Source organism: Rhineura floridana, chromosome 8, assembly GCF_030035675.1.
Source record: "Rhineura floridana isolate rRhiFlo1 chromosome 8, rRhiFlo1.hap2, whole genome shotgun sequence".
Lineage (NCBI taxonomy): Eukaryota > Metazoa > Chordata > Lepidosauria > Squamata > Rhineuridae > Rhineura > Rhineura floridana.
Genome location: NC_084487.1, coordinates 44,656,493 through 45,233,208, shown reverse-complemented (window position 1 = coordinate 45,233,208; position 576,716 = coordinate 44,656,493). Strand labels below are relative to the sequence as shown.

General features: G+C 43.5%; 9 protein-coding genes and 3 non-coding genes across 37 annotated transcripts; 6 read left to right on the top strand and 6 right to left on the bottom strand.

Annotated features, from left to right (window-relative positions):
• Positions 1-57,209: 57,209 nt before the first annotated feature.
• On the top strand, positions 57,210-57,281 carry TRNAT-UGU (transfer RNA threonine (anticodon UGU)). The gene has a single exon. It is a non-coding gene; the product is annotated as a tRNA-Thr (tRNA).
• Positions 57,282-99,101: 41,820 nt separating this feature from the next.
• On the top strand, positions 99,102-107,309 carry RPS19BP1 (ribosomal protein S19 binding protein 1). The gene is made up of 4 exons (XM_061582811.1): positions 99,102-99,342; positions 99,436-99,573; positions 103,838-103,935; positions 104,982-107,309. The coding sequence occupies exons 1-4, from the start codon at positions 99,291-99,293 to the stop codon at positions 105,120-105,122; spliced, it is 429 nt and encodes a 142-aa protein (XP_061438795.1). The 5' UTR covers positions 99,102-99,290; the 3' UTR covers positions 105,123-107,309.
• Positions 107,310-111,154: 3,845 nt separating this feature from the next.
• On the bottom strand, positions 111,155-113,117 carry ATF4 (activating transcription factor 4). Its single transcript, XM_061639190.1, has one exon. The coding sequence runs from the start codon at positions 111,717-111,719 to the stop codon at positions 111,171-111,173; it is 549 nt and encodes a 182-aa protein (XP_061495174.1). The 5' UTR covers positions 111,720-113,117; the 3' UTR covers positions 111,155-111,170.
• Positions 113,118-124,318: 11,201 nt separating this feature from the next.
• MIEF1 (mitochondrial elongation factor 1) lies at positions 124,319-133,416 on the bottom strand. 3 transcript variants are annotated; one of them, XM_061639185.1, is made up of 6 exons: positions 133,325-133,416; positions 132,432-132,580; positions 132,126-132,306; positions 131,321-131,583; positions 127,578-128,285; positions 124,319-125,572 (listed from the first exon to the last, which is right to left on the bottom strand). In XM_061639185.1, the coding sequence occupies exons 2-6, from the start codon at positions 132,573-132,575 to the stop codon at positions 125,492-125,494; spliced, it is 1,377 nt and encodes a 458-aa protein (XP_061495169.1). In that variant the 5' UTR covers positions 132,576-132,580; positions 133,325-133,416; the 3' UTR covers positions 124,319-125,491. The 3 variants fall into 3 exon arrangements, with proteins under 3 accessions (XP_061495169.1, XP_061495166.1, XP_061495168.1); XM_061639182.1 differs by having other exon boundaries at positions 124,319-128,285; XM_061639184.1 differs by lacking the exon at positions 133,325-133,416 and adding an exon at positions 132,804-132,889 and having other exon boundaries at positions 124,319-128,285.
• SYNGR1 (synaptogyrin 1) lies at positions 128,303-357,891 on the bottom strand. Of its 3 annotated transcripts, none has more exons than XM_061639188.1 (4): positions 357,190-357,890; positions 337,945-338,182; positions 329,480-329,625; positions 128,303-128,884 (listed from the first exon to the last, which is right to left on the bottom strand). In XM_061639188.1, the coding sequence occupies exons 1-4, from the start codon at positions 357,286-357,288 to the stop codon at positions 128,795-128,797; spliced, it is 573 nt and encodes a 190-aa protein (XP_061495172.1). In that variant the 5' UTR covers positions 357,289-357,890; the 3' UTR covers positions 128,303-128,794. The 3 variants fall into 3 exon arrangements, with proteins under 3 accessions (XP_061495172.1, XP_061495170.1, XP_061495171.1); XM_061639186.1 differs by lacking the exon at positions 128,303-128,884 and adding an exon at positions 322,382-324,524 and having other exon boundaries at positions 357,190-357,891; XM_061639187.1 differs by lacking the exon at positions 128,303-128,884 and adding an exon at positions 324,432-326,427 and having other exon boundaries at positions 357,190-357,863.
• Positions 133,510-134,616, bottom strand: LOC133390493 (mitochondrial ribosome and complex I assembly factor AltMIEF1). The gene is made up of 2 exons (XM_061639189.1): positions 134,509-134,616; positions 133,510-133,747 (listed from the first exon to the last, which is right to left on the bottom strand). Exon 2 carries the CDS (start codon positions 133,720-133,722, stop codon positions 133,510-133,512), a length of 213 nt encoding a protein of 70 aa, XP_061495173.1. The 5' UTR covers positions 133,723-133,747; positions 134,509-134,616.
• Positions 163,215-219,570, bottom strand: MGAT3 (beta-1,4-mannosyl-glycoprotein 4-beta-N-acetylglucosaminyltransferase). Of its 10 annotated transcripts, none has more exons than XM_061639169.1 (3): positions 218,427-219,110; positions 173,609-173,698; positions 163,215-166,689 (listed from the first exon to the last, which is right to left on the bottom strand). In XM_061639169.1, exon 3 carries the CDS (start codon positions 166,686-166,688, stop codon positions 165,183-165,185), a length of 1,506 nt encoding a protein of 501 aa, XP_061495153.1. In that variant the 5' UTR covers position 166,689; positions 173,609-173,698; positions 218,427-219,110; the 3' UTR covers positions 163,215-165,182. The 10 variants fall into 10 exon arrangements, 9 of the variants coding, with proteins under 9 accessions (XP_061495153.1, XP_061495151.1, XP_061495150.1 ...); XM_061639167.1 differs by lacking the exons at positions 173,609-173,698; positions 218,427-219,110 and adding exons at positions 167,365-167,440; positions 167,883-168,013; XM_061639166.1 differs by lacking the exons at positions 173,609-173,698; positions 218,427-219,110 and adding exons at positions 167,365-167,440; positions 167,571-167,875.
• TAB1 (TGF-beta activated kinase 1 (MAP3K7) binding protein 1) lies at positions 295,714-314,317 on the bottom strand. Of its 9 annotated transcripts, none has more exons than XM_061639174.1 (13): positions 314,199-314,317; positions 312,327-312,449; positions 307,777-307,913; positions 307,306-307,459; positions 305,669-305,755; positions 304,618-304,756; positions 304,169-304,282; positions 299,726-299,837; positions 299,475-299,619; positions 298,481-298,558; positions 297,763-297,985; positions 297,242-297,398; positions 295,714-296,352 (listed from the first exon to the last, which is right to left on the bottom strand). In XM_061639174.1, exons 1-13 carry the CDS (start codon positions 314,229-314,231, stop codon positions 296,148-296,150), a joined length of 1,707 nt encoding a protein of 568 aa, XP_061495158.1. In that variant the 5' UTR covers positions 314,232-314,317; the 3' UTR covers positions 295,714-296,147. The 9 variants fall into 9 exon arrangements, with proteins under 9 accessions (XP_061495158.1, XP_061495159.1, XP_061495162.1 ...); XM_061639175.1 differs by lacking the exon at positions 314,199-314,317 and adding an exon at positions 314,009-314,037; XM_061639178.1 differs by lacking the exon at positions 312,327-312,449 and having other exon boundaries at positions 314,199-314,315.
• Positions 357,892-374,613: 16,722 nt separating the features above from the next.
• On the top strand, positions 374,614-383,211 carry RPL3 (ribosomal protein L3). Its single transcript, XM_061639161.1, has 10 exons — positions 374,614-374,722; positions 376,310-376,502; positions 376,979-377,147; positions 378,038-378,173; positions 379,104-379,290; positions 379,787-379,947; positions 380,830-380,931; positions 381,296-381,391; positions 382,003-382,122; positions 383,115-383,211. Exons 1-10 carry the CDS (start codon positions 374,720-374,722, stop codon positions 383,157-383,159), a joined length of 1,212 nt encoding a protein of 403 aa, XP_061495145.1. The 5' UTR covers positions 374,614-374,719; the 3' UTR covers positions 383,160-383,211.
• On the top strand, positions 377,985-378,037 carry LOC133363539 (small nucleolar RNA U82P). The gene has a single exon (XR_009757706.1). It is a non-coding gene; the product is annotated as a small nucleolar RNA U82P (small nucleolar RNA).
• Positions 379,421-379,513, top strand: LOC133363537 (small nucleolar RNA U83B). Its single transcript, XR_009757704.1, has one exon. It is a non-coding gene; the product is annotated as a small nucleolar RNA U83B (small nucleolar RNA).
• Positions 383,212-512,849: 129,638 nt separating the features above from the next.
• Positions 512,850-547,714, top strand: PDGFB (platelet derived growth factor subunit B). 5 transcript variants are annotated; one of them, XM_061639157.1, is made up of 7 exons: positions 512,850-513,902; positions 533,806-533,902; positions 540,444-540,533; positions 541,405-541,610; positions 544,933-545,068; positions 545,272-545,403; positions 546,962-547,714. In XM_061639157.1, the coding sequence occupies exons 1-6, from the start codon at positions 513,813-513,815 to the stop codon at positions 545,370-545,372; spliced, it is 720 nt and encodes a 239-aa protein (XP_061495141.1). In that variant the 5' UTR covers positions 512,850-513,812; the 3' UTR covers positions 545,373-545,403; positions 546,962-547,714. The 5 variants fall into 5 exon arrangements, with proteins under 5 accessions (XP_061495141.1, XP_061495140.1, XP_061495142.1 ...); XM_061639156.1 differs by having other exon boundaries at positions 545,233-545,403; XM_061639158.1 differs by lacking the exon at positions 512,850-513,902 and adding an exon at positions 515,952-516,114 and having other exon boundaries at positions 545,233-545,403.
• The last annotated feature ends 29,002 nt before the right edge of the window (positions 547,715-576,716 follow it).

Below are 576,716 nucleotides of genomic sequence, written 5' to 3'. Positions count from 1 at the left end.
TTCTGTTTGATACTCATGTCAACTTTCTCTCTAACTATGGATTCACTACAATCAGTGGTGGCTCCATCTCAGTGAGGCAGTGGAATCCACTCTGGATTTTAGTCTGAACTTTCAAGGAGCTGTCCAAGGTTCTGAAGAACTAGTGAGGAGTATGGCCTAGGGTGAGTCCCAAGAACCAAATAAGAGAGGTCTGGAGTAGATTCCCTACTCCTGCTCCTGAGTCCTGATTTATTAAGTAATGCTCCATCTACACTTGGTGCATGTTCAGTTCACGGTGGAGCCAGAATGACTGTTGGCCCTCCTAGCAGAAGGTCAGTTTTCTGCTACAGGTACTGATCTACAGCCATGGATTACTACTCTCAGTGCTTAAATCAGAGGACATTTTTCCAAAAGTAGCCCCACTTTAGGATTTGACCTGGTTAGTCATTCCACACATTGCTTTTAATGTACAATGTACATCGCAAATTTTACCTCATTAGTCTTCAAAACAATTCTGAGGTATGCTACCATTCTTCTTTTGCAGATAGAGGACTAAGGCTAAGGAAGTGATGTTCCTAAAGTACAGGAAGTATACTAGGAGTAGGCATTTTGTACCAAACACACTGAGATCCAAGTCTTCTACACTATCCATTGGTCTACATTGCTTTTGGTAAACAATGTTTGGCCCCTTTCTTCACCCTCAAGCTTATGTTGACAACTTCCGAATGGATCAGCCACTGCATTTGGAACTGGACTGGTTCACTATCTGGCAGAAGGACAAGAATACCAAGAGACCACACATGGGATTTTAAAGAGCTGGGTTGGTACCCTAGTTCAGCAATGAACTCACTGGCTAGTTTTGAGCAAGTCCCACTCTATCAACCACCACCCTCACAAGATTCAAACCAGGAGCTTTGTGGATCAGGCACTGGTTCCCTACAGCATCAAAGCATTCAGAGAAAAGAATGACAGTTCAATCCAGCTGGGAGTTTGCTACAGCAGTCCATAAATCACAGGACTTTGAAAACCAGGTGATGCTTAGAGAACATAGGAAACTATCTTATACTGCCATGAACCATATTGTCCATCTATCTCTGTACTGACTACTCTGACTGGCAGTGGCTCTTCAGGTGTCAGAGAGGGTCTTCTCACTGCTCTGCCTAGAGATGCCAGGGGTTGAACCAGGGCCCTTCTCTATTCCATGTGAGCTACAGCCCTTCTAATGATATTACAGGATATAAAGACTTGCTGACCTTCCTCACTGTAGGCAACCTGTTCCCGGGGAAGGTCACCAAGTCCTCCCTCTGCACCTCCAGACTTCTTACATCCAACCTTCCTGCTTCCAGACTATATCTCACTGACCTGTCACCTGTAAACTACATTCAGTCCACCTGCCTGCCCTAAAGCAAAGTGCTCAAACACAGTCTCCGTGACTCTGCTCCAAAAATGCGTAATGATTATGGCAGTAACAAAATGATGTGGGGGGGGGAACACAGCTGATAATTGAAAGGCACACTATACGAAACAGCCTCTTCTGATAATGAACAACACTGGACCCTTTCAAGTACAATTGAATACAGTATACCCATTGTGGCTTTCTTTAACTGTACAATACCAAATAACAAACATACACCAAAGTGTAGGATATATTCAGTTTCATTCAGAGACCTCAAAGCACTTTGCCTACAGAAGCCAAGAGCCATTAGATCATTTTATGGAAAAGGGAAGGAGGGGAGTTTACACATGCACATTCATAATTCAACAAGTGCAACATCAAAGGATGGCTTCCATGTGTGAAAGAGCCATTGGATAAACAGTTAAAATATCACAGACCAAGCTTTCAAGTCACCGCAAATGCAATGTTTTTCAACATAGGTGATTCACATTTTCAGCTGTGAGACTTTAAGTGAGAAATCATTGGGTGAATTGAGACAGCAAGAATGCAGGCAATTGTTTATCAGCCTTAAATCAAGGAAACCTTTTGGTCTTGATCCTAAAGCACAACAGAATGACTCGTGCAGAGGCCCATTGACACTTGAACATACTCCACAGGCAGGTTACTCAGAGGCTGCTGGATCAGTCTTTAGAAATATTCAGTTTACAGCAAATCAAAGGCTGGTTATTTTAATGAATTCTGCTGCATTCACACAATTGTAAGTCCAATGGGATAGGCTTTATTTAAAAAAAAAATGTTGTTCCTTATCTGCAACAAGAAATAAACAGGAATAAAACCCACCCGTGTTTCTGCATTTCAAACATAAGTAGGTTCATAAATGACTTCTGTACCTCATTCTGCCCAGTGAGTGGAATTCCAGTCTCTACCCTTCCAATCCACAAGTGATATTTTAATATAATAATAATAATAATAATAATAATAATAATAATAATAATAATAATAATAATAATAATAATTTATATCTGATTCTTTCTCCCAAAGGAAGCCAAGGTGGCAAACATAAAACAAAACCATTTAATAAAAAGAAGAAAAACATATTTAAAACACTTTAAAACATTCCAAAGCACAGTTATAATTACAAACATTCTAAAACACAGTTGAAAATATTCTAAAGCACAGCTAAAAACATTCTTCCATCAGTGATCTTCAGGTTGCCAGAAATGGTCCCCTTCACCCATCAAATGCTGGGTAAACAGGGATATTTTCAAATTCCTCCTGAAAGTTAATAATGATAAGACAGATGCACCTCACTGGGGATAGCATTCCACACATGGGGAGCCACCACTGACAAGGCCCTGTCACAGATCATCAACAATTGGGCAGCACTCGGTGGTGGCACCGCCAATAAATTCATCCTCTCCTATCCTAGCCTTGAGATCTACAATGTTTGGGCATTTAGAAAGGAAAGCTTAAACAAAGCAAGTTGCAAGTTGTTTTATGGAGTTTCCCAAACTAGATTCACCGGAAGATGCTGCAGCAGTCAGGATGGAAACATGCAGGTGGAGGAACTTGGGCTGGAAGTAACAAGGAGACCAGGAATTTCAGAGCACATGGGAATGCTCTGGAGGGTTGGGGAAAACCCCAGAACAGATGTGGGGGGGCACGTGAGGAACTTCCCTGCCCTCCACTTGGTGGCTTGCTCCATGCCATCTCTAGGTGCATGATTTCACACAAAATGGAAGTGTGGGAAGATGTATCAGAGAACAGAATCACAAGACTACATGAGATTTTAATGAACAGCTCTCCACAATTCCTTTAGGTCACCTGTGCCAATTCTGCAAATCTTCTGCCTGAGTCATTTGAACTAAAGATGAGGATATCGGGGGGGGGGCAGCACAGGCTTCTGTGGGGATCAGGTACACCAAACCAGTGTGCCCAACACCTGAAATATCCACCACTTGGAAGTACTCTTAGTGTTTCTTCACAAATGTGCAGCTTTTATGCTATACCAATAATATTTACCTCTCGGTAGTCCAGTGCCTATGTCTACAGAGGCACTTGCTAGACTTGATTATGTCTCCTGGCTTTTGGTGATCATGGTCAAACCAGCAGCAAACTATGCTTTACATATATTTGTGGTTGTCAATCACTGTTACACTCCTGAAGCCAATGAAACAGGATGTGAAAGAACTTTTAAGAAATGAAATACATAGGAGTAAATTCACTAGTGGTGAGTAATCCCCTACTAGGGGATCAAGAAACAAGTCTGAATTGCAGGGATGGGGAACCTGTGACCTTCCGGATGTTGCTAGACTACAACTCCCATTGCCCCTTGCTCATTGGCTACGTTGGCTGAAGCTGACGGGAGCTGGGGCATCCAGCAACATCTGGAGGCTCACAAGGCCCCTGTCCCTGCTGTACGTGACTACATTCTGACAGCAAGCGTGGCATTGTTCACAGAGTGTGAAACTTGGACTAAGGAGACTCGAGTTCAGATTCCCACTGACCTACAAAGCTGCTGTGAAATGCTGGGACCAGACACTCTCCCAAACTAATCAACATAAAACAGGATAACACACACACACACCCCATGCGTTTCACCTCATGTTCTTTGGAGGAACTGTACGGTTGTGAATCTGCAATGAAACCATGGCAGCGAGGTCCTGGATTTCTGTAATATGAACCCTTTCTTTTTACATCTTGACTGGATTGAGTGGAAAACATAAAATGTGTAGGCCCCAGTTTAGGCTTTTGTCTACCAGCTAACTCAACTAACATAATTTGGGGGCAGACAGCAGCTCCCCCAGGATAAATGCCACAAAACCATGAGTTTCTAGTGCTCTTCAACCTTTGCCATAGTGAAGTCTCAACTAAAGGAGCAAAGCTTGAAAAAATTAATACAGAAAAGCCAGAGAGATCACTCCTAAGCACTTTCAATCATATTCACCCTTCTCAAGGCTCCAGTAGGACCCACAGAAACCATTTCATCCTAAATGGATCAGCGTCCCGTTCCACTGTTGCACATGGAAGTTATACTTCTGGATAATATAGAAAGACAGGTGCTGGTTTTCTCCATGTGTTGAGCTTTCAAGTGCTCAGGCGCATACTTTCTAGTGAGATATCTGGGAAACCTGCCTTTCCCATTCTTTCCAGCAATAACAGTACATACACACACACGTGCGCAAATGCTAGCAGAAGCTAGACAACTACTGCCCCCTTTGTAAAGCGGGGTAATGTGACATTTCTTCCAAAGCTAGTCAGGCGCACAAGGATGTGTGTACATGTGTCACCTGCACCCTCCCTGCAACAAGATGATGACCTTCTGGCAGTCTTGTCTAGACTGAAAAAGAAGCTCTCTTTTCCCCCTTCTTCAAGTTCAGTCAATAGAAAATTATATGCCATTAATACCATAAAATTTTGTAGTGGCTCAATCTACTTTAGCTTGTCGGAAAGTGTTCCTTGCCTCACCTAAAGCAGAGAATCCATCAAAGCACAGACCCAAGAAAGATCCCACACACATCTGAAATGACCTATAAGGACAAGGTTTTTTCTTCCACCCTACCCCCTACCCCTACCCGCTACCCCCTACCCCCTACCCCCACCCCTATGGTTTGTAATTCTGGAAAGTTGCTTTGGGGAAATTGGGGCATTGCATCCAAAATGAGAAAACAAAAACCCAACTAAGGAGATTAGAAGGGAGAAAGACAAGAATTGGAGACAGCCAACCCTGCTACAATTGCTAAGCAGAAAATAAACCATTAATACCATTCCAGATTTTGGAGAAATCAGGAAACTACTACCAACTGCCGGTGGTAGAAAAGGGAATCAAGCAGCACCTCTCTCATCAATCTTTTTCTGCCTGGAAGGAAAATCAGTGCAAGCTGGGGGTTCCTTCTTGCTGTTTTTTCCATTTTCTATGCGATGACTCTTGCTGAAATCATCCCCACCACCACCTCCCCAAGCCTCCAGTTACTTCTCATCCCACTGTAGCTAGCTCTCATGAAACAAACTGAACGCACTTGAGTGTTACAAAATGTTACACAGGCAAAGGGGTGGGGGAGAGAGAGAGGTTGAAGAGATTGCTAAACATTTGCCAGTATGCATGATTTCTCTCTCCCCCCCCCATCCCTCTTGGAAACAGCTTTTCCACATGCTCCCAATAATGAGAATAATTAATCATTTGTTACATTATAAAGTGTATTCCAACTGCGGTCCTCTCCGGGCCACTTTGGGCTATTGCACAGACAATTACCAGGAAATCACTACCACCGTAGGATTACTCCAAAAATAAAGAAATAACATTGTTAAGAGAGCCCGGGGCTTTAAGCACGGATTCGAATTAAGGGAAGAGAATAGCTGTAGTAGGGATGGATCTGGAGCCAAACAGCTTTTACAACCAAAAGTTAACGAGGAAGAGGAGAGCCTAGTCCACTGAGGGGATTACTTAACCCTCCTCACTCCTTGCCACCCCCACAGAACAAAAAGGCACCCATGTCAGAAATCATATGTCCTTCATACCTGCCGTACCATATGTAGAGACGTATAAACACACCCAAAGGGAGCATGTCGCGAGTCCAACGCACACGGATCTTTCCCTAGACCCATTTTTGCAGAGATATCACCAGTTACACGCCCTGCACACTCCCCCCATGTATCATTATCACTTGGTGCGTAAACAGAAGCAGCAAAAGCCCCACAGAGACAGAGCAATCACTTTCCCTCGCTCTTTCTTAAAAAAAAAAAAAAGCAATACTGCATATATTTTAAGTTTAATCTTAAAAAAAAAAATTCCCCAGTTGAAGGAGGAAACAGGTGCTGAAGTGAAAAGCTTCGCTGGAGAAAGGATCCCTAAAGTTCCCTCTGTGCGAGTGTGTGTGTGATAATTAAAAAGCAAAGAAAGGCTGCAAAGACCTGGGCGAGCCAGGTGTGCTCAGTTCTCACCTACCTTTGCATGGAAAAGAAATATCCGGGGGGGGGGGGAGTCCAGGTCAGAGAAGTTTGAAAAAGAAGGTAGTTTGAAAAATTCCCAGCCGGGGGGCGGGGAGACGCCCCCACACCCGCACACTTTGTTCCCCCAGAGAAGAGGATGAGGATCAGCTGAGCGCCGGGGCGCGGAGAAGAGGAGGACGCAGGCAAAACGCAGGCAGTTGTGTGAGCTCCATAGCTGGAAGCGGCAGCGGCAGCAACAGCAACGCGGGCTGGGAGGAAGGACCAGGTTCTAAGGGAGAATGCATGTTAAGGAACGCGCCTCTTTCGGGCTGGAGTCAGAAGCTTCGGAGCCTGAGCTAGAACTCTTGGCGCTCGCTCTCCCTCGCTCTCCCTCCGTCCCTCCCTTTCAATGCGCGCGGGGGGAGGGCTCAGGGGGCAGAGGCGAGCGAGCTCCCTTAGAGAAGGGCCAGCCAGGTGAGCGAGGGGAGAGCGGAGGATGGGATGGGAGAAGTTTGGTAGGGAAGCCTGGAGAAGGAGGCGAGGAGACAGGCTTGTTGTGGCTCTCCCTCGCGGCGCCTTAGGGTACGCTCAGGAGCGTGTGGGCGCACCGGGAAAGCCCTAGAAGAGCTCGGAGAGGGAGAAAAAGGCTATTCTTAGAATGGCACCAGGGGTCTTTAGGGGAAACCTACAGTGACTAGAAGGCCATTTGAGGAGATGAAACCTCCTGTCCCCATCCCCTATTCACACGCGGGCACACAGTTCTGTCCCGGCTCCCCACGGTTGGGACACTGGCGCACCTTCCCAAAGGAGTCTTCCTTCCCGGTTTTCCATCTAAGAATGACTTCCCGTGCGATGTTGTCAGCGGGTGGGGAAATGAATCCCTTGTGCAGAGAGGCCGAGGGTCCTCCCAGATGAGGGTTAGATACCGTAAGCGGGTTGAGATGTCGCCAATGGGATGTTGGCAACAGGTTGGTGGTGATCGTTGTTTGAAAAAAAGGTATTGGATTTTTCCCTGGATTTCGTCTGTATTAAGTGGAGGGCGGGATGCAGGTTGGTGTTCCGATGACAACATCCTCGTGTGAATGCTGGGAAGAAGTTGGGTGCTTGAGGAGCGCTGATCCCATGGTAAACAGCCGCCTTGAAGCATTCTGAATAACGCTGCTGCTCGGGTGATGTAATCGAGCCTTTCCCAAACTTTGGGTCCCCAGATATTGCTGGATGACAATTCCCATCCTTGGCCATGCTGGCTGGCACTGATGGGAATTGTAGTCCAACAACATCTGGGGACCCAGAGGTTGGAAAAGGCTGTAGTTATTAATCAGCTTCCACACGCATCTCGAGGCAATGTACAAGATACAATTTGTTGTTATGTGCCTTCAGGTCGATTACAACTTATGGCGACCATATGAATCAGTGACCTCCAGTAGCATCTGTCGTGAACCACTCTGTTCAGATCTTGTAAGTTCAGGTCTGTGGCTTCCTTTATGGAATCAATCCATCTCTTGTTTGGCCTTTCTCTTTTTCTACTCCCTTCTGTTTTCCCCAGCATTATTGTCTTTTTTAGTGAATCATGTCTTCTCATGATGTGTCCAAAGTATGATAACCTCCATTTCATCATTTTAGCTTCTAGTGATAGTTGTGGTTTAATTTGTTCTAACACCCAATTATTTGTCTTTTTTGCAGTCCATGGTATGCGCAAAGCTCTCCTCGAACACCACATTTCAAATGAGTTGATTTTTCTCTTATCTGTTTTTTTCACTGTCCAATTTTCACATCCATACAGTGAGATTGGGGATGATACCATGGTCTGAATGATCCTGACTTTAGTGTTCAGTGATACATCTTTGCATTTGAGGATCTTTTCTAGTTCTCTCATAGCTGCCCAATAGATACCATAAAAGCAGCTAAACACAGGTAACAGCAGATGTGTTTTAACTGGTGTTTAGCTGCTTTTATTGTATCTATTGGGCTTAGGTGACAGAAATGAAGCAGGAGAAAGACTTACTGAATTCTGTGAAGCCAATTATTTGTTTCTTGCCAACACATTTTTGAGCAACCAAAAAGACGACTGTACACATGGACATCACCAGATGGTCAATATAGGAATCAAATTGATTATATAATTGGAAACAGAAGATGAAGTTCCATAATTTCTGCAAAAACAAGACCAGGAGCAGACTGTGGTACAGATCATGAACTGATTGTATCGAAAATCAGAGTAAAGCTAAAGAAGAACAACAAAGCACTCATAATGCCAAAATACAATTTAAATAACATCCCAGAAGAATATAAAAAGCAAATAATGAAAAGATTTGAGGCTTTAAACTTAGTTGACAGAGAACCAGAAGAACTATGGACTGAAGTCAGAGGCATTATCAGGTAAGAATGCAAAAAGACAATACCTCTTGTTAAAAAGAGAGAAAGACCTCAATGGATGACTGAAGAAACTCTTTAAAATGTTAAAGAGAGAAGGAAAGCGAAAGCAAAAGGAGATAGAAACACCATCAGAACCCTAAATGCAACTATACAACAACTAGTACATAGGGACAAAGAAAACTATTACAATAGTTATTGTATAGAAATAGAAAAGGACAACAAATGGGAAGAACAAGAGCCCTATTCCAAAAGATTAGAGAAATGAAATGAAAATTTAAACCACGAGTAGGGATGTTGAATAATCAACAGGAGAACACACTGACTGACCGAGATGAAATAAAAGGAAGATGGAAGCAATACACTGAAGAACTTTATAAAAGAGATGCCAGGATGACAGATTCACTCATGGAGGAACCGTATGATGAAGAACCAGAAATTTTAGAATGTGAGGTGAAAGTTGCTTTTAAAATTCTTGGAAGAAACAAATCACCAGGAATAGATGGCATACCAATAGAGTTGCTACAAGCTACTGAGACTGAATCTGTCCAAATTTTGACAAGAATCTGTCAAGAAATATGGAAAACTAAACAATGGCCCACAGACTGGAAGTGTTCAATATATATCCCAATTCCAAAGAAAGGGGATCCCAGAGAATGCAGTAATTATCAAACTATTGCCTTAATATCCCATGCAAGTAAAGTAATGCTCAAGATTCTACAACAAAGGCTCTTACCATATATGGAGCAAGAAATACCAGATGTCCAAGCTGGATTTAGAAAGGGAAGAGGCACCAGAGATCATATGGCAAACATACGTTGGATAATGGAATGGACCAAGGAATTTCAGAAGAAAATCACCCTGTGCTTTATAGATTACAGCAAAGCCTTTGACTGTGTAGATCATGAAAAACTATGGAATGCTTTAAAAGAAATGGGGGTGCCACAGCATCTGATTCTCCTGATGCGTAACCTGTACTCTGGTCAAGAGGCTACTGTAAGGACAGAATATGGAGAAACCGATTCGTTCCCCATCGGAAAGGGTGTGAGACAGAAGTGTATTTTATCACCCTATTTGTTTAATCTGTACGCAGAACATATCATACGGAAAGCGGGATTGGACCAAGATGAAGGAGGTGTGACAATTGGAGGGAGAAATATCAATAATTTAAGATATGCAGATGATACCATACTCTTAGCAGAAACCAGTAATGATTTGAAACGAATTCTGATGAAAGTTCAAGAGGAAAGTACAAAAGCAGGACTACAGTTGAACGTCAAGAAGACTAAAGTAAAGACAACAGAAGATTTATGTAACTTTACAGTTGACAATGAGGACATTGAACTTGTCAAGGATTATCAATACCTTGGCACAGTCATTAACCAAAATGGAGACAATAGTCAAGAAAGCAGAAAGAGGCTAGGACTGGGTAGGGCAGCTGTGAGAGAACTAGAAAAGGTCCTCAAATGCAAAGATGTATCTCTGAACACCAAAGTCAGGATCATTCAGACCATGGTATTCCCAATCTCCATGTGTGGATGTGAAAGTTGGAAAGTGAAAAAAGCGGATAAGAGAAAAATCAACTCATTTGAAATGTGGTGTTGGAGGAGCGCTTTGCACATACCACGGACTGCAAAAAAGACAAATAATTGGTTGTTAGAACAAATTAAACCAGAACTGTCACTAGAAGCTAAAATGATGAACCTGAGGTTATCATACTTTGGACACATCATGAGAAGACATGATTCACTAAAAAAGACAATAATGCTGGGGAAAACAGCAGGGAGTAGAAAAAGAGGAAGGCCAAACAAGAGATGAGTTGATTCCATAAAGGAAGCCACAGACCTGAACTTACAAGATCTGAACAGGGTAGTTCATGACAGATGCTCTCGGAGGTCGCTGATTCCTAGGGTCGCCATAAGTCGTAATCGACTTTAAGGCACATAACAACAACAGCAGATATATTTAAAAAAACATTCAAAGTAGTCACTCGGGGCAGAGACCCATTCATCCATCTGGGAAAGCCTGTCAGAACAAAAATGTCTTCATTTGTTTCAGGAAAATGAACATAAGAACCCAAGAAGAGCCTGCTGGATCAGGCCAGTGGCCCATCTAGTCCAGCATCCTGTTCTCACAGTGGCCAACCAGGTGCCTGGGGGAAGCCCGCAAGCAGGACCTGAGTGCAAGAACACTCTCCCCTCCTGAGGCTTCCGGCAACTGGTTTTCAGAAACATACTGCCTCTGACTAGGGTGGCAGAGCACAGCCATCATGGCCAGTAGCCATTGATAGCCCTGTCCTCCATGAATTTGTCTAATCTTCTTTTAAAGCCATCCAAGCTGGTGGCCATTACTGTGTCTTGTGAAATGCTGTTCCACAGAACAGAAGTAGCCACACTGAAATCCCTGCTCTGTGTTCTGAGTTGCAGAGCAGGCTTCTGATATCTTTGGAACTTGCAGGAGAAGGTCTCTCTCAGACAGCAGTGACCTACTGGGTATATGAGTAAAGTAGTCTCTCAAGTAACCTGGTCCTGAGCTGTATATGGCCTTATAGGTTGGTACTAACGCCTTGAACCTGGCTTGGTAGTAGATCACCAGCCTGTGTAAAACCCACAACCGAGGTATTTTATACTGGTGGTAGTTTGTCTCCACAAGCAACCTAGCCACAGCGTTATGTACCAGCTGCAGTTTCCAAGCCAATCTCAAGGGTAGTACCACACAGAGTGCATTGCAGTAATCCAGCCTTGAGATTATTAATGTATGGACAACTGTGGTGAAGCTGATTGCCGTGGAATTGCTATCAAACAATGATCAGAATGAAAATGATTCACCACAAATCATTTTAACATTTTAACGTGTTTTGAGGGCAGACAATATCATTGGTTGCAGGGATTTGGGGACCAGATTCCTAAATGAGGATAGTGGCACTTTACAAGTCAACATAAAAAGGTGGGAAAAGGGGGACACACACACTATTTCGTAAGCTGGTGAAAAGCAATGCACTGCCTTATCTGTTTGAAAAGGACCATAAGCTGTATTGATGTGTTCAGAGGGAATGCATGTGGGCTTAAAGTGGAAGGAACATGCATACAACCCCTACCACCAACGTCCCTATGAGCACTTCAGACTGTCCCACATTCAGCATGAAGATCTGAAGAGGGATTCTAAGTGCATTCAGATGAACTGAGTTAGGGTGCTCCCAGATGGGAGTTTATTGTGCATTTGATGTTGTTCATGTACAGATTTTTTTTTTGCAGCATCCACACAATGTGATCAAAAACATTTAATCTGGATTTCTACTTACTACAGAAAATTTGAAAATAACTCTTTATATATCTGTAGTCACTGCTAGCACAGAAGCTTCTTAGCACTTTTGGTTTTTGGAGGTGTCAATTTGCCATGTGTGCGGTGATGCTTTGGTAAGTGGCTTCTGTAATCACATCCCCTACTTCTGTTTGGTTTTCATCAGAGCACAACCTAGTTACATAGGAAGCTGCATATTATTCCCAAGTTAGGCAGCTGTATAGATTTGGAAAAAGGCATTATGGTTTTGGACATCTTTCCTAATAATCCCTAGCATGGAATTTTCCCTTTTCACTGCTATCATACATTAAGGGGCAAACTACACATGACCCAAACATTCAATGCATCTTTGCATTAAACCTGCAGGTTTAAAATGCACAGTGCTTCAGTTGGATGGAGTGATAATTACAAGAGCAGGCATGGAGAAGGAATTTAAACCCTTTTTTCTCCTGCTGAGGTCCTGAGGAAAATCCCTCTTCTGAAACAATAGGGCAGATTCTCATACCTGAACGAACTTTCACAGAAAGAGAATCTGAGGAATCCAGGGAAATAGTGGTGATGTGAGAGAGTTCTAGGCTTTGCAGACAAAATAAAAACTGACAAATTGCTGGGTCTGGGCAGTATCTACCCAAGAGTTCTGAAAGAATTTAAATGTGAGATTGCTGATCTGCTAACAAAAATATGTAGCTTGTTCCTAAGATCAGCCTCTATACCTATACTATGGAAAGTAGCCAATGTAACACCAATTTTAAAAAAAGGTATCCAGGAGGAATCCTGGAAACTATAGGCCAGTTAGCTTAATGCCTGTTCCAGAAATACTGGTGGAATGCAATGTCAAAGATAAAATTTACCAAGCATATAGAAGAACAAGTCTTGCTGAAGTAAAACCAGCATGGCTTCAGCAAGGGTAAGTTCTGTCTCACTAACCTATCTGAGTTCTTTGGGAGTGTCAACAAACATATAGAAGTGATCCAACTGATATTATGTACTTAGACTTTGTCTAACCAAAGACTCCTGAGTAACTTTAAAAGTCATGGGGTAAGAGAAGAGGTCCTCTTGTGAATCAGTAGCTAGTTAAGAAACAGAAAGCAGAGAGAAGGAATACATGGACAGTTATTCCAATGGTGGGATTTAGAAAACGGAGTCCCTCAAGGATCAGTATTGGAAGTAGAACCAGTGCCTTTTAATTTGTTCATAAATGATTTAGAGTTAGGGGTGAGCAGTGCGGTAGGCAAGTTTGCTGATAATACCAAATTGTTCATGGTTCTGAACTGGCGGTGACTGACCAGGAATGAGACCTTAAGGGTCATAGTGGATAACTCAAAGAAGATGTTGACCCAGTGTGTGGCAGCTGTGAAAAAGGCAGATTCCATGCTAGGGATCCTTAGGAAAGGGGTTGAAAATAACACTGCCGCTATCATAATGCCATTGTACAAATCTAGGGTGAGGCTGCATTTGGAATACTGTGTACAGTTCTGATCACCTCATCTCAAAAAAGATATTGTAGAGATGGAAAAGGTTCAGAAAAGGGCAACCAGAATGATCAAGGGATAGAGTCACTACCCTATGAGCAAAGGTTGCAGCATGTGGGCGTTTTAGTTTAGGGAAAAGGTGAGTCAGAGGTGACATGATAGAAATGTATAAAATTATGTATGGCATGGGAAAAGTAGATAGAGAAAAGTTTTTCTCACTCTTTCATAACACTAGAACTCATGGACATTCAGTGAAGCTGAATGCTGGAAGATTCAGGGCAGACAAAAGAAAGTACTTCATGCAGTGCATAAACTATGGAATTTGCTCCCACAAGAGGCAGTAATGACCACCAACTTGGATGGCTTTAAAAGAGAATGAGCAAATTCATGGAGGATAAGGCTATCAATAGCTGCTGGCTATGCTCTGCCACCATAGAGCAATATGCTTTTAAATACCAGTTGCCGGTAGCCTCAGGAGGGGAGAGTGCTCTTGCACTCAGGTGCTGCTTGTGTGCTTTCCATGAGCATCTGGTTGATCACTGTGAGAACAGGATGCTGGACTAGATGGGCCACTGGACTTATCCAGCCGGCTGCAGGGGCATCACTACCGGGGTGTGGAGGGTGCGGACCACACCCGGGTGACACCCTGAGGGGGGTGACACCCAGAGCCACCCCGACCTGCGCTGTTGCCCCGTGCCAACTCCTCCTCAGCGGCGGGCGAGACCAAAAGCAGGCGCCCACTCGCTGGTGGTGAAGCCGGGACACGCCTCCCACCACCAGCCTGGAGTGTGTGGTAAGTGTGTGTGCGCGCGCAAGACCAGCCACCCCCATCCATGCACCTGGGAGGGCGTGCACCAGAGGTGCACACACACACACCCGCACTCCCGCTAGTGACGCTGCTGGCCGGCTGTTATGTTCTTAGGGTAGGTAAAACAAAAAAATTGTGAAGAGCTCCTAAACGATCTCTCCAAACTTAGTGATTGGGCAGGAAAATGCAATTCAATGTAAACAAGTGTAAAGTCGGGGCAAAAATTCTTAATTTCACATATACAGTCATGGGGTCTGAACTGGTGGTGACTGACCAGGAACAAGACATTGGGATTGTTGTTAATAGCTTGGTAAAGATGTCGACCATGTGTGCCATAGCTGTGAAAAAGGAAAAATGCATGCTAGGACTTATTAGGAAAGTAAAGTAAAATAAAACTGCCAATATCACAATGTTTTTATACAAATCTATAGTGCCACCTCACTTGGAATACTGTGTGCAGTTCTGATCACCTCACCTCAAAAAGGATATTGTAGAGATGGAAAATGTTCAGAAAAGGGCAACCAAGATGTCTAAGGGGGTGGAACGACTCCCCAGTGAGGAAAGGTTGCAACATTTGGGGCTTTTTAGTTTAGAGAAAAGGCAAGTAAGAGGAGATTTCTTAGATGTGTATGAAATTATGCATGGTGTGGGGAAAGTAGATACATAAATGTTTTTATCCCTGTCTCAAAATACTAGAACTTGGGGACATCCAGTAAAACTGAATGTTGGAAGATTCAGGACAGACAAAAGACAGTACTTCTTACACAGCACATAGTTAAACTGTGGAATTTGCTCCCACAAGAGAAAATGATGGCCATCAACTTGGATGGCTTTAAAAGAGGATTAGACAAATTCATGGCAGATAAGGCTATCAATGGCTATTAACCATGATGGCAATGGTCTACCTCCACTGTTGGATGCATTATGCCTCTGAATGCCAGTTGCTGGAATCACAACGGGGAGATTGCTGTTGTGCTCAGGTCCTGCTTGTGGGCTTCCCATAGGTATCTGGTTGGCCACTGTGAGAACAGGATGTTGGACTAAATGAGCCATTGGCCTGATCTAGCAGACTCTCTTATGTTCTTAACTAATGGAAGATCCCTCACTTCATCAAATACCAGCTTCAGAAGAGGAGTGTCAGCTTCGGGGATGGGGAAGAAGTAAATGTACTGCCTTCAAATCGATTCCGACTTATGGAAACCCTATGAATAGGGTTTTCATGCTTCAGAAGAGGGGTGGAAAATATTTGGACTCCTGATCCCATCGGCCCCAGCCAGTATGGCCAATGGTCAGGGATGGTGGGAACTGCAGTCCAGCAACATGTGGAGTGCAGTAGGTTTACCTTCCCTGCTTATTTTCCTGGCAAGGCAACTGTATTCTTGTGACACCTCAGGCAATCTGCAATATTTTCCACATTTGAATACAAACCCATGATGCAGCATGAGTTTGATCAATTATGGATGCATAATAATTCAGTGTTTCAGCAGATCTGTACCACAAATTCCATGCTGCTATGAGATTCTGATAGGAAAAACACGCATGTGCAATAATAAATTTATTTATTTATTATTACATTTAAATTTCACCGTTCCTCCAAGGAGCTCAAGGTGGTGTACATGGTTCTTCTGTCTCTCCATTTTATCCGCACAGCAATCCTGTGAGGTAGGTTAGGCTGAGAGATTGTGTCTGGCCCAAGGTCACCCAACAAACTTCATGGCCAAGTGGGTATTTGAACCCTGGTCTCCCAGTTCCCAGTCTGACATTCTGGCCACTACATCACACTGGCTGTCATCCAGCACATTTGAACACAGAGCTGAAATTTTCAGGAGAAATATGTTCCCTGATTCTGAATAGATGGAACTCCTAGCAGATTACAAGTTCACAACAGTAACAGATTTGAATCACGATATTGTTTTTGTCCAAGGTAATTCTGAGTGGCAACTGAAGATTTCCTGCTTCCATATGTAGCAGGTGACATAATTCATTTTCTAGTCTTAGTAGCTTCACCTGCCACAAAATTCACATATTAAGAATGTGGATTGAGTGGTTCCATGCAGAGCGTGGAATATAGCAAAGCTGTTGTGATTCACTGTGCTCTAAGTTTGTAAATAAGGAAGCCCTTCTCAGCATGCCAAATGGGGGGGGGACTTGTGAAGGGGGGCTGGGAACTTGTTCCTTGACCTGAAAGCATCTCTGGCATGCTGTATCTTGCACACTCTGGTTTTCTGTTTCTATCTGAATGAAACAGGAGCAGGCAGCCTTTGACTTCTTTCCAGCTCTGCAGCAATTCTAACAGGAATTCTACTGTACCTCCATCAAAGTCATTGGGCCAATGACTTCCTACTAGGTTCAAGTAATTACCACTCTATTAAAGTAAATTGACCAGAACCACCACTAGCAAAAATCATTTTAGCTCGAATGCAGTCAACATGCCCTTGAGAACAATAGGGCCAACTATCTCTACCAAAAAGCAAGCAGTATTCCCCTTTTTCAAGCCAAAAGATGTTCCGAACATTGGCTGGGGGGAGGGAGAGAGGATCAATAACTTTTATGTTTTCTTTTGCTGTAAAAGATCTTGCTATACAAAGTTATTTTCTTCTTGTAAAGATTTTGTGGAAGCAGGTAGATTAGGCACTGTGTAACACGGAATGGCATTAAGTATTTTCCATTCAAGCACACGCTAAATTGTGTCTGACTTTTGGCTTCTCCGCTGTCAGGCATCTTCTTAGTAACTAAGGATATGAGCATCATTAGTTAGACTGATGCATACAGATTAAGCCTTTTCTGTCCTTTTCTCCCTGTGGTTTTAGAACAACGTGGAGATCCACAAACAGACATCCAGTTGCAAGGTAACAGCCCCCTGGTTTTCCACAACAGTGTGCAGTAACTTAAGGGGGGGTTATAAGTCCATAATATCTTCTCTATGATCCAGTTTGTCCTTGAGATGATTTCTGCTTCCAGCTCAAATCTGGTTCCCAGTGGTGCATCCTGTGATGTTGATCAAGGATGGGTGTAGCAGCCTCTAAAATGTATTTTAAACAATGCTTTAAAATAGCAAAATATGAGATTAGATAGAGGAAGAAAGAGGCAAGAATGGGGAGGCAGTGATCTCAATAAATTGTAGAACTGGGCAGTTCAAGCAAGGAGAAGAGTAAAATATTACACACAGAAGAGAAGGGTCAAATTATTGCATACATCCGAGAGTACTGAGTTAACAAGTTAATAGCATCAATAAAATATTTTGGGGTTGTAATAGGTAATAAGGAAAGCATCTGTCTGTGAGATGGCATGCCACAGATGATGTGGAGCTATGGGTGAGCAGTGAGGTGGTGGCCAAGTGGGCTGGTGACACCTAATTTTTCAGAGTGATTAGAACAAAAGGGAATTGTGAAGCACTCCAAAAGAATCTCTCCAAACTGGGTGAAGGGCATTAAAATGCACAAATGCAATTCAATGGCCTGGTTTACATTTATTGCTAAGCCAAACTATAGCTTAGTGTGAACAAGCAAGCGTGCTTGTGCACAGTGAGAAAATTGTGGCTGCTTCATTCCTGCTGCTGTCGTGCAACTGGGAGCTAAGCCATGGTTTGGCTTAGTATTGTAATATTACTACAACCAGTGAGTACGTATGCGCATATGTTTATGAAATATATGAATTCCAAAATGGGAAACTTATTTTAATCAGCCTTTTTCCCCTTCTTGAAATCAATTGTGTACATCATTTTGATTAAATCATTCTATCCTGTCTTCCATGGTTGATTCCCAATTCAAACATGCTCATCAGAAGTAAATTGTTAATGTGGGGCTGTGTGCAATCAGCCATCTCTCCATGCAAAACATGAGGTGCTACAGTCACCATCTAAGTACCAAACCATCTCAGTACACTTATCTAAAGCCCCATCTGCGCAATACATTTAAAGCAGTATTATACCACTTTAAACAGTAATGGTTTCCCCCAAAGAATCCTGGGAAATGTAGTTTAAATTCATTGAGAGCTCTAAGGAGACCCCTGTTCCCTTCACAGAGCTACAGTTCTCTGACTTCCCAGGAAGAGGGATTGATTGTTATTCCATTTTGACAATCGTAGCTCTGTGAGGGGAATCGGAGTCATAAAAACTCTTAGCACCCTTAACAAATTACAGCTCCCAAGCTTCTTTGGGGGAAGCCATGACTGTTTAAAATGGTATTCTGCTTTGAATGTATAGTGCAGGTGGGGGCTGAACTGGACTTCCATGGTCCTACTTACTGAAGTAGAAGTAAATTGTTGAAATTGAGTGCAATCTTCATTTGGGACTGCTTATAAATAAATGTCTCCCTACTTTAAACTCCCCCCCATTTCAGCAGATTGTTTCTTTATAATAAATTTACAAATGTATTTAATCCGCCCAAAGCAGTGTACAATAATATAAACAATAAATCAGTCTTAAAAACTTGAAAATACTGTATCAAATCCAAAAGCAGATTACTTCCCCACAAGAAATGTGAGATGGAACAGTCCCTACATGAGAAGGACTGCCTTGTCTCATGATGCATATTTGTACTAGCTCTCCTTGTTCCTCATGTCTGAGTTTGTACGCCTCTCACTTTTTCTTCTGTCACCAATTGTTGATCTGGAGCACAAGATTCAGGTTGACAGGCTTGCAACTGGCCATTTCCCTACATGAAACTCATAAAAATATAAGAGGCTGCTGGATCAGGCTAATAGCTCAGCTAATCCAGTATCCTGTTCTCACAGTGGCCAACCAGATGCCCATGGGAAGGCTACAAGCAGGAACTAAGCACAACAGCACTTTCCCCACTTGTGATTCCCAGCAACTGGTATTCAGGAGCATACTGCCTTCAACAGTGGAGGTAGAACATAGTCACCATGACTAGTAGCCACTGATAGCCTTACCCTCCATAAATTTGTCTAAACATCTTTTAAAACCACCCAAATTGATGGCCATCACTGCCTCTTGTGGGGACAAATTCCACAGTTTAACTATGTGCTGTGTGAAGTACTATCTTTTGTCTGTACTGAATCTTCCAACGCTCAGTTTCATTGGATGTCCCTGAGTTCTAGTGTTATGAGAGAGAACCCTTTCCACTTTCTCCACACCATTCACAATTTTATGCACCTCTATTGTGTGTCCTCCCCCTTACATGCCTTCTCCCCAACTCTAAATTCAAGGTGGTACAGTCCCTGCATGAGAACTGTACCACTGCACGAACTGGCCCTCTGTGCTCCTCTTTACCAAGTTACACAGCTGTCATCTTTTCCATTCTTGCTGCCTTTAAAAAAGAAAAACTAAACTAAACTGAAAGAGGACAGGCCAAGAGAGAAGCATTTCAATTCTATTGCACAAATGATACATCAGAGCATTATGATTTCAGATGCCTGCAGTACATCAACAAGCCCCTTCAGAGGGAGGCAAGGAAGGAAAAATGCAATTGAATTTATCCATGCTTGTATGTCAATGAGAGAGGGAGAAAAGATGAGCAGAGAAAGAGGGCAGTGGAAAGACTGAGATGCTGGAGGAGGAGGAGGAAAAGCCAGGAAAAAGAGATGGGGGGACAAAAATGGGGGAGTGGAAGGAAGAAAAGGAAGAATAAATGCTCTAAGAAGAAAGGGGGACAAGGTCCAACTGCATTTTAGGCCCATAGCTGGAAGGATCCAGGGGGTACACCCCAAAAAACATTATTCTGCCCTAAAATGTTTTTACAAAAAATAATTACATTTATTACAGGAAAAATGTCCCCCCCCCCAAAAAAAAATTAAGCCTGGCTATGGGCCTGCTGCATTTTCAAGGCAGCCTATTGATGCAGATTGCCTGGCATTATTTTGAATTTAGGCTCATAAACTCTTCAAACCAATACATGGAGAAATCTATGTGGCCAGCCCAGCAGGGGAAGGAGGGAATGTCTTGATTTATTTTTCATGCAGATGCTAGTGTGTGAAAAGTATTAAAAGAAGCAGAACTATTCTGCTCCCACTCAGATGGAAATTCATTACATAACCCCATGGATTTCAGAGAGAGAAAGAGATTCTGAAATGCTCACTATTTATGTCCCCACAAAGGGCTGACCCAAAACATTTTGCTGCCTCAGGTAAATACAATATGGCATCCACTCATACCCGCAATTCTATGTAGAGAAGTTAACTGGACTGGCAGTTGAATCTTATTTCAACACTGGTGACAGGACAGAGTATTTGCCTCAATACCTGAGGACAGTTGGCTAGCTGAGGGGACATGGGGCCGGCTGCATGGCACACACACAGCTCTATCCTCCAACGCTTTGCCAGTGCTCCACACAGCCCAGCCCAGTGTCTGCTGCCCGAGGCAGCCCACTCACTCTACCTAATGATAAGGCCCAAGCTCTGCTGCAACCACTTGTGGGGGTGAGGAGAATGATTGCAGAAAGCTCCATGTACTGAAATAGTTTGTCTGTAGTGGGAAACGTTTGAAGAGAGCCCTCCACACAGACAGACCCTCTGCTAGAGCTGCGACTTCTTTCGTGAAGTCTGACCTCCAGACGCATCTTGGGACATGGGACCTTTTTTAAATTCCTTTTTGGACCTCAGACCCAGGCTTGATTCAAGATCAGTAGGATGTAAGCTGATTATATAGATGGGTAGGGGACCTTTGGCCCTCCAGATGTTGCTGAACTCCCATCGTGCCTGGCCGTTGACCATGTTTGCTGGCACTAATTGGAATTGTAGTCCAGCAACATCTCAAGGGCCAAAATTCCCCTACTCCTGATAAAGGCACACACACATATACACCCTGCAGCTTCTGTGTTGATTCTTTCCTCCTTCCCTCCTCTCAGGCTGTAGAGGTTGTCCTCCATCTGGTACCAAGTTGGAGTCAAAACATCACAGGGGCACCAAATTGGGGACAGCTGCTCTTTGGCTTTTGAGAGAAAGCATGGAAGTGTCTTCCCTTTCAATACCTGAATCAATGATGTTCAGTGGTAAGAAGAGGAGATTGTATGTTTCGGTTCTAAAGAGCATTGGAGCCCTTCAGGAAAAGGACTTCAGTGACAGCTATTGGTTTTATTTAGAAGGGGCGATTGCTATCCATTGTGACTTGACTGCGAACAGCTTTAGAGAAAGAGAATGCCAGTAGGGGACAAGAAGGGAAAGAAGATTCTCGCAGACAAGAAGCAGCTTTGGGTCAATGATTGTCCCTAGGGCGGGTGGGCAGGCAGGCGGGCAGGCCAACATCCTCTTTTCTTCTCCCATGCCTCCGCCCAGTGTGCCTCACAACATATCTTCCTCTGAGGCCCTTCTCCAGGTCCCCCTCCAAGGGAGGCTCAGAGGGTGTGACAAGGGAGAGGGCCTTTCTAATTGTGGCTCCCCATCTGTGGAGTATACTCCCTAGTGAGGTCCACCTGGCGCCTTCATCGTTGTCTTTTCGGGGCCAGGTATAGACGTATCTTATCTCCTGTGGCTGCATGGAGGTGCTATTGCTATTGTTTTGCTGTTGTTTGTTGTTATGTTTTTATAGTATGTTTTATTTGTTTTTGTTTTAACATTGTGTAAGTCACTTGGGGACCTTCGGGTATCAAGTGACTAATAAGTCTAATAAATAAATAAATAATGCATGAGCAACAACATCCCAAGGAAAAAGCCAGGCTTCCTAGTTTCCAGCTATTCCATCACAGCCAACGTTTGAATTGAAAGGAGCTGTGTTACCAAAACTTGACCGGAAGCTTGTTTCACATCTTGTCTTTGCCTCTACAGCCATACCACAACCAGTGATATGATGATTGCTCCATTTGGTTCTATAGGTATGCTTTTTTGATAAATATCTGCAAGTCTTTTGACATGTTTTCTCCTGTGAAGTTGTGACCAAAGTCAGTAAACTTGTAAAAGCCTCCCAATAGGTGCTTCTGCTCAGCTTTCCTTGAAAACTACCATAGATCCCACAACATTGTACCACTGCTGAATGCTTAACTTGAGTGTGCTTTGTTGTAATTAAAATCCAGACCTTCTTGTCCTAATCTCAAGGACAGGAGTGGTTAACCTGTGGCCCTCCAGATGTCCCTGGACTGCAGTCCCTAGCCATTGGCTGTGCTGCCTGGGGCTAATGGGAATTATCTGGAGGGTCACAAGTTAGCATCCCTGCTAAAGGAGACATGGGAAACAATTGTTCATCCACTTCTTTCTAAAAAACCGTTTACATGTTTGAAAACTGCATACAATGTTGTTTCATTGTTATATGAGATAATATGTGCTGTTATACAGGTAGTGTTTGATATAGGTTTGTATTAGGATTTATTTATTTATTAAATGTATATCCTGCTCTTCCTCACAGAAGGAGCCCAGGCAAACAAAAACACTAAAAGCACTTTAAAACATCTTTAAAAAAAGACTTTAAAACATATTAAAGCAAAACATCTTTAAAAACATATTTTTTAAAAAAAAAAACTTTGAAAACATTTTAAAAAGCAATTCCAGTACAAATGCAGACTTGACTTAAAAGGCTTAGAGGAAGCTCTACACTATGCGCTGAAAAGAAAACAGAGATAATATTTAAACAAAGGGAATTCCAAAGGGTAGGTGCCACAGCACTGAAGATCCAGTTTCTCACCAGTCATAAGGTCAGTTTGTGTAGAAAATACACTTCTGGCCCCTGCACCACCATCTGGAAAAGAGTAGCACCCGAAAATACATAATTTTTCTATTTATTTAAGATATGTATATACTGCTTTTCAGGCAGACCTCACAGAGTGGCTTGCATAGAAAAATTAAAACTATATAAGAAAGTAAGAGAGACAAGCTACAGGGGGGGAAGCTTTTTGAAAACTAGACCTCTTCTCTCCTTGGGGCAAGATGGTGGTGATAGTTAGGAGAGGGAGAGGTCGCCTCAGGTGAAATACTGGGATCTAGATGGCAGGCTGCTTTCCAGTAGGGATGAAAGAATTTGTCAATTTCAGTTCTCTCAGTTTCTCATTTTTCCAGTCTGAAATTCAGTTCTCCACATTTCTGCAAGAATTTGCAATTTTTTTAAAAAAATGTCATAAAATTCATCAGCATCTTAGTGCAATTTTCTCCTAATAAACACATTTTTGTATGCAGTTTTGAGTAACAAACATTTTTGCAAGTTTCCCCTATTTTAATGCATTTAACATCATTCTCATGAATATATTTATTTTTATGAACCGTTTCCCCTAATTGTTGTAAGCATCATTTGATTGAAGAACTGCATCACGAAATTTGGATAAGTGCAGAACCTTTTGCATGCAACGCAGAAGCTCTACCACCAAGCTACAGCCTTTGTTGTATGTATGGACAACATGTAAGCAGTTTTTAAAAATGCTCTACGACTGAGCTATGGCCCTTCCACACTCCAAGATAAAAGACTTCTGTCCCCGAACTTGTCCTCCACAGTAGGAAGTGGCGGGGAGGATGATAAGGATTAAGGGACCAAATGCCCCCCCAAGAAAGCCCTACCATATGTCTAGCACTTCAGTACCACCTTCAGGGTTACAGCTGGCAAATAGTTTGAGCTAAGGGCTGCTGAGTGGGGGGGCAGCTTGCATGTGGCAGATCTTTGTGTTGGATGTGTAATAGCAGGATTGAAGCATGAGCTCTATAATCCTCTGTTAGCTTGCTCTCTAAACAGAGGTAACCAATGGGAGACTGCGTGTGTTTTTCAGCTTCCCATTACAAAGGGTATTAGGAAAGGCAGAGCTGGGGAGAGAGAGAGAGAGAGAGAGAGACTGCTTGAAAGAAACGGAGAGAATTAAGACAGAGAGGAATCCAACGCAGATGGAAGTTACCACACCAGAACAGAATAACTTCTCAATCTGTATATTTAACTCAGTGAGATATATATACATATACAGAAATCTACAGCCAACTCAGCAGCTTCAACCCCCTCCCCAGTGGAGTGAGTCATCAGCTCTGAGATCTAAAGTTAGGCTCATGTCACAGCTTTATATTTTCGTGTTCTCTCTTCTCTCACTCTCTCTTTTATTCTCTTGCTATTTTCAAGTGTGTGTGTGTGGGGGGGAATGCCAAGCCTTAATTTCTGGAAGCAAATAAATAAATAAAGAGTGCACTGCTAGCTGTGGGTGGGTGGTAGTGGCGGCGGCGGTGGCAGCATCCTTTTGCTCACCACCATACAGGTGTCTCTCCTATCAAGCTGGGCTGCACCCTGACCTTCAGCAGCTCCCCATCAGATGTTCATGCCAATCATTGCATGTACAATTGTGGTGACTCATAGGAGCTCATTCTGGTGTGTTTAACTATGGCATTTATCGGAGGCCAGGATGGCTTCATAATTGTGGGGTTTATGAGACAGTCGGAATAAAGTCACCTCCTTGGGTTATATGACAGCTCCTGTGCAAGATGCAAGGCTAAATAGTCCCCCACTTTTGTCCATGGGAGAACCAAAGTAAGTCACGTGTTTAGAGTAGCATAGGGAAACAGTGCCACAGCAAGGAACTGAGGCTCAATGTAAAGCATCCTGTTAAGTACTTTGGAACCATTTGGAACACTATGTTTTGCTCTGGGTGGCATTATGAGACTCTGGGGCACCATTTTGCAGGGAGATGGATGCACATCTATTGCACATTCATGTCCAACCTTTATTCCTGGAGATTGCCTCGACCGAAGCTTTTTGCCTTAGCAGCACCTGGTACTGACTGAATTCTATGCCATCATGCGTGTCCCTGCCACTCTGCACTGCAGGTGCTAACCATTGTGGGACCAGAGCAGCCATCTCTGGGACAGGAGTTGTGGAACAAACTGTCCAAAAATAAGGAACCTGAAACCTCCCCGTCGATGCAGAAACAGCAAAACTACATCACCACCAACAAAGCTACATTTACGTTGTGTTTCCTTCCTGCACTTCAGATGTAGAGCTCATGCCAAACCAAGACATCTGCTGCGGGGATGTTGTTGGACTACAGTTCCCATCATCCCTGACCATTATTCATGATGGCTGGGGCAGATGGGAGTTGGTGTCTAGCAACAGTGGAGGACCACAGGTTCCCCAGCTGTGACTTAGGAGACTGAAGCAGAAGAGCAGCAATTGGCAGGGTCTCAGGCTCTTGGTGGTCCAGTTGGGCACAGGCAGCCATGCAAGCTGAAGCACCAGGAAGGTGAAACTTCTGAAACCATGTGTCCATTACCTGTCTGATGGAAATGCAGGGGGCTTCAAGCTGCACTTTGATAATTAGATGGGAGATAACAGGGGAATAGAATCTGAGAGAGGTGTGAGACTTTGGGGCATGATAGGGAACTTGGGCGCCTCCAGATTTTGCCAGACCACCACTCCCATAATCTCTGTTCATTGGCCATACTGGCTGGGGCTGATGGGAGTTGGAGTCCAAAAACATCTGGAGGGCCACAGGTTCCCCACACTTGCTCTAGGAAGCTTTTCAGAAGCACCTGTGTGTGTGTCTCAGAATCCAAATGATTAAAACCTGAAACCAATTAATCCACTTGGAAAGGAAGGAAGGAAGGAAGGAAGGAAGGAAGGGGGGGCTTGGCAAGAGAAGTCATACAGAAGGCAAGAGGCACAGAGATACACAGCTGTCATGCAAAGAGATAACAACTATCTACAGAAATATAAGCCTTAGAAAACAGAAACAACAAGCAAAGCATGAAGCAGAGAGGGGAAGAGTAATGAGTGTGTGAGTTTTCCAGTGGTAGGAATTGCCCAAGAGTGGAATTCAATTTAGTTCCTCAGCTCACTCTGTGGAGGGAAGGCAGGAGAGATCCTAGATTTCAAAAGTTTACCGAAAAATGGGGGAAAGTGGAAACATGAATACCGTTTACTTCCAAAGTGAGTCAGAGATGCAGTGCTGGTGTGGGGTGTTGATTGTTTCAGACCTGTTGCATCTCCTTCCATATTTCTTGTGTGCCTGTTCCAAGGAAGCAAAACCCCAGCCCTTGAATGTCTTCTTCCTTGGCTACTGGGCCAAGATCCTCGATTGCCACCTTCTTCCTCACCTATATTCTATCATGCTTCATCAGGGCTGTCCTGGGGCAGAGGGAACTAGAGCGACCACTCTGGGTCCAAAGCTTGGGGGGCATGCCTGGTACAGGGAGCCACACCTGCCCTCCCTGCAGCCTGCGTATCCCTCTACCTCCAGCCCACCCAATGAGGCTCTCCACCTCCTCCTTAGGTCCATCACCTGTCTCCTTAAGAATAGCTCTGGCCAGCTCCCCCCCCCCCAAAAGCTAGTATTTCTCACTGACAGACTTGCTAAGTCTCCAGCTACCACAAAATACATAAGTTCTGTCTAGCCAGAAAGAATGAGAAACATCCCTTAGTTTAGGGACGAGAGAGAAATTCAGTTCACATTTAAATGCAAACCTCACTAATTTGCACTTTCTGAAATAATATGCAAACCAAAATGCAGCTCTCCTTCAACATTCGCACTTCCCTGAATTTTGTGATGCAGTTCTCCAATCAAATAATGTGTACCAAGAAAATGTGTATATTAGGCAAACATATTTTTAAATGCATATATGAAAATATTGTACAAGAGTGCATCGTATGAAGGAAAATTGCTTGGAAAAATGTGTATATTAAGCCAAAGGACATACAAATATTTGTATATTAGTTCACACTAAAAAGCTGAGTAATTTTCATGAGGACTTAAAGAAAATCGCAAACTGATGTGGAAATATGGCAAACTCAACTTCAAATTCAAAAAATGAGAAACTGAAATTGACAAATGTGTCTACCCCTACGCTTGCTAACTTTACTTCCACAGTTGAAGTTGTGTTAAGCAAGGATCTCCTGCCTATGTGACTGACCAAAGAAGCCCCCCAGGGTCAGAGCAAATTGGTGTGTTCCCCTTCACCTCTCATTCTTTCCCTCCTGACTGTAGGGAGATAAAATGTGATTGGTTTCTGTTTGAAAATAATTTCTCATTGCACATCTGGAAAGGGAATAAGCAAGTAAGTTGTCAATGTGCTATGATTCTGTCTAGTGCAGGACATAAGAAAATAAGAAGAGCCGTGCTGGGTCAGGCCAATGGCCCATCTAGTCCAGCAACCTGTTCTTAGTCCAGCATCCTGTTTTCACAGTGCCCAACTGGATGTGTATGGGAGGCCTGCAAGCAGGACACGAGTGCAACAGCACTCTCCCCTCCTGCAGTTTCCAGAAACTGGCATTCAAAAGCATATAGCCTCAGACAGTCGAGGCAGAACACAGCCATCGTGTCTAGTAGCCTTTGATAGCCTTATCCTCCATGAATTTATCTAATCCTCTTTTAAAGCCATCCAAGTTGGTGGCCATCATAGCCTCCTGTGGGAGATTATGCACTGCAGGAAGAAGTATTTGTTTTTGTCTGTGCTGAATCTTCCAACATTCAGCTCCATTGCATGTCCCTAGTTCTAGTATTATGAGAGGAGAAAAACTTTTCCCTATCTATTTTTCCCATGCCATGCATTTTAAACATTTGAATCACATCACCTCTTACTCACCTTTTTTCTAAACTAAAAAGCCACAGAGTAAACTTGTGCTCATTTTATGTGCTACTTACTCTCTCCCATTTCCCCTGTCTTTTATCTTAATAAATCCCATTTAACTGGATATTTTTGCTAGTTTCACTCACATGCTATACTGTTCTTCTATATGATTTAGGGAATCATTTCCAGCTAAACAGTTCCATTAGCACAAGGACTTTTAGCTGTACAATGGAACTTCCCCACCCTCTCCTCTCCACATGTGACCCCCCCATGACTTCTACATCTGCTCTGGAGGGTTGGGGGAAACCCCAGAATAGGCGTGGGGGGGCACGAAAGGAGAGGAGAGGATGGGGAAGTTTCATTGTACAGCTAAAAGTCTGTGCTAGCAGAAATGTTTAGCTGGATGCCAATCTATATAAGCTACATTCTGTATTATTTATTTATTTATTAAATAATATGCAAAGGAAAGCAGGGTGAAATTGACACAGTGGTGGCTGTGCAGCCTTTTGCTGGCAGCAAGCCCTCCTTCTGGATTAAATTCGCAGCTTTTGATGAATTTCTTCCTACCTCAGAAGTCAAGAGTAGGCAGGAGGGCAGTGGCAGCTGCTAAGAAAAGGGTGTATGGCAGATGGACTGCCTTGCAGGGCTAGCAGACACACTCCCTTCACAGTAGGACTGCCATGTGATCCCCCTTCCAGGCATTGACCAGACCCAGATCTGCTTAGCTTCAGCACGGTTGTGGCATCCTTTCCCTTCCCAAGCCATACTCTGGGCTATGTCCACACTTACCTGGCCTCATTGCTGTTAACTGACATCTGACAGGTATGCTGTGCTTCCCTGTAACTTTCCTGTGAGTGTTGCTAATATACAGTGTAAAAAAGCAAGCAAGTTATCTGTGTTGAGGATCCTGGAGAGGATTGTGGAAGGCAGGGCAGGCTCTGATCACTGGTCTTGATCACAGTGACATTCTTAGGATTATCCCATTTTATCATCACAATTACCCTATGAGGTTGGTTAGGCGAAGAGATGGCAACCTGCCCAAGGCCACCTAGCAAGCTTCATGGCTGAGTAGGATTTGAACCCTGCATTCCCTGATACAAGTCAAATACAGCACACCACACTAATTCACAATAACTAACAGGGTCTACTTTTGCATAGCTCCCAGTAACAGGATAAGAAAATAAAATGACAAAGTGGTACAAAAGTGTTCTCTTTATTACGCTTATAGCAACATTTCAAAATAAAAAGCAGCTGAAAAGCAAACTACAAAGATGGATAAGAAACAGAATTCATACCCTCACAAAAGGGTCTATTTCAAACTGATATTCACTTCTGAGCAGTTTATGTAAAAGGTTCTCCTGTAGCCACATGGAAAGATTCCTGCTATAGCAGAAAGGATAGGTTAGTATAACAAGATGTAAGAACACACTGAGAGAAGGATGAGCATACGCAGAAGATTCTCCTGTTTCTGCAGCCAGATCAAGGAATTGTATCTAAACACTTCAGCAAAACTAGCCATGCCATGGATTTGATTCATTTTCAGGCTAACCACATCACTGCTGTTAAAAAGGTTATACTTAGAACAATATGATTCCACCCAACTGCAGCTTCTGAGAACAAAGAACCCATTACTCTGCCTACTGCTGACTAAAATGTCCTTCAATGTATTTCGTTTATTCAACTTCTGAAGATCTTTCTATTGCAAGAATTATTCCCTTTATTTTTAATTCATAGGTTAGTTTTTCAAAAGTGCAAACTGCAGTTAGATACCCCACTCTCAGTGAGCAATGTGGCATGTGAGCCTTTCAAAACCCACCAAGTCATGGCCAGATGACAGAAAAAACCCCACCTCATATCCTTGAGCTTCTTAAGTAGGATACTTGGAGGCTCTATTCACCCTTTGAACAGTAACAACTAGGCCTGTGTTTCAGTTTCCTCCTTTGCTAATGATCCACAATGGGCCACTTCAGGGTGGTGTTTTTTTACAGTTGTATTCTGCAACATGTCATTGACACAGTAATAGTGGTGGATTTATACTGGACCATCCACACATCATTCTCTTTTATTAGTTGCTCTGCAATGTTTCCCCAATTATTCACATTTTTGCTATCTGGAGGAGCACTTGTGCTATAGGGCAACAAAAGCAAGACAACAAAAAATTCCCAGAATATTCGTGGTATGAAAAATTACCAGATTTTAGCAGAAAACTACAGGACATGTACCTATTGCAAATGAAGCAGTATATGTCTACCCCAAAACTTTTCCAGACACAAAAAAAATATTGAAAGTGGGATCATGTAGAACTGCCCCAATATCATCACGGGCACAAATAATCATAAATGCACAATCTAAAGGATGTCTGGAATGTTAACAGGTGAGGGTATGTGCTCAGGCTGGGGAAAGGCCCCAGCATCAGCAACTTCTATTGCCTATTCTTCCTTCAATCTAGGGATGGGAAAGAATTTCAATGCAGTTTGCATTTCAGGTCGAATCTATCAAATTCACACTTTCTGAAACAATATGAGAACAGAAAAACAGTCATCCTTTGAAATTTGCATAGATAGAGATAACAGATGTTAAATTAGATATCTATGTGGTTGTTTCACATCAGTGTTAATTGTAGCTTTGATCTTCTTGGCCAGCCCCATTCTTTTCATCCATTTATTGATTCCTCTCTTCTGCACACACCCATCTGCAACTGCGATTTAGGCTATGGGCATACTAGTCTCTTCAAATGCAGCAAGAATGATTTTACTTGCTGCATTTTGAAATGACTCTGCCCTCTGCTGGCCACACTTCCCTTCCTCACTGCAGACTTCAGGCCTTTCAGGACCACCCACAGCAAAGTGTTGGGCCAATTACTATTTTCGCCTGAGACTGCAGCAAAGCATTTCCATTGGTCACACCTGGAAGGCAAACAGGTTGATCTACTAATCAGTGGCAAAATCTGTCTGAAGCGGATTTTTTTGTTAAAAAATGCACCGGAGCTGATCCAATCAGGTTTTAGAGTAAAAAGGGGACAAGGTTGACTAGCGTCGTCTGCCCCCGTTTTCAGAAAAAATAGGAGGGGATGCCCTGGAACTGGCACAACAGTAAGTGCATCTCTACCCTTATTGTCAAAGAGGTAGAGAGGCTGTTGTCTGCATGCCTTATTGCTGACTGAGCTACACAGGTTCAGTACATCATTAAAATTATATTGCATTGGCACACCAACTAGAGGGAGATGCCTGGGTCTGTGATGAAACCTTCAAGCAACTACCTCAACATTTCAACAATTTTAACTCAAATAAACCACACACAAAAAGTTTGGATGAAGCGTGGAGAAGAATCAGCATTCAAATTAGTTTGACTGGAGAGATTCAACAGGCAATGAATTCTGCAGCTACCATTCACTGGATAAGTTGTGACAACGAGGACACTGAAATTGTCAAAGATTATCAATATGTTGGCACAGTCATTAACCAAAATGGAGACAACAGTCAAGAAATCAGAAGAAGGCTAGGACTGGGGAGGGCAGCTGTGAGAGATCTAGAAAAGGTCCTCAGATGCAAAGATGTATCACTGAACACTGAAGTCAGGATCATTCAGACCATGGTATTCCAAATTTCTATGTATGGATGTGAAAGTTGGACACTGAAAAAAGCAGATAAGAGAAAAATCAACTCATTTGAAATGTGGTGTTGGAGGAGAGCTTTGCGCATACCACAGACTGCAAAAAAGACAAATAATTGGTTGTTAGAACAAATTAAACCAGAACTGTCACTAGAAGCTAAAATGATGAACCTGAGGTTATCATACTTTGGACACATCATGAGAAGACATGATTCACTAGAAAAGACAATAATGCTGGAAAAAACAGCAGGGAGTAGAAAAAGAGGAAGGCCAAACAAGAGATGGGTTGATTGCATAAAGGAAGCCACAGACCTGAACTTACAAGATCTGAACAGGGTGGTTCACGACAGATGCTCTTGGAGGTTGCTGATTCATAGGGTCGCCATAAGTTGTAATCGACTTGAAGGCACATAACAACAACAACTTGTACTCCTTAAAGCAAGGATGAAGAATCTGTAGCCCTCCAGATGTGGCTGCACTACAACGCCCAACATCTTTGGCCATTGGTCAGCCTGGCTGAGGTTGATGTGCACTGGAGTCCAACGCATCTGGAGGGTCAAAGGAGCTGGAGTCCCCTAACCTAAACCAACTTTGTTCTGCTTAATTTCTACCATTTGGTCACTGTAAAAGCCATTGGTCATAACTGGGAAAAGCTGGTTATCTGAACATACCCCATGGCAAGCTTTGCCAATCCCATTTCTCCTACAGGGTTCTTTCACTGTGATAATATCCACATAATCCTTTTCATTGGCTGGTAGTAATGAGTCTGGTTATGCGCTGTAAAAACCAATCAAATAGTATTTTTCAGGATGTACCATGGCTACTATGTGAACCACCTCTAGCAGTGCACTATTAGATGGCTGAAATGCATTTGTATTAATATGGTTCCTCTTTTCTGTTAGGGGTGAAGATTCTGGGCTGGCTTGACTGATCCAGTCTGGCAGCCTCTTTGTTTCCAAATCCTCTTGTGTCCCACAGTCCCCTTGGGTGGGCTTTCCACATCAGAAGAGAAAGGAGAAGAGACAGGAAGATATAAATATCTGAGCGAATGCTTGAATTCCAGCAGCCTAAGGGAGAATTTTTAAACCACCATTTATAAAAACACACGGTTAAATAACAGATACTTTTTCTTATTATTAAAGGACATTTTGCATTCTTCACCCCAACCCCCTGGAAAATTATATTACCAGAACTAGAACTCATTCCCCTCACTCCAGCTCTTCAATTTAGCCTCCCCTTCCTTGCATCACTCAGCTATTTCTGCTCAGTCACTCCATGTCAGCCTGTAGATTTGATGCAAAGTGTATCTGCCTCATACCAGTGTTCACTGATACCCCAGACAACAAGTAAACACTGACCATCTCTTCTCAGACAAGAGATCAACCCTCTGTGGATCCTGCACCTACCAGGTCCACAGATATGGAGGACCTCATCTAATTGAGAGAGAAAATGAGAGAATAGAGAAGTGGCAAATGCTCACTAGATCAACAGAAGCAAAAATAAAAAATAAAAACAGAGGAGGAGGAAGAGGAGGGATTCAAAGGAAGACAGCTTCTGATCAGTCAAATCAAGGAATGGAATGAGATGAAAGCATTGCTCTTCAGCTCTTCCTAGTTTGCTCTCTGAAACATTAATGGAGTTGGAGCTGGACAAGCTGCCTGACTAGAAACATTGCAGCATTTTCATTTTGTTTTGTTTTTTTCACGGCTCCTGAATGGCTTGAAATTCACTTTCCAAACCATGTCTCTTGGAAAGGACAACTGAATGCAATTGAATCAACAAAGCCTATCCAAATCACCTCCTCACAGCATCCAGGTTGTTTATTTAACAAAGGCAGTCCAGTTACGGCAAGCCACAGCATCCCTCATCCACAGTGCTGAAAGCTTGAGATACACAGTTGTAGTATGTCAACTAGCAAAGGGACAGTCATCAACAAGATGTCTCTGGCATTAACTTTGGAACTATGGAATAAATAAAAAAGGAAAATCATCTGTCTACAGGAAATTCATGTGGGGCATACACCAAATGAGGCATTTTATACATCTGCTCCAACAGTCCTGTTTCCATATTTGTTTGCTTGCAGTTTTATGGTACAATCCTAAGCATCTGTGCTCAAAAGGAAGTGCCACTGAGTTCAATAAGATTTTGTTATTGTTATTATGTGCCTTCAAGTCGATCACGACTTATGGCGACCCTATGAATCAGCGACCTCCAGTAGCATCTGTCATGAACCACCCTGTTCAGATCTTGTAAGTTCAGGACTGTGGCTTCCTTTATGGAATCAACCCATCTCTTGTTTGGTCTTCTTCTTTTTCTACTCCCTTCTGTTTTTCCCTGCATTATGGTTTTTTCTAGAGAATCAGGTCTTCTCATGATGTGTCCAAAGAAGGATAACCTCAATTTCATCATTTTAGCTTCTAGTGACAGTTCTGGTTTAATTTGTTCTAACACCCAATTATTCATCTTTTTTGCAGTCCGTGGTATGCACAAAGCACTCCTCCAACACCACATTTCGAATGAGCTGATTTTTCCATTATCAATAAGACTTACACCCTAGAAAATGTGCATAGGATTGCAATGTGCCTGAATCTGGAGGATGCTCTTGAGCTCAGGTCCTGCCTGCAGGCCTTCCATAGGCATTTGGTTGGCCACAGTGAAAACAGAGTGCCTTTGGTCTGATCCAGCAGGGGTCTTGGGTTCTTAGCTCCAACCAACATTTCAGTGAGTGCTCAGTCTCTCTCCATAGGTTGAACTTGGCCAGACAGACATGGAAGGCCTTAATCTAGATCAGCATTCCACAAGCTGGGGCCTTCCAGATGTTTTTGGACTACAACTCCCATCAACTCTAGCCAGCATGGCCAATAGTGAGGGATGATGGGACTTAAAGTCCAAACTCGTAGTCTGGGGGCACCAGTTTGGGGAAGGCTGTTGTAGATTGCCAGTTTGCACTGTGAATTGAAAATGAGGCAGGCTAATTCTTCCCTATCCACATTTCATCAAGTGCTTCACCTCTGATATCTTCCCTCTCTTACCTGTTGCAAGTCAAGGCTAGGGGTGGGGAAATCTGTCAATTTCTGTTCTCTCAATTTCTCATTTTTCCAATCTTAAATTCAGTTCTCCACATTTCTGCAGCAATATATGATTTTTTTTAAATCATGAAAATTCTCCAGCTTTTTAGTGTAATAAATACATTTTTGTAGGCAGTTTTGACTAATGTACACATTTTTGCAAGCCATTTCTCATCATATAATGCATTTTTGTGTGTATTTTTAATCAAATTCATTTTTATGCACACTTTCCTCAAACATATGGATTTTTGTAAACATTGTTTGGCTGGCAAACTGCACTGCAAAATTCAAATAAGTGCGAATTTCAAAGGATAGCTGTGTTTTGGTTCTCAATCTGTTTTGGAAAGTGCAAATTTGATTGATTTGGCTTGAAGTGTGAACTGAATCAAATTTCTCACCCATCCCTAATCTAGTCAGCAGATGTACCTTGTCTAATTCTGAACAGTGCTTAATGCACACTGTTGGCAATAATTAAGGGATGTAAATCAAGCTTATATAAACACGTGTGGCCCCACAGTTGTGGTCCTGTGTGCCTGCATTGATACGCCAGGTCCTATCACTGTAGGCTTTTAAATGGGTTCTAATAACTTACTTGTTCACTGGTGCTTTCCCATGATTAAGGATTTTAATTGGATTGATCCATTTTTGGTGCTGTTTAGCTATTTTTGTGGTGTTTAAAGATTTTACTGGGCTGAGTGTTGTTTTATTACCAATTGCAGCTATTTATTAATGAGTGTGCTTGTTCTGGTTTAAAATTTAATATGTTTTATAGATCTCTGCTATAATGTTGGAAGCAGCCTTGGGAGGGCTTACCCTAAAAGGCAGCTTATAAATATCTTTAATAAAGAAACTCCCTTCCACTGAAATCAATGGGGCTTTTCCTAATAGCAAGATACACCAAAAGGTCACCTGAAAATCTGTTCGAAGGTACAAGAAACTGCCAGGGTCAGCCCTACCATTAAGCAGAGCAAGACAATCGTCTCAGGCAGCAGATGCTGGATGGGAGCGGTGGGGGGGGGCAGTGGCAGCTTCCCCAGCAATTTCTCCTGAGCCCCCTTGGCCATTCTCCTCTGTTGCAGATGAAAGCTGTATGTACCTGACCACTTAAGCTAGGTCACATCCACACCATTCATGTAAAGCGCACGGCTTCCCCCAAAGAATCCTGGAAAGTGTAGTTCAAGAGCACTGGGAATTGTAGCTCATTGAGGGGTAGACTACAGTTTCCAGGATTCTTTGGGGGAAGCCATGGGCTTTACATGGATAGTGTGGATGTGACCTAGTTCCCTGTCCTCATGTGCAGTGGTGGTCACTGTCCCATTGCCAGTGTTGAAGTAAGATTCAACTGCCAGGTTGGCTGGCTTCCATATCTTGGGGAGGGGGCATGAACAACATGGGGCCAGGTTACATCTGGGAGGGACATATCTTGTATACTGCTGTCTAGTTGCTTCAATCCACAGGAGAGACACTCTTAGTAGTGCTGTATACTTCTGGGATTCATCTTGTGTCTACTGACACCAGGACCTTTAGTGTGGTGGCATCTGCCCTTTGGAATGCACTTCCAATGAACATCAAGCAGTATTGGCATTTTGAAACCTGCTTCAACCTCACCTGTTCACTCAGGCATTCTCTGGGGGGTGATCCAGCTCTCCTGATGATAAGTTGATCTACTGATGTATGTTTTGTATTTGTCTTATGAATGAGATTTTATTGTTGATTTTATGATGTTCACCATCATCATTATTTTTTCTTAATGTTGGCAGTACAGAACATTTTGCAAATAAAATAAAACTAATGTCCTATTCCTCAGTCCAACCCTAAGAACTACTAACTGTCAAAAGCCTCCTGGAAACTGCAAAGTCAAAAATCCATTTTGACCATTAGCCCTTCCATAATCTAAGAACTGCAACAGCTGAGCAGAATCTGGAATGTACATGTCACTTCAAATGCAAAAGGAAGGATCAAGAAAGCAGTTTTCTCCACTGAGGATCCCCTTTGTCCCTGCACAGCATAGCCAGTTTCTCTGCATGTCTTGCAAAGAGCTGTGTGAACTCAATGCCACTCCACAGATGAAATTAATGGTGTGCACTGCCCTCTGATTAAAACCCTGTGCCCATTAATGAAAAATGATATGCAGATGAAGGGCAGCCCTTAGGCTTGCCACAGGAGCCTGGAGTGCCTCAAAGGTTGCTCTGCACTGGGAGTGTTGCGGTCACAGTGCTTGAGACGCCGGCAAAATGGTTATTTTTGGAGAGGGGAAAGTGGCAGAAAGGGTTTTTTGCACTAATCACTAACGTGCCATTGTAGCCAATGCTATTAATAATAATAAAATTTAGCAGGGGCAGGGGAGGTGAGGAAGAAAGGTAAAGTGCTGGTGCTAGCTGGAATCTGAAATGTATACAGTGATTCATATGATGGAGAAAATTAAAACAAAGAATTGCTGAAGGGCCGGGAGATAATATTCCAAGTCATCAGCTACCATAGAACACCTGGTGCAATGCACCATGCATCTCAAACTGCTTGCTTGAGCCATAGAACTGCTTTAGATTCTTGGAAATGAAGGAGAGAAAGAAGCAGGATAGCCACAGGGAAAACAGCGGAGCTCCCAGAAAGGAGAGGGAGAAGCCGCAATGTCTCAGAGATGGAGGAATACAGAAACATCAAAGACTCAAATGTCAGGGACTCTAGCCTTGATTCAGTCTTGGAAAGCTTGACCATTTTACAAATGTAATGGAAGTGGATGACCGGAGTGAGAGTGAAAAGCCTCACAACAGATGGAAAACAGAAATGGATTCTGTTTTCTCAGCTACTGGTCGAATCTGCTTCCTCTCAGCCCATACCAGTGTAATTTGTTACATGATTTTGATTGCCTGTAGTTTTTGCTTAGTTTGGTAGCAAGTTGCTTTGAATTGTCAAGGAAAAGTGGGGCAAACAAGACAATTAAAATAAATAAAGTCAATTGAGTGATGAAATTGACTAGGCCACATTGAAAGCAACTTTGTTCTAATCAATTGCACTTTTAAGGGAAACTTTTAGAAAGGGGAGGGGGATGTTCTGCATTGTTGACCTGGAGAGGAGCTTTGCACTGTTGTGCTTAAAAAAAATTCTTGTTAAAAGAATCCATTAGAACTTATCCAACAAAACCAAGAAGCACTCAAGCTTCTTAATACAAAAATACCACACACAAAAAATGAGAGCAAATCCAAAAACTATGCGGGGTGGGTATAGTGAGTGTATTACACATAACTGGTGATGTCATGTGCACAGTACCATAGGTGTTCCAAACAATAATGCACACAACCAACAACAGCAGCACTGACAGCACTAGCAGGCTAGAAAATTGGATTTAGCCATCAACCATGATTTGCATCTTGACTGCTAAAAAACAGTATTTCCAGTGACAGAGGTTCAGCTTAAGGGGAAAGCTTCTGTATCTACCCCCCCAAGACTAAAGTGTAAAGGAGGCACATTGATTTAAAAAAACATGGTGTTTTCATAGTTTCTGGCCTGCTGCAACTTTCTGCCACAGACTGGGACTTTCTAATGTATACTTCCAGCAACTTTCAGTCAAGCATACTTGCTTGCTTGCATCCACACACAGAACACTTTAGACCTGTGATACAACTGCCTGCTCACATACAAACACAGACAACTATATGACATGGTGGCCCCAGTGAATTGATCCAGGGTGTTGGGGTCCTCTCCTTCTTCAGGGTTGTCTTGCCTTTCAAAGCAAGCAGGGAGTCCTAGCCAACCTACACAATGATTAATTCCTTCTATCCCATTTGACTCCCAACCCTGTTCAAAAACTCCTTGAAAACTAATCAGGTTTATACTATTGTTTTGGCACACTTCAACTTCAGTGCAGTTTAGTGAGTCACCTTCACACACAGCTCCATCAAAACAGTGCCTGGGGAGACCTGTCACACACACAAAATTGGAGGGTATGATTGCCTGTTGGAAAATAACTAGCTAGTAAAGGGGGGGCATGGTCAAGATGGCGCTGCATGAATGAAAGCATAAATGAGGCATCTCACATTTAGGCTGCATACGCACCATACCTTATTTCCCCCAAAGCATACTGGCAACTGCAGTTTACCATCCTCACAGAGCTACAATTCCCAGCACCCTTAAACTACACTTCCCAGAATTCTTTGGGGGAAATGCTATGCTTTAAATAGATGTGTACCTAGCCTGTCTGCTGGGCCTTGAAAATCGTCCCCAGAATAGAGAGGGCTTGTGGATAAACAGTCCTCCCTTGAAGGACTACGTAGGACTAAATGGCCATATTGGTTGCTTCCACACTAGAGCCCTGCAGTGTTGCTAAGTCACTGCATTTTCACAATCAACTTAGCACTATATCATCCAACAATGCCCTTCCCTATAGCCAAGATCATTTGGTAATGTTTTACTCAGAACTAAGTCCCATTTAACAAAGGTCTGCTGCAACCTACTTTTTCTTTTCCTCACTTACTAAGTAGTACTATTTTGCAAAGGGTGAAAAAAGTAATTAAAGCTCCCATTCCCCACAGGAGAACAGAAACGGACAAATTAAGATGCAATTAATCACTAAACAACATGCCATCCTGTACAGGAAGCAATTGGAGGCAAAAGTTGCAAAGATGAAGCTTCTAATTAAAAGTATAGTAGCCCTGAAAGGCTTTGATAGAGCTTTCCCAGATGTATGGTTGTTGTTCTTTTAATCACTTCCTTGCAGCCTCGCTGTTTGGTTCACTTTGCTTATAGGACATTTGCCTTATGTCATCTGCACCTGAAATGGCCTGTATAAAACACAGCACAATTAATCAGTATGTTCTCCAGCATACAGGAGCAAATCTCACTCATCATTTCAAAGGGACAAAGGAGAATCTCCCAGTGGATCATACTCTGAGTAGTTAGCAAATATTTTTTTTCTTTCTCTCCTTGTCAACAATGCTAAGTTGTGTGGACTATCTTTTGCCTTACACAAGTAAGATCTGAAGCTGTCTTGAGCCTGGAAGTATCACAATCCTTGCCCAGAGGCCTTACATGATGACCAAGAGAGCAATCAGAAAGATATCAAACACTAACAAGTAAAGGGAAGAGATTCCTGTAGGAGACAAACTGTTGGCCGTGGAGCCATGAAGTGGTTCAGGAAAAAGTTTTGTCAGAGAAGCAATTCTTGAGGAATACCTTAAGACTGAGGGAGGCTGTCCCAGACATTGAGATCAGTCCTGCAGAAGCAACTCTGAGGGAGGATTGGAAAAAAGAAACAAAGGCAGTCTTGTCTTGTGTGATACCTCAATAGTGCAATTTTGCAAACTGTGTGGTGTGGAGAACCAGTGTGGTGTAGTGGTGAGAGTGTCAGACTAGGGCCTGGGAGACCAGAGTTCAAATCCCCTCTTAGCCAGAAAGCCCACTGGGTGACCTTGGGCCAGTCACTATCTCTAAACCTAACCTACCTCACATGCTGGTTGTTAGGACAAAATGAGGAGTGGGAGATGTATGTGTGCCATCTTGAGCTCATTGGAGGAAAGCTGGGATACTGTATAAGTGTAACAATGAATTAATGGAAAAGGGGACCAATGTCTACTAGGCAAGGGAGGATGCAAGGACACAATCAGCTCCATCCTCCAGACACAATCACAATGTCCAGTTCTGGGAAAACAGGACCATTCACTCTTCTTCAGAGCACTATAGTTTTAAGCACTGCAATGTCAAGTGATGGAAGGACAGTCTGCTGGTAATCTGTGGCAATTTAATAGTAGTAGTAGTAGTAGTCATTAGTCATTATTATTATTTACTTGCCCTTCACCCTGAGGTCCCAGGGCAGGTTACAACTGTTTAAAATACAGTTATTTATTTATTTAAAATATTTCTATCCCACCCTTCTACCCTATAATAGGGCACTCAGGGCAGCTTACAATAAAATTGAACATGTACATAATACAATTGTACACAATAAAGATCACAAAAACATTAAAATAAATTAAAATACATAAAATGCAATTAAAATACAAAAAATACTACATACACACACACACACACACATACATATATATAGGGAGTGGTACTGAAGGGACTACAGAGGTAAAAATTAACATAGAAGTCATAAAACCAGTGTCAGGCTCTACCCTCAGTACATCATTACAAACCATTTCAAAAACTTAAAATCACAAACATCCCCCAAAATAGGGTCGGTCCTAAAATTATACATCTCAGGTGTCAAAGAACCATTTGCCAGCAAACCAGGAGAAAAGTTTGTGGGAATAGGAAGAGATTGTTAATTTCTTTTTCTCTCGTTCTGGTAGATAAATAGATCTTTCAGGGAGTTGCTGTGCCACAGATTATTAGCATAGGTAAACGAGCTGTTTGTTTGTTTCTTTAGTGGGCTAGCTAGTGTATGGGACTTACTTGCAAGGCACACAGTCTAACAGCATCAACTCCCAAACAGAGCTCAGATGTGCATTTAGAGAAGCCTCAATTCAGCTGCAGCGAGTGTATGGACAAGGCCATGCATTCAGCGCAATGTAACCCGTCTGAGCGACCACCCCTCCTGTTGAGTGAACAGAAGAGACATCTGAAAGCAAACTGCCAATTCACATGAGTCCAGTAATAATCAGGTTGGCAAGGCTTTGTAGAGCAGCAAAATCAGGCGGCAGGAAGACTCAGGCAGGGAGCCAGCAGTAATTACCATGATACTGTAACCAGAATACACACACACACACAGGGCCAAACTATTTACCATACTAATTACTATTTATCCCTGTTTATGGATCTGGACGGTTGTGGGATGGACTGATTGACTGGCTTGAAGAGTAAAAGGAGCTGACTGCGGGAATAAAGGACTGTGCTGTGGCTGCATAACTTGCCTCTTACAGGGGACTGAGTTAATGTACGCAAACAAGGCTGTCAGTCCCTGGGGAAAAATTGAGGAAATTCACAATATAAATCCCAGGAGACTGCTAAAAATGAAACATTACAAGGAGTTCCTTCTGTTTGAGAGACAATTCACTGGCTGTTTTCATAACCATCAGAGCCTTATCTGTATTCAGGGAGTTGGTTCCTAAATCATCATTTTTTCCCCTTTAGGAACAATGGAGCAATTAAAGGTACTTCTTTCTAGACAGGCATTTAATGGTATTTTATAATGGCTACGTTTGGCCTTAGCTGAGCTGGGTTATTTTGTGAATTAAATATTTTAATGCAGTTTAATTAATATATTTAAGGTTATGAATTATTTTACTATTTTTTACTGATTTGATGCATTGATTTTTATGACGGCTAGTTTAGAGCATTAGATATGGTGGGGTAGAAATTTATACTTTTTTTTAAAAAAAGTGTGCTATTATTTTTTCTTCTAAGCAGCATCTATTACAGTTAACTGCCTTTCATTAAACAGCTTACATTTTTCAAAGCCATTTGCAAATATTAATATAGAGTTATCTAGCTCAAGTCTTTAGAAAGGAGGGCTAAGGTTAAGACTATTGCACACATTATATTGTAGTGGGTACAAATAACAGACCTATGACAGGCAGTGGCTTCCTATCATGTTCATCCATATGTATCCACTTACAATATAGATTTAGTGGGTCCACAACAAGGGTCCATGACATGACCTCCCTGCTGAAATATGAGAGTCCCCACTGGCATTCCACCAGCTCCTAAAGACACATTTGTTTAGGCAAGCGTTCCCCTAAACCTCAACTTTGTTTTGTTTTTTTAAAAAACAGTTAACTGTTTTAATTGTCATGCTTTTTAACTGGCTTGTTTATTGTATATTTTAATTAAGAATGCTTGAATGTTCTGATTGAATTGTTATTGTGCATTTTAATTACACATATATTTTATAATTGATTTTAAACTGCTTAGAAGCCAATTTGGCATACAAGTGGCATATTACCTTGGACAGCTCCTTGAAAGTTTGGCCTAAAACCCAGAGCAGATTCCACTGCCCCACTGGCACAGAGCCACCAGCCACAACTACCTAAACTCCATGGGCCATCAGATGACCATAGAACACTACTTCTAGATTTTATTGAGCAGGCAGTGCAGGCAGCATTAGCATTCCCTATTTCCTGTTGCTTCATTAAGACAATATTTTCCTTATACTGATTCCCTCATATAAGCAATGGCTGAAATGAGGGGAAGCCTGCGTAATGTATCCACTGATTGTATAAGAAACTGACATCAGGCAATCCCTGTATTATTGAAGAGCAATCCTTGTAGTAGCAAAAACGAAAAGAAAGAAACTCTGAATTACCTCCCCTCTTAAAGATCTCTCCACAGGAGCCTGTAGGGCTTTATTATTACCTCTCTATGTCTGACCTAGAACTGACTCTCTGTTTCACTTCTCCTTTCATAATATTGTTGATAATTTGGTTTTACCACACTTGTATCTGGCCTTTCCATTTCCATCTGGTCTGGAGGATTTTTTTATTTCCCCACTGCATCACAAGGGTCAATAATTTCATGGCACCTGTCCTTCAAAAATCTTGACTGGTAATTAAGCACCTCAAGGTCTACAGCTATGAGGTACACAAATTAATAGATGGATAGATGAGCCTAATCTGCTCTGGTGAACCTACTCCTTGAGCTAAACCTTCACAGAGGAAGCTGCCTTCAAACTCAGCCAGACTGTTGGTTCATCTAGCTCAGTAATGTCTATGCAGACTGGCATCCAATCTCCAGGGTTTCAGACGGGACATTCCCAGCCCTACCTGTTGGAATCGAACCTGGGGCCTTCTGCATGCAAAACAGATGAGCTATGGCTCTTCCTCAGGAAGAAGTATGTATTTGAACCCTCACCATGGACCAACCAATAGAAAAATGGTACAAGGATATGCAGAAAGTGTTAGCAGAGTGAGCTTGCAGTTTCTGATAGAGGTTTGTGTGTGAATCCTTACTGAAGCAGCACATCTTCTCTGGATTTAGTCACACTAAGACTTTAGGTTTGAAAATAAAGGAAGCTGCTTGTTTAGGAAATACATACTTGAGAGGACAGAGATCTAGTGTTGGCTAACTAACTAAAGCTGGAGAGTGCACAGACCAAATCCAGTCTGTGCCCTCATTCTTGGGAGACAAAGGCAAAAAGATATCTTCTCTTCCCCCAGAGTTCACAGGAAATTGGAAGTGAGAAGGCAGCCCCTAAAACCATCAGATCTCTATCAGCACAGAGATCAAAGGACAGAGACAGCCTAGAAATCTAAGGTTCCCTCTCTGTCTGTTTTAACCTGTGCAGACTCAACCACAATTTGAATTGCATCCCCGACACTTCCAAGATAAAGTACAATTAGACTAGGCATATCAACTCTGCATTTCTAGAAAAGCATGACTAATTAAAGGGAAAGACACACCTCTCATTTGGATGATTAATGTGGGCAAATCATACATAACACTTGATTGATAAGTTGTACACACTTCTGTGCTGTTTAAAACTGAATATTTTACCAAATAAGGCTTTTTTTTAAGAAATGGAAAAGAGACGTGGGATATATGATGCCAGCTATAGAACAGAAATGGATTTGAGGTAATATATCTTCTAAATTTATCTCTGATGATCCCAAGATAGTCCAGAGCTTGGATTTTTTTAAAAAGGAATAAATTATAGTTACTGTAACATGGCCCCAAAAAGGAATAAATTAACAATACAATTGTTCTGAAAGGAATCGATTACTTTACTGTTACTCAAAAGTAATCACTACAGATGGGAGAACTGGAGTGCTTGGTCTTAGAGGAGAGCATTGATATAGTGAGCATAACGGAGACCTGGTGGAATGGAGAAAACCAGTGGGATAGGGTTATCCCTGGATATAAACTATATCGGAAGGACAGGGAAGGACGTATTGGTGGCGGAGTCGCTTTATACGTGAAAGAAGGCATTGAATCCAGCAAGCTCGAAACCCCCAAAGAGGCAGACTCCTCCACAGAATCGTTGTGGGTGGTGATACCATGCCCCAGGAGGGACTTAATACTGGGAACGATCTATCGTCCCCCTGATCAAAATGCTCAGGGAGACCTGGAGATGAGATATGAAATTGAGGAAGCATCCAAACTAGGAAATGTGGTAGTAATTCTATAAATACATTCAAAGCAGGAGACCATCTAGGGAGGCAATTGGACCCTTGGATGATAAGGGAGTCAAAGGTGTACTAAAGAACGATAAAGAGATTGCAGAGAAGCTAAATGAATTCTTTGCATCTGTCTTCACAGTGGAAGATATAGGGCAGATCCCTGAACCTGAACTAACATTTGCAGGAAGGGATTCTGAGGAACTGAGACAAATAGTGGTAATGAGAGAGGAAGTTCTAAGCTTAATAGACAATATAAAAACTGACAAATCACCGGGCCCGGATGGCATCCACCCGAGAGTTCTCAAAGAACTCAAATGTGAAATTGCTGATCTGCTAACTAAAATATGCAACTTGTCCCTTGGGTCCTCCTCTGTGCCTGAGGACTGGAAAGTGGCAAATGTAACGCCAATCTTCAAAAAGGGATCCAGAGGGGATCCCAGAAATTACAGGCCAGTTAGCTTAACTTCTGTCCCTGGAAAACTGGTAGAAAGTATTATTAAAGCTAGATTAACTAAGCACATAGAAGAACAAGCCTTGCTGAAGCAGAGCCAGCATGGCTTCTGCAAGGGAAAGTCCTGTCTCAGTAACCTATTAGAATTCTTTGAGAGTGTCAACAAGCATATAGATAGAGGTGATCCAGTGGACATAGTGTACTTAGACTTTCAAAAAGCGTTTGACAAGGTACCTCACCAAAGGCTTCTGAGGAAGCTTAGCAGTCATGGAATAAGAGGAGAGGTCCTCTTGTGGATAAGAAATTGGTTAAGAAGCAGAAAGCAGAGAGTAGGAATAAACGGACAGTTCTCCCAATGGAGGGCTGTAGAAAGTGGAGTCCCTCAAGGATCGGTATTGGGACCTGTACTTTTCAACTTGTACATTAATGACCTAGAATTAGGAGTGAGCAGTGAAGTGGCCAAGTTTGCTGATGACACTAAATTGTTCAGGGTTGTTAAAACAAAAAGGGATTGCGAAGAGCTCCAAAAAGACATCTCCAAACTGAGTGAATGGGCAGAAAAATGGCAAATGCAATTCAATATAAACAAGTGTAAAATTATGCATATTGGAGCAAAAAATCTTAATTTCACATATACGCTCATGGGGTCTGAACTGGCGGTGACCGACCAGGAGAGAGACCTCGGGGTTGTAGTGGACAGCACGATGAAACTGTCGACCCAGTGTGCGGCAGCTGTGAAAAAGGCAAATTCCATGCTAGCGATAATTAGGAAAGGTATTGAAAATAAAACAGCCGATATCATAATGCCGTTGTATAAATCTATGGTGAGGCCGCATTTGGAATACTGTGTACAGTTCTGGTCACCTCATCTCAAAAAGGATATTCTAGAGTTGGAAAAGGTTCAGAAGAGGGCAACCAGAATGATCAAGGGGATGGAGCGACTCCCTTACGAGGAAAGGTTGCAGCATTTGGGGCTTTTTAGTTTAGAGAAAAGGCGGGTCAGAGGAGACATGATAGAAGTGTATAAAATTATGCATGGCATTGAGAAAGTGGATAGACAAAAGTTCTTCTCCCTCTCTCATAATACTAGAACTCGTGGACATTCAAAGAAGCTGAATGTTGGAAGATTCAGGACAGACAAAAGGAAGTACTTCTTTACTCAGCGCATAGTTAAACTATGGAATTTGCTCCCACAAGATGCAGTAATGGCCACCAGCTTGGACGGCTTTAAAAGAAGATTAGACAAATTCATGGAGGACAGGGCTATCAATGGCTACTAGCCATGATGGCTGTGCTCTGCCACCCTAGTCAGAGGCAGCATGCTTCTGAAAACCAGGTGCCGGAAGCCTCAGGAGGGGAGAGTGTTCTTGCACTCGGGTCCTGCTTGTGGGCTTCCCCCAGGCACCTGGTTGGCCACTGTGAGAACAGGATGCTGGACTAGATGGGCCACTGGCCTGATCCAGCAGGCTCTTCTTATGTTCTTATGTTCTTATGTTCTTATGTTCTTACAGCTCAGTTGCATTAAAAAAAACTAGAGTGTCTACAAGGTGCTGGCCTTGGCTGCTGCACACCTAAGTAGCCTAAAAAACATTAAAAATAAACACACACAGCAGAATAATTCTTTTTATCCATAAGATAGCAGTGGTGGTCTCTCTGCTGGAAAGGGAGGCGGGGAGGGAAGCAGAGGTCACAGCTCAGATTTTTGCACATGAAACCAAGTGCTATCCCCACATACTCAGCCAGCAAGTGTCATCTCTCTCACTCAACCATCTCCTGGACCCTGCCCTGTCACCAACTGAGGCACACCCACCCAAGCAAATATTTTCTCCTGGGGTGCAAACAAGTTACAACACTGCAAATACAGCAAACTAGCCACGGAGGGCAACAGAGGCCACTTTGTGTGCCAAGTGCAAACACAGTATTAACAAACACACACAGTCATCTCCCACCTCCACAGTTCTTTATCTCCATTCTGCTGCTGCTTCCTCCTGCTCCATCCATGTCCTTGCCCTTCAGCTCCTTTCTCCCTCCACTCCATTCTTCTCCACCACCATCCTTCCCCCCTCCATTCTACCCCATCTCGCTTTCCACATCCTCCCTCATCACCTCCTAAACACCCACAGAGCGCGAGGAAAGAGCAAAGCTGTGCAGAAACCCATTTTGAGGCACATGATATTCATCCACGAATCAGAGGAGCAGAAGACTTCTCCTGCTCCCCTCCAGTAATGACCAAAAGTAAGGCTGAAAACATTGCAATTACTCCTCAAAAATAATAAAATTACTCCTCATTATATTACAATCAAAATGTAAAGTATTACCCACTCATTCCTCAAAAAGTAATAAATTAACAAATAATTCATTTTTGTAACTAATTACTTCCAAGCTCTGAGATAGTCTTATTATGTTTTCTTAAATAAATTGTCAACAACACTGTTATAGAGTTAGTAACAGGTCTACTCACAGATGCTAAAATGTGTACAGCAGCTCATGGCGGTGCAGAAAAGCAAGAGATTTCACCTGTATCGAAGTGCTATAAGAACCTAAAAAGAGACCTGTTGGATCAGGCCAATGGCCCATCTAGTCCAGCATCCTGTTCTCACAGTGGCCAACCAGATGCCTATGGGAAGCCTGAAAGCAAGACGTGAGCACAAGAGCACTCTCCCCTCCTGTGGTTACCAGCAACTGGTATTTAGCAGCTTTGCCACAGACTGTGCAGGCAGAGCATAGCCATCATGGCTAGTAGCCACTGATGAATCTGTCAAATCCTCTTTTTTATGCCATCCACATTGGTGCCCATCACTGCCTTTTGTGGGAGTGAATTCCATAGTTTTATTATTATTATTATTATTATTATTATTATAGTTTAACTATGACATGTGCCTCTCATATGACTCTCATATCAAAATTAACTTACTATGATGAACCATAATGAATAGCAATATAACAACTTCATTGAAAAGTGAATATTGTTATATCCTGGGCCAAGAAGTTCCAAGATACAATTCATCATGTTTTACATATTTTGTAAAACCATTTTTTTCTGTGTGAGTATTTCTTCCCCCCTCTTTTTCTTATTTTTTAAATTTATTTTATAAATTTCTATCCTGCCCTTCCAACCAAACTTACCCAGGGCAGCAAATATCAAAATGTTTAAAAAATACAATGTAAAATATAATTTAAAAACATTTAAAAACATCCAGAAACCTTGAAAAGCAATTGTATACCCTCAAAGTTGCTCATTTCAAGGTTGCCATGGCCGGTATTTTTTAGCCATCAAATACCTGGGTAAAGAAGTGTTGCTACTTGCTTTCAACTAATCACCTGTACATATCTGACAGAATCCCTACCCAGCCTCTCATTTCTCTGTTGATTGCTCCAATTACAATGGTGTCAGACTTGTAGCTTGGTACGCCTAATGAATTCCTAGTATACTTTTTCTCCATCAAACGTCAGTACTGGAGTGGTTTCCTGACTTCTAACTACTGAGCTTTGGCCACAGTGCTGAAGCGACCCAAGTACCAAACTGAGGCATGGGCCAGCAGGTTGCTCCTATTACAAGGGTGAAATAGGGTGCATAGAATGCACAGCACCAGATTGCCAGTTGGGATTCTTAACCATGTAAATAGGTAAAGAGAGTAAGAGGAGATTGTTTTGCTGCCTGCTAATGTCACAAAGTACTGAAGCTTGCACACTCAGAAAGAACATAAGAAGAGCTTACTAGATCAGGTCACTGGGCCATCTACTCCAGCATCCTGTTCTTACAACCAGATGCCTCTGGGAAGCCCACAAGCAGGACCAGAGGGCAACAGCTCTATCCCCTCCTGTGGTTTCCAGCAACTGCTATTCAGAAATAAAGTCTTACCGTTTTCTTTCCTGGAGATCATGGAAATCAAGAGATCTTTCTCCCAAAGGAATGGTCACGGGTGCCCAAATTCATTCTATTAATTTCTCCTCTCTTTGATTTGTCCAACAGTTCCCCTCCTATTTGGGGTGGCAAAGCTCTTCAGGAGGAAAAGGTGAGCAAAAACGCAAATGGACAGATTTAAAATGGGGTATTATTGGGAAGGACAGTGGTAGAGAATCTACGTTTGCATTCAGAAGGTCCTAGGTTCAATCCCCTGCATTTCCAGGTAGGGCTGGAAGAGACACCTGTCTCAAATCCTGGAGAGCATAGATTACACTGAGCTAGATGGACCAATGATCTGGCTCAGTATAAGGCAGCTTCCTACGTTTCCTATGTAGAGACTTAGCTGGCTCCAATTTGTACAGACATAATTAAATACCATGTCAGGCAACTGAAAACATATTTGCAAACCATACTTTCACTCCAAGCATATAGCCAGTGCAGGAATTTGTCCAAGCCAGCCATGGGTGTCTATCAAAGACAGAGGCCTTTGGGGCTTGCAAATCCATAGGGGGGTGGGACAGACTCCCCCACTTCCCCCAAACCACCCAACATTAGGACATGCATGGGATTGGTTCTCTCCTAGATATCCTTGACTAAGCAGTAGAGGCAACGAAGGTTACATGAGCGAAGAGGAGGGACAAATACAGACCATCATCCCTTTCTTTCCTCCTCCCCCATATTTTCTCACATGTTCACATTACATTTAACTGTGTCAAAGACTGTACATGATGGGCACTGGCAACAGTAGCACTCTTGGACAGGCATGAGACCCAGAGCAGCAGGTCAGATTACTCCACCTGAAAACTCAATTGAACTGTACAGCCATTTGACAGAATCCTTCCCTGAAACTAAAAGGGCAACCATTGGGACAAGAAAAGTTGTGTCTACAACAGAGGTGGGGAACCAGTGATCCTTTTGATATTTTGTTGGACTCCAACTCCCATCAGCCCCAGCCAGCATGGCCAATGGTCAAGGATGATGGGAGTTTTAATCTGACAACATCTGGACAGCCACAGGTTCTGCTTCCCTGCTCTACAGTCTTCTACTGCCTAATATCTTCCTTCAAGGGACACCCATTCATCACCTTGCCCATTAAAAGTTCTATGTTGTCATTGTTTTAGGGTCAGGTTACCCATTCCCATCATCCATGAAGCTTCAAGGGGAGCTGGAAGCTCTCCATCTTGGAAGTCTGGAAGATGAAATCCAGCTCAGTCACTCCATCACAACTGTCAAAGAAGCATTTCAATTGTCATTTATTGCTTTTATCTTCACAGTGATTAATGAGGAAGATTAGCACCCTCCAACAGACAAAGAACAACTCTGAAAGTCAAATGAGTCACGCCTTTGAGAACTAAACTGTTGAGCAATTCCACCTCTGGGTGGAAATAACCAGCTCCTTCACTTGGCTGACCAGACGGCACAGGTTTCCCCACCCACACATGCCCCCCACATTGCTGATGCCTTGTTGTGCTATTGTAACAGACTAAAAATAACAAACATTAATAGTCAATCTGGGAGAGTGACAGACAAGCAAACTACACCCCCCCTATCAGGATGCATCAAGCGTATGTAACCCAGCTCATATGGACACAGACAAAAGAAAATGTGCATGACATATAGAGGCAAAATGAAGCACAACTGCAATAGATATGTAATGCAAATCAGCACTGCACCAGGTTGATGAAAGGTAAGCAGCTTTGCCATCATATCCTATTAATTTCATTCTACACAGCCAATACTGCTACAACACTTTCATCATCCACATAGAGCAGTCGCTGTGTTAAAGGCCATGTCTTCTTCATAAGGGCCAAGAGATTTCTTTATTTATCTAAAGCGCTTTTTCCCAATCCCACTCTTTAACTGAAAAAAACTCCAGAGCAATTTACAGATCAAAGAAATGGAGAGATCATCCCTGCCCTCAGGCTTACAGTCTAAAAGACATCACGCAAAAGGGGGAAAGGGGGGATGTGGAGGGAGGAGAGAAAAAAAGCAAACTCAAGCACTGGTTGTTAAAGTTACAACACTCTTATAATGACATGGAAACAGTTTAAGAAGCCTGATGGAATAGCTACTGCGAGATGCTAGATGAGAAAGCAAAGCAGCCAAATGCAGCTGGTGTGTCAGAAGGACCAATGGAATAGCCTCGCTCCTTTTAGCTCATGCTGCTACAGCCTGATGGAATGGCCACTGCTTGGTGACAATTGAAGCAGAACCAAAGGCAGCTGATGTCTCATCAGAGCTAATGGAATGGCTCTGCTTCTTTTCTTTCTCTCTGCTGCAACCTGATGGAATGGCCACTGCTAGGGGCCAAATGAGAGTGTCAAAAAAAATTCTGCCCACGGTCAGCTTTGGCAGATGCAGTGTATGCTAATACAATACGAGCGAGATTTGGGGGGAAAGGCTGGACAGTGAACTGAAGCAAACAGATTACAATTCTATACATATCTGTTCAGAAGTAAGCCCATTGAGTTTAGTGGAACTTTTGGGTAAGTGTGTCTAGGACTAAGCCTTTGTTACTCAAGGTGACTCAGACGAAAGGAAGCAATACAGAAGCCTTGCCACCATGACTTGCCACATATCTAGCCGGTCATCTTGCAGTTACTTCCTTTACTTAGAGCTTCGTGATGGGCTGATTTCTGGCTTGTTTATTTAAAATATTTTTATACCACCCTTCATCATATCAGATTTCAGAGCAGTTTGCAGCATAAAACAAATGCAAAAAATAAAAGTGGGTCACAGGTTATATAGGCCTGCTGTAGCCCCTCTCTCTACCAAAACCCAGCTCAGTCCTTGTTATGGATCACTTCACCAGGGCTTGGGCACTTAAGTCCCATAAGTCTTCATCTCCCAGCCTCTGGCCACCAAAACAACTGACTCTCTGTATGCTGCCCTCCTTTCCATCTTCTACCAGTTGGCCTAGAGGAGAGACAGGTTGGCAACCATGCCAGCTCACGTCCACAACAGGTACAGGTAGGAGAAGAAGAAAAAACATATGCCTCTCAAATTTTGAAGGGCATCATCTTGTCCAGTATGAGTATGTTGCACCAAATTCCAGGGCCAACTTCAAATACCATCTGTGGATCTGTCCATGTCTTTGGTGCTGAAATAGAAACAGACTGGAGTCCTTGCCTGCAGCACAATATGCAAAGTGGTTTTTTTCTTTTGTATATAAGGCAATGGCATATGCTTGACATTTCACCAGCGGCTGGCTATCACCCAATGCTGGCCTTAGACATTTTTGCACTCAGAGCAAAATGTAAAATGCTTGCTCCATGCCTGGCCTGGATTGCAGCTCTTTTTTTGTTTCGCTTTTGCTTTTGTGTGTGTGTGATGATACAAAGAGATGCAGACTGGAAGATGAAAATGCCACCTCCTGAAACTGCTCCACGGCAAGGCTGGCTCTCCAGTCACCAAAATCCATAGCCATTTTCAACCTGCAGGATCTCTTAATAATAAAATGTAATAAACTTACCACTCCTCAAACTTTGGTTTGTTTACTTTATTCATATTACAGAACTTTTGGTTTCTGGTGAGCACAAAAGGAGTGGGAAGCTGAGAGGTACAGAAATCAGAAACTGGTTCTCAAAAGTGCCAGCTGAGAGGATTTATCAACACATTTCAGAACATAGATTCCTTCTTTAGGAGCAATCTTAAATGCTCAAATTCTGTAGACCCACTGCTTCAGTTTGTAGGAATACTGTTGCCTATCTGGCAACTAACCCGCTTAGTTGGCACTTTCGAGAACAAGGTTCTCCTTTTTGCATTCTTTCAGGTTTTCAGTGAAACATCCATCCAGGACTGAAGGGCAATCTGTGAAGTCTGAGAAGGACTATATTCCTCTGCCTCTCTTATACATCAGAGTATGAGCAGAATACAACCTCCTTCTTCATTTGTGACCTCAGGAAACATGGGCCACCCTCCCATGCATGAAGGTGAAGCAACCTGCTTTAGGAGGCACCCTCCCAGAGAGGGTAATCTAAAACACAGATTGGGCATCTGTTTAGTACAGCTACATTTTGTAAAATGTTTAGTGGGGGGGGCATTCGGGCTCCTCTCCAAACAGCAAAATATTGTGGGTCAGCACTGTCAGGAAGCGTATGTGCAGCGGGGAATAATCCACATCTACTCAATAACATCAGCTGATAAAAACATAGGAAGATCCTGGTGGATCAGGCCAAAGACCCACCTAATCCAGCACTCTGTTCTCACTGTGGCCAACCAGATGACCATGGGAAGCTGTCACATTCTGGTCTGATGCTTGATCCCAAAGAGACAATGGCTAGGCTGCTACACCACAGCTAGTTCCACCTGAACAACTTGCCCCAACAACAGTCAAGAGTAGACTGAGGCCTTTTAAACCTCTGTGACCAGCCTACCTCCCCCATGCTCCACTTCCTTGTAAGGAACTTCAGAGCCTTAAAGGGCCAGCTCTCTGGCCTAAAGATGGGCACTCCTCCTCCATTTCATACCCTCCCTCCAGGTGCACTCCCTGTGCAGCCAGATTGGTGGTGTGTGGTGGGAGGCATCTGCTTCTTCAGGCTCAGGGGAAGGTGCCTGGAAGGCTCTGCATTCTGGCCCTAGAGGCCTTGGGGGTCCGGGAGGCTCTTCTGGGGATTCCTGTACAACAGCCTCGGGTGCAATGATTTTCCTGTCTTCAGAAGTCAGCTCTGAGCCCTGACCTGGCTCCCCATCTGGTGCCCCTGCAGCCTTTGACTAGATTCAGGGGTCATGACAGAAGCCTGCAAGCAGAACCTGAGCACAGCAGCACTCCACCCACTTGTGATTTCCAGCAACTGGCATTCAAAGGCATACACCCCCAGAGTGCAGGTAGAACACAGCCATTGTAGAAAAGCCCTGCTGGATCTGGCCAAAGGCTCATCCAGTCTAGCATCCTATTCTCACAGTGGCCAACCAGATGCCTGTGGGAAGCCCCAAAGCAGAGACCTGACTGCCACAGAGCTCTCCATTTCCCAGCAACCGGCATTTCAAGGCATACTGCTTCCCAGAGTGGAGATGGAATGTCACTTTATGTACCCTACGGTTGCCAGGTTCTGGGCCTGAGACTGTGTCTTTAGGAGAAGAGAAAGTCAGCCAAGTGCAGGTGTTCTTGCAACACTATAATGGGAAAAACCACAAGGTGGAATTCTCCCTTCCCCCTGCACAACTTTTAAAGATACAGAAGACCTCTTGGTTGCCGGGCCCAGCCTCTAAGAGGTCTTCTGTATCTTTAAAAGTTGTGCAGGGGGAAGGGAGAATTCCACCTTGTGGTTTTTCCCATTACAGTGTTGCAAGAACACCTGCACTTGGCTGACTTTTGCTTCTCCTAAAGATACAGGATCAGTCTCAGGCCAGGAACCTGGCAACCCTAATGTACCCCCGCCCCCGAATGAGGTACTACTGTCCATTTACTTCTCTCAAACTCCAGCTCCAGGGCAGATTGAGAAGAAGCCTTTGCCTAGTGATGGCTCAAAGCAGGAGCAGGCACAGCAAAGGAAAGGAGAGAGAAAGGAAGAGGGGAAACTAAATATACAAGAGTGGAATGAACATAAAATTGCCAGGCAGTGCAGTATCTGAGTTGCCTGCAACAATTTAGAGACAGGCTTATTTTCCCTAGCTTCTTATAGAGACAATGAGTCCTGACGGCCTGTCAGAATGTACGCAAGATATGTCACTGGCAGAGCGCGGGGCCTCAGGTGTTTCAGCCCCACACAGCTGACACAGGTATGATGGCTGAGGTCAGGGGTGGCAATTCCCAGAGACGGGCACCAAGGCACTGCTATAAAAGCCAAGTGACTAAGTTGCCAGGATTGCTATTGTTTAATGGAACACAAAGATCAATTATTTGCCTGGACCGCCCAGGCTTGTTAGTCTGAGGGAAAAGGGAGAGGCAGCTGGCTGGGTCCCTTTATACTTTCCGGCAGGCACACACGTTCTCCATTAAGGACCGTAGGCATCAGCAAAGTAGCTGCAACTCTGTTGCCTGTTTGGATGGTTTCCTCCTAGTGTTTGTTCTCCCATAATGATGTGGACATGAATTGAGAAAACCCAACACTGAGCTGCAGTCCAGGTATGTGGCTTCATACAATTACCCTACAATCTCATTTCCAAATAGATATGCTGGGACTGTGGGTTGAGGGGCATCTATGTAGAGTCTGGCATGTGCTTAAATAGTCCTGTAATGGTTACAGCTCACCATTCAGCCCACACTGGCCATGGCATCTCTTTCCTCATCTGCGCCATGAGGCAGGGAAATGTGGGATGCGCTGCATGCTGGGTGTATATAAAAGCAGCTACAGGACTATTTCAACCTGTGACCAATTCTGCACAGAGCCACTCAATCCACAGACTCAACATCCCAATTTGGTTTTGTAAATTGGCTGGTAGTCTCCTGTCACAAGCTCTACGCTGGGACCAAAGGGTATCTGTGCATGGCATGTTCTTATCAGATCCTCTCCTCCTCTTTGTACACCCTCTGAGGAAGACAGGTGCCAATTATATCATGCCCTTTTTCTCCCAGGCTCAAGGAACTGCCTATGAAGGCATCAGAGCTTTTTAGAATTGGAAGGGATCTTGGAGATCATCTAGTCCAAACTTCTGCTCACTGCAGGATCTGCAGTGCAGGATGCAACTACAGCAGGGTTGGGAAACCTTTGACATCATCCCCGATGTTGCTGAACTACACCTCCCATCAGCTCTAGCAAGCATGGCCAATGGCCAGGGATGATGGGAGATGTAGTTCAGCAACATCTGGAAGGCCAAAGGTTCCCCACACCTGAACTACAACATTCCTCACACCTGAACTACAACATCCCTGACAGATGGCTGATCACCCTGTGCTTAAAGACCTCCAGCAAAGGAGGGCCTGTCACCTCCCTGATTTGAGTATTCTTTGCCTGCATCTAGACAGCAGAGGTCAGCCAGCACTAAACTCACAGAACACTTCCCATGGACTTGAGTGGCTGTAAACATGTGAAATAACTGGTGCCAATTAAGCAACGTCGATTTGAAAAATAATTGAAATTTCATTTAAACTAATTATTGTGTTGCACAGAAGGCTCTGCATGATGACAAGCCAGCATCAATCAAGCGTCAGATCTAAGGGATGCACAGGGGAGAATGTGGCAGCTTACATTCCCTTCCAAAAGAGGAGGCAGGACAATCTTCAAACTGTCCTCAGCACAGAACCCTAAGGAGGGGTAGCCAACGTGGTGTCCTCCAGCTGTTGCCGAACTATAATTCCCATCAGCACCAGCCAAGATGGCTGTTTGCCAAGGATGAAGGGAGCTGTAGTCCAACAACATCAACAGAGTGCCACATTGGCTGTCCCTGCCCTAACCTCATTTTCCCTTGATACCAGGCTGTGCTCCTCCGGGATGCTGCTGCCATTCTCCCCCTCTCCCTCCCTCCTCCCCTGTTGCAAAGTACTCAAGCTCATTCTTGCGCCACCTGCTACCACTTTGGGGAAGAGGACAATAGCTACTCATCTTCTGCTAGTGCACTTCTCCCATTTACCCTGTGCCAAGGACCTGGCCGCCTGTCTGGCATCCAAGAGTAGAGACGTTTTGGAGCAGCCCCATTCACAATAACCCACAAGGATTTGAATGAGATGATTAAGCAAGAGTTGGAGGGGGTCCAACTATTAGGAAAGTGAACCATCCCTTCTCCCTTCCCCTCCATAGCTTGATAGCTCAGTGGAAGAGCACAGGGTCTGCATGCAGAAGGTCCCAGGTTCTTTCTCCAGGGCAAGGAAAGACCCCTTGCCTGGAACCCTGGAGAAGCACTGCCGGTCACGGCAGACAATATTGAGGTGGATGGACCAATGGTCTCATTCATTACGAGGCAGCTTTCTCTGCTCCTCCCCTGTGCAAACGGAATAATCACCTGCCCATGTAGCCTCACGTCCCTCCTGGCTGTCACAGCTCTCCAGTTCAACTTTGGATTTTCTGCCAGGGATATTTCAGAATTACTGCTAGGAAAGTCAAGCCTCCGAACCAGATTCTTGCCAGTAAAACCAGCCTTACAATATTGCTGAAGACGTGTAAGAATTGCCTCAGGAGTGCCAGAGCGTGGGAAGGCAGGCAGCAGGCAATTTATTGATGACACCAAGGAGAAAGTCTTCTCTGCCTATACTGAACAGATTTAACGGGAAGATCATCAGCCTGTCCATGTCCCATTAAAAATAATAAGAGCAGACAGTGTCAACTCTGGCTTCGAGGTAGCGAGAGTAAACTGAATGTCATGCTCATGGTAAAAAGAGCTTAGGAAGCCTAAGCTCTATATTTAGAATAAAATATGCCAGTTAATCAAATCTCCAAAGAAAATACACTTTCAATTTATTTGCTCTCAAGAGCTGGGCTTACAAAGAATTTGGACATTTTTAATAGCTCAGTGGAAGAGCACACTGGAAGGTCTCAGGTTGCACAGGATGACTACATAGAAGTAACTAGGTGGAAGGGCCATAGCTCAGTGGTAGAGCATCTGCCCTGTGTGCAGAAGGTCCCAGGTTCAATCCCTGGTGTCTCTAGGTAGAGCTGAGAGAAACCTGTGCCTAAAATCCTGGAGAGCCACTGCTGGTCAGTGACTCAATATAAGGCAGCCTTTTATGTTCCTAAGCAGAGAGGGCACAGGAGCCACCAGGAATGGACAAGAAGTTGGGCAAGGCACAGACACACCACTTCACGGTGAAGACAAAGAGGCAACACCATAGGAAACCTTGTGCATCTTCGCTATCTGTGAACCTTGCCAAGAATAATGAATCCTTACACTCTCCTCCCTTTCCTCTATGTAGCTTATTGTAGGAATTAAATGCATTTATTTATTCAGGCAATTTATATACCACCCAATCACCATGTCCTCTGGGCAGTTCACCAAATTTTTAATAATGAATAATGTGCAATACACAATCAAAAGGTAAAAACAATCAATATAATAACTATGCCATCATAAAAATCAACATAAAACCATCACAGAACATAAAATCAATATAAAGCAGCACTAGATAAGGGAGAGAAAAAGTAAGTTTTTTTAAAAAAAAGAACCAAAGCTTAATTTTAAAGGCAATGAATATAAAACCTGTATAGACATGCCTTAGAGCAGCAGTGCCCAAACTTAGGCTGTGTGCCCCTTGGTGCTAGAAGTGTTTGCATTTGGAAAAACTGCTGGAACCTGTTCTCACACAGTCCATGGGACACCATTAGATACAAAGCAACTTACTTCAGCCTGGTGAGCTAGACCCTCCCTATCCAGTCCAGGGTGAGCATATGAACATCAGAAGAACCCTGCTGGATCAGGCCAAAGCTCCATCTAGTCCAGCATTCTGTGAGCTTAAGGCTGAGGCTCAATCCAGACAAGACTGAGATGCTGCTAGTGGGTGGTTCTTCTGACCGGATGGTGGATGTCCAACCTGTCCTGGATGGGGTTGCACTCCCCCTGAAGGAGCAGGTTCGTAGCTTGGGGGTTCTCCTAGAACAATCTCTGTCACTTGAGGCTCAAACAACTTCGGTTTGTGGCCCAGCTATGCCCCTATCTGGACAGGAATAACCTGGCTTCAGTTGTCCATGCTCTGGTAACCTCCAAGCTAGATTACTGCAATGCACTCTATGTGGCTCTGTCTTTGAAGACGGTCCGGAAACTGCAGCTTGTGCAAAATGCAGCAGCCAGATTGGTAACAGGGACCAGATGGTTCGAACATATAAAACCGATTCCGGCCCGCCTGCATTGGCTGCCTGTATGTTTCCGAGCTTGATTCAAAGTGCTGGTTTTATCCCATAAAGCTTTACATGGCTTAGGACCACAATACCTGATGGAATGCCTCTCCCGACATGAACCCACCCATACACTACGCTCAGCATCCAAGGCCCTCCTCCAGGTGCCTCCTCTGAGGGAAGCTGGGAGTGTGGCAACAAGGGAGAGGGCCTTCTCAGTGGTGGCCCCCAAATTATGGAATGATCTCCCTGATGAGGTGCACCTAGTGCCAACACTGTTACCTTTTCGACGCCAGGTCAAGACTTTCCTCTTCTCCCAGGCATTTTAGCATGTGCTTTTAAATTGCTTTTTAAAACATGTGTTTTTAAATTTGTATCTTTTTTTAAAATGTTTTTAATTGTTGTAAACTGCCCAGAGAGCTTCGGCTATGAGGTGGTATACAAATGCAATAAATAAAATAATAAATAATAAATAAATAAATTGGGAAGCCAGGTACATATTGCCCTGCCTGTACCATCTCGCCAATCACTGCTGGGCTGTGTCTTCTGACTGGAATGGCCCCAAATAAGATTCTGTTGGTGGCTTTCCCTGCCCTGAGGGAAGCAGCCTGAACCTCATACTCATCAAGAGTCCTCTGATGCACACTCCAAGGTCCCCAGGTCTTGGATCATAAAACACTCCCAACCAGCTCCACCAACACCCTCCAGGAGCAGAAGTCCACCTGGCCATAATGTAGGTGTAGCTTCCATGCAGTTTGCAACATGGCTACATGGAAGGGCACAAGCCAGAAGCAATCAGAAGGGAAGATGCTGCCCACAGACTTCCAGTCAGCCACTGCTGCCTTATCAGACCTGCCTTCCTTACCACACATCCACCTTATCTAAATTTCTGCTTTTGTAAATTGTTGTTGTTGTTTATTTCTACCCCGCCTTTTGGCCAAAAGGCCCTCAAGGGGGCTTACAAAAAATAAACACAGATATAAAAATACATCAATAAAAACAATACAATTTACAAAAAGCAGCTGTTACAACATCCAATAAAATACATTAACAAATCACAAAGCAAATCACTCTGGAAGCCTTTTTCAGCTGCAGAGCAGGGTACAAATGCTTTGATAAATAAATGAATACTCCTATAGTGACCATTTATCTTTTCCCCTACGTTTTTACTTTGCAAAATACTTTGATCCCAGGCCTTCCTGATCCAAGTCAAACCAGCCCCACTAGACCACACAGCTTCTTAGTAAATCAGTGTCATATTCCCCATGCTCCCAGACCAATGATAAAAGACTACTGGAGGCTCCCCTAATGCAGCTCTTGGTTTATTTGACAAAGCTGCTAGGGCAAGGGGACAATTGCAGCACTTTGTTTTAACTACAGGAAATCTGGGGTGGAAAAAAAGAGCAATGATGTACTGGGAAAGGGTTTGCCTTATTGCACACAGAACAAATAGCTGGGGAATGACTATGACATCTCCTTCCAAGTCTCCACAGTATTTTCCTCTGTTCTAGTATATGGTCAAGAGGAACCAAGTCTTAAGGTGCCTCTAAATGGAGGCAAACAATTACAATACAGTTTGCTCCATAGATTGCAAGACCTTATTTGGCTGGCAGGCAGTTAAAATAAAGCTCTCTCCCTGAGAGTTCAAGCCAGCTACAAAATGGAATCCCTGCAACTCCCTGGCGTGATGCAGAGAAAATAATATGTCACAAGCGATATCACTTAAAGAGTGGGATGGAGAGAGGACGCACACTAGGAATCATGAGCAATAATGCTAGGCAGAGGCTCTGTGCTGAAGAAGAAACACCTCACTCATCACTAAGGCAAACGGATGTCATGGGGAAATGCATGAGGAATGAAGAAATCTCCCCTCACTGGTCAGGGTCTCCGGTGGGACTAGAGAAGGTTACATAAATTACTGCTTTCTTTCCCATTTCTCCTTTACATCCTTTCCCTCATTCTCCTTGCTTTCCATTTCGCCTTTGATCTCTAGAGCACTATAAGCCAAAGCCTAAACTCTACTATATAATGAGTCAAGGATGGGGAACCTATATGGCCACCTTGATGTTCTTGGGACTACCACTCCCATCATCCCTAGCTATTGGCCTTACTGGCTGAGGCTGATGGGAGTTGGAGTCCAGTAACATCTGGAGGTTTGCCACTTTTATCCAGGGTGGAGATAAGGGTAAAAGTCAACTCTGAGATGACTAGGAGAAACGGAGAACAACTCTGGTCTCTCCAAAGCTCTGCCCTTGCTCCCACCAAACCAGCGTCCCAAATCTAAAGTTTCCTGATAGAACATCGCATTCTTCAATTCCTCTCAAGCTACTTTATAGCTACTGCATCTCCCTCGTTGCTTTGTGACCCTGATAATCCACCATCCTACTGCTTCGTAGAGGAAGTCTTTTGGACATTTCAAAATGGGCTGTCCCTCCTTACCCCCTTTTCTTTAAGTTAAACATACTAGCCCTAAGAACAAAGGAAGAACCTTGCAAGACCGGAGGCCCCCAAAGAGCCTGCGTGTGGCCAGGTGGATCAGGACTGCTTGGGTGTGTGACAAGGGGGAACCTTCCACAGTATCCCTGTCTCCACAGCCCCAGAGGAGTCAAAGACTGCAAAACAAGGCAAAGACCCTTTAACAGCCAGTCCACTCCTCTGGGGAGGTTGGGTCAACATATATAAGGCTTCAGTTCAATTTAGGTTTTTGCAGTCCAGTCCAGTCATGAGTGAGACAAATTGAGAAGTAATAACTTTATGGCCAGTATGTGGCAGTAATAGGGCCTGGCAATGTGGAGGAGGAGCTTGCAGAGACCACAGCTTGTATAGATTCCTTACCAGGACCCGTGGAGATAGCCAAAGTCCTGCAGGTCCTCTGGGTTCCTTGAATTCCTGCTTTAGGCAATTGCCTCAGATTACCAACAGGACAATGTTATTTATTTATTTGTTTGTTTGTTTGTTTGTTTATTTATTTATTTATCACATGTGTATCCCACCTTTCCTCCAAGGAGCTCAAGGTGACATACAGATATGGTTCTTCACCTCCCAGTTTTATCCTCACAACAATCCTGTGAGGCAGGTTAGGCTGAGAGACAATGACTGGCCCAAGGTCATCTAGTGAGCTTCATGGCCAAGCAGAGATTTGAACCCTGGTCTCCCAGGTCCCCATCCAACACTCTGGCCACTACACCAGATTGGGCTTCCCCTGTGAGCCTCAAGCTCTCACAGAACAGAACAGTGCCTCCCTCCCACCTTGAGAACTCCAGCAACTAACAGAAGCCCCTTGAAAAGCCTGCATGTACTCTGTGACCTTGAACTCCTCATTCTGCCTCCATATGCCTCTCAAATATTAAGGCCCTTGCCTGCTCATCCTCTCCTAATCTCATTCCTGTCCGTTCCCCTTCCCTTTGCTTCCCTTCTCTTTTTCCCTTTGGAACTGTCACTCTCTTGCCCTCCTTAGTCCCTAATCCTTATTGTAACTAAGGCGGCAATCCAATACATGTCTCTACTCAGAAGCAAGTTCCATTGGGTTCAATGGGACTTACTCCTAAGTAAGTGTGCATTGGATTGCAGCCTAAGCCAGGGCATGTGTAACTGAAATGATAACATATTCATCTCTTGCTTACCCATGGCTCCTCCCCCCACACACATATTTTCATCAGTTGTTTCCCTGTGTCTACATTAAACTGTAAGCTCCTTGGGGAAGAGACATGTTCTTCGCAAAGCTGGACAGAAGTTATAGGTGTGTGGGTGCTTGGCACAATGAGGTTCCCTCGAGGCCAAATGAACTGATCTAGAGAAGCCGAGAGAGGCAGAAATGTTTGTAGGCAAGGCCTTCAGGATATGTCAGCAGCATCTCACTGTCAGAGCAACCACTGCTCTGCTGTCCCAGAGAACAAGGGTCTCCTCTGAAATTCAGTGTAAGTGACAAGTGATGCACAGCAAGGCAAACAGTCCTAGCTTAACACAGACACTGATGGGGTCTGAGTTGGCAGCAAATAACCAGGAAAGAGATCTTAGAGTCATGGTGGATAGCTCAATGTAGAAATAAAACAAATAGTAGTAGCAGTAATAATAATATTATAATACTATTCGTGGTATCCATCTAGTGTGTGAGCAGAAATCAGTAACAATTTGAAACGAATGCTGATGAAAGTTAAAGAGGAAAGCACAAAAGCAGGACTACAGCTGAAGACTAAAGTAATGACAACAGAAGATTTATGTAACTTTAAAGTTGACAACGAGGACATTGAACTTGTCAAGGATTATCAATACCTTGGCACAGTCGTTAACCAAAATGAAGACAACAGTCAAGAAATCAAAAGAAGGCTAGGACTGGGGAGGGCAGCTATGAAAGAACTAGAAAAGGTCCTCAAATGCAAAGATGTATCACCGAACACTAAAGTCAGAATCATTCAGACCATGGTATTCCCGATTTCTATGTATGGATGTGAAAGTTGGACAGTGAAAAAAGCGGATAGGAGAAAAATCAACTCATTTGAAATGTGGTGTTGGAGGAAAGCTTTGTGCATACCATGGACTGTGAAAAAGACAAATAATTGGGTGTTAGAACAAATTAAACCAGAACTATCACTAGAAGCTAAAATGATGAGAAGACAGGATTCACTAGAAAAGACAATAATGCTGGGAAAAACAGAAGGGAGTAGAAAAAGAGGAAGGCCAAACAAGAGATGGATTAATTCCATAAAGGAAGCCACAGACCTGAACTTACAAGATCTGAACAGAGTGGTTCACGACAGATGCTGTTAGAGGTCGCTGATTCATAGGGTCATCATAAGTCATAGTCTACTTGAAGACACATAACAACAACAACAGCAAATCTAGTGTGTGACAGCTTTGAAAAAGGCAAACATCCTGGCTAGGGATCCTTAAGAGATAAACTGGAAATAAAACTGCCAATACTGCAATGCCTTTATCCCAGGAGTGGGGAATCTTTTCCAGTCCAAGGGCCACATCCCCTTGCAGGCCACCTTCTAGCAGCTGCATACAAGTAGTGGGTGGGACTCTGGGTGGGACTCTTACATTCCAGCCACACAAAACCCAGAGGTCTTTACACACACACCTCCATCCTGGCAAGCAAGAGGCATTATCACAGTTCATGGACACCTTCCAGCCAGGCAGCAACACTCAAGGGGGGGGTGCAGAGCAGGGATGATGTCTAGTGTGGCCTAGGGGCAGGGTATTTCCTGGAAAAGCCCCAAGGGCCAGCTAAAGAGGCATGGAGGGCTACACTTGGCCCCAGACCTGAAGTTCCCTGCACATGCTTTACATAAACGGGTAGGCCAACTGTACTTGAAACAGTATACAGTTCAGGTTGCTGCATCTGAAAAAGGATATTGTAGAATTGGAAAGGGTGCAGACAATGGCAATCAAAATGATCAGGAGACTCCCCAAGAGAAAAGGTTACAATGTTTTGGGGCTTTGTAGTCTAGAAAAAGGGTGAGTAAGAGAGGTTTCCTCCCTCTCTCATAATGCTAAAGCCAGGGGTCATCCCATGAATCTGAATGGTGGGAAATTCAGCACAGACCAAAGAAAGCACTTCTTCACACAGCATAGTTAAACTTTGGAATGTGCTCCCTCAAGATGTGGTGATGACCATCAACTATGGACAGCTTTAAAAGGGGGATTAGACAAATTCATGGGCAATAGGGCTTCCAATGGCAAGTAGTCATGATGCTTATATGCTACCCCCAGGATGGCTCTGAATTACCAGCTGCTGGGGAACGACAGTGGCAGGGTACTAGATCCTTCATGGCCTGCTTATGCACTATCTGGAGATATCTGGTTGGTGTTAGTGGGAAACAGGATACAGTACTGGAGTAAGGTGGGCCTTTAATCATCCAGCAGGGCTCTCAATGTTATGTTCTTAAAAACATGGTGTTCCAGCAGTATAGTAGATATTCCAATAATGAAAAAAGGCTGCCATATGATCATCATGTCCTGTGGTGCACTGGTGCATGATCTTCATTTCACCTCTATATAAGAATATGGATCCCTCGCTGGATCGTCACCTTGTAGTGGTGAGTGGGCTTGCGTGTTCCAATGAACCCTGTGAGCGACGCCGTCGGGAGTCATGTACTCCCAGCAAGGTCACACGTGGCGGTAAGGTCAAGGGAGAGGAACCAGACAAAGAACGATCCAAGAAAGTCCTCAACGGCAGAACAGGCGGAGGATAACAATGTGTATGTTACAATGGCTGTGAAGGCGGATGAAGGCTGCAGCAGATAAAGGACTTCCAGTCATCATGGTACCCATGCCATTGGATCAAAGCCTTTTTCTGTCAAGACTGTGTGTTGATCGTCGTGCACCTATCTCCCCACATAAAACAAATTTACGCACAGGTGTCTTCCATAACAAAAGTCCCATGGCGATTGGCAAATGGCGACGGGGGGAGGACTGTGAAATCCAGAAGCCCCTAGTCATGGTCTGGTACATCGGCGGTGGATACAGATTCAGACAGATCCATTGTTAAATACTATATTTTGGAAGACAATCTTACTCGGTCACGAGTGATCACCAAGAAGAAGAAGAAGAATATAATTGGGGGGAGGGGGTTCCTTCTACAATCTCCAGGATTTTATATTAGCAAGTCAGCAATGGATTGTGCATCATTTTTTTCCAGTATCTAGTCCATAGCATTTTTGTGCTGAAACAATTTCCCACACTTTCTACCTAAACCCTTTATCATCACTGCTGCACTCCACTGAATTCTCTCCTGTTTCCTGGTGTCACTTTATAATCTGTTGACTGGCCCTAGATATTGTACTGAAGCCTAATCAGAGCAGAACAGAACACTTTTGTTGCCTTGCACATACAATGACTTTCCTGACTTACATGAAGCCTGATTTGCATCTGATGCTGGCTGCAAGCAAAGAACTTACCCACACCTGCATTCCATGTGGCCATGCTCTCATTTAAATGCACTTAATGCATCTGCCAGCCCATGCACATGTAACATTAGCACACTGTGATCTGCATCATGAGAGGATGGATGGTCCACTGATGTACTAACACTACACATGTTTGGGATGTAGCATACAGTAAGCACAACTGAGATGCTGGCCACTGTGAAAACTTATCCAGGATCAGCATCACATCAAAACATGAGAACATCCTAAGAAAGTTTTTGTTTTGGCAAGCCTACCAAGGCATGCAATTTTCACGTGATTTTTAACATGTGATTTTACCATGTATAATTGTTTTAAATTACTGGTTGGTTGGTTTTACTAATTATTTTATTTATATTTTGATTTTAAAAAATTATATCAGTTTGTTTCTAATGTTTACTTTTTATCAGTATTTCTTGAATGAGATTGTTCTTTGTAAACCACTTAGAGGCTTTATGTCAAGTAAGCAATATATACATTTTGTTAAATAAATAAATACAAGTCACAATAGTCACAAATTAAATTCTCCCCTCCATTCACTAACTTCTTCAACTAATCCACTTTCCTCCTCCTATCCATCCAATCCAATCCAAGTGTCATGTCTGAAAAATGTCACCTTCATAAGGAAGTATGTGATCAGTCTAAATGTTTGAAAGGGTCGTGTTCCCTTGAGCCTTAAATCCAGCACTTGATCCCGGTAGCCCTTATGTACTCTGCATACATGTAACTTCTTCCATGCTCACTGAGTCAGTCGCCAAAATCTGGATCATGACTTGAGGGAAGAGTGTAAGAAACCCTCCACATTGTTACATTTTTGGTTTGAGGGTTCAATAAATTTCAACAGAATGAAATTTAACAGGGATAAGTGGAAAGTTCTACACCTAGGAAAAAGAATCCAAATGTACAGTTATAAGATGAGGATACTTGGCTCAGCAATACAACATGCAAGAAGGATCTTGGAATTCTTGTTTATCACAAACTGAATATCAGCCAACAGTGTGATGTGGCTGCAAAAAAGGCAAACGCTATATTAGGCTGCATTAACAGAAGTATAGTTTCCAAATCACGTGAAGTATTAGTTCCCCTCTATTTGGCACTGGTTAGCCCTCATCTTGAGTACTGCACCCAGTTCTGGACACCGCACTTTAAGAAGGATGCAGACAGGTTCAGAGGAGGGCAACAAGGATGATCAGGGGACTGGAAACCAAGCCCTATGAGGAGAGACTGAAAGAATTGGGCATGATTAGCCTGGAGAAGAGAAGACTGAGGGGAGATATGATAGCATCTTTAAGTACTTGAAAGGTCACACAGAGAAGGGCAGGATCTCTTTTCGATTGTCCCAGAGCGCAGGACATGGAATAATGGGCTCAAGTTGCAGGAAGCCAGATTTCAACTGAACATCAGGAAAAACTTCCTAACTGTTGGAGCAGTATGACAGTACAATCAATGACCTAGGGAGGTTGTGGTCTCTGCAACACTGGAGGCATTCAAGAAGAAGTTGGACAGCCACCTGTCAGGTATGCTTTACTTTGGATTCCTGCATTGAGCAGGGGGTTGGACTTGATGGCCTTATAGACCCCTTCCAACTCTATAATTCTATTAAATACATGGGGCAGTATCCAGTGCACTCATTCCCTAGCACAAGAATTTACATGTGCAATAGAACTTTTCCCCCTCCTCCACACCCTGGATCCACTCGGTCAAACCCCCTCGGCAAGCTTTAATAAGCCAAGAAGGACAAGGGTCGAGAGGACATGTTGCTGGCCGCATCATCGCAAGCACCTTGTCCAAGTCATCAGGCTACATCAACTGAAACCCTTCCCAAGAAGTTGTGGCAGACATTGCACTGGACACCTCATTGGGGACTACAGTAGATGTGTATCAAGACTGCTATGGAGGCGAGCAACTTTACCCTCAAAGTGCCTTACAAACAATTCACAGTGGGCCTCTGAAGGGTCTAAAACTCCATTTCTGGAGTTGATGTCAACAGACCCCTGACAATACGGAAAAGCTCCAGTGGACAGCTACTTGAGGATGCGATGAAGGCAGAGAAGTGGGCCTTCTTTGCTGTCCTCACCACCTCACAGTAGGCACGGTTATGATGTTTTACTTGTGCCTGATCAGCCTCACAGCACGTCTTTCGCCACTTGTGCTCTAGCCGTTGTCCAGCCTGTTTCGTTGCCCTTAGTTCACTGGTGTACCAAGCTGCAAACCAGGCTCCACAATGCCAGAGACGGTGCTCAGAGGCAACCGTGTCAAGAGCCCGACAAGCCTCGCTGTTCCACAGCATGACAAGGGCTTCAACAGGGTCACCTGCTCTATCTACTGGGAACTCCCCCAGGGCATTCGGGAATCCAGTGAATTCCATTAGGCTCCGGAGGCAGACCATCTTAATCTGTCCACCACCCCTGCAGGGAAGGATCTGAGCCATAAGTCTAAACTTCACAAGGAAGTGATCTGACCATGGCAATGGGGTGACATCCACTCCCCCTATCTCCAGTCCACCCCTTCCTCCAACTAGAGCAAAAACCAAGTCGAGGGTGTGCCCTGTCCTATGTGTCAGGCCATTGACAACTTGAGATAGTCGCATGGTCGTCATGGAGCCCATGAAGTCCTGAGCCGGAACACTAGAGGCAGCCTCCGCATGGACATTGAAATCACTCAAGACTCCTGGGTTCTTCCAACACGACAGCTGACACGGTCAGAGAAGCTGCCGGGCAGCAGGGTGGATAGTACACCAGCAGCAACCTTAGTTTACTGTCTCCTCGGCCCAACACCAGGTGCAGGCCCTCACAGTCAGCTCCAAGACAGAGTGGTTTCCTGGTGACAGAGATGGAAGTTCTGTAGACCACAGCAACTCCTCCCTCCCCCGGTCCTTGCAGCCTGTGCTGGTGTTGCACCAAGTATCTAGATGGGCAAAGCTGGGTCAGATCAACTCCTCCCAGCTCACCCACCCAGGTCTCGGTAATCCACACCAAATCTGCACCTTCATCCACAATCAAATCATGGATGACAGTGGTCTTATTGTGTACCAAACACTATTGTGTAGTCCAAAACACCTGGAAAGCACCAGTTTGGCAAAGCCTGGCCTGTGATGAGACTGAAGGAGATGCTGAGGTTGTTCGCCTCCAGCCACCCGCACCAGCTATCAGTGGTGGCTGGTGGCTCCATGTCAGTGGAGTAGAGGGATCTGCTTCAGGCTTTAGTCTGAACTTTCAAGGAGCTGTCCAAGGTGCTTTCAGCTGTTTTGAATCAAGCCTAGGTGTACTGAAAGAGGGTGGGGGTGGAAGAACAGAGGCGTGGGTTGTTTCTGCTTTATCAGCCATAGAGGAAAGAGGCGAGTGGAAGTCAGTGTCAACAGAGAGAAGCAGAAAGACATCTCCAAGAAGTTCGTGAGAATGATGAATGCAGTTGTGGGAAGGACAGGTTGACTCAGTTCTACTCTATGATGAGCTGAAGATCTTGGAACCAAGAGGAGGGACCAAGGGTGGCCCTAAGCCCAGTTCTCTGGCATAAGAGGGGGGCTGAGAATGCTCAGGTTGTGGGTTTGGGGAGAATAGCACATAGTCCTTTAAAAATGAACATGGCAAGTACTAGCAAGGATAACCTCTCTATCTGTAGCAGGCATGGGGAACCTGTGGCCCTCCAGATATTGCTGGACTCCAGCTCCTATCAACCTCAGCTGGTGTGGCCTTTGGTCAGGGAGAATGGAAGTTGTGGTCCAGCAACATCTGGAGGGCAACAGGTTCCCCATGCCTGGTCTACCCCCTCTTTCCCCTCCCCCAGCAATGGTATCCCACCCTACCCTGGTCTTGCGTTATTAAAATGAAGACACCATTGGCACTGATTGAAGCTAGTATTATACAGCCACGAGAGTGGCTGGATACTATAGCCAGCATGAATTTTTCACATTCTGCAATGTTAAATTGAAAATACCCCCATGCCATTCTGATGCTTCCCATAAGCTCATTTCAAAACAAAACCTTACAAAACATACAGTCCTGAACTCAGAAACACTTGCTTAACAACCCTCTAAATTTTCATGGCGATACACAAAACAGTCAGAGAGAACAGAGAGTTGAAAGTCTAAAAAGAGAGGGGGGAAACCCAGACCCCTTTTGGACTTTTTTCTGTCAGAGTTCTCATAATATGTTGAAATTCATTAAAAATCAGCCATGTTCACAGAGTACCTGTAATCCTGTTACTGCCCTTGCCCCATACTCTGACCTTCATCCTCTGCATTTTAAAAAGTTAAAAAAATGTCTGGCTGATTTTTAATTCAGAAATTTTGCATTGAACTGAATGATAATGTCAGGCATGCTCAGTAAGAACCAACTGTCAGTATTCTACCACTCACCATATGCTCAGAGGCACGTTACCAAATTCTTCCAAGCTTCATAGGAAGTGGATTGGACTGGGAAAGACCAACCCAAATTATGTTTGCATTTTGACAAATTTGTAGGGCAGTACAATATCTCAGAGAGGAGGTCAGGTCTCCTGCTCCCCTGGTGCATTCACTATAGCTGCCCAATTTCCCTGCTTTTTAAAGTTTGATAGAAATATCTGTGGGCTATAGGTACATTCTTAAACTGCAAAGTTTTTTGCCTATTAGTGAATAGTAATAAGAATCAAACGTTCTCTGCCCCCTGTCAACTGGAAAGGCTCTAAGACCCAAGAACTCATTCGTACTCATTTTGTAACTAAGTTTTAACATACCCTGGGATATCTGGGGAGCATAGCAAGCACATTAAGGCATTTGGCTCCAGCAAAGCCTCACTTTTCTCCTAAATCAAGGATCTCCCCATGTTAAACCACAAAGCTTTTGTGATTTCACCAACAACACCATGACACCATAAATTCTATAGGCAATAAACTCCAACCTCATTACAGCCCATTAAGGTAGAGACTGATTCCTACATTCATTGCATACACACAAGCAAAGTTTCTAGACCACAGGCAGAAATAATGATTTCAGTGGGATATCAGGAGATGTGCAGAAGAGAGACTTCTTCGTTTTTAGAAGGGAGAGAAAGAGAGTTGTCTGGGAGAGGCACAGCATCAGTGGCTGTGGTGGCAGAGATGATGTGCAAATCTTCATGCTTTATTGCCCAGCACAGTTATTAGATTTTCAGTCAACAATCAAACTAGAGACGCACAATTTCTCCCTAAAAGTGAAACAATTCACTCCAATCTCATTTCTCTCCACACGTCTTTCTCTCCGCTGCTCAGTAAGATCCCTCAGCAAACAAAAACAACATTGGGAATGTTCCAAAGCTGACCAAAAAAAGAGAGAGATGAAGGAAGTGCCAAGAGTAGAGTTCCACCATCTGATCCTATTGCGCCCTGCAAGACCTCAGCATCGTGGCTTGTGATAATAGACTGGGACCAATTTCTAAGCCATCAACAGAAATTCTAGACTTCCTTTTTGGTAAAATGTTGCTGAACTGCAGCATTCTCTGCAGCAGGAGGGTTATTGGGTGGAGAATCTAATGGCCAGCACACAGGAGTAATAGGTCATTCAGCAATCACCAGTCATGTTTTCTGCATCCCCATCTGGTAAACATACCTAAAGGTTCAGGGTATAAACCAGGGTGGCTGGCCTGTGGCCTTCTAGAAGTTGTTAAACTACAGCTCCCATCAGCCCCAGCCAGTGTGGACAATGGTCAGGTCAATGATGGGAGTTGTAGTTCCAACAGGTTAGCCTCTCCCCTGTTACAAAGATCTCATGCCAATGCTTAGTTTCATAGAGCAGTTATCAAGAGTGAGAGTGATGGGCTTCCTCTTGAAGTATCCACTACTAGTTCTTGATGTATGTAGGCAACAGAGAAACATCAGTAATGGCCTGCCCTTCAAACAGACCAAGAGTAGCCGTCTTTTTCCTAGCAGGTATTGATTTGAGCTGGGGTTCCTTTGTCTTTATTTTATTTTATTACAGAGGATTGGGGATTCCAATCACCTGGAGTTATTCAGCAAAGATCCTGTGAAAAGATGCACCAGACCCACCTCTTCCAATTCCCCACCCTCAAACTCCTGTTGCCATGGTAACGTTACTGACGATTTCAAGCCATAAACCAAAATTTGCATTTTAATGGGACACAATTAGAATGTTGAGACAAATGCTTCCTCCTCTTTACGAGGTAATAAGCACACATGCATGCCCCATGTCATGTAGCACAAAGATGCCATGCAATATAGCAGCACACACACACAGAAAGAACACAGAAATAATGTGCATTTGGGAAAGTTGTTCTCTGGGAAAGGTTTGAATGACACAGGTAGGTTGACAACAGGACTCACAGCAGAAGGCACAGCCTCAGACAGGCCACTGTCCCAGCTTGATCTCTGTGTACAGTTCCTTCAGTGAATAAAAGAAGGGTCAGCTGTGGCAGGGCAGATGGGACAGCTGACTTGTGAAGACTGGATGCACTCAAGCAATGGATTCCAGACTGTGTTCCAGGGAACCCTGAGGTTTCTTAGAAGGAGTTTATCAGTGCCGCGATGAGTAATAGCAGCCAAGTCCCCCTGAAAGGCAGCTTACACACTGGGGGTGATTCTAGATGACCTGCTTATTGAGCTTTCATCCCGATTCATTTGCAGGGAGATGTGACAATGTTGGCTATTCAATGAACATTCATTTTTATTTGATTGTGAGGAGGATAGATGAAGTTGTGTCAAAGCAACTGTTATCCCTGACTTTACAGTGCATTTTCCCATCACTTTGCTTATCACAGAAAGTCCAGTCTTTGGAGGAAATGAGTTTGTTGCACCAGACCTCCCAGTCAACTACTACTGCGCAACCTGAATTTGCTGGTATGTGATTGAATCACCCCAAAAGAGCAGCAAGCTGGAAGCACCCACGGTTGCCACAGTGTGCGTTGGCTGCCTTTTGAGCTGCTTTCGTAGTTCATGCAGATCAACTGAGAGGCCTTACACATCTGGCCACCATCGATGTGAACAGGGTATGTAATCCTGCCCTGGGAAGTTTGAACTGAAGGGCAGCACACACATTTCCTAAAGAAAGAAATAATCCATTTAGAACATGGCCCATTATCCACTGAAAATTGAGTTCCTCGGCAGGCACATCCATGCAGGGAAGATTCCCTGGAATTAGGCCACTTGAAAACATCTGTGCTAAATAATCAGTGCTTCAGAGCAATTACTACATGTCCTATGGACCTCAGCCAAGTGTACTCTGCAGGAAACATTCACAAAGCAGATCTGTGTTGTCCATCTCTGACAGTGGAACCAGCAGGGCAGGAATTTGAGGCAGATGTCCAGGGCCCCCACTTTGCAGGATGAGTGGGATGGCTCCCAAGGAGAGCAGGCAGGAATAGCTTAGTAGATTTTAATGCACATGATCACCTAAAGAGGGGTCTCCCATAAGACCATTTGAAATAAGGGAAGTAATATAGATTACAATCTAAAAGGGGGAGACCCCCACATAAGACCATGAAGTTGTAAGTCTAAAATCATCTAACTGCACTACTGATCTCTGCTAATCAAGTATAAACATCCATAGAATTCTGCAGTTCCTCCCCCCTCCCCTGCCCTTCCTAGGCATTCCCTAATATCTAATCCACAGAAATAGGGCAATTATTTCCCTTTCAGTTTCTTAGATCAGAGAGAAATGTTGTTAAATAACTGTCACATGCTTTCAGCAGATAAGCTGATATTTAGAAAGGGCAAAAGAGGTGACTTTTTTTTAAAAAAACCAAACCACTTCTAAAACATCTTCATTTGATGCTGCATCTATTCCACCACCAACACCCTTCAAATCTACTCTGTATTAAACAAAAAAAAGGCAGAAAATATGTTTCCTCTGCCCTCAGTACAAACCAAATTCAAAGCAGGCAGCTGGCAAGAGTGAATAGAAAAAGAGAGGGTGTGGAGGGGAGAGAAATATTTTTTTTAAAAAAAAGCTGGAAAAGGGAGAAAGCAAACAAGCAAATCATGAAAGCTGCAAACCACCTGAAAATGTCATTTAGCTTTTCAGTTGGAGACATGATGTCTTAAGTGGGGGGGGGAGAGAAGAAGGGGTGAAATGTCCACACTAAAAGGGAAACAAATGGCCCAAATAATGATTTGGTTGGAGCCCATCCCAGGATTTGAGCAGACTAAAATGCAGCCCGGCAGGAAACCTCCCTGTGATGCCAGTCCAGTTCTGAGAAGCAAAAGAGAGGGATGGATCCAGAGTGCACCTTGCTGGGAAGCTTCTGAAAATCCCACATTAACAGGGAAGTGATAATGAAGTGCTTAGCCACTCCCTTGAGAGTAAGAACCAGTGGCTGGCAGTGCTTGAAAAGAAACATGCAGTGTTTAATGGGCATATGGACAGAGCAGATTAAGAGCCAGGAAAAAAGGGGGAAGGGAGAGACCTTAAAGACAAAAGTACATAAGACTGGGGACCCACAGGCTGGAAAAAAGTACATGATAGACTCCAGACTGCTGCCAGAGAATTTGGTAGCTTCTTACAGATATAATCTTTTACAAGAGTCTGGCAGGTTTTTCATGACCTTGAGAAATATTATTCTTTAAACAATAAGTCAATTCCTACTGTTCTCTCGGAGAAAATCTTGAAAAGACTTGAGTTTCTGAGCAACACTCACAATTAAGGAGTGTCATGTGTGGAACCATTTTACTCAGATGGAATAAACAATAAGACCCACAAACAGTAAGACTCCAACACACATAGAAAAGGACTCGCAATTATACAAAAAGGACAGTAAACAGTAATATTCTGGAAAAACTGGTTATAGAACTATTTTGACCATTACGTTTTTTTCAAACACTAGGGGCTTTGCCCCTGTGTGCTTCACACACCAACCCCTCCGCACACAAGACTTGCAAACACACACACACACACTCCCAAACACAGACACACACACAGACATATACATGGACTCCCAATCCCCCCCATGGACTCCAAAACACACACACAGACTCCCAAACAGGTTGTCCTCCCCCCCAATGGATCCTCCTCTCCTCCCTTTAGACCTTCCCCTGCAATGAGGAGGAAGGCAGCAGGCCGATGTTGTGACCCAGGTTGGGGGGCAAGGCATCAACGAGGGCAACACTGACATCAAGGACTGAGGAGGTGAGCTGGGGGAAGGGACTAGCAGTGAGGAGAGTTCACAGCACACTCAGAGCCCCATCACTGACAGCCTAACTCCCTCTGATCCTGGCCCCCCTGTTGAAGCACAGCCTGAACTGTCAGAGGCTGCCTCATTAGACACTGCTCCATTAGACACACACCCTTCACCCACATCGGAGGTGCCACCTGGTCCATCTGATGTTCCCCAGCCAGGCACCTCACAGCTTCCCACACTCAAGCAGACAGTCAGCCCCCACCATTTAGAAGGAGAAGCAGAGCTCCAACCCCCATTACCCCACGCTCATAGACATCAGAGATTCAACAGAAGGGCTTGAGGAGGAGCCTTCTATTATGCACAAAAACCCATCCTGCTTAAGTGGACTCAGGGGAGGGGATATTTGCGGAGTCAACATCTGAGAGCTGTGAAGACATGCTTAGGCAGTGTTAGTCAGGGCAAAAGTTCCTAGATAGGGTAGATAGATTGATGAGTCGCAAAGCTTTTGATGTATCTATTACTTGAATAAAAAGAGATAAACTCACAGAACCGAGTGAGACCTGGTCCTTCAGCTTCGGGCAGGACAGTGGGGACTGGCTGGGGTAGCATCTCAGGAACCATCCTTCTCTCCCACTGCTTCCCTTCTCCTTGCCTTCCACTGCTGAGGCTGTCGGGGGGGGCAGCAAAAGCAGAGCAGGACGGATGATGAGGAGCTACCCCTGGCTGTCTTGACTAGCTCCAGGCACCTCACTCTCTCACCTTGCTTGATTGCTCATTCCTTGCTTGCCTCACACCATCACCACACTTGCCTCATGCCCGCTGCACCTCCCCCATAAATGCTGCATTCATGCTATTTGATGGCTTATATTTTTATTATATGTATAGATATCCCAATTAGAGCCAGTGTGGTGTAGTGGTTAAGGTGTTGGACTATGACCTGGGAGACCAGGGTTCGAATCCCCACACAGCCATGAAGCTCACTGGGTGACCTTGGGATTAGTATTAAGTCTTTGGGAAAGGATAAGACTTGTCGTGGGAAGAAAGGGTGAATGTACAACTTTGGTTTAAAAATCCAATCTGTGCCTCAGAGAACAGCTTCTCAACAAAAAGAAAACTGCTCAGCCAAAAGACTTCTTATTGGATGCTGAGGCACAAGAGGAATGATTTGGACTCATTCCCTGAAGAAGGTGGTCTGGAATACCTTTCACCACCTCAGCGCACCATTTTCTATGGCTGCATCTGCATTGGATCAAACTGTCAAGCTGACTTGGCATGCACAGCACTGACATTTAACTAAGTCATGCTCATAGCATGCTCAGTCTACATCAGATGCATGCTAACACACAAATGATCAATGGGATCCTTCCAGATTCTACAGCAGCAACACATCTGAGCTAGCAACTACAAGGGGTCAAAGTAGAGTTAACACAGGGACACCCCATGCAGCACCATTCCCACTTCAAGAGTTGCACAGCAACTCATGATCCTTTCTTTGGCTCCCTTTGGTTTGCAGATTTCTTGTAGCTGAGGCCCAGTGGGCAAATTTTGGCCCTGTGAGCCAAAGTATTATACTAGGATGTACTTGTAGATATTGTATGGTTGAATAAAATTGTGATTTCTTTTGTGATCTGGATTTCAGTTCCTATGTACAGTCAATTTAACCCTTAAGCTGATGTATGCCAGCTTACAAAGTTATCAGAATGTACCTTGTGCAGACCATGCAGCTATGAAGTCTAGGCCATCCTCACAGGCCATATATTGCAAGGATCCATGCAGAATGTAGTGCTTGCCTGTGCATTGTGTGTAAAGACATGTTGCACCTTTCTGCAGAATCTGTGCTTATTAATGTCCCAGGAAGAATGGAAGATTTTGCCCTCACTATAGCAGCATCTCCTAAGGCAGTGCTTTACTTTCTCCCTGGAAGCCAATGGCAACCATTTTCTTATATGAGAAAAAGTAAAGTGATGCCATATGGGATATCATTGGAACAGAGGCTACTCCCTGCCCCATGGGGCCCTAGCTTTTGAGAATCAAGCCTACTGCTATTTGCATAGCCCCATCAGGCCTGGCCTGTGCCCCAGGTGAACTGACTGTGTGCCCTAGGATATGCCCAAGAATTCTTGGAAATATGCCAGGTTCTTTGGCAGATGTTCCTTGGAAAATAAGTTCAAAGGGTATCCTCAAGGCAGAAAGTTAAGAAATGATGGATAGAGCCCAGCCCTCTGTGTCCTGACTCCTGTCCAAAACAAGAAATAGGTCCCCTTGCTTACAAGGGATATGTTATTAAAGCAATTAACAGTACAGACTCAGAGGCATGGAAGAGCCAGATCTCATACATAGCAGGAATGAGTCCCGTCTAGGCACAAGGGTCAGAATTCACAAGTCCAAGATCAGTAACAAGAATTCCAAGGCTGCATGGGAGCTGTGAAGTTATTCCAACAAGTTTCCCTAACCTGCCTGCCAAACTTTTCAGTGGAGTCGTGGATGCCCAGCTACTCACAAGAATTCCTGCTCCTGCAGGAGTTCCTAGCCTGAAGGTGGGTGCTACATCCAGAGGGGTGCATCTCCTCTTTTCTCTTGATGTGCCCCCTATCCCTGGGAGACAACACTGGGCCCATCTCTACCTCCAAATCCTCCTGCCCTGTCACATCAGACCATGCCCCGGAGGCCTCCCCATCTGGGATGCAGCCTTTGCAGATTCTGATAGCCCCCTCTCCTTCACGGGTGGAAGAGAGGAAGCCTCTGGGACTCCTCCTTCAACAGTGGAGCCAGGCACACCCAGAGAGAAAGGGACTGCACTGTCCTCTGGGCTCTGCTCCACTGTCTCATCCCCGCTCCTGGCCATTTGTCATTGTCTTCCTCCAGGGCCTGCCACTCCTAGTCTGAATCAGAACACTCAGAGTGAATCATGACACTCTGCCCCAAACATAAAAGTTACCAGCTCACCCTTAAACTTAGACACTCTGGTGAACAGACTTAGTTCAGATTATATGTCAGGCATAGAATGATCCGTTCTATCATCCCACAGCAGCTCTTCCTATTACAAGGCACTGCTGGAAGAAGCTGGGATATACAACAGAGGTGGGGATCCTGTGGCCCTCCAGAGGGTGTTGGAGAACAGCTCCCACTATCCTAGACCAGTGGCAATGTGGTGCAATCCAGCAAGTGCAATGCCCAAAGTACTGAACGAATACCCCAATACTAAAAGAAGTGGGGATTGAGATGTGTCCAGTTATAGGAAAGAAGCTTCCTGGTCTCCACCAACAACATCTGGAGAGCCACAAATTCCTCACCCCTGAAATGTGAGTTTGTTTTGGACCTCTGCCTCAACGTATGGAATTGGAGCTCTCTCTCTCTCTCATGTGGCACTTAAGGGGCCTCAAGGAACTGCTTGTATTTGTATGCTGAACAGACACACCGTCTCAACAGATGGAGATTCATTTCCATCTGGATCTGCACCATCCCCGTCCCCGCCTTCTGCCTATACAAAGCATTCCAAGAAACTTTTCAGCTGTGCTTCTGCCAGTAGCAGCTTGTTGCTGTCAGTGTCTCTGCACCACACTCCAGCTTCTTGCTAAGTAGCAGCGCTGCTCTGGCACTCCTTCCCATGCTAGTGGATTAGTGGAGCTTAAGGCAAAGACTCCACTCCCTCTTCTCACAGTCTGGCTGTGGCAGTGCACTTTTCAAACACTTTAAGTATATTCACACATGCAATCAGCAGCACACATGTCCAATCATAGGAACAACAAAGGGACATAGGAAGCTGCCTCAGACTCAGGTCCATCTTGCTCAGTATTTTCTATACCGCCGGGCAGTGGCTCTCCAGCAGACATTCCAAGTCCTACCTGGAGATGCCAGCGATTGGACCTGCTCTACCAGATGACCTTTCCCCGATCAATCAATTGCACCACACCACAGCAATTCCTCATGTTTTGCTGTTTGCCATATGGTGAAATCGTTGTGTAGGGATTGGAAGCTGCTTCCCTAAAGTTTCCCAGGTGAAGGAGCCCCAAGGGGTCATCTGTTTAAGCAGCTATCATACTGCTTTGCTGGTTGCATGTGTGCATTAAGCCTTAGTGGAGGGGCTGCTTTTTGGTGGCTTGTGATGTTCTGTCTTGGCAAACTGGCACTTTGCATGTGCACTTGTTTACATGGTGGGGAACACCACACAAACCTTGGACTGTGGGCATGTAAGTGCAGATAAAAAGTTGCCCTAAGTCAAGGGGGGAAACTACAGTCTCTCCCCCCCCTTCAGATGTCCTGTTTATTGAGCATTCTTCCCAGTTTGTTTGCACAAAGTTTGGGGGAGGTTAGATGATGCTGGCTGTTTATGGAACATTCATTCTGATTTGCTGATGGGGAGGTTATACAATGTTGCATCAAGCCACGGTTATCCCATACTTTACCATGCATTTCCCCATCTTTTTTTATTGCAAAAGGTCCAATGAGGCAGGGGTAGCAGGCTTGCTGTGCAAGAACGCCAAGTCAATTTTAACTGCGCAACCTGAGTTTGCCAGTTTGTGACTGAATCCCACCCCAAAATAGTAACTGTTTGGAAGCACCCATAGCCAGCTTAGTACATAGTGCTCCAGAACCTAGAATCAGAGAACAGGCAAGGTCACTGCAGGAAGCCAGAGTCCTTCAAGATACAAGATGCATGGGACATTTTACACATGTAACTCTTTTGGACTTTGTCACTTAGTGGCAGGCAAGAAGAGCTATTTGCAGCCAGTGACGTTTGGCTGCACATCCGAAGTTGCATTGTCATGGCAATTGCATTGTCATTGCAGAAAGCTCTGCCCATTCAAGGGAAAGGAGCATTAGGGTGGGAAACCCTGTCTCACAATATACCTTCTTTCTTCAAGGGTTCCTTCGGCTACTTCTGCTTTGGCAAGAAAGCGCCCACCAGCACTGAGCATGAGAAACTTGTGTGCACAAGTCCCTTCTCATTCACTCAATTTGGATCCATCTGCTTAAGGTGCAATTAATCCTGCTTAAGGTGCAATTCAGATAAAATCTGCATATGGGGACCTCTCAGTTGTCCAGTATTGTGGAACATTACTGAAGGAGACCTCTGGAGCTAAGCCAATAGATTTTTTTAGGAAGAAATGTAAATCCTTTTGAATGCATTTACAGGGATTTTTATTAACAAGCTTGTTACAGTATTTAGTGTGATCTCAATATCCCAGTCTTTAGGCTCATTTTATTATGATAATTGATTTTCTGTTGTCTATGTATTTAAATCGGATTTGATAATGTTGGAGTGACTTGAAGTGGAATACTTTGTGAGTGCATGTTTTTTCCTGATAAGAAGGGATATAAGGATAATCAACTAAACTAAATCTTAAACTCCTACAGAAGAGAAAAGCAAAATGTTTGCCACAATCCAGTTGTGAAGCATACATTGTCCAACATAATCCCTCACTGGACTGATTGGGGGGAAGGGTGCAAACTGCCATAGCAACCTCCTAGTGTAATCAAGAAAACACAAAGGAAATTGACTGAGACATGTCTACCCCCTATGTCTACATAAAGGTCCATGCCAGATTTTTTTTAAATACTGCACTAGTGGACAGACTGCATATCTCTGAGTTTTAAGCTCTGCCATCTAGTGTTCAGATTCAAGGGCAGGCAGATAAGCATGGGATAGTCAGGTGGGAATGGGCGACTCTGTCAATTTCACTTTCTCTCAGTTTCTCTTTTAATTCAGTTTACCACATTTCCACAACAGTTTGCGATTTTTTGTAAAACAAAGTCCTCACAAAAAATCAGCATTTTTGTGTGTGTTTCTCCTAATACGCACATTTTTGCATGCTATTTTGCATAATATATAGGGTTATAGGCATCCAGGGTTGCAGCTGGTGGTGGTTGTAGACCCCTTACTTTTTTGGGACCAGGGTCCCAGCCAGGTCCCTATGTAAGAGCCAATCATCATGAAAGGGGAGTGTGTTTGCCCCTGAGAAGAATCCTTGTCCTGTCATGCTGTTTGGAACCAATCAGAGTGAAAGGAAGTGAGTCAACAACTAAGAAGACTCTTCTCAGTAGCTAACACACAGTCTCCCCTTTCATGCTGATTGGCTCCTAGGGATGTCTGTTGTAATGGAGAGTGGACTCAGAGACAACACAGAGAGCAAAGGAGACGGGGGAAAGAGGGAAAGGGGGGTGGCTGTGAGGGGGCATGGTATGACTATCATGAAGGGACCCTGCTCTTCTGAATTTGCCACTGCACTACTGTTAATTTACACATTTTTCAAGGAATTTTGACTAATGTAGTGCATTTTTGTTTGTGCTCTTCCCTAATATATGCCTTTTTATGCTCACATTTCCCTAATACGCACATTGTTGCACAAATATTTTGGCTGGAGAACTGCATTGCAAAATTCAGAGAAGTGCACATTTCGAAGGGTAGCTGAATTTTGATTTGTGCATTGTTTCAGGAAGCACAAATTAGGTAGGTTTCCATTCACAAAAGCAACCTGAACCCAATTTCCCCCCCATCCCTACAATCAGACAGACAGGTTGGCATTCAGTGGCCTCCCGTGTAAGCTCCAGAATTTGGAGGGTGATTGGGTAATGTCCTCAGTGTGAGCCCCATGTCATTGGACCCCATCATCATTGCTGTCAGCTGCTGCTATTGCTCCTTCTCACCATCATAACTTGCTTGGTGGGTGTGAGAATAAGTACTCCACAACACCATCATCAGAACAAAAGAACATCAAAAGCTGTCTTATACCAAGTCAGTTCATTTGTCCATCCAGATCTGTATTGCCTATACAGGGGTGGCTAAGCTTTTTTGAGCCAAGGGCCATACGGACCCATGGTCAACCCCCCAGGGGCCACAAGTTAATGCAGGCATGGCCAAAGTTTAAAAGGGGATGTGGACAAAAATGAACAAATTTGGAAGGACTTGCAGGGCCCCCCAAAAAATTCTGGCATCAGAATATCACTGTGTGGAGTCTATGGGAGCCTAATCCAGCAGTCAAGTTTATTTTTTTTAATAATATTAATAATTAAAATTAAATTAAGAACACAAGAAAAGACTCCTTGATCAGGCCAATAGCCCATCTAGTCCAGCATCCTGTTCTCACAATGGCCAACCAGATGCCTGTGGGAAGCCTGAAATCAGGACCTGAGCACACTCCCCTCCTGTGGTTTCCAGCAACAGATATTTATGGAAGGATACTGCCTCCAGCCATGAAGGCAGAGCACAGTCACCATGGCTAGTAGCCTCTGATAGCCTTATCCTCCATGAATCTGCCTAATCCCCTTTTAAAGCCGTCCAAGTTGGTGGCCAACACTGTCTCTTGTGGGAGCATCATTTAACTATGTGCTGTGTGAAGAAATACTTCCCTTTGTCCTGAATCTTCCTACACTCAGCTTCCTTGGATGTCCCCTAGTATTTCGCGAGGAGAACAACTTTTCCCTATTCACTTTCTCTACCTCATGAATAATTTTATACACTTCTATCATGTCACCTCTTACTCGCCTTTTCTCTTAAAAAACCCCAAATGCTTCCTCCTTTCTTCATAGGGTTGTCACTCCATCGCTTGATCATTCCAGTTGCCCTTTTCTGAACCTTTTCCAAATCTACAATATCCTTTTTGAGGTGAAGCTATCAGAACTGTACCCAGTATTTCAAATGCAGTAGCACCATCAATTTGTATAAAAGCATTATGATATCAGCAGTTTCATTTTCAATTTCTTTCCTAATGATCCCTAGCATGGAATTTGCCTTTTTCAAACTGCCATACACAGGGTCAACATCTTGATTGAGCTATCCACTATGGCCCTGAAGGTCTTGTTCCTGGTCAGTCACCGCCAGTTCAGACCAGTTCTGTTCAAATTGGGGGTTAAACGAAAAAATGTGAAGGGGCCTTTGAAGCCACAACAACAAAAACTCACCAACAGGCTTCATGGCATCACAGCAGGAGACTCATTGGAGCAGTCATGTCAAAAAATGACAAGGTTGGAGGGTCTTGCGGGGGGCACAAAAACCTATCTGTGGACAGATTCAGACCTTGGGCTATGGATTAATCACCCCTGGCCTACACTGACTGCCAGCAGTTCTTTAGGGTTTCTGCCAGAGGTCTTTCCCAACCCTACCTGGAGTTGCTTGGGTTTGAACATGGAATCCTCTGCATGAAGAACATATGCCCTGCCGTGAGCTACAATCCTTCCCCTTCTCTCTTGAGAAAAGAGAAAAGGAAGACAACCCAGAAGATTACAATAGTGATAAATAGGAGGAGCAGCAGGAGCCAGAGAGTTCTTGGCAGTGGACCCCTCACAGAGGTGTAGGTCTCATCACTGCCCAATATGCTGGGCTCTGGTGCCAGTAATGCTCCCTCAGCAATGTGTTGCCCAGACTAAGAGAATACACTAGATTTCAGAGCTTTATAGCAGGCAGTGCCACGGAACTGACTTTCTAGAACTACTTGCCTTGCAGGACTAGGAGGATCTTGGGCTGTGGGGATAGTTTCATGGGTACAGCCTCAATGCGGCAAGAATCAGGTGTTGAATTGGCAGGACTCCTGGGTTCAAGCTCTATGATGGCCCCCAATCTTCACAGCTTGGGCAACCTCACCAGCTAATCACCTAATTACACATTGACACCCTCATCACATGATGAGAGCTTTGACAGCTTTATATCCCCCAGCTGCGAAGTTCAAAAAGGCAATGTCTGCTAAAGACTCCCAATTTAGAACAGTATGTTTCAAAGCCAGAAGTATGATCTCTGCAATGTGTATACTTGCTTTTCCCGCATCCATGGTATTCTTTTCTTATGTTGCTACCATCCTCACATTGCCAATTCATTCTCAATCACTGAAAATATCACAGGACAACACAAGCAAATCACATGAAATTAGCAGTTTGCTCTGATGCCACAATCTGGGTTTTCTGGTTTGAAAGAATTTTGAGTGTAAAAATCTAGAAAGCCCTTTGTGATATTATAGTGACTTATCCCCATAGATGCCCAGTCCCAACTACCGTTCCATCAGGAAAAGAACAGTGCAGACCATTTAGGGCTGTTTCCATAGCAGCACTGATTACTCAGAGGGGGGAAAGGAGGGGAAGAGTTTCAGGCAGCTGGAAGTTCCCCTTTGACGATGTCCTTGTGCTCCAGATTGGGGCTTCTCAGGGAATAACCCCTCCCTCCATTCCATGCAGTTGACCCCATTTAACCCCTCTGCCCTCCTTCATTTGCTGGCATCAAATATTAATTGCATGGCACTGTGATGAAGCGGACATTAATGCACCTTGGCATTTTCTCAAGTGCAGTTGTAGCCATGGCCCCCTGGCCTGGCTATGCAGAAATGATAGCAACAGCCCTGGAATCTGGAGAGAGCAGATGCCTTCCAGGAGACCGTCCTCTTTTGGAATGGGTGGCAGTTGCGGAAGCTTAAGCCCTGCAAAGTCCCATTGTAGAATCCCTAGAGAAGTGTCACTTCTCTTCCCTTCCATATGCCGATTCCACCTTCCCATCTGCCGCCGTTCATACGTTATTTGAGACAGGGTTCTGCCACTGAGTGACATATTTTCAATGGGGTAGTTTGCATTAAAGAAGCACTTGCTAGCATCTCTTCTCCCTAGCCCACCACCACTCCATCTGCCCCTTCCATAATATTGAACAGAATCTCTTTTTTCCTTAGATGTCAGGAAACAGAAAGCACAGGGAAGGTGAGCTGATGATATACAATATAGCAAAAAGTGGTGTTCTAAGGGGTTTTGCAGAATTTTGATGGGAATGTAAAGGAGATGGTAAAGTTGGCATGAATGACAGGCAAGGAGAGGCAATTCTAGACATGAACATTGCACATGTCTACAGGGGAAAGCACAACAGGAAACTGGTAGTTTCCCAGCCCTACAATTATGAGAATCAAAGTTTGGTAAATTTAGGTTTTTTCCCATTCCCCCCCCTTTTTTTTGGCACAAGCCTTTGGAGGCCAAGTGGGAGGGATTCAGTATAATCACATATATCCAAGTGGCCTAGGAGATGTTCAGCAGACCCCTAGCAAAACTAAAATGCAGAGCCCTATGAAAATTGTTGCACTGACTTGGAGCTAAATCAGGAGGCACAAAGTACCAGTTCACAGAGGCTTGCTTCGCCCACAAGAGCCGTACTGGTTTCTGAATTCTGTTGCCTTCCTTTGGGTCTGAGTGCATTTTGTGAACATGCCCATGAGGGAGTCACCAGTGACAGCTGTTGGCTCCATGTCAGTGGGGCAGTGGAATCCACTCCAGGATTTAGCCCAAACTTTCAAGGAGCTTCAGCACCTTGGCAGCTCCCTGAAAGTTTGGGCTAAAACCTGGAGCAGATTCCTTTGACATGGAGCCACCAGCCTCCACTGGGAGTCACGTTATCCTTGAATGAGGCATTTTGCTATAGTTCATATCCTAACAGGTAAAATCAAAGATTCCTTTCCTGCTTCTTAAAGTTCTCAGATTTAAGGTCATATCCCTCAGCAGCTTGCCCACTGTCTCTCTTCTTATAAAACACAGCCACTCTCCTCAGTTTTCCCTTTAGGTCCAGACAGCTTGGGTTGGGTGCTCTGAGACAGACCTTGACTTTCTTCCGCCATCTCCCTTGCATGAACCACAACTGGCCACTTCTCTAAGACATCTGGCAAGAAGGCCCTCTGCTGGCAAGAAAGAAATATGACAGAAAAGACACACTTGTGCCACTCCACTCCACTGCTGTACAGGTGTGTGTGAGAGGGTGTGTGTGTAAAAATACTCCTAGCTAGCTGCACACCTGCTCCCTATAAGTTGCATTCCATCAGTGAGATCCTATTTAGTGGGGAAATTAATATGAAAACAGAAAGCTGGGGAAGAACTCATGGACATCCAAAGAAGCTGAATGCTGGAAAATTTAGGACAGGAAAAAAAGAGTACTTTTTTCACATAGCATATAGTTAAACTATGGAATTCACTTCCACAAGAGGTAGTGATGACCACCAACTTGGATTGCTTCAAAATAGGATTAGACAAATTCATTGGGCGAGGGAGGCCACTAGCCACAATGGCTATGTTCTGCCTCCACTGTTGGAGGCAGTATGCCTCTGAATACCAGTTGCTGGGACAGCACAGGTGGAGAGAGCACTGCTGCATCTCATGTTCTGTTTGGCCACTGTGAAAACAGTACATGGGACTGGATGGGCCTTTGGCCTGATCCAATAGTGCTGTTCTTACATCTATACAGCAAGTGGAAGGGCAATGAAATTTCTCCCACTCCAGCCTTTTCCCAGGAAATGGGAAGGCCAAACCATTGTCCTCCTATGCAGAACTGAGGAGCCTTACCTTCAGGGTTGGCGTGACACATTTTTCTGTCTGAGGCAAAAGACGATCCCTCATATACTGGTAGCTGACTCTTATTTCAACACATGTGACAGGCCAGTGTCCTCTGAGGGTTCAGGGTAGACCACATGGCCCACAGAGCATTGTCCTCCCAACACATTGTAGCCATTCCCTATGCACACACCCTGCCCCCAGCATCGGCTGCCTGAGGAGGCTGCCTCACTGTGCCTCATGGTAGGGCCAGCCGTGCCTATACAGTTTTTACTAATGGGTGAATCTGAAGAATCTCGGCGTGAGGTGGATGGAAAAGGGGATGGAGGCAGAAAAAGAAGACAATGGAATACAAAGGGACTCACATGAGGAGAAGGGGGATGAAAGGAAATTGAAACAGAGGGAATTAAAAGGCATTTTAAAACAAACTGTGAGGCAGGGAGAGATGCTGCTGAACAGCCGGCTGTGTGAGGAAAAAAGCAGTTCTGCAGGAGTGAGACATGTATCATCTGCCCCCACTCAGACAGACCCATAACAGGCATTTTTGTCCATTTAATTGGACAGCTGCCCTTCTGTGCTTGTGTGTGAGATGGAATACAAATGGGTGTTTGGGCCTGTGCGCTTGATCCCTCTAATCGCACACTAGTTGTTTGCTAATAGAGACAGAGAGTGTCACGCTTATTGCTTGACTCTCATTTCAGCAATGCAGCAGGGCAGGACAACCACAGGCAACACACAGCAGGCCGCCAAGCACAAGCACAGCAAACGCTTCTTTTCCCAGTAGACACTTCACTCCTTCTGCCCCCAGCTCCCTAAGTTAGAGAAGAAACCATGGCAGAGAGGAACTGGCACCTTTCCAAATGGTAGGGATTTGAGGCCTAGAGCTCCTCAGGTTCTCTGGATCTGGCTGATACTGTGCATGTACTTTCTTTCCCTGGTGAAGCTCTATTTATTTTTCAGTCTTCTTATCAAGAAAGACATATCTGATTTTCCAGCATTACAAGGTGTGCCACTTGTACACCTGCCAAAGAAAAGCTTTCATAGGGCTCTGAATTGTGGAATGAATTCTGACACAGGGTTAATGGTGCTGTCTATTATTAGTTAGTAGTTATATAGGATCCAAGACCATACCCACTACAATGCCATTGTAAACATCAGAAACATGTTTTTTTTTTAAAGATTTCAGGTGCGAGGAAAGTAGACATTGTGCATAGAGCCAAGCAAACAAAACAGTGCTTGGGACTGTGGAGTGCTATTGTGAGTGCACAGTGGTTTGCGCACATAATGCACAACTGCAGTGACTAAAAAATAAACTAGTGCTGCAAAAAAAGTATTTGGAAATTGGGGGTGGGGGTAAGATGAAATGCCCCCAGAGACTGGATTGCTCTTTGCATGGGCGGGCAACTGTGGAATATTTTCATCTTCCTTTAAATATGAATTGGCAGAGTTGTTTTCTCTTCTTTAAAAAGGGCCTTGCTACCACTTGAAGCTGCTTCAGCCACATTCCTGAAACTGAATACCCCTGGATATGACACTACCTTATGACACAACTTCATTCCCAGAAGCTGTACAATATCTCAGAGAGGAGGTCAGGCCTCCTACTCCCCTGGTGCATTCACTATAGCTGCCCAATTTCCCTGCTTTTTAAAGTTTGATAGAAATATCTGTTGGCTGTAAGTGTGTTCTTAAACCGCAAGGCTTTTTGTCTATTAGTGAATAGTATTTCACTCTGATTGGCTCCAGTCACCAGGTAAGTACAAGGATTCATGTCAGAAGGCTCTTCTCAGTTGCTAACACACTCCCCTTTCATGCTGATTGCCTTACAGGATGCTGGAGACATAGGGACCCTGCTGGGAACATGCGCCCAAAAAAGTCAGGGGTCTAAGACTGCCCGAGACCTCAGACGACTACACCCCTGACACCATCTATTTAAAGCACATGGTGTCCACCAAAGAATCCTAGCTTTTTAAGGGTGGTGGGAATTGTAGCTGTGTGACGGGTAAACTAAAATCCCAGGATTCTTTGGGGGAAGTCATGTGCTTTAAATGGATGAAGTGGATTTGACCGACATGACACAGAAGTAAAAAGTTATTTGGAGAGAGGAGGAAAAAAGAAAACTCAGGTAACATTACTTTGTTACAGACTTCCTGGAATGGCAACCTGGAATGAACAAATTACAAGGAGAAGAGGAGCCAAATGTTGCTGGCCTTTCAGCAGGGTTGATGGAGAGACTGTGCAGTCCCATCTCTCTTCCTCTCCTACAACCTGATGGAATGACTGCTGCTGCAAATAACTGAAGAAGCCTGATAGGGCAGACCTTGTTGTAGTATGGAATGTTCCTGTTCAGTGTTCCAGCCAGCCAGCCTTATTTCCAGATACTCCATTCCATTCCCCCTCTCCCCATTTTCTAGTTCTCACTCTCCTCCCCAGACGGTCAGCATTATGCAGTCACTTAGCATGGTCAATCCCCGTTGGACTGTTTGCAGACAAATCCCCTGTAAGAGCTATTTCCTCTACAGTATTTTCTCATTCTGCAAACCTACCTACCTCTTGTGTGTGGACAGTGCTGTTTTGGTTACATACGGAATGACACTTGGAGAACAAGTTTGCTTTTAGTATACAGGATGAATGAAAGTGGAAGAGAAGAAAAAAGGTGAAGCAAGACATGCCAGTTAAGTCAGCCTTACTGAACGACAGGATTCATTCATAACTGAAATAGCAGGGGAGAGGCAACATGCTAGTAGAGATGCGCTTGGAGCAAGATGAAGAGCATAATTCTTTTCTTTTCTTTTTTAATGACAGTGGTTTGGAAAAGATGTAAGTTAGCATAGCACAGCCTTTGCCAACCTGCTGCCCTCCAGATGTTTTGGACTACAACTTTCAACTGTGCAGACTGGGGCTGATGGAAGCTGTCATCCAAAACATCTGGAGGGTACCAGGTTGGTGATGGCTAGTGTAGCACTACAGAATAAACCTCAGTACTTGCAGACAACAAACCCCAGCACCATTGCCATTGTGGCTTGGTAGGGGAAGCATCACAAGACCTCATTCAACTCACCATGCACAAAGGCCCTTACAAGCAGGTGAAAAGGAAGAAAGCATGTGAGTTTGTCCTGTCAAATTGAGTCCCATGTCAGTAAAGGGAAGGAGTGCTGACTGGAAATATCACTTAATGAGAGTCTGCTAGGACTGACAGAATGGTTGCTACTGAAGGATCATTGCTCTGAAAAAGTCTATGCAAATAAATACCGCTCTGATGGACCTTACAAACTGGGACATAGGTAGATTTGGAGAAACACAGACAACTCTCATTCATTGTTCTGTGGCGCTTACAAAAGTGTCACTGATTCAATAGGATGATAAAAAGGACAAGGGTACTTTACAATGAGCAGGAATTTCAGCAGTGTCATTCTCACCCACGCATGACAAGCTGCACACTTTGAAATCTCCCCTCCTATGCAAGTCTTAACAAATACAAGACCCGTCCTTATTTGTGCTGTTTTATTCGAGTTGTGTTTTTGTCTTGTCCATAAAGTTTTTAAGCGATTTTATTTAATGTTGTTTGCATTATTATAGTTGTTAAATCGCTTAGAGATTTATTATATTAAGCAGTACATTTCTATAAACCAATAAATTTATAGTGGTGGCTCCCCTTCTGTGGAATACACTCCCCAGTGAGGTCCATCTGGCACTTTCATTGACATATTTTCAGCGTCAGGTAAAGACTTACCTTTTTTCCCAGGCACTTGATAGACTGAGATTATGTTGTCTGTTATTAGTAGGCTGCCAAAACTTCCTGTGGTTGCATAGGGGTGTTGCTGTGTTGTTTTTATAGCATGATAAGATTGGTTTTTCTTTTTAACATTGTTGTAAGTTGCTTAGAGACCGTGGGGTAACAAGCTACTAATAAATCATCATCATCATCAGGTTGGCTACCGTGAAAACAGGATGCTGGATAGATGGGTCATTGGCCTGATCCAGCAGGCTCTTCTTATGTTCTTATATTATTTAAATATATAAATTGTTTGTGTCTGGTCACCCTAACAATGTACAGAAAAAGCCAGTACAGATACAGTGCTGAACTTGGATCAATGAGATCGCAGTTCAAACCTCAGCTCAACCATCCGTTTTATTTGGGGGCAAATCATGCTCTCTCAGCCTCAGTGGTCTACTTATAGTATGGGAACTCTAGTGACCAATTTTACAGTGCTGTTGCAGGATGAATAATTACTGCAAAAGCACTTTGCATGTTGTTACAGAAATAGATCATCACCATTACTCTTTATTTCATTTATGAATCACTTCCCATGAGGCTTCCCAAAGTGATTTACAAAATAATATAAGCGTTCATTATCAGTAAGTCAGTGAAACACATAACCCCCAATTCACATGCTGGCTTATGCATGATATGCACACAAGAACCCCACTGTAGGTCAGTGCTGGCCATCCTCCTTCACCAGCCTCCTCCATCATCTTTCAAAAGGCTAAGTGCAAAACATTCAGTCTGGCATGGCATGGCGACATCTTGTGATGAAAGACAGCAATGGCAATATAGACTGGTCCAAGGAACATTTTCCCACCTCCTGATGAGGTGAGGGACCAGGCCTAACTACACGTGACATTAAGTACACTTTTGAGAAAGACACTTTTATTTTTTGAAGAGCCCGTCAATCAGCAGCTGTTGCTGGTGATAAGAAGCAAACAGTCAACAGCAAATTGCAATCTCTCCTCCCTTTTCCTGTGCAGAACATGGAAAAGGGCAGTGGGGGATGGACAAACACTCCCTAGCCAGGAAGCCCCCTAACCTTCCCCCCTTCCTAGGCAACACCTCCTCTGAGCAATGCCATTTCTGGGGAGGAGGGGATTGGAAATAAGTACAAGGAAAAGAAGTCAGCACCTGATCCTAGTTTTTCATCACTGCTTCAAAAATTCCCTTCCGCTCCTCCTGTATCCCATTCTACCAGAGTTTCTCTGGCTGCTGCTATAGTTTTCTAGCTGAGGAACGTTGGTTTCTCTTTCTTTTCTTTTTACTTTTCTTTGATAATTAGAGGTGTCCTGGGAATTAGACAGGCTAATTTTCAGTTGAGGGCCTTACCACCCATCTGAAAAGGTGTACTCAGCCACATCATTTTTACCCTTTGGAGCAATATTTGCTCCAATTTATCAATAACAAAAATATCCATCTATGAGTAATTGAGGACAGAGTGCATGATGTTGCTGTTTGCTCCCTTTAAGGAAAACACACACACACACACAGGCTGCAGGTGTACTCCACCCCAGGAGAGGGGAAGTGCATAACTGCTGAAAAAGCTGACTAACAATTTACAAATATTTCAGAAAATTATTCATAAAACTGTGGAGCTGTAGGTATGGAATGACAGTAGCCTTGTGATGACATAACTGGGGAAAGCATTGCATTTCCCCATGTACCAAACATTTCACTCCGAGTGCCTGGAGAATGTGACATCCCCATAAAAGATGTGTAACCTCAAGGAAAAACATGCGGTCCATGTGCAACAAGTGAATAATAAATATGTATTTACTGTGCAAAGAAGCACATTAGGGCAGAAGAGTTCTAAGCTTTAGCATATTAGAAGCCAAAGTAGGAAAAGATTTGAAATAAATTAAAAGGAGCCAAAGAAATCTGAAAGCTCAAGTGACATGCCTGAACTGGCACAGGCAGCATTAGCTATATATCAGAAGATGGGGTATACTCTACAAGGAAGTTCTCCTAAAAGCAGATGAATCAAGTGGGGTATCCAGAGCACAGGCTTGTCCCAATTTCTTGGATGAGTTTCAGTTGGTACAGCTTGAGGACGTTGACAAGGTGCTTGGACAGGTTCATGCAACCACTTCTGTGCTGGATCCTTGCCCTTCTTGGCTAATAAAAGCTAGCAGGGATGGAACAGCCGGCTGGGCCAGGGAAATGATTAATGCCTCTCTGCGAGAGGGGGTGGTCCCTGGCTACCTGAAAGAGGCGGTAGTGAGACCACTCCTGAAGAGACCCTCCCTGGACCCAGAAAATCTTAATAACTATAGGCCGGTAGCAAATGCTCCATTACTGGGCAAGGTTCTTCAACGAGTGGTGGCAGGCCAGCTCCAGATATTCTTGGATAAGACCGATTATCTGGATCCATTTCAGTCGGGTTTCAGGCCTGGTTTTGGCACGGAAACAGCCTTGGTCGCCCTGCATGATGACCTCTGTCAGGAAAGAGACAGGGGGAGTGTGACTCTGTTGATTCTCCTTGATCTCTCAGCGGCTTTCGACACCGTCGGCCACGGTATCCTTCTGGGAAGACTGGCTGAGTTGGGAGTGGGAGGGACTGCACAGTGGTGGTTTCGCTCCTACTTGGCGGGTCGGCTCCAGAAGGTGGTACTTGGGGAACATTGCTCGGCACCCTGGACTCTCCAGTATGGGGTTCCGCAGGGGTCAGTTCTGTCCCCCATGCTGTTCAACATCTACATGAAACCGTTGGGTGCGGTCATCCGGAGCTTTGGAGTGTGTTGCCATCAGTATGCTGATGACACACAGCTCTATTTCTCCTTTTCATCTTCTTCAGGTGAGGCTGTCAATGTGCTGAACCAGTGCCTGGCTGTGACAATGGATTGGATGAGGGCTAATAAACTGATAAATAATAAATAAACAAATAAGCTCTTACTCATTTGAATGGATCTTGTGGAGGAGAATTTCCCAGTGCCATTGTTCCCTGGGAAGTTAGACCAAAATGAGAACAGGGATGAAGATTAAAGTCAAACAAAGAGACAAAATGCGTTCCTATCACCTCCCAAGGACACAAGACCCAACATATAAAAAACACATCTAAGAAATATATTGGAGGTCAGGTTATTTGCCTGGTTATCCTCATGTCTTGATGGGAGATATATAGATACACACACACCCCTACACGCATGCATGCCTCTAAAGAGGGGGAAAGAAATAACATTTAAAAGGAGACAGGAACCAAATATTGGAAATAAGAGGAGTAAGGAGCGTTTTCTTTTTCACTTGACAGTCAGAAATAACTACGTTAGATACATTCAAGAGCAAAAGCTAAGGAACTGCCTTCCATTTGCTTGCATCCAGTCATCCATAAACTCAAGAGAGGAAAACATCATTTTTCAAAGCGATGTCACCAGTTAAGAGCCCAAAGTGTCTACACCACACGCCTGCAGAACAGGCAAGTGATCCAATTCTCTTTGTAGGTAGAGCGAATGCAGAGCAAATTGCCTGGGGTTGGCAAAAACAGATAAATATGAATAATGACAGAGCTGAATGTTGACACATAATGCAATGCTATTCTAGTGAAAATGTGTAATACTGTAACTAATGGAACTGTACAGATTCAACAGTAAACTGTATTTGGTATTCAGGCTATGGAGTACTGGTATGAGAGGAACTCAGAAACTAATTAGCTCAATTTGTATTTTAAACAGGTGAATGCAAGTTGATTAAGGGCCTTGCTAATGAGGACTTTTTTAATGGATTCAAAAGATTGGGGGGAGGGAATCTTGATTCTGGCCACTTTCATGCAGCAGTTTATTGTGGCCTTGGTGCTTCTTATGCATGCAGGTTTTGTGCAATGACTACCCATTGTCATTCTCATCAAAATGTCATCCCGTATCCCCCTCCCGCCACTTAAGCAAAATTTACCATTTCAGTGGAAAAAAATAATTAAGTAAAACAACCTGCAGAAACAGTAAATCCAGATTAAATGTGCAGAGGAGAGGATATGGGGTGGCATTTTTATCAGAACGGCATTGGGTGGACACTGCAAAAAACTTGCATGCCCTAGCAGCCCAGAGTCCACAATAAACTGCTATGCAGAACCACCTTCTATTTAACAAGTACCATATAATATTTGTTCCGCATTTGCAAGGAATCACTCCTTTAGTGTGGCATGCCTAATCTTTTGCTATATCATTTTCAGTGCCTGCTGAACACATTTTTGTTTAGGCAAGCCTACCCAGACATGTAATTTTAACATGCAATCTTAACATACAATTTCACAATGTGTATCTGTTTTATATCTGCTGATTTAATTTATAGTTTGATAAATTTTATGACTCTCTGATTTTATTGAACATTTTACATGGTTTTATGTAATCTGCTTAGAGGTTTTTGTCAAATAAACAATATATAATGTTGCCAAATAAAAAAAAAATAACTAAATTTGACAAACTGCAAAGAGAAAGAAACAGCTATATTGAAGACTTCACAAATAGCATCCAAAGCCTACAATGTGAAAAAAACACGAAACAGAAATGTCAGCACTTGGTTTGTGCTTACACAGTTCCCACTCATTTCAGTGGGGCTTGTGCAAAAGCATGTCAGAGGGGACTGCAGTTAGATTTGGAGTGTTGTGGAATCCTTTGGAAATCCCAGTAAAGCTCTACAAATGTCTGCAGCTGCTTCCATCCATCCCATCTGCTTTCCAGCTCTACATCAATGACAGAGATTAAGCTCCCTCCCACTCGGAAACCTGTAATCCAGGATCAAACTGTTATTTGTCTCTCATCTTTCAAAACCTCCTCAAAAGTCATTCTTAAAATGTTCCGTATCTGCTACTTTGCCATCTTTATCTTACTCATCCTAAAAAAAACAATACTGTCCGCAGTCTGTCTCATGCATGCTTTACTGTCTCATTTTTAAAAAATAGCCAGCAAGGCAAAGAAGGGTGGGGAAGAGAGGCAAGGTGGATAGAGACCAGGTTTTGATGCAAGGGAGGCTTTCAGCCTTTGCCCCTCCCATAGTCTTGATGCCCCCCATACCTGCCACTGACACCAGTGAGTTTGCCTCCTATTGCAAAGAACAGGTGTGGAGAGTAGGATTCTGATCAGGACTGCAATGGAGAAAAAGGATTAAATTCCCCCAACCCACAGTCCCAGTCTGACCCACCCACTGTGCCAGTTTTTTGTAAAAAAAAAAAATCAAGTACACCAGGGCAGATTATGTGACATATAGTTTTGCCCTTAGACAGGCCATCCAATAAATCAGATCTGCTTCACTATATGCTTAAATCCTTATTTTTCAGGGCAGGAGCTGCCAAGTCACTGTAAAACCTCTAATTGTTGGTTAGTATTGGCACAGTAAGATGTCAGCCTACACCAAAATATAAAGGACATCTGGATCACATAAAACAATCCCATGATGGTCTCACTGTACACCCAACTCCAAACTTATCACACATCTGTTCAACCTGCATCAATTCATCTTTCAGAGTCAAGTGAATCAATCCTCATTGTACACTTCATTTAAGGGTGCTAAAATACTATGGTCTGAATCTGAACGGAGAGATTAAGAAAATAAAGCCTCAATTTTTGCAGAAAGCAAGAGGAAGACTTTTAAGTGAAAAAGTAGAGAAGAGACTTACCAAAACCTTCAAGTATTGAATCTCATTTGAGCAGTAGTGGGGTTTTTTAAATAGCTGATTCAGACAGAATAACATGACTGCTGAAAAGCACCCTGCTCGGTACAAAATACATCCTCACTAGCATTTAAGGGAATAATAAACTATGTAGCAAAATTAATTCAAAACCTTTGGTCAATAAACTCTTTAAAGAACTGGCATAAAACAATGCTGTCTGGCATGGGCAAAGCTGAGATAAATTTGATTTCTTGAGGAACAGAAAATGTAATGAGAAAATCTCTTAACGGTGCCAACATTAGCATTACAAGGACAAGGGCTACCAAAGTCACCAATTTATTGCAAGTGCTACACTGTGCCGCACATGCTAAGCAGGCTGAGATCAGAATAGAAAGAGGAACCGAAGAGAACCTGCAGTGAGGGATTGTTGGCTATCCTTGTCCAAGAAATGCCGCCCAATTGTAATTTAGATGTAATAAATTATCATTGATCTGTCTAAAATTACATTGGAAAATGTCTGCCAGATCCATTCAGCGCCCTGCCTCACAAGTTATTTCTAGCAAAGTTTTAACATGCTTATTCAGGATTCATTTTAAGTCTACAAAAAAATGAAGATCAAGAGCTTGAGGTTGCCTGCATTGATGCAGGAATCTCATTTACAGATTTTCAGAGAATATTTTATGTGGAAATATGCAAGAAAAATAGCATGTTTATGTGTTTGCATATATGGATAATGTAAATCAAAGATACACACACACACACACACAAGAAATAAGGAGGAAAAAAGTAGTGACTGCATCAGGTAAGAGGCTAGTGATGAAGAAACTAGAAAACAGTTCTTAGTCATCTGTTTTCTGAACTACCTCACAGAATTTTACCTTCTCCCAATTCAGAAGCAGTAGTGGCTCATTCCCATTGGAAACAGTGGGGCAGAATGCTGAGAGACTACCAGTAAGTGAAGCCAGAGCCAGTTATAGGCAGAGCCCATCCTCTTCCCTACTGAATTCTACAAAGGCAAAACAGATTGAGGAGGAAGAGGAAGCTGACAGATAAGGCTACCCCTTGGACAGGTTCTAAGTAAAAAAGCAGGCAGGTAGGGGATGACTGAGGACAAACTGAGGTTGGTCAGACATAGCCCCATTCACCCTGATGGAGCAGCCAGGAATACAGTATTCATGTATAGTAAAGAGGAGTCAGACTTGGGAGACAGTTGTAATAGCTATAAGTTTCAGCACGTTCCACATTTCCGTGCTTATCTGTGTGGGTTGCTCTGTCCAGGCATCCCCCACTAATGGAGTGAAGTTTGGTGTTGGGCATTTGTGTCTGGAGTTCCAAGGCCTGTTAGAATTCTACACAAAGTAGTGTTAGCAAAGCCCTGAAGTTCCCCTGTGTTGTGAAGCCAGGCTCTTCTGTGCAAAGGCTCCCTTGTGTAAAACACCCTTCCTCCCTATCTCCCCTTGTTTAGCGCTAAGTGTGCACAACCGGAGGTCACAGAGTTATAACCCTATTCCATGCACCCTGCCATCTGAGTCTCCCAGTGTGGGTGACGCTGTGCTGTGATTGGGTGCTGAGTTACACTGCATCCTATCTTCTGTCATGGCAACATGGGTGGAGCAGTCATTGATGAGAGATGCATTTTTTTATTTACTCCCATTGACAACAAGGAGAGGAAATTATTTCTGCCAGGTTTGAATTGATATAAAGTTGCAGGGTGCGATTAATGCGGACTGAATGAGTATAGGACACAGTGTAAGCGTGTGCTCCCATGTGCTGCCCACACACTGCCTGTGGCTCCAGCCCATTTCAGCCATTCTGCCAGCACATTTTTGCCGGTGGAACAGCTCTGTCAGTGAAGTGTCAGCAGCCTAATTGGCTTTCTGCTGGTGTAGACAGCCTTTTGCCAAATTCTATAGTCCCTCAGACAGCAAATCTTCAGTATAGATTTGGTGCCTAAAACCCATTTGATTAATCACACAAGATCTCTCAATAACCCCTAGGACAAGAGTGGACTGGCATGAGGCTTACAGGACCTACTTTGGAGTTTTTTACCTAAGGTCTACAAACCTGAGGTCTACAAACTGGAGGCAGCTGCAAAATAGTGGCTTGAGTTGGGGTGAGGAGGAACATACTTTTAAAATTAAGGAACAAACAGCCTCTGAGTACATGCTTAAGCTAGGAATTTATTTTCAGTATCAGAAATGAGCTCACAATCCTGTCACACACACACACACACACACACAAAACACTCCTGGTTTTCCCTGAAGCCTTTGTAAAGCCAGCAGCCCAATTTAGAAGGGAAAGAGGCAGCCTTTTCTTGGTGCAATTGTTAAACAACTGGGAGTTGCAAATCCTTGCTGATCAAGTGCAAATCTCCTAGAGATCTACCAGAAGATCCCAATCTACCTTCTGCCCACCCCTCCCCTAGGGCATTGTTTTTGATGGTTTTGAGATGAGATGAACCAGCAGTATGACTGATGCTGCCCTTCCAGAACAGCCCTTTGGCCATATGGAAAACCTAAAACTCCAGCTGGCACTTCTTATTAGGGCTCCTTATGCCACTCAAAATAATTTAATGTGAATAAGCAGATTTGAGATCAGTCATTCAAGCACAATTCTCTTGCCTTAAGGACCATCCATAAAGCATATCAAACTTGTGAAAGTCTTTTTAACCCTGCCCCACCCCGTTATCACACTTTGTCCTGTTTTAACCAATAATCAATCCTTCTTTTATAAGACCTTTGCCATTGCCTCCTTCCTCTCAATACACAACATACTTTATGGACAATTCATTAGCCCAGTGCTTCTCAAACTGTAGGTCCAATGTGTTTCTGGATGGGTCATGGGAGGGGGCTTCCCCCCACTTCACTGAGCCAATAGTTCACCATTTACTGTTGTGCAGTCCCTTTAAGCAACAGACTCGCTCTCTTCTTCCCTCCATGTCATGCCTAAGTTTTAGTCAAATTCATACTGTTTACATATAGCTATTACGTACCCAGTCAATCACTACGCTCTGCAGGTGAGGGCTTCCTGCAGATACCATCTTATCAGGAGGTCTGTTCTGCACACATAAGAAGCAGACCTTCAGTGCAGTGGCACCTTCCTTTTAGAATTTCCTCTCCTTAAATATTAGATAGGTACCATCTCTGTTATCTTTTCAGCGCCTACTGAAGACCTTCCTCTTTCAATCAGCCTTTTAAGTAGAGACCTTATCCCAGTCTGCATCAGTGTTGGAATTACTTTTTAAGATGTTTTGTTTCAACACGTTTTTAAAGATGTTTTGTTTTAATATATGTTAAAGTCTGTTTTTATGATGTTTTATGGTGTTTTTGCTCGCCACCCTGGGCTCCTACTGGGAGGAAAGGCAGGACATAAATTTAATAAATAAATAAATAAAATATTGGCATCAAAAATAAAATATAAATTTGTTCAGTGTTGGTTACAAATATTAAATTTTTGCATTTTCCATTGTGGGGGGAATTGAGCTCAACAGATGCGATTCAGTTCTGAAGTTAAGTAGGTTTACTGGGGCGCACTGTCTTAGACTATCCCTCAAATATCTAAGAAACTAAGCAGAACATTTTGATTTTAGGAGAAGCTAAGCTACTGCTCATATTGATTTTACATACTAATTTTTTACAATAATGTTTAATTGTCGGCTTGAGGGTTTGTAAAATGACTGTTACTGTTACCTTTCTGACCCTATTAAATTAAGTGGGATAAAAAATGCAATATAAATAATAGTAAAAATAAACAGCCCACCTCAGTCTACAAACCGAGGCTTCCAAAATGTTGTTAACCCTAGAAATGGGGAATATTCCAGCCACTCAGGCTACACTCCTATACCCATTTAACTGGCAGTAAGCCCTACTGAACTCAGTGGGACTTACTTTCGAGTAGACACTCATAAGACTGCACTATTTCCGCTGACGACATTTCCTCCTATAAATAATTCCTTCCCCGATCCACTCCTAAGTAGCCGGTTTCACGGACGAAACCGAGCTCTCCCCTCGGCGCAACTTCCAGCAAAACCTAAGCGGGTACGGAATAGAACTACCGGAAGTGTGGTAGAAATCAAGCAAAGCAAAACCGGAAGAGTGGTGACACCAAACACGGAAGTACGACTAACCATAGAAATCACCATAGAGCTGGAACAGGAAGAAGTGTAGTTCACGTGGGAGAAGAGAGGCAAAATGTCAGCTTCCCTGCTAAGGAAGGGTCTAGAGTTGCTGGAGACTACAGGAGGTAGCAGAAGACAGGGGGACCGAGGAGAAAGGGACAAAATTATTGTGTTCTTTACTCTAATTAGTTTCTTCTCTCTTTCTTTCTGCTGGATAGTGTCCACTCCCCGGCACAAGAGAGCAACTACTACCTCCCAACCCAGTAAGCCACCGCCGAAGAGGACGAGGAAGAAGTTTTCGCGGTCCAAAAGAGAAAAGGCTACAGTCAAAGGCAAAGTCACCAAGTCTGCGTTAGGTGAGACTGGAGAACTAAGGGGCGGAGCCCATTTTATCCCTTCAGAGAAAGAAAGAGACAATTTTAAAAGCGTCAAACAAACTTTTAGACAAGTTTACTCTGATCCATGCAGTTAATCATTAAAGCGGTATATTTATTACACTGAATAACCACAGAGATGCTAAAGTCTTAAAGCAAATTGTTTTAGCTTCTGCCTTCTTCAGCTGCTCTGATGTGTATCAAAGGAAACTGTAGCCAAGGTGGCAGTTTTAGAACACTCTGAAATATTCGGAAGTGTGGCATTTACTGTCGATGAGTGATGTCGGATATTGTGCTCCAGGTTGAGGCTTTTTAGTTTAGAGAAAAGGCGAGTAAGAGAAGAGGTATATAAAATTTTGCAAAGTGTGGAGAAAGTGGAGAAAACCTCCCCCCTCCCCAATAACTAGAAATCGGGGCCATCCAATGAAGCTGAATGCTGGAAGATTCAGTGCAGACAAAAAAAAGTACTACTTTTCACATTGCATGGTTAAACTATGAAGTTTGCTCCTACAAGATGTGATGACCACAGCTTTTAAAAGAAGATTAGACAAAGTTATGGATGATAAGGCTATCAACTACTGCTAGCTACAATGACTATGTTATCCCTTCACTGTTGGAGGCAGTATGAATCCAGTTGCTGGGAATAACAGGTAGGGAGAGTGCTGTTGTGCTTATGTCATGCTTGCCCACTTCCCAAGGTCATGTAGTTTGGTCATTGTGAGAACAGGATGCTGGGCTAGCAGAGCTTTTGGCCTGATCCAGCAGGCTCTTGTTATGTTGAGGCCATGTGGTGTTGAAGCACGAAGTCTATTTCCATTTTCAGGTTTTTACAATGTTCTTAAATCAGATGGCATCTCTGTTGCCATTTCTGATAAAGCAGAGAGGCTGTGATTATCTGAATATTTCAGCACCAGCGTTCTGTAATTGCCACTTGGCTGCAGTACCCTCTTTTCATTTCAGAGCAGCTGAGGAATGTGGAAGCTCAAATGTTTTGAGTATCTCTGTTTTGCTAGTCACTATAAAACATAACATTTGGTTCCTAAAGTGCTTAACATACCTAAGCCTAAAAAAATTACCTTTGCTGTACCTACATTTAATGAGTAGAATTCCAGCTTTCTTGCTTTGGTATGAGACAACAACCTTGGTGCACTTGAGGAATCTAAAAAAACAGACTCTCAAGAGATCTCAAACCACATTTGGATAGTAATCCTGTGTATATTTGCCTGTACTAAGATGCTGTGTTGTTCTTTCTAACTCAGGTAGCAGGTCTTAAAATTCTGAGAATTTTAGTACAGTAGGGCCCCACTTTATAGCGCTTCGCTTTACGGCACTTTGCTAATGCAGCGGTCTCAATTAGACGAAATTAGACTAAAGCCCCACTCATACAGCACTTGTTCTGCTTTTATGGCGGTTTTCAGGTGTCGCACGCCGTTCTAGTGAATGAGTTCCGCTTTTCGGTGGGGGTCTGGAACGTAACCCACCGTATGAGTGGGGGCCTACTGTATTGTATAGCTAGATTTCTATGGCAATACAGATCAATGTACTGATTTGCTGTACATGAGTAATAAAAATGTGCTTTCAAAATGGCAGACAAATGTAGCATTTGAAGCTGACACTTATAATTCTTAAATGAGGCATTTCAACAACTAAGGCTGCAATCTTAACCCCACTTACCTGGGTGAAAGCCTCATGGAATTCAATAGGATGTACTGCTAAGTAGACATTATTAGAATTGCACAGATAATCCCCATTAAAAAAGCTCTCCTTAGTATAAACAACCAACTTGGAGTTCTTTCAGTGTGCAGCTTACTTTTTTGTCAGTTGTGGAACAAATCTCATCCACAGTGTGAAACAGTGGTAAATCAGGGGCATGTGCAGGCAGTTTTGCTTTGATGTGGTTTTGCAATCTAGTTTAACAAGGCAAGGAACAAAGTGAGGTGTGGTGCCATTCAGGACCAGAAAACAGTGGCATACACTTTGCTTTCGGCACAACAACAGCCATTGTCATTTGTAGCATGTTATTTATATTTTATACTATCTTTCATAAAATCTCAAAGCAGTATACAGAGCTAATGTTAAAAACACAACAATAAAACTATAAACGGTATACAAAATAGTAAAATATCCATAAACAATAAATACGTATATGACAGTTTGCAGATATGGACATTTCAGAGGAAGCTGAAAAGATAAGGTGACTTTTGTCCCAGCTGGAGCTGGTTGAAAAAACTCTTGTATACTTATATATATATATATATATATATTTAATTGTTTTTTATATTGTTTTGAATTTTAAAATTGTGTTTTAAATTGTTTTTAAAATATGTTTTTAAATTGTATATTTGTTTTAATGTTTTTGATTGCTGTAAACCGCCCAGAGAGCTTCGGCTATGGGGCGGTATACAAGTGCAATAAATAAATAAATAAATAAATATGTACATGGGAAACTATGAGTGAAATGACTGAATATTTTTCAAGGCTGTAATATTGCATTTCTACAACAAAGGCTCTTACCATATATGGAAATCCAGATGTCCAAGATGGATTTAGAAAGGGAAGAGGTTCCAGAGATCATATCGCAAAAATACGTTGGATAATGGAAAGGACCAAGGAATTTCAGAAGAAAATCACCCTATGCTTTATAGATTACAGCTAAGCCTTTGACTGTGTAGATCATGAAAAACTATGGAATGCTTTAAAAGAAATGGGGGTGCCACAGCATCTGATTGTCCTGATGCGCAACCTGTACTCTGGACAAGAGGCTACTGTAAAGACAGAATATAGAGAAGCTGATTGGTTCCCAGTCGGAAAGGGTGTGAGAAAGGGCTGTATTTTATCACCCTATTTGTTTAATCTATATGCAGAACATATCATACGGAAAGCAGGATTGGACCAAGATGAAGGAGGTGTGAAAAGTGGAAGGAGAAATATCAATAATTTAAGATATGCAGACGATACCATACTGTTAGCAGAAACCGGTAATGATTTGAAATGAATGCTGATGGAAGTTAAAGAGGAAAGCACAAAAGCAGGACTACAACTGAACATCAAGAAGACTAAAGTAATGACAGCAGAACATTTATGTGACTTTAAAGTTGACAATGAGAACATTGAACTTGTCAAGGATTATCAATACCTTGGCACAGTCATTAACAAAGACAATAGTCAAGAAATCAGAAGAAGGCTAGGACTGGGGAGGGCAGCTACGAGAGAACTAGAAAAGGTCCTCAAATGCAAAGATGTATCACTGAACACTAAAGTCGGATCATTCGGATCATGGTATTCCTGATCTCTATGTATGGATGTGAAAGTTGGACAGTGAAAAAAGTGGATAAGAGAAAAATCAACTCATTTGAAATGCGTACTGGAGGATTGCTTTGCAGGTACCATGGACCACAAAAAAGACGAATAATTGGGTGTTGGAACAAATTAAACCAGAACTATCACTAGAAGCTAAAATGATGAAACTGAGGTTGTCATACTTTGGACACATCATGAGAAGACATGATTCACTAGAAAAGACCATAATGCTGGGAAAAACAGAAGGGAGTAGAAAAAGAGGAAGGCCAAACAAGAGATGGATTGATTCCATATCGGAAGCCACATACGTGAACTTACAAGATCTGAACAGGGTGGTTTACAACAAATGCTATTGGAGGTCGCTGATTCATAGGGTTGCCTTAAGTCATAATCGAAGGCACATAATAACAGCAAAATATTTCATATTCAGGCATTTCTTCCTGTTTTTGTATTTGTTAGTTGCATTTGTCACTTAATGACTGAAATTGTATATTCATATAGAGTTAAGTCAGTACTGTATTTCTCCACTACCATAGCATCCCAGGCCCTTAGGCTGGTCAGAATATTATATTTAAGATCCTGGTTTTTTTGTGATTGTCACCATTATCTGTCTGAAGTAACTGAAATACTCACATTAGTAAAGCATTTTGCTCTCCTCATAGGGAATTGATAAGCTCTCTGTTCTGTCTCATTAATGGTTCTAGTTGTTCCAACAAAAGACTGCTCTATCTGTAGTTTTAGATGTATAGCCTATGCTATACCATATGATGGGCAAGGATGTTTTTCATCCTGGGCCACAAGCGGCAGCCAAACATAATGCAAACAGAAAAAATCAGCCTTAGCAGCATAATCCTGTATTCCAGGTGGGCAGGCTGTTCCTATTCTCAACTCATTGTCTTATTTTATCTAATAAACATATTTACAATTATTCTCTTATCTGTCCCAGAGGAGTACAAGAAACATCAGGCTGTTGACCACTTTCAGGAGAATATGAAGTACATGTTGAGTAGTCATTTCATGACAAACAGCACCATCACTCAAAAGGTGAGTCTTCTGTTCATTGACTCTCATAGCTTATTTGGGGGGCAGGGGTGAAGAACAGGTCCTCATTTCTAGTGTTGTGTTTCCTGCCTTGTGCTTGACACACTCACCCATCACCACCACCAATCTTTCTGCTTTGGAGATCTTTTTTTTTAATCCTAATTGAGTTGACAGACTCACCTGGAATGGGAGTTTTATATGATGTGTGTAGTGTTAGAAAAACGAACATGGTTCTACACCTGTACTCGCAAGGTATCAGTTGAAAGGAAACCTCAGAAAAAAGGGCTGTAACTCAGTCACAGAGCACCTGCTTTGCATGCAGAAGATCCCAGGTTCAATCTCCGACATCTCCAAATGGGACTGGGAATGTCCCATGCCTGAAATCCTGGAGACCCATTGCCAGTCAGTGTGGACAGTGCTGAACTAGACCCCAATGTTCTGACCCGGTATAAGGCAGCTTCCTAAGGTTAGGGCATGTTGAGAAAGAACTTGTGTTCCCATTTGATAAAAACGGTAAAGCAATAGGAATTGGAAGGTATGTGGAGGAACATAATGTCGCAGTGGGAATGCAAGTTCCTTCTCAACAGGCCCTAACCTAATCTTTTTTTTTTCCATCTGAAATCCTGGAGAACTCCTGCCAGTCAGTGTAGACAATATTGAGCTTGATAGACCAGTGATCTGATTTCATTTAAGGCAGCTTCCTATGTTTCTATGTTGCACCCAGCTGGCTCTCTTAACTTCCACTTCTTCCTCTGTTCAGTTAGTATTGAGTGCAAAACAAGCAGAAGTCTTAGCAAGCACTTTTGAAAATTAGACCGTGGTTGAATTTCTGTACTGGTAGGTATAGTCTTTCTGGACTGAATTTCCTTAACTTATTCTGAAAACATAGTATAGACTTTCTTGGCTCTTTTTGAACACTGTGTCAGCAATCTGTGCTCAGCTGTTTTAGTGGAAGCAAGTTGGATTGAGACTTGGGAGCTATACGTGGTTTTACAGTATTAATAAAGGTTGTATGTAACTTCTCATTTCCCCTTGTTTTGTGTCTGAAGGTTTTGGCCCAAAACAGAGGCAGGAAAGCTAGAGACCGCTGTCAAGAGGAGACAAAGAAGAAGCCTGAAGGCACTGTCTTCACTGAGGAAGACTTTCAGAGATTTGAGAGAGAATATTTTGGGGGAGCTGGAGCAGTCTGACAAAAAAACCTGGTGCGTCACATTATTAGAGGGAACATCAAAGATGAGGATGCTTCCTTTTTATAAATGATTAGGAGCCACACTTTACTATAGGAGGCTGAGGCATTTTTTCATCTAACTCATCTGGGCCTCTCATCAATGATGTCATAGTCTGATCTCAGATCTGGATTCCACGCTCTGTCACCAAGAAAACATGATGCCCAGTAATTGACTACTTTGGGATTTATGTTTCTCTCTCTCAAATACTTTCTCAGTTGTGTGAGATGTTGGCTTGAACCAGATTATTCCCACCCACCTGCAATAGTTAAGAGGCCTCTGGTGACTTAAAGTGCTGTTTCATGTAGAAGAGGGAGAGAAAAATGGAATGTAAATGTTGGGACAAGGGAAAGAACACTCTATAGTGCAAGCACACAGTTAATATGGAGATCTAGGTTTAGCGCATCACAAAATACATCTGCCTCAGTCCTCTTTTAAATGTAACAAACAGCATGACAATAGCTGAAAAAGAGTGGGAATTAAAAGTACTGCCTTTGACAGGAATACCACTACAAATACTCCATAAATATATGTATATTGTTATACTTGTGTCTGCCCACTTACAAAGAAATTACAGCAGTTTACATATAGTTGCCTCCCACATCCCATGCGATCACCCCTGAAAAGCATCTTAAGTTTCTACATTGAGTGTAACGTTCCTTCTGCTAGTAAATGGAAAAAGGTCTCTAGGTGACTATTTCTGAAAATCAGTTGAGGCTTCCAAGCTGACGATTGTTTCTTTTTGTTATACCACTAAATAGTCCAGGAATACCTGATGCTGCACTACTGTTGAAGCTAAATGCAGTCTACTCACAGCACCGTGTAGAAGGAAAAAAAGTTTTAAGGACTGCAGACCTTGTGACCTTGTAAACTAGAAGTGCTCAGTGTACTTGGGCTAAGTCATGCTGGGACTAAATCAGGCGTTGGAGGGTAGTTGATAAATGTGATTTTTTAAATGGTCAGTAATATAACAATACCATTTTTCATAACTGCAAAGTTGCTATGTCAAAGTACTAGCATGTGTGCTTTACTAGTTGCTTTTAAACAAGTTGTGGAACTGTCTAAAATGGAGATGGGGAAGCTGTGCCCCTCCACATGGTGTTGGTCTAAAACTTGCATAATCTCTGAGCACTGGACAGGTTGCCTGGGGCTGATGACACATGAAGGGCCACAGGTTTGCCTCCCCTTCCTCAACAGTGAGCTGATTATTCAGATATGTACATCATCTGTACCTCCATCTGTCAACTTGCTGTTTAGCACCATCAAACAGCAGTAATGTAAACCGTAGTTTGCTTTAATGAGGGATCTGTCTGTCACTCTTGCCTGGCAATACATTGCATACCCAAATCTAGACAATGCCATTTTATGTAAATTCATGGGTATGGTTGGTGTTAATACCCAGCCATATCCTTGGGCAACTGCTGGGGCCCTTGTGCAGCACTGAGCAGCAAAGTCTAACTGCCATATTAATTTCTCACAATGCCACAATGTAACATCATTCAAGGTTACTATTAGGAATTAAAATGGCAGCTAGACTCAGCCACATGGTATGGTTTGTAGGACTCGGCAGAACTCTATGACAGCTACATAAGCCCAGAGGGGTTTTTGCTTAGGGCCTCCTCAAACCTGGAGCTAGCCCTGTTGGTGGGAGGTCCAGCATCCTTGTATTTGAGAATGACCTTGTCAAAGAAGCATTGTTGGCAAAAATAACCTCTCTCCCCAAAAAGGATGTGAATAATAATAAATAAACCATAACATAACATAAACGTTCCTTCAAGTTTTCCACCTATGTGGGCCTTTATTAATTTAATCGATTTGGGCTCAAATTACTTGTAAAATGTGCTTGTGTGCAGTAAATTGTCAGAAGGTGGCAATAGTGAAGTAACAAATGGGGAGAGGCTGTAACTAGACAGGGAAGCCTCTGCCTTCACCAGTTTCCAGGTAGCGCCAGGAGATCATGAAACTGTGGAGAGTCACTGCCAGTTAGTGTTGACAATACTGAGCTTAGAGATGTGAAGGACCTGAAAAAAACTGAAAAAATTCCGGGGGAAAAACATTTTTTTCTGTAGCCTTTTCTTTCTGAAAAATTGAAAAAAATGAAGAAAAAATGGATTATGGAATGTTTTAACATGAATAAAATGTTTAATTGAATCTTGGTCCCACCCTTTTTCTCAGTTCTTTTTATGGGAATGGATGCTTTATGTCTGCTTGACACTGTGGAGAACTATTTCTCAAGTTTGTTCGACACTGGTACATGGCAGATCATCTTGCCCAATTATTGCTCCACTTGCTTCCCAGTTAGCCAACACAATTTTGTCAATGCAAGCACATGCTGGCATATAGCATTAAGCACATGCAATCCACATGCTGTAGTTTGAGGAAAGGCAAGGAGAAGTTATGCCAACCCCGTTCCTATCGCTCTCCCTACCACTATAAAATGTTTCCACTCTAGCCCTTGCTCAGGAACACGAGTTTAGAGCTACAAAAAGGAGCAAAATACAAACAGGATTGTATTACTATAGCACACCCTAATTGGTAACTGCCAGTGACTTGACACCCCACCCACCCCAATCTAGCTTTCTGCCCGGAGTAGCAAGTCGAGACTGTGCTAGGCATGGTAATTTGTTCTTGTCTTCTGTATTTGTTTATATAGAAAGGTGCAGATTTCATTTAACATCCCAAGGGCCACATGGACAAAGAAAGCTGTTTGTTACTGCTTTTCCCCAGCCCAGTAGGTAAAGCGTCAGTCAACAACAGGAATGGAGAGCTTTCAATTCAATTCAGTATTAACCCATTTCCTTTATCACACATGCAAACCCTTTCAAAATTGTAAAATGGTGTTTTGAAACAGAAGTAGGATTCCAAACAAATCAGACTACAATTGCTATTGCTAAATTAAAAATAGGCCTTTCACATGAAACTATGGACTGCTCTGTTCAGCACTTTTGCTAGCTGTATCTGGCCAAATAGCATCCTAGGTACACAGCTACAGTAAAACGGCAATTCAAGTTGCTTATGACAGCAAGGCCCATGCTAAAACCGTAATCTTAGAACTATTTGTTGATTTTACCTATTAGTCTACATATGAACATCCAAACAAGCACAAGTAGTACTTTCTATAACTAGAGTGACATGACAAGACTGCCAGAAGTGGCTTGCTATTTTTTTCCTAACCCTATCCAGTAGAGTTGGCTTTGTTTTTCCCAACACAATCCAGTCTTTATTTTTTTTTAATAATTTTTATTCAAATTTTTCAAAAGACAAACAAAACAAAGTCAAAAAACATAACAATACAACAAAAAAATAAAAATAAAATAGTTGACTTCCGATTTGTCGCAGATCAGCTATAAGTATATAATATACATCAAACCTGTCCCTTAATGTATACATACAGGATCACTTTTCTCCATAGGCTGTCTTAGTTAATCGTCAAATCCCAATATCATCATTTTATTTTGATCTTTCAACAAAAAGTCTAAGAGAGGCTTCCATTCCTTAAGAAATGTATCTGTCGATTTTTCTCTAAGTAGACATGTCAATTTATCCATTTCTACTAAGTCCATTAATTTCAATAGCCATTCTTCCGTTGTTGGTGTTGATTCCATTTTCCACTTTTGTGCATATAATAATCTTGATGCCGTAATCATATATAATATTATTCTTCCATATTTCTTTTCTATTTGTTTATCCATAAAACCCAATAAAAAAAATTCTGGTTTTGACTCAATATTTATCTTTAGAATTTTTTGCATCTTCCTACCTATCTGTGCCCAAAATGATTTTGCCTTTTTACACAGCCACCACATATGATAAAATGATCCTTCTTGTTGTTTACATTTCCAACAAACATTAGAAACATTACTATACATTTTTGACAACTTTTCTGGAGTCATGTACCAACGGTACATCATTTTATAGAAATTTTCTTTAAGATTATAGCATAGTGTAAATCTCAAGCCTTTTTTCCACATATTTTCCCATTGATCCATTTGTATGTTATAACCAAAATTTTTTGCCCACTTTACCATACACTCTTTTACTTGTTCTTCCTCCATATCCATTTTCAGTAAGAGTTTATACATTTTCGCAATTATATTTTCATCATTTGTACACAATCCTATTTCAAAATCAGATTTACTTATTTCAAACCCATACATTTTCTTGTCCATTTTATATCTTTCTAACAATTGTAAATAGGCAAACCATTGAAAACTACATCCTTCCTTTGTCAGTTGTTCTCTCTCTTTCATTATATATTCTCCATGTACATTTTCTAATAGTTCTTGATAAGTTAACCATTTCTCTTTTCCAGCCATTTCTCTTCTGTAAAACGCTTCTTGACTTGAGACACATAATGGTATTTTCGAATAAAACCTTGGTTTATATCTATTCCATATTTTCAACAGAGGACGTCTTATAAAATGATTGTTAAAGTCTACATTTACTTTTACTTTGTCATACCATAGATATCCATGCCATCCCCACTTCAAATTATGGCCCTCCAAATCCAATAGTCTTTTATTCCTCAATAAGATCCATTCCTTTATCCAGACTAGACAGCAGGCAGCAAAATAAAGTCTCAGATTTGGTAATCCCAGTCCTCCTCTTTCTTTGGCATCTTGTAGTAGTTTAAATTTAACTCTTGGTTTTTTTCCTTGCCATACAAATTTAGAGATATCTTTTTGCCATTGTTTAAAAGGTAAATCAGAGGATATTACAGGTATTGTTTGAAACAAAAACATCATTCTCGGTAATACATTCATTTTTATCACAGATATTCTACCCATTAATGACAATTGTAGTTTATCCCATTTTAGCAAATCTTTCTTAATCTCTGTCCATAATTTTTCATAATTATTATGAAACAACTTTGAATTTTTATTTGTCATAATGATACCTAAATATTTCAACTTTTTCTCTATTGTAAAATCTGTCTTGTCCATTAACTCTTTCTGTTCTCTTAAAGTTAAATTTTTCACCAACATCTTTGTTTTTTGATTGTTGATCTTAAATCCTGCTAACGGTCCAAATTCTTTTAATTTGTCCATCAATACATTAATTCCTTCCAAAGGGTTTTCTAGTACAATTATCAAATCATCAGCAAATGCTCTCAATTTATATTCTTCTTTTTTTATCTTTAATCCCGAAATCCTTTTATCTTGCCTTATATCTCTAAGCAGCACTTCTAAGACCAGAATAAATAAAAGGGGAGATAATGGACATCCCTGTCTTGTACCCTTTTGTATTTCACATGAATCCGTTAAATCTCCGTTAACAATTATCTGAGCCTTCTGAGATGTATAAATCGATCTAATCCATTTTATAAAATTGTCTCCAAAATCCATTTGCTCCAAAACCTGAAACATAAATTTCCAATTCAAATTATCAAATGCTTTTTCAGCATCTAAAAAAATCAAAGCTGCTTGTTTATCATTTCGTTGTTCTAAATATTCCAACACATTCAAGACATTCCTGACTTTGTCACGTAATTGTCTTTTAGGTAAAAACCCTGATTGATCTTCCTGGATAAATTGTTGCAATATTATTTTCAATCTTTCTGCCAAGATCGTTGTAAAAATTTTATAGTCATTATTCAATAGAGATATTGGCCGATAATTTTTTGTTCTAGTTAAATCTTGCTCCTCTTTAGGTATTAATGTTATGTTAGCATTTTTCCAACTATCCGGTATCTTTCCCTCTTGCAGAATAAAATTCATTGTAGACTGTAAAGGTAGCAAGAGTTCTTCCTCCAAACATTTATAATACATTGCAGATAACCCATCTGGTCCTGGCGCCTTTCCTAATTTAATTTTGTTTATAGCTTCAATCCAGTCTTTATTTTTATTTGTTCATTTCGAATTTCATTATATTCAAGAGACCAAGCCTGCTTTCAAATGTCCATCCTCAGTACACGAGACAAATGCATACTACAAAATAATTTATTTAAGCATTGATACACAACTGTTTGCACCTAGCTCTTATATACATGCATGTAATATCTACTTGACTACCCTACTCTGGGACTTTAACTTTTTTACCCTTGGCATTCCGGACCTCTTCAATTAGATCTTTCAAATACTGAATTTCTTTGCTTAAGGCATCTGCTTTCTCCCTCAAGGTCTCATTCTCCTGCTCTAGTTCTTTACACTCTCCTGATAAGGCCTCTTGCTCTGCCCTTTTCTTTTGCCAATACCGTGTAGCTGCCGTCTTATTCTGTTCCATCTTCTTCAGTTTCTTGTCTATTCTCTTTTCTCCCTTCATCTTTATTGACACTGACTTCTCTGTAGGGTGATCATAAGGCTTGGGCCGCACAGGTCCATCATGCAGGACTGTAGCTGATTGGCTATCACTGAGGGAACTAACAGAAGTGGTAGGACTCTGCTGAGGGGACCCCAGGTAAGATTCTGGACTCATGCATATTCCACTATCATTATCAGAATGTGCTTCATCCTCTTTCTCACACTTGGGGATGGTAGTATGGGGTGGTAGCATAACATCTGGATGCCGGCCAAGGCTTGCTCTGCCCAGTACCGGAATTGGTATGGGGTGGTAGCATAACATCTGGATGCTGGCCAAGGCTTGCTCTGCCCAGTACTGTGATTGGTATAGGGTGGGAGCTTGACATCTGAGTGCCAGTCGAGGTTAGCTCTGCCCAGTACCGTGATTGGTATGGGGTGGTAGCATACATCTGAATGCCGGCTAAGGCTTGCTCTGCCCAGTACCGCAATTGGTATGGGGTGGGAGCTTGACACCTGAGTGTTTTACTTTAGATTTATTCAGTTTAATTTCCTTTTTTCCCCGTGTTTTATTTTTTTAATTTTTTTTAACCAGGAGGGGGCGCTGGACGGACTGAGCTAGGATGTGGGGAGGGTGGTTGCAGCAGCCCCCGCCGGCCAGCTGTTCGCCAGCTGCGACGCGGTTAGTGCCGAAAGAAAACAGGACGCGCCACGTTGCCCTGGCCAAAGGCAAGCGGCAGCAGCCACGAAAAGCAGCTGAATGGGCTGCGCTGGGCCCGATGGCCAGCTGATCGCCGGGGATCCCTGTTAAAAACAAGCGGCCGCAGCCGCAAGGAAAGTAGCAGCTTGCACCCGGCGGCGCGACGGCGGCGGAGCCGAGAAAGGATTGCCGCGTTGTCCCGGTAGGGCGAGCGGTGGCCCTCGCAACGAGGGCGTCACGCCGCGCCCTGGTGAGGGCGCCGGGTGGGGGGGTGCCAAACAGCCGCTGCTCCGCCCCTGGTTGGAGGAAGTGGGGGTGAGCTGTGGTGCCCCGACTGGCAAAGGCAAGCGACAGTAGCCGCGAAGAGGAAACTGTAGCGGGTGCGCTGCGTTGCTCCGGGTGGCGGAGGCAAGCGGAAGGAGGCGGGGGCCGAACAGCTGGTCGGTCGACAACCAACTAATGCGCGGTTGAGCGAGGGGGGGGAACCGCCGAAGGGCTGAAAGCTCGGGTGCTCCCGTTGCGCTGCCCCTGCCCCGGCAAAAAACCAAGGTGGAACCAGCGGTGGGAGCCGCCAAAGACAATGGGATCCCCCAGCCAGGACACAGGCCGGGAGAGTGGTGGTTGTGCTCTCGATCACGCGGCCCCGGCACCTGTAAGAACGGTTAAACGGCCAAGCAGCAAATGGATAAAAAAGGTGGGGAAGAGAAATCCCGGCTGCCGAGGAACATGGCCCGGAAAATAAGCTGGCTATGTTCCAAAACACTTGGCCTGGCCCCCGTTAAAGGGACAAAATGGCGCTCGTTCGCGCCAAAAATTTAAACAAAGCGAAAAAAGGTGAGGAAAAACTGCTGGGAAGTGGGGAGAGGAGGGGTTCCCAGCCCCCATACCCCGAATCCGGAGAGAGAAAGAAAAAACCGAAACATAATAATGGGAAAAAAGGGTTTAGAAGCACTCACGTAGGGAGTAAAGTCTAAGACATCTGCCTTGGACCAGGACAGGAAATGAACTGGGGCCTGCAAGCCAGCGACGCCCCCTCAAGCGTCAAGCTTCAGAAGATACAGAAGACCTCTTGGTTGCCAGGCCCGGCCTCCAAGAGGTCTTATGTATCTTTAAAAGTTGTACAGGGGGAAGGGAGAATTCCACCTTGTGGTTTTTCTCATTATAGTGTTGCAAGAACACCTGCACTTGGCTGACTTTCTCTTCTCCTAAAAATACAGGATCAGTTTCAGGCCAGGAACCTGGCAACCCTAATACTGATCCATATACTGAGGAGGCTTAATGACCTGCCATGTGAAACAGTGCTCTGAGGGGAGGGGGTGGAAATAGTTGTACAAATGCTTTGACCTCTCTTCCCCTACTGTTCCCTCTCTGTTTTTATCACTAACACTGCATAGATCTTGCTTCAAGGGCCCCATTCTTCCAGTCATAGTGTGCCAGTGTTTTCAACACAACCATCTACTATTCTTCTCTTCATCCAATTTGTAACCTGACCATTTTTTCTTCAAGAGGCTGAGGGCAGCATATATGGAGTTATCTCCCATTTTATCCTCACAACCCTTCAAGGTAGACTAGCTTAAAGGTCATCTAATGAGCATCATAACTGGGCAGGAGATTGAGTCCTATTCCAAGTCCAACATGTCTTGGCCTCAAATATTTAACAAAATTTGTATACTGCTTAACTGTAAATAACACCTCTAAGTGGTCTACAAAGAAAAGAAAATATACATTAAAACTGTTGATACAAATCAACATAAAACAAGTTTATAAAAAAGCGAAATGAATAAAATCAACACAAGTTTAAATTATAATCTAAAATTACAGATTAAAATATATATCAACTTTACATATCTGGATGGATTTGCATAACCAGAAAAGTTTTTAGCAGGCGCTGAAAAGAATACAGTAAAGGCACCTGTCTAATGGCAACACTAAAAGAACAATTCCTTATAAGTGTGGAATGAACACTATGTCTTGTGGCACCCAGTTTCTCAAAGATAAAATGATATTGCAACCACCAAGCCAGCCCTGGCACCATAGCTGGACAGCAAAATCAGATTTAGCTGGCTAAGGAGCAGGTTTGTTAGCTTAGAAAAAGACAGCCACAGAATACCTGCAGCAGTTGCTGGCGTCTACGAAAGATAATTATTTACTATTACTTAGTCTCTCATTGAATATATCTTTGAAGATCTAGGGATGAAAACCTCTTGATTGAACTGGTTCTTGTTATCCTATTGCAATTCCATCGACTATTATTTACAAACACCTGTTGTATTTTTTTTCATGAGATGCAATTCTTTAAAGGTAAAGTCATTTTTGTAATTTTGCCATACTATTAACAACTTGTGGCAAAATCATGTAGCTCCTTAAAGCTTTAGTGTTTCAGAATTAAGATGAAATATAAAGTGTTTACAATTGTGCTCTGGACTTTTTAGCCTTTTAAGCTAAGCATTGGCCTGGAACACAGCCCATGAGTTTTCACTGTTAGGTAGAAATATTAAACGACTTCTGACAGGTATCCCCTATGCTCATCTTCTCTTTCCCCTTTATGAAATAAAAGTCTTCCACAGGATGTAGAAAGAAGAAGTTCATTGCCCAAGACTGAAGAAGGGGGAAATAATCGCTAGGCGGACACATCAGCAGCTGTGGTTTTCACTGACAGAATAGCAATTCTATTTGCTTCAAAGGTCATACAAGATTTTATTGACTGATACAGGTCAAATTGTTACTGTACTTTTTTAAAAAACCTGTCCAATTGCCTCCAATTGTCATTTCTATAAATTTAGTCTGGTTAATTGAAGACAGATTACATCAAGGTTCTCTCACATATGTGCAAACATATATACTGCTAGGCTAAAACATACTCAATTGTGTGTATATATGTGCAAAAATATATATTGTTAGGCTAAAGCATACCTAGGCCCCAACAGTATTGATTTTTATTGTACAAGTATATATGTTTTGCTCCATGGCCTTAACTAGATTTGTGCATATACAACTGATCTGTGAACGGAGTGGCAAATGGGAACGTAGCTGAAGAATCCACTGGTACACAATGGCAATACCTTGCTTATTTACCTGTGCAAGTATTGAAAAGCTCACTGGGTTTTTATTACCATTAAGGTCAACATATGCAGTATTTCAGATGGAAAAATACTTGTACAGAAAGTGTGCCAGCTATTTTAACACTCAGAATGCTAAAAAAACTAAAATTCTATCTTAGTTATATCATTTGCTCTCTGTCAAAGAAGAATCCCTCAAAACACTTCAATAATACAGAGAATTTACTCCAAATGTTTAAAAAACTGAGGGGGCTGTACCTTCAGTTTATAACGGGATGCAGCTATTGCTGCATGTACGATTGGTTAGGCAAGTGGGTGGACATCATCTCAGTATGCTAACTGGCTGGTGTTAAAAAAAATCCCTCTTTTAGTGAATGCCTGTTCTTTTAAGTGAAAATAAAAAGGTCACTCTAATCACAGCTAAATCAATAGAAATTAAATGTAAACCTTAACCCCTATCCCAAAAGATAATAAATCTCTATGAAAGAGCTCATTGTGGAGTTGAACAAGACAAGTAAGTTAACTAGTAAAAACTGACTTGCCCTGTGTTACAAAGAAAACACATTCTTAGCATTTGTGCTGGTGAAAGATTCCAGATAGAAATTCCCTGTCCCTGTGCAAAAATCAATTAATTCAAATATCTTGCCTTGATACCTTAGAATTGCCTTCTGTGTGAACTGTGAGTGGGCATGAAATGTCAATATGTTCAGTATTCCACAGGAAAACCACTAGTACCTAACCTGAGTAACAACATTTCTCCATTCTGACAATAACCTTGTAAAAATCCTAATTTATAGGTGGAAAAATGAGGTTGGACGACAGAGACTTGTGTTCAAATTGCCTGGGACAAGTCTATGTCCAAGATTATCCCTCCCCTTTAACCACTTATTTTCTCTCTGTTGTCAGATACATAAAAAGAGGGCCACATTGATGATCTGACACAATCACTAACTCTGGTTGCTGGAAAATCATGCCCCCCCTCCCCCCAGCATTCAGGAATCCATTGGATCCTGTAAGTCGCCAGGAGCAGATCATCCTAATTGGTCCCCCACGCCTGCATACGGACACTGCTACAGTAAGACTAAACCTTACAGGAAACGATCTAACCATGACAACTCCTCCTATTTTCTGACCATCCCTCCACATCCTGGAGTGGAAGACCAAATTGAGGATATGTCCATCTGCATGTGTTGGGCTGATGATAAACTGAAACAGCCCTATGGTTGCTATAGAAGCCATGAAGTCCCAGGCCAGCCCACTAACATGAGCCCCAAAGAATAATCGTCCTGGAGTTCTCCAAAACCACCCTTGAGACCACCTCTGCCAGTTCAATCAAGCAGCTAGTTGGATGATATAGCAGCAGCATCTCCAGATCTAATTGCCCCAACACCAGATATAGATCCTCAAAGCCTGCTCTAGGGCAAAGAGGTCTCCTAGTGAAGGAGATGGAAGTTGTATGAACCACAGCAGTGCTCCATTTCCCTCCAGCCTAGGTTGATGTTTTATCAAGTACCCATGCAGGCACAGCTGAGTCAAATCCATTCCACCTAAGCCTCAATAATACACACCAGGTCAGTGGGATAAGTGAGATGTTATTATGAACAGATCTGGCACTGAACAGCAGCACCAGCAGCCTGAACAACCGTGTATCTCACATGGATGAAGGGCTAAAAGGGGAGATGGCCTGCACATATCTATATCCAGTGGTAGCTGTTGTCCTTTGGGACTGGTGGGGCGGAAGGCAAGGAGACCAGAAGGTAGAACCATAGCCAATGACAGGCAGAGCCGCCCCCTGACTGGTTGTAAGTAAGACAGCAGGCAGGTAGGAGCCAGTCAAGGGCAGATTGAGCTTGGTGGGGCAGTGCCCCATTTGCCCTAATGGAGCAGCCTCCACTGCCTGTATCCCCATCTTTACCTGCCCTCCCTTATACACTGTATCACCCAATTTCTCAAATACTGTATGTTATATGTGTGTCGGATATAATGGGTTTACTTTATAAGATAACATTTAGAATTTAAGGTAAGGTATAGGGCTTACTCTAAAATTGTGTTCTGAGCAGAAAAAGCAAATTTAATCTGCACTCTGTAGACAATTTCTTATCTCCGCAGAAGGGTCTTCCCTCAATCCCCTTCAAACAGCTTTTCATATTATGCACATAGATATCCATTTTTGTTGTTTGTGAAATTTCCACCCCTTTCCACTTCAGAAACATCTGAGCAGGGCCACCTGAAGTGGCTCCTCTGAGAAAATCATTCACAGCTCTGCAACTTCAGTCTATGCCCTCCGCTTACTTGGATGGGAGGTTTTCCAGCATTCCAACTCATCAAAGAGTTTGTATCTGTGAGTCTGGTGGAGTTGAGGACATTGTACATAATTTACTAAGCTGCCCCCTATATGAGTCCCCAAGGTATAAATTTCCTACATCCTTTGGTCTTTGTCAAATTGACCTTCCCTGGAGCAAATAGGTACATTGCTAGTAGGCAATGATGTATTTATTACTATCCAGGTGGCAAAATTTGCTCTAGGTGCTCAAAAATTAAGAGTTAAAAAAAAAAACCTAGTGGGATGTGCTCCTGCTCTTTTATGCCTGTAGTTCTCATTCATTAATTCATGGGGAGGGTCAATGTATCTTTGTCCTAGAGAGGAATTTTCCTTCTAACTTTGTGGTTGTTCCTTTCTGTATATATGGATGAAATATGCTTAATAAAACACAACTTGTATTTTAATACGTATTTTGTATTTTCTTTTACATGTACTGAATTGTGGTAGCCTATGGCTCTGAGCAATTAAGACTGTGAGCACACTAGTCTCCTACAGCAAAGTGTTTCCATTGGCCACACCTGGAGGGCAACGGGTTGATCTGCCAATCAGTTGTGAAATCTGTTTGAAGCTGAATTTTAAAAAATGCACTCGAGCTGATCCCACAGGTTTTATAGTAAAAAGGGGCAGGGTTTGACTAGTGTGTGCCCCCCTTTTCAGAAAAGAGGTAGAGATGCACTGGAACTGGCAGAAAGTGTGTCTCTCTTTGTAAAGATTCAAACAAACCTAAAGTGTTCATAGCTTGTGCTTGAATAAGACAAACTGGGTTTTAATCTGATGTTATTTTTGCAAGCTGCTTTGGGTCTATCTTTCATGGAGAAAAGAGGGATATAAATTATTAAAATAAATTGGTGGAGAGAGTAGAATCTTAACTTTTTTCATTTTTAAAAGTTAAACGGAAAGGTAGTTTGACCATAGCTCATAACTGGTGTTTTAGAAACGTAGAAAGCTAGAAGTTGAACTGGTATCAGCTGAATTTTACAACTCCAGTGATTTTATGGTTCTCTTATAGGTGGCTACACTCTTTCATTTTCTGCAAATGCTGAAATGTATCCTAACCAAGTAATAACATTTTCAAAATTCCATAAGAATTGCACTGTGTTAGTTCATAGCAAAAATCATGTGGTACCTTTCAAGACAAGTTGGTACACTGCAAGATGAACTTTTGTGCACATGGGCTATATCCAATACTAGTCCTACTCAGAGTAGATGCATTAACATTAATGGGCATGACTAACTTAGGTTCATTAATTTCAGTGGGTCTATGGTGAGTATAACTTAGTTGGATGGAAATGGACAGCCTTCAAGTTGATCCCGACTTACGGTGACCCTATGAAGAGGGTTTTCATGGTAATCAGTATTCAGAGGGGGTTTACCATTGCCTCCCTCTGAGGTTGAGAGGCAGTAACTGGCCCAAGGTCACCCAGTGAGCTTCATGGCTATGTGGGGATTAGAACCCTGGTTTCCCAGGTCGTAGTCCAGCACCTTAACTACTACACCACACTGGCTCTCTTAGTTGGATACAACCCTCTTAAAAAAAAAGGATTTGGTAAATATGTAAATATTTCTACTTTATTATCGGTGACACCATCAAATGTTTTGTTTCCCTGACAGATTTGCAGACAATAATCTCTGTTAAGTAGATACACATTTATTATTCAAAGATGATAAAGATAAATGTAAATGTTTTTTAAAAACAGACATGGGGGAATTAAGATTTAACAGTGTGGTTGATTTTAATAATATAAGATGTAGACTTCGTTGAGATAAAATGACACAGAGTAGCAGGAGAAACAAAGAATTCGTTGCTACCTTCAGGAAGGCAGAGGTTATACAATGATCGCTCTCCTCGGGGGGCTGGACCAGCTTTGGCTCCAACAGTTCCATAGCTGGTTCTGCTCTACCCCTGCAATGCCCTGTTTCAGAGCCATACACTAGCTTCTCAACCTCACATTTGCTAGCAGACACAGCCAGGGCTGCTTCCATGGTGGCAGAGATTCCTCCTGTTCCCTGAAGACACTTCTGCAATAACCTAATCAGCAGCACATATCAGGGGATTAGGATTGCTCTACAAGTTTAGGAAAGAGCCCAAGTTTAAGCAGAAAACCACTCACGTGAACATATTATTTGATTTATATCCTGCCCTTCCTCCCAGCAGGAGTCCAGGACGGCAAATAGCCTGACATGTAGGGACCAGAAGCTTAGAAGTGAGATCCAAACAAGAGAATCATAAAGGTGAACATGATGGGTGTAATTTGCAGGATGAAGTTAATATCCTGCAAATTACACCCATCATGTTCACCTTTATGATTCTCTTGTTTGGATCTCACTTCTAAGCTTCTGGTCCCTACATGTCAGGCTATTTGCCGTCCTGGACTCCTGCTTTTTTTTGTTAGGAACATTGGAAGCTACCTTATACCATATCAGACCATTGGTTCATCTAGCTCAATACTGTCTACACTGAAAGGCTCTCTACGATTTCAAACATGGTTCTCTCCCAGCCCTAACTGGAGATGCCAGGGATTGAACCTGAGACCTGCATGCAAAGCAAAGGTCTGACTACTGAACTACAGCCATTCTGCCATAGAAATAAATGGAATTTGGGCAGGCTTCTTAGAACTTTATTGCCAGTCATTACAGTATTGGTGGTCATAGTTCATACCAATGGCTGAGCTATGACCCCTCCACTTAGGTGCTGGTAATAGGACAGAGTTGCATAGGACTGTGGAGTCGGTACATCAAACCTCTATTTTTCTACTGTCTGACTCTGACTCCGACTCCTTCATAAATGGCAAATGTATATTATTTATTTATTTATTTATTATTTGATTTATATCCCGCCCTTCCTCCCACCAGGAGCCCAGGGTGGCAAACAGAAATGCTAAAAACACTTTAGAACATCATAAAAAGACCTTAAAATACATTAAAACAAAAAATTTAAATTATTTTATTTTGAAGCCAGAGTCGGAACATTTCTACCAACTCCACCCAAAATTGCTTCCGACTCCAACACCACAGCCCTGGTTGCTACAGTCCACTTCCTCCTATCAAAGTGGAAGCTAATTTTGGCTGTTGGGCAGGCAGGAATTATTGCTACATTTGAAGAAACTCAAAACATTCAAAATTGTTTCAATCTACAGAGGGGGAAATCCTATGCAAATTCTGATGATATCTGGTGGTCAGAAACACGTTCCTGTTTTGCATCTCATACTGCAGAAGCTGATGTGCTTCATTTCCTATTTGCTATATAGCATAATTTAACAGTAACATAGCAAAAAGTCCAAACTACTAAAGATTATTTGAGTGTAAGGGATACACAGGGTCACAATTGTTATTTAAATACACAAAGACTGTAAGAAGCCAGGCAAGGATGCTGCTGTTGTCAAGTTATACTAGGCTGTAATAGGATGCTTTAGCTAATTTACTCCTCCCACAGACTCATGGTTGAGAACATTTTAAGACTTTGAAGCAACAGTCTTGTCATGGGGTGCCTAGAATTACACAATACTATTTTTTCTCTTTCATGTTTCATTTTTCTTTGCTGAATCACCATGAAAATATTATAATTACAAGCATAGGCAGTCTTGTGTTGCAGTGAGTTCACTGAATCCAAAGGCACCAACATTTCGCTGTGACTTCATTGCTAGATAGCCAAACCACCTACCTCATAAAAAAAGGGAGGGTAGTTTCCAAACTGATGGCCAGTCTTTCCCTAAATGGGCCAGATAAGGGTCAGCCTCTAAATCAGAAACATCTTTTTCCTGTCAAGAGCTGCATCCCATCCAGGGTATTCTGTCAAGGGCTGCATGCTTCTGGTGGGTGAGGCCAAAGCCAGGGAGGGGATGGACCACCTTTCTCTTTCTTTCTCATCTTTTACCTAACAGGTTGCTGGGGAAGGACAGATGACTCTTTCCAGAAGTTTGCAGTGACTGCAGAGTTTCTCCTTGCACTTCCCACCATTTCATCTGTTTATGCTCTCTCCGTATTTACCCCTCACTTCCCAGTTTCTTCTTTCTGGGCTCCCAACCATATGAGATTAGATTGCAACAAGTTCCACACCCCTGGTTTAGAGTTGGTGTGGGGAACCTTTGGCCCTCCAGATATTGCTGAACTACAATTCCAGCAGCCCCAGCAACCATGGTCAATGACAAGGGATTGTGGGAGTTGTAGTTCAGCAACACCCAGAGGGCCAAAGGTTCCCCACACCTGCTCTAGAGGAACACAGGAAGTTATACCCTATACAGTCAGACCATTGGTCCATTGAACTCAGCATTGTCTACTGTTACTGACAGCAGCTTCCCAGGTTTTCAGACAGGGACACTCCCAACCCTACCTGGAGATGCCAGGAATTGAACCTGGGACGTTCTACAGGCAAAGCAGCTGCTCTGTCACTGAGCTACAGCCATTCTGCCATTGAAATAAATAGAATTAGGCAATCTTAAGAGTTCTGTTGGCAGCCATTACTGCTGGTCATAGTTCACGCCACTGGCAGCAACCTGGGCTTATTTGAAGTCAAGCCTTCCAGATAGGCATTGATTTAGCTTCTTTTGAAAATAGGTTTGGGGATCTACATATATGTCTGCTGTTTGATCCTCTAACATACAGTGCAATACTTTCTGCAAGATCAAGAAGGCAAGAGTCCTATAAAGTTAAAATGACTTAACTGTCATGGTTTCCATTCAAATAACTCTTGGACAGTAGTTCTAGCAGGCTGAACTCCTGTTGCTTTCAAAACCGCTCTGGGGAAGCAAGTCATTATATAGGAATGGGGACTGTCTGGCATGGTTTCAACATTCTTTTCTCTAACAAATGGCTTACAAGCCTTCAGCAGACTGGGTCCCATATTTTCACATTCTCTGCCATCGAGAGAGCTAGAAACTTGCTTAAGGTTGCAATCCTGTGTACACACACCTGGGAGTAAGCCTCACTGAACTAAATGAGGTTTGTTTCCAGATAGGTAAGAGATTTCCAGGGTGTTTAACTCCATGACGTGGTGCAGTAGCAGAGTAACAGAACTTACCTCACAATGTTTATCATGATTCCAAGTCATGTAAAGCAGTGTTGTACAACTCAAGTCACTGAGAGACGTTTTTATATTTTTTTCTCACAACCACAGAAAAAATCCTTCCATGCCAACTGTATTCTCATCTGTTACCCATTTTTTCTGCTCTTATATATCTTCTCTACCACAGCAGCCTCTTTCTGTGGAATCACCCTGTCTATTAATACCTCATCTATTCCACTTATTCCCAGCTGCTCCCTCCACTGTGTTTTCTTTTCTCTTAATATCACACTGAAAGCTACCTTATAGCATGGAATAAAAAAGCTTAGAGGCCAGTATTATGTATACTGACCTGCAATGTGCATCCAGGATTTTAAGCAAAGATCTTTCACATCACCTGGTCTCTTTACCAGGAGATTGACTGTATGGCCTGGCTGGCTGCAATAGATTTGGAAAAACTAGCACAAACTCCAAACACCTCTCAAGCCATGTTGAGAAGAGCAATGTGGGTTACAAGTGACACAGAAATTCTGTTCACACCCCTGATTAAATGGACCACTGCTCAGTATAAGGCAACTGTGTGTGACTCTTGATGGGCATTAGCTATTCCCACAAAGAGTTGAGAAAAGGGATTTAGAGATCTCCCAAGCAACTGCAGTCATGTACTTGACAGGTCAATTATTCTACCCTAGCAACTAGCAGTAACATCTCTGGGATTTGATACTTAGGTAAGCAAGCAGAAAAAGTAGTTAACTGGGAAAGGAATGAAACTAGAGAAAGATATACAGGACGGAAATAGAAAAGCCAGGCAGCCAGTTAATTTGCAGAAGAGAAAGTTCTTAATAATGCATATGAAACAACAGGATGCAGCTGCAGCCACCCACACAGGGGTGCAGGAGCATGCTGGGAGGTAGAGTAAGACAAGGTAACAACATTCTATCAAGGCCCATAATGAACAATCTGCTTGGAGCAGAAGTGTTATCATGCTATGTCCTATTATTCATCAGGCTAATTTGCAGGCGATTATTCTCCAGAAGAAGCAGGAACATTTCACAACAATGCTAAGCTAGAAAAAAAGACAGCAGCCTAAGAATGGATGGACTCTATATCCAAAGAATTCCAAATTAGTTATCAAGGAAACACCAATTCTATATTCAGAATTAATAATGCACATCATTCATATTATATAATCTCTGGTGAGTAGTGGCAGAACAGGAACAGGGCACAGAAGATGGAAAGCAGCAGGTGCCTCCCTTTGGAAGGCAGGGCAGGATAGAAATTTAATAAAATAAAAGGTGAGGATCTAAAGGACAGGAAGACAGGGATACATGCTAGAGTTCCAAAATCTCTGCTCACCTCCCTCTTACACACCCCTTGACTTCTGATCTGTCTAGATACCTTTGAGGTATTGCTCCTTAAGAAAAAAAGAACATTGAGACATGTAAGAAGTCAGCTTCTGCACCAAGGTAAACAGTTGTCCTTCATGGCACTTGTGCCTTCCACAAGGCGTATGGTGAAATGCTGATGTAAAGCTATAGCATGGCCTTCAAATAATTTTTAAGAACCACATGAAGCAGCATGTTTAGCAGAAAAGGCTATCATTTTGCACTCACTGCTTGTCAATTTTTGCTCACAAACTAGCAAGTGCTATTTGAGAGTTGTATGCAATTCTAGATGTCACAGCACGGCTTAAGCATACTTCTCCAGGTACCCTGGGCATTACAAGCTGATAGGGCAAAGTAGTTTCAAGATTTTATCAACTAGCACACAAGGACAGAAAATGAGGGGGAAAGCTACAGCTTATCTTGTAGAGACATTCAAAAACAACCACTCGATTGTGGAAAAGTTGTTTTATTTTGTAATTTTCACACAGTCACAGACCATGCACTAGACCTTGTTCCTTCAACCCCTTATACACCATTACATCTTGAGCAGCTGAAATATCTCATTCCTCCCCCCCCCATATCATCGACACATACACACTGGAAGAAGCCTATAATTTACACAATTAAATTTTCATGTTAAGAATTTTAACTGATTTGGAAGAACAATAGTGGAATTTGACAGCAAAAAAAACCTTCAGTTGAGCAAGATGGTCCCTACCCTGCAGTTTAGGCAAAAGCCGCATTAGTTTGTGTGACCCAAACATCAAGGTAATATGGCAAAGCTTTCCCAAGGATACAACAGTACATTTTGGCTTCTGGGCCTATGACAGTCATTTCATATCAAGGGCTCCCCATTCCGCATATGGGAAAGCAGCCATATATTAATGGTATCTATACTTTGTTCTGACATTTCACATAAGGAGTTTATAAATGCTTAAGACCAAAACTCTCCTAGTTATAGCTACCAATATGCATGCATTTTTTAGTGAATACTGATAGGTGTCAGCAAAAAAATATTCAGAATGAATTATCTAGTCACACACTAGAATTAGTGCAATGTTTTTATAGCTGTCCCATATACCTGGTGCCCAAACACTGAACATGATGCATCACCCTCCACAGAAATAAGAAATAGCCCAGACATGCTTCTCTCACCCATTACAACTTTTGAGCTTTGTGTTGATTATCAGTGGCAAGCTCTCTTATTTCCTACTTGTGGAATTATGGAGAACCCACCTTACTACAAAATAGGCTCAAATCCCTCTTTTTTAGGTGCCTCAAAGAAAGAATTCACTTTGAGAAAGGAACAGCTTAGAGTGGATAAAAGAAGAGCATCTTGCTGGGAACAGAGATGATCTAAGCCTACATTCAATAACACATTCTCCTTCATGGCAACATGTCGTGGTCAAGACTTCCATTAATTATGTTTTTAATAAGTAATGAAGCATCTCTTTTTTAAATGAGCATGAATGATATGTATTTGAGAAATGGAAGAGCTGGATAAAGTAGACCTCTCCTGCTCCCATTTCAGGATCTCCATCCTACCATACTGCATCTTTGAAACAAGCAACAAAATGGTGGGAAAGAAGTAACTGATCAACATGGATGAGGTCATACAACTCTTAAAGAATCTATTCTTGTTCAAATGGTAGTCTCAGTCCACTACAAATCTGCATATATTCACGGCAGGAAGACTCGTACTGGAAGGAGGGCTGAGAAGGGAGAGAGAAGAGTTAAAAACTTGGTGCTTTTCCAGGCTACATATTACCAGACACCCACACACAACCTTTCAAGTCTTTGGCTGGAAGTCTGGTGAGGTTTAAATAACTGCAACACTATTTCATTGCTGTGCAACAAATACCATCTAGCAGACAAACTGATTTTAGAAGACAGACTGTGAAGCAGGGTGGGAGGGTATACCCTGGTTAAGTATAGATTAAAGCCGCCACTCTGGAATTATGACAAAGGTTTATCTTATTAACATAAGCACTGCCTTTAAAAAAAAAAACAGGATAGGACACCTGTTTCTCACACCTGCAAATTATCTCATTATTTATGCTGCCTTTTAACAGCAAGGATGGGTTTTTGAAAACAGGGGAGCCATATCTGCAAAATTACATACATACAATCATAGCAATACTTGTCACGCAGATTAAACACACAGTCTCACCACATGGAGCACACCATCTTAATTTTTGCTTTCTTTCTTTCTGAGTGATGTCAGCAGTAATAGAACCAAATATTCCTGAGAGATAATACATTCACAGTCAATGCCAGTTTCATGCCTGCACAGCAGCAGGCATAGCTAGAATGAGTGGCCACTCCGTAAGAGCTGTGCCATTATCTCAAGGAGCAGGCAGAGATGCAGAGTAGGGTTACATAACTTAAAGCCGAGGGCTCCTTAAAATCTGTAAGGTCAAAATGATTAAGTGTGAAATATGCTACCCTCTTGAAAAATGTATAAAAAGTGGAATTTTACATTCCATTCAAGATTTATTTTTGCTTCCTGCAGAAACTTTATCTCTTGTTCCTGCCTATCACTAGTCATTTTATGGACAGAACCTTCAGTACATGACAGCAACCATCACTTCTAACATACGGAAGATTAAGGTCTGAACCTCAAGTACCCTTCATAAAATTCTTCAGCTCCTGCTTCCATCTAGAGTTTGAGTGTTCACAATGGAAATACTTGAAAAAATTATGCCTTACTTTCAGACTTCCTTGCCCCATGCCACATTAAGGGTTAGTGATATACAGTTTGTATATTCTCAGGCACCTGCCACTTGCAATGGATAAGTGATCTTGATAGCAACAAATGGGAAATTACTCTCCCTACATTCTTCTAGACAGATTGAGGATCTAGCACCAGTTTTTCAAAAATTGGTGCAATATAAAACACATTTGCATGTAGTGAAGGGCACCAAATTGGCAGAGTTTATCCCTAAATAACATACACTAAGTATCCCAAAGATGGTGATACAGTTCAGCTCAGAACTGGTGAGAACCTATGCAAATGTGGAAACTCTATAAACCTCCCCACTTCCCCCAAATATAAATACAATCAATGCACAGAGCTCACACAAATACATGCCCTGCTGTAAATATTTCTATTGAAACATTTCATTCATGAACTTCTGGATGGGTGGGAAATCCAACACACAAGCCAACAATAGGGGATGAGTCCTGGGGGGGGGGAAATCACCTAAAATTGGCAGTAGTTTACTGGCCCAATTCCACACTTTCCTGGGTGGGAGTGAGAGTTTTCAATTCAACAAGGTATAGTATATTTCGGGGGTGGGGAGCAGGAGGTAGGTTGCACAGTGCTGGAGTAGGCAGCTGGGACAACAGCAAGGACTTTCTAACAGACCGAGCAGCAGTTCTACATAACGTCTTCCCTCCATCAGACAACTGCTATGAGGGTAGTGGATCTGGACCAATAGCACCAAGAAATACAAGAGACTTCCCTCCCCCCACCCCAGTATAATAAAATAAGAAAAGAGAAACCGGGATAAGCTTGCCAAAAGAATGGGGAAGGGTATGCATATCTCACTCAGATGTCAGAGAGAACCTGTCATGGGCAGGAAGCTCTTAACACTACTCTCATGCATAAGGCAGCTATTATGTCTGCAGCAAGACCTCTGGTTCCGAAAGGGAACAGTACAGGGTATAGCCCAACTCATCCACTTCTTCAGGAGTAAGCTCTGAAAATAAGTTCACCTTGGGATTCAAAGCACTGGGAAGAACCCCTTTTTCCAAATAGCCAATAAGTCTTTTCAACGCCTGCAGAAAATGGTCAGCAAGCGTGTCTTGTGACCAGTCAGTCTCCTCCTGGGTCAGATGTAGTATGACGTTGGTGAGCTGGCTGGCAGAAAGGTGACCCAATGCCGGGTTGAGCTTGCATATGGCCTTGAGGATCTTGAGGCACAAGGAACGGCAGCCAGAATCAGCCTGGTCTAAAGCCCGCAGGCGAGCGGTCTCTGCTGGCCGAAGGCTGAGGCGCCACAGATTATCATACTGGGCCAGTCGGTGTGGTTTGGCTACCAAGTCCGTGTCACCTAGTGTCACAGATGGTAAGAAGTCTATGAGAAGACGCCGATCTCTTTCATACTGAACCTCCAACGTTAGAGATTCCAAAGGTGCTGCAGGACGGATCACATAGTCTAGGAGAGTCCCAATAGCTGGCCAGTTGATGGAGCCTGTCACTACTTTTTCAAAGGTGTCAGATACAGCCCTGGGTGAGAGGTAGCCCCCCACCACACAGCGGTCCCAGTAACTGCTACCACGAGGGAAGTATTCTGGGTTTTCCCGACGTACCAGGCAGAAGCCAGGGATGTTCATAATGGTGTCTTCACCTGGAATGCATGACCACAGGTTCTGTTCCAGCACCAGAGGAACCATTAGCTGGATATGATCAGCAGTCACAACCTGTCAGTGGGGAGAAAAACAAGAGGCTTTCCAAAGCCCTTAAGAAGTCACACTATGTATTCGGCTAAAGGGAAGGCCAGAATCTAAAGAAACATTTAGCTGGGATCACTATCACGCTCAGTGCCCTGCTAGAACATGCCAATGTATCAGAGACAGAATAAGAAATAGTTCCTCATAAATTAGACATAAAATAGAAGGAAACAAAAGCAGAGTTTATACTTCAGGTAAACAAGAGCCTTATTGACTGTGCTGTCCACATGCCCACCAGAGACAGAGTTGTTTTTTGCCTTTGTTTTAGTGAATGGGAGTAAGCATGCGAGTGAGGTGTACCTGAGATTTTGAATTCTGTGGGGGTTGTGCAATATTTTTTCTTCGGATGTTTTGGTATTTAGTCATATTTAGTTTTAAATGTGTTGCACCCTATCCTAAGCCCTTCAAGCACAGTGTATTTACATCAACTGAAGCCTGAGAAGAATCCTAAGAACCTGACAAACATAGAAGCTACACAATTAAATTGCTTCACTGAAATAAAATGCAACTTTGCATTTATAGCAAATGCAACAAGGAAGCCAAGGGCTTTTAAGAGAAGTCAGGAAGCCATACACCAAGGCAAACCATTAGTCCATCTAACCCAGTATTGTTTATTCACCAACTTGCAACAACTGTCCAGGATTTCTGACAGGTGCGTTTCCCAGCCCTACCTCAAGATGGAAGGGACTGAACCTGGGACCTTGGTCATGCCAAGCATGTACTCTTATTAGTAAGGTATTGCCCTTCCACATTTTAATTGTCTAAAGCCAGAAGACAACTATTTAAAGACAGAGTTTGGCAAACAATAATACAATATTTCTCTAAGAAAAGCACCATCACCTTTAGAAATGCTACTAGTTTTGGGGGACAGATTGAAATTTAAGTTTTATCCAAACCACATATATACAGTGCCTTGCAAATTAATCAGACCCCTTACCAATGCTCTCATATTACTGAATTACAAATGGCACATTCTAATTTTGTTCTGTATGATAATTTATTTTGAAACACTGAAACTCAGCATCAACTGTTGTAAGGTGACTGGTTTTATGTCGGGAATTTTGTAAGAAACATAAAAAATCGAAACACGTTACTTGCATAAGCATTCAACCCCTGTGCTGTGGAAGCTCCCAGTTTACACAGATGAAAGAAATTGACCTATCGAAGACACAATTACCTTACCATTGGCCTCCACCTGTGAACCATTAAAGTTGCTGTCACATTGTCAGGATAAAAACTCCACTGTTGAAGGATCATTGGTCAGGTTGTGGATCTGAAGGAAAATGAAGACCAAAGAGCATTCTACACAAGTGAGAGATAATGTAATACAAATACATAGATTAGGAAAAGGGTACAAAATAATATCCAAGTATTTGGATATCCCAGTGAGCACAGCTGGATCAATAATCAGGAAGTGGAAGCTGCATCACACCACCCAGGCCCAGCCAAGAAAAGGCCGTCCCTCAAAACTCAGTGCTTGAACAAGAAGGAGACTTGTGAGAGAAGCCACAAAGAGGCCAACAATGATTCTGAAGGACCTACAGAGTTCAGTGGCCGCGAGTGGAGTAATGGTGCACCAGTCAACCATATCAAGAGCTCTGCCTAACACTGGCCTGGATGGGAGTGTGGCAAAAAAGAAACTGTTACTCAAAAAGTACCATGTGAAAGCATGTCTGGGGTTTTCCAGAAAGCATGAGAGTGCCCCAGCTGTAATGTGGAAAAAGGCTTTGTGGTCAGATGAGACCAAGATAGAGCTTTTTGGCCAAAACTCAAAGCACTATGTGTGGTGCAAACCTAACACTGCTCATGCCTCAAGACACACCATCCCTACAGCGAAGTATGGTGGTGGCAGCATCATGCAGTGGGGATGCTTTTCATCAGCAGAGACTGGGCATCTTGTTAAAATTGAAGGAAGAATGGATGGAGCAAAATACAGGGAAATACTGCAAGAGAACCTACTTCAGTCCACTAAAAATTGAAGCTTGGGAGGAAATCCACTTTTCAGCAGGACAATGATCCGAAGCACAAGGCCAAAGCAACACTAGAGTGGCTCAAGAACAAAAAGGTGAATGTCCTACAGTGGCCCAGTCAAAGTTCTGATCTCAATCCCACTGAGAATCTGTGGTGCTCTTTGAAAATTGCAGTCCAGAAGTGACGTCCAACCAACCTGAATGACCTGGACCAAATTTGCCAAGAAGAATGAGCCAAAATCCCTCCAACACTGTGTGCAAAGCTGGTACATACCTACTCCAAAAATCTTAAAGCTGTAGTTGCAGTGAAAGGTGGTTCTACCAAATATTAATGTGTGGGGATTGAATACTTATGCAAGCAACATATTTCAGTTTTTTATGTTTCTTACAAACATTTCCCAACATAAAACCAATGTCACCTTACAATAATTGATTTTGAGTTTCAGTATTTCAAAATAAAACATCATACAGAATGAAATTACAATGTACCATTTGTAATTCAGTAATATGAGAGCATTGCTCAGAGGTCTGATTACTTGCACAAGGCACTGTATATACATATATACCATGAATATATATATACACACACACACACACACACAATCTCTCTGTATGGGAGTCTTGACGCAATATTAAATCAAGAGCAATACACCTATTCTGAACCATTCCTAAAAAGGCCTCCATTCATCAAGGTAGCATATAGGAATGGCTCGCATGGCCACCATATATTGAAAAGAGCAGAGATTTCCAAATGTTTAAAGGACCATGGACACCCAGGAACATATATGAGAGAGAAAATATAAAGCTGTAAATATTGATCAATCAGAAAGAATAGACATTAAAACTGCAACAAAGAAGGGGAGATGCTTTTCAGTCCCAGGGACAGCAGATTATTTCCTGTGCAAGAACAAATCACACAAAAATCCAACAAATATAGCCACAGACAACCCTACACAAAAGTACACAGTGCTGAAACAAACAGGTTCTCTGCCTCCTGTTGAAGAATATTTAAACCTTTTCACCCATCCAAATTACCTGCAAATCATCATAGAGGCTACCACTCAGGTACATTTCACGTAGAGGCATGTCTGGCAGCTTGGCATGGAGGAAACCACGCAGTTCTGCACAGATATCTACAGCAGCCTGCTTGGCTCTGGCTTGCTCTTCTGCTGGGATGGCCACCTTCCTCCGGTAATAGGCAGACAGCTTCTCTTGCAAGGACATTCGGAGGCGGGACTTCTTCAGCTCCACCTGGCTTGTTTTAACAGATGATTTATGCTTCATGGATTTAACTGAATCTGCAAGGGTAGGATTAGAGAGAGAACATGCCCTAATATTTTATTGCAAATTTGGGGATGTGGGGTGATAAATATACAACCATCAGATTTGGGGCTACTCTGGGATATTGTTAACTGACCTATTGGTATATTATGCTCACTCACATTTTCTTTTGACAGATTTTAAGCAAGTTGTTAATTGTAAGTGTTATGATGTAGCGATAATTTTATTATGTATTTAGTCTGTTTATTTTCTGTAAATTGCTTTTGAGCACAAATCTTTCTGTGGAAAATGCAGTATATAAATAAACTGACTATTGTTCACTGGAGATTTTCAGGTAATACGCAAGAAACATGCTTCACAGGAATACACTGAGTAGACAGTATTCTTCCTCAGAACAATGTGCTGGACTACTTGATTATTAGACTCTTCTCTAAAACTAAAATCCTTGCATTAGCTACATGTTTTTAGTCACCAACACTTAATGATGACAGGTTTACCTGCTATACAGTCAGCTTTTATAAATACAAAAGTTACGTAAAAGTTACAGGCTGTCCCTCACCCATTTCAAAATCTGAATAATCAGTGGGAAGAGTCTGCAGAGAGCGGCTAAGATTAGTCTTCATATCTTGGTTCAATAACCGTGATGATGATCCAAGCCAGCTTGGTTCCTCCCAGCTTCTCTTTCCTGATTGGCTCAAGCGGGTAGGACTGGCAGGAGCACTGATTGCCCGGTCATACATCTGAAGAATATAACAAGAAACTAAACATGTGATCCATTCAAAAGCCTTCATTTCTACAGCCTCTCATTGCAGCTTTCCACACCCAAACATCTTGGCACCCCTTCATCCATAGCCTTCAGTCTTACCCGCTTGACAGCCAAGGTGGCAATCCCCAGCATGGCAGCACCTCCCACACCCAGGACAAGTCGAGCATTGGACAATACAAAATCAATGGCTGTGCCAATGCCATTGTCATCCTTCTTTCCTTTGCGCTCTCCAGCGCCTGCCATTGCTCCTTTATGGAAAGAGAAAAAGCAACACAACTGTTAACACATTTTGTTATGGCAATTTGTCATTCAGGTCTTCCTGCTGAGAGGTAGAATCTCACTCTGTCTTATAGACTATTACTAAGAAGCTAATAATTATTCTGAACTTTATTGTTTATTCTGCCATCTTCATAATGTCATAACTTATTTCACACAATTCTTATGCCATTTGTTCAAAGAACTTTGACACACCTTAGGCTGAGATTTGTCCAAGTTCATCCAGTGCAGCGGAGTAAGAATTGGAATGAAGCTTCTCAACAGCCAAACCCAAGTCTCTTATCTTTTGCTGCTAAATGCATCTAATTTCCCAAGGCAAATGAGATTATATAGCAAATTGTATGCTCTTTAAAAAAAATGAAAGACAAAAGTATCTGAAGTTAAATGATACAACCTCATCTTCTTAAACTGATTTCCAGGTCCTAAGAGGAATCAACATTACCATATAAGAATAAATCTTTCCACCACTAAGCCACCAAAAACTAGATGAGTTTCCCTAACCTCTGCAGCATGTGAATTTTTTCTTTTCTTACCACCAATGTGTATAGGTCACTCTTTGCAAGGTCATCTGTAGATTTCCTAGAACTATTTTGGCTCCCATAAATCTTAGTCTTGTAACTTTTAGTAATTTAAAGTAGTGTTTGAGAACAGATTTGTAATTATCTATAAAGTTACTTAATAATTAAATGAGCAGTATATGGCTGTAAATAACCTACCTGAGGCTTAAAGCATCTGTGGAGAAGAAAGAGGAATACTCCCAGGGATCTAGGCAAGACACTTTTACAATTTTGTTTTCCAAGTTTGTACCACAAAGCCAGTACTGACCATTTAGCCAGACCAGTGGGGTTGAGGAAAAGGAAAGTGGCCAGAAAGGTGGGAGGGGGGGAAGGCAGAGTAGTCTCTAAATCAACCCCCCAAGTTTGCTTCGCAAGAAAAGCTGGCCCTTTTCCAGCTGTCTCTCCTTATCTTTGAGCTGTTCAAGCTGCTGGTTCTTGCGGAACTCCCGCCGGATTGAGGCGAAGTAGTAATCACGATCAGTATAGCGTAGGTTGCGTCCCTGACGCAGTAGAGCGCGATATAAGTTCAGAACTGCTTCACGGGTCCACGCTGCCATGGAGGATGAGTGAAGGGAGGGCAAACTGAAAGCATAGAGAACAAATACAGAAACAATCCCTTTTTGTTGGTTGTAATATTAGTCTTAGCCAAATTGTGTTTTTTATCCAAGAGGATTCATGTAGTATCAACTAATATGAGAAATAAATATATGTAAAGCTCTAGCCACTACATGCTCTCACAAGATTATCCATTCATTCTTCTCCAAAAGAAGGCCCAAGTAAACTCTGTTTGATATACTGAAGCAGTTCCCAAAACAGAAGTTCCAGAAGGAAATAGATGGGTGAGGGAAAACCTTTCTTCATACATCCTATCCACATATCCCACAAAGCTAAGTATGATGTCTCAAAGGGAGTAAATGTGATAAAGCAGCCTGTGGCAGATTCGTTTCCTTCCACGGACCATAACTTAATGGTGAAGTTGAGGGGATAGTTATGTTGCTACATAATTTTTTTTAAAAAGGCAACAAGCAGCACAAGAACCCTAGGGATGGGGGGGGTGGCGTTAATAGGCATTTGGCAAATCTCCCCCGCCCCCACTGTATCATAAAACGAAAAGGCGTCTGTGCAATGTGAGAAGAGGAGAATGGGAAGCTCTGATAGGAAACGAGTTAAAGGAGTCAAGGAAACGTCTCTTCCTTCACATCTAATCTCCTAAAACCTACGAGGCGGGTGTCAGAGGGATACAGGCCACCCAGGCGGTACAACGGAGACAGGGGCATCCCTAAGATCCCAGGTACTCTCCGGGGATGAACGAGACACAAAGCCGTGGCGGTTATTCTCAGTACCTTCACGGAGAAGATCGTCCCGTTTCAGGGTCTCAGACCCCACCTCTTCCCACTCCCGGCACTGCTCTCGGGGTCATTCAGCAACATGGCTGCTTCTCTTCCGGGGCATGACCTTCATCACTATGGAAACTCACCAAAAAAAATTAAAACAGACCCCACAAAAGATCTCACTTCCTGTTCCATTCATACACGAAACAAGAGGCGGGGACAGGCATCAATGTACATGTTATAAATGAAGCAGGACAGGGCTTAAAAAAATATCTGTCGTCGGTGTGCTTGGAAATAACAACGTTCTCAAGTCCAAAAACATGTTTTGCTCATTGGAGGGTCGATGGCTACTACCGCCCTCATTAGCTGTTACAATAGGGAACCTCTGAGTTGTTTCTTTTTAAAGATTTATTTCTCTTTTTTTCTAGTAAAGGGCTGTAGAGATGTAGCATTCAGCGCATGAGTTTTGTTTGCTGTTTATAAAGTTGTATGTAGTAAGGCTTAGATGCAGACTTAATGCTTAGGGCAGACCTATTGAAATAAATGGGGCTTAAGGTAGTAACTTGAGTCTGATTTTGATGGGTCTACTCTTGCATGACTAAGGCTGCAGTCCTAACCATGTCTACTCAGCAGTAAGTCCCAGAGGACTGAATGGAACATACTCCCAGATAAATAGAAATTTTAGAATGTGAGGTGAAAGCTGCTCTTAAAATACTTGGAAGAAACAAATCACCAGGAACAGATGGCATACCAATAGAGTTGCTACAAGCTACTGAGACTGAATCTGTCCAATTTTTGACAAAAATTTGTCAATTATGGAAAACTAAACAATGGCCCACAGCCTGGAAACGTTCAATATACATCTCAATTCCAAAGAAAGGGGATCCCAGGGAATGCAGTAATTATCAAACTATTGCCTTAATATCCCATTCAAGTAAAGTAATGCTCGAGATTCTACAACAAAGGCTCTTACCATGTATGGAGCAAGAAATACCAGATGTCCAAGATGGATTTAGAAAGGGAAGAGGCACTAGAGATCACATCGCAAACATACGTTGGATAATGGAACGCACCAAGGAATTTCAGAAGAAAATCACCCTGTGCTTTATAGACTACAGCAAAGCCTTTGACTATGTAGATCATGAAAAAATGTGGAATGCTTTAAAAGAAATGGGGGTGCCACAGCATCTGATTGTCCTGATGCACAACCTATACTCTGGACAAGAGGCTACTGTAAGGACAGGATATGAAGAAACCAATTGGTTCCCAATAGGAAAGGGTGTGAGACAGGGGTGTATTTTATCACCCTATTTGTTTAATCTATATGCAGAACATATACGGAAGGCAGGATTGGACCAAGATGAAGGAGGTGTAAAAACTGGAGGGAGAAATATCAATTTAAGATATGCAGGTGATACCATACTACTAGCAGAAACCAGCAATGATTTGAAACGAATTCTGATGAAAGTTAAAGAGGAAAGCACAAAAGCAAGACTACAGCTGAACGTCAAAACAACTAAAGTAATGACAACAGAAGATTTATGTAACTTTAAAGTTGACAATGAGGACATTGAACTTGTCAAGGATTATCAATACCTTGGCACAGTCATTAACCAAAATGGAGACAATAGTCAAGAAATCAGAAGAAGGCTAGGACTGGAGAGGGCAGCTATGAGAGAACTAAAAAACGTCCTCAAATTCAAAGATGTATCACTGAATACTAAAGTCAGGATCATTCAGACCATGGTATTCCCGCTCTCTATGTATGGATATGAAAGTTGGACAGTGAAAAAAAAGGATAGGAGAAAAATCAACTCATTTGAAATGTAGTGTTGGAGGAGAGCTTTGCGGATACCATGGACCGCAAAGAAGACAAATAATTGGGAGTCAGAACAAGCTGTCACTAGAAGCTAAAATGATGAAACTGAGGTTATCCTACTTTGGACACATCATGAGAAGACATGCTTCACTAGAAAAGACAATAACACTAGGAAAAACAGAAGGGAATAGAAAAAGAGGAAGGCCAAACAAGAGATGGATTAATTCCATAAAGGAAGCCACAGACCTGAACTTACAAGATCTGAACAGGGTGGTTCACGACAGATGCTGTTGGAGGTCGCTGATTCATAGGGTCACCATAAGTCATAGTCGACTTGAAGGCCCATAACAACAACAACAACAACAAGTGGAGTTAGGGTTGCAACTTAAGTCTGGATCCAGCCATAAGATATTTGAAAACTCAGTATGCCTACCTGCTGCTCAAATTGTAGGAGCAGATATGCTACCTTTTAAGATGGTATCCTTAGAAGGCTATGGAGGGAGGATGTGTTCTACCACTATTCAAAGCCTCTCCACACTACTTCCTGGATCTCTCCATTAGGTCCATGGCTATGTGCCTGGTTGAGTATGGTGGCATCTGATCTCCTGGTCTTTGTTGCTTTGTTGACTTGGGCTGTGCAGTTAGATCCTCTCAAGTTCAGGACTTTAGTTACAGGAAGCATAGAGGACCTGCCACTTTACATATTCTGACAACCCCCTTACTTACTACTTAAAAAAAACAATTGGGGATGTGTGGTTTGACTAAAATTGTGTGGAATCAGGGTTGGGTCTTATAGAATTTATTAACGCCCCCTATCTCTTCTCCGTCTCCAATAATTCAAGCACTACTACTTCCAGATCCAATGGATGCTATCCTAGCAGAAATAAAAGAAGTGTATCCCTTTCCAATTTAAATTATATGATTTGCCAGTGAGACACAAACTAGAAATTGTAATTGGCCGATTAAAAGGGACAGAAAAACAGATAAGTGCTTACTTGACTGGAAGGATGCAGCTGAACAAATCTGAAACTTGCACCTCGGTTCTAAACTTGCATTCCCAAAATAAGATTACTTTTCACACATTACATTGAAGGCATGATGAAGAGCGTATGGAGGTCACACCCTGGAAAGGTGGGAGTCTTCATTATTCAGAAAGAGAACGACATACACAAAATGATATGCTTGTAGGAAATTCTTACGCAACATTAAACTGAACATGTGGAAATTTGGAACATGGACAGCATGTGCACCCCAATTGCCAAGTGTTCACTGTAAAGTGTGGAAAGTACTTGTATTAAATGGGCATTACTTCTAAATAAGTCCCTGAGAGTAATCCTACTGAACTCAGTGGGACTTACTTCAGGAAAAAACAAGTGGTTGGGGGCCATAAGTTTCCCACTTGTGTTATACGGGCACAGAACTATAACTTAGTTCTCCCTAGGACCCCTCTAGGGTTGGAATGTGTGCGTTTAATACTAGCAACCTATCTGAGCTGAAGTGGAAGGTTTTATATGAAGATGCAAAGACTAATAAGAAATTGATTGGGATTTTTCAGCATTAGAGATACAGAGTTGGAATTCAACTGGGAAAAGCTGTGCCTTTAAAAGGCTGCGTGACAAACAAACAGGTGCAGCTTTTTTCATTGTTGTAGTTCCACTTCTGGCCAGCAAATTTCTGAATGTCACACAGCCCTGAGAAGAGGGTTGAGGAACCTATCCCTGTCTAGATCAGCCTTTCCCAACCAGTGTGCCTCCAGATGCTGTTGGACCACAAGTCCCATCAGCCTCAGCCAGCATTGCCAATGGTCAGGAAAGATGGGAATTGTGGTCCAACAACATCCGGAGGCACATTGGTTGGGAAAGGCTGGTCTAGATGCTGCTGGAATACAACTCCAATCAGCCTCAGCCAACATGGCCAATGGTCAGGGATGATGGGAGTTGTACACCCAACAACATCTGGAGGGCCACAGGTTCCTCATACCTGTTTTAGAGGCACAAGAGTCTGCCCCCATATATTTTAACCATATGTTGCCTGTTCTCTACTTTTTGGGATGACAGTGCTTTCATAGCAGTGCAACATAAAGGATCCTGTAAGAGAGTTTTGTACCTTTAAAACACAGATGGGAAAACTGCAGCCCCTGATACCTCCTGACCTAGCGTCTCAGAATCCCTTCCTTCCTGTTCATTTCCTCATTTTTTGGAGGTTTTTTAAAGTGTTTCTCCCCTCCCCCTGTCTTTCTATATACTTGGCAGAAACAGTATTTTAATTGACAAAAATGAATGGATGTTTTAAAACTTTCAGGTTGTATTGTTAGGGGAAAATAGGGCTGTAGTCCCAACCCCACTTACCTGAGCATAAGCCCCACTGAATTCAGTAGGGAGTTACTTCTGAATAGACGTAGTTAGGATTATGTTGTTAGTTTTTTCCCCAGCTGTCTGTGAACAAATTGGTAGGCTTCTGCTGAGTGTGTGTGCGCATGTGTAGCACACTGAAGTCAGAAAGGAATTACTTCCACTTGCTTTCCAGAACAGATGTAGTGATCTGTTATACTAAAAATATTTATTTATTTATTTAGTATGTTTATATACCACCATTCCTCTAAGGAGCTCAAAGCTGTGTACATGGTTCCCCCTCTCTTCTTCATTGTCACAACAAGCCTGTGAGGTAGGTTAGGTGAGAGACATGACTGGATTATCCTCTGTATATACTAATTTGTAAGTATAAGATCAGCAGGGTTTATTTCTAAGTACAACTGCATTGGATTGGGAATCCTAAACTAAAGTAACCAGGATAAAAACTGCAGCAAGGTGATCTTTATTCCAGATTAGTTAACCCAGAAGACTTATATTTATCATTGTCATTGTTTGTACTGTACTTATAGCCCACCCTTCACCAAATGGTTCCACAGCGGGTTACAAAAATGCCATAATTAAATATAATAAAACCACAAAACAACCAATAACAAAGTAATAAAAGATTAACACAGAAGAGCAGTGCACTGACTCTGCTCATCATTGGCTTTGACTCTACCCACTGCCAGCCACACACACTCACACTCATTCACTCACTTCTCCCAAGGGACTGTGGCTCTCAATAGAAAAAAAGGTTGCCCTCCCCTGCTGTAAAACATAATAAACAGGTAGAAAGTCAATGGGAAAAGCTTTTTTCACAACTGGCTCTTGCTGTTGAATTTTTGCTTGTTATGAGGTCTTTAAATGTGAACGAGTTTTGTCAGGGATGGGGAGAGTAGGAGCCCATCAGGAAAAAAAAATCCCTGTCATCGTCTTATTTTGTGGTTGTGGTTGCTTTTTTGGATGGAGGATACAATTATTTCAAAGCACCAACAAGCCTCTAATTCTGCCTACTTTATTTCAGTTTGTACATGAATACCTAAGTACAGTATTTCCATCACTTTTGACCCATATACACAGGCTTCTGCCAACTACAATCACAGGCTGGACGTTGTGGTAGAGAACCATTGTTCCGTTGCAGAGAATCCTGATCTTCTCCTAGACAGCAACTTTGAGACCACAGAGATAGGAAAGAATAGGACAGAAAGCCTCAGGAAGTATTCTGAAATGCACAGGAGCTGCGATCTCTCCCCCCTCCCCCCCCCCCCGTCCTGTTTGCTCAGCTCAAGCTCAATGGTGCCACCTTCTGGCTGTTCTATCAAAAGCTCACTGCTGATATGCTGTTCATTAGAATGGCTTATTCATTAGAACGGGAAGGTCAGAAGCATAATAAATGCTTCACATAAACTCCTTGCCCTTCTGTGGGAAAAACAAAGCATCTTCGTATTTTCTGGCATTTTCTGGAAGAGGTTGGACTTAGTGGAGCTCTCTTATTCCTTGTGCTTAGAAGGAAGAAGAGATTGATGAGACATTCACATTCAGGGTGATTAAAAAGAACAAAAGATCAGATCCTCCCCCCCTTTTGCAATGGTTGTTTTCCTGTGGAACAGGAATTATAACCTGCATTTGTGACTGCATCGCTTTAGGTTTGGAGGAAGGTGGATAATCCAGAACATAATACAGAAGATTAACTTTTGAATATGTGCTTCAGTTTCTGCTCCTTAATTTTTTTAAAAAGGCTATGCTCATGCAAACAATTCAATATAACAAACCTTGAATGTGCTTTTATTCATATCAGTTCTCACCAGGGTTAAAGTGCAGAGAAAATGGGGATATATGGATTGCCCTCTTTTAGGGAGAATATGCATCTCACCCTGCTCCTGATGTTTTGTTAATGTGAATGAGCAAGGCCCATCCCACCGCTTTCCAGGTGTCTCTGTCTAAACTAGAGAGAAAGCCTATAAAAATCTGGGATAGTGTTACATAATAGTCTATTAAAAGCATATTAACTTTGTAGGGAGAACTGGGGAATGTGCAGTTGTACGCAATGAATGTATGAACACTGCAGAAGGCACCCATCCTACAGAAATACCTAATGCAACATGTTCATGTGAACATACATACCCAGCATCATCATATATTCTTGGAAGAAATTTTCATGTAATTAAACGGAACTTAATTCCAATTAGTGCATATAAGACTGAGGAACCAAGCAATTAGAATCATTTCCCTGTTAGATAGATGATGTCTGTGTTTGGTAGCACGCTAAATTAGTAGACTTCAAATTTCCTAATCCCAGGGAGTCCTTTACATATGGATTCATCTGAATGAAACCCTTTTACACACCTGGATTCTTGAGCGTGTTCTAGGGCAGTTTCTCAAGGTCACATGAAGCAAATGCAGAGACAAGAGTGTGTCCAATACTCCCCTGCAACTGCACATTGCTGAAGACTTTAAGTGACAAGCAAGATGTTTTTTGAATCAGCAATTTACACAATTTTCCTGAACACCTGAGCTCTATGAAACATGATTTGCAAACAAGTATGTAAAAGTTCTGTTTAGGCAGACTGTATCTTTTGTTAGAAATGGGATGCAAACTCATGACTTCTTGTGTTCTGCCACTCAAAATACTTTCCAGACCTAACAAGAGAGCATCTGCACTAGATTTGCTCGTGGTCCCGCTGTAGTGCAAAACAGGATGCAGGAAGGAACCCTCCTCTCAATGTCGGACCAATGTGGCATGTGGAAAGTCCTGTACCGCTCCTGCTGCTTGGGTGGTGTAGACGAGTATGCTTATCATTTATATAGCACCAGTTTAGAGTGTTCAAAGTGGTTCACAAACATTGTATCAGTAATTTATGGGCAAGCACTGTATTTTGTGATTGCTCATGTCTGCAGTGTAGACTAGCAGGGGGACCTGTTTTGGCTGAGCACAGGCACTGTGTATTGGGCTCAGATTTGCCCAGAGCATCCATTGCCCCTGCCATGCCCCATATAAAGGGAATGGCTACCTCTCTCCAAAAAAAGTGTGAGAGAGGTAGCCTTTCCCTTTATATTTCTATATGTCATATTGACTGCATGCAAGTGAATAGGGCAGTCTCTTTGTTTTATTTTTCTTTCAAGTGGCCTACATTCTAATGCCTTGCATGCATTTGCATTTCCACAGCATGAGCCAACAAAAGCAGGCTTAGGCCAAGAGCTGTATTAAAAAGATAAAGTGTATTTGCTCTTTGGGAATATTAATTTCCTCCAGCTAGGGGGTTGACATTTTTATTTTTTACTAGCCTCTAACATAAGTTTGATCTGTAAACATTAGCAGGTGACAGGGCTTATCTCCATGCCATGAAAAAGCTTCACTTGCAGACTGTTTTAATTTCAGTCAGTTGCCAATCTTATTCGCACCCTTGGCCACAATCTGATTAAACTAAAGTGTTCAATCAGGCTACAGCTGCTTAAACTGAAGCACTCTAGTTGTACTGGGTTGTGAACCAGGCTATAAATCGCCATATTAATGGCAACTTAATGATTGTGGAGTCAAAAGATAGTCACATCACTCAAGTGCAGTAGTCATCATGGTCCTGATTGTGATTCCTCAGACTAGTGTAATGTGCAATGTTGCTTGCAGATGGGAGTTTATTGTGGAATTGATGCCACTCTTGTGCACATGTGTTTTTTATAATATCCCCACAATAGGTTGTGATCAAAATGCCAGCCCAGAGCATACTCTTTTTTTTTACATTTAAATTTAATTTCCCCTTAGTCCAATTAGTTAAAATAATCCATTGTACCTCTGCAGTTACTGTGGATGTGGAAGCTCATTAGGACTGTTTGGGGTGGGTGGGTGTAATTTGTTGGTGATGTTTTCGTGGGTGCTGCCCATCATCACACTCCAACTTCCCTTTCCTTGTCAACTGGGCACAACCTAGCCATTTTGTTTCCTGCAGCCCCTAATATCAAATAAAAAGGATCTATTTCCTCAGATCGATGCCCGCTGAAGGCAGATCAGGATCAGAGAAGCTATTCTCTCAGTATCTCTGCATGGTGTAAATGTGAGGGATTATCTCGGAGACTGTAATCACAATATATGCATCGGGCTTTTAAAATAATAATTATGATGATGAGGTTTTGCACAAGATCTCTTTATCACTCTTGTGCACGCCTTATACAAGTCAAGTAAATATCACACTTTTGCAAGACCTCATTATTTCTTTAAAGATGTTAAAACCCAACGACAATGGATCTCACCCCTGTGTGTGTATGTGTGTACACAAATACAAAAATACCTGCATGCATGCCCAAAACAAAAATAGGTTCTGAAGGGTGGTGGAGGAGTACTTGAGAGAATAAAACAAACAACCACCCAACAACCAGTAGCAGGCACTGAAGATGGAGCTCTGTTGCTGTCCTGGCTTCCCAGTGCCACGGGTCATTGCCATTGACTGAGAGGGAGAGGGGCAAGGCTTGGGGAGCATGGCATGATGCAGCAGAGCCAATCCAACGCTCCTGCTGTGGCTTGCCATAGCACGCTAAGCTCATTGTGCTCCACCCCTCCCCTTCTTCCTCTCCGTTTGTGGCAGTGACCCAGGGTGCTGAGAAGCCAGGAAAGCAATGGAGTTTTATCCATGCCCCCTCAGCAGCCGCTACTGCCAGATACATTTCTGTCAAGCTGTGCCCACTGGTGTGGATGGCAGGCAGCAGAATAGCAATGAATACCCATACCTGGAAAAAAAAGAAGGGATGTGTGGAAGCTGGTGTGCCCACAGAAAAAGTGAATGTTTATGATCCATTTGCCGTTGAAAGTCCAGTCTGCAAGCACCTTTAACAAACTGCCAAGTTGTTTTGGGGGTGTCACATAAAGATACTTTCTGGGTTTCCCTCAATCCTCCTTTGTGCCTGTTGGCTCTCCAGATTTGTAATTAGCCTCTGAATAGTAACAGGCCCATTTAACTTTCCTCTTTCACAGAGATTGCTATGGGAGATTTCAGTTCAAAACTCTGTCACAGACCACTTCCCAAATCTTTATAACAGGATTCTCCACTTTTAGTTCTCCTTGTGACGCATTATCACCACAGCCACCATGACAGTGAAATGGCCCACCCACCAAGGTTCTGTGACTTTTTGATGAATTCCAGTGACTGTAGCCAGAGCTTGGAAAAGTTACTTTTTTGAACTACAACTCCCTTCAGTCCCAGCCAGCATGGCCACTGGATTGGGCTGATGGGAGTTGTAGTTCAAAAAAGTAACTTTTCCAATCTCTGACTGTAGCTCACTCCTTATTCATTTGGACAGGCCCTGTAAAGCTATACAAGGATACAAATTCAATTCTTAATTTTTTGCCTTAGATTTTCCATACCTAAATTTTAAAAGTACCTTAAATTGAAATCAACACCCAGCAACGAGTACTTCCACTTGTGGATATTCTGGCTAAGACATACCACTTTCTATGCCCTAGAGAACACAAGGAAGCAGGGGGTTCAGCACAACAACGCAGAATGCAACAGCTAGACTGATGATGGGGGTAGATAACCAACAGCATGTAACACCTTTCCTAACACATCTGCACTGGCTGCCCATATACCATCATGTCAGCTTCAAGGTTCTTGAGATGATATATAAAGCCCTGAACAACTTGAGCCCTTAAGGACCACCCAAGTCCCTCTATCACAGCTTGATTGCTGAGATCATCCAGAGAAGCACTGTTAGTTGTTTTCCCATGTTACAGAGACCTGACTGGCCTCCACTAGGACATTTAGAGTTCCCAGTCCCATACTGTGAAACGTTCTTCTAGCAGTGATTCAGCAGGCATCCTCACTTTGGACTTTCAGGTGTCTCTTGAAGAACTTTTTATGTAGACAAGCCTATATAACTGTTTATTTTTTGTATTAGTCATTTTAATTATAGTTTTTTACTGTCTTATGGTGCTTTATATTGTATTGTATTGTTGCACACTACCATAGTATATTGTATGAACTGGTGACATACACTTTTATAAATAAACATCCAATCATCATTGGTTGTTCAGTGGGTCAAACTACTGGCTAAGTGAACTGGAGACATCAGTCTGATGTGAAATCAGGTTAAATCCACAATCTTTACAGATATAATCATGAACCCTAAATACCTGGGCATCAAACCTTTTCTAATGTCCATTCCCAGTTCATGAACTCATGATAGTTGTATGGGACTCAAGTTTTTCTCTCTTATACGCACATACAGCTACACCTTTCTTCAGATCAACTTGAGAACAGGAATCCCTATTTTAAAAGCAATTTTAGGTCATTGTCATAGTTTTTGAAGTTAAGCTCTTCATAATTTCTGAATACTAGACTATAGCAAAATTATGGTCCAGATTAATTTTACCAGGCATATACATAAACAGAGCATTCCGTTACCTCAGTACCAAATCATATACTCAGCAATAAGATTATTTTTTCTTTGTCACAGGTTCCTGTGAGTCATAGATCATTTTTAGAATTTGGTATGGTGTTTTTGTATCATTCCTTTCTTTGAGGTTGGGTTGTCTTCTCTATTGGCCTGCCTGCAGCAATGTTATTGAAGCCTGGGTGTAATGCTATGCAGGGACTGGTTATATTTACATTTGGATTTACAGGCCAGTCCTGTGAGTTAGTGCCAGTGGAGAATTTTGATCTAAGCAGATCCTCTAATACACTGTAGTTAAAGGAGTGTTTACTACTTTAGTTGGCATGGAACCAGAATTTATGTTCCCTTCTGGTATGTTGATCAGGAGACAAAAATGTACTAACTGTTTTTCAGCTTATGTTGAATGGGATTTCAATGTGCTAGTAACATTTATTGGCAGCACTGGCAGCTTAAGGTTTCTCTTTGAGATTTGTTATGCCTTGCATGTAGTTTGGCTGTTTTAAAAAAACTGCTTGGAAAAAAACACCTTACACATGGTAGCGTGTCATGTTTAATACTCCTGGGTCTGCAAAAAACAGTTTGCAAAGAAGGAAAATATGCTTTCCTTCAATTGATCGCATTGGAATGGCTTAGAGCTGAGAGTCAGTCTTGCTTGAAGAGAGTGGGAAGGAAGATGCACATCAATTGTCAGGCAGATTTGATCCCCTAATGTTTCCCAGGGACATTGATATGAGTGGCCCAAACCTCAGGTCTTCTGCATCAAGTCCTGCATCTCCTGTCCCTTTCCCCTTCTTTTAAAACACTTAAAAATATTTTTGCTTACAATGTGGCTAGGCACATAGCAAAGCTCAATGGCGAGGAGATCTCAGCCACTTGCCATCTGAATTTGTGTATATGCACTTTTTTTTTTTTTTTTTTGCAAATTTATGTCATGGGCCCATGCCCCAAGTCTTTTAAGTACCTAGCAATGCTCCCGATGTTTCCAGTAATGTGAAAGTAGAGGGACTGGAGAAGGCCTGCACTGGGAGTATTTGAGCATCTGGGTGCTTGCTTGCTTGCTCCCCTGGGTTGTTGTCTCTTGAGACAGCTGAGGTCCCTGGTAAGTGCTGTAAGGACTGGAACCCCTGTCTGACCCTGAATCCAGAGAGAGGCTGCATTCAATCTTGCAGGCTCTTGCATCAGCTCCTGGCTGGGTTAGGGGGGAAAGCCTGGCAGGCCTTGAGTGGGGGATCCACTACTGGCAGGGTCACCACCGAAGGGGATCGTCCCTTGGGGAGTCCCTTAGGGAGTTACGAGGGCACTATCCCCTTCTAATTTTTTTTAACCAATCCAGAGGATATTGGTAGTGGGGAAGGTGTAAGGCGCATGTGTGGTTCCTGTGCAGGACACCTGCACAGTGAACTATGTGATAGCAGAAAGTCATTAGATGCCTTCAGAGTGAGAGTCTGTAACTGGCAGAAGGCTGGTCCTCCCTGGATGCGAGACAGGGGGCAGGGAGTAGATATGCCCTGTGTGAAAGGTATTGGGTGGCTCTGGTGTAGTCCTAGTAATACTGTTCCCAATTCTCTCAGAGGTGTACTGGAATAACTGTTTCTGGTAGGTTTTGTTGGTGGGCTGTTGTTTATATCATGTGTTTAGGAGGAGTCTTGGGAAGGAGGGAGAGGATTAATTTCTGTTGTGTCCCAGGCGGATAGTTAGATCAGGGAGGGGAGTCAGATGAGGACGAGGCTCCTTGGGGAGCAAAAGGAAGGGAGACAAGCGGGGAGGGTTCTGGCAGCCCCCAAGCTCCCTTACCCGGCACTTCCACCGAGGAAGCTCCTGCCCCACCTGCGAGTCCAACGCCCAAGCAGTTGGGAAGCAACTCTCCACCCATGCCATCTATTCCCGGGCAGGAATTCCTGCCAGGCACTTCAAACACTTCCCAGCCAATCAGCATCGTGCTTCCAGAGACCACACTGTCACCTAGAGAAGCCCTGCTGTCAGATGGGTCATCTTGAGACTCACCCCGTGCAAGGAGGCGCAAAAAGAGAGACTTTCAGAGGATGGAACTCAGGCGGAGCCACCATTTACAAGCCAAAACCTTCCCTACTTAAGCCAGTGTCTCCCAAGGCACAAGTGCTGAGTCAACTCTCCCCAAACACTGCAGAGATTGCTTAGCTAGGATAGTTAGGGAAAGTAGTGAGTCAGAGTAGACAGGTATATGAAGTGCACTGCTTTGGATGTATCTATAACTTTAATAAAAAGAGAAAAAGACATCACCTCACCTCAGTCTGAATCCGTCACCTCTGGGCAGGACAGCTTGACTCAGCCACCACCTCCCTTCGCCGACGCTCCCATGACAGAACCCATGGAGGCAGCAGTGGCACAGAAGGGGGTCTTCAGAGAACAGTCGAAGCCCTGTATGCAGATGTCCAGAACCTCCACGTAGAAACCCAGAATCTCTGACTAAAGAATCAAAATCTCCAACTCTTGTTTAACTAAGCTGCTCCAGAGGGCACGGCTCAAGTGGCCATGCCACCCACCCATGTCAAGGCACCAGTGGCATTGCCTTCTCGTTATGGTGGCCAGAGTGACTACTTTGCCACATTCCTTGCCCAGTGTGAACTGTACATGCGAGCGCGCCAAGCCGAGTTCCCAAATGATGACGTGAAGGTGGCTTTTGTCATCAGTCTCTTGGAAGGGGAAGCTGCCAAATGGCTACTCCGTTTTTGGTGTGGAATGATCCCGTCCTGACCCAGTATACCTCATTTGTCAATGCCATGACCGAGATGTTTTGTGATCCTCAGTGGAAAGAGACTGTGTCCCAGGAGTTGGGAACCCTAAAGAAGGGGGAAAGCTCTGTGGGAGTGTACACTAACATGTTTCATGTCCTAGCTCAGGAGGTGGATTACAGTGACTCTGCCTTGATGTATTTCTATCAGAATGGACTTAGTGCAGAGGTGCTGGATAAGCTGGCACGTGCCTCTGCACCGAGCAGTCTCACCGAGTTGATCCAGTTGCAGATAGACAGACAGCTTGAAGGTCGTCACTTGGAGTGCAAGGCCAACGTCCCATGGTCCCAGGCTCCCATATCACTCCCCCACACCCTTTTCACCTCTAGCACGGGAACTTCAGCTTCATCGGGGGTGGAGCCCATGCAAATTGGAGGGGCAAGGCCACGCCTATCAGAGGAGGGGAAGAAGCGCAGGAGCGAGGGGCTATATCTGTACTGCGGGAAAGGGGGACATCTAGCCAGGGGGTGCCCCTCCAAAGGAGAAAGTGCTCCGGTGCAGGAAAACAAATCCCAGCTCTAATAGAGGTCAAAGAGTTGGGAGTGAAGCAAGCACAGTGGCCTTGCCACCAGCCCCTTCCATCACAGCCAGTACTCCACCTGCCAGTCCAGTTGGTTCCGCCTTCGGGACAAAGCCTCCAGGTCTGCGCCATGATAGATTCTGGGGCGTCCTCAAGTTTTATGGACTGGGATTTTGCTAAGAAGCATGTGGTGCCTACTCAGACAGTAGAGAAGCCTTTGTCTGTCAAAACCATTGATGGGCGGTCCTTAAAGTCGGGAACTGTTACTAAGGCTACAGAGACGCTGAGGATGGAAATCCCAGGGCATATGGAAAGCCTGTCATTCTATGTGGCCGCCCTGCCCTGCTTTCCAGTGGTGTTGGGAATGCCTGGCTGGTTCAGCACAACCCCACCATTTTCTGGGATGATGCGGTGGTAGTGTTTACCTCAGGTTACTGTCATCAACACTGCCAACCACAGAAGGAGTCTTCCCCCACCGTTTTGGCCAGAGCTGCACTGCAGGAGGGAGTCATGTTGCCTGAAAAGTATGAGGAGTACCAGGATGTCTTTGACAAAAAGGAAGCCGACCAGTTCCGCCCCCACCCACCCCTATGACTGTGCTATAAACCTGATGCCAGGGGTGCACATCCCTTTGGGACAGATCTGTTCCTTGTCTGAACCCAATCTAAAAAGGGGTTTCATTCAGCCATCTCAGTCACCTGCTGGGGCACCTTTACTGTTTCTTAAGAAAAAGAGCGGGGAGCTACATCTGGGTAACAACTACCGTGAGTTGAACAAGATCACAATCCCCTTTATCTCCGAGATAAAGGAACGTCTGCGGCCAGCCAAGATTTATACCAAGCTGGATTTGAGGGGGGCTTACAATCTTTTGGGAATCAAGGAGAGGGATGACTGGAAGACCACGTTCAAGACTCGATATGCCCTGCATGGGAGGACAGTTTAAGATGGTCTACCCCTGGAGACTAATGGAATCTACTAGATTCCTGAACACCTTGGGGGAGTTTCCAGTAGATAGAGCTGTTAACATGGTTGCCCCTGAGCTCTGCCTCCGGCATTATGGAGCCTGGTTTGCACCTTGGAACACCAGTAAACCAAGGGCAATGAAACAGGTTGGATGACAGCTAGAGCGCAAGTGGTGAAAGATGTGCTGTGAGACTGATCAGGCACAAGTAAAACATTATAACTGTGCCTACTGTGTGGCGGAGAGGGCAGCAAAGAAGGCCCACTTATCTGCCTCAATCACATCCTCAAGTAGCCATCCAGTGGAGCTTTTCTGTGTTGTCAGGTACCTGTTAACATCAACTCCTGGACGTGGAATTTGAGACCTTTTGGAAGCCCTCTGTGAATTGTTTGCAAGGCTCTTTGAGGGTAAAGTTGCTCACCGCCATAGCAATCTTGATGCCTCATCCACATCTACTATAGTGAGGTGTCCAGTGCCATGTCTGCTGTAACTTCTTGGGATCAGTTTCAGTTGATGCAGCCTAATGATGTGGACAAGGTGCTTATGACAATGCAGCCAGCAACATGCCCACTCAACCCTTACCCTTCTTGGTTTATTAAAGCTTGCCAAGGAGGTATGACTGAATGGATGTGGTCAACTCGACTTTGTGGGAGGGAGTGGTCCCAGCTGCCCTAAAAGAGTTGGTGAAAAGCCCACCCTGGTTTGTGACAACTACTGCCCAGTCACAAATAACCCCTTTTTAGGGAAGATGATTGAGAGGGTTGTGGTGCAGCAATTGGAACTACTCTTGGATAAAATAGTTTGTCTTGACCCATTCCAATCTGGGTTCAGGCCTTGTTATGGGACTGAATCAGCCTTGTCACACTGATGGATGACCTTTATTGGGAGAAAGACTGGGGGAGTGCAACCCTGTTGTTCTTACTTGAACTCCCAGCAGCTTTTAATACCATTGACCATGGTATGCTTCAGAGCTGACTTTGTGAGATGGATATCGTAGGCACTGTTTTACTGTGGTTCCAATCCTACCTCCAGGGTTGTTTTCAGATACAGCATGGATGATTGTCTTTTGGCCCCCTGGCAGTTGTGCTGTGGGGTGCCACAGGGTACCAACCTTCTGGAGTCTGTTCAGCAATGGCAGTCAGATCATTGGGGGGGTTCTGGCCTCAGGGCTACCTTATGCCTTTTCCCCAGTGCCCCTCATTGCAATGGGCGCAGAGGGCAGAGCTGATCCTAGTAGTGCCATTCTGGCCTCGCTATCTGTGGTTTTCAGAATTCCTCTGTCTCTTGACGGCTGTTCCATGGATGTTGCCCCCGCAATGGGACCTTCTCTCATAGGGTCCAGTCTTTCGTCCAGAACCTGTGTGGCTGAAACTGACAGCATGGTGCTTGATCGCCAGGTCCTGAGAAGCACTGGGTTCTCTTCAGATGTAATTGATACCTTCCTTGCAGCACGGCAGCTTTCTATGAGAAGGATATACCGGTCAACCCAGAAAGCCTTTGTACTGTAGTGTTCATGTAAGGACCTACGTCCTTCTAAGGCACAGATTCCTCACGTTCCGGAATTTTTGAAAAATGGCCTCTGACTGGCCTTAAAGTGAATACCTTACGCCGAAACATCTCAGCCATTTCTTCGTTCTTGTCACTTTATACCTCAGGAATGGTTGGGTTTCATCCACTTGTGAAAGGTTTTCTTTGTGGGGCAGCTGCATCTTGTTGAACAGTTGTCCATCATTTCCCCACGTGGAATCTCCATAAAGTCCTGCAGGCACTCCAGCTCCCGCCGTTCGAGCCTTTGAATGCAGTATCTCTGCATATACTGTCGCTGAAGGCTCTTTTATTGGTGGCAACCACCTTGGCACGGAGAATTTCTGAATTAAATGTATTTTCCTTGGCCAAACATCTCTGTGTTTTCCGCGTTGACAGAGTAATTCTTCATATGGACCCAGCTTTCATCCCTAAGGTGAACTCGGTGTATCATCGCCAACAAGAACTAATTCTTCCTACCTTCTGCCCCGCTCCAATCCATCCACAAGAAAAGGCATGGCACTCGCTGGACGTCCAGCTAACACTAAAGGTTTATGTTCAATGAACAAAAGATTTTTAACAGACTGAATTACTCTTTGTGTCATTCCACCCAAAGTCTATGGGTAAACATGTATCATCCACCACTTTCGCTGGCTGACTTAAAGCTTGCATTAGTTTGGCTTACCAGTCTTTGCACCTTCCTGTTCCTTCACATGTTACAGCCCACTGTACTAGGGTGGTGGTGGTGGTTTCTGCTGCTTTTGCCATCAATGCTCCCTTGTTGGAGATTTGCAGGGCAGCTACCTGGTTGTCTCCAAATACTTTTACCTTCCACTACCAGATAGATAAATATGCATGTGCAGAAGCTGCCTTCAGCAGGTGCATGCTACAGCATGTTACCATTCATACCTGAAGCATATCTGATGGCCGTCTATGTGATTTCCTGTTCAGTCTCGGTCAGTTCCCACCTTTTGTCTTTGGATGCTTTGGTACATCCCATCTGATGGGCTGTTTTCAAGAGAGAAGGGGCCATTGGCCTTATCTGAACATAATTTCTCCCGGAGAACAGACCATCAGGACCCACCCATTGGGAGAAGTATGTAATCACAGAATGAGCTGCCCAAGGTTGTAACATATTGTTTTTAGTTTGTTTTTTAATTCATTTTGCTCACGTTAAGGTTATGTAAGATGTGTGATAAGTGTCTTATTCTCAATATTTTCTGAGGTTTTGCTTCATGGAATAAATGATGATTTGTTCTATTTTTTGAGTTGTTTTTTAGTTTTAAGGGGAAGTAGTATTGCTTAACGTATAGGTTTTTTGCTTTGTTTCTGTCTGATTTTCTTTCTCCTTTAAGCGTGCATTAAGTTCTCACCATTGGAGTATCCTTTTGGCTGTTCGTCAGCAAATGGTCTGAGGTCTCATGAGGGTTGCTACTTCCTCAAAAAACATACAATTCCTGCCTGCTAACACTAGGTGGTGCTAATTCCCATCTCATGGGCTGTTCTCCAGAAGAAATTATGTTCAGATAAGGCCAATGGCCCCTTTCAGCACCTGCTGAAGACCTTCCTCTTTCAACCAGCCTTATAAGTAGAGATCTTATTCCAGTTTACGTCTGTGTTGGAATTGCTTTTTAAGATGTTTTAAAGATCATGAAGGTGGTTTTCCCAGGGTGAGGCTCATCCATTGCACTCTGGGTGTGCTGACCCCTGCAATTTCTCCAAATGTGGAAAATTCAACTGCATAATTTTTGGTCATATGCCTTCACCCTTGCTTTTCAAAAAAGAAAAAAATGAAATATGCTTCCACGAGATGTAGTGATGGGCACCAACTTGAATGGCTTTAAAAGAGGATTAGACAAATTCATAGAAGATAGGGCTATTAATGGCTACTAGTCATGATGGCTATGTTCTCCCTCCACTGTGGAAGCAGTATGCCTGTGAATACCAGTTGCTGGGAATGACAAGTAGAGAGAGTGCTATTGCACTCGGATCCTGCTTGCGGGCTTCCCATGGGCATCTGGTTGGCCACTGTGAGAATAGGATGCTGGCCTGATCCCACATGGCTCTTCTCATGTTCTTAAGCAGGAATGGCAAAGTTTTGAGAGATGTTATTAAACTTCTCAGTTAAGAGCAGCACAGCAACTTCTCTGTTATTTTATCTTCCTCCTCTCCGAAGCACTCCCTGTCCTGCCTGCCACTGGTCATTTTCACTTTCCATCCCTCAACAAGTCCTGCACCTACCATTCTTCCCTCTAGTCTGGCCCAACAAACGTTTTCCCAAGCTCCAGTATCTCCCTCCACCAATCAGACAGACCATTGTTCCTTTCCTCCTGTAGTCAACTTTGCTATCTCCTCCTAGGCTGTCTATGAAGTGTGTGGCTGGAAGAGGGGATGAGGCAGGTGGAAGAGCTAGGTTTATAGCACCAACACACATGCACACTTAATTGCATCACACACAGCTCAGTCCTAAGCAGGTTTACTCTGAAGTCCCATGGGACTTATTTCCTAATATGTTTGCATTGTTGTCTGTACACACAGGTAGGTGTGTTTTCAAACTTCCCTCCCCTCAATTAGTGTTTCTACAGACATTTATTATTATTATTATTATTATTAGTAGTAGTAGTAGTAGTAGTAGTAGTAGTAGTAGTAGTAGTAGTATTCACAGCCTTTTGAAAGAGAAAGGTTGGAAATACACTAGAGTGGTGCATCTGTCCCCATCATTATTAACTTTCAGGAGAAATTTGAAAACATTCCTGTTTACCCAGGCATTTGATGGCTGAAGAAGACTGTTCCTGGCAACCTGAAGATCACTGGTGAAATAATGGTTTTAAGCTGTGTTTTAGGATATTTCAACTGTATTTTATAATATTTTAAACTATGTTTTAGGAAATTTTAATTGTAATTGTCTTCTGGAATGTTTAACTGTTTTTAGTGTCTTTTTTATTGTTGGATTATTTTGTGTACGTTGCCACCTTGGGTTCCTTCAAGAGAAAGGGTGGGATATAAATTCAATTAATGATGATGATGATGATCTGGTGTGTTGATATATTCATGTACAGGGTTATATATCAGTATATCAGTATACAGAGGCAGCTAAGTTACTTACTGTACTGCTGCCTATTTTGACTATTCCTGTTCTAGCGAATTAAACATGGTGGGGGGGACTGGGATCTGCAAGGTCAGTAGGTCTGCCCCAATAGGAGGTGACCTGAGAAAGCACTCTCTGTGTACACATGTATGCAGCAAGCGCTTAAGAAATGCATTCTTGGCACAAAACATATTATAACCATTCCAGTAGAATGCACTTTAGATTGACAAACAGTGTGGTACAGGAACAACATGGGGATCACATCACGTGTACAGCACCCCAAAAAGGCACTTACATCAAGCACTGAATCCACATTATCACGCAGTGTCTTCATGCCCTAGGTAAAATTGTTTCCAGCGGTAGTCTAGTCTGGAACTATATCTGTAGCCTTTAGCAGAAGGGGGCGGAGGAGAAGTGGCAAAACATAATTTCTCTACCCAGCATTTTACAAGCGGAGAGCATGGAAATCCCATAAACTTGGAGGACTTTGCCATATTGACACAATCTTTCCAGCTCTTTAGATTGCAGTATAAAGTTATATTTAGTTCTTCAGATCAAAATGTTCCCAACAGTGTACTACCCAAATTCAGCAAAGCATTTGGGCATGTGCTTAACTTCAAGCACTTGAATAACCCCATTGCCGGGTTGCAAGATACTTAAGCATGCCATTGCGTGGGTTTGTTCTTAGTTTGCACTTTATTGACAGGCTCAGAGGTAAGCCTTATTACAGTTTTATGTATGTTGCAGAGATTCTCTTTGGCTCGCAGAGCTATGGCGTATACATTTTTAAGCAATGGACTTAGCTGTTTTTAGGGGGATTAGTTCCATTCACTGAATGCATCTGATCGAGAGAATGTTTGTTTTAAAACTCCAGAAATACAACTTATGCCTGTTTATGTCATTTTTATATGCAGAATGCGTGGTACTAAATCATATGAAGGAGAGCCCTTCACGAGCAACCACATTTAAGGCATTCTCCCTCTAATTTCTTTTTGTACGTGTGTTGGACACTTGTGCACATCACACAGCAAGGGCACATCCATACAGAAGATTTTATATATGAAATCAGACCTTTAGAATAAACATTAGCCGAATTGATGGAATTAGCAATGATCTGGTATCAGGTGCATTAACAGAAACCATATGAGCATTTCCAGAGAGCTATTTGGGAGGCTCAGGTATGTCAAATCAGCATGCCAGATAGCTGCAATCCACAAGAGGACAGTATGTCCATCCCTGTACTATGTAGACCAGCAGTTTCACTGTATCACCACTGAATCACCCCTCTAAATCACCATTCCAAAAGAACAATGGTGGCTACAAAGACCCAGGTTACTTGATAACTTTGTCCTGGAGGCACTTTCCCTTTGGGTGCCATGTTGTACCATCCCTGCTGAGATGCCTTTAAAGATAATCATGCTGCCATCTCCTTCCCCTTGTTAAGATGTGCTGGAGCTCACAAGGGCTTCCAAGAACCAAGGACATTTTTCCTCACTCTCATACAAGGAGGGGTAAATTGGAAGATGGAGTGCCTCCCTCCTTATTGCTGCACTGAGAATCCTTTGTTATACAGTAGGGCCCCACTCATACAGCGCCTGAAAAACACTGTAAAAGCAGAACAAGCGCCATATGAGTGGGGCCTTATTCTAATTTTAGCCACCGTATTAGCAGAATGCTGAAAAGCTGAGCCCTACTGTATACCCTAGTGGAAGGATCAAAATAAACTAAAGGTATTGGTGACTTTAGCAGAAAGCCAGTTGAGTCTTTACCTGCTTATTTAGCTCTTGGAGTGTTATCTCAAGTAGGGTAGAAATAACCACTTTGGCTCTCATCCAGCATAAAATTGAAACCTATGATTTCTTTTAATGATTTCTCTAAATGTCGAGCACTATTTAAATCTCCACCACTTTTTTCTTCAGTAAAATATTGAGCTTATTTTATTTCATATCAAGGGATAATTACACAGTGCCAAAGTTGAAAAATGTGCTTAAGCTCCAAACTTGCAAGTTTTGCCACAGATGCAGGCCTGCTATTATCAAGTAGAATATTTACTGGTTTAGTAATAGCACCAAATCTCTTTTTCAGAAGTTGTTATTTCCAGACCTGGAGCTGAAACAGCAAGCAGAGCCATATAATCAAAAGCTTTGCAAAAGGAGGAAGAGAAGAATTTGAACTAGGCCTGCTGCTGGATCAGACATCCCAGCTTATGCTATGAAAGTGATGATAAAATGAAGCCTGTCACCTGCCTATACCCAGTGAGTTTGTTTTCTAGCCTGCTTAGAAAGGTGGTGGGGATTTGTGTGTACTACCTGCTACTGATAATCATTCATGATGGCAAAGTTCATGCTGCATCCTAGTCTGTTGTTTTTGTTTATTGTAATACATCCAGGATTTATCATGGGAAAGATAAAACTTTCCCACTGGTATGCTGTGTATAGGAAGACCTGAGTTTCAAGAGGATTGAAATACGATAACTCAGAGACACTGTTTCTCATGGCATATATACTTTTTATTTTTTGGTCCCACTTTTCGCTCTGATTGAATAAGTTTGTGAAGCACTAAAACAAGGCAAACCTGTGCACACGTTTTTTGTTTTATATTTTATTACTTTTGAGTTTGGGGGATTGTTTATTGATTGGTAGTGAGTGTCTCATATGGAGGCAGACAGGTGGGATAAAATGTTTTAATAAATGAGGATCTGATTGTATCATCTTCAGCTCTGAGGAAAAGAGCTATTGACCATCTAGACCAGCCTTTCCCAACTAGTGGGCCACCAGATGTTGTTGGACCACAATTCCCATCTTTCCTGAGCATTGGCAATGCTGGCTGAGGCTGATGGGAGTTGTGGTCCAACAACATCTGGTGGCCCACTAGTTGGGAAAGGCTGATCTAGACCAAAATTTTCATACTGTCCATCTTTTGTTCTTCTTTCCCTGCACCACTGGAGTCATTTTATGTTGGTTTTAGGAACATAGGAAACTGTCTTATACCAGGTTAGCCCATGAGTCCACCTAGCAGATTATTGTCTACTCTGGCAGTGGCTATCCAGGGTATCAAGACAAAGGTCTCCCATCTCCTGCATAGGATGTGTACACACAGAGGTTTAAAGTGGATTTGGTGCATCCCATGTGTTCACATTTTATATATCATCCACACTATGTTGTCCTCATCCAAACAGCACCCACACTTTTCTGCCGTTTAATTCAGATTTTCCTGATCCACTGATAATAAAATAAGAGGGTGGGGAATCCAACATAAAATTGCATGTTCCCTGATTGTGGACATACAAGCTGGAAAACTATCTCAAAAAAAAAAAACGGTGTGCACAGGTAAGCAAATGTCTGCATGCATGCCCACAATGAACCTCAGGTTTCTAGGACTCAGGCAGCATGGGGAAGTACTACTTGAGGGGAGGGAACAATAATACACAGTGCGAATACAGTTCAAATGAAAGCACTCATGTGTGGATGAACATGCACAAAAGCACACATAGAAAAATCAGATCTGTGCACCTCATGGAAACATTAGCATACTGGCACGTACGCAACCCAAGAGATGTTGGGGACTGACCCTGGGACCTTTTGCATGTAGAGCATGTGCTCTGCGACAGTTCTTTCTACACACCTTCATTTGTTCACCTAGATGTCTTAGGCAGTAATCCTAACCCCTTACCCAGGAGTAAGATCCATTGAATTCAGTAGTACTTACCTCTGAGTAGACATAGTTAAGATTGCTATAATTTCTTATAGCAACTGACAGACCAGCAACTTTACAATTCTCCCTGCAGGTGCCCTTTTTTGGTGCATAGCATTGTGCATGCGTGCACAGATATAATTTTGCAAGCTTATTGTTGATTTTAGGAGGGGAATTAAATGCTTGTTAGCAATTCTAGGAGGTAAAAAGCATGCCATTGATTCATACAGGACAGGGCACAGTTTATACTATGAGATGCAGGGGAGCAGAAAACATGACATGGGATTGTTCTTTTCAACGGTAGCCCCATGTTTTTCATAAGAGGGAGCCTGAACTTCAGCTGTTCACGTAAGATCACCTACTGTCTGTTCACTGAAGTTTGCTTAAACTGGTTAATCCTTGAGGATGCTTACTAATCCTTCTATTTAATTAATGATTTAAACATCGTGAGCTGTAGGTGGCCTGAAGTTTTATTTATTTCTATCTTGGCAATATATACAGTAACTGAAAACAGTTGGGTGATAAAACTGAGCTCTGGCTTACAGTGAAATTTCTATGGATGCTTAAATTGAATCTGTTTGCTTTGCTTTAATGAGAACACTCCTATATGCCTTCTCTGAAAATAAAATGTTACAGTGAAAATAGAATTCTAGTGCAGGCACAGCTGGTTCTTCAGCCTCAGTGTGAATCCAGCTTCACAACTTGCCTTAATAACACATATCAGGAAGTCAACCATGGGCTCATGCTTCAGATTTGTAACTGTCATTGTGCTCTCGTATTTTAAGAGGTACATTGTGCTCATGTGGATGTTTGTTCATCCACTTAATTTTAATTATATACTAATAGTTGCAAAACTACTCCAAGGACTGGGGGGAAGAAGAGAGAAAGTATGTTGGTGATAGAATGGGTCCTAACCAATAGACATTTATCATACATAGCTTATTTGCAAAGAGGAAAGAAAACTGTTGTTGCATAGTATGAACTTGTCCTATGATATTAACACATCTGCTAATGTTAAGCAAGCCTCCAGTGCCTAACTGACCTCTGGTTAAAATATTATGCAACCGTTCACTAATTCATTCATCAACTGTAGATTTTGTAATCATCCACTACAACATATTTTGCATTACATGCCTTTTGTTCTTTCTCCTTTCAGAGTCCAGTTGAGATGGATGCATGGCACCAAATCTCAATCCAGTATTATCATGCCATTTGTTAGACAGTTCTGTGTGGAATATTCTGGTGCACATATATAGCTGCAGTGGCAATCGTGTTAAAAGGTGTTTATATACTCTATTATCCTGTTGTGGAGAAACACAAATATCTCAACTGTGTATAAACTTCCACAGTTCACTAGGCAATTGCTCTTTCAGGCTGAAGGGAAGGAATATACAGACACAATCAGTTCCAAGTGGAAAGAAACAAGCAAGCTCTCTTCTTCCATGAACATCTTCCGATTTCAGTTGGAAATAAAAAACACCACACATGCTAATTTCCCTTTCATAGTTTGTAATTTATTTATTTATTTAAACATCCCTTTAAGGGTGAAATGAAATCCAACCATTTACAGAGAAAATGATTTCAGAATGTACACTTCAGTTTTTCCTTACAAAAAATTATTAATAATTGGTATTTATAAATTAGACTTTAAAGGGCTTCTACTTAATTTGACAAGTCCTATGTATTCCTCAGCCAACAGGGGGCACAAAAGCTATTTCGGTTTGCTGGGATGAGAGATCCCATATCCTTTCTTTACAAAATAAACTGTTTCCAGGACTTTCCATTGCAGAATACTGCTCAATTGTTTCCTCTGGGATTATGCTGGATAGTGGTGTGTGCCCTTGTTGCTGATTCTTCATATCTCTTTTAGGTTGATTTACCAGCTCTGGTTTTTCCAGTGAAAGTTCTGCATTACAATTATCTCTTTATAGCAAAGTTGTGGCCTTCCAGATGTTGTTGGACTCCAACTCCCATCATCCCTGACCATTGGCCATGTTGGCTGGGGCTGGCGGTGGTTGTAGTTTAACACATCTGGAGGACCACTGGTTCCCCATCCCTGCTTTATAGCGGGGTTAAGGCCTTTAACGCCTCACCCACCCCTATCTCCCACACCAAAACTCACCATCTCCATATTTTCCCTTTTTAAGTTCCTTCAGAGTAGAAAAGTGCTCTGAAGGTTGACATAAATGGAGATGGGTGGAGTCTCATTCCTTCTTCCAAACCAATCGGTTTAAGATCTATAAAGCCTTGGCATCTTGTTCCTTCCAATCCAATCTAGACTGTGACTACATCAACGTCACTCTAGATCTCCGTCATAAAAGACAGAGAAATGAAGTGGGGCAATTGCCTAGGAGCAGGAAAAAAGTCCTAGTTTAGATCTGAGCTCTATCACACCTGCGATAAAAACATTGGTTTCACCTTAAATTATTCAGAATGTCCTTACATGCCTGCTATAGGAAATAAGTTATTAATCTTCCAGTTTTTGTGTTAAGCAGCTGAATACCCAGTCTTAATGACATTACTGGGAAGACAAGGAGCTACATAGCAGAGAGAGAAATATCTCTTTCACATAGATACACAGAACTAAAAAGAACAGCTTATCCAGCCCTCTGTACAGTACCAGCTCTGTCCCTTGTAACTAGATAAGATGTGAAGGACCCCCCAAAGTCACCGAGAACATATTAATGGGTAAGAATTAGTACAAATAGGTAACAATCAGAGACATAAGTTGCTGCCTGAATTGTTAAAGGGGTTAAGATGTGAAAAGATACTGAAGAGTAGATGAAAGCTGTTGTTCTCCAATGCCTAGTTCATATGAAGAGCAGTTAAGATGGTGAAACTATTCCTGGCCCATACCATTTCATACTACAGGTATGCTTTCTTATAGGATGGGGTGGGTAGTGGGCAGGAATCCCTAGAAATACAAACCTAGCATAACATGGAAACTTCTGGGGTGGCTATAACTTCTCCTTCACAACTTCTTTTAAATGGGCAAAGAAGTTTGTTTGGGTTTTTAAATACGGAGGAGCATTCAATCCACCATCTGCAACTTAAAAGGGACCAATTTTACAACCTCGTTTGTATGAATCAGGTTCGAAGAGAGCGAAGGAATATGGGGCTTCTCTGAACAAATGGGAAGTTTTGTTTTAAATCCTGGCTACAAAGTGGGCATTCACTCACCAGCTACTGGCCAGGACAGCAATGCTTGAACCTTTCTGGAGGTTTTCTAGGGATAAGTGAGGTGGGATAGGAATGGGGAAAAGGGGAAAGATGTACTCCTCAACCTCCTCCAGCTATTTATGGGGAGAGAAGAGATGCAAGCTGGCAAAAGCTAGCTCTGCTAAGAGCTCTATGCTGGCATTCATGAGTATAGTGCATTGTTGTGCTTGTAGTACACTTACAACCCAAGCAGCTAAGAACAGCATGATAACAAAGACTGCTCTAAACCTTTCTGCGTAGCAGGAAAGAACTCCGCTAAGACTTTTAAGTCAACCCACACTTTTCCCTTTAAAGTGACACGAGTGGTTCTACAAATACCAAAGGTTCCCTTCAAAACCCCATCATCAGTACATTTAAGACACATCAGTGCAGCTGCAAAGCAGAACACACATTTCATGTATACACTACACTGAAGAAGGGGCAGGTGGCAGGCACTTTAAAATGTATGTGTGTAGCAGCAGCTCCTAGTTAGTATGCAGCCACTGACAACACCAAAAGCAGGCTGCTTTGCCCACCAACCACACGTTGTTACCTTTGGAATGATGGGCTAGGATATTAGATTCTCTCTGCATAATACCAGCTGGATGCAGCCTTCACATAAGATGGAAGACGTGTGTGCTCCCTAATTTTTCTGCATCAGTTCTTGTACAATTGTGCCTAAGGCCCCCTCAATTAGTGCAGGCTCTTAAATCATGAAAGGGCTCTCCCCTGAGGTTTATGAGAGAGCTCTCCTCTTCTACCTGTCACATACGTATGTGGGATTTAACTCATTTATTTTCAGGAATCCTTTAGGCTGAACACTGTATTTGTCATGCATGCCCAAGTCAGCTCAGTTTACTTTCTACAAGTCAGGGGGTCAATTTAGGTGCCTAAAATATTGGCTTGCCAAGACATTTTCCAAAAGCCTTTTCTCCTTTAGCCACTGCTGTCCACCCCCATTCCATAGGAGCATAGAAGGCTTTTCTGTTAGTGCAGAGTTCCTTCTTGCGGGACTATGTTCCAGCTACATAATAAATAATTAAATAGAGCATCTTTAAATGAAGTTTTTTTTTTAAAAAAATCACCATATGCAAAAGGCTGCTGTATTTTTTTTAAGCAAAGCCTTTACTGAAAAGTATCCTTTTCTTCCCCTAACCCAAGAGGTCAGTTTCAAGTTTCACTTTGGTGCAGTCAAAGAAGGGGACCAGAACAAAGAGTCCTTTCAGTGTCCCAAAGGAATTCACTGCTAACTTATCCAGTTACAATGGGATCTGTTCCTTGCACACAACAGTGGGGGAGGGGAAGGGGGGGAAACCCAAAGGAAGTGGAACAAGGGAGGGGAGGGAAGAGTTGCAGAAAGGAAAAAGAAAGGACTAGGACTGGAATAGCCTCACTGTGTCGTGCTTCAGTGACAGATGGAGCCTAGAGACAGCAGCGATGGGAGCATTAAGAATTCATGAGCAGGCATTGTGAAAGCCCTAGATGCGCACAAAGCATGCCCTGTAGAGCAAGTGCAGGGACTAAAATGAACAGTGGGCTAGGTTGGAGGAAGGAGAGCATTTTTGCAAGGAAGTTGCACAGTATTGAGGGCATGGTGAGGTTGTCCCCTTAGTCATCATTTCCTGACAGTATTTTTTGGAATTTGGTCCCAATATATGGCACAGACTTGCAACCAGGCCCTGCTATGTAGCAAAAGCACACATTCTCCATTATCACAATAGTTTGAGAACATCTCTCCCACCTCCACCTCTCTCGCCCCTCTACACACATCAGTAGTGAAAGAACAGTTGTGTTATAACTGGTAGGCTGGGTAGTCATAAGCGCTGCAGGTTGAGCCTAGATTCTCATCTCCTCCCTAGCGTGAAAGAAACATGTTCCCTCTATCCCTCTGTGTGGTGGCCCCTTGTGTGGAAGTCCTGGGAGCCACCGGTGTGTTGCTAACCTCAAATCGTCATCACCAGTGGCTCCTTTCTTACTGCTGCGCATTCACTTGAGCAAAGCAGTTTGAGGACTGCTCTACAAGGCACCATAATCACTACAACCCACTGTCTCCACTACCCAGTGTGGTTCAGGATCCCTCTCCTTTGAGACAAGAAAGATCTAAGAAAAGAGGTATGCAGCCCGTTTCACAGGTCATTTTAATGCAGCCTTCCCCAACCTGGTGGCCTCACCATGTTTTGGACTTCAGTTCCCACCAGCCCCAGCCAACATGGCCAGTGGTCAGGGAAGAAGGGAGTTGGAGTCCAAGACCAAACACCAGTTTGGGGGAGGTTGGTTTAATGCTTTGACAGGAACCATGTAAAATGTTTAGCATTTACTAGAAGTGCCTTATAGTGATGCACAAAGTTAGGTTGGCAGCACAAGCCAATCCATTCACCATTGCAACAAAAATAAAAGGGGCTTCAAGTGAGCTCAGGGCTGCTTTAGGCAGGAATTTACTTCATTTTAAAGGCATAAAGGTCAATTCACACAACCATTTTTACACGGCACAGTTAAACACAAGATGACTTGGGTTGGTACAAGGAGCCATCCTGTGACTGACGGAAGCACATCTCTCACAAATATCAAGGGTACAGTTCACCATCTCCTGGCTCAAACCCACATTCCAGAAAATTTGGTGCCAGAAGAAGAGCCATCATCTCAAGCGTTCACAAGACCAGTTGTTGCACCAAAAAGGAGAGTTAATGCATAGTGGTTTCACCACATGACAATGGCAGAACGTGAACTGGTTGAGTGCATAATGGAGACAAACATTAGGAATGATGCCAAAGGAAACCTATTATGCAAGACACAGCACAGGAAGAATGCATCTTAAGGGCAGGAAAGAATGTGAAAGCCAAAGGGAGAAAGAGAGAGAAACATACCACATATCAGAGTAACATACTGTTCCACTGGCAAGGAATCTGTTTTTGGTAGCATGGGGCTCCTCCTATTACTGCACGCACATTACCCATTTCCAGCAGTAAGCACAGTAACTCATTGTTTAATATATATCCTTAGCAGCAAACATAATGTGGGGTTTTCAGTACATTTCACACTGACTCCATAATGTAACTTAAATACACACTGGAGCCATTTCACTGAAAGAGGAAGGATACATGATTGACACCCTTATCTAACCACTGGGCTCCTACATCAGTTCCATCAATCACACATTCTTCCCCCTCTGTTTGCAAACCACATTATAGGTGTGCAAGTGCTAGACCAACAATATAGCATTGTCCTCAAAATGGTGGCATCATAGAGCCAAGTACCTTTGCTCCTCTCCTGTTCCAGAAGTAATAGCTCGGGCATTGTAGCTTTAGTACCCTAGTGTCCCCTTTCTTTAAAAGCAACTCAGAACATGACACACACACCACTTTAGATGAAAATGTAAACATCACATTTTGTTTTAGTAGAAGTGGGAAGTGTGTCCTCAATGGAAATTTCCCTTGCAAACCTGCGGGCTGCTGGCCCTGCTGCCTTCTTGCTTCCACATTAGAGGCAGGCTACCAAAAACATCCATTTCATAGGCAAAATCAGACAGCTTTTCAAACTTCATAGCCTGCCAGTTTGTAGAGTTTCCCTGAACGTCAATAATCATCAGATGGAAAGCAGAGTTCTTTGGTGCTACCATGCTCCCCATTTGTGTGCACGCTCACACTTACAACCTAATGTAACAAGCACACATGGCAAAATATACATATCCTAGACAGGCATGACTCCTGTGGTCACCTACAAAAATTCTCTCACACCTACATACGTGCACACACACCTCGCCTAGTAAAGCTGCCACCCGCCTGTTCCAGCTACAAATAAAAGCACTGTACCCAGGGGCAGTGTGGTCTTTGGCCAAGCATCACCACGTGCTCTTGAGAACAACCAAGAATTGCTCTTACCTCTGCCTGAAATCTCTGTGGGCTGAACAAGCAGCAATATGCAAGGAGAATGGAGCTTATAGGACAGCCATTAGTTTTGAATGACTCAGAAGAACATTGGCTTTTAGCAACACATCCTCATTTAAACTGCAAAGAAAGTAGAACCTTCTGCACACTCACACATCTAGCTGCAGGCTCCTTCATGTCTCCATGCCACACAGAGCGGTGCTACCTGCAAAAGATTTTTCACCCATCCTACAAGAAAAGTGAAGTTCTACTAGTTCTCAGGGCCAGTTCTCAGAGGCCAACCAATCCTCTGGTTGTTGTTCACGATTTGGAATCTCCCCCACACCCAGACACACCCAAGTCTCTTTTCTGGAATGAGGCAGGCAGAGCCTGGAGAGAACATACATACCCCAGCAGGAGCAGGTGGGGAGGGGGGAAGGAAAACCAAAAGACATACCCCACTTTCCCACTTTTTTCCCCCAGAAGGTCCCCTTTTTCCATGCAAGCCCCACTTCCCTCACCCAGCCCCCTCTGCTTTCTGGTAGGGGTTCTCCAGTAAGTAACGAAAGCGCTGATACTTCTTCAACAGGTATTTTGGGGCATACATTTGTTCTTTGGGGTCTGCAGGAGGGTACTCCTGGGTGGTACCATCAAACCACCCACCAGTCCGAATTAGCTCCCGGATATAGTTAAGGTCTCGCTTGTCCTCATAGTCACCCCAGCGGGGGAAATCTCCATTCTGGGCTGACACCAGTTTGAAGTAAATTCCTTCCGGTGTAAAGCACCATGAGCAGTGCCAGCCAGCAAAATGGAGCGGACTCCCCAGCGACCACTGCACCAGGATGTGACCTGTGCTGTTTTCATACTGCCGAAAGCCTGGCATGGTATAGTACTCCCTCCGGCGTAGGCGGATCCCATCTGTGGCATACACCGTTTGCAGCATTCCCACCGTGCAACCAGAAACCACCTCCAGGGTGCCAGGCTGCTTCCAGAAGAATCCGTAGAGGGATTTGCGCATATGGAAAGCAAAGGGCTCCGTCCAACCATCGTACAGTTTGAGGAAGAGCACGCCATCACGAGCTGGGATCTCGTCTGCATCATCAATTATGAAAACATCATCTGGTCGCAGATTGTGGAGGCGAGAGATGCCATCCCGAGTCAGAAAAGTGCGCAGGTAGTCATCAGCAATCCACCCATCCTGGCGCCCACCAGGGGGGAAGTGATCCAGGAAGACATAGAGAACCTTGTGGCGGATGTAGTCAAAGGAACCATTAAGTAGCATCTCACGGAACTTGAGGGGGCGTGGCTCACCATAGGCAGTGAAATTTGATTCACAGACCACAAAGGCATCTACCACATCACCCAGCTCATGGAAACGCACATCCAAGAGGTCAAATTCATGGTTGACATTGATGGCATTAATGACTCTCCGTGGTACCTCCCGTGGGGTCAGGCGGTCTTTAGTGGGAAGGTTTGAGTACTGGGCCACAGTGGGCACTCCACAGCTAGGCCCATGCCAGCCAGCAAGGCAGACACACTCCACCCACTTACGCCGCTTGGTCCCATTGGTGCTCAGAGGTTTCCGGCCTGTACGCCCAGAAGCAGCACCTTCTATTTTCTCATCTGGACGGCCTGCTAGTGGCTTTTCCAACACTTTGGTGCCTGGTTTGAAGCAGACACCACCAGCTTTGGTATGTACAAAGTATTCAGCAGTATCTTCAGGCAACACAAACTCAACTTTGTGCAGCTCCTCACCAGCCCTGCTTGGGGAGAGAGGCTGGAGGAGAGGTGAGTGGGAGTACAGTGGCGTACGGAGAAACTCTGGACCCCCAGGCTCAGGGCTGACCTGAGGCGTGACGGGTGCATTGTTCCAGAAAAAGTTAGAGACTAGGTTAGGGCTAAGCGATGCCAGCTCCCTGGGGAATGTGACATAGGAAAGAGCCTTCAGGAAGTGAAGGAAGGAGATGAGGCAAAGACCAGCCATGCACAGAGTCAAAAAGAGCTTGTGACGTCTCATCTTCATCCTGGGATGGGAGGAGGAAAGAAAGAGAAAAAAATAATTACATATTTACTAGCCTACAGGAATTGTTTAATCATTGGTTGGTTAAAAAACAGCTGTGCCATCAGGGCTGGACTTTGAGGCAGAAGTGCAGGGCTCTACTCAGCAGAATCACCATGTGGGTCTCCAAACACAGCAGAGCTGGCTTGTCACATTTTGAAGTAAGTGAAAAAGTACACATTTACCATCTCCAGAGGGGGCCCTTCCATAAGACCATTAAGTCTAGAGTCTAAAATTACCTAACTGCACCACTGTTAAAATGCCTTGGAAGATGGGGAACATAACCAGAGTCATGCATTTTTCCTCCTCCCAGCTTTAATTTTATTTGCCTAATCTGGGGAGTCAGCTGAAGTGCAGCATCAGCTTTGTACATGCTCTATAGCAGCATCCCAAGAGTTCCAAACACGTAGCAGAAATTGTACATACGCTGCAAACCTTCCAGGGATAGGGATCCATCTAAAGGCAGAAGTATACATTACCTTATCAAAGTCTCTTTTTTGTCACATTAACATAAATTGAGCCAGGGTTACTTTGTTAATTATCAGTTGCAGAAACACAGAAAGATGCCATTGGTCCATCTAGCTCAGTATGGTCTAATTGATTGGTAAGGATTTCAGGCAGGAGCTTTTCCCAGCCTTACCTGGAGACAACAGGGATTGAACCTGGGACATTCTACATGCCAAGCAGATACTTTACCACTGAGCTACGGTCCTTCCCTGAAACAACGTGAAACAAAAACTCAGCAAAGGGCAGCGAATGGCAGGAACTCAGTTTCAACAATCCTGTAGGAATATACAGCTCAAGAACTGCAGGGGGGGGGAGAGGAATAATTCTGTAGAAACTTACAGGTCTCACAGCTCTGCTCTGCCACAGAAGCTTTTGAGTGGCTGCAGTAAGCCTCAACTGGAAACCTGGAGTTAACCCAGTTTTGGAAAGGGGATAAAAACTAGTACTGTATAAAGTTCTACATTTCCAAAGACCATAGTCCAAATCTAGTTTGAGGGAACATCAACATATAAATAAAAAACATAGGCTTAGCTTTTAGTCCAGGCTCAGTTTAGGTTGTAAGTCCATCTTATTATTTCGAGTGTAGGTGCAGGCCTCAGTTCCATTGAAAAGTTCAGCCTTTAGTTCAGTTTCAAAATGAGGCAAGCTTACAGTGAGTCAGACCTTTGCATTCCCAGAGGGGTTGCCTGGCCTGGCAACCAAGAGGTCTTCTGTATTTGTAAAAGCTGTGCAGGGGGAAGGGAGAATTCCACCTTGTGATTTTCCCCTTTACAGTGTTGCAAGAAAACCTGCACTTGGCTGACTTTCTGTTCTCCTAAAAATATAGGATCAGGATCAGGCCCTGAGCCTGGCAACCCTAGATGAGAGACTAGAAGGAAAATCACAGAGGGATATAAAAGAGTAGTGGCAGGGCCATCATGTCTTGCTGAAGTTTTTTAAATTATGCTTACTTTTAAGAAGGAATACTTACCTAGAAGTCTTGTACTGAAAGGCAGCCTATACATGAACTAAAGCTTTTGCTGTTGGGGACAGATACTAAAACCTAAAATACTTTGGCCATATCTAGGGATAGCTATGCTGCCATTTTAACCTACATATGATCATTCATGCTTTAATAATATCAAGACTTGAGGACTGGAACATGACTAACACAGGGGTGGTCCTGAAAAGCATTTAGAAACTTAAAATTGGTGCAAAATGCTGCTAGCAGGTTATTGATTCGTTCTAGAACTTTTCACTCAGTCATTGCACAATATTCACCGGTTGCTGGTTTTTAGTTTCAATTCAAGATGCTGGTTCTGTTCTTTACAACACTTATATACCTTAGGATTGTGGTACTTTAAGGTCTACACCTCCCCCCATTTGTACACCGTCTTGTACTCTATTCAACATCTGAGGCTTTATTCTGTGGTGGAGGGTATCTCTTAGGAACAGGGCCTCCTTGGCTGTGGTGCCAGTTGTATATATTGCCACCAGACCCCAACACTCTAGTCTTTCAGTGACAGGTTAAGATCTGTCTCTTCAGGAAGGCCTTTGAGCCTAATTGATTTATCTTTTGTTCTCCTATAGGCTGCCTTTTGGTTTTCCTACTTTATTTTTAGTAGCTGCTGTTGAATTGTTTTTCTGTTTTATGAGCTGCTTCAAAAAGGATAAAAGTTTTAAATCTTGTATATCGCTTGTGCTGTCAGAGACAGATACTGAAGTAAGGTTGACATGGTTTGCATGAACTGTTGTTATACTTCTGAAGACAGAATTCTATCTTCAAAAGGACAAGAACAGTTCATGCAAAGGAACGCAGTTTCAGATGTCACCACACTTGCAGAAATAGCTATTTGCAAGAACTGCTATTTACAAAAACTGAAGGTCAGGTGCAATGTAGAAAAGACTATTAATGCTAAGGGTACCAAGGCTAGTGTATGGATGCTCATCAGTAAATTGGAAGGGGAAAAGGCTTTAATGTCTACTGGGATTGCATTTGCAGGATGCAGCTGTAGACAGAACAAAACTGGTTGGTATTCATAAAGATTAATGCATCTCCTCATTTTATTTGTAGTCCATTTCAAATTCTTAATTATTATAATCTGTTTTATGTAGGAACACCTTTCCATTTGCTCTGGTCCATGGCCCAGAGGGCTTTGGGAACAACAGACTGCCTGACAAACAAGAAGTACATCCAGGACTCCACTGGGGCCTCTTCTCTTATATTACTCATTTGGGGGATGGGTCCTCTCTTTCAGCCTTGTTAGTACTTGTGAGCCTCTAAGCTTCCTAAAGGAAGGGAAGAATATAAAAAATATAATAAGCAATTGTCTATTGTTGATCTCTTTGGAATTCTCTCAAATGTTTATCTGATGATCAAGACAGACAAAAAAATGGAAATGGACTGCCTTCAAGTTGTTTCCGAATTATGGCGACCCTGTGAATAGGGTTTTCATGGTAAACAGTATTCAGAGGGGGTTTACCATTGCCTCCCTCTGAGGCTGAGAGGCAGTGACTGGCCCAAGGTCACGCAGTGAGCTTCATGGCTATGTGGGGATTCGAACCCTGGTCTCCCAGGTTATAGTACAATCCTTAACCACTACACCACACTGGCTCTCAAGACAGACAAAACACTGCAGCAATTGTCTGCCTATCTCGTTGACATTCTTTTCTTGACAAAGTCTAGATTGCATTCTCTCTGTCTCTTGGCAACAACTTCACAGTACTACTGAAATATTTCTGTGCTGTCATCCCTAAGGCAATGCTTCCCAAACTTTTGGTAGCGGGCCACAGGGTTTTAGGGTGTTGCAGGGTTTTAAAACCAAAATTGGAGGGACAGTTCCACCCTTAAAACTCTAATAAAATATAATGTACATATAGGGTTGCCAGGTTCTTGGCCTGAGACTGATCCTGTATCTTTAGGAGAAGCGAAAGTCAGCCAAGTGTAGGTGTTCTTGCAACTCTGTAATGGGAAAAACCACAAGGTGGAATTCTCCCTTCCCCCTGCAAAACTTTTAAAGATACAGAAGACCTCTTGGTTGCCTGGCCCAGCAGAATTGCATGATTGAATGGTCCTCCATACAGTTATAATGTGAGCCCTCTACATTCAGTGGTGTGCTCAGACAAAAGATTTTATCTCCTCAGCAAGGCCTAAACTAGCAATTCCCCCCCCATCTATCCCAGCAATAGATCATATCCAAATACACCCACTAACACATTCTTTTTTTACCATTTTCACTACAGCTACAGGCAAAGAAGCATTCACTGTCATTCATTTATTAACTTGGGAAAGGCTCAGGAACTATTGTGATTTAGCAGGAGACTGGTAGAGCATCTGCTTCGCATGCAGGAAGTCCCAGATTCACTTCTTGGCATCTCCAGGTAGGGCTGGGAGAGATTCCTGTATGAAACTCTGAAAAGCTGCTGCCAATCACTGTGGATAATATTGTGCAGAATAGACCATTGGTCTGACTTGGTATAAGGCAGCTTCCTGTGCTCCTATAGTAAGAAAAAGATATTTGCTTTACGAGTTCTTTTTTGTTTATGACCCTCATTTCACATGAGGGAAATTTGCAATGAATATATCTGGCCTCTTGATAGGCCCTCATGGACAAAGCGGCTCTCTCAAAAAGAATACACAAAGGGGTTACTAAGATACATTAGTTTTGCTGTTGTTGCCAACTTGGTGCTTTCACCTGGAGCTACATGATGTGCTACAACCTGACCCTACCTTCTCCCCACAGCTGTCTTGGCTCACTGCACATCTTCACTAGCTAATCACTTGCAAACAACTTTAATTGTTCTAGTTTAAGACTGCTTTTTGCATTTATATAACTCTGGGTCAGTTCTAATGCATATGACTTTTTTATAACTTCAGTGAAGTGCTCTAGAACATTGGTTCCCAACCTGCGGGCCATGTCCCCCCAGGGGGGCTGCAAAGTAATCCAGAGGGGCTGCAAACAGTAAAGAAATGAATTATGTATTTACTATATGTACATCGCCTAGAGTGGCCATTGGCCAGATAGGCGACACACAAATTAAATTTTATTATTATTATTATTATTATTTTATTTTTTTTTTATTTTTTTTAAAGTCTTCACTCCCTGGATGCTGTCTGCTCCCCACTGCTGCTGCAGACAACACCTTCCCCTTGCTCCAAACAAGAGGGGAAGACTTTTGCCTGTACGTTTCCGAGTTCGATTCAAGGTGCTGGTTTTAGCCTATAAAGCCTTACACGGCTTGGGACCACAATACCTGATGGAATGCCTCTCCCGATACGAACCCACCCGTATACTACGCTCAACATCTAAGGCCCTCCTCCAGGTGCCTACTCCGAAGGAAGCTCGGAGGGTGGTAACAAGGGAGAGGGCCTTCTCAGTGGTGGCCCCCAAATTATGGAATGATCTCCTTGACAAGATGCGCCTGGCACCATCATTGTTATCTTTTCGGCACCAGGTCAAGACTTTCCTCTTCTCCCAGACATTTTAGCATGTGTTTTTTAAATTGTTTTAAATGTTTTAAATTGTGTTTTAAAATGTTTTTAAAAGATGTGTTTTAAATTTGTATATTTGTTTTTAATATTTTTAGTTACTGTAAACTGCCCAGAGAGCTTCGGCTATGGGGCAGTATATAAATACAATAAATAAATAAATAATTTGCTGGAGCACCAAAACGTCTTTCAGGCGCCCCAAGAGCAGGCATCTGCCTATAAAACACATGGCAGATTCCAAAGGAGGCTGAGGGTGGAGCTACCAGGAAGAAGAAGGGATTACTATCACCAACTCCCATCTCCTTGCACTGCCACTGCTGATGACAACCTTACTCAAAACGAGAGGAGAGGGCTTTTCTTGAAGCAAAAAGAGGCAAGGCTGGAAGGAAAGGCTGCTTTCCTTCCCCCTTCCTTCCTGGCAGTTGGCTATTTCTTACTTTTGATTTATATATATATATATATATATTGATTTAAGACCTATGTTTGAGACCTTCTACTTGACTTGGAAGCTTCCACTTATCTCCTTGTGATGGAAGTGTTCCAGCACACATCAAGATTTCCAGGCTCCTAGGAATCCTAACGTTCCCATGATCTACTCATGGGATCTGATCTACTTAAATGGGCCATTGCTTCTAGCAACAAATATGGAACGTTTGTGTTTGGAGTGCTGACAAGGTTTTCCTATTTTGCTAAAATAAAAGATGTCCTGGAAGTGAAACTGGATCAAAACAGCCAAAGGAAACCTATTAACAAATTGAGATTTATTTATATGAGATTTAATGGTATTTATATACCCTTTTGAATGGTGCACAATTACAAAAACATATAAAAAGATAGAGTATCCATAGGCTACATAAATTCCATTTTTAAGCTGCCCACATGCAGGATTGCAGACTATGTCAGCTTAATCAAACAGAAGTCCTTGAATACTATGAATGAGTTTGTCCTTCTGAAATAAAGATATGTGGTTATATCCTACAAAACATCTGGACTACTTTCCACTTCTCCCAGGCATTTTAGCATGTGGTTTATATTGTTTTAAATTTTTTAATTGTGTTTTAAATTGTTTTTTAAAAGATGCATCTTAAATTGTATTTGTTTTTAGTTACTGTAAACCGCCCAGAGAGCTTCGGCTATGGGGCGGTATACAAGTATAACAAATAAATAAATAAATAAAGAATTAAAAGCTAAATAGCTGATGATGAAATTAAGTGTTGTGTATTCTGTAGGGATATTTGCTGTTATAACATAATAAATTAGGAACAGATCAAATGAAGGAAGAGGAACCTCATTACAATAAGTGGAACAGGAAATTTGTATTAAGTTGTCCAGAAGTTTTTATAGTGCTGTTTTTATAATGAAGAATATTCTGAAGTCCTCGTACGTATTTTTTTATTTTACAAAGTCTATGAATAATAAACTAAACTGGATTTCAAAATGACATATTTATTTATGTATAGAGTAGACAAAGCAATCCGGCTCAACTTTTGTCTTCCCGGTGCCCTCCAGATGGACTACAACTTCCATCAACCCCAGGTAGTACGGCTAGAGGTAGTGAAGGATGATCTACAGCAACAATTTGTGGCCCTTCTTCAGCTAAGTTTAGTAATGACGGGTAAACCTCCACTTCTATCCTCACTTACCCAGAACTAAGCCCCATTGAACTCCATGGCAGTAGCTTTCAAGCAGAAGATCAAAAGCACTAAAACTCATTAGTTGAAACGAACTAGTTCCACTGACCTAAGTCACAATAGCTGTAATAAAGCCTGTTGGAACAAGGGGTTATTGTAGTTATACTGATCCTGAAAAAGAGAGAATGGAATGGAATACTCCCCCCACCCCCACCCCAAAAGAAAATTACCCATTTTATTGAAGCAACTAGTTTTGGAGTTGCAAGCTTTTAACTTACTGGGATTTTTCCCTTCAGACATAGATGTTCTTCAGAAGTTTTTTAAAAGATGAAGGAAATTCCTTCACGTCCAGACTTGCCTATCTATGCCTGAAGAAAAGAAAAACAATCCTGTAAATTTGCAACTTGTGAAACTTATCAAGACCAGTGGAAAACATTTAATGTATTCTATTACAAACGTTTTTTATTTTTTAGAACGTGCTTTAATAACAAAAAAGGCAACAGCTTGAAGTAGAGATTCAGGCAGAGATTATCAAAAAAGGGCAGAACACCTTGTTCAATTTGTTAATGCTTGTGAAACATGAAGACCTTTGACAAAATGCATTCACAGTTATCCAACTGGGCCATTAACTTCAGAATTAATGCTACACCTGGGCCATTAACTTCAGAATGATTTTCAAAACAAAAACCCTTGGCATTAAAAGAAACACAACAAAAATATTCCAACTAAAGAAATGCTATTTCCAAATGTGACTAAAGGCGGCAAACTTATGTATGTGCATACTGATTTCCAAGAGAGGCCCACTGACTTCAAGGAAAGCCTTACACCCAGGCACGTGTGTATAGAACTGCAGGCTACGTGAGATATATCAAATATATCAAATTACATATCAAATTATATACCATAAATCAGTAGGAATCTCTTAAATGTAATAATTCCAAGCCAAAGGGTGTGAGGCTGCTTATTTAAACTCGTTTGGCAGCAAAAAAATAAAAAAATTGCCAAAGTTTGTTTGGCAATTTTTAGGACATTTAATTATGTGGAGCCTGAAAATAAGCTTTATTAAATTTGCAAACAGCAACTGGCCCTTAGGAGAAAAATGTCCTGGTTATCTGAATGACAGCTGGACAGCCAAGGATTGCACTAAAACTAACAACATATCTTGATGTGAGTATGCTTGCCCACAAATGGACATACAGCCAATGAACAGTACGGGGAGCCACTTTCAGGTCTGTGCAAGCTGTTTACAGGGCAGAAGAACAGCAGAAGTAGAGTCCAAAGTACTCTTAAAGCTCCTTTCATTACATTATGAATAAATTTATTTCCAAATAATAGGAATTGCACAGTGGCTGTGAACCAAGAAGTCTATGGTTTTTCTTCCCTATGATCTCTAGGCAAGCCACTGTTTCTCACTCTTAGCCCTATATCTAGATACAAGGCTAGCATAAGCTGAGAACAGGTGTGAAAAAGTGGTTTGAATTCTCGGCAAAGCTATATAACTATATAAAGATTATCCTGAATACAGGCCAAGACAACCAATGCTAGTAGGTGCTTGGTAATGCTGCTTACAAAAGGAGCACAAGATTACCTCTCCATCGAAAACTTCAAGCTTTGGGGGGGGCTTGGGCTTATCAGCATATATAGCCCCCCACTGGATGTGAGCTTTGGCTGATGCCTGATGATGCCAGCTCCTAATGCTGGTCCTGCACCTGAATATTAGATCCACTTGCCTGAACAAAATGTATCTCTGCCCAAGTCACAATACACAACTCCTTGTGTCTTGACTCCTGCTTATGAGGTAGCAAACTGACCACACTATTTCTGTCCAGCCAAGAGTCCCTCCTAGTAACCCTTCCAATTGAATGTATTAGTTATGTTCACACATACACATACAATATAATCTTACCCAAGCCACATCAGGGATCAACAAATATTGCTCTCAACACCGCGCGCACACACACTGTTATTTGCTGAGTGTGTGCGCATACACACACACACACCTTTATTTACAATGCATCTGTATCATAGCCAAAGAAAAATCTTCTTTTGGGCAGGATTGTCCACCACATTTGCAATCTACTGCTCAGTTGAGAAAGGGATGCAGGGTCATTTTCCCAAATGTCTTTCAACTTACCAGAGAAAGTCCATCAAAACAGAGAAGCCCTGATGATGGCACTCCATGGAAAGGGAAGAGTCCTGTTCGTGTGACACTTGGTAGTGCTGGTGCAAGAGGTGACTGGTGGTGGCTAGGCCTCACATTTCCCCCACCCTTTCTTTAAATAGCTACAACTGGGCCTAGGCCTGCAGTTGTCACATTGTGAAAGGCACCTCATATTTTCTAACATCCAACTTGCTGTCCCATTTGTTTAAAGGTTTGGAGATGTTAGGAAGTGCAAGCAGGCTGAAGTGTTCACCACATGCGAGGGATGGTAATCTCTCTTTCACACACCACACACACACGCATACCAATCAATGAGGATTTCTGAAGTATGCCCATAAAGCCTTTTTTATGGGACGTGGCTGTTGAGAAAAACATGAGGAGGGCTCTTTCTCACATATACACACACATCTTTAAAACACGTGCACAGACCTTGGCCCAATGGGGATTACTAGGTGAGGGTACAGGAGTCTTTAAAGAAGGGCCTACTCATGGGCCAGAGGATAATTTGAAAAACGGAAGCACAGTACGAAAACTTATAAATTGCCCACTGAGCTTGGGATAAATTCAGATACAATAGCCCCCACTAAGAACCCCCTGAAAAAATGCTACACACACACACACACACACACACTGCATTACTGAACTCAAATCAAATCTGTCAAATCAAATTGTATTATGCGGTCATTGACCCGATATACAATTGATTATTCAAAAGAAGTTAAGACAATGTGGGATCAGCAGTTATAAAACATTGTCCTAATATAGTCGGTCTAAGATAAAATTACCTTTTTACGTAAACTCTGGGCTACGATTAAAAACTGAGCAACTGATTCAGTGATATGTTTATCAGTGTCAGACATGAGACGAATCAGGAGCCACTTTGTGGAGGAAAAGCTTCTATACTTGGAGAAATAAATCTGGCATGAGCGTCTTTATATAAATCACAGGAGAGGAGAACATGTGCAATTGTTTCGACCACCCCCGTTTTGCAGATACAAAATCGCTTTTCATATACAATTCCTTGAAAGCGGCCCTCTAGTAACGCCAAGGGGAGACAATTAAATCTGGCCCTGGCAAACAGATGACGGAAACCCGGAAAGGTCAGGTTTTCAAGGTAGGCTGCACGGTTAGGAAAAGGAGAGCTGAGACCAAAGTGGAGAGGGGAACAAGTTTTGCGAGCACTGGCGATTGAATGTTGGAGGGCTGTATCTTTGATGCGCTGGCCAATAGTAAAGTTAGCAGTTTCAAGGTCCACAGAGGAAAGTAGGTCCAATGATAAGCCAAGGAGCTTTACTTTCTCACTGAAACGTTTGGACCATAAGGTGGAATAGGAGTCTTTCCAAATTAGATGTAAATAGCCTAGAGACGGGCTAGCATAGGCTACTTTGGTCCAGAATCTAAAAGCTTGCAGCCAAGCAGAACATTCGATAGAGTTTAGACCGGTTTCAAGTCGGAGGCCAGCTGACGAGGCACAGCGAGGCATTCCGAATATGGAGCGCAAGAAACTCAATAGTATCGATTTTGCGTTGAAGCTAGGAGCTCATAACGGAACTCCATATAAATGCTGTGGGAGGATTTTGAGTTTAAAGATTTGAAGGGCAGCCGGGATGTACTGGCCACCTTGGGTAAAGAAGTATCGAAGAGTGGCCTTGGAGGTGTGACAAGCAGTTTGTACTGCAGCCCGTATATGTGCAGACCATGAGAGTGATGAGCAGACCCCTAGATACCTGTCCTGTTTGACCTGTTCAATCTTATGGTCATTTATTGTCCAAGGGGGTGTTACAGAGTGCTGGGAAAAGACCATGATTTTTGACTTGGCAAAGTTAATGGTGAGAGAGTTTTTAATACAATAAGATATGAAGGCTCGCAAGAGGCGTTTGAGGCCGATTTTCGAGGAGGACATTAATACCGCATCTTCTGCATAGAGCAGTAGAGGGTACTCGATATCAGCCAGTTTAGGAGGATGGAAATTTTCCGCAAGACAATAACTGCTCAGATCATTGAGGTAAAGATTGAATAGAGCAGGAGCCAGGACACATCCCTGTCGTACCCCTTTTGTGGCGGAGATGGGGTTAGTCAGACAGCCATCCACACCGCACACAAAGTGTTGTGTTCTGGTATAGACGGCTGATCAGGAAGAGAAGTTGCTTGTCAATCAATGACTGATATAGTTTAGCCCACAATAGTTCTCTCAGGATGGAGTCAAAAGCAGTCCTTAGATCCATAAAGGCAGCGTATAATCCATTCCCAACAGGACTCCTATATTTCTCCGCTAAATGACTTAGTACTAGGCAATGATCAATGGTAGATCACCCCCTTCTGAAGCCAGCCTGCTCTCGACCCAGTATGTTATCCTCCTCTATCCAGTCACTGAGTCTCACATTGAAAAGGTTGGTGTAAATCTTACCCACCACTGACAAAAGGCTGATGGGTCTGATGTACTCTGTGTTACTCAATTGGGACTCCCTCTTTCCATATTTCTGGAAATGCAGAATTATTTCCCCACAAGCACTGCAAGTTTGAAAGGCTGCTTAAAGCCAAATAATGGCATCGAACCATCCAATTACAGCCCTCTGTGGCTATAGGAATACAAGATCATCCCCTGAAATGTTCCAGGTTTGGTTTCTTATATGATGGGTGCCTGAATGAAGTCTGCTGCTCCCCAAAGTTTTGAAATCACTCTCTTGAAATTGCCTTCTCTAGTTCCAGATGTATATGGATGGCTATTGTTACTCAGTGATAAGGGGAACACCCTGCACACATTCAGAAACATCTTATCTTAAGTAAAATAATTTCCTAGCATTTTCCTATTCAGATCTTTTACTCCAAAGCAGAAACAACATGTGAGAAGGGAAAGTGTGTTCACTCTATCCTTGTTGCTATCCAATCAGCCAAGTTAGAGGATGACTTCTGCAGCATAGAACCTTTTCTGTTCATGTAGGCTCCCAGTCTGATGTAGAACCCTGATTTTTCAGAGTTCTGAATCACACAGTTAAGTCTACATGAGATTCTAGACAGACAAAAGAAAATACTTAAGCAGTGCATAGTTCGGAATTCACTGCTACAAGATGTGACAGCCATGAATTTGGGTGGCTTTAAAAGACGAATGGCTACTAGCCATAATAGCTATATTCCACCTCCACTAACAAAGGCAGTATGCCTCTGAATACCAGTTGCTAGGAATCACAAGTATGGAGAGTGCTGTTGCACTCATGTCCTGCTTGCAGGCCTCCCCATGGCATCTGGCTGGCCATTGTGAAAGCTGGCTATTGGACTAGATGGGCCTTCAGCCCGATTCCGCAGGGCTCTTCTTAGGTTCATTGGAAAGGCTTTCCAACGCAGAAGTCATCAACTTTGTCAGAAAGGGAAATCTGTATATGTGCACATGTTTGTATGATACTGAGACTGGGGTAGATCGATAAGTCAGTTTTTATCCCTCTAGAGAAGGAAAGTTTGCTCTGGAAACTGAGTGAAGAAAGGAGGGAAAGGCCTTTTATTTTTTGAAAATTTGGTACTGCAAGAGGTTTTGCGTCAGCAGCACACTGCAAAGCCTTCCTTCCCTACCACAAATGTATTTATTTATTGGATTTCTTATCTGCTCTTCACCAGTTGCTGGGATTCACTGGTGGGGAGAGTGCTGGGTTGTGCTCAAGCCCTGCTTTAAGACTTCCCATACGCACCTGGCTGTCTACAGTGGGAACAGGATGCTCAACTAGATGGGCCTTTGGCCTGGTTCAGCAGGCTCTTCTTATGTTGTTATGTTTATCATGAAGTCCCAGGGTAGGTTGCAATTATTGAAAAATACAATATTAAAATCAGTTAAAACAAACTAGTCGAAAGAACAGGGTGGGTCCTAAATATATATATATCTCAGGTGTCAAAGGCCAGGGTAAAGAGGTGCATCTTCACCCTTCAGTGTATAATGAAAACTACAAAATGAAGGTGCCAGACGCATCTCGGTAGAAAGGGAATTCCACAGTTTAGGGGCTGCCACAGAGAATGCCCTCCCCGATACCGCCCCCTGAACTTCTGCAGGTGGTGAATCTACCAAAAGGACTCTCTGCCTATCTTAAAACCCGAGACAGCCTGTATGGAAAGAGGCAGTCTTTCAGATATTTGAGGCCTAAGTAATTTCAGCTTTAAGCACTAACATGAGGACCTTGAATTGAGCCTAGAAATGAACAGGCAACTAGTCCAGCTGTTCTAATACAGGAGTTATGTGAAGTCCAAATGGAACCCCAAGCCAGTAATCTCACTGCTGCAGTTAAAGTTCCCAAGTACTCTTCAGTCCCATGCAGAGCATGTTGCAGTAATCCAGTCTGGAAGTGACCACAGCATGGAATAAGGGCCAAGTCATCGCCATCCCAAAGGACCTTAGCTGGCGAACCAGCCATAGCTGGAAAGAGACACTTCTAGCCACTTAGGCCAACCCAGCCTCCAACGACAATGTTGGATCCAGGAATACCACGAAGCTGGCAACCTGCCCCAAACAGGCCAGCTCCCCACCTCTCAAACTCAAGAGCTCAGAACGCAAAACACTTGTGTCTTTTCAGGATTCGGGATTCAATTTATTGGCCCACATCCAGTCCATCACCATCTCCAAGCTCTAAATCTGTACTTACAGTCATCCTCCTAAGCAGTAAGGAACTAAGCAGTAAGGCAGTAAGGGCCAAGTGTAGTATACACTAGAGCTTCTCTTCCCCTTCCCTAGAATTTGTCCTGTTTTATTGTTTAGAACTATCAAGTGATTTATACCATCCTGTATTCACATCCGGGATATAAACGAACTTAAGGTCAGCAAACAGGTCAGCAATTACTGGCATTAAAGTTCAACTTGGGAGCTAGACAAGCAGCGGATGCAAACAACTTGATGTTATTCCTTATCTGGGCAGCTGTCCCCACCTTGTAACATAAATGTTACATAAATAAGGCACTTGAAAAATGAAACAGCAACTTAAGAACCACAAGACCTTCTATAATCAGACATGTGTTAGTTTAGAACAGTAGTCTGGATGAAGACCTTTTTGCACCTGAGGGAGAAAATACAGATGGCTTTTCTTCCCCTGCCCCCACCCCAAGTAGTAAAAATAATAAAATACCTATAATTATTTTTTTAAATTAGCATCCAAAGGCTCCTTTTACTTGAAGGTTTCTTTTGGCATACTGGATGTTGCCTTAAATATAAAAGTTAAAAACAAGATTCACTAGAAAAGACAATAATGCTGGGGAAAACAGAAGGGAGTAGAAAAAGAGGAAGACCAACCAAGAGAAGGATTGATTCCATAAAGGAAGCCACAGATCTGAACTTACAAGATCTGAACAGGGTGGTTCACGATAGATGCAACTGGAGGTGGCTAATTCATAGGGTCTCCATAAGTCGTAATCGACTTGAAGGCATATAACAACAACAACAAAACAAACATAAGAATGGAAACTTAAAGGCTGCAATCTTATGCATACAGTAGGGCCCCACGCATATGGCGGGTTAAGTTCCAGACCCCCGCCTAAAAGCAAAACCCGCCAAAAAGTGGAACTCCAACAATAAAATGGTGCCCGACGCCCAAACAACGCTGTAAAAGTGGAACAAGCACCGTATGAGTGGGGCCTTACTCTAACTACTCTAATTGAAAACCGCCATATTAGCGGAACGCCAAAAAGCGGGGCCCTACTGATGGAAGCAATACACTGAAGAACTCTATAAAAGAGATGCCAGGATGACAGATTCATTCACGGAGGAACCATATGATGAAGAACCAGATATTTTAGAATGTGAGGTGAAAGCTGCTCTTAAAATACTTGGAAGAAACAAATCAGCAGGAGCAGATGGCATACCAATAGAGTTGCTATAAGCTACTGAGGCTGAATCTGTCCAAATTTTGACAAAAATTTGTCAACAATTATGGAAAACTAAACAATGGCCCACAGACTGGAAGCATTCAATATATATCCCAATTCCAAAGAAAGGGAATCCCAGGGAATGCAGTAATTATCAAACTATTGCCTTAATATCCCATGCAAGTAAAGTAATGCTCAAAATTCTACAACAAAGGCTCTTACCATATATGGAGCGAGAAATGCCAGATGTCCAAGATGGATTTAGAAACGGAAAAGGCACCAGAGATCATATCGCAAACATACGTTCGATAATGGAACGGAGCAAGGAATTTCAGAAGAAAATCACCCTGTGCTTTATAGACTACAGCAAAGACTTTGACTGTGTAGATCATGAAAAACTATGGAATGTTTTAAAAGAAATGGGGGTGCCACAGCATCTGATTGTCCTGATGCGCAACCAATAATCTGCACGAGAGGCTACTATAAGGACAGAATATGGAGAAACCGATTGGTTCCCCATCCTAAAGGGTGTGAGACGGGTGTATTTTATCACCCTATTTGTTTAATCTGTATGCAGAACATATCATACGGAAAGCGGGATTGGACCAAGATGAAGGATGTGTGAAAATGGAGGGAGAAATATCAATAATTTAAGATATGCAGATGATACCATACTACTAGCAGAAACCAGTAATGATTTGAAACGAATGCTGATGAAAGTTAAAGAGGAAAGCACAAAAGAAGGACTACAGCTGAACGTCAAGAAGACTAAAATAATGACAACAGAAGATTTATGTAACTTTAAAGTTGACAATGAGGACATTGAACTTGTCAAGGATTATCAATACCTTGGCACAGTCATTAACCAAAATGGAGACAATAGTCAAGAAATCAGAAGAAGGCTAGGACTGGGTAGGGCAGCTATGAGAGAACTATAAAAGGTCCTCAAATGCAAAGATGTATCACTGAACACCAAAGTCAGGATCATTCAGACCACGCTATTCCTGCTCTCTATGTATGGGTGTGAAAGTTGGACAGTGAAAAAAGCTAATAAGAGAAAAATCATTTGAAATGTGGTGTTGGAGGAGAGCACTATGCATACCATGGACTGCAAAAAAGACCAATAATTGGGCGTTAGAACAAATTAAACCAGAACTGTCACTAGAAGCTAAAATGATGAAACTGAGGTTATCCTACTTTGGACACATCATGAGAAGACATGATTCACTAGAAAAGATAATAATGCTAGGAAAAACAGAAGGGAGCAGAAAAAGAGGAATGCCAAACAAAAGATGGATTGATTCCATAACAGAAGCCACAGACCTGAACTTACAAGATCTGAACAGGGTGGTTCACGATAGATGCTCTTGGAGGTCACTGATTCATAGGGTCGCCATAAGTCGTAGTCGACTTGAAGGCACATAACAACAACAACAACTGTATTACATTAAAGAATTTTTATATACTGTACTTACTTAGGAATAAAGCCCAATAAACACTTACTTTTGAGTAATTATGCATAGGATTGTGTTATAAATGTATGGTGTGCATTGTTTTTGTTTTATTTTTAAAAGGGAGTCTCAAAATGGGGTTGGCATTAGGAATTGGTGGTTCATCTTCAGTGATGTCATGAAGACTAGCCAACGGGTATCTGTAGGCATAGTACACATATACTGTCCTTTAAAGGGAAATAGATATAGATCATAATGATGGGAAAAGGCAAACTACTCTACTTCTCCCCCCGCCCCCAGCTGAAATAACCACCTTATTTTTTGCTGAGATCTTCCCACAACTGAAGTACTAATTTTTAAGTATAATTTGTGTCTTCTATTACAAGCGACAACTGCATTTCTCAAATGCAATGAAAAATCCTTGAGAATGTACAATTTCAAAAGCAGGTTAAATGTCAAATTCATTTGGCACTAGCAGCACCGTCATCTGCTGTTCTGAGTTTTCACCTGTTCAAACAGGTTCCTTCCGTGAGAGACTGGATTCTGAACTTCACCTGTGCTGTAAACCAACAGAAATATATTAAATATACTTCCTTCTAGAACCAAGCCTCATATAGCCCCACCTTTCTGCAGCTGAAACTGATAATTCTGAAATAACTCCAGTATTCCCTGGTCAAAAGGTCCCAGAAAACAGAGTTGGATCACCCATAATGCTTCTGCTCCCAAACCTCACAACGTAAACAGTCCATGCAGCTCTATCCCTTTCCCCCATCTTGTTTTAATCAGTCCCCTTTCCAGAATATATTTGCACAACAAGTAAACATACAATAAGTCATAACATCTGCAAATGTGTAAGAGTTGTGGGGTGGGGGAGCCTGCCATGCTTCACAAGATACTTGGGTGTCCATTTTATGCAGCTTCTATCATCACATCTATCGTTTCATGCATCTGTTATTTTGACACAGATGTCACAATGTGGTCTGGATCAGTTGTATCCAGAAGGGGTATGGAGAACCTCCAGGCCTCTCTATCTGGCCCTCTCCCCATGCCCTCCTTGAGTGCTGTTGCTTGGCTGGAATGTGTCCCTCAACTCAGATCATTCCTCTTGCTTGATGAAGGAGGTGTGAGTGTAGCCTAAGAAGTGCATCTATTGTTCCAAACTCTTTTGTCTCTAGTTATGCCCACTTTTGTCTCTGGCCCTACCCTCCACTGGCATGCATCTTTCAGAAGGTAGTCCATGATGGAATCCCCCCCCCAGTCTGTTCCCCCCATCACAACTTGCTCAAGCCAGGACAGAGGTGGGGAAACTCAGGCCACATGCTTTCTGTCTAATCCTTGAGACTATTCCCAGGCCACACCCCCTCTTCCCAGCTACACCCCTCATTGGCCCTGTTCCACACTCTTTGCAGTTGCTTTGGCCTGGCTGGAATGTCTTGTTGAATTGTGATTATGCCTGTTGATTGCCTGGATGGAGAGGTGTGTCTGTGTAGACACCTCAGACTTATGCATGGCTGGAAAGTACCTTACTCCACAATGGTTAAAGAATCACATTCATTGTCCCAACCACTTTTTGCCTATGGCCCTCTCCACCATGGGCATGTGGCTCCTAGAAGGTTGCTCAGGAAGAAATGAGACCCAAGAGCTGGGAAAGGTACCCTGCCCTGCCTTGGGGCAATGCAATGAACACAGTTCTACATTATGGACCAGGAGAAGCAGATTACAAATCACTCTGGAGTCTAATTGTGAATAGTATTTCTTGTACATTGTAAATTAAAAAAGCAGTTAACACAACAGATAAATAACAAAGGCAACAGTGAACAAACAGCAACACATTACATTCATACACTTGTATTAAAGACTAGGACAGGGGTCCTATGGCCCTCTGGATGTTGATGGACTACAACTCCTATCATCCCTAACCACTGGCCAAGCAGGCAGGGGCTGATGGGAGTTGGAGATCAGCTGCATCTGGGAGGGCCACAGGTTCCCCTTGTTACTCTAGGGAAAAGCAGCTTTGAGCAATTTGAAGTGGAGAAACAAGATAGGGCTGCTTAACCCTATGGAACTATGGAACCGCTTTCAACCACTCGAGGATGAGACTGGAGGACAGCCTGTGGTGGAAGAATTACAGGAGACCCCGTGCGACAACGAGCAAGAGGCTGAAGCTCAATCAAGCAGGGGCAATGAAACCACGCCCCATAACAAGAAGAGTACTAGTAGTGGGAGACTTCCTACTGCGTGGGATCGAAACCCAAGTATGCCGAGAAGATCCGTGGACTCGCCAGGTATGCTGTCTACCAGGAAGACGGATTAGAGATGTGAAGGAAGGGTTGCCATTACTCATCAAGCCCACCAACAGGTATCCCTTTCTCCTCATCCATGTGGGAACAAATGATACTGCCAAACGAAGCTATGAAGAAATCACATCAGACTTTGAAGCTCTGGGAAGGAAACTCAAGGACTTTGGGGCCCAGATAGTTTTTTCATCCATCCTTCCAGTACTTAGAAGAGGAGTAGAAAGGGAAAGAAAAATACTCAGTGCGAATGAATGGCTACGAAAGTGGTGCCAATGTGAGAGATTTGGATTCTGGGACCACGGGCTATGCTTCCTGGAAGATGGACTACTGGCAAGTGATGGGTTGCATCTCACAAGGACTGGGAAGAATGTGTTTGGCCACAGCATGGAGAAGTTCAACAGGAGAGCTTTAAACTGAATCCTAAGGGGGAGGGAGACGTAAACTTGGTGGTAACGACTGATGAAGGCTTGTGCACAGTAACGAGAACAGAGAGATTGGCTCTAATAGGGCCCAGTAACACTCCTCAGAAAACTGTAGTAAGGAAGCCAAGCCACAAATCACACGGTCTTCGATGTCTGTATACTAATGCGCAGAGCACGGGAAACAAGCAGGATGAACTTGAACAGGAGGGTAATTATGACTTGATAGGTATAACTGAAACTTGGTGGGATGACTCTCATGACTGGAATACAGTAATTGAAGGATACAACTTGTTCAAAAAGAACAGAAGGAATAAAAAGGGAGGTGGAGTCACGCTATATGTTAAAAATATATATCCCTGCACAGAAATACAGGAAGATGAGCTTGGTAGCTCCACCGAGAGTATCTGGATTAGAATTAATGGGGCAAGTGTTACGAATGGACCTTGAACTTCCTCATGAGCATAGGTCACTAGAAATACAAGTTTCCCTACTGTGCAGCAGGACCTTTTGCTGGAGTTACCCGCACGTCACCCCCAGAGCATGTATAATTTTACCCTTAACCCAATGACACATACACAGAAAGTAAAATAAAGAGTGGTTTTATTAAGAGAAGAAACAAGGAAAAATATTGCAGTTTACAATTACAATTAACGAGCAGCTTTCTACCTATTATTCATTCATTCAGCAACACTAGATAGACTAAAGCAAAGAGACTAAACTTATGCACACTTTCACATCAAACTCACCCACACAAAAAGAAAAAGGAAAGAAAGACCCAGAAGATGCATATACCTTTCCTAGAGAGCTGCTGCAAGACTAAGGCTGAGAGAGACTTTCGTATCTAGCCCAGGGAGCCAAAAGCTCTGCCCTCATGTAACCAGCACTAATTTGAAAGATCTCACTCAAATCCTTAGCTCGGAAATTGTCCCAAAGATGCTAGGGTACGTTGGTAAGAAAAGCAGCTGTTGAGCCCTCCCAAAGGAGGAACTGCCAACCCCTTCCAACCCCTCATGTTTTATACCTTCTTCTAACTAAATTGACTCCAATGTAAACCCAATGTAAATGTCTCCAGGAAGATGTGGACATGACAAATAAGAACAACGAAAGAATTTAGGATCATCAGTCAAGGAATTTGGTTTTTTTCCAGAAACCATTCCTTGATGAATTCCCAGATGACTGCAATCTTCTACCTGTGAATTCCTGAAGTTGTCTCCTCCTAAAGGTTAAGATTATCATAAACATTATGTGACCATTTCCCAGTTTGAAAGGAGCTATCCTGTCTCCTCCTAAAGGTCTAGACTATCATAACCATTATGCGACCATTTCCCAGCTTGAAAGGAGCTATCCTGTTTCCTCCTAAAGGCTTAAGAACATAAGAACATAAGAAGAGCCTGCTGGATCAGGCCAGTGGCCCATCTAGTCCAGCATCCTGTTCTCACAGTGGCCAACCAGGTGCCTGGGGGAAGCCCGCAAGCAGGACCCGAGTGCAAGAACACTCTCCCCTCCTGAGGCTTCCGGCAACTGGCTTTCAGAAGCATGCTGCCTCTGACTAGGGTGGCAGAGCACAGCCATCATAGCTAGCAGCCATTGATAGCCCTGTCCTCCATGAATTTGTCTAATCTTCTTTTAAAACCATCCAAGCTGGTGGCCATTACTGCGTCTTGTGGGAGCAAATTCCATAGTTTAACTATGCGCTGAGTAAAGAAGAACTTCCTTTTGTCTGTCATGAATCTTCCAACATTCAGCTTCTTTGAATGTCCACGAGTTCTAATATTATGAGAGAGGGAGAAGAACTTTTCTCTATCCACTTTCTCAAAGTCATGCATAATTTTATACACTTCTATCATGTCTCCTCTGACCCGCCTTTTCTCTAAACTAAAAAGCCCCAAATGCTGCAACCTTTCCTCGTAAGGGAGTCGCTCCATCCCCTTGATCATTCTGGTTGCCCTCTTCTGAACTTTTTCCAATTCTATAATATCCTTTTTGAGATGAGGCAACCAGAACTGTACACAGTATTCCAAATGTGGCCGCACCATAGATTTATACAACGGCATTATGATATTGGCTGTTTTTTTTTCAATACCTTTCCTAATTATCCCTAGCATGGAATTTGCCTTTTTCACAGCTGCCGCACACTGGGTCGACATTTTCATCGTGCTGTCCACTACAACCCCGAGGTCTCTCTCCTGGTCGGTCACCGCCAGTTCAGACCCCATGAGCGTATATGTGAAATTAAGATTTTTTTGCTCCAATATGCATAATTTTACACTTGTTTATATTGAATTGCATTTGCCATTTTTCCGCCCATTCACTCAGTTTGGAGAGGTCTTTTTGGAGCTCTTCGCAATCCCTTTTTGTTTTAACAACCCTGAACAATTTAGTGTCGTCAGCAAACTTGGCCACTTCACTGCTCACTCCTGATTCTAGGTCATTAATGAACAAGTTGAAAAGTACAGGTCCCAATACCGATCCTTGAGGGACTCCACTTTCTACAGCCCTCCATTGGGAGAACTGTCCGTTTATTCCTACTCTCTGCTTTCTGCTTCTTAACCAATTCCTTATCCACAAGAGGACCTCTCCTCTTATTCCATGACTGCTAAGCTTCCTCAGAAGTCTTTGGTGAGGTACCTTGTCAAACGCTTTTTGAAAGTCTAAGTACACTATGTCCACTGGATTACCTCTATCTATATGCTTGTTGACACTCTCAAAGATTTCTAATAGGTTACTGAGACAGGACTTTCCCTTGCAGAAGCCATGCTGGCTCTGCTTCAGCAAGGCTTGTTCTTCTATGTGCTTAGTCAATCTAGCTTTAATAATACTTTCTACCAGTTTTCCAGGGACAGAAGTTAAGCTAACTAGCCTGTAATTTCCGGGATCCCCTCTGGATCCCTTTTTGAATATTGGCGTTACATTTGCCACTTTCCAGTCCTCAGGCACGGAGGAGGACCCGAGGGACAAGTTACATATTTTAGTTAGCAGATCAGCAATTTCACATTTGAGCTCTTTGAGAACTCTCGGGTGGATGCCATCCGGGCCCGGTGATTTGTCAGTTTTTATATTGTCCATTAAGCCTAGAACGTCCTCTCCCGTTACCACTATTTATCTCAGTTCCTCAGAATCCCTTCCTGCAAATGTTAGTTCAGGTTCAGGGATCTGCCCTATATCTTCCACTGTGAAGACAGATGCAAAGAATTCATTTAGCTTCTCTGCAATCTCCTTATTATTCTTTAGTACACCTTTGACTCCCTTATCATCCAAGGGTCCAATCGCCTCCCTAGATGGTCTCCTGCTTTGAATGTATTTATAGAATTTTTTGTTGTTGGTTTTTATGTTCTTAGCAATGTGCTCCTCAAATTCTTTTTTAGCATCCCTTATTGTCTTCTTGCATTTCTTTTGCCAGAGTTTGTGTTCTTTTTTATTTTCTTCATTCGGACAAGACTTCCATTTTCTGAAGGAAGACTTTTTGCCTCTAAGAGCTTCCCTGACTTTGCTCGTTAACCATGCTGGCATCTTCTTGGCCCTGGCGGTACCTTTTCTGATCTGCAGTATGCACTCCAGTTGAGCTTCTAATATAGTGTTTTTAAACAACTTCCAAGCATTTTCGAGTGATGTGACCCTCTGGACTTTGTTTTTCACCTTTCTTTTACCAATCCCCTCATTTTTGTGCAGTGTCCTCTTTTGAAGTCAAATGTGACCGTGTTGGATTTTCTTGGCAATTGGCTATTTACATGTATGTTTAATTTAATAGCTCTATGGTCACTGCTCCCAATCAGTTCAACAACACTTACGTCTCGCACCAGGTCCCGGTCCCCACTGAGGATTAAGTCCAGGGTTGCCATCCCTTTGGTCGGTTCCATGACCAACTGGTCTAGGGAATAGTCATTTAGAATATCTAGAATTTTGCTTCTTTGTCATGACTGGAACACATATGAGGCCAGCCTATGTCTGGGTAGTTGAAGTCACCCATTACTACCACATTTCCTAGTTTGGATGCTTCCTCAATTTCATATCTCATCTCAAGGTCTCCCTGAGCATTTTGATCAGGGGGACGATAGATCATTCCCAGTATTAAATCCCTCCTGGGGCATGGTATCACCACCCACAACGATTCTGTGGAGGAGTCCGCCTCTTTTGGGGTTTCATAAACATTTCCTTGTTTAAAAGGAGCACCTGTTCTTACTGGGTGACATTCCCCAAATTTCCATAGGAGTCAGGAAGTCTATACCTCCAGGCTTTCAAGATATGTACTCAGGGGTCACAGAGAGACTGTTTCCCAGGAATCTTTGCTGTTGCAGGCTTTCCAAACTCTGGTTCACTGAGGTGAATCAAAGATTAAAAATTCCCAATATTTGATTCCTTACACAAGTAATAAAAGGAATGTGGTGCTTGGAGTCTACTACCGACCACCCAATCAACGAGAAGATGAGAATGTAACTTTTGAAAAGCAAATTGCCAATGTTTCAAGGAGACATGATGTAGTAGTAATGGGGGATTTCAATTATCCCAATATCTGTTGGGAGACAAACTGCCAAAAATGGCCCCTCCAAGAAATTTCTGACTTGTGCTGGAGATAACTTCCTCCAACAGAAAGTGGAGGAAGCAACCAGAGGATCAGCTATCCTGGACTTGATTCTAACCAATAGAGATGATTTGGAGGATGAAGTGGCAGTTACAGGAACTCTGGGGGAAAGTGACCACCCCATACTTGAATTCTTTATTTTAACAGAAGCAAAAGCTGAGAGTAGCCATACGTGCACCCTGGGCTTCAGGAAAGCTGATTTTAATAATTGTAAGTACAGTTCCATGCAAAGCGACCCTAATGAGAAAAGGAATCTAAGATGGGTGGGAGTTTCTAAAAAAGGAAATTCTAAAAGCACAATGGCAAGCAATTCCAACAAGGAAAAAAGAGGGAAAACAGCATAAGAAGCCAATGTGGATTCACAAAAAGCTTAGAGCTGACCTGAAAACAAAAAAGGACACATACAGGAAGTGGAAAGAAGGCCAGGCCACAAAGGAAGTGTACAGGCAGGTATCACGGAATTGCAGGGATGGTGTCAGGAAGGCTAAAGCTGAGAATGAGCTGAGGGTTAGCGAGGGATGCAAAAAGCAACAAAAAAGCTTTCTTCAAGTACGTCCATAGTAAAAGACAGAGAAAGGAAATGGTGGTACAGCTATTCAGTGAGGATGGCAAAATGATAACGGACAACAAAGAAAAGGCAGAAGTGCTCGATTCCTACTTTGGCTCAGTCTTCTCCCGAAAAAGAGTCTATGACCCTCCTGGGAAATATGACATAGAAGGGACAGAATTGGAACTTGAGATTGATAGACAAACAGTCAAGGAATACCTAATCACTTTGAACGAGTTCAAATTAGCAGGGCCCAATAAACTGTATCCTAGAAGGAACTGGCTGAAGAACTGGACAGCCATCTGTCAGGAATGCTTTGATTTGGATTCCTCCATTGAGCAGGGGGTTGGACTTGATGGCCTTATAGGCCCCTTCCAACTCTACTGTTCAATGATTCTATGAACCCTTCACCCACCATTTTCCCCTCTGCAATTCACCCTCCTTCTTTGTTCTTCAATAGGGGTTCCAAGATATGTTTTTGTGAGGGCTCCCAGTCTGATCAAAGAGGAGGTGTGATCATTTGGGTCACTTCCATCCATTCACTTCCTTCTGCGCAAGGACATCTAAATACAAACCAGCTCTCTTGTCACATCAACAGAGAGTCAGCCTTTGATTAGATTATAGACCTGGCAGGTCAGTTCAGGCTGAAAACACACCCTCATTTTACTGCTGTTCCTTCCCTGAAGAACTCCATGTTTACATCCTTTTATGTTTTACTTTGCATTTGATGGACTGGTCTATGGACTTAATGAGGCCATATATCTTTGCTTTGCTGTGTTTTGAAGACTAATCCTCAGGGCCAGATACAATTTTTTTAAAAAGCTTTTCTTAAAGACAAAGTAGGAAGTTATCTGTCCTCATTTTAAAAAGATACATTAGTACTTGTTTTTCAAAGAAGGCAACCAGCTTCGTTTTCCAGGATCATGCTGTATACAGCCAGATTGGGCCATTTCAGTGTTGCTGGTGAGATATAACCACCCAAAGTCACAAAAAAGGATTCCAACTTGGGAGAGGGGTAGAATGAAATGTAAAGACTTTTCAAAAGGCCCCTTGCTGCAGTTTATCAACACCATCTCTTCTTAATCAAATGATTTCCTAGATCATGAGGTCTTGAAGGAGCTCCTGTAATTCTGCCTTGTTACAAAGCATCTGGGGAGAGGAGGGCAGGGATTGATTGATTGATTGTGGTCTTTAGAAAGCAAAGTCGTTTTCTTAATTGATATCTTTTCTGTGGGGCTGGTTTCAGGAAAGGAGGCTTAGAAAAAGGAAGGTGGGAGCACTGGGAAACACTAGCTAAATTACTGCTGGAAAAAAATTGTGTAAGCACAAACAGAGGGCTGGACCACTCAACATACACACCACACACACATACCCTGGTCATCCCTTCACTTGAGGTTTGGCAGCAGGATCACTTTCCCACAGTAGCAGCTCTATTACTGTTTTGGAATAGAGCAGAAGCCCCACCTCCCCTCCTCCCTCATTCCCCCTCCCTTTCAGTCTGCAGGGGTCTCAACTTGGCTCCTTCTCTGCCTCAAGGAATGTTTGATGATAAGCCAATCCAATGCAAAAAGCATTCCTCCCCCCCCCCAAACATGACTCCACACTTTAATCCAAGGGGTCTCTCTCCTTCCTCCACCTCCCACCTTCCCTCCAATCACAATCCAAATGTTGCAGGGGAACACATCCCCTTCCAGTACACATTATTCATTTGATCCAAGAAGTGGCCTTATTTATTTTTCCAGCCTTCTTTTGTTCTCCATTTCCTCCTCCTGAGCTCTGGCAAGACCCAGCAATCACCTCATCCCAAACATTATATAAGATTTCCCACCACCACACGCACACATTTTAAGAATCATGCAGTTAGTGAAAGGGAGAAAGAATGAAATACCCCAGAGTAGGAATGGAGGAGGAATCAGTTTTAAATACAGTATTTGAAGGTCCCAATCTGACTGAGCTTTGATCACAGAGCACCACCTTTTGCACTGTATATCCACTTATGTCCAAGCTACTCATACACTGTTGTCATTTTTCTTTAAAAAGCCTGACAAATTATGGGTAAAATTGGATACCAAAAAAAGTATATTATATGCGTAATACGTATCAGACAATCAAACCACATGCTGTACTATATTTCTGCAGCACAACTATATTTTTAAAAACACTTATTTCCCCTACCCACAATTATACACATTTTTGTATGTATCTGTTTATGTACTAGTTACTGTAGGGAAACTGGAGTGGATATGCATATAATAGTATAATAATGCATATAATATGCGATAATTGTATTTTTAGCAGAACAGGGAGGGGGACTAGATCCTCACTGAGATTGGAGAACAAATTAGAAAAAAAAGTCTGTGCAAATGAACTTGACATTGAGATTTGCAAAAAAAAAATTCATCCCCACCCTGGATTGCAATGTATGTAGCGAAACGAGTCTGAGGTAGCTTAAAAAGAGGATGGTCAGCCCACCCAGTGTATTTCTGCTTGGCAGGGATAAATCCTCTTGCAAATAATGCCCTTGCATCTAGAGGACCCTAACCAATAGGAGTAACTAGTTAACAGTTGCTCCACATTACAGACAGGCACAGCATACCTCAAAAACAGGTTTACAATGGCTACACTTAAAAGCAAACATTCTATGTTAAACTCACAAGCAAGGTTTAGGTGCTGATTTTTAGAAAGCATTTCAGTTCTTCAGGAAAAGGAAAAAGGAGTATATAAGTTAGTATATAAACCAAGACCCTATCAACTATGATCAAAGTAGCAGGTATTAGATTCAAGCTGAATGCAGATTTGGCAAATATTCCCCCAAATCTAATTCTCAACACACCAGATTTGGTCATTTCACAGAGAAATAACAGTTGCCTCCTCTAGGGATTTCTGGTTTTGAACTCAGATATAACTTTCTAATAGTAGGCAGTGAGAAAGCCAGGAGGACTAGTTTTCATACTCAAGACCCGCCGCATTACAAGGTGGGCTTAAAGCTGTCACACCCCACAACCCTTCAGGTGGGGAATTGAAAGTACAGGTTAGTGGCAGGAAATGTCATGGACAAATTTTGTCCACAACATGCTTCCCCTGAGCATTAACGTCACTGGTGGAATTTGAGGAGGGCTTCCCAAAGAACCCTGGGTCTGTGCATTGCACACAAACTGCTCCCTAGAGACACTGGATATCATACACTCAGACACTGTGCCTCTCAAAGGAAACAGCTCTAGGACACCTGTGCATGGCAATAGCAAGCTGCCTTATACCAACCCTTTACAGAGGCAGGGGCCATAGCTCAGTGGAAGATCACATGTTTTGCATGCAGGAAGTCACAAAGGTTCAAACCCCAAAATCTCCAGGTAGGAGTGGGGACAAACTCTTTTCTGAAATCCCAGAGAGTTGCTGCCAGGCAGTGTAGAGAATACTGAGTGAGAAGGACCAGTCTGGCTCAGTACAAGGCAGCATCTTATGATCCAAGTCAGATGGTTTGTCCATCACACCTAGTACTGGCTGTCCTGGCAGAAAGGGACTATCCAGGATCTTACGCCTTTCCCATCATCTCATAAGAACATAAGAACATAAGAAGAGCCTGCTGGATCAGGCCAGTGGCCCATCTAGTCCAGCATCCTGTTCTCACAGTGGCCAACCAGGTGCCTGGGGGAAGCCCGCAAGCAGGACCCGAGTGCAAGAACACTCTTCCCTCCTGAGGCTTCCGGCAACTGGTTTTCAGAAGCATGCTGCCTCTGACTAGGGTGGCAGAGCACAGCCATCATGGCTAGTAGCCATTGATAGCCCTGTCCTCCATGAATTTGTCTAATCTTCTTTTAAAGCCGTCCATCTCTTTTTGATGGAAGCGTAAAAGGGCTGAACTTGGGATTTTCTGCATGCAAAGCATGTGCTCCGCTGCTGAGTTATGGCTCCTCCCCTCATGGAGCCTCTTTCCTACCACTGGCAGAGGAAGCTGCTGACCAAGTACCCATGCACAGGACAGCAGCAGATGGCTTTTGCTATTTTCCTATATGCCAAAGGGGCTAAAAGTCAGTATCATTCCTATGAGGAGCTCATTACTTTGATTTCATCCCAGCAAAGTCAATTAGACAGAATCGGCTGAAGTCAGTTTCAATCTAATGCTCTATCATAAATGGATTGCAAATAGGGCTCTTGGATATGCAACTGCAGTAAGGGAGACTACAAGACTGTGTGGAAATGTATTAATCAAACAGAGTAAAGTCTCAGTGCATTTCAGGCTGTATAGCTGAAAATGTGGCTATATTGCAGGGGGAATTACTAAACAGTAAACAGGCATTACTGCCTAAAACTGCAATCCTAACTCCACTTCCTGGGAGTAAGCCCCACTGAATTTAATAGGACCTAACTAGACAACGTTAGGATTGCACTGTTAGATTCAGAAAGATCCACTCTGACTTGCCCATGCATCTTCAGACTTTCTGGCTTAGGACATTCACCAGTTACATTACAGTTTTCATGTTGACTGTCAGCCCACTGAAGAATCAAGGAGCACTTCTGCTGAGCCCACTGTACAGTCATGTGAATAGTTCAAAGATGCTGATATATTGCCAGTAGAAAATAGTATTTTAAGAGCCTGTTGATTGTGTGGGAATACTAATATAAACACAAAATAATAGGGTTATCACACATAGTACAACTATAATGATTCTGCTAGCCTAAGGGTTCCCACTAGGGTTGCCAGGTTCAATCCCTGAGAATGATCCTGTATCGTTAGGAGAAGAGAAAGTCAGCCAAGTGCAGATGTTCTTGCAACCCTATAACGGGAAAAACCACAAGGTGGAATTCTTCCTTCCCCCTGCACAACTTTTAAAGATGCAAAAGACCTCTTGGTTGCCAGGTCCAGCCTCCAAGAGGTCTTCTGTATCTTTAAAAGTTATGCAGGGGGAAGGGAGAATTCCACCTTGTGGTTTTTCCCATTACAGGGTTTCAAGAACACCTGCACTTGGCTGACTTTCTCTTCTCCTAAAGATACAGGATCAGTCTCTGGGATTGAACCTGGCAACCTTAGTTCCCACACTGTGTTCTGTGGTCCATGAGAGGGCCATGAGATTCATTCAGGTGGTCCACAGCATGTCCACATTAAATACTCATATTAATTTTAACTGTATTTCATTGCTTCTTTTATTTCTTACATTGTATTACAATTTGAGTTTTATGGAAAGCAAACTGTAATATTATAAAATACACTATAAGACAGTGGTTCCCAACCGTTATGAGTACGGGATCCCTTTTGTAACCTCCTCTCAAAAACAAATATGATGAGGATATTTATTACCTGCCCTTCACCAGAAAGACCCAGGGCAGGTTACAACAATATAAACAACTTTTAACAAATTTTGAAGATAGAAGGAAAATACCCAGGATGGTAAACAGAGCCTGGTTGATCCCAAGGCATTTGGACTCTGGTTTTAAGTGTTCCACCTATATACAATAATGTCTCCTCTTCAGGAAGCTCCAAATGATGATGATGATAAGTCTAACAGACAGTATGCCAACAGGTGAGGCTTTCCACATAATTGTATTTCCATACTCAAAAAGGCTTAACTTAATTTGTTTTAATTTCTGCTTGCCACACAGCTGTTAAAGGCACAAGAGCCCTGCTCTCCCCCAATGCCAACCCTCAACCATGCAAAGAACTCAAGTTAAGAGTACAAACAAAATTTGGGCAACAACGTATTTTGAAATATTTAAAAAATACATTTAAAATGAACATCTACAACTGTATAAAACACACTCAAAGCCTTGATAAATAGCAACAAAAATACACTGAGCATGTGCAATTTCACATTTTTAAAGCTTACTTAACCCATCATTTTTTGCTCACTTACTGGCTTGGGTCAGCCACTAACTCTCAGCCTAACCTACCTCATTTGGCTGTTACATTCTATAGGACTTACTTCTGAGTAGACCTGGTTAGGACTGCAGCCTAAGTCCTTTCATTATAGACATAATTTTTTACTTCCCCCATGTCCCCCCTCCCCCAATAGTACAGCTTCAAATCTTCCAACAAAATCTTAGTCTAGTCTGATTGGTGCAATTTGATTTACCTGGGAGAAAGCCGCTTTAAATATGAAGAGACTTAATTCTGAGTAGACATGTTTATGTTGTACTATAAATTAATTCAGCCTGCGTGCAAATGCCGTGCAGGTTCACAAGTTGGTGGTGCACAGACAAGCCAATAATTATTTTTTTAAAACAATAAATAATTCTTCTCCTGGCTCTTTCTGTTCCCCCTGGGATTATTTTGTGACCCCCGGGTGGGCAACCACTGCTATAAGAAATAAAAGAAGCAATAAAAATTCATGCAGCATCTAGCACAGTGCATTAAAATTATTACAAGAGGTAGAAAAACCATTAAGTGGTCTGCCAAGACTATCTCCAGTTTTCAGGTGGTCCATGGGGAAATGTTGGGGAACCACTACACCAACCCTTATTAAATTAGAGCATTTGCTCCCTCTTTACCTAGAAAAGTAATCCTGAATTTTCACTAAGGTTGTACTGCAGGCAAACTTATACTTGGACAAACCACCTGAGGAAGTATTTCCAGAGGGGTAAAGGTAAAGGTAAAGGTGTCCCCGCACTTATAGTGCGAGTCGTTTCCGACTCTTAGGGTGACGTCTTGCGACGTTTACTAGGCAGACCGTATATATGGGGTGGGATTGCCAGTTCCTTCCCCGGCCTTTCTTTACCCGCCAGCATATGCCGGGTACTCATGTTACCAACCACGGATGGATGGAAGGCTGAGTGGACTTCAACCCCTTTTACTGGAGATTCGACTTCCTCCTTTCGTTGGAATCGAACTCCGGCCGTGAGCAGAGCTTCGGCTGTGTTACCGCCGCTTACCACTCTGCGCCATGGAGGATCTTTCCAGAGGGGTAGCTTATGCAAAAGAATCACTGATACAAATTTGACGTCAGAAATATCAATATTCATAAACCAGTAAGAGAACATTTCAATCTTTCAGAAATTTCAGTCTAGCTGCAGAACACTGTGCCACTGATGTTTAAGGTGGCTGTATTTGAACAAAGGAATTTCAAAGGGAAGCTCTAGCATGAAACTGCTGAATTACAATTCCTCAAGAAGTTCAACTCTATTCATTTGGGTATGAATAGAGACAATGCTTTGCTTTCCCACTGCAGATGTTAATTAATGCAGCATTGCCAAGATGATTGTTTTATCACCCATTCCTGCTGCTGTAAAAGGTCACCAATTCTAGGTATAACTGAATTGTTACCATCTGTACCTCTTGCATTTTATTTCACTCTGACCTTGCTGCTTACCACACCCCAACCCAACCCTTCTGCCCTTTCCACCATGTGTATATATACCTGCAAAGTGAGAACAGCACTTCATGATGCACCTGATGAAATGGATTCAGACCACAAAAGCGTATGCCGTAATAGCATTTGTTTGTTAAGCTGCCATAAGACTTTTTGTTGTTTTATCTGAGGAAGTGTTGTCTACAGCTCAAAAGTTAGAGCAGCTATTTACAATCCTTTATTCACTCACTTTTTACAGAGCATTCAGACAACATAGTTGTCCAAGTGTTGCATTCTGGTCTTGTCAACCCATTTTTTTCAGACCTTATTTTTAAAAAATATTAATATAAGATGGAGTTACAAGGATGGAGTGACAAAAGTTACAGATTTTACAAAATCATAGGAAACATAAATATAAATTATATTAGATAAAATGTTTCCATTTTTCTACAGCATCTATTAAATCATTGAAATTTTTCCCCAAATCTTCCTCTTAAGCACAAATCCTGTTTGCAGGTTCAGCTCATTTTATTGCTTCCTGATGAGTGCAGGAGGGGAATCCGTGATGAATAGAATACTAGTTGCCCATTCGGTAACCTTTCTTAATTGCCCCCATTTCAGTTTCTGTTCTCACAAGGATGGGACACTTCATTTACTATTTTTATCTTACGTTTAATAGCAAAATGGGGGGGGGAGGAAACTAGTAATTAAACCCTCCCCCCACATGAACAGAAACTGACACTGGGGAAATAGGCCATCACTAATCCTCCACCCACAGTCATTGAGAAGCAATCAGGCCAGAACTACAAGAGGGAAAGCTTTAATAAGCATTACTGGGCACCTCTGCTGGACGGGACTTACTTGTGAATAAACAGAAGAATTCTGGTCAAAAGGCAGAGCATTGCTAGATAACAGAGCACTTTATTAAGTGCTTGTGTGGAACCTTCCATTTCAATTCTGCTTCCAGCTAACTGTGGAAAAGCAATACCTCAGTAGCACTAAAAGGAGAGGGATCTAGTGTGGAAGCAACTTTTTGTCTCCCCAGCATGTTGATATTTTGTTGCAGTGTACCCAGAGCCCATTTCGTAAATTACAAGAAGTGCGCAGACATCATATTTCTATGGCCAGTAGGCTGGGCTTTCAGTGGTTTAAGAACATCTGTGTCAGAAAACTTGTGGTAAATTGTGTACCCTGAGCTTCAAGCCAATCACAGCTCCTGGGTATGAGTTCACTACTTAATTTTAGATACGCAAATGGCATTCCGCAGTTGACAGGAAATGTGTGGTCCAACTATGGGAAAAAACCAAAACCAACAGCAAAGGAGCAAAAAGCAGCCCAAAGCCAGCCATTCCTCTGGAACAGAACAACTGTACAGTCAGGCGCTATAACTGGTTTGTTTGCAAGCCACTAGCCCAGTCTCCACCAACCTGGTGTGGTCTACAACTCCCATCAGCCCAAAACAGCATGGGAATTCTGTGAAGAACATCCTCCACCACCACAGAGACGGGCAGACGAGGGAAAAAAAGAATGTGCAAATAGACAGCAAAGCCACTCTGATTTCAGCTGCTGAGATATAAATCACTGGGACCAAATAGCACTATCTCCAGTATTTACAGGAAACCAGAAGATGCTGTTCCATTCCACAAATAGCCGATAAATTATGCAAAAGGTTGTTTAATAATGCAAAAGCCATCCTATGGTTCTCCTGGCCATGCCAAATGCAGGAGTGGTCACAAAACAACTGCAAGAACTGGTGGGAAAGCAGGATTCCTTTAGGTCTCAGGACACAAGAAATCATGCATGCATGCAAGAAATAGACTAAAATAAATAGCAATAGAGCCAAGCAGCAGTGGGAAAATGGCACGGGGGAACGCAAACACAAAACCAGAAACACCCAGTCAGGATTGAGGAGCTCCTGCAGCTGCAAAGAGACAAGGCCAGTCACAAGCATGGGGTGGTAAAATGTGCTTAAAATAGGGAATGCGGGAGAAATTTGAGTGTGTTCACATTTAAAAGTGAACATACTTAATCCAGTTTCTAAAGCAATGGGTGGTATTCAGTGCCAATCCTACTCAGAGTAGATTTATTGACGTTAATAACTAACATACGTTCATTAATTTTGATGGGTCCAATCTGAGTAGGACTTAGTTGAATACAACCCAATACATGGACCAAAGCATGGGTATCCTTCGAAATTCACACTTCTCCAAATTTTGCAATGCAGTTCTCCAGTCAAGTACTGTGTACAAAAATGAATATACTACAGTAAAGTGTGCCTTAAAATGCATATATTAGTGAAAATAACATTAAAATGCATTATATTAGGGGGAACTGCTTTGTAAAAATGTGTCTTTTTGGGCAAGATTGCAATCAAACGTATTAGCAGAAATCCACTGGTGAATTTTCAGAAGGTCTTTTAAAAAATTCACAAACTGATGTGGAAATGTGGAGAACTGAATTTAAGATTAGAAAAATGAGAAACTGGGAGAAATTGGAATGAATAGATTCACCCATTCCTAGCTTAAAGTTACATATGGTTTGACCTTAGGAAGGTAACAAGCAACTCTCCTCAGACTCTGTCCAAGGACTTCAGCATAGCACTGAGGGTGATAAAAGCAATTCTATTCCTCTTTCTTTGCACCTGTGGGAAGGGACGTTGGTGGGAGATTCCCACTTGTTTAGCTTGTGGGGAGTAGGGTGGAGGAATGACACATGAAAGAACCAAACTAGCTATTCAGGCTCAAACACCACCCACTTCGGTGGCACAAGAGCCAATTCACACATTACAGAAGAGAATGAACCTCACATTTTTATCACAAAGTGACAGCATCTTTTCTACAATCCTGGAAGGGTATTTGAAAATTCAAGAAGAACCAGTAAATATGCTTTATGGAGCCTCAGCCATTTGTAGCTCCTAGGGTTATATTTATGCCATCTTTAAAGTCTGGAAACTTTTCTGAGGCAGCCTGATAGCTTTAGGCCTATTCCACTGTTTTATTTGATCTCTCACCGCTGTAATCAGCTCTCCCATCTGTAATCAGAAAATTAGCCAAGACTCACCTACCTCCAGCCAGGAAGAAATCTAGTGAGGCAGGCCATATATATTTTTTGTCTGAAAACAATCAGGGTACCCAAGAACTGTGCTCAGATAGTTCTGTGCTATGTATAACCACTTTGCTTGAAGAAAGTTTCTGCAATACTTAAAAGCTTTCACACGGTTAACCATTGATTGGTGTTCGACGGAATTATTGCTGAGATGCTGTCAAAGCAGATTATTTGCCTATATCGGTGTCTGTCACATTCTGGGCTTGGGACAAGCCAGTTCTGTAAGTTTAACTAGTGAATCATCAGGCTGCCAGCAATGGGAGTACAAGATACCACCAATGGATTTCCAGATGCAACATGGCCTAAGACTGCTATGTCTTTGCAGTAGTTGTGAACAGGGAATGAATTGAGATAAGCAGATTTTCACCATTGCAGCTGTGTGACAGCAGACACAATCCTAACCATGTCTACTCCAGTGGAGACTGGTATATTAGGGCGAATGGGACACTGCCCCACCAACCTCAGTCTGCCCTCAGCCAGCCCCATCCTGCCTGCCTTATTTTTTTACAACTGGTCCAGGGGGTGGCGCTGCTTATCAGCCCCCCTCCTCCTTAGTCTCAGTGTTGCCTTTGTAGAATTCAGCAGGGAGGAGGATGGGGACAAAACTAGAATTAGCTGGCTCTGCCTATCTTGGCCTCCCTGACTTCCATCCTCTTAGTACCAGTGGACAGCAGCCATCAGCAGTCTACTCAGACATACAGTCCTTTTGAATTCAGTGGGGCTTACTCTCGGGTGAGTGGGGTAAGGACTGCAGCCTTGGCCAAAAAGGATGGGGAATCTGTGGCCCTCCAGAAGTTGTTGGACCCCCAACTCCCATCAGCCCTAGCCAGCATGGCCAACAATAAGGGACAATAGGAGATGTGGTCCAACAAATTCTGGAGGGCAACAGTCCCCCCAAGCTGTCTGTTTTATGCAGTTATTAAAGGCAGTAAGGATCTCTCCAGCATATGATCTGGAAACCCCACTTCCAAGTAAAGTAGCTTCTGAACCAAAGTTCCACTGACCGGTTTCATTAGTGAAATATTCACCTAGGTAAGCAAAGAGGGAAGGACTCCAGAGAGGGCAGGGTTATCTTTCCTACCAACCCCCCCAAACCCCCAATCTATTAAGATCTAGGTATGTTGGGCAAAGAAGAAGAGAAGAGGAATATCTAACAGCATTGTTAATTAATAACTGTACATTGCTTAATAGTACTGCCTCTGGGGCATACAAGATTGACTCTATCCTTGAAATTCCCTGATCTTATTAATTAACCTCCCTTATGATGGCAGCGGCTACACTGCTCTTTTGCGCTGGGCAAAGAGTCAACAAAGAACATCCTGCCTTCCTCCAAAGGGCTACCCCCTTATGCAGCTTTCATACATCCACCATAACTCCAGCTAGAATGTGCTTCATCTGTTCCCCCCTCCTCCTTAGCATTATGAATTGTTACTATTATTTCTACTGCTACTACATTTATTACCTGCCCTTCACCAACAGGTACCAGGGTGGGTTACAACAGTTTAAAATTCAGTATTAAAAACAAAACACAAGTCACAGTTTCCTTCATGACAGGTTTGGCACTAAAATGATGTTGCTTAGGCCTTCAGGGTTTAGCCTCCTTCTCAGGTTGAGGGGCTAAAACATAATTTCATACTCTGCTTGGCTTGTTGTGAATTTTTGCACTGTGCAACAAGCTCCAGCTCTTGAGTTGTGAGGCTCTGCCCCACCATAATAGGCTCCTCCCCCTTAGTTTCAGGCTCCAGAGAGCTGACACCCATTTCCAGCATTGTAGCTCTAAGCCAGAAAAAGGAGGGTACCAATTAATGCAGGGAGTTTGTGCAGTGTCGATTATAATATTATTAACTCTATACTACCTGTCCTGATTCTGCTCAAGTTCAAGTCTGCCATTTGGGCTTAGCAAGGATCATCATAGTTCTCATGTGGCTTACAAATGTCTGGCACATCAGAGCATCTGAACTTGCACATAACCCCTTCAACCAGAGTGCGAGCCAAGAGTTTCACCCTTTCTTGGTCCCAATAATCCTACACCCGTCACCCCTGAACACCTCAATCAATGACAGACCTAAGCCAGTTTAGGCAATACCCTCACCCTAGGAAGCAACAACATGGTTGTTCTGTCAGGAGAGCAAGGGATCTTTAACAGTTATCAGCACCTAGAAGTACAATTTTAACTATATAAGTTTGAAGCAGATTTAAATCTTAGTGCTCAAATGGAAAGAAACAAATACTCTCCATTACTATTGCACTAGTAACAAGGAGTGTGGGAGATTCAACAGGCTTTTCAAGGCACAGTGTTTGCAAGACAGTTGTTTTCATAGCCCTCTTTGCAGTTCATTTCTAATCATTCTTAATGCTATAATAACTATCCTACTGTAACTAAAACCAACATAGCAATTATACAAAGAAGATTGCAGACTAGCAAAAGAGTTTATGCCCTGTGGCCATTTAAAGGGGTATCTCCGCTGTGGTTTTGCTCTGCTTTTTGTTTTTTAAATTAACAACAGGTGCATTTCAAGTGAACTTTCTTCAGTCCCAAATATATTTATGGAGAAGCCCATCCCACAAAATCTGGACCCATGTAGAGAGTTAGGTGTGCCTAGTGCTATCGATTTAAATGGGCTTAAGCACTCCTAACTCTGAATAAGAACAAACTGCAAGAGTACTTCCTTGGCTGTGAGTCTAAGCACATCACTTGAAATTCCACTGAAGCCAAAAGGTAGTCTTTAGAGGGTCTTTCCTACCAAGCAAGGTGTGGCAGAAAACAACCAGAGACAGGGCCTTCTCAATGGAAGGTAGCACCTCTAGTTATGGAAACTCTCTCTTATCTGGAACCCACTCAGGATCTCTTTGGCATCAAGTGAAGACTTTTAAAAAACTTTCTCTCAAGCTTTAAAAAAGGGGTTTTAATGTTTTTAAGATCTTTTGTTGGTGAATTTTGACTCTTATCGGTTTTATTGATTATTCTCCATTGCTTAATTTTATGTTGCTTATCTATTTTAATGCTTTGATTTTAATGCTTACAATAACATTTTTATTGTGAGATGTCTAAGAACTCTGGTTATAGGCTGACATAAACGCTATAAATGAACAAAACTTGCTTTCACATAAGTTAATAGAGGACTAAGAGTTCTTATTTCAAAAGTTGATTTTGTTCTATTTCTACAAATGCATGTGAAGAGGGTTTGACAATCTGCATTGTCAACTTTTTTCTTCCAGATCTCCATTCCTTTGCAGGTTTATTGGGAATTGTTCCAATAAGTTCAGTGGGGTTGCTCTCAAGTCAGTGCACAGGAATGCATTGCAAGTGCTTTAAGGGCTTGCAGCCTCTGCCTTCATGCACTTTTACTGAAATCCTGGTGAATCTGAAATCCTGGAGAACTGCTGCTGGTGTATAGATCCTGGTCCACAAACGGTGTTCCATGTCCATAAAGCATAACGGAGCAGCAGCTGTGCATGGTGGCCACAGCAGCTTCTCTGTAATTCTTAACACTTGGTGTCCGCCTAGAAGGTGAATGGGACAGAATGGAAGTGCGGGGAAAGGGGGAGGCATTTGAAAGCCATAGAGAGGATGAGCATCATGACAGAGACAGAGGAAGAAAGAGGAAGTGACTTGAAAGGAGTGGAGAAAATTAGCAGCCAGAAAAAGAGAGTGAGACAAAGAATGAAGAAGCAGTAAGAAAAAGAGAGTCAATATATGGAACAAAAGTGAGTGGGATGGGACCTCAAGTGATAGGGGTAGGAGGCACTTGAAACACAAAGGAATAAGAAGACAGCCAGAACCTCTTTTCTAATAGTATACTGTAGTTGCTGTCAGAAGTGGTCCATCAAGACCCTCAGCACTTTTGGGTTGTTGCCTGAGGGGAAAAAAAGTTTGGGAACCACTGGTGTAGACAATGCTGAGAACGTAAGAACATAATCAGAGCCTGCTGGGATCAGGCTAATGGCCCATCTAGTCCAACATCCTGTTCTCACAGTGGCCAACCAGATGCCTATGGGAAGCCTGCAAGCAGGACCTGAACACAAAAATACTCCCCCCTCCTGCAGTTGCCAGCAGCTGGTATTCAGAAGCATACTGCCTCCAACAGTGGAGATAGAACACAGCTGTCAGTAGCAACTGATGAGCCAGGGGACTGACTCAGTAAAAGGCAACGTCCTATGTACTGAAGTCAATGGAGACAATTCTAAATCAGATGGCATACAACAACTCCATTGGCATACATGGTGCTCAATGCATAACTTCCCCTGCCCTCAAAAGAGGAAATATTTTACAGCAGTCAAAAATATAACCAGAAGGTGCTCACTCCAGGATGATTTCCCATAGGTTTCACAGTTAGGGTTAGGGTTATTTAAAGCAAGTAATATTTTATTGATCAAGGAACAAAACTCTGGGAAGATCCAGTGAAGGAACAAGATTAAGAAAAAAAAATTAAAACAGTCTCAAGGTTAAAATGGAAATCTTACTTCTTATGCACTCCACAGTTTTCTTCCTACTTATTTGATGGAGCCATTACTTAGAGACTCCTAGCTGCGATCCTATACCCATCTAGTTGGGAGTAAGCCATACTGAAATCAATGGGTTGTGTTCAACGAAGTCCTACTCAGAGTGCACCCACTGAAATTAATAAACCTAAGTGAGTCATGTTTATTCACTTCATTGGGTCTACTTTGAGTAGGACTACCATTGAATACCACCCAATGGGATTTACATCTAAATACAGGATTGCACTGTTAGTAGACTCCTGGATTTTAATCCCTTAATTACTTCTGGTATTCTTCAGAAGAGTAAATTTCATTTCACAGAGCCTCTGTTTCCCATTCTATAAGATGGTGGCAGTGATACTTCCACAACACCCAGGGCTGATTAATGCAAATTGGCCACAAACATGAGGTTCCTTAGCTAATTATGCTTCCTTCTTGGTGAGTGCTTGCTAATTAGTTTGCATTGCCTAAAGAAGTGGAGCATATATTTACAAGTATTGCAAAAAATGCCCAAGTTCTTCTGCTTCCACTTTCCTTGCCTGATCATAATCATTAGTTCTGCCCTGCTCTAAAACTAATATATGCAGCAATCCAAACACTGCTTAGTAAGCCCCATGGAATTTAATGGGACTTACCTCTGAGTAGATATGGTAAGGACTCCAGTCATAGATTTGTCGCCTTGGATCCTAAACACATTTGTTTGGAAGTTGACCAAGCAAATCAATAGGGCTTTCTTCCAAGTAAAATAATCTAGGACTAGACGTTAGTTTGCAAACTGTTAAATCTTATATTTATTTAAGACAGAGGTGGGAAAGCTCCAGCCCATGGGCCAATCTTTCATGGGATCCTCTGCTAAAACAATGAGGGAAAACCTCCCTTTCAGTAGGGGATTCTGATGCATACCCCTCCCTGAATGATGGAGGAAAACCTTCAATTTCAAAGCTTTGGAAGGTGCTTTGAAATCCCGAGTTTGGGCCTTCAAAGCACCATGCACACAGTAACATTGTGACATCATGTGATTTAGGTGGGTGGCTCCGCCACTAGTCAAATTTGGCCTGCAAGGCTGATCCTGATAAGGATGTTGCCCATGAAGCCAAAAAGATCCCCCACCCGGATTTAAGATATCTATACCCCGCTTTACTCAATCCATAGGGCAGCTTACAGCAAAGCTTAAAAACAGTAACAATCTTACTAAAGATGAAACAACAAGAAACTGGAAAATAGGAGCAGCTAACAGAAAAACCCGCAACCAGCAGAAAACCAGCAACTGATAACCCAAAAGAGATTCAATAATACATCACACACCATTAACCCTAAAAGCTCTCTGAAGTAAGATCGTTTTCACTCAACGTAAAGCCTTGGTGTCCAACACAGTTGCCACTCCCCACATATGGCAAAACAGCTATTGACTTGTGATGAATTGGTGCTTTACTTCTACTATTTTAAAAAATAAATGTTTAATTAAATTATCTTATACATGTAAGAGTACAAAAAAGCATCCACCCTCGGCCCTTAACAATCACAGATTGGTCCTTGGGTCTTATACAATAAAAATGGCAAGAGCCATTTCACTTTGGCATCTACAATTCTCAACTATCTCAAGAGCTTGTGGGGCTTTTTTCTTTGGAGAGGCACTTTTTCAAGACAAATGTGATTTTACTTCAAAGTACTCAGCATTCGAAAGATGATTCAATTGCTACTGAACTCATATTTTAAATCAAATTGAGTTTGGAGTTCTAAATGCAGTTATTCTGAAACTGTTTTCAATTTTTCATTCAACGTCACTCTGCAAATCAACTTTTTATGTGGTAAAAATGGCGAAATCAAAATATAGGTCGCAGATATTGGATTAAAATTTGGAGGCCGAGTTGAGATGTAGTCTAACTGATTTTATGCCTGATTTCCCTGAACTACTTAATGAAAAGATTGTGTATTTTTCTGCCTCCAAAAAACACAGGTAATTCTTTTTTCATGTGGCAAAAATGTTAACACATTCGCCACAATTTGGCAAAAGGTGTTGGGCACCTCTGGTCTAAAGGCTAATAGGGATGGAGAGAGACAAGCCTCTCTGGGAAGGCAATTCTAAGGCCTTCACACTGCTGCTGGGAATGTATTTTCCTTTTCCACCCTCTGTGCCTCCAACTGTCCTAAATCAGTGCCTGGAGGCTGTGAAGGGCTGGATGTGGGCTAACAAACTGAAACTTAATCCAGACAAGATGGAAGTGTTGCTGGCCTAGAGAAAAACTGCCCCAGGGATAGGGATGCAACCTGTTCTGGATGGGGTTGCACTCCCCTTGAAAGAGTAGGTCCGCAGTTTGGGAGTTCTTCTGGATCCTGCCCTGCTGCTGGAGTATCAGGTGGCTGCAGTAGCCAGGAGTGCTTTTGGCCAACTCAAACTGGTCTACCAGCTGTGTCCGTTCCTAGAAGCAGCTGACTTGGCCACAGTGACATTGAGGCTTGATTACTGTAACACACTCTACGTGGGGCTGCCTTTGAAAGCGATTCGGAAACTACAGTTGGTCCAAAATGCAGCAGCCAGAATGTTAACTGGAGCACGGCGCAGGGAGCATAACATCCCTGTGCTTTATCGACTCCACTGGCTCCCAATTTGTTTCTGAGCCCAATTCAAAGTGCTTGTTTTGACCTTTAAAGCCTTAAACGGCCTTGGACCAGTGTACCTAAGGGACTGCTTACGCCCATATGTTGCTACCCTGGATTTAAGATCATCTGTCTCTGGTCTCCTCTGCATTCCTGGAATGAAAGAAATTAGATTGACAGGCACGCAGGAGAGAGCCTTTTCAATTGTGGCTCCCAGCCTTTGGAATTCCCTGCCCCAAGAAGCCCGCTTTGCTCCCTCCCTGATGGTTTTCCGGAAACTTGTAAAAACTATTTTGTTCCGTACAGCCTTTGGTTGGGGCTGACGGGTCAGCCTGACACCATTTTAAGTTTTTTATCTTTTACTTTTATCTTTTAAGTTCTCACTCCCTCATATGTGTATGCAGATATATACATGTATGTATGTTTGTATGTGTATGCATAATGCATTTTATGTATTTTAATTGTATCCTATGCATTTCAATTTACTGTAATGTTTGTGTTTTTATTGTGTATTTTATTATATATGTGTGCAATGTTATTGTAGCCGCCCTGAGTGCCCTGTTGTAGGATAGAAGGGCGGGATAGAAATATTTTAAATAAATAAATAAACTGTCCAAGATGATTTGCTGCCTGAGGCAAAGGACAGGATGGCACTCCCTCCCCATTTCATACACAGACGCCAACCAGATTAGAAGCTGAAACTGACTTAAACACTGATAATGGAACAGCGTCCTCCCTGACATCTGAGGGCAGCAGGTTAGTTTAGCCCCCAGGTTAGGTCATATGGCAATGGCATACTCAGTTACTGTCCTCCAACAGAAGGGAACAGCTGGGGGCTTCATGAGGAATTGCCAGGGGGCCACTGCATTATTTTTGCCTAATGGTAGAACTGGCCTTGATGACACAACAGTGCACAGAGCTCTTGTAGATCAGGAGATAGGTGTCCTGAGATCTCTGGGAAATTTGCAGTAGATTGGCAAGGATTTCTAACTCACAAATTTTAACAATAGCATGTAAAATTAAAAGTTTATTTTAAAACAGCTTCTGCCATGACGTCTGTCCTTGGGCTAATCACACAGCCACAGCGTTCCTGTCCCTTTGAGACCTGCTGTCTTCCTTGTATTGTTCATTTTCAATTATTTGTTAAGTATCCTAACTAATGAAGCTGAAGTCAAAACAACAATTATCCATAAAAGGATTGTAGGCTTTACACTAGAAATAAGTTTCAGAGAGTGTGTCTATACTGCAGGCTTTTTGCTGGGCCCATGGAAGATTTACTTTAACTATTAAATCAACAGCAGCCACAACTTTCAAGCAAGGCCTAATGACTTGGGAGTTCTCCCAGGCATTTTAGCATCTGTTTTTAAATTGTTTTTTTTTTTAAATTAAATTGTGTTTTTAAATTGTTTTTTGTGTTTTAAAATTTGTGTATTTGTTTTTATTGTTTTTAATTGCTGTCAAACGCCCAAAGAGCTTCAGCTATGGGGCGGTATATAAATGTAATAAATAAATAAAACAAAACGTTCTTGCCATCAGGGTTTGAGCACCTTACTTTGAAAAAGGCTACAATCATGAGCAGAATATCCCAGGGACAGGAATCATGAGAAGGATGGCTCCCTTCTCACAAACCTGTTTCTAAACTGTGCCACTCTGAAGAGCAACTGGGAGCTCACATGACTGAATGCTTTCACATGTAGAAAAAGTATTGGGTCTAGAAAGATTATTTTGTGCTTTAACTGCCATCTTAAATTTGTGCTTTTTGAAATGCTAGTTTTGATTTTGTTAGCCACCTTGGGCATTTTGCAGAGAAAGGTGGGATACAAATGCTTTTCATTAATTAAAGAGATCTCTCAATATTTTAATACTGAGAGACACTGCCCCCCCCAGCCTCCAAATTACAGCTAAGAATTTACAAGTCATTCTTAAACTTTTAGAGCTAGAATTATCTGCCTTCAATGAACACTCACTCCCTATGTTTCTGGGTGAGTCACTATTCTGGGTATCCATTCTGACTGGAAGGAGGCAAGCCAGTGGAATGACTCGTACAAAGAGATAAGAGGTGCCCTCCTGCAAGGAGTAGATAGTTGTGCAATGAATCATCAGAGAGGCAACAGGCAGCCTCCTTTTTGGATGGATCGTCTGGCTCATTGGGCAAGCTTTCACACGTTTACTCAGAAGCTAGCCCCTCTGTGTTCTGTGGGTCTTACTCCCAGGAAAGTGTGCATAGCATTGCAACCTAATTAACTTACTTATATCTGCAGTTCTCCGATGGTACAATAGGATGCCCCAGCACTCAGTTTGGAAATGAATGGTCTACAGATGCCTCAGAGCCAAGGCTCTCTACATCATGGGTGGACTTCTGTTTACTTTAGAATAGAACATTTCGGAAGAGGTTTCTTCAGAGCCAGCTGCCTTTGTTAAAAGAAAAAGAGAGATGATTTTGTTCCTATATTTACACTGAAATTAAGTAGGTGAGGTAAATAAATAAAGTGATAGGAAATGCTTCCCCTGCATGCTAGATGGCTGCTGAAAAGCACAGAAACAGAGTTAGTGTAAAGCTGCAACCCTATTTATGCAAAAGAAGCTCCCAGTGGTTTTTTAGCTAATGCACTGCTGTTGTTGTAAGATGAGGGTGTGGAGCCTGTGGCATTTTATGCACCCCAGAGATGGGGTGGCAGAGAGAGTGGGAGAGAGGGAGTGCCACAGAGAGAAAGAGAGTACTATGCAGTCCTGCAATCCTGCCCATTCTGCTCCCTTCTGGCTCTGGCTCAACCCACTATCGGCTGCAGACCCCAACAGGCTGTGGGCCAATGGGGCCTTTGGTAGAGAAAAGTTCTCCAGGATTTCAGACAGGGTATCTTTCCTTGCCCATTTGCAGATGCCAGGGATTGCGCCTCGGAGCTTCTGCGTGCCATTTGCTTTGGGGAAGGGCTGTAACTCAGTGGCAGAGCAGCTGCTTTGCATGCAGGAGGTCCCAGGTTCAATCCCCAGCATCTCCAGGTAGGGATGGGAAACAGCCCTGTCTAAAATCCTGGCAAGTGGCTAGCAGTCAGCGTCGACAATACTGAGATAGACGGACCAATAATCTGACTTCATATAAAGCAGCTTCCTAGGTTCCCCAGCTAACAGTATAACCACCCCAGAGCTTGTCTCCGTTAGCACAACTCTGCTGGTCAGTTTTATCTTAAATTCAAGTCCATTTCCAATTCATCTGCAGTTGATCTGGAGCAATCGCCATGCTGGCATCGATGTGATACCTGGACTGGGGTAAATACTATGTCCTTCCAAGCTGCATGCATCGTGCCTGATTTAAAAGGTACACCGTGCACTTCAACCGTTCCTTCCCATTGTATCCTTAAGGGGAAAGCAGAACAACTTGACCATTTCTGGCACACCCCTGTGAAGCTAGTGGCCACAAACAGACACAGTGAGTTGAAAGTAATTCTCCCTCTGCTTTGTGCTCACCATTAGCAGGTTGCCTGGGGAAAGAAAAGAGAGCTGGAAGATAAGCGAGCCCGCCCCACTCTCACCAGTTGGCTGCAATTGCAGACAAGGCATTATGAGCAGAAACTGCCCTTTGGTGCATATGATCTGACTCAGAGATATGAGCCAGGCTTGATTGCCAGGCAATCACTTGCCACCATCTTCCCTGGCACTCCCTGCCCTGGTGTTGCTATAGGCTGTACCAGCCTTCATCAGCACCACCACCTCCTCCTGCTCAAACCGTATCCCATTCTGACTAGGTCACAGATTCCAACAATGTACAAAGAGCTCATTTCAGAGCGCACAACTCCACCTCAAGCCATGCCAGCCTTGGCAAATGTTAGTTGCAGCCCACTGCAAAGCTTTGCCCACTGCCCCTCTTCATGTCAATGGGGCTTTTACAGGAGAATTTCCTGGGTGGGTGGTGGCCACTGGCATTTATCCTGCACCCTCCCTACCCTCACAATCCTCCCCCCTTTGTCTGATCTACCCATTCTGCTTTCTATCTTTGAGATGTTATTCTCAAGAAAGCTTGTGGCAGGAAATCGAGTAGCAGCTTGATAAGACCTCTGTCTCCATGCAGAGTTTTATCTTCTGGCTTAAAGATTAATGCACAGTTCTGTGTGTGTGTGTGTGTGTGTGTGTGTGCGTGCGTGCGTGCGTGCGTGTGTGTGTGTGTGTGTGTGTGTGTGTGTGTGTGTGTGACAGAGGGCAGAAGCTGCAATCAGATTATACACACATTCCTTATCTGTTCATATACATAAAAATGTTATACTAGTTTATGTAAAATGCTTAAGAGATTTATTATTATTATTAATATTATTAAGTCTATACATTTTTGTAAATAAAAAAATATATAGATCTTGGGTATACACACATTGAACCATGTGTAGATAAAGAGCTAATGAAACGAGGTACGCCTGGCGAGGTACGCCTGGCGCCTACTTTACTATCTTTTCGGCGCCAGGTGAAAACCTTCCTCTTTGCCCAGGCATTTTAATATTTTTAGTATTTTAGTATTTGTATTTAATGTCTATAAAGATAGTTATATGTTCCATCATTTTTTCTTTCTAACTACTTCTGATTTGTATTTGATATGGGTTTATTAGGTTAATCTTACTTTTGTTGTATGTTTAAACTGTTGATTTGATGATTAGGTGCTTTTAAATTGAATGTAAATATATATTTTTATTTGATGTACACCGCCCAGAGAGCCTTGCTATGCGCGGTATAAAAATTGAATTAAATAATAATAAATAATAATAATAGGCTCAACAGTTGTCAGATGCTCCACAGAAGGGGCCCAATGGCTGCCCAGCAAGGACAGGATAAGGAAGAGGGAGGGGGCCTTAAGAGTGCTACATCAACCTTCCCCAACCCAGTGCCCATCACCTATTTCAGACTACAATTCCCAGATTACAATTCCCATCAGCCACACTGGCTGGGGCTGATGGGTGTGGTAGTTCAAAGCAGCAGAGGGCACCAGGTTAAGGAAAGTCATGACACATGATGGCCTGGGGAGAGCCAGATGGTGCTGAAGGATCAAGTGCAGTGAGGTTCTATTCTTACAGAAGTCCCACACCTGCATGCACAAATGCTGCAAACTTGTTATCTTTAGTTATAGCTTCACACACGCAATATTGGCTATCTATTCAACCTTTCTTTTAAAATATCCAAAAAAGGAATTTCTTTAAGCAGCTTTTTTAAATGGCTGAACTGCTCTTATAGTTGCCAACTTTCCCCCCATCAGAACTGCTGTGCCTTTAACAGCTCCACAGCAAACAGAAATTCAGCAGGCAAAGCTTTTCCCAGCATGGAGATGCAATGATAGGAAACCGTTCAGCAGCTAAATTTCTGCATGTCCTGAAGCTGTAACAGGCATAGGACCTCTGCCAGAAAACGTTGACAACCCTCGTTTGCTAGCTAAAATATTTTCTAATCCCTGGCTGCTCTATATGCTTTGTGTACATCCCATAGTAGTGCGCATGTGTAACTTTCAGCTCACTAGGCAAGCATACACACAAAAACAGATGCATAAGCTGAACAAGCAGCAGATGGGCGTTGTATAATACACACAAGAAATAATGCAAACTTATTTCCATTAAATAACTATTACCCCCAAAACATGCACAACACTTTGATAAGCATGTAAGCTCTGGATACAGAAAGATGACACAACTCCCAAGAAACTCTGATTTCTGACAAATTGGATGCAGTTTTCAGTCTTATGAGAAGAGTATGGGCTTACGTTTTCTTTGTATGTATATTTATAATACATACATACATTCCTATCTCAATTGCTCTGATCTCAGTCCTGCAAAAATAGATCCCAGGACACAACACAGAAAACTACGTCTTCATATAGATAGAGATATATGCATTTCATACATTTTCTACAAGGAAGAGGCCATAGCATATCCCTCAAGCAGCTAAAAGTGCTTGAGGGTTACTGTGGCATTTCAAGCAGGCGTCACAGACCCAAAGAAACAGGACTGTAGCAAAGGCAGCTGCTTGGACAGCAATCTGGGAAAGGACCTTCTTAATGTGAGCTGGAATCCACAGAGAAAATTGATCAGGTTTCCTCGCCATGGTTGGCTGTATACACTCTGCATCCAGTTGGGTCATCTCTATATTTAGGAGATCCACCCCATGGGATGTAGGTGTCCGGTAGCATCCCAGCAGAAAAGGATGTCACACCTGCAGCAAACGTCCTGCCTCTACTGCAAAGCCACCTTGAGTTAGGAGGTCCAGATACTATGCTGGGAGCTTTGCCATGGCCTGTGGTAATTGTAAGCTTCAGTCCAAGTCTACTGTTTACAAGACTTCACTGCAGAGACTCAAGGATTCTCAAAGGCATGGGGGGGGAGACCTGGGCATTTTCCCTCTCAAAAGGACACAGAAGGACCTGGGGCGTGTTTTTTTTTTTTTTAAGATCTCTGTTTTTATTATCTCACTCAAGAATACTGTGCTGATTATCCTACTATTATTTCTGTGTTTAGAATGGAATGGAATTTTGGAGGTGGGTATTCAGGGAAGGGCTGCAGTTCAGTGGCAGAGCATCCGTTTGGCATACAAAAGGTCCCAGGTTCAGTCCCTGGCATCTACAGGTAGAGCTGGGAGCAGTAGTGCAGGGGTGAACTCAGAAGTGCAGGGTCCCTTCATATTAATCACAGCCATGCCCCCTCCCCGTGTTTTTTTTTTTACTGGGTGGTTGAGAATGAGATCCTTGATCATGCCTAGGAACCAATAAGCATGTTGAAAGAGGAGAGTGTTAGCTACCAAGAAGAATCTTCTCAGTGTTTAACTTACCTCCTTTCACTCCGATTGGCTCCAATCCACAGGAAAGGACAAGGAAGCATGTTAGAAGACTCTTCTCAGTGGCTAACCCATTCCCCTTTCATGCTGACTGGCTTGTAGGATGCTAGAGACACAGGGACGCTGCTCCCAAAAAAGCAAAGGGTCTAAGACTCCCCAAGACCCTGCATGACTATACCCCTGGCTGGGAGATATCCCTACCTTGAAACCCTGGATAGCCACTGCCAGTCATTGTAGACAATACTGAGACAGGTGGACCAATGATCTGACTCGGTATAAGGCAGATTTCTATGTTCCCTTGCTCTATCCAGGCTGCCATATTGACTACCATGTTTCAGAGATTTGAAGGAGGTACAGTAGAAGCACAGTAGCATGCACATTCATTTTATTCCCTGACTCGTTATGGGTTAAACAGATTTTGCAGGTTTTTCAAGCGATTCAAACCCTGCTTGACCAAAGGCCAATGGGACAGAAAAAAGAGATCATGCGTACATACTTGCAATGATAACCCTATTGTACCATTTTCAAGTCTCTGAAAAAAATGTCATCTATGCAGCCAGTTCCTAGTTGATTTCAAATTTGTTCCCAGATTTTCTAGCCTATGGGGGTCACACCCCCTATGGTATGTCATGTCACACAACACAGGGGGAAAGGGAAGTAACTATTGATTATAGTAACTAGATTATAGTAGACTAAATAATAGAGTATAGCAGCTGTAGACTATAGATTTGTTCTTGACAGATGGAAAAGATGGCAACAATAGAGAAACTTCCAGGTAACACGAGGACTTGTCTTAGAATTAGTATGGCTACTGTTAATAACAAAATTATCACCGTCTCTGTACTCTTCTGCCCTCACTGTTTACAAGCCCACCAGCCCACCATGCATATATGTATCTGCAACTCAGGATAACACTTCACAAATCTGAAGGCACGGACCATAGTCCACAAAAGCTTATGCCGTAATCAATATGTTGGTCTTTAAGGTATCACAGGATTCTGCTATTTTTTCCTGCAAATTACTAACAAGGCTGCTCTTCTGGTAATTATGGAGGGAGAGGCACGGCAGTTCCAGGGAAAGAGGATGTGCACTGAACGCTCTTCTTGAGATTCTTGGTGACCTGAGTTCTGCTGTAAAGGGAAAAGGATGTAGACAGGGGAAGGGCATAGCTCAATGGTAGAGTGCATACTTTGCAGAAGGTCCCAGTTTCAACTCCTAGCATTTCCAGGTAGGGCTGGGAAAGGCCTCTGCTTGCAACCCTGGACAGCTGGCTGGTTGACTTGGTAGAACACAGCTTCCTATGGCTCATATGTATGGGAAGGTACTGAGCACTGTGTTTGATTCAGTTTCTTCTGACATGCATGCATGTATGTGTATGTTGGGATTTACAGATGACTTAGTTCCTTTCATTCTCAGCAGTGGACGTGGGGGGCATGTAGGGCAACTGAACCTCTCATGAAATGGGAATTGGTGGTTCATTGAGTACCATTCTCACTCTAAGGTCTGATTCACATATTCATGCTCATCCCATGATGACTGCAACATCAAGTGATGACTGTCATGTGTGAATGAGTGAGCTCCAATCTAACACCACAAATATTTATTTATATCACAAAATGCCCCTACTCAGATGGCATACTTTTTCAGTGGAGTCAGTTCATACTCTCAGTCATCATTGTGCATTGACTTGTGTGACATATACCCATGTGCAAATCAGCCCACAGATAATTGTCAAGTAAACCTCAAGTTCAGATCTGCTTTGAAGTGACCAGATTGCCTTAGGCAAGGCAAGGCCCCACTGGCCCCACCTACAATATGCGGATAATAATACTGGCCTACCTTACAAGACTGTTGTCAACATTACCAAGATGACGTATCTGAAGTGCTTTGAACAGGCTAAAAGCTCTGCTATGCTATCCTTGCTGCCGATGAGGCCAGCTTTCCTCATCATTAAAATTTTACTATGTGGAGCTCTTCACTCCAGCCAGGTGTCCACTTAGTGCTTCTTCAAAGCGCTGAGAGGGCAGCTTCAATGTGACCCAAGAAGACATCCCAGGCAGGTGTCACCCCAAAATCCCTGGAGAAACAAAGTGGTGGAGGCCGGTCATTCCTCTTTTCCATCCTCCTGCTTGCTCCTCCCCCCCCCTTTCTGTAATACTGCCTAAGCAGGTTTACAGCTGCAGCAGCACCGGCTTTGCTTTCCAGCCCCCACCACAACACCTTTGTTGTACTTGGGAAGACAATCACATCTCACAGTGATGGAGCTGCACACGGTGGTTCCTCCTTCACCATGTGTGTGTGTGTGAGAGAGAGATCTGTCTATCTAGCGCTCCATCTAACAAATCTTCAGGCATTACCAGTGGCCCTATAAACCAGGGGAAAGAAGCACAGCCTCTGTATTCAGCCCAGATGAGGGATAATTTACAAACAAACACAACAACCTGGATGTCTGAGGGAGCCAGGAAGCAGAGGAAATCTCTGGGCTTCTTCTATAGCATTGCTAGTATCCACAACCACCATCTCTCTCTTTCTCCTCCACCTCTCTATCTACTGCCTACAGAACGGTGCAGGCTTGGCACAGATGCACCATCAATGCCCTCCTGGCTTGGAGAGCTGGGCAGCAGCAGACCGGCTGTTGCTGCAGTGCCTGAGCTTGTAGGTGTGGGCTTGTCGGTCGGTCTCCTTCGCAGGGAGGGCAAGAAGAGTGGGCTTGCAGTCCGACCTTGGCTTGCCTTGGTTTTGCAATGCAGGAGGTTCCCCTTCCCAATGAGCTGCTGGGGTGACAGTCATATTTTGGAGGTCCCAAACGTCCCTGCGGATACAGGTGGGTTGTTTCCCTACACCACTGAGGAGCAGAAGCACCCTCGGAGTTCCCTCCTGGATGACACAAGCAGCTGCAGAGGGGGCCCCCGAGGGGTTACAGTGGGGTCCTTGGCACCCCCTTCCCTTCCAACACATAAGCACACCCAATCCTTTCCAAGGCTCAGAGGTAAGCATGGCAGGGTAGGATGAAAAACACTTTGGGTTTTCTAATGGAGGGATGGTGCTGGGCGCCTGGTCCCTTGAGACCGCCCTTACCTGGCCAGATTCAGAGAATGGACCAGCTGTGACCTCTCCCCAACCCCCAACCCCCGCGACAACAGCGACAGTGGAAAAAATAATTGTGCATCCCGATCAGTTCCTAACAGAAGTCCCCTCCCCTTTCCTAATCAAACACAAAGATGTGAAGGAGGGTAGAAGAGAAGGACACCTAATAGGGAGGTGGAGAGAAAGGGAAAGAGCGCGTGTGGAAAGGCGGATCAGTGGGGTCAGCGGCGGCGAGGGTGTGGGGCAGACTGGGAAAACACGTCAAAGGGGGAGATGGGTGGGATGAGGGGGGTCTGGGTGCGGGGAAAGGTGGCAGTGGGATGGGGATCGGAGGGAAGATGGGGAGGAGGAAGAGAAAGAGGGGGCAAGAGAGGTCAGAGAAGGTGCCGCGGATGGAGGGGTGGAGTGGAGAGGGGGGCAGAGGCGGTGGGTTGCTGGGGCTTTTCCCACTTACCCATCGCCCGTTGTCTTTCAGCAGCGGCGGCGGCAGCGACGGCGGCGGCTCCTCTGCCTCCCAGGCCCCCGGTGGGGAGATGTTGGGCTCCGCAGCAGCCTCTCGCCCCATCCCTGATTCCGGCAGCCGCGGCCACCCCCCGGCATGGCTCAGCCGGGGCGAAAGCCCTCCACTTCCCTCCTTCTCTCCTTCTCCAGCAGCAGCAGCCGCCTCTGCAGGGGACGGGGGCGAGCAATCCAGAAGCCGGGGTGCAGAGCGTGTGGGAGGGGCGGGGGAGCAAAGGAAGCTCCGGATGAAGAGGATGGGGATGAAGGCGCAGAGTGAGGGAGCGCAGCAACGGAGGCAGCCGATAGCTCTGGGCAGAAGCAGGGAATGTGGCGCGCGCGGGCGCGCGCATGGAAGGAGCAAGGGAGGAGGAAATCACCTCCTCGCACAGGAATAATACTTGATAGTTCTAATAATAATGTGGTTGAGGCCCCTCCTCCGTCTCCTCCTCTTCGGAGCGTTGCAGCAGCCAAAGGAGGGAGCCAGATGCTAAGGAGGACAGAGCGATCAGGTTGGGAGGTTTCCCCTTCCTCCCCACTCCCCGCGCTTCGCAGGTCTGTCTTCTGCCGCCGGGGCTGCTGCAGTCATTCAAACGCCTTGCGTGTGTCCGGGTCCCTTCCTTCCCTCTTTCCTCCTCCTCCGTCCACCGCTCAGTATCCCCCTCCCCAAGGTTCCTTCTTCCCAGTCCCCAGATCTAGTGCTGCCGCCGCGCCAGATCACAACCGCTTCCCCAGCTCCCGTTTAAAAATATCCCTCCCACCCCCAAACGCAAAAAAATAGGGAAAGGAGCAGGCGGCGGGGGAGAAAGAATGGGCCTCAAGACCAGCTTCTCGGGAGGTCGGAGGAGGAAGAGGAGATGAAGTCATCTGAGCATCACCATGACCCCCCGAGCCTTTTTTTTCTAGGTAGGAGTCGAGTGTGGGCTTCCCCCTTTATGTTCTGGAAAGCAACCCTAACCCGACGCCCCTAACACATCTAGAAATTTGAAAAGCGACGGATGTTTCACGGTGAGACTAGAAATCGACGCCCAGCAATTGGCGGCAGCTTTGCAGCTCAAGAGCAGGCTCTCTCTCCTCCCTCAGCACGCGCGCCTCTGCAATGGATGGGAATACAAAGGAACGCCTTGTGTTTAGAAGACGAGTTGGAGGGGGTGGGAGAGACGGGAGGACGGGGAGGAGACGGCTGGGTGGGCTTCGAGAGTGGCTGAACTGGGCACAACCACTTGTACGAGGCGAAAGAATGCGCCAAAGGCAAGAGGGAGGGAACGGGCGGGGTTAGGCCCTTTCCCAAGACACCTGAAAGGGTAGAGAAAGCTGCCCTGGCGGTGCAATGGACACGTGAGCTGAAATTAGACGGAGGAAGGCCTACAGCCGAATCTCTGCCGATCTATTCGTTCAGGTCACTATCTGTAAAATGGGCATAGTGATGACCCTCTTCCGGACCGGAGGACTGTGGCAAAGGCAAATGGGGCGGAGAGCAGTCTGTGGCACAACTCTTCTGTTCGGATACCTGGCAGGAAGGCAGCCCTGTGTGTGTGTGCGTGCTGGCGCTGGGGGGACGGGGACATTTGAGGGGCCTCCAAGCAAGTCATCCCTGCCACTTATGCATCACCAAAGAAGAGGGAATGTTTCACCAAAAAGGGGAATGCAGATTTGCCTAAAATTTACATTTGATAATGTATATGTATAAATTCTAATGTAGATAATTGCTATCATTTAAATAGAAATTGTTCTCACTCTCATCATTACATTATGCTCCACCTTTCCTCCAAGGAGCTCAAGGTGGTATACAAATATGGTTCTCCCCCTCCCAAGTTTATCCTCACAGCAACCCTGTGAGGTAGGTTAGGCTGAGAGACGGTGACTAGCCCAAGGACACTCATTGAGCTTCATGGTCAAGCAGGGCTTCAAACCCTTGTCTCCCAGGTCCTAGTCCAATGCTGCAATACAATACAGGCACCAGCGGGTGGCATTGGGAGAGGAGGTTTCGGACCCTTGGCCTCTTAATTGTGGTGTGCCACAGGGCTCTATCCTCTCTCCCATGCTATTTAACATCTATGTAAAGCCGCTGGGAGCTATCATCAGGAGATTTGGGTTGTAGTGCCACCAATATGCGGATGACACTCAGCTCTATCTCTCATTTAAGTCCTCACCGGAGTTGGCTGTGGATACCATTTCCAAGTGCCTGGAGTCTGTAAGTGAATTGATGGGAGGAAACAGGCTGAAACTGAACCCCGACAAGACCGAGATACTGCTTGTGGGAGACAAGAGAAGATTGGGAGATATCGACCTGGTGTTGAATGGGGTAAGATTGCCCCTAAAGGACCAGGTCCGCAGCCTCGGGGTCGTTCTTGACTCCAAGCTGTCCATGGAGGCTCAGGTGTTAGCAGTGAGCCGGGCAGCTTGGTATCAGTTACACCTGATACAGAGGCTGCGACCCTATCTTCTGGTTCATCTGCTCCCGCGAGTAGTGCATGCCCTGGTCTCCTCTCGCTTAGACTACTGTAATGCGCTCTACGTTGGGCTACCCATGAAGACGGTTCGGAAATTACAACTGGTACAAAATGCGGCGGCACGGCTGATAAAGAATGGCCGCCGCCGGGATCACATCACTCCAGTGTTAGCAGACCTACACTGGTTACCAGTTGTCTACCGAGCCCAATTCAAGGTGTTGGTGTTAACCTTTAAACCCCTACACGGTTTCGGTCCAGTTTATCTAAAGGAGCGCCTCCAGCATCACCAAATGTGCCGCCTTACAAGATCAGCCTCACAAGACCTTCTCTCAGTCCCGCCAGTGAAAACAATCAGGCTGGTCTGGACTAGAGAGAGGGCATTCTCGATTGTGGCCCCCACCCTCTGGAACTCTCTCCCATACGATCTTCGCCGTGCCCCCTCCTTGGTAAGCTTTCGCCAAGGATTAAAAACGTGGCTATTTCAGCGGGCATACAGGATCCCTAGCAAATTTTAGTATATAACGTACAGATGTGGGTGGGTTGATTAGTTGAAGACTGTATTTATATGTCGTATTTATATTGTATTTATTTGCTGTATCTTATTTTAAATTATGTGCGCCGCCTAGAGTGGCCGTTCACTCGGCCAGATAGGCGGCATAAAAATAAAATTTTATTATTATTATTATTATTACATCACAACTTAGTTGGAAAGACTGTCACCATGTGACCTGTGTGCCAGCTAAGTCTCCTGTTGGTGTGCATGCCCCTTCAAGGTCCCTGTTCTCCTTTCTGACAGCTCTTTATCTTTAAACTGGACTTTGATACGGCAGCCCTTCAAATGAAGAACTATCCTCTGATATCCCTTCTTACAGAGGACTGTTCTCTGTAAAGCAGGACAAATGACCATCCTATCCCTATACAATAAATGTGTAGTTCAGCGCAATCCTATGCATGTCTACTCGGAAGTAAGCCCTACTGAATTTAATGTGACTTGCACCCAAGTAAGCATGCATAGGACTACAGCCATTGCTAGTTTTGTTTTGCCTGGGATCCAATTCCAAATGATCCCCACACAAACACAAGGCAGAGCTTTTGCTGTGGCAATATAACATTTTCCCAGCATTCAAACTGGACTGTTTGAATGCCAATTTTTGCTTCGTAATCCGGAAAATGCAATGTGGTTGCACAAGGGTCATGGGGCACCTCTTGGGCAATGCTTGCGACATCACTAGTGTTGAAGAGGCAATGCCTTCTCTACAGAAACGTGTGATGAATAATTTCAAGCTGTATTCATCCATTGATTGATTCACTGATTGCTTTTATTTATTTATTAAACGAATTTCTAACCTGCCTTGCAGGGCACAAGGGAGTTTATTTATTATTTAATTTAATTTATGAATTGCTTCCCATGAAACATCCTGAAGCAATTTAACAATTAAAACTTCAACAATAAAAACATCAATAAAAAAACTTCAAATCCAATACAGATACAGACTGCAATTTTTTTAAAAAATCTCTACTTAAAAGGTTTGTTGAAAAGGGAAGGTCTCCAATAGGCGCTGAAAAGATAATAGAGGCCACACTTGTCTGATATATAATGGGAAGGAGTTCCAAATGGTAGGTATTGTGACGTCCTTCCCTGGTTCTCCCTGTCAGGTTCCCACCTGCTTGTGGCTACTGCCTTTCACTAGGCACCACCAGGGATACCACCAGTCCGGACCGTCCTTTATATGGTTTCTCACTCCGCTCTAGCACAGATCTCACTAGATCCCCCTGCTAGGCAGCACCACCAGTCACGTCCTATAACCAATACTCCCAGAGACTTTGCCTGAGTCTCTCTCTAGCTGGTTACTTTTGTGACTGCGTGCTTATGCTGTTCCCCACCCCCTTAATCTTTATAGATAACGCATACAACTCTGGGTTGCTCTGGATACTTGAATTGTTATTATTCCTCCCTTCACCGCTGCCACCATTAGATACTGTTTCTGTTCAGCCTTGGTAATTACCTTGCCCTCCCTTCTGGTATGTATATCCCCCAGCCAAGGATCAGGCCTTTAGTAAACCAAATAAGTATTTATTAAATATCAGAAATAACAAGATTAGTTTTAGAATGTTTCACAAGCGTATGGTTTCATCTATTCCTGTTTTGTACTTGACTTATTATTAATCAGAACTCCAACTCCCTCTTTGTCCACACTCCTGACCTCCACCCTCAAACACCTCTTTCTCCACACTCCCAACATCCACCCAGATTCAACTGTCATTCTTCCATTTATACTCCCAGCCATTCAAACGCTCAGCCAATCATCCAGCATTCTACTCCCCCCTCCTCTTTCACTCCACTTACCATATGTCTTCTATATAAACAGCACTTACCATATTTACCTTACAAGCAAGAACATCACATTCCCCCCCCCTTAAAAATAACAGCAAAGTATTATTCCTGCTCTAGGATTCATACGACGCGTTAACAATAAAAAACAAGTCTCTTTGGGGAAAATGTCTTTTTTGCACCCACGTCTGGGTCACGTCACTGCAGTCCCGGCCACCTGCCTTGAAAGTCCATCGGCCAATACATTGTCCTTGTCTTTTATGAACTTGAAGTCCACCTGGTAATCTTGTAGAGCCCAGGACCGCCTCTGCAGCATTGTGTTATGATTTTTCATAGTCTGTAACCATAACAATGCTCAATGATCCGTCGTCACTGTAAATCTTGGTCCCCACACGTATGGGCGCAACTTGCACAGTCCCCACACAACCGCTAGGCACTCCTTTTGGACCGACAAATAATTCTTCTCCCTCGATGTCAGCTTGCGACTAAGATACGCCACCGGATGTCTGGTGCCTCCTCTCTCTTGTAGCAAGACGACTCCCAGCGCTAGGTCCGACGCATCCGTAGCCACGATGAATGGTTGCTCGTAATCTGGTGCTATTAATACAGGCCCTTGGCACAAGGCTTGCTTCAGAAGGTCAAAAGCCTTTTGACATTCATCCATCCACACCACACGCTCAGCACACTTTTTCGTTAGCTCATGCAAGGGGGTTGCGATTTCCCCAAAATCTTTTACAAATTTACGGTAAAAACCAGCCACACCTAAAAATGCCCTAACTTGTTTCTTAGTTAAGGAGATGGGCCATGATTGTATTGCCTCAACTTTGCTCCATAAGGGGGTTATTTTCCCACTCCCCACCTTATGTCCTAAATAGATCACTTCATTCAACCCAAACTGGCATTTCTTGGCTTTTATTGTTAGCCCTGCTTTCTTAAATGCCTCTAATACCGCTGTCAGGTGTTGGATATGCTCAGGCACCGACTTGCTGAAAATGGCCACATCATCTATATAGGTCACTGCGAAATCTGGCATGCCTCGCAACACAGTATTAATTAGTCTCTGAAAAGAACTTGGTGAGTTCCTTAGTCCCATGGGTAAAGTCACAAACTCAACTGAGCTGACAGAGGTGGTCTCGGACTTGGTGTTGCGATCTCCCAAACTTTTGGTATTGGGGGATCTCAACATTCATGCCGAGGCCGCCTCTGGAGCGGCTCAGGACTTCATGACCTCCATGACAGCCATGGGGCTGTCTCAATTTGTTGCTGGCCCGACGCATGTGTCAGGACATACTCTAGACTTGATTGATTGGGGGAAGGTGATCTGGGAGTGAGGAATCTTACATCTATTCCTTTGTCATGGACAGATCATCGCCTCTTGAGATTTAGACTCACATCGTCTTCTCCCCTCTGCAAGGGTGGAGGACCAATTAAGATGGTCCGTCCCCGGAGACTAATGAATCCTGAAGGATTTCAGAGGGCTCTGGGGGATTTTCCGGCTGATAAAACTGACGATCCTGTCGAAACCCTGGTCACTCTGTGGAATACGGAAATGACCCGGGCAGTTGACACAATCGCCCCGGTGCGCCCTCTCCATTGCAGAGCTCAATTGGCCCCTTGGTTTACCGAGGAGCTAAGAGTGATGAAGCAAGAAAGGAGACGGTTGGAGGGTAAATGGAGACGAACTCCCAACGGCTGTAATTATGCACTTGTGAAGGCCTCCACGAAACGCTATGTGAAGGCGGTGAGGATGGCGAAGAAGCAATACTTCGCTACCTCCATTCAGTCATCTTGTAACCGCCCAGCGGAACTTTATAAGGTTGTCTGGAGACTTTTACACTCTGGTTCTCCGGACGCAATATTACCATCAATAGCCCGCTGTAATGAGTTTGCGAGGCACTTCCAAGACAAGATCATAAACATCCATCGGGACCTTGACTCCAATATTGTAACAGTTGAATCTAATGAGGTGTCCAGAACACAGTCTTGTCCTGTTTTATTGGATGAGTTTCAGTTGGTACAGCTCGAGGATGTGGACAAGGTGCTTGGACAGATACGGGCGACTACTTCCGCTCTGGACCCTTGCCCCTCGTGGCTAATAAAAGCTAGCAGAAATGGAACGGCCGGCTGGGCCAAGGAGGTAATTAATGCCTCGTTACGAGAGGGAGTGGTCCCACCTTTCCTGAAACAGGCGGTAGTGCGACCGCTCCTAAAAAAGTCCTCCTTGGACCCTGATAACTTTAACAACTATAGGCTGGTAGCAAATGTTCCATTTCTGGGCAAGGTTCTAGAGCGCGTGGTCGCTCGCCAACTCCAGGCCCTCTTGGATGAAACTGATTATCTGGATCCATTTCAATCCGGCTTTCGGCCGGGGTTTGGTACAGAAACAGCCTTGGTCGCCCTGTATGATGACCTCTGTCGGGAGAAAGACAGAGGGAGTGTAACTCTGTTGGTTCTCCTTGATCTCTCGGCGGCTTTTGATACCATCGACCATGGTATCCTTCTGGGGCGACTCGCGGAGTTAGGAGTTGGAGGCACTGCTTGGCGGTGGCTGTGCTCCTATCTTGAGAATCGTCTCCAGAAGGTGATGCTTGGGGAACACTACTCAAGTCCCTGGGTGCTCCAGTATGGGGTCCCGCAGGGCTCAGTTCTGTCCCCCATGCTTTTTAATATCTATATGAAGCCGCTGGGTGAGGTCATCAGGAGTTATGGAGTGCGTTTCCAGCAATATGCTGACAATACGCAGCTCTATTTCTCCTTTTCATCTTCTTCAGGTGAGGCTGTTGCTGTACTGAACCGCTGCCTGGCCGCGATAATGGACTGGATGAGAGCAAACAAACTGAAGCTCAATCCTGACAAGACTGAGATGCTGCTAGTTGGGGGGCCCTCTGCTCAGATGGTTGATGTCAGACCTGTCCTAGATGGGGTTACACTCCCCCTAAAGGAACAGGTCCGTAGTTTGGGGATCTTATTAGATCCGCTTCTGTCACTTGAGGCCCAGGTAGCCTCGGTGGCACGAAATGCGTTCTACCAGCTTCGGCTGGTAGCCCAACTACGACCCTATCTGGACAGGGAGAACCTAGCCTCAGTTATTCACGCTCTGGTAACCTCTAGATTGGATTACTGTAATGCTCTCTACGTAGGGTTACCTTTGAAAACGATTCGGAAACTTCAGCTAGTGCAGAATGCTGCAGCCAGAGTTCTTACAGGGACGAAGAAATTCGACCACATAACACCTATTCTGGCCCAACTGCACTGGCTTCCAATATGTTTCCGGGCCAGATTCAAAGTGTTGGTCCTTACCTATAAAGCCCTTAACGGCACTGGACCGCAATATCTGATGGAACGCCTCTCCCGCTATGTTCCTACCCGTTCACTCCGCTCGACGTCTAAGGCCCTTCTCCGGGTCCCTACCCATACAGAGGCCCGGAGAACAGTAACAAGATCTAGGGCCTTTTCGGTGGTGGCCCCCGAATTATGGAATACCCTCCCAGATGAGATACGCCTGGCGCCTTCTCTGTCATCTTTTCGGTGCCAGGTAAAAACCCACCTCTTCACCCAGGCATTTTAAAGTATTTAAGCTTTTAATCTTATTTTTTTTAGTTTTCTTTCACTTTGTTTATATAATGTTTATATTGTCTGCGCAATACACACTTGCTGTATTTTAAGTATTGTGGTTTTATCATGTTGTACACCGCCCTGGGAGCTGCTAGCTATAGGGCGGTTTAGAAATGCAACTAAATAAAAAATAATAATAATAAAACTCATATAACCCATCTGGTGTACTGAAGGCAGTTTTGGCTCTGGATTGCTTGTCTAATTCCACCTGCCAAAATCCTTTACACAGATCTATGGTAGAGATAATGGTTGCTGGATGATAAGTAGTTGTCTTTAAATGTTTTAGACCGCAACACTTCCACATACATTGCATCACTTCTCCCATGAATACACTGCCTTGATCTGTCAACACTTCATGAGGGAAACCCAGTCTCATAAAGATTTTTAATAAAGCCTCTGCCACTACAGGGGCTTCCACGGATCTTAGTGCTTTAGCGTCTGGGTATCTGGTGGCAAAATCCACCACCACCAATAGATATTTCTTGCCATGCCTTGTGGGTTTGGAAAAAGGGCCCACCAAATCTATTCCCACTCTATAAAAGGGTTGTCCTATTATAGGAAGGGGCTTCAATGGTGCTTTTGTCTTTACTCCACTTTTCCCCACCTTTTGGCATATTTATTTATTTATTTATTTATTTTATTCAGCTTATATCCCACCCGACTAGCAAACAGCTCTCTGGGCGGCAAACATAAAAACATATACAATAATAAAATTACAAGATCAATATAACAAATATAAAAGTACATCATCTAAAATAAAAATTACAACATTTACATAAATAACTTAGATTAAAATGCCTCAGAGAAGAGAAAGGTTTTAACCTGGCGCCGAAAAGATAATAGTGTCGGCGCCAGGCGTACCTCCTCGGGGAGACTATTCCACAATTCGGGGGCCACCACTGAGAAGGCCCTAGATCTTGTTACTACCCTCCGGGCCTCCCTATGGGTCGGGACCCAGAGGAGGGCCTTCGTAGTAGACCGCAGTGTACAAGCCGGTTCATAACGGGAGAAGCGTTCCTGCAGGTATCGTGGTCCCACGCCGTATAAGGCTTTATAGGTTAGTACCAACACTTTGAATCTGGCCCGGTAGCATATTGGAAGCCAGTGCAAGCGAGCCAGAACAGGTGTTATATGCTCAGACCGCTTAGTTCTTGTTAGCAGTCTGGCCGCCGTATTTTGCACTAGCTGTAGCTTCCGAACCGTCTTCAGAGGTAGCCCTACGTAGAGCGCGTTGCAGTAGTCCAAACGTGAGGTTACCAGAGCATGAACCACTGATGTAAGGTCCTCCTTACTCAGATAGGGACGTAGCTGGGCTACCAACCGAAGTTGGTAGAATGCATTCCGTGCCACCGAGGCTACATGGGCCTCAAGTGATAGGGAAGAGTCTAAAACGACTCCCAAACTACGAACCTGATCCTTTAGGGGGAGTGTCACCCCGTCCAGGACAGGGTATGTATCCACCATCTGACCAGAGAAACCATCCACCAGCAGCATCTCAGTCTTATCAGGATTGAGTCTCAGTTTGTTAGTTCTCATCCAGTCCATTGTCGCATCCAGAGAACGGTTCAGCACATCGACCGCCTCACCTGAAGAAGATGAAGAGGAGAAGTAGAGCTACGTGTCATCAGCGTACTGATGACAACGCACTCCAAAACTCCGGATGACCACACCCAACGGCTTCATATAGATATTAAAAAGCATGGGAGACAAGACCGAACCCTGCGGGACGCCATATTGGAGAACCCACAGGGTCGAGCAATGTTCCCCAAGTATTATCTTCTGGAGACGGCCCGCCAAGTAGGAGCGGAACCACAGCCAAGCAGTGCCTCCAACACCCAACTCCGCAAGTCTCTCCAGAAGGATACCATGGTTGATGGTATCAAAAGCCGCTGAGAGATCAAGGAGAATCAACAGAGTTACACTCCCTCTGTCTCTCTCCCGACATAGGTCATCACACAGGGCGACCAAGGCCGTCTCAGTGCCAAAACCAGGTCTGAAACCCGACTGAAATGGATCTAGATAATCGGTTTCATCCAATATGTCACAAGATAAACAATATTGTTTTACATCTTTAGAAATATTTGGCCAGTAATAGTGTGCAGCCAATCTTTTCTTGGTCTTCTTTATTCCAAGATGCCCTGCACATGGGACATCATGGGCTACCTCTAGCAATCTGGCTCTGTATTTGCTAGGTACCATCAATTGTTCCACTGGTTCACATTCATTCTCTCTCTCAGCAGGCATCCACAGTCTATATAAAATCCCATTCTCACACACAATTTGATTCCTCAGATTGTCAGTAAAGGGAATCTTTTGTGTAAGGGCTTGGTCCTTCATTTGCTTCAAACTTGCATCCTTATCCAGCTCTTCCCTGAACTGCTCTGCCTCTTCACTAGAGACCATTTGATACAGTTTGTCTCTTTTAGCAGGCCTGCCAGGGGTTGCTATGGCGACCTTAGGCTCAATAACAGGTTCCACCCTGTTTTCTTCGGCCTCTGTTAACATGGTTTCTGTTGCTTTGCCAAGTTGTTGTCTGGTCACCACATATATTTTTCCTTGTGCCCCCATAACATCTCTTCTCAGTATCACTGGTTCTTGTTGTTGGGCATTAATACCTACTTTACATATTTCCTCCTTTCCTCTCCACTTTAATTTTATCAGGGCCATGGGTATGCTTTCTGGTTCACCCCTCACTCCTTGGATTGTCACCGTTTCCTGAGGTAACATTTCCTCAGATTTTATCAAATCTGGCCTCAGTAACGTCTGAGCGGCACCAGTATCAAGCAATGCCCAATAATTTGCCCCTTGCACACTCACTTCTTCCCTCAGACTCAAATCAAAGTCTTTTACATTTGTCCAGTTTATCTGGCAGAACTGAACCTTCTTCGTTTCTAACTCCCTTGGTTCTGTTTTCACTGCCCTTCCCTGAGCAGGATTACCAATGGGGTTGGCAACCTCACATTGAAACCGTAGGTGCCCCGGTCTACCACATTTATAACATAATTTCTCCTCCATTTTAGGGTACACAGATCCACTCTGGGGTGTCCTGTGCCCTTCAGACTTTATTGGAGGACTCACTTGCTGTGGTACCACATCCTTTCTGCCACCATTATATGGTCTGGGTTTAAACTCTCCTGATGTTTTCCCCACCCAGCCAGTTCTATTGGAGGCAAAGTGATCTGCCAACTCTACGGCCTCTTGAACAGATGTAGGGGAACGGTCTTTGACCAGGAGCCTTATTTCTGGTGGTAACTGATGGTATAATTGATCCAGTATCATGAGGCTTTTCACCTCTTCCACTGACTGAGCTTTGGCACTTCCCATCCACTTTCCAAATATGTCTATCAATTTTGCTCCCAGTTCAACAAAAGACCGCCCTGCTTGGATCTGACAGTTTCGAAATAACTTCCTAAAGCAGTCAGGTCCCAGTCTGAATCTTTTGTACGCTGCCTCTTTAAACTCGGCATATGTGACAGGCCTGTCTGAGGGGAAATATTGGTATACCTCTGCTAATTCCCCTTTGATCAGATTTGATAAATATTGCATATATTTATCCTCCGGTAGCCCCCACATCTGAGCTGCCTTTTCGAAGGTGTTGAGGTAAATCTGTGGGTCTTGTCCAGGTTCAAACACCGCAAAATCTTTTGGTGTAACCTTTATTTTGGTTTCATTTCTGTCCTTTCTTGTTTCATCAGAATGAAACTTCTCTCTTTCAGATTTTAACTTTTCCACCTGTATCTCAGCATCCAATGCTCGTTGCTTCTCCCTCTCCTCAAACGCCATTCTCATCCTTTCAGTATCCATTCTCATTCTCTCAATTTCCAACTCCTGCTATTTTTCCTTCTCTGCACCTTCCATCCTCAATCTCTCAGTTTCCACTTTAACTTCTCTATCAAATACTCTATATAAGCGGGATTGCTTGAGTACCCTTCTGGGTTCTCTTCTCTGACAGGTTGTTTTTGTTTAACAGATGCGAATGCTATCAATGCTACTCTCAATTCATCTACCCCTTTACCCTCGTGAGGTAAACTGAATGTTATACACTTCTCCACCAGCTCCTCTCTTTTCATCTTTATATATTCAGTCATGTTTTTAGGAGTTCACTCGCACTTTGCCACACGCTCTTTGCCAGTCACTCTCACAAGTAATCTTTATTTGTTATTTCTTTTAGCCACACCACTTTTAGGGACTCTAGGGTTCGAATCCCACCACTACAGCCACCACATGTGACGTCCTTCCCTGGTTCTCCCTGTCAGGTTCCCACCTGCTTGTGGCTACTGCCTTTCACTAGGCACCACCAGGGATACCACCAGTCCGGACCGTCCTTTATATGGTTTCTCACTCCGCTCTAGCACAGATCTCACTAGATCCCCCTGCTAGGCAGCACCACCAGTCACGTCCTATAACCAATACTCCCAGAGACTTTGCCTGAGTCTCTCTCTAGCTGGTTACTTTTGTGACTGCGTGCTTATGCTGTTCCCCACCCCCTTAATCTTTATAGATAACGCATACAACTCTGGGTTGCTCTGGATACTTGAATTGTTATTATTCCTCCCTTCACCGCTGCCACCATTAGATACTGTTTCTGTTCAGCCTTGGTAATTACCTTACCCTCCCTTCTGGTATGTATATCCCCCAGCCAAGGATCAGGCCTTTGGTAAACCAAATAAGTATTTATTAAATATCAGAAATAACAAGATTAGTTTTAGAATGTTTCACAAGCGTATGGTTTCATCTATTCCTGTTTTGTACTTGACTTATTATTAATCAGAACTCCAACTCCCTCTTTGTCCACACTCCTGACCTCCACCCTCAAACACCTTTCTCCACACTCCCAACATCCACCCAGATTCAACTGTCATTCTTCCATTTATACTCCCAGCCATTCAAACGCTCAGCCAATCATCCAGCATTCTACTGCTCATGTACTCCCCCCTCCTCTTTCACTCCACTTACCATATGTCTTCTATATAAATAGCACTTACCATATTTACCCTACAAGCAAGAACATCACAGGTACCACCACACCAACACCCAATTCCTATGAAATGAACCTCCTGATGAGATGATGCAGGCCCTCTCCTGCAGAGTGCAGTGATCGGTTGGGTATATCAGGTGAGACAATCTTTTAGGTATCCTGGTCCCAGGTTGTATAGGGCTTCATACATCAATGCTAGGACCTTGAATTTATCCCGGTAGCTAATTGGCAGTTTTTAAGAAAAATCCTACAAGGTGGTTTGCTTTCAAGAGGCTGGGAACTTCTCTACTGTACCATTCAAACCCTGGAGTGTTTATGTATTATTATTATTATTATTATTATTATTATTATTATTATTATTATTATTATTATTACCTGTCCTTTACCAGTAGCTCCCAGGGCTGGGTCATAAAAACAGTTTAAAACAAATTACATATACAACTAGAGGAGTTCTTATTCAAATGTATTTAGTCCTTTGATTAAAGAAAAAAGGGAAATGCTAGCAGGGTTAGCAATTCATTTATGTTTTGTAAACCCTTTTAATTTGTTTTATTTTTTCTTTGAAAGTTGCACACACCGCCTCTCCAATGCTGGAATACACTACTCTCCTGTTTTGTTTTGCTTTTTTAGTGAATATGAGTATGGATTAGATACCCCCCTATAAGCAAGCCCCTCGTGTTAGTTGGGGATAGATACTGTATTATTGATGTTTGACCAGTGATGTCATCAGGACACAATTTGGGGGCAGCGGTCCGGGGCCCATCTCAACAGAATGAGCAGGAGGGGCCACAAACTGCCTTACCACAGTTTTGAAATAAAAAGTAATTTGAAATAAGTAAGTGAATTACCATCTAAAGAGGAGCCTAAAATTACCCAAATGCACTACTGTGTTTTATCAATACTAGTGTGAGTTACTTATTTTGCAATGAAAATATTTAAGATAAATAAGAACGGGGAGTGGCTAGCCCACTGCCAAAATGGCTGCTTAACCGTGGTTCTCAGTGATATTCCTCATTTCTTTTTTACTGTGAACGGATGATTGTCTATACTTTTCATGGCCTGTGAGTAGCTTCAGTTGGGGGACTTAGAGGAGATCACAAATGCTCTAATTTTAGTTCTCCTAGCTTTTAACATCCCTGTTCTGTTATGCTGCAACTTTTGACAGCTCAAGGGGGGTGGGGTGAAACTGACATGCTCAAAATGGCAACTAATAAAGTGAAGGTGGGAAAACTATCAAAGGCCCCTGCTGTACTCCCTCTAGCAGATTTAGTTGCACAAATGCAACAAATGCAAATTAACCTTATGGCAAGCTGCTCTCAAACCCCTTGAACAGTCATTTAAGGATTTGACCCCCCAAGTTGCAGAAATTGCTATAACCACTGATAAAGCTTTTGAACCAGCTTTAAGACAAAAGATCAGAACAGCCAAGTTAACGGATCAAGTACTAGATCTCCAAATTAAATTGGAAGATCAGCAGGATCATAATCACAGGCAGAATCTGTGTATATATGGGGTCCCGGAAGGGACTGAAAAAGGAGATATGATTTCTTTTATTGTTGAATTACTTATGCAACTGCACCGCACAGAACCTGTAGCAGAAGCTGATATTGAAAGGGCTCACCGTGCTCTGCGTTGTAAATCACAGTGGTCCCCCTAGGGACATTGTTATTCGCTTTGAACGATTTCACAAGCGACAATTAATCTATGCTGCACTGCAAAAGCTTAAACGGATCTCCTATGAAAATGCTGAATTACAGATTTTTCAAGATGTCTGCCCTGATACTCTGCTGCACCGCAAAGATTTCAGGCTGTTCACTGAGATTCTGCAAAAAGCTAACATCCCCTACAGCTGGAGTTACCCTTTCAAGCTGATGGTTCATCGAGGAGACCATTTTTATACAGCTTCAACGATAGGTCAAACATCTGTTTTATTACACTATCTTGGGCTTGAGCTCCCGAACCTACCTCTGAATCCCCACACAACCGAAATACACTTTCACCTTCAGCTGAATGGTCTAGCCAAAAGAAGTGGAGTGCTTCTAAATCTACTTCTCCTAGCCCTTCTGCAGATCAAACTGCTGTCTCCTCTTCTGAACCCAACTGAATTTTCTATCAGACAACCTGCATTCTTTTTATATGTTTGCTATTCTGAGGAATGTTGCTTCTTAACTTTGGACTCTCTCTTTCTCTGCCACTATCCCAGTGTTGGCAAAGTCAACCCATGGGCAATCCTGGGATGTATGTCCTGATTGTGAGGCTGCAAAGTCTCCTCCATGATATGGGTTGACCAGTTGTTCTAGTTGTTTAGGTCTTCTTGTATTCTTAAAAGATTTTTGTCACTCCATGCCCTCTCAAAATCACATTATACTTCCCATTCTCACCAATCCAACCTCCAGCTATAACAAACTTAGGAAATGTCTGGACTAAAACAGTTTTCCCTTAACATGAATGGATTGGGGACTCCTGTGAAGCATGCTGGAATCAGAATTTTATTACAGAAGACAGATTCTGATATTTTTGCAAGAAACTCATAAAAAAGATGTATAATAAACTTAAAGGTCAATGGATAGGTGATTATTACACAGCTTGTGGATCACCCAAATCCAGAGGAGTTGCCATTGTTATAGCTTTTAGATGTCCTTTCCACATGGCAGAATCTGTTTTGGAACCTAAAGGATGCTACTTATTTCTTCATGGTTCTATAGGAGACTCAGAAATAACTCTGGGATCTATCTACTGCCTGAACACTCAAAAACTCTTCTTCCTGCTTGACACCTTAACTCATCTTGAAACATTTGCTGAAGGTGATATTATTGTTGGAGGTGATCTGAATGATGTTCTGCACTACAGTAAAGATAGGAGTGGAGCAAATCGCCCGCACCCTGTCCTAACTCAGATTTTTCCCATGTAGTAGATAAATTAGCTTTAATAGACATTTGGTGGGAATGTAACCCAACAGAACATAATTACTCTTTTTACTCAAAAAGGCATAAGGTTTATTCACACATAGATATATTCCTAATCTCCAAAATGCTGCTCCCTGCTGTTCTTGATGTAGACATTGGTCCAGTTCTAATATCTGATCACGCCCTTCTGTCATTGGTGGTAGATTTGAGGCAAAATGGCTCCCACACTGCTGCCTGGAGACTCAATACATCCCTCCTACACCAAAGAGATTTGGTTAGCAAACTTATGGAGTTGCTCTTTGAATATTTTAAGTTCAACATCTCACCCAGTCTCACCCAGGCGACAGTGTGGGATGCTATGAAATCAGTAACGAAAGGTTTGTGTATTAAAGAAGCTTCCATACTAAAACAAACGTGGGAAGCTGCTAGAACAGCTCTAATTGCAGAAATCTCTGCCCTTGAAACAGCCCATAAAAACAAAGGTGGCTCTAAGATATACCGCAAGCTAACAGCAAAACATACAGAGCTGCAGGCTTATGACATAGACACTATTCATAAGTCTCTCATTTGAATTTGGAAACAAGAACTCTAAACTCTTAGCCAATGCAGTGTGCAAACAGAGACTGAGAAATATTCTTTCTAGTGTGGTCTCTCGCGAAGGCAAAACATGTTGTACCATAATTGATATTAGTTCTGCTTTTGCTGATTTTTACACTAGCCTGTATGGTGCAGACTCACCAGAAGATTTTTCTATTGACACATTTTTAACAGACTTTCAAATTCCCCCATTGAGCCTGGAATAGAGAATACTTAAATAGTCCTATTCTTTCTGATGAAATAGAAGTCGCTATAAAACATGTGAAAAATGAAAAGACTCCAGGTCTTGATGGCTTTGGTGCAGAATTTTATAAGACATTTAGTGAAAATCTCTTTCCTCATCTACAAGCATTGATGAATGGAATTGTGAAGGGAAATAGGATCCCGGAGACCTGGAAACAAGCTAGAATAGTTGTCATCCCTAAACCTCATAAAGATCTGTGTTCTCTGGGGTCCTATTGCCCAATAGCTCTCCTGAATCAAGATGCTGAGCTACTTACTTCAATAATGGCTCAGAGACTGAATGTCTTTATCTCTAGATACATTTGCAATTATCAGACAGGTTTTATTCCTAAGTGGCAACTTTCAGATGCTGTACGACAGGTTCTTAATATTGTCCATCATAGTTCACGAACAGGCGCTCCTCTTGCGCTACTTTCCCTAGATGCTTTCAAAGCCTTTGACCATCTCGAATGGCCTTTCCTGCCCCGCTTATTAACTGTTAAATTTTGGTCCTTACTTCCTTAACGTCAGCTTCTCGGCTGTATCTGTGTATACTGTATACTGTGTAGTATCTTAACGTCAGTCATCAGTTTTATTCTGGTTCACAAGTGACAATTCGTATCAATGGATTTCATTCCCCTTTTATTAATTTAACAAGAGGCACCAAGCAAGGATGCACTTTATCTCCTATATTATTTGCAATTGCAATAGAAGTACTGACCAATAAGCTTAGAGCAGACAATATTAAAGGTTTGGTTATTAATGGCCAAGAGCACCATATCAACCTCTTTGTGGATGATGTACTCCTATTTTTACAAGAACCTCATGATGCACTCGCATGGCTGCAAACCCATTTAGCTAATTTTAAAGAAGTGGTGAGGTTAGAAACCAACTACAGGAAGTTGCAACTTTTTTGCATGAATTTCCTCTTATGAGCACAGGGTCATTTGAGTGATGTATTTGGTCTCCCGCTGGTGTTTGGTGGGTTTCAATATCTAGGGGTAACTATTACCAAAGACTTAAAACAATTTAAAAAGCGTAACTTCGATCCATTAATACAAGCTATTAAAACAGAGCTTTATTCTTGGAAAAACCTTTCCCTTTCTTGGCTTGGCAAAGTGGCTACAGTGAAAATGGCCCAAATTCCTCTTCCTCTTCCAAACTCTCCTCATTTATCTCCCTGAGATACTCCTACAGAAATGGCAACAAATGCTTGATTCTTTCTGTAACAGCGGTACACACTTAAGTAAAGCAGTTCTGCACCCACTCAGGTAATAAGGGAGGTTTTGGTCTAAGTATACCTTGGATTTCAATGGAAATTACTTCAGAAGTGAAATGTCCGTCAACAAAATCACTCCCTTTGTTACCACTGTCTAAATGTGCTCTTTCCTCAATCATGCACCCTTTCTTGAACACTACCTTGAAAATCTGGACTCAATGGGTCTGCAAACTAGTGCCTTGGCTGTCCCCTCTTCTTCCATTCCTAGATCACCCCAAATTTCATCATATTGACAAATATAGGCAATTTGAAGGTTGGAAGCAAAGAAGATTGCTAATGATGCAAGATCTGTTTGATCAAGGACGTCCTTTACTATTTCTCAATTAGAAAAATGTTTCTCTGGGTTAAGAGTCAACTGGTATAGAATCTTACAAGTATCCTTCTTTATAAACACAATTTACAAAGCAGAAGGTTTGCCACATTCTTTGACATCCTATGAATCCCTGTGTAACAGGGAACTTCTAGCCAAAAAAGCGCTATCTCTATAATTTATAGCCTCCTATTAGAGTTTAAATATGGAAAAGAAAATTTGGCACATAAAGCTTGGGCTAAAGTTCTGGGGAGGGGCATCACAGAAGAGGAATGGAGTGATATATGGGTAGGCCCACACTCAAGAGCCACCTCAGCCCTCATAAAAAAAAATGCTTTGAAAGTTATACATCGGTGGCACCTCACTCTGGTCAAACTGAACTATATCCACTCCTCCCTCTCCCCTCTGTGCTGGAGGGGATGCCCGATCCGTGGCTCTTTCTTACATTTATGGTGGGACTGTAATAAAGTGAGACAACTCTGGAGTGATGTTTTTCAAATTGCTAGTAAGGTTCTTAAACCTACAATTATCCCGGATCTCGCCTTGGCACTTCTTTTCCTTAAAGGGGGTTCCATTGTTCCTAAAAGTCAGATGTCTCTCCTGTTCAGATTCCTACTTGCAGAGTGGCTTGAAACAGCCAAAAATTGGAAGGGGGCAGAACGTTTATCAATAAAAAATTGATTTACCAGACTTTGGCAACTTGCATTAGATGAAAAATTAACTCAAGAGCGGAAAAAAGCTTGGGGGGAGACATCCTCCAATAAATTTACTCCAATATGGTATCCCTTTTTTATGTTATGCTATCAAAGATGTGGTGTAGTGGTTAAGGTGTTGGACTACGACCTGGGAGACCAGGGTTCAAATCCCCACATAGCCATGAAGCACACTGGGTGACCTTGGGCCAGTCACTGCCTCTCAGCCTCATGAAAACCCTATTCATAGGGTCGCCATAAGTCGGAATTGATTTGAAGGCAGTACATTTACATTTTTTTTATCAAAGATGGGGCAGAAGCGAGACCACCCTCATCATTAACTTCCTTTTGGTGGGATGCGTACCCTGCTTTTTAATTCTATTATTCTGCTTTCTGGTATTCTTTCTATTTTATATATAAAGCTTCTGTTGATGAATGTACTCTTTTTCTATTTGATATAGAGTGACATGTTTATTGTACTTTGTTTTACTTGTTTGTTGTAACTAGAAATCTCAATAAAACACTATTCACACACACACACACAAAGATAAATAAGAACTACAAATAGTATGTTCAGAAAGTTCCTTGAATTTGTTAGTGGGCCTTGCATATCTCCCCACTTCCTCATTCCAGTGTTTTTGCTGTGCTTATGGGACATTTCCCAAGAGACAAAAAGGGAAAGAATCTATAGGGAAGAGAGAGGAAACTGAACTGGACAATCTGAACATGTTTGCTCTGTGGGTGTGCATCAGAAGTAGCCCTGCAGGGTCTGACCAACATCATCCTTCATTAACTCTGCACATGGATCAATCTTCTTAAGAAAAACATGCATCAGACCCAAGGGCTATCTGGTCCAGCATCCTGTTTCTCAGTGGCCAATCAGGTCCCTTTAGGAAATCCACAAGCAGGGCGTTAAGGCAACTCCCCTCTCCCTTTCTTGTTTTCCAGCAACTGCTATTCAGAGGCATGCTGCCTCTGGTCCCGGAGGTAGGACCGGCCACAAACATTTTGCTGCCTGAGGCAAAGGACAAGGTGCTTCTTCCTCCCCTTTCCATGTACAGAAGCTGACTGGACTGGCAGCTGAATCTTACTTTAACACAGGTGATGGGATGGCATCTTTTCCTGCACCTGAGGTAGCAAGCTTGTTTGGAGTGGAGGGCAAGCTTGTTTGGAGTGGAGGGCAAGACACGCTGTGGAACATACACTTCTCTGTTCTTCAACAGAGGGGAATGGCTGGGTGGCTTAGGAGGAATAGCCAGGGGACTGGCCCCACAGCTCTGCCCCCCAATATCTGCTGTCTGGGACAATTGCCTCACTTAGTCTAATGGTAGGGCCAGCCCTGGCTGGAGCAGTCGTCTAAAGCTATCATGCTTGGCCTAAGGTCGTGCCTCTTGGGCTTTTACAACTTGTATTGCCTGGACCTCGTTGGAAGCACAGCAGGGTATAAATATAATAAATAGATAAGGATCTGGATCGGGAATATTAAAAGTGGGCATATGGACATAAATTCACATATTAAATCCCAGAAAGGTAGTCATATGAGATAAAACAAATAATAGCCATTGCTTCCCTTATATATTGTGGCATAAGTTATTTTTTTGTTTTGGCATATTTGTTACTCTTTAAGTTGTTAGTCTTTAAGTCAGTTCTCTGTTGCTTTCAGATACGTGTGTGGTTGTTAGTGGAATATGTTGGTGGCATCATGGGAGAGAGGAGATTGTGTGCTAGAGGTTTCCCTACTCAGTTTTCTAACCCTTTCTACAACTCATCTTCTATTGTTTGGGTAAGGACAGCCCTAGTGGAAAGAGCATGCCAGCACTAATAGAATGTTGGTTAACCTTTGTGCAAACACCTGCTTGCACAATAGACTGCATGTATAGTTTGATTTGGAGTAAAAGAACCAGTAGGTGTGGCAAATGGCAAGAAGCCAAAGAACTCCCCACCCTTAAGGGAACAACCCATTTATCAATGCTTCTGGTATGCAATTGTGCACATTCACTCCCATGAGAATTGTATGCCATAAATGGCACACCAGTTACAGATTGAGGGGGAAATGCAGCTGAAGAATGCTTTGAGGGATCACATAGGAAGGCTTGTAGAGAGAGATTGGACAGCATGCTTCAAGTTAAAATGTTATAGAAGTTAAGTAAGAAAAAGATGTAGATCCAACTAAAATTAAGCACCCCATTCATCTCAATCAGTACACATTTTGCATTCTCATTTAAATCAATGGGATTTAAAAGCTGGAGCATGCATGCCTAATAGTAATGGTACTTTTGCAGTGGAATGGGGGCAAGTGATGATGTTATGGCCTACCATTATGAGTCTGTATGAACATAGGATTGTGTTCTGTTGATAGGAATGGGAAGCTTCAGAACAATAGGGACTTATCCAGAAATCAGTCAAAAGCATGCTCGAACCAGGTTTTAATCTTTGCGGGATAAACTCACAAGCATCAGTCCAGTGCCAGTAGTACTATATTTATTTTATTTAACAAATTATTCACCGAGGCTGTCAGTCATATGGCTTGGGTTTGTGTTCCAACTGGTGGGTATGTTTCTCAGCCTTAGAAGTGGCCATAGCTCAGTGATAGAGGACATGCGTTGCATACAGAAGGTCCCAGGTTCAGTCCCCAGCATCTCCAGCTAAGGTGGAGAAACCTTGTGTCAGACTTTGTACAAGAACTGTTGGGTGGAAATAGCAAAGAAACAGATTTCAGCTAAACCTTAGGAGAAGCTTCCTAATATTTAGAGCAGATTTGACAATGGACTGCCTTGGAAGGTGGTGGGCTCTTCTTTGGTGGAGGCATTCAAGTGGAGGATGGATGGCTGTCTGTGTCAGGGATGCTGTAATTGCATCGTATGTTACAGATCCTACTCTGAGTTGGGGGTTAGACTAGATGGTCTCCATGCTACCTTCCATCTCTGTGATTCTATTAAATACTAAAGAGCTGCTGGCAATCAGGGTAGGCAGTACTGAACTGGATGGATCAAAGGTCTGAGCCTGTATGAGGCATCTGTTGTGACCCAGGTTGGGAGGGGAGGCTTTGAGATGCCAGACTCTGCCTTGAAGGATTGGGAAGATGAGCTGGTGAAGGGGACTAGCAGCAGAGATAGACCGCAGAGTGTGCAAACTCCTGTCACTGACATCTCAACTCACTGCCCCCCCGCTGAAGTGCAACCAGAACTATCAGAGACTGTCCCATTGGAGACTGCTCCATTACACACACACCCAGCGCCTACGCCCATGGCAGAGACACCGCCTGCTGCACCTGACATTCCCTGGCCAGGTGCCCTGCAGATTCCTATGGTTGAGCAAGCTGACTGCCCACAACTCTCAGAGGAGGAAGCTGAGAGCCAGCCTCCTTCACCCCGTGCACAGTGGCAGCAAAACTTATTCCCACACAGTTTTGAAGAAGGCCTGAATTGGACTACAGTGGCCTTTTCATCTGAGCCTTTTGCCTATCTTGAAATGTAACTGAAATGATCTTCGATTGTTTCTAAATCTCATGGGCTTGCAATGTCATAAGATCCTCACTCTCTGAAAACTCTTTTTCAATAAAAAGGGATATTTCTGGCTACCCTTCTTCTTCATTTTTGCCCTTTAGTCCTGCATGCTTTTTTGACTGCATCAGCAGCATCTTGGGACAGAGAGTCTCACTTTTACTTTCTGTCTGGCTGAACAAAAGTCTCCTTGAGTGATTAATAACTTCCTTTGGACCCTAGAAATGCAGATCTTCATGTCCTTTTCAGTCGCCTTTAACCCTAGAACAATGTGTCTGCTAGAACAATGTGTCAGCTATCATGTTTTTTGTGTGTTTATTTGCTGATAATGCCAGATTTTACATCCTCTTCTGTTTTTCCTAACTAAACTTAAGTGAAAACTCTTGGATTTTGCCTTCAATAATTCAAAACCTGTAGCTGAAGATCACATCTCTAAATCAGGAGCAGGGAACCTCAGGCCTGAGCTGGGGGCAGACCTCTCTTTCCAGCCCTCAAGGCTGTCTCCATGCCACACTCCTCTCTAGCCTTTCTCTGCGCTCTCCTCAAGTACTTTTGCCTGGTTGGACCATGTCCTTGATATGTGATGATGCCTCTTGCTTCCCTGGATGGAGAGTGCAAGATAGGCATGGATGTGGACATGTGCAGAAACCCCTGACTTTTGCATAGCTGGAATGTACCTGACTCTACAAAGGCAAGAGTCACATTAGTTGCTCCACCTACTTTTGTCTCTGGCCACACCCACCCCTGGCATGTGGAACCTAGAAGAATGCCCATGATTTTAAACTGCCCCTGGGCTGAAAAATATTCCCCACCCCTGCTCTAAGTGTTTGCTTCTTGTGCTAGAGCTTGCATTTTGCAAAGCACATCATGTTCAGACGAAGAGCCAGTGTGGTGTGGTGGTTGGAGTGTTGGACTATGACTTGGGAGACCAGAGTTCGAATCCTCACACAGCCATGAAGCTCACTGGGTGATCTTGGGCCAGTCACTGCCTCTCAGCCTCAGAGGAAAGCAATGGGGAGATATGATAGCACTCTTCAAGTACATGAAAGGTTGTCACACAGAGGAGGGCCGGGATCTTTTCTCGATCGTCCCACAGTGCAGGACATGGAATAATGGGCTCAAGTTGCAGGAAGTCAGATTTCAACTGGACATCAGCAAAAACTTCCTAACTGTTAGAACCATACGACAATGGAACCAATGACCTAGAGAGGTAGTGGGCTCTCTGACACTGGAGACATTCAAGAGGCAGGTGGACAGCCATCTGTCGGGAATGCTTTGATTTGGATTCCTGCATTGAGCAAGGGATTGGATTTGATGGCCTTATAGGCCCCTTCCAACTCTACTATTCTATGATTCTATGGTAAACACCCTCTGAATACCGCTTACTGTGAAAACCCTATTCATAGGGTCGCCATAAGTTGGGGTCGACTTGAGGGCAGACCATTTCCATTTTTTCGTGTTCAGGCAGAAAGGTGCCAGCATGCTTCATGTCCTTCCCATTGATGTTACCTGAGTGCTCTTTGCAATATGTGGCAGCAAGACTATGGCAATAAGACATGCATAATTGTTTGTATGCCCCCCATTGGAAAGGGCCAGTACCTTTTAGTCTAAGAAAAATGTCTGACTGGGTCTAATGGAAGTTGCAGACCAATCCAAAACAGCTGGAGGGCACCAGGATGAGAAAGGCTGTTGTGGACCATGAAGCAGTGCAGGCCAGTGGCCCCAATGTCCGGGGGGGGCAGTAAATCTGCTTGGGGTTTTAGTCCAAACGTTCAAGGTTCAAAACCTGAAGTGGATTCACTGCCCTTCTGACATTGGGGCTACTAGTTTCCACTGCCATGAGGCTGGCCATGGTGCTGGATGTGCAGCTGCTCCCTTTTTTCTTTGACTGCTGGATGGACCAAGTGCATTTTCTATTTTCTTCTTTTTTATCTGTGCTAAATGCAGTGTTTGTAAACAGCCGCCTCTTCCAGGATGCAATTAAATGCTTGCTTGGGCACTTCACAGAGATTTTCCTCACTGGAGTTTATGGATGGATGGCACTCGGGCCTTCTGTGTTCTATTGTCATTGGTGGTACTGTGCAAATCTGGGTATCCAGCCTGAAAGTGATAATTGATTAATCAATACAAATAAGCACTTAATGGCTTCACTGCACATTCCAAACATAGCTTTTACAAAATGGGCTCTCCAGTTAGAATGCATATGCAACACAGTTGGTTCAGGAATGAAATAGTGATAATAACAGCTGCAACCCAATTATATAAACTTTAGTTTAATCGAGTTATAGTCAATTAATCTGTCAATCACATTTGCATATGTGTAAAAACAATTTTTCTGAAGCAACAAGCATATATTCTTTGGTTTTTTAAAAATGATGTACACTTGTGTCATAGCACATAACATCTTAGATTACAGGTGGGAAACGTGGCCCTCCAGATGTTCCTGTATTACAACTCCCATCCTCCCTGGCCATTGGCCATGCTAGCTGCAGCTGATGGAAGCTGGGAGTCCAACAACATCTGGAAGTACACAGGTTTCCTACCTCTGTCTTAGAAGACGGATTTCTCCTCTGTGTGAAGGGAGAATGCCTCTTTAAAGTCCCATTCAGTTCAGTGGAGCTTACTCCTAAGTAAGTGGGTATACCATCTCAGTTTACAAGGAGACAGTCAGGGCATTATAACCTAAGCAGGGGTAGCCAACATAGTGCCCTCCAGATATTGTTGGACTGTAGCTCCCATCAGCCCCAGCCAGCATGGTCAGTAGTCAGGTATGATGATGGAATTCAGCAACATATGAGAGGGTACTAGATTGGCTGTCCATCAGTGGCGACTGGTGGTTCCATATCAGTGGAGCAATGGAATCCGCTTAGGGTTTTAATCCAAACTTTCAAGTTGCTGTCCAAGTTCCTTCAGCTCCTTGAAAGTTCGGACTAAAACCCAGAGCAGAATCTACTGCCGCACTGACATGGAGCCAACAGACACCACTGCCCTGATCTAATGCATAAAGTCAGTGGGTATAGAATTGCAGCCTAAAAGCATTTTCATTTATTAACCAATTAATTGATTAAATATTGCAGTCCTAGTAGCCCAAGTACTACTACTACAATAATAACAATGGTCCCCTGCTGGGAGGAAGGGCAGGATATAAATAGAATTAAATAAATAATATAATATAATGTAGCAAAAGTATTATACAGTTATGAGAGTCCTCCACCTCCCGCCTGCTCCCATCCTCCTCTCCTCCCCTCCCCCTCTCCCATGGTCAGTTTCACCTATCCTAAACATGCTTGCAGGGAAGTAAATCCCACTGAACTCAATAAGCATGCAAATGATCAATCCATTCTCAGCAAACTCCTACAGGATCCCATTTCTTATCTCCCAGATTAAAAAGCAGAGAAATTCACTAATAGGCAAAAAAAACCCTTGCAGTTTAAGAACATACTTATAGCCAACAGATATTTCTATCAAACTTTAAAAAGCAGGGAAATTGGGCAGCTATAGTGAATGCACCAGGGAAGCAGGAGATCTGATCTCCTCTTATTGTACTGCTCTACAAATTTGTCAAAATGCAAACACAATTTGGTAGATCTTTCACAGTCCAATTCACTTCACAGAAACAGAAGCAAAAGAAAATTTTACTATAGGAAACTTCTCTAAAATTGCAAAGTAAATCAAACATATTTAAAGTGACTTTCTGAACTATAGCAATTGTCTTAATATTGTTGCTTCCTCCCTGCTAAAACAAGATTAGCACAGCACATATCTTGTTTCTGCTATTTGGGCTGGTTGCAGGTGTTGCCACCCCTCACCATATGCTCAGAGGCAGATGTTACCAAATTCTTCCAAGCTGCACAGGAAGTGGATTAGACTGCAAAAAACCAACCCAAATTGTGTTTGCATTTTTCGTTATCATCGTTATCATCACTGTTTATTTGTATGCCGCCTTTCCATAGCAATCTATGCTCAAGGCAGCTCACAACATGAAAAAAAGGTTACACAATTCACTGTTAGAAAATAAATTCAAATAGTCAATAAGTTAACAAAAACAAATTAAGAAATGTACAATAAATTGATACACCCTTATAATTCCTAATAAGATCCAACAATAAAATAGAGCATAATCCCAATAACAGCAAAACAAAAAAACTGACCAGCAGAATTAATTTTTTACCCAAACAGAAGCCCCTAAACAACACCCCAGTGTCAAGGTGGTCTTTGGCATCTTCAGGTAGTGATACCTTTTATAGCTGCAGTCAGTCAAGGCCCCACCCTTCCAGGCCAGGTGGAAAGAGGCCAGCAAGCAGGGAGAGAGTTTTACAGGGTTTACAGTCAAGAAGATGATTTTTGTAGGGCAGTACAATATCTCAGAGAGAAGGTCAAGTCTCCTGTTCCCCTTGTACATTCACTATAGCTACCCAATTTCCCTGATTTTAAAAGTTTAATAGAAATATCTGTTGGCTTATAGGTACATTTTTAAACCGCAAGGGTTTGCCTACTATTGAATTATTCCTATAACATTATTTATTTGTTTACTTACTTATTTTACAGTATTTATTGCCTGCTTTTCATTGAATATTTTCAATCCCAGAGCAGGGAACAAAAGTAACAAAGATAAACAGGGGGAAAATGTACAAAAATTTCAAAATCATATAAACAGATCCAATAAACAACAAAAATTAACAATTCTAAAAGAAAAGTATTTTTAAAAGTATATATAATTGATATTTTAAACCAGACCATTTAATGAACATTTATAATATGCAAGGAGACAACTGTTGGAAATGCAAAAGTAGAGGAGCTGATATACATATTTTGGTCATGTTCTTACTCAGAACTCAGCCAGTGTAGCGTAGTGGTTAAGGTGTTGGACTACGACCTAGGAAACCAGGGTTCGAATCCCCACACAGCCATGAAGCTCACTGGGTGACCTTGGACCAGTCACTGCTTCTCAGCCTCAGAGGAAGCCAATGGTAAACCCCCTCTGAATACCACTTACCCTGAAAACCCTCTTCATAGGGTCGCCCATAAGTCAGAATTGACTTGAAGTTAAAACCATTTCCATTCTATGTTTATAAACTTTTGGCAAGGAGTGGTGAGGATTATAAATTAAATTCTTGGCAACATAATCTTAAAACCAAAATATGCTTTGCTGGGACATCTGAAAGTGAAAGGCATAGTAAATGAGAAAGATTTGGAACTTGCAACAACTATGATCACTACCAGATTAGTCACAGCAAGAAATTGGAAATCAGATGAACTAGTTGACAACATGTCATGGTATAAAAACATAAGGGATATAGCATTGTTGACAAAAAATACATATTATAAAAGAGATACTGAAAAGACATGAATCAAATAAATTCATTGAAAAATGGAGTCTGTTAATTATTGAAATGTAATATTCCAAGGCAAAGTCTAACCTTATATATTATTTTCAAGCATATAATTTGACATTCTGCTTAAAATACAATTGTAGATATGCCAAGAACACCTAAGTGTCTGCCACACTCATCAAATTTTAATTGACTTTTTGTATATGAATATATGATATTATGAAATTTATTTTTATGTTTAGGGTTCACATATATAGATGAAATATTTGATTTCTTTAGTAACCAACTTACTTTTTTTTTTGGCAATATAAATAAGAAAGAAAGAAAGCCACCACCCATCTTCCTATAATGACAAATCATTTCTTATTACTGCCATATTATAGAAAAGGAAGTTGAGACCCAGCCGCAAATAAACATGTGAGACAAAAACAGAAGTGCAAAGTCGAGCCAGGAACAGAACTAGGTTTGTTGTCTTCCCTGTATGAGGCCTTAAAATGCAAACAGGCTCTTTTAGCTTTGTGTTTCTTTTCTTCTCACTCCAAGGGGAAGCCACTGCATAAAGGAACATAAAATGCGAGGGATGAGATCCTGTTGGTTACAAACGCATAATCAAAACAGAGGTCCAGTGAGGGGTGAGACAGTGGAGGTTGTGGAGGAAAGGCAGCATCAGTTCCTTCCTTTATGGTTTTGTATTACTTTAGATACAGTACATGGAAACATAAGAGGCCAGGAAGGGAGAATGTGTCAGCTGACATGATGGCAATGATCTACCTCAGTTTTCTTGTAATAACATGTTGGTTTTCCACTGCTCTGTGGTTTTGGAACAGGGGTAGGGGTAGGGGTAGGGGTGGGGGTGGGCATAAGTGAAGGAATAGATTCAGACAAACCATACTACATAGGGTTGCCAGGTTCAGGGCTTGAGACTGATCCTGTATCTTTAGGAGAAGAGAAAGTCAGCCAAGTGCAGGTGTTCTTGCAACCCTGTAATGGGAAAAACCACAAGGTGGAATTCTCCCTCCCTCCTCCCCAACTTTCAAAGATACAGAAGACCTCTTGGAGGCCGGGCCTAGCAACTAAGAGGTCTTCTGTATCTTTAAAAGTTGTGCAGGCCGGAGGGGAGAATTCCACCTTGTGGTTTTTCCCATTGCAGCGTTGCAAGAACACCTGCACTTGGCTGACTTTCTCTTCTCCTAAAGATACAGGATCACTCTCAGGCCCTAAACCTGGCAACCCTAATACTACATCCAGAGATCTCCTGATTAAATACAATAAATACATATGAAGCTCCCTGAAACTAAGGTCCCATCTGCACTCTGCAGTTAAAACAGTATCATATCACTTTAAACAGTCATGGCTTCCCCCAAAGAATCCTGGGAACTGTAGTTTAAGGGTGCTGAGAATTATTAGGAGAACCCAATTCCCTTCACAAAGCTACAATTCATAGGCTGATTCCACACCATACATTTAAAGCACATGACTTCCCTCAAAGAACCTGGGAACTGTAGTTTGTTCAGGTTGCTGGCAACTGTAGCTCTATGTGGGGTAAACCACAGTTTCCAGGATCCTTTGGGGAAGTTATGTGCTTTAAATATGCTGTAAATGTATGGGATGTACACAGCCTCAGAGTGGTTTAACCATCAATCCCCCTCCCTAGGGAACTCTAGAAAGTGTAGCTCTGTGACAGGAACAGGCATTGCCTAACAACTCTAAGCACCCTTTACAAACTACAGTTCCCAGGATTCTCTGGGGGAAGCCATGACTGTTTAAAGTGGTATGCATCTGCTCTAAATGCATAGTGCAGGTGGGGTCTAAGTCAGACGATTGACCCATCAACACCACAATTGTCTGTAGACCAGGCCTTGGGAGCCTCCAACCCACAGGCCAAGTTAGGCATGTGGGCCTAGTTTGGCCTGTAAGGCAGTTTCCCCAACCTATCTATGATATCCCAGCTTGAAGAACTCAGACTCAGACACGGCTGTGGTTTTTTCTTTTATTGTGGTAAGAGACAGTTTCAAATCAATGCGTTTCATGAATCTACCTACGGCTTACTCAGAACTCAGCATCTCTCTAGGTTTAACTAGGCATAATTTCATGGCACTAAGACGTTGACTCAGCAACTACTACTCCCCTCGCTCGGCTCAAGTAAGGCTGGGCGGGCACCCAGCTTGCGTGTGCCAGCTGTCACTGTTGGGAGCGCATGCGCAGGCGAAGACTCCGCCTCAACTGTGTCTGTTGAATCTCCTTCCGCATTTGCCTCCTGGCACGAGGTGAAGGCGGAGCCCCCATCACCATCCCATCTTTCCCCTCTGAGGGAGGAGGGCTGCCTGCTGGCGACACGGGTGCAGGGAGAGGGGAAGCATGAGGCTGGGAAACAACCGGCTGGTCAGGTTGACTCTCCACAGGGGAGTCCAGAGCTAGGGTGCCTTCTGAGTCCCACTCTACTCCTCCTCCTCCACTTCATTCTCATCTCCCCCCCCCCGGGCTCACAACACCTTAAAGTGTTCCTTGGCAAGCAGGGCTTGCATTCAGTGATTTTTAAATTTGGCACTAAATACAAGTCCTGTTGGGATCAGCTATACATCAAGGGTAGCCAATCCCTGCAAAAGCAGAGGTTGAAGTCACTGCTGGTCAGCTGATCGGTGGTGAGTTCAAGCCCTGCTGGTGATGTCAGGTGATTGACAGGTAGTTGGTTGCACCCACCTGCAAAATTGGTCTGTAGGGGAGCTTTTCCCCACTCCTAACATAGACAATACTGAGCTAGATAATCCAATGATCTCACTTAGTATGAGGGAGTTTCCCATGTTCCTAAGTTAATGTTTTATATATAATGTTTACACTTTTATAAAGGTACTCAGCTTTGATCTAACGTCAGTTTACATCAAGAACAACAAAAAGCTTCACCACCATACAATCAAATTAAGCACTTCAAACTTTGGATGTACTGTCATTTTAAAAATGCATTTTGTTTTGACTATGTTAAACAATATTTAGATGTTTATTTTATGTTGTTGGTTACAGTTTGTATAGTTAAAAATGTAGTAAGAACTTTTTAAAATAAACTAAATGTGTAGCCTCCAAAGGGTAAAAAGGGATTTTAAAAAGCAAAGACCAGAGAAACCAAAAATCCTCATTTCATGCTCACTAGCACTGCGCTTGGTGCTGCACTGCACCCAGCTGTTCCGAATGCAACTTTTTTAAAAAATTAAGTTTAAAAAAAAGTGAGGGAGAGGAGCAGTTTTGGGATCCGTCAGAAAAGACCCAAGCCTCCTGAACCACCCTTTCTGCCATGTATAGCCAGAGAAAGCCCTCAAAGTGAACTGTTGATGCTGTGCTTTGGGAAAAGAAAAACCCTCCATCACTGCTTCTCGTTTGGTTCTGGCAAAAGGTGTTTTGTAAAGAGCATTTCTGAATGGAGACCTTAAGTCTCATTGAGCCTCAATCGCTGTTTCCCACTAGGAATGGGGGAGAAATTCATTTGCTTCACATTTTAATGCATTTGCATCCAGCATTTCCCAAACCAATGTGTGAACTGAAATGCAGCTGTCCTTCAAGATTTGCACTTCTCTGAATTTTGTGATGCAGTTCTCCAACCAATAAAATGTACCTATTAGGGGAAAGTGCGCACAAAAACACATATATGAGTACCAAAAATGCATTTTATTTTAGGGGAAAGAGCTTGCAAAAATGTGTATTAGGCATAATTGCATACAAAAATGTACACATGAGGAGAAATGTACATGAAGGTGCATATAAATGTTCGTGCTGAGGTTTTGTTTTGTTCTTTTAAAAAATAGATAACTAATAGGGAAAAGCAGCAAACTGGACTTAAGATTGGGAGGGAAAAGAGAAACTGAAATGGACGCGTTCACCCATCCCTATCTCCAGTGGTGGCTGGTGCCCATTGGGACTGGTAGGGCAGAAGGCAAGGAGGCCAATAGTAGCTGGAGCCAGAGCCAATGACTGGTTGAGCCAAATAAGGCTAGATTTGCCCCCATACTCCCCCGTGCTGAGTTCTGCAAGGGCAACAGTGAGACTGAGGAGGAAGAAGCTGACAGCCAGGGCCACTCGCTGGACTGCTTGTAAGTAAGAAGACAGGCAGGTGGGGGCTGGAGGAGGGCAGACAGAGTTTAGTAGGGCACTGCCCCATTAGCTCTAATGGACCATCCTCTACTGCATGTCTCGACTCCCACTGATTAAGGCCTCACAAACATATCTGCAGCGATTAATTGCAACATTGAGCAATGGCTTGACCAGATCAAACCCCACAGACAAAGCTTTCATATCAGCAAACACAACATCAGGTTCAATCATCTTCAGTGGAGGCAATGAATGTCCAGTTGGAAATAGGGATGCCAGGTTGCAACCTAGCTCTTCCACCTTTCTTTTTAACAGACCGGGTTCTGAAAAGCTCAGATTCTCCTGAGCTGCTACTGTGGTTGCCAGATCTCAACCCAGCAACCGATTCTGACCCTTTAACATTTTTATTTACTCATTAAATGGGAGACTCAACAGCCCCACTTCATTTTAGCTTGATGGGTATCCCAGATGGGAAAGATTTCTCAGCTGTGGGCCTGATGCTCTGGAACTTGCCCTTCATATATGTTGGAATTTTCCTCCCTCCTCTAATGGACACCTTGCATCAGGCTATTCCATCACACTATAGGAGAGGAAGGGCCACTCCATCGGTTCTGCTGAGAGACAGGCAACTTTTGGCTAATGCCTGTTTGCTGTTTTCCCACCTTCCTTTGCAACCTGTTTCCCTTTTATTTTGCTTCTTTTAGATTTTAAGTCTTATTATTAAGCAGCTCTGAGAGCCTTTTTTGACCAATGACTGGGATGAAAATGCTCCAAATAAATAAATAAATCTATTTAAAAGCGTAATCTCAACCCACCCTGCAGAATTATCAAAAGAGATTCATTTTTTAAATTTTTTTACGTATCAAACGTTTTTTAATTAAGTATATGGTTCTAATATCTCTTAGCTTCCCATCTGGAAAATTTATTGCTTTCCCATTGCGATATTGATTTAGGTTTTGTTTTCTTGAAGCATATTTGAAAATATTGTTGTTCTTGAACCTTTATGTATTTGCATATCTGCACCAATTACCTTTTAACAGATCAGTAGGAAATAAATATCTTGCCAGGCTATGGTAAACTGGCAATCCTAGCTGTGACTCAGCCCATGAGAAGTTGCATCTAGATAAATATGTGTGCATGCATGGATCTGTCTGAAGATGTAGGGCTTTTGTTATTAGCCCATGCCCTCTAACATATCACAGGGGAAAACAGGGACATGTTTGTAGCATGCCAATTCTCATCCCAAGGATCACTTTGTGAGCCCCACCCTCCCTCTGCTGTTACCCACATTCCTGCCAACTCTACTACACTTGCTACAGGCTAGATTCACTTGCTCTGCAAAAGCCTTTCCTTCACTGATTTAGAAGCCAAAGAGGCAAACTGCAAGTTTAGTAAGTATCAGAGCAGAGCAGAAATTGTGTATCCAACTACCCCATCTTGAGTGGCTAGTAGTGCATGGAGCTTCTTGCTACCATGTGCCTTGAATGAACATAGAACAATCCCTGGGAGCGACAGGAATTGATGACATTTGTGTGGAAGAAACATGGTTGTGTTGGGCGAGATCTTAATGCTGATCTCGCTGTGCCCCCTTCCCCAGGCAGGACACGAGCTGGAATTGGACCCTGAATCAAGTGAGGAAGGAAAACACATCCAAACACAATAGAACTTTGATCAAAGGTTCTAACTACCCCAAAGAAGCTCTCAGTCCAACAGAGAGCGCAGCCTTGGTCAGAAAGACAACTTTATTCAGGAAGCAGCAACAATTTATAGATCAACATGGCATGGCAAGCAGTAAACATTGCAAAAGACAGAGTCATCAAACGAGGATGTACACAGACGTAATACAGGGAACATACGTATTCAAAAGAAACAAAAGGTGAAGTCTCATCCTTTCTGTCTTCCTGTTCTTGTTAGATCTTACCCTAATGTTATCACCCCTTCTGTGATCCATACAGTGGAAGAGCATGTTTAGTTATTTCCCAGGGTCAAGTACCCATTTGAAATGCGTATCTGAAAGTCACACATTCCATCCTCTGCCTTTGCCCCAGACGGAGGAAGGCCACTTCAATGAATCCTAATTGCCAGTACGTTTACGAAAGAATTTGCACAACACTGGGAAAGTCTTTTCTTTTTTGGAGAGAAACACTTTTGTTAGAAAAGAAGTCAGAAAGGGAAAGCTTTTTAGATCCAGTAAAATAGCTTCTAAGGCGCTAATATTTTTCACGCCAACAATCCCCTCTTTGGTGCTATTGCGAACATTAGAGAGACAATCTGCACCACTATTACAATTTATGAAGACCATAAGCTTCATTTAAAACTTCTTGGTAAGTAAGACGTTCCAGCGCGTCCATGGTATCTACGGGGTCTGTATTTGGCCTTATTCTGAGGTCTATATTTGATTGCAAAACATGAAACTATTAAGGGGGGGCAGTAGGTGAAACAACAAAATATTATGACAAAACATGAAAAACCAAACAGCATAGTCAGGGAGACAGCTGTAAGAAGAAAAAGATCTGGCTTCCTACTAAACTATTAAATGTTATGAGCCTTTATAGCTTCATTGCTCTATAAAAGAATGTTTTTGCATATTGATTATATATTGATTAAGAGAAGATTATATATTGATTAAGAGAAGTGAATTCTCCCTGGGAGTGATGGAATGTCATTAAGCCCCATTGCTTTCAGTGGGCCTTGTGCTACATTCATTCAAGGTGTGTGGTGGCGAGAAGCTTTGTGCACTAGCTGCTCAGTCTGTGGGCACCTCGATACATGACTTTAGAAGGTTTAAAGGAAAAACAATAGGGACACGAAGGCAGGGTGCAAGTCTCAGGGCATCTGTTAAAGGAGTTTGCTGGACTGAAGTAGGCCCCTGGAGAAATGAAGTGAAATTGTCTCCCTGCCCAAATAAAATTTCTCTGCCAATTTCTCTGGAGAATTTATTTGAAGAAGCCGTTGTCAAGAGTCCTGTGGAATGGACCTGGAGGAAGGAAGACGACAAGGAGGAGTCAGACTTGGACTGGAGGGAAGGAACGAGTGACATGACGCCAGACGCAATCAAGCGTGAAGGCACGCAGGCCACTGACAGTGCCACCCCTGTAGATCCAGTTACCACTGATAAGGTGCTGCCCAGTTAGGAAGTGGCATTTCCACCTTCCCTTCACTGCCTTTCCTCGCTCACCCTGCCATTGCTGCCAGAGCTTGGAAAAGTTACTTTTTTGAAGTACAACTCCCATCAGCCCAGTGGCCATGCTGGCTGGGGCTGATGGGAGTTGTAGTTCAAAAAAGTAACTTTTCCAAGCTCTGATTGCTGCCATGCAGCCCCCCTCTTGCTGAGGTAGTTTAATCACCCTCACCTCGGGCACGTAGGCTGTGGCACCAGCAGGCCCAATGAGTTCCCACTGTCCCTATGAGAAGGAGTACTTGCATGCACACGCACTCCCAACAGCTACACTTAAGTGACTCCTTACTTAAGGTTGATAATGAGGCATATCTATCTGCTGCAACAACGTTTTAGTGCAGTGTAGTCGTGCCTCGCTATTCCTAGTCATGATAATGAATACTGCGTAGTCTGTAAGGTGATTCATGAAGCACTCTGAACTGAAACTTTCTATTAAATCTATTAAAGAAAAGCACGCCCACATGTCTGAGTCTGTCTTTGACCTGTTTGGGCAGGACAGCCGTTTAGACACAGCAAAAGTAAATACATGCTAACAGAATATAAATTGTCCTGCAATAGGTTATCAACAATTCTAAATATTCCAGTTGCAATTTGTGAAATGGCAGGCTGTGCATGGTGTCTTAGGATCTATGTTCATGCCTTTACCTAGATGTGCAGTAGAGACAAGAAGCACTCACTCACTCAGAGAATTAACTTCTAGAGCATGTGTAGGGAACCTGTTGTCCTTTACATGTCATTGGACTCCAACACCTATTAGCCTCCGCCATCACGGCTGGTGGACAGGGATGATGGGAGTTGGAGTCCAATGACATCCGGATGGCCTCTGGTTCCCCATCCTTGCTCTAGGATCCTGAAGTCGGAGCTGAACCGTGTGGGATGATAATGTTAGGCACCCATCCTCACAAAATCTTAGCAAGGTATCTTGCCAGTGTAGTGTAGTGATTTGAGTGTTGGCATAGAACTGGGTTCAAGCCATGAAATCACTGGGTGACATGTGACCAGTCACTATGTCACACCCTACCCTTCCTGAAGGGATGTGGGAACTATGTATGCCATCATAAGCTCATTGGAGGAAGGATGGAATAAAAATATAATAAAATGAATCTCCAAAAGGAAAAAATACTGACAGTAGTTTACCAGGGACAGACACCAGAAAATAGGAAAAACAACAAAGTGAGTTGTGGTTAAAGATTTGGGCTGCATTCCTAACCCTACTTACCTGGGAGTATGGATGGGCAAATCTGTCAATTTCGGTTTCTCTCCATTTCTCTTTTTCCCAATCTTGAATCCAGTTCTCCATATTTGCAGATCAATCTGTGAATTTTTAAAACTCCTCATGAAAATTCATCAGCATTTTTTGGTGAATCTCTCCCAATATATACATGTTTGTATGCAATTTTGCCTAATATATACATTTTTACAAAGCAATATTCCATAATATAAAGCATTTTTGTATGTTATTTTCACTAAAACACACATTTTTATACACACTTTTACTGCAGTTACTTCACTGGAGAATTGCATTGTAAAATTCAGAGAAGCGCAGATTTCTAAGGATAGTTGTGTTTCATTTCATTTATTGTTCTGGAAACTGTGAATTAGGGAAGTTCATCTTTAAATGTGAACCAAATTGAATTTCTCCACCATCTCTACCTGTGAGTAAGCCCTATTGGAATTCACTGAACTGAGCAGACATAATTAGGATTCCAGCCAAAAACATTTATTTCGGTATAAGCTTTTGTGGACAGGTGCCAGAAAAAAGCAACTGCTCTTGGTAAGTAAGACCAGTTGGAGGGTATGTTAGGACCTCATGGCCTGCATACACCTTCTATAGCCTGGACTCGGTGGTGGGCTGGATGAGGGCCAATAAACAGTCTGAATCCTAGCAAGATGGAGGCACGGTGGGTTGGTGGTTCCCAAGTTCAGATATTGGTCTGTTGCCTTCTTTGGATAGGGTCATATTCCCTCTGAAAGAGCAGGTCTGTAGTCTGCGGGTGTTGCTAGATCCATCTTTGTTGCTAAAGACCCAGTTGACCTCAGTGGCTAGGAATGCCTTTCACCAGCTTCAGCTGGTAAGACAGCTGCGGCCGTTTCTCGACCGGGATAGCCTGACCACTGTTGTCCACACACTGGTAACCTCCAGGCTGGATTACTGTAATGTGCTGTATGTGGGGCTGCCCTTGAGGTTGGTCCGGAAGCTGCAGCTGATGCAAAATGCGGTGGTGAGACGGCTCACTGGGGCAGAGTATCACCAACATGTCACCCCGCTACTAAAAGAATTGCACTGGCTGCCCATTTGCTACCAGGCCAAGTTCAAGGTTCTTGTTTTGGTGTACAAAGCCCTATACAGCTTGGGACCAGGATACCTTATCCCTTATATACCCATCTTATCCCTTATATACCCAGTCAATCACTGCACTCTGCAGGTGAGGGCCTCCTGCAGATACCATCTTATCAGGAGATCCATTATCCACAACATAGGAAACGGACCTTTAGTGTGGCGGCACCTACCCTGTGAAACTCTCTACCCTTAAATATTAGACAGGTGCCATCTCTGTTATCTTGTTGGCACCTATTGAATACCTTCCTCTTTCAACAAGCCTTCTAAGTTGAGACCTTATCCCACTCTGCTTCTGTGTTGGAATGGCTTTTAATATGTTTTTAAACCTTTTTTAAAAAAACAATATGTTTTTTAACCTTTTTTTAAGATGTCTTCAAAGCTTTTTAAAAAAATGTTTTTAAAGTCTGTTTTTATGATGTTTTAGAGTGTTTTTAGTGCTTTTGTTTGCTGCTCCGGGCTCCTGCTGGGAGAAAGGGAGGGATATAAATGAAATAATAAATAAATAAATAATATCCTAACAGACTAAGAGCTCTTCAGGCTCACTCAGTTCAGTGGGGATAGCCCATAGAAAGGCAAAGACGAAGTTTAGTCATCATGGTCTTTCCAGTTTCACACTTGACTGCTCGTCTGTGGCTGCTGGTAAGTGAAATCAATTAGGTCTAATTGTGTTGGTAGTTTGTGTTTTGCAAACATGAATCCTATTAGGCAATGAGCAAAGTCCACTAATTCATTTCACACAGGCCAATGAACAGCTATCAGATGACAATAGCCGTGAATAACTAGCGGACCAATGGAAGAACCGAAACATGAGGTCACTGACAGGTATAGCTGCCACCTTTATTGTGGACACAAGCTCTTTGGCTGTACAAATCAGGTGAAGCTTCCCCTAGCAGGGAAATGCAGAGAAGGGGAAGGCCTTCACTGGTTGGGTCTCTGCATGCTGTGCAGATGTTAAAGCAGGGGTGGGGGACCTCAGGCCCAGGACCTAAATGTGGCCCTCCAGACCACTCTCTCTGGCCCTCCAGACTCAGACAAAGGCATGCCTTTCCCCCAGGCCACACTTGCAAGATGCTGTCCTCTGAGTTGTTTTACAAGGAGCAGGTTTATGTATTAACAGGAGTGATCAGCTTGCAAGGAGGAATGGAAGGAACTGCCCGTTTTGGTTCTCTCAGTTTCTCCTTTATCCAGTCTTAAATTTGGTTCTCCACTTTTCTGCAGCAATCTTACAAAAATATCCTCATAAAAATTCTTCAGCATTTCCTGTAAATTTTTCCTAATAAATACCTTTTTGTAGGCAGTTTTGACTAATGTACACAATTTTGCAATCAACATATTGTTGCATGTTATTTTCATACAATATAGTCATTTTTATGCACACTGTCCCTTAATGTATGCATTTTTGTAAACTTTCTTTGGTTGGAGAACTGCATTGCAAAATCTGGAGAAGTGTGAATTTTGAAGGATGGCTGTGTTTTAGTTCTTATATTGTTTTGAAAAGTGAGAATTTGCTAGATTCGGTTTTAAATGCGTACTGAATAAAATTTCTCCTCCATCTGTAAGGGCAACTGTTCATTTGACCTTCTGCACTCCTTCCCACCCATCCTTGGCCACATCTTCTTTTACTCCTGTCCAAGAAACCTGAAGAAATAACCATCCAAGGCAGCTCTGTAGCCAGCCTTCCTTGTTAGCTGGGGCAACAACATTTCTAGGTGGGGCATTTTTTGGTGGGGAGAGGTGCATAGTGCCAGCCAATCCCCCACCCTCACTGGTGAAGAGGATGTGAGGGCCAGGCCAGGGGAAGGGAAAGGCAGTGACCTTCCCCCTCACTCCTCCTCCATCCAGAGAGTGTGTTAACTTACACAAATGACGTTTAATCTGTTGAATTGTCTCGACCTTTTCTGAGAGATCCCCAGGAATATCAGACTCAAAAGCTTGACTTTTCCTACAGCTACAGTCCCCTTTCACCTGTGGTCTGTCCCTGTGTTCTGATTCTTCATGAACTGAACTTTGGTGATGATAGTGAGCTCCTGAGCTTGGCTTTGATGCTGCATTAGGAATCTCAGTTTTAGATTTCACCTGACAACAAACTGGTCCATACCACATGTTTAGGGAAGGGCAGAGAGAAAATAAATACTTTAGGGTGTGTTTATTAACTCCTCCTTCAGAGCCCCTCCTCCTAGTTTTGTTCCTGATCTTTAGATTTTTCTTCCTGTTGGACAATCACAGGAAAACTTTTTAACTGGCTAATATATAAAGGACTAACTAAGCAATTGGAATCTAATTGTGGAAAGCAATAGGATTTTTTTTTTACTGGTTGCTGGATTGATTTTTCTGTACAGAAACCCGAAAAGGCCTCACACTGAGCTGGGAAAATCAGAAATTAGGCTTCAGTTACAGCCTAAGTGGCTGGCCAACCAGTAGCTAACTGTAGCGAACACAGCAATATTTCTATTCCTCTAGGGCTATTTTCATCCTTTGCCATCAAGTACTCAAGAAAAGGAAGAAAAAATAGCCACTATGATTGTGAGTATAGGGAGTGCTTTAAAAGAGTAAGGGTAGTCATTTTTTCAGATAACTTAAGTTATCTCTGTATTTCACCCTTTAGCAATAAGCATCCAGTCTTGCTCTACTCATTGTAATAATTGCAAAATAAACAAACTCTTACTTTTTATTGCAGGCAAACAAACATGCTCCTTTACTGCTGGCTGGGTAGACAGCACAACCAAAACTGAAAAGCCGAGCAAAGGAAAGTCCAAGCAGTAGAGTCTAACTGTAGCCCATAATACAAAGTTCTAATAATTAACTCTTCCAGGGTCCTGGGTACAGGCTGCGTTCCCCCCCCCCAGATCAATTAAGTAATTATAGAGTGATTGTGATCATGAAAAATCCACCCTCAGTCAGGGAAAGTCTTGAGTGAGCAGACTTCCAGCTGAAGCTTTTGTTGTGCATTCATCCTGCATTATTCACTGATTTTTTTCACAGGGTCCTATTCTTAAATTGCTGTGCTTGGTAGTTTGTTTTATCATTCTTTAAATAGAGGTTGTTGTTGTCTGTCATCTCACAAATTAAAAAGACCTTTTCCCAAAAATATCCTAGGGGACAGAATACAGTTTGAGGGTGGCGGTGCCCCCATTTCCCCCCCTCCAGCTATAGGCCTGCTCTAAGGCCCCCCCAAAAAGCTGAAGTCAGCCCTGACATTGCTAAAGATAATGCTCAGTTTCAGGCCAGGTGTTTCTGGGTCACTGTGACTATTTCCGCTACTGTGTTGGCAAATGCTGAATGTCATATAAAAAGTCCTTTATCAGCAATTAAGCCTCTTGTGGCCTAACTTTGCAATTATCCTATCAGCAATGTATATTTGTCGAGCTTTGTAAATAGCTGTTTATCAGCAATGCAAATGTTTTCCAACCCATGGCTGAAATGATACCTGAAATGTTGATACCTTTAAGTTCCTGCTGATAGAGAGGCCTGTGAAACTTGAAAGCTGGCACATAATTTTTTTTGTACATAACCCTAAATTGGTCCACTAATGAATGTTATTTAACCTACTTTGTATTCCGCTCCTTAAGGACCAGCACTTCAGTTATTGATGAGCTGAACACATCAACCCACCGATATTAGGTATTCTTGACAACCGACGCGTCAAGGCTTGAGCTATGAAATGAAAAGGAAGGGGGGGGGAAAGCAACTTTTCAGCTATATGATGGCATAACTACTTGATAAACATTAAAACGCTTTCTCAAAAATGCTGATGCCTTTACAAAATTATTTTTGTAGAGGTTCTTGGTGTCGTATAGCAGGGATGGGTATACTTGGATCTACTGATGGATCGCTGGATCATTTGCAGTAGACAAGCCAGGTTTCTGGCTCCTAGCTATTTAACAATCAATAGCGACCACAAAATAGGCTTTTTCACTCCCATCTTTAAAATTTGCTACAGTTTATGATTAGATTAGATTAGATTAGATTAGATTAGGGTCGCTATGTTGATTTATATATCATATATATATATATATATATACATAATTTTAAATAAAATGATTTATATATCATTTTCCACTACAAAAAGCAATTTACAAGAATAGAAATAAAATATATAAGCATGTTAAAAACAGGCAGAATACAAACATCTAATCATTAGTGCTCTCCAAATGCCCAGGAAAACAAAAATATATTTGCCTGGTATCAAGAAGATGACAAAGATGACACCAGGGGGGCCTTCATGGGGAGAGCATTCCATAAAGAGGGAGCTAGTACATCTTCTGATCATCACCCTCTGGACCTCCCTCAGAGGTGGCATGCAGAGAAGGTCCTCAGGTGGTCTGGACAGGTTCATATGGGGAAAGGCATTCCTTTAGGTCAGAGGTGGGAGACCTTATTCAGACTGAAGACCACCTTCCCGTCTGGGTAATCTTCCAAGGGGCACATGCAAGTAGTGTCCAGGGCCAGAGTCAAAAGTGGGTAGGGTAACAAATGTAAATTTTACCTTTGTACAGTGGGCTAGTTTTACGCATCCTCGTGTACTCACTATCCTCCATCCAAGCAAGCAAAAGGCATTGGAGTCAAAGAATGCATTCCAGCTAGGCAAAAACACTCAAGGAAGGTGCCAAGCAGGGCTGGTGAGGGGTGTGGTTTGGGGAGATTGGATGTTGCTAAGGAGGAGGTGTTTTCTGAGGAGACTCCCAAGGGCCATATAGAGAGCCACAAGAGCCACATTTGCCCTCCAGGACTAAGGTTCCCCACCACTGCTTTAGGTGTAATTACTTGGATGTAGATTTATACTAGCATAGGCAGGACATCCAAATGATGTGGTGCATGGGGAGTGAAAGCTAATTGGCTCCATCCCCTTAGCCAAGCCTTTCCCATCCAGTGTGCCTCCAGATGTTGTTGGACCACAATTCCCATCTTTCCTGACCATTGGCAATGCTGGCTGAGGCTGATGGGAGTTGTGGTCCAACAACATCTGGAGGCACACTGGTTGGGAAAGGCTGCCTTACCCATTGTTTTATATCTGGTTTCCCTCCACTTCCACTACTAATTTTGAACTGGCTCCACTTGATGTGCCTTGGCATTCTATTTATTATTTTATTTCTCATATTTTCCCCCTACCTTTCCTCCAAGGAGCTCAGAGTGGTGTACATGGCTTTCCCCTCCCCATTTTATCCTCACAACAAATCTGTGAGGTCTGTTAGGCTGAGAAACAGAGACTGGCTCAAGGTCATCCAGGTCCTAGTCCAACACCCTAACTACTGTATCACACTGGCTCTCAAGTAAAAATGAATGTAGCTTCTTACAGGCTATGTATTTAATAAAGCAAAACCAGGTTCATAAAAACATGTCCTTAGAACATGGGTTTTGAAGTGCCCATGTTTGTTTTGGTAGTTTCTCCATTAACGTCGTACCCCAGATTTGTTGGTACCAGTATTCTGTCATATTGTTGTCCAATGTTTTCCAGTAAGTTGCAATGGTTAGATGAGGAGCTGCCAACAAAAATCTAAAGATGTCCTTGGCTATCACATTTTTCCCAAATCCATCAAAGAGATCTATGACCTTATGTTCTTGTAATTTCTAACCATTATTTCTTATATCGATCTGTCTCTTCCTGTGACGACACAAAGGAGTGACAGGTGCAGAAAGTTTTCAGATTAGCATCTAGGTTGATGTGGTAGTCAGTATGTCTCCTGGATGCATCATGAAGTAACTTTAGCTGAGGGCCATGCTTGCTTGCCTTTGTTTTTCTACATGTTGTGAACAGAGGATTAGCTGATGCTCAATAGGCTCCAAACCAGTCTTGGTACTGTGTGATTCAAGCAGGGATTTGTTTCACATTTCGCCTTTCATGTGTTTTCTTCCACATTTTAATAGCAGAGTTTGCTTTCAGTGACTGTAATAAACTAGTTTGGTGAGATTGTGAGGAAGTCTAAGAGATTCCTACTTCATCTCAAAAAAAGGGTTCCATGGAAAGGGAGAATGACTATTAAGTAAGTCTGAGCCATAGTCTAGATCAGCCTTTTCCAATCTGGTGCTCTCCAGATGTTTCAGATAACAATTGCTGTCATCTCTGACCATTGGCCATGTTGGTTGGGGTTGATGGGAGTTATAGTCCAAAACATCTGGAGAGCTTCCAGTTAGAGAAGGCTAGTGTAGATGTATATACCTGCCTAAGTGTGGAGCAGGAGCAGGACCACAGCTCATGCATGTTGGAAGTGGGGCAAGAGCAACTCCTGTTTGGGTTCTTTTGTTTGTATTCCAGAAGGAAGATAGAGTTAGGGTCCTCCAGCTGGCTAGGCTTGCCTACCTTTACCTGTGCTGTTCTCTACCTAACTTCCTTCCATTGTAAACTGATATGCTCATGGAAGCTGACCTGCCTCTCCTTCCTTTGCTCTTTTCTTCAACTGTCCGAGGAGAGAGGAGACATCTTTGTTTTTGCTCTCTCTCCTGAGCCATGAGGGCAATACTGATGTCTGGGCATTGCGTCTCCATTAGTTAGTTAGAACTAGGTATGCCTTTCCTATCTACTATGTATTTCTATAAATAAAGTACCTTTTCTTATTTTACTAAGTCTTAAGTCAAGGTGATCTAAATGCCGGGTAAAAGCCTGCTACTTAGGTACATGCACACACTGGCACACACACATCTCAGATCGCTGATGATCTCTGCATATACAAATTTCCATAACAAAGGGTTATTGGTGCCCAGTAAGCTAAGTTGAATTGCAAGTTGTGCCTGAAAGCTAAAAAGGCTAAGTACTGTATGTGATTTACAAAGAGACCAAAAAGAAGACTAGGTTAGAGAAAGAAAAGCAGAACAAAAGATAGGAAACCATGGCTGAAGAATCAACACTGAAGACAAGCATCCCAAGGCTGGAGAAGGATAATTATGCAATTTGGAGTCTCCAAATGACTACACTTCTGGAAGCGGAGAATCTGCATGGAGTTCTAACTGATTCTGAACCCTCAGCAGTGGATGAAGCAGCCAAAGTGAAATCTCTTCTTATTTCTGCTTTATCAGATAAATGTTTGCATGGGATGTAGGAATGTGAAGGAAATATGGAAAAAGCTTGAAAATGTATATCACCAAAAATCTAAAAATCATGTGATGTTTCTCTATAAGTAGCTGTACAGGCTGAAACAGTCTAGCACTCTAGATCTGAATCAACATCTGGAGAGATTTACAAGTCTGCTCCGAGAGTTAGAAAGATGTGGAAAATTGTTAGATTAAGATTTACAAAAAGTAATTCTCCTGGCCTCTTTGAATGAATAACTTTATATAACTGCTTGCATACTAGAACAGACAGATTAGAACCTGGATCAGATTATGTCATATGGCTTTTGAAATATCAGGACTATAAAGAGAGACAGGAACAAGTTCTGTCTGAAACAGCAAATTTTACTGTGGGCAGAAACGGCAACCAAAGGCAGGATAGAGGGATGAGTCATGCAGCCTTGATGCTACAGCAGGGTACTGAAAAACACAGGAAGAGTTGTTTCAAATGCAAATCTCCTAATCACCTTCAAAGAGATTGCCATAGAAGGGAGACAGGAGAAAGAGTTGATTTTAAACAAAGGCAAGCTGAAAGAAAAACACATGGCCAGACTAAAGTGAAGCATTCCAGTTACCATGTATCTGATTATAATTATAAAACCAGATTTTTAATTGACAGTGGTTGTACTGCACATTTAATAAATGATAAAAATTTGTTTAAGAATTTTAAAACTCATACTCAGAATATAATGATTTGCCTGCAGACATGTTCTGTTCTCAAGGAATTGGCACAGTGCAGCTACTTTGCAAAACACCAGAGGGAGCCACAGGGCTTGAACTGAAAGATTGCCTATTTGTTCCAGCATTTAAAGATAATTTAATAAGTGCCACTAAAATAATGGAGCTTGGAGATGAACTTTATCTTAGTGGCAAAGTTTAAAAGATCAAGGAGAAGTATGTTGTACTGCAAAATTGAAAAATTGACTTTTGCATTTGGAACATTTTGAAACTATGCATGCAAATACAGTCAAAGAAACCTGTATTCTGTATGTTAAGATGTTTGGCATAGAAGAATGGAACATGCCAGCTTAGCCAGAATCAGTGCTCTGGAGAAGGAAAATTTGGCTAGAGGCATTAAAATGGGACAGTGTAAATGCACAGAAAAGTGTGAATGTTGTATAAAGACAAAAAGTGTGAAACCAATATTTCCTAACAAAAGTGAAAGGAAAACTACAAAAACTCTAGAATTAATTCACATTGACCTTTGTAGACCCATGAGAATGCCATCACAGGGTGAAAATTTATACATGCTGACTTTCATAGATGATTACTTGAGGTATACTACAATGTACATACTGAGAGAGAAAAGTCAAGTACTTCAAAAATTGAAGGACTATGTCAGAACTGTGTCCAACAAATTTGGCAGAAAGCCACAAATTATAAGATCTGACAATGGAGCAGAATTTGTGTCCAGGGCTATGCAAGACTTTCTACTTAAGGAAGGCATGGAGCACCAGACTACAGTTGTCTATACTCCGGAACAAAATGGGGTCATGGAACACATGAACCAGACTCTTGGACAGATGATTTTTTCCTTGTTGGAATATGCACAGTTACCACAGAGGTACTGAGAGGGAGCAGTGGTTACTGCCACCTATCTGCAGAACCGACTTCCAGCAGCTGCAGCCAACAAAACACCTTTTGAGCTATGGCATGATCGGACACCAAGCGTGTGTCACCTTCATGTATTTGGCTGCAAGGCCTTTGTGCACATCCTGAAACAAAACAGGTCAAAATTTGACAACACTGCCAAGGAAGTAATATTCTTCAACGCAGAAGGGATACCAGGTAAAAGATCCCAAAACTGGTGAAGTTGGAGTATACAGAGCTGACCACTTTGATGAAGGAAAGTGTGCACACTAACCAGAAGGGGTGCCACACCAAACAGATGACAGTGAAATGGCAGAAGAAACGGAGCTATTCTTCCACAACAGAAGGTATAACAATAATACACCTGCAGAGGAAGATGAGGAGTCTGAGCCAGAAGAGGCATCAGAGCCAGAAGAGGCATCAGAGCCAGAAGAGGCATCAGAGCCAGAAGGGGCAACCAAAGAGCCAGCACCCAGACTGTCTGAACGTACCAACAAAGGTGTACCACCAGAAAGACTTGCTTACCTCGTGAGAGATGAACTTCCAGAGCCAGACACCTGGAAAGAAATTGAAGCCTTACCCAAAGCTGAAGCTGAGAGGTGGAGGCAGCCAGCCAAGGAAGAGCTGGAAGCTTTACACAAGAATAAAACTTGGACACTGACCAAGCTTCCTCAAGGAAGGAAAACTGTAGACTGCAAGTGGATATTCAAGAAAAAGCCAGATGCTGAAGGAAATGTTGAGAGATACAAGGCAAGACTAGTAGCCAAAGGATACTCTCAAAAGTATGGACAAGACTACTATCAAACATTTGCTCCTGTAGTTAAACACACGACTATCAGAAATCTTCTGAATGTTGCTGCTAACAAGAAAATGCAGGTGGAGCACATGGATATAAAAACAGCATTCTTGCATGGAGAAATAGAAAAGGAAATCTACATGCAATAACCACCAGGGTTTGAAGTTCCAGGAAAAGAAACCCTAGTGTGTAAACTTCAAACATCTATCTATGGACTTAAACAGGCTGCCAGAGCCTGGAATGAGAAACTGAGAAAATGCTCTTGAAGGAAGGCTTTGTACAAGGCAGAGCAGAGCCATGCCTGTACAGCAGATCCAAGAACAACAGATGGACTTACTTATTGATTTACGTTGATGATCTACTGTTAGCTTATCAAGACCCTCTAGAAAACCAACAAGTGAATCATCTCAACAAGGAGGTTGAAGTGAAGTGCCTAGGTGATATCACTCACTACCTTGGAATACAAATTGAAACAGAAGATGATGGATCCTTCTTGCTGAGTCAAAGACAAAAGATCCAAGCCCTTCTTGAGAGTCTAGGACTGAAGGATGCACATCCAACACCTACTCCAATGGAAGTAGAATACCTGGAACCACACCAGAACAAACAACCATGGGAAGACCATGAGAGCTACAGACAAGCCATCGGAAAACTTCTGACTCTCACTGTTAGCAGGCCAGATGTGGTGTTACCAGTGGGATACCTGTGACAAAAAAACAGCTCACCAACTAAAAAGGACTGGGAAGCAATCAAGAGAGTGGCAAGTTATCTATAGGGCACTGCAACCATGAAACTGAAGTTAGCGGCTACCTGAGATCCCAAACTAGTGGGATATGCAGGTACTGATTGGGCTGAAGACAGATTGAAAATCCACCAGTGGAAACATCTTCTACTACGGAGATTCTGTGATCAGCTGGGCAAGTATGAAACAAGAGACTGTAGCACTCTCTTCCACAGAAGCAGAGTATGTGTCAGCTTCTGAAGCAAGCAGACAGTTGACATAGCTACTTGAACTGTTCAAAGATTTAGGCATCTCTATACCTGGGCCTGTTGTGATGCATGAAGACAACCAAGGATGCGTTGGACTCATGGAATCAGAAGGGGTGAGTTCACAAACCAAGCACATAGACGTGAAGCACCATTTCATTAGAGATGCCTACCGCAGAGGACTACAAATGGTCACAAGCTTCCGCTTGTTTTCTCCTCCCAAGCTGAAATAGTTAGGTTAACTTTCCTTTTCAAACATATAACATCAGAAAGCCATAGCGTGTTTTTTTTCATTGAATGGGAGACACAGCAAGAGAAAATATTAAAAATTATATCAGTGGAACTATGCTGGTGGCTGTTAAAGAAGGGAGGTTATTGGCATTGGGTATACAATCAGAAGTAGGATTAGGACTTCAAGTAAAAAAGTGTCAGGCACAACCAGACAGTACAGGGGTTGTAACTGTAAAACAGGGATTGGGAACATGTGGCCCTCCTGATGTTACTGGATTCTAACTCCCATCATCCGTGACCACTGGCCTTGCTGGCTGTGATGGGAGTTGGAGTCAAGCGATGTCTGGAGGGCCACAGATTCCTCATAATAATGATATGAGGTAGGTTAGGCTGAGAGACTGTGACTGGCCCAAGGTCACCCAGCAAACTTCATGGCTGAGTGGGGATATGAATCCTGGTCTCCTAGGCGCTAGTCCAACACTCTAACCACTACAGAACACTGGCTGTCAAGAAAAGAGAAAAGATATTATCTGTCCTGACCAACTCCATTGGATCTCAGACTCACTGGTGTTTTTCTCCATTATGTTTAATCAAATGTGAAATCTCATTTTACAGCATTTCATAGATCAGATTACAGATTACACAAAACTCTGTATCTCTACACAGCATAACTGGGCATGACTACTCAAGCTACGATGTTGTCGTAGCCATTAGACATGCCCCTTGAAACTCTTGAAATAGACTCGGGCGAGCGGGTGTTCTCTTTGTGTGGGGACTCTGGCATTCTTATGAACAGGTTGAAAAGCTGGTGCCATCTGTGAGCACCCGTGTATGCGCCGTGCATCCTTGGCAGCAGCGGTACTTCATCAAGATCCTCCTCAGACGCTGCCTCTGGTTCAGCCTCTGAGCCTCCTTCTTGAGAGGAGGCACAAGAGGTGACAACTTGGGCAACTGGGAGGAAAAGGGGCTGGCTCATTGTCAGATAGCCTTTCTTCACTGACTGTGACTGTCAAAAGTGCTGATGCCTTCTCCTGTTTCAGCCCCCTCCTGCTGCAACCCCCTGGGCCCCTTCCCAGGATCCCAGACTTCCTCCTCTTCCTCTTGATCACTGCAGGAATGCTCCACAGGGCCCATGACATTATCTGACAAAACTAAACATTTCAAAATTCCCAAGGTTTAAAGCATGGTCTTTATGGATGCATTAGAAATGTTTCAAGGTTTTATTTGATTGAAAATAATAATTGTAAGATAGAAATTTCTCATAGGGGCTCTCTCTCTTGTCCCATGCAGGATTTTATCCCCATCAAAATTTCCTGGCAGATTGATAGCTATTGGCTGGGAGACAACTTGAGTAACATTCCAGTTCCATGTTTAAATAAATAATTGATTCTGACTGCTTGGCCATTGACAATGGCTTTTGATTCAAGCATTCAGGCATCAAATACCTTTGAGATTCTTTGGGTCCTAGTCTGCGCCAGCAGTTTCTTTTTCCTTTTCAGCTGCAGTCCCTCTCTCTTTTTAAAATCATTTTCCATCCCTTGATGTAGTGAGTCTTTTTAAGATGCAGTAATGAGAATTATAATGAGGTACATTTTGGGTGGCGTAGGTGCTTTCTTCCCTTAAAAAAAGTATAAGTGAATATATGTCATCTTTTATTTAACTTCAGAACATCTGCCTGTCCACATTTGGAGACAAAAGGCAAGAATAAATTGACCTTCAATCTCAGCCAGCAGCGCAATTCTTGTGCCTTTACTTAACAGCGCTTGCAGATGGGGCCCTTATATCACAAATAGGGATGGAAAGATATGTCAATTTCACTCCTCTCAGTCTCTCATTTTTCCATCTTAAAGTAAGTTCTTCACATTTCTACAGCAATTTGCAGGTTTTTATCCTCATGAAAATTCGTCAGCATTTTAGTGCAAATTTCCCTTACTAAACACATTTTTGCAAGCGCTTTCTCCTATTATAATGCATGTTTATGTTATTCTCACTAATATATTCACTTTTATGCACATTTCCCCCTAATATATACATTCTTGTAAATAGTGGTTGGTTGGAGAACTGGATCGCAAAATTTAGATAAGTGCAAATTTAAGGTGGCCATGTTTTGGTTCTCATATTGTTTCAGAAAGTGCAAATTTGATAAATTCAGCTTTAAAGGTGAACTGAATTGAAATTCTCCCCTATCCTTAATTGCAAACAGGTCATAAAGATTCAGCTTTTCTGTGTGTGCATCTGGCACATTTGTTTCATCGCTATTCCGCCACTTGCCATCCATACCAGAATGTATCTCGGGTGTGTTTATCTCTGCCCCTCCCCTCAGTCATTCTTTCTTCATCCTCCCCTACATTTCCCATTCTGGGCATGCATGCAGCTATTTCTGTTAGGGTTGAGCACAGGACCCTGATCCATGGGCCTCCAGATTAGTCTTTCTCGGGCCATCCTGGGGACCTCCCACCCTGTATCTGATTCCAAATGAGTTTGGAAGCCGGGCTAATGTTCAATGAGGGTTTAAACAACATACAGTCAAGAGGAGGAAGGGGACCTGAGACATTGTATCTCCCTCCCACGAGGGTACAGTTCTGCAGGGTTTCTGTGCAGCTTTCTGTGGGGAAGGTACACTTGTGAAGGAGCACCCTGCACCCCACAGGATCAAATCCTCAACACAACAGCTGTTGAGCAGAGGCATTGATCCTGTGGGGTGCGGCTTCAGGAAGTGAGGTGTCAGGCAGGAAAAATGCATTCTGGAGTGATTTGACTTTCCCTTTCAACTTCCTTTTTACAAATCTCTTTTTCAGGGGGGAGTTTCTTCATCTGAAATCAAATGTGGCTATATTGGATTTCCTTGGTATTTGTCTACTTACAAATAATTGTAGACTTATATGCCTTCAGAATGCAGCAATCAGTGGAAATAGGCATGCACCTATCATTATTTTTACTTATCATTATAAGTAATCAAATGGCTGGCTTCTGCTCTGGAGAGGAGTGGATGGAATGAGGCATATGACTAAGGCCACACACCAAAATGTCACTGCACACATAACAAACTCCCCTCCCCCCAAAAAAAACACTCTAAGGAGCTTCCACATCAGGGGGGTTACTGTGGTTGTATAATGGGTTTCTTTTTCCTTACCTATTTTTCTGTATCAAGGGGAAATTGGATTAAATGTTTACAAAGTATAAACTGGCATTGTGATGACGATGGTATTGTTTGGATGCTGGGAAAAACATGTGGGCTTGAGCAGCAGTGATTCCACAATAAACTCTTGTCAAGAAGTACTCTTACAATGGATGCAATCTACATTTTGGAAAACGTAGTGCAACAAAATGAGCACACACACACAGAGGCTCAGTGGGTTGGAGGTGGGCGAACGTATCAATTTCGGTTTCTCTCAGTGTCTCAGTTTTCCAGTCTTTAGTTCTCCACATTTCTACATCAGCTTGTGATTTTTTTAAGTCCTCATGAAAATGTGTCAGCGTTTTTGTGTGCATAACTCCTGATATACACATGTTGATAATGCAATTTTGCCTATTATACACATTTTTGCACAGCAATCGTTCCTAATGCTTTGTATGTTATCTTTATGAAAAATGAATCTTGTATGCACACTTTGCCCTATTATATGCATTTTTGTACATATTATTTGACTGGAGAAGTGCATTACAAACTTTGGCTATGTGTGAATTTCAAAGGATGGCTGCATTTCAGTTTGCATACTGTTTTGAAAAGTGTGGATTACATAGGTTCACCTTTCAGTGCGAAATGAATCGAACATCTTCTCCATCCCTAGTTGCTTGCTAGCGGAGCTAGGGGTCTATTTCCTGACTCCCTACCTCACTCATCTATAAGCCTGTTTCTATTTGAACAGCTATGAACTTGATTAAATTCAGGGGTGTAGACATCCTGGGCCTCAGGGGGTCTTAGACCCCTTACGTTTTTGGGAGCAGGGTCCTAGCTGGGTCCTTATTCTCAACATCCTACAAGCAAATCAGCATGAAAGGGAGTGTGTTAGCCAATGAGAAGTGTCTTCTAACATGTTTCCTTGTCCTTTCCTGCTGATCAGGGTGAATGGAGGTGAGTCAGCCACAGAGAAAACTCTTCTGAGTCGCTTACACTCTCCTCTTTCATGCTTATTGGCTGTTATTGTGGAAGAAAGCATTAACAAGGGTCTCATTCTCAACCCTGCAGCAAAAAAAGGGGTGTGGCTGTCGCTAACATGAAGGGACCCTGCACCTCTGAATTTTCCACTACACTACTTATTACACTATAAGTAATCCTGGGATAAGATCCGTTGCCTCATTTCCACCTCTGATGTATTTACATTCAAAGGATTAATGAAAGCCTGAAGCTGAATAAGAAGACTGGAACCTGATAAAAGCACTGACTTTTGATTCAAGCCTCAAACTGAGTGGAGTGGAAAGAAAACCAACCCCCCCAAGAGCACGTTTTTCTTACATCTCTTGATCAAGTAAACAAAAGTAATTGTTATTTCAGAAGCGTGGGGATCATAGTTCCCTAAAGCAGCCTTCCCCTCTAGATGTTTTAGGCTCCATCTCCCATCAGCCCCCAACCAGCATGGTCAGTGGTCAGGGATGATGGGAGTTGTAATTCAGCAAAATCTGGAAAGCAAGAGATTGAGAAAGACTGCCCTGGAGAAACGCATGCAACCAGTGAGTGACCCAAGACAGCAGGGATGACTAGCTGAAACACCAGAGTGTTTCCTTCTTTTGTGGATAAGGACTCTTATTTCAATATAATTCAACTCTGAACCTTGGCTGTCTTTACTGTTACTGGGATTCATTGGGTAACTCTCCATTTTTTTATTGTTTTCCTGCTATGTTTCTGAACTTAAATCATCATTCTCAGTTTCTGTTCTTTGCATCAAGGGAGGCAGGTGTTATTTCCATAGAGCCCCATGGCGAAATTCCTGTGGTTTGCAGAGTGGGAGCAAAACCAAACCCTTTCCCTGCTAAACACACACACACAGAGTTCAGATTAGCTGCTAAACAGTTCTTGGGAGGAGCAAGTGAGAGAACTTAAGGCTTTCAAAAATCTCTCTCCCCTCCAACACAGTAGGCACATATTTGGGAGCAGCTGAAACCCTCGAGAAAGGATGGACGGAGAGGAAACGGAAGGCGTATCTGTCTACCGTAGCTGGAACTGGTTTAGTAGTCAAGTCATTCCCTAGCCCTAGCCCGAGGGAACTGTAGTTCTGCCAGCAGTGGGGTGGAGAAGTGGGGGTTAATACTTTGTAACAGATTTTATGGCACCTTCCTCAGTCACTGCAAACTACATATGAAGAGCCTGCTGGATCAGGCTGTTGGCCCATCAGCCTCCTGTTTTCACACTGGCCAACCAGGTGCCTATGGGAAGCTCGCAAGCGGGACCCGAGCGCAACATCACTCTCCTCCTGCAGTTTCCAGCAACTGATATTCAGACACATACTGCCTCCGACAGTGGAGGTAGAACTTACCCGTCAGGGTTAGTAGCCACTGACAGCCTTATCCTCCATGTCTCAGGATTATTTCTAGAAATCCATGACAACTGAACAGGTATAAAACCGATATAATAAGGGCCCCATCCACATGTCCTTTTTATTGTGCATTCATGACAATTTGTGCTCATGATCCTATTAGGGCATCGTCCATGATCCCACGGCTTCATTTCCAGATCATTACTAAAATCCCGTAACTTTTTATACCTCAAATGCTCTGGTTTATTTTTGTCCTACCTTTGTTGCGCTGTAGCTCCTCCCAATAGCAGTAGCATGGCAGCTATTGGGAAGCATCACAGAGCAATTAATAAAGCAGAATACATCCACCACGAATGCAGTGTTATGTCGACTTCTGGGAAGGGTGACTTCGCTTGTGCCTGCTTTTTGAGACGAGCTCTCGTCTCAGAAGAAGCTTTTTCAGTTTTAAAATCAGTCAGAACGTTCTTTTTGACTGGTAAAGATTTTCTCCCGGGCAGGGAGAAACGTAGAGATTAACCACAAAAGCCTGTTTTTGTTGGGAGGACTGGATTTCATTAATTTATGAGAGAAGGTTCAGCCAGCAATGCCGGACGGACTTCCAACAAGCTCTAACTGATTAAGCAACACGTTTATCTTTTCTTTTTTTTTTATTAATAATTTTTATTCAAATTTTTCAAAAAACAAACAAAACAAAGTCAAAAAAACATAACAATACCACAACAAAAAATAAAAAATAAAATAGTTGACTTCCGATTTGTCGCAGATCAGCTATAAGTATACAATATACATCAAACCTGTCCCTTAATATATACATACAGAATCCCTTTTCTCCATAGGCTGTCTTAATTAATCGTCAAATCCCAATATCATCATTTTATTTTGATCTTTCAACAAAAAGTCTAAGAGAGGCTTCCATTCCTTAAGAAATGTATCTGTCGATTTTTCTCTAAGTAAACATGTCAATTTATCCATTTCTACTAAGTCCATTAATTTCAATAGCCATTCTTCCATTGTTGGTGTTGATTCCATTTTCCACTTTTGTGCATATAATAATCTTGCTGCCGTAATCATATATAATATTATTCTTCCATATTTCTTTTCTATTTGTTTATCCATAAAACCCAATAAAAAAAATTCTGGTTTTGATTGAATATTTATCTTTAGAATTTTTTGCATCTTCCTACCTATCTGTGCCCAAAATGATTTTGCCTTTTTACACAGCCACCACATATGATAAAATGATCCTTCTTGTTGTTTACATTTCCAACAAACATTAGAAACATTACTATACATTTTTGACAACTTTTCTGGAGTCATATACCAACGGTACATCATTTTATAAAAATTTTCTTTAAGATTATAGCATAGTGTAAATTTCAAGCCTTTTTTCCACATATTTTCCCATTGATCCATTTGTATGTTATAACCAAAAATTTTTGCCCACTTTACCATACACTCTTTTACTTGTTCTTCCTCCATATCCATTTTCAATAAGAGTTTATACATTTTCGCAATTATATTTTCATCATTTGTACACAATCCTATTTCAAAATCAGATTTACTTATTTCAAACCCATACATTTTCTTATCTATTTTATATCTTTCTAACAATTGTAAATAGGCAAACCACTGAAAACTATATCCTTCCTTTGTCAGTTGTTCTCTCTCTTTCATTATATATTTTCCATGTACATTTTCTAATAGTTCTTGATAAGTTAACCATTTCTCTTTTCCAGCCATTTCTCTTCTGTAAAACGCTTCTTGACTTGAGACACATAATGGTATTTTCGAATAAAACCTTGGTTTATATCTATTCCATATTTTCAACAGAGGACGTCTTATAAAATGATTGTTAAAGTCTACATTTACTTTTGCTTTGTCACGTTTATCTTTTCTTCAAAGAAAAACGGACTTTAACAGGCAAGCATCCTTCTTTCTATTTTTTTTTTTTTTTGGTTTAAATCGTTGCAGCAAAAAGAGATTTGTCAATGAATCAGCTATAAAGAATTTCTGGGTGAGTTATAACTCTTCTCTTTTATTCACGAAATTAAGGAGGAAAGAAATTGAAAAAGCCTATCTTTGTTTTTATTGCAAAAAGCTGCCCTGGAAGTGCATTCTAAAGATATAAACGGAAGAGGGATTTCTATTTCGAGGAGGGAAAAAATAAATAAATTTGATTTATGAACTTTGGAGTATTATATGTCTGGGACTATTTTCTTTTTGGTCTATTTCATTTTGACGAATCTACTTGTTCACGACGCCACTAACTGTTTTGAAGCTGGGAACTAAATTTGTTTTGTATTCCTGAACATATAAGAGATAAGGCAGGCTGTACTGTCTACACTGTGATGTCATCAAGCCTGGAATATTAACCCAATTGTGGCTGAAATAATTTTTGTTTTTGTGGTTTTAAGAATGGCAATCAGGAAAGTGGCTGAGACCATGGAAGAAATTATGTTTCAGAAAATAATGGATGAGATTGAGATAACAAAACAAACCCTGAGACAGAGTAGACAGGAGATGAAAATTGAATTTGGCAAAATGACGCAGGAGCTTAAAGAAATAGGGGATCTTGTGAGAGAGGGGATTGATGAGATTAGAGTTGAGAAAAGAAAAATTAAAGGGAAGATACAAGCCTTGGAGATTGGAACAAATGTGGAATTGGAAAAAGATCTGGAGTTTATGGATATTAGAAACAAAGTTTACTGTTTGGAATTCAACGTTGTCTCTGAAGAAATTAATGAAGATTTTAGAGATAAAGTTATCAATGTCTTGGATAATTTTTTGGACTGGAATGATGTGATGGAGCTTGACATAGAAAAAATCTATGGAATTAACTACAGATATGTGACAATGAAAAAATTCTTAAGAGATGAGCCAGTGCATTTTGTAAAAAAGAAGAACAGAGATATGACTTTACAACAATATTTCAGCAACTTATTCAGAATTGATGGCAAGGAAATATTTGTGATAAAGGAAATTCCCATCAGACTCTTATTATATGACTATGGCTATGACAGCAAGATTAATATGGGATACTGATAATGGAAGAATGGATACTGAAATTACTGGACTGAACAGGACTATTGAAGATGGAAGATGGAATTAATATTGATAATGGAAGAATGGCTATTGAAATTATTGGATCTAACAGGTTTGATGAGATGGATCAATCTGTATGTTTATTTGGACTATGGCTATGACAACAAGATTATTATGGGATACTGATAATGGAAGAATGGCTACTGAAATTACTGGATTTAACAGGATTATTGATAATGGAAGAATGGCTACTGAAATTACTGGACAACAGGATTATTGAAGATGGAAGATGGAATTAACATTGATAATGGAAGAATGGCTATTGAAATTATTGGACCTAACAGATTTGAACGAGATGGATTAATCGACATGTTTATTTGGAGAAAAATTGAAAGATATATCTCTCAAGGAACTGAAACCTCTCTTTGACTTTTTGTGGAAAGAATAAAGTAATGTTTATGAGATTTGATGATTAATTAAGATAACTACTGGAGGAAAGTGATTTTATAATATAATTTAGGAGACAGGATTGTTATATATTGTAGACTTATAACTGATCTGCGACAAATCGGAAGTCAACATTTTATTTTATTGTTTAATTATTTTTGTTTTGTTTTGTTTTTTGTCTTTGAAAATTTGAATAAAAATTAATGATAAAAAAAAGAATGCAATGTTATGTCAAGAACATGTTGCAGAATACAGCTGCAATAAAACACCAGTGTAGAGGGGCCTTTAGATCAGGAGTGGGGAACCTTTGGCCCTCCAGATGTTGCTGAACTACAGCTTCCATGGCCAATGGTGAGGGATTATGGGAGCTGGAGTTCAGCAACATCTGGAGGGCCAAAGGTTTCCCATCCCTGCCTTAAGCTGTAATTAGGCCTGCAGCTATCTGTGCTTCTGTGCAATTGCCTCCCTGTGTTTTAACATTATATGCCCTGGTGAAGTCTTGTAGGCCATGTAGGTGATTCAGAGTTGTGGAAATGCTGGTTATTTTTCTTTGATGCTAGCTGTGTAGAGACATTCCTGGAGACATCTGCTTTGCATGCAGAAGGTCCCATGTTCAATCCCCAGCATCTCTAAGGCTGGAAAGATTCCCTGCCTGAAACCTGGGAGAGCCACTGCCAGTGAGTGTAGGCAGTACTAGAAGGACCATTGATCTAACTCTGTATAAGGCAGCTTCCTCTCTTCCCACATTCTGCACACACAGCCTACACCTCTGCGCCTCAAACCTTTACCTACAGCCTCCACAGTAAATGCCAGTGGCCTCATCCTCTTGCTTCAGGCAAGCACCTTCCATGTTTATCTAATCAAATGTTTTTCAGTGGTTTATTTAAAAACAGATTTGTTTTTTTATATATACTTGAGAAACTGGGAACGTGGGAGATGACTTTGTGGTTGACACAAGGGCTAGCTAACCAGGCCTGTGCATAGTCCTTTCCTCCGCAGCATAATCCAGCAAGAGGTGATTGTACATCTGTCCAAAATGCAATGACTACACTTCCATAGCTGACTCATCACTCTGTCTGGATGCACGCACTGCACGCACGCAGCCAGCCCATGGCACACACCGTTGTCATTTTCTGTTGAACTTCACTGGCTAACCAGTTTGTCAGGATTTGCTTTGCACCTTCTTAGGCACCTGCTAAAAATCTTCCTACTGCTTGTCCCGAACTACCATGATAGTATGTTTTCATGTGACTGTTACTCACTAGTGAAGAAATTCATTTCTTCAGCCCACAAATGTAGGCTGTATCCTGGTCTGCTCTTTAGTCAGTTGCAATCTAGGTATGGTACACATGCATGGTACACCTTACGGGAAGATGAACTGACACTTCCCAGACACTTGATACCTGGGGCACAATTTGTTTTTCTGGATCAAAACCAGAGACACATGATATGACAATGTATAGTAAACAAAAAAAAAAGTTTTCTCCCAACACCTCCTAGAACTGGTCAACTGCCCTCCTTGCATCTGCAGGTTGGCCCAGTCCATATTGACTTGCAGGGTCCTGCCCTTCTGTACTCAGAGGATGAAACTATGATTTCTAGGCAATTGTGATGCTTCTGGGATTGTCCTGTGTCTGGACTGCAGATTTTGCTGGGGATTTTTGGTGTATCCACGTCATTGAGATAATGTCACTGGCCAAATATTGGCAAAGGTGTGTGTGTGTGTTCTCACCTCAGTGCTGGACAGAGTCTACCCACTCCAAAGGCCATAAAGTGGTAGGTGCAGTGCAGCCAATACTGTGGCTTGATTTTCCAAGACATGCTTCATCTCAAGGTGTATTGCTTGGGAAGTGTTGTAAGTAAATGCTTAACTTTGCCTCACCGTACACAGAGCTTGGAAATTACTTTTAAAAAGGAGTAAATTACAGTTACTGTTACATGGCCCCAAAAAGATATAAACTACCATTACAATTACAATTGGTCTGAAAGGAACTGATTACTTTACTGTTATTCAAAAGTAATCACTACAATTGCAGTTGTTACTTAAAAAAAAAACAACTAAGAGTGCCTACAAGGGGTTGGCCTTGGCTGCAGCACACTTAAGTAGCCTACAACAACATTATAAATAAACACACAAACTAGAATGATTCTTTTTATCCATAAGATAGCCGTGGTGGTCTGTCCGCTCGAAAGGGAGGCAGGAAGGGAGACAGAGGCCACCGCTCAGATCTTTGTGTGTCAAACCAAGTGCAACCCCCCACACACACACTTAGCCAGAAAGTGTCATCTCTCTCACTCAACCTTCTCCAAGACCCTGCCCTGCCACCAACTAAGGCAGACCCACCCAAGCAAACAGTTTCCCCTGGGGTGCAAAAAAGTTACAACACTGCAAATGCAGCAAAGTAGCCAGGGAGGGCAGCAGAGGCCATTTTGTGTGCCAAGTGCAAACACAGTAGTAACACACATACACATCATCATCTCTCACCTCCACAGTTCTTTATCTCCACCATTCTGTTGCTGCCTCCTTCTCCTTTATCCATGTTCTTGCCCTCTGGCTCCTTTCTTCCTCCACTCCGTTGTTCTTCACCATCGACCATTTTTTAAACAATTGTTTTCTCCACTCCACCCCCACCTTGTTCTCCACCTCCTCCCTCATCGCCTCCTAAACACCCACAGAGCATGAGGGAAGAGTGATGCTGCACAGAAGCCCATTTCGAGGCACATGATTTTCATCCACAAATCAGAGGAGCACAAGACTTCCCCTGCTCCCCCCCCAGTAATGCCCCAAAGTAATGCTGGAAACATTACAATTACTCCTCAAAAATGATAAAATTACTCCTCGTTCTATTACCGTCAAAATGTAAAGAAATTACCCGCTCATTCCTCAAAAAAGTAATAAATTAACAAGTAATTTATTTTTTGTAACGAATTATTTCCAACACTGACCATACTCTATCAAAGTTCCTGCCTAAGTCAGTTTGTCGCTTATGCTCTGGGACCAAGACAATTGTAAGAAACCCTGGCCAGGTTTCTTAGAAACCATAATGACACTAGATGAGACATATAACCTCAGGCCACCCTTCACCACGTGGTGAGCTCCAGCTGTTATAGGCTACAACTCGATTAGCCCTGGCCAGCACACTGGCTAGAGCTAATGGAGTTGTAGTCCAAAACACCTGGAAGGCACCAGTTAAGCAAAGGCTGCCTTAGGCGATCAAGTTTGACTAGGGTTGCCCTCTCATCCTACTGGCCTGGCTCCTGTGCTGTTCACAGAAACTCAACACAAAGACAGTCAGAAAAGTGAAACTTCTTCTGGCACAGAGATAAATGATTACACATAAAACAGGAAGAGGATCCAAGACCATTCACTCAGTCATCCCTGCAGTGGATCAAGCCATGCAGTCCAAAACACAAACTGAGAGCAGGTGACCCCAGGATAAATGCTTTGAAAGTATGAATGAGGGCCTTTTATGAACAGTTATTGAATATGGATCCACTATGCTGCTCCGGTGAAAAGAAGGTGACAAATCTATCAATGGCTGTCAGTCATGATGGCTACATGAAACCTCCATGTTCACAGGCAGTATATTTATTTATTTTATCTGTTTATTATTTGATTTATATCCCGCCCTTCCTTCTGGCAGGAGCTCACTACCAAATACCATTTGCTGGGGAGCAACCGTACAGGAGGGCTGTTGCCTTCATGCCCTGCTTGTGAGCTTCCCGGAGGTACCTGGATGATCACTAAGGGAAAATCAGTGCTGGGCTACATGGAGTTTTGGTCTGATCTAGCAGGGCTATTCTAAGTGGGACCATGATGACACCGTTCCTCTCCTTGAATAGCCATGTGTTAGATGATATTCTAACATCTTTTGAGTTAACGTTGATGGGATTTCCATGCTAATATTTGCGGTGCTGGGAACATCGCACCAACCATCTTCTCTCAAAGGGGCTTGCATCCCTTCCACACAAAACTAATTCAGAGTGTATCATTTGCCCAATTTATTTGCAAGATTACCAAGGATGTACAAATGTGCAGTTAAGTTTTTCTTTGTTCTTTTTCTTTTGGTCTTTGCCTGGAAGACCATCTACTATAACACAGACTATTTTTGCTGTTAGCCTGATTTTAGACGCTGTGGCACAGAGAGGGAGAGAGAGAGTGTGTGTGCTATTTTAAAAAACCCACAAAGTTCCAAAGCCCTACCATGTTACAGAGCTAGGCAAGCTGGATTGTGTGGTCTTTGTGAACTTCCCCTTCAAAAACAATAAGCAAGCAATCTGATTTGGAGCTTGAGAAGTTTCTTCTTCTCTTCCAGTAAAAAAGGCCAAAAGAAAAAAAGAAAAATCCTCCCTCCACCCCCATCACAGTGGGCTTAAACCATGAAATAGATGGAAGCCGGGTCAAATACCTGGCTTCCAGAACAAGTGAACTGTTGAACTTCAGTTCCTCCAGAAAGAGATTTAGCATTTTGAAAGGCGAGTGCATGCATTTTGTTTTATTTGTATATTGATTTTGGACCTGAGAGTCCTGGGTGGGAGCACTCAAATGAAACCACTTAGGACTTTTCGCTCTGTTTGTGTTGGAGCCCATCTTTGCTGGGATTAGGCCCTTGCTGTTTTTGTGAGCCTTTGGCTCACCTGCACATGGTTGCGTTCAGCTTCTAGGGGTTTGGCAAGAAGTCTTTTCAGGCTACTCCGCTGGGCCTCCTGCAACCCAGAGAGCATCTTTTAGGTTAAAACAACAACAACAACAACAACACTTGTTGTATGTCCTACTTCTAAGTGGTCAGACCATTGGTCCATCTCCCTCAGTATTGCCTACACTGATTGGCAGCGGCTCTTCAGGGTTTCAGGGTCAAATGTGATGTTGAGCACTTCCTTTGCTTTTGAGTGCACAATTTTTCTTTCACAAATAGTCAGCATCCCCCCACCCCATCTGAACCTTGGGGTAGGTGGAGGGGATTTATCCCTTTGCTATGGTCCCAGTCTGGATGCCTGCAGTTGCAGGGAGCTCCTGCTGGAATGTATGGGAACTTTCCTCCCATGTAAATTGCAGGCATGGGTTGGGGGACAGAGGTCCAGATTGGGACTGCTGCAGGGGGGGGGGTGGAGGGAAGGAAAGGGCTAATCCACTCTATCTTGCCCACTGGTTATTTCTGAAAGAAAATTTGAACACTCAACAGCAAACTCTGTGATTAAGGCTGTTGTAGCTTGGCCCTCAGGTAGGGTTTTTCCCTAATCCAAACTTGGAAATGCCACAAGATTGACTCCGGGACCTTTTGCACGCAAACAGGCACTCTGCCCAAGAGGAAAGGGTTAGGCCTGGCTGATCTCAATGGTGGAGAATTGGCAATGAGGTCATCATTTTGTCCCTACAGCCAACGAGGTGCCCTCCATATGTTGATGGACTACAGCTCTGATCATCCCTGACCGTTGGCCATGCTGGCTGGGGCTGATGGGAGCTGGGAGTCCAAAATCATCTGGAGTGTACCACACTGGCTATCCCTGCCCTATGGGAATAATATGGGAAGGGACATAGCTTAGTGGTAGAGCACACGTTTTGCATGCTGAAAGTCTCAGGTTCAGTCCCAAGTATCTCCAAGAAGGTCTGGGAAAGACTCCCTGATTGAACCCCTGGAGAGCCACTGCCAGTCAGTGTAGACAATACTGTGCTAGATGGCAGTTTCCTAACAAAAAGAGAGATCCAATGAAATGAGTAGAGTATGGTCAAATCATTTCTCAGTCATGATGAGGCTTACTCAGTGGGCCTAGACCTACAGTGCAGGATTGTATCAAAGCTAAAATGTTGCTTAATTTAAGGCACAATACAAAACCAACAGACACAATGAATTCCCATTCTTACTACCCGAGTCGAGCAAATCTATACCTTGAAATGATGGGGCTCACATTCGCTTAAGGGTCAACTGAGAGGGGAAGCTGCTCTTTCAAGTCCTTGCTTGATTTTGGACCCAGCTTGAGTTGCAGCTGGGGGCTGCAGAGATGAGCTCATTGTGCTAAGAGAGATGCTGTGTGACAAACAAGCATCTGCAGCTAAATCCTCCCCCCCCCCCGGATCTAAAAGTGTGTCCCAGGCTCTTTAATAATCCATCTTCATATATCTACATTCCCATAACATTGTTTATGCTCTGGGCACATTATTCTTTTGGCCTCGTGGTCCCCAAAAGGGACGTCTGGGAGCAATCGCTTTTCTTGATTTATACCCACCCCCTCAAGGTGTTCTGAGATTGCCATTTATCTTAGCACTAAGGTCCCCCTCCAGCCGCATCTGGTTTAGATTACAAACATTTAGTACTTCCATCTCTGATCCTCATATCAATTTGCATTTTCCCCCTCTCCGGGCTTTATTTCAAAAAGCAGCAGAACCACCTTCCCCCAACACTTCTGAGGTTACTGACTTGGCTATTTGGACATGGTTTGAAACTAGTTTGTGAAGGAAAGCATTGGCTGTTGTTGTTGTTGTACCTGCATGGCCCTGCATGCTCCCCATTTAGTCGGCGCATTCTTGAAAGCCTTTGTAAGGCTGTCGCCAACCGTGCAGCTGTGCCATTTGTTTTTCTCCCTTCCCAGGCATGACATTTGTCTTTCAGTGGAGTTGAATTTCATCACTGTGCATTATGGGGCTTTCTTCTTCCGGACTCCCCAGGATCGTACTGTAGTTTTGTGTCCATCTGCCTATGTGCTTGATACATAGCCACTATGTCTCTGAAATCACATATGGAAATCTGATCGCTCCTTTAGTTGGCCTCTTCTTGTACCTCTCTAATGAAAGATATTAAAACACGGATATTTAGACTTACAGTGTCCTATTTGCCACACTTCACCCACGCCCTCCCTTTGGGGCCACGAAAACTCAACCAGAGGCAAGTACGATGGGCCCAGTTCTTCGCACGCTTCCATTTCAAAATCCACTATGTTCCTCAAGCTCAGAATAAGAGGGCCGATCCATTATATAGATTTCTAAATCCCTCTGTAGCATTTAAAGAAAGTGGTATTTCTCCTTGTTCTTCTCATAGAGTGACATTAATACATCAGTGCAGGTCCTCATGCTGTTATTGCAGCTATGTTAATGCCTATATATACTAAGCAGGCAATTATGATGAAGAAGTGACTGTAGCCTGACTCTCATTTATTCTGTGTTTTAACAGTTCTTACACCTTGTCTCCAAAACTGCTAACCACCGGCTGCCTTCTTTCATGGGTAAGTGGGCTAAAGTGAAAATAAGACACATTAATTAGTCATTAGCAACACACCTAATGAACGGCTGGTCCAGGAGGCGGGGGAAAGTTTTCGGTATAAAAGGTGTCCAAATGCTATGAAAAGGAAATTGCAGATCTATGCTCAGAAGAAATTATGTAAGTCATTAAATAATTTTATTTGCACACATTACTCTAAATTAGGATGCCCATTTCACCTACTTTATAGAGGACAGCCCTCTGTTTGAAGGAGCATGGGAAGAGTTCTCTATAGGAAGCCATCCTCTGTTTGAACAGCTATCTGGGCCAAATTTGGTTTATAGATAAAGAACTCTAAGAAGGGAGATCAGAGGCCTTTAAGGTGTCCATCAACAGTTAGCACCTGGACAGCAGACTGAGCAAGCCCACAGTTCAGTTCACCTGGTTCCAGTCTTTCCCACTGTGGTGAGATGTATTCTGTTTCTATTTAAATAATAGTAACTATTTCTAAATGTGCACTTATACAAATAAATTAGGATATGTAAATTTTATGCAAATCTGCCCCTTTTTTATGATGCTTTTTTTTAGTAGTGCAAGTGGCCTCCCTACTTTGATTGCAATGTTTGATGCTTCAAAGACTTCAGAATATTTTTGACAAGGACAAAGGTAAATATAGCATGGGCCAAGGGGAAGTGACACGATTGTTGGTGAGTTTTGATACACGTAGGTATTCTACTAAGTGAAAACAATTTTCCAAAATTGGGGGGGGGGTGCATTACAGATATTTGTGTGGTTTCCATCAGATTCTGGATCATCTCCTTTACACTGTGGTTGGACAAAAAAGCTCAAATATGTTGATGCATTCATAGTTGCACTGCATCATGGCTTTTGTACTCTACCAAAATTGTTCTTTACGCAAGCAGTGTAGTTTCATGTTTGCTGATTTTATACAGGCGAGAATAAACTGTGAATGCAACAGTTGTGGTCTACAAAGACTACACTGCAGTGTGATTGGTCATTGCAGATGAAGCATGCATGTGTGAAAACATCTGGCGCTTGTATAATGCCAATTTTGGGAAGCTTGGCAGTGAATGAATACAAGCCAAAATTCAATGAAAACCACATGGATACTGGTACCTCTCTATATTGGAAAGCTATTCCTCATTGGTGCGGCAGATAGAATCCAACCTCAGATTGATTTTTTTACAGAAATCTGTGGCCCATCATCAAGGTAAACAATATGGTACAAAACAATAAGGGGTTATGCAAGTCCTGGAAAAAAAACCTAGAGGTTTGAGATATTGTGGCTGTTAGATAAAACAGCTGTCATATGCATTAACCATTTCTATTCCAGTTTGTTAAATGCTTTCCATTCCTAGTATAGTTTACCAAGAAAATTGAGTGATTTATCTAGATGGCAGTTATTCTTTCTTATTGATATAGAACGGGGTGGGGAACCTCAGTCCCAGGGACCAAATGTGGCCCTCCAGACCTCCCTATCTGGCCCTTGGAACTCTCCCCAAGCTAAGAACATAGAAAGCTGCCTTATAATGAGTCAGACCATTGGTCCATCCAGCTCAATATTGTCCACACTGACTGGCAGCAGCCCTCCAGGGTTTCAGGCTGGAGTCTCTCCCAGCCCTACCTGGAGATCCCAGGGATTGAACTTGGGACCTTCTGCATGCAAGGCAGATGCTATGGCCCTTCCTGTATTCTCCAGATCATATTACCAACTGGCCCTGCTTCTCAATGCAAATGTTTTCACCTGACTGGAATGCGTCCTTGAACTTTAACTATTCCTCTTGCGTGCCTGGATGGAGAATAGAGAAGAATGTGTAAGTATGTGTAGAAACTAGCCTACTATACAAAGGTGAAATTTATATTTGTTGATCCACCCACTTTTGCTTCTGGTCCCATCCAGCATTGGCATGTGGCCCTCAGAAGGTTGCCCAGAAGGCAAAGTGGCCCTTGGGATGAAAAAGGTTACCTAAGCCTGGTGTAGAATCATATATGAACCAAGCACTGGTGCCTTACACAAGGCCACCCAGTGAATCCATATCAAAATTGGATTTAAGGGCCAAACATGATGTGTGTCACATCGTTTGTCCTTGCAGACAGAGTTGATTTCTTAAAAAAACAAATCACCTGCATGGGAGGGGGCCAAACCAGATCTGGACCATGGCATGGAGAGAGATGGACTCTAACCCTTAGCCTCCATCATGGTTCCAGTTGGAATCTCCCCATTCACACCTATTTGCGATGGATATAAAGCTTGCATCTGGTCCCAATGGGAAGTTTCCACCACTGCTTTCTGATCTTCATTGCCACATAGTGGCAGCTCATAGTTTCCACTAGCAAATCCCTTCTGCAGCTGCTGCTGTATTACCGGGAAACTTCTGTGATTGACTGTATCCTGCTAACGACCACAACCAACTGAATGCAACGTGTCCTGCTGGTGGACTTCTGATAGGCATCTGATTGCCCATTGTGAGAAAAGCATGCTGGTCTAGATGGGCCTTTGATCTGATCCTTTGGTCTAATCCAGCAGGAGCTCTTCTTATGTTTAACATCCGTTGGTCTGTCTGTTTTATCTAATCTACTCATGAAGTTGGTTCATAATCTGGAATTTGGGGGGTTAGCAGAGCACTTTAGGGCCTTTGGTGACACCAGTTAGTTAGACAACTTTGCTAGGGGGAGGGCTGATTGTCACACGTCCAACATGCAATTGTTGGCTGAAACTGACTTCTTTTAACAGCTCCTCCATCAGTGAACAAATATTTATTCTGCTGTACTTCAACAAGTACATACCAAGGTTCTCAATTAACCTAATGGCCACTGGAGAGTGCACAAGTGGCACCCTGAAAATGCAAATGTTAAGCAGTTCAAAGCTTAGCTTTATTGGTTTAGCTTTTTAATTATAGAAAACTCCAAATTGTGCAGCCCTCATACTTAATAATTTGGCTGTCAATTTGGCCCTGAGCACACAATTCTGTTGAGGGGAGTTCACCAAGATGGCTCAGTCTGATGATTGGTTAATCACCATGCTGTTTGGAATTCACTATATTTCTCAAACCCACTTCCTGATGGGGTTCAAAAGAATTAGCAAAGAATCAGTCCGAGCATGCATGGTCCCACACAATGAGAGTCAACATGACTGAGTCAAAATGAGTGAGCAAAAGCAATCAGAGGCCATGAGTGATAGCATTGGGGCTAGTCCTGTTGGTCAGTGAAGCAGGCTGTGAGACTCACAGACAGGGTTTTTAGTGGAGAGAGTGAAACCTGAAGCAGAAGGGTTAAGCTGTGAGAACAGAGCGCCAGGTTTGCCAAGGTCAGTAGCTGGCTGGGAAGCCTGATAAGGTGGGATGCTTGGAAAAGCTCAGTGTGGGGAAAAAGCTGTCTGTGAAGAGAACTGTGTCTAATGTCTTTGCCTAGTAAAGACTCTTACAAGAAACTTGCCTGGCCTGGCTTATTCCTGTTCTATGCGACTCTTGGATTCCATCCTTGTATGATCTATACACGCACACACCAACAGGGGTTATGGGCCTAGCTTATCATACAAGGTAGCGGGTTCGAGAGCCGTTGACGTGACATTGGTGCAGAGAGAAACAAAGTGCAAGTAAGAGGCAAGTAAGAGTGGACAACATGGCTGTAAACCTGTCATCCGGGATGCCGATGGAGAGACTGAGTGCTGTAAACTACTCCAGCTGGAAATGGAGAATGAGAGCAGTTCTGATTAAAGAAGATTTAAATGATGTTGTAGAAAAAACCCCTCCGGCAGCTCCTTCAGCAGCGTGGTTGAAGAAAGATGAGAAAGCGAAGGCTTTTATTACTCTGGGGCTGTCTGATTCTCAACTGTTGCTGGTGAGTAATGAGCCGACAGCTAATCAGATGTGGGAGAAGCTAAGAGCCGCTCATGTGCAGCAAACTGCTGGGAGCAGGCTGTGTTTAGCACGGAAACTTTATCAGATGCGTTTTACAGATGAAGTGACTATGACAGAGCATCTGGCTGAATTCCGTAGATTAAATGCTGAGCTGCAAGATAGAGGAGTGCATCATAGTGACATTCAGATGGTCTATATACCGTTATCTTCATTTGATCAAAAATGGGATGTCATGGTCTCTAGTCTGGAAACTTTACCCGACGGACATCTGAATTTGGACTTTGTAGAACAGAAACTTCAACAAGAGTGGAATAGAAGACAAGAGAATAAGAAAACGGAGTTAAAAGAGACTGTGGCTGTACAACAACAACAAAATCAAAGAAGCAGGCAAGAGAATAAAATATGTTATTTTTGTGGGTCCCGTGGACATATACAGAGACATTGTTTAAAGAAGAGAAATAACAGGGACTTTGGAAGTCAGAGAACAAGCGTGAACTTTGTTACTAAGGAGGACAATAAAATCATTAACTCTAAGTGGCTTCTCGACAGTGGAGCGTCTAATTGCCTAATCACAGACTCTAGTTTATTTTACACTTCAAAGCCGGCGCAGGAGAAGATTTATCTGGCTGACGGATCGACTCAGGACGCGATTGCGAAAGGCACGCTCAGGTTGAGTAATTTGGGAACTATATTAACAGATGTGTTATTGGTTTCTGGTTTAAAATATAACATTCTATCAGTAAGAAAATTGGCTCAAATAGGTTGTAAAGTTACATTTGAAGGGGATAGATGTTTTGTGAGAAAGGATGGTGAAATATGCATGCAAGGGAAATTACAGAACCAAATGTTTATGGTTGAGTGCAATCTTGATAAACCCACGTGTGCTTGGATAGGAGTTAATAAAGATAAACATGATAATTGTTTACATGAATGGCACAGAAAATTAGCACACGCACATTTCGAAAAGGTACAAAACACCCCAAAGCATAGTCAAGATTTGAAATTAACACATTGTGAGCATGTGGATGAGTGTGAGGTATGCTATAAAACAAAAATGACTGTGACTCCGGTAAATAAGAGCTGTGAAAGCACGACCACTGAACCCTATCAGCTCATACATGTGGATTTGGCTGGTCCTTTCCAGTGCTCAAAAGGTGGAGCAAGGTTTTATTTAGTGATTGTGGATGATTTCTCCAGATTTACACATGTGTTCTTATTGAAAAAGAAAAGTGAAGCAGAAGAGAAATTGAAGGCATTTATACAGAGAACAGAGACACAATATGGGGTTGTTATCAAAAATATCAGATCAGATCAAGGTGGGGAATTTACCAGTAATTCATTTAAAACATATTTGGAAAAGAAGGGAATAATACAGAGTCTCACTGCTCCCTTCAGCCCATCCTCCAACGGAACTGCAGAGAGGAGGAACCGGTCATTGCAGGATTCAATGAGAGCCATGCTAGCAGATGCAGATATGAATAACACTTATTGGGGTGAATGTATTCTGTACACTGTTTATATTCAGAACCGTCTCATGCACAGAACAATAGGCATGTCTCCCTATGAGAAACTGACTGGAAGAAAGCCCAGGGTGAAACACATAGAACGTTTGGGGGCAAAATGCTGGGTACATGTTGCAAAACAGAAAAGGCATGGTAAATTAGGCTCAAGAGCTCAGGCAGGACGCATTTTGGGATTTCAGAATTCATATTATAGAGTTTGGTTGCCTGAGAAACAACAAGTAGTGTTAAGCAGAAGCATAAAGGTGATAGATAAACCTTGGAGAGACAGTCAAACAGTTATACTTGATAGTGCAAGCAAGCAGGAAGCAGCAGATGTTCCTTTTGGGCAGCAAATTCCATTAAGAACTGCATTGACTGATCTAATACACGGTGGCAAACGTACTGTAAAAAGGCTGAGAAGTGAAGACATGGCAATGCAAGATACAGAAATGCCAAGTACAAGTGCAGGAACAGGTGCAGGTCCAAGTAAAATAGAGAGTGAGGAAGAAATGGAAATAGATAATGTTAGGAGATCAGAAAGAAAAACGAAAGGTCAACCACCTCAGAGATTCACATTTAATGTAACACAACAGAATAATGAAACAGATAAATATCCAGTAGAATGGGAAAAAGAAGGACCAATAGATAAAGAAACAATGGATCTCATGTGGAAGTTTTGTGTTGAGGAATGAAATATAAATGTGTTATCAAATAAAAGTGAACAAAAATGACTCTGTAAAACTTGTGTGAATAAAGAAATAAAGAAACAAGAACTGAACTGAAAATGTAAATAGAAACTGTAAGAAAACAAACCATGTACTGATATGTATTGTAATGAAAAAGTTAATATTGTAGAAATGTAATAATGAACAATGAAGTTTTGTAATCTGTGAGTCTCAGGTGGGGGCTGTTGGTCAGTGAAGCAGGCTGTGAGACTCACAGACAGGGTTTTTAGTGGAGAGAGTGAAACCTGAAGCAGAAGGGTTAAGCTGTGAGAACAGAGCGCCAGGTTTGCCAAGGTCAGTAGCTGGCTGGGAAGCCTGATAAGGTGGGATGCTTGGAAAAGCTCAGTGTGGGGGAAAAGCTGTCTGTGAAGAGAACTGTGTCTAATGTCTTTGCCTAGTAAAGACTCTTACAAGAAACTTGCCTGGCCTGGCTTATTCCTGTTCTATGCGACTCTTGGATTCCATCCTTGTATGATCTATACACGCACACACCAACAAGTCCAAGTTTAGCAAGATGCAGCCAACTGTGTCCATATTTGGCACCCACAAGAACTGCCACCCACACAGGCAATGACGGCACATTATTTTGTATATCGCCACCATGGAAATGTAGCGCTGCTTGCTATGCTGAGTCCAGCCCACTCATCTGCAATCCTGAGCTTGCAGCACGTGCTGCTTATTATAATATTCTTGATTCTGGTCCAGTAACACCCACTCCCTCAGTATTTCAGGCAGGTGTTGCTAAAGCAACCTCTAGCCTTACTGTAAACTGCATCAAATCTAGCTTCGCCATACTTTACTAGTGCCATCTCTGGGCTTTCACTCTCTGAAAGATATACAAAGTTGAGGGGGGTGGTTTGTGTGTGTTTTATTTTGTTTATTTATTACACTTACATATTGCTCAATAGCCAAAGTTCCTGGGCAGTTTACAATAAAGTAGGTGTGAGGAACTTGTGGCCCTCCAGACATTGCTGGACTGCAACTCCCATCATCTCTGACCCTCAGCCATGCTGGCTGGGGCTCAAGAAGTCCATCAACAATATCTGGAGGCCCACAGGTTAGCCACCGCTGCAATCAAGGTGAAAACCATAAAATAGAACCATACCTAAAATCTAAAGCAGAATTTAAAAAACAGCATGGAACAAACCAGCAGCTAGGATGGAAGGATCTGTCAGTGTCAGATTTCTCTGTTTTTCATTTTTCCCATCTTAAACTCAGTTCTTCACATAATTGCAGCCGTTAGCAATTTTTTAAAAAAATAATCCTGAAAATTCTTCAGCATTTTAGTGCAAATTTCTCCTGATACACACATTTTTATATGCAATTTTGACTAAAGTACATATTTTTGCAAGCAATTTCTCCTAATATAATGGATATTTGTATATTATATTCATTTTTATGCATATTTTACATAACATATGCCTTTTTGTACACATTGTTTGGAGAACTGCATTGCAAAATTCAGATAAGTGTGAGTTTCGAAGGATGGCTTTCGGTTCTCAGATTGTTTCGGAAAGACTTGCCTTTAAATATGAAGTGAAACAAATTTCTCCCCCATCCTTATCAACAACAGAGGGTAACAACAGCTGTAATATATCTAAGGAATAATAAAAACTGTTTCTAAAAAGTCTAGGAGAATAAGAATATCTTCACCTAGTACCATAAAGTCCACAATAATTGCCCTCAATATTCATTTTTTAACTAGCATGCATGGTGAGACTACTAACCTTCTTTCCTGAAAGTAATTCTTATTGGGAACTGTCTGACAGCAGCAAGGCATTTCTAAAACCTGTATATAACGATGAATCAGATGGGAGTCTGGTTTCTGCCAGTAGGCTTAGCCCTTCCATATCTAAGAAACTTTTTTTTAAAATGACAATTGCACCTTCAGTGTGATTGTTGACACTTGACAGAGCACAAGAGTCTCTGCCCAAAGCCTTTACTCCCACTACCAGCAAGATCACTCAAAGCCATACAGAGATGTGCCCTGAACAGCTGCTTTCTTCCTCTGGAGGTTTGCCAAAGTCCAAACATTTGCAAGATCTTTCTGTTTGATTTATCTTAGAATGGCTGGGATTAAGCCAGAATCTGGTGGTTCTATTGTGCGTGCAAGCAGGTAAGAGGGATCTGTTCTGTGTTTTGTTTCCATCCATTGTTATGCTCCCAAAGATGAGCTACTACATATATAGAAACATATGAATTAATAAACTGATCCTGAACTCCTGAAGCTATTTTAATTTTGGCTTCTATTTTTGGTTCCTGTCCTCCCATCTCTTGTGGCATCTCTTTTTTGTCCAGGCATCCATAAGGTGATTGAAGCTACTTTGATAGAGGAGGGTGGCTGCTTTGAAAGTGGCAGCTGAGAGGCTGCTCCTAAAGTAACCCTATTTGTAACAATTTAGAACAATTTTTGGCTGGTCGTTAATATCTTAAGCAAGGTACTGGAGAGGCTTCCCAAATCCAGGCACTCTTGTATGAGACCAATTATCTAGGCTTATTTAGCTCTTGCTTCAGACCTGGTTCTGGTACTGGCCTTGATCACACTGATGGATGGCCCAGTCTGTCAAAGACAGAGGAAGAGTAACCCTGCTAATTCTCCTGGGCCTGTCATTGGCTTTTGATGCCATTGATCATGGCATTCTGGATGCGCTCTCTGGGTTGGGAGTTGTAGGTATGATGATATGGTGGTTCTGCTCCTACTTGGAGGGTGATTAAAGAAGGTGGTGCCTTGGGGACTAGTGCTGGGCTCCATGGCATTTACACCAAGTGATCCCACATGGTTCTATCTTGTCCCCTACACTTTTAATATTGACATGAAACCACCCTAAGGGATCAAGTTTGTGGCTGGGGGGGGGGCTATCCTGGAACCAGCTTTGTCACTGCAGGCCCAGGTAGCCTCTAGGACAAAGAGTGCCTTTCTTCAGCTTAAGCTGTTGCAAGAGAGATAGCTTGGTCAGTTATCCATGCTCTGGTAGCATTTAGGATTGACTACTGTGTCACATAGTATGTGGGGCTGCCTTCGAAGACTGTTCAGAAGCTTCAGTTACTTCAAAATACAGCCAACAGGCTGTTGACTGGGACTAGTTAATGGAAACACAGCTCTCTAGTATTTAAACATTTCACTGGTTTGTAGTCCACTTCTAAGCGCAATTGAAAGTGCTGATGCTACCTATAAAGCCCTACGTGTCTGTGCACCAAGGGTATCTTTGGAAGCTCCCCTGCCAAGTGAGTAAAGGTGGATGGCAACCAGAAAAAGAGAGCCTTTTTAATGATGGCACTCTATTTCTGGAATGTCCTCCCCCAATAGGCCTGCCTAGCCCTGACATTGTTATCCTTTTGATGCCGGGCAAAGACCTTTTTAATTCTCCAAAACTTTTAAATGTATTTTCCTTTCTAAATGTGTCATATTTTATTTGTGCATTATATATCTTGTTTTTGCAAATGCTCTGGAAGCTGCACTGCATATAACTATTTTAAAGAAAGAAAATAAAACAATTGCAATATTGGCCAAAGGGAAGTATCTCCCCAATAAGGCCCCAAAGCTGTGTATTAGATCCCAGCAGCCCACCACCTCCAAGTACTCAGATAGCTTCTGGTTTATCAATTGCATCTGTATCTAACCTTGATCTGCCTCTATCACCTTAAAGAATCACAGATGAACATTGGAAGACTTTATGAATGAAGCAGAGGGATTTCAAGGTTTCCTGATGTTAGGCGTAACCACTGGCTATGAATTATGTTGTTGTTCTAGCCAGGCAAACGTTATCCAATACAACCTCTCTAAATTAGATACATTGTACCTATTATGGCAGCAGTCTCCTTATCTTCTCTAAATACTCAAGCCCTTGAGTGAATGGCATACAATTTACACCACTGTAAAAGGCACCCTTAAGAACATGAGGAGCCTGCTGGATCAATCCAATGGCCCATCTAGTCCACCAACCTGTTCTCACAGTGGACAACCAGATGTTCATGGGAAGCCTGAAAGCAGCACCTGAGTGCAAGAGCACTCTCTCACCGTGGCTTCTGGCAACTGGTTTTCAGAAGCAGACTGCTTCTGACTATGGAGGAAGAACATAACAAGCATTCTCATAATCACCTTTCTTAGCCTTTAAGCAGGCATTACGCCCTCTCTGTCATCTTTTTGGCACCTACTGAAGACTTTCCTCTTTCAACAAGCATTTTAAGTAGAGACCTTATCCCTGTCTGTGTCTGCGGTGGTATTGCTTTTAAGATGTTTTTAAAGCTTTTTTAAAAATATGTTTTTAATATGTTTTGTTTTAATATGCTTTTAAAGATGTCATATATTTTAAAGTCTGTTTTTATGATGCTTTAGAGTGTTTTAGTGCTTTTGTTTGCTGCCCTGGGCTCCTACTGGGAGGAAGGGCGGGATATAAATCTATTAAATAAATAAATAAAAAAGCAAGCGTAACACATCTTGTTCTTCTCATCTCTAGCCAATCTGCTAATAATATCGTATTTCAGAGACATCCAACATGGTACTCTCCAGATATTGGAATCCAGCTCCCAACAACCCCAGCCACTACGGCCAGTGGTCAGGGATGACGGGAGCTGTAGCCCATAGGATCATAGAATAATAGAGTTGGAAGGGGGCTATAAGGCCATCCAATCCAACCCCCTGCTCAATGCAGGAACTCCTGTACTGTTCACTTGCTTTTTATAGGCCAAACTTTTCTTGGATATAAATGACCATATAATCCCCCCCCCATCATCCGGGTAATGTCAAGAAAAGCAGGAATGAGACTGTGGGAATGTTATAGGCACCACATATATGCCAGGGTTACCCCAAAAAATGTGAGCACAGGTAGATGATGCACTGCATTATATCTCACTGGAGCTCACTAGCTTTACTCATGTGAGCTACTCTGACACCCCCTTCAAACCTATATGCTATTTGAAATGAACCAGATTTCTTTGCCAATATCACGCATAGCCAGAAACTAAGTCCCATTAATATATTTATTTATTTAATTTATATCCTGCCCTTCCTTCCAGTAGGAGCCCATATAATAGTTTCAAGTTCATAAAATTGATTGAATTATCCTGTTGTGTGTAGGCATATGAAGGCTGGACTCTGTTGTCTGCACTGCAACTACTCTGATGGTCCTAAAACAGTGGATTCAGCATTTTCTACTGCAGCCATCTGCCACGGCTGGCCCTGCTATTAGGCAGAAGGCGGCAGCTGCCTCAAGCAGCTTATTTTGGATGTTATGAAAGGGCAGAAAATTTATTTTTATTTTTATTGTATTTTTACTCCAGCAAGAGGCACACCAGGGATTTTCTGTCTCGGATGCCAGAATAACTTGGCAGCCTTGGGTACTATGGCCATGATTTTTTTTAGGGGAGGCAAGGGCATTGTTGTTGCTATTATGTGCTTTCAAGTCGATTACGATTTATAGTGACCCTATGAATCGGCAACCTCCAACAGCATTTGCTATAAACCACCCTGTTCAGAACTTGTAAGTTCAGGTCTGTGGCTTCCTTTATGGAATCAATCCATCTCTTGTTTGGCCTTCCTCTTTTTCTACTCCCTTCTGTGTTTCCCAGCATTATTGTCTTTTTTAGTGAATCATGTCTTCTCATGATGTGTCCAAAGTATGATAACCTCAGTTTCATCATTTTAGCTTCTAGTGATAGTTCTGGTTTAATGTATTGTAACCCCCAATTATTCGTCTTTTTTGCAGTCCATGGTATGTGCAAAGCTCTCCTCCAACACCACATTTCAAATGAGTTGATTTTTCTCCTATCCGCTTTTTTTCACTGTCCAACTTTCACATCCATACATAGAGATAGGAAATACCATGGTCTGAATGATCCTGACTGTAGTGTTCAGTGATACGATGATAATGCAATGATGAAATAATGCAGGGGCATTATTTGCAGTGAAATGCCTTGAACTGGCCCTATGTGAAAATCAAGGTCCTGAACTCTCCATGCCTCAATCCAAGGCAAATCTTGACCTACTACAGATATAAGAGGGTATTTGGATAGGAGATGGTACATATCCTTTATCTCGCATGACAAGGACTAATTGTTTTATTCCCTGCTTAATGTTCTCAACATGTCATCTGGAAAGACTTATTGCCTATAATCCCAAGCAGTGCTCTAGGGAATATTTTGTATGTCAGTTCTTCACAGGAATCGTCTACATACCCAGGTAGGAGGCATGGGGCAGTTCAGATCCAGCTCCAAGTCTTTCTGATGTTGCTTGTTTCTCTCTACACTAAACCTCGGCACAAATGAAGTAGGTAACAGTGGCTGCTGCATCCTGAGTACCAAAGCAGAAGATGATCGCCTTCCTCCAAAACTGTTTCTGAAGACTGAACCAGAAATGACATCTGAGTCACCGGTAGATGAAGCATTTGAGAAGCTCACAAGGTGGTTCTACATCTTCAGCCCAAAAGGTAACTGAAAACTATTGGGAGTCCTACAACCTTAGGGAGCTGAAGGTAACGTCGGGTCGTAAATCCATATCACACAAAAGGCAAAAGGGCTCCCTATAAGTTAACATTTATTCTGCAGAACAGAGGTATATTTCATGAACTTAATGCATCAGTATCATGATGCATCATTTGCACACCTGAATCTCAAACCGCTGCATATATACACATAATGTACATCCCTTGACAGACATTTGTGTTGTCTTCTCCACAACAGAGCCAACTGTCTATAATACTGGAAGTGCAGGAAGGCTCACAACTCTCTCATGCCCGCAAGGTTTCACAGTGGAAGGGACCATCAGAAAAGGTAAGCATAACATGCCCTGACAAGTTGATGAGAAAAACTGTTATCAGTGACCAGTCGCAACATTAACCTCATCTCTTTACGGCAGAAGGTGACCAGCTAGACAATGAACTGTTCCTGCCTCACCAGGCTCCATTTTCTCCCACCTGACAGGAGTTCACAGAGGTTGATCTTGGTGCATTTATTACACGGCAAGTGCCCCCTGCTCACTGTGGTCCATGTTCCAGAGGCGGTAGAATTCTGCAAAGTCCACATAAGGCTCAACACGCCCATCTTCATCCGGCTGGAGAGAATGAGAAGGGCGAGAACGGAAGAGGCCCCCGTCTGAGCTTGAGCTACTACTCTGGGTATGAGTGTTGGTCGACTGGAGGGTCACGGTGGGGCTTTGGCTGCAGATGTGGCCAGGGAGGGAAAGAAAAAGAGGCAACCATTCACTTCAATCAGCACAAATGGCACAGGAAATACAGTTTGAGGCCTCTCTCTACCCTCGGGATGAGAAACCTGTGGCCCTCCAGATGCGGCTGGACTACAACTCCTATCATCCCTGATCACTGGCCATGCTGGCTGGCGTTGATGGGAGTGGTGGTCCAACACTTCTGGAGGGCACCAGGCCAGCAAAGAGTGCTTTACGACACTGTGGAGGATGGTGGTTGTTTTGACAATACCCTTCTCCCCCCCACACACACACACCAGATTTGCTTTACCCTCCAGTGCAACACCTCATTTGTGAACAGACTGGGAGTCTTTCAAATGTTGGTTTTGTCTGGTGTTAGGATAAATGAGAGTCACACTAATTTGAAAGAGCTACAATGACATCCAACTGCACAGGTGAGAGATTGGATTTAGGTAACAGATTCAGATACACAGATTGGTAGCTGCTCCGTATGGCCTGGGGTGGGCAATCTTTTTTCTGTTGAGGACCCATTCCTTCAGGGCGTGGTATTCTGTGGGGCACAAATGTCGGTGGTGGGGCAAGCCACCTCTTTTTTTCTCTCTCTCCCCCACCCCTGCCATCCAGCAGGCTGCTGGGGGGACAGACAGAACACTCTCGCCAGAGGCTATTTCATCATGTGAAGAGGGCTTTGAAATGAGACTGTGAGCTGCACAAAATGAGGCCACAGGTTGCCCACCTCTGTTGCATGGAGTTAGAAGTGCTACAAATGGAAAGGTGTTCCCATGTTCAGCCTGAGAAGCAGCTGACAGGGAAAGCAGAAGGTTGGACAAAATGACCAAAAAAGGAGGACAAAATGACACACGGTCTGCGCAAGGGGCACTTACTTGGTGAGGGTGGGAGTGGCTTCATCCAGCGTGGAGCTACTGTGGGCGCCATTGACCATCTGACCTTGGGAAGGCATGACAAGGGATAACGTTACGCTGGTCTTGCTTGTACTCTGGGCACTGGAGTATGGTACCGATACAGGATAAACCCGGCCTCCTGAAGACGCAGAATAAACATCGTAACACAAGGAAGAGCAAGACGCTTTGAAAACCCTAATGCATGTGTCACTCTGTAACTGAGAGGAATTTCCCTGGTCACCATGGATGCAGCATGGGTGGTTAACCCTTTTCAGCCCAAGGGCCACGTTAATGGTCAGCCAGCCCTCTGAGGGACACGTTCAAGCAGTGGGCATGGCCACTGTACACTTCCATGAGCACAGACAGACAGACAGAGTCACTACACATACAGACCACACATGCACACACACCATACAGCAACCACAAACTCACCATACATGCAGGGACATAGTGCTCTCTCTCCCTCTCTCCACCCCCCCCACACACATTTACCTTCCCCATACCTTGTGCTGGAGTCAGTGTGGGCTGGCTCATTTCACCCAGTGGGTACAAGAAATTCCTCACCAGCAGTGTCATGTCTTCATGCCGAGCACAGAATTTGGACCGTTCACCACCACTGGCGTACGTGTCACAGTGAATGCGCTTCACTCTATCTACCACTGCTTGAGCCACAGAATCCAGTGAGGCTTGTTTGGCAAACTCAGTGGCAATCATGGCTGCAATCTCCTGGAAAGAAAAGAGTTTTTAGGGGGGGAAATGGAATTGCTGCTTCAGATGTTTTCCCAGTCCTTTAGCAGCAGGTTCTGTGCAGTTGAGGCAATGATTAAATGACACTGGGCAGGTCTTAACTACTGAAGCTCAATCCTACCAGGTGGAGCATGCCTGGGCTAACTGATTTCATGGGAAAGAACGACACAATTAACTCCTGTCCACACAGTTGGGTCCTCTAAATATTCTCATAGGCACATGGAAACTGCTGACAGATAAGCAGCTCCCAAAGAGCTGGGAAAGCATCTGAAAGGCAACTAAATAACTGATGTAAAGGGGAAGGCTGTCACAGGTAACCTCTTAGGGTGCCTTTGTCTGCTTGAAAGAAACATTGTACTTCAGTACAGAAAGCATTCATAGCACTCCTACAGGAAAAGCTCACAGCAGCATCCACCTTGTGGGTTGCAACGTTAAAACAAAAATTGAAAAAAAGCAGAATTAAAGTAATAGTACCTTTTCTTGCCCTTTCCTTTCCCTGTGATGCAACTGGAAGTGGAGGAAAGGAGAACCCAGCATTTCTTTGTGGCAGACCTGATTGTTAGGACAAGAAGAGAGAGCCCTGCTGGATCTGGCCAAGGGCCCATCCAGTCCAGCATCCTGTTCTCACAGTGGTCAACCAGATGCCCATAGGTAGCCCAAAAGCAGGGACCTGAGTGCAACAGCATTCTCCCCACCTGCGATTCCGACCAACTGGTATTCAGAGGCGTACTGGCTCCAACAATGGAGGCAGAACACAGCTATCAAGGTTAGCAGTCACTGAGGGCCTTATCCTCCATAAATTTGTCTAATCCTCTTTTAAAGCAATCCAGGTTTGGGACTATCACTACTTCTTGTGGGCCAAATGCCACAGTTAAACTATGGAAGTTTAACTATTGGATCATCGTCCGACTGATGTAGCAGATCAAAACCTTTTCCCTATCCCTCTATGGTAAAACGATTGGTTGTCTCTCTGTGTGTGCGGGGACGAGGATGGAAAGTGGAGGGGACACTTTTTCCGGGGATAGTGTTTTACTTCCCTGAAAATGTTGGCCCTGTGAATCCTCTTCATTTCTCCTGCCTTCTCGTGTGCTTTGGATTTTATGTACCTCTAGTTACTAGTTTTGCTCATCTCTGTAGCCACAGAGTTACCCAGAACTTTCCATGGGCACAGGAAGCTCCCACTGTGGGCACAGGAAGCTCACACAATCCAGGGCAGATAGATCTAATCTAATGGCCCATGCATCTGAGTCAGATGTGGGGAGCCTTAGGCCCTCCAGATGCTGTGGAATTACAACTCCCATCATCTCTGGCCATTGGCCATGCTTGCTGGGGCTGATAGGAGTTGTAGTTCAGCAACATCTGGAGGGCTTAAGGTTCCCCACACCTTATCTAAGCAGGCTACGCAGACACAATTTGAGGACATTCATAAGATTCAAAGGGCAATTTAAAATTGCTCAGGTGCTCTTACCTGATTGGCTTGCCCGGGCCCATGAGCTGCTTCCAGAGCTTTGTAGAGCCCTTCTGACATCAGAACAAGAAAGCCTGTGACTCCATCTAGCGGGTGCCCTCTGTGGATTTCGGGCTCCGCTATGATTGGCTTAGATTTTGCAGTGCTTCAAAAGGGAAAATTGAGTTAGTACTGGACAGAGCAACAGATTTACATTCTCAAAATAAAAGCTGGAAAAGAAAAGTAAGACCACATATCAGGTCTTGCCTCACCTCAGCAGTTCAATATCACTGTAGCCATATTTGACTTTATAATCCCCAATGCGCCGGGTACTCTCCTGCCCACATATGGTTCCTACTTGTTTTATTTTTGCTGCATCCAAACCTGCCAGATAAAGAACCAGCTCACTGTCTTTGGTGCATATACTAGATGTGTCCTACATCTATATCCCAAGGCAAGAAAAATGCCCCCTCCCCCAGCTACACAGACATGTCGAGACAGAGAAAAAGCTCATCGAGGAAAGACAGAAATGTCTCAGTGTGTGGTGGACAGAGAGCAGATTTTCTCCTGCAGTTTTTCATAAGAAAGGAAGTGTGTGCATGCACTCAAAAGTGGCCATTGCATCTTTGCACCAGTGTGCTTTGGTGTAACCTGAGATCTTTTGCACTTGGTAAAAACTGAGTTAGCCAGGAAAGGCTCTTCTGAATTGCCATCTTGGCATGAGCTTTCATGGACTAGAGTCCGCTTCATCAGATGCAGGATGCGTTATTATCCTCAGTTAACTGGTGGATTTTATAAAAAAGCATCACTTTATTTTCCAACCCCCATGCACATATATCTGTTAAGGAAGGATAGCACATCATGCATATGACAAAGTGAACACTCATGGAAGGTTAGGCCATTAAAATGTGTTAGTTTTTAAGATGCCAGAAGAATCTGCTGCAGTGCTGGTTCCAGTTTTCAGAGGGCCTTGGGCAAGACATCCTCCATGGCCCAGCCTCCTACAGTGAGTCTTGCTGCTCACTGCTAGTGTCACCAGCTGCTGCTGCAGAGAGCCAATAAGCAAGCAAGCAGACAGTGGAACCTCCTCCTTTGTCTACTGCTCCACTATTGGCTAGACCAGAGTGAGATGCAGATGATCAAGCAGTTTGTAATGGTTAAGAGAAGAAAGTTCAGAGGACCCTTCTTGGAGGTCCTGCTGGGGTGTGGACTCTCCATAGAAGCCCAATCATACCACCCCTGCTCTGTTGTTGTTTCATTGTAAGATTTCCACATATTGCAAATGGGCTTCTACCATATCCTTTATAAGCAGTGTCATCTACAATCTTGCTCCTAATTTCTATGTTTGATTAATACCGATCCTGAAGAAGATTGGGAGGGGGGGTGTATTGGTGAAACTTGAAAGAAAGCTCTCAATTTTGCAACTGTTGGTTGATTCTAACAAAAGTAATACTCTCTTGCTCCTGTTTGGATCTTTTTTTCCTCTGTTGGGCCAACATGGCTACAAGCATTTCAGTCTAGCTATACATACTGACTCCATCAAAACTGGCGCTGGTTGGGTCTCTTAACCAACATTTGGTGCAAAACCTGATGCAGATGACAAAATTTCCTGGAGAGCAGAAAACAATCAGGGAGTTGAGCAGCTAAACTGCCCTCATATTTCAAAGAACAAACCAATTATTAACAGATTGCCCGCTAGGGGGCAGTTAAAGCATAACAGTTCATGACTGTCATGTTATAGTAATGGGTGAACTCCCCTTGGCTTGCCTCAAAAAACATTTCTAGAGCTGCCAAAAAAGCCATCAGGTTCTTTAAAGAGCTTGAAGTGCCCCCCACTTTGCCCAACAGTGCCCACTACTTCCAAGCAGACACCCTTAAAACCCCTACAGTTGAAAAAGGGGAGGGGGTAACTAAGAAAGCTCAGGGTTTTTGCTTGGGAAAGAGAGAGTCTCTGTGTAACACTGGCAGAAAGGGTTGGCTGGCAACAAAGACTGGTCTGTACTTGATGGGGTCTGGGCCCACTATGAATTGGGGAAAAGCTTTTTGAACTGGGGCAGATTTGCTCCATTATTAATTACACAGCAGTTCAAAGTCCTTTCTAATCCACATCCTAATCACTCTTCACATAGCAAGGAGAGCAAAGCTACACCAACTCATGGATTTGTTTTCTTGTTAGATGCATTTTTTCTACCCACCCGGAAAAGCTTTGAGTCAATCTACTATATATATATATATATATGGATATGGACTGCCTTCAAGTCGATTCCGACTTATGGCGACCCTATGAATAGGGTTTTCATGGTAAGCGGTATTCAGAGGGGGTTTACCATTGCCTTCCTCTGGGGCTGAGAGGCAGGGACTGGCCCAAGGTCACCCAGTGAGATCATGGCTGTGTGGGGATTTGAACTCTGGTCTCCCAGGTCGTAGTCCAGCACCTTAACCACTACACCACACTATACCATGGTATTATTTTATCCCTACCTTGCAGCAGCCTAACCAGTTTTAACCTGCAAAGCAGATTAAACACAGACACAATTACTTGCCTAGGGTTATCCAAGACAGCGTTGTGGACGGGCAGTGAACTAAAACTGCTCACATCCAAGCCCAGAGTATTACTCTCTATATGCAGGGTTCTGATTTTCAGAACAAACACTACAGAAATGTTGATCTCTGGTTTCCCAGGATGAATACTGATATTTGATTTCACCACGCCACTGTGGTTCTCTTTTAAAAAAACTAACAGCTGATCAATCATTTTAGGATCACTCGTGCGATCTAAAATCTTCATGCCAAGTTGTGTATGAAGCTGAGTGATAAGCGAGAACTTAGTGGGTGCAGCAGGGGGTAGATAAGAGAACAAAAACTAGAAGGCAAACTAATTTTATGTCCCCAGGAGGAGGAAACAGGACAGAGAAAAAACTGACTGCTGATTCCATCTTAGTATGAAATATTGGAATGATTGGTAATACATTCCATGCTGAATTCAGTCCAAGAATTCCCATATTCTTCATTCTGACACAAAACAGGCCTCTGAATCAGACTTCAAAAGTTAATTTGTGCAGAGACCCACCATTCAGGGGGATGGACCATAGCTCAGTAGTAGAGCACATGCTTTCCATGCAGAAGATCCTAAATTCAATCCCCAGCATTTCCAGTTAAAAAACCAGGTAGGAGGTGATGTGAAAAGCCTCTGCTTTAAGACCTGAGAGCCACTGCCAGTCAGAGGAGACAATACTGGATTAGATGGGTCAATAGTTTGACTCAGTACAAAGTGGCTTCCTGTGTTCCCCTAACAGCAATAGAACCGGGCTTGAAATCTACAGTAGTCTGAGGATGAATTGTCGCAATCAACATAGCTAACACCCTGACAGGCTAAACTGTACTGAACAGTGGTCTCTGGCTGCATATTGCGATGGACAATAACGCCAAGGCTTCTGCATACCCGCCAGCCAGCTTGCCCAGCTCAGCTTGTTAACCACGCTTTTCAAATACCAGCACTGAACAAAGGCAATGGTATTGTAGATGCTATTTGCCAAATGCTGACTGAATTGTATCAACCAAAGAACAAGGAAGGGACCAGCGGCGCTTGAAGGAGTCAAGCAGGAGGCATGGCCATGTCAAAAGTCAGGTGAGAACTGGAGGCACAAAAATTTGCTCCCACCTCCTGAAGCCTGGGAAATAAGGAAGCCCGTGCAGGTCAAACTAAGCGGTGTTGCTATCTGGAGGGGGCAGGAATAATAAGTCATCGCAGTGTGCACCTTAAAAAATGCATTCAGACCTATTTCCAAACACACCCAGAGATTGACTGAAACTGAGAAGATGTTCTTCTGACAGAAACATCTTCTTGCTCTCTTCCTCTATCACAGGGATGGGGAACCTATGACTCTCCAGATGTTGCTGGACAACTCCCACAGCCTGCATGGCCAATGGTCAGATGACGTTTTTTGTTGCTGAGCAACATCTGGAAGCCTGCAGGTTCTTCATCCCTGTTTTATCCTCTTGGAATCTCAGCAGAGATCAGCCTCTTGATCATTCCCTCCAGGCACAAAAGCTGGACCATATGGGCATGCAGAGGGTCACCCCCCCCTCCTACCTTTGGAGCTCCCTTTCCTCAAAGGCCAGTAAATGCCTGAGCCTGTGTATCTTTGGAAACAATGCAAGACTTTTTAATTGAGGCGGGCCAGAGATGAGCAGGAGATTCCCGGGGGACTGGATTCTTTATGCAAGATGATATTCTGTTTTGATGATGCATTTCTAATAGCTACCCATCCTGAGTCCCTGCTGCAGATTTAGTTTGAAAAAAAAGAAAAGAAAGTAACTTCTCATCCATCAGTAATTAATCATTTCTGATATCCAGTATATACTGGCTGGAGAGGGAAGATTAACATCATGATTTGGTTCGTTTGGACAATCTTTGGCTTGATGCAACCAACCAGAGAACCCACCAACAATAGTGATGCTTTGCGGAGGGGGGGGAATCACCATGAAAAAACATGCCTCCCCCTATTGTAGGGGTGAGGAACCCATTGCCCTCCGGACATTGATGAAATACAACTCCCATCATCCTTGACTCTTAACCATGCTGGCTGTGGCTGACTGTAGATCAATAACATCTGGCGGGCCACAGGTACCCCCACTCTACTGGCTCAGGTGTGCACTGAGGCCCATCCCTCCCTGGAGTTACTTTTCTGCTGCGCTAAGAACACAACACTCACCCAGCTGGGAGAAGCGGAACAGCTCATCTTCGTTCTCCGTGGTGTGATCCATGTTGAGTTGCGTCACTTGCAACCCATCTACTGTGGATTTGCACAAGAGTGCACGGTTTGTTCCTGTGGAGAAGGAGTGCATTTTGCAAAGGTGGAAAGGGGGACAAATGAGGCACCTGGAAACACACACACACACACACATTCTCTGTGCAATCCACCACTACAACCTTGAAGCAGCACTTGTGACTGCCAGTGTCTTATCTCTCCTCCATTTTCCTAGGAAACTATTACTTCAAGCAGATCCATGCAGATTCAGTGGCCCTGTAAGGATGCCAGTGAAGCCTTTCTCTCAAACAGAAAGGGTGAAATAATCCGACTGCAACTGCTCTAACTTGTCATCTCTCAGTGTTGCGCTCACGAAATGCCCAAATCAAAAACACCATGGAAGAGGAACACACCTACATTGGCGATGTAGAGCTTGTTGTTAAGAATGACTGCCACAATAGCCATGGCCCCTCCAGAGATCTCCTTTTCTACAGCCTTCAGCCGTTCCACAATTTTCTGGTACTGAGGAGGCAGCTGGTGATGGGGGACCCCCTAGAACACAGGGTTGTGGAAGCCTGTGTAAAAATTATCGGTGCAAAATTTCTGGAGCCTTCTCTATACACACACCAAAACATTTAATTCCACTCTTTACATTTCCATCCCCCTTCTACACCCAGATGTACAGCTATCTGCCAGCTTTATGCATCCAATGAAGTGGGCTCTGCAAAAGCCTGTGTTGTAATCAATGTGCTAGTTTTTAAAGTGCTACAATTAAAACAACAGTTGTACAGCATTTGACAGGCTCTGGAGAGACTCAAACAATACAGTCCATATTTCATTTAATGTAGATCAGTCCCTCTGTAAAAACTTTTAACCACTTTTTGTTGCATTCACAACTAGGGCTGTAAATGGATGTTTTTTCTTTCTTTCAAGGCACGCTTTATATGGGTGAAATGGGGATTGAAATTCACTTTAGTGATTAGGAACACAGAAAACCAAAAGACTGCATCCCTTCTGGATTACTCAATTATTGTCATTTAATTATTAATTTAGGGGTCACCTTCTATATATGCATCAGGGCAATTTACATAATTTATAATAAAAACAGTTACTCCGCATAATGAAGAGTTACAAGAGTGCAGTTTTGTGCCTACAGCTGAAAATGACCAGGCAAGGTACCCTGCTCTGATTGTCTTTCACCCCAGCCTGCAGGAATCACATCAGCTCTGGCAAGTTCCTATTTTAATTGCTCTGCTCACTGTTTCTGAGACCACCACCTGTTATTCAAACAGCACCAACGGAAGCAGCAGTTTGAAACATGAAACAGTGGAAATGGGGCTAAGACTGTTCCCTTCTCACCCCTTCAGGATAATTCAGCAGACTATATGGTCTTTCCAGAAAGAAAATGCAGTTAATGCTCCCTGAATTCAATAATGGTTCTTTAAGGCTAGGAAGAGAAGTTACCTCTGGCAGCTGTGACTGGAGACTGGCTTTCTCTGCCAGTGCATCATCAATGGACTCCAAAAAACTCCTTTCCACCACATCAAAAGCCTGAGGAAGCCCCAGAAGGAAGTCAATAGAATAATGAGTTAGAACACAAGCTTTGAACTGCTGTTCCAGGTACATGGAATCTACCGAACATATTTCTTCACGCATAATGCTTCAGAACTTCTCAGGGGTTCCTAGAATGGGCTAAAATTACTGTGCTCAAGTCAAAGGGAATTTTACCACTAAAATGTTTTCACTATTCCAGCTCCTTGCTTGTGCCAAGCACCCACCATGACAGTTTCACAGATCAGAGTGCTGCTTTCCCCCCCTCTACAACCCCTGGATCCAGCAGAACAAGAGCAGTGAAAGCCTGATGCAGAGCTGTCTGCACTGCTTTGACAAAGGAAACACTAGGGAAAAGTGAACACTAGGGAAAAGTGTGAAGGCTGGCCTCATGCATTTCACCAGCCAAGGAGAAATGTTAAGAGATTGCCCTGGTCTTACAGGCTCCTACACATGGCAGGCTCTCTTACCTGTCCCAACTATCAAATGCCAACAAGATTGCCATTGTATGCAGATATACACCACCATGGGGTAGAGCAGTGGCCAAGAGTTTGATTTATAAGCCAGGATGCCCCTAGTTCAAATCTCTCCTCAGCCACAAGCTCACCACATGGCCCTTATTTCTCTGCCTCAGTCCCACATCTGTAACAGGAGAAGATAAAACTGGCCTACCTCTATTGAAAGATTACTGAAATAATGAATACAATACACTTTGGAAATGTAAATGTCCTATATGAATGCTAAACATTTTTGTCCCCACAACTGAATCGCCCAACCACTCCTTGCTGGAGCTCCCGGTGTCACCCCTAAAACTTCACACTTTGCAGGGATTCTTGGCCCCTGAATCCTGGTAGGCTCCTCTACTCCCAGCCCTGGATTTGTCATCAGTCCCCTCTATTGCAATCATCTGAATGCTGCTTGGTGCTTTGTTGCTTCTCAAAAGCATCAGACCTTCTACATGGGGCAGTTTCTGAATGGTAAAAATCACATGAAACAAGTCAGCACTGAGAAAGGAAAGTCTTTCTCAACTCTGGTTGCAAGAAGAACACTGCTGCTGGTACCACTCAGAAATGTTAGATACATCAACATTCATGCCTGTCTGTACTTTAAGATTCTCCACTGAGGCAAGGCAGGTAGCTACCAGGTAAGACAGCCTTCTCAGTGGTGACACCCCAGTTACGGGCTGCACTCTCCAGAGAGGTCCAACTGGCATCAATTGTGTTGTTCTTTCAATGCCAGGCAAAGGCCTTTTAGATGTACTTTTAATCATGCTGATTGTTTTTAATCTGATTCTTTCAGTTCTTGTGTTTTTATGATTGTTTGCGTCTGGTTTTTTTTCTTTTTCTTTTTATGTAAACCATATTTTTTAATGGAAGGGCAGTATTAAAATTCCTTAAATAGATAAAATAAAATGCACACAGAACATCAGCATGGTGCCAGTTTGTGCATGTTATCACTTATTTTTCCTCATCCAAAGGGGCCAGCCCTGTGGTGCAAGAAAAAGGATTACCAATTTATGCCTAATTTCTCCAAAGACAGAACTCCATTACCTGCAGTAAAACTTTGCGCACATCACCATCATCATGATCTGCATTCAGCTGGCCCAACAGGAGTTCTGCAGAGAGCCTCTCCCCCACAAAGTTGGTGATCCGGTTGCCATCATAACCGTTGAAGACTCCATAGAGGTAACAATTGTTCTCACTCCTGCCAAAGGGAGTCAGGATGGGAAGCGGCAGTTAACAGAGTGGCATTCACTGGGTAGCTTGGGAGTAACAACTTGCTTCACAGGCCATGCAATAAATCAGGGGTAGTCAACATGGTGCCCCCCCAGATGTTGCCAAAATACAACTCCTATCATCAAGTGGCCAAGCTAGCTGGGGCTGATGGGAGTTGGAATCCAGCAACATCAGGAGGGCACCACATTGGCTACCCCTACAATAAATATTACCAAATTAAAGGGAGATTGTTAAAATGATCGCCATGGTTGCTGCTGATCTGTTCCAAGTCTGCAGGCCCCTTACCTGAATTTCAACCAGTTATCCTCTAAGGGGTGAATTTCTGTTCCTTTTCCATCTGCAGTGTAGGAACGGTTAGGGGCAGAACCCACACCAGAGAGCTGACAAAGGGGCAAGTCATCTGTCCAGCTTAGCTGCTGCTCCTGGATAATAAAAAGAAAGAGCCCCCAATGAACTTCTTCCAGTAAAAGCAGCAGAGATAATGACTGGCACCATGCTGGGGCAAAGTTAGCTTCTCAGTTAGGGTGGTACTCTAAATGAGCTGATGAACTCTTATTGAGTCTCTTTTCCCACTAGCATCTGATCTTAGTTGCCTTTCTTTTCATTCAGTTATGCTCTGTATCTTACCCACTCACTCTTATTGCTTCTTCCTGCTTTTGCTACTTTGCTATTTGGGCTTCCTTGTTCTCCCTTCACTCAAACCTCTTCCTACAAATTAAGCAAAAAAATAAAAGAATAAAAATGTCTAGCATTGGGTTCTATGTATATGTGAAATATACTCTAAATACATAGCTGGTTATGCAGAGAAAAGCCAGGTGAGTGTCATCCATTTTATTGACCATAACTAGAGAAGTCAAGCTTGCTTGCCACATTCATGCTTTTCTATGCATAATTTGGATTTTTTGTGTATATTTTTGAACACTTTCCTTGTGCTTTCTAAATAGCTGCCCTACAGGAAGCCACAACTCTTGTTTTCAGAGCAGCGGGGATGTAAACCAGCTCTCTGTGCAAGGTGAAAGGGTAAAATTCCTTTCCCAGGAAGGGAATTTGTACCATCCCTCTGTACTTACACATGATATGCCAAAACACTGAATCTTGTGTGCTTGTTTGTGGTTTTTCCAGATACCAGTTTCCCCAGAAACATTACAGGAAGAATTTAGTAGAAAAAGTGCCTGTTTTATATAGGTTTGGAACTACTGCAACTGATTATCTCCATATAACAATCCTATTAGTATGTTTGGACCAGCAGCAATTGAGATGAGGAGTGACCCAATTCCCTACTCGCATGTGGGTATCAGGTGTCAGTCTGTTGGTCATCCATAAAAACCACTATGATTTGCTGGGGAAAGCCAACATCTGGAAAAGGCCTGCACACCCACTAAACTAACACTGCCAGCCTTGTACTGTGGCTCACCAGGTGTTTGAAAACCCACTGTTTTTCAAGTCCCTCTAAATCCAGCAGATCTAGCACAGGAGCTCACAAATTGGCTTGCCATAGTTACTATGGTCTCTGTCCCTTTTACCTCTAAGAAGCTAATGTGACTTCAGGATAAGCCCCTGTCTCCCTCCCTGCATCTACTGGGAAAAGGCTAATCTTCTCCCTCCCTCCCAGTTCAGCCGAGTCTTCAGAGGCACTCTGACCATCTCCAAAGAGCCGCAAGATGCTGGAAGCAAGACCCTGTGGAAAGGACAGAGTTGGTGGTGAACATAAATTTAGGACCCTTGATCTAGGTTCTAATAGGCTGCCATACAAGTCTGATGACAGCATTCAGTTTGGTAGGCCATACAGTACAGGCTTGGGTTGGAAGCATCTGTACAACTCTCTCTATAAAGTCAACGGACACACATTAGTACAGTAATACCTCAATTAACAAAGTAGATGCGTTCCTGGCCATTACTTCTTTAACAAAAATGTTGGTACGGGAGGTAGGAATAACACAGGAAGAATAGGGATATGTTCCTACACCCACTCATAGATGGTGAGGAAAACTTCAACAGGGGCTTTAAAGGGCGCCTACCCAGCATCCATCCACTCTCCTCCCCTCTTTCTCCTCTGAATCGTATTGCTTCCCTCCCCCCCCCCGCCCTAGGAGAAAGCAAGAGATCTCTTTAATGCAAAGCAAACACACCCATTTGTCAGTTTCACCTTAAAGCAAAGGCACAGGATTGAAAGTTTATCCATAGCAAAGCAAAGCTGGTCAGTTTCACCTTTAAAAAAGCTTTCCTTAAAAGGAGCTTGGTTCCTGGAGGATTAATTAACTGAGGTATGACTGTACAGGTATTTGTTTTAGGATCAGTATTTCAGCACTAATCCTAAAATTTAAAAGAGAAGTACCCTGAAACAGGGATAGGGAAACCCAGCACCAACTTACACACCCATTAGGTGCCCCATACAGCCCACACAAATTGGAGATAACTTTTTCCTACAGAAAGTGGAGGAAGCAACCAGAGGATCAGCTATCCTGGACTTCTAACCAACAGAGATGATTTGGTAGATGAAGTGGCAGTTACGGAAACTCTGGGGGAAAGTGACCACACCATACTTGAATTCTTGATTTTAACAGAAGAGAACAAAAGCTGAGAGTAGCCATATGCACACCCTGGACTTCAGGAAAGCTGATTTTAATAATTGTAAGTACAGTTCCATGCAAAGCGACCCTAATGAGAAAAGGAATCTAAGATGGGTGGGAGTTTCTAAAAAAGGAAATTCTAAAAGCGCAATGGCAAGCAATTCCAACAAGGAAAAAGGGGAGGAAACAGCAGAAGAAGCCAATGTGGCTTCATTAAAAGCTTAGAGCTGACCTGAAAACAAAAAAGGACACATACAGGAAGTGGAAAGAAGGCCAGGCCACAAATGAAGAGTATATTATTATTATTATTATTATTATTATTTTATTACACTTTTAAACCGCCCTATAGCAACAGGCTCTCAGGGCGGTGTACAATATGATAAAAACACATTTAGAACCAGTGAATGTGGATAAAACATGTAAATATAAAAACACATTAAAAACAGATTAAGACAAAATAGAACATTACACTAATTAACTATAACGTTAAAATTAAAAAACAAAACTAAAACTGAAACTAAAACTAAAATGCCTGGGCAAAGAGGTAGGTCTTTACCTGGCGCCGAAAAGATATCAAAGAAGGCGCCAGGCGTATCTCGTCAGGGAGGGTATTCCATAATTCGGGGGCCACCACCGAGAAGGCCCTAGATCTCATTGTTGCTCTCCGGGCCTCCTTGTGAGTTAGAACCTGGAGAAGGGCCTTCGACGTCGAGCGCAGCGAACGGGTAGGTTCGTAGTGGGAAAGGCGCTCCATCAGGTATTGCGGTCCGGTGCCGTTAAGGGCTTTATAGGTAAGAACCAACACTTTGAATGTGGCCCGGAAACGTATTGGTAGCCAGTGCAGTTGGGCCAGGACAGGTGTTATATGATCAGATCTTTTAGTCCGAGTAAGGACTCTGGCCGCAGGTATAGGCAGGTATCACAGAATTGCAGGGATGGCGTCAGGAAGGCTAAAGCTGAGAATGAGCTGAGGTTAGCGAGAGACGCTAAATGCAACAAAAAAACTTTCTTTAGGTATGTCTATAGTAAAAGACAAAGAAAAGAAATGGTGGCACAGCTACTCAATGAGGATAGCAAAATGATAACAGACAACAAAGAAAAGGCAGAAGTGCTCAATTCCTACTTTGGCTCAGTCTTCTCCCAAAAAAGAGTCTATGACCCTCCCGGGAAACATGAAATGGAAGGGGCAGGATTAGAGCTTGAGATTGATAGACATACATGCAAGGAATGCCTAATCATTTTGAAAGAGTTCAAATTGGCAGGGCCTGATAAACTGCATCCTAGAGTATTGAAGGAACTGGCTGAAGAACTCTCAGAACCGCTGTCTATTATCTTTCTGAAATCATGGAGGACTAGTGAAGTGCCAGATGACTGGAGAAGAGCTAAAGTTGTCCCTATCTTCAAAAAGGAGGAACCAGGGAACTACAGACCAGTCAGCCTAACATCAATCCCTGGAAAACTCTGGAGCAGATTATAAAGCAGTCAATCTGTAAGCACTTTGAAAACAATGCAGTGATTACCAGGAGCCAACATGGATTTATGAGGAACAAATCCTGCCAAACTAATCTTATCTCATTTTTTGATCGGGTAACCTCCATTGTAGACTGTGGGAATGCTGTGGACATAATATATCTTGACTTCAGCAAAGCTTTTGACAAAGTGCCCCATGATATTCTGATTAGCAAGCTAGCTAAATGTGGGCTGGATGGAACAACTATCAGATGGATCCACAGTTGGCTCCAGGATCGTACTGAAATAGTGCTTATCAATGGTTCCTTCTCAAACTGGGTGGAAGTAACGAGTGGGGTACCACAGGGCTCGGTCCTGGGCCCAGTGCTCTTCAACATTTTTATTAATGACTTGGATGAGGAGGAACAGAGCATGTTTATCAAATTTGCAGCTGATACAAAATTGGGGGGCACAGCTAATACCGTGGAAGACAGAAACAAAATTCAAAGGGACCTTGATAGGCTGGAGCATTGGGCTGAAAACAACAGAATGGAATTCAACAGGGATAAGTGCAAAGTTCTACACTTAGGAAAAAGAAACCAAATGCACAGTTATAAGATGGGGGATACTTGGCTCAGCAGTACAACATGTGAGAAGAATCTTGGAATTGTGGTTGATCACAAGCTGAATATGAGCCAACAGTGCAATATGGCTGCAAAAAAGGCAAATGCTATTTTAGGCTGCATTAACAGAAGTATAGTTTCCAAATCGCATGAAGTATTAATTCCCCTCTATTCAGTACTGGTTAGGTCTCACCTTGAGTACTGCATCCAGTTCTAGTCTCCGCACTTCAAGAAGGATGCAGACAAACTGGAACAGGTTCAGAGGAGAGCAACAAGGATAATCAGAGGACTGGAAACAAAGTCCAATGAGGACAGACTGAAAGAAATGGGCATGTTTAGGCTGGAGAAGAGAAGACTGAGGGGAGATATGATAGCACTCTTCAAGTCAATGAAAAGTTGCCACACAGAGGAGGGCCAGGATCTCTTCTCGATCATCCCAGAGTGCAGGACATGGAACAATGGGCTCAAGTTGCAGGATGCCAGATTTCGACTGAACATCAGGAAAAACTTCCTAACTGTTAGAGCCATACGACAATGGAACCAATGATCTAGAGAAGTAGTGGGCTCTCTGACACTGGAGGCATTCAAGAAGCAGCTGGACAGCCATCTGTCGGGAATGCTTTGATTTAGATTCCTGCATTGAGCAGGGGGTTGGACTTGATGGCCTTACAGGCCCCTTCCAACTCCACTATTCTATTCTATTCTGTTCAAATCCCACTATGGTCCTTTTTTGGCGTGCGGACTGATGCCACCCTGGGCTCCTGCTGGGAGGAAGGGCAGGATCTAAATCTAATAATAAATAAATAATTCAAAATAAATGAGAGATCACAGGCAAGGGACTTGGCCAAAGCATAAGGGAGTGATGAGAACGAGGAGTGCTGAATAAGCACATCTCGCAGGCTACATGGGCAACACATTTTGATTTCGTTTCTTCTAGTATGCCCTCTTTTCACTCCCACAAAACATGAGGAAAGGAGGGACTTATTGCCCCCCCAAACAGAACCAGGTATGTCACCAACTTCTGTGCTGTTTGTACAGACCACCTTCTACAGATCAAAACATCAGGGATTGGGGAAACTTCCTTTCACTGCTCTTCCCATGTTCGTACTGAGAAAGAATACAAGCAAAGAATACCCCTCTGGGGACAATTCACTTCCAACACGCATCTTGAGTTGCCAGTATCAAACCCCAAGCTAAGAAAGTTTTTTCCAGGGGCAGCTTTTCCCCATCACAGTACTACAACTGGAGAAGAAGCAGCCTCTGAAGACATTATTTCTTCTATGCAACTCTTGAAGGTGGTACTTAAGCCCTTTTAGTCTGGCACTGACGGTTGAACACCCGTCCTACAATCCTTGCAGCTACCAGTGCAGGTGGAAATAGAGCAAGGGATGTGTGCCCCCCTCTCCGATTTTCTTGGGGCTACAGCTCCCATTGCCCATGCTGGCGCTGGGAATGATGAAGTCCAATAACATATCGAGGGCCAGAGGTTCCCCACCCCTGGAACGGAATACCAAAAGCAAAGGAGTACAAGACTTTTTTTTAACAACTGTCTTGCAGAATGTTAGGCAGGTGCAGCTTTTTTCACTGCTGCATGGCAAGCTGCACCTGTTAAAAAGCCTTCTTCAGCGTAGTTAATAAAGCCGTAGACGCCCTGTTTCCCTTTGGTTCTACACCCCTTTACTTGCACTGGGGAGAGAACCTGTGGCCCTCCAGATGATGATGGACTACAGTTCCCGTCATCCCTCTCCGTTGGTTACGCTGACCAAGGCTAATGGGAGTTGGAGTCCAACATACATCTGGAGGGCCACGGGTGCCCCATTCCTGCTTTGCACAGACACACAAATCCACCCCCCTCACACATACACATCCTCATACTTTCTCGTAACACGTTACCATCCCCGCCCTGTGCTGTTAAGACAGGGGCCACCTTCTTCATCAGAAAAGCAAGGAAACCCAGGCACCCCAACCTTTCCCTTGTGCCCGGGGAGGCTGGTGGCATTGTCCTCTCTCGACACTCCCGCCCCCCTTTCCATAGCGCCCCTCTAATACAGGCTCGGCTGCTCACACTCTGCAGGAGACTCCTCCTCGCCGTCGCCATCTTTAAGCAGAAGCAACATCCTCCGCCCTTCCCCTGGCAAGGGAAAGGAGAAGACAAGAGGAAGGGACGAGAGCGTCCGTCAGATGGACGGGATGCCGTAGAGTGTTTTTTTTAAAAAAAAAAACACTCGGTCACAGCGCCTCTAGGAGGACGGAGGGAGCCATAGCGGTTGATTGATTCTCCCACCGCCCATTCCTTTTCAAAGTGGAACAAAATTAAATTGCAGACATGGAGAGAGGGAGTATACGCGATGAAGCGGTGAGAGCGTATTGTAGGGAGCAGCGGGGCGCGCTTTAGAACATAAGGCGAGCCCTGCGGGATCATCATCACAGCAAAGGCCCATCTAGTCCAGCATTCTGTTATCCACAGTAGCCGACCAGAGGCCTCTTGGGAATCCCACAGGCAGGACGGGAGCCTCTCCCGCTGTTGTTTCCCAAAGGCATGCCCATACCTCTGATCCTGGAAATAGCCTAGCAGCCTTTCCCAGCCTTTGGGTCCCCAGATGTTGCTGGACTACAACTCCAATCAGCCCCAGCCAGCATGGCCGATGGTAAGGAATTATGGGAACTGTAGTCCAACATCTGGGGACAGCGAGGTTGGGAAAAGATGGCCTACAGAGACAGCAGGTTGACTAGTAGCCATTGAATGGTAGCCACTTCTGGAAACAGTTCTTAGAAGGGGGTGGGCAGTTGATGGATCTGAGAAGCAATGGGTGGATTTTGGAAAAGAAGAGTGGCTAAAGGTTGACAGGAAGGCTGTAGTAGGCAACAAGCAATATGACCATTGTCTTTGCATCTTCACGGGGGATTTATTTCTAAAACACAGGAAGCTGCTTTATATCAAATCAGACCACTAGTCTGTCTTGTTCCGTCTGCACGAACTGGCCTGGAGTCTCCAGGGTTTCAGACAAGGATCTTTCCTAGCCCTTACCTGGACATAGCAGGGATTGAATCTGGGATCCTTGGAGCCATAGCTATGATTCGTATCTGTTCCTTGCTCACACAATGTGGGTGAAAGTCATTCAGTGGTGAAGTGACTGGCTGCAGTCTTGTTGTATCTACCTGTCTATGCACCATCAATGTGCATGGCACTTTTGAGGGCAGATCTCTGTCCTGAGGAGCTCGCATTCTAACGTTTTACACAGGTGAAACAGAGGGAGCAGAAGGAAGTGGAAACTGGAAGACTATGCTATTATTTCTGACAGGTAGGTTACAGACTAGGGGGAGCACAGGAGCTGCAGTAAGTGTGCGTGTATGCCAATGGCTTCATGGCAAAGGTGGTTTTTGAGAAGGGGATTTAAGGAAGAGCTAAGACAGATGCTCTTGGAGGTCACTGATTCATAGGGTCGCCTTAAGTCATAGTCGACTTGGAGGCACATAACAACAACAAAGAAGTGACAAAGGCACCTTTGTAGAGGTAGTTCCAGCTGTGCATAAGCTCAGTAGCATCCTATGCACTTAAACCTGGAATTTAGAATTTCTTCTTGGGGAAACCCTTGGTTCAATTAAAGTTTATCTCCCCTGATTGCATGGGGCTCCTTCCCTGGGTTACATGTCACCTACTGGGAGCTTTGAAGAATTTGGTGAAACAGAGTTGTTTATTGTAGTCTCTGAAGCTATCATAGTTAACTGTATCATGTGCAGTGAGATCCTACGCTGGTGTGCTCAGTACTAAGTCCTGCTGAATTAAATATCTCCATTAAATCCCAGTCTGCATCTGTGTTGGAAATGCTTTTTAATGTTTTTAAGGATATTTTGTTGTAATAGTTTAAAGTTTTATTTTTATGATGTTTTAGAGCGTTTTTAGTGCTTCTGTTTGCTGCCCTGGGCTGCTACTGGGAGAAAGGGTGGAATATAAATCTAATAATAACAACAATAATAACAATAATAAAAAATGGGATTTGCTCCTTGAATGCATACAACTGCAACTTTAGAGAGATGTGGCTTGATCCTATGCATGCTTATGAAAGGCTGTGCTCAATAGAACTTATTTCCAAATAAGGGTGCATAGGACTAGTCTTAAATGCCACTGCTAACTATGCATTGACATAACCAACAGCAACCATAGGCTATGTAACCCATTACATAGACTTAATTCATGGTAACTTTTTAGAAACGGGGGATGGCACTCAATTCTGTCTATACCAGTTGAGTATGGGTTAGCTGTAATAACTCATAGCTAAGAGAACATAAGAAGAGCCTGCTGGATCAGGCTAGTGGCCCATCTAGTCCAGCATCCTGTTCTCACAGTGGCCAACCAGGTGCCTGGGGGAAGCCCGCAAGCAGGACCCGAGTGCAAGAACACTCTCCCCTCCTGAGGCTTCCGGCAACTGGTTTTCAGAAGCATGCTGCCTCTGACTAGGGTGGCACAGCACAGCCATCACGGCTAGTAGCCATTGATAGCCCTGTCCTCCATGAATTTGTCTAATCTTCTTTTAAAACCATCCAAGCTGGTGGCCATTACTGCGTCTTGTGGGAGCAAATTCCATAGTTTAACTATGCGCTGAGTAAAGAAGAACTTCCTTTTGTCTGTCCTGAATCTTCCAACATTCAGCTTCCTTGAATGTCCACAAGTTCTAGTATTATGAGAGAGGGAGAAGAACTTTTCTCTATCCACTTTCTCAATGCCATGCATAATTTTATACACTTCTATCATGTCTCCTCTGACCCGCCTTTTCTCTAAACTAAAAAGCCCCAAATGCTGCAGCCTTTCCTCATAAGGGAGTCGCTCCATCCCCTTGATCATTCTGGTTGCCCTCTTCTGAACCTTTTCCAACTCTATAATATCCTTTTTGAGATGAGGTGACCAGAACTGTACACAGTATTCCAAATGTGGCCGCACCATAGATTTATACAACGGCATGATGATATCGGCTGTTTTATTTTCAATACCTTTCCTAATTATCGCTAGCATGGAATTTGCCTTTTTCACAGCTGCCGCACACTGGGTCAACATTTTCATTGTGCTGTCCACTACAACCCCGAGGTCTCTCTCCTGGTTGGTCACCGCCAGTTCAGATCCCAGGAGCACATATGTGAAATTAAGGTTTTTTGCCCCAATATACATAATTTTACACTTGTTTATATTGAATTGCATTTGCCATTTTTCCATCCATTCACTCATTCTGGAGCTCTTCGCAATCCCTTTTTGTTTTAACAACCCTGAACAATTTAGTATCGTCAGCAAACTTGGCCACTTCACTGCTCACTCATAAAATAGTTTGCATGTGCTCAGAGGCTGACTCATTAATTTCTCATGTTCCAGACCTAAATCCTGGGGTCCCACTCTAACCAAGCCTTTTCTTCAACACCTGTTAAACTGGTACATATTTTTTGACTTCGTATGGATTTGCTTTCTGAGTTACACCATCAGTCCATCTAGCCCAAAGGTAGCCAATGTGGTTCCCTCCAGATGTTGTTTGATCCCAACTCCCATCATGCCAGCCAGCATGGCCAATGACTAGGGATGATGGGAGTTGTAGTCCAACAATATGTGGAGGGCACCATGTTGACTACCCCTGATCTAGCCCAGTGCTGTCTACTCCAACTAAGTGTCTCTCCGAGAGCAAGTGCTTCACTGAACAAGGTTTTTCAATGGGAGATCCAGTGGTTAGAATTTTGAAATCTTACCTGTAAAGGTCCAAAGAAGATGAAAATATCTGCAAATATAATGCAACAGGTTCTTTCTCTGTCTACTCTTAACAGCAGCCTCTGCCTATCAGTGCCCAGGCCTGAGTGGCATTCAGAAGCTGGCTAGGCCATTTTTATTCAAACATATAACTGTCAAGGATAAAGCTGGGGTTATTTCACCTGCATTAACTATGTGTATGGAAAATGCAGACATGAACAGTCTATTGTTTAAAGCCCAGGGGGTGGGAGAGAGCATCACAACACTGCTATTATGATTGTTTTTGAATGTAATAACTTTATTAAGACACACCAGTAGTTACCACCTTCACTTTTTTAACCACAAATATACAGGACGTCGTAAACACAGGTGCCAGGATTTATGATAGTTGGGGGGTGGGGGGAGGAGAGACATACTGAAGGAGAGAATGGCCAGTTGGGGTAGAGCTTTGAACTGATTGGACATTTTGTAGATCCTGTATGGAGCAGGCCACCCTTTCATTGTCACATATGTATAAATATGTACATGTATAGATTTATATTATACATCTGTACATATATAATATATATACTATACAGAGGCAGTAATACAGTAGATGAGGGGTGCAGAGCCCACATGATGTTGTCAGTGCCCCTGGGAGAGGAAGACTGTCAAAACAAAGTCTGTGTTCCATGAGGCAAAATGAATTGCCTTCCATGACTTCATAGTCTCAAATATGTTCCAGTTTAGATTCCTAAGCAGACCCAGTCTGTATCTCTTTCTATGTCTAGGCATATAAGGTTCTGTCCATGTGTTTGTGAAGTATGGGGGACTGGCGGTATCAGTACTGAAGCTCTCTTCCTTTTATTCCCAATATGTGTGAGAACAGAATGACGGAAGTACTTATGCGTATCTAGAGCTGAAGGGAAACCTTAGTTTGGAGCAATAGCTGAGGAACTGGAATGACAACTGGGGCTGGTGTGCACACTTGACTGATTGTGCATCAAAATGGTGTCTGACTAGAGTTGAGTTGGAAAGCACCATGCCATTCCTTGTGGGGCACTTAGGAGCCTGCAGCAGACCTACGTAACTTGGGACCAGAAAACGCTGATGTTCAGCTGTGAATGGCCATCAACTAAGTGCAATAAATTTCCCACTTTTGTTGCCTGCTTGGGACTCCAAACACCTGATAGGCTGCATGTGGTTTGGAGGGCCAGAAGTTGTGCAGGCCTGGTCAACAGTGACAGGGAGTTATCTCACATGCTTAGCAATATTTCTCTCTCTGTGCATGGCTTACATTTCCCCCGCCTGAGTAACTCAAAGCTGTAGGCTGCATTCACGCCAGAGAAGCATCATGCGGTATTTTAAGCACAGTACAGGCGGACCCCGCTTATACGGCAGCTTCCATTCCGGACCCCCACCGTAAAGCGGAAATTGCCGTAAAGTGGAACCCCATTGAGTATAATAGGGCGCATCACGCAAAAATGCTGCAAAATCGGCTTTAAAACGGGGAATGAAAGCCGCCACATTAGCAGAATGCCGGGAAGTGAAGCGCCAGTAAGCAGGACCCTACTGTAAGGGATTTTTAATAACATAATTTTAAAGCTGCTTCACATTTAACACAGCAGACAGATTACATCAGTGTTTGCCATGGGAAACACATGTGAAAGGCAGATGTGTGTTGATAACACACACAAACACAGAGATATGTGTCAGGAAGCCAAGCTTGATGCCAGTTTCCTGGAGCATATCCACTACAGTAGGGCCCCGCTTTTGGAGTTCCACGAATACAGCGGCTTTTAATTAAATTAAGGCCCCACTCATACGGTGCTTGTTCCGCTTTTATTGCGTTTTTCAGGCATCGGGCGCCATTCTAATGAATGTTCCACTTTTCAGTGGGTTTTGCTTTTAGGCGGGGTCTGGAACGTAACCCGCCGTATGAGTGGGGCCCTACTGTATGTGTAAGGTGTACTCATCTGTCCTTCACTTTACATGTTGACTGAGGGAAACACTGGTCCAATTCAGTTGCTCTTTAAAATATAAAGTGGTTTGGACTGGAGTGATCATATGGTAAATATTTATTATGTGCAACACAGTGCTGGACAGTAGCTTCACAGGATGCAAAGGTGTTCTAGCAGTATGATCAAAGAGCAATCACAGGAGTGACAGCTTCTGGGTAGCCAGATTATCTCATCAGACCCATGGGATGCTGGGCCCACTGATGAACACCCTTTGATCACTGAAAAAGATCACCCTGCATGACAGCCAGCGTTAATACACACATTTTCTGGTCATATGAACATTCTGTGCGATAAAAACTCTGCTGTGATAACATCTTAAACGATTATTCCTACGCTCACAAATCAGTATGGAAAATATACCAGTAGAGCACACAAACTAGGAATTATCAAAAACCAAAGAAGCGGTCCATGATGGGCCACTGGCCAAGACATGAGCAGAATGTAAGGGTTGTTGTGTGTGTTTTTTATGTGAAAGTTGCCTTTTTCCAGACAATGGCCACAATTCTACAGGTGTATTTATGTTCCGTGTGCCAGCACTAATTGCAAGCCACAGCTTTGCATGCGCTCTTGTTTGATTGTGACCCCTGAACTTGTTCACATTCCACCACAGTTATGTGCAGGGTATTCCCTTGGTTTTGTGAGGGCACTGTAATTGGGAAAAGCATCCCTGTTTAAACTTAGGAATCCACCCATATGTGACAGAAAAGGGGGTATAAAAACAATCCCCATGGTACATGTTAAGATTCCATTTGGACATATGCAATTTAACACCATCTTGGCCAAACCTCCAAGGCAGAACCCATCTTTAAATCTCTTCTAAGAGAACGGAACAGATGCTGACAAAATGGAAAATCTCTCCTTCTACCCATTCCCAATGAAAAGCATGCAACTGACACCAATGAAAACACTGGTTTTTCACTCTCCCAATCCCGTATTTCTCTCTTTCCCTCCCGGGGGAGAGATGAAAAAGGAAGGACCCTCTCCATGACCGGTTATAAAGAAACCCACTCAGTAAAATACTCACCCACCCCCCAGCCTAAATATTAGGCTATCTCAAGAGCTTTGGGGTAGAGAACATTTCTCCCTCCTTCAAGCCCTATATAATATTGCTTTCTCTTAGGACCATAAAGCGAGGGACTTAGTTCCTCTTTGTGCTTTATGTGTAACAGACAATCATCTCCCTCCTCTCACTCCTTGCTGGCTTCTAGCCACACATAGTATATAGCAGATCTCTAGAAAGGAGGTGTCAACAGAAGGGCTCTACAGGCAATTCCACACTCACACCACCATGCACACACCAGGGGAAGACCCTGCCTCTACAGTGGTTCCTTCCCATTTCACCCGAGAGAAGTTCTGCATTTCCTCATTTATGGGTGGTTGGGTAAAAGAATTGCAAGATATTTGGTCATTTGAAGGAAGGCTTCCTTCTTTGTGCCACAACCGTGTCTTTTATGCTACCCTTTTACTTGCAGGTTCTACCAAAGGGAAACAACAGTCAGAAGACATGCTGCTTCAAACACTGTTATTTCCTTCCTTCCTTTAAAAAATATGTGTACCAGCCTTTTCCAACTTTGCATCCTCCAGATATTTTGAACTGATGTTTTTGTTCAAAACATCTGGACGGCACCAGGTTAGCAGTGTGTATAGTGAAGCAGCTATAAATTAGCCAAACCAGTGCACTGCTGTAATGTTGGAAAGGTCAACCATACGTGCGCTAAATAAGAACAGGGTTGTGGCGCTTTGTAAAATGCAGGTGTGTGGGTCCGCTCTCAGCGATACAAAGATACGGCACAGGCTTCTTGACATGGGAGAAAGAAAATGTTGTATTGGAAGTAACCTGAAATATTAGGGTGAGCACAGTTTCTTCACACTGGGTGCAGTGCTATATGATCTGTGTTCCTGGTAGGGTGCTGCATTCCTCTGACTGTCCCAATCTCTACCATTTTAGACTACAAGTAATATGTTCTTCAGGTCTATTTTGTGCCTTCCTCCAGGACAGGGTTCCTAAACTGTAGTCTGTCAAAGCAAACGAGTGTTTCTATAAAAGGGTGGTTCACAAGATAGCAGGGGTAACAGATGGCCTTTTCAGCACTGGAGCTAAATTGGCTTCCTTCTTAATTCCAGGAAAGCTAGGGAATCTGTCCAGTGGAAGAGGCGTGTCTTTATCCTACTTGGCAAAGGCCATGATGGTCATAAGGTTGAATGTGAAAATGTCCCTGCAAGCCAGGCCCATGAATTCTTTCTCTTCCATAGTGTTGTTCATCATAAGGAGTGTGATCATGGAGGGCACCTCTACATGACAAGCTGACATGCAGTAAAACAGCCTTCTCCAGCCCGGTGTCCTGCAGATGTTTTGGAATATAACTCTTGATGCTCCTGATCATTGGCCATGCTGGCTGGAGCCAATAGGACTTGTAGTTCAAACTTCTGGAGGATTCCAGATTGGGGAAGGCTACAGTATTTTTTTTCTGTTACACTGTACACAAAGTAAATCATTTGACATCTTAACATGACCCCATTAGATAATGCTATAAATATTTATTACAGACAGGTTTTGATCCTCACACCTCTCTTTAGAAGTTCATTTTATGTGTATGTGCAAAAACATATTTAAGCTGTAGTCCAATAGACACATTTTCTCATGAGGAAGCCCCACTGAACTGGTTGGGGCTTACTTCCAAGCAAACATGTATTGGATCAATCTGTGATTGTGGCTTATTCCTAGGGAATCATTTCAGTTATTGCCCCCCTTCCCATATGTTAATTACTTAGGAGGACACACTCCCTATAAACCAAGAGCAAAAAGCAGTTTGGGAAAGCGGGAATGCTCCAGTGAGCTATAGTGTAGCCACAGTAATGCTGTTCAACTGAGGTCTGATTTACACTGTCAAGGTGGGTTAGTATTTTCAGGGAATTTTGGCACATTTAACCATTTCTGCCAGTGTTCCGATGTGTCCAGCTTTCTAATAATCTAAGCCTAGTTATCAAGAACAGATTTTCCAAACAATTGTGGCAGTATAAAGCTATTTTCCCAACTGAACTCTGCACTGCAATATGTAATCCTGTGGCAATCTATTTCTGGGAATCTGAATCTAAGAGAGAATAAATAGCCTCTGTCCTGGAGATGGGATCCCACTTCCATGTACTCCAACACTATGGTGAGTCATGAACAGGAAACACATTGAAGGATGCACCAGCCAAAATCCAATGGGACACACTTCGTAATTTCATTTTAAAAATCAGCTCTTTCCTCTCTTGGTTTAAATCTACATGTTCCTATGGGTTTTGGTTATGCCAGAAAATTTCCTCACATGCTGTGCTCAACACTTCTCCATTTGTTTTTTTAAAAAACAACAACAAATTAAACAAACTTAATTCATCAGATGGTGTGTTAGGTGGCTGTGGAGTGTTCCTCACCCAAGACCTGCCTCCTATCCAAAACAAATACAACCAATGTCCCTGTACTTTTTCAACCTGGATTAACTTTTACCTGCATTTTGCTCTTAGGGAAGTAATCACATAATACTTCTGCCGTAAGATCAGACTGCAGTTGGGCTCTGCACCGCATTGTCTAAACTGCAAGCTGAGTGAGCACCCAACCACAATATATGCTTGAGATGAAGCCTCATGTGGCCACTTTCTCTTCCTACCCCACCCTCCCAATATAAACACCCTAGCATGATAGAGCTTGGAAAAGTTACTTTTTTAAACTACAACTCCCATCAGCCCCAGCCAGCATGGCCACTGGATTGGCTGATGGGACTTGTAGTTCAAAAAAGTAACTTTTCCAAGCTCTTGTTCATGAAAATTAGCTAAACAATGCCCTTTTTAGCCCAGTGTTCTCAACCCTAACAGGACTGGATGTGGGTCTTTATAATCTCAGTTAAAGTGCACATCTATCCTATCTGAGATAATTTATAACACTCACTGTTTATGTATCACTCACCCTTGCATGCCTGCATGCTCACAGGTCTATCCATCTCTCCAGGTTCTGTTCTCACACTCATGCACAGACACGTCAGCCTTTGACACCATCTCACCCACTCATTCCCCACCTGTCCAGCCACCATGCTTTCCATGACCCTATCCTGAAATCCTTTCCCTCTTCGCCCTACAGAGAAGCATGAGCCAAATTTCCTGCCTGCAGTAGCTCCCCATACAAAGAGAGAAAGAACTCTTGCTGCAACATGGACAGTAAAGCACTTTGCAATCAACAATTTGGTTTTGATGGAGAATTCGGAAGAGGGAAAAGGTGTCAGAGATTCTTTTTTCTCTTTTTGTCCTGTTTAAAAAAATAAGAAATAAAAACAGAGACCCTAGAAGGCTGGAGAGTGGCTGAGAGCCACTTGCTTGCTCCAGTACACACACGACTTGTTTTGCACCTTGGCTTGTTGGTGGCAGAGGGGAGCGGGCAGAGGGGAAGGGGGGGTAAGGGCTCCACCGGCTCTTAGTAGTCCTGTGTTTGGTACCCCTGTGTCTCTGCATCAAAAGCATCTGCTGAAGGGGCCTGTTGATACGTCCCCAGGCTATCTGTAGTGTCATCTTCGTTTGTATAGGGTGTATAAGGCATGCCAGCCTCCTGGCTCGGGTCTGTGTAGTCCTGGGAGAAGAGGGCGGAATCGGCTCCAAGCTGGTATCGCTGGAATGCCAGAAATGACTGGCCCACCTTTAAGGGAGGGTGCGGCAGTGTGGGAAGAGGTGTTGGAAAATAGGAAGGAAAGAGGCATGGAGGGGGAGAAAGAGAAAATACCAAGGAGAAACAAACAGAAGCCGGATTAGTAATGGTTAGTGCACAGGACATAACATTAGTGCATGAGACATACTGGTATTAGCAAGTTAAAATCCAAATACACTGCAAACAGCAGGAAGATTTGGCACACCCTACAGAGAGTACATGTTCAGGAAAGAAGCCACTGAGAGAGCAAGGGGATCACTCATTTCAGAGGGAGCCATTTTTGTGGAGGTTTGGTTCTACAGTAGGGCCCCGCTTACCGGCGCTTTGCTTACCGGCGTTCCGCTAATGCGGCGGCTTTCATTCCCCATTTTAAAGCTGCTTTTGCGGCATTTTGGCGTCATTTTCACACGACGCGCCCCATTATTCTCAATGGGGTTCCGCTTTATGGCGATTTCTGCTTTACGGCGGGGGTCCGGAATGGAACCTGCCATATAAGCCGGGCCCACCTGTACAACCAATTGGACTTCACTGTCATGAGAAAAAGTCAGCAGAAGCAAGGCAGCCAATATGCGCATGTTCCAATTTCCCATACAGAACATGAGATTGGGTGTGCTCATTCAGTGCATTCAAGCCCCACAACCCAGGTTTGCTGAAGGCTTCAGCCTGGGTCAGTTTCTTGCTAATTCACATGGCTGGCAGGATCAACACAGGGCTGTGTAGCCAGCATTACCATGGAGATGACAGCGGACTGAAAAAAAAAGATAGCCAGTTTTTGTAAGGACTTGTCCTGTGCATCCAAGCAAGCCTTTAGTAGCTCTAAGTGACTACGGATTAGGGAGACAGGGTAGACTGACATTTCTCTCTCTCTCTCTCACTCACTCACACACACACACGCACACACACACACACAGCAGCGGTAAAGAGGCCTAGCCCCATTGGTAAACCTTGGTTTGTACAATGCTGTTTGGGCAAAATGAGAGGGAGGCTCAGGGATCGTGGTTTTTCAGCTGCCCTGACTGAGACCACATCTGCGCTAAGCATTTAAAGCAGCATTATATTACTTTAAACATGACTTCCCCCCCCTCGCCAATCTTCGGAAGTGTAGTTTGTTACGGGTGCTGAGTGTTGTTAGGAGATCCCTATTCCCCTCACAGACTTACGATTCCCAGAGTAGTTTAACAGCCAATTCCTCTTCCCAAGGGACTCTGAGAATTGAAGCTCTGTGAGGGGAATAGGGGTCTTCTAACAACTCTCAGCACCTTTAACAAACTACATTTCCCAGGATGCTTTGGTTGGGGAGGGGAAGCCATGACTATTAAAGTGGAATAATACTGCTTTAAATGTAAGGTGTGGATGTGGCTATAGTCAGCTTGTGGATGGTGCCAGGGAAAGAGGAAGCCAAAAGGACACAAGGATGAGCAGAAGTAGAACACATGACCTATTGTGATTAAACATTAAAATTGGATCGAGGCCAAGAGAAAGGAACATTGGTGTTCTTTGGCAGTTTTGTGGGGAAAGGCATGGCACAGACGGCTGAACAGCCAAAAGAGGAGACTCTGAACAGTACACTATTCTCTTTTCAAGTATTTAGAGCTAGAGGATAGGAAAAGCCCTCTGCAATTCCATGGAATGCTGGTGTTCCCTTTCTCTTCACCACATTGGCCGCACAAATCGCTAATCTTTTAGTCCTCTTTCTTTCTTATCTTGCTTTCTGCCCCTGAGCTCAAGAGCTGGAAATACTTTCACTCCAAACATTTCCTTCCTGATTTGCCCATTTTTTTTATGGGAAATGAGATTAGGGGAGCACAGGTGAAGAGCTAGGGAACAGGGTGCTGTATTCTTCCTGAAAGGTAATTTCTCCAAGTCTCCGAGAAGCCAGAAATGTCAGGAAGCCCTGTAGGGAGAGAACAGGATGGAACAGGGAGAGTTAGAGTAGAGAGTCGGTAAAGGAACATAAACAAGGCACTTTGACTGAAATAAGGGTTCCAACGGAATAAAAGGAAAAGGGTGCCCAGGGTCCATGTGGCAGAGGAGAGGGCTGGGATGTTTTTGGAGGGCCTCCTCTTTTTACAAAATGCCCCTGCCGCATAACAGCAAACTCCTTCCACGTTTAAGAGGCATTGGGCTCTGCTCTGCCCAAAAAGGACCCAATGTAAGCCATAGTTTAGAAGCCAGTTATTAAAAAATGTAGTAAGCTGCATTCAAGAGAGCCAAAAACATTTGGGCAGGAGAACGAGGAGAGGGTGAACAGCCTTGGCAGCAAAGAGGAAGTGTGTTTCGAATGCCAAAGATGCCCTGCTGGGTACTGGTTCCAAGGTGTCATCTGAAGGCACATGGGACCACCACTTTGCTGAAGCTAAACAGGTCTGGGTCAGTGCCTGGAAAGGAGGCTACCTGGGAATCATAGCTACACCTCCTTGGATTCCATGGCAGAAGAAAGGAGGGATATAAGTGTAAGGAAATAAACAAAAATAAAAGTATAAATCAACTATAGTTGCTAAAACGAGAAATCTTCTTGACAGTATACATCATATGTTAAAGATATATATTGCGGACACTGAGACCGTTTTAAATGGGAAAACTGGGTTTGTCTGTCTCAGACTCTCTCTGTGTGTATGTGTGTGTGAGTGAGTGTGAGATCTCGTGTGCACGGCCACACACACAGAGGTGGGGAGGTGTTCCATCTCCCAATGGGGTATTTTAGAAGTGCATAAATTTCATGTACACATCTTCTCTAGGAAAGGTGGCAGCCTTGCAGGGTTACAGTTCCCTTGAAGTGGAAGGATGGGTCTGGACTCCTTCCTCCCAGGATATAAATTTAATAACAACAATCACCATCATCATTTTCATTTTAAACTATGTGGAGGATTTTTATGCTACACAGTTGCTGTTGTGGTTTGTTTTTGTAAACCAGCAGCTTTGTAGTCAGACAATGGGTAATTTTAAATTTAAATGCATATGGGTATTCCTTCCCAATTAGTAGAGATTGCAACCCTAGTTGGTGTTCACCGCACATTGCTTCTGGCACTTTAGAGGGCAATGACAAACAAAATAAATAAAATCCTAATCAGAGCAGTTAGGGTATCACCAGATTTGGTGATTTTTAAGAAGTCCCCAATGGCAAATCTAAATGGCCAATCATTTAGTAGTCCAATTAGTAGGCCAATCATTTAGTAGGCCAATCGTAGTAGGGTAAGTAAATAAATAGTAGGCCAATTTAGTAGGCTAATCCTTTGTTAAATTCACCAGCGAAAAGTAGTTTTTTTAAAAAAAAGAAATGCCACTAAAAAGAGAAGTGTAAAAGAAAACCACACGGTGCTCATTAAGAGAAAAGAACAATTCAGGATTTGATCATTAGGTCATTCTTTCTCAGCCAACAGGTAAGTAAAAAGAAACAAAAACAGGACTATGGGGAAATGAAGATTGCCACATATGATACAAAGGGCATCTCCAAAGTGATAGTTGCATACATTAGGGCTAGGCTACAGAAGTAGCTTGGAATCTACTGGTAGATCTCTAGTGATATGCAGTATATGAACAAAATTTCTGACTCACAATAGCTGCAATAACAATAGCTGCAACAACACAACTTCCCCCACCTAAATCAGGCTGCTGAAATGAAGAAACCAGGAGTGGCCTTTGTTTGTCTAAAGACTGGGGACTCAGTTAAGTTCTGATACTGAAAACAAATTCCTAGGCTCGGAATGTACTCACTAATTCTAGTGATATATCTGGGTGGTAGATCCTGGAGTTCTAATAAAAAAACAAAACAGATCTGACAAGCCTGAACTCTGCCCATCCCTGGTGTAGAGGAAGAAATATTTAGAGACACATCCTAGCGCTGTGGTGCTGTTAAAACTGTATGTATTCAGAGCTTCTTTTCTAACCAACTACTGTAGGTGCAGAAGCCACAGCCTGCATTGAATGTGGACTTCTTTTTTTCATCTTTGCTGCATTAGAAGGAAAACAAGAAATATGAAGCTGTGGAGGGTCAGATTCAGAGCATTCAAGCTTGGGAAAATGTGTAGCCAAGTGGCAGTGGCTCCAGATCTATTGAATTGGTGGCACTCAAGAGTTGAGACAAGGAGGACCATAATTGTGGGGTTTTGCCCTGCTATGCCTTCACAGCCTTCACATTTTCGCCTCGCAGGTCTACAAAATCACATGGATATAAAGGACAACTGGTCCCCCGGGCACCCAGAAGCAGCTTACCAGGTGGGGGAAGCCACTACGCCATCTTCCTGGCAGGTGGGTCGCTGTTGCTTACCAAAGTGAGAGCAATGAGGCAGCAGACAGGCCTGTGTGGTGCAAACTCACAGGTGGACCTAATCTGATGCTCCTGCCAGTGTGTTTGCGCTGCACCAACCTACCCACCACCTCTCCCCTCTCCCTCCGAGTAAGCAACAGCAACCCACTTGGTGGGACATTAACACAGTGGCTCTGAACCCACCGGGCAAGCTGCTTATGCCTAAGGTCACATCTGCACCATACATTTAGTGCACATTTATAGTACATAGCTTTCCTCCAAAGAATTCTGGGAACCATAGTTTTCATGGGTGCTGGGAGTTGTAGCTCTGTGAGGCGTAAACTACAGTTCCTAGGATTTTGGGGGGGAGCCATGTGTGCTAAATATATGGTGCATATGTAACCTACATCTCTAGCTGAGGGTTCATATGTGGCTGTGCTAGTTTCATAAGGGACGCTATGGTTGAAAGAGATGCAAAAAATGCAAGCATCTTAATTATCTGGCCAGTGAAACCTTTATTATTTTTCCTGTGGTCCAACTGATGATTATTTAGACTCAAGGTGACTTTCTATTTGGTGCAGCTGGAGCCTGCAACGAGGGAGCTGTATTGCATCTCAATAAGCCTGGAAGTTTGAGACAACATGATAGTTTACAGATGATGTTCATAGCTACTAGCCAGTTCCAGGGCTGCATTACTTACCCAGGTAAATATGGAGAAAAAAGAAAATGTGATGGCTGCTCGGGCTGCATCTGCACCTTCCTTCATTGGGTTGTCTTCGTTCTTTGATACACGCCATTGGTCAGCCAAGAAACAAAAACTGACAAACCAGAGAAAGGACCACAAGCCTGAGAAAGGTCACCAGGAGGAGGAGGGGAAAGAGGAAAGAACAAGGTACGCATAAGTATGTATTTGGCATATTTCCACAGGAACTTCTACCCTACAGCAGCCTTCACCAACCTGGTGCCCTTCATATGTTTTGGACTACAACTCCCATCAGCCTCAGGCAGGCTGAGGCTGATGGGAGTTGTAGTCCAAAACATATGGAGGGCACCAGGTTGCTCTACAGGATCTCAGCTTTGCAAACTGGGACAAGTCCAATTGTGCAGTCTGGTGCATGGACATTAAACATGGAATGATAGGCATGTGTATGAAGAGTTTGACAGTGGATTGGCTTCGTTAAGTCTGCTTGATTTCAGTGGATCTACTCTAAGCATGACTTAGTCTAAATCTAAACCAATATGTTTTTCAGAACGTTGAAGGCAGTTTAGAAGAGTGACGGCTGCCTGTGGTGTGTAAAACTCATCCCACTTCCTCCTTTGGTAAATAGGTTTTGAAATACTAAAACCTGCAAAACCTGTTTCATCAGAGGCAACACCAGAGCAAAAGAAATGTGCGGGTACACCATATGAAATGTAATCTCTCTGAAACTACTTTCAACTTCCTTAAAAGCTATTTCTGTCTCCAGCCTTAAAGCGGAAAATGCATCATCCAGATATCCATGAATGTGCAGTAAAATGAAACTGAAAGTGAGGAGTGGCTTATCCAAACGGAGCGGGATAATCCACGGTTTCCATATTCGGTTTGTCATCTGATAGTCCTCACTTTGCCTTTTAGTTCGCTCTTTCCCAATTAAAAAAAAACGCTTTTTTGCACCCACACACACAGCGGTAAGACCCCTACATTCTTTTCGCTTTTTCCGAGCTCCGCCTCTAAAACCTCCCCCTATCAACCAATTGGTCAGCAAAAAAATTACGTATGCTCCTCTCCCCCTTTGCAACGAAGCACAATATGGCTGTAAAGGAGTTCTCACCTTGGAAGGAAAGGCTGCTGGTTGGTTTCACACCTGCCTTGTTTGTATTTGCGATATTATGCTTAAATGAATGTATGCTTTTCTGCCTTTATTGATATTTAAGGAGATACACACACTGGCAATTGCACTTATTTCTCCATAAAAGCAAGAAAGGTGTCACCCCCCCTCCTTCTCCCTTTCCTTCCCAGGGAGAATGAAATTGACAAAGCTTTGGGAGCAGGCTTGAAACTGACCAGAAGCCCTTTTCTTGTTTGCATTTGGGATATTACACTTAAAGGAATGTATGCTTTTCTGATTTGAAGCAAAAACCCCAGCAAGTACAATGAAATTGACAAAGCTTTCTGGAGGCAGGCTGAAACCGACAACCCCGCCTTTCTCGCTTGCTGTGCATTGCAGATCTCACCCAGAGCGGCCGCCCAGTTTGCAGGCTGGCAAAAAATAAAATCCATCTGTGCAGTAGTTGCAGACCCCCCCCCCAACACCCAACCATTGATTGGTTCAATTTTCCTGGGCTTATTCTCGCACATGCGCAAAAGTGCAGATACGTGATTGACTGGAATGAGAAGGGGCAAGGGGAAATGCCCAAAAACCACCCATCAGCTGTAAAGTCTGCGGTATTGCATCCTATCTCCTGAAGGCACAGAGGATGATTCCTGATTTTAAACAGCAAATCACATTTTTGCCGGTATTGCAAGGAGTGGATTTAACCCGCGAAAATGCATAGCAGCGCCAGACGTCATTTGGATGACCGAAAAATAATGAACACACATAGCGGGCGTGTCACACATTTTGCAGTCGTCTGGATCAGCAATTAGTGTCCACATTTTTTCAGCTGTATTTTAACTCTGCTGTTCACCGCCCAGAGAGCTATTCGCTATGGGCGGTCTATAAATAAAATAAAATAAATAAATAAATAAATTTCAGTTGTATTTAACAACTCACCATTAAACATAGTAGAGGCAAGTACATGGGATTCCATGCGGGAAAGTTAGCAGGCTGGTAGAGGAGAGACAGATAGCTCTGTTGCTCTTCAACCAGCATGCTTGGTTTGCATGATAATTGCAGAAGAAGCCAGGCCCCTTCCTCTACGACCAGCATGGAAACACAGGGGGCTGGTGAAGGAAGGATGGACAGTTCAAATCCCTCTTCACCTGTACCCTTGCTAGAAGGTCTCTGTTTCAGTCGACTGCTAAGAGACTAGTAGCCTGCATTTCCAGGGGGGGGTAGAATGAAAATGCAGCATGCAGCATAGTTTTCAGCATTGAAACAAAGGCTACTAAGCCTTTGAGCAGTAAGTAACTTTTGTAAAGTTATTTACGAGGCTGACTGATCAAGCTGAAATACTTTTATGCTGCTCTTCATCAAAATCAGCTCCAGATTTGGTAATCTACCTTTTTTCTGAGGCTACTTCCCATTTTGCATTTTAAGCAGACATGGGAATACTTTTGAAACTCACACCTTTCTAAAACATGTAGGAAGAGTGAAGCAAGGTAAAAGTCCCTTGTCATAAGCATATATAAGGCAGCTCAGGTGGAGCAAGATGCTTTCAGAATGGTAGCCATGTCAGTTTCATTGTGGCATGAACTTCTGTGAACTAGAGACACCCACTTGATGAGATTTATGAAGTGTTACCCTCAACCAGCAGATATAGATAGCTACAAACCAGGATGCTTGCCCATCTATATTGCATTCAACCTGAAGTTCAAAGCATAATAATTCAGTATTTGTATAGTTCTTGAGAGGTTGTATCCAACTAAGACATACTCAGAGTAGGGCCAGTGAAATCAGTGGACATGACTAGCAGAGGCCATATTTAAACTGGAAACCTCCATGTGTATAACTACAGTAGCTCTCAAGCAAGCATAATAACTTGGAAGTTGAATGAAAACAGTGGGACTTACATCATCTGAGTAATGATGGCTAGGAGGATTAGACTGTTAACTTTAAAATGTGCTTCTATCTATTACCCATCACTGAATCTTAATGCCCCTTACTAATATAGTCTTCCTCTTGGCTGTATGCTAGCTAGCTGCACTACAGAATTTGCTGAAGAGGAAAAAATCTCTCCCCGGATAAGCTTGCAATTTAAAAAATCAAGAGAAAAATGAACGAACACTGAGCCAACGTCCTTCTCATGCTGTTCTGGTCTATGCTGACACCATTAACTGTAGGAGAGCTGAGTCTAGAATTTGCACTTTAGGGAGTCCATCTAGACTCAAGTTTATTGAATGAAGAGGCTGTTTTAAGAGTCAGAGGATGATTTCCTTGAAGGACAATAAGAGATACAGTTTGCACTATTAATTAAAGAGAATGCATGTGACCTGCCAGTACTTTTGATTCATTTCTGTGAAAGCACCATCCTATACAGAGGCTCAGGTGTTTTTTATATATCCATCCTGTGTATAAGAATATCATATGAGAAGGTAAAATACATATTATCATATCTGGGAAAGATGCCAAGCTCCTTCTGGTTTCTTGGAAAACCTATGTCTGGTGTGTGTGTTTTTCTAAATAACTGGAGGTATTAACAGATAACATCTGGTGATCCTTCTCTCTTCTCACATTCATAAGAATGCATCAAGTTGACTTTGGTTCCCTTTCTTTGCTTTCTGCTTTTTAAAAAATGGTATCTTCTCTGATCATGGGTTCAAATTCTCAACTACAAGTATGAAGAGCAGATGAAACACTTGATTTAAAACAAAAGAAAATTAAAATGTGCGACTCAAAGAATGACTTTTTTTAAATTGTCTGTGGATTTGGGGGTATATATTCTTAGAAGCTAGCTGTCCCAACTAGAAAGGACAAGAAAAAAAGCAAGAATTAAAATGGGGAGGAGCAAAGCTGAGATCCAGTTCCTACAGAAGCCTAATCTTGATGGAAAGTAGCATCCCTAGAACAAATGCATTTCAGTGATCAGCAATTCTAAGTTGATGACTGGTGCTCAATGATATGCAAACTTGGTTGCCTAACGGACTAAGTGCTATGGACTACAATACAGAGCAGCTTTCACCTTCACATGTACTGGCTGAGGCTGATGGGAGATGTAGTCCAAACATCAGGTTGGCAAAGGGTGCGACAGAGCTAATTCTAAGTGGAGTATATCTACAATCTATGAATTGCAAGTATTTCAAAATGTTTTTAGAATTCAGTAGAGTTTAACTCCAAAAACCACTGTTTTGATCTTTCAAAAAATGCTAAATTGGTTATCCCAGTTGCTCAAATATCTCAAATATTTCCAGGTGGCAATTGCTGATACATCTAGCCAGTCATAAAAGAAAGACAGAAAATTTCTTCTATGTTACACAAGCCCTCCTACCTGGCTGCCTACAGGCAAATCTTAGTCTCTGCCAATTTTTAGGTGACCAACTTCAGCCAGTGTAGTTAAGTGGCAAAAGTCTTGGGAGTCTACACCACAATGGCTCTCAACCCAAGTTCCATTCCCTGTGATTTTTGTTATTAGAAGTTGTTTTAAATTGTTTCTAAGGATGAGTTTTAAATTGTTGTAAGCTGCCCTGGGACCGCAGGGTGAATGGTGGGTAAACCATCATCACCATCTTCTTTGTCTTCTACACAACTTTCAGAGTTTCTTAGGGCAGCCACCATCTCTCAGCCTAGCCTACTTCACAGAGTTGTTGTAAAGATGATAGAGGGGGTCCTGAGCTCCTTGGAAGAAGGGCAAAATAAAAATGTAATAAATAATAAGTACTTACAAGTCTGATCAAGATTCCCTGAAGTGAACTATCTAATTTAAGATTCTTTGTTGAAAAGACATTACATTTAAGCAAGACGGTAAAATCTGTGAACAGATATTAATCATAACTGACTGGGAACTACCAGAAGAACAACAGACATCAAAAAATGCTGACTGGGCACTTGAAGAGTAACCCTCAGCTTGCTTAAGTTATGTAATGGAATGCGACTTCTTCTAGCAGGATCAAGAAGAATGGGTTTGGTCATCACCTTTTTTGTCTAAAAGCAGGTGTTTAATGGTAGTGGAAAACCAAATGGACTATGGGCAATGGAAAGCTTGTTTACCCTTCAAAAAGAGAGAGTAAACATTTGACAGGATAGTGTGTGCAAAAAGTCTCAGCGACTCCGAGAGAGACACAAGGATTTTGCTGCTAGATGACAACCAGATTCCCCCCCCAATTTTGCAATTTAAGATAAAACATGCTCTGGATTTAGGAACCTTTATAGACCAGGGAAGTATTTTGTACAGTAGTATAGACTTGCCTAATCCAGTGCCCTCCAGATGTTGTTAGATTCCAACTTTCATGGGCTTCAGCCAGCATGGTCAGTGATGACAGGAGTTGTAGTGCACTAACACACAGAGAGCACCAGGTTGAGAAAGGCTGTAGCAGTGTTTCTGCTTCATATAATTTATTATAGGATTTCTTACCTGTCCTTCATCATAAGGTCCCAGGGTGGTTTACAACAAAATAATACAATATTAAAATTGGTTAAAACAACGTACATCCAAAGAATGGTGTGGATGCTAAAAATATGTCAACTGTCAAAGACCAGGATTAAGTCCAAGGTAAAAAAATATAATCACTTTCTCTGCTATGACTTTATTTACTTCTTTCTTTTTATATGAACATTTCTTTTTTAATTTTTAACCCACATTTTCCTTGTGTTTCATGGGATTCCACCCACCTCTTGACATGAGACTGTCTGACCCATCTTGTTTTATGTTTTAAACCAGCTTTCTGTTCAGAGCTGATGGCTTGAGGTGGAGAAGCTTTTGCTGTGGTTTTCAAACTGCGTTTCAGGAAACCCTGTGGCTTCCTGGAACTTTGTCAGGAGCAGAATATCAGTAATGGCAGGCTGGTTTCTCTGAAAGGTAACATGCCCATCAATACCAATTTTCTTCTTCTACAATGCATGGCCAGAAGGGAGGAGTTGTAGGGTCAACCCCAATCCAATAAGCATTGGCCATGCTGTCAGATTCACCAGTCCATTTGTGTGACTGATACTCCAGATGAACGGAGAACTGGAGAAAAGCATCAAAACGAAGCTCCGAATGAATTATTTTTTGGGGGGGGGGAGAGAGAGAGGGAGGGAGAGAGAGAAGCCAGGCATACAAAAATGATGTGGTATGAGCACAAGCATTTTCATTTCCACAAGTGTCCAGCTGAAAATATTAGAAGTGCATAAGCTGCTATAGCTCTAAAAACTTGCAGTGGTTTTCTGTTCCACTCCAAGGCTCCTACTATTGCTCTGGCAGAACGTTCCCTGTGCTGAGAGAAGAACTGATGTCACAGTTCCAGGCTGACTATTGCCTCGGTGCCCCCCCCCCCCAATTGCACTCCAATTTTAATTTGGTTCACAAGAAGCAGAAAATAACTTGAGACTTGCTATGAGGGTCAGAAGATGGACCAGGATCCTTCGAAGCCCCAGAAAGTATACAGGCCGCAGCTGGTTGCAAAAGCTTTCTAATTTGGTGTATTTGAAATTGACTTTGGATTCATATCTATTTTAGCTGAAACGTTAATCAGCAATTAGGTAGAAAGACTAGTTCTGCAACCTAGCATATCATAATTCTACACTTAAAATATTAGGAAAGCTGCCATTCTCATTTCCGATTTTGTCCAAGAGCTCTCACACAAAATACAACATTCTAACAAAGGTTGGGGGGAGGGGGATAAATGGCAAAACCTTTCAAGTTATTTTTATTTGTAACAGAAAAGGCTCCAAAACTAACATAGAATTCTCTTGCAGGTCAATTGAGGCTTGACTTTTAATCAATAGGATTTCAGCATGCACATACAATCAAGTTTACCAAAGTCGGCCTTGGATTTCTGAACTCTTGCCCAAAAGAAAGCCTGCTATAGAGAATTAATTGCTTTACGAGCATCTGAAATAACAAGGGCTAATCATTAAATTGTTCTTGGAAATATGAAGCTCTGAAAGCGACAACAGTGCAGAAATGAGCTTCTCTAAAACTTTGGAATCAGTGAGTTCTTCCCATAATATTGCAAATAACGCAATGGAACCAAGATATTAGAAGGGTCAGAACACACCTTATCTGCAGAGCTAAAATACCTCTGCATTCTGGAGTAAGAGTAAGTAAGTAAGTAGGGAACCTGTGAACCTCCAGATGATAAGCTAGAGTACAACTCTCATGAATACCGACCACTGAGTATGTTCTCGGCGCTGATGGGAGTTGTAATCCAACAACATTTGGAGAGCCATGGGTTCTACATAGGATTAGATCATTCCTTTCTCTGCAGGAATTATTTGTGAATTCCTGCTTACATAAGGATGGTCAACCATGGACAACTTTTTGGATTAATTTTGGCTACTAATTGGGTAAAACTGGTGACATCACAATGAAATTATTATTTTTTTCTCATCTTCAACATTCCAACAGTGGTTTTCGGAAGAGAAGATACTCAGGGGAAGTTCTTTTAGATTACTAGTGGATTCTTGATATGTGTGTGTTGCAAACAATTGAACAGCTTTGCTTGGGATATTTACGGAGTCTAACACAGTCTTGTGTCCAATTAACGTAGTGCAGTGTGAACTAATATTATGAAGTTATTCCAGTTCCTGATCAACACTGGTTTAATTTATGCAAGTATGTTCCAGGGATGTGCACAGATATTGATCCTGGTCCTAGAGGATGGGAGAAGTTACAATGCAAACCAAGTGACTTATGTGAAGAAAGGTCAGCTGGGATATGAAGCAATTGCCTTTCAGAGAAATGATAAAATAGGAAAGAAGTAAAGAAACAGGAATGGATGAAGCAGTTTTATACTGAGTTAGACCATTAGTCCACCTCCATCTAGCCCCATGTTGCCTGCTCCAACCGACAGCAGCTGAGTAAAATATCTTTAGCTGGAGGTACTGGGGACTGAACCTTCTACATGCAAAGCATGTGTCCTTCCATGGACAGCTGTCCCATCAGGGAAGGACTTTAGGGCAGAAGCCCAGAGACCCTCTACACAGAATAAGCAGGAGGATCCCCAAATGCAGCAAGCTTGGCTCCACTTTGAACCAAGTGAAGTAATACACATTACCATCTAAATGGGGGCAATTTAAAAAATCTGTAAGTGGACGGAAAGTGGTGGGACATCAAAGAGCAACTAGGAAAAAAGGGAAATGAAGATGATGGTGGGAAAGCAGAGAAAGAGGCATTTCCAACTGCAATGGCTTATCAATTACTTTTATGGAATAACGCAGACCTCTGTGCAGCCCAATCCTGTGCATGATTAGTAAGTGGCAAGTCTCTCTGTGGACAATGGAACACACTCCCAGTAAGCGTGCATAGGATTGCAGCCTCATTCACACAAAAACTAAAAGCATCCTCCCTATAGAAATCCATGTAGTACTGATCCACTGGAATGCTCACCAGAAACACCAATATCAGAGAGCACAGCTTTCTTGCGGTCCTTGACACTGCTGATCTGTGGAAAGTAGACATCTAGAGCCAGGTAAAGAAGGCAGCTGAGGAAGGAAAGGACTCCCACTGTGATGCCATAGTTGCAGGCATTCTGGTTGCGATTGAAGATGCAGTACTCTTCCTTTTCATCTGACCGGTTGATGTAGCCTTCGTTCACAATGCCGCCAAATACAACAATGGAGAAAAGCTAGATACAGGAAGATGAGATAAGAAGAGGATTCAGTCTATATACATCAAATCTGCACCAGGGGAGTCGAGTCAGGCATAAGCACTTTAAAAAAAGAACCCATTCATTTCAATGAAAGAGTTTATTTTTTATGTAAAAGCATTTATAAACTGCAAATTATTTTAAAAATCTGTAAGCAGTGTACAATATAAAAACAAACAGTATCATTAAAACAAAAATACAGCCTAAAACCAATAAAACACCAACATAAAACAGGAATTCAGAGGATTCAAACACATAAAGCAGGGTCCAATCTGATGAGTCAGGGAAAGGCTAGGCAAAGATAAGCCTAGAGTTAAGACTACCTAAGGCCTAAATGTACTGTGGCATGGCTGGATTGTGCCCCAGGTGTTTTAATGCAGCATTTTAGAAGCTCCCCAGATCTAAACAGCCCCACTTTGCTTTCAATCACAGTTGGGAACTAAACTGGCTGAATCACGCCCGAGGACAAAAATAGTGTTATTTCCAAGTAACCCAGAACTACCACCATGATTCAGCCACCCACTCAGTCTTCCACCTACCACCTCTGCAATCTGTTTTCTCATCTGTTATCTCAGTACTCCTGCCACCACCTACTTTCATTTGTCTATCCAAATATTATACTACTATTGCTACTGCTACAGCTCTCTACTCCCCATTCACAAATTTAATGGTGCTTTTGGTTTATTCTCCATTCATCAGCAACCCTTCTGATTATTAAAATAAATGGTTGCAGAGCTGGGTAGCCTGTGGCCCTCCAGGTGTTGCTGGACTCCCAACTCCAGTCATCACTGATCATTGTCCATGCTAATCTTCCCTGGCTCTTGGCTTCCCAAGGGCATCTGGTTGGCCACTGGGACAACAGAGTGCTGGACTAAATGGGTCTGTGACTTGATCCAGCAGGCTCTTATGTTCTAACTAAGGATGATGGGAGTTCAACACATGGAGGGCTACAGGTTTACCCATCCTTGCTCTATGGAAACAAATATGGTATCTAGACCCTTTTCTATCAGGCTTCAGGCCAGGCCATGGGACAGAGACTGCCTTGTTTGCCCTGCTTGATGACCTACGCTGGGCATCAGGGGGAGTGCATCCCTGGTGGTGGTGCTGGACCTCTCAGCAGCTTTCCTTTCCATCGATCATGGTATCCTTCTGGGCCGTCTAACTGGGATGGGATTAGGGACCACCGTTTTATGGTGGCTCTGGTCCTACCTGACAGACAGGTCCCAGAAAGTGATGCTGGGAGACTACTACTCGACCCCCTGGCCACCAGGCTATGGGGTCCCACAGGGTTCCATTTTGTCTCCCATGCTCTTTCAACATCTATATGAAACTGCTGGGAGAGGTGATCCAGAGATTTGGAGTCCAGTGTCATCAATATGCTGATAATACACACCTCTATTTCTCCCTACCTCCTGATTGCAGGGAGGGAGCGTTCATCCTGAACTAGTGCCTCGAGGCTGTGAAGGGCTGGATGTGGGCTAACAAACTGAAACTTAATTGAGACAAGATGGAAGTGTTACTTTTGTTATATGCCTTCAAGTTGATTATGACATATGGCGACCCTATGAATCAGTGACCTCCAATAGCAAGGGCAAAACTGTGCCAGGTATAGGGCTGCAACCTGTTCTGCATGAGGTCACACTCCCCCTAAAACAGCAGATCCGCAGTTTGGGAGTACTCCTGGATCCTGCCCTGCTGCTTGAATATCAGGTGGATGTGGTAGCCAGGGGTGCTTTTGGCCAACTCAAACTAGTCTACCAGCTGTGTCCATTCCTGGAAACAGTTGACCTTGCCACAGTGACACATGGACTGGTAACATTGAAGCTTGATTACTCTAGCACATTCTACATGGGGCTGCCTTTGAAAACAATTTGGAAATTGCAGTTGGTTCAAAATGCGGCAGCCAGAATGTTAACTGGATTGCGGTGCAGGGATCATATCACTCCTGTGCTTTATCGACTCCTCTGGCTCCCAGTTTGTTTCCGGGCCCAATTCAAAGCGCTGGTTCTGACCTTTAAAGCCCTAAACGGCCTTGGATCAATGTACCTGAGGGACTGCTTATGCCCATATGTACCTGCCCATGATTTAAGATTGGCTGCCTCTGGCCTCCTCTGTGTGCCTGGAATAAAAGATGTCAGACTGATAGGGACGCAGGAGAGAGCCTTTTCAACCATGGCCCCCAAGCTCTGGAATACCCTACCCCAAGAAGCACACTCTGCTCTCTCCCTGATGGTTTTCTGGAGACTTCTGAAAATCATCTTGTTCCAGAGAGCCTTTGGTAGGGACTGAAGGTAGAGCCTGTAACTGATTTTATTTTCCCCCTCCTCTTTTTTAGTTTTTACCTCTTTAGTCCCTTTTAATATCACTCCCCTATATTTCTGAATTGCATTTTATGTATTTTTATCTGTTTTAATGTTTTTGTGATTTTATTGTGTCTGAATTTATTGTGAGCTGCCCTGAGTGCCCTATTGTAGGGTAGAAGGGCAGGATAGAAATATTTTAAATAAATAAATAAATCTTACACCTTTAAAGTGTAGAAGGAAACAATCCCAGGTAAACCTGTTTTTCTGGGGAGAACCTGTTCCCAGTACCCAGACTAGACCTCTCAAAGATTCTAAGGTCCAATTCTTGGGAACTCGTGGCAAAATTAAGCACTGATAGTAGTTCTTCCACTCAGTGCCTTGACATTTTCTCACCTGGACTAAGAAGCTAAAATGGTTCCGCTCTACTGTGGGCTGTAGTTTTCTTTTCATATAAACATACAAAGGTGGAGACTGGAGGAGGCAGGAAAATTTTGCTCTCCTTGAAGATGGCTGCCTGAAGTAACTGTTTTGCATTGCTTTATGGCAAGATCAACCCTGTCTAGTTTTTGAACAGTGTAAAATGATCTGGCCACATAATCATAACCAAAAAAATATTCTAGTTATTGATCGGGAGTAGAACAAATTGGCTCTCTACCTCCTGACCCAATCAACATACATGCAAAAATCCAAACCAAAACAAAAACCTTTTGTGCACATGCCACACACACACACCTGACCAGGAGAGGAGTCTGGAAAAACACACACTTCATATAACATTAGCTTTAGGGAGACACAGCCACATATTGCCTCCGTGTCAGTGGGGCAGTGGAATCTGCTCCAGGTTTTAGTCTGAACCTTCAAGCAGTGGAAGTGGAGCCACCAGATGCCACTGGGGAGACATATTGATATGCAAAGTATTTTCCAAGAGGCTGCAAGAGTAATGGGGGCAAAGAAAGGACACTACTGAGAAAGGTTAAAAATTATTTAACATTTTTAATCTCTCCCATAGTAACACCAAAGCTGCGATTCTTTCCCAGACCTCATCTGATTTGCAAATCTTCACTAGATATTTTCTTCACATAGTCAAAATTCAGAAATCAAGGACTGCCAATGTGTGATCTTCCCCCTTCTGGCCCCAGCACTGCACAGTAAACTGAGCAGTTAGCGTAGATGAACCTCCTGAGTACCATGTGATGCTTGCAGCATGATAACCATTTCCAGCAGCCTATTAAGCCCTCCTGAGTATCATGTGATGCCTCTGCAACTCAGCCTATTAATGTTCATTGAACACCATAGGAAGAACACTGTCATTCTGTCTCACCATCTTTACTGCTTAACGTTTGAAGATGCCCATCTTGTTCTGGTTGGCCTATGCATGCCTCTCTTTGCTTCTAGCCCTTAACTCACCATGATTCCCCATTGCTCTATACAAGGCTGCTACACCACCTCTCTCACTCACTTTTTTTTAAAATTCAGTTATAAAAAGGAAATTGTTGTTATATAATATTCCTCACTGGATTTATAATCAAATCTATCTCAGACAGAACAAAACAAAAGCTTTTCTTGCATTTGCAGGACTACTTGCCATGCCAAATATATATATAAAGAAATGCTTCCAAGTTCACATGAAGAAAATTGAGCAAGCTGCTAGCTACAGATTATCGAACTCCCATTTTATTTTTATTCAACCAATTAGAGTTGCAAGATGTAGGTACCTCTAGAGAGCCAGAAACTAGCTAATTTCTTCCTGTGTGTATTCTCATGTATTACTGCATTTAAAAAATTAACATTATAATATTACTGCTGTTTGAATTTCTAACCTGATTCCTCAGGCTGGGCTAACTATAAATATAAAGTAATATATTCAAGAATACATATATATTTAACATTCCATGGTTAAAATATCCTTATCCACTGAAAATGTTAAAAAAAATTAAGGTGTAAAACACTTCTGGATGATACTCTTGCTTAGCAGATCTCTTGAAAACCAGATTTCAGACTCAAAGAGTAGCCATGAAGCAAGTGAAGACAGATGTAATATTCTAAGAGTGGTAAAAGTGTTCGATAGCAGTTCTGCTGTTCTATAAACAGACATACATTTATTAGAATCAGGGGCACTGCTAGGTACTTAAAAGGACATGGGGCACAGGGCCAGAACCTAGATTTTGCACAACATTTACATATGCTAATTTATATGTATAGATGCCTCTGCGAAATTAAAATGGTGGGTAGCTAGGGTCTCACTAACAGTGCACTCTATAAGTAACAAAAAAATTTTTTTTAACAGGTTGGGAAGGGACAGGAAGTCTAGTGCCTACCACAGAAGGCCTGTGGTTTGGGCCACCCCCTAGCAACATATAGAACCACAGAGTCAGAAGGGACCTCAAAGGCATACACCACCACATCAAAAAAAATGAATGCTTTTATTTCTGTCAGAAGATTGCTGCTGGATCAATTGCATGCACCAGCAAAAGCTTCATACACACTTCCCTGATAATACACCTGAGCCACAGCCTGGAATAATCTGTGTGAGACAGGAGGTGAGGTCAGATTCCAGACCCAATTCTACTCTTGAGATTTCCTCCATGCTATTACGTGCTGGGTAGATATTTTTAGAAGAAGTAAGCAGAACAGACCCAAGCTATGCTATTCAGAAATGTCTATGCTTCCTCCATCTAGAATTTATTCATTTTATTTGTTATTTGATTTATATCCCGCCCTTCCTCCCAGCAGGAGCCCAGGGCAGCATATGTGCCATATGGACTTTGAAGTTAAGAGGATTCAGTATTACACCCTCTGAGGCTTGCCTGGTGGCAGAACTAAACATGATTGCCAAGAAACTGGATCAGCAAAGCACACTGGCCAGTTCACTGCATTACAGTTGCTTCTGGAAATACTGATTATTACCTGCGGTAAGCACGTGACTTGTGGGGTACATGCATTTGGGCAACATGATTGGGCCAAAGTTTCCAGAAGTATATATGACATCCTTCCAAGCAATGCAACTGCTGCAGGAAATATCGGGGTGGAGGCATCAAGGCACGACTTTGGGGTGGGGCAATCAGCAGGAGGAGCCACAAATACAGCTGGATTCGCTGGCAACATTTTGCAGTCAGTCAAGTAATACACATTGACACTGAAAGCGTTCCCCCTCTCCGCCCCCAGCGCGACCATTAAGTCCAGAGTCTAACATCAGCTGTACCACCATGTGGAGCAATCATTGCTCCTGTGTGGAGCAGCCAGGAGAAATGGAAGGTTGATACAAATGTCATTTCTTAAATCAGAACTGTTACTCTTTAAGACAACGAGTTACTGCAGAAATATGTAAACACCTCTCTTGTACTCCCCTAATAGTAAAAGAAATGTCATCACCTGCAAACAGCAGCACACAATAAGGAAGTGAACTTTTGTGGCCCTCGGCCCCTATCCCCTGCCCACTCCCCCCAGCTTAACTGCTGACCCCATAATATTAACTGTTTTACCTCCTCCTAGAAGAGATCAGCACCAATGAAGCAAACACACAGCCATTAATTCTGTTTCCTTGTAGACTCCTCAGCAGGAACTATGGCTGGAATCCACTGCAGTAGCCTCTCAAAGGCCCAATCTACAGCTAGGTTTACAAAAAGAGTGGCTTTGCTTCAGCTCAGCCTTCGGCAACCTGGCGTCCTCCAGATGTTTTGGATTAAAATCCCCATCCGCTCCAGCTAGCACAGGTGAGCTGATGATGGGCCTTGTAGTCTGAAACATCTGGAGGGCACCTGGTTGGTGAGGGCTGGATTAACCAAAACTTGTCACACTTTTGACTCCTATCCTGGGAAAAGAGTTAAAGCAAGGAAGAAACAAGCAAGGCAAGGTCCAGATCCCAAGTATCTTTAAAGGTTAAACAGAAGTGAAATTTCCTAACAGTCAAGACTTCTCATATCACTCCAGCACTAAGATGGAAAAGGAGACAACAGAGGAATCTGTTCTTTCCATGCCATTCTGAAAGATATGAGAGCCCTCTATGCTTGTCAGCCCTAAGGAACATTTATTTATTTATTTGATTTATACCTCGCCCTTTCTCCCAGCAGGAACCCAGGACTGCAAACAAAAGCCCTAAAAACACTTTAAAACATCATAAAAACAGACTTCAAAATATATTAAAACACAACTATTAAAAACATTTAAAAAAAACATTTTCTAAAAAGGTGTTTCCTATGTTGTGCAGAACGGACCTCCTGATAAGATGGTATCTGCAGGAGGCCCTAACCTGCAGAGCGCAGTGATCGACCAGCTATATAAGCAATAAGACAGTCTTTCAGGTATCCTGGTCCCAATCTGTATAGGGCTTTATACACCAAAACTAAAACCTTGAACTTAGCCCAGTAGCTAATAGGTAGCGAGTGCAATTCTTTCAGTAGCGAAGTGACATGTTGAGTTGGTGATAATCTGCTTCAGTGAGCAGTCTCGCTGCCGCATTCTGCACCAGCTGCAGCTTCCGGACCAACCTCAAGGGTAGTCCCACACAGAGCACATTACAGTAATCCAATCTGGAGGTTATCAGTGCATGGACAACAGTGGTCAGGCTATCCCAGTCCAGAAACGGCCACAGCTGTCTTACCACCCGAAGCTGGTGAAAGGCACTCCTAGCCATGGAGGTCACCTGGGCCTCTAGCAACAAAGATGGATCCAGGAGCACCCCCAGACTACAGACCTGCTCTTTCAGAGGGAATACGACCCCATCCAAAGCAGGCAACTGACCAATTATTCGAACTCAGGAACCACCAACCCACAGCGTTTCTGTCTTGCTAGGATTGAGAGTCAGTTTACTGGCCTTCATCCAGGCTACCACCAAGTCCAGGTACCAGTCCAGGGCTTGCACGGCCTCTCCTGATTCAGATATTACAGAGAAATAGAGCTGGGTATCATCAGTGTACTGCTGACATCTTGCCCCAAATCTCCTGATGACCGCTCCCAAGGGCTTCATATAGATGTTAAATAGCAAGGGGAACAAGATGGTACCCTGCAGCACCCCACAGCACAACTACCAGGTGGCTGAAAGATAATCACCGAATGCTATTCTCTGAAAACGAGCTTGGAGATAGGATCGGAACCACTGTAAAACAGTGCCTCCAATACCGATCTCACCAAGTCGGCCCAGAAGGTTATCATGGTCAATTTTATCAAAAGCCGCTAAGAGATCAAGAAAGAATAACAAGGTCACACTCCCCCTGTCCTTCTCCAGAAAAAGGTCATCCATCAGGGTGACCAAGGCCAATTCAGTCCCATAACCAGGCCTGAACCCAGACTGGAATGGGTCAAGATAAGCTGTTTCATCCAAGAGTACTTGCAATTGCTGTGTCACAACCCTCTCAATCACCTTCTCTAAGAAGGGGGTATTTGCGACCAGGCGGTAGTTGTCACAAACCAATGAGTCCAGGGTGGGCTTCTTCAGGAGTGGTCAAATCACTGCCTCTTTCAGGGCAGCTGGAACCACTCCCTCCCGCGACGATACGTTGACCACATCCTGGATCCACTCAGTCAAACCCCCTCAGCAAGCTTTAATAAGCCAAGAAGGCCAAGGGTCAAGAGGACACGTTGCTGGCCACATTGTCGCAAGCACCTTGTGCCCATCATCAGGCCGCAGCAACTGAAACCAATTCCAAGAAGTTGCAGCAGATGTTGCACTGGACACCTCAGAGTAGATGTGGATGGGGCATCAAGATTGCTGTGCAGGCAAGCAACTTTATCCTTGCAAATAATTCACAGTGGGCCTGTGAAGGGTCTAAAACTCCATTTCCTGAGGTTGATGTCAATCGACCCTGACAATATGGAATAGCTTCACTGGATGGCTAGTTGAGGATGCAAAGTGGGCCTTCTTCGCCGCCCTCACTGCTGCACAATAGGCACAGTTATGTTTTACATGTGCCCAATCAGCCTCACAGCACATCTTTTGCCACTTGCACTCTAGTCGTCGTCCAGCCTGTTTCATTGCCGTTAGCTCACTAGTGTACCAGGGTGCTCCACAATGCCAGAGAGGACGCTCAGGGGCAACCTTGTCAAGCATCCGATGCGCCTTGCTGTTCCACAGCATGACAAGGGCTTCAACAGGGTCACCTGCTCTATCTACTGGGAACTCCCCTAGGGCATTCAGGAATCCAGTGGATTCCATTCGTTTCCGGTGGCAGGCCATCTTAATCTGTCCATCACTCCTGCAAGGGAGGATCAGAGCCATAAGTCTAAACTTCACCAGGAAGTGATCTGACCATGACAATGGGGCAACATCCACCCCCCTTGTCTCCAGATTGCCTCTTCCTCCATCTGGAGCAAAAAAACAAGTCAAGGGTTGCCCTGCCCTATGAGTCGGGCAGGTGACGACTTGAGACAGCCCCATGGTCATCATGGAGGCCATGAACAATAATAATATTCCCTTTCAGAGAACAGATCTCTGATTGCTAGCTGTTGGGAGAGAGCATAACTCAGTGGCAGAACACACGATTTGCATGCAGAGGGTCCCAGGCTCAATTCCAGACTTCTCTGGTTAGAAAGACAAAGAATCAGACAATTGAAATGACCCTTCCCTGAAACTCTGGAGAGCTGCTGCCTGTCAAGAGTCCACAATGAGCTAGATGAAGTGCAGGGAACCTTTGGCCTTCCAGATCTTGCTAAACTACAACTCCCATATTCCCTGGCCAATGGCCATGCTTGCTGGGCTGATGGAAGCTGGAGTCCAACAACACCTGGCGGGCACAACGCTACATGACAAGCAAAAAGCCAGCAGGTAGAGCTTTCCCCATCAAGCATTCCCACACACTAAGGAAAAACTTTATCTGCTAATTTCTCCTTGTGCTTAAATGGCATATACACTTATTCTGGAACTAGTGATTATTAAATTGCTTTTTAAAAAAATGTGCTTTTAAATTTGTATATTTGTTTTTAATTGTTGCAAACCGCCCAGAGAGCTTTGGCTATGGGGCAGTATACAAATGCAATAAATAAATAAATATTAGTAACAGTACATCTCTTGATAGCAGAGCAGATGAGCTCTGCTCTATCCTCACTCAACTACACCCAGTGTGATCCTAAAGAATGTGTGGACAGAAATAAGGTAATTGTCCCCAAATTTCCCTAAAGGAGTATCTTTTGGCTTTGCATGCATACAGCAGCCTCTGCATTTGGACTGTCTAGGCTGACTTAGCCACTGCCACCTCCACACTGTCATCTTTTCAATCTCTGCACTATCTGTCTAAGCATCAAAAGCAAGGGCCATTTTGCTGCTTCCTTTAGAAAAATACGGGGGGTTGTTGTTTCTGAAATCATTGGGATTGGAACTGGCATGAAAAGAAGACATCTAAATTCCACTGACAGCTTTAACCAGTCCAAACCAGCCTTCCCCAACCTGGTGCCTACTAGATCCCTGAGTACTGGCCACACTGGCTGGGACTGATGGAAGTTTTAGTCCAACACATCTGGAGGACACCAAGCTGGGGAACGCTGGTCTAATCTGATGGCTCTGCTGCCATTATTCATAAAACCTCAGGAAAGATACATACAGGTCAGCTCCTCATCCCAGGATAGTTCTCGCTGGTAGGATACAGGACAGACAGGTGTCAGCTAATATTTCTTAAAACAATGGCAACATTTTCTTTACGGACTGACTGTTGTGATACCATTATGAACTGACAACAGCACAAGACATAGAGCTGGCAGAATGCTTTGCGGGAAAAATAAGACTGTTCCACTGTTACTATGGATGCTAATGACCCAACACACCTGCCTTGGGCAGCCCTCAAGGATATTCATCACCCTGAGACTGGTCTGCCTAACTACACTAACACAAGACTATCTGAATCCCCCTATTTTGTGCTGAAGATTTCCAAGTTAACTTTCCTCATTGAGCAGTTTGCTTTGCTGCTCTCTCTCTTTTTTAAATCAGAGAACCACCATCTGAACTGACTGTAGTATGGAAGTTGGTCAGTGCTTATGATATACTGTTAAAGAGGGTTGCAGGCTGATCCACTAAGAGGGTTATGCCTTTAAAATCTTCACCTGGGGGTGGGGTAGGATCCCAGCAGGCATGGCTTCTCCTTTCTCAGCATTACTACAATAAGAAAAGCAGTGCCTGGTGAAGGACCATGTAGACACGTATCTGACACTAAGGATAACCCTGATGGAAGTGGTCTGCAGCTTATGAAAGTGTATGCCTTAATACAGTGGTTCCCAAATTTTCTTTTCCCACAGACCACTTGAAAATCGCTGATCTTGGCAGAACACTTAATGATTTGTCTGCCTGTTATAACAATTGTAAAGTGCTGTGCTAGATGTATAATTTTTAATTATTTTATTGCTTCTTTTATTCCTTATATTGTATTATTCTGTTTACAATTTGCATTCCACAGAACTCAAATTGTAATACAAGAAAATATGAGAAATAAAAGAAGCAATTATAATTAAAAATCAATATGCATATCTAATGTGGACATAGTGTGAACCTCTGAATGAAGTTCGTGAGCCACTGATAGTCCACACTCCACAGTTTGGGATCCCCTGCCTTAATACATACGTTTGTTTTTAAGGTGTCACAAGACTCTGTTGTTTCTGCCTTCTTCTTACCAGAAATCATAAGCACTGAAACTGACAACTATATGCCTGAGTCCTCACACTGGCCCTTTGAGGTTGGTTAGGCTGAGAGAGAAAGCCTGGCCCAAGGTCACCCAGAAAGGTTTCTGGCAGAATGGGGATTCTGAAGTAGAGTCTCCCTAGTCCTAGTCTGACACTCTAACAATTGCACTGCACTGGCTCCCTTGCTCCAAAACAGTGCTCTAGTTGATCCAAAAGATGCTAGGAAAATATTCTGCTGGAGCAGTTTTCCCCCACTTGGAGGCGTCCAGATGTTGTTGGACAGCAAGTCCCATAATACTTGACCACTGGCCATGCTGACTGGGGCTGATGGGAGTTGTCATCCAACAACAACTGGAGGGCATCAGACTGAGGAATGCTGCTCTTGAATACTGCTTGAAACTCATTGGGACCATTGCTTTGCTTAGTAGTGCTTGCTGCTCCCACGGATGGTCAGTGGGTTGTATCCAATGCTTCTCAAACAACTCTGTGTACACAGCGGGACTTCCTGTTCCTCTTCTTCCCTACATCTCCCCAAAAAATCTGCTCTGGGGGTTCCCCATAAAAAGGGGAAATTAATGAGAGCAGTCATCTAAGGTTGATGTTGCTAAGAATGTCTACAGTGTTTCTGTTACTAACAGTGCAATCCTTTGCATGTCTACTCAGAAGTAAGTCCTATTAAGTTCAATAGGACTGACTCTTCGATAAGGTTACATAGGATTGCAACCCAAGAAGTTCAGTTTGAATATAACACTCTCACTATATAAAGATAATGGACATTTTTTCACTCCATTAATGCATACTTATATGTTGCTTGACATAACAAGGGGCACTTTTGCTGCCACATCCTACTGCAAACTCACATTTAATTCACAGTACAGTAGGGCCCTGCTTTACACTGCTTCGCTTTACAGCGATTCACTAATACGGCGGTCTCAATTAGACACAATTAGACTAAAGCCCCACTCATACAGCGCTTGTTTTGCTTTTACGGAGGTTTTCGGGCATCGCACGCCATTCTATTCAATGAGTTCCGCTTTGCAGCGGTTTTTGCTTTACAGCAGGGGTCTGGAACATAACCCACCATATGAATGGGGCCCTACTGTACAGCTGCCACCTCCAGTCTTTCTCAGCATTTAAGCTTTATGCATGAGCCCTTCTCATTTTGGAGTGCTTCCCTTAGAAATACTTTCTCTGCCATTTCCCAGTATGAATCCAGCACACCTTCATTTGCCCGAAGATTGGCTTTTTTTATTTTTCTCTGTGCTGCAATGTGCTCTGCTCAATTTAATATATAGCCTGGAAAGGTCATTCATTTTATATTTAAATAAATACTTCCAGATAAAAAAGGTAGAGTTTAAATACGATGGGTGATTTTTTTTAATTTAAAAAACCTTATTCTGCAAACAGATTAAAAACTTAAATAAGCAGCATTGTTAATCATTACCATACAACTTTTCCAGCCAGCCATTTTCCTACTCACAAGATACAGTTCCTATCCAAGAACTTTTAAATGAATGTCAGGAGTAAGATTTCCTAACACAGCTTATAATGTTATAATAAAATGTGAATGTATGATATATAGGGCTAGTTTGTTCACTGCCAGGTATACTGACATATCTAGAAACAAATTACAAAAAGGGGGTAATGATTGCAGTAGATCATGGGACAAATAAGATTGCCAACCTTTTCCCTGGCAGAGCTCCCATGCCTTTTAACAAGTGCATGTCAGACAGATGAACCTTTTTCTGGCAGTGATGGGGAAGTGCTGGGGGTGGGGAGCTCATCAACTACTCTTTGCAGCACAATCCCAGGCTTCAGATGAAGCTCCACTATGTGTGGCTTATTCTCAGGTAAGTGTGCAAAAATTGAAGTCTGCTAGAGACACAGAAGCAGGACCAATAAAAAAAGGCAACCCTCTTCTGAGGATGAGGATTCATGTTGCATCTGAATAAAGGTTGCCAACATGATGTGCCCATAGAGACATCCCTTGCACCCACAGGCTCCCCCCATCTATTGGCTGAAATTAGGCTTGAAAGAAGCATTCTGTTGTAGCCAATAGAATAGGTTGCAGTATGTACTTGGTTGTGGTACGTGGAGCGCCCATGACAGTTTCTCTAGTTTGCAGGTATGTCCAAAAAGGTTGGCAACCCCTGCATAATTTGAAGAATAGCTCTCCAGTCACATATGCACTAGCTTTCTTGAACATATGCCATTTCAAAAGGCACTGTATTCTAAAAAACAAAGACACTGCACAGTTGTTTAAATAATTTTAAATGGAACAGCACAGCTGTCAACAAATGAAAGCTCCCTAGGCAACCTGGACAACATGCAACAGGCACACCTCACTACAATGAAGAATTCATTTGCTGATGGAGACAAAAAGTCCTTGTCAAAGCTTGCAAGCCACATTTTGCCTTCCAGGCCTAACCCTGCAGAATACAAGTGTGGAAAGCAGGATTGTTTCTTCCCATGACTTCAGCCAACATTATCCTGCTTGGGGATTAAGTATGAGGAATACAGCCTTCCACACAAACATGATATGGAAGGTTAGACAAGAAAAGCCTGCCCTCCCAAAGAGCAGTAAGGCTGCTGTTTGTGGTGGTATAGCACTAGCCAAGCACAATTTCTCCTTTGTATAAGTTACAACCATAAATGGTCTAACACTAGCTGATCTATTTGAGGCTTAGAGTCACTTGTCTGATCACCTTCTGCAAGGTAAGAATCACTTCCATGTGACCAAGCAGGGAAGAGTTTGCAAATGTTGAAAAAGAATTGGTTCTTTTAATACTGTCCTTTGAGGCCATTAGTGTGCTACAAGGGACTAACAACACACATGAGCCTGGGTAGGGGATTAACCTTTATGGGCTAATTTGGAAGTGGTTCTACTTGGCTGTGCATAAGGTGCCATTCCTCTACTACTCTGGTTGTGTGTGTGGTTTTCATCAGTTACCATGAAGGATACGTGAGGTCTTCCAGTCAAATAACTGCTCTCCCATGGAGCTCGCTCTTGATTGTATTCAATCTATGACTGTAATGTTTAATTTAAAAAAAAAATGTGTACTAGACCTCAAGACATTCCCACTTAATTAGGCAATACTTTTAATATATATTTAATATTTTAAGTACTGCAGATGGCCTTTTTAAGAGAGGCATTCCTGCTCTTCTCCCACACAGTAGGAAATGTCTTTTCTAAGATAATGACACACACATGCATCATCTAAAAAGTATCCTTTTTGTTTCAGAACTATTTTTATTCGTATGTAAAATTGTGCAGATTTAATTACTGATTAAACTAAAACTGATACAGTTAATTAATCAAGGTATTTTAACTGGGCAAGAGCCCAAATATAATCTCACCTATCACCGCTCAGGATAATCAGATGTAATAGAAGACAGGCTTCCTGCCTTCTAAAAACCATTAAAGATACAGCAGCCCTGTCTTCTTTGGCATCTCATTACTTGACCAGTGTTATTACCATCAAAATGGGAATATATCAAGGCCTGATAATTTAAAGATATATTTTGAAGCATACTTACTTGGAAGATAAGTCCCACCTAATTCAATAGGGGTTTCAAATATGGTTCCGATTGGATTGTAAATCACAGAGTTTGCCACCAATAACTCCTCCTCATAGAAGGGCAGGACTATTTTTGCTTTTCGACTAATAGACTAAGAGTTGCATTCTCTGTATCTCACAGAAGGGGTGTTAGGGTTGCCAAATGATCATAAAAATCATTTTGATTTGCTCTTATACAGCATGAGGTGCAAAAAAACAGCCACTGAATGTTTTCACATAATGGAGACAGTGTTTATCTCTTTATAGCATCTGCACATCAACCTATTGCTAAAGGCACAGCTGCAATGGCTAGCTGAAAAGCAGGCAACTCAAAAGAAGTTGGCAAGTTACTATTAGGTCCAAATGTTTTCAAATTCAGTGTGTTTTCCTGCAATCCTATGCACACTTACTTAGGACTAAGCCTCAGTGAACTCAGTGGTGTTTAATTCCAAGTAAACATGCATAGGACTGGGCTGTTACTGTGATTTACAGATAGTGACAAAATATACACTATATTATATAATTGCCTTCTTTTCCAGGCAGAAGCTCCAAATTCTCATGGAGACTTGAATTCTACATTAGTATTGTAGAAAAGTTTCAGGAATTCCAGAAACACTTTCCTGTTTATCTTAAGTATATACCACTTCCAGACCAGATATTCCTTGATTGTGGATAGAATGGGCCTGCAAGTCTCCAATTACTATATCCATATAAACAAATACTGGTATAAACAAATTTGGTTTGAAACAACAGAGGTTTGACTTTATATGCCATTGAACTCTGCACATTTGATGCATCTGCACATCTAACCATCAAGAGAACTCATTATTTTCCTTGAGGGTTAAGACCACCTTAAAAATCTGTATGTATTTGCTATCAGGCTTATCTCCCATGTGGAATGGTGCAGGTAAAGTCACAACTAATCAAGATATTGCACCTATTTGGCAATATTATGTTCTAGAAGTCCCAGTAGTAAAAAATGCAGATCAGTCCCTTGACGTTCATGAACTAGGTTTGGAGGTTCCGAGACTTGAAAAATCTGAACTTCTGAGCCATTAACACAGACTTCCTCAACTTGGTGCCCTCCAGATGTTTTGGACTATAACTCCCATCAGTCCCTACCAGCAAGTCTGTGCTGGCTAGTGCTGACAGGTGCTGTTGTGCAAAACTTCTGAAGGATGCCAAGTTGAGGGTGGCTGCATTAGCAAATATGCCACTGCATTCAGCATTATCATTACTTCCATGAGGACTAGAACATGGCTTAAAAAACACACACACCAAGGAACATTCTAATACATTGCCACAAGAATTCTTGTGTGGACTTAGAATTACAGGATAATAATTAAGTAAAAGGCTGCAAGTTTTAAGAGACTGTGTGCAGGATTTAAGTTCTGCCACCACTGCAATATACATTGTTTTTAAAGAAGTTATGACGGATTACTATTTTTGTGCCTAATTTGTTAAGCATTTCAGACTTAATGGAGATAGGAAGTATATCTTTTAGCATGCAGTGTTAATGTTCTGAGCACACCTCTGGTGATTCATTACTAACATGACAAGGCTCAAAACATGCACAGCTATGATCCTACACTTGCCTGGAAACATGTCCCATTGAAGTCAGTGGGCCTTCCTTCTGAGTAAGCATCTTAAGCGCGCACTGCATGTGAATTTGTGACCAACAACACAGGAGTAAAAATAGATAAGAGACACAAAGACTGGACTTTTACACGAGGCCAGCACCCTGCTGAAGCTAAGCAGGGTCAGGTCTAATCAGTGCCTGGATGGCAGACTGCCTGAGAACCATATGTAAGCCACCTTGGGTTTCTATCATGAAAAGAAAGGCAGAGTATAAACATAATAAATAAATAAAATGCAAATAAGGAGGTGATGCTCTAGTGACACCTTCTCTTGACTTGCTCAGCTAAGCCAATGGTCCAGTTCCTGAGATTTTCAGTCCTACACACATAATCTTGCAAGTAAGCCCACTGAATTTGATGGGACCTACCCCTAGGCAAACATGCCTTGAGTTTTCACTATCTGCAACTCACATGTTTTATAAAGCAAAGTAACACTATTGCATGAAATAGGAGTACATCAAAGTCATTTCCAAGGTCAAGGTGCAAGAGACAGTTGGTGGCTTTGGAAAAGCAGGAGCACATCCAAGAAAAATTTGGATGCTGGGTTTCTTTCTGCAGCTGGGAAGTCATCTGATTTCGTGAAGACAGGCAATAAGGTGATATTCTGAAGCGTAAAGAAGCACACTGCAGAAACCCTCTCTCTTCTCTACTTGGGAAGCCCTGTAGTAACAGAATGAAGTCGCGGCTTTAAAAGGGAGAACATTCTGTCCCAGATTATCAAGGACAGAAGTGTCCCATCTAATGCCTTGTCAATCACAATTTGGCCAGTGCAGTGTTATCACCTGTGCTCTTTGCTGATTTGCATCATTCAGATTTCATGTTCATGCAACAACAAACGGTTCTTTCACCACATCATGTTGAATTTCTGTGACAGATGTGAGCCAGGAGATTATTGCTAGAGTGTCTTCCACCCTTTGGCTAGACCAGTAGTGTACTGCTGGGCAAAATAAGTCCAGATAGACACGCCAACCAACCAACCATACTAATTGTTTTCTCAGGGCATTAGTAGTATTTCTGCAAGACTCCTCTCCCCTTCTCCTCTCCGACACTTCCTAAACTCATATGCAGTCGGGCATACACAAGAACGGGCACTAGTAGTTGCCAAAAAACAGGTGGCAGTACATTGGTTACACTAAGTGAAATCACTAACTCTCTTGCACAAGAGCAAAGCTTATTTGGGAAGAGTCACAGCTTAACGACACAGCACATGCGGTGCTTGCAAAAGGCAGACAATACTGGCTTAAGTAGGCAAAACAGTCTGAATTGGTCTAAGGCAGCTGCCTACGTTGCTGAGTTAATCTTAATGGGTGACCAGAGGCAGGCTAAGCTAACTATATGCACCTCCCCCCCCAACTTCCCAACAACCATCCCTCCCCATAGAAGTTGCCCCAGCCCTCCCCATTCTAATCATTCTCTCTTTCTTGGTTTATTAGGAGAGGCATCACGTCTTCAGGATCAGGATCTATTTCATCTCTCTGTGTTCTCCTTCCCTCTCCCTACAGACTCCCACAGGAGACAAATCTCTGTTTTCAGCTTGCTCTCTTAATCCCAATGACCTTGCATATGCTACAGGCAGTGACGGCAAACATGTCACAGGACAAAAGACCTGCCCCCACCAACCCACCCACACACTATAGCCATTCCAAGGGAAATAAGACAGTGAGAGGACCCTTTCTTCCCTTCTTGTGGCCTGATCCTATTAGCTCCATGGTTTCCCCATCACACATACACCATCTGATATAAAAACCACTACACGTTAAACTGGGGGAGGAGAGAGAGTGGGAAGGGGGATCCGGAGGATGACACATATTTTCACACCTCATCTCTTCCCGCCCCCCCCACTTTCTTACTGCTCCCTCCATCCTCTATGTAAACAAGCTGAAAGAATTAACGGCAAACAACGAAAATAAATCTAAGGGTGGTCTTAGGAAAGGGCGGATAAAACTGCGAATCACTTTTTGCAACCCCCTCTCCAGCTGCCCCACCGCCATCATTACAGCTCATCATGAGTGTTACGTGAAACTCCCTTTTCTACCTGTTTCGATTAAAATTTAATAGCAGCAGGGTCAGGTTTTGGCGGCGGGAGAGAACCGGCGTAACCATTTCCTTCTTTAAAAAGAGGAGGACAAGGAAAAAAGAGATCGCAATATATGGAAAAGGGGGGGGGTGTTGCCGACTTTTAAAAAGGCTTCACCCTAGGCCATGGAGAGAAAGGTAGGAGGGGATCACAATGCCCTTCTGCGTCCTGCCCGCTGGGCTACCTCTGTTCCATGCCTCTCCAACGCGCAAAACACCAGTTTACAAACATCGCCCCGCCGCTGCAAGAGCTGCTCGCTAGAGACAGCGTCACGCGAGCAGCATAAATTCGAGATAGAAGAAGCAACCTGAGCTGGGGGCTCCATGAAAAGCCACCGCCTCGCTCCCATCTTAGAGGTCACTTTGGGCAGGCGGCGTGGCTGGATTCTTCGTCCACTTCTCCGCTTAGACGGCGCCCCCACCCCCAATTCTCTATTTCCCCACTGGAGTGAAGGATTTGCCCGCGCGTTAAGGAAAAGAGGAGAGTGGGGGAAGCGGCCTTTAAAATACAATTCGCTGTTGGGCGTTCATCTTTTTCTCCGCGATCCGTTTCTTACATTCCTCTCTCTGCGTGTCATATCTAGTTTTGCCCAGGGTGCTCAGCCATAAGGATGGGAAACGGAGGGATCTACCCGCAAGCAAGGCAAGCGGATCCCGCCCTCGGCCGTCTCTTTCCCTCTTTATCCCTCATCCTTAAACACGATTTCAAACGTACCAATTGCATTGCATGCGTTTTGTTGTTATGATTATGTTAAAAGCCCGCCTTCCACTATCCAGACCCCAAGCGGGCAGGAAGGCGGCGTCCCCCTTACCCAAGAAACCATCCGGAGGATCGTGTGAGGTTGCCGGACGAAGGTCTGCGGGTCAAAGGCGCCCCCAGCTTTGCTGGCTCCGTACGCGCCCGTTTCCATGCTGGGAGCAGCCCAGTGACAAGACCCGTCGCGCTTCGTTCTCTGCTGTTCCCTCTGCCAGCAGTTACAAGTTTCTTGCACCGGTGAGCCGCTGGTGCTTAAGAGAGGGGAAGGAGGCCCAGCCCGTGCTTCCTAGCGATGAGGGCACGTTGTGGAGGGACAGTCTTCAGGGAAGCAATTCCGCAAAGGAGGCGCTCAGTGCAATGGAAGGGCGGGCCGGTGGAGACTCGCTGTGCATGGGCAGCCCTGCCTCTCTGCCTCGCTTCTCGCTCGCCGCCTTGTTTTGCCTGGCTGAGGGTGAAGGAAAGAGAAACAACCTCACGGCCAGGGCGGCAGCGGCAGGCTTCCGCGCAGCTCGAGCCAGGCGCGCTCTAGATTAGCGGCAGTCGTGGGGCTTGGCGCAAGCACCAGAAGAAGAGAGCGCGCCTGCGTGCACTCTCAGCCGTAGCCCCTTGGAGGGCAGGGTAGTGTGAGCGTCCGGAGACTCCGCAGGCCTCTGGTGACTTCTCCACAGAAACCCAGTTATGGGGAGGCAGGATGCTAAAACGGAGCTTTTCAGACCCCAAACCTACCTCATACCAAAGCATGCATTATATAAGCTGCTTAGGCTGCCATCCTAAACTCGCTTACATGCGAGTAAACACTATTGAACTCAGTGGCAGGGCCAGCCCAATATATTTGCTGCCTCAGGCGAGGGACAAGATGGCTCCTCTCCCCTTCCATCCACAAAAGCTGACCAGACTGGCAGCTGAATTTCTCTGTTGTCAGAGACAGTGTGCCCCTGAATACCAGTTACTGAAAATAAGTGGGGAGAGTGCTCTTGCACTCAGGTCCTGCTTGCCGGCTTCCCATTGGCATCTGGCCGCTCTGAGAACTGAATGCTGGACCAGGTGAGCCTTTTGGCATGATCCAGCAGGGCTCCTCTTACGTACTTTGACAGTGGCAATGGGACAGTGACCTCCAGTGCGCCTGGGGGCAACATTCAGGGGGTTCTGCTGCACCTGCACAGCACCAAGCTCCTCTTCCTCTTGGTAACTAGCAGCAATGCCTGGCATTGGGAATCCAGCTCAGCACTACAAACCACTACTGTTGGTAGCCTTTGTCCAGATGTCCTGCCTCCTGAATTTAGGCAGTCAGCAACCACTGAGAGTGTTGGAATATGTGGTTCAACTTGAATTCGTGGGTTGAGGCTGCATGGGGTTAAAAGGGTAGATAGAGAGAAGACCTCCTGATTGCTAGGCTAATACCTATCCTTTTGTGAGAAACAAAGGTTCTTTAAGAGAGACCCACAACAGAGACACTTGTGAAGCAGTATTAAAGCTTTATTATACGTTCTTGCAAGAGCGGGTGTCCACAAGGTAGGCACACCCAAGTGACATTGGTACAGTACTTTTATCCTATAGCCCAACGCTTCGTTCCCTCCCCTGTTTCCTCATTGGTTGAGTACTCCAGGGTTTACAACCTATCTGAGCCGCCTATTAGTCTTGCAGGAAGTCCCGCCTTTGTTTACATCTCCCACTACTCATATTTTAGCTCCCCCATACTCATATTTATTATTACCCATATTTGGTATATTTTCCTCCCTCCTAGTATCCCCCTCCACTTAACCACAAACTGTCTATGTTGCACCTGTTTCCTGGTGTTAGTATCTATTCTAGTTTTTCTCTTCTTGCCCTACTTAGCTTCATTTCTTTACCCTTTCCTAGCAATTAAATGAGATCTATGCATGGTTACATTGTGTAATACATTTTGTAAAAGCAACACACTTTATACATCTCACACTTTGATCTCCGGCTGACTCTCCCTTCCTGCTAGACTGATACGCTTAGGATGTTGACCACATCTTCCGGTCTCCTTCCTTCTTCTTTCTCTTGAGAGGAAGAGCAAACATCTTCTCTTTGTTTCTCCCTCTCCTCCAAGCATATACACTGACGAACGAGATTGTGGTAAGCACAGACTTTCATTTGCTTATGAGCCTTTTTATATTTACAGTTATATAGGAGCAGACTGATATTACCTCTGCAAAGAGTTTCCCATATTTATTGGCTCTGCTTCTGCTCCAGCAGCTTGACATAGCAGAGCAGGTTTTCCCCTTCACTTATCACCATCAGAAAAGCTTCACATGCTAGGTGTCTGCATGGCAGGCTGCTATTAACACATAGGAGCAGTGCTTACACAAGTTGCCAATTTGATCCCTGCCATGTGGTGGTATACTTTAAGGCTGATCTTCTGATCAGCTACCAGAGGCCCTCTCATATCCAGCTAATGATGAATTAACTCAGATATTTTTCAAAACTATCCAGTTTGCATAATCTTTGGATTTAGTTAGCTAGTATTTTAGGGAGCTGCCATGCAGTAGAAAAGACTAGAGATCACTTTTCAAAATTAATTAGAAGTTAACTTTCAGAAAAAAGTGAAAAACAGTATCCAAGCTTTCCAAAATGGGAGAAATTAGCTTTAAAACAAGGCATCACCAGCCAAAGAGACTTAACAGATCTGGTTTTGTGGTTGGTAGAATATCTGCTTTATTGCTTTGGTTACAGGCTAGGCTAAGCTTGTTATAACACTCACTTTCTACATGAGGAGAGATTTAACTTAGGAGTGCTTCCAGACTTTATTTTTAGGTGGGGTTCAATCACATCCTCGCAATTTCAGGTTTACACAATTATAGTTGATTGGGAGGGCTTGCACAACAAACCCACCTCCCCCAAAAGTCACATTTTTAGAGATAATAAAAGTGAGGGGATATGCACTGCAAAGTGTGGGATAATACTTGTTTTGACGTCATCTAACCACACAAACAAATTAGAATAAATACTCATTAAATAGCCAACATCTAATCTTCCTGCAAACAAATCAGGATGAATGTTGAATCAACAAGCTATCTAGGAGTGCCCCAAGTTAGTAGGACTGAGCACTATGCATGATTTGTTATTGAATAACAGAGTTAAGCTACAAACCAAGGGAAAAACCTAGAATAGCATCGCCTAGTATCATAAGAGGCTACATGCTTTGTATAACCGTTATAAAAATATTAACATTAGAATATATCAGTTATATTATAGAAGATGGACAGTTTCAAAAATAGTCTTCATCTTTGCCCTCTATGGCAAGTGATAACAAAATTGTTCTCGGTATAAGGTTATATAGACACGCATATGTTTTTTGTAAGTATAGGAGTAGAATGATTGAATTAGAAGTTTAGCTAGAAAAGTGGTTTCCAAGTGATTGATCCAGAGAAGCTCAAGAGAGTACACCTTGCCTTTAACATTATCTTGCATTTGTCAAAAGAAGAGTTAATAAATATTGATCCTCTAGTTCTCAATTTAAGACCTCCTCAACTTGTAATTCTGATCTGCTTAGCCAGCATTATACATAATGCCTTATCAAAAAATTCTGCTTTAAATCTTGAACACAGTTACATCCAACAACAGACAGTGATATTACTGATTTCTGTCGCATCTGTTTTTGTTCACTACCAAATATGATGAGGAAGATAATATTATTTATTTATTTATTTATTATTTGATTTGTATCCCGCCCTTCCTCCCAGCAGGAGCCCAGGGCGGCAATCAGAAGCACTAAAAACACTTTAAAACATCATAAAAACAGATCTTAAAATACGTTAAAACAAAAAGTTAAAAACATGTTTTTAAAAAAGCTTTAATATTAGTGTTGAGTATATTTTATGAGTAAAGGTGATAACCCTATTGTCATGACTGCTGTAGCCATGTTCTAGTCTAAGCTTTATTTTTATTTCCTCCTTTGCTCTGTCCTCCTTCAGACTAAAATATCTACAGAAATACGTTTCAGTAACATGACCATGATGGAGTCAGATTTGGCATAATTTCGTGCAAAGCATTTTATGGAAGTGCTAGATCATACTCTGGAGGGGAAAATATAGTATGTATCATAACTAGGGGATACATTTGGTACTTGAAAAGTTTGGATAGAGGTCCAGGTTTTGCCATCCATACTGGAATTCACTCCAAGTCCCCCACAGAACTCTACCAAATGTCACCATACCTTGTTTCCTCTCAAACACCTAATCTGTGTCCCCTCCCCCTGCCTCCTACTTCTCTCTTCCGGCGCACATGGCTACACACTACAGTTGGCTAAACATTCTATACAGCAAGGGTTCCCACACTTGTTGGGCTGGTGACCAGTAGGCATTACTGTCTCTAGTTGTTTTCCATGAAGCCTGCAAGTTTGAAGACGTAACTGAGGTTAAGGGGGAGTTATGTCTATGCCCTGTCTGGGAACGGACTGCCAGGGCCGTTGCTATGGTAGCCATCTGATAGCGACTGGGAAAGTTCTAACAGAGTCTGTGTGTTGTCGTCTTCTGAATTATGCCTCTGAGCTGAGAGGCTGTCTTTTGTGTTTATCTATGGAGAGAGATGTACCAGAAGGGGGGTGACTGAAGAATCTCTACATGTATTTACTCTTAAGCCTCTGGCCTTAATGTCTTTCAATAAAGACTCTTAACATGCTCTGAAGAAGTTTCTTGCTCAACTTAACTCCAACGTAATGTATGCTGTTTCACACAACAACGCACACATGCCAACAGTGGTAGCAGAGGATGGTTGCGCTCCACAGCGCATTACACCGGAGTAAGTTGCTGGTCTGAATGGCAGACGGAGTTCCAGAGAGGGCAGCTTGATTGATTGTACCAGACAGAGGTGAGCAACATGGCTGTAAACCTGTCTGGGGGAGGCTTGCCGATGGAACGGCTTAATGAAAAGAATTATGGCAGCTGGAAGCCGAGGATGCGGGCTTTGCTGATAACAGAGGATTTATGGGACGTGATTAAGGAAAAAACCCCGGCGGTACCGACCGTGGCCTGGAAGCGTCGAGACCAGAGGGCGCAGGCGTTTATTACTTTGGCTCTATCGGATTCTCAACTGATGTGTGTGAGAGATGAGCCGTCGGCTAAACAGATGTGGGACGCGTTGCAGGATTTGTCCCAGGAATGGCAGCGGAGGCAGGAGGCGCAGAGAGCCCAGCCGGTGGAAGCTGTCAGAAGCAAGGAGGAGAAAAGTGCTGAACCGGAGCAGGCTGTCGAAAGCAGACAGGAAAACAAGCAGGAGCAGCAGCGGCTGAAGTCTTGTTTTGCTTGTGGGGCTCGTGGGCATCTCCGTAAAGATTGTGCAATCAAGCGAAACTCCAGGGACGGAGGATGGAAGACGCACAGGGGCAGTGTGAACTTTGTTTGTAAACAGAAGTCTAAAGACTTGGAACAAATTAACTTTATTCTTGACAGCGGAGCAAGCCATATATTAATCAAAGACAGGAGTCTGTTTTACACGTCTACAGATGAGCAGGACTTTGTTTTACTTGCTGATGGATCACGGAAATCCGTAAAAGCTAAAGGTCTGGTGAAATTTGACAAGCTTGGAATAATGTCAGACTGTTTGTTTGTTCCGGAATTGGCTCATAATATTTTATCAGTTAGAAAACTGGTGAGTTGTAATTATTCAATTTTGTTTCACAAAGATCAATGTTTTGTAATGAGGGGAGATCAAGTGTGTTTGCAGGGAAGCCTTAATGATTCACAGTTTAAAATGTCCATGGGTGTGAAGTGTGCTGATGCCTTGAGTTCAATGGGGCGGAAAGGGAATGATGGTCAGGGCTGTAAACAGACAGCCGTAAAAGGCATGCCGTCAGTATTCACTGCCCAGATGGAGGAAGTTCACAGAGAACTAGAAGAGCCAGCATCATTTCAAGCAATCAGGCTCATGCCTGAGGCAGAGCAGCACAAATGGCAGCAGGCCATGCAGGAAGAATTACAAGCCATGCAAAAGAATGTCACATGGACATTAGTAAAGTTACCCATGGGTAAAAAGGCCATAGGTTGCAGATGGGTGTTTAAGAAGAAGAAAGCAAGTTCCGGGGAAGTACAGAGGTACAGGGCACGTTTGGTTGCCAAGGGATTCACCCAGCAGCATGGGACAGATTATGATGCTGTTTTCGCCCCGGTTGTGAAACATGAGTCCATTCGTGTGCTGCTGAAGCTGGCAGCGATGCAGAACATGAGTGTAAATCACTACGATATAGGGACGGCATTCCTACATGGTGATTTAAGAGAGGAGATATATATGGAACTGCCTCCGGGTTCTGTGTCAAAGGAAGGGTTCGTGTGTAAACTGCATAAATCAATATATGGACTGCGGCAAAGTGCACGCTGCTGGAATGAGAAATTGGACAGAGTGTTGCATGGAATGGGATTCCAAAGATGCAAGGCAGATCCATGTGTGTATATAAAGAGACAGGGGATGAAAACCACGTTCTGTGCAGTTTACGTTGATGACATCATGTATTTTCATCATGAGCAGCAAGAGGAACAAGAATTTAATGAGCAACTGGGCAGGCAGGTGGACACAAAGAATTTGGGGCCTGTCACACACTATTTAGGCACGGATATTGTGCGTGCAGAAGACGGAAGCATAACATTGAGTCAGGAAAGTAAATAAATCAGATCATAGAAGAATGCAACATGACAGAATGCAATGTTGTGAAGACTCCAATGGTTGTGGCTTTCCAACAGAATGTGCAGGAGACGCCTTGTACAGATCCTGAGAAGTACAGGCGCATAATAGGGAAATTGCAATATTTGGTGAAGGTGTCTCGCCCAGACATATGTAATGCAGTCAGTATTTTAAGCCGGAAGGTAGAGCATCCTTCAGAGGCTGACTGGCAAGGGATTAAAAGGATAGTGCGTTATCTGAAAGGCACGAAGACAAAGAGTCTGGTTTTGTCAGGAGCAAAGACAGGAGGTCTTGAATGTTTTGTGGATGCAGATCATGCAGGGGAGCTGAGCAGTCGTAAGTCAACCTCTGGCATAGTTGTGATGTGGCACGGGTCATGCATTGACTGGAGCAGCAAGAAACAAAATGTGGTTGCAACATCAAGTGCAGAAGTCGAGTATGTGGCCCTATCACAGGCCTGTAATGAGCTACAATGGTTCGCAATGCTCATGCAGGAGATAGGCATTGATATGCAATTTCCGATTACTGTATATGAAGACAATCAGACCTGCATTAAGATAGCCACATCAGAAGCTCATACCAAGAGAACAAAACATATTAGTGTCAGATACTTTCACGTAAGGGATTGTGTGCAGCAGGGGTTTGTTAACCTAACATTTTGTGACACTAACAACATGGTGGCTGACATAATGACCAAGCCTTTGTGTGAGGAGAAATTTGGCAAACTGGTGACAAGGCTTGGAATGAACCAAAGTTTGAGTGAATAAAGTTTTGAACTGTACTGAGGTGTAATTTTGAACTGTACTGAACTGAAAATGTATGATGCAATGTACTGAAATGTATTGCAAGAGGTATTGTAGAAATGTATGACTGTATGACTATGTATTATGGAGATGTATTTCATGTGTATTTTGCAGTCTTAATGGAAAAAGGGGGAACTGTTGGGCTGGTGACCAGTAGGCATTACTGTCTCTAGTTGTTTTCCATGAAGCCTGCAAGTTTGAAGACGTAACTGAGGTTAAGGGGGAGTTATGTCTATGCCCTGTCTGGGAATGGACTGCCAGGGCCGTTGCTATGGTAGCCATCTGATAGCGACTGGGAAAGTTCTAACAGAGTCTGTGTGTTGTCGTCTTCTGAATTATGCCTCTGAGCTGAGAGGCTGTCTTTTGTGTTTATCTATGGAGAGAGATGTACCAGAAGGGGGGTGACTGAAGAATCTCTACATGTATTTACTCTTAAGCCTCTGGCCTTAATGTCTTTCAATAAAGACTCTTAACATGCTCTGAAGAAGTTTCTTGCTCAACTTAACTCCAACGTAATGTATGCTGTTTCACACAACAACGCACACATGCCAACAACACTGTGGTCCACGAGCTTAATTCAAGTCTGTGGCATGTCTGTGGGTTTGTGGTTGAAGACAGGAGATGGCACATACACTGCATCAAAAACCTGTATTGATTTTACTTGTATTTTTATTGCTTCTTTTATTTTTTTTATTTTTTTATATAATTTTTATTCAAATTTTTCCAAAAACAAACAAAACAAAGTAAGAAAAAACATAACAATATTACAACAAAAAATGAAAATAAAATGGTTGACTTCCGATTTGTCACAAATCAGCTATAAGTATATAATATACATCAAACCTGTCCCTTAATATATATACATACATAGTCCCTTTTCTCCATAAGCTGTCTTAATTAATCATCAAATCCCAGTATCATCATTTTATTTTGATCTTTTGACAAAAAGTCTAAGAGAGGCTTCCAATCCTTAAGGAATGTATCTGTCGATTTTTCTCTAAGTAAACACGTCAATTTATCCATTTCTACTAAGTCCATTAATTTCAATAGCCATTCTTCCATTGTTGGTATTGATTCCATTTTCCACTTTTGTGCATATAATAATCTTGCTGCCGTAATCATATATAATATTATTCTTCCATATTTCTTTTCTATTTGTTTATCCATAAAGCCCAATAAAAAAAATTCTGGTTTTGACTGAATATTTATTTTTAAAATTTTTTGCATCTTCCTGCCTATCTGTGCCCAGAATAATTTTGCCTTTTTACATGACCACCACATATGATAAAAAGATCCTTCTTGTTGATTACATTTCCAACAAATATTAGAGACATTACTATACATTTTTGACAGCTTTTCTGGAGTCATGTACCAACGGTACATCATTTTATAAAAATTTTCTTTAAGATTATAACATAATGTAAATTTCAAGCCTTTTTTCCACATATTTTCCCATTGATCCATTTGTATGTTATAACCAAAATTTTTTGCCCACTTTACCATGCACTCTTTTACTTGTTCTTCCTCCATATCCATTTTCAGTAAAAGTTTATACATTTTCGCAATTATGTTTTCATCATTTGTACACAAACCTATTTCAAAATCAGATTTACTTATTTCAAACCCATACATTTTCTTATCCATTTTATATCTTTCTAACAATTGTAAATAAGCAAACCACTGAAAACTATATCCTTCCTTTATCAGTTGTTCTCTCTCTTTCATTGTGTATTCTCCATGTACATTTTCTAATAGATCTTGATAAGTTAACCATTTCTCTTTTCCAGTCATTTCTCTTCTATAAAACGCTTCTTGACTTGAGACACATAATGGTATTTTCGAAAAAAACCTTGGTTTATATCTATTCCATATTTTCAACAGAGGACGTCTTATAAAATGATTGTTAAAGTCTACGTTTACTTTTACTTTGTCATACCATAGATATCCATGCCATCCCCACTTCAAGTTATGGCCTTCCAAATCCAATAGTCTTTTATTCCTCAATAAAATCCATTCCTTTATCCAGACTAAACAGCAGGCAGCAAAATAAAGTCTCAAATTTGGTAATCCCAGTCCTCCTCTTTCTTTAGCATCTTGAAGTAATTTAAATTTAACTCTTGGTTTTTTTCCTTGCCATACAAATTTAGAAATATCTTTTTGCCATTGTTTAAAAGGTAAATCAGAGGATATTACAGGTATTGTTTGGAACAAAAACATCATTCTCGGTAATACATTCATTTTTATCACAGATATTCTACCCATTAATGACAGTTGTAATTTATCCCATCTTAGCAAGTCTTTCTTAATCTCTGTCCATAATTTTTCGTAGTTGTTATGGAACAACTTTGAGTTTTTATTTGTCATAATAATACCTAGATACTTCAACTTTTTTTCTATTGTAAAATCTGTCTTGTCCATTAACTCTTTCTGTTCACTTAAAGTTAGATTTTTCACCAACATCTTTGTTTTTTGATTGTTGATCTTAAATCCTGCTAACGGTCCAAATTCTTTTAATTTATCCATCAATATATGAATTCCTTCCAAAGGGTTTTCTAATACAATTATCAAATCATCAGCAAATGCTCTCAATTTATATTCTTCTTTTTTTATTTTCAAACCCGAAATCCTTTTATCTTGCCTTATATCTCTAAGCAGCACTTCTAAAACCAAAATAAATAAAAGGGGAGATAATGGACATCCCTGTCTTGTACCCTTTTGTATTTCACATGAATCCGTTAAGTCTCCATTAACAATTATCTGGGCCTCTTCTTTTATTTTTTATATATTGTATTTTATTGTATTACAATTTGAATTCTATGGAATAATACAATAAAATACAATGTATAAGAAATAAAAACAGCCATAAAAATACAATTACAATCATTCAGGATCTTGCACAGTGCATTATAATTGCTACAACATGCAGAAACGTCATTAAGTGGTCTGCCAAGACTCTCAGAAATTTTCAAGTGGTCCGTGGGGAAAAAAAGTTTGGGAACCACTGCTATAGAGGAAGTTGATATAAAGGTTAAAGAAGGGGTAGCCAACATGGTGCCCTGCAGGTGTTGTGGACTACAGCTCCCATCAGCCTGAGGCAGCATGGCCAATAACCAGGGATAATGGGAGTTATAGTCCCAAACATCTGGAGGGCACCAGGTTGGCTTCCCTTGAGTTAAAGTGTAAGGCTAGAATAGGAGAGACCCAAGTTTAAATTCCTACTCACCTATGAAGTTTACTGGATTACCTTGGACCAATCGCTGTATCTCACCCTACCCTCCCTCACAGGGTTGTTGTGAAGATAAAAGGAGGAGGGACATCATGTATGCCACCCTGAGCTCCTTGGAGGAAGGGCAGGATAACAATAACAACAACAACAATAATAATTTTGCTAGCTGAATACAGATGAATAGGAAATCTTACTCCTTGGTCAAGACATTTGTGAAAACTCCCCTCCCCGCCACCCCAGTCTCTGCTGCCATGAAAAAATGGATAACCAGAACAGAGCTGTTAATAACAGCATGTACAGCGAATTGTTATTTTTGTTTTGGTGCTCTTGTCGAATATACTTTATAGTCTGACTCTGCTTGTGACAAATTTACTAGGAGCAAAGAGTCATACAGTAAGCAGTGGTGCAGCTAGGGCTGGACCTTGAGACTGATGTCCAGGGCTCCTTAGGCCAAGTGACTATCCAGAGAGTGACAGATGATCATGTACGCAGCAGACAGGACCGGGTGAATGCCAGGGCCCACCAGGCATGATGCTGATCATTTCAGCATTCCTTCTTTATTTTTAAAAACATTTTATGGGAAAGAGAGTGGCCAACTGGGCATGTAAATGGTCATAGTTGATATTTGATTATTTTTACATTGAAATATTGTTATTGTCTACAACAAAATGGTGGTTATTCCCTAGTAAATATGTTCAGCATTAGGGCCACTTTATTCACATAAGGATGATGGTGCTATGATTTAAGTAAGGTTAAAAACTGAAATTTTGCACATGCTAAGGATTATTCATTTTTTATCAGTATTTGTTGGCACAGGGTTTTTTGTTTGTTTTCCCTTACACGTCTGGAATGTAGAAGCAGTTGTAAAGCATGGGATGGGAGTGGCAGGGGGAAGAGAAAATTTAATTATGTGCTTCACAACTGAAGTAATACATATGGCTGTCTGAAGAGGGAAACCCCCATAAAACCATTACGTCCAGGGTCTAAAATGATCTAACTGCACCACTAATAGTAATGGCAGGACTTCAGGATTGGTGTAATCTACTTTGTTTTTCACTAGAGCCCTGAGATCCTCCAACCAAAAATGGAAATGGACTGCCTTCAAGTCAATTCCGACTTATGGGCAACCCTGTGAACAGGGTTTTCATGGTCAGTGGTATTCAGAGGTGGTTTTACCATTGCCTTCCTCTGAGCCTGAGAGGCAGTGACTGGCCCAAGGTCACCTAGTGAACTTTGTGGCTGTGTGGGGATTTGAACCCTGGTCTCCCAGGTCGTAGTCCAGCACCTTAACCACTACACCACACTGGCTCTCCCTCCAACCAAAGCCAGCTTCAAATTAGTTGCTCAGGAAAACAGACACAGAATTGCAGAACAAGGTGCTTAGAGCACATCCTCAGCCTATGAATTTGCTTTCAATACCAGAACTTGAGCTTGCACAAAAGTCCTTTCGCATGCAGATTTACTGAGCCTGTAGCTCAGTGGCAGAGTATCTGCTTTGCATGCAGAAGGTCCCAGGTTCAGTCTCCAGCATCTCCAGGTGGGGCTGGGAGAGTTCCCTTCCTGAAACCCTGTAGAGTTGCTGCCAGCCAGTGTAGACTGTACTGAGCTAGATGGGCCAATGGTCTCACTCAGTATAAGGTGGTGGTTGTTATGTGCCTTCAAGTCGATTACGCCTTATGGTGACCCTATGAATCAGTGACCTCCAAGAGCATCTGTCATGAACCACCTTGTTCAGATCTTGTAAGTTCAGGTCTGTGGCTTCCTTTATGGAATCAATCCATCTCTTGTTTGGCCTTAGTATAAGGTAGCTTCCTATATATTCCTGTTTCTCCAAACTTGCTTGATTTAAACCGCTTAATTTAGCAGGGGAAATTGGCTTTTTTTGTTGTCACTATTGTTATATCACTGGGACTCAGAAACCCTTGATGATTTACTTCAGAGCACCAGCTGATCTACCTTCTGCCCAGCTCTGATGTGTAGCATACTTTTATACTTCAAACATAGGTGCCTCTGATCCTGGAAATATCATATAGGCATCATAGCTAATAGCTGATAGCTTTAAATCTCACTGCTTTCAGTTGGGCTTACCCCCCTGGTAAAATGGGGAGAGACCATAGGTAAATTGTAGAGCACATGTTTTGCATCCAGAAAGTCCAAGGCTGAATCCTTGGCATCTCCAGGTGTTTTTGTTTCTTTGTTTTTTAAATCAAGTAGCAAGTCATTCAGGCCATGGTATTCCCAATCTCTATGTATGGATGTGAAAGTTGGACAGTGAAAAAAGCGGATAAGAGAAAAATCAACTCATTTGAAATGTGGTGCTGGAGGAGAGCTTTGCAGATACCATGGACTGCGAAAAAGACAAATAATTGGGTGTTAGAACAAATTAAACCAGAACTATCACTAGAAGCTAAAATGATGAAACTGAGGTTATCATACTTTGGACACATCATGAGAAGACATGATTCACTAGAAAAGACAATAATGCTGGGGAAAACAGCAGAGAGTAGAAAAAGAGGAAGACCAAACAAGAGATGGATTGATTCCCTAAAGAAAGCCACAGACCTGAACTTACAAGATCTGAACAGGGTGGTTCATGACAGATGCTCTTGGAGGTCACTGATTCATAGGGTCGCCATAAGTCGTAATCGACTTGAAGGCGCATAACAACAACAACAAAGCAAGTCATATGAAAAACCTTGTCTGAGGCCCTGAATAAAATTGGGGACTTCTGGGCACTTACCATTTATAGTGGTATAGTTGCTGTTGTTGTTGTTATGTGCCTCCAAGTCGACTACGACTTAGGGTGACCCTATGAATCAGCGACCTCCAAGAGCATCTGTCATGAGCCACCCTGTTAGTCTGACATTTTTAAGACTGAATGTGTATGTCATTGTCTGTACCTTTGGTCACATGTCGCTGTTATTAGAGAGTGAGTGCAAGGTTCGCCTGGTTGTACCTGAATGAAGAAAAGTTCAGTTATTGAAGTCACATACCTTATGTACCCTTGTGTTCCTTCAGCCAGTAAACTTCGGAGTTATAAGCATGTGCACAGGATGGCCCTTTTGCGTCCAATGCCTAGTATTCCAGAATTCTCATCTTGTAGGAGTATAGAAGAGGTTAGATGAGAGGAACTATGTGCGTCTGTCACTATGGCTCATCCTGGAACTCATTACTATCTGCCATATCTCTCTCCTGAACTGAGCTTAAAGTAGCAGCTTGCACCGGTCAGAGGGCAAGTGGCATGAAATGAAAAAAAAAATGGAAATGGACTGCCTTCAAGTTGATCCCAACTTATAGCTACCCTATGAATAGGATTTTCATGGTAAGCAGTATTCAGAGGGGGTTTACCATTGCCTCCCTCTGAGGCTGGTCCCAGCTGGGTAGGGCCTGCTCAGCCTGCCACAGCTGCACAAGCCAGCCCCTTCCTTGCCCACAACTGCCAGCTGGGGGGCAACTGGGCTCCTTGGGACTATGCAGCTTGCCCACGGCTGCACAGATGGCAGGGCACGTAACCCCTGAGCCTCTCCCTGTGGGGGTGATCTTTAGCTGGCCCTTGACACCCAGGAGACACGAGCGGGGATTTGAACTCACAGACTCTGGACTCCCAGCCAGGCTCTTCTCTCCACTGTGCAATAAATTTCTCCAAAACCAAGCCCACAAAGCCTATCCCCTCCACACAGAAATCAGGAAGATGCTTGTATACATGCTACACAAATGAAAACATTGAGGATCCATTCCGGATCTTTCTCAAAAGTTGGATTTTTTTGTAGCAGAAGAAAGAAAGTGAGTTTTTTTAGTGCATTATTCTGGAATACTATGTGGCATGATGACATTGGGTGGCCAAATAATCTGACAACTCCCTCCCCCGGCCACAACTATACCACTATAAATGGCAAGTCCAGAAAGGCCCTCAGATCATGGGCTAGATCATGGACAAATGGCCTGATAGAAGGTTGCACTGTGATCCTACGAATGTTACTTATAGTTTAGTACTAGTGTGATCAGCGGGATTTACTCTCTAATAGTGAGTTTAGGACTGAAGCCTGAGCTCCGCTTTCACTCTGCTATGACCAAACAAAAGCTTGGCAGTTTCTTTGTGCTGGCATAATAATTGTTGCTTCAGAGTATGCAGTTTTTTAGAACATCTTCTGAGAGCTATCTGCCTGTTTTATTTTCCAGGCCACATTTCACATTTCCAGTACCAGCACTAGAAAATGTGTAGAAATCACACATTTTAGGCCATGGAAGATTCATGAGCAAGCAAACTGCTTTCAGCTGCATTTTTTTCACCTCCATCATCATAGTTTGTCATTAAAGTCAGGCTTTGAACTGAGATTCTCAGAAATTTGACTTTCAAAAGAACATTTTCTTCCTAGGATTCTTTCTGACAGTGGTTATTATGTCCCATATGAAACTGAGGGTGGTTACCAGTTCCTATTGCTTTATTTGGTACAGAGTTCTATGAGCAACATAAATAAGGAACTGCACCCCAAAATAAGCTTTGGATTATAGCATATCATCACAACGACTGGAATAAAATCTGAGTGCAGTGCTACAGCAATGACATTTTTCATTGTTTAAAAGAACTGTACATATACGAGGTTGCACATCCTATCAATTTATCTGATGTTGTTAATAGCACTGTAAAGCATGGAAAAGTAGAGTGCAATGAAGAGCACACAAGCTATCTTCACCTGCTTCAAGGTTGCACCTGTTTCTTGTGTAGAAAATGCATTCCTCACTTTGAAGTTGAATCTTGCATGCAGAGGAATATCAGTGCCATCTAAACCATATTTGCCTGGCCCACTGATTATGTGCTCGGTGGCCACAACAAACTTAAGTGCAACAAAGGTCTGGGGTATGTCTTTGAAGATGGAAGTTGAAGGGCCCTTGAAACGGGTGTACAAGGGCATGCAAGTATGTGGGAGGATAGAGGTGATGTCATCTAAGATGTTTACTTTGCGGGCTGAACTCCACCTAGGTCTGACAGAGTTAAAAAGTTGGGTCAGTACATATTTTGCTACGCTTACTGACAGGTGCAAAGCTTCCTGAACTCCATCAAGAAACCCCAGAAAAAGTGAGACAGTTATTTGCTTCATGATTGGTTGCAACACTGTCTGGTAGGTTTCATGGTTTTCTTGGAGAAAGGGGTGAGTGGAGTGGTGCAGCTGGTGCCTTGCAGTTGAAGCGTCTGGTGAACTTCTTTGCTTTAGGAGCACTAGCAAATCCAGAGCCCATTTGGCAGCACAACATTGCAAAATACCAGCCAAATAAAAGCAGAGGCTCCTTATAGCTGCCTGGGAATACCATAGGATTTGGATTGCTGGCGCTAGCACTTCCTTCCAGGCCTTTCTAATGAGAATTAAATGCACAGCACTTGAAATCTTTAGGCTACAGTGCCACAGGATGAAGACCCCAGTGACGTACACATAGACCCCGTAGACGACTAGCCTGGCTAGGGTGGCCAGGGGGCACAGCAGTGGCTTGTAGACATTCACAAAGAGAGAATACACAAAGAAGTAGACTACCATGTGAGCTTGAGGCCGCCTCAAAGTCAGTTCTGCCCCATATATCATAGTTTGCTTCCCAGATGGCTGGTAAATGGCAAGCCCGTTCTTGGCTGCCATTGTGTTAATGCTGATCCGTTAGATGTACAGCCACACTCATCCTGGCACAGATGTCTTCCCTTCCAGCTCCAGCATCTGCTTTGTGGCTCTCCTTATGTAATAGTGAAGTCACAACAGTTGATTGCATCAGAAAGAGGGCTGTGTGTGGTTATGCTGAGGTAAGGTTGCTACCTTAAGCTCCAGACATTCTAAAACATGAGCCTTAAAAATAACACCAATGAGCATAAATCAGATGCCACTCCCTGACCCCCATCCCCATACAGGAGGAAAGAAGGTAGAGTGCAGTAAGGATACTGGGGGATGTTGGAAAAGGAAAGAAATAGGCCTCCTTCTATGGATCAGTAACAGAAGTGAGTTGTGCAAACATGAACTGTAGCGGAGCAGGGAGGAAAAGGAGATTTCAGTGAGGAATGTTTTTCCTTTCCAGGCTTCTCCTTCCTCTTTCGTACACACTATACCTTTAAAGCATATTGTTTCCCCCTACAAGAATCCTGGGAACTGTAGTTGGTTAAGGGTGCTGTAGTTTGTTAATGTAGCTCTGTAAGGGGTAAATCATCCTAGGATTCTTTGGGAGAAGCCATGTGCTTTAAATGTATGGTGTATTAGACAGGCGGAAGGCATCAGAAAATATACCTGTAATTCCTAACCTTGCATGTTTACACCCTGTCAAATTTTAACCCACAAAACAATGCTATCTTTTCGATTTTGTACACCCTCTCATTGTAGGTTTATGTCAGACTGTCGCATCATTGATAAACCCATCTTTTCATGCATAAACCTAGGCTGTATAGCCTTCAGTACTGTTATTGGATAAGGCTGCAATCCAGTACATGTCTAATCAAAAGCAAGCTTCATTGTATTCAATGGTACTTACTCCCAGGAGGTAAGTGTGTGTTAGATTGCAACCCCATTTGCCTAGGCATACCCATGCATAAAGTCGGACTATAACTCTCCCATGATGTTGCTCGTTCACTCAGAATAACTCACTACTCGAGTTTAATTAGGGCTATCCAAAATACAGCGTTTCGTATGAAATTGTGAGTTTGGGTGCTGGTGGAGTCCTCCCGGCACCCGTAGCCTTTAAAAAAAAATTAAACAGAGTTCTCGTTTCTATCTTCTCGCGACGTCTCGCATACAGGATTACACCGCGAGTACGTGCGCGTAGGAATCATTTGGGAAACGCATGCGTCATAGCATGGATGGGTCGCGTCTACGCCCGCCGCGGCAGCAAGGAGATAAATAGAGCATGCGCAGTTCTGTACTTCCCTTCTACATCGGCTCGCAGTCGAGATGGTAGGTGTTGGTGGGACTTTGAGGGAATGCAATCCGCCGTCATCGCTTCTGTGGTCGCTTTGACTGCTCTGAAGCCTGGCTTTTCTTGCTTTAGGATCTTTTCTGAAGGTTCCCAGACAATTATTTCGACGCTTCCTACATCGCATTCATTAAGGGAGTCCTGGGCCTGTTAACACTCTGGATGGCGCTGGAATGCCGAGTTGGCCTTAGCCAACCTGTCTCGTCTTATCTAAAGAGCAGCTGAAACCTGTTATAAGTATTTCGGCTGTAAGACTCATCGTCATGGCCTTATGAGTAGGCACGCAGAGGATTTGTAATGTTAGGCTGGAGTGCAGTAGAAGTAATCCTAACTTCTCAGTTAATAAAATGCCTTGAAAAATAGAGTGTATCGATTACAGACACTTTCGCAAAGTCTTTGAAAGTAACTGTGCGGTATGTGTTTTTGTCTGGGTAGATCAGCTCCACCAAGGAAAGTGGTCAATAATGGCTTTAAGAATGTCTCTTAAAATTCTAGTTGTATGACGTGCATTGTTATTTGAGGCGGTATTCAGAAGCCTCCAATGCAGGAATGGGGAAAGTGTAGTTCAAATTGGGGCCCATGGGAATTGGAGTCCAGCAGCATCTGGAGGGTTATGGGTTTTCCACCCCTGACTTAATGAAGTGTGAGCTAAGGGATGGGGAAAGCCCCGCTAGGCCTTGCTGCTAAAATCTGGGTGGGGTCCTAGATGTATGGATGTGTTCCAAAGTGTGAAACGTTTTAGGTTGCAATCCAATACACACCTGGGAATAAACTCCATTGAACCCACTGGAGCTTTCTTCTGAGTAGGCATGTATTGGATTACAGCCTTAGTCTGCATTAAATTTAATCATAGTGACTTAGTAAAGTCCTGATACTTTGCTTTTTCAGAAATAGCATTCAGCCTAATAATAACATGGAGTGAACAAGTATGGGATGTTGTATCTCTTTGAATGAGAGGCTGCTGGTTATTTTTAGGGATGTTTTTATGCTCATACCATAAGCACCCATTTGTTTCCTACTGACTGGGATGGGATGAGGGAAAACTTAGAGTTTACTGAGGAGTGGCCTGTGCTAAGTAAAAGCTTTATGCATATACAGCCCTTGTCTGACAAATGCAAAATCGCTAATATCTCAGGATAGGGTTTTTTTTGAAGTTTAATGTTGATAGGGAGGCATAGCAAAACTTAAATCGCGCTCCTAGAAAAGTGAAAACAAGCTGCTCAGGTAGAGGAAGGAAGAGCGGTATACACATTTAATAAATATAAAAGGGCTGTCTTGGTTGTATTTTAGGAGATAAATATCTGATAGGGTTAAGTTGATTATTTAATAGGGCATTGTAACTCTGCCTGCCCAAGATGTAGCATTGCTAGCCTTGCAAGGAAAAAAGGTTTGGACTGTGTAGCAGTACACAATATAAGCACACTTTGGAGTTGTTTCCAAGGCATTTTTTATGGGTGAGGAAAGCATTCTGTTTCTCCTTCCAAGATGTTTAATTTCACAAGAATCCTGAGATGCATTAGGACTTACCCAGGAGTCTCCTAATAAGCAAAAATATGTCTTCTTCCTAGTCCCACCGCAAGTTTTCAGCTCCCAGGCATGGGTCTTTGGGCTTTCTGCCTCGCAAGCGGAGCCATCGGCATCGAGGCAAGGTGAAGAGCTTTCCTAAGGATGACCCCAGCAAGCCCATCCACCTCACTGCATTTCTTGGATACAAGGCGGGCATGACCCACATTGTCCGTGAGGTTGACAGGCCTGGTTCCAGTATGTATTCCTTCTATCTCTTGAGGGGAAGCTATTGGGAGGGAGGTGAAATTGATACTTGGCATTGATATAATGATTTAGGATGCTTCACATGCTCAGTGATATTAGTACATCTACAATATGACACTATTAGCACCTTATTTCAGAAAAGGGACTGAGGCTGAAAGATAGTTGCTTACCTGAGTCCTTCATAGCCAAGGTGAAGTATATATCAGGGACTTGCTGGCTCAGCCTATGCTATATCATCCCTGGTGTGTAGAAGAAAGGAATGAATTTCTCTGATCACCAGGGTTGCTGTTTTATCTGTTTCAAAATACCAGGCATAATAACTCTTGCTGCAGCTCTTCTCACCACACATCAGGATTGAAGCAGTGGGTTCCTTTTGAATGTAGTAATTTTAGTTTCAGTCAGTTATAGGAAAATACAGGTTCATTGTTGTGTTTTAATGCTAACTTGTACTATTATCTGTTTCATAGAGGTGAACAAGAAAGAAGTTGTTGAGGCAGTTACTGTGGTGGAAACACCTCCCATGGTCATTGTTGGCATTGTGGGCTACGTGGAAACTCCCCGTGGCCTTCGTACCTTCAAGACCATCTTTGCCGAGCACATCAGTGATGAGTGCAAGCGTCGTTTCTACAAGAACTGGTAATGACAGCTGGGATTCTAAGAAGTTTTCTGAAACAGAAAGCAGGAATTGTTAAGACAATTATATTAGGTCATAGTTCTTTGGGAGGGATCCAAGTTGTAACCCTGAGCTTTAATCTCATTTGTAGCAAGGGAACATTTGTTGAACTTGAGAACTTAAAGTAATGTTATAGACTTTGTTTAGATTGCAATATGGGGTTAAAGTTTTATGGTGGTACTTGAGTATGTGAACGCTACACATGATGATTTCCTCGACGGGCGGACATAAAAAATCGCCTTTGGCGCTTGTTGCTGATTGTCGAGTACTGAGTGTAGTTGGCTGTCTTGGAGTGGATATGCAGTATGATTTCTTCACTGATGGCAGTCTTAACCTGGGTCTTGGGAAGGATTAGTCACATGATATACTGTGGCAAGTGCCCAGTAATCAGACCAGGGTATTCTTTCCAGTAACCTTCCTGGATTCTGAACTTGGGGTAGGCAAATGTAAAAGTCCCCCTTGTAAATTTTTGGGCTTAGTTTATGGTAGGAAAATAACACTAGGGTTATATTATGAGGCAAGATTGTATAGCTGTAAATGAATTTAAGAAATTGTTTTTGCAAAGCTTCTAAAGTACAAAAGGAAGTTCTAAACCGAATAGACTCTTAATAATTGTTCTGTACAGTGCATATTAATATCCTTTGCATGAATTTGTGGCAGCTCCGCTCAGCTCTGGCAGTCTTGCCTTTGTTTGATGAGCTCCAGGCTCCGCTTGTCGGTTGAAAAGGCTCCTTAGAAGCCGGCAATGAGCCAAAACAGATCGCTGTGGCAGCTTCTTCCACTCAACCACCTCTCTGGGTGGACTGATGAAGGGCTGTGCCAATCCCCATCTCTGCTCTGCTCCTCCTTGAAGGCATAAGTCCAAGAAGAAGGCCTTTACCAAGTACTGCAAGAAATGGCAGGACGAAGAAGGCAAGAAGCAACTGGAGAAGGACTTCAACAGCATGAAGAAGTACTGCCAGGTTGTCAGGGTCATAGCTCACACTCAGGTGAGCCCTTACCTATTTCTTGCAGCACACATGAATTCACTTGAGTGTCAGTGGCCAAGCTGCTGATAGCAGCTGCATAATCCCATTCTGCTATTTGATAGGCTCCACTTCCGGGGGTGCTCCTATCCATAATTACCAGTATCTGCAGAAGGGGGAGGCCACACCAGTTTCTGTGCTTTGCATTGTTCTCACTGTTGAAACTGTGTTAGTCCAGTGTCCAGTCCTCTTGGAAATTGGTGTAATATGGCCTGGACACTACTGTGCCATAAACCACTAACTCTTCTCATCTACCAATCCTTTGATGTGGCCTTATTTGAAAACAGTTCTGTGGGCAGTGCTCATAAGCCAGGCAAAATCATGGCAGTAGAATCCTGGATGCCAGAATGTGGCAACCACCCTGGAAGAATATAGGGTTTTGTCATTTCTGTTAAGTTTTTTTCTGTCCACTTCTACCTTTTATTGCTGAAGGTCTGGCAAAGCATAGTTATTGCACAAAATTTAGTAATTATGTAAACTAGTTGGCGTAATGGAATTTGCTTGCAAAATATGTTTTTAAAGGATCTGTAATTTGAATACACAGGAATTTGTCTAAAGGCTCTTGTATCTATAATTTGTGGTCTTGATTCTAATACATCTAAGAAGCTGTTGATAAAGGCCTCAGAAAAGAAATGTGGGGCCCTTTGATACAATCCCTCAGAATATAGCGACTTTTTAGGCCCAGAAGACCCTCAAGGAATATGATAGTAATGGGGAAAAATCCCAAGTCATCAGTTAAAATTGCAAAAACAATTTTTTAACAAGCAGCATTAGATCACCCTTCACCTTGAGATGATGGAGCTGGAACTAATAATTGATACAGGGAAAATCACATGGCAAATAAGATTAGACATCTTGGCTCAAGCAGTGCAATAACACTGTGTGGTCCTTCAGATGCGAATGCTTCCACTCCGGCAAAAGAAGTCTCACTTGATGGAGATCCAGGTGAATGGTGGCACTGTAGCTGAGAAGGTGGAATGGGCCCGGGCAAAGCTGGAGCAGCAAATGCCTGTGTCGACTGTCTTTGGCCAGGATGAAATGATAGACGTCATTGGCGTCACCAAGGGCAAGGGATACAAAGGTAATTTATCCCCCAGCTAACAATAAGTAAAAAATGAAGCTACTAAGAGTGTCCTCGGAATCCTATGTGGGTCTTTTTGCCTTAGCATAAAGGGGGCAGGGGAGGTATCTTGAATCTGCACTAGGCTGAAGCTGTTCAGTGATGAGGTCATGGAATATGCACTGGGCACAGTGCCTGATACCCATGAGGAGTCATTCCATGCTGCCTTCCTTCTGAGATCAGCTTTGCAACAAATGGGTGGGTTTGGTCACTCCAGAGTAGTTTTTTGTAATATCCCTGTCTTTTAGTTTAGTAATCCTAAGTGTCAGGGTTGCAGAGGCAAGCAGGTTATTTTTTGAAGGTAATTGCAAGGGCACCAGATTGGGCCTTACCGTGGTCGTTAAAACCTTACTTGGCAGTGTCTACACACACACACCCCACACACACACACAATTGAGGGTCCACTCAGACAGTATAGTTGAGTAGTTGTAACAAATTCCATGGCTTTTATTCTTAGGTGTTACCAGCCGATGGCACACCAAAAAACTGCCCCGCAAGACTCACAGGGGTCTGCGCAAAGTGGCTTGTATTGGTGCATGGCATCCTGCTCGTGTGGCCTTCTCTGTAGCTCGAGCTGGTCAGAAGGGGTACCATCACCGCACAGAAATCAATAAGAAGGTGAGAGTGTGCTTTGCAATTTATCTCCCATTCCAGCTGAAGGCTGTACGTGTTCTGTGTTCATGTAAGGTTACTGCAGAATTGTGGATGTATAGAAGAAAATTGTGTTAAGAGATTGATTTAGTTGGCTAGATTTGAGCCCACAACTTGCTCTGTGCCAAGATCTTTTGCAACAATGCAGCTTCATTTAACACTTGCTCTGCAATGCTGAAATTTGTACAAGTATACAGGATTTCATTGAAGAGCAACCCATTCTACTAAAATGCTATATGGGAAGAAATCATGTCCTAAACTCAGGACACTATAGTATCCATTGGTTGTTCAGTCAGTGTCTCTTCCCATCCCCCAACTGTAAAAATGAGGGAGCATTAAGGTCACAAGTCATTGTCAATTCTAAAGGCAGTCATTGCAGCTGAAATTGGAATGATATGAGTTATAAATATAACTTCCCAAAGTGAAACTTGCCAAAGCTTAACATATGTGTAGAAGGTACCAGCATGTTAGTGACCACCTAACACATAAATTGCAAGTTCCTTGGAGGTTAAAAGTCAGTGTTGCTTGGTATAGCTTTCAAGCCAGGCATTGTTTAATCATCACCAATCTCCCCAACATCCTCTGGCACGCTTGGGGGACTGATAGGGTCTTTTCTCATTTATGCATGCTATGAAGGTAAGAAACAGTGGGAGTGTCTACTGCTGTTCAGAAAAGACTACTGCTGTTTCTTACCTTAGTCCAATAACAATAGAAAATAGAACTCTGAGAGTAGGGATCTGTAAGGTGCCAGCTGTCATCACCAGATTTGTGAATACCTGTTAATGTTTCTTTTTGTTTTTCCACTGTTTGTTAAAAATGGTTCATTTTCTCCTCCCCCTTTTCACTTAGATCTACAAGATTGGCCAAGGATACCAAATCAAGGATGGCAAGTTAATAAAAAACAATGCTTCAACAGAATATGATCAGTCTGACAAGAGCATTAATCCTCTGGTAAGTGGCTTTCAGATTTAAATTGGGGGTCGGTATGTTGTTGGATGGAAGCTTGTGTGTTCCCCAAATACCATGTCACAGCCTTGTTCCACAGGAATAGAATAACTTTCAATGCCCTTAGTTTTAATAGTTGCACTGTAACTTTTCCTAAAGGTGCCGTTCAGCTTCGTCATAAACACATCTCCCCCATCCTTCTCTGGCTCTTCATACTTTTCCTGGTGATTGTCTGTGTGCCTTGAGTTCTATCTCTTGCTTGGATAGGTGTGATAACCTCTGGTTTCTTGAGTCTCATTGGTGGTGAGGAAATTGCAGACTAGTAATACAAAATAACTACCTTATACATTGATTTGCTGTTATCATACAGGGCGGATTTGTGCATTATGGTGAAGTGACCAATGACTTTATCATGTTGAAAGGCTGTGTTGTTGGGACCAAGAAGAGAGTTCTCACTCTACGCAAGGTGAGCAATGCAAGGATAAGGACTGATGACATTGAATTTTCTTTGCTGCAGGAGGTGGTGTGTAGCTGTCACTTTGGATATTATAAACCCTCCAATAATGCCAAGGAGCCAGAAGACCAGTGTTTTCTCTACCAGGTTTTGGTAGTATGCACACAAAATAGCAAATGAGGCATGCACACTACCAGCTTCCCTGTGAAGTGTGAGAGTGGGCCCTTGCCTATTTACCTCTGTTGTCCTGCCATTCTTGGGACAATGCATAGCAACCAGGCTTGCCAGCAAGACAGCCCACACACTGCCAATTGCTGGCCTCTGTTTTATATTGTTAGAGCATAACTGTGTCTACTGCAATTCAGTCCTTTAAATAAGACATTATTTCACAGGGCTCGAATATAAAGGGGGCATTGTGCAATACTTAATGTATGCTTGGGTGTGATAATGCATGCCATTAAGAGAGGCCATAGGGTTTGCATTGAAGTTTTGAGGATTGATGAGTTCTAGAAAAAAGTTCCTGAATTAATAGCTTTCCACTCCATATCAGTGTTTCCATTGAAGGTTTCACAGTTGCCTGCGAGTCAACCTTACTTTAATGCATTCCTCCTTTTTCCCCTTAGTCCTTGCTTGTGCAGACCAAACGTCGGGCCCTGGAGAAGATTGATTTGAAATTTATTGACACCACTTCCAAATTTGGTCATGGCCGCTTCCAGACAGCAGAGGAGAAGAAGGCTTTCATGGTAAGAGCATTGGTGTATACCTACATGCTGCATGTAGTCTTCGTCAAATGTGATGCTTTGAATTGGTCCTCTTAAGCACTTCTGCAACTGAGAATCTTCTGAAGTGTGCAGTATTGGAATTTGATCCACAGTTTGCGAAAAGAACCTACCTATTAACTGTTCAAGAATAGGGTCAGCTCTTCCTGCATGGGACTTGCTCCTGGATATGTTCTCAAATTACTTCTTCCTATGTAAGGGCTGTTTGGCGAGGAGGTGGCTGAATGATGCTGGCTATGGTGTCTTAACGGATGTTTCTTGCTGCTTAAATGGTAGCAGTTAATCACAAGTTTGTATATACAAAGAATAAGGAAGCAGCCCTTTGGCTGGAAATGAACTTGCATACCTTTACGCACACTATTTCATATTCAGGTTTTCAAAAAACTTTCTAAGGATTAGTCACTAGAGAGGGGCAGTGGCATGTGCCAATCCTCCTTGGTTCTCTTGACATATAAGCTTTCCCTGAGCACTACTCATGTTTCATAGCAATGTTGCATAGTGTTGTGGGCTAAAAATACATGTAACATGGAAACAGTTGTGTTGATTCCACATTCCATGTGTAAGTAGTATTGACATAGACTTTGTTTAAGCCTTAATTAAAACCATAGTACATGGGAGGGCCTTGTGTGTGCATTTATCGACTTAGGTTCTTGTATAATTAAGGCATTAATAATAGTTGCATACATAAGTCTTGCTGTTCACACTTAACCTCTGTGGGGAATCTGAGTGACAACAGGCACTAGGTGGTTCACCAGAAAGTAGCCATTAGTCCACCAGTGCACTGCTATATACTGCTGCCAGTTGGTGGCAGCAGACTTGAATCATTATGTTGCAATTCATATTCTGTTCACTTTCAAAAAACCATCTGAAAAACAGCTAATTATTAAATGGTTTGGGATGCATTATGAAATGAAGGTTCTGCTGATTAGACTGACATGTTTATATTTTCTTTGCAGGGACCACTCAAGAAAGATCGTATTGCCAAAGAAGAGACAGCTTAGTGTCTGGAATGCTGCTCTGACTGTAGACTATAATAAAGCTACAAATATCAAATACCATGTCTGCCTCATGTTTTATGAATGATGGAAACATAGAAAAAGTAGTGTTGCTCCTTTGTGGGCATAAACAGATGGGATGTTATGGGGCAGATACATTGTTTTTTTATGTATGGACTGCAACTTTAAATTCACTTAGAAGCATTAAAGAGTGGGTGGAACCATTCCAACGACAATAAGTATCTGCCTTTGAAGTAATTGAAAATTTAGGTAGGAATATAGGAAGCTGTTTTGTGCCAACTCAAGACCATTAGTCTCTAGCTAATATTGCATCTCTCCAGGATTTAAGACAGTACCCTAACTGAAAATGCCATGGATTGAATCTGGCATCTTTTGTATGTGCTCTACTACTGAGCTATGGACTGCCTTCTTCAAGTCGATTCTGATTTATGGCGACTCTATGAAGAGGGTTTTCATGGTAAGCAGTATTCAGAGCGGGTTTACCATTGCCTTCCTCTGAGGCTAAGAGGCAGTGACTGGCCCAAGGTCACTCAGTGAGCTTCATGACTGGGGATTTGAACCCTGGTCTCTCTTTGAGGGAGATGGAGTACCTGGAGAAATGGCACTATGAATTGTAATAGCCATGTGGAGTTGTCCATTTGAACTTCATTACTAACATTTGTGGTCTCCAGAGGGCGCAGGAATGTGGAACATGCTTTTGATAACGGGCAGACAAATGTTAATACCCCACCCCCATTTTGCTCATGAAAGTGTTCTGGCTTAAAGGAACCACAAATCGTGGCCTGGTACTGTCTACACTGGTAGATTTTTGTGGTAATGTCTTGCATACTAGTACCACCCAAAATGGGGCAAAGTAAGTTGTCATGTACACACTCAAGATGTTAATACTGCTTTGACTGTTGCTTGAGGAGGAGACCCAGAAGCCTAGAACACTGTTCACGCATATATCAACTTTCTGAATCCCAATATCAAGGTTAGTATCGTGCCCTGGTGTCTATTGATTGAAGGGAAGATAGTTTTCAATAAAATAAGGTTGACTCAAGCTTCCTTTACCATCTCCTGTTGACATTTGTGCTAATGATAAGAAATGGACATTTCAAAGGAAACAAGCTGCCTCTTGTCTTCAGGCTGAGATAGATCTGTAATAGTTGTAATTAGAAAGAATAGTTAATGTTAGTGTTGGATGAAGAGGCATAACATTAATAGGAAGTAGGTTTAAACCAAAGTGCTCCCACTTCAGCATGGTGCACAAAAATTGGGAACTTCACTGATGTGGAATATATCCAGGCTGAAATGAATAGGCAAGATGGAGCAGGTATGTTTAGGATGGGTATACAGAGTGTATAAAATACTACAAACTATGGATAATTGGACAGCATTTTGCATTGCCTATGCTGGAAGCTGTTCACTGTTGTAAATGCCATAGTGTAAACTGTTTGGCTGACAAAAGCCATACTGGCAAGGAAGCAGTTTTCAGCAATTACTCCTCTCTTCTGCAGCCATATTGCATACAACTGTGTGTGTGTACTGCCTGCAAGTCGATTCCGACTTATGGTAGTCCAACACCTTAATCACTACACCATGCTCTAAACCTGCTGTAGAGAGAAGGGGGATCCTCAAGACCCAGGATTGTTGTGGGGACTTGTAACAGCCAGTATCTCTGCCCTTGGTCCTACATTTTACTAATTTTCTTCTGATGACTTGGATCAACACTGTACCATGGCCACGTGACTGAAAAGATTAAGGTCCTGGTCAGGGGCACAATTATAATATGGCACTGATTCTACAGGTTATTTATTCTGCCCTTTAAAAAATACTAGTTAAAGGGGCTTTCCTTGGAGGTTTGGCCTAGGGTCCATTTCATAATACAGCACTGGCTTTGATCAGCTGATGTTTAAGAAAATCTTTTCTGATACATGTTTGAGGCTGGATTTTCGCTACTCCTCAAATCCAAATACAGAAGCAGGATGACTGCTCAGCCTACCCTGAGCTTAAAGTTGACAGAACGCTCACCTTCACAGAACTCTGCTCAGCAAAATAGGTGCATCTATTATATTGCATTAGAAAGGAAAGATTAAAATTAAAACCAATTATATATGTATTAGGTTTTTAAACACAGAACAAAAGATTTATTATATTTATATCAAATCCAGAAGAAGCCCAGGGCAGCAAACAAAAATGCTAAAAGCACTCTAAAACATTTAAATAAAACATCTTTAAAAGCAATTCCAGCACAGATGCAGACTGGGATAAGCCTCTGTCTTGCTAGGATTCAGACTCAGTTTATTGGCCCTCATCCAGGCTACTACCAAGTCTAGACACTGGTCTAGGGTTTGTATGTCCTCCCCCATTTAAAGTGGTCCACTGAGACCTTAGCAATTTTCAAGTGGGCCATAAAAATTTCACAGGGAGGGGTGTGGTGGGCCTGCCATGTGAGGCAAAAGTTTGACCTATAGGCCAGTGAAATGAGAGAACTATTTTAGGATCACTGTATAAAGTCTAAAATTACTAAAATGACTAGTTTGTAAACTGCCTTGGATTCCTAGATAAAAGGCAGTATATAAATGTTTTTCAGTAAATATAGAATGAGCCTACCTCATGGGTTTTGCTGCTTTGAGTACATTAAAGCTTAGTGTCTGCACCATCCCTTGCCATAGTCTGTATTTCCACAATCTGCGGATCACTTGAACCACAGGATTAATGAGGGAGATAGAGATGATCATGATTGTAACAAGAGATGTCAGCTGATAGCCCAGATTGGGAACTAATATATTTTCTTTTCTCTCTGGTTTTGGTCTGTTAGAATCATTGAACAGTAGAGTTGGAAGGGGCCTATAAGCCCATTGAGTCCAACCCACTACTCAATGCAGGAATCCAACATAAAGCAAACCCAATAGGTGACTGTCCAGTTGCCTCTTGAATGCCTCTAGTGTTGGAGAGCCCACCTCCTCCCTAGGTAATTGGTTCCATTGTCATACCGTTCTAACAGGAAGTTTTTCCTGATGTTCAGTCGAAATCTGGCTTCCTGCAACTTGAGCCCACTATTCCATGTCCTACACTCTGGGACGATTGAGAAGAGATCCTGGCTCTCCTCTGTGCAACAACCTTTCAAGTACTTGAAGAGTACTATCATATCTCACATCAGTCTTCCCTTCTCAAGGCTAAACATACCCTGTTCTTTCAGTTTCTCCTCATAGGGCTTTGTTTCCAGTCCCCTGATTATCCTTGCTGCCCTCCAGTTTGTCTACATCCTTCTCAAAGTGTGGTGTCCAGTACTGTATGCAGTAAAGATGAGGCCTAACCAGTGCTGAATAGAGGGGAACTAGAACTTCATGCAATTTGGAAACAATACGTCTGTTAATGCAGCCTAAAATAGCATTTGCCTTTTTTGCAGCCACATCACACTGTTGGCTCATATTCAGCTTGTGATCAACAACAATCCCAAGATCCTTCTCACATGTAGTAAGGCTGAGCCAAGTATCTCCCATTTTGTAACTGTACATTTGGTTTCTTTGGTAGAACTTTACGCTTATTCCTGTTAAATTTCATTCTGTTGTTTTCAGCCCAATGCTCCATCGTATCAAGATCACTTTGAATTTTGTTTTTGTCCTCCAGGTTATTAGCTAAACCTCCTAATTTTGTATCATCTGCAAATTTGATAAGCATTCCCTGTACCTCCTCATCCAAGTCATAAATAAATATTTTGAAGAGCACTGAGCCCAGGACCAAGCCCTGTGGTGCCCTGCTTGTTACCTTCCCCGAGTTTGAGAAGGAATGATTGATAAGCACTCTTTGAGTATGATTCTGTAGCTAACTGTGGATCTACCTGATAGCTGTCCCATCCAGCCCACATTTAGCTACCTTGATAATCAGAATATCATGGGGCAGTTTATCAAAAGCTTGCTGAAGTCAAGATATTTTATTTCCACAGCATCCTCACAGTCTACCAGGGAGGTTGCCCAGTCAAAAAAATGAGATAAGATTAGTCTGACAGGATTTGTCCTTAACAAATCCATGTTGGCTTCTAGTAATCACTGTATTGTTTTCAAGGTGCTTACAGATTGATCATTGTTTAAACTGCTCCAGAATTTTCCCAGGGCTTGATGTCAGACTGACTGGTCTGTAGTTCAGAGGTTCCTCCCTTTTGCCCTTTTTGAAGATAGGGACAACATTAGCCCTCCTCCAGTCATCTGGCACTTCATCCATCCTCCAAGACTTCACAAAGATAATAAGACAGTGGTTCCGAGAGTTCTTCAGACAGTTGCTTCAATACTCTAGGATGCATTTCATTGAGCCCTGTAGATTTGAACTCATTCAAAGTGATTAGGTATTCCTTGACCATTTGTCTATCAATCTCAAACTGCAACCCTGCCCCTTCAACTTCATGTTTCCCAGGAGGGCCATACACCCTCTTTTAGGAGAAGACTGAACCAAAGCAGAAATTGAGCACTTCTGCCTTTTCTTTGATATTTGTTATTTTGCCATCCTCATTAAATAGCTATACCATTTCATTTCTCTATCTTTTATTATGGATGTACTCAAAGAAAGCTTTTTTGTTGCTTTTAGCATCCCTCACTAATCTCAGCTCATTCTCAGCTTTAGTCTTCCTGATGCCATCTCTGAAATTTCGTTCTACCTGTCTGTACCCCTCCTTTGTGGCTTGGCCTTCCTTTCACTTCCTATATGTGTCCTTTTTTGTTTTCAGGTAATCTCTGAGTTTTTTGTGAAGCCACATTGGCTTCTTCTGCTGTCTTCCACATTTTTCCTTGTTGGAATTGTTTGCAATTGTGCCTTTAGAATTTCCTTTTTTAGAAAATTCCACCCATCTTGGACACCTTTTCTCATTAGGGTCACTTGCCATAGAACCTTACTTATAATTATTCTGAGTTTATTAAAATTGGTTTTCTGAAGTCCAGAGCACGCATATGGCTACTCGCAGCTTTTGCTTCCTTTAAAATCAAAAAGTATAACATGGTCACTTTCCCCCAGAGTTCCCATAATTGCCACTTCACCCACTAAGTCATCTCTATTGGTTAGAATCAGGTCAAGAATAACTGATCTCCTAGTTTCTTCCTCCACTTTCTGTAGGAGAAAGTTGTCAGCAACACAAATCAGAAATTTCTTGGAGGGGTCATGTTTGGCAGAATGTATCTCCCAACAGGTATTGGGGCAATTGAAGTCCCCCATTACTACTACATCATGCCTCCTCAAAACATTAGCAATTTGCTTTTCAAAAGTTTCATCCTTCTTTCCTCCTTGATTGGGTGGTCAGTAGTAGATGCCAACCACCATGTTCCTTTTATTCCTTGCCCCATTAATGTTAACCCAGATACTCTCAGTGGGGTTACCAAGCTCATCCTGCTGTATTTCTGTGCAGGGATATATATTTTTAACATATAGTGAGACTCCATCTCCCTTTCTATTCTTTCTGTTCTTTTTGAACAAGTTGTATCCTTCAACTGCTGTATTCTAGTCATGGGAGTCATCCCACTAAGTCAGTTATACCTATCAAGTCGTATTTTCCCTCATGTATTAAGAGTTCAAATTCATCCTGTGTTTTTCCCATACAGTAGGGCCCCACTCATATGGTGGGTTACGTTCCAGACCCCCGCCTAGAAGTGAGACCCGCCAAAAAGCAGAACTCTGTCAATAAAATGGTGCCTGACGCCCGAAAAACGCCATAAAAGCGGAACAAGCGCCATATGAGTGGGGCCTTACTCTAATTGAAAACTGCCATATTAGTGGGCTGCCGAAAAGCGGGGCCCTACTGTACTCAGTATACAGACATCAATGGCAATGTGATTTTATGGTCTGGATTCCTCCCTACATTTTTATGAAGACTATTATTTGGCCCCATTAGAGCTGTTCTCTCAGTTCCTTTGTCAATCATTGCCTCCAAGTTTATGTCTCCCTCCCCCCTAGGATTCACTTTAAAGCCCTCCTGATGAATTTCTCCATGCTGTGGCCAAACACATTCTTCCCAATCCTTGTGAGGTGCAACCCATCACTTGCCAGCAGTCCATCTTCCAGGAAGCGTAGACCATGGTCCCAGAATCTAAATCTCTCACGTCAGCACCACCTTTGTAGCCAGTTGTTCTTCTGGAGTATTTTTCTTTGCCTTTCTACTCCTCTTCTAAGTACTGGAAGGATGGATGAGAAAACTATCTAGGCCCCAAAGTCCTTGAGTTTCCTTCCCAGAGCTTCAAAGTCTGACATGATTTTGTCGTAGCTCCGCTTAGCAGTATCATTCGTTCCCACATGGATGAGAAGAAAGGGATACATGTCAGAGGGCTTTAGAAGTGATGGCGACCCTTCAGTCACATCTTTGATCTGTCATCCAGGGAGACAGCATACCTGGCCAGTCCCTAGGTCTTCTTGGCATCCTTGGGTTTCAATCCCATGCAGTAGGGAGTCTCCCATTACTACTACTCTTCTCTTGTTGTGGGGTGTGGTTTCATTGCCTCTGCTTCACTGAGCTTCAGCCTCTCGCTTGCTGTTCCACAGGATCTCATGTAATTCTTCATCTGTAGGTTGTCCTTCAGTCTCATCCTCAAGTACCTGAAAATGGTTCCATAGTTCCATCAGTGCTTGGTGCCTTCTATATTGTTTGCTCCTGTCACCCTTTTCCACATATTTTCCTCCAGTTAGTTGTTCCTCTCCTCAACACTCCTCTGTTGTTCTGCAACATGCTGCTATTCTTTCACCTCCTGTACTTCTCTTTGCTGCTGTTGTTCTAGTGTTCTGTCTAAGAACGCTTTATTTTCTCTTATACTCTTGAGTGTGGCCACCTGCCGCTCCAGGCCTCTCACTTTTTCTTCCAACAGCACCACCAGCTTGCACTTGTTGCACATGTATGCCAGGTTGTTCTCAGGCAAGAAAACAAACATTGCACACATCTTGCAGGTCACCACAACTGGAGTGTCCTTTACGTCCATAGTCTTTATTACCTTTTGTTCCCTTCTTTCCCCCTACTTGTTTTTATTTATTGATTTATTACATTTATACCCTGCCTTTCTTTTTTCATGAAAACCAAGGCAGCTTACATATGGTTCCCAGGCAGTCTCCCATCCAGGCACTGACCAGACCTGACGCTGCTTAGCTTCAGCAGGGAGCTGGTCTTATGTGCCTCAATGGCCCAGGAATTTTGGAGTGGCCTGTGCTTTGTCCTGTTCTCCTTGAAGGTTAACAGAAGAGTCTCACTGGTATGTGCTGTGCGCTACAAGAATTCTTTTCATCAGGGACCTCCACCTTGACCTCCCCTGCTGAACTCCACTGCCAAACTCCTGTTAGCTCTCCCTGTGCACTTGCTCTGTTCATTTGCTATCTAAGAACTGGCTCGCTTGAATATCCTCCAGACCAGCTGCTCTGCTCAGTTAGGAGTCAGGAAACAGAATATTAGCTTCTAAGACATCAGTAGAAAGCCACCTGATAAAATATAAGGCTGCAGTCTTCTAAAAGAGCTTACTAGGTAGAAATACTATTGAACCTGCCAATGGAATTTACTAGGAATGTTAGAAGTGGTTTTTAACCAATTACATCTGAAAAAAGTTTGACATGTGTAATGCAGAGAATGACTGCTAAACCCCGCTGCATGTTCATCTCAAAGCTGAGCTCTGGAAGCTGCAGAAAGAGGTGATGACGGCCCATATTTTTTTTATTTAATTATATGCATTAGTTGCTTTTCCCCCAAAATGAAACTCAAAGTGACTTACAAAGGAATCTCAAAAACATAGAATCAGACAATCATAGAGTTGGAAAGGGCCTATAAGGCCATCAAGTCCAACCCCCTGCTCAATGGAAGAATCCAAGTTAAAGAATACCTGACAGGTGGCTGTCCAGCTGCCTCTTGAATGCCTTCAAATAAATCATAGAACATAATACAAAAGTGGAGGTCAAACACAATACAAAGATATCAAAAGACAAACAACTAAAAAAAACCCCAATAAATAAATAAATCTCAAAACGGTATACAAAATAAAAATCAAGCACAGTACAGTATTCTAGCATTCAACTGGGAGTCACCTTGTGAACCTAGTTAGTCATTCAATAAACTAAGTGGATAGAAATGATTAGTTAAAGAGATATCCTCATGTAAACTCCCTGTTCTTTTTATCTAGACTCCCAAACCCATACCTAGCTTCCTTTATAGGGCGAATCTCAAGATATTTATTTGATTTCCAACTCTCATGAGAACTTCCTTTAGTTCAAGCTGTTACAATTTACAATAATGCACAGCTTAGGGGCATCCTCCAAGGGAGGATGGTGTGTCAATTCAAATAATATATAAGAACATCAAGGAAGCTTCTCAGTTAAATTTTAAAATGGGTCTTGTTTAAATCAGGTTTATTATACACAGTGTGTCTACACTGGCCAGGATGCTCATCAGTGACTCTCCTGTTTCCCACATGAACATTGATCAAACTTCAATATAAACTAGCCCAAGAGACTAAAAAATGATTGGCTATCTTATATACGGAGAATGTCCTTGAAAGCAGCTATCCAGCTGATAAATGAAGGGACCAGTAGGTGGTGGTCTCTCTTTGCTCTTGCATTCTGCCTCTGTACTTTCCTTCTCTCAGCATTTCTGTTTCTGCACTGAAATCTCATCCCATGTTTAGGACACAGTCTCCAGAGCAACAGGCAACAATCAAGTGAGGTCACAGACCAAGATTTTGCTGCAGACAAGAGGCTTGGCTGTGAAGATCCAAGACTTGGGCAAGGGGGCAGAGAGCAAATTCTTGTGCGTTTAAATATACCTTTGGTAACGTTGCTTTTCTCTGTGCTAAATTCTTTGTTACGGATGCACTGGTACAGTTAGGTAATTTTAGACTCTGTTCTGACATCCCCAGTTCCATCAGGCTGCAGCTGCTAAAAGACCAGCAACTTTGGGCTCTGCCCGTCCAAACTGTTTCCATTCCACCTGGAGATTATAAGAAAATTGACAAGGAGCGGGGGGGGGGTTCCTAATATTAGAACCCCAAGCAGTATCTATTTTTGTTTCCTGCCCCTGGACCTTGTCAATTTAACAATGATTGTGGCCCAGCTGCAGTGGCTACTGATTAGTTTCAAAGCTCACTTCAAAGTGCTGGTTTTGACCTTTAAAACCCTGTATGGCTCAGGACCGCAATACCTTAAGGACCGCCTCGTCCCATATAAACCAGCCAAGACCCTGGGATCTTTCATTGGAGGCTCTTCTCTGTGTGTCCCACTTGAGGGAGGTGCAGAGGGTGGACATGAATGGGCCTTTTTGGTGGTGGCCTCCTTGTCTAGGGAATACTCTCCCCAAGGAGTTGCATTTGCACCAGCCTTGTCAGTCTTTAGGTGCCAGGCTGAGACCTCTTTTTTTTTTACCCAGACCTTTGATAATTAAGTTGCCTCTTGCAGTGATGCTCATCTTTTAGTGGAATGGGTAGGAGTTGTCCTTGAATATACTGCTAGGTGAGCATTTGTACTGTACTGTTTTAATTTTGTCTGGTTTTACATTGCTTTTATGTGTTGTATTTTATCTTATCAAGTCACTTTGAGACTTTTTCTTTGTATAAGGCGACTAATACGTGTATGGACTGCTCTGGAACTGTAAATAATCTCAGCACTGTTGCCTACTGGCTACCAGATATTGTTAAGGGAACTTGACGATGACACATTCAGACCAGAGTAAGGTACAACAAAGGATTTATTGCTGCAGCAAGGCGCTAGGGAGTCAAGCTCAGCCAACAGCGCGCCAAAAATACAGAAACAGAAAGTATTTATACACTTTGTGCAGGTTGTGTCTCGGCATCCCATAATTTCAGTTATAAACTGTTACAAAAGAACATTACCTTATAAGGTCATGGACACAGCAAGACAGCAAATGCATGCGTGCCAAGATGGCGGTGATATTTTCGTGACAAAACATTTGGAGGTTATAACATGTTAGGGGGTATTTACCTTATCATTCCCCCCTTTAATACTTTAACTTCTTATTATAATGATTAAAGTATTACATAACAATAACACTGTTTTACAAATTATTCTCTTCTTCATGGGGTACTGGTTGATATCGGTTGGCTTGTAACACCATCTGTCGGGCAACCTGAGTCTCTACTGCACCTGAAATTATACTTCTCAATCCATTGATTATTATAGGCATAGTGCATGGTAATAGCAAACATAACAGTATCAGTACAGCAATAGTAATGATCATTCCTTTCAATCCCCCCATTTTCATCAATTTTTAAACAACATTCTGTCAAATTCAATAACTTACAAACTCCTCCTTCTTTAGATAACAGGTAATCTAGGGCTAACCGATTTTGCAATGGGGGGGAAACAATAACAGTATTAGTATAACTCCAAACTGGAACAACATAATTAAATAAGATAATTTGCAACAGGGCATTTTAATTGAAGCTGGGCAAATCTGTATCTTCGGGTGGTGTCCCACTACTCTCTCCTGGTCGGTAGGGGATGCAACACCCTCTTGAGTTTCGCTCACTTGGTTGCCGGTCCCAAGGAGGCTTCTCCTGTTGCGTCCTTTCGGCCCACATTGGCCCTTTTCCGGATCTTCATCCGTAGTGTCTCTGGTAACATGGCAACAATTTCCCATTCTGGACTGGCAGCTGACTTTACTCTGGTCCAATGGATCCATGGGATCTGTCCTTCAACTTTCAGGGCTGTAGGGGTGACCATAATTACTGCAAATGGACCTTTCCATTTAGGTTGTAGCAATTTGTCTTCCCACGTTTTTACCCAGACTTTATCCCCTGGATTATAATTATGCATGCTAGTGGTGATTTGCAATGGGCTGGGATCAGTATATTGCTGCAATTCTCTTATAACTCGATTTAAGGCTTGTAGTTGCCTCTGAAAAGTTACTTGTCCCTGCTCTCCTAAGATTTCTACTCCTGTTGGTAAAGGTGGTGGTCTGCCATACATCAATTCATATGGAGTATAACCAGAACTTCGAGGTGTACATCTTTGATGCAACAGGGCTAGAGGCAGTAGCCGGACCCATTTTTCCTTAGTCTCTATGCACAATTTTGTCAAATGTAATTTCAAAGTCTGATTTGCTCGTTCCACCATTCCACTACTCTGCGGTCTCCAAGCACAATGTAATTTCCATGTTAAGCCTAGGGCACTAGAAACATGTTCTACTAGAGCGTTTGCAAATCCCGGACCATTATCAGAATTTATTTGTAAAGGCAGTCCATATCTAGGCACAACTTCTTCTAATAAAAATTTAGCAACTATTGCTGCTGTCTCCCCTGTTGCCGGTCTAGCTTCTATCCATCCGGTGTAAGTACAAACTGCCACCAGCAACACTTTGAATCCATATGCTAGGGGCATGTGGGTGAAGTCTATCTGTATGACTTGAAACGGTCGTGTACCCTTAAGGACAGTCCCAAGTGTTAGTCCTGGTCCTCGACGGGGATTTGCTTGTGCACAGGTAAGACATTCTTTTGTTATTAATTTACACCATTTGTATAAATGGTCAATATAAAGAGTTTTTCTAGCTAATCTTTCCAGATTTATTTTTCCCAGGTGACATTGGTTATGGATTTTAGACAGAACTTCATAGGCTAAGCTTTGAGGTATCCAGACTCGGCCATCCTCCAAGATTTTCCATCCATCTATGTCCCTGAACTCGTAGTCTTGAGCTTCTTTTTCCTCCTCAGGGGAATAATATGGTTTGCTCATTCCAACAGGTATCTCTGCATAGTACAGGTGGGCAAAACTTCGAGTCACTGGAGGCCCAGAAATAGCGGCCTTCTTTGCTTCTTGCTCTGCTATGGCATTTCCTTCTGGCACAGGCCCCCCTTTTTTGGTGTGTGCCTTGCAGTGAACCACTGCCACCTTTAACGGTTTCCACACCGCATCCAAGAGGGCCCTTATTTCACTAGCATAAGCTACTGGTCTTCCTTCAGAGGTTAGGAATCCTCTTTCTTTATACAGGGCTCCATGCACTTGTAGAGTCAAGAAAGCATTCTTGCTGTCAGTATAAATAGTGACTTCTTGTCCAGTTGCTTCTAGTAAGGCCTGGGTGAGGGCTATAATTTCAGCTTTATGGGCTGAAGTTCCAGCAGGCAATTTCCCATTTCTCACCATCCGTCCTTGCTCCACCACAGCATATCCTGCTACCTTGCAGCCTTCCTTTATGTAGCTGCTCCCATCACAGAATAAAATTCGGCCTTTTTTCAGTGGTTCATCTTTCAAGTCTGGGCGACTGGAATATACCTTGGTCATTACCTCCTCACAATCATGCACAGGTTCCTGCTCTGGTACAGGCATTAAGGTAGCAGGGTTCAAAGTAGATCGGTCTTGAATAGTTACATTAGGATTTTCACAGAGCTGAGCAGTATATTTAACAAGCCTGGAACTTGTCATCCATCTGGGACCCTGTTTTTCTAGTAGGTTCTTGATTGAATGGGAGGCGGTGACATAAATGGTCTGTCCAAAGGTAAGTTTCAATGCTTCAGTTAGAAGTAAAGAAGTGGCGGCTATACTTCTTAGACAACTTGGCCATCCTTGACTAACTGTGTCTAACTTTTTACTCAAATATGCAATTGGTCGGTCCCATGAGCCTAAAATTTGGGTTAGCATTCCCACTGCCACTCCCTTTCGGTCATCTACAAACAGTTTGAAGGGCCTGGTTGTGTCTGGTATTCCTAAAGCTGGTGGGCTTTTGAGAGCTGCTTTCAGGGTTTCTATAGCTTTCGACTGGATGGGTTCCCATGCAAGCGGAACATTCTCCGGTAAATTTCCTTGCAACATAGCATACAGGGGTTTAGTTATTGAGGCAAAATTCAAGATCCAAATTCTGCAGTAACCCGCCATTCCCAGCATTGTTCGTAATTCCTTTTTCATGCAGGGCAAGGGCAATGTCGTAATGGCCTTGGTGCGCGCTGGGCTTAAAAGTCTCTGATCCTTTCTTATTATAAAGCCCAAATATTCCACTTCCTCTTGACATATTTGAGCTTTCTTCTGGCTTGCTCTATAACCTAATTGTTCTAATTCCTTCAGTAGTGATAGGGTATGTTCCTTACAACTATTCAAGTCGGGACATGGGAGCAAGATATCATCCACATACAGAAGGAGGGGTCCATTGGTTTCTTGCCAATGTTCCAGATCTTTATTCAATTGTTGACTAAAAATAGAGGGAGAATGACAGAACCCTTGAGGCAACCGCGTCCAAGAAAGCTGAGAGGTGATTCCTGTCCGAACATCCTCCCAAGTAAAGGCAAACAAAGATATAGAATCTTTGTCAAGGGGGATACTGAAGAAGGCATCCTTCAGATCTACTACAGTATAAACTGAACTGTTACCAGGAATTCTTCCCAATAGAGTATAAGGGTTTGGTACAATCGGTGTCATTGGGAGTACAGATTCATTGACTGCCCGCAAGTCCTGTACTGGTCTATAGTCACACTCTGTCCCAGGTTTTTTCACAGGTAACAAGGGAGTATTCCAGGCGGAGGCGGTTTCGATCAAGACGCCTAATTTCAAAAGACGGGCTAAATGGTTCTGAATAGGTTCTTTTGCTTCTATCGGGATCGGCTTGAGGTTTCAGGATTATCTGGACTGGTACCGCCTGTACTGCCAGACTAATTGGGTTATTTTCTGCCCATACTCCAGGTACTAAATTAATTAGTTTCCACTCACTTACCCCCTTCTCCTTTACAGAGAGGGCTTTTACTGCTTTTTGACACCTCCAAGCCTCTTGTACTGGGCACAACAAGATAGGAGCCATGCAGTGTAGGGATTGCATCTTTACTTGCCCATTTGGAGCAAACTCCAAGGTTGCTTGCATCTTACAAAGAAGATCTCTACCAATTAAGGGGATTGGGCACTCAGGTATGTACAAAAATTCATGGTAAATAACTTGAGATCCAATTGCAACAGGTTGGCTCTTTAAGTTCACTGCAAGTGTGGCTTTTCCTGACGCTCCAATTATACTGGTGTTATTCTGACTAGCTGTTCCAATTGGAATATTTAAAACAGACCGTTGTGCCCCTGTGTCTACTAGACCTGTAACAGTAGTTCCCCCCACAATGATTTCCATTACGGGCTCAGGGGGGCTCGCCCGTAGGCAGCCCTATGGCCGTGCGGGATACGATTCTTCTGGTTCTGTCTCTTGGGGGTAAGGAATCCTGCCTCCGATTTCCGATGGTCTTCCACGATATAGTCCTCCCTGTAACAATCCTCTAGCTCCTTTCATAGTCGCTTCTCCTTCTATCTGTCTTTTGAACTTCTTTTCTCTCTCTGGACATTCATTCTTCCAGTGATTATAACCTTTACAGTAGGCACACTGGTTCCGATCTAACGAACTCCTTCCCATCACTTCTCTTCCTCTTCCTCTTCCTCTTCCTCTTCCTCTGTCACGTCTCCAATCTGGAACCGCTGGTCCCGATGGCCCCTGTAGGGCCGCTGCCAACAAACATGCTTTTTCCTTCATCCTCCTCTCCTTGTCTTTAACCTCTTCTGCATCACGGTTGTTATACACACGATCTGCTATTGCCTTCAACTGTGACAAGGGCATCCCCTCAAATCCCTCAGTCTTCTGTAGCTTCTTTAGGATGTCAGGAGCTGACTGTGCCACAAAACTCATCACAATAATAGACCTATTCCCTTCCTCTTCAGGGTCTAGGGGACTGTGTTTTCGATATGCTTCTTGTAGACGCTCTAAAAATTCTCCTGGGGCCTCATCCTTCTTCTGGACCACATCATGTATTTTTTGCATATTCATCAACTTCTTTCCCTTTTTGACTGCATCTAGGAACAATGTCTGGTACATTGTCTGAGAGTTTTGTCCTTCAATGGCATTCAAAGCCCAATTAGGGTTTGTGACCGGTGCCCTTTCTCTGATCCAGATAGTAGGATCTGCCTGATTCGCAGCTACTGCTGCTTGGCGCACTACTTCTTCCATATTACTCTGAACTGTCCTTCTTTGTTCACTGGTAAGGAGGTACGCCATCAACTGTTGAATGTCGGCCCAAGTAGGATTCTGGGCCTGAACTATGCCCTCAAGCATATCTATAAATTTACGGGTGTCCTGTTCATACGATGGGCCATGATTCTTCCAATTTAATAGGTCTGATGTTGAAAAAGGCACATAAGAACGAGTCTCCACCACCAAGCCTTGTACCTGGCCGTTATCGTCTGTTCAGGGCACAATGCCAGCTGTAACTCGAACTGGTGCAGTGAAGACCTTTTCTGAGGCAGGTTCCCTGACCTGCCGTGGACGAAGGTGGTTTTGTATAGGGGTAAGTTGGTTTCCCTCTATTGGGGGTGCCGAAGGTTTGGCATTCCCAGAGGCCCCTCACAACTGTGGATATAATCGTTGGGCCGGGACAGGAGGCGATGGTTGAGTTGTATCTGGCTCCTGGTCTTGATCTTGGGGCAGAGGTGGGGGTTGTGGCCTAAGGACTGTTGTGGCCACATAAGGAGGTGGTTCTGGTTCTAGCTGACTTGATTCCTTTAAAACAGGTGTTAGTTTCTTCAAAGTTCTTTTAGTCCTTTCCTTAGCCTCAGAGGCACTATAATTTAGCATCAAACGGGCAGGTCGATCTCCTAACTTCTTCTGCATGGCTTTAACGTCCTTTGGGGAGTGTTTACTAATTTCTAGCCAGCCCAAAGCGTAGTCAGCGTCAACAAGATCCACTCCAGGATTAGAGTCCACTATCACATAGTTAAACAAACGGCTGACAGCAGGGACATAAAAGGTTCCTTCTTCTGGCCACCAGATGAAGCTTGGGGCCATATTGGGCCATTTTTCTTGGCACTTCTGTTTCATAGTTGTCAGGTTACATTTGGACTGATCAAAATATTTATTAAAATGGGTTACGGCCATATTTAGGGGTGTGCTTTGTCCTTTCCCCATCCTGCCTGTCCTTTTCACTCAGTAGGATAGTAAGACAAACAAAAGAGGGATTTCAGGCACCGTAGAGTAAGGGGTCTCTACGGGGAGGATACACAGAAGGGATTTCTACAGGCCGTGTGGATTCCGCTTTACCGGCAGAGTACCTTTAGTGCTTACTAACCCTCGGTGATACTTGGCCTGGAGCCAGAGGCACTAGGAGCAGGAAACACTAGTGCTTAGCCAGGTCCAGAGGTACCTTTACTCCGGGTTTTTGTCACTGGGTATTTTGCTTTCAACCGTTCCACACCTTTCACACAACAATCATGCCAACAGGAAACCCACCAACCCGTTTCCTACGGCTCCAGGTGAGAGACTGGCCTTGTCCCCCCTTCAGTCCTTAAGGACTGGCCAGAACTGTCTAAGGGACTCACTATACTTGCCTTTCTGACGTGGTGGGGTGGTCCCTATTCCGGTGCCGGCCGGTCTTTCACAGGAACCGTTTGTTGTCTCACTCCTTTCCCGGTGGAGGGTTCCGGCAGAGAGACAGACCACCCGTGCTGCAAGGCGATCGGTGAAAATTACCGGTCGGCGCGCTCCCTTTGGTAACGCTTGGTCTTCCTCTCCACACCGGGCCGTCCACTTCAGGAGGGCGGAATACCGCAGCCTATTTGTGTCTCGTCAGAGTCCCATCTGGGTCGCCAAATGTTAAGGGAACTTGACGATGACACATTCAGACCAGAGTAAGGTACAACAAAGGATTTATTGCTGCAGCAAGGCGCTAGGGAGTCAAGCTCAGCCAACAGCGCGCCAAAAATACAGAAACAGAAAGTATTTATACACTTTGTGCAGGCCGTGTCTCGGCATCCCATAATTTCAGTTATAAACTGTTACAAAAGAACATTACCTTATAAGGTCATGGACACAGCAAGACAGCAAATGCATGCGTGACAAGATGGCGGTGATATTTTCGTGACAAAACATTTGGAGGTTATAACATGTTAGGGGGTATTTACCTTATCAATATCTGTTATGTGCATATGACAGAATTTCCACAGATACAACTTGTCCCTCCACTGCAACATTCTAACAGGAGCTCTTCTCTCTGATCTGTGGGACCTATCCCATATTGAACCTGGTAATGGTGGATCTAGGTAGCTATCTTATAAACGGTTCAAAGAAGAAGAGTTGTCCAGACAGCTTCAGGTATGGGATGTTTTGAGCCGGCCCTATCTTTAGGCAGAGAGAGGCTGTCACCTTCAGGCAGCTGATTCGGGTGTTGTGAAAGGATAGCAAATTGTTATTTATTTATTTTATTAAGCTTGTATATTTACTTAGGGCTGGCCCCAAACATGTTCCACGTAGAGAAGCTGACTGGGCTGGCAGCTGAATTTTTCTTCATTGCTGGGGACAGGATAGCAACCTCCACTGCACCTGAGGCAGCAGGCCAGATTAGTGGCCCCAGGACAGGTCATGTGGCATCAGAGCAAAATGGCTGGCTCAAGAGGAACAGTGAGGAGCTGTTGCTGCCCGCCCCCCAACATCTGCTGCCTGAGACCGTTGCCTTCCTGTGCCTTATGGTAGGGTTGGCCCTGCCAGGGAACAGGAAGAGGTGCTTGTGGGATTTACTGCCTCACGTACCAAACAACCATGGCTGGTGTTGGGGGGTATGCACCTTGACTGGAGGAGGGTGCGCGTGCTGGGTGGGTGGGTGCCATTTGTTGCTCTGACTCCATTCCCAATCTCTTCTCCTGTTCTGGAGGTGAAGCGGGAAGCAGCTATGATTCTAGTAAAGACATTAACTGGCGTTCAAGGCTGCCCCAGGCACACAACGAGGTGGAGAGGGTTGAGTTCTCTATTCCCCCAATTAGCTTCACAACTGGCCTGCCTGATACTCTTGCCTTGAAGCCGGCCTCTGTCTTTGATCAGAAAGACAGGTGGAGCGCTCCAAGTATGCTTAACATGGAAAAGCAGCTTATTAATGTGCCCAAGGGGGACAAAGCAGGGTTCAGCAGCTTGGGGCTGTTCGCTGGTGCCTTCTCCCACCTCCCCCACCCAACCCCAAACCTCTTGAAAGACATATTATGGGTATGATTATGATTCCCCCAGCCTGTGCCCTTTGCCGTTTTGATGCTGCAGGTCTAACGTGAAAGTATATCTTTCATGCTGGGTGGTGTTTTGGGTTTTTTTAGCTTGGTTTGACTTGTGATTCAGACAAGTTTAAAACTGCTGCCTCTCAGTCTCCTTAATTATTATTTATTGGTGTATGACAGCAGCACCTAGAGGCCTCAACCCAGTTGATGTAAAAACTGTAATATTGAGATATTCCCAACCCTGAATAGTAAACTAACAAGGTGGAGTTAAGATCTTCCATTTATACTGCAAAGTGCTTGAATAATTTTGCTCAAGGCTGTGTGTAGGTGATTTCAAAAGGCCAGTTTGTGGCCAAACCAGGAAATGGGATGCCATGCTCCTTAGTCCTAGCCCAGGGTCAAAGAGAGAGCCCATGCCTATCTTCTCTTTGCTTGCTTGCCTGAGTTCTTTGCCTTTTTATCTGCCTTCCCACTAAAAAAAGAAGGAAGAAATCATCCCCTCCAGGCTTCTTTCCAAATTCTGGGTGGGGGAAGTGCCAAAGCGGAAAATGCCTCCTAGGAAATGTCTGCTCCCTTGAGGGCTGGAATGATGACCTCTCCCACTGGTTTTTTTTTTCTTTTGAATCACACACACACACATGTGCATAGGAAAATGGAGCTCCCTCTAGACTGTGCTTCCCACAGCATCTGCTTCTTGTTACTTCATGGTAAGACCGGCCCGTTTCATTAGGCCTCCAGCATCAACTCTTCAGGCTTGTGATAGTCTTGAAGGCCCTCTCCTGCAACAGCTCTTCACCCACTCACAGTCTTCATACTCACTTCATACATTTGCTAATGCTGCTGCTCCCAAGAACCTCACCATCCAAGAACCATGGAGGATTTCTTGCTTCTAACATACCTCAGCTTCCAGAGGCCAAACAGAAGCTCATATCCTCCTGCCCACCAGCAACTTCTATGGGTGATTCCCCCTCCTGCCCCCATGCATTCCAGAGATTAGCAGGATACCTTGCATCAATGAAATGGCCATTGCTTAAGACCATCATCCTCTGCAAAGTTCACAGTTGGCCATCGAAATCAGGTTGGGTGACTTTTTATTAATTAGTGTCCTGCACCTGATGATATGCCTCTCAATACCAACTGCTGAAGAAGACAAGCAGGAGACAGTTACTGCATCTGTGGCCTGCTTGTGGGCTTCCTAAAGGCTTCTGGCTGGGCCACTGTTGGATGAGATAGGCCTTTAGTCTGATCAGTAAGGCTCTTTTTCATGTTATGAAGAGTTTGGGAGTGGGGAAGAGGAGGAAAGGCCATAGCTCAGTGATAGAGCACCTGCTTTGCATGCAGAGGGTCTCCGTTTCAATCCCCAGTATCAGCAGGACTGGGAAATAAATAAATCAGTCTGTGACCCTGGAGAGCCACTGGTAATCAATGTAGACAATACTGAGCTCATGGTCTGATTCAGCATAACCCAGCTTCTTGGGTGAAGCTTTCATACTGTTCAGCCAAATAGACCCAGGACAGTAGCCCTCTCCACACATTACTGGTGAGTGTGCGGAATGGGGGCTTGGAGCTGAGGATTTAGCCCCACCCCCAAAGTCACACTGCTCCTCCTGTTATCACTGTTCTTGTCACATTCAGCATAATTTCTACAGTGGGATTTTTTCTCTCTACACATAGAGGCTCCTCCTGTTACTTAGAACCCTTTCTAATTAGTGTTGCAAATCATGTGGGGAACCTGCGCGCATGGAGAAGGTTCTCTACAAACACAGTTGACATTGTCCTGAATATGCGGGTGGCAAAGGTGGGGGCAGGAGCAGCAGCATGACTTTGGAGCTGGGGCTACATTTGTAGCCCTGAACTCACATTCAGCATGCTGACCCTCTACACATGAGTAAGACATGAAAAAGCCGACTACTACATCTGAAACTGACCATTTCTATTCAAATCCAGCATCCAAAAGGGTTTTAATCTGGATTAACAACTGCAATCTAGGCTACATACACACACCATTATATTCTAGAATGAATGAAAAATTAGTACTTGTTCTTTCTATGTAATCCACACACAATCCAGATCTATTGCGTATTTTTTGCCTCTGAAAAGTGCTTCCTGAGAAATTGCTTTTATTCTGAAAATAAAAGCTGATTGCAGATTGAGTCTGCATTGCCCTGTAGTGTGTCCATTTGAAAATAGATGAAAACAGATGTAGCGAGCCCTGGCATTGGGGATGGGATGTGTTCACACCTGCCCAATGATGTTTGGGTGAGTGTATACCAAGATTGAAATCTTCCTTCTCCATTCACCTGAGGCATGTGTAGGGAAGAAGTAGATAACCTAATCAAGCAAGAGGAGAATTGTCAAATGTATTAAGGAACCACACCCACCCTTGCAGATGACCGGATCTAGAATCAATCTAGATTGAAAGCAACCTGTGGAGGGAGCATGAATGATTCTGGATCAAGGAAAACTACAGTTTTGTGCTACAAACTGGTTAATGTATACTCAGTCTTACTTTGTTAATCCAGAATAATTTCCCAAAGAAAGGAGTAATTTAAAATGGTTTAGGCTAGGCTATCGTTGGTAGAGCTGGATCAACAATACCTTTTTGACTAAATTATGTACTCTCCCTATGAACACAACAATGCAAGTAAGTGGGCATGAGCCATTGCCATTCAAAAGAGAACAGAGAGAAAACAGGTTTGCTACCTCCCTTGTCATCTTCATCAGAGTTGATCTGATTCCCGTTGCCAAATGTCATTCAGGACAGAACTCTTGTTTCTTTCAGAGTTGTGAAGTTGGAAGAAATTCCACAGATGCAATATCTCACATCATCCTGCTGCAGTGATGGGAGAAACTATTCCTGCCAGGCAGCCCCATTCTGCCACCAAACCATTTAAAACCCTGGGTCTCCACAACAGAGTCTGGCAATTAATAGGAGCTATTTGCTTAGACAATGGCCCCGTTCACACGGAGGTTTAGTGTGGATTTGGTGCTGTTTGCAGACCCTTTTAATTCAGACTGTTTACATGATGTTTTTGCCAATGCGAGTGCATTCAGCTGCTGTTGCCTTTAAATCTGGATTAAATCAATCTGATAAAAATCCAAAAATTGTTTGAAAATCCACACCTGCTTCAGTGCCCACCTGCCATGCAGTCGCCTTTCTCCACTGCTTTGGGCTGCATGGGTTGTTTGCCACTTTAGATCCTCCCTTTCTCTGCCTCCGGCACTGTCTGTGGACGTCATTTTGTTTCATGCTACTGATGAACAAACTTCGGGTCGCTCTAGCCTTCCTTTCCCCCACTTTCCCCCTGAACATTCCCTCCCTCGGTCCTTTAAACCAGCGATGTGCTCTGTTTACTCGCTATTTTTACTTTACTCTCAACATATATTTTGGTACGTTATGCTTAGATGTATGCCTCTGTCCTAGTCACCCTCCTCCTTCCCAGCCCTGGTGCCCTTTACCCAGGAGGCTGATGCTATTGCACGCCAGCTGCTACAAGGCAAGGGCCACAGCAGGCAGGCACTGCTGCTGCTGCTGCTGCCACCACTGCTTCTTTCGTTCATGGCTCCTCAGGAGGAGGAGGAGGCAGCCCCAGGAGGGTGGTGGCGGAGGAGGAGGAAGAGGAGCCCCCACTTGGCCCTCGTTGCATCTCACAATGGGCAGTGATGAAGACACGCACATACATACAAACACAAATATATGCACACTGTGCACTATAAACATTTCACTCCTTCATGAAAAAGGGCTTTGTTTAGAGGAAATGAAACTGACAACAGAAAAAAGTAATCACATGTCAGTTGCATGTCCCCCCCCCGCTTTGTGTGAAATTGACAGAAACCCCCTCCCCTTCTCAATTAGCGATGGGGATGTTCTGGAGGGAGTCAACATGTAAATTTGGGGGTGGGGTCTCAAGGAAACAGTGATACTAATAAACACAAAAGTGTGAGAATGCAAAACAGAATTGGAAGGTAGGGAGGACGTACATGTGTGAACTGTGGAACTCTATCTCAATGGGAAAAACTTCATATTCAATATGGATTTTAGCTCCCATGTGAACCTGGCCTTAGTCTTGCCCACTCTTTTGATGACTTCTATTGATTTCTTCCTCAGTGTAGTAACATTGAGTGATCCATTTGTAGTCAGCTGCAGCCATAGCAACAGGCAGCCACAGTCACAGCAGCAAGCTCTGCCAAAGCTAACCATTGAGCTGAACTGCGATCATTCTTCATCCCATACTGGAACTAAGCTTAAGAATACATACCTAAACTGAATTCTTCCATAGTTATCATTACATCTTTCCCCTGTGTCGCCTTCCCACTTGGGGCAAGGACCTGCCTCATAAGAATATAAGAAGAGTCCTGCTGGATCAGGCCGGTGACCCATCAAGTCCAGCATCCTGTTCTCACAGTAGCCAACCAGGTCCCCAACAAGCAAGCAGGACCTGAGTGCAACAGCACTCTCCCCTCCTGTGGTTTCCAGGAACTGGCATTCAAAAGCATGCTGCTTCCAACAGTGGAGGTAGAATAATAGCCATCAGGCTTAGTAGTCATTGATTTATCTAATCTTCTCTTTGTTTGCTGTACTCCACAAATTTGCATAATCCCATTATGTTGTTGTTGTTATGTGCCTTCAAGTTGACCATGACTTATGGCGACCCTATGAATCAGCGACCTCCAGGAGCATCTATCGTGAACCACCCTGTTCAGATCTTGTAAGTTCAGGTCTGTAGCTTCCTTTATAGAGTCAACCCATCTCTTGTTTGGTCTTCTTCTTTTTCTACTCCCTTCTGTTTTCCCCAGCATTATTGTCTTTTCTAGTGAATCATGTCTTCTCATGATGTGTCCAAAGTATGATAACCTCAGTTTCATCATGTTAGCTTCTAGTGATAGTCTAGACCAAGAGGCTAGGCTCCTAGCAGGGGCACCCAAGGCGGAATGGTCAAAGCTGAGACACCAGACTAAGACGCATCCAAACTCAGAGGAAGGCAATGGTAAATCACCTCTGAATACCTCTTAGCACGAAAACCCTATGAACATAATCCCATTATAAAGCCCTCCAAATTGGCAGCAGCCATCGCTACCTGTTGTGGTACTGAATTCTGTGTCTTTGTTCCCATCATTTACCAGTCATCAATGTGCCTAGTACTTTACAGTGTTAAATGTATATGTTTTGATTCTGTGTGTGTGCTCAGTAAATATCACCATGTTTAAGACCTCTGCGAGTGTAAGCTACTGGGTAAATCTGCCGAGATGTACTATTACCAATGTCTAAAGGTCCTCATTCCAAGACTCCTAGAATGTGAAACAGGTGTCTACAGAGGAGTCTTGCTAAGGCAAAGGAGCAATCAGAGCGGAGGAAGCCGAGGAATAGGAATTTAATGTAATTAAAAGTTCCTGTAATAGAGGTCACCCTGAGTGTGTGCGTTTAGTTCTAGTTGGTGTGTCATTGACCAATTCCATGTGTGTGGGTAGGGAACCTTTGACCTTCCAGTTGTGGCTGAACTTCATCAGTCCCTGCAAGCATGGCCAATGTTTTGGGATGATGGAAGTTGTAGTTCAGCAACAACTGGAAGCCCAAAGGTCCCCCACATCTGGTGCAGGGGCATGACTAATCATAATGCACAGCTGGTGCAGGGTCCACGACTAATCAGCTTCCATGCTACATGGGAATTGGCATGGAGTGGGGAGTGTCTACACTGAGGCTGCTACGCAGAGCCAGCCCAAGACATTTTGTCACTTGAGGCAAACAACAAGATGGCCTAGTAGGCACATAGAGCTCTGTCCCAACAGAGGAGAACAGCTTTAAGGCTCGGGTGGAGAAGCTGGGGGCGGGCGGTGTTGCCTCCACTTCCAGCCCTCATCATCTGCTGCCTGTCTGCCTCAATCTCCCTAATGGTAGGGCTAGCTCTCCACCCTAGAATGCACTGCTCAAATGCCTCCACTTGAACTCAGAGGAAATCATTGTTTCAGGTTTCTTTGGAAACATTTTTTGCTTCCTAGAAAAGGCTGCCACTTCATGTGATATTTATAGGGAAGTTGTTCTTGACCCCCACCCCTTTCTAGAAGTCATGAGTTTCGTTGCTGTCATTGACAAATTTCAGGGTACACTAAATATAGTGTCTCTCTTTCCTTCACTGGCTGAACTTCCCCAAAAATGATACCATGATATCATGGACTGCTGAAAATGGTTTTGTTTCAGCAACCAAAGTGTTTAGAAAATTAAGTTGATTCTTTGTTGATTGTTCTGTAGTTGACAATTTTATAATCCTTATGATATTTGATTATTTCATTGTACACCGCCATGATCTTTTTCCTATGAGTTGGTGATTTATAAATATTCTCATAAATAAGTATGCCCTGCCTAACTGGAGATTTTGGTAGCAGAAGGGGATTTTCTAGGCGTGATTTTACGTGATCTACCTCCTAGGCCAACCAACAGATATAAATTTTAAAAAATGGAGGTGGAAGAGATGTCCACATCTTCTTCCCTGACTCATGACCTTCTGGCAAAACCACCGGAAGGAGAAGGGCCGTAGCTCAGTGGTAGGGTATCTGTCTTGCATGCAGAAGGTCCCAAGTTCAATCCCCAACACCTCCAGGTAAGGCTGGGAGAGACTCCTTGCCTGAAACTCCGGAGAGTCTGGGTAGAGAATACTGAGAAAGATAGACCAATGGTCTGACTCTGTATAAGGCAGCTTCCTGTGTTCCAAATCCTTGACATTAATCAGCCCTGGATCTGGCTGAAGTGGTTTCCTGAGCATCCCTCCACCAACCCACCTCAGAGTCTCAAGATCTGCTTCTTCACCCTGCATGCCAATGCCACTTCCTGCAGTGTTCAAGTGGAGATTGTTTTTAATCATTTTTTGTCATAACAACAAAAACATACAAATAACCAGGTCAATTCAAAATGACACACAATTAAACACTGCCCCTTTTTGATCCTCACCACCACTCTCAGATAAGTGGATATTCCATACCACATATTCAAAGCACATCCAATGCATATTTAAACCACATTACTTCCCCCAAAGAGTCCTGGGAACTATACTTTGTTAAGGTTGCTGAGAATTTGTAGCTTTGTGAGGAGGAAACCACAGTTCCTTGAGGATTCTTCGGGGGAAGCCATGTGACTTAAATGTGTGTTGGATGTGCTTTAAATGTATGATGTGGATCTGCCCTCTTTCTCAAATGTATAGAGGTCCTTATTCCTCATTCTATTCCCCTTCCTTAATGGCCCTACCATTAGGGGGACTGAGGTGGGTGGCAGATGAAGGGGGCGAACAGCGCTGTGAAAAGAACCTCCCAGCCATTCTTCTTGAGCCTCTAAGCTGTCCTCTGTTTGAGGACAAAGCTGTACATGCCACCCAGATGGAGGGATTGTGTGCAACCATTAAGCAAGCCCGCCATTTTCATGAGCGGGAGAGGAGGAACACTGTCCCACTGCCAGTGTTGAAATAAGATTCAGTTGCCATTCTGGTTGGCAACTATACTTGAAAGGTGTGTGTGTGTGTGTGTGTGTGTGTGTGTGTGTGTGAGAGAGAGAGAGAGAGAGAGAGAGAGAGAGAGAGAGAGAGAGAGAGAGAGAGAGAGAGAGAGAGAGAGAGATTTCTTCTCCTTTGCCTAGTGGAGACTGGTGGCTCCTATGTCAGTGGGGCAGTGAATCCGCTCCGGGGGTTTGTCTAAACTTTCAAGGAGCTTTCCAAGGTGCTGAAAGCCCTGCTATCCACTGGGTTAGTTCCAACCTTAACAAGTGTACAATTCAAATACACTTCAAATGAATTTGCCTTGCACTGGTCATGCTGTTTGCCCATCTAGTCTCATAATGTCTACTCTGACTGGTAGTGTCTTTCAAGGGTTTCAAGCAGAGCTCCCTTTTTTACTGTTGTGTTTTATTATTACACATATACCTCACCTTTCTTCCAAGGAGCTCAAGGTAGTGTACATGGTACTCCTCCTCCCCATTTTACCCTCATAACAACTCTCTGAGGGAGGTTAGGCTGAGAGACAGTGACTGGCCCAAGGTCACCCAGTGAGTTTCATGGGTGAGTGAAGATTTGAACCCTGGTCTCCCAGGTCCCAGTCCAACACTCAACCCACAGCATCATTTGCTACCTGATCCTTTTACCTGGGCATGCCAGGGACTGAATCTAGGACCTTCCACATGCAAAAGATGTGCTCTACCATTCAGCTGTGGTTCCTCTCCGGGGGGAGGCTCATGTGTAAAACGTTTATGCTGCTTTGTAAGGTCTTGGGAAGGGGATGGAGGTGCTCCCGATTCCTGCTCCAAATGGGAATTTCCCAAACTTGGCAACTGCTATCTTTTTCTTCTTGCTAGATTTTTTTTTTTTTTTTTTGGTAACACTGGTGGGTAATTTTTATATTCGCTTCCATGGAGTGAGGTTGCACGTGGGTGGGTGGAGAGGATTAAGGGAAACTGAAATTAATGCCTTCCTCCTTCAAAGGGATAAAGATAGACTACAAAATATAAACTCATCAGTAACAGAGCAGAATGTTCTTTTCTGAAGAATTTTTATTAACCCATTCTGTACAGCTTGCCCTCTTATCTGGTTTTACTGCACTTTGAAAAAGCAACAATACATCACCCACACTAAGGTCACAAGTATGTAGCATGCTCTTTTACATAGAAAGTTTCCTTATTATACTGAGTCAAACCTCTAGTTCATCTAGCTATGCGCACTATTGTCTATACCAGGGTAGCCAACAGGGTGTCATTCTGATGTTTATTTATTTATTACATTTATATCTCACCCTTCCTCCCAGAAGAGCCTGGGGTGGCTAACACACAAGTAATAAACAATTCCTGTTCAGAAACAGACTGGGAAGGCTCTCTCCTTCAAAGGTTTGGAAGAGGAAGATCTTTAGCAGGCACAGAAAAGGCAACAGAGATGGTGCCTGTCTGATATGTAAAGGGAAGGAATTCCAAAGGGTAGGTGCCACCACACTAAAGGCCCAATTCTTATATTATGCAGAATGGACCTCCTGATAAGATGGTATCTGCAGGAGGCCCTCTCTTGCAGTGTGCAGTGATCGATTAGGTATATAAGGGATGAGATTATCTTTCAGGTATCCTAATCCAAAGCTGTATATAGCTCTATGTTATTGGACGCCAACTCTCATCTGGCCCAGCTAGCCTTGCCAATGGTGCGGGATGATGGGAGGTTGAGACAAAAAAAAAGGAGTGCCAGTGATAGAACTTGAGATGCTATACCACTACATTGCAATTCTTTCTTCCCTTTATAGCTGAAATAGGCCTCTCCAGTTCCTCTCTTTGGTCTGTCTCATGTGCTCTGTGCTGCTTGGTGCTTCCACATCATCTAGAATGTGAAATTTGGCATGCATGAGGTTCTGGATACCCAACCAGATAATAATTCTCTCTCTCTCTCTCTCAAAATGGGATAAAGTGTGCCCCCCAAAACCTTAATAGACTTTCATGCTAGCTAGAAAGCTGAATATTTTGGGGAATTCCACAGCCTACAATCCTATCCCTGGCTTGCTCTGCACTAGAATGTTGGCTTTGACAAGGCAGCAATTTCCATGCCCTAGTTTTGAGAGAGGGGGTGAGGGCAGCTACACACCAGCCCATTAGTGTGACTTTACCACAATCAGCTAGAAGTTCAGTTATAACATAACTGAGTAAATTCTGCTATTTTGTGTATGGACAACCCCCAATGTTTTGTCCGCACCACTTGTATCTGCTTCCCTATTCCTCTTTGAAACACTTTAAAAAGACACATACAAAAGCTCCACGCTTCTCTGTGCTTCTACGCACACTTTTTATCTTTTAACTTTAAATGCTTGTGCTAGTGCTGCAATGGGGAACCTGTGGACCTCCAGATGTTGTTGGACTCCAACTCGGATCAGCCCTACCCTGCATGGCCAATAGTCGGGGATTATAGGAACTATAGTCCAGCAACTTTTGGAATGCCACAGGTTCACCATGCCTGGCCTAGAGCTTCAAAATGAGATATCAAAATATCCCCCTGCACACTCTTGGGGCCATCCATTTAGTCTCTGAACTGCTAGCATTTCAGTACCCACTTTTAGGTCCTACTATCCATAATCTACTGTATTTCACAGATTACTATTATTAACATTTATTACCCATCCTTCACCCAAAGGTCCCAGGGTGGGTTACAACAATTTTTAAATGCAACACTAAAAATGATTAAAAACAACCTAAAATCACAAAATAGGGTGGGCCCTAAAATATACATCTCAGATGACAAAGGCCAGGGTGAAGAGTCTTCACCATTTGCCAAAAACTGTACAACAAAATTCCCAGGCATATCTTGGTGGGGAGAGAGTTTCACAACTTAGGGGCTGTCACAGAGAATGTCCTCTCCCAGGCTGCCACTACCCCAAGTTTCTGAGGGTGACGGAACTACCAAAAGGGCCCCCTCTGTTAACCTCCATACATAACAGGGTCTGTAGGGAAGGAGGTAATCTTTCAGATATTTGGGATCTAAGTTGTTTAGGGCTTTGAATACTAGCGTGAGCACCTTGAATTGGGCCCAGAAACAAACTGGCAACTGGTAACTTAATGGTATAAGCTAAGGACCTTCTACCTGTGCAACTTTGACCACAGAGTAGAGAAGGGTTTGTTTTTTAAGCTGCTAACCTGATCAGCAACTGTTGTCTGATTCATCACTGGAGCAGCCACACCACCCACCACCAAAATTTGCGCACCCTCATATTGACTCTACAGATGACCCAATCAGGGTGTGGAGAGGGGGGTATATGTGAATTGAATTACAGTTTTCTGTGAAACTATCTTAACTATTTAGATATTTCTATTAATGAGGCACGATGATGATGGACTGCCTTCAAGTCGATCCTGATTTATGGCGACCCTCTGAATAGGGTGTTCATGCTAAGAGGTATTCAGAGGTGGTTTTACCATTGCCTTCCTCTGAGGCTGAGAGGCAGTGACTGGCCCAAGGTCACCCAGTGAGCTTCATGGCTGTGTGGGGATTCGAACCCTGGACTCCCAGGTCCTAGTCCAACACTCTAACCATTATGCCACACTGGCTCTAATGAGGCATATGCATCTGTATATGTAGAGATATGTTTCTCTCCCACTCTCTGTCAAGGTGTTCCTCCATAATTGCTTTAAAACTAACAAGTTGAAAAACAACAATAACTCCACAATGCATCCAAGATGGAATTAATGGGAGGGGAATAAAGCAAACATGCAGAAGACACCCACGTCAGTACAGCTCAGCAGAGTTGTTTTGGTGAGCGTGTGTGTGAGAAAACAGAAACAAAAAGAAGGAAGAAGTGGCACATTCAGGCTTGGTACAATTCACCATTAAGCTCTTCTGTGCAAGCCGAAATGAAATGAATGGGAACTGCCCATGAACTGTATAATGGGAGATGCACAGTGAATTTATTTAAAAGTGACTAGGGCAGAAGAACTTGCCACTGGATTGTAGCCTGGATTGCAGAGGAATAGATAACAAAGAAGGACACCATGAACTAGCATAGGGACTATCATATGTGCAATCTTTCCACATTTTGAATAAAGCCAAACAGAGAACAGAAGTCTGGTTTAATGATCCTGAAGGATATGTAGATGGTTTCACAGAGGCATTTAGTGGAGGGGAACATAGCTCAGTGACTGAGCACATGCATTTTTGTAGATAAAAGAGAAAAAATAATGTTTGGTGTCCTAAGCTTCTTGGAGTGGGATACAAGACAGAGAAAGTGCACATCACTTTGGAGTCTAACTTCAACCCCTGCCATCTCCAGTTAATGATATTGGGAGACCCCGTGCGATAGCAAGCAAGAGGCAAAAGCTTAGTAAAGCAGAGGCAATGAAACCACACCCCACAACAACAAGAAAAGAGTAATAATAGTGGGGGACTCCCTACTGCGTGGGATTGAAACCCAAGTATGCCAAGAAGACCCATGAACTCGCCATGTATGCTCCCTGGATGACAGGTTAGAGATGTGATGGAAGGGTTGCCATCACTCATAAAACCCACTGGGAGGTATCCCTTTCTTCTCATCCATGTGGGAATGAATGATGCTGCCAAACAGAGCTACAAAGAAATCATGTCAGACTTTGAAACTCTGGGAAGGAAACTTAAGGACTTTGAGACCCAGATAGTTTTCTCATCCATCCTTAGAAGAGGAGTAGAAAAGGAAAGAAAAATCCTCTGAGTGAATGACTGGCTACAAAGGTGGTGCCACTGTGAGAGATTTGGATTCCGGGACCATGGGCTACACATTCTGTAAGATGGACTGCTGGCAAGTGATGGGTTGCACCTCACAAGGACTGGGAAGAATGTGTTTGGCCACAGAATGGAGAAATTCATCAGGAGGGCTTTAAACTGAATCCTAGGGGGGAGGGAGATGTAAACTTGGTGGTAATGACTAACAAAGGCTTGTACAAAAATAGAGGAACTGAGAGAATGGCTCTTATGGGGCCCAATAATAGTCTTCATAAAAATGTAAGAAGGAGGCCAGACCATAAACCACATGGCCTTCAATGTCTGTATACTAATGCCCAGAATATAGGAAACAAACAGAATGAACTTAAACTCTTAATACATGAGGTTAAATATGATTTGATAGGTATAACTGAAACTTGGTGGGATGACTCCCATGATTGGAATACAGCAGTTGAAGGATATAACATGCTCAAAAAGAACAGAAGGAATAGAAAGGAAGGTGGAGTCACGCTATATGTTAAAAATATACATCCCTGCACAGAAATACAGGAGGATGAGCTTGGTAGCCCCACTGAGACTATCTGGATTAAAACGAATGGAATAAGGAATAAAAGGAACATGGTGGTTGGAGTCTACTACCGACCACCCAATCAAGGAGAAGACGAGGATGAAACATTTGAAAAGCAAATTGCCAATGTTTCGAGGAGGCGTGATGTAATAGTAATGGGGGTCTTCAATTACCCTGATATCTGTTGGGAGACAAATTCTGCCAAATACAACCCCTCCAAGCAATTCCTAATTTGTTTTGCTGATAACTTCCTCCTACAGAAAGTGGAGGAAGGAAGTAGAGGATCAGCTATTCTTGACCTGATTCTAACTAACAGAGATGACTTAGTGGATGAAGTGACAGTTACGAGAACTCTGGGGCAAAGAGTTCTTGATTTTAAAGGAAGCAAAAGCTGAGAGTAGCCATACTGGATTTCAGGAAAGCCGATGTTAATAAACTCAGAACAATAACTAAGGTTCCATGGCAAGCAATCCTAATAAGGAGTCTAAGATGGGTGGGAGTTTCTAAAAAAGGAAATTCTAAAGACATGTTTGCAAACAATTCCAACAAGGAATAAAGATAGAAGCCAGCAGAAGAAGCCAGTGTGGCTTAACAAAAGGCGTAGAGATTAACTGAAAACAAAAAAGGACACATACAGGAAGTGAAAGGAAGGCCAGGCCACAAAGGAAGAGTACAGACAGGTAGCACAGAATTGCAGGGATGGCATCAGGAAGGCTAAAGCTGAGAATGAGCTGAGATTAGGGCTCATCCAGATGACCGTATAATGTGTGACATGATCGCTTTGTGTATTCATTATTTTCTGGTCGTCCATATGACATTGCGCGCTTTTGCGCATTTTCTTGTGGTTAAATCCGCTGTTGCATTACTGCAAAAAATGCGATTTGCTTTTTTAAATCAGGAATCATCCGCTGTATTATAAGGCGCTCGGATGCAATACCACGGACTTTAGAGCTGTGGGCGGTCCATGGGCGTTTCCCCATACCCCTTCCCTCGTTCCCAGCCAATCATGTATTTCCACTTTTGTGCATGTGTGAGAATGTCCGGGGAAAGCCCGGGAAAACTGAACCAATCAGAGCAATGGTGTGGTATTGGGGGGGGGGCTCTGCAATTATACTGCGCAGCTACAGCCGTTTATTTTTAGCCAGCCTGTGAACTGGGTGGCCACTCCGGGTGAGATCTGCAATTGTGGCTGTTTGTAAAGCCCCCCTTTTCCTGGCTGGTCTCGCTCAAGTGCAGCTGGTTGGTGCAGGGAGCTCGCTTTGCTGGCGCTTTGCAAACGGCCACAGGAAGGAAAGGGAGAAGGAGGGGGAGTGAAGGCAATGGAGCATCAAGTTTTGCCCCAAAGTGGTTGGGAAGCTGCTGGGAAGCCTCTCTCGCTGGCTCTTCCCTGACACTGCTGCTGCCTCCGCCTACGCAGAGAGTGAGAGGCAGGGAGAGCGAGAGAGAGAGAGAGAGAGAGAATGGGGAGGAGCTGGGAGCTGCCACCGAGCGCTGCACTCTAGAAAAGCTTGGGGGTCAGGAACCTTGCAGTGGAGCCAGAGGTCCCAGCTCGCATTCTTGCGTGGTATTCGATTTATGAGACATTTGGGGGGGGGGATGAAAGGTACAAGGACAACTTGAATCCAGAACGTGCCTGGGCAGGTGTGCACAAATACACAGAGTCACAAAGCTGCTGCACCACCTCAGGAAAAGTTGGTTCTGTACGAAGGGGGGTGTCTCCATTAAACTCTCAGCTTTCCTGCCATTCTCTACAAAAGAAGCAAGTAGTAGCAGCTCCCCAATACCCCCCTTTCCGTTCTGTAGAAATAAGTGGAATTGCCAGCCGTGTGTATCTCCAGAAACTGCAATATGCATAAAGGCAGAAAAGCATACAGTCGGTTTTGCGAAATATCGCAAACACAAGCAAACAAAAACACAGGAATTATTGGCATATAAGTGGTTTACTAGAGCGTCTCGGGCGCCCGCAACCATAGAGACTGGTGGTCTACTTTCCTAGACATGACACGTCGTTGCTTGCAGTTCCATGAGAAATAAGTGGAATTGCTAGGCGTGTTTACCCCCAGAAAATTTGATATGGAAAAAGGCAAAACCACATATATTCAGTTTAGCGATATATCGCAAATGCAAGCAAACAACAATACAGCAATTATTGTCAGATAAGTGGTTTGCAGTTCTCTTTTATCAGAGGGAACATTTCAAACCGGAGAAAGAGGAAGGGATGTTTAGCAGCTCTAACTTCATTCCCCCTGCATGCCTTCCTATTACAAATTGTTCCTGAAAAATATGTCCAGCGCATGTGTGTGTGTGCAAAAGGGGGGAAGGGAGGCCCTGGACTCAGCACCACCACCAGCAGCCCCCAAGAATTGAGGGATCCAGCAGCCGCGTGGGGTTCCCTAGCTAGGAAAGGCTGCTGGGCGCTGGGTGGGAGGGGGTGCAAGGGGGGGAGATGGAGATCCCCCTCCCCCAAGCCCTCGCTTGTGAACAATGTTGCCATAAGGGAGGAAAATGTAGCCGCCGCCGCCGCCACCACCTCCTGCCACACTGAGCTCGCTACATCACGGCGCTTCCTATCCCAAAGCTTCACCGGTGCAGCTGCTGCGAAGTAGCCTCCTCCACCACCACCCCTGCATGAGCCGAGGAAGCTCAGCATGGCTTCGGCGCTGCTGGGGCTCCTGCTGTTCTTGGGCTCCGGGGTGTCACACAACCCTGTCCAGGTGCCCGTTGGGCTCCGGCTGCCCTCAACTGCACAAGGCAGAAATTTAATAGCTGTAAGCGAAGCTGTACAAGAGCCAAAAACTCAGTCAATTCCATTAGAGCTACTACTACCACACCAACAGGAAATTCAAACTTTTGCGCTCTTACGTTCAAGCGCATGCGCGTTATTGTGCTTCAGTGCAAAGGGGGGGGAGTGTACATCATATTTTGCAGCCCAATTGGCTGATAGGGGGTGGTGTTTCAGGCGGAGCTGGGAAAAAGCAAAAAGAATGTAAGGGTCTTCCCGCTGTGTGTGCAGGTGCAAAAGAGTGTATTTTTCAGATCAGAAAAGAGCGAATTTCAGGCAAAGTGGGAACTGTCAGATGACAAAGCGTATATGGAAAACATGGATTATCGTGGTCAGTTTGGACGAGCCCTTAGTGAGGGATGCTGAAAGCAACAAAAAAGTTTTCTTTGGGTACATCCATAGCAAAAGAAAGAGAAAAGAAAGAGTGGTACAGTTACTCAATGAGGATGGCAAAATGATACAAATGACAAAGAAAAGGCAGAAGTGCTCAATTCCTACTTTGGCTCAGTCTTCTCCCAAAAGAGGCTCTATGATCCTCCTGGCAAACATGAAGTTGAAGGGGCAGAATTGCAGCTTGAAATTCATAGACAAATGGTTAAGGAATACGTAATCACTTTGAACAAGTTCATTTCTCTAGGGCCCGATGAACTGCATCCTAGAGTATTGAAGGACTGGTTGAAGAACTCTCGGAAACACTGTCTATTATCTTTGTGAAATCTTGGAGGATGGATGAAGTGCCAGATCTGGGGGAGGGCTAATATTGTCCCTTTCTTCAAAAAGGGCAAAAAGGAGGAACTGGGATTGCCATTGGAGCGCAGGCTCTCTGTGCCTGGTTTCCGATTAATTATTCTTCTTTTCTTCTGATTCATGTTTTTAAAAATTTCCTTTGAAAAATCATCCATACTGATACATTCATCCATCTAGTTTCTATGTGAGCTCTACAGATATGTATTCCCTTTCACTGATGTCAATGAAGTGTTGATTGTAACCGACAGACAGAAAGCAGTAGGAGGGAATGAGGTGTTGATTGTAAGCAGCAGGGGGCAATGAGGATTGTAACTGAAGGACAGAAAGCAGTGGGGGGGATGATGAGGTGTTGATTTTAAGCAGTAGATGGGAAGACACTTACTTGATTATCTGCCTTAATCTGCTCTGCAATGCATTTGAAAAGGAATGTAAACAGGGAATAATTACAGAGTTCAGAATTAAGATTGACACAGTGGAGACTCATGAATAAAGAGTGATTATAATATTGATAGTGGTCTGCAAAGCAAAAAAAATGGAGATCAGAAAAATGAAAAGATATCAAAGGAAAAAGGAATTGGCTTATTAACAATTACCAGGGGGCCACACTTAAAAATGAAACATAAAAAAGGAGAGGATTCCATCCCTACTACAGAACAGTCGGCCTGACATCAATCCCTGGGGAAATTGTGGAGCAGATTATAAAGCGGTCAATCTGTAATGCACAGTTATAAGATGGGGACATGCAAGATGGACCTTGGAATTGTTGATCACAAGCTGAATATGAGCCAACATGGTGATGTGGCTGCAGACAGGGTAAATGTTATTTTAGGCTGCATTAAGAGAAGTATAGTTTCCAAATCTAGCCCTCATCTTGAGTATTGCATCCAGTTCTGGACACTGCACTTTAAGAAGGATGCAGACAAACTGGAACAGGTTCAGAGGAGGGAAACAAAGATGATCAGGGGATTGGAAACGAAAGCCCTATGAGGAGAGACTAAAGAACTGGGCATGTTTAGCCTTTAGAAGAGAAGATATGACAGCACTCTTCAAGTAGTTGAAAGGTTGTCACACAGAGGAGGGCCAGGATCTCTTCTCGATTGTCCCAGAGTGCAGGACACAAAATAAAAGGCTCAAGTTACAGGAAGCCAGATTTCAACTGAACATCAAGAAAAACCTCCTAACAATTAGCGCAATACAACAATGGAACCAATTTCCTAGGAAGGTGGTGGACTCTCCAACACCGGAGGCATTCAAGAGGCAGCTGGGGAGCCACCTGTTGGGTATGCTTTTAGTTGGATTCCTGCGTTGAGCAGGGGGTTGGACTCGATGGCCTTATAGGCCCCTTCCAACTCTACTATTCTATGATTCTATGAAGCTGAGAAAGACCCCCTACCCCAGATCCTGGACGCCATGACTATTCAGAGCAGACAACTGTGGCTAAGCATGCTACTATGCATCACTGCACCTGAGTAAGTGGGGTAAAATTATTGTTGCCCCTTGGTGAAACATACAAGCATCCTATAAAGGACTCAACTGGGTATCTTTGAGATTCCTTCCCAGCCTAGAGTTCTGTGAGTTCTGGCATCAGTCAGCTGACACATATTCAGAGGCTGGGCATCTATAACGTCTTGCACAGTTTCAGATCCACATGGCTTAAGAACATAAGAACATAAGAAGAGCCTGCTGGATCAGGCCAGTGGCCCATCTAGTCCAGCATCCTGTTCTCACAGTGGCCAACCAGGTGCCTGGGGGAAGCCCACAAGCAGGACCCGAGTGCAAGAACACTCTCCCCTCCTGAGGCTTCCGGCAACTGGTTTTCAGAAGCATGCTGCCTCTGACTAGGGTGGCAGAGCACAGCCATCATGGCTAGTAGCCATTGATGCTTGCCCACTGATGTCATCGTTTCCCACCTGTCTTGCAGTTTGTATGAGGAGCAGGACACATCTTGGACAGAGACTGCTCCTTTCTCCAAATCTTCACCTCCTTTCCATCTTGGTCTCTACCATCATAAACACTATAGATTATTTGCCGTTTTCTTCTCCCGCCTTCCCATATCTCAACCTTTAATCTCATTCACAGAGAAGGGAGAGTAATGTGTACACGTATGCAGAGGTAACCAGGTGCCTGTGTGCTCCCTCTTCAGCTGGCGAGTCCCTCTCCAGTCCCCTTTGGCTCTAGTCCCAGGTCTGCCTCTTGGAAGTGGAATTCAGAGCAGCCCTGACGTGTGTTTGCTGCTGCTGTTGCCTGAACAGGCTTCTTCTCTGAAGCTAGGCCAGAAATTCTTCACACCTATTCCCAACAGGCCCCAAAGGATGGAAGAACGAGGGAGGGAGGAAAGGAGGGAGCAGCTTTGACCTGAGACAAGGGAACAGAGGTTTACAACAGCTACAGAAAAGTAAATTCTAGCTTAGCTTTTGGTAACCTACCTGGTGATGCCCTCTAGATTTTTGGGGCTATAAAATCTGTGCTGGCTGGGGGCCTGGGACTGATGGGAGCACTGTAGCCCAAAACCTCTGGAAGGCACCAGGTTGGCAACGGCTGTTGCAGGTACCCATTGCTGAAGTACTTCTGGCTGTCCCAAATCGAGGAGACCAGTAAGGAATTCACAGAATTGCACAGAGAAGAAAATACATTCATTCAAATATTTTTAAACATCCATCCTTATGGATATCAGGATAAGCAGATTCCAGGGCATGACTAACTAAAATACAATACAATAAGAACAAAACAAACAGATTTTGGAAGAGTCAAAACAATAGAACAAACAAAGAGCATAAGACTTAAAATGCCCAGACCAGAAAGGCCTTTCTAGTTCACTGTCCTGGTCAACCCTGTTGGATTCAAACTCACACTCAATGGTGTGTTTTTCTCCATGACATTTAATGTGAAATCTGGTTGAACCTGCAATTTTTCCTCCTCCAGAGCAGGTGCGAGTGATGGCTCAGGTGACAAGGCAGGGCTGTGGGGCGGAACAGGGTCCGGCTCAATGTCCAACAGTGCTTCTTCAGTTGTAACTGGAACTACAGGGGCGGAATTATCACCATCTAAACTGCTGAAACTTTCTCCTGTTTTAGCCCCCTCCCACTGTAGTCCACTGGGCCCCTCCCCAGGATCCCATTATTCCTCCTTCTCCTGATCAGCCTTCTAGGATTCCCCCAGGGGGGGCATAACATCCAGTCTTCTGCCCCAAAAGGAGGGCAACCAGTTATTCATTGCCAAAAAAGATGAAAGATTGTACAATTTACATAAAATTTGCATATGGTGATTTCTAGCTATAGATGCACAATTAGAAATAATTGCTGTAATTTAAATAGAAACACAATACATCTCACTATAGCAGGGAAGTCACCAGGTGACCTGTGTCCCTGTTCTGTCTGCTGAACCGATGTGGCTAACCTGTTAGATGAGCAACTTCAAGGCTCCTGCTCTCCCTTTTTATAGTTCCTTATCTTTATAACAGACTTGGACCAGGCAGCCCTCAAATAGAGGATGTCTTCTAATAGAGGACTGCCCTCTTACAGCCCTTCAAAATAGAGGACTGTTCTCTGTAAGGTAGGCCACATGGCCACCCTATCCAACAGTTAGGACCGCCCTGCTCTGACCATTTAGAGAGCAGTTCAAGCAATGTAGACCACAAAATACCTCAGGCAGAGAACAAATGCAAAGACACAGAGGAGCACAATGCAGGAAGCGGGGGGGGGGGAGCAGGGCTCATGGCAAGCTCTTTGCTGCTTACTACCCAGATTCCTTTTTATCTGTTATGTTACAGTTCTTGAAACTCCTCCCTCTCTGGCTGTTGATGGTGATTGGTCACAAGATCAAGGGGGTCATACTATGCTGCAGCCTTTCCCAACCAGTGTGCCACCAGATGTTGTTGGACCACAACTCCCATCTTTCCTGACCATTGGCAATGCTGGCTGAGGTTGATGGGAGTTGTGGTCCAACAACATCTAGAGGCACACTGGTTGAAAAAGGCTGCATGGTGAATGATCATTATTAATTGGCCATTTATAAAGGGTTTTCTTGTAGAGTGTTTTAAAATTCAAGTATTTTAAAATCATTTCCTCTTCTGAGACCTGTTTTACTACAATGAACACCTAAGTAGTTAGACTAACATTTCAGACATCGTCTCTGTTGCCTTTTCGGCACCAGCTGAAAACCTTCCTCTTCCAACAAGCCTTTTAAGGAGAGATCTTTCCCAGTCTGCATCTGTATTGGAACTGTTATGTTTTAAATATGTGTTTATTGCTTTATTGCTTGTTGTTTGCCACCCTGGGCTCCGTTGGGAGGAAGGGTGGGACATACATTTAATATATAAATACATAAAAAGGTAGTTATTCTCTCTCACTATAGCTACATCACTATGGGCTAAACTTTTTTGTGCCAAGAAAAGCTGGATTCTACAACTTGCATAAATGATGATGCAAATGATGCATACTTGCTTATATTTATTTTTGTTCTCTAGTTCTGCACTACAAACTTATATTTGTTTTATGCAAGTTTCTCTGGCCTCCAACAGTTCCCAAAGAATCCTGGGGACCATGGTTGGAACTCTGGGGAGAGATGAAGGGTGTTATAACTAATTTAAGGGACAATCAACACCCTTTAAAAACAAAATGCAAATAGCAACCACTGGATGGAGGAAGGCAAATTATTGCGACTGCTTTGGGGGGAGTTTAACACTTTCCTCACCTACTGCAATCCTGGCAAAAATCACTCCTTTGAAGCTGCTGCTTAAATTGAGAGTAAAGCTTCCTTTGGGGCCAATAGGAGTTTTCCTCCCAATGCAAACAGAGCTAATTTAATGGTCTTGCCCTCTCCTCAAGGAACCCTGGCAGGTGTAGTTCTATGAAGGAGAGGGAAACTAGGGATTTCCAACGGAGAATTCTCAGTGCGGTTCTTTTACCAAACGATGGCTCTCAGGATTCTTTGAAGTTTGATGTAGTTAAGCTGATATAAACCCAATATAGGTTTATAATGCAGAACTACAAAAAAATGAATACTGTATAGGTAAATATTGTAATTTGCATAATCCAAATTGTCTTGGTTTATATTGAAGCAGAATTTGTGTGTCTGTGAGTGTGTGTGCATATGCAGGTACATAAAAAGTCTTATCTAAAAGCAAGGCAGCCAGCAAACTATCTAGTGCGTGAGAGAGAGAAAGAGAGAGAGAGAACATGAAATCAGAACAGAAATACTGGACATTCTACTGGGTATTAGGAATTGCTGTAACTGTAAGGAAAGAGAGCTGCCCTAGGAAGTGAATGGGGATGGGACCCTCATGGCCTGAACAAGTTGTGACACAAATGCATTGGCCCTGCTCCTGCTGCCTCCTTCCGCACGGAGGCATGCATCAGGTGCTGATGGATGCCTTTCCCAGGTGTCCTGCTTACCACGGACACCTCCTGCTATGGATGAAGTTCTTGGGGAACTAGGCCTACGCAAGAGCAAGAGGTGACTGTTTCTTTTCATCATTCCCTCATTCTGGCACTCTCTCTTTCACCAGATTCCCATTTTGCGGCAGAACAGTTGAGGGTATCAGGTTCCGGGCAGTCACAAGGAAGAGAAGGAGCTTTTAGATGAGGGATAAGGAAGGCCCTAGCGGAGGGTGGAACCATGAGGGGGAATGACTGTTCTGAGTATAAACCTTGAATCATAGAATAGTAGAGTTGGAAGGGGCCTATAAGGCCATCGAGTCCAACCCCCTGCTCAATGCAGGAATCCAAATCAAAGCATTCCTGACAGATGGCTGTCCAGCTGCCTCTTGAATGCCTCCAGTGTCAGAGAGCCCACTACCTCTCTAGTAAGTGGTTCCATTGTCGTATGGCTCTAACAGTTAGGAAGTTTTTCCTGATGTTCAGTCGAAATCTGGCTTCCTGCAACTTGAGCCCATTATTCCGTGTCCTGCACTCTGGGACGACTGAGAAGAGATCCCAGCCCTCCTCTGTGTGACAACCTTTCATGTACTTGAAGAGTGCTATCATATCTCCCCTCAGTCTTCTCTTCTCCAGGCTAAACATGCCCAGTTCTTTCAGTCTCTCCTCATAGGACTTTGTTTCCAGTCTCCTGATTATCCTTGTTGCCCTCCTCTGAACCTGTTCCAGTTTGTATGCATCCTTCTTGAAGTGCAGAGACCAGAACTGAACACAGTACTCAAGATGAGGCCCAACCAGTGCTAAATAGAGGGGAAGTAATACTTCACACAATTTGGAAACTATACTTCTGTTAATGCAGCCTAAAATAGCATCTGCCTTTTTTGCAGCCACATCTCACTGTTGGCTCATATTCAGCTTGTGATCAACGACAATTCCAAGATCCTTCTCACATGTCGTATTGCTGAACCAAGTATCCCCCATCTTATAATTGTACATTTGCTTTCCCTTTTCCTAAGTGTAGAACTTTGCATTTATCCCTGTTGAATTTCACTCTTTTGTTTTCAGCCCAATGCTCTAGCCTATCAAGGTCCCTTTGAATTTCATTTCTGTCTTCCATGGTATTAGCTGTGCCCCCCAATTTTGTATCATCTGCAAATTTGATAAGCATGCTCTGTACCTCCTCATCCAAGTCATTAATAAAAATGTTGACGAGCTCTGGGCCCAGGACCGAGCCCTGTGGTACCCCACTTGTTACTTCCGCCCAGTTTGAGAAGGAACCATTGATAAGCACTCTTTGAGTACGATTCTGAAGCCAACTGTGGACCCACCTGATAGTTGTTCCATCCAGCCCACATTTAGCTAGCTTGCTAATCAGAATATCATGGGGCACTTTGTCAAAAGCTTTGCTGAAATAGAGATATATTATGTCCACAGCATTCCCACAGTCTACAAGGGAGGTTACCCGATCAAAAAATGAGATAAGATTAGTTTGGCAGGATTTGTTCTTCATAAATCCATGTTGGCTTCTAGTAATCACTGCTGTTTTCAAGGTGCTTACAGACTGACTGCTTTATAATCTGCACCCGAGTTTTTCCAAGGATTGATATTAGGCTGACTGGTCTGTAGTTCCCCAGTTCCTCCTTTTTGCCCTTTTTGAAGATAGGGACAACATTAGCTCTCCTCCAGTCATCCGGCACTTCACCAGTCCATGATTTTGCACAGAAAATAGACAGTGGTTCTGAGAGTTCTTCAGCCAGTTCCTTCTATAGTCTAGGATGCAGTTTATTGCGCCCTGCCGATTTGAATTTATTTATTTATTTATTTATTTATTGCACTTGTATACCGCCCCATAGCCAAACTCATTCAAAGTGATTAGGTATTCCTTGACTGTTTGTCTATCCAGCTATCCTGATGTCCAGGGTGCTCATATGGCTACTCTCAGATTTTGCTTCTCTTAAAATCAAGAATTCAAGTATGGGGTGGTCACTTTCCCCCAGAGTTCCCATAACTGCCACTTCATCCACTAAATCATCTCTGTTGGTTAGAATCAAGTCCAGGATAGCTGATCCCTGGTTGCTTCCTCCACGTTCTGAAGGAGAAAGTTATCTCCATCACAAATCAGACATTTCTTGGAGCGGCCGTGTTTGGCAGAATTTGTCTCCCAACAGATATCGGGATAATTGAAGCCCCCCATTACTTCTACATCATGCCTCCTCGAAACATTGGCAATTTGCTTTTCAAAAGGTACATTCTTGTCTTCTCCTTGATTGGGTGGTTGGTAGTAGACTCCAAGCACCACATTCCTTTTATTACTTGCCCCATTAATTTTAATCCAGATAGTCTCAGTGGAGCTACCAAGCTCATCTTCCTGTATTTTTGTGCAGCGATATATATTGCTAACATATAGTATGACTCCACCTCCCTTTTTATTCCTTCTGTTCTTTTTGAACAAGTTATGTCCTTCAATTGCGGTATTCCAGTCATGGAAGTCATTCCACCAAGTTCCAGTTATACCTTCCAGTTGAAGGCATGACCCAGGGAAAATTTCAGCAAAAGGGCCCGTAGAATAAGGAGGACTCATGGTGAGTGGCCCTGAGGGCATCACTATTCCCCAAAGAGGCCAGTTTCACATAGACCAATGGCCTTGGTGTCAATTTGCATGGAGCAGATCTAGAAGCAGTTGAGTTTGTCATTAACTGAATATGCAGTTGTTTCACCAGGAGCACTATTTGTACATCAACTCAGCTTTATTGCACCACAACTTTGGAGGCAAATAGCAGTCTTGGGGGAGGATGTAAAAAAAAGAAAAAGAAAAAAACAGTGTAGGGACTTCAGTTTGGATTGGCTTAAGCAGGTGGTTTTTTAAAATGTGCTTAATATAACATGTAGTTTGTCCCTGATGGCTGGCACTTGTATTTATTTTATTTTATTTTATTTTAAAACTCGTAACCTGTCATCATGCCCTACCTTTCAAGTGTCAAGGAAAGGTTTTACTTCTCTCCTGCCATGACGGTCACCACCTTTCGCTTATGTTCCCTATAATCTCTGGCAGAAGTGAAACCTGAGGGTGCAAGGCACATACTAATGAGAGGCAGAGAAAGCATCTTTGCTCCATGTTGTGGGACAAAAGAATATTGGCAACATTCCATTAAGGTGCAGCCAATCCCAGGACTTACACATAGCTCAGGAAATGCCCATACCATCTTTGGGGTCTGCAGGATGAATTGATCCAGATGTCAATGGCAGGGAGATGGGAGCTATCAGAGTGTTCACCACCCCACTGGAGTGATCCAGATTACCTGCTAGTGTACTCAGTGTACTCAGTCCTGGTAGAGAACTGTGTTGTGATCTCTTTTTATATATATACCAGAGGACCAGAGTAACTGGATAATCATAGAGACTAGGGCAGGGCAGAACCACACCTCACAAAGCAGCTAATAGAATAAAACCATAAAAACAGTTAAAATATAAAACTCAATAAAAACATCAGCCAATAAAAAAACTGACAGTCTATCCACACCTTCCCTAAATAATGCTCCCTGTTGCGGACCATTGTTTAAGCACTTGACCAAATGTGGAAAACCATCACTGTTGACAAAAAAAAAACTGTAGTCAAGAGCAGCTCTTGGGATCGGGGCTGTAATGGCAAATAGGCTTCTCTCCCTATTTTCTGTGTCCTCCCAGGACCAAGAAAGTTTTTTGCCATCTTCAATTTTGAGAGGTCTGTAGATATATGGAGTACAGCAAGGTGGAGAAACACCACTGGGATTCTGGATGGCTGAAAGTGACCTTTACCTAATCTTAGGATTGCCCAGGAGGATGAGGATGAAGCAAATGCCCCAGAAGGGAGAAGGGAGACAGGAGATATGCCCAGGAGGAGAAAACTTACATTCCCAGACATCTCTGTAAATTTTTCCAGATGAATGACATGAGGTATAATATGCAATAGAAAGAAAGTACCCTTCTAAGGGCTGGCTGGCAGGCCCCCTTTCAAACAACTCCCTTTATAGTCTGAAATAAAATTTGCGCTATACTTTCCCCCCATGCAGGTGGATACTGATTCATGATTTCAGAGTTTTAGAATTCACACACACACACACAATGCATTACTGTGCACATGCACAGGCTATTGTGTGACTCAGCATTGACTAATGTCTGTTGCTGCCATAGCTTCTGCCCTCTGTCGCACCTTCTTCAGGAAGGCAGTGAAGTCAGAATGGCTGGGCGTATCCAATAAGCAAGCACTGGGCACAAAACGTCGGTCTACAAAACATCTCCTAATATGAACCTCCATAGCTGTGATTCAAAACACCCCCCCCTTTTTAAACCAAGGGGAACCACTATGACTCTTTAAGTCCATGGTATTTTTCTGATGCGACCCTTAATGCTAAAAATGCTGTCCACCCGGCACCGTTAATATAGACAGCTATAATTTTACTGGTCACCGTGAATATAACAGAGATTAGAAGCAAAGGCAACAGGAGTTGTTTGTGTAGCAGTTCAAGAGCAAAATATTATGCGGGAACTAGTTTTTAGGGCAGGGATAGGGAATTACATGACCCTACAGATGCTGTTGGTCTCCAATTCCCATCAGCTTCAACCAGTATGGCCAATGGTCAGAGATGATGGGAGATGTCCAGCAAGATCTGGAAGGCCACAAGTTCCCCATCCCTGTCCCATGGCATAGTCTGAGGGCACAAGATGTAGCCATCTTTTTGAATCTAAGCAGGACTGGGCCTGGTCAATGCCTGGATCTGAGATTACCCGATAGCCCTCTGTATGCTGCCTTTAGTTCCACAATAAGAGGGTAGAGGTGGGGGGAAGTGGCATATAAATATACTAAATAAACAAAAATGAATTTTGACATAAGTTTGAGTCTTGGAAATGAATTTGTTCTCTAACCGATGACTTCAGCAACTTAATGTCTTCCAGATGTTCTGGACTACAATTCCCATCATTCCCAGCTAGCACAGCCACAGTCCAAAGCACTAGGTTGGCGAAGGGCCCTAGACTTGCGAAGGCTGACCTGAAGTCCCTTTGTATTTTCTCCCCATAGCAATTTCATGGCCGGTGTATCAGATTATCCCATCTCTGTTATAATACTAAATTATGTGCTCTACCTGGAAAAGCCAACTTAGAAGGAACATAAAAAGTCATCTAGTCCAACCCCCTGATGCAGAAAATTCACTGCTACAGCATCCCTGATAGGTGGCCATTCAACTTCTGCTTTAAAACCTCTACTGAAGGAGAGTCCATCACATTCTGAGGTAATTTGTTTCGTTGTCAAACAGCTTGTGCCGTTAGCAGGGCCAGCCTAAGACATTTTGCTGTCTGAGGCAAAGGTACCCCCCCTCCCATTTTGCGTACAACAGCAGAGCTGACTGACCGCTGAATCTTCCTTCCTCCGTAGTGACAAGATAGCATTTTCCACTGCACCTGAGGACAAGTTAGCTGAGGTCAGGCTAGCTTTGCAGCCACTAGGTAAGCCAGTGGAAGGAAGGACAATCCAGCAAAGATGAGCAGGAAAGGTGACACTAAAAATTTAGAGAATTATTTTGCATTTTCAGAGAAGCCTTTGTATTGCAAGCTTCCCCTCTGGATATGCAAAATGACTTTCAGACAAGGCTTTTGTGCAGTTTATTATTTGCAAATACAACAAAAGGAAAGAAAAATAAAATAAAAACATTGCCAGCCAATGTTACCAATAAGAATATTCCATCAATCCTAAATTATAGATGAATATAGGCAGTCTGTATGTCCAAATAGGTATTTAAAGAAGGCTGACACTTATATGGCATGTGTGGAAACACAGAAAGGTCAGTGAGATCTTCAGTCTCCTGAATACTACTTGGTGGGTGTCCAGTCTTAGCCACTATAAAGTGCATACTTAATGTCCTCGATGGATGGTGGCTACTAGCTAAGGCACGTATCCCACTCACTTGGGTAGAGGATGAAAGAAGCAGGTTGGCAGCTGGAATATAGCCAATGAAGAAGACAGAAATCTCAGTTTTGTAGATCAAATAGCCTGTGGCAAGAAGTAGCCCATGGAGGCTTCAATTATATTTTATTTGCTTTGGGGAAACTGATACTGCTTTAATAAATAAAGATTAGCACTGTCTGCTTGAGAATTTGCCTGCTTCCCCATGCTCAGCTCAGCCGTTTAGTTTAAAAAAACAACCGTTCTACATTCTCAGGGTAAAGGCACGCTAATTGTTTTGCTGGTCCCAGTGGGTCTCTACTTCTCTTTTCTGAAATCAGGAACACACAATCCTAGTCAAACCCCACCCTTTTTTACTGTAAAACCTGGTGGCATCAGCTTGAGTACGTTTTTCAAAAAACTGCTTCAAAGAGATTTCGCAACTGATCAGTAGATCAACCTGTTCTGTTCCCCCTCCAGGGGTCGCCAATGGAAATGCTTTCCTGTAGATGACTAGTGTACTCACAGCCAAATGGCTTCTTCAGGAGGGATCATGTAAAAGTTTTTCTTTGGCATTTCCTGTCAGCCAAGGAAGTGGGGGAACATGAAACCCTGGATAAGAGGATGTGTATGCAATTTGCGCATCTATTTCTCGGCACTGTTTGTAAGGTGCAAAGCCACCTCCCATTTCAGTCTCCTACTCAGATGGGTCCAGCGTTCACATGCTCATCTGACTCCACAGGAATTTGAAATAAAATAGCTTCCTGATTTCACCTCTTAGGAACATAGGAAGCTGCCTTATACCGAAGCAGGTTATTGGTTCATCTAGCTCAGCAATGTGTACATGGTCTGCCAGCAGTTCTCCAAAGTTTCAGACAGGAGACATTCTGGGCCCTACCTGAAGATGCTGGGGATTGAACCTGGGACCTTCTGCATGCAAAGCAGATATTCTTCCACCAAGTTATGTCTCTTCCCCAAAGCAGATGCTCTGCTACTGAGGTATGGCTTCTTCTTGGCCTTGTTTACATTGTAGGCCACTCACTAGAGGTTTTGGGTGGACATCATCATCATCTTCATTAATCATCATCAATAAGGCATGGTGCTTTATTGAATGCAATCGGACAGGTGTTTGCAATCCAAAATTCAACATGGGGAAACAAAAGAGGAAGGGTCCAGAGTCAACAGGGATTTGTGGTTGTTTCAGCTACCTGCACTTAGGCTTACTTATATGGTGAGTTACAGTAGGGCAGAGAAGGAGAAGGGAACCCTTGAAGTGCCAAGCCAGCAACCAGCCAAAATGAAAATAATCATTGTTTATTACAATTGTTATATAAAGCTTTTTACACCAGTGAGATAGCCGCGTGTTACTTGCACAAGATTGTCCCTGATAAAGGGTCTTTCAATACCCGAAATGCGTCGGGCTCCAATAAACAATCCTTATTTTCAGTTTGGCTGGTTGCTGGCTCGGCACTTCAAGGGTTCCCCTCTCCTTGTCTGTGGTGCTTTTGGGGTGCCCCTCTCTCTGCGTTCCCACTCTTTGTTTTTTGAGTTACAGTAGGGCAGTCTTCCCCAATCCAGTACCTCCCAGGTGTTTTAGACTACAACTCCAATCAGCCCCAGCTGACCCATGGTCAGGAACGATGAGACATGCTGTCCAAAACATCTGAAGGGCACCAGGTTGAGAAGGCTGCAGTAGGCATGGGAACTAACGGGTTGTGTCAAAGGCTTAACTGAAAAGCACATCAATTCATCCCTGCTATAGAGCTCTGAAAAGAAAACTAGCTCAAGCATGATCCCAACATGGGGAGGGCCGTAGATCAGTGGCAGAGCATCTGCTTCGCAAGCAAAAGGTCCCAGGTTCAATCCCTGGCATCTCCAGCTGAGGCTGGGAAAGATTCCCTGTCTGAAACTCTGGGGAGCCACTTGCCAGTCAGCACAGATCATGAGCTAGATATCAATGGTCCAACTCTGATGTTCAACAAAGGCGTGGATGTGACAATGTCTGCGGAGTTTTGTTGTTGTTAGCTCAGAATCCTCCTTGTTCATTCAGTCCTCTTCCCTTTGCTCTCTCTCCCACATAACATGACAACATGGAACTTGCCTAAGTGACATCATTGCTACTGTCCATTCTCTTCTGCTGCCTGCAGCTGTTCCACATTTGCACATAGACCAGGCAAGTCTGGGCCCAATCCTACTTCACTGAAAAAACACTTGCATCCCTCACCCCTCCAGGGAGAGAACAGCCTGGCTTTGGGCCTGCACTGCTAAGATTATATGCACATAAGCAGCAAGCTCAGTCCCACGTGCATAAAGGTAAATAGTCAAATGATCCTGGGATTTGGCCAGGATTTGGAGGGTGATGACACTGCCTGTCGGAAAGTGATCTGGATCGTCAAGTCCCAAGTTTCAACTGGACGACAGCAAAGGAGACCTTGCAACTTTTGTTAGGGCTAGAATAAGAGTGGGGAACCTTTTTCAGTCTGAGGGCCACACTGCCTTCTGGACAGCCTTTCAGGGGCCACATGCCATTGCTGAGCAGGGGCAGAGGCAAAAGTGGATGGAGCCACAAATTAAGTTTTACCTTGATACAGTTAGATGACTTTCTCCATACATCCACACTCTCCTCTCTATCCTCCAGCCAGGCAAGCAAGAGGCATTAGCAGAGGTCAAGGACACATTCCAGCGAGGCAAAAACACTCAAGGAGGGTGCAAAGCAGGGCCTGGGGAAAGGGGGTGTGGCAGGAAGGGGGTGTGGCATGGGAAGTCCCAAGGGCCAGAGAGAGATAATTGAAGGGCCACATTTGGCCCCCAGGCCTAGGCTAAGAGAACTCACCTGACTCAGAGAGGACACTTCACCCTGTGCATTTTAAAACCAGTTATGACTGACCTTCTTTGGGGAGGAGTCGAATCCAAACATCACCCAAGGCTGCAGTCTGAGCCTGCTGCTCTGCCATTGAGATGCTGCAGAATTTGCAGTCCTGCCACTCATAGAGACCACAGAAAGGGGGGCGCTAGGTAGATCGGGCCCGGATCAACCCTGATGCTGGCTGGCGCTGGCTGTGACAGCAACTTGGGATCCAGCAGATCAGCCCCACCTTTAGAATGTTCTATTTCAGGGCTGCCCACCAGGCTCGGGTAGCTGGGATACCACTGGTTGCGCAACAAGCCTATTACAAAACCAGACTCCTTGTGATAAGGAAAATGATGGGGAAATGTCCTGGAAAGCATGAGATGACGATTGGCTGAGACAATTTTGTATAACCTCCCCGCGATCATATGCTCAATAAACTGGTCATCTGGTAGCCCCCTGAGACTCTGAGCAGAAACTGTGCAAGCAAGAGGAGGAGGAGAAGGAAGAGTTGCTCATCTCCTCTCTGTCAAGACATACTGAATGGTTCATATTGTCAGACAAGACAGTGGAGGTGATGGGGGGATGAGAAGAGGGTAGCACTCACACTGAAATAGTGATGAGTATCAGTTCAGCCTAGATGAAATCTCCACACACTTACCTGTCAAACAGGACTGCAGGTCACAGAAAGTTACGTTTGGGGAAAGGATCCAAGTTTTAAAATTTAGCAAAATGATGAAAGAGGACCAGCTCAATGTCCTTTTAAAGCACTACCAAGTAAACCATCTTATTCCTTGATGGCTTACTTCTAATATGGTCCCTCTAGAAATTTTCAGGTGGGTGGATAGATTGGGCGGGAGTGTTTGGCCAGGCCCCAAAAGGAAGCTAGGGAGACATGGCCTAAAGTAAAGAAGTGTCTGCAGGAGCCCGGCTTCTGTCCAGGTATTAGTCAGAGAGGTAAGGGAGGCCTGACTCACGCAATGGAGAAAGAGCATCTTTCCATCAGACAGCATAGCCTTGGGGGGCTCAGCTACCTTGTAGCATCTCCATCACAAGTTCACAACACAGCCTTGGGTGGAGTTGTTGTAGTTTCTCTTTCAAAACATCAGTCATATGGCCTGCCAAGCTATGTGGTTCCTGTCCACAGTTATAGGTTGGGATCCAAAGAAAGAGGCGCTGTGTGTGGGCATGTCAGGAGAAATGCACGTGAAGGTAGAGCCTCAGTTGCTTTTGGCACAATGCTTTCCATCAAGCTTTGTTGCCTGATGCCTCTGCAGCAGTTCTTTGCCTGCAACACTGTTGGTGCCATCAAATGAGGGCTGATATGGGCGATACAATCTGTTGAGCAGAAGTCACTCCCTGCCAGTGACGGAAAACAGGTGTCTTCGCTGTTAAGTTACCCAGTTTCTCCTTCTTCTAATTGTGTGCACAAGCTCCCAGTTCAAAGCTGATGTAGCTGCCAATACCATCTAAATGCTCAAAAAGCAGAGTCATACACCTCTGTCACCCTAACACCTGATAACTCACAATCAAATCTGCAAGATGAAATCACTGAAAAATATTGTTTTAGTTTGAGATATGAAAGTCCTACTTCCAACATCTGAAGGAGTGATCTACCACACTGGTCTTCAGTTGGTAGGACTGAGTCACAGCCTGACTTATGGTGGGTTGTAACAACAACACTACAAATATATGGGGTTTTTAAAAAAAGAAAATGTGAGTCCCCAAATGTATGTTTAGGCTATAGGTGGATCCTACGTCAGAAGACATTGAAGACGATTGATCTACCTGACTTCAAAGATACAGTAAAGGGCATCCATTGCTGCTGCAGCTGCAACAGCTCTCAGGATGCCAAGGATGGTATTCAGTGCTAGTTCTACTCAGAGTAGGCCCATTGAAGTTAATAGACATGACTAAGGTTCATTAATTTCAATGGGTCTATGCTGAGTAGGACTTACTTGAATACAACCCAATGAGACATTTCACAGGAGATATATAAAAGTCTCTCAATTTTTTAAAATGAAAAATAGCAAGAGAGGACTTGCCAGCTTGAGCATGGGAACAGTAGAAGAAAGGGCTGGTTAACCCTGCTGCCTGCTGTTTATCCACTGAAAATGACACTTCTCAAGCTATTTTTCTCCCTGCAGGGGGAAAAATATGCACAGACTCTCCCTACCCCCCCCCTTTTTCACTCTCCATTGCAGCCACTAAGGCTGCTTTTCACCTAAAAACAAAACCCCCAAACCATTGGGAGACTGTTCATACATCTCTCGTGTAACATCTAGTTTGGCCCTTTCTATGGCTTATTTATGGAAGCTACCAAACCACCAAATGTAAAAATAAAAGTACAATATTGAATACAACATTGATTGTATTCTTGACTTACACAAACAATGGCACAAAGGAATCCTACTTGCACTTGGGGCTTCAAAATCATGATGACTCTTTTTTGGCAATCACAGTTCTCAGGGCTACTGTGAAACAGCCTCGTTAGCTATAGATGTGGATTCTCTGGGACCCTTTCCTCTTTCTCTTTCCTCTTACTCTATACAGGGTTAAACTTCTTGTCGCATTCATTTCCATCAGTTGGAGATCCCCCAGGTTAATATTTAAACGAGGCCCCAATGCTAATTAAATATACTGATGACCTCAGGCAGGTCTTGTTATCACTCTCACACACCTGATGCATGTGTCACCACTGTTTCTCCTCCTCTTGGCTCTGTAAAAGGGTGAGTCGGGGGAGCGGGGCCTCTTTGCCAAGAGTAAAGAATGGAAAAACTCCATATAAAATGACAGGGATTAGGCAGGAAAGGGCCTTACGGGGTTGGAATTTGTAGGTACTTCAGTCCCAGACTTTCCCTGCAGGAGGCGCTGTAGGGAAGACATGCAACCGCTTGTCCTAGCACTAGATTTCCTTCTAGCCTGGCATAATTTGCAGAGGTCTAGGCAATGCATACTACATGCACAGGAGGAAATGTTGCTCTTAATTTGCCAATCTCAGGGGCTGCTTCGCATGCTATGTTTTTAACATGCACATTTAAAAAGGTTTTACATGTACACATAACATACTATGCATGTGTATGTTTAACACTTGTGTTTGACATGCACACATGTGCTCTGGTATAAGCACAGCACCAGCCTTGCCCCCCACCCCCATGAGAGGGTGGATCTGACCTTTGAATGTTTGTCACTTGCTCCAACTATCCTTCCTTGTCAGGGAAGAGCCCCTATTTTCTGATTCCGATCCTGTCCATAGACCATGCTAGATGGGGCTGGCGCAAGTTGGGCTCCAGCAATGTTCTGAAGGTGGTGGTGGCTGGTGCTCCTTTGGACTGGTAGGGCGGAAGGCAGGGAGGCCCACAACAGGTGGAGTCAGAGCCAATGACTAAGCCTAGTTTTCACCATCCTCCCCCTGCCTGCCAAGTTCTACAAGGGCAATGCTAAGACCAATGAGGAGGAAGCTGGCAGCCAAAGCCACCCCCTGGACTGGATGCAAGTAAGTAAGAAGGCAGGCAGGTGAGGGCTGGCTGAGGGCAGATTAAGTTGTTGGGGCAGTGCCCCATTTGCCTGAATGAACTAGCCACCACTGTCTGGAGGGCCATAGGTTCCCCATACCTGCTCTACTGCACATGTATGTCAACACACATGCGGATGAACACTAAGTCATCATGCAGGGAAAGTCTGTGGTTCAATGACAGGAGCATGTGCTTTGCCTTCCTAAGATTACAGTTCAATCCCTGGCATCTCCAGGTAGGTTGAGCAAATACATGTGGTCTGAAACCCCAGAGAGCTGCTGCCAGTGAGTGTAGGCAATACTAGATAGACAGATCAGTGGTCTGACTCGGTATAAGGCAGCTTCCTGTGTTCCTGTGCATGGCCTGCCATTTCATACCCTGTGACTGCCGAGGTATATTATGAACAGTTGATAAAATATTGTACGGCAACTTTATATATGTTAGAATATCTGACCAAGTGAGATCGCCTTTGCTTCTAAGCTAGTAGCAGAGAGATTTGCTGCAGATTTATAAACACACAGCAGTAGCGGTGGCTGTTGGCTCCATGTCAGCGGGGCAGGGGAATCCGGTTTTAGTCCAGACTTTCAAGGAGCTGTCCAAGGTGCAGGCAGCAAAGTGATTTCAGTGAGGTGTAGTAGCAAAGAGGGTGGCGCTCACAAAGTGATTCTAATGTCACATTAATTACCTTTGTATTCTGCCTTCCCTTCAAGGAGCTCAAGGTAGTGAACCTGTTTCTATCTTCCACTGACTTTATCCTCACAACAACTCTGTGAAGTAGGTTAGACTGAATGATAGTGACTTGTCCAAGATCACTCACTGAGCTTCATGGCTGAGTGGAGAGCTGAACCTGGGTCTCCCCAATCCTAGTCTCACATTCTAAACAAGCATGGTGATTGGTGAAATGTTGCAGAGTATGTATGGAGAAACCAGCCCTGTCCCCCCCCAACTCCTAAATGTGGCAATATAAGTGGAGGTTTCTGTCTCTTGAATGCTTGTTCACATGAATGGTAGTGAGTGGTCAGATCACTTCCTTAAGAACATAAGAACAGCCTGCTGGATCAGGCCAATGGCCCATCTAGTCCAGCATCCTGTTCTCACAGTGGCTAACCAGATGCCCATGGAAGCCCACAAACAGAACCTAAGTGCAAGAGCACTCTCCCCTCCTGTGGTTTCCTCCTTTTTTCTATCAAGCCCGCACTTGAGTTTATCTTTTTCTGTAGATTCCCCACCCACCCTTTCAATCACAGAAAACCTTCACTCCCCAATTTAAACCCACACAGATCCCTTCTTTCAGGTTAATGAATGAAAAACAGCTCATTTGACAAAGATCCAGTCTGGCAACCACTTTGCTCCTCTCTTTGCATGAGTCATCTTTAAACCAGGAACTCTCAAACTAACCATAGTTTCCCATTTCAGCTCAACTGGGAAACTATGGTTACCAGCTTCAGAGCAAGTCAGGATCAAAAACGATCTTCAAACCATGGTTTAAGATCATTGCTTGTTCCAAAGCTAACATAAAGTCAGCCAAACCAGCTCAGTGCAGGGCTATCCTGTTCAATAAAGTGTAGGCCTTTAATTGCTGCATGGCAGTAGGGTGACCGGATACAAACAGGACAGGTTCCTACTCCTTTAATAGTTGCATGGAAAGGTACATGTGCTGAATTTCCCTCTTCTGCACTGGCAACCCCATATGGAAGAGAGAATTTCAGGATATGCAATTTCTCCCAGTGGCAGAAGAAGGTGCATCTGTGTCAACTCTCCTGTCTTTGTGACTATTAAAAGCACCCAAGCCCTAACCTGAATCTGGCAAAGTTCGGCTACAGGTGCACTGGCAGGTGAGGAGGGGGGCAGTGAAAGCCTGAGATATGCACATTCCATATTTACTTTAAATGAAACGATAAATTAGTTTTGTTAGCACAAGCTCAGTGTTAACAACAGCTGTGCCAATGCTGGAAGAACAGAAATGACTCTGGGCAGGAGCCCTCATGCAATCTCCATTTTGAGCGGCCCATGCCTCATTGTTTAAGCATTAGTTGAGTTTGGAACTGGTCACCCTGTCAAGAGAAAGATGCTGTGATCACCTCTCACTAATGCAACCTTCACAGTAGGGTATTCCAGATTCAAAATAAGACAGGGGACTTGTGTGACTTTAATTGTTCAGCAGGGACAACTTTTCCCATTGTACTACTGCAGTGAAAGGAGAAACTGCAACTGTTGAAATTCTCTTTAATGACCAGCTTTTAAAAGGTTCAGAAATCCTGTCTAGTGCTGAGAAACACCATGCTTCGTCTGCAGGGTTCAAGACACACAGTGATGTGCAAAAAATAAAATAAAATAAAATAAGGCTGCTGGTTGGAAAACTAAATCTCAGTGCTGGTAAACTAGGCAGTTTATTTATTTATATATCGTCCTATCACAAAACATCAGGGTGGTGTACAGCAACATAGAAACATTGAAAAGCAACACAAAACAATCCTTAAAATGACTGGCTATTCAACAGACATTTTGAACAGTTGCATAGGCCTGTCAGCATTAAAAAGCCTTCAAGAAATGCCTGAACAGGGCTGGCACCAGGCTGCCCCAGGCCCGGCACACGAACGCACGCATGCACCACCTACTTCTCCCTGAAGGGCCCCTCCTTAAGATGGGTAGGTACTAGGTAGCACTCCCTTCTGCGATGCGTGGCACAGATCGTGGGAGGGAACTCCCCTGTGACGATTGCCTGCAACAAGTTCTGCCTACTTCTCCCTTGAGGTAAACGCTGGTCGCCAGGGCCAGCACCAGGTATTCTGGAGCTTGTTGCTCTGTGGGCACAAGCCTGCCATCAACCAAGATGGTGGCTGAGGTTTCCCTAAGGGCCTGATGCCTCTGTTGCCATCTTGGTTGATGGCACCCATGTGTGCTACGCACGCTCGCACCCATGCCTGCCATCAACCAAGATGGTGGTAGGAGCAACAGCCTCTTAAAGAAGCCTCCGCCACCATCTTGGTTGATGGCAGCCCTGTGCATGCAGTGCACACAGCAGCAGGAGACAGGAGAGACAGGTAGGTGGAGAGAGCAAACAGGTGGGTGGCCTGGAAGCTCCCTCCCTGCAATCTGCAGCAGGGAGCTTGCCATGGATCGCAGAAGGGGAGCACTACTCTTCCGCCCTAACGAGGGATCCTTCAGGGGCCCCTGTGGGCCATGGGGCCCTCACCCAGGGCCCTACGTGGCCCCCCTTTGGTGCCGGCCCTGTGCCTGAAAAGTCAAACGTGAGAATGCCTGCTGAATCTCTGCTGGAGGACTGTTCTACAGCATGGGACTGGCGGCACTAAATGCCCAAATTCTGGGTGAGGCCAGTCTCTGTAGCACAGGGGAAAATTAACAGTGCTCCTCCAGATGATCTCAGTGATTGGGCTGAGATGTAAGGGCTCAGGCAGTCCTTAAGGTATCTTGGACCCAAGGTGTTCAGGGTTTTGTATATCAACACAAGAGCTTTGACCTTGACCTAGTAGCATATGGGCAGCCAGTGCAGATGTTTTAGCAGAGGTGTCACATGTTATCAGCCTTGTGCCCCCGTCAGTGTCTATCTGCTGCACTCTGCACCAGATGGAGCTTCTGGGCCGGTCCCACAGGCAGCCTCGCACAGAGCGCATTGCATCTCGAGGATACCAGTGCATGAACTATCAGTGGCCAAGTTATCCAGATACAGCCATAACTGGTGTACCATACAAAGCTGGTAAAAGGCACACCTATCCACTGAGGTATCCAGGACTCCAGGAGTAGCTTGCCCAGGCTAAGTACCTGCTCCTTTAGAGGGAGTGCAATCCCATCCAGAGCAGGCAACTGGCCAATCTGCTGGACATGGGAACCACCTACCCACAAAGTCTCCATCTTCCCAGGATTCAAACTCAGTTTATTGACCTTGATCCAGTCCACCACTGGTCCAGAGCTTGCATAGCTTCCTGATTCAGATGTCATGGTGAAGCAGAGCTGCATGTAATCAGTGTACTGATGGCACTGTGCTCCCAGTTTCTCCCAGTTGCTTCATATAGATGTTAAATAGCACTGGAAGCAAAAGAGTGCTCTGTGGAACCCCATAGTACAGGTGCCAGGGAGTCAAAGAGCACTCCTCCAATGCTACTCTCTGTACTCAGCCACAGGCCTCCAACACCCATCTCACTCAGTCAGTCCAGGAGGTATCAAAAGCTGCTGAGAGATCAAGTAATAGTAACAGGTTGACATTCCCCCTCTCCCTCTCCCAATACAGGTCATCCATCAGGGCAATAAAGGCCAATTCAATCCAGAAATCAGACCTAAACCCAGATTGAAATGGATCCAGATAATCAGTGTCATCCAAGGAATGCTTACAGTTGCTCTGCCGCCACTCTCCGCAATCTCTAGCACTTCCCCCAAAACAGGATATTGGCAACTGGCTAGTAGTAGTTACATACCATTGAGTCTGGCCTGGATCGACATAATCACCCCGCATCAGCTGGCTTTAACCAGGCAGGAAAGGCAGGGGTCCAGAGAGCATTTGGTCAGATGCATTACTGCAGGTTACACTAATGTCATTTGTGGAAAGGACTTTTGAGAGAAATTCTTCAACTTTAAGTGTACAGCTGCTATGATCTTCTTGGACCACATTGCCATACAGCTTAGGCATAGCATTAAAGCTACACTTGTGACTTTGATCAAAAATCTTCACATGTGATTTCTATAGAAAATTCTACCCTATAGATCCTACTTGAGTTAGACCCTTTGTAGCTTTTGAATCTACAACTCTGACGTAACTATAGGATCAGGAGAGCATTTGAATTCATTTATCCACTTAATAAATGTATATTACCAACTTTGCAAAAATTGACATAAAAACAAACATGAAAATTTTAAACTGCACACAAAGAATAGCATATCAAATAAAAGCAAAAATTAAATTTAAATTATAAGGATTTCCCTTAAAGTTCAGCAGATTTTTTTTAAAAAAAAATGGATTATAATGTCTAAGAAAATAAAAATGTTTTTACCTGGTGCTGAAAAGTAATCAGGTAAGGCTCCAGGCATACCAGCACCCAGAAGGGTCTTCCAGACATGGGGTCCTACCTACCAGAAAATGTCATTCCATGATCACTTGGAATTTTTATGTTCCCTTTTTTAAAAAAGAAAATGCACCATGCCACATGTTTTGGGGTATGGAAGGGTTTTTAAAAATTCTAACAGCATAATCTGATGACTGTCAATTCAGAAGGAAGTCCCATTGAATTCAACTGGGTTGACTCCTAGGTAGGTGGGTATGGAATTGCAGCCAGACTGCAATCCTATATCTAGTTATCTGGGAGTAAGCCAGCGGCATCACTAGCGGGAGTGCGGGGGGGGGGGGTGCGGACCTCCGGTGTGTGCCCTCCCAGGGGCATGGACGAGGTGGCTGGTTTTGCATGCGCGCGCTCGCCCTGGGAGGGCACGCGCCGGAGGGGCACCCAGCAGGAGAAGGCCTGGGAACGCTGGTGCGCCTCCCTCGCCTGGCCGACGCTGCTCCCGGTCTCGCCCGCCTGCCCGCCTCCGAGGAGTTGGAGCAGCCTTGCTGGGCAACGGCGCGGGGCAGGGCAGCTCTGGGTGTCACCCCCCTCATGGTGACACCCGGGTGCGGGCCGCACCCTCTGCACCCCGATAGTGATGCCCCTGGAGTAAGCCCCATTGAACGAAATGGGGCTTACCCCTAGGTAACTGAATATAGAATTGCAGTCTAAATGGAACTTAGAAGTAGACAGTATAAGATTGCACCTTTGGGAGGAAAAATATAAATATAAAAAGAATATAATACATTACAGCACAATCCTCAGTGTGAATTCAATGGGCTTACCCTCTAGTAAGTATGTTTAGGGTTGTGGCCTAACTTAAATAAATATTTATATGGCTGGGCCTTTCCTACTGAAGGATTTTAAAATGATTTGCTGCTTCTATTAATGGATCAAAAGTCAATTCAAAAGTTGTGTAGCCCAATCTAGTACAAAGAAATAAGATTTCCAAATTTCTCCCCTAGCACACACAAGAGCTTTTTGTAGGGGGAATATTACATGGGGGTTGCATGGTGGTGTTGGGAGAGAGGTGTTTGCTCTTAGCCATAGAAACATCAGTGTCACTATAGTAAGCCAACAGAAACAACTGCCCTTGGACGCAACCTGACCCAGGGAATGAAACTGGTATCAACAATCATGATATTGAGAATTACTGAAAATAATGTTGAACTATGGATTATTTTATTTTCAGTGAGGATGGTAGGTAAAAAGCCAGATATGTCTGCTCAGAGACTTAGGCCGCAATCCAATACATGTCTACTCAGAAGTAAGCTCCATTGGATTAAATGGGACATACTCCCAGGTAAGTGTGTATTGGATCGCAACCTTAATGAGTGTAGCAAATAAGATGAAGTGGAATCATTGGGTGGAATTCATTGCTAGTCTAACTCAAAGTAGACCCACTGAAGTTAATGGACACGACTGAACTAGGTTCATTAATTTCTATTCTGAGTAGGTCTTCATTAAATACAACCCATTTTAACGTCTTATGGACTCTGTGCCTGCAGCCTAACACAGTACAGCACATTCCACCACTGAATATGACTGCTAGGGAAGTTGTGTGGACAGCAGCTTTTCTGTATAGCAAATTCTAAGCAGGACCAATCTATGTACGAGTAGCAGGAACTTGAAATTCAAGCTGCGTTACTCTTAAATGTCCTCAACCTTTCTTAACTCATTCCAGTGCCAGGTGCTGAGGGAGGGGGGAAATCGCGAGTCTGCCCTACACATAGAAAAACAACCAGTTACCACACTACTCAGAGCTATGAATGCAAAAGAAGTCTGCGGTACACCCCCTGTGGTACTGCTGGAGCTGCCCCTCCTCAGTCTGAGCACCCTTTCCCCTCTCCAAGAAGGTGGCCAGTACTGTCAGGGACTGACAGCAGAGATGATCTATTCAGCAAGGAAATGGAGGGGGCCCTTTGCTTGTCTATCCGGATCTGTGCGCTGGAGTGCAATCCTGCTTCCTGCATGTTTTTTGCTCTGTGTGTAATAGCAACTTCAGGAAGGTGATCTGGATCAAGGGGGTGGGAGTTTAGACCCTCTTCCCAGGCCTCAGCCAAACCAGGAGGCCCCATGACTGTTCTTACAAACATCAAATTACACTAGAAGCTCCAAATTAACAAATTAATGGGAGTCATAAAATAGGGTCCATCATGAGGGTTAGTGAATATGGGCTAAGCTTCAAATGGCCCCACCCACTGCAGCTGTGTCACGCCCACTGGTGTAGACAGAACGGAGCAGGACGCTCTCAAAGGAAAAGCACAATACTCCCGACAGTGTGGAAAATCAACTGCAATTCTGCGCACGGCTTGCAGCAGGAGAGCAACAGTTGGATGCCCCTAGGAGCCACCCATCTGGAAGCAGCCTGGGAGCTTGCTTTTGTGAGAGATGGACTGCATCCATAGTGATTCATACCATCCAGAGGAAAGATTTGGCTATTTTTGTGTACATTTTGCAGGTAGAGGGATCCCCATGCATTTTCAGCTTCCCTATAAGGCTGAGCAATGAAGCATCATGTATTTAAGAAACATATTTTACTCCAGGGCTGGAGGATGTTTTACTGCCAAGGCTCCTCCAGATGACCTCTTTATTCAGCATTCATCCTGATTTGCCTGCACAAAGCTGACATGATGGTTAGACTGTGCCCACTCTTGTTATTTGAGCAGTTATTCAGATTTGTTGACGGGGCAGTTACCTGACAAATGAACATTCATTCCAATTTGCTTGTGGGATGCTTACACATCTTCTTGTTATCATTTATTCATCCCAAACTTTTCAGTGTATTTCCTTATCATTTTCCAAACCACAAAAAGTCTGGTTGTAGTGTTTTTTTAAGGTAAATTTTTTGTACTAAGTCAAGAGAGCGCTTTAACCCACGTTCACTGTGCAAGCCCAATGTTCTGGTATGCGCATGAATCACTCCTGCAAAATACTGACAGTCTAGAGGCATCCTCAGAGGGCGACATTCCCTTGTGGGTAACTTTCTGAGAGCTGTATGTCAGCGGTGGGCAGGGTCAGAGAGAAAAAGTGGGTGGAGCAAGGGATGTGACTCTTACTTTTGCACAGTAGGGTACATTCCAACCATGCAAAAGTCAAGAGGTTTCTACATCCACTCACCCATAACTCTCTATCCTCCACCCAGGCAAGCAAGTGGCATTTTTATTACAGTTCAAGGATGTGTTCCAGACAGGCAAAAGCACTCATAAAAGAACCTTGCCAGATCAGATCAATGACCCATCTAGTCCAGCATCCTGTTTTCATAGTGGCCAACCAGAGAACAATGGGAAGTCTGCAAGCAGGATTGGAATGCCACAGAGCATGGCTGATGAGGGGTACAACCTAGGGAGGAGGACTAAAGTCTTGGGAGGGAGCATGGCCTGAGCAGAGTCTCGAGGACCCATTAGAGGCTTGGTGGACGGCATTCGGCCCCCAAGCCTGAGATTTCCCTCCCCTGGTTTCACTGGTTGCTTTTGGCTCCATGTCAGCGGGGCAGTGGAATCTGCTCCAGGTTTTAGTCTGAACTTTCAAGGAACTGAAGCACCATGGACAGCTCCTTGAAAGTTCAGACTAAAACCAGGAGTGGATTCCACTGCCCCACTGACATGGTGTCACCAGCCGCCTCTGCCTGCTTTACTCCAGAGTTTACTCCATAGATTCATTGGTTTCTGGGTTGGGTTCTCACAGGAAAGGCAAGAGGCATTACAAAATGGGGCTCCCCAGGCATGGCTTTGCCCATGGTGAAGATGGGATGTTAAGGATTATGTTGCTGAGCAAAGTAGTCTATGGGCATCCTGAGACTTTTTCTCCTGAACAAAATTCCCGCTGAGTGCGTCAGCATCCTCACACGTCTGGTTGGCTGTCTGCCATGGAGATGGCTGTGTGATATCACAGATATTAGTGACTTTGAGGCAGTGGATTAGCAGCAGGAGGCTTCTTGAGAGACTCAGATCCTGTTTTTGTGCTGCTGTGTGTGCTAGAGGAGATGGAGAAGAAGGGGAAACATAGGAAGCGGCAGGGACAGAAGCGGAATCGTGGCTCAAAAGACGCCGACACTTCTCCCAGAAACAAAGAGGTACGGGAAGTCCAGGCTTACCCAATGGCCTTGAATCAGCTTCATCATTTTGCTGAGATATTGATGGTTCCCCTTCCATTTTATGGCATGTTTGTATTGCAGCAACCCCCCCCCCACTTCTAATGAGATGCTGTCAGTGGTGATAGACATTTTCAGGTTCGAAGCAACAGACCAGCGTTGCACCCTCTCCTTGCTCACTTTTTAAAGTGACACATTGAAAGAGGTTGAAGGTAGGAAAGTAGCATCTCCTCGGGAACTTGCTCCCTGAATCTGTTTCATATTGTTTCACTGTGAGCCTGCCTTGGAGGATTGTGGGCATGGTGTGCAGCTGGAAATGTTGGCAGCATCCCTGGAAAACACAGGCACCCGTATCCTCAGGCTATGTCCAATGGTTCTTGCACACTGTGGTCCTCAGCATTATACAAAAGTGTTTCAGTTCACTTCCTGGGTGAAGGGTTTTTCTGGTTGAACATGTCATTTTTGTCACAGATCCATTATTTGATCCAATGCCCTGGCTAGTCCCACCTTTGCCAACATGGTGCCCTCCAGTTATTTTGGACTACAATTCCCATTCTCCCTGGCCAACAGGGTTGTGCATGATGGGACTGATGGGAATTGTAGTCCAAAACATCTAGAGGGCATCAGGTTGATGAAATCTGGATGAATCTATTGCTGGACTTATACTAGATTAGAAGGACAAGGAGGATTCTAGAAAGAAGAACAGTGGTCTCCTTGTGGCTGTATATAAAGAAGGAATCAGGATATTAAACTTTGTTTGTTAAGCTTAGTTTGCTAGATTCTTATTGCTAAGAGCCTTAGGCCATCTGAACATAAAACTCTACCTGTCTGTTGCTGCCCACTTCTAACACTGGTCTGAATCTCAGGGTAGAATCATACTTGTGGCTTTGCTGACTTCAGTGCATTTGTACTCCCATCTTCTGAATATGAGGACAAACTCTACCCCATTTTACTCCAGCTCGGAGTAGTTGCAGCTCGGGTAGGTTTTATCTTGAAGCCAGCTTCACACAGACTTCAAAACCAATTGGCCATCAACCCCGTTGCCATTCCAGGTGTGTCCACTGAAAACTCTTTGCTGTAGGCTCAGGCAGACACAATGATTGGCCTGGTGCTTCGCTGTGGGCAGTCCTAATCAGCAGTAGGGAAGGCAGATGTGTCCAGCTTTTGGTAAACACATTTGAAACTACAGCCAAACAAAATGATCTTACTGTTTTTGAAACAACTAGTGTGGACATAGCCTCTCTCTCTCTCTCTCTCTCTCTCTCTCTCTCTCTCTCTTCAGATACTTGGAAATGCAGGCGGAACAGGAATCTTCTCCATAACATTTGAAGTGGGACTCTTGTACTGCCCCCACCATGATGAGATGCTCAAGGTCCTGATTCACTGCAGAGGGAAGATCCAAAAGGTCTATTTTGGGCTTCATGGAGGACCATGGAAAATGGAAGCACAAGGTACCTATGCTTCCAGTTGTTGCAGTGTCTCCAAAATCTAAAGCCACTCTCAGTCGGAATAGCGTGGGATGTTACAGGAATGTGAAGTGGGCACGAAATGCAAGGGTGCTTCCTATTGGTCTGTTTTTTTGCAATATCCCAGATTGTTCTTTCACATGACCTGGTAGTCACGAGATACACAAGGCAGGGGTTGGTTTGTATTTCTCCCTCCTTGGTAGGACTTTGTGATGATGTGGAGGAATTGGAAGGATGTGGAACTTGGGCTTTCTGCTCCTTTTGTTTCAATGTAAGATCCAAAAGCAGTCTTTGTCCCCACCAAGATCTGGATCCAAATAGAATTATACTCGGCCTGGTTAAAAAAAAAGAAAGTAATGGTACCACAGTTCCCTTGTATGCTTTTTGGCAAACTGGAGGATTGATTGGTGTCTTGTAGCTTCTTTATATCCCTTTATTCAAGCTACTGATGTTTCTGGCTGCCTGATTTGTATTTATAGCGAGACCTGGAAATATGGCGTGTATAAATATTGATTATATGCAGATGACAAGAGTCCTTGAAACACCATTTCCCTGTCCTATAGGGTAGTACTCTACAAGTCTCAAACTACTAGAGTCTACTAGGCAAGCAGTAGAGGAATGCCTGAACCACCAGCCTCTTGGTCTACCTGTTATTTGTTCTGTTCTAACAATTGCTTCTGACTGACTGCAGCAAATCACATAGCATCTGGAAAATCAACAGAGACAGATAGAAGGAAGTTTGCATTAATATCACAAGGATCTAAAATTTAGCCTAATTTCCCCTTGTGTGATAATAGGCTTGCTGTAGCCCAGGTTAGATTTCTGGGCCCGAGAAATGTGTCTCCTTCCCTTCCCATGTCTGGGCCCTGCCTGGATCTCTGTATCCAGGCCCTTCCAGACGTCCTTTTTATTGTGCATTCGTGAGTATTTGTCCTCATGACATTATTGGGATGGTTATACGCAATGCCATTTTCAATACCATTTGCACCTACAAACATTTCAGGGTGGTCATACTGCTTCGTTTGCAATAGGTGCGTGTCCTGGAGTTTCCTGCTAAACTCCTGTAACTTTTCATACCACAAATGATCTGGGGGGGGGGTTGTTCCACTTTTGTTGCAGTGCAAGAGTGTCCCTCCAGACAGCAATAATGCAGTAACACTAGGGAAGCATTGCAGAACAGTGAATAAAGCAGAATGATGATGTGGACGGTCTAGTATAAATCCACCACAAATCATTGCATCAATGACATGTTGCAAAATGCACTTCCAGAAGAAGAAATAGAAGCCAGTCTGGAGGGGCCCTCTGTCTCCTTCTCTTACCTTCTGCCTATCCCTGAGCCCCAAATCTCAGTCTCCCCATTCAGCCTCTCCTTCCTCTTATCTCTCTCTCCCTCTCTTTCTCTGCCTTAGTTTCCTCTCCATATCCCTGATTATTCCCTGAATCGATGTGATGGAAGGGAACCCTAGGAGGATGGCATTTTTGAAAAAAGAAAGAAAAGAAAAGCCAAAAAGAGAAATAACTGTAGCAGCTGCTAGATGATGTTTTATCTTCCAGCCCTTGAATTTCTCCACTGTAGGGAGGGACAGTAGTTGTGGCATTTCTACAAGGCGCTCAGTTGCAGGCAGGAGGAATGGAAAGGCCCATTCCTGGGGGGCTTCCATCTAACTTGGACACAGCTGTTCCAAAACAGCTTTGGCTGGCCTGTCACACTTGGGATGGGATGGGAACACCATCCCCCAATGCTGTTTCAAGGGTGCAGGCGGGTGGGTCTCTCTGCCATTTCAGAGTGCTCTGCTTTCCACTCCACCATGCCAAGACAGCTGCCTCGCTTACAAGCCTCACTCATACAAGGAGCTCTGTGTCCAGCACGCACAAAAGGAAGCGTTGAGGAGAAAGGCCATGGGGAAGGTCCAGCTAACTTTCTCACAAGAAATGAGGACAAAAACACCAGCAAGTCTGTCTCTCTGACACAGACATGCAGCTATCCATTTTCAGAGACAGGCTGAAGGGGCACAAAAAGTTAAAACGCCATTATATCCACACTGAAATAGACTCCTCTTGTCAACGGACGACTCCTTCCCATCATACAGTCTATTACTTCTGCCACTTGACAGAGTGGCCACTTTTCAAACTAGGCACAGACTCAGTTCCTTTACAGCAGGGCAGGGCAGGGCAGGCTGACCCATTAGGGCAAATGGGCTAGTGCCCCACCAACTTTGGTGTGCCCTTAGCCAACCTCCACCTGCCTGCCTTCTTACTTGCAACCAGTCCAGGGGGTGGCCCTGCCTGTCGGCTTCCTCCTGCTTAGTCCCATTGTTACCCTTGAGCAGTAGAGGCTGGTCCAGTAGGGCAAGTGCAGCACTGCCCCATCAACCTCAGCCAGGCAGCGCTCACCTGCTTGCCTTCTTCCTTACAACCAGTCAAGGGGCAGCTCTGTCTGTCATTGGTTCTGACTTCACCTACTCTTGGCCTCCCTATTTTCTGCCCCACCAGTCCCAATGAGCACCAGCCTCCACTGCCCTTGAGGAAATCAGCAGGGAAGAGGATGGACCAAAACTAGAATTAGTTGTCTCTGCCTGTCATTGGCTCTGGCTCTACCGACTGTTGGTCTCTTTGCCTTCTGCTTTACCAGCCCCAATCGACATCAGTTAACACTGGGGGTGGGCATTATCACACATACACATGGCTGCATTCTCTCTGGATAATGTGTTGGGGGCTTCATGCCAGAAGTGGACGGGGTTAGACACAAAGGTGGGCAGCAACATCTCTCTCTCTCTCTCTCTCTCTCTCTCTCTCTCTCTCTCTCACACACACACACACACACACACACACACACCATTCACCCACCCACCCAACCTCCATGAATTCTGTTTCTCACACACAGAAACCCACATATACACACAATTCCATCCATTCATATGCACACAAAGTCAACAGACAGAACTTTTTCCATCATGAAGATGCAACAGTGGGAGAATGTTGACTTCTACCTACCACACAGCATTTCACAATGCAGGGCTTGTAGACCAAGATGCAGATGGGTCTGCCTAAGTGGTTCATTCCTGCTCATCAACAATGTCAGCTGATCTGATATGAACTTATGAACTGGACTTATATTGAATCAGACCATGAGTCCGTCTAAGTCAGTATTTTCAACACTGACTGCCAGTAGCTCTCCATGGTTTCAGGCAGGGAACCTTTTCTCGTCCTACCTGGAGATCCCAGGGACTGAACTTGGGACGTTCTGTATGCAAAACACATGCTCTGCCACCGAGCTATGGCCTGTTTGCCATGTCCCGTTGCACCAACTTCTCTAATGTGTCTATAACTAACACTATGCCAATTTAACTCTAGTGTAGATGGGCTTGGTGAAAAAGGAGAGTGCTCCTGCACCTTTAATAATTGTTTAGAAGAGGGAAATGACAGGAAGACACTAGAGTAAGGGGGCCAGAGGCCAAATGAAAAAGAGAACAGGGCTCTTGCATTATATCAGTTGTGTAGTAGAAGAAGGAATTCTTTTTTTGGCTCTGCTGGTTTAATGTACATTTTGCTGCTGGTGTTTTTATTTATTGAGTTTTGTATTATGGTTTATTCTGTTTGATCTTTAGAGTTCTGTTTGTTTTTTTACGTGTTTTATCTTTTATTGTTAACCACCCAGAGGATATTGTTAATTGAGAGATATGCAATATGGTGTTAATAATTAAAATAAATAAAGACATCCTATGCCTTGAGTGCCATTTGGTTTAGAGCTGGCCCTGGGCCTCATGAAACTCTCCCCAAGTGACCAGCGTCTCTCGTCATCTTCAGCAACTCTGCTTAGTCCAGTTCTGGCTTCTTCCAGCCACATGACTTAAAGCAATTTACTCTGCCTTAGCTTTATCCTTCTCCAGCTTGCTGTGATGTCCTTTGGAGAGGCAAGCCACTGGACACTCACCTGCATGCATATCACACATCACGGACAACCCAGGAAGGAGGTTTTACCCTTTGATTTCCCAGGTTCCCAACAAGGAGCTGATGAAGAGAGCATTAAAAATGCTCAAAAGAACTGTTTTCTTGGGTAGTCTCAAAGAAGCACCAGCAATTGCCATATGAGGAAGTCTCTGGCCTCTGGAACCATTCCAGTTTGCTCTACTCTGACCTCACCTTGGCTGTGGCTTAATGAAACAGATCTCCAGGAGTTGGCCGGCTGCATCACTTCCTTCAAAAGAGCTCCTTCCGTTCATCCAGCCTCCCGCTTGGGACTAATGACAGCTACAGCTGGTTTCCTTTGGCCCAAAGAGCTACTTCCACCTTTCTCCACTTTTCTGACCTGCTGCTGCCACTCAGAGAATCCAGTTCTTCTCTCAGGCCTCATTCTGAGATATTAGAGCACATTTGTTCCCCCGACTTTCCTGATAGCTCCCTCTAATGTGTGGATAGTGTTGTTTTAGTTCTATAAGGATCCACACTGGAAGAATGAATTCACTAGGAGAGTCTGGAGTTGTACTACATACACAATAGGAACGTGGAATGTGAGAAGCTGGAACCAGAGAAAGGTCAAGCAAGAAATGGAACGCATCGACATTACAATACTTGGTGTGAGTGAATTAAAATGGATGGGAATGGGACATTTTCAATCAGGCAACTATAAAATATTTCACGCAGGAAATGAGAAATTAAGAAGAAAAGGGGTTGCTTTAATAGTGAGAAGTGATGTAGCAAGAGCAATTAGGAGTGATATCAATGAGATTTAACGCGAAACCTATTAACATAATCATCATCCAGGTCTACGCTCCAACGGCAAACACAGAAGAAGAGGAATTGGAGAGATTTTACGCAGATGTATAGGAAGAAATTGATCACACACCAAATCAAGATGTTCTGATAATCATGGGGGACTGGAAAGCAAAAGTAGAGAACTAGACATTGTGGGAAAATGGGGTTTAGGAGATAGAAATGAAGCAGGAGAGAGACACTGAATTGTGTGAAGCCAACAATTTGTTTCTTGCAAACACATTTTTTGAGCAACAGAAGAGACGACTGTACATGTGGACATCACTAGATGGTGAATATAGGAATCAAATTGATTATATAATTGGTAGCAGACGATGGTGAAGTTCCATACTTTCTGTGAAAACAAGACCAGGAGCAGACTGCAGTACAGATCATGAACTGGTAATATTGAAAATCAGAGTAAAACTAAAGAAGAAAAACAAAGCAATCATAATGCCAAAATACAATTTAAATAACATCCCAGAAGAATATAAAGATCAAATAAGGAACAGATTTGATGCTTTAAACTTAGTTGATTGAGAACCAGAAGAACTATGGGTTGAAGAAAGACCTCAATGGATGACTGACAAAACTCTTCAAATGGTTAAAGAAAGAAGGAAAGCAAAAGCAAAAGGAGAAAGAAACATGGTCAGAACCCTAAATGCAATAATACAGTGACTAGTACGTAGGGACAAAGAGAACTATTAGTTATTGTATAGAAATAGAAGAGGACAACAAAAAGGGAAGAACAAGAGCCCTATTCCAAAAAACTAGAGAAATTAAAGGGAAATTTAAATCAAGAGTAGGGATGTTGAATAATCAACAGGGGAACACCCTGACTGACCAAGATGAAATTCACTAACAGCCAAAAAACCTTGCGGTTTAAGAACTTAGGTATAGCCAACAAATATTTCTATCAAACTTTAAAAAGCAGGGAAACTGGGCAGCTATAGTGAATGTACCAGGGGAGCAGGAGACCTGACTTCCTCTATGAGATATTGTACAGCCCTACCAATTTGTCAAAATGCAAACACAATTTGGCTTGGTCTTGGAAGAATTTGGTAACTTGTGCCTCTGAGCATATGGTGAGTGTGGCAATGTAGTGCCCTCCAGATGTTGTTGGACTCCAACTCCCTTCATCCTTGGTCATTGGCCATGCTGCCTGAGGCTGATGGGAGGTGGAGTCTAGCAACTTCTGGAGGACAGCAGGTTGGCTACCCATGTGAAGATCTGCATTATTGTGAATGTACATTGACACATGGAATAGGAATAGGGACATATATGAAGCAGGGAACTGGGGTCTGCATTGCAATGGGGTGCACACTAGACTTTACATTGTGGGATGGGATTTTGGATGAAGGTCACCAGTAGTGTAGTGGCAAATTCAGAGGTTCAGGGTCCATTCATGATAGCCACAGCCATGCCCCTCCCTCCCTTCCATTTTTTTTTTTTTTGCTGCTAGGTTGTGAATGAGATCCTTGTTAATGCATCTCCCACAACTTCCCTATGAGCAAATCAGTCTGAAAGGGGAGAGTGTTAGCTACTGAGAAGAGTCTTCCCAGTATCTGAGTTACCTCCTTTCACTCCAATTGGCTCCAATCAGCAGGAAACAAGTAAACAAGTTAGAAGACTCTTCTCAGTGGCTAATACACTCTCCTTTTGTGCTGATTGGCCCATAGGATGCTGGAGACATAGGGACCCTCCTCCTGAAAAAGTAAGAGGTCTAAGACTTCTCAAGTCCCTGGACGACTACACACCTGGAGGGCACTGACTGGGAGATGGAGTCAGGAAAACACTACTAAATGGGGATAAGGCCCCCCAAATAAAACAAAAAACAGAGCAGGCAACAGGATCCAAGGTTTTGCGGTATCTATTCCACAGATTTCTGTATATCCTTTACAACTGGGACTGGGAGCTTTCAAACTGCACTAGCAAGGCACGTTGGTGTGATCTGGGTCATCACTGTAGATGTAGGACCCCAACTATCCCAGTTAGGATCTGGGTGTTTCAAATTACCAGACCCTGTGTAAAAGCAGTCATAATTTAAACAGGAGAAGCCAGTGAGGGCCCTCAAAGAGAATAAGCCAGAGAAAGGGAAGGATCCTCTGATGTAACAGGTTTATTTCTAGCCTAGGAAACGAGCCGGGGGATGGACCTGATTTACAGAGCAGTATCAGTGTGGTATTGTGAAAGATTAGATCATCACTCTCATTCCAGAGGACAGGAATTCAGCAAGGGTAGTATAAGACCGGATGTCCTGCTCAGAGATGAGATGCTAAGGACATCCCCTCTCCTCCCTGAGCCAAGAAGCAATGGCGACGATACCTCTGTGATCCCCAAGAGCGCTGGGTATCAGGCAGGCAAAGGGACAACAGGTGCTCCTGTGGTGTATAGCCATAAAAATTTCTGCAGTCTTCTTTAACCCATTCTCTCACATGTTTCCCAAGCTCCTGGTATTCTTCCCTGCACTTGAATTTTAGGTTGCTTCCAAATGACCTGTTTATTAAGTATTCATCCTGTTTTCTTTGCACAAAGTTTGCAGAGAGATTATTTTATTTATTTATTTATTTTCTTAATGAATTGCTTCTCATGAAGCACCCCAAAGCAATTTACAATATAATGGCGTACATAAAACAGTTACATATATAAAAATGGGCTTTTTTCTGGGAGGAAGGGTAGGATATCAATTTAATAATAAATAAAACAAAAAATAAAACAGTTAAAACAGTTGCCTATATAAAACAGTTTAAAACAACAGCACATACATAAAATCGAATCCAACACATAAAAATTATTGGAAAAAAAAAAAAAATCGAATCCAACACAGATACCAACTGGAACAAAGATTTTAGGAAGCTTGTTGAAAGAGGAACAAAAAGGCAATAGTGAAGGGATCCACTGTTCATTTAGGATTTATTCTGATTTGTTTGCAAGGAGGCTATATGACCCTCAAGTCAATCAATGGTTATTGCACACTTTCCAGTGCATTTTCATGTCACTTTCCTTACTGCAAAAAGTTTTTTAACAAGAGGGTTTGTGGTGTAAGAGCACCAAATCCATTTAAACTGTGCAATCTGAATTTGCTGGTATGTGATTGAATCCCGCTTGCAAAATAGCAACAGTCTTGAAGTGGCCTGTTCTTAGTTGTTAGTATTTACAGAAAGGTTTTAGGAATCCCCTCCCCCCAAATTAAATCAGGATGTGCAGAAGTAGGGCAGGGGTGGTGTCATGCCTTTAGGCTCTTCTCCATGTCCTGTCACAAGGGAAAGTTTGTTACAGTGGCAACAAACAAGAAGACCTTCTGTGTGATGGTGGCATTTGTGGAATCCCCACAAGGTCAAAACTCATGTACTTTACCAGGTGTTTTAAAGATGGAGATTGCTTAGTCTGCTCTGCTGTTTTTAGCTATCCTATTTGTTTATGATTATGCTGTTTTATTGAGGTATATCATACCACCCATATTTGCCATCTTATGTGGGGTAGCCAAGGCTCCCAGTCTAGTAGCCATTGCCTGCTGCTTCCAGTCTGACATTGGGATGATGCCACGAATAAGGCAAGCCATACCAAGCCAGGTTCAAGGTATTAATTTACAAAGCCCTGAACAACTTAAGTCTAGAGTATCTTAGGGACCGCCTAAACCCTTCTATCCCAGCTCAATCACTGAGATATCTGCAGGAGCCCCTTTGTCTGTCTCCTGAGTAGGCGAGGCTCATTTAACATCAACATGAAACTGAGCCTTCAGTGTCATCGGCCCAGTTCTCTGGAACGCCCTGCCAACAGTTTCAGCGGGCGCCTTCTGTTTTAACTTTTAAGCGCCTGCCGAAAACCTTTCTATTCCACCAGGCTTATGTAGGCAATTAAGAAGATGCTTTTTTCACAACAATTGACCTTTGTTTTTATTGTATTTTTAATGTTTTCTATTCTATGGTTGTTGTTTTAAACATGTTGTAAACCACTTAGATGTTTTTAACGAAATAGCCATATACAAGTACTTTTATAAACAAGTAAATATGTGGAATCAGGTTTGAGTTAGCTGAAGAGCACAAAAGGAGTCCTGCTGAGTAGGGCCTATCTAATCTAGCATCCTGTTTCCCACAGTGGCTAACCAGATGCTTTTGGGAAGCCTGCAAACAGGACATGAGCTCTCTCCCACTCTTGCTCCCCAACAATTAGCAATTTAGAGACATACCGCCTCTGATTCTAGGGGTAAGATATGGCCATAATGAGTAGTAGCCACTGATAGCCTTATCCTCCATACATTTCCCTAATCTTTTATTTCTTTATTTATTCTTTATTTATTATTTGATTTATATCCCGCCCTTCCTCCCAGCAGGAGCACAGGGCAGCAAACAAAAGCACTAAAAACACTCTAAAACATTATAAAAACAGACTTTAAAATACATTAAAATATCTTTAAAAACATTTTAAAAAGCTTTCAAGACATATTTATAAAAAAAGATTAAAAACATTTTTTTTTTAAAAAAGGTTTAAAAACATTAAAAAGCAATTGCAACACAGCCGCAGACTGGGATGAGGTCTCAATTTAAAAGGCTTGTTGAAAGAGGAAGGTCTTCAATAGGTGCCGAAAAGATAACAGAGATGGCACCTGTCTAATATTTAAGGGCAGGGAATTCTACAGGGTAGGTGCCGTCACACTAAAGATCTGTTTCCTATGTTGTGTGGAATGGACCTCCTGATAAGATGGTATCTCCAGGAGGCCTTCACGTGCCTGGGTATATAAAGGTTAAGATGGTCTTTCAGGTATCCTGGTCCCAAGTTGTATAGGGCTTTGTACACGAAGACTAGAACCTTGAACTAGTCCCAGTAGCAAATGGGCAGCCAGTGCAATTATTTCAGCAGCGAGGTGACATGTTGGTGATACCCTGCCCCAGTGAGCAGTCTCGCTGCCGCGTTTTCAACAAGTGCAGCTTCTGGACCAACCTCAAGGGCAGCCACACATAGAGCACATGAAGTTATCCAGCCTAGAGGTTTCCAGTGCATGGACAACAGTGGTCAGGCCATCTTTTAAAGCCATCTGAGTTGGTAGCTGTCACCATATCTTGTGGCAATTAATTCCATAGTGTATGCACTGTGTGAAAAAGTAAGTCATTTTGGTTATTCCTAATCTCCCACTATTCAGTTTCATTGGACCAGCCCCAGGGTTCTAGTATTATGAGATAAAGCATGAACTGATCTATGGAAAACTATGGGTGGGTGGACCTGCATTTGTGGAGAAGATTGGACTAGAAAGTGATTTGGTACTCTCCATGATTATATAACACAACAGGGACCAGGGAGGTGGCTATTAGTTAGGATTCCCAGGTTTGTTTCCCTAGCCCAGCTCCACTGTCAACAGTAATCTGACCCACAGAAATTTAGCTCGTGAAGATTTTCTGGCCATTTCTGTCCAAGCCAGAAAAAGCTTCATCTGCTAAATTTCTGTGCATCACACTGTACAGGAGCACTGCCAGAAAAATCCGTGGCAACTAAGGATGTTCTTTTGCTTAGACTGTGCACAGATCAGAAGAACATGAAAATGTGAACACATAGCAGCTTACACCAGGACTGCCATCAGGATATCCTCAGCTTTGGTATGGTAGTGTCATGGCCCCGTCAGAGGACTCCTCAGATGAGGATGACTCGGGAGTAACAGCAGCAGACCCAGGAGCAGCAGGAGACACGGAGGAGCCTCCTGAGAATCCAGCTCCTTCTGCCCCTCAGCTGCAGAGCACCCCAGGGACAGCAGAGGCCCTGCAGCCAGACACAGACAGTGAACAGGATACTCCCCCCTCACCTGCAGAACGTAGACAGCAGAAGGTCAGGCAGAAGAGAGGCAGGCCTGTCTCCTTAAGGCCCAAACGCTGAGGGCTCACACCTGCTGTCCATCCTGCTCTTTATAAGGCACACCTTGGCTGCAGCTTGTTGCTGACTGCAACGTCAGGCGTGGCTTTGTGTAGACTTAGTTTCCCTGCAGCATCTCTTTGACTGACCTCCTTGGCAATTGATCCCGGACCTCCACTGACCTCGCTTCTGGACTTCTGACTCGGCAAGTACACTTCGGATAGGCCTGGCAGATTTACAACCTGACTGCTGGCTAAGGACTTTCCTTCCCTGCCAAAGACCCAGGAATTTCCAGCCCCCCCTGACACTGCTGATGCAGTGTAGAGCTGCCAGGTACCAGACCTCCTCCTGGCCTGCTTCCATATGAGCTCACCCTGAGGCCTAATGAGATTCTCAGATGCACAGCTGAACAATAAAGCAGGGAAACCCTTATTATTTTGGCATTCCAAAATCCATCCCTCGGGTGCATTCACCCTTCCAAGCTATTTCCTGTCACTCCGGAGCTCTTCAGGTGTCCCTTAGCTAGAACCACCATCTGGCTTCTGGGGCTGACTCATCTGTCTTCCTGTGTTCCTTACCTTCTAGATCCTCTACGTCAACCGGAGCACTGGCAAACAAGCCAAAAATAAAATGAAGGGGCCTTTGCCAAAAGGTGGTGAGTTGAAAACTGAGCTGTCTCAATTTTATAAGCATCTTCTCTTCTTGCATCAGATGCAGCACTGGCTCAAGTTCATTTTCTCCAGTAATAAGGGGAGTCAGCAAATGAAGCTGTTCAGCAATTTCTCAATGGCAAGCCATAGGAGAATAATCAATGTGCTGTAATAAATAAATGAATAAAAGCCCCTCTGGGCTCAGGCCCACATTTTCTCCAAGGACCTGCCGTTGTGATTTATCAAAATCTGCAGTGAAGGCAGGACAAGATCAGGATAGATACTCTGCAGGCCATGGTGATCAGATGCAATGAATGAGAACAACTGCGAGGTGTGTTAGGACTGGAGATAATGACTATCTGAACATCACCCAGTGAACCTCATGGGTGAGCGGTGATGTGAACTTGAGTCTCTCCTAGTCCAACACTCTAACCAGCCTTCCCCAACTTGTCCTGATCCCACAGAGAGGAGGCCACAGGGCAAGACAGATTTGTTATATCAGCACCAAGGAGAGCTCCTAGAGAGCAACTTGCTCCAACAAGGGTCAGAAATGAACTGAAGACATTTGAGACTCTCCCTTTACTAGACTCCACCCTCTTTTGGACTGGCAGTATGGGAAGCATTCAGTTCCTTGAGGCCAGGGGAAGGCACCTGTGAGGATCTTGGTTCTGGTTCTATGGGCCCTGGTGCTGTGGCATCTGGTTAAGTTGGCTCTTGCCTGCGAGCCTCAGGTTCAGTCGTCCACTGATAACCACCATCAGTCTCAGAATCAGGAACCCAGCTTAGCTTCTTAGCCACTGACACTGTAGCCTCCAAATTGGTATATTGGTCACTGCTGGACTCTGAGGTCATGAAACCACCTGGTGCCCTCCAGATGTTTTGGACTACATCTCCCTTCATCCCTCATCGATGGCCACGCACATGGGAGTTGTAGTCCAAAACATCTGAAGTACATCAGCTTAGATAAGGCTGCACTACACTCTACTGGCATGTATGATGACCCACTTCAGAGTGGGTCACCTACGAAGGAGGGAGGTTGCTAAATACTTCACAACCCATGCTACATCACTGGTGAACACAGGAAGCTGCCTTATACTGAGTCAGACCATTAATCCATTTAGCTCAATATTATCTATACTGTCTGGCAGCGGCTCTCCAGGATTTTAGACAGGATCTCTCCCAGCTCTACCTGGAGATGCCAAGGACTGAACCTAGGACCTTTTGCAGACAAACAGTGGCTTGTGCATACCTGCCCTACAGTATAGGCATCCCTCAAGCAGTTTGCTTTTCGGCCTCTGCACTGAATAATCCATTTCAAAAAGAAGAGGGGGTCATGAGGCACAGCTGGCAGGGTCTTCCACAGAACATGCCCTCCCCCGCAACTGCACAAGATCCTTTTCCCCACACCCCTTGCAACAAACAGAAGGGGTGAATGAGAACTATACAAATGTTCTCCCTTCTTTATCCCCCTCATGGCTTTCAAATTCTCTCCGTTTCATTATCTGCAATCTTGTTTCTGTTTTTCCCCGAGTTGCTCCTCAGGTTACAGCCACTGGAGATAAGTCAGCTGGGCATGATGCAGAGAACAAGAGGACATGGTGGGGGCAGGTGTAGTTTGCAGAGGGAGAGTTCGAAAACAGCTCCTTCTAGAGAGTCATAGCACTGTTATCCTTTGGCTAGAAAGCAGTGTGCCTGTGTGGAAACATAAAGTGTCCCATAGCCCTCCCTTCTCGTCTCAGCAGCCCTGGATACAGGTAAATTGTACAAGGCCTGGTTTTATCTCTGGTGAAAGACAAACAGAGAGGGGAAAGTGAGAAGGAATTCCTGATCCAACAGAGTTCCTTATCTCTTTTCCGGTTCCTTTGCCCCAGAGAGATATGGAGGCCTCAATACCCTGTTGTTCCTCAGAGAGCTCTACCTCCTCCCCCTCTTCTCACCTATAGCAACTGTGTAGTCACCTGAAACCACATTCTGGCCTCCAGTAGCACTCCTCTCCCTTGAGAGACCCCCTCCCCGCCAGATGATTAATCTTTTTATTAGAGGATATATAGGCAATGAAGCAGCATATATCACTCCTGTAGAAGTTGGGTGCATGCAGGAAAAGCTTTTGACAAACAATAGTAACGTTGCACGCCTCCCCCAATCTCCAGGCGGTGAGATTTCCAGGGGTCCCTGCACTCCTCCAGGGTTTGGTTTCCTTTGGGAATAAGGTCAACGGAGACTGCGGTGTCTTTATGAAATATGGTTTATTAATTTACACACATTCCAACCTGAGCTCAAGGATGGAGGGGGTTCAATGCATCAGCAGTCCAATACCCAGCTTTTCCATCTGGGTTGCAGGAGGCACCCCAAAGGCCATGGTGCAGAGAGCCAGTCTCTCTCTGCCTTCCAGTTCCCAGCAATTCTCTAAACACACTAAAAACTACAAGCACAACTTCTGCTAGCTGCCAGGAGGGGGGGGAGCCTCTCCTGCAGAGTTGAAATGATAAAAGGGGTCTTCCTTGCCCATTCACCATTGCTAGGCAACTGATCGGCCCATTATCTTACCTGGCTAATCTATCTGGTTAACAAAAGACTCATTTGGCCAGCAGATAGTTCCTCATTCCAAGGCATAGGATTCCAAATCAGAGGCTGGAAAGGTGACCCACAGGAATCATCCATCCCAACCCCCAGGCTCATAACACTAGGAAGCAGCATATAATAAGACATGCAAGTCCTTTTAGGGAAGGTGGCAGGTCAAGTCAAAGTCCGATGAATACATTTCAAGAGTATCAAGAAGGGAGATCAAGGCAAAGTCAGTCTCGCCTTCTGTGAGGCAAGCACCACTCCAGTACTGGGCATGTGTATGGTCTGCGAATTTATGGGACATGCAGAATCTGGTATCTGGTAATTTCCTACAAAATTCAGTTTTTTAAAAAACCCAAACAAATGTCAAAGAGCAAGTTTCTGGCCCTCATGGGGGTGGAGAAAAGAATGAGGGTAGAGACACACTTACTGTTCTACTGGTTCCAGTGTGTCTCCACCTCTCTTTTCTGAAAACGGGGGCACATGATGCTAGTCAAAACCCACCCCTTTTTACTATAAAACCTGGTGGGATCAGCTCAAGTGCAGGGTTTTAAAAATTCGCTTCAGACAGATTTTGCAACTGATCAGCAGAGCAACCCATTGCCCCTCCAGGTGTGGCCAATGGAAATGCTTTGCTATATGTGACTAGTGTGTTCTAGGGATGGAATCCTCTCCTTTTTTACATTCCGTTTTTAAGTGTGGCATCCTGCTGGTCATTAACAGTCTGATTCCTTTTTCCTCTGACATCTTTTCATTTTTCCAATCTCAGATTTTTTTTTGCTTTGCACAGAATTATCAATATTATAGTCGCTATTTATTCATGAGTCTCCACTAGTATTGATCTTTATTCCAAACTCTGTAATTATTGCCTGTTTGCATTCCTTTTCAAGTGCATTGCAGAACAGATTAAGGTAGATAATCAAGTCAGTTGCCTGCTGCTTACAATCAATACCACATTTCCCCTGCTGCTTTCTGTCTGTCAGTTACAATCAACATTGACATCAGTGAAAGGGAATACACATTTGAAAAGCTCACATAGAAAGTAGACCAATAAAAGTATCACTTACACTACTGATGATTTCAAAGTGAATTAAAAAAACAAACTGGAAAAAAAGAAGAATGAATGAATTGGAAACCAGGCATGGAGAGCTGTTATTTCAAAATTCTCTCCACAAAGATAGAGAATATCAGAAATAATAATTAATCCAACGGCAAATGCAATTATTGCAGAAACTGAACCCATTGCTAGTGTGCTCACAGCTTAATATGCAAGCAGTCCTTTTGGAAGGGCCAGAAACCAAATGGTTGGCTCAGTTCTGAAACGTACATGTCGGTTCTCTGGTTTGCCTCTTGGTCGTACTGATCTCCTAGTGAAAAGTGCCTTCCTTGCCTTTGTGCTAGGTTATGATCGTAGGAAAAAGAGAAGGAGATTGCGGAGGGGACTGAGTTGGCTGACAGAGGGGAAATGAGTAGATTGAGAATTTGTTTATTGGGAAATGATTTGGAAAATGAATCTGGGGGTGGGGGAAATTCATAGAATAGTAGAGTTGGAAGGGGCCTACAAGGCCATCGAGTCCAACCCCCTGCTCAGTTGATTTGTGCCGCATCTATTTTAGAAGAATATTTAGAGGTAGGTTCAAATATGTACTTGGTATTTGGGACTCAAACTTTATGCTCACTTTCTTATCATTTGTAACTAGGTGGGCCCCCACAGCAGCCATTTTGTGAAAAGACAGGCCACCATGGCTGCCATTTTGTGCAGGTGCCCCTTATAGTGTGTCCAGAGCTTGGAAAAGTTACTTTTTAAAACTACAACTCCCATCACCCCAGCCAGCATGGCCACTGGCTGGGGGTGATGGGAGTTGTAGTTCAAAAAAGTAACTTTTCCAAGCTCTGAGTGTGTCAGATTTCCAAATGTGCCCAGGGCCCCCAAAAAGGTCGGAGAACCCTACTCTGTGAGATTCAGCATGACAAGGATCCAGGGGGATGAGGAGGAAGTTTGTACAGTTTTCACATGCTTTTTTCTTCTCCTACAGAAGTGAAAGCCTTTGATCAACTACTATAGAATGAACAGAATACTATAGAATGATCAGATTTAAATTTAACAGGGATAAGTGTGAAGTTCTATACCTAGGAAAAAGAAACCAAATGCAGAGTTATAAGATGGGGATACTTGGCTCAGTAATACTACATGTGAGAAGGATCTTGGAATTGTTGTTGATCACAAGTTGAATATGAGCCAGCAGTGTGATGTGGGTACAAAAAAGGTAAATGCTATTTTAGGCTGCATTAACAGAAGTATAGTTTCCAAATTGTGTGAAGTACTAGTTCCCCTCTATTCAGTACTGGTTAGGCCTCATCTGGTGTCCAGTTCTTTAAGAAGGATGCAGACAAACTGGAAGAGGTTCAGAAGAGGGCAACAAGGATGATCAGGGGACTAGAACAAAGCCCTATGAGGAGAGACTGAAAGAACTGGGCTTCTGTAGCCTTGAGAAGAGAAGATTGAGGGGAGATATGATAGCACTCTCCAAGTACTTGAAAGGTTGCAACACACAGGAAGGCCAGGCTTTCTTCTTGATCATCCCAGAGTGCAGGACATGGAATAATGGGCTCAAGTTGCAGGAAGCCAGATTTCGACTGAACATCAGGAAAAATTTCCTAACTGTTAGAGCCATACGACAATGGAACCAATTACTAGAGAGATGGTGGGCTCTCCAACACTGGAGACATTCAAGAGGCAGCTGGACAGCCACTTGTCAGGTATGCTTTAACCTGGATTCCTGCATTGAGCAGGGGGTTGGACTCAATGGACTTATAGGCCCCTTCCACCTCTACTATGCTGTGATTCCCTAGATATGTTTACAAGGCTGCCGTTTGAAAAAACAGCTAGGTGGGGGCAGGGGGACTGATTACCACCCTTGACATCTGAAAGTGTTTAAGGCTGGAGGGCCATCTTGCTTCTGTTTCAACAAGAAGAGTTTGGTAAGCCCTCTGGATCAAACCAAAGGCTTATCTAGTCCAGCTCCAGCATCTTGCTCCCATCCCCCCTCAAGTCCCACAGGGGCATCTGCAACCAACTGCCTATGGGGAGGGAAACCCAAAAGAAAAGGGCAGGCAAAGAAGATGACACAGCCTGCTCTAGCTGCACTGCCCTTCTTCAATCTAATTGGATTAGATTGAATTACACCAACTTCTGGGCTGGTGTAATTTTCTCCTTGGTTTGGGGGGTGTCTCAGGGGACTGGGATGGCTATCAGGGCCATCTACCACCAACTGCGCTGTGGGAAGTGTCCCAGGTTGTGATGGTGTAGAATACTCACAAAATCTGATTTGTTATTGAATTCTGGGATAATCCACAAATTTGTCTCGTTGTCGAATAGGCTCCCACTCTTCGCATTTGTTCGCATCTGTCAGTGCCACCATAATTTTTTTTTAAAAAAATATCTGCATAATTATTTGTGTAATTATTTTTGTAATCAGCTGCTGTTGTACACATTATATAAATTATACAGCAGAATAAGGAATAATGGGGAAAATTACATAATTTTTTTTTTAAAGGGAGTACCAGGAATTGCAATAACTAGCAGAACACAATTTATGATGAATTGTAACTGGCAGCCCTCTTGACGAATTGAAAAATGAAACGTAATCAGATAGGGAACCCCATCCCTAGTCCCAGGAAAGTGAGGGGGGCAGGCAAAAAAAAAATAATCTGGAGTTCACTCCCGTTCCAGCTGGACTGTCCCTCTCTCCCAGGGCCATCTACCACCAGCTGCCCTGCAGGAAAGATCCTGATGACTTACTATATATGGCTGTGTGTGTTTGTTTAATGTGCATTGATATTAGCTGAGTTGCCCTAAAAGATGAGATATAAAACACACACACACAAATAAATTCCCACAGTGGTCAACCAAGGAGGACATGAGGGTAAAAGCCCCTATGTGATGTTTACTCCCACACTCCATCCTCCACAAGCAACTGGAATTCAAGGGGATATTTGTCTCTGAACTTCATTTAAAGACCCCAGTCCTTCTCCAGGTTGTAGATGATACTCCATACTCCAGGACTCTGTCCTGGAAGACAGGATGAAAATAACCTTCCCAGCCAGAGATCAACAGCGCAATCATTCATGTGTTCAACTCTGAACCTATCTTCTTCATCCAGGCAACATAACAGGATAGAGGAATGTGATGGGGAGGACCTCTGCCTTCATGCTTAATGGAAGAGGGAGATGGGATCCCCATGTTCTTTAGAGGAGGGAGGGAATGAAATGCATATATAAAAACATTATTTCCATATAATAAGAGGTTTGAGGGCTCCTTCTCATGAGTTCCTTGGCCTATGTGAGGCACTTTATTTATTTATTTAGGCTGCTATCCTAAGGCTTGGGAGGAGGGGTTGGGGTTGGGTCATCCAGCTTATATGATGCCCTGCTAAGCTTTCAGCAGCAGGGTAGAAGTAAGGATAGAGGGCCACTCCATCCTTTTCTGGGATTTTAAAAAAGATCTCAGTGATCTCAATGACAGGGAAATACATCAGACTGAATTGGATTAGATTGAATTACACCACCTTTTGGGATGGTGTAATTTTCTCCTTGGTTTAGGTGTGTTTCAGGGATGACTATCAATCTTTGGGGATCCATGCATTTCCCTGTTCCAACCCAGCACACACCCCAAATTAACCCCTTTTCATCCCTGTCAACAGTGCAGGTCTGACATCAATAGTGCAAAGGCTGCAGAAGATGCTACATCATCAGTGAGGGGAAATCCAACATTGGATCTCCCTCACTGAGGCCGGAGCTCTTTCTCTATGTCCTCAGAGAAAAAGATCTGATGTATCATATGGCCCTTGCATGCCACCCATGGACATAGGCTTGCAGGGCTGTTCAAAGATTTATAACCCTAAATGGCAGTTTTACACATGAAACAATAGCTCTGCGTGTGTGTATGTGATGTGCCTTCAAGTCAATTACAACTTATGGCGACCCTATGAATCAGCGACCTCCAATCGCATCTGTTGTAAACCACCCTGTTCAGATCTTGTAAGTCTGGTCTGTGGCTTCCTTTATGGAATCAATCCATCTCTTGTTTGGTCTTCCTCTTTTTCTACTCCCTTCTGTTTTTCCCAGCATTATTGTATTTTCTAGTGAATCATGTCTTCTCATTATGTGTCTAAAGTATGCTAACCTCAGCTTCTAGTGTTAGTTCTGGTTTCATTTGTTCTAACACCCAATTATTTGTCTTTTTCGTGGTCAGTTCTCCTCCAATACATGTTTCAAATGAGTTGATTTTTCTCTTATCCACTTTTTTCACTGTCCAACTTTCACATCCATACATAGAGATTGGGAATACCATGGTCTGAATGATCCTGACTTTAGTGTTCAGTGATACATCTTTGCATTTGAGGACCTTTTCTAGTTCTTTCATAGCTGCCCTCCCCAGTCCTCGCCTTCTTCTGATTTCTTATCTCCATTTTGGTTAATTACTATGCCAAGGTATTGATAATCCTTGACAAGTTCAATGTCCTCATTATCAACTTTGAAGTTACATAAATCTTCTGTTGTCATTACTTTAGTCTTCTTGATGTTCAGCTGTAGTCCTGCTTTTTTGCTTTCCTCTTTAACTTTCATCAGAATTCATTTCAGATCATTTCTGGTTTCTGCTAGTAGTATGGTATCATCTGCATATCTTAAATTATTGATATTTCTCCCTCCAATTTTCATATCTCCTTCATCTTGGTCCAATCCCGCTTTCCGTATATGTTCTGCATATAGATTAAACAAATAGGATACACCCGTCTCACTCCCTTTCCGATGGGGAACAAATCGGTTTCTCCATATTCTGTCCTTACAGTAGCCTCTTGTCTAGAGTGTAGGTTGTGCATCAGAACAATCAGATGCTGTGGCACCCCATTTCTTTTAAAGCATTCCATAGTTTTTAATGATCAACACAATCAAAGGCTTTGCTGTAATCCTGTAAAACACAGGATGGTTTTCTTCTGAAATTCCTCGCTCCGTTCCATTATCCAACATATGTTTGCAATATGATCTCTGGTACCTCTTGCCTTTCTAAATGCAGCGTGGACGTCCGGCATTTCTTGTTCTGTATATGCTAATGGAGGAGTGGGGGAGTTATTTCATTGTTTCTTACCAATTGCATGCCTCTCCCTGCAGCAGGGGGAGCCTGGGAGTGAAATTGACATGAAACGGGGGGGGGGGAGTGAGTGAAAGCAAAGTAGGGCAGCTTTTGCGGGAGGCAGAGACAGGGAGCCTTCTCAGCAGGAAACACTGGAGTAAGGCGACTACATGGGAGGAACGCTGCAAAGCAGAGACGTTTTTGGATTATCAGCAGGTTGGATTGATTTGCATTTAAAAGGAAATGCAGCGACATGCCTTCCCTTTCCAAGAAACATCATGTGATCACTGCGAATTAAACAGATGCAGGGAGGCTCAATCTCAAATTAAATTGCCGTGTGAATGAGCCCTTAGTTTGGTGTCTCAGCTTTGACCATTCTGCCTTGGGTGACCCTGCTAGGAGTCTAGCCTCCTGACAGCATTGCTCTCAGTTTCTTTGACATTCTGAAACCCCCTCACCACATTAAGGTGTGCAACCTAGAGGGGGGGGAAATAGCTACAACACAATAATCCATTTATTACACCGTGCTTTTCACTGCTGTTGTTTTGAAATGGATTATTGTGTTGTAGCATTTTTTTAAAAATAGCTACAATACAATAATGCATTTAAAAACAACAGCAATGAAAAGCACGGTGTAATAATTAACCTAGGGAAGACTGGAATAAAAACATTGAGGGCCTTTTCAGTGGTGGCCCCAACCCTTTGGAACTCCATCACCTGGGAAATACTTTGTCAGTGCTGTTTTTCTAAAGAAAGCTCTGAAGATCTTTTTATTCCAGTTGTGTGAAGCCTCCAGCATTTACAGTATTCATTCTGAGAAGGCTTTTGAGATGCCAACCGCTCAACTGATGTGACTGTAAGGATGATGGCCTCCTCCTATGACCAGCTTAGGTCAAGATGGTTGTGACAATCAGCCCTCTACATCAACCAAAAAGCAAAACACAAGGCAATGGGGGTCATTTAAAAGGCTTACCTGGGAAAAGCCTGGCTTTGTGACTAACAAAGAGAACTGAGGAGACTAGCAGATGCTGAGGAGCAGCCCTAGTAAGATGATCACCCCACTGCCTGCCCTCCCAAAATACAGACTGGGAGCGGAGGAGTGTAAATGCAGGACAACTAGGATAAGATGGAAAAAATGTTGGCAACAGCTGCAAATAGCTCTTATGAATACATTTTGTTGGGAGGAATTTAAGAAACAGAACACTGGACACTAGGAGAGAGAGAGATTGAAAACAAGAGTTTTGAAGGAATTGCTAATCTCAAGAGTACTTTTAGAAATAATTCAGGCAGTGTTGGGGGTGGCCCTGGAATTCTGAGCCACAGTTCATTTGAATTGAGCCCTAAATCCCCTGCCTTCCCCCCTTTCTCTTTTCACTTAAATTGTTAAATATTTTTATAATAAGAATAATAAATTAAAAATTTAAAAACTTTTTGCTTGCAAGGCATGTTGCAAAGTGTAGTCTCACTGAGACCCAAGCCATATCCACCATCTACATTTGCTCATTATTTGCATCCATATAGAGCAAAATCAGCCCATGAAAATTTCATGCAAATTTGTGTCACGGGTCTGTGCCCAGAGTCTCTAAAGTACTAAGCAACACCTCTGGAAATATTTATACTCCACTCTTCCATTGCAAAAACGCATTTTTAAGACAAACATAAAGCAAATGAAGACAATAAAAACATTTTAATCAAAATATTGTCATAGCAAATTTAAAAAACCGAACGGACCAGAGGCTACTTCATTTTACCAAATGCTTGCTGAACAAGAAATGGCCAAGCATTGAGAGGGCAAAAAAGAGGAGGCCAAATGAACATACGTAGATTAGAAGTTCCATAGCTGGAGTGCGGTCACAAAGGAGTCCCTTTCTTGTGCTCTGGCCATGCCTGTACTGGGATGCTGAGGTCAGCCTCCCTCCCCTGTTCAACTTATTCTTATTAGAAAAGGTAAAATATGCCACTCCTTTAAAGGATAATGCCTCCATGAAGGCCCTTAAACAATACATGAGGGAGAAAATTGTCTGTGGTGGCCTACCTGCCTCCAGGAGGTTCTTAAACAAGTTTAGCACAGGTTCAGAAAAGAAACAAATAAGAAAGAAAATGTCCCTGCTGAGGTGAGAAGGAATGGAAGCATACCTCCTTCTCAAATATGTTCAGACCAGCACTTTTCATTTCTTTCTCCCATCTTTTTTTGTGCTTTTTAAAATGAAATTGAATTTACAGAAATACATACTGCAGAAAGCCCACATTTGATAACACTAGTGTGAAATAATATCAAATTCTCTCATATCAGACTAAAAATAAACAAATGCATGTCATCTTGAGGTAAACAGCTTTTATTCTGCTTACTTCTAGTGCCCAAACTTCTGGAAATAACCAAGTGTTTTTTACATCTTCATTGAAAGTTCATTTCAAATTGTGTCTTCACCTCACTGGTTTAGCATAAAACATCAGGGCGTAGTCAATGTGGTGACTGCCAGAGATGCTGGACTACCACTACCACATAATCCCTGACCGTTGGTCATGCTTGCTCGGCCTGATGGGAACTGAAGTCCAACAATACCTCCTTGTCCCAGCAGCAGCAAAAGGATGTCACACAAACTGGCATGTATTCAGCTAGTGATGTTGAACTATTACCACCACCACCAGCACCTGATTTCTTGAAGAAATACCAGGTCAGACTATTTCTCTGTCTAGCCTAGCAATTGCCTAATCAGGTTGGCAGCAGTTCCCAAAGTTTTTTTTTTCATCATCTGCTACCTGACCATTTGATTTAAGATGCTGATGATGGAACTCTGATGCAAGGATTGATTCAAGATGCTGAGGACTGAAGATACTTTCTGCATGCAATGCAAATTCTCTACTAGTGAGCCACGGCCCCTCCCCTATGGTCTCCTGTTATGAAGGCAAGTTCTTAAGGTATGAAGATGAAAAGAGCTGAAGGAATTCAAAAGCTTCTGAAAGCTTCTTAAACTGCTGTATGATCACATAGGCAAATCAATAGACCTTGCACATTCCAGGTAAAAATCTGGGCTGTAATGGTGCAGGGGTGTTGTCAGGGGGTGGCCCAGGTACCCCGAGCTCCAGGTCCAGATCTTCTGCTCCTTCCCCCTATTTTTAACCATAGTTTGTTTTTACTTTGCTTACATTGCTGCAAAGTGCGGAGCTGGTAAGATCTCAACCACCTGCCATCTCAATCTGCCCAGAGGCAAATGTGTGCCATGTGCTTGTGCCGCAAGTGTTCTAAGTACCTGTCAACACTCCTACACTGGACTGCATAGTCTGGAGTAGGGATGGAAAGATCTGTCAACTCTGGGATCTCTCACTTTCTCAATCTTAAATTAAGTTCTCCACATTTCTGCAGCAATTTGTGTGTGCTTTTGAAAAATAAATTCTCATGAAAATTCTCCAGCACTTTACTGTGAATTTATCTTAATAAACACAATTTTGTAGGCAGTTTTGACTATGCACACATTTTTGCAAGCCATTTCTCATCATATAATGCATTTTTGCAGGTTATTTCACTCAAATATTAATTTTTATGCACACTTTCTCCTAATACGTGCATTTTTGTAAACGTTGTTTGGCTGACGAACTGCATCACAACATTCGAATAAGTGCAAATGTCGAAGGAGGGCTGTGTTTCAGTTCACATATTGTTTCATAAAGTACGAATTTGGAAGATTCAGCTTGAAATGCAAACTGGATCAAAACTCTCGCCCATCCCTAGTTTGGAGTAAATGGTTATGTGACATTTCTTTCCAGTCCCCTTCCTACATTCTGATTTGCTCCTCAGGCAGGCTTTCTTCTGCAGCCCAGGGCACAGCAAAGTGTCTGGCAGTGGTGACCTTTCCTAAGGACAATGGCTGCTATTGAAATGGGTCAGGAATGCCAAATGTGACTTCCAAGGCAAAGGCATTGGTCTCGGACATGGATGTGTCAAGACAAAGAGGTTCCGCTTAGCCTCGGCACAGCTGGGAGCGGGGGATGGTGCCGTGGTGGGAGAAGCAGCAGCTTTGCCTTCCACTTTCATCCAAATTTCTCATGCTTCTTCTCCCTTTGGCGTGCCAAAGGCTTTGGGGGCCAGACAGACGTCTCGCCACTTTGTTATGCTTTCTCTCCCCCCCCCAGCGAATCTAGCACCAGTGGAAGAAATGGAATGCAATGGAGTCAGCTGTTTAGCTGTAACAATGTGGGCTATTGGGGGGCAACAGGGCTTCCTTCCTACGCCATGTGACACTGGAGCTGCTCTGCTACAGCAGGACCACCGACCACCTTCTGAGGCCAGAGGAGAGTTCAGCCCTGTGGTTCCGCGAGTCTTTCATTTCCTTGCTGTAGGTAGGAAACAAATGTGACAGTGCAGCATTTCCCTTCCCACAGACATGCTGTTGCTTAAAGGTCCACCTGCACCCATGTAATCCTACCTAAACCCTAAGGTAGCCTTTCCCAACCTTTGGGTTCCCAGATGTTGCTGGACTACAACTTCCATCAGCCCAGCCACCATGGCCAATGGTCAGGAATTATGGGAACTGTAGTCCAGCAACATTTGGGGACCCAAGGATTGGGAAAGGCTGCCCTAAGGCCTTCAAAGGGCTGTGTCGGTATCCACAATTAATATCTTCCTTGAAAAAAGTATATTATACATCCCTAGTTAAAACTCTTAGGCATTTCCTCTTCACTTTCATATGGGAGGAAATATTTCTTCCAAGATGGCACCTGCTATAATATATACACACCTCATTCCAAACCAAGGATGAGGTACCTGTGACCCTACAGCTGTCGTTAAACTCCATCTCGCATTACCCCTAACCACTGGCCATGCTGGCTGAGGCTGATCTGAGGTGGAGTCCAACAACATTTGGAGGGCCACAGGTTCTCCACTCCTGATCTAACACAAAGCAAGTATGTGCATCCCCCCTCCGTAAAATCTATTGTGGATGTTTTAGTCATCCACAAATTTATGTACTATTAATTAATTAAGACTTACTGGATTAATCAATGATTATTTCTTTAATCAGATTATTGCCCTGCAAAATCCCTTCTTTGGTGTAACTGTTAAAGGTGCAGGGGTCCTGTGAATATTTTGCATTTGGACCCCTAAAAGTGGGTGGTTTGGTTGCATGGATTTTTGTGTTAGCAGGCCACTGTAGGCAGCTGTCCAGAGAAGTAGCTTTCAGGGGGTGCAGTTTTGCTGGTGTAGTTGACCTGATGGAAAGGACACTCCTTGCCTAATGCTGTGTTTGGGGTAGGGTTGCCAGGTTCAGGGCCTGAGACTGATCCTGTATTTTTAGGAGAAGAGAAAGTCAGCCAAGTGCAAGTGTTCTTGCAACACTGTAATGGGAAAAACCAGAAGGTTCCTGGGGGAAGGGAGAATTCCACCTTGTGGTTTTTCCCATTACAGTGTTGCAAGAACACCTGCACTTGGCTGACTTTCTCTTCTTCTAAAGATACAGGATCAGTCTCAGGCCCTGAACCTGGCAACCCTAAAATGGGATTTAATCTGGAAGTCAATATCTTTGAGTACATGCAGAATGTCCTTCACCACCATTAAATCATCATAACTGGTTCATGCGTCCAGGATAAAAGGGGAAAGGCTCTCAGGCCAGGGGTTGTGGCATGCTTCCAGGATTCACTCTGCCTACTCTTACCTTAGCACAAAAGCACTGTAGCCAATGTGACATCGCTACCATCCATAGCTGTGCTCATTCTCATGTTTTTGGGTTGTTCCCTCTCCCAGTTCACACCCCCATGGTGTCAGTTGCAGTCTTTGGAAGTATCTTCAGCAACCATATGCCTCCATTGCTCTGTAGGGATAAGATCTTGTAGAATTGTTTGCTGAATGTACATATCACTTCCAGTAAATATTTAGCATGATCTCCACATGGCTAGTGATAGCAAAGATTGAATGGCTTGGCATTCTGACATATATTACACACGGCAAAGGGACATAGTTACTCAGTGGGACTAAGAGTGCAAACCTAACCGTGCCTACTCAGAAATAAATACTATTGAATTTACTCACAGGTAAGTGGTGTTAGGATGCAGCCTACCTTCTGAGTAAAAATGCATAGGGCTGTGCTGCAAAGCAACCACCATGAGCCATTCTTTGAATCTACTAGCAACCTGAAAGTGGGGCAGAGAGGAGGAAAATATGGATCTGTTGGTGTATAATGCTTAGCATTTATAAAGCACATTTCAAGTATATCAAAGCACTTCTGCACAATCAGGGTGGCAAAAGAGGGCAGGGCTCCTGCATCTTTAAAAGCAAGGTTGTAGTAAGCCAGGAGCAAGGGAGGAGGAGGAAAAGAGTGAAAAAATACATGTGGGTGGGGGAGAAAATGTGTGTGCAATGGCATTTTAGCTTTTAAAGATGCTGTATATGTGAGTGTGTGCCTGTCTGTCGTGCATGGTAAGGTGAAATGCAAATGAATATGCCTAAGAAACTGTGTGTGATATAGACAATACCAGAGGTTAGAATTAGACATGTTCATGCTTAAGCCTGCTCCACGAGCTAGAGGGAGCCCCAGCTGACACAGCATCAAGGCGAGTTAAGCAGCAGAGCGAGTTCGGCAGCAGGGCGAGGAGGCCAGGGTCCCCCACTCTGCCCGTCTGTTCCCTAACCTCAACTAAACCTCAGTCTCCAACCCATTGACGTAATAAACCTTAAACAAAACTATGCAGGTAAGAAGCCAGCAGGGGTGTGGGGGCTTTCCAGTGTTTTGCACCGCCTGCAGCATGTACGACTATCTGCCTGTTGGACAGAAGTCATGGGTGTGCTCTCGGTGCAATGAGCTCCTGGCTCTCCGGGAACGACTTCATTTCCTTGAGGCCAAGGTAGCGGACCTGGAAAAGCGGAGAGAGGCAGAGAGGTGTGTGGAGGAGGCCTTCAGGGACGTTATAGCTGTGTCCCACTCCAACGATGATAGCTCTCCTGCTATCATGGAGAACAATGGTCTCGGGGAAGGAGAGCATCCAGCTGAGGAAGAGGGAAACAATCCCTTAGAAGGGACCCATTCCTTGGGGGATGAGCAGCTATCCTCTCATGCCGAGGATATATCTCCAGGGGGTGGAGGGATCCTTGTAGTGGGTGATTCGATCATTAGGAACATAGACAGTGGGGTGTGTGATGGGCGTGTAGACCGCAAGGTGTTTTGCCTGCCTGGTGCGAAGGTTGCGGATATCGCCCGTCGTTTAGATAGTTTGGTAGACAGTGCTGGGGAGGAGTCAGTGGTCGTGGTGCACGTTGGCACCAACAACATGGGGAAATGCAGCCGTGAGGTCCTGGAAGCAAAATTTAGGTTGCTAGGTAGGATGCTGAAAGCCAGGACCTCCAAGGTGGCTTTCTTTGAAATGCTACAGGTTCCACGCGCAGGACCAGCCAGACAGGCCCAGCTTTGCAGTCTCAATGCGTGGATGAGACGATGGTGTCGGGTGGAAGGGTTTGGATTTGTTAGGCACTGGGGAACATTTTGGGACAAGCCGGGCCTGTACAAAAGGGACGGGCTCCACTTGAACCAGAATGGAACCAGACTGCTGGCACTTAAAATTAAAAAGGTAGCAGAGCAGCTTTTAAACTGACTGAGGGGGGAAACCCGACAGGAGCTGAGGAAGGTCCGGTTCGGAATAAACCTCCCCCCTGGGATAAAAACCAAAGAAATGATGAAATTTTAAAAGGGGTAGGCCTAGAAGTAGGCATTGTGAGAGCAGGGGCACAGGATATAAATTCAGAAGAGCAAAATTACCACAGGCCAAACCACAAGTGCCAAAGACACTTGAAGAGAGACACTGCTTACAAGTGCCTGTACGCTAATGCTAGGAACCTCCGAACCAAGATGGGAGAACTGGAGTGCTTGGTCTTAGAGGAGAGCATTGATATAGTGAGCATAACGGAGACCTGGTGGAATGGAGAAAACCAGTGGGATACGGTTATCCCTGGATATAAACTATATCGGAAGGACAGGGCAGGACGTATTGGTGGCGGAGTTGCTCTATACGTGAAAGAAGGCATTGAATCCAGCAAGCTCGAAACCCCAAAAGAGGCGGACTCCTCCACAGAATTGTTGTGGGTGGTGATACCATGCCCCAGGAGGGACTTAATACTGGGAACGATCTATCGTCCCCCTGATCAAAATGCCCAGGGAGACCTTGAGATGAGATATGAAATTGAGGAAGCATCCAAACTAGGACATGTGGTAGTAATGGGTGACTTCAACTATCCGGACATAGACTGGCCGCATATGTGTTCCAGTCATGACAAAGAAGCAAAGTTCCTAGATATTCTAAATGACTATTCCCTAGACCAGTTGGTCATGGAACCGACCAGAGGGACAGCAACCCTGGACTTAATCCTCAGTGGGGACCGGGACCTGGTGTGAGATGTAAGTGTTGTTGAACCGATTGGAAGCAGTGACCACAGTGCTATTAAATTAAACATACATGTAAATGGCCAATTGCCAAGAAAATCCAACACGGTCACATTTGACTTCAAAAGAGGAAACTTCACAAAAATGAGGGGATTGGTAAAAAGAAAGCTGAAAAACAAAGTCCAGAGGGTCACATCACTCGAAAATGCTTGGAAGTTGTTTAAAAACACTATATTAGAAGCTCAACTGGAGTGCATACCGCAGATCAGAAAAGGTACCGCCAGGGCCAAGAAGATGCCAGCATGGCAGAGATGACCCGGGCTGTTGACACGATCACTCCTGCGCGCCCTCTCCTATGTAGAGCTCATACAGCTCCTTGGTATACTCCGGAGCTGAGAGCGATGAAACAAGACAGGAGGCGGCTTGAGCGGAGATGGAGACGAACTCCCGACAAATGCAATTATGAGCTGGTTCGTGCTTCTACTAAGCTCTATGTAGGAGCGGTGAGGGCGGCAAAAAAACAACATTTCGCCGCCACTATTCAGTCATCTCTCTCACGCCCACGGGAGCTTTTTAAAGTGGTTCGTGGCCTACTCCATCCAGGCCTACAAGATACGGCAGATACATCGGTAGCTCGATGTAATAAATTTGCTGAACACTTCCAGCATAAGATCTCATGCATTCGCCGGGACTTAGACTCCTATTTAATAGCAGTTAATCCTACTGAGGTGTCCGGAGCACAGTCTTGTCATGTTTTGTTGGATGAGTTTCAGTTGGTTCAGTTTGAGGACGTGGACAAGGTGCTTGGACAGGTTCGTGCGACCACTTCGGTACTGGATCCTTGCCCCTCTTGGCTAATTAAAACTAGCAAGGAAGGAACAGTTGGCTGGGCCAAGGAAGTGATTAGTGCCTCTTTACGAGAGGGAGTGGTCCCTGGCTGTCTGAAAGAGGCGGCAGTGAGACCACTCCTGAAAAAACCTTCCTTGGACCCAGAGGATTTCAGCAGCTACAGACCAGTAGCCAATGTTCCGTTCCTGGGCAAGATCCTGGAACGTGTGGTTGCTGACCAGCTCCAGGCGCTATTGGATGAAACCGATTATCTAGATCCATTTCAATTGGGGTTCAGGCCTGGTTTTGCAACTGAGACTGCCTTGGTCGCCCTGTTTGATGACCTATGTCGGGAGAGAGACAGAGGGAGTGTAACTCTGTTGATTCTCCTTGACCTCTCAGCGGCTTTTGATACCATCGACCATGGTATCCTTCTGGAGAGGCTTGCGGAATTGGGAGTTGGAGGCACTGCTTGGCAGTGGTTCCGCTCCTACTTAGCGGGTCGTCTCCAGAAGATAGTACTTGGGGAACATTGCTCGACACCGTGGGTTCTCCAATGTGGGGTCCCGCAGGGTTCGGTTCTGTCTCCCATGCTTTTTAACATTTATATGAAGCCGCTGGGGGCGGTCATCAGGAGTTTTGGAGTGCGTTGTCATCAGTATGCTGATGACACGCAGCTCTACTTCTCCTTTACATCTTCTTCAGATGAGGCAGTCGACGTGCTGAACCGTTGCCTGGCTGCGACAATGGACTGGATGAGAACTAACAAACTGAGACTCAATCCTGACAAGACTGAGATGCTGTTGGTGGATGGTTTCTCTGATCGGATGGTGGATATATACCCTGTCCTGGATGGGGTTACACTCCCCCTAAAGGAACAGGTGCGTAGTCTGGGAGTCATCTTAGACTCTTCCCTCACACTTGAGGCTCATGTAGCCTCGGTGGCCCGGAATGCGTTCTACCAACTTCGGTTGGTAGCCCAGCTACGTCCCTATCTGAGTAAGGAGGACCTCACATCAGTGGTACATGCTATGGTAACCTCGCGTCTGGACTACTGCAATGCGCTTTATGTAGGGCTACCTTTGAAGACGATTCGGAAGCTACAGCTAGTGCAAAATGCGGCGGCCAGACTGCTAACAAGAACTAAGCGGTCTGAGCATATAACACCTGTGCTAGCCCGTTTGCACTGGCTTCCAATATGCTTCCGGGCCAGATTCAAAGTGTTGGTACTTACCTATAAAGCCTTATATGGCGTGGGTCCACGATATCTGTCGGAACGCCTCTCTCGATATGAACCGGCCCGTACACTACGGTTTACTACGAAGGCCCTCCTCCGGGTTCCAACTCATAGGGAAGCCCGGAGAGTGGTGACAAGATCTAGGGCCTTCTCAGTGGTGGCCCCCGAACTATGGAATGGTCTCCCCGAGGAGGTGCGCCTGGCACCGACACTATCATCTTTTCGGCGCCAGGTTAAAACCTTTCTCTTCTCTGAGGCATTTTAATTCCTGTTAATTCTAAATTATTATATTTTGATTTTAGACTGTACAGTTTTTTGTACAGTTTTGTATTGTGATATACTGTATTGTGTTATTTTTATTGTATTTTTAATGTTCACCGCCCAGAGAGCTGTTGCTAGTCGGGCGGTATATAAGCTTAATTAATTAAATAAATAATAAATGGTTAATGAGCAAAGTCAAGGAAGCTCTTAGAGGCAAAAAGTCTTCCTTCAGAAAATGGAAGTCTTGTCCGAATGAAGAAAATAAAAAGGAACACAAACTCTGGCAAAAGAAATGCAAGAAGACAATAAGGGATGCTAAAAAAGAATTTCAGGAGCACATTGCTAAGATCATAAAAACCAACAACAAAAAATTCTATAAATACATTCAAAGCAGGAGACCATCTAGGGAGGCGATTGGACCCTTGGATGATAAGGGAGTCAAAGGTGTACTAAGGAACGATAAGGAGATTGCAGAGAAGCTAAATGAATTCTTTGCATCTGTCTTCACAGTGGAAGATATAGGGCAGATCCCCGAACCTGAACTAACATTTGCAGGAAGGGATTCTGAGGAACTGAGACAAATAGTGGTAACGAGAGAGGAAGTTCTAGGCTTAATGGACAATATAAAAACTGACAAATCACAGGGCCCGGATGGCATCCACCCGAGAGTTCTCAAAGAACTCAGATGTGAAATTGCTGATCTGCTAACTAAAATATGTAACTTGTCCCTCGGGTCCTCCTCCGTGCCTGAGGACTGGAAAGTGGCAAATGTAACGCCAATATTCAAAAAGGGATCCAGGGGGGATCCTGGAAATTACAGGCCAGTTAGCTTAACTTCTGTCCCTGGAAAACTGGTAGAAAGTATTATTAAAGCTAGATTAACTAAGCACATAGAAGAACAAGCCTTGCTGAAGCAGAGCCAGCATGGCTTCTGCAAGGGAAAGTCCTGTCTCAGTAACCTATTAGAATTCTTTGAGAGTGTCAACAAGCATATAGATAGAGGTGATCCAGTGGACATAGTGTACTTAGACTTTCAAAAAGCTTTTGACAAGGTACCTCACCAAAGGCTTCTGAGGAAGCTTAGCAGTCATGGAATAAGAGGAGAGGTCCTCTTGTGGATAAGGAATTGGTTGAGAAGCAGAAAGCAGAGAGTAGGAATAAACGGACAGTTCTCCCAATGGAGGGCTGTAGAAAGTGGAGTCCCTCAAGGATCGGTATTGGGACCTGTACTTTTCAACTTGTTCATTAATGACCTAGAATTAGGAGTGAGCAGTGAAGTGGCCAAGTTTGCTGACGACACTAAATTGTTCAGGGTTGTTAAAACAAAAAGGGATTGTGAAGAGCTCCAAAAAGACCTCTTCAAACTGAGTGAATGGGCGGAAAAATGGCAAATGCAATTCAATATAAACAAGTGTAAAATTATGCATATTGGAGCAAAAAATCTGAATTTCACATATACGCTCATGGGGTCTGAACTGGCAGTGACTGACCAGGAGAGAGACCTCAGGGTTGTAGTGGACAGCACGATGAAAATGTCGATTCAGTGTGCGGCAGCTGTGAAAAAGGCAAATTCCATGCTAGCGATAATTAGGAAAGGTACTGAAAATAAAACAGCCGATATCATAATGCCGTTGTATAAATCTATGGTGCGGCTGCATTTGGAATACTGTGTACAGTTCTGGTCGCCTCATCTCAAAAAGGATATTATAGAATTGGAAAAGGTTCAGAAGAGGGCAACCAGAATGATCAAGGGGTTGGAGCAACTCCCTTACGAGGAAAGGTTGCAGCATTTGGGGCTTTTTAGTTTAGAGAAAAGGCGGGTCAGAGGAGACATGATAGAAGTGTATAAAATTATGCATGGCATTGAGAAAGTGGATAGAGAAAAGTTCTTCTCCCTCTCTCATAATACTAGAACTTGTGGACATTCAAAGAAGCTGAATGTTGGAAGATTCAGGACAGACAAAAGGAAGTACTTCTTTACTCAGTGCATAGTTAAACTATGGAATTTGCTCCCACAAGATGCAGTAATGGCCACCAGCTTGGATAGCTTTAAAAGAAGATTAGACGAATTCATGGAGAACAGGGCTATCAATGGCTACTAGCCGTGATGGCTGTGCTCTGCCACCCTAGTCAGAGGCAGCATGCTTCTGAAAACCAGTTGCCGGAAGCCTCAGGAGGGGAGAGTGTTCTTGCACTCGGGCCCTGCTTGCGGGCTTCCCCCAGGCACCTGGTTGGCCACTGTGAGAACAGGATGCTGGACTAGATGGGCCACTGGCCTGATCCAGCAGGCTCTTCTTATGTTCTTATGTTCTTAAGTTTCCTCCTAAAACTTATAAGCTCTACACAAATGCAGTTAGTATGGCAGCCAAGAAGGGAAACTCAGCTCCTACTTCAAAAACCCAAGGCAAGCTGTGGAGAGTGAGAATTCTGCAACTGCAGAAGAGAGAGTGAATCCTGATGATAGCATCTCATGTACATCATCAGTTTGGTAGCAGCAGGAGATACACATGCAGATACTGAATTCAAGCTATATCTCTGATTTTGAGAAAGGACAGTCAAATAGTAGTGACAGAGAAGCAGAAAGCACCATTCAAGACTGGGCAGATTATTCTATAATCTTAGAAGGTTGTATAATCTTAGAAGGGGGCATGGCTATATCATGAAGGACCCTGCACTTCTGAATTTGCCACCTCCCTACTCTTAAAAGTTGTGAAGAAGAACTTTCAGGAGGTGTAGTCTGCGTGAAGTTCCTATACCCACTTACCGTATCTGGGAGTAAGCCCCATTGAATTCAGTGGGACTTACTTTTGAGTAGGTATGCATGGAATTGTGCTGTAAGCGTACAAAGCATCACAGGCTTACCTCTGCTCCCTTCAGAGGAAGGCACACTGCCCATTCTAGCCCCATCTAATGGAAGGTGGGTGAAAGTTCCTTCGTATACTGCTGGTCTCCTGTGAGACCTGATTCCTATTAATCTAAGGGACTGGTAACCACATCAAAAGACTCTGCTGGCAGCAGGTGGCTGGCCCACCAGCTACAGCTTAAGGAGCAATTAAGTACAAGCCTCTCATTGGGAGAGAGATGCATTTCCTTTCAGTATTCAAGGGCTTCTTCAGAGGCAGGCAGACAGACCACCCTGCAGCGTGCCAGTGAACTACTTTGAAAGCTTGGCGGGGGTGCGGGGGTGGGGTTACAAACCCTGGAATGCAGGGAATGCCTTTTGCACATAATGTGCAAAACTTGTCATCCATTAACAAGTCAATGACCTATCTCTTTATCTCCTCTCCCCAGCCCCCCAAAGGGCATGCATTGCTCTGTGCTGGCCTAGAGGTATACCTGTTGCATAACTGTTAGACCATGATTACTCATTCATACTCCACCACATACCCATTGGTAATGTAAGAGGCTTTATTAAACAGGGTTAGCTGGGCTCTGGCCTACAGCAAGATTTCTCATCGTTAAAACTATTGGTCCATCTAACTCAGTATTTGTCCACACTGACTAGCAGAGTCTCTCTAGGGTTTCAGACAGGAGTCTCATGTGGTTACAGTTCATGCTAGTGTAACAACAAAACTGCACTTGGTTGGGCAGAGAGATTCTTGTGAGAGAGGGGAAGGGCCAGGGAGATGGAGTCTGCAATCCTGTGTTCCCCATGAAATCCCTCTCTGCCATTACGCTGTGTAGGGATGTGGCTGGCCTCCCTTTAGGACAACCATACAAACCTAAAGACTTACATAGCCGGATAAACTTATCCTTTTGAGGATCAGCAATTCCATTAGATGGCAAAACCACTCTTTATTCACTCACATAAAAAAGAAAGGGATTGATCAAGCATGAAAGGAATAAGCAATAAGTTGCACACAATGGTGTAATCATCCGGGATTGCAATGGGTTGTAAACCCCTTACGTATTTGGAAGCAGGTTCCCAGCCATGTCCCTGTGTATGAACCAATCATCATGAATTGGAAGCATGTTAGTCACTGAGAAGAGTTTTTGTCCTTTTGTGCTGATTGGAGTCAGAGTGAAAGGAAGTGATTCAGCCACTGAGAAGACTCTTCTCAATAGCTAACACAGCCTCTCCTTTCATTATGATTGGCTCTTAGAGATGGATAGTGGAGTATGGACTCAGAGACAATACAGAGAGCAAAGGAGATGAGGGAAAGCGGGAAAGGTAGCATGGCTATGAGTGGGTGTGGTGTGACTATCATGAAGTGATCCTGCACTTCTGAATTTGCCTCTACGCTATTGCATACAAAAGAGTTGAACAGTTCTTGGTGGTAAGAACCATTCAAAAATGGAACCAATTATCTGGAGAGGTGTTTGGCTGTCCCTCACTGGAGATCTTCATGCAGAGTCTGGGCAGCCATCTGTTGGGGATGTTCCGGCTCTGGATTTCCTGTATCAAGCACAGGGTTAGACTAGGGCCGGCCCTACCATTTGGCAGAATGAGGCAGCTGCTTCAGATGGCAGATGCTAGGAGCTGGGGGGGGGTAGTGGCAGCCAGCTCCCTCTCCATTCTCTTCTGTTGGAGGATAAAGTGTATATGCCACCCAGACAGAGGTGCATGTGCACCCCTTAAGTTAGCCTCCTACTCAGGTGTAGTGGATGACAATGTCCCATCACCAGTGCTGAAATAAGATTCAGCTACCATTCCAGTCAGCTACTGCGCCTGGTGTCATGTGGTGCCATCTTGCCCTCTGTCTCAGGCAGCAAAATGTCTTGGGTTGGACTAGGTGGCCTACAACACCCACTCCATTTCTAAGGTTTTGTAACTGTTTTCCTTTTCACATTATGGTTACAGAACAACCACCTTCTTAGGCCCCAAGAGACTTACACAGGCCCAAGTGAGCTGCTTGGTTTGGCCTCACCATTACACCCTGCATCTTACCTCACACACCCCACCACCACTGTGTATTACAATTCTTCCCCATTCAATTGGTGCACAGGACAAAGTAAAAAGTCATCTTCTTGCTTACTAGATATGGACTGGAAGAGAGGGAAGAACTGTGTAAACTCAGTGATTTTATTTATTTATTTACTTACTTATTTATGTATTTATATCGTCCTTCCACCCAGCAGGAGCCCAGGGCAGCACGCCCTGAGAACATGTATGGTTGGAACCAGTTGTGCAACCTGACATTATTAGAGCTTCTTATTGGTTAGTTCTTGTCCCGCTATAAACAGAGCATCCAAACCTTTTCTAGTTTCTCCATCACAATGGCTATATGTTACCCCCAGGTTCAGAGGCACAATGAATCTAAGGATGCAATCCTATGGCCCCTGAGAGGATATCTCAGGGACCACATGATACATAGCTTTGCCAGGTCTCTGGTTTTCACCCAGAGACTCTGTTTTTTGGGGGTCCTCCCTGGGTCTCCAGATAAGTCACTCCAATCTCTGGGTTTTTGGTTGCCTGGGAGGCACGACAATGGGTCTAAATCTCCCTTCCTCAGAGAGATATAGGCCAGTTGTTGAGCCCCTCGGCTTTGGAGCTGGGTGCATTTGGTTAAAATCTCCCTTCCCTGAGGATATTTAGGCTCATGTTGCATACACCCCTGGCTTCAGAACTGGCTGCATCCCATCAGGGGGGTGAGGAGGAGAATGTTTCTCCTCACCCCCTGATGGGATGCAGCTGGTCCCAGGGCCCGCCCTGTGACATCACAACGGCCTGCCCCTGAAATCTCAGGGTTTGGGATTCTTCTGACCTGGTAACTCTAAGATACATCAGATCCTCCTCCTACATCAGGAAGGGAGATATTATGTTGGGTTCCTTCCCCCCGCCCCCCGCCACCGCCTCTCTGCTGTTGTGACAACTTCTGTGGCCCTAGCTGGCCCTACTGATGCCATAGCTCTGGCATGTCACGGGCATGTTGGGGGCACTGCAGGAAAGGGCATGGAGCTGAAGGATCCATAGCCTCCTCAGCCCTCAAACATCCCCACAAACCAGGGTATCCCATTAATTTCCTGGAAAATTCCACCTCTGAGGGTCATTGGTATTTGGTATGTAGATAAGATGGAAGGGGACGGATGTTGCAACAGGACAGGGCAGAACAAAATATGAGTATGTGCACTCTGACTTCTTTTTAATGGAGAATTACCTGGCAAATCATGGAGACAGGTGGAAGCGGGAAACAGGTAAAGTCCCTTATTGGGTACCTTGGAACACATGACCGTGAGAGTGGGAAACAGGTAAAGCCCCTTATTGGGTACCTTGGAACACATGACTGTACATTGTAAAAACCTATAAAAGACCCTCAATTTGGGGAAGAAGGCAGTCTTCCGCCATAGCACATGTTGACCAGGGCTCCTTGCAATTGTAAGTATAATAAACAGCTATAAGCTTCAACCTGCCTCAGTGTTGTTTCCTGGAAAAGTACTCCATTAAGGAAAAAATTCCACAACATTCCCTCCCATTGTTTTCAATAAGAGAGAAAATGTTTTGTGTAAAGCCTATAAAAAGGTGGAGGAGGTTCAGAGCACTCCTCTGAATTTGCTGCCACTCTGCTGAGGATGTGAGCCCAGCAGGATATTGGGAGGGTGGTTAAACCACCTTAGTTTCTCTCTCCCCCAAATCGCCAGCTTTAAGATTGTGAGGACAGACACATCTCTGTCCCTAAAGCTGCACTCTTGTACCCACTTACCTGGGAGTAAGTCCCATTAGACTTAATGAGACTTACTTCTGAGCAGACACATATAGACGTTGTACTGTAAATTACCAGTTGCTGGGAATCATATCCTGCTTGTGAGCTTTCCAAAGGCATCTGGATGGCATTGTGGGAAGGAAGATACTCAACTAGATGGGCCCTGATCCAGCAGGGTTCTACTTATAAGGATAAGCCACAGATCATGAAGGTTTAGAACTACGCTTCTATCCAGTGGAGCCACATGTATAAGGCTGCTGTTAGTGCCAGAGATAAGCACACAAAATATTACATGAAAATAGAGGAATAAGGAGATGTAGTAGTAAGGCTACTAGAAGTAACAGTACTACTAGTAGTAATATTAGTAACACTACTAGTAGTGGTAATACTAGTAATAGTAATATTAGTACTCATAGTAGCAACAGCACAGTACCATTAATAGGCATGGCATTTTACCAAACAAGCCATGCATATAGGTCCCTGCCCTAAGGAATTTACAATCCAAACCATTTTATGTACACTAATCACAAAATGTGGACTTTTGGGATAACATTATGACTAATCTCCATTGGTCTGTCCTGGCCCTATTTCCCTGGATTTTATTTGTTTGTTTCTGATGGGGGGGGAGGGGAGGATTGGAAGCCTGCACGGATTCAAATAAATTAACATGCAGCATTAATGAATGCGTCTTCCCCTGGGGGAAGAGGTAGCTGAAAATAAGCAAGATGAACAATAACAGCAGACACACACGGGGGGGGGGGGTAGGAAGAACATCCTTACAAGGGCACAGGCAGGAATGTAGAGCCAGACAATCACAGGAAGGCACTAGCATACCCACAGTGTATACATGTTTGCTCACAGGTTGCAAAGGCATATTCATCTGCATGACCTCATCAGCTAGTCTTGCACCTCTGTCTCAAACGGCAACCTGTGTGTGTATGTGTGTGTGTGTGTGTGTGTTTGTGTGTGGAAGAATGGGGGCTTTTGCAGCCAACTTTTGCCCTGGTCTCTGAGTGACAGTGCCAGAACCTGAGAGGGGCAGAGGTGGCTTTATCACCACCCAAGCAGCTTTTCGTCTCAGTGGCATTGCTGGCATTCCAATGGCAGGCAATTGGCAGCATGGCAGGATGCTTCCTTAAGACAAAGAGTTGCAGGAGAGGGGAACCTCCATGAGCATAGCAGCGAGGAAACTTGGGAGGGCTGACAAGCTGAGGGTGCAGGGGTTCAGACGTCATGCTTTGGCTACCACAGTGTTTTCTTGAGATAAGTGTGACCTATTCACGCTCACTTCATAGTCAAGGCCGGAGCCGATCCTTTGCGTCTGACTTGACCTTCAATTGTAGCTTGGAGACATTAGCAGACGATTGAGTGGTGATCAAACCTTTCCCACAACAGCTCCCCTAAACCTCTCTCAAAGCACCTCTCCAGACATTTTTTTAAATTGTGCATTCACTGTGATTTGTGCTCATGGTGGCAATATGAGATCCAGCCTTTCCAAAAGTTTTGGGGCAGACATACTGCTTCATTTGCGATCAGTGAATGCCCCATAGTTTCCTGCTGAAATCCTGTAACCTTTCATACCACAAGTGTTCTGGGTTTGTTTGTTTGTTTATTTATTTATTTATGTATTTATATACTGCTCCATAGCCGAAGCTCTCTGGGCAGTTTACAGTAACAGTTTTTACCCACTTTTGTTGCACTATAGCACAAGAGTGCCCCTCTAGATGGCAATAATGTGATAACACTGGGGAAGTATCACAGAGCAACTAATAAAGTGGAATGATGTGTAGATGGTCCAGTATAAATCCTCCACTAATGCACTATTATTGCATCAATGACATGTTGCAGAATACACCTGCCAAAAAACACCAGTCTGGAGTGGCCCAAAGGCTCCAGGCAGGGGCTATTAGCGGTGGCTTTCGGTATTTGGGGGGGGGCTTGGGCAAGACTGTTTCAGTGGGCCATTCCTTACTGAGGCGAGGCATCTCCTCAACACAGTAACTGCTGCCCCATTCATTTGCCCTTCTCCCTCTGGGACCAATACACACAGCCAGCTTGATGAAAAGGCAAGGGCAGGGCACCACTCCTCATTCTTGACACTGCTTGCATGCTCAGAGACAATACTGATGTTGCTTACTAGGTCCCAGTTCCTTATCTGCATGATTGTCCGAAACACACCTCAATCAGAAAACCTAACAAAAAGAACTAATGTTTATATGTTCCTGAAAACTACAATAAGCTTTGGCATATCCCATATATCTCCATGACTGGGGGAACTGTCTTCTTCTACCTATTTTGATGATGATGGGGGGGGGTTGTGCTATATTTGGCCCTGACTTACACCCAAAGAAAGCACTGGGCCAGATGCAATGCAATGTCACCATATAAAGGACTCTCTCTGGGAAAAGTGGATACATAATTTGGGGTGGCCCAAGCTTACTGTGAAGTGCACAGCCTGAGTTCTTTATTTTTTAATTGTCATCTGAGTTCATCATGCATTCATAAGTGTTGCACGTACACAAGAAGTCTGAGTGGGGGAAAATATTGTGGATCTTGAAGGCAACAGTCCCCCGCTCATGGAGATATATGATACAGGGTACACCAAAGCTTACTTTGGGGTTCAGGGACATATAGACTATGGGTGGTATTCCGTGCTAATCCTACTCAGAGTAGACTCATTTAAAATAATGAACCTAAGTTAATCATGCCCACTAACTTCAGTGGGTCTACTCTGAGTAGGACTAGCATGTAATACCACTCAGTGGGTTTACTCCAAGTAGGGCTTAGTTGACTACAACCCTTTAGTTCTTTTTTAATTTTTCTGATTAAGTTATGTTTCGGACTTTCACACAGATAAGGAACTGGGCAACTAGTAACCAACTTCAGCATCTTGCTCAGAGAAGGCAGGTGAACAGGCAGCAGCAGGAGGGAGAAGGAACAGCAGGGTCAGGTGGCAACATGCTGTGGGCCTCCTCATGTGCCTGACAGCACCCAATGCTGGTTTGACTTTGGATACCTCCAGAGTGGGTCCTGGAAGCCAGAGGCACTGGAATTCTTAGTCCATGTGCTAAAATGTAGCAAACTACCATGGATTGAGCTGACTGTGAGTATGCCTACGCCATCCACTGAAATGCATACGGACACGTTTTTCACATGCAGTCACAACACCTAAAAAGATGCCACTGCAATAGAGTATGAATTCATAGGCTATGCTGACTTCAGCATGCACAGTCAGCAGGAGCACTGAGGGACTATAGATTCTAGTTTGGGGTCAGACATACCGGCATCCAAACAATCCAGCATCCAATTTCAAGTGTACAGATCCATCTATATATACACAGTGTTCTTATGCTTGATCCGTCTTGCCTACACCTCATCTGTGTAGGGTTACCAGACGCAAAAGAGAGCTGGGCTCCTGCACTTTTCATGATTTGCTGAAATCCCCTCTTCTATCCAATTGTTAAAGGTTGTATCTTCTTTTGCACCTGGCCACCATGCATGAATAGTTCTTTTTAGCTTCTCTGGTTAGAAAGAGCCAAGGGGCATATTTCCGTTGCAAATTTTCTTTATTTTGTTTTTGTACCATTTTAAGTCTCATTACATCCTCCAAAGAATGCTGGATATTATACGGTAGGATGCTGCTGCAAAGACTTCATTAGCCCCACCCAATAACTACAGTTCCTGTGATTCATCCTGGGGGAGAATGGTGAGTAAACCGATTCAAATCTGTAGTGTAGATCTGCACACTGCAGACATGGTGTTGTGATTGTGTTCCTCAGACACACACTCAACCCCTGATGTGTTAATTTATACTAGGGTGCAAGATCTCAGATAGACTAAAGGGATAGTCTCTGCTATGGGATCCATTTGTGATGGTAGACTTGGGCATCCTAAATAGTAAATACCAAAAATAAATGCCAGGTGTGCCAGGGAGTAAATAAAGTTCTCCACCCTATAGATAAGGGGTTAGGGGGTCATTTTGGCACCTGCCCCTGCTAATGAATGATGGGAAGGGAAATTGACTCAAAGGAGCTAATTAAAATGTATATATAATTTCCCTCCAGGATCATAACAGCTGCTCATTCATTGTTTGTGATTTTAAAAATAAAGGCTTCTTGGCATGGGGTCTGGTGGGGTGGAGGCAGCACAGCATCCTGCTGAGAGGTAGGAAAGCATGGCAAGAAAGCAGCTAATCCAAATGCATGTTGATAGCTGGGTCTTTGCATTCTTGCCTGTCCTTTCTGTCTATCAAACAACTGACCATGCACCTTGCTCAGCAGACAATGATATCATGCGACGGTAGGGAAGAAAGAGGAGAGAGCGAATGTTCCTACTCTGCATTGCGCGCGCACAGAATTCAAATTCTTCACAAACTCTGCACTCAAAATAAATTGTGAAAATGCATTATATTTATGCTTACTGAGCAATGAATTGGGACATCCCATTCTGACTCCATTCGAATTCAAACTCAAATTCAATTCAAATTTGAACTGAATTCAAACTCAATTTCAATTCAAATCCAAATTTACAGCTACATGACAGGACGGTGAAGCAGCTTCCCTTGCCGTTGTTTATCCATATGATTGAGATGATGGAGTCCTAAGGGTGAATAAGTGAGGGTCCCATGCCAGGGGCTCTGGGCTTTGGTGAGTGGAAGAAACCACTTTGACTCGGGATCCTATTCTTCTCTAGAACTATGCAGGCTTCCTTCCAGGTGCACCATGCCCCACCTACCACATTTGAGAAAAGAATTCTTTCATTCTCTATCATTGCTCCATCAATCATTCCATCACTCCTTTTCTGAGTATCCCCATACTTCCCTGTCTGGGATGGGATTAGGAACAGTGACTCAGTCTGGACAAAAGGGTTCCACAGCCCTCATCACTTCATCTCTTACCTGTTGACAAAGCCCTTTTGAAAAGACAGCACCCTCCTTCCTCTCTTTTCTCCTCCTCACTTCTTACTTTTCTGTCTGTGATTCAGATTGTAGCTGCTGTTCTCTCCTGATTCCTCCCCCGCTCCTTGTGGGGATCTGGTGTTTTCCCCTCACGCCTCTGCCACATTTGGCACACCAGCCATGGCAAACAAAAGCAACATTCCGAAGAAGCTGCCCCCAGATCCCTGGCGAAAAGGGGAATAAATTAAAATAAAGAAACATTCCCCATGAAAGAAAGAACTTGAGAAGGCGCAGGAGGGCTCACCTGTTCATTGCATTAAATATGAAATAGAAGGGCAAGGGAGAAAGAACATGATGATCCAACCCAGTTGCATTTCATCAAAGGAAAAGGAAAATTTGGGGCAAGAACTCTTTTTAGTGGACTTCCTTCTTCCTTTAATGGTGAAAAATTCTGAGAAAGTCCAACCACTGCATAGATGTGCAAAATGTACTGGGTAACCATTTGGGGGTTTGCTTACAGAGGTACTAACTCCTTTAAATTGCTTTAACCTGTGATGTATTTTCATAACCCAGGAGGAAATATGAGCCTGGCAGTGTCCCTAATTAAAGAACTCTTGTTTTCATCTTTCAAGAGGAAGATTTGAGTGGATTACACAATGCACAGCAAGAATAGTGATCCCCAAATGATACAAACAGATAGTAAATTATGACCTTGTTATTCTCTCTGCATATAAAGGAGCACTGGAGTGATATTGAGTAAGGTGAAGCGGAAACAGTTTTGGGATCCCTGATTTTGTAAACAAGACCTGTCGTTAGGCAGTATAAAGCCTGCAGGTCATATCTAACCTCCCAAGGATTTCCGCCATGCAAACAGCATGTGATCTAAATAACACCTGGCATATCTTTAGGAACAAAGTGGACCAGTTTGTAGATACACACCTGCACAGATAGATGTAGCTGCAAAAGTGCTTGTGCCGATGTACCTATTGCAGTATTCTGTACTTTATACAGAGAGCTAATCTACTGTTTATTAATTACCATTTTCATCCTGCCTGTAATCCTATTATTGAAAAAGAGGGCTTCAACATTGTGTTACTTAACTGGTTGGAGTAATCAATAATTATGAATCAGACAGCAGATCTCACACAAGGGGAATGCCTCTTAATTTTTGCTTTCTTTCCAGTTTTGAGATGAACTCTTCTGATAGACTCTCCATTAAAATGTAAATGTACTGCCTTCAAGTCGATTCCGACTTATGGCGACCCTATGAATAGGGTTTTCATGAGGCTGAGAGGCAGTGACTGGCTCAAGGTCACCCAGTGAGCTTCAGACTCTCCATTACTGGGTTTTATAAGATTCTAGGCTAAGGCTAGGGAACCTGTAGCCTCCCAGATGTTCTCATTCAAATCAGCCATGCTGAAGGCCACAGGTTTATATTTATTTATTTATTATTAAATTTATATCCCACCCTTCCTCCCAGAAAGAACCCCGCTCCTATTCTAGGCAAACACACGCTAGTGTTGTAAAAGATTTCCCACCCTCTCCTGTTCATTAAGTAATTCTATTTGAGATCTTGGAAATTATCCAGAGATGAAATCTCTGTTATTACAAAAAGAAAGAAATATGGGGAAGAAGAAACAAGGATCTCAAGGAGAAAGCAGTAGCCAAACTGAGGTGCCAGGGAAGATGGCAGATGTGGTATAGATGGTGGGGTTGTTGATTGTGGTCAGTTCATGAGTTTATCCCAATGATTTCTTATATATATTTCTTAGCAGCTCAGATCAAAGGCACCCACAAGAAATACTTGAAAATGTGAGCAGTAGGAGTTAATTTATATAGCATTCCTGTGTGTCGTTTTCTTGGTCCCTACAGCAGCAGCTGGTCTCAGATAATTTGTGGCAGAGTTTGAAGGGAAAAATATATTTATTTTCTTTCATTTATATTCTCCCTTTCTTCCACCATGAAACCCAAGGCTGCATACCTGTGGTTGTTTACCCAGCAGCAGTCACCCATCCAGGGACTGACCAGACTCAAACCTGCTTGACTTCAGCAAGGTGGTAGTCTCAGGTACCCTTACTCCATACCCTGAGACCAATGCTTCTTTTTATAGAGTGCCCACTGTGACACAAGCTGGTGCATCATCTAAAAACAAAGCGGTAGTTTTATGCATGTGCATTTATAAACAGATACTATTCCATTCATTGTACAATTAATTAATATGTCTTTAAGCAGGTGACAAACCTATTAAAATGTTACTACCATATACTAGGCACCTAGAAATTCACTAAATTTAGCTGGCTGTCTGCTGGTCAAAATGCCTTCAGGATACCGTGCTGGTGAATCACCTCCAAGCATGCACTTTCTCCATCCATTTCTGTTCCGCACAAAAGCTTTGTGCTCTTTACCCCTAAAGTGATGGTGGCTGCTCCTAGCATAGCAGTGTCAACCCATGCTTGCATGCAACACACTAGTTTGGTTTAATACACCTTCTTTCCAGATACTGGTGTGAATGGATGCCATACCCAGTTTGGGCAGCATCATTGTGCCCAAATCCTAGGTTTTGATGGGCCCTGGGCAGTGGTAAACAGACCCCCCTCCAATCCATTCTAAAGGCTTGTTCATGCACTGGTCGATCCCAACATTCTGTGTGCCAGAGTCCAGGCTCCTGCATCTCAGCTGCCACCTCTATAAAGGATAAAGTGATCTATGATTTGGATGCAGACACGCCTACCTGCAGCAGGATACAGGCCTGTGCACATACCAGCACCACACAAAGGTGGTATTTTTTTTTAATGAGGGGTATCGATGATACTAATACCTATATTCCTTCCATCTCCATCAAGGATGTGGAAATCAAGGATATTATACATGCAGGTATCATGAGATATCATGCACATGCCACATTTATACAAGATTTCCGGTATGTGGTGCTAGCGCATGCAAAGCCCAGCATGCATGGTGCTGATTAATTTCCCAGTGTGTAAGCCAGCACCAAAAGTTTTGCTTTAACTCTACCAGCCCTGCCTTTTGTTCTCTCTACTGTTGCAGCTGCTGCCTCACCTCTGTCTCCAGCATATCTGCACATGTAATGGTCAGGTCTATCAAGAAAAGTGGCAACATAATGGGAACTTTTCTTCTTTGGCTGGGCCAATGAGCTTGCTGTGGGTGTGTCCTCAAAAAGGGGAAAACGTGAGCCAGTTTCGCATAGTGGTCAGAGTGTTGAACTATAATCTGGGAGAACAGGGTTTGAATCCCTACCCAGCCATGAAGCTCACTGGGCGACCTTGAACCAGTCATTGTCTCTCAGCCTCAGAGGGAGGCAATTGTAAACCACCTCTGAATACCGCTTACCATGAAAACCCTATTCATAGGGTCACCATAAGTCGGGATCAACTTGAAGGTAGTCCATTTCTGTTTTGGGCTGGTGGAAATGCTCTGAGCCTTCATGAGCAGTGGTGCTCCCAGCTTGCTGCCTAACAGCTGGGACAACATACAAATGGAGAATTCAGTTTCTCTTATAGTTACTGCTCTATATAGAAGCTTGAGTAAGAACATAAGAAGAGCCCTATTCCAGCATCCTGTTCTCACAGGGATCAGCCAAATGCCTATGGGAAGCCCACAAGCAGGAATCTCCCCACCTGTGATTCCCAGCAAGTGGTATTCAGAGGCTTACTGCCTCCAACAGTGGAGGCAGAACATAGCCATCATGGCTAGCAGCCATTGATGGGCTTATTTTCCAATGAATTTATCTAACCCTCTTTCAAAGACATCCAGGGTGGTGGCCATCACTACCTCTTCTGGAAGCTGTGTCAATAAATACTTTCTTTTTGTCTGATCTGAATTTTCCAACATTCATTGGATGTCCGCAGGCTCTGATGTTAAAAGTATCTTTGGTGGGATGTCTCTTTTAATCTGCTCCTGTGGATATCTCCTGTGTTCAGACAGTGCACACTTAGGTTAGCACAGCATTTGGCAAGTGGCGTTCTGCAGGGCCACAAGGTTAAAAGGGAACTTGCGTGAACCCTCAATCCTGTGCATTCACTAGAATGAGGTAGCCCAGGCTATTTTAGCATAGTGCCCAATGTGGGGCTATTCTTTTTAATGCTTATGTAGAACTCTGATGGAAAATCTATTTCCAATCAACACACCATAAGGGCAACTTTGCCCATAACACCCTTGATCATTTGCGTAGGTGGTCCACCCTCTGGTGCCACACACTGAAGACCCTGCTGTGGTACTGGAAAGATAGGGAGCGGTTCAACACATTTATCATGCAAGTTTGATGCACAGTGCACATATATCATGCAAGAACAAATGTGCAGAAATGCACAAGGACAAACATGGCTTCACAGATTGGAATATTGAAGGCTAGTGTGCCTTGCAGAGCCATGTGCATGGTCCAGAATTAGAAGTGGGTGCAGGAGGAAGCTGAAGTGAAAGGCTCTCTGTGTTGCTTGAGAGCAATCTACCCCCCATGCACTCCTAGAGCCTCCTGACATTTACCCCCCACTCCATCCCACCTCTGGCTTGAAAACAAGAGGGACAAAACATTGGAAATCCCCTCTGCCTCATCACATGGGAAGGAGGTGGTCTTCACGGTGATCTCACCCTCTTTGTGTTAGTGTGTTAGATTAGTGACAAAGTGGGCCGGGGGGGGGGGTGGAGGGGAGAAGGACGACGGGAGGGGAATGACGGGCAGGAAACCAAGAACACATCAGACGCTCTATATTTAGAGCCTTTTATTCAGCCGAGGACAATATTCCTTGATTTTGCATTGTTTAGGAGAGGGCAGAGGGCAGGAGAGCTATTGAAACCCTTTGTCTTCAAAGATGCCACTTTGTCTGGGCCCATCGAGGGTGGTGATAGTGGGACATGTTAACCTACTCAGATGCAGGGTTTTTTTGTTAGAGAAGATGCCCTGGTCTGGGGGTGGGACGGAGAGCTATTGTATGGATGATGTGGTTCCTGTCTGGAGACAGCTGCAACACCGCTCTTCTTTGTTCTCAAATAACAGAATCAATTAGCACAATCCTATGTCGCTTCATGGCTAAGGTGAATTGTTGTTACCTTTCAGACAGAAAAAACAGCAGAGGTGTTCAGCTGTATACCCAGAAGTGCATGAAAAATGCTGCAGGCAGGGGTGATGGCATGATGCAAAGATGTCTGGAAGCAAATGTAAGAAAAATCCCAGCCACTGGGATTTTCCACATGAGATACCTCACAGGAAAGCAGTTACCATATGGACTGATTCACAACTGTTTTGTTCATCACCCCTAGAAAATTCTGTGTTGAATGTGTGAACTGTCTTCATTTAACAATACGTGTTTGAATTTACGTCAGAAGATGCATGCCCTTATCTGTAGTTAATATGTGATGGCTTGTTTAAAAATGCAAATCATCACAGCTATGTTATTTGGGGCCAAAATACCTTTAAAAGAAGGGGAAATGGAGAAAGACAAAGACAGAGAATGTGTGGTCACCTCAACTCACAGCATGCAAAAAGCAAGCTGGAAAATTTAAACACCATGAAAAACAGAGGGCTGAGCAACAGGATCTCGCTCAATTGTTAACTCGGGATGGGAGCAAAAGGCCACTCAGATACACACAGGAAATAATGCTGAGAGGGATCAGTGGGAAACCACAGAAGCCCCAGCACAGCTTTCAGCAACCTGGTGCCCTTCAGCTGTTTTGGCTGGGGCTGATGGGAACTGTAGTCCAAAACTGCTGAAAGGCACCAGGCTGCCAAAGGCTGCCCTACCAAGTCCTTCTGCTTCTAGAGAGAGGCCCACTTCATAGCTGGAGACACGTGGCTCTAAATTGGTTCAAGTCATTGCAACAGCTTGCCTGGCCCCTCCTGCCTACCTCTTTCTATGCCCATGTAGTTGGGGTAGGGATTGTGGGAGAATGGGGCATACCGTATGAGGACTCCTGGATTCCTGCATTGAGCAGCAGAGTGGACTTGATGGCCTTATAGGCCCCTTCCAACCCTGTGATTCTATGACCATCTACACCGGTGTACCACTGTAGGTGCAAAGGGATCTGAGGGTCTTATTCTAAGCTCAGAATCTGTAAGCAGAGCTAAATCCTAAGAAGTCAATATCTGTTCTCCATTCAGATCCCCTTCCCCATCCAACTACACAGAGCAGTGAAGGTATTAGCTAACTGTACCTACAAAGCCACTCTGCCAAAAAGGCATCAAAATATGTGGACTTTTATGCCAGATTGGTTAAAATGCAAAATGGTTTGGCAGGAATCATTCAGCATCTCACCCTCTGTTTTATATGTATCTATTATACCAACACTGAAGACTGTCCAAAGGCCAGTTCCAATGCAATTCTTACTTTACTTCTCATGCAGGGAAATAGAGAGGGGAATTACTGAAATGGTAGAAAGTGCTGAATTTGCCTCTGGACTGACCCATGCAACTTGAAAACCAGCATTTCCAGTGGTATGCATCAGACTTTGCTCATACGTTAAAGAGCCAAGCTACATGATCATCAGAATCATGGGGTGCATATTTTGTTGGCCACTTCAGTTAGCAGGAGTGAATGTGCATGTGTGCATATGTCATATTTTTAAAGCGTGTTCCATATTTATTTATTTGGGGGCAGGGGGAGAAACACCTTCCCATACATAGAAGGGGAAATCTTTTTCCCTGGCATGCTATTTTTGTATGTGCAGGAAGTATACTTCCTTACTCTTTTTTAAATATGGGGAAGCATTCAAACAATCCATCCCCAGCCCTCATTCCAAAATGGGAGAGTTCAGCAAGAGCTGAACCACACAATTCTGTGTAGCTCAGTTTGAAAACTCATACTGAGCTCTTCCACCACTGCCCCCCCCAGCTGCAGGTTTACATACTGTGACCTCCACATGGAGGTTGCTTGAAACTGCCCCATATGGCAAGCTTTTGATGTACAATGGCTCATTTCATGAATTAGATCATTTCCCCCATGGCTCAAGGTTTGCTACACAGTGGGAGGCTGAAAATCACCCAGTCTGCATCTGAGCTGATGCAGATTAATGGCTCACCCTATAGTCACAGCTGCCCCACTTAAGTCACCTTGGTTTAATGGTGGTGGTGGTATGTATAAAATTGGCCCTTAAAGATTGAGTGTTGACCCTGAGTAAGTGTCAAAGCTAAAAGTAAAAGTAACAAGATCAAATTGCTATGACACTTTAAGTGCTACAAGGCTTGTTGTGACATGAGTTTTTGCAAGTAACAATCTACTTTTATCTGTACCTGATGAACTACACTGTTGCCAACACTTGCAATAATAAACCAGCCAGCCAATATTCACACATGAGCCTTTGAGATGTCTGCAGTGACTTTGTCCACATGGATAACTATTTGTGATAAGACCCACGGCCACATTTTTGTGAGCTCTTAGGCAAAAAACTTCCTTAAACTGTGTGTGTGTGTGTGTGTGTGTGCGTGCGTGCGTGCGTGCGTGCGTGCGTGCGGGGGTCAACATACAGAAACATGGCTGATGTGGTGTGGAGTGGGATGAGCAAACTGATGCAGCCAGAGACAGTGCACAACCTTCACTGACTGGAAACAGTACATATAGCCTCCTCCCTCTCCATGTCCCCTGCAACGTGAAAACACAGACTGCAGTGCTGGCTAAGTGAGCTCAAGAATGATCTTGGCCCCAGCAAAAGCCCAACCCTGCCAGTCCCTGGCGCAGAGCGTGGAGAGCCCCCCCCCCCGAAGAGTGGGTGGGTGAACCCTGAAAAGATACATTAGACATAATATACAAACTGAAGAAAAAAGTTCATGCTTCATCAAAAATCAACTGGGGATAAGCAGTTAGTTCCCTTTACCTGAGTCCTTGGTAACTTCCAAAATTCAAAAGTAATTATTACACCACCACCCCAGTCTCCTTTTCTCCTTAGATCTGAGATGCAACAGAGGCCTGGATGGAGGCGGGAATGAGGTATGTTAAGTGTATGGATGGATGGATGCTAGCGATGGGAACGCAATGGCTTTTGATTTTCACATCTCTTTATTTTACCTCATGAGTCATGTCATCATGTTGTCAGGCGCTGAGTAACTGCCGGGTCTATTTTTACTCTCGTTCAGCAGGCTTCCTTTCCTCAGCTGCTGCTGCTTGAAGGAGTGAAGGACAGGAGGATGGTGAGTTGGGGAAACGGGTGGGTTATGAGAGGTGGGACTAGGGGGGTAACTGGAAAAGGGGGAGCTGAAGCCCCCCCTTAGATTTGTTTTCTTTTTGCTAATATCCCCAAAGAACATGTTGTGTGATGTGATATGATGTATGTCACAAATAAACATGTGTATTGTTATATTGGGGGTAGCATGGAAGAGGGTAGGAGGGATATATTCTTTTCCAGTGCTATTGGGTACTTTGGAAAAATAAAGGAAAACAGGACATTTTCCCCTTCCATCAAAACAGGAAAGAGGTGGAGGGGGGAGAGAGAAGGAGGGGTGTATCTATAATCAAATGGTCCTCACCCCTGCAGGGAAAGAGTTCTATAATGTCCTGAAGCTTAAGAGAGAAAGAAATTGATAAAATGATGTATATGTGTATCTTCATACAGGGGAGATTTTTAATCCCTAGTTCCTAAAAATACGCAGGCATCAGCGTACATCGCATATGTCTCTCCCCACCCCCACCCTCACACCCAGTGACAGCCTTAAATTTCCCTTTGCTTTCACTGTTACATCCATATGGAAACTTATGAGGCAATCCAATTTTGCTGAGATGAGGGGGGGGGTAGGTAATGTTGCTGCTTTGCCACTGGAATGACCATCACATCCTATACATGCTCAGTTCGGGAAGGGAGAGGAAAATACAGCATCCGATGCCATAAAAATAGCAGATATGCCCCCTTCCCAGCAGCCCTTGAAATACTGCCAAAGCCCACCAATCGGTAACTGTGACAGCAACAACACCCACACATGACGATGGGGCCACACTCCCAACACACCCCTGGCATCACCACACACAAAGCAACGCCCTCATTCCATCAGTCCCAGGGGCTCTGCCAGCCCCCAAACATCTCTACAGGTAGGAGTTTGAATCCCCTGAAGCTCCCCATAATCACTCTTTTGGGGAATAACAAAGGGAAAGCCGAAGAGCCCACACTGTGCAGCACCTACACGAGAGGCCTGCAGAGAGCACACACAAGAGGGTTCAGGAGTAGACTTGCCCAGGGAAAGACTGTTTTGCCAAGCAGCCAATGGGAGGGTCCATCCCCGCACAAGGGCAGACACTCTGAGCATGGTGGCAGCAGCAGCAGCATCCACTGGATCACATCTATAGGGCATGTGGCTGGGAAACTGGAAATATGAGCTTGAGGCTCTCCAGGGCAATGGGGAGGGGAAAAGATGCCCCCCCCAGCAATAGCAAAAACCATGCCTGGGGCAAATGAGGTAGCTCCTAGAGCTCAAACCCAGACTGCAAATGCTATAGAAACCTTTCCTACCACCTCAGCCACAGCAGAAGGCAGGAATCAGATACATCATGGGGCATTTGGCATTTGCCTAGCCTCAAAACCCCCTCATAGGCAGCAGCTCAGAGCCTGCAGGAGCCCTGGGGTGGGAAGCACACCTCACGTTTTACCTGAATGGCATTCTTTGAATCCAGGATACAACCTTCCCCCAAACACATAGCCAAAGCTGAACCAATCAGGAGGAATACTGAATGGGCTGATAGTGTGGGTCATGCATGTGCCAATCAGCCCCTTTGACCCACCCTCTTCCACTAGGGACCCATGTGACCAATATGCACACATGCACACACAAACTTGATAGGCAAGCCCTGCTAGGTAGCATCCCAGCGTGACTTTTTGCCCCACCCTCTCATCATCCCTCCCTGTTGACTGCCTCATCCATCAGGACAGCATCCTGTCCCTACTTGTGCACCTTGAGAGGCCTGCAGTCCAGCAAATCCAAATGAACAGAGAGGCCACTGGCCCTGAATCCATCAAGATTCCCTCTCCCCAAATTCCATCCTGAGGTCAACTGAAGCCTATGCTATAGCCTTTATTGAACAACATCTGGGAAGGAGGCGATCTGAAATGGAAAGACCTGTGCGTGAGATTGCCAACCAGTCACTCCTGCAGGGCTTCTGTGCTTTGGACAGTGGCTTGATGGAGAGCAGGGGGGCAGGTGCAGTGCTCCCTATGGCACCAACTCCGTGTTGGGAACACCTTCACTCGTTGCATAACTGTCCTTCGGGAAGCGCGAACGGGTACAAGAGCCTGCCTGGAGCAAGTTGGTTGTCAAACCCATGGAGGAACAGTTGAGGGGCATCCTGCTCACTGCTGCTGGTTGTGGGGTGAGGCTCCCTCCTGGCCTGCACAGAATAATGTGCGAGATGGGTCCTGGACCTGTGGAAGAGTCGTCTGTGGGAAGCAAGGGGAGACGGAGACAGAGCACCAAGCAATAACCAGCAGGTGGAGCATGTAGCTCCAGGACCTGGAAGCACAGTAGGTGTTTGTGAGGGAGAAGAGGGAGTGGGGCCACCTAAGCGCACAGCCAGTGCTCATGCCTTATCCTCCCTCCCCATGGGAAGAGGGGAAAGACTGCTGTGACTCCACATAGGTACCCCTTCCCCCTTGAGGCTTGCTTGCAGTGGAACACTGTGCATACATGGTGATAGCTAGTTCTACTCCATGCATCCGCGTTGTGATCCTGGAAGGGGAAAGTGCTCATGAGTGCTTAGCCAATAGTTGCAATGGTCGGAGCAGGGTGTGTGGCCTTTGCAGAGAACTTACTTGCATGTGGGGTGCTCTGCTCCCTGCTGTTGACGGTAGGGAATGTGAGAGGCATATAGTTCAGACAAGGATTCTTGTAGGGCAAAGGTGATGTGGGGGGAAACGTGGCAGACATTTGCATCAATTATACTATTGCATGGATCCCCCCCTTTCCTTGCTTCCTTGTGTGTCCTGCTCTTTCTTGGTATCCAGTTGTTGGAGTGGATTTGCTGTTAGGTACATGTAGCTGAAATCCCACGGTAAAGTATCTGTAAGTGTCCTAGGCAAAGAAGTGTTAGCAATCTGCTCAGGTGTCCTATATGAGTTGTGAGGCCAGGCTGTTTTATGCAGTGCTCCCTTTCATGTGCAAGGTGCCCTTTCCCCCCATTTCCCATCACCAGAGTACCTAACCCTTGTGATCTCTAAGTGTACATGACCTGGGGCCAGGAAAAAATAAGTGCGCACGCTATCATCCGAGTTATGTCTTTCCTTCATGGGGCTTATATACCTGTGTTGGTGTGCTGTGATGGGGTGCCAAGTTACACCAGGCCCTATTACCCTGTCATGGGGGCATGGTTGTTGATGCAGGGGGCAGCAATTCCCTCCCCTGTTCAAATTCTGTTGAAGTCAATGAGAGGGAAATTTCCAGTGTCAGGCTGGCGTAAAGTTGCACTACTAATGACAGCATGAGTATGATCTGGAGGAGTCAAGAAGCATAGTGTGCTGCTCCTCTGTGCAGCCCATGACTCTGCCCTGTTCTGGCCATTCTGTCTGAGTAACTTGGCAATTCTACAGACATATCTGTTGTGCTGGTAGTATATCTTAAGTTCTGCTGGAGCAGCAGGGCTTCCACCACCCTGGTGCCCCCTCAGGTAACATAACAGTGTGTTGTAGTGGTTAGAGCATTGGACTAGAACCAGGGAGACCAGGGTTCAAATCCCCACTCAGAAATGAAGCTTGCTGGGTGACCTTGGGCCAATCATAGTCTCTCAGCACTAATCTACAGTACTGTACCTCACAGGATTGTTGTGAGAAGAAAATGGAGAGGGAGGAGAATCATGTACTCCACCTTGAGCTCCTTGGAGGAAAGGTGGGATATAAATGTAATAAATAAATAAATGCCTTGATATAGTATTGCACCTTTAGGTTGTAATCCAATGCAAACCTGTCTGGGAGCAAGTCTCATTGAACTTAATGGGACTTACTTCTGAGAAGATATGCATAGGACTACACTGTGAGGCAGCATGGTCAAGTTGAAATATTATGGATCAGCTGTTCCTTAGCACTCATAGAGGTCTTGCAATCAAAGCTCGGGGAAAGCGTGCTTTCTCCAGGCTTCCATTGCATTCCAGTGACAAAGCCGAAACTCTCAACCAGTTTAGTGCTTTTATTGAACCAGATAATGGTATTTCTGGGTCGAAAAATGCAGAGTTCAAAGGTGTGATAATTGTGCATGGGGTATATGTCTAATGCTTCAGACCTATAAAGGGGACACTAGTCTTGACAGCTGATACGGTAAATCTCTTTTTCCTGTTCCACTTTTTTCTCGGGATCTCTTCTCCCTTGTGCTCTGTATCTAGAGATAATAGCTTTGCAGAAACTTGGCAGAAGTCTTCCTTTGCTGTCACCAATTATTGTGTCACACAATCATTTTGTGATCTTTGGTCATACTGGTTTTGCAGATTGTTATATCACTTCACTGCTATACCTTTGAAAAGCCAATACAAAGCCTCTAAGAAGTGGTACCAAACCTTGGACAGATGTGTGTACATTTTGGCGAGATTGTTATAGGACTGGGACCAGGATTGCCTGGCCTCAGTTGTCCATGCTCTGGTGACTTCCCGTGTGGACTACTGTAATGCACTGTATGTGGAGCTGCCCTTGAAGATGGACCAGAGGTTGCAGCTAGTGCAGAATGTCACTGCTGGGCTGGTAAATGGGGCAGCCTAATGGGACCATGTGCCACCGGTCCTGAAAGTGCCTGCCAGTGAGCTACCCAGCCCAATTCAAGGTGTTAGTACTAGCATACAAAAGCCCTAAATCACTTGGTACCCAAGTGCCTAAAAGAGCACCTTCCCCAGTATCAAGCATCTCAGACCCTATCATCAGCAGGTGTGGCTTTAGTGGTGGTGCCACTGCCCAGGGCTACCTGGTTGGCTGTGTCTTTTCAGTGGTGGCTCCCCATTTGTGGAATGTCCTCCTCGGTGAGATCCATCTGTCTCCGTCACTATTAACTTGCAGAAGTAATCTGAAAACATTCCTGTTTACCTAGGCATTTGATGGCTGAATGACAAAACATCAGGGTGATGTACAGCAGCAACATAAAAATATTTAAGAGCAATACACAGCAGCCATTAAAAATGACTGGCTATGCAGTCCCTCCAATCCTGAAAAATGCTGGGAATATGTTTGGTACTAAAGTGCCTTTTTAAATTGACCTTTTAAAACACTGCATAAAATATATGTATATCCCCATCTGCACATGTGCTTACGGAGCTCAGGGGTGTGTGTGTGTGTTCAGTGGAGGATGTGCCCTTTCTTTTCAGATGTAAAACTGCCTGAACTAGAAGGAGCTTTCAATCTGGTCTAGTCAATTTCAGATTTCTTTTGAGCTCTGCAGGATTAGGTTGAGCGGTTACCATTATTAAAACAGAAGCAAAGAAGCTTCCTTCTTCCTCAGCAGAAAGGCTTCCCCACCCCCTATTAGAGATGGAAAGATCTGTCTGTTTCGGTTCTCTCAGTTTCTCATTTTTCCAATTTTAAATTCAGTTCTCTATATATCTATAGCGATCTGCGGAATTTTTTTTAAAATCCTCATGAAAATTCTCCACCATTTTTGTGCAAATTTCTCCAAATAAACACATTTTTGTAGGCAGTTTTGACAAAGGTACACATTTTTGCAACCCATTTCTTATCATTCCATGCCTTTTTCCAAGTAATTTTCACTCATGTATTCATTTTTATGCACACTTTCCCCTAATATATGCATTTTTGTAAATGTTTAGTTGGCGAACTGCATCCCAAAATTCTAATAAATGCAAATTTCAAAGGATGGCTCTGTTTCTGTTCTCATATTGTTTCAGAAATTGCGAATTTGATAGATTGGTGGGCCCCTTTGCTTGCTGCTCTATTTACGCACATTGATGATTCAATGAAAATACCTAGCGATTGGGGCACAGCAATAATTGTTCCAATCCATAAAAAAGGCTCGAGGTACGATCCGGCGAATTTTTGCCCTATTAGCCTTCTAAACATCGTTAGTAAATTATATTCGGCACATCTTTATGATAGACTAATTTCATGGACGGAGCAAAACGAAATACTGGCCCCAGAACAAGTTGGATTTAGGACAGGACGCTCAACTATAGACCATGCACTGATTCTCCAACACTTTGTTAATAAATACAAAAGTGAAGCTAGGAGAGAGCTGTATACTGCCTTTATAGATCTAAAATCAGCATTTGATTCTATCTCTAGAGAAAGACTTTGGAACAAGCTCGCTAAATTTAACATCGATCCACGTCTATTGACTCTTATACGAGCCCTATATAAAAACACCTCCCTTAGAGTCAGATGCAGTAATAATGGACAGCTAACAAACCCAATCCCCACTTATAAAGGGGTCAAACAGGGATGTATCCTTGCTCCAGTACTATTTAATATATATATCAACCCAATAGTTCAAAGATTATCGCAAATACCATCCCATCCGCCCAGTCTAATGGAGACTGCTAGACCCATTTTGTTATACGCGGACGACATCGTCCTGATCTCAAGAACCCAGGTTGGCCTTAGGCGACTACTGTCTTCAGTAGCCCTATTTTGCAAACAAGAAGCTCTTTCGATAAACTACGAAAAATCAAAGGCTATGATCTTTACAAATAAAAGAATAAAACATACCTGGCGTATAAATGACTATCAAATTGAACAAGTAAATGCATACCTTGGAATGACCTTCCAAGCCTCAGGTTCGTGGTCTCTACATGTGAAACAAGTAGTTTCAAATGCCAAAAGAACCATGAAGGCTCTATTATCTTTTTATTATAATAAAGGAGGTCAAATCCCCATCGCAGCCATAAAAATTTTCAAAGCGAAAGTAATTCCCCAGCTACTGTATGGCTCCCAGGTATTAACTAGTGAAAAATTTAGGTCTTTAGAAGTAGTCCAAAACAGCTTTCTTAGATCCATACTCACAGTACCCACTTGTGTTCCCAGCTTCATGTTAAGACTAGAAGCTGGACTCCCTTCTATAGAGTCACATATATGGATACTCAGGATTAATACTTGGCTTAATCTGACGTTCAACTCAATTGGTCTGGCACCCCAGATACTACAAGACAGATTTCACTCCCCATGGAACAAAATGATTACTAATAAGCTAAATCACCTAGGCTTTTCAATCTCTGAAATTTTGAAAATGGGTCATATAAAAGCTAAGGAGCATATTCGCTTACGTATAATGATATAGATCTCCAACATCACTGGATGCTCATTAAAAAACACATCTATAATACCAACCCTAAGCTTGCTATGCCATACTTAACAAATTTATTCTTACCAAAACACCGTAAGGCATTCACAATGGCAAGATTCAACTGCTTACCATCTGCAATTCTAGAAGGCAGATTTAATAAAACACCTTACTCTGCTAGAAAGTGCCCCTGTGGTAAGGGGGAGATAGAGACTTTAACCCACGTACTTTTCTATTGTCCATACTATTGTGAATCTAGGCATCAGTTAATTACACCTTTAATCACTCACCTACCGGGAAGAACTGAAGCTTTCTACATAAACTATTCACTTGCGGACAACTCATCATACATAACCAAAATGGTGGCTAAATATTGTGCCATTGCTATTAATATAAGGAAATTACGAACGTCAGAAAACTAATATCGCTCGATAAGCTTTTAATATTGTATATTCTGTTCTTAGAGATACTTTTTGTATTTATTTATTTTTGGTCAATGACCGTAATAAAGACTGACTGACTGACTGACTGCTTGAAATGCGAGCTGAATCAAAATTCTCACCCATCTCTACCCCCTATTTGTACAATTCAAGGCTTAAAATGCTGGATGAGGTTTGGTGGCACACCACTACTACCAAGAGGGGTGGGGAAGTCCATTCTGCTACTCTGGATAAATGATCAGCACATGACCAACCTTGGGTTGGCTTTTACCAGTCCCTTTGCTTTATTGACTCTCAAGGCCTCTCTAGAAAAAAGGAGGGGAACTGTAGTTGACCCTTGGGGTTGGGGAGGAGGGAATAGAATAAAGAAATCCACCCAATTGTGCCTCTAGCCTCTAGACACCCTGTTTATTGAGCATTCATCCTAATTTGTTTGCAGGTTGGTTAGAAAATATTGGCTGTTTAGTGAGCATTCATCCTAATTTGTTTGTGGAGAGGTTAGATGATGGTGCATCAAGTATTATTCCACACTTTCCAGTGCATTTTCCAGTCACTTTCTTTTTGCAAACAAACCCAGTCTTTTGGGGAAGCAGGTTTGTTGCGCAAGACCTCCAAATCAACAGAAATTGCACAAACTGAATTTACAGGTAGGTGATTGAATCCAACTTGAAAACAGAGCCAGTCTGGGAGCACCCCAAGTTAAGTGAATAACAGGGAAGCAGAATTTCTATAAGGGCTTAACAGCGTCTGTTATACACTCAGGTCCTGCTTGCAGGCAGAGGCATCTGGTTGGCGACTGTGAGAAAGGGAAGCTGGACTAGATAGCCCACTGGCCTGATCCAGTAGCTTCTTCTTATGTTATTGTGCAGCAGGTCTTCATCTAGATGGCATCTTTGCTTACCAGTAGTTTTTTCTCCTTTAATACCTGTAATAACTTTTGAGTCCAAAGGCCTCTTTTATCCATCCAGTTCCTGGGATTCACTAGAGACAGTCTATTCAAATGCCAAACACCCTTTAATTCTCTAATCCAACTCATACAATGTCAATACTCCCCACTCCCCTGCTTTAAGGCTAAAAATGCTGCCTTTGGGTACAATTTCCGAAGCAGGGTCACTCTAGGCTGACTGAGTAATCAGTTTCACAACAATGGTTTGAATTACAAATGTAGAATGTCATTCTGATTTCTTGGCCAAAGCTGGAACAACACTACTAAAAAGCAGCAATTTTGGTGTAGTGGTTAGAGTGTTGAACTAGGATCTGGGAGACCAGAGTTCAAATTCCCACACAGCTGCAAAGCTCACTGGGTGACCTCTTAGCCTAATCTAACTTGCAGTGCTGTTGTGAGGATAAAATGGTGAGGGAAAGATGTACACCATCTTGATTTCCTTGGAGGAAAGGTGGGATATAAATGTAATATTTAACAACAACCCAGCAAATAAACCAGCAAAGTGCTACAGTTACATGACAGAAAGGAAATCTGAAAGATCCTCCAGTTGTTAGTATCATTTTACAATGCTGAATTTGTAACATTAGCATTATAAATGTGTGTTCCCAATGCATTTATAAAAATAATTAGGTCTCAAGCCTACCTATAGTCCATAACATCTCATCTAGAGGCATCCCACTTAGTTGTAGAATTTTGGTGGTGGATGTGTTGAGCCTAGGGATGAATAACCTCCATGTTTGCATTTATAGCACTTTGCATGCATTGTTTTTGCTGGTCTTGTACCGAAATAAAATAAACAAATACATGCATTGTTTTGGTTTAAATTTTGCAACAATCCTGCAAAATACATTAGCATTATTATTCATATGTTGCAAGGGGGGGTTGACACTGTAGGGAGTGACTTGCCAATGGCTACCTAATGAGTTAATTGCAGAGGGAAGATTCAAAATGAGGTGTTCCTGATTTGTAGCTCAAACTCTTAGCCACTCTGCTACAATGCACTCTATAAACTAAAGATGTGCAAACTAGCCCCTGCATGACTATTTCCATTTTACAACACATGACTTGCCCCCAATTCCATTGGAAGAACCCTTCTAGACTTGATCAAAGGCCTATCTAGTCCAGTATTCTACAGTAGCCAGCCAATTGACCTCTGAAGTCCTTTTCAGTTCTTATGATACTGTGAGCCATCAAGTAGCCCAAAACACAGCACGTAAACCAAGTTATCGGGAAGACAGGAAATCTGCCAAAAACTTGACCATGGCTTTCTGTTTTCCAATGAACCAAATAAAAGATTTTTATTTTCTGGCAGAGGAGAAGCTATGGTACTCTCCTAATTGAAAGACATAGGAAACCACTTCAGCATATGAGGCCATAAGTCACTGAATGCACCGCTACTCAGAACTGGCTTTATAGCAAGGCACTTGCACTGTCATCCATCCACTGACTAGGTAATCTTAAGCATCTTCTCTCTCGTTCTCTCTGTGCTTCAGCTCTCTATCTGCAATACAAGCTTGTGCTAGTGCCGGGAGGGGAACCTGCAGCCCTCCAGATGTTGTTGAACTCCAACTCCCATCCACCCCAGTCAACATAGCCAATGGTCAGGGATGATGGGAGTCAGGATTACTGAGACACTGTATGTAAAGCAGCAAGATTCAAAAAGCAATAAATAAATGGTTTGTTCTGGTGGCAAATACTATCCAAGTAAAGGAAGCAGCTCTCCAGACCTACACACACACATAGCAAGAGCAGCTGGAAATATTCACTCTTGCTTTGTAACTAACAGATCAAAACTAAGGGCTATTCAACTAAGACCAGGGATGTAGTCGCCTGGGGTCTTAAAGCCCTTACCTTTTTGGGAGCAGGGTCCCAGCAGGGTCCCTATGTCTCCAGCATCCTAAGAGCCAATTAGCATGAAAGGGGAGTGTATTAGCCACTGAGAAGAGTCTTCTAACATGCTTCCTTGTCCTTTCCTGCCGATTGGAGCCATTCCGAGTGAAAGGAGGTGAGTCAGCCACTGAGAAGACTCTTTTCAGTAGCTAACACTCTCCCCTTTCATGCTTGTTGGCTGCTAGGGACATCTGTTGTTGTGGGAGAAGGCATTAACAAGGTTCTCATTCTCAACCCAGGAGCAAAAAAGGAGGGGGGGAGAAGGGGGCATGGCTATGACTAACATGAAGGGACCCTGCACTTCTGAATTTGCTACTACTACACTATGACTAAATCCTACTCAGGCCCATTAAAATGAATGAACCTGTTTGTCATGGCTATTACCTTTAATGGGCCTACTCTGAGTAGGACTAGCATTGAATTCCACTCTAAGCATGTAGAAGCAGGCTTACATGGGCCCTTCGCATATTTGAAGGTGTCAGTGAAAAACAGCCTTGTTTGGAAGGTGGTGATGGAGAAGAACCAGGTGAGTGTCCAATGGTTTGTCACTATTTTCCCTTGCTCAATCAAAACACATTTACAGATGTGGGTAGGAAGAGCTGGGAGCTTCCTTACCTAGCATCTATCCATTTCATTTGTACACTTCACATACAAGGAGCCCAAGCTAATGTTTTGGTCTCAATAATCCTGCAAAATAGGTTATGATGAAAGGTACTGACTTGCCAGAGGCCACCCAGTGGGATGGTAGCTGATAAAGGGTTTGAACTTGATCTCTCCATGTCCAAAGCCCAACTCTCTTGTTACTACAACACGTTGCCTCTTGTCCATTTGTGGCACTCCCAAAAAACAACAAGCAAGGGAACCACTACTTTATAATATCTGGCTGCCTACCTGCCTCCACCTTGTCCAAATCTGGCCTGGAACCTTTTTAGATTTCTCAGGGAAAGACAGTATGTTCCCTTCTCATGATAAATAAATAGCCACTAAAATCTTTTAAGAGCCCTTGAATATTATTTACCTCTGGCCCCATCCAGGGCTATAGGTGAATAGTCTAGTTTCCAAACATCCTTTTCCTCATTGTCTGAAGAATTAGCTTCTCTCTACAGCCATGCTTCTAAAAATTCTTCCCAGCATCATCTATGTGTAAATAAATAAGCTTCTTCCCATCGCAGCTCCCACGTAATTTATCCGGATATGGAAAAGACAGTGTGCCAAGAGCTCAAAAATATAATCTGAGGATTCCTACATTCTTGTGTCACAAATGCTACCCCTGTTTTTAAGTTAACCCTGGACTCTATACATACTCCGCTTGATATACATGAAAGTGACTCGAGAACACCCTATCACAGATCACAGTGTTTTTTTTCTGGATAAGGCTTGGGCATGGGCCCTGAGGTTTTCTGTATGTTGTTAACTTCCAATAGCTCCAGCCAGTATGGTCAATGATCAGGGATGATGGGAGTTGTAGTTCAACAAAATCTGGTCAGAAGTAGCCTGAAAATGTAACAAATAAACAAAACAAAGTATATTAATTACACATTTTAAATATATGTGAAAGGCACACTGCCCTGACTTTCAACTGCATTAACTAGCACCTATCAGAAACAGTGAGGCTGTTTAGGCAGCGATCCCACTGATTTCAATGGGACTTTCAAGTAAGCACGCAAAGGATTATTAAAATGTATATACTGCTTTTCCATGGTAATGCACAAAGCAATGTACAATAGTAAAAAATACTAGAATCTATATAAAAAACATGAAAATCATTGTTTTTAAAAAAGCAATTGCTAAAAAAAGAATTGGTGTATACACTGGTTTTTACTGGTGGTTCCAATGGACATCCAAATTTAACAATGATTCTTCCCTTCTGTATCCTGAATATCTGTAAACTGCGCTTCAAATCCTGCTATTGTATGCTGGGGGGGGAGAGGCAGAACTGCATGATCCATGGGTTCTCTTCAACACTCTGTTAGTGCTAGATCCTAAACATGTTTTCTCAAGAGAAACTATGTATGATATTCAAGGATTTAGTTGTTCAGGGTCTCAGGGGGTCTTAAAGCCCTTCCTTTTTTCGGAGCAATGTGCTAGAGTCCCTATGTCTCCAGCATCCTATGAGCCAATCATAAAAGGGTTGTGTGTGTTAGTAACTGAAAAGGGCCTTCTAACATGCTTCCTTGTCCTTTCCTGCTGATTGGAGCCAATCAGAGTGAAGGAAGGTGAGTCAGCCACTGAGAAGACTCTTCTCAGTAACTAACACACTCCTCTTTCATGTTGATTGGCTCCTAGCGACATCTGTTGTTGTGGGAGAAGGCATTAACAAGGATCTCATTCTCAACCCAGCAGCAAAAATAAAGGGGGAAGGGGGAAAATGTGTGGCCCAAAGCCAGGAACAAGGGAGGAGGAGTAAAACAGAGAAAAAGTATGCAACTTTTAATGTTTATATATATATAGCATTCCATCTACATCATCAAGCAGTCTGGTACCAGCAGGAGATAAATGTGTAGATACTGAATTCAGTAATTCAAGCAATATCTCTGACAGTGAGAAAAGACAGCCAAATTGTGACAGCGAAGCAAAAAGCAGAATTCAAGCCTGGGCAGATTATTCTATAATCTTAGAAGGTTGTATGATCTTTGAAGGGGATGTGTGAAAAGAGTCATAAAAACTCTCAGAGGATGCCTCTAGACTGTCAGTATTTGCAGAAGGGATCTAAGTGCATAGTGGAACTTTAGGTTTCTGCACTGAAAGCGGATTACAGTGTTCTGTCATACTAGTGCAACCAATCCACTTTCTAAAAATCCACACTTTTTGCAGTTTGGAAAGTGATGGAGAAGTGTATTGGAAAAGCATGGGATGAATGAATGATATGTAAACTTACTACAAACAAATCAGGATGAATGCTCATTGTCATACAACTGCCCCACAAAAAAATCAGAAGGAATCCTCAATAAAAACTAGATATAATCTAACCTCTGTATAAACCTTGTGCAAGCACATCAGGTTGAATAAACAAACAGGTGATCTGGAGGGGCCCTAAGCGATGAAATCAGTGTAATGTATTCAGTGTAATATGTAGGTTGGCCCTCAGAAGTACAACCCGGTGAGTTCAACTGAGATTTCTTTCCTAACAAGTATGTGTAAGACTGCAGCTAATGATTACCTGGCAATCATCCTCTCCCAAACTGGGTTAATTTTTCCTAAGGTGACAATGAGTAGAATAATGGTTATATCCCAGAAGAGATATTGGTGATTACTTACCCTTCAAAAATGAGGGGCCATCAGTCAGAGGCAGAAAATATGCTTTGCATGCAATAAGGCCCACTCCCAGGTTCAATCCCTGGCATCTTCAGTTGGAAGATCTCAATGATAGCAGGGCTAAGAAAGACTGATTAAGACCTCAGAGCCATCATTAGGCAGAGCAAACAGCACCGGGCTGGATGGACCAATGGTCTGACTCAATGAAAGTCGGCTTCATGTGTTCAAGGAAAAGGCACCCAAAGCCCCTTATCCTCCCTAGCCTTTCCCAAGAATCTCTATGTGACTACTGCATTTTCTTGTGACTTAGTCCCCCCCACTACTAGAGACATAAGAAAGTCTTATACTGAGTCAGACCATTGGTCCATCTAGCCCAGTTTTGTCTACACTGAGTGGCAGTGGTTCGCCAGAATTTCAGGTAGGAGTCTCTCCAGCCCCACCTGGAGATGCTGGGGACTGGACTTGGGACCTAGGGGCATAGGAAACTGCCTTATAGCAAGTCAGACTTTGTACAAGGTATGCTGGGGATTGAACCTGGGACTTTCTGCTTGCAAAAGTAAACACTCTTCCACGGATCCAGGGCCCTTCTAGACTATCCATAAGACAGAAGGACTGGGGATGCATGCATCTAATTCTGCTATGCATGGTAATGCAAATGTTTGAATCCTGAGGCTTTACTAGATTATGTGAGCCTTTTAGCAAATGAATGGCGAAGCCAGACAATGTCAAAGCCTTAGGGAATGTCATGATGAGTTTTGGGGCACCACGCAGATAGCAAACCCAATGTCCTAACTATAATGAAATTCTGACATTGATGGCTGAGTGTCTCCCACAGCAGAGACAGAAGCAGACTGTCAGCTTTAGCCTGAGATGTCTGTGCCCTGCTTGGCATTTGCAGTGTAAAGTATTTCTAATTCCCAGAGGTACAAACCAGAAATTAGAGCATGCTGTATAATTCAGTATGTGTCTGCTATATCTGTGTGACAGAAAAGGAGAATGAGGCAGGTGTGCCATTCTTTAACATGTCTGCACTGTCTAGGGAGGATAAGTGTCTATGCATGGGCTTCTTTGACTAAGAGGATGTTTATGCATGCATCTATGTAGAATTTACGATGCTTGTATTGAAAGCATTACTGAGGAGGCACTCTTGAACAAAATAACCAACCCGCTCTGCAACCACCATATAATCCACCTCCTCCCAGCAAAAAAATGTTCTTGTCCAATTCTTGACTACATCAACCCCCAAAGGGATGAAGAAATGTTAACAGAGGAATGCCTCAAAACAGAAAGAGAAGTTTAGAAGCAACCCCTAGGCTTGTGATGAGATTTCCTCAAAGCTGGGGAGGGGTCATAATGGTCCCTTGTCTCCTGCACCTGCACAAAGTGAGTACCTTACCCAGCTGTTCCTGGAAAAAGCTCAAACATTAACACTTAGGGAAAAGGATCTCCATATACAGCCACAAGGTGGCCTTATAGCAGCAATGGTGAACCTGTGTCTGTCTGTCCGGGGGTTGTTAGAGACTGCAACAGCCAACCAGCAGTCAGGGATGAGGGGTATTGTTGTCAAGGAACATCTGGAGGGCCACAGATTCTCCATTCTTGCATCTCTCCATGCATCTCTCCATGTTCCAGGCCATTTGTGTAAAACCTAGAAAACTTCAACAAGGTAAAACATATTAAGGAGGGAAACTCTCAAGATTGGATCTTCAGAGGAAGGAATGGCAGGGTAGTAAATGGTTCCTCCTTAGAAATAAAGTGGCTGGCAGCAAACCAGCATACTGCTTCCAATTGATCCCCTACAGCACTGACACCAGGCCTCTCTCAACTGCAATGAAGAGAGATCCTTTGTATGTACATGCCTATGCATGAACAATAGTGTCAATTCCACAAATGGGATGTGCACTGGGCCACCTCTGAAATGGCAATAATCTGCTGGAAACCCTTAGCACAATCACAAACTATGTGATGATGGTTGCTCAAGTGTGCTTAGTTTTGCATAACTAGCATGGAGTAGGTGTTCACCAAGAACATCTGACTGTGGATGATCTATGTCTTATATTGCCACCATATGTATTTTTTCTTTCTCTCCATTCCTGTTGCTCTCAGTACTCATAATCAGTCAGTGACCTTCCCACTCTCAATTTCTGCCTTGGCCATCTAATGCAAAGCAACTCATTAAACTGCAATCATAGAAGTCATATGAAGATGATGGCTATGATAGCCATCTGGGTCTCATGTGCAGAGGAGCCATAGCTCAATGGTAAAACATCACACTTTGTATGAGGAAGGTCCCAGGTTCAATCACAGCCGTCCTAGTTGAAAGGATTTAAATGAGCCTTTGGGACAGCCTTTTGTATGTTGAAGGTTGCATTCCCTTGGGGATAATCTCTTGGAGATCCCATGCTAGTAGTGGACAGGGCCAGAGCCTACCCACGCTCTTTCTTGTATTTACACACACATCACATCCCTTCATATGGGCATGGATTCTAGACAGTAGGGCTAGGAGAGACCTCTGCTTGAAGAGTCACTTCCAGTCAAGAGCAGACAATACTGATTAGATGGACCAATGGTCTGACTCAGTAAAAAAAGAACTTCATGTGCCTGAGACACAGGTACAGCAGCGGGCCTTGAAGCTTTGCCAGATGGGGTAAAGACTAAGAGATGTGACTAATGCTCCATTATTCTCTATAACATCTCTATGCATGGATTCACAATTTAAGTACAGAAAACCTAACATCAAGTATACCTCATTTAAGTGGGGAAATGGTTATTTCAATAGAAAATAGTAACTCTGTCTTGCTGTCACCTAAAATAATTGCCCCTACTTCCCCCAGCAAATATCTGTTGGCTCAACTTTCCAAAGCTTGGATGTTTATTACATTGTGGAAATTACTATGCAACAAAATGCCTTTCAGCACTGAAAGTAATGCCAAGTGGCAACTTTTGCATGGATCCTGTTGTAACAACTTTTTAGGTTTCTTTGGCTCTCTTCTCTATAAGTAGACAGATCAAAGGTATTAAAAATTATCTCTTCCTTCAGAACCACTGAGGTGGCAGGGCTGAAAGAACACCAGTTAATCTTGTCTCACACACAAAAAAAGTATGAGCTTTAATAGGAGCCAAAAATATTTAATACAACCCTCCTCTGATGAGAGCTACCCTCCCTCCCTTTATCACGATTTCCCCAGGTTCTCCCATTTGAAAACAGTGGTGTTCTACATTTACTGTGTTTGTTATTGAAGTTTTTTTAAAAAAAAAAAATCTGGAGTACTGAATTTCCACCCCCCTCTCTCTTTGATTCACAGCCAAGAGGAGTTACTACAAGCCCCGTCTCCACCCCTTTCTTGCTCTCTTCTCCTTTAAAAGAAGGAACAACTGAACTGCTAGCACCTTATTTTCTCACAGACTAAAAGCCAGATCCAAACTAGCTCTCTCCCTGGTGCTGTCTCTCCTCCCACTAGAGCCTACCTTTTTCTTTCTTGCTGTAACAAGAGTACAAGAGATCAGCAGCAGCAGCAGCAGCAGCAGCAGCAGCAGCAATTCCAGTCTGGAGACTTAGCAAGACTTTAGATATACACACGCAGAGACAGAGAGAGAGAGAGAGGCTGTTCCACCAGAGCCATTTCTTCACCTGTCTGCAAACATAACAACTCAAGCCTCAAAACTTTCACCAAACCAAAGCTACCAATGCTCTTTGAAAAGCCTCAAGCAGAAATTTAACAACAAAGAGATTCAGACCAAAAGGAGGGGAAGTGTTTCAAGAAGTCAAACAAGAAAGTTTTAATGTTTTGAAGCTTAAAAGATTTTGGAGTACTGCAAATAATTTTGCTTTTGTCCGCACTTTTGTCCTTAAAGGAAGAAGACCCTGATTTCATGTGGACTGCTAAGTCAAGAAAAATGTTGAGAGACTTCTTGTAGTAAAGTTCTGGGGTATGTGGGAGAGAGACCCAATCTGGATGTGCAAGTTTTTGATGGGGACATTTCCCCCATTTTATTCCTTTTACATTCACCTATACTTTCTCTCCCCTAAGGAGGTAGCAGAAAAGTAACTAGTAATTGGTTTTTCTCAGAGCCTTTAAACAATATTTTACCTAAGAGTGCATGTTACTTTTTTGGAGAATAAACGTTTGTGCAGGGGAAATGAGAAAGCACAGAACCCTCTGTGTATGATATATACCACAGACTGTAGGCAGAGACACGCTCTCACCGCTGTGCCTGAACTGTAGGAATCTTATTTCTATTTTCCCCCTTTCAAATACTCTCCTTCAATGTGTCTGGAACTTCTGGGAATTGGAGTCGGCATGAATTTCGGAGTGCTCTTTGTGTCTCTCTGCTACCTGCCGCTCATCAGCAGTGAGGTGAGTAATCCACTGTATTTTGTTAAGAAATGAGAATGGAAAACCTACCTGGTGAACTTCAGACCTGTGATAAAAGTATACAGCAAGTGAGTGAGAATGCTCTGTGTAGGTGAATATTGGCAATGCATATGACACATTTTTGTGGTATTTCTTTTTCCAAAATCAAGGACACATTTATGAAATTAAGACTTGCACCCTGTCTCCTTTTAAATGTAAGAAAGTCCCATTGGAAGAACTCCAACTCACTAAGAAACACTTTGTTGAACCCAATGTTTAGGATTACAGCCTTGCAGGACAATCCTATGCATATTTACTTGAAAGTCTTAACAAATTCAGTGTACAGTACTATACTTCTCAGCAAGTGTGAATGAATAAGATTGTGCCCTCAATCTAATTAGTAGCTAAATAAAAAAGTAATTTTTGAAGGAGGTTTTGGGGGGTTCTGCTGCATGTTACCTTTTAATTACTCTGGCAACTTATAAGAAAAAATAGACTTGCTCTTAACAGCCTTCCACCTGGTGATTAGCTTTTGTAGAGCCCTCATTATGCAAACCAAATCTTCAGATTATCCAGGTCATCATCCTATGCCCCAATGATGTTATAGATGTGCATTATTTTTTACACATTATTTCTGTGTTATAGATGTGCATTACTATTTACATATGATAAGTATTTATCATTGTTCCAGTGTTTTGGCTATTCCCTCCAGTACTGAAGTAAATGAAGCTTTATGGGCAGTTCTTACTTGCAATGCACTGTACCAATCCCCCAGCTGTGGTGGCTGACATCTTAGGGCTTTTTGCAGGCTCCCCAAAGGTAAGGAACCTCTTCCACAAAGCATACCATATCAGATTGCCCCAGAGGATCTATGAGATAGGGCTTTGATGAAATCAGACATCTCTACCTGGGAATTCTGCCCAGGTACCTGCCGCAATGAGGGTGGGAGAGTCTTGGTAGTTAATAGAGGAGTCTGCAGTATATCATGTAGTGCCTGGGGGAGTCAGGTTGAATGGGTAAGTGAAGAGAATCTCTCTCTCCCACGGTGGGAGGTCAGACTAAAGGGAGCTGGATATTGCAGAGTTTTGGCTGGCAGCTGAATTCCAACCAGGGGTTACTAACAGAGGACATGGTTTTCCAGCTGTTCCAAGATGGAACTGCCGCAGGAGGGATCCTGTATCAGTTCCAAACGAGTGCCCAAGAGGAAAGGAGGAATGCAGAGACCAGGAAAGGGGGAATGCAGAGACCGGGGCTAGGGAGAGGCTCTTAAAGAGCCAGTGCTGTTTTATTACCTTTTCATGTTAAAAACTACACCTGCCAATTCTGCATTCCATGCAGTTGACACTGCAGAACTACACCAGAATTACAGCAGTCAGGACCTTTGTTTTTGGTGCTATCCCAACCTACACTTGATGAGAGAGTAGGGCCCTCTGACTAGAACTGCACACACACGCTGAAAGGCACACTGAAGCTCATCTTAACATGGGTTAGCTGCCCCTTCACACCTCTCGGAGTTCTGGAGGCTAACAAGTGAGGAAGGGTGGGATTTTCTCAACTCTTCCACAATCCATGCTAATGTGCAAAGTGAGGTTTCCAGTTGTGAGTAAAGAACTGGATGTGGTCAATATTCCAGGTTAATTAATGCAGAATATAAAGCTGTGATCTTAAAAATATGCTGATTTATGTCAGCCTACCGAGGTAACTTAAGGCCCCTCTGTTTGCAAGTATGTGCAGACTATGAAGGGCATCTCTGGAGAGGTCTGGGAACACCTGGACAGAGAGAGGCACGGCAGATTGTCTGGAAAATGCATGACAGCCAGGGAGGGATTGAAGACATCATGTCAGGTTACTATTTTTTGGCTCCTCCTGCCTTGAACTGGTGGCGGCAGTGGCTGGAGCACGAGAGGAAGAAGAGCAGGAGATAGGAAGCGGAGGCGTGGTAATCCTGCAATAACATTATTTATAGAGGAAGTCGGAGCACGGTACGGGCTAGCATAAGCAAACTATATGCGATTCCATGCCGCCCTTTTCAAATACGAAACAGAAGCTGGGGGTCAAGGGTGAAGAGGTCACACCAGGCCTTAATTTGTATCAAGGCTCACCACGTGAGGAAGCCAGCGCCAGAGTGTTCTGAAACTGACGATAATGAAGCATTCGGAAAACTAAAGCACCTCAGAGCATGTGCAGAGTGCCTTCCCCTCCATGTGTAGCCACAGTTAAGGAACGCCATTTATTTTATTTTTTATAAAGTAAATAATAGAAATTCAGTGTTAGCTTCCCTGGAAGAGGGAGTTTGGAAGCCAAGGCTTGGGCGGCAGCCAAGCCTCAGGTTGTTGTGCCCACAAACCTGTGCAAAGAATTCTTCTTTTGTTCTCTCCGGGTGAGTGCGCGCGGGGGGGGGGGCGGAGGAGGCACCTCACGCGCTCCTCGCCGGCCTCCCTTCGAATCCCGCCCGGAGGCGGTCGCGAGAACCGGAATAATAAGCAGGCCCGCCGCGTCGCAGCGCCCCCCTGCAGCTTACCTTGACGAAGGAAGGCGGCACACGTTGTGCCCTCCCTTTGGCTGCTTAGACTGTGCCAAGCTCCTTTTCGCTTTTCCCGCGGGCAAACCAGAATAACACGCAGTGGGAGGGGAAGGGTTTTCCCTGGGCTGGCAGTCTTAAGAAGGAACAGCAGCAGCGACAGCCCGTGCCCTCAACGCTCCTCTCGGGGCTGGCCGAAGAGGTTGGGCTGCCTGAGGTGGAACAGCAAATGCAGCCCCCCTCCCGTGCATGGCATCCAAGGTAGAAAATTCTCCAGACATATCTCTGCTTTGGAGTATTTAAAAAAACCCACCACCTTAACATAGGAAGCTGTCTTATATCGAGTTGGATACACTGGTCCATCTAGCTCAGTATTGTCTACACTGACTGGCAGCAACTCTTCAGGTTTCAGACAGGGAGTCTCTTTCAGTTCTACCTGGAGATGCAGGGGGGTTAAACCTGGGGCTTTCTGCATGCGAAGTAGATGCACTACCACTGAGTTACAGCCCTTCCCCCAACTTTGCTTTCATGACACCCAAAATCAGCCACCTGAGGTAAAGGTCTCACTCTGGCTAATGGAAGGAGTGACCCTGACTCTCCTTGGGCTCTTGCACTTCCCGAGTAGGTTCATTTTTGCTTTCCAGGCAAATCCAGATGATTATTAGTTATTTCCCCACCCCCTGTAAAGTTCCTGTGCTTCAGTAGCATCAGGGCAGAAATTCAACTGTGAACCTTCTCCCAGCTTGGAGGTGCAAGTATGGAAAAGGTGTTACCTGGCAAGCTGGGATCACCCGTGAAAAATCTTGTAAACATAGCGCATCTATGAAAATAAATGACCAGTATGAGAAAATGCTGGATTTGGATTTGAGAAGGCTTGAGCTCAAATTTCTGTTGAGCTGTGAATCTCCCTAAGTGACCTTGAGATAGTTCCTATTTCATCTATCCGTTTTTTAAAACATTACTTTATTGATACAGTTAAGAACAATTCAAATCATAGATTAACTGAGATAGGGGGATACATCATATATAAAATAGATTTTCCTGCATTTACAACATACAAATAAATATTCTGTTGTTATTTGGTCACCTTTATGAAATCCATAGGTTTTGAAAAGCTTTAGGAACCTTGTTTTTATTGGCTACTGCATTGATGTATGTAACAAAGCGCCGCTACTCTGCTAAAAATGTATTTTTACATTTTTGTCCTTTTGCAATCTTTAACTTATGTGTCAATTTATTTACTAATGCTAGTTGCCAAATTTTACTATACCACAACAATATAGACATACCTTTCATATCTTTCCAAAACTGTGCAATTAGTGCTCAGGCTACAACCAAGAAAAAGCTTATCAACTGTTTATCCTTAAGAGCCTGTTTTTTATTCAAAAATACATTTAACATGGCTAATTCTGGGGTTTTGAGTACCACCTGCTTTGTTATATTTTTCTGTTTGTATAAATACCAGATCCCAAAATTCAACCACCTTAACACATGTCTACCACAAATGGGGGAAAGAACCCTTCTCTAAGCATACTCTCTAGCATAGGGGGAAATATTTTTGTTAATATACAACAGCTTGGCTGGAGTAAGGTACCATTTTTGCACTCCTTTAAATATTGATTTCTCTGTGGCGACTGGTACTGCCTATTTCATCCATCCTAATCGCAGAGCAGCAGCAATAAAATGGGTGAACTCCAGGCATCCTGGCTTTAACTCTGGTGAGGAAGGATGGTATACTGATAAGTCAGTCTTCACAAACCTACACCATACTTCATCGCTATCGCACTGGTGTATCTATACCTGCAATTTCAGGGTAGAGTCCCCACAATATGAGTGGCTTCAAGTTAACAGTGCAAACCTGTAGCAGCTCTTTGTATACCCATCATAAACACTTGGTTGATGTGGTATCTTTTTGCTTGTTTGTTTTACTGGGCTGTGACATTTTTAATGCTATAATTATAGATGTGATGTTTGTTTTAATTGTTTTTGATGATGTATTTTAAAATTATGGTAACCTGCCCTGGGACCTCTGGGTGAAGGCAGGTAACAATTTTAAATATAATAATAATGATAACTAAAATTACTATCCTAACCACATTTACTAAGTGTGTGAGCTCCATTGGGCTTACTTCTGAGCAAATGTGCAGGACTGTGTTATAAATTAGTTTCTGTATCGTAAGGTTCGTTTCTCTTTCTGTCATACCTGATGAAGAGGATTGTGTAATTCAAACATTTTTATAGTATACTACTTTCTCAGATGAAGTTGGTGTAGTTAATCTCACATAGACATCCACTTCTTTGCTTTGGGACTTGTCTGCTGTATACTAGGACACTCTTATGTTACACTTTGTTCTCCAGAATAGATATCCCAGTACAGAACATTCACATCTTGCATTATCAGTGATCTATGGTGTTTATAAGAGCCAGTGTGGCGTAGTGGTTAGAGTGTTGGACTACGACCTGGGAGATCAGGGTTCGAATCCCCACGCAGCCATGAAACTCAGTGGGTGACCTTAGGCCAGTCACTGCCTCTCAGCCTCAGAGGATGGCAAAGGTAAACCACCTCTGCATACCGCTTACCATGAAAACCCTATTCATAGGGTCACCATAAGTCGGAATCGACTTGAAGGCAGTCCATTTTCATGGTGATTATAAATGAGATTTTTAATGCTCTAATGTAATTTGTATGTTTTTATGTTGTATGTCGCCCAGAGTGGCTAGATAACCAGCCAGATGGGCGACTAATAAATTTAATAAATAAATAAATAATAAATTGGCATTTTCTCCTAACCAATGTAAACTGGGGGCTGTTTCTGTTACATATATCCCAAAGAGAAAGCAGTTTTACTTGGGCTTCTGTACTTGAATACAAACATATAATAAGTGCTACTCATTTATTTGTTTTATAATTTTAATAGCTTGTTAAAAATATCTAGGTTAGTTAACGGCAAGAGATAATTTGCCCCACTGTGGTTTAGAGTGTAATGTGAAGAGTAAACCTTCCAAATGTTGCCCACCTTTTTTTTTTTAATGCCAAGATGTATACTGCTAGAAGTCACAAACATCTTATGAACCGTCCGTTCAGCCTCATGGCCATACAGGTGCTCTTCAAGCAAACAAGTATAAACTGACAAAACACTTGCATGCAAGCATTATTTGTATGAGTATCTTGTTTTAAAGCTTCAGAAGTATGCAGGCCTGTTAATGAAGGCAAGTAAATGCACAGTCCTTGACCCTGAGAGCATACAGTTGTCACCTTGAGCTCCTTGGAGGAAAGATGGGATATAAATGTAATAAATAAATAAATTGAAACATGACACAGCAAAAAAGTTTGCATACATCAACAGAATGGGGTATGCTATGGAGAAGAAGAGAGGAAAGAGGAGGGATAATAAGAATAGCAGCAACGCTGTAAACTTGCATAGTATAGCACACACCTACTTTGATGGCTCTCCTAAATTAAAGTGGGACATGGATCTCTGAGCAAGTCATGCCTGCATGTCATCTTTAAGGAGAACACATTTGCCCACACACATAAATGAGTTATGCAGATATTGTACCCAAGCTAGCTTCTTGGAGCAGGGATAGGCACAGCTACTTAAATCTTGTGATAACAGCTCAGAGCAGTTGGGATCTACCTCATTATTTCCAGGTGTACAACTGTTTATATGGCTTTGATACTTCTGGGATTGGTTTGGCCACAGTCATATCTAAATCTGACTCAAAACCTGTGCAATTGAGCCAAGCCAAGTAGTATGAGATCAGGTGGAATGCAAGCAGGAAAGTGGTCAAGGGTTCTAATTGCAAGGTCTTCATAGGAGATGCTGGTTAGAGATTCCTCTAAATTAAAAACAAATAACAGCCTTCCACAACCTGGTACCCTCCAGTTGTTGGACAACTCCCAGGATCGCTGGAGCTCATGGGGAACAAAAGAATTCAACAACATATGTAGGGCACCAATTGGCTCCATCTACATAGTGAAGCTGGGTTGCATACTCTAGTATTATTTTTCTAGGGGAGTTTTTCAGTCTTTGTCGGATAGGTAGTCTTACTTAGAGAAGTCCACAAGGTGGGCTTGCACTGCACCCAGTATGTGCTGCAGGCCCCAATCCCTTGCTGTTTCGCGTAGGAGTTCTACTGCCATCTTGCACAGCTAGTGATCACAGGGCAACCTTATGTAATTCTAGCTTCCAAGCACATCCTGCAATCTACTGTGTTTTTGTTGCAAGCTGCTCTGCCTACAGTGGTAGCCACCACATATTCTCAGGCGTCCACTGGGCAGCACATTGGGTACAGAACCCTGACAGCACCTCTCCTTTCCCAGTCTGGCTCTGTTATATATACCCAGTCATTCACCAGCCAGCCAACTAGTGCTATGGTGCCTAAGCCATCCACATTCGCTGCTCTTTTATTTTGCTCAGTGCTTTGCAGGGAATGGTGTACTAGAGGGGTGAGGAACCTTTTTCAGCCTAAGGGCCACTTTCCTTTGTGGGCAACCTTCTGGGGACCACATGCCATGGTGGGTGGGTCAATGGATGTGACTCATCTTTGTACAGTAGGCTGCAGTCCAGGTTGCAGCGCAGTAGAGGTTTCTACATGCATGTGTCTCTATCCAGGCAAGCAAGAGGCATTACTGCAGTTCAAGGATCCATTCCAGCCAGACAAAAGAACTGGGGGAAAGAGTGGAGCAAGGCCAGTGAGGAGTGTGGCCTGGAGAGAGCCCAAGGTCCAAGTAGCAAGGCCTGGAGGTCTGGGCCACTGAGAACCCTACAGAATTAGGAGGGGATACAAAACAACTTTGGAACTTACCCAGTGACTCTTCTTGGTGAGAGTCCTTCCCTTTGAAACTCCCACCAGACTGACATAAATCCTTCTTCTTCATGACAGTCAGACCCTGTGTGACCACAAGAGAGTGGGTGGGCATGAAGCCTTCCTTCCTGTGGCTGTCCTATTGTTACCCAGGCCATAAAGGGGAAGCAGTTGGAGATGTGGGCTGCGCTGTGTTTGTATACATGTGGCCAATTGTGTTTCTTCCCAAAGCAGTAAACATTTGTCTTTCCTTGACAGATCGCACAATCTAAATTTGAAAGGAAACGTGCCGCCATGCCATTTGGCCTAATCAGACTTGGTGTACTCATCCCCCTGCACGTACATGCACAGGCTTGTACACATGCTGCATTGTCACTTGGATTAGGTTGCAGAAATTCCATCCCCTTGACAAGACATTTATCCCCTTGCTGAAGATGGCACCTGCCTACTAGGAAATCCCTGCATGCTTGAGGAGCAGATAAAACACCAGAGCAATTAGAGTGTGTGAGGGTTGCTAAGACGAGGCAGCACCTGAAACAGCAAAGCAATGTGTTCATGTGCTTATTTCTCCATCAGCTGATGTGTGGAGCTAGGAGAGAATGACATTGTTTCCAGGCCTCAATGTGCATCATGCTGCTGGGAAAATCCCTCCAATTTGCTTTTATTTGAAGACTGCCATTGCATGAAGGGTGGTGGCAGTGGTTATCTTGGGGGGTGAGGATTGAGGGTTAGAATGGAAAATGTGCACCAGAAAAAGAATCCAAACTGAAGAATTCTTTACTGTATAAGAGCACTCTTTAAATGGCATTTCTCTGTTCATGAAAAACAGACTTCAGGAAGAGGTTTCACTGACGTATGAAAGGGAGATAGTTTTTCAGGATTTCAGAGGTGACCACTCATTGCTCGATGTGGCAACAAAAGGGTTAAAAGCATTTTCCCAGCCACGAAAGCAATGGCCCTTGGGGTTAAGTCAGCTTGTGTATCTCTTGCTAGGTTCTGCCGGGACTCGTTGATGTTACTCCATGCTGAGGAATGTCACGGTGTTTCCCCACCACCACCCCTAAGCATAATTTTGAAAAGTAACATATTTTTATATATATATATATAAATCTGCTTTGCTCTCCCAGTCCTCCAGGTGTGCAGTGTGCACCCCACCCTGGTACAAGCCTAGAGCCACAATAGTTAATTGCTGTAAGGTACAGATTTCCCAAAAGTAGGTTGGGACCTTGTGGGTGGGCTGTCAGGTTGGCGAAAGTGATGGTATCAACTTGGCATCGCCTAGGTACTACTTTCTGGATTATTGGCTGAGTGTTCCTCCTCCCAATCCCCTCCCTCCACGTCACTGTATCATTTTATTTTCCTGTGAGGAAAGGAAATGTGTGTTGGCTTTACTAGAATCCACACCTTTCCAAAATATAGCAGAGAGACACTGTAGCACAAGGGACAGGCTTTGGATCCACTCGGAGGTATAATGTTCTTGGTGAGCTGAGCTATCTCAAGGGAGGAAAGGCATTGCTGCCAAAAAGCATGGCTTTTGCCCTGTCTCTCTTCAGTTCAGTAAAGAGGTAGCCTGGGAATTCCATAAATTGCTTCTGTTTCTTGGAACAAAAAAGCAAAACCCAGGGACAAGTGAAGGACTTAGGGCCTTTCCCAGAGCTTCCAAATGTGTTTTCTACCTCATCTTCCATGACATTGGTGTGGCACTCTGGATACTCAGAATGGCTGACCAAAAACAGAAAAAGAAAACCTAAATGCATAAATGCAGTTGGTGTTCCTCCCAGAGCATCGAGAACATCTTTCTTCCACTATTCCCCCCCCCTCCAGTTTCACAACCTTTCTTCCTTGGGGCCGTGATGTCAGTATGAAATATATTTCCGGTTGGAACCTCAGAATAATCATGAGGAACTACTGAGCTGTAACAGAGCTGCTATGGGGAACATTGTATAGCTGCATAGCTCATGCCTACCTTTTTTTCATGGGAATGTGCCAATGCTTCACAGCACTCCCACGTTCACATGGATCCAGTTAAAAGGTGTGGCTCTCCAGTCTTCTCTTGATTTATTTATTTATTTGTTTGTTTGTTTCATTTTTAAACCGCCCATAGCGAGTAGCTCTCTGGGCGGTGAACAAAACAGGATTAAAATACAATATACAATAAAATCAGTGACGAACAACAGCAAATTAAACAAAAACATTAAATAGAACATATTGACATTAAAATTGAACATTATAATAACATTAAAATGCCTGGGAGTATAGCCAGGTCTTAACCTGGCGCCTAAAAGAAAGTACCGTAGGCTCCAGGCGTATCTCCTCAGGTAGGCTGTTCCATAGTTCGGGGGCCACCACAGAAAAGGCCCTAGATCTAATAACAATCCTCCGGGCATCCTGGTGAGTTGGTACCCGGAGGAGGGCCTTGGATACTGAACGAAGTGAGCGGGTAGGTTCATAGCGGGAGAGGCGTTCCATAAGGTACTGCGGTCCCACACCGTGTAAGGCTTTATAGGTCAAAACCAGCACCTTGAATCTGGCTCGGAAACAAATAGGCAGCCAGTGCAAACGGGCCAGGACAGGTGTTATATGCGCGGACCAGCGGGTCCCTGTCAACAACCTGGCTGCTGCGTTTTGCACTAGCTGAAGTTTCCAAACGGTCTTCAAGGGCAGCCCTACGTAGAGCGCATTACAGTAGTCCAATCTAGAGGTTACCAGAGCGTGAACAACTGAGGCGAGATCGTCACTGTCCAGATAGGGGCGTAGTTGGGCTACTAAACGAAGATGGTAAAACGCATTCCGAGCCACCGAGGCCACTTGAGTCTCAAGCGACAAGGAAGGGTCAAAAAGGACCCCCAGACTACGAACCTGTTCCTTCAAGGGGAGTGTAACCCCATCTAGAACAGGATAAACATCCACCATCTGGGCTGGTAAAGAGCTCACCAACAATGTCTCAGTCTTGTCTGGATTGAGCTTCAGTTTATTAGCTCTCATCCAGTCCATTATCGCGGTCAGGCAACGGTTCAGCACATCAACAGCCTCACCTGAAGAAGGTGAAAAGGAGAAGTAGAGTTGCGTGTCATCAGCGTACTGATGGCAAAGCACTCCAAAACTCCTGATGACCGCACCCAGAGGCTGCATGTAGATGTTAAAGAGCATGGGGGACAAGACCGACCCCTGGGAGACTCCACAATGGAGGGTCCAGGGTGTCGAGCAATGTTCCCCAAGCACTACCTTCTGGCGACGATCCGTTAAGTAGGAGCAGAGCCACTGCCAAGCAGTGCCCCCAACTCCCAACTCCGCGAGCCTCCCCAGAAGGATACCATGGTCGATGGTATCAAACGCCGCTGAGAGATCAAGGAGAATCAACAGAGTCACACTCCCCCTGTCCCTCTCCCGACAAAGGTCATCATACAGGGCGACCAAGGCTGTTTCAGTGCCAAAACCGGGCCTAAAACCGGATTGAAATGGATCCAGATAATCGGTTTCATCCAAGAGCGCCTGGAGCTGGCCGGCGACCACCCGCTCCAAGACCTTGCCCAAAAAAGGGACATTCGCCACCAGTCTATAGTTGTTCAAAATATCTGGGTCCAAAGAAGGTTTCTTTAGAAGAGGTCTCACTACTGCCTCCTTGAGACTACCAGGGACTACTCCCTCTCTCAAGGAGGCATTTATCACATCTTTGGCCCAGCTGGTGGTTACAGCCCTGCTGGCCTTCACCAGCCAAGATGGGCAAGGGTCAAGGGCAGACGTGGTCGCCCGCACCATTCCAAGCGCCTTGTCCACTTCCTCAAGCTGCACCAACTGAAACTCATCTAACAATGAAGGACAAGACCGCGTTCTGGACACTTCAATGGAATCAACTGTCATAACATCAGAGTCTAAGTACTGACGGATGCAAGCAATCTTGTCCTGGAAGTGCTCCGCAAATTCGTTGCAGCGGGCTTCCGATGTTTCCATAGTGTCATGAGGGCCAGAATGTAAAAGCCCTCGTACCACCCTAAAGAGCTCTGCTGGGCGGCAAAGGGATGATCTAATGGTGGCAGCAAAATATGACTTTTTTGCCGCCCTAACCGCTTTTACATACATAAGTCTAGTACCCTGCAGGTATGAAATAATAAACTGGCTGCCTTTCTCTCTCCACCTTGGCGCAGCCTCCATCCTAGATTGTCCATGACACTAACAATATCAAGGAAGGGGAAACAATGCTGGCCCTACCATTTGGCAGAATGAGGCAGCTGCCTTGGGCATCTGATTTTGGACATCATTAAAAGGCAGCAAATTGTCAGATATTTAATTTTTTATTGTGTTTTTACCGCTAGGTAAAGAAGTGTTTGGAGGACTTTCTGTCTCGTGTGCCTTGGATGGCCTTGGATATTAGCTGCTTTGACTTGTGGAAGGGTGAAGGGCGGAGTGCCATTTGCTGCTCCACCCCAGGCAGCAAAATATCTTTGACTGCCCCTGTTGCATTTAAGGTGACTTGGGAGTTATGTCTTTTATAGGAACCTAGAGGTTGGTGTTCAAGTAGATTGGCAAAGGTGTGTCTATAAAAAAAACATTCTAAGAATGAAATAGCAGTAAGTGTTGTAGAAGAGAACTTTGCTGAAATGATCCAGAAAAGAGCTATGTGACTCTCCTAGAACGTGGGAAACTAAACTAATGATGATAATGATTTTAAATATGACTGAATTGCACAGAGCAGTTGGCAACAAAAGAGAGAAGGAAAATAGTCTGAACTAGAGGAAACACTTGCCTGGTTTCAAACGGATCTATTTTGTTCCACATCTCTTGCCTTTTCTATTATTCTCTAGGACTTGTTATTGAAGCCTCAATGCTAGGAAATACCTGTTATGATTTTACATATTCATATGAGCAATGGTTGAGGAGTGTCTGCTTTGGGCAAAACATTATTTATTTATTTATTTATACTTACTTACTTACTTATTATTTGATTTATATCCCACCCTTCCTCCCAGCAGAAGCCCAGGGCAGCAAACAAAAGCACTAAAAACACTTTCAAACATCATAAAAACAGACCTTAAAATACATTAAAACAAAACAACTTTAAAAGCATTTTTTAAAAAAGCTTTAAAAACATCTTAAATAAAAAGGGTTAAAAAAATTGTTTAGGAAAAAAAGGTTTTAAAAAAACATGTTAAAAAGCAATTCCAACACAGACGCAGACTGGGATAGGTCTCAATTTAAAAGGCTTGTTGAAAGAGGAAGGTCTTCAATAGGTGCCCAAAAGATAACAGAGATGGCACCTGCCTAATATTTAAGAGGAGGGAATTCCACAGGATAGGTGCTGCCACACTAAAGGTCCACGTCCTATATTGTGCAGAATGGACCTCCTGATAAGATGGTATCTGCAGGAGGCCCTCACCTGCAGAGCGCAGTGATCAATTGGGTATATAAGGGGTAAGACGGTCTTTCAGGTATCCTGGTCCCAAGCTGTATAGGGCGTTGTACACCAAAACTAGAACCTTGAACTTGGCCCGGTAGCAAATGGGCAGCCAGTGCAATTCTTTCAGCAGTGGGGTGACATGTTTACGATACCCTGCCCCAGTTAGTAGTCTCGCCGCCGCATTTTGCACCAGGTGCAACTTCCGAACCAACCTCAAGGGCAGACCCACATAGAGCACATTACAGTAATCCAGCCTAGAGGTTACCAGTGCATGGACAACAGTGGTCAGGCTATCCCTGTCCAGAAATGGCCACAGCTGTCTTATCAGCCGAAGCTGGTAAAAAGCACTCCTAGCCACTGAGGTCACCTGGGCCTCTAGTGACAAAGATGAATCCAGGAGCACCCCCAGACTATGAGCCTGCTCTTTCAGCGGGAGTACGACCCCATCCAAAGCAGGCAACTGACCAATTATCTGAACTCGGGAACCACCAACCCACAGCACCTCCGTCTTGCTAGGATTCATACTCAGTTTATTGGCCCTCATCCAGCCCACCACTGAGTCCAGGCAGCGGTCCAGGGCTTGCACGGCCTCTCCCGATTCAGATGTTAGTTGAGGAACTGCCAGTGCTTTGCATAAAAGCTGCTCAGGACTGTAGGTGTTGCTTTCTGTCATGAACACATGTCAGGAGATCCAAGGCTTGATACAGAAAACTCCGGGCTTGAGGTTGGGACTTAGCTGATAAGCAACCCAAAGGTGTGTTACTTCAGTGCCCAAAAGTGCATAACTTAAAAGAGTATTACTCCAGAGAATGCAGGTATGCAACATGGCCTGCTGTCAGAACCAGCACGGCCATGCAGCATGATGAAGTGGCCTGCTTCGGACAGCATCATTGCTGAGCAGAGGCAGGCCCATAGCTCAGTGGTAGAGCATCTGCTGTGCATGCAAAAGGTCCCAGGTTCAATCTCCAGCAAATGCCATATAGAATTGGGAATGTCCCCTTCGAGATCCACTGCTAGTCAGGGTAGACAATACAGTTATATGGACCAATGGTCTGATTCAGTATAAGGCACCTACCTCTGCCTGCCTCTGCCTGTTTGTTCACTGGCAGCAGCAACAGCTCACGCGCATAGCATGAATAACATAGAATGTGCTTCTAAAACCTCCTATGCCATTGTCCTGTTGCGTTAAGTGAGGCAGTGGAGGCAGGAGCAGACACAGTGCTGTTGCTGCATTTCTACAAACTGATGAATGGTGTTGCAGTGGGAAGGTGGCACTGCCCACGCCAGGGCTGGCAAACGTCTTTGACAGGCTTCAAGGGAGACAGAGACATGGCTTGGGAGGGGGCAGCAAACAAGATGTGAGTGGGAGGATATGCAGCACAATGCTAGACAGGTGGTTGGTTTGTTTTTTAAGGAATGAAACAGGCAGGAGATCTGGGGCCCAGCTCAAAAAGATCCAGTGCTTGGCCTCCCTGGGATGCCTCCTAACAACACCCTAATGCAGCCTTGAAAAGAAGAAGCTGAGGTGGGGAGAGAGAGAGATGAAGGCAGGAACTGGTGTCTGAATGATGCAGTGAAACTTTTCAAACTGGTGGCCCCAGCGTGGGTGAAGATAGGGATGGGGTAGAAATTTGATTAAGTTCACATTTTAAAGGTGAATCTATCCAATTTGCACTCTGAAATAATATGAGAACTAAGAGGCAGCCATCCTTTGAAACTCACCCTTATCTGAATTTTGTGGAGCAGTTCTCCAGCCAATGTTTACAAAAGTGCATATATTAGTCAAACCTAGATAGAAAATAGATTATAATGACAAATTTGCACTAAAATGCTGATGAATTTTCATGAGGATTTTAATTTTTTTAAAACGCAAGTAGCTGCAGAAATATGGAGAACTGAGTTTAAGATTGGAAAAATGAGAAACAGAGAGAACTGAAACTAACATAACCTTCCATCCCTAGGTGGGGACATTTGGGCTTTACTTCAGGCAGCGGAATGTCTTGAACCAGCACTACCTGATGCTCTAGCCAGGTCTGCAAAACAGAACCTCTCTTTCAAGCCTTCAGCCCTGGCTCAAACCCTCGGATCAAGATGCTTACTGCAGGGATCCTGGGTTGGAGAACACATGCGTCGCATCTAGTTCTGGTCCTGGTATTGTCTTCTGCCCAGCCCAGCCCTGACAGCAAAGTCCATGAGCCATTGCTGAAGAAGTGTGTGCACTCTTGTATGTGTGTGACTGCTGGCTTGGGTCTAGTACCACATGGCTATGCATGCCAGTACATACTGTACACTGGAGAAACCATAAGACTGGGAAGGTGCAGAAGACAAAGAGATATAAAAATCACTGGGCTAGGAATTCACAGCCTTGCAGCAATGCAAGGCCAGCCCTGAGGCACTTGATAGCCAGCTAGGCAAGAGTCTTCTTTGATCTACCAAGCAGTTAAAAGGAGATCATTAACCTGCTCTTCATAAAAGCTGAGCAGAAATTAACTCCAGCTATCCTGATTGGGCCATGGCCAGGCTCCTCCTCCTTGTTGCCATTTCACCTTTCTCCCAGCTAATTCACAGACTATGTAGGATAAGTGGATTGTTCATTGTTTGCACTGGGTACCTTTCCTTATTAGGTTTATGAATGTCTGCTTGTCTGGAACTTGTGTGTACAATTGCCTGCGCACGGCACCTCTTCTGAACTGGGCTGTGTGACATCAGCTCACTGGGACAGTTCGAATTGAACAGTTTTCTGCTCGATAAATGCAGAGAGCAGGAAAACAAGCACTATAATTCACACATGAAAACATTCTCTACAGGTTCGCACCCTAATCCAAAGCATGTTTACAAAGGAGTGCACCAGAGTTTAATGGTACTTGCTTCTGAGCAAGTGTGCTTAGAGCTTCAACCTTCAGAACTGATCCAAAGAGAGAATAATGAGCCTTTGTGGCCCAGGCCCCTCTGGGAGACAGAGGATAATGAACTTTACAAGCTGGGCGTGTTGACATGCTTTGGTCCAACTGATAACATCTCTGACAAGAAAAACTTGGCACCTAAACCCACCTCTTTGAACAGGGAGTGGAGCTAATTCCTATAATCAGTTCTTCAGCATGTCGGCCTCCCATGAGCTCCTTTTGCGATTCCTCCTGTAGAGCATTGATCCATAAATGTTCATCCCTTTTTCCTTCCTCCCCTGTTTTCAGATCGCATCTGCCAAAGTTACACGGCCTTTCAGCATTTGCCCAGCTCTAGTGAGTGCCTGAGTTTAAAATAAAATTCCATCTTGTACATGTATTAAGTATCAGAAAAAAACGGAGACATCTATGTGATTTAACTATTGAGTCACACCTGTCAGGAAAAGCAGATGTAACACTTTCAAAACATTTCTGTTTCTAAGTTACGATCTCAAGTTGGAAAAACCTAAGTTTTTCAAACAACATTTCTTCCCTAGTTAAACACACCAATACAATTTGGGGGGCTCTGGGAGCAGAATATGGAACATTTTACCACTACATTGCTCATCTAAATCAGCCCATCAATTGCCATTTCCCCCACTTACTGATTCCTGAAGGAGATGTGTGATCTCGGGACATATCTACCCTACTACCAACTTAAATGAGTTTAATAGTCATTCGCTTTCCCATGGGGAACCTGAGAAACTTTTTCTGAGGGACTAGGGATTTCCTACAAAGAATTCTCAATATCGCACTAAACTACAGTTCCCCATGATAGTTTAACTGGTTGTGGCTAAAGGTTGGCTCTTCATCTCCATGCTCCCCCCAGATCTAGATAACGTAAATAGATCCATAAATATGCTGCAAATCGTCTTATTTGTTATCCCAATCCAATATATAGATACCAATTCTTTCTCTCCTCATCATTGCAAAGCTTCCATGATAGTAAGTAACTCCTAGACTTGGGTCAAAACATCTTCTAAAGTTGTTCAAGCATCAAGCCAGCCATCTTGCTTCTTCTTCATCTTTCCCCCAATCAGCCTTTGTGCTGCTGACTGACTTCCTGATTACATTTGTGTCCCACGTTTTCCCCAAGGAGCACATGGTGTACATGGTTTTCTCCCACAATACCGTGAGGTAGGTTAGGATGAGAGAAAGTGATTGGCCCAAGGTCACAAAGTGAGCTTCATGGCTGAGTGAGAATCTGAGCTTGGGTTTCTTGTCCTAGCCTGACACTTGGAATCAAGTCTCTCCCTGCCCCCTCATCCCCACAGCTGCTGTCTCCAATCCCTCACCTGGGCCTACTCCATCACCGCCTTCTGTATCAGCTTGTCTGCTCTCGCTTTAAGTGCTGCTGCCCATGGCTGACCCAGGCCAGGCGGTAACCACCACAGAGGCTGAGTGAGAAACGTTGCACTGTGGGATCCTCCTTATGCTATTATGAAACCTTTCCTTGTTTTAGTATGTATATCTGCCTTCTGAGGCTGGGCGCTTGAGCTGGGGATGGGGGACATCATGACACTTTGCCTATTGCTTTCCCATGTGTTTTTGTGGTTTCTTATATGAGCAAAATATTGTCTGGTTAGTAGAACATTGCCTAAATTCATGTAAGTTATGGAAGGCCCATCAGTATGAGACATGGAGGTTATCTAGTACTTAACCAAAACTCATAGGTGAAGTAGGCGATCCTTTTTCAAACATAATACTTTTTTGCTCTGTGTGCGTGGGGGGGAGTTCCCTTTTCTGGAGAGTTTACTGTCATTCTTGTCATGAAGATTAAAAGGCCCCTGATCCCACTGAAAAGAGAGAATTGCCCTCCTGGCCAGTTTGGAGCCCTTAACATCTGTTTCATCTCATGATAAAGGCCTGTCATAATAGTGCAGTATGCATAACTCTCGTACACAGAAGAATATGCAGTCTGGAATGTTTGACAATTCAGCCATAATGTGAATGTAACCAGAAGTAATGTATGTACGTATGCACATCTGTGCATGTAATATACGGAAGTGTAAAGTTCAATATTGGTAGAAGACTTTGGGATGCTTTGCACATGTAAACAAGGGTTGTCGATCCAAGCTTGTTATTTTGAACTGATGACTTCTGGTATCTGTGGATAGTATCTTGTGAAAAGGAGATAGATCTGATAGATAGATCTAGGCTTTAACTAGAGCTGATAAAATATTAAGACAGTCAGGGTTGGGCTTCTACCTTTTTGGGGGGATTATATCTTCAAACTCTCTGTTTTAATGAAAAACTGTTTAAGTAACTATCTTTAGCACTGTTTAAGATAGCAGTAAAAAGAGTATAATTCAGTGGAAGAGCAAGGCTTTGCATGCAGAAGGTCCCAGGTTCAATTCCTGAAAAGTCTTCTGTCTGAAACTCTGGAGAGCTGCTGCGTAAACTGATGTAAATGATCAACTGTCTGCCTCTATATAAGGCATGTTCCTATGGATATAGAGGGTTGTATTTGACTAAATGATACTCAAGGAAGACCCAATGGAATGGATGGAATTAAGTTAATCATCACTAAAGTTCATTCATTTCAATGGATCTACTCTGAATATGGCTTGTCAGATATAATCCAGAGTATTTTATTTCACAGACAATGGTCACAGTCCACCAGAAGTTCTTCTGTGCAAGCCCTAACTGAAGTTCATGGGACCTGATCAAATGTACTTTCATGTTCTTGTACAGCTCCTATTTGTTTCAATTTGGGCTTGTGCAGGAGAACTTCCTGGTGGGCTACACCCAATGTATTTGAACATGCTCCATGAGCTCACAAATATTTTGGATAAGGGTTGAATTGCCCCTTGTTCATCCTCATCATAGTTCTGTCATAACTTGTCAATTCTTTCCCTCTTTCCCTTTAAAAAGTCTGCCCTACAGATAATGTGCTTATGTATGTGTAACAACAGCTTTGCAAACACTTGGCACAACTGTAACTGGATATTGGATGGCTCTGGGAATCTCTCTTTGAAAATCTAGATCAATTGCCCATGTCCATCCAGTGCTTAATCTCTTTCTTGCCTAATGCTTGCTGCACAGTTACTGAGTATACAAAACACAAAATTAGCGTTTCTCATGTTGGCCTGATCTCAATTCCAGTTTTGTGCAATGTGAAACAATCTCAAGATATGAATGTGCCTCACATAGCAACTGCGCTGCCCCACACATAGCATTTGCTCTACAGAACACACACGTTCTATATGGACTCCATATAGAGATCACTTCTGTGGAGATACCTGCATGCTATCACATGTGATAATGACCCGGTTCACATGTAACGCTAAGCCAAACCATGGCTTAGCATAAACAAGCAAACATGCAGGTTCCGAAAGCAAAGACTGTGGCTGCAGCACTCCTCCCACACTACTCAGAGCTAAAGCATGGTTTGGCTTACTGTTACATCTGAACCTGGGCTTGTGGTTTGTCTATCCCAGACAAAGCACAAGCGGTAAACCAAGAACAAACTTTGGCTTACAACTTGCAGTTTGGAGTGAAACAACCCAAAAGCCTGGGTTTGGATATAAACCATGGGATTTCACTGCCAAACAAAAAGACAAATCAGGTTGTCAAATAAAAGTCAACATCCCTTTCTGTGGTTTAGTTTTAACAGTTCTCGTGGACTCCATATTATGGGTCAACAGTATAAATTCAGCAAGGGATTAAAAAATCCTGGAGAACATCTTCAAACACAGTTAATTCAATAGAGAGGCATAGATGAAGGTTTTCTTTGAAAGATATCAGAAAGGGATACATTAACACTGTGAAACAAAACATACTTACAATGGAGTAAGCTCCATTGAACACAATGGACGTTCATACACATGCATAGGATTGCACTGTAAAGCTTTTCTGAATGGATTGTTGTGGAGCAGTCTCAAGATCTGCCTATTAGCGGAGGGCTCAGAGTTCATGGGTGTGTAATCCTACAGGTCCTCAAGTGTCAAACTTTTTTATCCTGCAGAAAGTGAGGGATTATTTCATGGCTGGTGAACCCTCCAAGGTTTCTGATTCCACCCTTTGGAACACTTTTGTGCATGCTTTGTCTGGCTGTTTTACTAGCTCACCTATTTATATATTTATTATTTGATCTATATCCTGCCCTTCCTCCTAGTAGGAGCCCAGAGGGACTCCTATCACTAGTACCTCTCTCTGCAATAGATGTAAAACATCTGGTGCAAAACTGGCATATGGGACCAATTTTAACACTTGTCCTCTCTCTTTATTGTCTGGCAGGGAGATCCCATCCCTGAAGAGATATATGAAATGCTGAGTGACAGTTCGGTGCGCTCCATCAGAGACCTCCAGCAGGTCCTGCGGATAGACTCCGTAGGTAAATCTCCTCAACGCTGAATGCTTCTCTTCCTTAAATCCCAGGCAAAAACAACAGTAAGACAAAAACAAATTCATGTGTATACCGGCACCAACAGATGCCACTTCTGGTGCTCACTCTTAAATAAGTGAATGAGTTATTGTCTAGAATCAGGGTAGGCAATAAAGGGGTTCAGACAGCCCACCTTGCTGATGTGTGCTATGGCCATGCCATTCCCCTTGTACAGTCACCTAGTGTGCCCATTGAATGCATGGGGGTCAGGCTGCAGAGTTGGTGACAGGGGAGCAGGGCTATCCCATGCAACCTCACAATCCCCCTCACACTTTTTTTTTCAATGCATAAGTCATTTACACACACCCCTAATATAAGGCCACTAGTTCTTTCTGGGTTGCTGAAGTCCTTCCCACTGCAGCTCAGGGAGTGAGTGTATGGCAACCCGTCCACAGGACAGTCATGTAGCCTGCTTATATCCCTATTTTAGGTATCTGGTCTATATTAGAAATACTCATCTCCTGGGAAATGTGTATGGTGGGAACAACAAAAAAATGGGAAGGTGAGAAAATAGGAAGCCGCCTTATACTGAATCAGGCTATTGGTCCATCTAGCTTCAGTATTGTCTACACTGACTGGCAGCGGCTCTCCAGAGTCACAAGCAGGAGTCTCTCCCAGCCTTACCTGGAGATGATAGGGACCGAACTTGGGACCTTCTTCATGCAAAGCTCTATCACTGAGCTACAGCCCTTCCCCTATGATTGGGTGCATGGGCCCAAAAATGGGAAGGTTGAGTGCATGGGCAAACAAATGTACTAGATATGTCTGGGATCACGGCCTTACCTTCCATGTGGAACTGATCCAAACATTTTTTTCTCATCCTGTCTGCCCACCATCCAAGGCAATGAAAGAAACAAAACACCTGTGGCATGGCAGGAATATGTGGGTGGCCCCTTCGCTGAGTCACACATCCCTTCAGTCTAGAGCCACAAGTGAGGGACAGGGTGAGCTGCAGCCCTGTTGCTAAAATGGCAGGAATCGCCCGCCAGAAATCTTGTGAGAAGCCTGGGAACTCTAGCAAGATTATGCAAGATTATGCAGAACTATCTGCAGAAGGATGAGACAGCTCCACTGCTGACAGACAAGTCTGAGCAGAAGGAAGAGCCTGAACAGGGTGCATGTTGTATGCCCTTTTCACCACATTATACCTCATGTACAACATCCATGTGAGATGGCCACATGCACTTTTTACACTAAAGGTACTCCATGTGTATGCACGATAGGGAGCCGGGACCAATCGCAACTCCCTGCCACAGGTACATTTGGGAGTACCTTCCGTGTAAAAAGTGTGTGTAGCTTTCTCACAAGTTTAGTGTTTATGCAGTGTACCTGCTAATACCATAATGTTTGAACCTGCCGTTCACAAAACAAAATAGGGATTTGCATAGAGGGAAATGATTTTGCATGGAGACTGTAGTTTCTAAATTAAAATATTATGGAGTGTAGCAGCAGTTATAGCTCCTAACCACTTAGAATCTTCCCCCACCTCCTGGTTTCTGAGAAACTTCAGCTCCACAGTATTTACTAGGAATTGCCAAAGGCAAATCTAGATGAAGGAAACATTTAATAGGGCAGCAAGTGTAATAAAATGTACCTCTCTCTGAGATAAGCATTATGAAACACAGCTTAATGTGTAACCTATTGAATAAAATATGGTGTATGCAGAATTGCAAATGTTGTTGTTGGTATGTGACTCTCTCATACAAATGTCATGGCCTTCGCGCAAATGCCACCCCTACCCTGCATGCTCCCTCCTTCTCCGGACTGCCCATCTCTTTTCATCACCTGCCTTCTCTCCTGTGCCTTCAGAGCTGCAGCCAGAAACATGAGCTGGGAGCCAAGAAATCCTAAATTTAAAATTCACCTCAGCCATGAACTCGTTGGAAAGGCCTAAGCCGAGCAAATGTTTTCAGTCACATCCACACCATACATTTAAAGTACATGGCTTCCCCCAAATAAACCTGGGAACTGTATTTTACCCCCTCACAGAGCCACAATTCCCAGCACTGTAACAAACTACAGTTCCCAGGATTCTTGTGGGGAAGCCATGTGCTGGTGTGGATTTGGACCTGCCTTACTTTCCCAGTCAGTAATCTGTGAATAATAAAACTGGCCTGCCAAAAAAGGTTGTTAGGGTTATTGAAGTGCTTTCAAACACTGAGAAAAGGCTGCAATTCTAAGCACACGTACTAGAGAGCCCTACTGAACTCAAGAGGCATTTACTTCTGAATGAGCTTGCAATCCTAACTCTACTTACCTGGTAGTAAACCCTGTTGAATTCAGTAAGACTTACTTCTGCATAGACATGGTTAGGATAGCTCTGTATGTATTATATTATTACTACCTTCAATTACTCATAAGTAGACATTGTTCTTAGGCCAAGAGAATTTAAGGCTAGTTTCAATGGGGACTCATGGGCATCAGCTAGGGGATTGTGACTGCAAGAGTGAGGTATATAGGAGGTGCAAGGGGGCATAAAGAAATGCCCTCAAGGTCTAGCTATAGGACTCTCCAGCTAACTACTGAACAGCATTGTTTTAACATTTTTTTAAAAAAAAGATTTTGTCTCTCCCTCCAGAATTATTATTAGCACTTTTTAAAAAGCTGTGTGTTTTAGATTAGGGCAAAGGTCTTCAGAAGTCTGGGAATTGTTGTCATCTTCTGTGTTAGAAATTTAGACTTCCGTGATTCATAGTGTAGTTGAAGCTGCCCTGTCAATTTTTAGAATCCTGATCCTTCCCACCCCCACCCCCCACCTGTGGAAAGGAAGAAATGAGAAACATAAGGCAGATAGTGTGAGGATAGCAGATTTGTGATTTATCACAGTGACTGGATAACGGATCTTTCTTTGGCTGTGTGGTGGTGCTCTGGGGATACCTGCCCACATGACTGAGGTCACCCAGCAGCAGTCGGGCTGAGGAGGTTTTGGCACGTGCAGGAATGTGAGCACGCGTCACGGCCACCGGGTTGGCTCTGGAATGTATTTATAAACGCTTTCTTCAGAGTGAATTCCATTCTCTTCCAGCCTCTGCTCCCGCCTGTCCTACCCCTCCAACCCCACCTTCTCTCGTGTGTTTGTCTGTGTGTAGCTTTGTAATCTTTGCTGAGACACTATCTACGGGGGAACAGAATTTCCTGCTTTTGTTTCCTATGCCAATTGGACCACTGGCGCATTCTCAAAAGCATTCCCGCTCCCTTTCAAAATGCCCATGAGGGGAGGAGGGGAGGAGAGAGGGAGGGCACCAGCTGTGCTCTGCTATTGTTTCCCTTAGAGAAAAGTGGCTAGGCCTCCCCTCCCACACCTCTCTTGGATTCCACAAGCCATACAATAGTGTGGCTTCCAAAATTAGCAGCACTGGCTTTTCCAAGACTGGGCCTGCTATCCGCATCAGCAGTAGCTGTACTGCCCATATGAAGGAGGACACCCTTGGGGGAAAGGGGGTGGGGTTGAGTGGAGAACTCTGTTTTTCAGCGGAAGATTTGTTTCAAGTCAACAGCACTGCTGTTTTTTCCTTGTCTATTTAACATTTGCACAAAAGCAGCCCCCACCCTAGCCTGATAAAATTCCAGTGAATGGGGGATGGAAGACGGTTAGGGAAGAGCCTGGCGGGTCCTACGGCATGAATAAGAGATACAGTTTTGTTCCTGTGACTAATCTGTTACATTCCTGGGGGAGATGAGATGTTAGGGCAATGGATTAGGGGACTAGTGCATTTCAAGATTGCTTTGATTCATATACTGGACATTACATCTGAAGCCTTTGTGAGTCGTAATATCTTTTCCAAAATCTATAGTACAGCAATAGCTTTGCTAGGGCAACCAAAATGTCACAAAATAGTGACCAAGTTTTTGAGGTCTCCAGAACTCTTATTTAGGCTAGATAAAGAAATCTGGAGAACTCAAAGACTTGCTTACTAATGACATTTTAGTTGGCCTAATAGACCTTCCCCCCCCTTTATTTTTTTGCAGTAGCAATTATATATCTGCGCCTTTCTTCTGCCTTGGAATCCAAGGCAGTATACATTTGGTTTTGCATCCAGGCACTGATCAGATGCAGACCTGCTTTGCTTCAGCAAGATGGTAGCCTCATCTCCCTTCAGGCCATTCCTTAGGATAAATAGACAACCATAGGCTTTCAGTCCCCTGAGCCTAGCTAATCCATATTATTTCTACAATATTGGCCTCTGTCCTGCTTCCCCTTACAAGTCAAGTATGTCACCAAAAGAAAGACCTGCAGCTGAACGGGAACTATCTTCAAATATTGCCATTGTCCTAGATCTTAGAGGGGCTGGTAACTCCAGAAAGGGTCAGGGAGTGTAATGGGAATTGCTCTGTTCAACATTTCCTCTGGGAAAACGCAGAGGTGTGTTCATAGGGAACTGAACTGAAAGCTGGCAGGCCTTTCCATCTCCTACTGGCTACCCTCAGTGCCTGAAACATAACACATGCTTGTCTTACCCTGTGAGCCAGTGAAATGGGCAGAACTGTATACCTATACAAGACTGGGCTAGATGGACAAATAGTTAGACCTGGTATAGAGCAGCTTCCTATGTCACTCAAATCTTGTGCTCCAGTGGTACTGAATTGTCCATCTGTCCATCCATCCATCCTAATCTAAAAATTTACATCCCTTTTTTCCAGGGGAACTAACAAAACAATCGCCACAAACAGGCAAATCACATTTTTGGGGAAGGATCATAGCTTAGTGGTAGAGCATCTGCTTTGCGTGGAGAAGTTTCCAGGTCCAATCCCCAACATCTCCAGGTAGGGCTGGGAATGTCCCGTCTGAAACCATGGAGAGCCACTGCCAGTTTCTGTTGACAGTACAGTACTGAGTTAGATGGATCAATGGTCTGACTCAGGCAGCTTCCTAGGTTTGTATGTACAATAAACCTACACAAAACTATAATGCTAAAATCCAGTATACAGAAAACATAAACCAGTACTTAGTTTTAAAAGGCTGCAGGCTCTTGTAGGCTTTCCTGTGTAAGGAGACTGAGTGCTCTCAGACCCCAGCTAAGAAGACATCATCTTAATAGTTTTTACTAGACAAACCAATGAAATGTAGAGAAGGACCTCTCCTGTAGATCTTAATAGGTAGAGTAGGGATTAAGGATTATTCAAATGGATGGAACTGCTCCATAAGATCCATAAAATCATAGGACTTTCTCTTCCCTGCTCTTCAGATGCTTTTGTAGTCCTTGAGGCTCTCCTGTGCTTTAGCTAACTTCATGAAAAACTGCTTTACTTTGTTATGGCAAGCAAGTCTACCAGAATGCGTGTTTTCTTGATATATTGTCCTTCAGTGGGCTTTCCTAATGTCTAATGTGTCTGGGTTGTGTAATATATTGCATAGCCTCCAACTGTACATGTTCAGTAGGTGCAGGATATATTTTTTCACTACACGTACAGGTTGTTGTTGCTCTTTTGGATAGCACAACAGCAGCTCAATTATTTAGAGGCTGCAATCTTTGATAGGTCTCTGTTGTGATTCAGTCCGCTGGTTGCTCTCTAACAATACTCCACTCTTCTCCATTTTGTTCAAGCCTTTTCAGGTCAAGGCAGAGAAAGAATGGGGAATTGCTGGACAACTATTTACAAAACATGTATGGTATTTTGAAAAAAAAATGTTCAGTAATTTGGGAGGGAGATATGGTGTGACACAAACTTCTGCTAGCTGATGACATCTCTAATATAATATGTTTCCTGGAATTTAGAGAAATGTCACAATATCTTTGGTATTGTGTTTGTTACCAAATACCGTGGAGGTAGCATTAGGCTTGCATACCACCCCTGGGAATTACCCCAAGTTCAGAAGAAATATTTAGGATTTTAACTATGGAAAGAAAGGATACTGAGATATGCATATTTCTAAGGCTGTTTATTTGCCACAATCCCAACTGTCAGGAATCCACAGGATTCCTAACAGTCCCTTTTCTTTTCTTTTAAAAATATAATGTTTCTTGCCCTTCTGGCTATTTAGAGATGCATTTGCAGGGGTACATTTGTAAAATGATTCCATTATTCAACAGTGTGGGGATTCCTTGCTTTGCATGACTGTGTGCCTTTTTTCCTTGTAGCCTCTGTTCCTTTCATCTCCATTGTCTTTCTAAGCTTTATCTCTGCTTTGGAGGGGTTGGGAATCTGCAAACCTATAGAGTAAAGCAAGAAGACAGAGCAAGTCTATGCGAAATAAATCAATTTACATATATATTTCGGTGGTTGGGAGAGCGGCTACATATTATGGAGGTATTACTGGAAGAGTATTAACTATCCTGCACCCTCCCAGCATCACACTCATTGTAATTAACCCTCATTGACTTTCCTAATAATTCTCCTAAGGAAACATGGGTTATTGTCTTAAACCAGTGAATCTCCTGATTCCTCTTATCTGATTATGTGAATCTCCATGTACTTGCTCTGGTCATGTAACTTTTACATTACCTTATTGTTAATTACATTGCATTTGTGGGGGTTTTTTCTTTTGCAGAAGAAGATAGCTCTACTTCAAACCTGAACTCCACCAGAATACATCCTGGTCAAAATCCTGTTTCTTTGCTCCGAGAGAGACGAAGTCTAGGTAAGTTGTAGATGTGGCATACCTTACCTGTGTGAGCAAATTTAGACACAGGATTGCCCCTGTAGATATAATAGACATCATAGCCAATATGATAAAGATGCATGTTTGTGTTCAGCTCCAAAAAATTGTTTCTTTGATCTTGGGAATTTAGCTTCTTTGGTCTCCAGTTCACTGCCTCTGAGACCGACATAATGGTTAGAGATCTGGGGTTGTGTCCCATGTTAGTCACACTCAGAGTAGACTAACATTGTTCACTGCTCTGGACTCCTTTGGTAGGAAGGGTGGGATAGAAATTAAATAAATAATAGACATTACTAACTTAGGTCCAGTAATTTCAATGGGTCTACTCTGAGTATAACTTGGTTAGATACAAACCCTGGCTCAGCACTCAGATTCTGGAATGGAAAATCTAAGTCCTGCAGTTAGAATGAAATACCAAATAATAAGGATGTGGGTTTTTTTTAAAAAAAGAGAGAGTTAATAGTGGAGAGGTGCAAGTACCAGAAACTTGAAGAATGACTCAGAGCTGTGTTGAGTGAAATAACTTCCACTCCTTGACTATTGGAAGACTTACAAAGGGCCCTAGTAATTTCTAAGTGTGTATGAGAAATTTCCCACACTTTCAAAAACTTTTCTCCATAAACATGAAGACTAGAATTCAGATCTTCACCTATTGGTAGCCCTGCCACGTCACACAAATGGAATATGTCACTGCTTAGCGTGGGCAGTACTCAGATTATGCAGATTCTAATGTGGATAACATGAGGCACACAGTAAAACTGTGCAGGCTGCTGAATGCAATAGGGAAGAATAAAATCCTTCTGATGGAAAGTTAATTCAACCAAGACATTTTCCTCTTGGACCCTTCCAGGTGGAGGAGACCCTGTGGAGCCAGCAGTAATTGCTGAATGCAAGACACGGACAGAAGTCTTTGAAATCTCCCGGAGCATGGTGGATCCCACCAATGCCAACTTCCTTGTGTGGCCACCTTGTGTGGAAGTGCAGCGATGCACAGGGTGCTGCAATACCCGGAGCATGCAGTGTCGCCCCACGCTGGTCCGTGTGCGACACATCCAGGTAGGTAAAAACCTGCTCTCCTTTCCACAAGTTTGCTCTCAGTTTGAGCCAAAAATATCAGCCTACAGGGGTAGTTTTTTGCAGTCAAGAGAGTGCAGTACAGATCTGACAGCTTCTGGAAATCTAAACAAGGTAGATCTACAAAAGGTAAAAGTAGCCATGTTGGCCAATAAGAAAAATTTCCAAAGTCCGTATTAGGGCAATACCTTTATTAGGCCAATCAAAATACTCTACAATATTTTGAGTTCTCTGGAACTCTTCATCAGACTGGACTGGAAACAAAATGAGGGAGAGGCCAATTTTTTTCCTTCTCACTTTATTTTGGGAGGCAGATTAAGGTTCCTTCAACCTAGATCTGAAATCTCTACTACCCCCCCCTCCAGTTTCTGGACCTATACTGAAAATAAAACCCTTAGGCTGCAATCCTAAACCCACTTAACCTGGGAGTAAATTTAATTGAACTCAGTGGGAATTGCTTCTGAATTGGCATGCTTAGGATTGCACTGTTACTGTTCCTTTAAAGCTGTGGATGTTCCTGAATGGTAAATTCACTTCCAGGTTATGCCTGCCTACCTGAAAAACAATAGTTTGGAATTTGAATGGGCAGTGACAAAGTGACAAACCCGGCTGACACATTAGAGAGTTTGTCAGGGTTCTTGGGGGGGGGGGGCGAGTAAAATATCTTTGGGGAGTTGCTTAAAGGGTTGTCTTTGTACTTTCATTATGCTCTGCTTTGTGACTAATGCAAGCCTCCAGTGCTAAAGAAACTAAACCCAGTAGCATTGCCTGTGGAACTTTTCATCCCTTGGAGAAAGAAAAAATGTGAAACATGATGCAGTTTGATAATGATACAAAAAGCTCCTTCATACAGCCCATGTATTAAGGTTGAAATGTAGATTTTAAGGCTGCTGGCTTAAAACACTTACTAGGGAGAAAGTACAATCTGACACAATGGGCGTTACTTTTGAGTAAGGATCCATAGTATTCAGTGCATGTCTTTGTTGATCAGCTGTCCTGACTTGTGTTTGCCTTAATTAGCTGAGAAACAAAAGACTTGCTCTGCTGTGATTGTATGTCTGATTTTGAAGAGATTGTCTCAGTCCTCTTGTAGAGAAGCTTCCATTTTGCCAGAAGCTTTGCTTTGTTGTAACAGTTTTGATTTATCAAGCTCTATGTTGTCTGTTGTACCATTGAAGAGCTGGGGTTTTGCATGGTGCTTTGATCAGATCTTGTGAAGTATATTTCACCTACAGTGAAATCCTACTCATATCTACTCAGAAGTAATCCCCATTGATTTCAATGGGACTTACATTCAGGTAAGTGTAGGATTGCTGCCACAGTTACCAACAACCTTATTTTGGATGCTCTGGTGAAATAGTATATGCTTTGCAACACTCTAGACTGTATGTGAAGCAAAAGTGGAGTACCTCCACTGTGTTCCTGAGAGCCCATCCCTGGAGTACTCCATACTCTGGAGCTGAACATCTGCACAGAGAGCCTGCTCTGCTCAAGAATCCCGATTGTGCAGGCTGTTAAATTGTGCATCTAGTCTGCACAGGTTGTGCAGGCTCGCTGTAGAAAGGAGTTCAGATGGGATGTGGGAAAGGTTGTAGGGATGGACCACTGGGGATGTGAAGGAGGGGAGGGGGCCAGTGCTCCCCTCCTTGCTGTTCTCCCTCACCTGACTGAAAGCTCGTGAGAGGGGATGGCTTAACAGGACTATAGATAAGTCTTAAAATGAGCAATTAATGGGCTGAAGACGCTGACCTGTGCTTCTTTACCATGCCAGTGCACTTGCTCTCCCAGCAAATGAATCACTAAGCCAGCAGCTCCCCCTCATTATCCTGTCTGGATATGTTGTAAGCGGATACCTGCCAGCTGACCTCGCATTCTGATCCTGCTGAATATCCAGCCAATAAATGATCTCTATGCTTCCTCCCAGACAAATCATTTAAAAATACCATGCAACTCCCTTGCTTGACCTGTGAGGGAGAATTCTATGGGCCTTCCATAATCAGAAGGCATGGGGGAAGGGAAGATATTACACCATCCATGTGCCAGGAAATTCCTTTCTCTAGAAAGTCACACTGAATAGAGAGAATAAAGTTGGGGTGGGTGGGGGTAATGAGAGCAGTAGAGGGGGTTGTTTTTGTGGAAAAAGAGCAAACAAGAGGTCAAAGGGCAGCCAGAAAATGTGACCTGGAAATGCTTTCTCTGTAAATAGAGATTCCTGTATTGTTTGGTTGGAAACATTTGTCTAGCCAGCAGCATGTGTCCTGAAGCCTGCAGAGTGGAGCTTTCAAAGAAAGATGCAGAGAAAATTTGGTCGTTGTTTAGTCTCTGGGCAGGATACAGCTCCACAAATCAGTTGTAACTTTCAATTCCCTTTAGTAGGGTCACCATCTCTCCCAGTGAGTAGTTAACTCACTGCCCTAAAATGAATCATGGCACATGAGGAGGGATGGTGGCATTGTACCACTCTCCTGACTGTGGTGGAACTGCCACACACCAGAACTGGGATGGGGCAGGGCAGGATGGCAGTGCATTGGCAGCTGCAGGTACAGATGCACATGCACTTGCACATGCTGCCACCATGGTGCATCCCTCACTGATGCCCTGGCCTATCCTGGTCCCAGCAAGCAGCAGCAATGCTGCAGTCAGGAGGGCCGCATGGCGGCAGCCCACCTCACACACTGCAACTGCTTAGCACTCTTCCAGCTAGCTGGAACAATGTGGAACTGTTGGCTATGCAGACATTGTTTTCCAATGGATCTGCTTGATAGCCATGACACAATGTGGTATGTTGATACGGGGTGACAGGTGGGCAGGCACTGGTGGATGGATGGTTGTCGCTTTCAAAGAGGTTGGGCTCAATGGACTCTCAGTGTCTTCCATCTCCATGAGCTCAGCACACAACTTATCCAAATTATAAGATCATTGATCCATTTAAGTTAATGAACGTGACTGAGGTTCATTAATTTCAGTGGGTCTACCCTGAGTAGGGCTTAGTTGGCTACAACCCAATATGAGCAATATCTAGGAAGTAACATGACATCCTTCATGATTCCTAGATCATGGTGTGCCTCAAGATGCACTTTCATGAATACTGGATTAGTTTAGTAAAATTATCTTGATAGCCCAAGCAAGTGATTTTGGTAATTATCATGAACTTTACTGTATTGGCATTTCACCCCAAGGCTGCAAAGGGCTTTAAAGTGTATAGAAATATATAATGGCAATGGTACTGGTTAAGCTGAGGTTAATTCAGTATGTTTTTACATTTCATAGATTTGTGTTGTTTGTTTCTAATATCTTCTGATAGGTTAATAAGATTGAAATTGTCCGAAAGAAACCAGCCTTTAATAAAGCCATTGTGGCCTTGGAAGACCACCTGGAGTGTCGATGTGAGGCAGTATCACCCCGGCTTCTCAGTCGAGCAAACTCCCGTGAGCATAGAGGTAAGTATTACAGAACTGATTTTATGAGAGTTGGGTGGGTGTGAAGAGTAACCTGGAAGAGTCAGAAGTGACAGTGGGGAAGGATTTTGGGAAGAGAAGGATCTGACTGACCATCTCAGTAAGCTGTTGCATGCCAGTGTATGTCATGCTCCTTCCTTTTCTAGCAGGTGGACTGCCATTGAGCACTATAGCTTCTCTTCCAGCAAGGGCACGAGTGCACCGGTTGCTGCCCCCAAAGAGGAAGCATCGGAAGTTCAAGCATGTACACGATAAGAAGGCGCTGAAAGAAATCTTCCCAGCATAGAGGCACTGGCAGGCTAAAGTGAAAATGTCAGGTAACTGCAACAAGTACAGCTGTTGTGTTGTGACAAAGGTTCCATTCACAAGAATTCTACTAGTGCTTCTACACCCATGTCTTTTAGTGCTTCAGATGCATTGCTTCTCAGCAATCAGCTGGAAGCAGAATTATCACAGTTTCACATGGAAATTAATATTGTGCTCTATCATCAGGGAAGAGCTGTGGTTCACTGGTAGAGCACAAGATTTGCATGCAAAAGATCCCATGATCGGTATCCAACATCTCCAGGTTGGGCTAGGAGAAACCTGAAGAGCTGCTGCCAGTCAGTGTAGACAACACTGAGCTAGATGGACCAATAGTCTAACTCAGTGTAAGGTAGCTTTCCATGTTCCCCATAGTGAAGGTCCTTCTATAATATTTACTCATTCAACAAATGTCCCTGTAATGTTAATTGGAAGTTTCCTCCTTGCAGCTTCCACACCTGTTATTGCTTCTCCACCAAAGTTTCAGTTGGGCACACAGTATGGTAGTCACAACATACAGTCATCTACTATGTTAACATTCTTACCAGCTGAAGATGCCCAAGTAGCTTTGCAATCTGCCTTTTATAAAAAATATTGGCTGGCAATTTGAGGAGGTTGAGCTCATCAAACTCGTATAGTTTTTAGTAATTAAAAAACACAGTGAGTCAGATGGAAATCAAATTTAAATGACCATTCATGTTATGAAACCAAAGAAGAGGAAGAAACAAGGAATAAATATTTCCTCCACTGGGGTTTGTCTGTCAAGGAGTGCTGGAACTGTAACAGAGCTTTGATTAGACATAATGGCCTATCACCTGTCCAGGAAGGAAGGCATAATAGGTGTAGCAACACACAATCCTACTGTTTAGGAAGACCTAATCAAAGGCAAGGAACAACTGACCAGTCCAGCAGGCTGACAGCGTACCTCTTGAGATGGGCTGGATCAGCCTTCCTCAAACTGTGGTCCTCCAAATATTTTGGGCTACCATTCCCATCAAAAGAACATAAGAAGAGGCTGCTGGATTGGGCCAGTGGCCCTTCTAGTCCAGCATCCTGTTCTCATCGTGGCCAGCCAGATGCCTGGGAAGTCCACAAGAAAGGCCTGAGGGCAAGAGCTGCAATGGTCATCCCTGACCATTGGCCATGCTGGCTGAGACAGAGGAGAGTTGTTGTCCAAAATATCTGGAAGGCAGCAGATTGGAAAAGGTTGGAACAAAAGAGTGGTTTTAAATGTAGCCAAAATGGCTTCTTTAGGATTAAAAATGGCATAATAAGAGCACATCCATTTTTGTCCAATTCTCCTTCGTACACACTCTGTTGCCCCTCTCTACTCTTCCTACCACCAAAAATAAAACCCCAAATTCTATAGAAACCAGAACATTGGTTTTAGAATAAAGCAAGCAAATTAGATGAGTTTCTAGTACATTTGCAGAATTGTACAGAAGGCAAGTCTGTCGGCTGTGACCTTGTAGGCAGGACATAGCCCATCATCATAGAGAATAACTAGAATGAACTAATGTAGCAGTATGAGATGACATTTTAACCCACCTTTTCTCTTTGTTTACCTTCCAGGTTTATTATTTAATATATTTGATGTATTGCCCCCATGGGGTCCTCAGAGTTTCTCTCCGTCCATCCGCCTCAATGCTACTTTGGACGGCAAACGGTGCTTCCTGATCCCTTGCTCGCTGGACGTTCTCCCACCAAAGTTTACCCTTCAAGTTCTCACTTAATGGCATTTCAGCATTCTCCCAAAGGAAGAAACTGGGGTGGGAAATAAATGGAAGAAAGAAAACACAGCCATTTGGATGGACAATATACTTTCTCCTGGAGCAAACACAATGGAAATGTGGCAAAGACTTATGGTCCCAATCTCCTTTTGAAGGGGGCAGGGAACAGGAGGAGGAGGAGGCAGAGGGTCAGGTGTTGTTTCCCCCCCCACCTTTTCCTTCTTGCCCCCATCCAAACATCAGCTGTGCTCAGGCTGTTTACAGTGGCAATGGATGCAAGTCAAGGCAGTCAGAATGGCAACCAACGACAGCAAATGCACTAAGGACTTGTATTGTGATGTCAGACTCGATGTTTTTAATGTGTGTATGCATATTTTATTTTTAAAACCACTAAAACATGCCATGCTCTGGGAACAGAAACAACAAAAGCAAAATACATGTACCCGATGCTTTCTGCTGTCAACTGGATGGTGTGTGGGACAGTGAACAGGAAGGCAGCAGCTGTACTGTAGAGGAACCACTGCCTACCCCCCAACCCCTGACACACACATCCAGGGGGAACCCCTTGGATTAAAGAGGCCTTCTTTGCACATGATTATGGAAGGCTTGGATTATTTTGTTTCTGTTTCAGATGAAATTTGAAATTGTCTCCCCCCCCCCCTTTTTTTTTTTTTATGGATCGCTATGAGGTTTTGTTAACGGATTTGCATTAAGTAAAGTGAGGATTACCACTACTGGATGAACTGGAACTCCTACCCCACTTGCTGCCACTGCTTCCGTGGCTGCTAGAGTAAGGGTTTACTTTTTAGTCGGGGGCATAACTGTATTAGAGCATTTACTTTGAATGACAATCAGTGCTGCCTCTGTTTAAGGGATCTCAAGTACCAGTGCAGAGAAAACCCTCTACTTTGAGATCCTGGAGAGCTACTGCTAATCGGGGTAAGCAGTAGTGGGTTGAATAGATCATTTGTATGATTCAGTTATATATGTTGTACCATCAGCCCTCCCCATATCGCGTGCCCCTCGTGTGTGACCTTATTTCCAGGCACCATTATTACCATCCCTTTTCTGATACAGCAAAGAATATGCAGACGCTAACTCATATTAATAACCTCAGGTGAACATCATCTGATCTGATGAAAATGAAGTTGTGCGAAGCCTCATAACAGCCATAATGATCAAGGGGATGGAGCGACTCCCTTACGAGGAAAGGTTGCAGCATTTGGGGCTTTTTAGTTTAGAGAAAAGGCGGGTCAGAGGAGACATGATAGAAGTGTATAAAATTATGCATGGCATTGAGAAAGTGGATAGAGAAAAGTTCTTCTCCCTCTCTCATAATACTAGAACTCGTGGACATTCAAAGAAGCTGAATGTTGGAAGATTCAGGACAGACAAAAGGAAGTACTTCTTTACTCAGCGCATAGTTAAACTATGGAATTTGCTCCCACAAGATGCAGTAATGGCCACCAGCTTGGACGGCTTTAAAAGAAGATTAGACAAATTCATGGAGGACAGGGCTATCAATGGCTACTAGCCATGATGGCTGTGCTCTGCCACCCTAGTCAGAGGCAGCATGCTTCTGAAAACCGGTTGCCGGAAGCCTCAGGAGGGGAGAGTGTTCTTGCACTCGGGTCCTGCTTGCGGGCTTCCCCCAGGCACCTGGTTGGCCACTGTGAGAACAGGATGCTGGACTAGATGGGCCACTGGCCTGATCCAGCAGGCTCTTCTTATGTTCTTATGTTCTTATCATACAGGTGCAGCTGGGTCAAATGGTGCTGAATATCTTTACACCTTACCCTCCACTTCTAGAGCTGCCCAACCAGAGTCCCTGGACAAGAATCCAGCCAATAGCATCTGATATATGTGGTGGAGGCAAAGAAACGGAACAGAATTAACTGGCCCTCATTAACTACATGCTATTTTTAATCTCTATTTTTCTCAGCTGTCCTATATTTTTGTCTCTTCAAAGCCATCTCTTTAAAGGTTTGCAAGCCATTCCAAAGAAAAATAGCCCCTGAAGGTTAGTCTGACTGGATAGTGTGAGACAGTGGCCTGTCTTCAGGGATGATTGGAAATATATATATATGAAAGATACTCACTTTACCTAAGATAGAAAAGGGATCACTCACCTGTATTTCTTAAAGAGGTTGGAGGGGAGGGGAGAGAAGGATTAAACAGATGAGACTGCATAACTTTTACTTTGCACCTACCTCTTTAGACCCTTTCATTCTCTGTGTGCTCTTGTTGCAAAGGAGGAAGGCAAAAACAAATCATAATAGGGGGGCAAATAGGCAGAATATGAATAAAGGTTTTGGTAAGTAAGCCCCTCCTTCCCACATGCTCCTCTGCTCCCTGCCTCTGCTGATTCTCTGGCTCCTGTCCTAGACTTTTAAGCAAAGTAAAATGCACCTTGGATAGACCTTAAAGCTTGGAAAGTTTTCCAGCTGCATCCCAGGTAGACTGGTGACCAGATGCTGAGTGGAGCCTACCAGTAGCACATGAATATTTGTTAGAAGCATCACACAACCGTGCCTGAAAGATGAAGCTGTGTAAACCTTTGGTGCAGAAAAAGAAGGAATAAGCTATCCCTGGCCTGGAACCACTTAAAAAGTTTAGAAAGCAATCTTAGATTTGCCTGATGACCAGGCTGGATTTAAAATCCACCTTGAGTTGTTTTGCTCCATTCACTTCTATGGAACAAGAGGAAAGAGGCTGTAATAAGAGAACTGCTAGGAAGTGAAGCTCACTGACTCCTGAGTCATGGGACAACTGGATCTGGAGTAGGAGAAGAACTATGTTCTGCCCCTGTCCACCAGAAGAGTTTCCCAGTTGCAGCCATTTTACCTTATTCCATAGAAGTGGATGGTATTTTCACAACAGTAAACAGTGAGGAGAAATGGAAAACCCAGGGTTCCCACAATTGCCCCCATACCCAAGATCCTGCTCTCCAAAGGGTCCAAGAGGGTGGGAAAATATTTCCCCCATGAATTGCATTTGTATGGAGTGCCTGAATTCAGGTGCTGAAGACAGCTTCCTGTACTACCTATTACAGGAGTGGGAAAGTGTGGCACTCTCCAGGTGATGTTGGACTCCAGTTCCCATCAGTCCAGCCAACAAGGACAGTGGTAGGGGAAGATGGGTGTTGTTGGCCAACAGCATCTGGAGGGTCACAGGTTTCCCTATCCCTAACCTGTTGTATTGGGTTGGTTCAGTTTTTCCCTCTCAAACAAAGTCCATGGGCCAATCAAACCTTGCAGAACTGCGCTTAGTGGCCTCCAACAAACTACTTGCATTTAGCAGTATGCTTGGACTGTATTTGCAAATAAAGGAATAATCCTTAGAGCAACAGCTGTGGTCTGTCAATATAGCTTCATGGGGGAGGCCAGTAGCAGGATAAAAAAAAAAAGGCCGATGTAAACAACACAGATTTCCTGCCTGCCCGCCTTATACCCAAAGCTTGCTCTCTCACATCAAAACTCTTGCTCTTCTTTGTCTCAAAAGACCATTTGTTTTCCTGCATCTTTTCCTTTGTATGGAGGGTGAGGCCCTTCTCTCTCTCCTCCCCCATTTTATGTAAAATTAATTTATACTCAGTACTGTATTTAAAGTTGTTTTAAAAAAAACCCTTAAATGCAAACAGTGGTTTCGTTTCATTTGTTTCAAAGCACCTAAAAACTGTAAAGTGAATATTGGTGGGGGTGGGTGGAGGAACTCCCAAATCTACAACCTGGAAAGCACATTTTAGACATTATAAATGCAGATGTTATAAACTTGCCTGTATTTATTGTCATTTATCTCCCCCAAGTCATCACATGTTCAAAATGCAGGGAGCTATCAACAACACTTTGAGAGCCTAAATGCCATATAATATTGTACCAGACAAACATTGTTAGTGACCTTATGTAAGACATGGACAAGGTTAGTAATGTTATATAAATCCCAATTTCTGTACGCATCATGAGAAATGAAGCATTGCACTATTTAAAACAGGTACATGGTACAGCCAAATGTAGACAAGCTTGCCTCAGACAAAATGAGTCACTCAGCTTATAACTGGAATGACTCATGTTTGCAGTGTGCCCCAAAGGGTTTCATGAGCAAGGATAACATCCTATCAGCATGGTGGGTGGAATGGGAATTTGCTTTGAGTGTTCCGTGCCTGGCATCTTGTTAAAGTTGGTACAGCCCAGGGGGCAGTGTTTCAGACTTGTTATGAGTAGACAGAAAGGTAAATCTCAAGCTCTGTTTTTGAACTCACAAGGAAATACAGTCTCAATACCACATCCATAAGACAGAACTAGTAACAATGATCTTCTTCATAAGGGCTGCATCATGTTAATAATGACTGGCTAAGTGTGAATGTGCAAGTGTGTGGGTACTCACAGTAAAAGTCCCAGCCACTTTGCTCCTCTCTTGGTTGTCCTATTGCAGCACTGAGCTATATTCACTGAGCCATATATGAAATGGAAATGGACTGCCTTCAAGTCAATCCTGACTTATGGCTACCCTATGAATAGGGTTTTCATGGTAAGTGGTATTCAGAGGGGGTTTACCATTGCCTCCCTCTGAGGCTAGTCCTCCCCAGCTGGCCAGGGCCTGCTCAGCTTGCCACAGCTGCACAAGCCAGCCCCTTCCTTGTCTGCAACTGCCAGCTGGGAGGCAACTGGGCTGCTTGGGACTATGCAGCTTGCCCACGGCTGCACAGGTGGCAGGACACGTAAGCCCTGAGCCACTCACTGTGGGGGTGATCTTTAGCTGGCCCTTGACACCCAGGAGACACCAGCGGGGATTTGAACTCACAGACTCTGGACTCCCAGCCAGGCTCTCCTCCCCACTGTGCTATACCAGCTGTGAACCATGTATACTGTCAGCTATATTCAAACTTGGGCTCATGATTTGTCTACATGACTTGTAAGCTAAGCACAAACCTTGGCTACAGCAGATAGTTTACTCTTACCACTTGTGGTTTGTCTGGGGGTGAGAAAAACCACGTGCCAGGCTTAGGATATAGTACGCTTTCAGAGTCATGGGTTCCCCCAAAGAATCCTGGGAAGTGTAGTTTATTAAGGGTCTCCTATCATTACTCTCAGCACCCTTAACAAAGTGCACTTCCCAGGATTCTTTGGGGGAAGCCATGACAGTTTAAAGTGGTACAAGAGCGCTTTAAAATGAATGGTGGGGATGTGACCTAAGTTCTAAAGCAGCAGAACAACTGGAGCAAGAAGCGAGTACTTGCACATTCGCACTTAGCACTTAGCCAGGATTTGGCTTAGCATTACATGCGAATGGCCTTTATGTGCTTTGCAGTCATTATTGACATGCTGTCCCATTCAAGTAAGATCATTATTACTTCTGTTTATGGATGTGCCATTGAGTCTGTGCTTATGTGTGAACCAGGCCTCAGTGTTATTGAAAACAGTAAACTGTTTATCTTAAGTATTTACCCCTAACATAAATGTGTAGCATTCATTTAATAGATTTTTAAATATATATATTTTACTAAGTTTTCAAAATAGCAACAAAACAATACTTGGTGCCCACAAAGAGAGGCACCAGAATAACTATAAAGAGTAATGGAGTACAACATTTAATAGTTAGAATCTGAATAAAAATGTAATACCCAACATGGTTATAGAACAAGAAAATACCACAGGTTCAGGAGTAAACCTTATATTAAGAATCTTCAGTAACAAAGGTATTTATATATCCTCTTCATAAAGAAACTTGTAACTGGAAGCTTTACAGAAGATGAGTAAGTCTTCACATAACTTAAGAAGGGGAACCAAACTGTGTCAAATCGGTCTCTTTTGGATTGACCGCGAACTGCTCTGCATTTATAGATTTTAAAGCAAAGACCCTTGTGGTCTCTTGGTTTTCCTGCAACAGACTAACTCTCTGAAAAGGTATAGTCTTTGTTACTCTGGAGTAGAATACCCCACTTTGTACCAATCAATGTTCACAAGGATGACTGTCCAAGATGGCAGCCAGCAAATCATGCTGACTCAATGGTTCAACCTAGACTTACTGCAATCTAGACTACTGGCTTTTCAAACTTCTGTCAACAAACAACATCTATTCACATTGCTGTGGAAGATGAAGCCCTTGAACTACAGTTCACAGACTCCTGAACAATTTGAAAGACACTGACTGCAACTTAAATCCCTGGTGGCCAGACTTCAGGCTTGTTGGATCTATTTTGATTTTTTTTAAAACTAGACCTCAATATCTACCAACCAGAGCCAGGTGCAAAAGACATCGTACAGTTTTCAGTTAGAATAAAAAAGATCAGAATGACTCTGAGTCTAGGAATTTTTTTCCAGTTGTAGAAATTAACCAAAGTCACAAGTCTTTCACACATAAATCCACTCCTGGTTAGCTTTCTTCATTTTGGCAGCCAAATTTATGTAGGAAAAGTCATTTGTTGGCTATCATTAAACAAGTGCAGGCTGAAAATCCTTGCTAATCTGCTGCAAATCACCCTAAGATCTATCATTTATTTATTTATTTATTTCTATTAAATTTATATCCTTCCTCCCAGTAGGAGCTCAGGGCAGCAAACAAAAACACTAAAAACACTCTAAAACATCATTAAAAACAGACTTTAAAATATCAAAACAAAACATCTTTAAAAACATATTAAAACAAAACATTTTAAAAAAAGCTTTAAAAACATCTTGAAAGCAATTCTAACACAAACGCTGACTGGGATAAGGTCTTTGCTTAAAAAGCTTGTTGAAAGAGGAAAGTCTTCAGTTGGCACCAAAAAGATAACAGAGATGGTGTCTGGCTAACATTTAAGGGGAGGGAATTCCAAAGGCTAGGTGCCACTACATGAAAGGTCCACTTCCTATGTTGTGCAGAACAGACTTCCTGATAAGATGGTATCTGTAGGAGGCCCTCAGCTGCAGAGCGCCATGATCGACTGGGTATATAAGAGGTAAAGTGATCTTTCAGGTATCCTGGTCCCAAGCTGTATAGCACTTTGTACACCAAAGCAAAGCCATGAACTTGGCCTGCTAGCTAATGGGCAGCCTGTGCAATTCTTTCAGCAGCGGGTGACATGTTGGTGATACCTTACCTCAGTAAGCAGTCATGCCACTGTGTTTTGCACCAGCTGCAGCTTCTGGACCAACCTCAGAGGCAGCCCCACATAGAACACATTACAGTAATCCAGCCTGGAGGTTACCAGTGTGTGGACAACAGTGGGCAGGCTATCCCAGTCCAGAAACGGCCGCAGCTGTCTTACCAGCCAAAGCTGGTAAAAGGCACTCCTAGCCATGGAGGTTACCTCAGCCTCTAGCAGAAAAGATGAATCCAGGAGCACCTCCAGACTCTTTCAGAGCAAATACGACCCCATCCAAAGCACGCAACTGATCAATTATCTGACCTCGGGAACCACCAACCCACAGCATCTCTGTCTTTCTGGGATTCAGACTCATTAGCCCTCATCCAGCCCACTACTGAGTCCAGGGACCAGTCCAGGAGTTGCACAGCCTCTCCTGATTCAGATGTTACAGAGAAATAGAGCTAGGTATCATCAGTGTATTGCTGATACCTCACCCCAAACCTCCTGATGACCACTCCCAAGGGCTTCATATAGATGTTAAACAGCATTGGGGACAAGATGGTAACCTGCAGCACCCCGCAGCACAACTGCCTTTTCGGTGGCTGCCCCTAGGCTCTGGAACTCCCTCCCTAGGGAGGCAGGAATGGCCTCCTCTGTGCAGTCTTTCCGCCGACAGCTAAAGACTTTTTTCTTCCGGCAGGCCTTTGGAACTGAAGGTTTTAAGGGTAGTGACTGAAGATAATGCTGTATGTTATTGTTTTGCCTGTATGCTCCTAAACTGGGTTGCAGTATTTTAAGAGTAATTGGTTTTAACATCTTAATAGTTTAATCCTGTTTTAATGCTGATTTTATATGTTTATATGTTTTATATTTTTATAGGTTCTTAATGATGTGTACTTGTTTTTATCTGGAAGCCGCCTTGAGTTCCAGTTTGGAAAAAGGGCGGGTTATAAATAAAGATAATAATAATAATAATAATAACAACAACAACAACAACAACAACAACAACAATAATAATAACTGCCAGGAGGCCAAAAGACAATCACCCAATGCTATTCTCTGAAAACGACCTTGGAGATAGGATCGGAACCACTGTAAAACAGTTCCTCCAGCTCACAAAGTTAGCCCAGAAGGATACCATGGTCAGTGGTATAAAAAACCACCCAGAAATCAAGTAAGAATAGCAGGGTCACACTCTCCTGTCCTTCTCCCAATAATGGTCATCCATAAGGGCAACCAAGGCCAATTCAGTCCCATAACCTGGCCTGAACCCAGACTGGAATGGGTCAAGGTAATCTGTTTCATCCAAGAGTACTTGCAATTGCTACCCCACAACCCTCTCAATCACCTTCAGTAAAAAGGGAGTATTTCTGACCGGATGGTAGTTGTCACAAACCAATGGGTCAAGAGTAGGCTTTTTCAGGAACGGTCGGATCACCACCTCTCTCAGGCTGGTTGGAACCACTCCCTCTGGCAATTATGTGTTCACCACACCCTGGATCCACTCTGTCAAACCCCCTCAGCAAGCTTTAATAAGCCAAGAAGGGCAAGGGTCGAGAGGACACTGTGCTGGCCGCATTGTCGCAAGCACCTTGTGCCTATCATCAGGCCACAGCAACTGAAACCAATTCCAAGAAGTTGCAGCAGATGTTGCACTGGACACCTCAGAGTAGATGTGGATGGGGCATCAAGATTGCTATGCAGGCAAGCAACTTTATCCTCAAAGTGCCTTGCAAACAGTTCACAGTGGGCCAGCGAAGGGTATAAAACTCTATTTCCTGGAGTCGATGTCAACAGACTGTTTGGTATTTTAAAAATATATGTGAAATGGGAATCGTTTTGTGGTCCTATTTCTTAGCAGAGAAATAAATGCAAGCAGCGGGATGAGAATCAACCAGTCCACCCTTTCCCTCAGACACAAATAATAATAGACACAATCTTCTTAAGTAAAAGATAAAGAATGTTTACTCACGACCTTTCATATGTTCAGGAAACATAGGCTCTAGCTTAGGTAAAAGAAAAGTAGAAGTCTCAGTCCATGATAATGGTCATCTTGGAGAGCAGCATGTGCATGCTTCACTCTCCTCAGGCTTAATGGAGAATATGCAAAAACTACCAGACAAAGGAGGAGGAAGAGAAGCCAGGTAACCCTTTAGGAAGTTACATCACTGGTAAACAGGTACATGGGATATTTCCCAAAATATCCCTTAAAGGAAACATGCAAGTTTGCTTATTCTAACACAGACCCCTGACAATATGGAAAAGCTCCACTGGATGACTACTTAAGGATGCAATGGTGGCAGAGAAGTGGGCCTTCTTCACCGCCCTCACCACCACACAGTAGTCATGGTTATGATGATTTACTTGTGCTCAATCAACCTCACAGCACATGTTTCGCCACTTGCGCTCTAACCATCGTCCAGCCTTTTTCATTGCCTTTAATTCACTGGTGTATTAAGGTGCATGCCAGTCTCCACAATGCTGGAGAGGGCACTCGGGGGCAACCGTGTTAAGAGCCCACCAACAAAACCTACCTGACCCAGTTATCCCAGTAGGCCTCTAGGAGAATTGGGAACCGTCAGACCCACTCAATATATTTCACACAGGGCACATCTACTCCCCCCGTCTCATACCCAGAGAGGGCCAGCCTTCTGCCAGTTGCAGACTCTCACTGTGAAGGCATCTGGCAACTTTCTTCTATCATTCAGTTCACTGAACAGGCTCTTACCCTGTGCAGCCTCTTGCCTCAGCTCCTGGCTGGGTCAGGGGGTATAAAAGCCCTGCTGTCCTTAGGCAGTGAATCTGCTGCCAGCAGGTTCACCACCAAAGGGGTGACACCAAAAGGAGTTGTCTCTTGGGGATTCCCTTATGAGATTGGTAGTGGGAAGGGCATAAGGCACACGTGTAGTTCATGCGCAGGGTGAGAGCCTGTGCAGTGAACTGAATGATAGGAGAAAGTTGCCAGATGCCTTCAGACTGAGAGTCTGCAACTGGCAGAAGGCTGGCCCTTCCTGGGTGTGAGACAGGAGGGGGAGTAGATGGGCCCTGTGTGAAAGATATTGAGTGGGTCTGACTACAGCTTCTCTCTCAAGTCAGGGTCAGGCAGGGGGTCCCAGTCCATGCAGCACTTATCAGGGACCTCAGCTGTCTCAAGAGACAGCAACCCAGAGGAGCGAGCAAGCAAGCACCCAGACGCTCAAGTACTCACTCCCGTCTTCTGCGGTCTCCCAGTGGTGCAGCTGTTCCCACTAAATCAGTAAATCTACCTTCTACCCACCCCTGGCTTAAATGATTGTGATTTAAATTACAAGTGTCTGCCATGCAACACTCACACATTGCAAAGGATTCTGGATCATGCTGTAGGGAGCACAATTTATTTATTTATTATTTATTATACTTGTATACCGCCCCATAGCCGAAGCTCTCTGGGTGGTTTACAGTAACTTAAAACAAATACAATTTAAGATACATCTTTTAAAAAACAATGTAAAACACAATTAAAAAATTTAAAACAATATAAAACACATGCTAAAATCAATTCACTGGGGCACAGAGTGTGCCCTAAAGGACACCCAGCTCTTGAGGCTGCATGTTGGAGAACAAGTTACAGTGGTGGCTATCTTTCAGGGAAATTTGCCTCCTGTCTCCTATTACTAAACATCTTATCGACAAACCCCTGATAAGTTTGCAAAGAACCGCAGGGTTACCTGAAACATGCCTTGAAAAACACTGATCTAAATGACTATAACCCCTGGGGATTTCTCAGTCTAATCAAAGTGTCATGGCTGGCAAATGGTTTCTCATCTCAGCCAACCTTTCATTCCCAGTGGGCACTTTTTTCATCCCATCCTTAATTGGGGTTGCCAGACTGTGGTCTGTGGGCCACCAGCGGTCCACAAGCTTTATTCAAGTGGTCCGTGGCGTGTCTGTATTAAATATTCACATTGATTTTTAATTGTATTTTTATTGCTTCTTTTGTTTCATTTGCTTCTATTATAGTGCCTTGCATTACCTTGTATTACAATCTGAAGTCTATGGAATGCAGATTTCAAGTGGTCCACGGGGAAAAAAGTTGGGAGCCACTGTTCTAATGTATTTGAACCATTCGGAAAATTCCTCTCCCCCTTTGCTCTTTACACTCTTCAAAGCCCTGCAAACAGGAACGTGTTCCTCCCTTAGTCATTGTCTAGACAGCTGCAGCTCCTCTGAGTTCAGAAGGGCATGTTGTTTCCCCTTCCTATGAGTAAGGGAAGTGCTTGCACATCCTGGCACCTGTATGCCAGCCAATGCCACAATGCAGTTAGCACATAGATAGGTGTAAACAGTGTGTTCTGAATGTTCACTGTTCCACCAGCACCTGCTGGAATCTAATTTTCTTTCTAAAAGGATGAACTATTAATTAAAATGTAAATGTACTGCCTTCAAGTCGATTCCGACTTATGGCGACCCTATGAGTAGGGTTTTCATGAGGCTGAGAGGCAGTGACTGGCCCAAGGTCACCCAGTGAGCTTCATGGCTATGTGGGGATTTGAACCCTGCTCTCCCAGGTCACAGTCCAACACCTTAACCACTACACCACACTGGGTCTCAGAACTATTAATTAGTTTTAATTTCATTTAAATCATTTCTATACCACTTCACATTTCCAAAGGACTCTCTAAGCGGTTTACAAACTCTCTTAAATAATCAAATAGAACATTACAAAATATTTTAAAAAAGCATTTCAGATGAGTATCAGATACAAATACAATAGTGATCCACATTTAAAGCAGCATAATTAACAGGAAAACTAAACCAAATACAAAACTACAATTAAAAAATTCACATACAAATATCATTAATGACCAAACATAAAATATTAAATAGAAGTTGCACCTGCCCATACTACTCCTTTCCCCTGCAAATGTCCCTGGTAGCATTATGCATAATTTACAATCATCTCATTCATCCACCTCCATCTAGGGCAATATAAACAGCAATTATGGGGTCCCTTTTCTCTCGCTCTGCCTGGAGCTCAGTGTTGTGCTGGCAATATTGGTCGCAGAGTGAAAGAGACAAATCTTTTAAAACAGGTGTGTGATTTCATTTGTTTATATATTGTGGGTTGTTTTGGTCACTTTTGGTTTTTTTCTCCCTTGAACACTAAGCAGGCAACCAACTTCCCTGTAAACAATGTAACTTACAGTGCTAAGATAAAACCACTAAAGCCAAGCCACACTATTCATTTAAGAAGCCCAACTGACTGCAGAGTGCAGAGTTGTACTTCTAGGTGAGCAGGCATGACTGGGCCCTTGGGCACCAGACTGCCCCAGACCTGAGTTGTCGTGCTCCCCAACACCCCCTCTGCCAGCCCCACCTACCTCCTGTGTTGCTGCTTCAGTGCGCTAGCATGCTGTACATGCTCACCCAACATCACCTAAGATGGCAGCAGGGGCATCATCCCCTTAGGAACGCCCCTGCCTCCATCTTGGGTGATGCAGCAACGCAGGAGGTAGGTGGAGCAGACGTGCTTATTTAAGTCTGCACCACTGTTGAGCTCCTGCTCCACAATCCACAGCAGTATCGGGGGCCTGGGCCCTGCGACCCAACACCGCTGTGCATCACGAAATGGGAGCTACACCCTCCCAGCCTAAGGAGGGGCCCCTCTGAGATCCTTGGCCAGTGCCTGACCTGGCTGCCAGCTGGTGATGAGACTGTAGGTGAGTGCCATGATGCTTTTGATTGGTTTCTTTTTGTCTTTATTACGAATGCAGAGCTTGGAAAAGTTACTTTTTTGAACTACAACTCCCATCAGCCCCAGCCAGCATGGCCACAGGACTGGGCTGATGGGAGTTGTAGTTCAAAAAAGTAACTTTTCCAAGCTCTGCAAATGACGCTGCTGAATCAGACCATTGATCCACCTAGCTCAGTGTTGTCAACACTGACTGGCAGTGGTGACTGCCTACAGGTCAATTGGAGCATGAGGCTTCTGAATGCAGCTAAGCACTTTAATTTGCACTGGGAGGGTATTTTTGTGGCTAGAAAACAAACTAACCATGGGCAGAAAGCAACCAGATTGGGTGGAGTAGTAGTGGTAATAATGTCTACCGAAGTATTTTAAAGCTATGCTTAACAAACTTGAGTTCCAAATGACACATGCTTGTTTAAGGTGTTTTTTTTAAGGAAATATGGGGGAGGGGAGCTGAACAGTTGATTGCAGAAGTGGTTTTGGGGAAAGAATGATTAACACTTTCCCTTTAGATTGTTTTTGTAACCAAATTCCATCCAAAAAGTTCCCTATTTTCATTGTGTGAGTGAAAAAGCAATTAATCACTCTCTTCTCCTTTCAGCACAGCTCTTACAACCAAGTTCACAGCCCCATCAGATTGCATTTCCCTTAAAAAACAACAACAACAGGACATCAGACAACAACACTAGACTACACTGCAGGGTAGTCATACATTACTCTGCCCTCCTCCCATCAATATGGGTATAACAACACTGGGCTACTTTGCAGGGTGAACGTAACCCATGCTTTCTCAGCCACACACATCCTGTAATATATGTGGGCTTTATTTGTATTGGCCAGGCAATGTTTTAAACGCATACAAATACAAAACAGCAACAATACTTTTGCATGAAATAAGGCTTGAATAAGAGATAGCATGAATGTTGGTCTTTGCTACTATCTTTTGTTTTGGGATGGAAATGCTACTGCCCAATCACAGTTACACCTGAGGCCCTCCAGATGTTGTTGGACTCCAGCTCCCATCAGCCCTAGCCAGCATAGCTAATAGTCAGAGAGGATATGAGTTGCAGTCCAACATCTGGAAGGACGAAGGTTCTCCAGTCCTAATGTAAAGGTTCCTGCCTAGCCAATTCCTCCTGAGTCCTTACTGGGATGGAAGGCGTACAATCCCAGTGCTGATGCCAGGAAACTGCATTATTCATCATACAGAGCAACCAAGACTGTTTCCGTGCCAAAACCAGGCCTGAAACCTGACTGAAATGGATCCAGATAATCTGTCTCATCCAAAAGTGAATATTATTGTTGTTATATTCTGCCCTTCCTCCCAGGAGGAGCCCAGGACGGCAAATAAAAACACTAAAACATCATAAAAACAGACATTAAAATATATTAAAACAAAACATATTTTTTTAAAAAAATGAAAAAACATCTTTAAAAGCAATTCCAACACAGACGCCGACTGGGACAAGGTCTACGGAAAAGGCTTGTATTGTATTGCATCAAGCGGTAGAGCTGATGCTAGCAAGCTGAACCAGCCCAAGATGCCGCCCTGGGCTCCTGCTGGGAGGAAGGGCGGGATAGAAATCAAATAATAAATAAATAAATAAATAATAAATAAATAAAGATGGCAGGCCTCTCCACCCCTTCTCCTTCAAAGCCCAATAGACTGGCCATTGAATCTTACTTCAACACTGGCAACAGGACACTTGTGGGCAGAAGGCTAGCTTAAGGAGTGCAGGGCACACAGATCACACAGGTTTGTCCTCCAACAGAGGGGAAAGGCGAGGGAGCTCCGGAGGAACAACTGGGTGGATTGTTGCCACTGCCCCTACACGCCAGCTTTTCCCCACCACCACCACCACCCAGTTCATGGAGGATATCAGTGGCTACTAGCCATGATGGCTATGTTCTGCCTCCACTCTCGGTGGCAGTATGCTTCTGAATACTACTTGCTTAGTCTCTACAAGCGGGGAGAGTGCTCTTGCACTCAGGTCCTCCTTGCGGGCTTCCCATAGACATCTGGTTGGCCACTGTGAGAACAGGATGCTGGACTAGATGGGCCATTGGCCTGATCCACCAAGGCTCTTCTTATGTTCTTAAGTACTACCATCTGAGGAGGCTGCCTCACTCTGCCTAATGCACAGGTGGGCAACCTGTGCCCTGGGTGCTGCATATATGCCCCCCATGCCTCCTGAAACTGCCCTGTTGTTTTACCCCATCAGTTTCTTCATTCATTGCCTCATTTCTCTTAGCTTTCAAGCATATCCCTCCCCCTTCCTATAAAGTTCCGGAACAATTGGAAGGAGCAGTATTTGGTTGGTTAAAAAGAAAATGATTGTTTAAAAACTCCTTTTTTCTGATTGTATGGCGTGGGGAAAGTATGTCCTACCCTCCCCCAAAACTGTCTGACAACAACTTAGTAGGCTTCTGCCATGTGTGTGTGTGTAGCACAGTAAAGTAAAAAAATGAATTACTTCCCATAACCGTAGCTTCTACACTAAAAAGACGTTAATAGTTCAACTGGCCCCAACTTACTGAACTGCTTTGAAAACCTACACTGTGCGATTATGGCAGAGTATGAATTTTCTAACATATCTTTATTTTAAAAAATGGCTATGAGATACAAAGGATTCCCAAAAGATTGGATGGAAACTGTGGACTAGATCGAAAGGAACAGAGAACCAATTGCTTCCTTCCAAGATCGTGCTTCACAGGGGGAAAAGAAAGGCTAATGTTTTTGTCTTATAAGCCTGGTGTAACACTAATGTTCCATCTGAGCCTGTGTTGTTAATGATGCACAATGTAGAACCTAAGAACGTAAGAAGAGCCCTGCTGGATCAGGCCGGTAGCCCATCTAGTCAAGCATCCTATTCTCATAGTGGCTAGCCGCTTATGGGAAGCCCTCAAGCAGATCTGAGCACAACAGCACTCTCCTCTCCTGCAGTTTCCAGCAACTGGTATTCAGAAACATAACTGCCTCTGCCCATGCATCTATTGTGCACCTACCAGCAATTAGAATGCCCAGCAATTGAGAGTTCTACGAAATGGTGTCAAAGTATCTGGATGACCGAAAACAAGCAGATATATATCTTTGCCTAAATCTACATTTTGTAAGAAACAATCGTTCAAGGAGACTTGATTACGCAATACTTGCGCAATGCCCTATTTCCCCATTAGACATCTCTTCTGGCATTGATTGTAATCAGAGGGCCTACAACAAACATGTGTGGTTGTGATGTTACCACCAGGCACGGAACATGGCAATTTGTCACATATATAGTAGTAGTGTGTGCAGAATCCTGAAGTCCCCTTAAAGCCATTCCTTGCAGAACTAGGATGGCTTTCTTTTGTGATGGTTTGGTTTATGGAAATATAGGATACTCTTTTAATACATCAATAATTGCTTAAATATACCTTCCCAATCTGTAGCAATAGCAAACAGATTGGAATAAAAGACAAACTCTGTTCAAAAAGATCCAAAACTATTTATGCAACCAACATCAAGTAAATCAATGCGCTTCTGCGTAATTTAATTTAGACATGGAATGTGGCTCTTCTCACTGCAGTATTACAAATGTTAGTACACAGTCAGACTCCATAGCAATTGTTTTTCCTTTCGGGAGTCAGTATGGGGCCCTATCTGCACTATACATTTAAATCAGTATTATACCACTTCAAACAGTCATGGCTACCTCCAAAGAATGCTGGGAACTGTAGTTTGTTAAGGGTGCTGAGAGATGGTAGGAAGCCTCCATCCCCCTCACAAAGCTGCCATTCCCAGAGTGGTTTATCAAGCAACCCTTCTCCCAGGGAACTCTGGGAATGGCAGCTCTGTGAGAGGAATGGGGTCTCCCAACAATTGTAATGCACTGTGCTAGATGCTGTATGATTTTTTAATCGTAATTTTATTCCTCCTTTTCTTTATTATATATTGTATTTTATTAGGTTACAATTTGAATTCCATAGAATTTGAGTTCCACAGAATTTTCCTAACAACAGCACTCTTAACATGCTACAGTTCCCAGGATTCTTTGAGGGAAGCCATGATTGTTTAAAGTGTCTTGATGCTTCTTTCGTGCAGACAGAGCCTTAGAGTGACTTTCTGCATGCACTTTGGATGTTTTTGCATGTGGCAATCCATACAGTTGAAACAGGTTTTTGTGCAAAGAGATTAAGTGGCCTAGTTCTGCCAACATGTGTCTTCGGTCACCATGCGACACAGAAAGGGAGTGTTGCATCGTAATCTGGCTAAATGCATAGGCTATCAAGTAGTACAAATCTCACCTCAGTCATGAATGCATTGGATGATCTTAGACCCCAGGCTGTTGCAGGCCCCCTCTTACTCTCCATACTAAATACTTGCTCAGCCACATTTTGTGTGTGTGTGTGTGTGTGTGTGTGAGGGAGAGAGGTGCTGGAGAAAAATAGAAATGGGCAGCACCAAAAGAGACAGAGCAATGGAACGAAAGAGAGAAGGCAGTATTAATAGAGGGGGAGGAAGCTGAAATGGACCAAGAGATGGAGGGAAGTGGGGAAGCACACAGAGGGGTGTGTGGCATAGACAGCAAGAACTATGCAATCCTGTTATGCTGCAAACTCCAAAAGATATTATTTTTATCTTAACTGATACAGATTTTGTCACAGTAAAGAGTTTAAAATGTCTGCACACTTTTAGCTTTGGCCCTGCCCATGCAGCCTCCAACAGATTATAGCTGATGGAATGCAACCCTCAACCCTCCCAAAGGTTCCCCACCCCATTGTCTCAATCTGGCATACCTTAGAGGGTGATTGTAAGCATTAGTGGACTAATGAATGTTATCAGCCTTTTGACTTTGAACATGTAGAAAAAGTATTATACATGCCTGATATATTATTCTCTTTATAACCTAATCCCAGAATCATTCCAACCAACTAGCAAGGGAATACCCAGGGCTGGATTTTCCATCTGCAAAGCCTACTAGTATTTTGTTTCCCCAACCAATCATATCAACTGTCTCAGTGGTGGAGAGATCACCGATGAAATCTGCCAGTAGCCCTTGAAGCTAATGGGATCATCAGGCCACAGTTCCTGCTATTTTTGCTTCTGTCTCTCATATCAAAGGAATTTTATAATCCAACATTTCATGCTTTCCTGGTAGGGAGGAACCCAGTTGCTAAAGCCACCCTTGGCAGAAGAAGAAGAAGAAGAAGAAGAAGAAGAAGAAGAAGAAGAAGCAAAGACAAAAACACACACACCCCACATATAGGATGTAAAGAACGTCAGGAATAGTTGTTTAAAATCAGCATGAATATGAACAGGTATATTTCCCTAAATAAAGTTCTTTGTCAGCAAGCTTGCCATACTGCCGAGATGGTAAACCTCTCGACCTGCACCCCCCTTCAGGCAGGTCAGGACTTTGTCTGCCTTACCGTTCTCAAGCCAAATAACTTGATGTCACAGTGATGTCAGGTGTCGAGCCTCTTTGAAAGCATGCTCCCAGCATGCTTCTATAGAAGCTTCTGCCAGGATTATGAAGGATTATGATGGCAGGCTCTCACTGTCCACCAGCCTTGCTCCAGCAAAGGAACAAGCAAGAGCCCACTTGCAGCTTCCAATAGTTCCTTGGAAGTCATGTTGGTACCTGCCCCACACTTATGAAATACTACCTGGAGTTGCACTGCATTTTTTTTTCAACCTTACTGTCTTCTACATACATTATCTCAAGTGCAAATGAGTGAATACAATGGATTTCACCTATGCTAATTGTCTTCCGTTGTCTCACATGCAACCATGAATGTTACCCAAGGGCACTGTAGAACAAAGCATCCCTTTGGGTAACCAGATGTTCAGGTGCCTTGAATTGTCATGTAGAAGAGAGATTTTGGAATTTCAACATATGCATAGTTTCTCACCTTTGCAGCACTAGGATGGGTATTGACCCTGTCATTAGGCAGAGTGAGGCAGTTCCTTCAGGAGATGGATGCTGGGAGGGCAGCAATGAGGTGTTGGAGGACAGAGCTGTGTGTGCCCTGTGCCCCCTAAGCTAGCCTGCTGCCTGCAAATGCAGTGGAGGACACAGTCTCATTGCCAGTGATGAAGTAAGATTCAGCTGCCAATCCTGTCAGCTCTTGTACGTGGAATGAAGGTACCATCTTGTCCTTTTCCTCAGGCAGCAAAATGCCTCAGGATGGCCTTACTAAGCTCAGGTTACTGCAATTCCTTCTTCTGTCTGCCTATTAAAAGTTCAGGAGGCCTATGGGATCAGGTCAATTTACCCAGGTATGATTTTACCTCCTGGCACATTTATTGAAGAACAATGCTCCAAAGTATCTATCCAAGTAGTAATAGCACGCGTTGGTTCTAAAAAATGAAGCCTAAATAATTAATAATGTTTCCAAATTGCCAAGGGCACAGTGTCAGGGTGACATTTTATGTCTCCTGTAATGCTACTTTTGCATTTATGTGTCCATCAGCTGAGGTCATCAGGTGAGACCTTGATCTGTGTCCTGCCACCACTGGAGGTATAGTTGCAAGCAACTCAAGCCAAGGCCTTCCCAGTACTAGCACTTCTCAGTAGTGGAGATATCTCCAAAGTGCAAGTATCAGTAATATACCAACTGTTATTGGACAAAGACTTCTGACTGTAAGGGGATGTGTGAGCAAGAATGTGGTTTGCAAACTGATGAAGAAGACTGCAATCAAACATGGCCCAAGCCTCCATTTAAATAGATTATTATTATTATTATTATTATTATTATTATTATTATTACAGAATTTTCTATTAAACTACATAACATATAGATAAAATAATTAACTGAATATTACAATTTTTTCTATACCAGAAATATAATATGATATGAATAAATTTCTATCCCCACAAATTTAACTATCTTGCTATAGATCCCTATCTATATCCCCTATCCCCCCAATGGTGTGTATTTTTATTGATTAAGTTATATTCAAAGGATTAAAGAAGAAAACAAAATTAATTAATACTTTGGGTATTCTATTTTCTTTCAAAAAGGGTCACTACATTTTGTAACATTTTAAGCATTCCAGCTGGTAGCGTATTGGGCTGGTGGAGACCATCCATATCCTGCCTAAGTGACGTGTGTTATAAACAAGTTCCAAACATCCACAAAATCTTCTTTTGTTGTGACTCCTCTAGCCTGTCTGAGCTTAGAGGTTAGCTTTTCCATAAAGGCAATATACCAAACCTTTTGGGACAAGTAACCAAGCATGGTCCCTTTTCAGTCTTTCCAGTGTTTTGCAGCCGTGACTCACTCCCATGTGCCGATGTACCACAAGCCTTTTACATGTTATGTCTCTATTTGAGTTTATGAAAAGATTTAGAATAGCCAATTGTGATGTCTGATCAATGTTTTGTTTAGTTATTTTCTTGATTTCTTCAAATATTAAGGTCCAAAAGGCTTGCACTTTCTCACATGACCACCACATATGGTGATATCCCATTTAAATTGATATCAGCCCAGGCTAGAAAAATGGGTTTTAAATTTATTCGCAAGTGGTGTCTAGCACCACAGATATTTTCCTTTATTAATATAGGATCCTCCCCCTTGTGCTGGAGAGGTTGTTATATAGCAGGTGCTGGTGGCTCCATGTCAGTGGGGCAGTGGAATTCACTTTGGGTTTTAGTCTGAACTGTCTAGATGCTGTCCAAGGTGCTCTTATAGTCCCTGTGCTAATTTGCGTAATGCAAGATCAGTCCTGTAAATAAAAAGCTTTCTTCAGGTACATCCAGAGAAAATAAATGGAGGTACATCTATTCAACAAGGAAGGCAAAATGATCAGATGACAAAGAAAAGGCAGAAGTGCTCAAATGCTACTTTGGCTCAGTCTTCGCCCAAAAGAGGGTCTATGACCCTCCTGGTAAATGTGAAGTACAAGTTGAAGGGGCAGGATTGCATCTTGAGATTGATAGATAAATGGTCAAGGAATACCTAATCACTTTGAATGAGTTTAGATTTCCAGGGGCCAATGAACTGCATCCTATTGAAGAAACTGGCTGAAGAACTCCTAGAACCACTGTCTATCATCGGAGGATGTGTGAAGTGCCAGATGATTGGAGGAGAGCTAATGTTGTCCCTATCTTCAAAAAGGGCAAAGGGGAGGAATCTGGGAACTACAGACCAGTTAGTCTGACATAAATTCCTGGGAAAATTCTGGAGCAGATTACAAAGCGGTCAGTCTGTAAGCATTGAAAGCAATGCAGTGATTATTTATTTATTTATTTATTACATTTCTACTCCGCCTTTCTTTTCATGATTGAAACCCAAGGCGGCTTACATATGGTTCCCAGGCAGTCTCCCATCCAGGCACTGACCAGACCTGACCCTGCTTAGCTTTAGCAGCGAGCTGGCCTACATTGATTTGCCAAGAACAAATCCTGCCAGACTAATCTTATCTCATTTTTTGATTGGGTAATGTCCCTGGTAGACTGTGGGAATGCTGTGGACATACTATATCTCAACTTCAGCAAAGCTTTTGACAAAGTGCCCCATGATATTCAGATTAGCAAACTAGCTAAATGTGGGCTGGATGGAAAACTATCTGGTGGATCCACAATTGTCTACAAAATCATACTCAAAGAGTGCTTCAGTCGTTCCTTCTCAAAGTGGGGGGAGGTAACAAGTGGGGTACCAGAGTGCTCAGTCCTGGACCCAATGGTCTTCAACATTTTTATTAATGACTTGGATGAGGAGGTGCAGGGGATCCTTATCAGATTTGCAGATGATACAAAATTGGGAGGGATAGCTAATACCCTGGAGGACAGAAATTTTTTTTCAAAGTGATCTTGACAGGCTGGAGCATTGGGCTGAAAGCAACAGAATGAATTTAACAGGTAAAAGTGCAAAGGTCTATACCTAGGAAAAAGAAACCAAATACATAGTTATAAGATGTGAAATACTTGGCTCAGCAATACAACATGCGAAAAGGATCTTGGAATTGTTGTTGATCACAAGCTGGAGACCCAGTGCCTGCAGGAAGAGGAGAACATCGCCGCCCAGGGAAGGAGAGCCTGCTGCTGCTGCTGCTGCTGCTGCTGGATCACCACCTCCACCACCCTTCCCTGTGGGACTTCTGCCTGGCAGACGTGCATCTTGCAGGACTAGGCCCCAGGTACCCAGCCAGCTGTGACTGATTTCCACCACCTGTCCCTCTTTGGAGGGACTGAGGTGGCCTGGGTTTTTTTTGTGTGTGTGTGCTGGTTGTGGGTCATCCTTTTTTTTTTTTTTTTTAATTTAACGTTTTAATGTATTGTTTTTATCTTGTACGTCGCCCAGAGTGGCTGGACAACCAGCCAGATGGGCGACTAATAAATTTAATAAATAAATAATAAATAATATGAGCCAACAACACTGTGATATGGCTGTAAACAAGGCAAATGCTATTTTAGGCTGCATTAACACAAGTATAGTTTCCAAATTGCATGAAGTACTAGTTCCCCTCTATTCGGCACTGGTTAGGCCTCATCTTGAGTACTGCATCCAGTTCTGGACACTGCATTTTAAGAAGGATGCAGACAAACTGGAACAGGTTCAGGGGAGGGCCACAAGGATGATCTGGGAACAAAGCCCTGTGAGGAGAGACTGAAAGAATGGGGCATGTTTAGCCTAGAGAAGACTGAGGGGAGATATGATAGCACTCTTCGTATTTGAATGGTTGTCACACAACGGAGGGCCAGGATCTCTTCTCAGTTGTCCCAGAGGGCAGGACACGGAATAATGGGCTCAAGTTACAGGAAGCCAGAATTTGATTGAACATCAGGAAAAACTTCCTTGCTGTTAGAGCGGTATGACAATAGAACCTATTACCTAGGGAGGGAGTGGACTCTCCAACACTAGAAGCATTCAAGAGGCAGCTGGACACCCACCTGTCAGATATGGTTTAACTTGGATTCCTGCATTGAGCAGGGGCTTGGACTCGATGGCCTTATAGGCCCCTTCCACCTCTACTATTCTGTGATTCCCTAGATATGTTTACAAGGCTGCTGTTTGAAAAAACAGCTAGGTGGGGGCAGGGGGACTGATTACCACCCTTGATGTCTGAAAGTGTCTAGGGCTGGGGGGAACACCTTGCCCTTGTTTCAACAAGAGGAGTTTGGTAAGAAGAGCCCTCTGGATCAGACCAAAGGCTTATCTGCTGTAGCTCCAGCATCTTGCTCCTGTCCCCCCTCATGTCCCACAGGGGCATCTGCAACCAACTGCCTTTTGGGAAGGAAACTAGAGTGAGAAAGGCAGGCAAAGATGACACAGCCTGCTCTAGCTGCACTGCCCTTCTTCAGTCTAATTGGATTATGATTCTATGATTATCACATACACTTTGAATAGAAGGAAAGGGGTTTATTTCTTCATCAGTCTATTTCCTTGGTTCTCAAAGTAGGAGGAACACCTGCCCAAGGAAACAGAGGGGACTGCTAAGGGATTTACCAACCTGAGTTTGAAGATCTGCAAGAAATGTGTGTTGGTGGTCCCCATGCATAATCTTTGTGGAAGCATGGGGGGGTGCATGGGTGGCCTCTCTCTGTGGTGTGGCCCCACACCTTTGGAACAGCCTGCTCTCTGAGGTGTATCTCACCACAGCATTGTTGTCCTTTTGTCTCTAGGTGAAGATTCACCTCTTTGCCCTGGCTTTTGCGGGGAAGAGTCTTGGACATCTGAATTCTTGTTGCTAGTGCTCATTTAATTGTAAATGGGATTTTGCATTCTGTTTTACGTTGTTTTAATTTTATTGCTCAATTTTTAGCAAGGTGAGCAGCCCTTCTGAAGTGTGAGGGGAGATGTGGGGAGACCAATGGTGGAACCAGAGGTGTGCATATGTGTGAGACAAGTTGCAAAGCTAGAATGACACTGCAGCTAAAAGTCTCACTGGGGCTGCTGTAAAATTGTTATGCCTGCCTTCACCCCAAGAGACCAAAAGGAGCCTATGCTGCACAACAGGACTGGTTACAAGGAGATTTTTAAAAGGGCGTTTCTCTCCCGTTCAAGCTGTGAACAGTGGCAGCTAGTGACTCCATGTCAGTGGAGTGGTGGAATCTGCTCTGGGATTTAGTCCCCTTCCTGAAGTGCCTTGGACAGCTTCTTGGAAGTTCAGACTAAAACCCAGAGTGGATTCCACTGCCCCACTAACATGGAGCTTACCAGCTGCCACTGGCAGGCACATATTGGCAAATGTGATGGGAATGCCCCCAAATCCAGGGAAAATGCATTTATGGAAATTGGTTTGATTACAAAGCAAGCTATACTTCTGTCCCCACAGGTGGTGATATTGAGCTTATTTTTGGAAGAGAACAAAGGCTTGCTCTGTAAAGAACTGGAAATTCATTACAAAGCCACAAGAGTGGCTGTATACTATAGCCAGCGTGGATTTTTCGCATTCTGCAATGTTAAATTGAAAGTACCCCCCATGTCATTCTGATGCTTCCCATAAGCTCATTTCAAAACAAAACCTTACAAAACTTATAGTCATGAACTCAGAAGCTCTTGCTTAACAGAGGGTTGTTTTCATGGCAATACACAAAACAGAGAGAATCAAGAGTTCAAAGTGTAAAACAAGAGAAAAAAATCCAGACCCCTGTTGGACTTGTTTCTGTCAGTGGTCTCATAATTTGTTGAAATTAATTAAAAATCAGTCATGTTCACAGAGTACCTGTAATCCTATTACTGACCTTGCCCGATTCTCTGACCTTCATCCTCTGCAGTTTAAAAGTTTAAAATATGCATGGCTGATTAATTTAAGAAATTAATTTAAGAAATTTAACATTGAAATCTATTATAGCTCTGAGCATGCTCAGTAAGAACCATCAGTGCTCTAAAAGCCAGACTCATAGCTGCTGGGCCTACTAACCAGGGGGCCACACCCATGCCAGACCTTTATTTCACTTTAGACAGTCCTGGCTTCCCCCAAAGAATCCTGGAAAGTGTAGTTTGTAAAGGGTGCTGAAAGGAGACTCCTATTCTCCTGTCAGAGGTCCAGTGGCCAGAATGGTTTTAACAGTCAGCTCCTCGTCTGAGGATTGTAGCTCTGTGAAGGGAATAGGGCCTCTCCTAGCAACTCTCAGCACCCTTCACAAACTACACTTCCCAGGACTCTTTGGGGGAAGCCAAGACTGTCTAAAGTGAAATAAAGGTCTGATGTGGATGTGGCCAGGGACAGCTTTGGCTTAAATTTGGGTGGGAGGCTACATGTGCCTGCTATAGAATAAAAAGGTGGGGGAAACCCTGAAAAAGAATGATACTGTTCACAATGTTTTCCTTTTGGAAAGGAATGGGCCTTTCCTTCTGCCCAGTGCCCACCCACCCAAGCTCCTCCCCCCTTCCCTCTCCCCTCCTCCCCCTTTCTGCCCCTTCCCCAGGTCAGTTTCACATATCCTAAGCATGATTGTACAGGAGTAAATCCCACTGAACTCAGACAGCATGCAAATGATCAAACCTGCCCTCCCCTCCTTCTCCCTCCTATCCCCTGCCTTTTGACCCTTCCCCTTCCTTCCCCTTTTTCTCCCCCTCCCCCTCCTTCCCTCTCCTATCCCCTTCCCCACGGTCAGTTTTATCTATTCTAAGCATGATTGCATGGGGGAAAATCCCATTGAACTCAATAAGCATGCAAATGATCAGACCTGCCTTTCCTCTCTCCCTCTCCCTCCCCCTCTCCCCCTCTCTTCCCTTCCCTCCTTCCCCTTTCCTCTCCCCTCCTCCTCCCTTCTTCCTCCCCTCCCCTCTTCCTTGTTCCTTCTCCCCTGCCCACTCCAGCCCTTCCTCCCTCTTCTCCCCCCCATGGTTCCTTTCACCTATCCTAAGCATGATTACACATGAGTAAATCCCACTGAACTCAATAAGCATGCAAATGATCAAACCTGCCCTCTGCCTCCCCTCCCCCTCTCCCCTGCTCCCTTCCCCCTCCTCCCCTCTGCCCTTCCTCCTCTCCTTCTTTCTCCTCCTCCCCTCCCCATCCCCTTGTGATCAGTTTCACCTATCCTAAGCATGATTGCATGGGAGTAAATCCCATTGAACTTAATAAGCATGCAAATGATCAATCCATTCTCAGCAAACTTGCACCGGAACCAATTTCTTATGTCCCGGATTAAAAAGCAGAGAAATTCACTAATAGGCAAAAAAAACCCTTGCGGTTTAAGAGTGTACCTACAGCCAACAGATATTTTGATCAAATTTTAAAAAGCAGGGAAATTGGGCAGCTTTAGTGAATGCACCAAGGAAGCAGAAGACCTGACCTCCTCTCTGAGATATTGTATTACCTTACAAATTGCTAAAAATGTAAGTACAATTTGAGTTGGTCTTTCATGGTCCAATCTACATCCTGTGTAGCTTGGAACAATTTGGTAACATGTGCCTTTGAGCATATGGTGAGTGGTGGCAACACCTGCAATCAGCTGAAATAACAGAAACAAGACATGTGCTGTCCTGATCTTGTTTTAGCAGGGAGGAAGCAACAATATTAAAACAGTTGATATAGTTCAGATAGTCACTTTAAATATGTTTCATTTACTTTGCAATTTTAGTGGTTTCCTATAGTAAATCATTTTCTTTTGCTTCTGTTTCTGTGAATATGTGAAGTACAGCAACACTTTGCAACACTAAAAAACTTCAAAAACAATTGTGGAATAATGGCACTGACTATTCTACAGAATAGTTTCCAAAGGGCATGAGAAGCATCTCAGTTTGCACAAGAAAACAGTGGGAGGTGAGATATATTCTAGCAAAATTCTAGGTGTGCTCTGTGTTTTTCATTGACCATGCCCGCCTTTCCTTAAGTGGAATGATTTAAGCATAGCGAGCTGAAAACATGCATGTTGGGCAGGCCAAGTTTCCCCCCCCCAACAGCTAGATTCAGTGTTTAAGTAGGAACATATTGTAATCCGTCTGATTTTACATCAAACTGCTGTTTCAGATGCACCCAAAATAGAAATAGAACATAACCTCCAATTTGAAACACAAGAGGCTGTCTTCATCATCGTGTGACACTGATCTATAAAAAGGCTTTGAAATTAATATAAATAAATTTGACACAGATTTCTAGGATGAATAATGAGAGAAATATAATATTCTAGGGTAGATTCTCTGTAGAAACAGTAGTAACACAGGAAAGAAGCAAAGTAAGAACTCCAACAAACATAGAAAAAATGTAATTCTCCATTTTTGGAGATGGTAGGTGTTGCCACCTCTCACCATATATTCAGAGGCACGGTACTAAATTCTTCCAAGCTACACAGGAAGTGCATTGGACTGTGAAAGACCAAACCAAATTGTGTTTACATTTTTACAGATTTGTAGGGCAGTACAGTATCTCAGAGAGGAGGTCAGATCTCCTGCTCCCCTAGTGAACTCAGTATAGCTGTCCAATTTCCCTGCTTTTAAAAGTTTGATAGAAATACCTGTTGGCTATAGGTATGTTTTTAAACGGCAAGGTTTTTTTGCCCATTTGTGAATTTTCTAGTAGCAGTGAGAGCCCCAATTGTCAAGCATTGGAAATATTTCCAAATTAATGATAATGGACATTGGTATAAAAATTGTAGCACATTTCCTTATTAGAAAAATGCACACACTAAAAATGAAAATTGCTAGGGGACAAAGTACACACGATAGGTTTGTGGCTGTATAGTATTGTTTTACTGAGTATACAGGAGTTTGTGCACATGGTCATCTCCTGCCTTGCAGCATATTCTTGTTTGTGGTTACAGTGATAAATGTTGATTTGGGAGAGAGTAATAGGGCCACCTGGAACCTGATTATTAATTTAACTGTCAACAAGCTAGATTATATTTACCTTGTCTGCTCAATTCTTCCTATTGAGTAAGTAACAATAATTGACTTGGCTTTATACTTTGTAAATTGTTTGTATTAATTGTTCGTATTATTTTCATGTTTTATGATTTTCTTCAAACATTATATATATATATATAAAGCAGTGGCATCCAGGTAGTGAAACTCTATAGCTTTGAAGGTTTGTGTTGGTCCTCAGTCTATAGGTGCATCATCAGGTGGCTAATATGGTTCTGTTCTGCTGGGTCTTTAGTCTTGCATGATACTCTTTTAATGATCTTGCTCCTCAGTGTGGACAGTTCTTCTTCTGCTTTGTGTGATTTTAATTTATATTTGATGTTTTAATTTTGTGGTTTTAGATCTTTTACTTCCAAAGTTGCTTTGAAGGCCTTTGGATGGAAAAGTAGCCTATAAATACAAATATATAATATCATCTCAGGAATATATAATATCTCAGGAATGAAACAAGCCTTCAGCATAGGACAGTTTAAAGCAGAGGTGAGATCAGAACCAGGGGTTCATATAGCTCAGCTGCTCTGCTATCCTCGATTGTTCAAGGAGTTTTGCAGCTGTTTAGCACAAAAGTACAGGCCAGCTGCCAGCACTTCACTTTTCATTGAGTGGGTGGGTTTTCACCCCACTCCACATTCTAGTCTAGAGGACTATACAGGATTAGTTTCTACCCTGAAATGTGAAATCTGAAGATTGCTAAAAACCATAGACAACCCTTTAACAGACAGGAAATGGTTAGGCCTTAAACTATGTCCATTTAGTCATGGGAAGACTGGAGGCAATGCTCAAGAAAGCAGACAAATTTGCCTGTGGGTTGTATGAGGATAAGGAGTGAGCAGCTGCAAATATGCTTGGGTTTTTAAAACATCTTGGGGCCAAAGACAATGAGAGGGTAGCAGTACTGTATGCCAAGAATTGATCTGGTCACCCTCTGAACCACTGCAAAGCAAGGATGGGGGAATTTTAAACCATCACATGCATGGTTGGGGGAAGTGAAGCTGAACTAGGGTTGCTAGATCTCCAGTTTTTGCCCAGAAACGCTGGATTTTTGGGGTCCTCTCTGGGTCTCCAGGGGCAGGGTCGGTTCTAAAGGGCGGCCAGGTGGGGCACTGGCCCAAGGGCCCCTAGAGCTACAGGGTAACAGGGGGCCCCTCAGCGGGCCCTCCACTTCCCTTCCATGATCCGCAGTGATCCGTGGCCCCCCCATGCCCCCTACTTACCTATCTCCTGCCTTTTAGTATTGCCCTTAATGAAGATGGCGGCTGCGGTTTCCCTAAAGAACTGAAGCCCCTGCGTCCCTCTTAGTTGATGGCAGAGATGCGCGCGCGTAGCACACATGAGTGCCATCAACAAAGATGGCGGCGGAGGCTTCATCCCCTTAGGGAAACTGCGCCCGCCACCTTGGTTAATGGCAATAGTAAAAGACAGGAGACAGGTAGGTGGGGGGGCACGTGCGCGAATGCGCACACACGCCAGGGCCCAGAGCAAGCTGATGCCCAAGGGCCCCGGCATGCCTGGAGCCGACCCTGAGTGAGTCACCTCAATCTCCAGACTTTCAGCTTTCATTTTAAAAAAAATTAAGTTCCTAGGTGGGTCTGGTTCAAGACATATACACTAAAATGTCAGCTGCCCCCCTTGCAACTTCTGTCAAATGAGCTCATAGCTGGCTGCTCTAACCCCACCCTTTCAGGTTTGTAGTCAATGTGAAGTCAGGGTTCTGATTGACAATGGGTTTGTTGACGACCAGGCAATAGCTAGAACCCACTGCAAGTCCAGAAAACTGTTGCCTTTTCCTGCTTGTCTGAAAATCTCATAAATTGAGTAAGTTTATAGCTTTCAGTACCTTTCTCTCTGTGTGCAGGAGACCTAGGACAAAACATCACAGCAGAATCTTGGTAGGCATGCATAGTAAACAATTTCAGTTATGATTGTAATAAAAGTGTACATGCAGGGTTTTTTTAATTACTTGCAAAAATAGCATATTATACATTTTATTTTTTAAATAATTTTTGA

Bases quoted from the DNA above. Each gene is read 5' to 3' on its own strand.
- RPS19BP1 (XM_061582811.1), top strand. From the start codon at position 99,291: ATGTCAGCTTCCCTGCTAAGGAAGGGTCTAGAGTTGCTGGAGACTACA. The intron at 99,574-103,837 runs GTGAGACTGGAG...TATCTGTCCCAG, and splicing joins AGTCACCAAGTCTGCGTTAG to AGGAGTACAAGAAACATCAG. The intron at 103,936-104,981 runs GTGAGTCTTCTG...TTGTGTCTGAAG, and splicing joins ACAGCACCATCACTCAAAAG to GTTTTGGCCCAAAACAGAGG.
- ATF4 (XM_061639190.1), bottom strand. From the start codon at position 111,719: ATGTTATGCTACCACCCCATACCAATTCCGGTACTGGGCAGAGCAAGC.
- MIEF1 (XM_061639182.1), bottom strand. From the start codon at position 132,575: ATGGCAGGCGCTGGAGAGCGCAAAGGAAAGAAGGATGACAATGGCATT. The intron at 132,307-132,431 runs GTAAGACTGAAG...TATATTCTTCAG, and splicing joins CCACCTTGGCTGTCAAGCGG to ATGTATGACCGGGCAATCAG. The intron at 131,584-132,125 runs GTGAGGGACAGC...CTACCCTTGCAG, and splicing joins TTATTCAGATTTTGAAATGG to ATTCAGTTAAATCCATGAAG.
- LOC133390493 (XM_061639189.1), bottom strand. From the start codon at position 133,722: ATGGCAGCGTGGACCCGTGAAGCAGTTCTGAACTTATATCGCGCTCTA.
- MGAT3 (XM_061639162.1), bottom strand. From the start codon at position 167,902: ATGCAAAGGTCTGACTCACT. The intron at 166,690-167,882 runs GTAAGCTTGCCT...CTCCCATCCCAG, and splicing joins ATGCAAAGGTCTGACTCACT to GATGAAGATGAGACGTCACA.
- TAB1 (XM_061639172.1), bottom strand. From the start codon at position 310,815: ATGGAGCGCCTTTCCCACTACGAACCTACCCGTTCGCTGCGCTCGACG. The intron at 307,914-310,617 runs GTAAAGACCTAC...TTTATTATCCAG, and splicing joins TGATATCTTTTCGGCGCCAG to GAGCAGCAGCTAAGCTGGAC. The intron at 307,460-307,776 runs GTAAGGGGCCTG...TCCCTTTGGCAG, and splicing joins GATAACTGGTTGAAATTCAG to GAGTGAGAACAATTGTTACC.
- SYNGR1 (XM_061639186.1), bottom strand. From the start codon at position 357,288: ATGGAAACGGGCGCGTACGGAGCCAGCAAAGCTGGGGGCGCCTTTGAC. The intron at 338,183-357,189 runs GTAAGGGGGACG...TCCTGTATCTAG, and splicing joins TCCTCCGGATGGTTTCTTGG to CTTTTCTCCATTGTTGTATT. The intron at 329,626-337,944 runs GTGAGCATTCCA...GACCTTTCTCAG, and splicing joins CTCTGATATTGGTGTTTCTG to GCTTGTGGTCCTTTCTCTGG.
- RPL3 (XM_061639161.1), top strand. The intron at 380,932-381,295 runs GTAAGTGGCTTT...GTTATCATACAG, and splicing joins ACAAGAGCATTAATCCTCTG to GGCGGATTTGTGCATTATGG. The intron at 382,123-383,114 runs GTAAGAGCATTG...TTTTCTTTGCAG, and splicing joins AGGAGAAGAAGGCTTTCATG to GGACCACTCAAGAAAGATCG.
- PDGFB (XM_061639156.1), top strand. From the start codon at position 513,813: ATGTGTCTGGAACTTCTGGGAATTGGAGTCGGCATGAATTTCGGAGTG. The intron at 513,903-533,805 runs GTGAGTAATCCA...ATTGTCTGGCAG, and splicing joins TGCCGCTCATCAGCAGTGAG to GGAGATCCCATCCCTGAAGA. The intron at 545,069-545,232 runs GTAAGTATTACA...TTCCTTTTCTAG, and splicing joins AAACTCCCGTGAGCATAGAG to CAGGTGGACTGCCATTGAGC.